The sequence below is a fragment of the Grampus griseus genome, assembly GCF_964374135.1.
Source record: "Grampus griseus genome assembly, chromosome: 1".
Lineage (NCBI taxonomy): Eukaryota > Metazoa > Chordata > Mammalia > Artiodactyla > Delphinidae > Grampus > Grampus griseus.
In genome coordinates, this window is record NC_139017.1 from 75220058 (window position 1) to 75748790 (window position 528733).

Sequence of the window (528733 nt, forward strand, 5' to 3'; positions counted from 1 at the left end):
TTACGTAACCGGCCGCGAGAGGCTCCGGAGAGCCGGAAGCCCCGCCCTGCCCCAGGCCCCGCCCCTGCCCTAACCCGCTGGTTAGGTGTCGTGCGCAACCCTCCGGAAGATTCCGCCCTTTTCACCATCTAAGGATATGATTTTTTTTAAGAGTTGCTGACGCCATTGCGTAGGACTGGGCCCTAAAACCGTGATCTAGGAGCGCCTCTCTCAGTCGTTACTTCCGCTCTTCAAGATAGCTGCAGGGGTCTTCCCCATTTTTCTCAGTAGGCGGCGGCGGCGGTTTGAGATGTTCGGCCTCAAGAGAAACGCAGTGATCGGACTCAACCTCTACTGTGGGGGGGCCGGATTGGGACCGGATAGCGGCAGCGGCGCCTCCGCTCCGGGAAGGCGGCTTTTGGCTGCAGGAAAGGAGGCCACGGCCGGGCGAGAGGTAGGGGGAGGGGAAGCCGGCGAGGTGATTGGCGGAAGCGCCGGCCCGAGCCCCCCGGCCACTCTCGCGCCCGACGCCCGGAGGGTCGCGCGGCCCTCGCCCATTGGCGCCGAGGGCCCCGACGTCACCGCGACCCGCGCCAGGCTGCTGTTCTTCGCGCCCACCCGCCGCGCCTCGCCGCCCGAAGAGATGGAATCCTCGGTCTCCGACGCCATCATGTCGCCCGAAGAGGAGCTGGACGGGTGCGAGCCGGAGCCTCTAGGGAAGCGGCCGTCCGTCCTGCCTTTGCTGGAATTGGTCGGCGAGGCCAGTAACAGCCCGGGCAAGGACGGCTCACTCCCCTCGACGCCGCCCCCAGCAGAGGAGGAGGAGGACGAGTTGTACCGGCAGTCCCTGGAGATTATCTCTCGATACCTCCGGGAGCAGGCAACAGGCACCAAGGACGCGAAGCCACTGGGCGGGTCTGGGGCCGCCAGCCGGAAAGCGTTAGAGACCCTGCGACGGGTCGGGGACGGTGTGCAACGGAACCACGAGACGGCCTTCCAAGGTAAGGGGGTTATTCGCGAAGGCCGCGCTGCCTTTTTTCAGCTCTCTGGACTCACCCACCTTTGCTGGGTGGAAACCGAAACGAGTCAGTGTTGAAACGACTCTCATCCTATTTCTGAAACCAGAATATTCTGGCCGTGAGTCATTGTTTCCACCCACTTGGTTCTTTTGGAAATGGCAGCTCTGCTCAAAGCCCGGAAAGGGTGGGATGTCAATTTTCAAGTGGGATCAGCCTGAGTTCTATAGAGCCCGAATAGCGATTTCCCCCGCCGTGGGTGGGCAGGCGAATCGTGCCCTTGTTTAGACAAAGAGGCCGTGAAAACCTGCATGCTTTTCTTCCTCTCAGGCATGCTTCGGAAACTGGACATCAAAAACGAAGACGATGTCAAATCTTTGTCTCGAGTGATGGTCCATGTTTTCAGTGACGGAGTAACAAACTGGGGCAGGATTGTGACTCTCATTTCTTTTGGTGCCTTTGTGGCCAAACACTTGAAGAGTATAAACCAAGAAAGCTGCATCGAACCATTAGCAGAAAGCATCACAGATGTTCTCGTAAGGACAAAACGAGACTGGCTAGTCAAACAAAGAGGCTGGGTAAGTTTGCTTTAAGGTTGAGGAGGGGACTTGGAGTGGAAATGAAATGGAGGATTTTATAGAGAAAGAGGGGATAGCTAAAGGTTTTTAAGATGCACAACTTGGTTTTCAAGGCTCTAACTTTGGACCTCTGGTTGCTTGATGTTGATTTAAGTAGTTGGTCCTTAGAGATGGTATGACTGTCTTGAATTGTTGTATCAAAAATCCTGGGTTTGGGGCTTCCCTGGTGGCGCAGTGGTTGAGAGTCCGCCTGCCGATGCAGGGGCCGCGGGTTCGTGCCCCGGTCCGGGAAGATCCACATGCCACGGAGCGGCTGGGCCCGTGAGCCATGGCCGCTGAGCCTGCGCGTCCGGAGCCTGTGCTGCGCAACGGGAGAGGCCACAACAGTGAGAGGCCCGTGTGCTGCAAAAAAAAAAAAAAAAAAATCTTGGTTTTCTGTAAGCTGTTTTACTGGTTAAGAAATAAGAATCACCTGGGCGTGATAGCAAATACATTTTTGAGCGTGCCCCACCTCCCTTTTAATTGCATAATGTGTCTCCTTTGCAGTCTGGGGATAAATAATAATTGGTTCGTCATTGCGTTTGGGGGGGGGGGAACCTTAGATATTTTAATTCATCTTTTCTTTGTAAATAGTGTTTTTAAGCCAGTGGAAGCCCATACTTGAAACTGTGCTTTTTGTTTGTTTTCTAGGATGGGTTTGTGGACTTCTTCCATGTAGAGGACCTAGAAGGCGGCATCAGAAATGTGCTGCTGGCTTTTGCAGGTGTTGCCGGAGTAGGAGCTGGTTTGGCGTATCTAATAAGATAGCCTTTTAAGTGCAATAATTGACTCTTAACCAACTCCAGCCACCAAAACCACATACGCCTGCTGTGAAATCAGATGTATTTATGAAGTTGGACTTCAAGCTGTGCAGGCCATAACCTCCAGGAGTTCTACTCCAGCAACGGAGAAAAGCAAGCGGCAGGAGGCTTATGGCTAACAGGAATAAATACATGGGAAAAGTAGTCCCTCTTGAAGAGTCACTGTCTGAAAGAAGCAGAATTCTGTTTCAGCAACAGGCAAACTTTGGGAGGCCACGGAGGAGGACTTTTAGATTTAGTGAAGACGGTAGGGTGGAGAGACTTTATTTACCTTGCCTAGAACAGGAAAGTGGCCAGTAGCCAGGCTAGTCATAGAGTTCATTAAATATGCTCACTGAATCCATTAACTTCTATAGTGTTAAAAGAGAAGCACTAACAATGCCAGCGTCATGTGTAAAATGGATTTTAAGCTACAAGTAATAGAACCTATGACTAGAAGCCTCAACACTGTACAACAGAGTGTGAAGGGAAGCTTTATCCTCTGTAATTAGCTTTCCTAGATGTGCTTCTTGAATAGAAAGTCCAATGCTCAGGATGTTTATACCTGTTCTACTTTGGCTTGGTTTGAGTGATTCCTAGTTTATTAGCCTAGTGTCATGGCCAAGAATACTTGACTTAAGGCTCAATTACAAATCGGGAATATCCTGTTTTTAAGACAAAAACTTGTAATCGTCTGTAAAAATTGTATATATTTTTACAGAACATCTGTTTGAAATGTAAAGGGAGAAAAGTCTGAAATTACATTAGTTTTTTCATACCCTTTTGAAATTTACAACTTCTGTAGTTAGGAACCTGTTTCTTATAGCTTTTTCTATTCTAAATTTTGTGCTAGTCAGTTCTAGATTGTATACAGAACCAACTGATGTAATTGTATGCAACCTGGTTGTAGTACAACAATTCTGATTCATAACTATGCAGGCTTTAATTTTCCTATCTGATTTTGGTAAGTATTTCTTAAATACCTGTTTGGGGTTTTTTTGTTTTTTTTTTTTAACCTGGGGCTGAGAAATTGAGGAATGGAAATTAATCCTTTCACTTTGTTACATGTGGGTTTTCAATAATTGAGTCAAGGTTTTAAGGATTTATTGGGGGGGGCGGGGCACACAGGCTGATGACTTAGAAATAATGGGCTCTGATTGGGCAACTACTCATTTGAGTTCCTTCCATTTGTCTTAATTTAACCGGTGAAATTTTAACTGAGTTCATGAGCTCATCTTCAAAGCTTTTGCTGAAAGATTTTCAGCTGTTCCAAATGGGACTTATTAGGAGTATGTATAAAAAGAGCACATCGGGTGGATGAGAGACATTTGATCCCTTGTTAATAAATTGTACAATGATGGCTTGGAAAAGCAGGCTATAGTCTAACCATGGTGCTATTACTAGGCTTGCTTGTTAAACACAGGTCTAAGCCTAGTGAGTTAATAAAATGAATAATTTCATTTCTATTAATGATTCTCAAACTTTGTTCCAGATTTTTGCATTGGCATCTCTATGGACTTCAGACTTGATGTTTTATCAAACTTACTGTTTATTTCCTATCCTTCCTTGAAATATTTGCTGCTTGTTCGGCTCCCTCTACAGATATTTATAGTTCCTACAAATTTACCTTGCCATCCCTGAACTCTTACTAGCCCTTTTAGTTTTTGGCACTAGGAACCTAAGTGACCGCCCAAGGAGTCCACAGACCTTCATCCTTCTTGAATTTTATCCTTAGGAGGTGGCAGTACAATGGGTGCTGACAGTAACAGTGACGAGGTGAGAAGAGTCCCTTTTCCTTGGACTAGTATCTTATTGGTTGTTGCTTAATCCTGTCTTTGGGGAGAAATTTTCAAAATCCCCTTAGGGATTTTCAGAGGAGGGGATGATATCTTAGGTGACTTTCTCTAGGTTCTTTTGCATTTGAATATGCTCACTTAAAATTATAGAAATTGATGGGCTCTGTTAAACCTCAGAGTTATATAAAAGCTACTAGTAAACTGGAGAAAACTTTTATAGTGGAACCAGGGTCATTTTGAAACCTTTAGCTTCTGAATGTGACCTTTAGTATGTGGACTCCAGACAAAAATAGGCATGAATAAAATGACTAAGAATGTAATTAGGGAACAATTGCCCTGCCCGCCCATCTCCAAGCCTTAAGGTCATCTAGCTAGAGCTATTTTTATCTGTGTATTTATCATTCTTGATCATAAACCACTTATTTATATCATGTCTATCTCTAAGGACCTAAAAGCACTTTATATAGTTAATTAATCTTAAGATCTAGTTAAGGTGACTAAAAAGGCCTGTCTCCCCATAACCAGTTATGGAAATAAGCACAGAGCTGTAGCTTGATGGAGTTTAGGGGCCCCACTTCCCAATTTACTAGGTGTGACTGCTGAAATGTAGATGAGAATCTTCAGTTGCTATTTTGGGTCAGAGGCTGTGAGGGCTTAGGGAGCCCAAGTGCTTCGGGGCAGGGTGGGTGATTCTGTAGGGAGAAGAGGCACATGTTTTAAGTGCTGACTAGCTGCATAGTTCAGGCAAATCTTCCAAAATAGAAAGAGAGGGGCTGCCTGGAAAGATGGCTCTCTCAGCAACTTCTGTCTGTCTGATGCTTCTCTCAGGGAAAACCCTGCAGTCCTCTAGTGTCGTCTGTGTACATTCTGTTGGGGGTGAACATCTTGGTTCTGGTTAAAACAGCTAATGCTGTTGACATCTGTGCCAGGAAGGGTTAGGACCAACTACAAACTAATGTGGGCTGTAAAACGTAGTGTGTTTCCCTAACTTCCTGTTTTTCCTGAGACGAAAATAATAAATCTTTTATTCAAATGCAAGGTGTGGTACGGGTGTTTTCTAATCAATGCCTGTTTTCCTTCCCCCTCTTAGGCAAGCATCTGAGGGAAGTTAGCTGAACAAACAGGTATAGGTGAATTAACCAGCAAAAGCCCCATAAAACTGATTTGCCTTAGAGCAAAGGTCAGTTCCATTCAGAATAACCCCTTCTTTCATTCAAATTAGAGCTGTTGGGCTTTTTTTAAAATATTTTTTTGGCCACGCCACACGGCATGTGGGATCTTAGTTCCCTGACCAGGAATCAAACCTGCACCCCCTGCATTGGAAGCGCAGTCTTCACCACTGGACCAGCAGGGAAGTCCCGGGCTTTTAATTACATGTATTACTGTTGTACTTTGTAGTAGTTCAAAAGTACAGCAGTATATTTTAATACAAAAATCATAATCCCCATCCCCATTTCTTTTAGTCACCAAATGTTGGTATAACTTGGGGGTAAGAGGGTTCACTACAACAGTTATTGTATCTCCCTATCTCACTCAACCTTTTGAGGTGAGTAAAGGAGCTAGAAGAATTAACACCCAAAGTTAAGTTTCCATAAGGTTGTTGGTACTAATCTTTAAGTGCCTTTCCCCTTTCCTCCCAAAAAGGAGGTGAGAATAAGCAAGTCAATTTCAGAAGCCCTATCCTGTCTTTATTTTCAGCTACCTTGAAAGGGAGGGGAATCACCATGGAAATGTGCAAATATGAGGTTTGCATATTGGTTTTAAGCCCTGAGCACCAAATGCTAATCATGCAAACAGGATTCTGCGCTTTTCCCCCTTCAGGTTTTGTGCATTTCTGTTTGGCAGCCCCTCTTTTTCTGGAGCCTAACTACCAGAAGATGGCAGTTTTTTCTCATTACAAAGAAAGCTGTTTTGTACAAATGAACTCCCGAACAGGTGTGGAGGGAGAGTAGCACAGGACAGGAGCGCCCAAATCGTGGTCAGAGTCAAGTTCTGCTGTGCAAATACTATTGCTCCCATTGCTCTGTTGTGATGTGAAGCTATTTCTGTGGCAATATTCCTCAGTTTAACACCTTAAAAACTTGGGTCAAATGGTAACCAGTAACATGAGTCACTGAGGGAGTCAAAATAATCAACACTTCCCCTCATTTGACACAACCAGACTTTTTCTTTCAGTTCCTGTTTTGCTACTTTAGTGCTAGCTCTTGCTTCAGACTGTTTCAGAACATTTTTCTTAAAGCAGTTGTGACAGCTGGAGGGTTTTACCAAAGTTAAAGTGAAATAATTTGTACAACTGGTGTGTAGCACGGCTCCAGCCAGATGCCCAGAGCACAGGCCATTAATTCCTGGAGTTCAAGATGATCAGCTGAGTCTGTCTTAATTTATCCTAGTTCTTTTTGGCCCCACTTTTTCAATGATTACAGAGCTTTGTCTTCTGGAACCCTCCCACACTCTTTAAAGGCTTCTCAGTTTCAAGATTTGAAAGCTTAACTCTGTCCCTCTTCTTTAGTTTCAAAGTTGTTACAGTGTTATCTTAGTTATGTGAAGCATGTGGAAAGTTGGGAGTTGGGAATCTGCCTGCAGGCGGATGTAACAGACCTCTCAGGGAATTCTGTGTTCTTTACTAATGATTCTTGTGAGGTTAAAAAAAAAAAAAAAAAAAATAGGGCAGGCTTTTGTTCCCACGCTATACCTGGTCTTTCTTTTGCAGTTCCTTTCTTTACCTGCATAGAATAATAGTTCTTGACTGTTGGGAAATGTGTTTGGGCCAAGAATACTACTCTGGATTTTACCCCTTCAAAGTATCCATTTCCATGGCTTGTCTCTGCCGTTGGGTTTCTGTATTCTTACCCACTTTGCCTTCTCTCCTCTTCCCCTGTTCAGGGGTTACTTTAGTTTATTAAGAGTGTTTCAATACTTCAATGAACTGGGACATTTAATGAGCTCAAGGCAGCCAAATGTTTGTTGAGTTTCTTCATTTGTCCATTACCTGGCAGGGGACTGCTTACTATGCACCATGCACTTCTGGATGCTGGAGTTATGAAAAGACTAATTCTTACCCTCAACGCAATCAAAAAAGACTAGGGTGGAGTGGGAGGTTGGGGTTAGCAGATGTAAGCTTTTATGTATAGAATGGAAAAAAACAACAACCAGGGAACACTCAAAGAAACATGACAACTAAATGCAGGGTGATCTTTGATTGGATCCTGGATGAAAAAAGCTATAAAGGACTTGGGAACAATTGGGAAAATTTTAATATGGGCAATATGTTAGTACTGTATCAATGTTAAATTTCTTGAGTGTGTTAATTATATTGTGGTTATATAAGAAAATGTCCTCGTTTTTAGGAAATACATCTGAAGAATTTATGCATAACAAATCCATGGAAAGAAAGCAATTGTAGCACAAAGTTAAAGCTCACAGTCTAATAGGAGTGATAACAGACAAAAATAATTAGGATACAGTACACAAAATACTATAATAAAGATATTATAGGACAAGGGGTGGGACAACTTCTGGAAGTAGAAGGTGGTCAAGAAGGCTTCAAAATAAACATTTGAGGTTGGACCTTAACATGAGTAGGAAACATGCACAAAAGCATGGAGCTGAGAAGGAACCTCTGGTGGGGGGTAGGAGAAGGGGGAGATGTGTAGATAATCTTTTTTCTTCTCATTTCATCTTCCCTCCCTGCCTTCCTTCCCCTTCACCATACATGGCCAGTGAAGGTAGTGTCTCTTCAGTTTCTTCCATTTAGGGCCTTATATAAAAGTATTGGAAAACACTGGTAGGAAAAAAAAGATGTCTCTTTGGTCGTAGAAGTCTGAATTTGGTATAAATACAGCTGGGTGGACTGTTTATTTGGGAAGTAAAGAAGATAGACTGTATTGGCCGTTTCCTCTGTCTTGTTAAAGTGGTAGCCCTGAACACACACAACTTAAGGATCATAGCCATCACTGGATCCTGGTGTAGGAGCTGGCTTTGGCAGACCTACTTTGAATAAAGATGTCTTAAGAGCATCACCTAAGTTCGCTCACACATCTCACCAGCCATCTTCACCCACCCAAGTTCACATAGTCAGGGAAAGGAACCAGGTTTTTGAACATGGACCCGAGACTGCTATGCTCTCTGCAGAACAGAATTTAATAAAGAACAGCCCCCAAAAGTTATTTAACTGGACCCTAAGATACTGAATGATGGCTCCACTCTCCCTAATCCTGTTCCCGTGGGAGACTCAATTACAGCTATTCGCATCCTGGTTCAAAAAACTAGTTTGCTCTGACTGCCCAGACTTCCCCACAGGCTGCATTCTTGCCCATGAGCTCATTGTTTTGGCTTCTCTGCCTGTATAAGTCCACAGACAGGGCCCGAAGTCTCAGTCCCAGCCCCCTAGCTAGCTGGGGCTGCATTCCATTCAGAATTTCACCACCCCCACTTGGTCTCCCCTCCCCCCACCCTCTGTGGTCACATGTGTATGTTTATTGACGTTATTCTGGAACAAGGTGTGCGGGGGAAAGAGCCAAGGAAGCAGACAAGGAAAAGAGTATTTAACTGTTGGGTTTCTACCTGAATTAGATGAGTTTTCTACTTTATTTTGATTAAGAAACGCCTTCAATTCCGTGCCCCTAAAAACAGTTCGTTTTCTAGTCTAATAGGAGGAGCTGGTTGCAGAAATTTTCCTACACATTTCGTAGACACCCCTACAGGGCTGGTATGACTCAGGTGTTCAGATTTGGGGTCGGGGGGGAGGTAGGGGTTTTCCCTAAGAAACATTGGTTTCATAAACATTTTATTCCTGAATCTCTATGCCCAGATCTTTCATGCATTCCATCCTCAGTTCACACCTCTATTCCTGAGGTTGCCTGGAGTGGTTCCCACCCATCTCTAGACCCTGAACGCCCAGATCTAAGGTAAGGTGGGGCCCACTTTGGCCGAAGCGCTATGGGAAGGGCATTTTGCTTACTTTGTAAAGCTTTGGGTTAATACTGTATGCCCAGTGTACGCCTTTCCTGTCTCTCCTCTTCATCATACCAAAAAAAAAAAAAAAAAAAAACCCAAAAACAAAACTGCAGACTGTGACTGTGGGAGGTGATATTTTCATTTCTCAGAAATCCTCCGTGAGGCAAAGTAGAGAAACAGAAAGAGGGAAACAACTTCGTGTCGAAATGAAATGAGGTTGTCTGTGTGTGTTTTGAAATGAGGTGGCTTGTTTTCAGCTTTAAGGAACAACAGCTGTACAGAGGAGCTTGGTAATGGTGGGGGAGTGGTTGGTTACCTGCTTCTTTGCCTCTTTCTCTCACTTCAAAGTTTGATAGTTGGGGTCAGGTCTGAAACAGGATAGAGGTTCTGTATCTTCCTTTCCTCCCTCATGAAGCATGATGGATAGATATGTCAATCCATCATGGTACTATTGAGTGAAAGAAAACCTCTAATACAAAAGAAGGATTTGGTAAGCAATCCCAGAAATAGGTTATTTTAAAAAGAAATGCAGCTGCATTGCTTTTAAGTCCAGAACATATTAATACACAACTTTGATAAAGTTTGTTCTAGGGAAAAAAACTGTGACTCAATTAGTAATATATAAGCTTATGTTTGTATGACAGTGTGTGTACCTTACACAAAGACCATGTATATTTATTTTAATTATTTCCTGGGGCCTAAACACTGAATATATTTGAAAGGATTTTTAATTCCTTGAAACTGTGAGTTGAAAAATGAAATTTAGACAGGATTTTCCTAAAATGCAGAGAAGTCACGAAAGACGTTTGAAAACAACAAAAACACTTGATCCCATCCAACTTCCAGATCACTGTGGCCCAAAGAACTCAGTATTTTGATAAAGGGTGCTCTGTGGGAATGAAATTGAATAGCAGATCAAAGGAATTAGAATTTAAAAAGTTAAAAGACTAGACTTAATTTTCTCCCCTGTAAACTGGATTTAATTGTCTTCCCCCATCTTATTATTGAGAAGATTCAAAGAGAGAATATATACAAATGCTTTACCTTAAAGCACTAAACAAAGTGCTTTAAGGAATTTCGGGAAACGTCCCTTAAGGATTTACTCTATCAGCCATGTCCAAGTCATTGAATTCCCAGGGAGAAACCACTAAGAAGCCGATGTCAATAGATAGGATGTTAAATTAAAAGGGTCTACAGCTGTATTTTGAAGCAGAGGGGACACAAACAGGACTTTCCACAGCTAGGCATTGTGGGAGTTCAACCAGATGGAAGAAATCCCAGGGGTAAGTAAACTCCCTGCCAGCCAAATCTGCCCTATTGCCTGTTTTTGTATGGCTCAAAAGCTAAGAATGGTTTTTGCATTTTTAAATGGTTGAAAAAAGATATTTGGTGACACCTTAAAGTTATGTGAAATTAAGATTTCAGTGTCATAAATAAAGTTTGGTTGGAACACAGCCATGCCCATTTGTTTACAAATTGTGTAGGGCTGCTTCTGTGCTACAGCAGTAGTCAAGTAGCTGCAACAGAGATTCTATGCCCTGCAAAGCCGAAAATATTTACGGCTGGTCCTTAAGAGAAAAAGGTTGCGCACTCCTCTGCTAGAGCTAAAAAGGCGTCTTATGATGTCATGAAAGAGGCAGGCAACCAAGAATCAGTAGTAGGTGAGGGGAGGGAGGAAGAGATGAAAGAGGGGGTCTGGTTCCAGAGCAGATTAACTCTGCCCCTCCCATCAAGGGCAGGGCCTCTTGCCTGTTAGCCTAGGGATCCCAGGGACACACACAGTCTTCTTTTTATGAGCAACCCCACCCTCTCACCCCTAGTTTCTTTTCCTCCTCACTCAAAGTTCTGTAGAGCTGTCTCTTAAAAAGATTCAGGCAAGGCTCAGAGGGGTACAACACATACACATACATCCTAACCCCAAGCTGGGACATTGCTGAAATTGAACCCATCTCTCCTCTAATACTGAAGTTCTTTCCCAGGACATTCAAAGACAGCTGTTTGGTGCTCGCTGAGAAAGTGCTCTGATCTGGTTCCTAGCCATCCCTGCGCCTCCCCTTCAGCTGGTGTGGCTGATTGGTTTCCTAGCATCTGACTGCTATGACTCATGCATACCTTGTTTTGGACTAATTTTGCACATTCCTCCCTCCAATCCTTTCTACCTTCTGACCTCAGCCATGAAACACCCCCCTCTAGAGCTTCCCCCAGTCTCCAGGGTCAAGGAGCCCAAAGTCAGATTGAAGATTTGTGCTGTCTAGTTTGGTTAACCCAAACTGTTTCTCTCTCTTGTTGACTGACTTAGTCTTAGGTACTTTCCAGAGGCTTTCTACTTCCTGTAGAAGGTGCCTCTCACCCTTTAAAGCAGACATCTCTTCATCATCTGCCTGTGACAGATAAGCCCCCTCCGCTCTAACTTCCCCACCCACCTGACTCCCAGAACCAGAGATGATGGATTTGAGGGATGCTGGTCGGAGAGAGGGTGGGAATGCAGGAACCCACGCCCCCACTCCACCTCCAAACTATTGAGGTACTCTTTAGCATGATTCCCCATGCTTCAAGGAGAGGAGAGGTCTCTGATTCAGTTTACTCTGGTGGGGGAAGGGTGTTAAGTTCAAATGAAGTCTCTGTAAAACTGGGGAGAAGGGGAAACAGGAAATGAAAGAGGATCTGGTTGGAGAGAATCTGGAAGGGACCTCCTTGCATTTTGTTCTCTCATCCCTCTGCCCTCCTGCCGCCCTCCAGGTCTATCTAGATCCTCCCCTAAAGGGCTCCTGAGGGAGGGTATCTTCAGGTTGAGACACTCATGCTGTAGGTCAGCACCTGGGGCCCTGTGCTCTGCTTCACTCCTAGTTAAGTTAACCACAGAGGTTGAATCTGGATGAGTGAAGAGTGTGGGTCTGGTCTCCTCAGACTCACCCCTGCAGCTGTGAGCACCTGCTTGCAGGGAGGCCCCTGGTTGGGGAAGTATAGAAGCTAAATTTAGTCTGAAGGCTGAAGCTTAATTGGGTGGTGATCACCCTGGGGAAACTGGGAGGGGGGAGGGGAGAGGAATTCTGACCCAGCTGAACTGAGACCTCACAAGTTCACCCCTAAGTCCACTGACACAGAACCACAATCGCCTTCCCCCAACAAACACCGAGAAACGAGAAGCCCTAGCAATTTGCTGGCCTTCTGCACGCTTGATCTCTCTTGTGCACATCAAGATTGTTCCTATCACCACCCCACCCCCACCTCAATTCTCAGGGGTCCAGTTCCTCTGAGTTCTTCCCTAAATTCCACCCAGGGCGCCAAACCTAAGGGCCCCTCCAGCACATCTCCCTGACCTTGGGTTGCAGCTTCCTCTCTCCCAGCCCTCCAGAGGGTTTCGGAGGTCATCAAAGAGGCATCTGGCCACACTACTCCCCTCTAAGGGGCCAGGAAAAGGGGTGCTTGGGGTCAGGTTTCCCTTCCTGAAGACTTTCACATTGACACCCCCTTCCCCAATACTGACTTCAGTGACCAGAGAAAAGAATCCTTAGGGGCTGCACTGAATCGTCGCTTTAAAATGAGGTGAAAGGGGGCAACCCCCCAGATGAAAGCCCACATCCTGAGCAGTCAGAGGCTGGAGGCTATGAGGGAGCTGGGGGCTATCAGAAAGGGAAGGGTTTGTTGTGAAGCAGAAACTAACACACCATTGTAAAGCAATTATACTCCAATAAAGATGTTAAAAAAATAAAAAATAAAATGTTAAAATGTATCCTAAAAAAAAAAAAAGAAAGAGAAGGGAGTTACTGAAGCTGGGGGAGCCCTTAGAGGGGCTGTGGCTGCATTCCCCACCTGTGATTGGTTCTCAGGCTCAGGCCAAACTCCAAACCTGCCCGGCAACAGCCCAGAGGCCCAAAGAGGGAGGAGGAACTTCGGGGAAGTCAGCTGAGCTGGGGCCACCGCCCAGCCTTCAGCTTCCAGGAATCACTGGGAGGGCCCCAGCTATTCACCACACCCCTCCCTCGGTCTCAGGGCTCCGCCTTCAGCCCTCAGTATCTACAGGGCGGGCTCAGGTCCCACTTCCCTGATCCCCCCGCGTCTTTGATCCCTTTAGGGGTTCACCAAAGAGAGGAACACATCTGACGCCTTCTCTTTACACTGAGCAGAGACACTAAGACTGGGCTTTCCTTGTACCCCCTTCCTCACTCCTCGCCCTGGACTAAAGTCAGTTTCTTTCCTTTACCCCCATTTTCTTTTGCCTCCTTCCTCATGCACTGTCCTCCCAAGATGTTGTCCGGAGTCTTCCTTCTCAGCCACTTCCAACCCAGGGAAAGCCTGCTTCCCAAGGCAACAGTATGATGTGAGGGAGCTGCCAGAGCAGAGACGGCCTGTCTCCTCAGGCAACTCTGGGGTCCTCCCCAGTGTCTGGGTGTCTGGGTGTGCATGCTCAGGAAACAGTAGTCACTGAGTTCAGCTGTTTCTGCAGGCCTTTATTTACGGTCTTACCCGGCCAGACTTGTAGAGGTGCAGGGATGGGAGAGGGATGCTTCTAATAGGGAGAGAAGCTCAATTCTATTGCACTTCCCCTCTTCCTAGGCATGGGGACCCCTGGGAAGTCTGGCTTCCACAAGTGGAGATCTGGACTCAGACCTCAGAATTGTAGGGGTCAGGGAGAGGATCTGTGTTATGGAAAAGGCTGCCCACTCTCACACCACCTCTAGCAAGCTATTTACCTTGAGAGTGGACATGGGTGGGGGAGGGAGGAGGGAGGAGACTAGGGTGAGACATCTCTGAAGAATGTGTCTTTGGCAGGACATCCAGTACTTCCTTGACTCCACCCTCGACTCCACCCCCAAGTCCCCTAGAGCCAGGCCAGGCTCCTCCTCCGGCCGTTTCTGCTGAGGGAGAGGGGTGTGGGGTGTGGGATGTGAATCATTTCCTTTCCTCCCACCCTATAAAAAGCAATAAACCAAGAGCTTAATAGGGAAATGGGTAATAGCAGAAAGGATGAGAGGGGCAGGAAGGCAGGGCCAAAGAAAGGGAACAGGAAAAAAGACCCCTGAAAAGGCAGCCGCCATTCAGCTCAGCCCCAGATGGGAAAAAAGTGCTACTAGATTACAAGAGACTTTACAGAAAGACTCAGCCTACCAAGAAACCCACCATAGGCCAAGCAGTTTCTTCTTCAGCTCTGGACCCAAGTGCCCAACTCCATACCTAAACTGGGAGAAGTGGTGACCTCTAGTGGTCAATGACCAACCTGCAGGGCCTGAGGTCGGCCAGGATCCTCTCCCTCTCTGACCAAGGCTCCCGGTCTCAGGTGACTGGGGCTCATTCATTAGCCTTTCTGGGCCCAAACTCTCTCCACCTGGGCTCCAAGTACTAGTCCCCTTCCCACCCTTCATTCTGATCTCACACTGCTTGCTTAGGTGGCCTGTATGGCTGGGTTCCCACGAGGACAATGAAGAGCCTGTTTCTCATTTGTCATAATCATCTTTAATAAAAAATAAATTAGTTCTGGGGTGGGAACTGTTTTAGGAGGTGGGGAGCGGGAGCAGGGGCTCGGTTGTCTTATTCTAACCTTTCTCTTTGCCATCTTCTGCCCAGCTGGTCCCTGCTCTGGGGAGATAGTCTCTCTTCCTGGGGAAAAGCAGGATTGGCAATGGCTCACCCCATCCCTAGCTAACTATGAGAGGGAGGGATAGAGAGACTAAGTAAGGGGAGAAAGGGTCAGAGGACAAAAGGATGGTTTAGATGATGTGTGGCCTGAACAGAAGAAATGAGGTTGAGGACACAAAGTTGGGATTAATGGGAAGGCCAGACTCTAAGTAGCTCGGATTCCCAAAGAGTTGCAAACTTGCTTTCCTTTCAGCCTAGAAAACTCTGACAGAAACAGGCATCGTCCCCTCTCCCGGTTCCTTCTCAGTCTGTGTAACTTCTTTTTGAGAAGTGATACAGGTTTATGGGCGCACACACATCCACACAGGCCCATATACACATCTGGGGGCATATGTGCACACACACCATCACACCACCGCACAGACCCAACCACACGTCTTGACAGTTACTGTCCGTCATCTTGCCACCTTCGACCACCCTGGGGGACGTCCCTAGTGAGACCAGGACAGGCTAGAGAGCCAGAGGGTACAGAGTGGGCTGATTGACAGGTGACTGATGGTGGCATGAAAAAACCACGAGGAGAGGGTCTCCTGGACCCATTTCAGGCGGGCTCCGGGGGAGACCGCTCCAAGACATGGGCGCAAGAGCGGCAACAGGTAGCTGTGTAGTAGGGATAGACGCAGAGCCGGGCCTGCACCACCAGGGGGCAATGTGGAGAGCTGTCCTTGCATTGATCATCTGGAGACAGAGGAGGCCATTGGGCACAAGAAGTCACCAAGATCCATCCTGCTGGAGGTGTGTTGCCCACTCCCACTCGTCCTTCCTAATCTCCACCCACACTTCAGCTGACCCCGCTCTGCTGGGGACTGGGGAGAGGGAGCTCTTTACCGGGGCGTTGGCTGCAGGGTTGGCTGTTACAGGATCGTTTCCTGGAGGGCCGCAGGTGAGGAGGACATCGGATGCTGAGGGTCTGGTTGGCAGTCAGGCACTGGACCTCCCTTGTCTGCATGCCCCCCTGGCAGGAGCGAGAACACTGGGGAGACCCCAGCTATCAAATCAGACCTTTGCTGTGCCCCAGGCTCCTCCTGAACCCCAGGCCTCCTCCTCCTCTGAAAAGAGTTGGGGGGCTATCCTGGAGCATTATGAAACCCCACGTGGAGGGGGCCCACCTGTCCTCCTGGTCTAGGAAATGAGACAAGTTAAACTGCCGCTGGCTTTAGCCTGGGGCAGAGGGAGGTACAAGGAGGGACGCCTCCCCTCCCCTGGAAGTCCATGCTGAGCGGGCAAGGGTGCCAGGCACTCACCGGACTCCAGGGTGTAGAAAACCATCGGTCTTGGCAGTCCTGCCCCTGACAGGGCTGCAGGGCAGGGGGCCTGGGCAGGTGGGAACAGTTGCTAGGAGAAGTCACATTGAACTCAGTCCCCAGTTTGGACACACAGATGATGTCTCTACGCTGCGTGCCAGAGCCACATTCTGAGGAGCACTGATGGAGAAGACGGGAAGGGAGAGCAGGATTACTCCGACCTCCCCCCAGGGAATCCCACCGACGGGCCCCCTCCCAGGCTCTCAGCTCACCTCTGCCCAGGGCCCCGTGTACCAGCACCACGTCACCTCACAGGGCCCCAAGCTGCAGGCACGCATGTCAGGGGGGCGGCTTCCTGGAGCACAGGTCTGCTCAGTGGCTCCTGCCCCTGCTTCCTCCTGGCCCTCCCCATGGGTCTCCCCACTCCCGAGGCAGATGACAGAACGTCGCTGGATTCCCGTCCCACACTCAGCTGAGCACTGTTGGGAAGCAGAGTGTGAAGGGAGGCTGGAGTGACAAGTAGAGGAAGGGGAGGGGGCTGAGGACAGACACATCCCGGATCCGGGAGTTAGGGAATGCCCCAGGGGTACCAGCCAGATATGGGGAAACTTTGCCAGGCAGGGGTCAGGATGTCAGCGTAAGTTTTTCTCTGAGTCCCCAGCATCAGCAGTGTCTAGCAGACGGCAGGTGCTTGCTCAATCAACGTTATGCAACTGTGCTGGAAAGGCCCCGGGAGGGTGTCCTGGGTGGGGGGTACCAGGGGCGTGGGGCTCGGCTGAGGGGGTGTGGGGCCCACCTTGGAGCTCCAGTCGCTGTGGAACCAGGCTGTGGTGCAGGGCCCCATGTCACAGGCCTCTCTGCTGGGGGGCCGCGGGGGGCCTGAGACGCACTCCTGCTCGCTCACTTCATCACCGTTGCTGCCGACGCAGCGGACCTGTCGGCTCCTCTGGCCGCGCCCGCACCGCACAGAGCACTGAGGGGACGAGGGGCATTCAGGCCTGGGCTTCCCCCGCTGCCTCACCAGCCTCCAGCTCTGGGGCCTCTGAACCAGGATGTGCCTTTGATGCCTGGCTCAGCGGTTACAGGGCTTCGTGGGCTGAGGAGCAGGCTGAGTATGGGGCTCTGGGCCCCCAAGCCCCGGTTCCGTCTCTTCGCAGACTTACAGATGGAGGTTCTACATGAGATCTCATTTGTAAAAGTTTCTGCTGATTAGAACGGAGTTGGAAAAACCACTGCTCTAGCTCACTGGTGCCCATGCCTCCAGGATCTTCCCGCTCCAAGAGCTTCCTTGCCTGGGACCACTCACCTGGCTCCAGGGGGAGCGGACCTCCCAGCGGCCGCAGAGGCGCAGCTGGCACGGCTGGGTGATGTTGGGCCGGGGCAGATGTCCGCAGCGCTCCAGGGGCACCGACGAGCCGCCGCCCCCAAACTCCTGCCGGCAGCGCAGCTGACGGTGCTGGGTGCCGGGGCCACAGGAGCGGCTGCAGGACGTCCACTCGCCGGCCTCCCAGCTATGGGCGTGGGCAGGGAGGGGAAGGGACAGAGACACAGAGGGCAAAAACAGAGATGTGTGGGGCTGCCATGTTTGGGGAAGGGGACGACAGACTGGGGGTGGGGACCCCTCAGAGGAGAGTGGGCATATTTGGAGTCTGGGATCCCTTGTGGGGCTCAGGGTTTCCTTGTTGTCTATGGAATGTCAGCCTTTCTCACTGAATAACATCTCTCTGAAGCCAGGAGATCTTGTGTTGAGTGCAGAGTCCAGGTGAGATCCTATGGGGGCGAGGATGTGTTTCCCCGGAGCAACCGTCGTGTCCCCAGGACCCTAACCCTCCCGTGGGGCGCACTCACTACGGTGGGCACGGGGGCCCGTGGCAGGGTTCCTGGGAGGCTGGGGGCCTGGTGCCCACGGCACAGCTGCGTTCATCCAGTTCCTCTCCTGACTCACGAGAAATGCAGAGGAAGACAGGGCGCCAGACACCTGAAAGGGATAAAAGGGAAGCCAGGGGAGGCAGGATAGCTCGGCATCCAGTGTCAGCGGGGTCCCAGGCACTGAAGTCCGATTCGGCACAGAGTCAAGGTGTGGACCCACAATCCAGGGTATGGGGTTAGGAGTGCCAAGCTGGGCATCTGGGCTGAGGGTGCCAGGAATACAGGCTGGTGGGTGAAGTCTCACCTTTTCCACAGGATGCCGAGCACTCAGAGTGTCCCACCCGTTTCCAGTATCCGGCTGGAGACCCCAGGGGTGTCCTGGGGTGGGGCGGGGCAGGCATCTGGGGGATCCGCACCTGACGCTGGAGGGTGCCTGGGGTGCGGGCAGGGCGGGGTACTGAAGCAGGTGGGGGCTCTCCCCTCAAAACCTCTGCGCAGGGAGAGTCGGGTAGACAAATTAGACGCATCCCCATTGCCTCGAGCTCCCCTCAGCCTCTCCCCACCTCCTTTTAGGTCTGGAGATCAAAGTCTTACCAGGCTGGAGTTGGGGGAGCCGGGGCTCTGGGGTGGGGTTCTCAAGGTTTGGAGGAGGTGAAGAGATGACATACTGGTAGAAAACACCTGGGTTTTCCTCCTGAAAGATCATCTGGGGAGAAAAAGAGAAGGTAATGAATGTTTGGGGGTGGCCAGGGGGGCATCCACTAGCCTTCTGCCCATCTTGAGACCCACAGCTTTCCCCTCAGAGGAGAGGCAGCGGGGCGGCCTCCACCTCCGGCCCAGGTGCAGGCCCCTCACTCACGTAGACATCCACAGGCTGGGTCGTGGGGCCTTCCGCAGACAGACTTTCCCCCACGCCCTCCTCTCGAGGAGGACGGCTGTACCGGAAGACAGTCCCGCCGGCAGCGTAGGACCCAGGGGGATCTACAGCCCAGTTTCCATTAATGATGGACCGGCCCCCAGGGCCACGAAGTGCTGGAGGTGGCAGATCAGGACATGCGAGGTTAGTCATACTGTCCCCCTCTCCCACCACTTCCCTGACAGCACAGAACCCCACATAGCCCGTGCCCTCGCGGGAGGGAGGAAGGGAGGCCTGACTTCCCGGGTGGCTCACTTGCCGTGCTGAATGGGGGCGTGAAGGGCAGAACCAATAGGCCAGGAATGGAACGGGGGACCAAGACTCGGGGAATCCAGGGACTCACCAAGGTAGTTGGAGCTGGGCCGGAGCTGGGCGATCCAGAGCCGGGAGGCTCCAGCAGGAATCAACAGGATTTTCTGATAGCCCAGAGGGCCCCCCCGGTCAGTGAGGTTCCCCGAGATGAGGCGACAGGTAGAATCATCACCCCCACAGACTCCACAGCCATCTGGACGCCTGCCCGAGCCGAGGATCCCATCACAGCCAGGGCTCTAGGGGAAAGCGGAGTGAGGCAGGGGCTGCCAGAAGCCAGACACCACCTCCAACCCTGGCCTGGTCGTCTTGGAGTCTTCGGCTCACCACGTGTCTTGACCTTTGCACTACAAGTGAGACTTGTAGTTTCTCTGTCAGCCCCACCATTCCCAGCCAGCCTCTGGGAAGCTTGGATGGGCTTAAGGAGTTCGACTCTTGACTCTGCTCAGCCCTGCTTGGCAGGTAAGAACTTTCCTCTCTGCAACCTGAGTCTGGTGTTTTGCCATTGTGATGATGAGCAAGGAGACTCTGTGTGTGTGCCTGTGGCAGTTATTAACATCGCCTCTCTCCCCATGTGCACACCCCGTCCTCCCTCACCAGACAGCGTCCGGCCACACAGATGTCTGGGGCTCCAGGCTGACACAGGGTCCCGTCCTGGACCTTTTCGGTGTGACGGACATAGAAGCGGAAGCCACGGGGACGGCAGTTCAGTTCACAGCGCTGGGAACCCTGAACTAAGAGACAGGGTAGAAGGGTGGTTAGCTGGGGTCCCGGGCAGGAGGTTAACTGAGAAAGAACCCAGGGCCCTGAGAGCGGCTTGGCTTGCCTTATATTAGCAATAGGGCATCCTGAGGTTGCCGAGGTCACTGTGGATGAAGGGAACATGACAATTCTGTACTCTGAAAGGTCAGTTTGAGGGTCACACAAAAGTTGGGTCAGATCAATTGAGGTCACTAAGACCAGAAAAGGGGTTGTGAGCTCTGAGAGAGGACAGATACTTGAAACTATGATTATGTGAGTTCAGAGCTCATGAGGGCTTGTCTTGGTATCAAGGTGACACAGGCTGAAAATCAAACGGATGGTAACTTGGGAGAAAGTGATACAACACTGTCCAGGATCCATGGGGCACCTCCACTGAGCTGTCACCACTGGGCAGGATCTCTCTGACCATGCCCTGCTCATGTCACATCCATCCCACCTCCTGGGTTGGGCTTCTTCCCAGAGAAGACCAGCCAAAGGGCACCTCTGGACACATCCCTTCTCCTAGCCTGACCCCTCTGCTGACCATACACCGCCATCTGACAGCTAGGGCTCTGTCTGAAACCCCCAGCCCTTTCTGGTCCTGTTCTGTCTCTCTCCCCAGCCCTGGGAAATAAGGAAGACAATATGACACAGAAGAAATACAAGAGCCTACAGAGAAGAAAAAGAGGGGCTGAGTGTCTCCCTCCCCATCATCCCCCAATCTCCAGCCACCCTGTCCAGGGAGTGGGCTAGAAACCTCACCTTCTGTGAAGGGCTCCCACTGGTACAGCTGACCCATGAACTCCTGGGAGTCAAAGGCTGCACACTGCAGGGCCCGGGGATCTGGCTGCTCAGGGGGGCAGGGCTGAGGTGGGGGATACAGAGGAGTCAAAGCTGGGGAGGAAAATGGGGGTGTGGGTCAGGGCTGGATTGGGGGGATAAGGAGGCAGGTCAGGTCTATGGAAGAGCTCCAAGGTCCCTACCCTGAAGAGGTCAGATGCCAAGGCCCTTCTCCCTCAGGTCCAGATCTGACAGGCTGAGGACCCAGGCTCAGGGTCAGGGAAGCAGAATTGGAAGTCTGGGGAGGGGTCCAAGAAGGAACTCACCGCTTGGCTGCAGGCTCTCAGCTGCTCACTCTCCCCAGAACATCTTGGGACAGGGCTACTGGGAGCAAAGAGGCTCCAGAGGGGGCTGGAATGGGGGCCAGCACTCAGCAGAGGCAACCAGCCATCTGGGTAGTGAGGGGCAGACTCCGTGAGGGACCCGTGAAGATTCCCCCCAGGTCTCCAGTGCTCCTGGCTCTGCTGGCCTCGGCTCCAAGGGACAGAAAGGAAAGGATTAGGGTGTCTCTCTGCCAGCCGGGGACCGGCCCAACCCTGGGAACTTGGCCTTCTTGGCTGAGGGGACATGTGAAAGGAGCTACCTTCTCCTGGGGATGGAGGGAACAAGGAGGGCTCTGTGCCAGAGGCCTGGGCTCTGGGGTGGGGCCATGTGAGGGCAGGCCTGGTTCTAGAGGGCACCTCTGTCTGAGCAGCTTCGGGGCTTGGGGGTTCTCCTGGGGGGGACGGGGTGTGGGCAGACGGTTCAGTAGGAGGGAGTTCAGTTTGCGGGGTGTGGTTTGCAGAAGATGGCTCTGTTCTTGGAGTCAGGGATGGAAGATCTGAGGTCTGCGAGAGCTCAGAGCTGAGTGGTCTCCTGGGGTGCCTGCGGTTCCGATGGAGCGGCAAAGCAAAGGGCACTCTCCCATAACCAAACATTCCTGGCTTGATGGGGTCTCGAACCCGGGACCTGAGAAAGTGTAGCAGACGTGGGGTCACAGTGCTGGCTACTTCGGAGCCTGGCTCCCCAGGCGACTCCCCAGCACCAAAGATAAGCCTTTATAAACCCTGGATCCTTTGCTCCCCTTTCCTTCATCCCTAGCTCTGCCCCTTGCCCAAGGCCCCGCCTCTTCCCTCAAAGCCCCACCCCTCACCTCCTGGCTCCTTGAATCTCCTGGGCCTCTTCTCTCCCTAAATGAGAAGCAGGACCTCGAAGGGGGCCACCTCTTCCCCGAGGTGGTGGCCTGTACAGGGGAAGGGTTTCTCGGGAAGTATGAGGTCTGGTGCCTTGACCCCGGGGGAACAGGGCTTCTGGATGTCTTGGGGGCCGGGGTGGGAGGGGCAGGCCCTGGTGGAGTTGAGCTGTAGGGAGCTGACACGCCCGGCTCCTGCGCTGCACCCCAACCCCGCAGGGCTGGGAGCAAGAGGCCCACTGGTCCCAAGGACCCCAGACACCCTCAGGGCCCTGGTTCTCCTCGGGAGGTGTCTGAAGAGAGTGCCCAGACAACACCTGTGTAGACAAAAAGTTCAGCCAAAATTAGAATGATTTTCGACGGAACTGTACAGAATATCTAGTCCAACGCTGGAGGCTTGGGGCAGTAGTGACTGGCCCAAGGTCCCATTCAGTAGCAGAGGTGGGACTTGAAGTGATTTAGCGAGGAGTTAGGGAGTTAGGGAGGCTGGGAGGGCCAAGTGTGAGAGAAAGGGGCTGCGGCTTATCAGAGGCTGTGGAAAATGCAGACGCGGCCTGGAGATTGCGGGAAGCCGGGAGGCAGGGAGAGGAAAGGATCGTAGTCTCTAGTCCCTGGCTCACCTCCTGATCCAGGCAGAGCTGAGGGAGGAACAGAAGCAGCATCAGACACATCCGGGGCCTGCAAACCAAAGGCAGGAGTGAAGGTGTCAGACAGGAGCCGGAGGAGGTGTTACGACACAGCCCTCACCCCAAGGAGGCGCCGCACATCCTGATGCCAGCTGCTCAGAGATCAGAAGTTACTCATCACTTCCCCCAGCCTCCCCCAGAGCTCCTTTCTCTCCCTTCCAGAGACCGGAGACCCAGCCATCCCTCCTCCAGGGCCGCCCCACCTCTTACCTGCCCGCCCACTTCTCCATCTCTCCTCCCTTGATGGCCCCCAGGGCCAGGGAGGAGGGGACCGGAAGTCAACTCTACTCCGGCATCTGGGCGTGGGGTGGGGGATGCGCTCTGCAGGGACCGAAGCCTGGTCCAGTCTCCAGAAAGCTGGGGGTTGGGAGGGATGACTCCTCAGAAGGACACCTCAGAGTGAGAATGGATGGGTGAAGACTGGCCCACCCCTTTTTGATCCTGAGGGAGGGAGGGAGAAGGCACACTGCCCTTGTCCATCCGCCCAGGCTGGAGGGGTGGTGGTCTGCCTTCAGCCTCCCAACTCAGGCTCAGTCCCCCTCCTCAACTGCAGGAACTTCTCAGCTCCCTGTCCTAACTAGGAACTGTCTCTAGGCCAGCTCAGGCACACGCATCTTTCTTAAGATGGTTTTCATCTGGCTCTCCCTCCTGCCCTCCCAGAGGTCCTGGAAAGCTGAGGAGGGAGGCTCAGTGAGGACTTACCAGACACCCCCTCTGAGCTGCTGACTGGAAGCCCCTTGGGCTTTCCGTTTCCTACCTGATTCCCAGCTTTTTCTTCCCCTCTTAGCTAATAAAGCTCCTTCTGGAACGCTCAGGCACATCTCTGCCTGCCTCAAACACTTCCCAGTCAAGGGATAAACTAAATGGGCTGATGGTTTAATCTCTAGAGAAGCAGGTGATTTTTCCCACTGAGATTTAACCTCTCTCTAGGGGCCAGCGTCCAGCATTAGATCAATGAGGCCTTACTTCAGGCAAGACTCTGATGGGCTAGGGAAACCTGGGAAGGGGATATGCAGCTAGAGATGCCGTTGCTCCCCAATCATGCACGGTCTATCTTCTGAAGAGCCAGGAAGTCCTCCTGAAGGCTAAACTTGATCCTTGGGGAAGTGGAGCTTGGAACCCTCCCTTGGTCTAAGCCTGACTCTCCCATCGCTCCCCTTGCCCTCCAGCCCCTTCCTGCTCACAATGAGCCCTTCCCACCCCCACTCTTCATGCTGCTCGGAGTTCTGCTTTCCAGGAAAAAAAAAAATGTTTCTGTTGGATCTGAAAGGCACCCGGGAGAGGAATCCAAGGAGCTAATGCCGAGGTGGGCCAGCTCAGGGGCAGGAAAATGACAGAGAGAAGGGCAGGAATGTGCTTGGGGGTAGCAACTCTCAGCCCCACTTCCCTCCCTGAGACCCCAGGACTTGGGAAGTTAAGGGAGGGATCACAGTGGTTGAGCCTGAGCTGCAGGGTCTCCTCAGCTGCTTGGGGTTGGGAAGGGGGTTGCTGATGGCAGCTCCTTCCCTTGGCTGGGCTGACCACTGAGGTCAGCAACTCCACCCTGATGGGGGGGGCGGGTAGGGGCTCCAGAGAAGGGCCAACGTTCCACCCAAAACTTCAGCTCTCTGCCTGACTCTGTTACTGGAGGTTGAAGGAAAGGAGAGATGGGGTGATGATCACTGCCACTTCTTGCTGCCGGGTCCGGGTCCCCTCTCTACTCCCTCTCTGCCTCTGCTTCTCTCTGCTACCTCTTTCTCCATGGGTCTACCCAGTACACATAATCCTGTCCTGAGCTGGGTTTGGCTTTGGCAGTTCCCTGGAGAAGTAAGGGGTGGGGTGGCGTGAGCTCTTGGGGCCAGGGCCAGGCCTGGCTCCCTCTCTGGAAAAGTCCTACCCCACCCCCTGCATAGCTGGGCAGGGGGCCGACACTCCCCCTCCACCCCTACAGAAACAGATACACATTTGTGGTTTTCACCCCTTCTCATGTTCCTCATCTGGTGTGTCTCACTGCCCAGGATGAAGAAAGGAGAGGTCAGAAGTGGTCACTCTTGGGCCAGGCTGACTCTGGTCTAGACAAACCTGGGCTCCTCCCGGCCACACCTCCACACTGGCCAGTGAAGATCAAGGAAGAGAGACCTGGGCAGAACTAACCCCTTCACCCCCAGGGGACCCACCTCTGGGAAATGGGTGGTGCTGCGGGGCAGGGCGCCCCACAGCAGGCTCCAGGGCTGGCTGGAGAGTCCCTATCTTGGATGAGAACTCCTTGGTCCTCCTTGTGCCCTCCACTCCTGGGTCCTGGAGGCCCATCCCAACAGGCATCTTTCCTTTCTAGTCGTCAGGCTGAGCTGGATCAAGGGCACCCACATGCGTCCCTCATAGTGTCCCTGTCCCCCAACTCCAGGACAGAAGAGAGTGGCGGGGTTGGGGGATGGGGGAAACACATCTTCCAGGAGCACCCATCTAGAGGAGGGCAGGAGGCGCCGGGCGTGTGCCGGGAGGTCCTGGCTACGTTTTCCAATTTTACTCTGTGACTTCGTAGGAATTTTGGCTGATTCTCCGCCCGAGTGATGGGGGCCAGAGTTCCAAGGAATCAGAACCCCCTCCCCAGGAATTCGACCCCAGGGACTTTCGAGGCTATAAGAGCTGGGGCTGGGGTCGTGGCTGGGGCGCGACCGCGGGGCGCAGGGAACGGGGACGGCGCGTGCGCGCAGGGCGGGGGGTCTAACGGGACCGGGGAGAGAGGGCGGCCGGGGCCGGGGGTCCCAGGGAAGATCTGTACCTGCTCTGCTCGGCCCCGGCGGCCCGTTAACCCCTCTGCGCCCGGGCGCTCTCTCCAGGCAGCCTTGCTCCGCGGCGGCCACGGCTGCCCCTGAGCCCGGCTCCGGACACTGCCGCCTCCGGCCGCGGCTCCGCCCTCGTCCCGCCCCCCGCTCCGCCCGCCCGCCCGCCACGCGCCCAGCCCGCGTCCCGAGCCGGCCCCCGGGTCCCGGCGGCCCACCCCGAACCCCTTGCCCGCCAGGGCCACCCACCCCGGGCTTTGGGCCTTGGCCACCCCAGCCCGGCACCCGCCAACGGCTCGAGGGGGCGAAGCCGAGGGGGTCCCAGCCCGGTTCGGAGGGAGCCATCGCTCCCGGGCTGTCCCAAGGCCCGGCTGGGGCTCGGGACTCCCGGACTCCGGCCTCCAGACCGGCTCCGAGTGGGCGGTGCCAGCGCTGCGCCTGCCCAGGCCAGGCGGCCGCGAGTGGCGCCAAGGGGCTGGGTGGTGCCTGTACCCGAGCGGCGTGGACAAGCCCCGGGCCCCAGATCTGGGCGTTGCTGGGCCGAGATGGTCCCACCCGACCCCAGATCCGCGTTGGTCAAGGCCCTCTCCTCCACGCAGCCTCCCGTGCAAGCCCAGTCACCCCTGCCTCTCCCGAGGTGGGCTGTGAACCATGTGGTTCTGACTGCACAGGGTCCTCTGTGAGCCTCGGTTTCTTCATCCATAAAATTTTACACACGGGGCATAGCGGAAGGAATGCGCTGATTTAGGAATCAGACGAGCTGGGTTTGAATCTCAGCTCGAGTACTTATCAGCTCTGTGGTCTTGGATGAATACTACAACTTTTCTGTGCTGCACTTTCCTCATCTGTAAAATGGAGCTAATCTGATATATACGAATAAGCTTGGAGATATGTCTGTCTATTCATTTATATCTGGAAGAATATACCCTAAACTCGGAATTGGGGGCAACACCTGGGCAGGGGCTGTGGGGTTGGGAGAGGAAAAAAATACAGCTTTCACTTTTTACTCTACATGCTTATATGTTGTTGAATTTTTAACCACAAGCGTTATCTATGTTTTTAGTTATGTTAAAGAAATAAATAATATACATGAAAGTGTATGACAAAGTAGATAATAAATGGTCACTACTATTTTTAAAGTTTTATTTGCCATTTATTCATGAACCACGGTCCTGTATTGCTGGGTCTACTCAGTATTTGAAAGGTTTTGGCTTTTTTTCAGTAACTTGTCAATATTTTATTTTTTTTTTATTTTAACTTTTTGGCGGCACCGCCCGGCATGCAGGATCTTAGTTCCCCAACCAGGGATCCAAGCCACGCTCCGTGCCGTGGAAGTGCAGAGTCTTAACCACTGGACCACCAGGGAAGTCCCTTGTCAATATATTTTTTTAATATAAATTTATTTAATATTTGGCTGTGTTGTGTCTTCGTTGCTGCGCGCAGGCTTTCTCTAGTTGCTGCAGGCAGGGGCTGCCTTTCGTTGTGGTGCGCGGGCTTCTCATCGCGGTGGCTCCTCTTGCTGCGGAGCACGGGCTGGAGGCTCCCGGGCTTAGTTGCTCCACGGTATATGGGATCTTACCAGACCAGGGCTTGAACCCGTGTCCCCTGCGTTAGCAGGCGGATTCTTAACCACTGCGCCACCAGGGAAGCCCTAAAATGCTTTGACGTGTAACAGGTATACCCTTATTTGAAGTTTAACATCCATATTTTGTTTTCTCAGTAAATCCCTAAGTTTTTTCAACACAAGGAAAGAACTTTAGGCTACTTTATGTCATCTGTATTTTTTCATATTTTTTTATGGTTTTTTTTTTTTTTTTAGAGTTAAAAGAAATATTTGAATTGGAATGATATACAACAGACAAATGAGTCCCAGGTGCCCAGGCCTGCTTTCCAACTTTTTTACCCAAGCTCAGGCCCACAGGATGGTGGGTAAGCTGGCTGGGAACCCCTAAGACCCCTGTTACTTTGTGCGGGTGCAGGACAATGTTGCTAGAGCTTTGTTATTAAGTTTTTATTTTTTAAGAGACATTATAAAGCATCCTAGTTTTAAAATATTGACAAGTCACTAAAAAAACAACTTTAAGACATCAAGTACAACCTCCAAAACATGACTGTTGCTCAGACTTGTCTGCAGGCCTTAAGTCTGTGCCTCTTCTGAAAACGTCCTCAGTCTTGGTCTCATACTCCTAAAGAGCTTGGGAAGATAATGGGTTAAGGCCCCCTCCCGGTAGGGGTGGTTTATCTTGGGACTGTTGGTGACATGCAGTCCTAACCCAGAGGCATATTTATAGTTCTGGATTTGGAGTGGGAAGCCCCTTTGTTCAGACCTCAGAGTACAATGCTGACGATGAGATGCCCAGTCCGCAGGGACAGAGGAAGATATTTTAGGTCAGGGGCCTTTCAGTGCCCCCAAGTCACACCCTGGCAGCATTCACTTATCTACCAGGAGGCAAGCTGCAGGACCAGAAGGTGTGACCGAAGACAGCAGAGTGGGAAGGAAGCCTGGCCCGAGGGAAAGGTCCGCCTTTGACATTTGTCATGCTGTGAACTGAGGGTCAGATATAGTCCTTTCCATTAAGAAGTGGCTGTGAGCCAAAGAGCTCACGAGATTTATTACAGCTATCACCTCCCATGACTTGGTGGTCTGAAAAGATTGTATAAGGAAAGGAATTTCCTATGCCTCGGCAGTGTGCAAAAGGCCAGATGAAATTTGTGGACACTGTCTCAAGGATAAAAAGAAATTTCTTAAAAGATTATGCAGTAAGTAGATGTTCACCCAAAAGTACCTGTAGGGCTAGGACAAATGAAGGACAAAAAGGGAACAGGCTAAGTATTCGTCTGACTTTGAGCTTAACATAGTGATTTAATAATAATAATAATATAGCTAACATGTATATAGCACTTACTCTGTGTGCAGACCTCATTGTAACGGATTTGGAAACAGACACAGGGAATTCCAGGGGTCTGGGTTTGATCCCTGGTCAGGAAACTAAGATCCAGCAAGCCTCACGGAGTGGTCAAAAAAAAAAGAAAGACACAAAGAAAAATTCGGTAATTTGCCCCAAACCTCACAGTGAGAAGCTATTACCTGTGTATGTTGGGGGCAAATGAAATGTTTGAGAAATTTAGCTAAGTTCACTTAATAATTCTTTTTTCTGGTAGTAGAATAAGGAAGTTTTATTTGTGTTGAACCGAATAACATTTTAAACTCATGTTTCCTGTGAGACGTTGTCCCTACTCCAACATAATGCTGATGCCGATACCAGTGTGCACAGGTGGGGCCCGGAAACTAGTGTGAAACTGTGTGTCTTTTGGTTTGTGGCCATAGCACCCATTTTCAGAAAGCCCAGTGTTTGCCTTCCTGCCTATGGGAATCGTGGTTTGCTCAGCTCCTTTGTTCCAGAAGAGCCACTCTATTCCCAGTTGCTACGCACCAGCCTGGTCTCCAGCCGTTGATTCTCAGTGTCCTGTCACGTTGTTCCGCACTTTCTGTCACTGATGCCATTCTGCTGACCATTGGCCTAGTTAGCTTACTCCCCACAACAGTTATGAGAACAGCCTCTGTGACCTGTTCTCTGCAAGGAACCTGGAGGGTGGGGGCCACCCGGCCATGTTTACCTTTGTGTCCTCCACCTCGCCTGGCATTTAATAAATGCTTGTGGGATAAGCCATGAACTAGAAATGGTGATCCCTGCCTCAGCTATGGTCACATTCCAGCACTTTCTGGTTGTTGTGTCAACCCATTTTGGCTGAGCTGGTTCTAGGATGATGAAATCATGAAGAAACAGGAAGTGGCCCGTTTGGTAAGATGAGGTGCAAGATGAGGATGGGATTTTTCTGGTCTCCCAGTCACTGCTCTGGAGACATTAAATTTGGTCAGAAACTTTTTTTTTTTTTGGCTGCCTTGGGTCTTCGTTGCTGCCCATAGGCTTTCTCTAGTTGCAGTGAGTGGTGCGTGGGCTTCTCATTGCAGTGGCTTCTCTTGTTGCGGAGCACAGGCTCTAGGCGCACGGGCTTCAGTAGTTGTGGCTCGCAGGCTCTAGAGCACAGACTCAGTAGTTGTGGCACAGGGGTTTAGTTGCTCTGCGGCATGTGGGATCTTCCCGGACCAGGGCTCGAACCCGTGTCCCCTGCATTGGCAGGCGGATTCTTAACCACTGCGCCACCAGGGAAGTCCCAGGATTCTTTTAAATTTGATTACCATATTTCAATCTTCCAGGTCCTTTCAGGCAGGTCCTGGGGTCGTTGGTGACAGACTTTGCCTCAGTACCGCCCTGAGCCATGTGTCTATCTGTCCATCGGCATTCGAAAAACAGGAAGTGCTCAGTAAATGTTTATGGAATTGAATGAATTGATCAAACATAACCTTGGCAGCCATTAAGTTTACAAAATCGTCAGTACTTTGACAACTATGTTAAGTGGTTTGAACTCATGTGCACATCTTCTTACATATGTGCTTGGGAAACATGGCCATAAGCTAGAGCTTCTGGATTAGGCCTCCAGAATGTTTGAGAATATTCATTGTTTGCTAAATTGGGAAGATTTTCAGATGATATTCTTCCTCTGTTATAGTCTCAATATAACCCATGTACAGATTTAATAAAATGGTACCCATCACCAGGCATGGGGAACAATTAGCCAGGACCCATTCCTCTGACACAAGCCTCCACTTAGTCCTGTCCTTAGGATCTTGGAGAACATTCTCAAGTAGCCACATTCCCCTTGGCTACTAGGGCCTGGGGAGCCCAGAGCGGTCGACCGTCCCATGCTGCCACTGCTGCTACTGCTGCTGCTGCAAGATCCAGCCCTGGGTCCTAAAGAGATTAAGTGCTGATCCAGATTCCATCCCAACTTTGCCATTCAGGGGCTGTGTGACCTTGGGCATGCTAAGCTTCAGGCTTCTCATCTCTAAAATTGGAGTAACAACAGTTCTCAGTTTATCTACTTCATGGATTATTGCAATAGCCAAAATAAAAATAAGAGCAGGTGTGTGAAGCTGTAGAGTCATAGAGAAAAGTCAGTCAGCGTTATGATTAATGATGCATTTAAAATTTTATTTTAGTTGACGTGCCGCGTAGATCAAAACTCTGCACTGTGTAAAGACTTAGACCTGCCCCATCGCGATGCCCACGTTCTGTGCTGAGAATCCTCTCTCAGAGCCCAGCAAGATTCAACAAGGATTTGCCAGTGACAGAGCACATATTAAATGTGTTCTCACAGCAGGTTGACAACGGTGGCCCAGCCTCTGTGCCAGGGGTTGGGGAAAAAAGTTATGTTGCTGTCTGGGTAGCAGCGATCTTCCTTACTAAGAAATCTGGCAGCAGATTGGCCACCAGGACTGAGTTCTGTGATGTCTTCCCAGCTTGGCAGGCTCCTTGTGCCTTGGGGTTCGTGGGCCAGAAGGTGAGGTGCTCTGGGCTGGCACAGGTTCAGCAGCTGCTGAGGGCAAAGATGCACTGGGAAGACATTGTCCCAGAGTCACAGAAAAAAGGGCAGGCCCTGCTTGGTGGAGGTAGGGCGAGGGTTGAGGCCTCCAAGAATTTTGAGAAAACAGAGAAACTTATTGTTTTGTTCTTGAGTCTGGAATTGCACTTAATGTACTGGCCACACATAGTACTGTGACCAATTCCAAGATCAACTACAGATGTGAATTAAGAGCAGGAAAGAGTGCGTTTTGTCCCAAGTAAGGAAGGTGGCAGAAACCCATCTTTCCTCTCCAAAGGGGCTCCTACAGAGAGAATAAATGTCCGGTGATAACTGGGCCCAGTGTCCAACCCCTCACCTAATTCCAGAAGTAAATTAAGAATTTCTCCAAGCAGAGCAGAGGTATACAGAGAGGCAGGCTCTGGGGGTGATGTGGGCCCTGTTTGTGGTTTGAACAGGGCACCCCTTTCAGTTATAGAGCAGAGCGGGGAGATCAGCTGATGTGCTGGACTCTATGGGACAGAATCTGAGCAAGTTATTTCCACCACTTGAGCCTCAAGAAATGGCTTCTTTCTTTACTGGATTGCCGCTGGAGACAGAGGATTCTAACCTCAGGACTGCCCTAAGGAAAGGGCCATGGTAATTCTCCCCACATGAATCTTGCTCTCGTGCCTAGAAGTTTCCCTGACTTTCTACAGAAAGCCAGCTTGGTGTCAAATTAATTTTGACAAATTGTGCTGAAGGCCTAAGAAAGGCAGACATAAAAGGGTAGGAATCAGGGTACAAAACTCAAAACTGCAGCCAGAGAGGCGGGCAGGGCAGCCAAAGGAGAGGCAAGAATTTTGTACATACCAAGAACTTGAAGTCAGAGATGGAAGACTCAGAGCTTGCTCTGAAGGAAATGAGTCAAGGCAGGAGGTAGTGTGGGCTTGCCCCTCTGACCACAGGCCCAGGCTCATCTCAGAGACCTTGAGGGCCCTGTGTGGACAAGCAGGGGGCCACATCTGCTCCTGGTGCTGGAAAGGTCTCCCTTCTCTTGCTCACAGCCTTCCCTGCTCCTGGCAGCTTCAGGATCTAGTCCAGCTCTTAGCGTGGCATTCAAAGCCTTGCCCTCCTGGCCACAGCCTGCCCCTCCGGCTTCACCACCCCAAACAGGCAGAGCCCCCAGCCAGGGCCTGTGTGCCTCCTTGCCTGAAATGCCCACCCCCATCTGTCTCCTCTGAGGTTGGAACCTTCCATGCCCCAGCACATTCTCTCTATCAGTGAGCCCCTCACCTCCCAGGACCACCTCTGTCCCTCTCTCTCCTTGGCCCAAAGCCCTGGCCCTGGCAGCTCTCTAGGCCCAGGAGTCTCTCACTTAGGTGTGTCTGACAATTGCCTGCGAGGATATTAAAATACAGCTGCCTGGTCCCCAATCTGGGTGATCTCGTTCCTGAGCTCCACGGGGGTCCTGTGCACACCTACAGGGGAGGTCCACTGGTCTAAGCCACTCCTTGGGAAGTTTGCCTGTGAACCAGGTACCCATTTGGGTCCTCCAACCCAGGTATGCAGGAACCACACTTCATTTCTCAATAACAGCCACATTTCTGATTCAAGCCCCCCTTCCCCCGGGGGGCATGGAAACTTAATTGTCAGTTTAGGGGCTTCCCAGCCTCACCTGTGGGCCCTGGGCAGCCACACATTTCCTAGCAAGATTGTGTTGGTGATGGAGAAGGTGTTTATTCACAGAGGAGAAGCTGACAAACCTCCTGGAGCAAAGGCCAGATCCTCTTCCGTACTCTGGCCTTGATGCAGCAGGGTCACGCTCTCCCAGGGGAGGGAAGCAGCGGATGCCAGGCGAGACTAAGAACAGATCTGCCTGTGGCAGTGGGGACCAGAACCCAGTGGAAGGAAGGGTCACGGAGAGGTTACACTCAAATTCATGTAAAACTGACATCCTCTCCCCAAACCGTGCTTCCTCTCCTCACTTCTCCTGACCTCCTGTTTTGGGGACTCTTTTTCAAAATCCTAGAGTCATCTTTATTCCTTTCTCTCCTTTAATTCCAGAATAGTACGGAAATTTAGAGGTTATTTTGCCCAGTCCCTCCATTTTCCAGGTGAAGAGATTGTGGCAATTTCTGGCAAACCCAGAATTAGATCCCAGATCCTGTCATGGACATGAAGTCCAGTCCTCTTAGCCCAGAGACTTCCTGTCCTTCACATAGTTATGTGTCCTCGTCCCTTCTGTGGCCACCACCCGACAAAGCTCTCCTCACCTCCTGCGTGGATCACGGTGACAGTGACCAATACTAATGTGTGACACTTTGCTCCTGGTGTCCATGGAATGCCTTCTCTCCTTCCCATACCTTACATCCTACTCATCCTCCAAGGTCAGCTCAAATGCCACCTCTTCCAAAATCAGGTGTTGGCCCGATGTGTCCTCTCCCCCTCCAGCTGCATTTAGCACCGCGCCCCAACGGCTCCCGGCAGGTGAGACGGTAGGCAGGCTGCACCTGTACGCTATTCAGTTTTCCGTAATTAGATGAGAAATTCCTAAGAGCAGGGACTTGCCTTACACTTCTTGGTTTCCCCTACAGGGCCTGGCATCGAGGACTACATGATAAAATTGCAGTTGCTGCTTGTGTGGTGTATGCTAAGAGGGGAAACTTTAGCAAAATGCTTAGAGGTGGCCACTAAGCCGCTGGCCCAAGTGAACCGGGAACACAAACTGAGAAGGAAATGTTTAATTTCTGGGGTAAGCAAGCTCCAAGAGTGGCTGAGGGTGACGGAAAGAACTGATACAGTCCAGCAGGCGTCTTCTTCCAGGACAAGAGGAAAGGCTCTACATACCAAGGACCTGACGTCAGAAATGGGAGGGTGGAGGCCTGCTGCAGGGGGGGACGCGGGGGAGGTGCAGGTGGAGGCAGGAGGTAACCAGCTTGCCACTCAGACCGCAGGTCCAGGGTCACCTGCCCCCAGATGCACGGATGTGCCTGGACTCTGGCTGAGCCACTGGCCCCAGCTGGACTTCTGGGGCTCTAAGGTGACCACTGCTCTTCCTGGGGCCGAGAAGCGTAAGGGTCCCTGCTCTGTGGCCTCACGTTCAGTCTGGGACTGCAGCCTGGCTCCCCAGCTTCCCTAGTTTGGCTTCAGCCGCTGCTCCCACTTGATTCTCTTCAGTCCACGCTCCCGGACAGGCCCCACACGGTCCCTCGGCTCTGCTGGCTCAGTCAGTGCGCAGGAGACTCCGAGACTCACCCGCCGGGCATCCACCTGGGGCACTTGGGAGCTCACTGTTTTCCAGTGTCTGGTACCTGGTAGGTGCTCAATTACATTGATTAACGAGTGACTCATCATTCTGGGGTTCAGCTCCCTGAGCCTCCCCTTTGAAGCCCTGACAGTCAGCCCAGGGTCAGCATCAGAAAGAAAATCCCTGTTTCTGAGTCCTTGTGTCTTCTCCTCACCTCAGCCCCCTGCTGTCTGGCTGTCCTCTCACCATGGGGAGGGGCTGCTGCCCCAGGAGAGGGCGCCTGGAAGGCAGGGCGACCTTGGTGGAGGGTGAGGGGCAGTTATACCCAGCACTGCCTGCCTGTCTCTCACTTCAGGGCCTGTCCTCATCTCGGAAACTCCAGGATGCAGAGGGTAAGAGACCTGCCTTGGCCCCAATTCTTCACTGTGCACAGAACCTCCAGTCTCCAAGGGCTTTTTATTTTTTTTTCTTTTTCTTTTTTGGCCATGCCATGCAGTTTTCGGGATCTTAGTTCCTGACCAGGGATCAAACCCGTGTCCCCTGCAGTGGAAGCACAGAGTCCTAACCACTGGACCACCAGGGAATTCCCTCCAAGGGCTTTTTTAGATTCATCATCTCATTTTATCTTCTCCCCAAACCTTATAAAGTGGGGGTGGGCCTGTGGACATTACTTCCATTTATCAGATGAGAAAAATGAGGCAGGAGAGGATGCCAAGTGCTTGACTTAGGAAGCAGAACTGGAGCCAGAACCCAGGTCCCCCCACCCCCGGCCCAGCAGCTTCCCGGCACCGTTCTGAGCCGCTGGGGCAAGGAGAAGTGTTGGCAGGCCTGGTAGTGGTTTTCCCAGCAGGAGGAGCTCACACTTTTCTGGGAAGTAATGTGCAGCCTTTCAGAGCTGGGAGCGCTGGAGCAGTACAGGCTGTCCCCTTATTTTACAGAGGAAACAGCAGCCTGGGGCCCCTGACTCCAGGCCAGCAGCCGGTATCCCCACTGCATGCTTGTGTGCAACAGTCAGGACCCTCAAGTTTGTTCTCTGATTACTGGGCCCGGATTGCATCCCATTTGATGCAAGACTGTGGGGCCCTTCTGCGAACCGCTTTATTTTTATTGATGCAGCTATAGGCACAGTGTTCCCAGGCTGCCTGGGTTCACATGCCACCTCCTTGACCAACTGGCTGCGTGACAGGGGGACGTGACCATGCCACTACCTCGGGGCTCAGTGGGTTTTTTTGTGTGTGTGTGTTTTTAAATTTTTGGCTGCGTTGGGACTTCATCGCTGTGCACGGGCTTTCTCTAGTTGTGGTGAGCGGGGGTACTCTTTGTTGCGGTGCGTTAGCTTCTCATTGTGGTGGCTTAGGCTCTAGGCACTTGGGCTTCAGTAGTTGTGGCTCGCGAGCTCCAGAGCGCAGGCTCAGTACTTGTGGCGCACGGGCTTAGTTGCTCCGCGGCATGTGGGATCTTCCCGGAGCAGGGCTCAAACCCGTGTCCCCTGAACTGGTAGGCGGATTCTTAACCACTGCACCACCAGGGAAGTCCCTCAGTGGGGTTTAAATGGGATGATACATGTAGTCTTTAACTAAATAGCACCTGATCCATAGTAACTAAGTAAGTAAATATTGGATGGTATTATTATTTAATTTAGAGTTAGAAGACCTAGTGGTAAAATTCTATTAGGCTACACAATTATAAATGCCTGTGCTGACACCACAGAGGTGGCCCCAGGAGGAAGCTATTGAAAGGTCTGAATTTTTCCCCAGCAGGAGAGCAGCTCTGCGGTTTAATTGGCCTGCACAAAGCCACCCTGATCCCCTCCCCCAGTGCGGACAAGGAGGCCCTGGCCTGCTCTGCACCCTGCCAGGAACCTGTCATCAGCAGCTGATTCCACTCCCCAGCTCGTGGACCGGGATTGCTGCGGATCTGAACACCCTAGGGAGGCAAGTCCCTGCCCACTTACTGATCATTGAGAACAGGTGGGTGCTGAAGGTCGGGCCAGACCTATTTGTGGGGAGGCAAAGCACGAGGTTCTGGAGAGAATTAAGAGAAAACACTCCCGTCTCAGCCTCCATCTGCCTGGCTAGGGCTGGCATGGATGTCAGGCAGAGCAAGGGAACTTTTACTCAAAGCAAAATGACCAACAAAGATCATTTGTTGGGGATGGATCCCTCATAAAAGCAGCTGAGAGATGCATTCAGATCTGAGCCCAAGGCTCCTGGTGGGGTCGGCAGTGTGCCGTGCTCCGGAAGCCCCGGCTTCTCTTGGTGAAGTTGCAGGGCTCAGAGGAGCCTGGGGCTCAGGCAGAGGACATTGGCCTCAGGTCCTGAGCAAGGGCATCTCAAGGGGATCTATTCTGACTGAGGCAGGAGACAGATGGGCCCCCGGGGCAAACAGTTTGAGTTCGTTCCTTGTGGACCGATACTCCGTGGAGACGGGAATAACAGGACAGTTGAGAGAGGAGGCTGGGCCCTGCCCAGATAGAAGATAAGAGAGCACATATTCCTCATTCTCGAAGTCAGGAGACCTCCCCGACTACACATGCACAGAAAGGCTCCTTGGAGGTCAAAAGAGGTGTGATGCCAACTAATGCTCACTTACCTATAGGCCTCTTCGGTAGAATCCATCTTGGCTAAGAGATGTGAGTGCACACATGGGAAAATCCTGAGCTATACCAAATTCAGACTTTGAACCAGGCAAATCAAAATGATTGGCCAAAGGAAACCTGGAAAAATTGCCCCATATAAGTGATTCAAACTGTCACGAGGGCGCGACTCTTTCTGCGCCCGCCTGTGTGTCTATCCACACGTACTGTACTTTTTTCTCCTAATAAATACTTGTTTCACCACTTTCCATCTCTGTGGGAATTCTTTTCTGCAAAGCCATAGGGCCCGGGCCTTGTCACTGACCACTGATCTAGTGCCTAGGATTCGGTGCTCTCACTGCCGCGACCCGACCTCAATCACTGGCCGGGAACCGAAATCCTGCTTCAAGCCGCTGCAGGCCGAGGCCACCCGAGACCACGACCACTCTCCCAAAGCAGTGCAGTGGGTGCTCGCTGGGCAGCCGAGCCCTCCTCCACAGACCCACATCTCTGGGACAAGCTCTTCAGAGTTGAGGGCTGTGAGCACAGGTTAGCGGTGGGGTGGGTCAAGTTAGGACCAGCAGGTACGTCACCGCCCTGCCCTGGCCACAACCAAGACTTTTGCACCTTCCTCCTCACCCTATCCATTCTCCTCTGGCTTCAGTCCTTTACACTGAAGTGGATTTTTAAACATAGGTAAAGCAGTTGGTGATCATTTTGTAATGTATAAAAATATTGAATCACTATGTTGTACGCCTGAAACTAATATAACGTTTTAAGTCAATTATACTTCACTTAAAAAAAAATAAAAATAGGTAAAGCACATGGTGCACAGTACAACGCATCTCCCTGCTTTCCCCCGCTACCCCTGCCCCTCGCTGGCCACATCCGTGGGTCCTTACTAAGATGGCATACGCGTACGCAAGCATACAAGTCAGTAGCCTCCTTTTCTATCTTCTTTTGGTTACAGAGACTCCTCTGAGAATCTGACAAAGCCTGGGTTCTTCCCTAAAATAGGGTACACACATGCACAAAATTAGCGTACAACTTCAGGGGTTCACACACTCTCTGTGGACCATTTTGTCCTCCTGAACAAGAGATTCTGGTTGTGATGTAAAGCAACTGGGCCTGAGCCACCTCCTATCTCCTCAGTGCCATCCCCCCACATACACACATCCCCCGACTACCAGGATCTTGACAAAATCTCAACAAGGGAGCTCTTTTAAGGCTTTGACAAAACGGCTGAGGCAGGCAAGGAGTTTAGTGCCTTCTCTCAATAGCTTCCTATTATATTTAGAATAAAATAAAATCTAAACTCTTAACATGGCCTCGAAAGCCCTCCTTTCATGCCTGGTCTGACTTGAGCTTCCTTTCCTGGTCTCATCCCACCACTAGTACCCTCCCCTCACGCTGCTCTAGCCAAACCCACCTTCCTTCTGTTCCACCTTCTTTCTGTTCCATATTGAACTTATCAAACCCAGTCCCACTTCAGGGCCTTTGCTTAAGCTGCTCCCTCTGCCTGGAAAACAACTTCCTCTGGGAGAATTACTGCTGGTTCCTTCTGGTGTCAGTGCAAATGTCATTTCTCAGAGAGGTCTTCCCCAACCACATTTCCGTACGCTGCGCTGCCAACCCCAGCACCCCTTCTCTCTGTCCAACATCCTATTTTATTTTCCTCAGGGCACTTACCACTTCTGAAATTATATATATATTTTAAAATTATATATATATATATATATATATATATATATATATTTTTTTTTTTTAGTCATTTATTGTCTGTCTTCCCCCACTAGCGTGTGAGCTCCATGAAGTCAGTGGCCATGCCTGGTACACACTACGCACTCAGCAAATATCTGTGTTTTGGATAAAGGATTTTGGTGGAGGTTAGAAAAGAATTTTGACTCAACTCTCCATCCCACCCAAGCAGTTCCAGGCAATCCCTGCTCTGGTTCTAGGCAAGATTCCTGCCTTTCCCTCATTTCTCTATTCCCAGTTGTCCTATCCTTTTCCCAGATCTTTGGAGCCTCTCCCTCCCAATCAGCATCTAACAAAAACTCTTTTGTGATTTTTATGCCTGGGGGATTTAATCTGAGTCAATTTGGCCTCCCCAGCTCTCCCTCAGTTGAGTCCAAAGGTCTGCTCAGCATTTCCAGTGGATCAGCCAGCAGCTCTGCTGTTTGAGGGCTCAGAGCTCCACCCCAGGGGAAACCAGGGAACTGACAGAGGTCTGGGTCTCTGCTCCCTGTGCTTTCATTCCGGAGTCTCATGGAAATAACCAGCCAAATGAGAAAAGCACAGGTGGGCTATGTATTCTGTCCTTGCTATAGCAAGGGAGTCAGCCAAGGTCACTTGTGTTTTAGGAGAGAATCAAAGGCAGGCAGAGGAATGGGAAAGCTTCATAGCGGATAAAAGGGAAGGTTTCAGGTGTGCCCTGATTGAGGCTTTTGGCATGGGGAAGCTTGTAGGCGGGCTAACTAGAAATGGGGCATCCTGGGGCATGGCTGCTTAGGGGTACATATTTGGCTTTCTATGGTTGCTCCCACATTGGAAGTGGGGACCAAATTTAGGCAAGTTGTCAGTTATTAATCAAGTCCTGGCCTTTTTGATCCAATTGTTATAGAAGTTATTGGGTTTTTTGTTTGTTTGTTTTTGGCTGCATCGGGTCTTAGTTGAGGCACATGGGATCTTTGTTGAGGTATGCGGGATCTTTTTCGTTAGGGCGCGCTGTCTGTTCAGGTTTCTCTCTAGTTGCAGGGCATGGCCTTCTCTCTCATTGAGGCGTGCGAGCTCAATAGTTGTGGTACACAGGCAGGCTTAGTTGCCCCGTGGCATGTGGGATCTTAGTTCCCTTGACCAGGGATGGAACCCGTGTCCCCTGCACTGTAAGGCAGATTCTTTACCACTGCGCCACCAGGGAAGTCCCTAGAAGTTATTGTTTATCTTCCCGGATTGTTGCTAGAGATAGTCTAACTTCCTACAAATCTGATTTATAGACTTCCTGGTTGGTTTACTGTAGATAAGGGGTTGGTTTCCTGGGCAGCTTTCAGAAGGTTGTGGGTGAGTTCTCTTTTTCCATACGATCTGGCCACTGTTTATGTGCTCAGTCTCTTGGTCTACAGGGAAGATCAGCATTTCAGTGTCTCTTCCTCCCTTCCCTTAGACATGTGAATACCTTGGAATAGTAGAATCATCAAGATTTAATTTCCTTCACTCAGCAGCTCTCTAGAGAAGGCATTTTCTGTCCAAAGAGCGGTGATAGGTGCAATAAAAGGAGTAGGACAGGGCCTGGGAGTCTGCAACTTAGTGGGGAGGCGAGCCGTGAGGTCAGTGCAGAACTGTGAGCAGGCCATGAAGTTGGTTCCAAACAGGGATTCTGATTAGGGGAACCAGAAAGGCTTTGTAGTCGGTGTGGGATTTCACAAGTGGGATTGCTGTAGATGGAAACCAGGGAGAGGAAGGGATGCCATGAGGAAGGGGGCAGGTAGAGGGGCCTTAGGTTTAGTCCCTTACTCTCTTTGGGTCTCGAGTCTTCACCTCAATGAGCTGCTGTGAGGTAGACACGGTACGTGTGAGGTGCTTTGTGAGTTGTGAAGGTTTCAGTGTGAGGGAAGGCTTGGGAGCCAGCTGCAAAGAGCTGCTCTCATCAAAATGAGGAGCCTGAATATACCAAGGCAGTAATAATAATATTATTAATAATAATAATACCAACATTTAGTGAGTTGGACTCACTGCTCTGAGCCCATATAGAAGACCTACAACAATCTTATGAGGTAGTTACTATTACTAACTCCATATTACAGATAAGACAACTGAGGCACAGACCAGTTAAGGAACTTGCCCCAGATCACACAGTTAAGTATCAGGGAGAAGAGACTGCTCCCCCAGATGATGCCTCCTGATTCAACCTCTTTGTCCTGAATGTGGGTCCTGACGTATCACTAACCATTAGGTATAATAAAAACCAGCTCTTGGGTCTTCCCTGGTGGCGCAGTGGTTGAGAGTCCGCCTGCCGATGCAGGGGACACGGGTTCGTGCCCTGGTCCGGGAAGATCCCACGTGCCGCGGGACGGCTGGGCCCGTGAGCCATGGCTGCTGAGCCTGCGCGTCCGGAGCCTGTGCTCTGCAATGGGAGAGGCCGCAACAGTGAGAGGCCCGCGTACCGCAAAAAAAAAACAAAACAGCTCTTACTAAGTGCCAGGCATGGTCCTAAGCACTTACATGTACTAACTCATTTAATCTTTGCAACAGCTCTCTGAGATAAGGAACTGTGATTATCATTCCCATTTGATAAGAAACTGAGGAGCTAAGTGGCATAGCCCAGGCCTCTGACCCTGGAGTCTACACATCGACCACTGTGCCATGCCACCTCTCGTTAATAAGCAGGGCTGTGACCACCCATCAGTCAAGCCCTGATTGTCACAGTGGATCCACACAGTGGCTCACGGCTAGGAGCTAACCCCAAGTCAGTGCTTCTTGCCTTTCTGGATCACAGACCCTTTTGAGAATCTGGTGGAAACTATAGACACTCACCCCAGAAAAATGCACAAGCGCACACACACACACACACACACTTTAGGAAATTCACACATCCCCCTCATAAGCCTTTCCATGGCAAGTGGGAGATGGGGGCAGACCTCTGCAGTGAGTGCTTCAGCCAAGGGATATTCTCCAGTCTGGAATGAAAGGGCAGGCCTTTTGAGTTCTACAAGGTTTAATCTATTGAGAGATTAAATAAATGAAATAAAATTCCATATCTACTTTTACTTACTTTACCAGAGACCAGAACAGAAGGCAGCCTGTCCTGAGAGCCCCCATCTTTGGATCAATCTAATTACCCAACTTCTTTCCCACACCCAGACAGCTGACCACTGCTGGAAGAAATCTCGTAATTCTGCCGACTGATGCCAATGCACATACACGGTTTCTAATCCCAGCTGGGTCTTTAACACTACTTGGCAACTCTTATTTTTCCCAGATGAACATTCATACCCAGTTCTCACGATGGTCATTCCAACCCTTGTGTAATGATTTTTTCTTTTCTTTTTTTTTTTTTTTATTCCTGGCTGTGTCGCGGGCTTTCTCTAGTTGCGGTGAGCAGGGGCTACTCTTCATGGCAGTGTGCGGGCTTCTCATTGCGGTGGCTTCTCTTGTTGCGGAGCACAGGCTGTAGGCATGCGGGCTTCAGTAGTTGCAGGATGCGGGCTCAGTAGTTGTGGCTTGCAGGCTCTAGAGCGCAGGCTCAGTAGTTGTGGCGCACGGGCTTAGTTGCTCTGCGGCATGTGGGATCTTCCCGGGCCAGGGCTTGAACCCGTGTCCCCTGCATTGGCAGGCGGATTCTTAACCACTGCGCCACCAGGGAAGCCCTGTATTGATTCTTTGAGCTTTGAGAGTTTTCGTCTGTTAGAAGCTGCACAGTTGCACAAATTTAAATTCACATCCTCCAGGGTTTTTATCTAGTTTCTCCCTCCACTTGTGCTCTTGATGCTTTTATTTGTCTATTTGGGTAGTTATTTATTTATAAGAGGCTGCCATGCCTGGCACTGGGCTGGACTCTACCCAGCCATGGACCTACCATGGTCTCTGTTCTCATAGAGCTTACAGCCCAGAGAGAGACTATCATTCAACAGATATTAGAAATATGATGAGGGGCACTAAAGGGAAAGTAGAGTGTATTATTCAATGTATTGATCTGGAGGTTTCAGAAAGGCTTCCCTGAGGAAATGTTATTTAAAGCTGAGTCTTGAAGGATGATATGTCAATTAGGAACACTTTGGACTGCATATAACAGAAAACCTGACTAACAGTGAAACCATAAGAATACTTCAGAAGCTTGGAAGCAAAGGGTTCCAGGATTTTTAAGTGGCTCCACAATATAAAACACCATGAGTTGACACTTCTGCAATTTTCTTGGCTTTTCCCTCATTTATGAGGGGTGCCACAGACTCAAGTGTGACTTCCTTCCATAACGTCACCCCAAAGCACAATAAAGAGAAAAGGCTCTGGTTCCCGATCAGCTCTCTTTTAAAAGGGCACAAAAATTCATCCACAAGTTCTCAGGAATTTTCCTCTTGTGTCTTTTTTTTCCCTCAGAAGTGTGTCATATGCCCACCTCAGGCATAGAAGGGGGTTACCATGATGGACCTAGCCCAATTATGATTCATCCTATAGCACAGTGAAGATATCGCTGCCTATTGGATCCCTCAAATGAGGGTCAAAGGGACCAACAGTTCTGGACATGGAAGCCTAGATAGTTCAGACAAACCCTCATACCAATAAAACCAAACCAAACCAAAACAAAAACTTTAAAAAGTCATCTTAAAAGCATCGGAGAAATAAGGAGATTTGAAGAATTGCTGAATTGAGATGCTGAGATACTGAAGAGCGTGAGAAAGTGAAATGAAACCTTCCCTAAAGGCTGCTTATGCCTTGGGGTTCTTGTTTTGGAAAAGGCTGAGCTGCAATACTGGCAGCCTCAAGGGGCTAGGGTGAAAATTTCAGACTTATGTGGCTCCAGATTGCTAGTGCCCTCAGGAGCTGGCAAAATAAGTTCTGTTTAGTGGAGATATTATCTTGAGCCTCAAGGAATTTCTATAAATAATTTATCAAAAACAGTGTCCAGCACACAGATATAACCCAAGGGTATAAAACAGCATAAATAAGAACAACAGGGGGACTTCCCTGGTTGTCCAGTGGTAAAGAATCTGCCTTACAATGCAGGGGACGTGGGTTCCATCCCTGGCTAGGGAACTAAGATTCCACATGCCGTGGGGCAACTAAGCCTGCGTGCCGCACCTATTGAGCTCACGCGCCACCACTAGAGCCCGTGTGCCGCAAACTACAGAGCCCACACGCCACAACGCCTGGAACCTGTGTGCCACAACTAAAGAAGAGAAAAACCCGCATGCCATAACTAGAGAGAAGCCCGCGCGTCACAATGAAGAGCCCGTGCACTGCAACTAAGACCTGACACAGCCAAAAATAAAAAAAATAAATAAATAATAAATAAAATCTAAAAAAAAAAAATAGAACAATAGGTACCATAGATAATAGAGAGGCAGATGCCACTACATCTTTCACTTCCTAGCCTCAGAAGTGACATACCATCACTTCTGCCATGTTTGATTGGTCACATAAACAACATGAGAGAGGGACTACACTAGGGTGTGAACACCAGTAGGCAAGGGTCAGTGGGGACCATCCTGGAGGCTGCCTGCCACAATCAAGAACCACACAAGGTCAGGATGTCCTCAATCTCTGCTTCCCATCAGTGTTCTTTCGAAGTCTATCCAGGGGAGTAAAAAAGAAAAAGAAATAAAAGACAAGAGGATTAGAAGGAAGAAACAAAACTATTGATACTCATAGTGGTTGTGATTGCGTGCATAGAAAATCCCAAAGACTCTACAGTTAAGGCACATCTTCTTTCCCTCCCACGGTCACCTCTGGGATGCCAGCGCCTAAGACCACATCCTGCAGTTCACAAGCCAGTTCCACTGCCAGTTCCACTGAAGGGGAGTTAGAATCCACAGCAGATGTACAAGGTTGACCCGAAAAAGTTGAAGCCAATCAAAAGAGACAGGAAAGGATAAATCTCCAGATTTCTTTTTTTTTAAAGTCTAAACAATATAAAAAATGAGGAAAAGCAAAAGAGAGAGTTAAATAAGAAAAAAAAAACTACAGAGTGAAGTAAGTCAGAAAGAGAAAGACAAATACCGTATGCTAACACATATATATGGAATTTAAGAAAAAAAAATGTTATGAAGAACCTAGGGGTAAGACAGGAATAAAGACACAGACCTACTAGAGAATGGACTTGAGGACAGAGGGAGGGGGAAGGGTAAGCTGTGACAAAGTGAGAGAGTGGCATGGACATATATACACTACCAAACGTAAAATAGATAGCTAGTGGGAAGCAGCCGCATAGCACAGGGAGATCAGCTCGGTGGTTTGTGACCACCTAGAGGGGTGGGATAGGGAGGGTGGGAGGGAGGGAGACACAAGAGGGAAGAAATATGGGAACATATGTATATGTATAACTGATTCACTTTGTTATAAAGCAGAAACTAACACACCATTGTAAAGTAATTATAGTCCAATAAAGATACAAAAAAATGACATGGTAATAATAAAGCTGTATATGATATTTCACAAAAAAAAAACCAAGAATGGTATGTAAAGAATACCTTAAAGAAAAGGGAGGAGGAGGAGGAAGAGAGGAAGACTTACTAGAGAAAACGAGGAGGGTTTTGGTGCAGCCTTGGGTGCACAGGAGATAGGAAGTCACGTCTGGGACATTTTACATCAGGTTTATCAGTGGTCCTTGTATCAATACTAACCCTCAAAATAGTTTGTAAATGACTTTGTAAATGTATATTTTCAGTAGCCCTGGAAACATTAGGTTTTTTAGTAGCTAAAAACAAATTTTCAGGAGGGAGGAAATTCTACCTCACCTCATTATTTTTTACAAATTTAGGTAAATGTAAATGCATGTGTGTGTGTTTTAAATGAGGCTGTTGATATTTCTGCACAACCATAAATTAGTGGCATATCAAATTAAGGGAGACATATCACTTTGAGTGCAAACTTAACATTCCATAGGCAGGGAAGGGGAGTAGTTTCTATAGTGGATAAATACATGTTGGTGAAATACAAAGCATAAATCAATGGCAATTTGGAATCATAATTATGTATTTAACATGTCTTAAGTATTTTAAATGGTCTATCTTCTATACCCATGTTTAAAAAAATAACTTTAGGGACTTCCTTGGTGGTGCAATGGTTAAGAATCCACCTGTCAATGCAGGGGACACAGGTTCGAGCCCTGGCCCGGGAAGATCCCACAGGCCGCGGAGGAACTAAGCCCGTGTGCCACAACTATTGAGCCTGCGCTCGAGAGCCCGCGAGCCACAACTACTGAAGCCCGCGCTCTCTAGGGCCTGCATGCCACAGTTGCTGAGCCGGCGTGCTGCAACTACTGAAGCCCCTGTGCCTAGAGCCTGTGCTCCAGAACGAGAAGCCACCACAATGAGAAGCCCACGCACCGCAACGAAGACCCAATGCAGCCCAACTAAATAATAAATTAAAAAAATAACTTTATTAAAGCCTATTCTGCATATCATTTAATTCACCTTTTTCAAGTGTACAATTCAATGACATTTTTAAAAGTTTACTAAGTTGGGTAACCACCACCATAAATCAGTTTAAAAATATTTTCGGGAATTCCCTGGTGGTCCAGTGCTTAGGACTCTGTGCTTTCACTGCTGAGGGCCTGGGTTCAACCCCTGGCTGGGGAACTAAGATTCCACAAGCCATGTGGTGTGGCCAAAAAAAATTTTTTTTTCATCACTCTAATAGGATCCCTCATGGCACATTTACTCTTAATCCTGTTCTCCCGCTCCTTCCCCAGGCAACCACTAATCTACTCTTTGTCTCTATAGCTTTGCCTTCTCTGGATAGTTCCCATACATAGAATCATACAATATGAGGTCTCCTGTGTTTGACTTCTTTCACTGAGCATGCTCTTTGATGTTCATCCAAGCCATAACATGTATTTTGTTCCTTTTAATTGTTGAATTGTATTCCATTGTATGGACATACCAGATTTTATCTATCCATTCTCCAGTTGATGGACATTTAGGATGTTTCCAATTTGGTTTCCTTTTTGGCTATTATATTATGGAATAATATTGCTAGGAACATTTGTGTGCAAGTTCTTATGTGGATATATATGTTTTCATAGCTCTTGGGAAGACACCAAAGAGTGGAATTGCTGGGTCATATGGTAAATATATTTCAACCTTTTGAGAAACTTCCAGTTTTCTGAAGTGACTGTACCATTTTTTATTCCCATCAGGAATATCTAAGGCTTCCTGTTTTACCACAACCTTGCCAACATTTGTTTTTATCTGTCTTTTGTTTTGGTATTTGTTTTCTTTGGCCGACGCGCGGGCACGAGGGATCTTAGTTCCCCTACCAGGGATCAAACCCCGCCCCCTGCAGTGGAAGCGCGGAGTCTTAACCACTGGACCACCAGGGAAGTCCTTCTGTCTTTTTTTTTTTTTTAATGAATTTATTTATTTATTATTTATTTATTTATGGCTGTGTTGGGCCTTCGTTGCTGCGTGTCGGCTTTCTCTAGGTGCAGCGAGCAGGGGTTACTCTTCGTTGCGGTGCAAGGGCTTCTCATTGCGGTGGCTTCTCTTGTTGCAGAGCACGGGCTCTAGGCACAAGGGCTTCAGTAGTTGTGGCTTGCGGGCTCTAGAGTGCAGGCTCAGTAGTTGTGGCGCACGGGCTTAGTTGCTCCGTGGCATGTGGGATATTCCTGGACCAGGGATCGAACCAGTGTCCCCTGCAATGGCAGGCAGATTCTTTTTTTTTTTTTTTTGCGGTACGCGGGCCTCTCACTGTTGTGGCCTCTCCCGTTGCAAAGCACAGGCTCCAGACGCGCAGGCTCAGCAGCCATGGCTCACAGGCCCAGCCGCTCCGCGGCATGTGGGATCCTCCCGGACCGGGGCACGAACCCACGTCCCCCGCATTGGCAGGCGGACTCTCAACCACTGCGCCACCAGGGAAGCCCCTGCAGGCAGATTCTTAACCACTGCACCACCAGGGAAGTCTCTTTTTGATTATAGCCATTTTAGTGGGTGTGAAATGGTACCTCACTGTGGTTCTGATTTGCATGTCCCTAATCACGAATGATATTGAGCATCTTGTCATATGCTTATTAACAATTTTTGTATCTTCCTATGCGAAATGTCTATTCAAATCTTTTGCCCATAGTTTTATTGGATTGTTTATTTTCTTAGTACTGAGCTGTAAGAGTTTGGCTATTCTCTTCTGGATATACACCATGCTGTTCTTTTTTTTTTTTTAATTAATATCTTTTTCGGTGAGAATAACAACTTTTATTGGGAGTTGTGGGATCTGGGTGCCCTGTCAGATTATCAGAACAGTAACATGAGATAACTCTGCACACCCCCAGGACAGCTCGTCCCCACCCTCCACAGCAGTTGCAGGGTTAGCCCCCCACCCCTGGGCACTGCTGGGCCCTCTGCACCCCGTCCTGCAGCCCGTGGCCAGCTCCTGCCAGGCGCCCCACTGCCCACTGCGGCGGGAAGCCTGGGACACCCTGCCAGGCTGCGGGGGGCTCGTTTTATTTTTAAGTCAGTCAAGTTTGCAGCCTGGCTCAAGGCCAGCTCCCAGGGCCACCAGGCAGCTAAAACCCTGTCTGGCCAACCCAGCTCCAGACCCACACTTGTCCCCAGAGCCTCGGAGACCCTCTCCTGCGCTGGATAAAAAGTGCAAACATGTGGCTCTATCTGCGTTTGTTAAATAATGGATAAAAACAGGCTCAGAGCCTGTGGCGCCCAGCCCAGACCTCGGTCCTTGCGGCGTCTGGAGTCACGGCCCCCGCAGGCAGAGCCCCTGTCTGAGGCCTTATTGCTGTGCGTGGGGCTGGACCCTCGAGGCCCACCCGGAGTCAGGCAGGAGAAATGCAGGCTGGGCTGTCCGACTGGTTCCAACTGCCAGCTTTACCAATGCAGCATTTATTTTTAAATTAAATTTAATTTAATTTAAAAACACGAAATGCGTCACCAGGTAGTTTTCTTGGCTGGGGCGCCAAAGCTGGGTGGCAGCAGCAGCATCACATGAGGCCACTTAAGGCAGCTCCTGCAGGCAGCGGCCCGTCTGTCTGCCTGTCCTTTGTCACCATCCCTAGGGCGGCCGCCATGGAGACAGCTGGGCCAGCTGGGGCTGCAGTGGTGACGGCCACAGCCAGCATAGGAGAGACTGCCAGGGTGGCCAGGGAGGGGCCGGTGTTGCTCAGTACTGTGGTGGCCGCCATGGCAGCCTCGGGAAGGACGGCCACGACTGGGGCAGAGGTCACTTCCACAGGTGCAAGGGAGGCCAGGTCTGGAGGCGTGCTGGTGGCACACTCAGCCCACTCTGTGGGCCACACGGGCCCAGGGCCCTTCCCTGGACACCTTGCAGGCCACGTCTGTCCACAACACTCCCGCCCACACCTGGGGACTGACACGGGCGGCGGGGGGCGGCCTCCTGACCAGGACCCACACTAACAGCCTCCGAGGCAACAGCCGCCATCAGCTTGTCCTCACGGCTCCTGGAGGCCACCAGGGGCGCCTTCCTGGTAACACATGTGTTCCAGGCACCCGGAGTGGCCGGGCCAAGGGTTCTCTCTGGGCCCTGGTTCAGGCCACCCTGGGCATCGCCATGACCTCTCTCCACTGGGGAGCTGCACCTGGGCCCTGACTCAGAGCAGCAGAAAGGCTGGAAGCCAGCGAACTTGGCCCAGCCTTTCTCCTCTGGAGCCAAGGCACTGGAGGAGCTGGCCACCCACACACTGGAACCCACGCCCATCGCCACTACCGGGGCTGGGCCCGAGGCCATGGAATTCTCCGGCTCATCAAACACCGTCCACGGGGCACCTGCTTCTGAGCCACCCTAACACGAGGACCTTCCTTCTGGGCGGCAGCCCAAGGGGCGCCCGCCCGCCCGAGCCGTGTCCCCATCTGCTCTCGAGCTCTCCTCCCTGCCCTGGCCTCGGCGCTCCGGGCTGTCCTTCCGGCAGCTCTCTGAAGCATGAGGGCCCCCGAACCTGGCTCTGGTCACTTGGGCCACACGGACGTCCTCCCAGAGGTCGTCGTCCTTGTCGAAGGGCTGGATGTGGTCACTGCAGCAGGCCTCAAACAGAGCGGCACCGGGGCTGTCGACGCTGAAGTTGATCTCCACGATCCTGTCAAATGGGGCGTTGACGCTGTTATCCTGCTCAGCAAACTCCTCGTTGCTGAAGCCAAACTGGTCCACGAAGGTGGCTGTCATCTGCTGGACCTGGTACCCGGAGAAAGCCTGCTGAAGGGCCAGCTCATTAGGGAAAATGCCCCCCACGTCCTCTTCCTCACTTGAGGGGTGAAGATGGCGGGTGCTAACCAGGTCCACCGCGTTCCTGCGGTTGGCCTCCACCAGCGTCTCCTCCGCAAAGCTCTCCCAGCGCCCGCGGCAGTCCCAGGGGAGCCCTCGGATGACCTCGCTGAGCTGGGTCTGCATGGGGCCCCCCTCCAGGTTCTGCACCACCGTGTTGGCGATCAGGTGAGGTGCCCCATGTTCCCGTGCCTCATGCCACCCACTGCCTGTGTGTGGTCACTGGCTTCCCAGGCCTCCAGGATTCTCTGGACCAGGCAACACTTCTGGAACAGGTGGGCCGCCACCATCGTGCTCTCGGGGCGGCTGGCGGCAGGCTGGGGGGTCGCAGAGCAACTAAGCCCGTGCAGTGGCTTCTCATCGCGGTGGCTTCTGTTGCTGCGGATCACGGCCTCTAGGCGCAGGGGCTTCAGTAGTCGTGGCACGCGGGCTCTAGAGAGCAGGCTCAGTAGTTGTGGTGCTCAGGCTTAGTTGCTCCGCGACATGTGGGATCTTCTCGGACCAGGGATCGAACCCGTGTCCCCTGCTTTGGCAGGCGATTCTCAACCACTGTGCCACCAGGGAAGCCCCGAATGCATGCTTTAAAAGCCAGACATAACAAAGAATATATTCTGTCCTGTTCCATTCTCATAAAATTAAAAAATGGGCAAAATTAAATGATTGTGCATTATTCACAACAGCCAAAAGATGGAAACAACTGAAGTGTCCATCAACAGATGTATGGGGGACTTCCCATACATCTGTTACCAGGGGCTGCGGAGAGGTGGAAATGGGGCGTAATTGCTTAATGGTCACAGAGTTTCTATTTGGGGTGATAAAAATGTTTTGGAAATTATATGGTAGTGATGTTTGCACAACATTGTGAATGTAATTAATGGCACTGAATTGTACACTCAAAAATGGTTAAAATGACAAAATTCATGTTTATATATTTTACCACAATCTTAAAAAGTTAATAATGGAATATATTGAAAACCATTGCATTGTACTTTAATTGGGTGAATTGTATGGTATGTGAATTATATCCCAATAAAGGTTTTTTGAAAACCTAAATGATTGTTTTTAGGATTCATATTTAGGTGGTAAAACAATAAAGAAAAAGCAAGTAAGTGGTTACGATAAATATCAGGACAGTAGAACAGTGGTTACTTTGGGAGGGTTGAAGGAGTCTATGACCAGCAAGCAGTATTATGGGGGATTTCTGGGGTGAAGGCAATGTCCTTTTTCTTGAACTGGGTTGCTGTTGCAGGGGGGGTTCATTTTATAATAATCCATTGAAATATACATTTATGTTTAGTGCATTTTAAATATGTGGATTATTTTTCACAATGTTTTTTTCTAAATTTAAAATTCAGCAAGGGGATTTCCCTGGCAGTCCAGCAGTTAAGACTCCATGCTTCCAATGCAGGGGACACGAGTCTGATCCCTGGTCGGGGATCCCGCATGCTGCGTGGCCAAAAAATAAAGATAAATTAAGAAGTTTAAAATAATAAAATTTAGCAAGAACAAAGTATTGGGGGGTTGAGGTGGATGGTTCGTTGAGTAGATAAGAAGTGTTTGTTAACCAGTTGAGCAGAGGGGGTAAGAGAGTTCTATGCGGACAGAGCAGCATGGGAAAGTCCCTGAAGCACAAAAGAGTATGGTGAACCTGAGGAACAGAAAGCCCAATTCTGACAGGGCTTAGAGAACAAGAGGAAAGAGGTGTGTGTGACATGAAGTCCAGAGACTGGGCAGAGGCCAGATGGCAGAAGGCTGGGGCAGCCATATGGGGGTGTTTTAAACGTTGTCCTAAGGGACCAGTGGGATGTCATTGAGGGGTTTTAAAGCAGCAAAGTGACCTGCTCAAATCAGTCAGCAGGTCAATCTGCCTGGAGTGTAGGGCATGGATTGGACAGGCTCTGGGGAAGGAGCCAGGAGACTAGTTGGGAAGCTGTTTCAATAATCCTGGGGGTTGATGGAAGCTTGGATTAGGGTAGAGGCAGTGAAGAGGTGAGAAATGCAGCATCCTTGTGCCCTGTGTACATTTAACTTTTTTTTTTTTTTTTTTAACATCAACAGGTTTATTGAAATACAAGAGCAGAGACCCTCCTCTCCCGCTGAGGTCCTGGCAGTGTTGGCCTCAGGCTCTGTGCTTCCACGTGTCCTGCAGCTGGAGAGAGCGCTATCTCATTTTTGTATGTAGTTGAAAATACTTTAATGTTATATTGTATAACCTATTATATACTGTACATTACTATACACTGGCTTATACATACATACTTGCACATACATTTTGTTTACAGAGTTGTGCACACAAAACCATGGCTGCTGTATTTTTTTTTTTTTTTTAACTTTTGGCCCCACGGTGCAGCATGAGGAATCTTAGTTCCCCAACCAGGGATTCAACCTGTGCCCCCTGCAGTGGAAGTGCCAAGTCTTAACCACTGGACCGCCAGGGAAGTCCCATGACTGCTGTATTTTATGAGTGATTTAAGGGATTTCCAAAAGTTATGTTGACTATGTAACTTTTGCCTTATGTACTGACTTTAGAACCTAACCTTGGTATAAGGTGCAACTCCATTGTTGCTGGATGTAAGAGATATTTAGGAGATTTGGTGACTGATTGGAATAGAAGGGAGAAGGAGAGGGACTAATTAAATGACACTCCCAGGTCTGTTGCCTAAATAACTGAGTAGATGGTGGTTCTGTTTATTGAGATGGGGTTCACAGGGGTAGGGATAGTTGGAGGGTAGAGATGATAAGCTCATGTCAAAAATGAAGAAAAAGGTTGACAGATTGAATAGTGAACACCCATATGCCCACCACCCAGATTCTACAGGTCACTTATTGCTACATTTTCTTTTTCACATCTCCCCATATATCCAGAGGAATTCATTTTTGAACAAGCTGAACCTGTGCTACCTAAGGGACTTCCAAGTGTCGTGTTTAGAAGGACATTCAAAGAGCAGGCTACACATGCTGCCTCCTCTTTTTCACCTCCCATTCACAATCAATTCCCTAGAATTTGGCTTTTGACATCTTCCTCCTGAAGGTGCTTTTCACTAAGGACACTGACTACTGAGGACTCCAAAACTGAACACTCATCATCGTCCTGTAAAACTTGCTCCTCACCCTGCATATCCTTACCCAAACCTCAAACTTGGGAGTCTTCCTAGACATCTCCTGTAGCGAACAGCTTCTGTCAATCCCATCTCCTAAATGTCTTTAAAAGATGTCCCTTCCCTTTTCATCCTCTCTACCATTAACAAAGTTCTGGATATCAGAGTTTCTCAGTTTTATTGATATTGAAGAATTACAATTTCAACCTCTGAACAGGTTCGGGTCTCTACCCTCTCTCCAGCTCATCTACTCCTATCCACTTGTCTGTCCATCTAATGTTATCTTTTTTAAAAATAAATTTGTTCACATCACTTTTCTTTTGCAACCCTTTATAGGTGCTTATCCCCAAGTTGGCATGACTTCTATAGTGCTTCAAGATCTTCCAGAAAGCCTGAAATTTCCAACCTCATGCCTAGCTACTCCCCCACAGTATTTTTACTACTTAGTGGCTCTTCAAATATACCAACCACACTTCCTGCTTTATTTCCTCCTCCAGAAGACCTACCTGAAAGCCAGGCTAGGTGGCTCCCGAAGAATCCTGAGAATATCTATCATTAGATATTCAGGTCTCCATAGAGCTAAAAATCCTTGAGGACGATTTTTTAATATTCTTTATAGCCAGAATACTTAGCACTCTGTTTAACACAAACATACACTCTGTTTACTTTAGCTGAACTTTGCATACACCCAGTGCTTTGTTCATCCTCCCTTTCCCTTCCAGCAAAATCCTACTCAAGCTTGCATCCCTCCATAAAGCTTTCCCCGGCCCCTCCAAGTAGTTAGGGTCTCTGACTCCTTTATCTGAACTTAGTACATTTTATTTTACTTATTTTTTTCCTCCAGTTTTATTGAGATATAATTGACATACAACACTGTATTGAATTTAATATATTTTAAGTTTTTCTATACAACGAACTGCCATAAGTGTTAACAGGTTCACCATATGGTAACTAACAGCAATCCTATCCATGCTTCGGGGCTCTGTGGAAAGCCACCTCCTCCATTTAACAGTACCCCGATTCCTACAGATAATTACTTCTTTTAACTCAGTTCTTGATGCTTATATCTATTTAGCACTTGATATTCTTTCATGATAGCTGCTTACTATTGCTTTCCTGGTTTCCTTCCTCTCCTCCCCGGTAGACTGTCAACTCCTCGGGGCTGGGACTGTGGTCCAACTCGTCTCGGACTCCCTCTCCAGACTTGGCGGGGCGCTTTGCAAATGCAGTAAGAATGCATCTCCGGGAAGCTCCTGGAGGGACAGAGCCCGTTAGTGGTGCCTCTGCCGGCGGAGCTGCCCGCCCGTCCGTCCACCGGCCGGGGCTCCGCCCCGCGAGCTGGTTTGGACCAGTACACCGAGGGCGGACGACCCTGCCTCTGCCAGCCCGGTCTCTGACGCCCAGAGGCGATCAGAATGGGCCCAGGGCTTCCCTGGTGGCACAGTGGTTGAGAGTCCGCCTGCCGATGCAGGGGACACAGGTTCGTGCCCCGGTCCGGAAGGATCCCACGTGCCGCGGAGCGGCTAGGCCCGTGAGCCATGGCCGCTGAGCCTGCGCGTCCGGAGCCTGTGCTCCGCAACGCAACGGGAGAGGCCACAACAGTGAGAGGCCCGCCTACCGAGAAAAAAAAAAAAAAAAAAAAGAATGGGCCCAGACGTCCGCGCATAGAAGCTGACGCCCTACGAGAGCGCTACCCGAGCGCGCGGCCGGGGTCGAGCAGGCCCGCGCTGGCCGGGTTGCAGTCGCAGGGGCGGGGCACGGAGTGTCTCTCGCCCGCTCATTGGCCCTCGTGCTGACGGACAGGCGAAGGAGCTGCTAAGACGCTGATGGGTTAAAAACTGCTATGCGGGCAAAGTGTAAGTAAATAAATAAAAGGCGGTGGAGGAGCGGAGGGAATGGCGGGTGTCAGTTTTAGAGCTGCTGGGGCTTATCTAGTCCCCGGCTGGGGAAGGACGGCAGTCCCTATTTCACCCTCTTCCTCCATAAGCTGGGCCGGGGACGTCCTGCTTTCTGTAAAGTCGTCCAGGCAGCAGAATCACAGAGGACGGGTCCCACGGGACTAAGCCTTCATTCCAGTTCTTTCAGCTCCAGCCTGGAGGCTCCGGTTTCCTGTGGTCAACCTCGAAGGGCCGCAGGGTCCCGCCACCCTGTGGTCAAGCTCCGGTCTGGGTGCTACGGCGCCCTCCCCTCAGGCATTGGCACGACACTGTCCGAACTGGCCTCCCAGGTTCCTGCCTGGCTGGCTGCCGACTAGACATCCTAAAAGGCAAATGTGAACACATATTCTGCTTGAAACCACCGGTGCCCTAGCGGGCCGGTGCCTAGCGGGCAGAGGTGCCAAGAGGCCCTTTAAGCCGGGCAGATGAGTCATTCGTGATGAGCTCCTGCTCATCTTTCCAGACTCATCTGGGAGGAACAACCACCGTCAGGTCCTTTCAGCCTTTGTGCTTCTGCATGAGTCGCCCCTTCGCCTGGTCCGTACCTGCCTCTTGTACCCTCTACTTCTCCTGGAGAAGCTCCGACCTCACCCCTGCAGAGGCCTTCCCTGGTGCACCCCTACTGCCCCCAGCCCTACTCCCAGCTCTGGCCCGGTTATCAAGTGCTCTGAGCATACTGGCGCTCTGGCAGCCCTGTACCACAACACTAATCACACCTGCTAGGTTCCTGGAATGTGAGCAACCTGAAGGAAGGAACTGTATGGTTTCCGAATGTGTATCCCGCAGTCTAGCACGGTGCACGTCGACGGTTCAATCAATGTACACGGAATGAATAAACACACGGACTCCACGGATCAGAGTGAAGATTAAAAGTGTCAGGCAGGACTGTGCATTTCGGGGGCTCACCAAAGACATGAATCATATCTTTTTCACTTCTGAATCCTGATAGCCAGCTAACAAAGTGACATTCCTTTTAAATGTGTGAATAAATTCAAGATGACAAATACTGAAGTTAAACCATTTAGTTTTGGTCCCGACAAAGCCTGTGGAAAGACTTCAGCTCAGTTAGTGGGGGTGGGGCAGTGGGCCTCAGGGGCCAGACACTGAAGAAAATCGGGCAGGCTTAGGAGGGTGTGTTTGTGTGAGACAACAGACACAATGAGGCCAAATCCAAGAGGTGTTTACTGTAACGAGTATTCCAGGAGGGTGGGATGGGGTCCCCCAATCTGATCCTCCAAGGCTCTGTCTGCGGTGGCTCACTCTTCCTTGGGCTCAGAGGTGGGGCTGATATTTGTTCCCCAAGTTGGGCCCTGCTCCCTCTGGTCCTTGGCACCCCTAATGTCTCCAGCCACTAGAGCCACATTCCTCAGATAATTAGTGTTGAAGCAGTTGATCTGTTCATCCCCAGGACTCAGTTTACAGCAGAAGGCAGAGTCTCGCCAGAAGTTACGTCGGGGACCACACAGGTCATCAATAAAGGCTGATTTCTGATGAAGGAGTAAAGCAGACATGATAGGGGAGGAAGGTTGTCAGAGGTCAGGCCTGGTTACTTGGATGTCCGAAGTCCCCCTTCCCTCAGTTTCTACTGCTCTCTCCCTAGATCCCTTCTGGGGCTCAGAGAGAGTACAAGGCTGCCTTCCACAGCTAGACTCCTTGTGATGGACAGATGTGAACATCTGGAAATGCCAGAAGCTAGAGGCCCAGAGAAGGCATAATAGGCACTTAGAGATGGGGAGCAGGTCAGGTCAGGAGTGAAGACTCCTGGAACCAAGAAAAAAGATCTCCCCAGTAGTCCTCATTATTTCTGTGGGCTGGTTTGAGGTACTAAAAGAAGGGGTATCCTGCAGTTCCAGCCCTCTCTCTCCCCTCCTCTGCGTTCCCCTGGAGACTATGACCCCCTGCCCTCACACTCACCTCCTCCTCAGCACAGCAGGCCTGCTCTGGAAACGGCAGGTCACAGCAGCGGGCAGTCACTTTCTGGATCAGCCCAGGAATCTGCTTACTATGTTGGTGGGAAACAGGTAGGGGTCAGGGTCTTTGGGTGTCTCCAGGCATCAAAATGGTGCTTGCAGACCATGATTTTGCTTTTCCCAAGAGTGCCCCAGAGGGTGCCCCAAAAGGGAGGTTTTGGAGAAGGGAAAAGAGTTGGGGAAGAACTGGGCAAGACTCACTGCTTGGTGAAAACCCTTTGATTTCCACAGAGATGACTCATGAAGTTGGGGGTGATTCGGCTGAGGTCCAGGGTCAAGATGTCCCGGTCATAGTTGGGATAGGGAGCCTGCCGGGCAAAGCACTCATCTCGGGCAGGGCTAGGAGGGTAGTGGCAACACGAGTAGTGGTGGGTATTTGTAGCCTTTTCCTGATCACAGTAGCCATCAAGGGTATCCTTCCACTGTGGGCCAGAGAAAGGAAAATCAGAAGCCTGGACACTTGGCCCTCCTGACCCGCTGCTTCCCTCACTGCCCTACGCTATGAGATGAGGGACTTTCAGCCCCAGGTGCCAAAAGGGAAGGGCAAAGAACCAGAGGGCAAGGAGGCAGCTGTGGATGTATGGGATTGGGAAGGTGGAAGGGTAGAAGAACAGATGAGGTTCGGAGCTGGCCACAGGAGATGTGCTGGAATGGTAGACAGAGAGGGTCAGGTGAGGCCAGAGCTGGACAGATGGATGGCAGACAGGTACACGTGTAGGGTATTGGGTGGACGAGGCCAGGAGTGCAGGATGAAAGTGCACGATGAACAAACTCAGACAAAGAACACAGTGGATGCACGGACATTCACAAGCAGATGAATGGGCAGACATGCTCACAGGGGGTAGGTACATGGATGACAAATAGGCTGGTGGGATCAGAGGTCAGAGACAGGAGGGCAGGCAGACAGGCTCTCAGGATGCTGGGATGCCCACTTACGGCCTTCCATGTACAGGTGTGGTTGTTCCCCTGCCGGCAGCAGTGCTGGAACTCCCCCTCCAGCTGGGTCAGAGCCTGCAGCTGCCTTTGGATGGGGTCAGTAGCTGGGAGGTTGCGTGGCACACAGCAGAAGCGTCTTAGGTGGCAGATGTTCTTGATATTGTCCAGTGTGGGTAGCCCAGGGGGAAAAGGCAGCTCAGGACCCGAGGAAATACCAGGCTGGTGGCTGGGGCAGGCCTGGAGCTGGTAGTGTGGCCGGGGAGCTTCGTCTTGGAAGCAGGAGAATCGAGCCTCCCCCTGACGTTTGCAGCACAAATGGGGTCGGGTCTTAACAGAAAACTCGGCCTCACAGAACCGGGTCATTGCGTCCTCCCACTAGAGCAAGAGGAGTAGATCAGCCTGGTAGCCCACTCTCCACATACCTGTTTTCCTCCCAGACTCCAAAAAGGACCCTGGGTATGCAGATAATAAAGAGGCAGAGGCTGTCCTCTGCTCTTCTGGCACAATGAGGAGGCCCAAGGTAGGGCCAATGAAAGGGACCTGAGGTTCCTGCATACCCAGGCCTAGGCCTCTAGTCCTTGAAACACACACATACTGTCTGGGGGTTAAAGGACATCCCCAGGATCAAGAGCCCAACCCTTACCGTGACTTTCGCACAGTCCAAGCGGTTTGTGTAGCTGTGACAGCGGCAGCAGCGGGAATATCCAGTCTCCAGGAAATTGAGGGTCTCACCCTGACGAACAAGGTGGGAAAAGCCAGTCTGTGGCAGGTTCCAAGGGCCGTACACCACATGCTGACGATTAGGAAGGCAGATCTGGTCCAGATTGTCCGGAGAAGGCCGCCCAGGGGGGAAGCCATCCAGCCGGTGGCCCCAGCCACCTTGGTGTCGGCCCTGTTGGCAGCGCTGGGCTGGATTCGAAGACTCAGGCTCTGGGGGGCTGTGGTCCATGAAGGGAGCCAGCTTTTCTAGAATGGGGAGAACAGAGTGGGAAGGGGGAACATGCAGAGGGATAGAGAAAGGCTGGATTGAGTTGGGAGGATTGAAAGAAGTTGGGGTTGAGGAGAATGTGTTGGGAGGATATAGAGGAAAAGGGGACAAATGAATTCGTGGCTCTTAACTTCAGAATGACTGACCAAAAGGAAGAGACCTGAGTCATGAAAGGTGTCACCCTTATAGCTCCCTGACCCCGAATCACGCCTGCTCCCTTTGCTGCTTCCCAAGGCTCAGAATACCTGCTCCCCCACCCCACTACCCCGACCAGGGTCTGAGCATTAAAGCTGGGGGATGAACAGACTAAAGCTGTCACTCACTCACTCTCTGCTTAGATTGGAAGGTCATCTCCTCTTGATAAAGGAAAGATGGGTCTACTGGGGTAGAAGGAGATGCGTAAAACAACATTCATGTTGGGACGGGCATCTCTAGAAGACAGGCCAGTTCCCATTCATAAAAAGTAACTCAATAGGGCTTCCCTGGTGGCGCAGCGGTTGAGAGTCTGCCTGCCGATGCAGCGGACACGGGTTCGTGCCCCGGTCCGGGAAGATCCCACATGCCGCGGAGCGGCTGGGCCCATGAGCCATGGCCGCTGAGCCTGCGCGTCCGGAGCCTGTGCTCCACAATGGGAGAGGCCACAACAGTGAGAGGCCCACTTCAAATAAAATAAATAAATTAATTAATTAATTAAAAAAAATAAAATAAAAAAAGTAACTCAATAGAGGGACTTTCCTGGTGGTCCAGTGGTAAAGAATCCGCCTTCCAATGCAGGGGACGCGGGTTCGATCCCTGGTCAGGGAACTAAGATCCCACATGCCACAGGGCAACTAAACCTGCATGCCACAACTACTGAGCTCGCACACCTCAACTAGAGAGCCCACGCATTCTGGAACCTGCGCACCACAACTACAGAGCCCATGTGCCCTGGAGCCTATGCGCCACAACTAGAAAAGAGAAAAAAACCCGCATGCCACAACTAGAGAGAAACCTGCATGCCGCAACGAAAGATCCCACATGCCTCAACAGAGATCCTGCGTGCTGCAACAAAGACCCAACGCAGCCCAAAAATCAATCAATAAATAAAATTAAAAAAAAAAGAAATAGCATATGCTTTAAAAAAAAAAGGAACTCAATAGAGAAGTGAAAATAAATGCTACTTTTGTGTCATGTAATCTTATAATTTTATAAAATAGGTAGTATTTCCCCAATTTTACAAATAAAGAAACTAAGGCTTAGAGAGGTAACTTACCCAAGGTTATTACACAGCTAGTAAGTGGCAGAAGCCCCAAAGCCCATGCTGTCAGCCACGGGTAGGCAGGAGGGTAAAGAGGGGAAGGAGTCACTTACCTTCCTTCTGTTCAATAGGGACCTGGGGAGGGGACAGCTCTTCTTGTAGGGGGACGGCCTCTTGAGGGAGAGGTGGATCCCCTGCAAGATAGGGGTGAGGACACAAAAGAGCAAGGCTCAGGCTGATGTCAGCAAGATGTAGTGGGTGGGAGTGAGGGAAAGGGCAAGCACTCACCTTTCTTTTCCACAGGGAGTTGGGGAGGGGGCAGCTCCTCTTGGACAGGGATGGCTTTCTGAGATGGAGATGGCTGTACTACAGAAAGCGGAGTGTGTAAGTAGCCCACTCCTTCTTCCCCTCCCATTCTGAAGATCAGGAAGTAAGTCAGACTAGAAACCTAGAGGTGCAACTGAGACTTACCTTCACTCTGTCCTTCAAAGTGAGGGCTATGCTGAGAGGTGTCGGGGTGATCCATGGGGAGAGCTCTGGTCAGAGGTGGGGAAGGGGGTGCAGCATAGCCAACTACCGGCAAGAAGGGAGATGGTCAGAGCCTACATTTCCTCCTGGAACCCCAATCTCATGCCACTCCCCCAAACTCTTACCTTCTTGAAAGGGGTGGGTGAGGTGCACTGGCCCCAGCTCCCTCTGCCCTGAAGCCTTGCCGCCTGGAAGAAGAAGGGTGAGTCAGGGGTGGTTTCCCTTTCCTGGCCCTGAGCATGGGAAGGGGAGGCAGTAGAGGTTAAGAGTTTAGAAAAGATGACCAAGACACCAGAAGCCTCTCTGTACTGCTCCTGCCCCATGTCCCCTAAGCCACCCCCCAAACACACCTGGTCAAGGCCGATTGGGTGTGATAATCTGACAGCCTCACCTCTACCATGCTCAAAGCCTTGGGTCTCCCAAGTCCAGGCCTAAAGGGAGTGTGACACATGGGGCTGGGGAGGAAGGCCTTAATCTTGTGTCAGTGTCTTTCCCTTACAGCTTCTGGGCTCTCTCCACAGTCCAGACCTTGAACTGGCTGGAGCCTCACCTGCCCATCTCCTCCACCCTCCTGCCTACCACAGGCCCTTTAAACATCTTTGGGCCTTCTGGTAAGGAGCCCACGCAGAAGTTGAAGTGCCTCCCCTTCAGCCAGTCTCAGATCCCCCTTAGTTCAGGTCTCAATTTAGGACCTGGGAAACTGGGATGGTTCAGGACTCCTGAGGCAATATGGAGAGCCCACGCATTCTGGAACCTGCACACCACAACTACAGAGCCCATGTGCCCTGGAGCCTATGCGCCACAACTAGAAAAGAGAAAGGCATGTAAGAGAAAGCCACAGGGAAAGTAATCACCTGTAGCTGATCTGCAGTCACAAAAGACCAGGACCTGGGAAGAACAAGACAGGGCCTTCCAGATAGATTAGATCTATGACCCTCATGCAATAGTTTCCCACAGTAATGTTTTGTTTGGCATCCAAGCAGATAACGTGTGTGTGAGCTAGAGAGTGGCTGTGCCTGGTCCCCTGTAGATGGATGATGCCCTCTCTTCTCCTAACCAGGTAGGGAGCCAGTCAAGGCTCTCTGGGTCAGTAGACTGGTTTTGAGCAGCCTGGGAGCTCCTCCTCTTCTCACTTCTGGCTAATAGGTGCCACATATACATCAGGCCCCTCACTCTGTGAATCCATCCATCCCCGCAGTTCTCCGTTTGACTCCAATATGTGTTTCTTGGCAGCGATCTCTAGCAACTCCTTTCTTTCTGTACCCCTGCTCCCCTCCCTGGTTAAAGGCTCCAGTGCCTAGGCTCACCACAGGCCTGCTCAGAAAAAGGCAGCCAAATGGGGCATCCTTTTGCTGGTGGTGACCCATCTGGGATGGCTGGACCCAGGCCCCAGGCCCATGCTGGCCAGGCCCCCTTTCCAAGTGCTGGCTCTGACCCCAACTCACCTCCCTTAGAGGCTGCAGAAGCAACAGCTAAACAGGCCAAGACCAAGGCTGCTCTGGACGTGGTCCCCATCCTGGGGCAAGGACTGGTCAGCGGCCACCCAAGTAGGTCCTCTCAGGCAGATCTGATTTGAAGAGCTGGGCTTCTGGAAACCTGCTTCTCCAGTTGCTGTCACTGCTGTTGTGAACTTCAGGGCTGGTTCCTTCTCCTCTTTATAGTCTATCTGGGGATAGCTACCGCCCTCCTCAGCATCCGGCCATGACTCAGTCCCAGCTGCTCCTCCTCTGGCAGACACTCCTCCCACACACCCTGAAGGCTCCTGACAGGATTGAGAACAATGGTGAACCCAACCCCAAGAGAAACTGATTCTGAGAATCCTGGAGCAAGAGAGGTCTGAGACTTTGTTTTGTGCCTCAATTTCTCCATTTGGCCTTCTTTGGAGAATGGATCTGACAACCTGCTGAATTGGGGCTGGGGAAACAGGGCACTGAGGAGTTTAGACAGGGGAACAGGACAGCTATCCTAGGGAGCTCCCCGACCAGTGAGAGCCATGGGCTGCCCCTTTTCAATTACCCCAACCCCCTAGGACAAAAGAGTGGGAGACAGAGTCAAACTCCCTTTTATGTCCCCATCAGGAGTCAGAGATGAAGACACATTCCCAGTAGCTTCAAGTTTATTATTTTTAGTTTCACTCTCCTCACATCCAAACAGCTACAGCTTCCCCCAGACCAAATCTCTTTTCATGAGAGCAGATTCATGCCTCCACACGAGTTCTGAGGGGTCTGGGGGACTTCAGACTCTTGGCAGTTAGGTTGGGCCCCTCCGTGTTAAGGGGGCCTGATAGCTCCTACAGGTCTTTGCCACATCTATACACAAAAGCTCAGAAAATTTCTTCAGCATTTGGGACCCTGGTGTTCTGTAGCTCCAGTAGCCGCTGTACAGCCTCGGCCAAGTCCCATTCCCCAAGTCGACGATTATCTCGAGTCCGAATGTTCACTGTTCTCTTACTCTGCTCTTTCTGGCCAACCACTGCAGAAAGAGGGGAGGTTTGCGAATCTCAGGGCAAATTTATCCAGAGGATATCTCCTTTTGCTATGCAGAAATTTAAGAGACCGAAATCTTTGGGAAGAGCAGAGCTCAGACATGGTTCCGGGAAAGGATATATTTAGCTATCTCTTGCTCTCCAGTTCCCTGGTCATCCTGAGGAGATAAAGAAATATTCCAGACATTCTCTTACATGCCTTATCACTTCCACTCAGGATCCCAGGGGTCAGAGATAGTAGGGTCAGCCAAAGAAAGACAAACAGATCAAGAAGCAGATCCAGAGAGAGAGAGAAAAAGAGAGAAAGAGAGAGAGAGAGAGAGAGAGAGAGAGAGGGAGAGAGAGAGAGCACGCACGTGTGTGTGTGTGTGTGTGTGTGTGTGTGTGTGTGTGTGCGTGCTTTAGAGAAAGGGGAGGGTGGCAGGGTGGATGACACACGTGCAAGTCCAAGGGATCACGGGCAGCTTGCTCCAAGGCTGGCAGGATGAGTGGATGTGTAAAACTAGAGAACCAGGTAATCTGGCTGAGACATTCCTACTCCTTGTCTTCAAGACAGAGCTCTGAACCTTGGAAAATGAAAAAAAGGAGCAAGGTAGGCCTAGACTATTTTTCTTAAGGCCTTTCTCCTCATCCCTTAGGGCTGACTCTATCTAGGTCTAGAATAAGCAAAGCTAACTAATTAACGCCTTCTTAACCCTTCCTGTTCCTTTCTGATGCTCCCTTGGCTAATTACTAACAGACACCAAGAGCTAGGGCGGGGGTCAGAAGAAAACTGTTCTGAGGGTCAGAGGTGCTGGTCAGGGGGTGAAGGAGCCTAGAGTCCAAATGGCTCAGGAGTTCTGAATCCTGGCTCCTGCCCAGCTCAGGTAATGAGCTGCAATTTACCCAAATATGCGGATGACCAAACGTAGTAGACAGGGAAGAACAACATACAGGCCGAGTGGAAGAGTGCAAGGCTCTGAGGGCTGTGCTAACCCGGTCTTACCGAACTGAAAATTGTAGTGGGCAAGCTGAGCCCGGCGGATCCTCCGGCCGAGGGTCAGTCCGGAGTCAGCATCCAGGTCGCCAACCAGTCCTGCAGCTTGCAGGCTCCGCTGTGCCTGGGGTAGAGGATCATTGACAGGAACCTGATTTAACGGAAGGCTGAGGAGCTAGAACAGTCTGATGCCAGTTTTCCCCAAGCTCCCCCATCTGCCCCTCCTTCCTTTGCCTCAAGGCTCTCCAGTTCTCAGGGACAAACCCTCCTCACTCTCTACACTGAGGCCTCTCCCCAGCCCCACAGCCTCCTTGTCGGCCTCCTCCTGGAGCCAGGCCTCCCTGGACGCTGCCTGTTTCTAGACACCACTCTACCCAACCAGCTGCTCGACTCTGGTACTGTCCATATCCTTACTTCTCTCTAGAAAGGAAAAATAAAACAAACATTTCTCCAAGGCCCCTTTTGTGCCAAGTGCTCAGTTGTCAGCAATCAACATTTATTATTTGAGTGCAGTCTTGTGATTCCAAGTGCCATGCCCCTTTCACTACCCCATGTGGCCTCTGCTACCCACTGCTCGTCCCCATCCTCACCCCCAACTCCTCACCTCCCTGGCATATTCCTCTTGCTCAGTCCCCACAGGTATGACCACCACCTGGAATGGTGACAGCCATAGTGGCCTGAATGAGAGAACAGAGGAAGGCAAATTATTTATCCTGGCTCAGACCCCAAGTGTGGATGCAGGGAGCAGATTCTAGAAGGAAACAGAAGTGGAGTCTGAAGGGAGCCAGGATGTGGAGCACGCACTACCTGGCTTGAGGGCCAGAACAGGAACCGGGAGTCAGAGGTCTCACCATTTTCCCCCGCAGCTTTCCGCCAGCACTCCCAACATCCTTTCCACAGAACCTAGCACTGCTCGATGAATGAGGACTGGACGCTCCAGGGCCCCCGCCTGCCTTGGAGGGAAAGGGGGGGGGGAATGGATGGAATGGAAAAGTGTCACACAATGTGCACCCAAGATCACCTTCCAGTTTCCAAGAATCTTCAGCCCTGGCAAGGGAAGGTGTGGAGGATGTGGTTTAGTTTTTAGGGTCAAAGGCAGAAGGGGAAGTTGTTCTCCACCTATTCCACGGGCCAAGGGAAAAGGGGACAGGACAAGGTTCTGTACCCCTTGTACTGGAGGTCAAATCTCAGGGGCAGCTGGAAGTCAAGCTGGATTGTCCCACACTGATGGGGCCGACCCAGGGCATCGCGGAGGTGCACGTCAATCTGGAGGAGACAGAAGGGAGGACATGAAAGAAACCAGAACCAGTATCCTCCATTATGCGTGCCACTTCCTTCTACCTAGCCACATCCCAGGCTGTGTGGAGAGACGTGTCACCCAGCTGCATCGTGCTGCAGACTCTGGCGGTGGCTCTTTCCACTTAATAGTGGTATATTATTAGGGAACATCAACATTCACATGAACGGCCCACCCTCACCCTGGCCTCTCAATTCCCTGAGTTCCTCATCTCAGAGACCTTCATCCGCACCCACACTATGGCTACATCCTTCATGTTGTCATCGCCCAGAATGGCTGCACCTCTGAAACAGTCCATCAGACACCTGCTCTGATTACTATCTCTTGTCCTTCCAGCTCTGACAATTATTCCTATTAATGGCTCTTCAATCTCTCGGCTCCTTAACTCCTCATTTTTCTTCCCATTCACAGGCCTCTCAGCCTCTCCCACCCCTGTTTCTTTCCCCATGCAGCTGTAACCACTCTCCCTGGTTCCCTGGTATCACTGTTCTTCTGTCACATCCACATGACAAAACCCCACCCTGGTGGCACCCTAGCATCCCACCTCCTTGGCCCTGGAACAGAAATGCCCAGTGCTGCCCAACACGCCACACACCACACAGACGCAAAAACAGCAACTGATGCAAGTCGCTGTTGTGAACCTCAATTGAACCCTTGCTGCTGCCTGCAATCCTCTGGCTGCCCTAATCAGCTCTGCATCCTGTTCTCCTCAAGGATTTTCAAGCTTTCTCCTCTCTTCCCATCTTCAACCCCCACACCGACAACTCTTCTATTCTCCACTCCTATCTCAGCAAATGATCCTGCCTCCCATCTCATGGAGAATTCTGATAGTTGGTATCATGAGATGGGAAAATGTCTCAACTTCTGTCACCACACCTATAAATATCCTGGCACCTACCCCCAAGCCTTTCCTTCTACCCCCTAAACAACAGCACAGGTGCTTCTTTCTGTGAAGGGCTCTGGATCCCAACCCTCAAGACTCCCCAGAAACTTTCCTCTACTGAAACCCCTTCTACAACTTCGACTTCTCCCTGACCCAAACAGGCTCCCTCTCATCACGGCATTTAAACGTTCTCAAGTCTCTCCCTTCATCAACATCTCTTTGGATCTGCCAGCTACTCTCCTTTGCCTTTGTAAGAGCCAATGTTCTTGGAAGTGTTAGGTTCATTCATTCACTTCTGACTCCACATCCAGTCCCCACTTTACTGAAAAATGGACCCTCAAAACCTAACAGCCTTTTCACTAAATCCAGCGGACACTTTACAGTCCTTTTTCCCCGACTTCTTTCACCTCTTCCAATTTGCCATGTGAGTTTTTACTCTTCGCCCCAGCCTCTGCCTACAACGTTCCCTCCCTTTTTTTTTTTTTTCCCTGTACGCGGGCCTCTCACTGTTGTGGCCTCTCCCGTTGCGGAGCACAGGCTCTGGACGCGCAGGCTCAGTGGCCATGGCTCACGGGCCTAGCCGCTCTGCGGCATGTGGGATCTTCCCGGACCGGGGCACAAACCCGTGTCCCCTGCATCGGCAGGCGGACTCTCAACCACTGCGCCACCAGGGAAGCCCCCAACATTCCCTCCTGAAGCACCTTTTTACTTGGCCAACGATTACCTTTCAGATCGGAAAGAGATTCCTATGGGAAGCCTTTTCTGACCCTCCTGAGTAACGTGCCCCCTTAGTACCTACACAGCACTGATCCCACGGTGCTGAAACACCTTATTTACCTCTCAGAGCCCTCACCAGACCTAAGTTCCATGAGAGCGGGAGATGTACTGCTCTTCTTTATATCTTACACAAATTTAAAAACATTCCTTCGTATCTATTAAACAGTTAATAAAACAAAACAAAACAAAAAAAGGAATAAATAAGACTCTAACCACGGTCCCCAGCTTACCTTAGGCCCATAGAAGGCACCATCTCCAGGGTTGAGGTCCCAGGGTTCTCCAAATTCTTCTAGGGCCTGTTGAAGGACCTTTAGAGGAAAGGATACAAGAGAGGAATATGTCATCTTAAACTTTATGAGCAACAGATCCCTCTAGTCCCCAACAGTGACCCTCTCAGCATACGCCTCTACCAGGGACCCTGATTCCCATCTCCCCTCTCCTTCCATCAGAGACTGGTTTATCTGCCTCTGCTTCCCTACCACCTGCTCACCTGCTCAGCCTGGTCCCAAAGGCAAGGCTCTCCCAGGAAGCCAGATGGCCGGGTAGACAGTGCCAAGCGGAAGGAGAACCCAAGGACAGTGTAGACAGAGCGGAGGAAATCAAGACAGCCTCGGATCTCTGCTTCCAGCTGGGGGAATAAGGGCAGATGAGCTGTGTGCTAGCTAGAGCTCTGGGGTGGTGGTAGTTTGGGGAAAAGAGGGCAAAAACATAAAGGAAAGGTTGCGATAGAATGTAGCTAAATTATCATATATAAAGAGGGCAACTGAGAGTCAGGAATGTTGGCAGTTCACAAGGAGAATGAAAGGCGGCTCAGAAAGGCTTTGGTGGAGCTGGGGAAGGGCCACCTGATCAGGTGCACAGAAGATGTGAGCGTCATCTTGCTGGAAGCGCCGTAGCCGGGTCAGTCCCCCCAGACTGCCAGAGGCCTCGGCCCGGTGCAAGGCCCCGAAGTCGGCCAGTCGCAGGGGCAGCTCTCGCCAGGATCTGGGCCGGTGGGCGAACATCAGGCTGAGGTTGGGGTGGGGAGGAGTCAGGGCCGCAGGGAAAACTAGCCCCTGAAGACTTCTCCTCCGCCCAGGCTGCTTGCTTCCCTTCTCTGCACCATCAGCTAACGTGCTCTCCAGCCTCGGCATGCCTGAGTCCTGTCAATCCCACTCATCACAATCTGGGCCCTGCCTGGTTCAAAAGTGAATCGCAGTAACAACAATAACAGACATCACTTACTGTGCCCCTGTTCTGTGACAGGCACTGAACTGAAAGAAGAACCTCAGGCAGCAACTCCAAACCCTTGATATTACACATGAGGAGACTGAGGCTTAGGGAGGTGCAATGATTTTTCCAAATTCACATAGGGAGCTAGAGGGCAGATTCAAGACTCAAATCAAGTGTTCCAATACGATTCCAAGTTTTCTACAACTTAGTACTTAGTAACCAGGTGCCTAGCCCTAGCCCTGGGAGGACCCAGGTCTCCTGGATCCCAGCTCACCAGTGCGCAGGGCAGTTCATGGGCTTGAGGGCAAGCGTGCCTGTGGGATGGCTGGTAGAGTGGTCACTCTGGGAGCCGGCATGGCTGTCAGAGCCTGGGGGCTGCAGGGCAAACATGTCTTCCCGGTAATGCTCCCAGTGCCCTGACAGTTCCCAGAGTTTCGTAGAAAACAGCGTGGGGGTTTTCACTTCTGAGAAACCACGGCGGGTGTACTCGGCCTAGAGAGGAGGGTACAGACATGGAAGGCCAGAGTGACTAGGGGGAGAGGAAGCAGGATGGCAGCTGTGTGATTCTTCTGGGCTCTCAGGTCATGCTGAACACAGCTACAACCTAGTAAGCACCATCCTCCCTCACTATGCTCCTCACTATAGACCACACATTTCTAGGCCCTTGATAAAAGTCACTAGCACTTTACAATATTTATGTTTAAACTTCTAATCCCCCTCTTTTAAACACATGGCTTCTTCTAGGCCCTCAGTCCCTCCCCAGTCTTCCTTCCCCTGAACATGGGTCCTCCTTACCCTGATAAAAGCCACGAGTACATTATACACCCTTGTCCCTCGAGGCAGGAAGAAGCAGCTCCCGGGGCTCAGTTCATGGAAGAAGAAGAGCTCCTGTTCCTGGAGTCGGGAACGGCAACGGTCACTTCAACGGGGAAGCGGGGGCTTGGGAACCCAGAAGAGATAACTGACCAAGCTGCTCAGTCTGCGGGATTCCGAATCTGCTCTCAACTTCACAGTCAGGTTCCTTCATCTCTCTCCAACCCTCATCATCACCCCCACCCTGCCCCCATTTTCCCAGTCTCTGTACCTTCCCAATGCGCCGGTGGTCCCGTAACTCTGCTTCCTCCCTCCACTCTTCCCAGGCCCTCAGCTCCTCTGCAGTGGGGAAGGAAATCCCTGACACTCTCTGCAGTGTCTCTGGGGTGCCGGAAAACCTCCATAAGGATGATGAGTTCTGTGGGAGGACAAAGGGAGTCAAAGGGAAGATGAGGACAACCCCTCTTTCAATCCTCATATGATACTCTGAGCATAAGCATCACAGGTATGACAACGATCCCATCTCATCTCTGTCTCTACTCTTCCCACCATCACCACCAGGAGGATGGCCCCTGCCACCCTCCAGACACCCCCTGTCATGTATATCACCCCGGAGGTGCCTGAGCCTTGATTTCTACATATGTCCTGCTGAATTCTAACCTTACCCTGCCACCTCTTTTTGTCCCCATTCTCACTACCACTGCCCTACCAGCACCCGTGTACTTTGTTCCTTTCCCTTCTAATCAATGACTGCTCAGGGAAGTAACCCTAAGTTCTGGTCAAATATTAGTCTATCCATCCCCTTATCAATCTCCCATACCGCTGCTAGAAAACTCAGTCTCCCACACTAGGTCCTGTTCCTGGATCCATGAAATTCAAATGCCTCTGCTTGTTCTTTCCTTGAACAATTGTATGGTACTAATAAGAAACAGCCTGCATTTTATAGCACTTTTAACTTTTCCTCAAACACTTTCTCTTGCGTTAGTTGGTTTTGTCTCTATGATGTGGATTTACTGGTAGGACAGGAATCAACAGCTTCATTTTATAGATGGGGAAAATGGGTAAAGAAATTTACCCAAGGCCGTATACTTCATCAGTGGCAGAGACAGGACTAAGAACAGATGCCTAAGTTTTCAGTCCAGGGCGTTTTGCTCTGCACATCTGCCTCTCCCCTCTCTCTCTGCTCCTATTCCGACTAATAGCTCACCTTGCCCAGGAGCAATATTTTCAGAAAGGGCAGGCCTTTGACTTAAGAGTATTCTCTCTGTGGCTGTCAAATGGTGTTCCACACTGGCTCTCTCCACAGGCGCCTTCCCTACATGACCGTGTCCAGCCTGTTCATGCCCTCCCTCGCCATCTCCCTTAGTGCTAATGTCTGACTATGGACTCGGAATTGGCTTCTGGGCCCTGGCAGGGTGTCCAGTATCTGTCATCAGATGGAGATTTCTAAAAGGCAGGGACAAAGTTTCTATTTCTGGATTGCCCCCCTTAGCTATCAGAGCAGAAAAGGGGTTGACAGAGAGGATCACCTTCCCATTCCCCAGCTCACTCCAGGGAAAACAGTAATCTCAACCTAACCCAGCCCTCACAACTGACCGATAGCAGCTTCAGGCCTCCAATCTGTCCAGTATGCCGAAGGTGGGGGCCTCTGCACAGATCAACCAACATACCACACCTGGGAGAAAGAAGGGGACAGTTAGTGACTTCCAGATTCTTGAGCTTCTAGGATTCTCCCTCTAGGGTATTTAGCTGACAGAAAGAGACATAAAGAACTATTCCACAGAGAAAACAATGGGAGATAAAAATCAATTCCCATTTCTTTTTTGGGAGCAACAGATTACCTTCTATCTTCTTTCCCTTATCCCATTTCTGGCCTTCTTTAGTGCATCCCCACCTCTCCCTGTTTTCCTCAATCTTGACAGCTCTCACCCATATACTGTTGCCGTTGGACCTGTCACTTTCTCCTCGATCAGGTTAAGCTTAAAGGGGTTATCCTGGAAGAAGGGAAGAGTGAAGACAAGTCTTTATTCCCACGAATAAGTCCTGAGCGAGAGCCATTCCTTCCCTCACGTCTCTAGATTATCCTCCTAAACTTGTGTGTCTCCACTCCACCTTGAAGAGCTGCCGAAGCTGATCCTGGGAAGCCTCTAGTCTCCGGAAGGGCTGAGCAGCAGCTGCAAGTTCCTGACAAATCCGTTCCAAAACAGGCAGCTCTGAGCCCTTGATTGTCCTGGAAAGATGAGGGTTGGTTGGCTTCCATCCTCTAAGGAGCATCACCTGGGTGTTGGTCATGGGATGAAATCCTGCCTTCCAAAAACATCTAAAATTATTGGCAAAGACAAACAGACTAGGGGAAAACAAATAGGAAATCAGGTACAAAGTTTACAGCTGGAGCAAAAGCTCTTTGTACGAAATTAAATGTTGTGTGCAGGCAATCTGGATAAAGAAAACTAGAGCAACAGTAATGAGGGATGAAGTAAAAGTTGAAGAATTCATAAAAGCTAGAGAAGGTAAGTTTCAAGCTGATTTAGAAAAGGAAAGACATGGACTAGTGGAGAAAGTGGTACCTATGTCACAGTTGAGGCATGGAGGGACCCGCCCCTAGCTTTCTTTCTCCTCCAAACTGAACATGCCTGAGGCCCCAGAAAAAGGCCTCAGAAAACACCCCAGGAAAGAGGTACAAACTTTCAGTTATAAGATGAATAAGGTCTGAAAAACTAACGTATAGCATGGTGACTATAGTCGATAAATTCTGTATTGCATAAGTGAAATTTGCTAAGAGCCCACCTTAAGCATTCTCACACACACACAAAGAAGCATGTGATAATTAACTCGATTGTGGGAATCCTTTCACAATGTATACATGCATCAAATCACCATGTGTACACTTTATATTACAATTTTATTTATCAACTATAGCTTAAAAAAACAGAAAAATAAAGTAAAATATGGTGAAATCTTTGAAAAAGAAACCACCCCAGAATCATTCTCCTCCTTCCTTGCACTACTCACCGTTCCTTTCCAAGGAAGAAATCATGGTAAAAGCCACATCCTGTGCTTGGACCTTGACAGAGAACAGCACCTAGAAGTTGTTCAGCTGCTGCCCCCAGGACATGGGTACTAGAGTGCCAGAATACCTGGGTTCACAAGAAAGGAGTTCATGAGTTCATAACCTTCTCCTTTAGCCCCTAGCTCTCGGACCCTCTCCTCAGAGAAGCTGGCATGAAACTAGTATGAATAACTATCACAAAATGGGGAACCTGACTTTGGGGTGACCACTAAATAGTAAAAAGTAAAATGAAAACAAAAACAACTGAATAGAAAAGAAAGAAGGCCACTAGAAGCAACGCACAGAAGAGAGTAAGCCTCACTCCTCAGTGCTTCCGGTTCTAGAGCATAGTAGGAGGCTAGTCAGTTTTCATGCCATCCAAGCTGACATGAAAAAGTGGAGAGGAGGCCAGGTGATGTGCTCGGTTGTGCAAGCCACATTAAAATTAAATACATGCTACAGATGACTTATAATGCATGTCTCAAGAGTTGGAGGGCTAACGTGGCATATTATCCTCTATTTTCAACTTTATATCTCTCCCTTTCACTAGCACAATGATCACTGCTTAACAGATCCAGGCTAAGTAAAAACTTTCACCCTAAGTTTCCAGCTTAGCCAGGAATAATCAAGACAAGCAATCTGCGGTAGGCCTCCCTCCCAACTGCAAATGGAGAAACTGAGGCAAAAGAAATAAATGCTAGAAGTGCCCACTTAAACATCTCTTCGTTTAGTAGCCACTGTATCCCTGATAAGGAAGAAACTTACTGCTTTCCCCTCTGCAGAATCGAACGTCAGAAATCTGAGGTCAGAATCTGTCTCTAAGGGCCGCTCCAGATCATAAGGTTCTCCATTCACTTGAGCAGCCACTGCAGTATCTGCCAGTTTAGAACTTCAGCAGTGGGGGATGGGGAAAAAGAGAAAAACAAGGTTACCATCCAAAGGGGTAGAGAGGGACTAATCTCTTAGCAACTCCAAACTTGAAAGGGGAAATGTGTTACCAGAGCAACAGAACCTATCCTTGTTTTCCCCCATGCATAATAGAGGAAGGGCAGAGACTATGAAACTAATGCAGATTAAAAGGGATCAGCAGGAAAAGCTGTCTTGATGGGAATGGAATAAACATACAGAGCTCTTTCCCTGCTCAAATCGAGAAAGTACAGAGATAGAAGGATTATCCTGGTACGTACAGAATGGGCCTGATACCTGATCTGCTGGGCTAGTTGGTAAGGGGTTGTGTTCCATGCCACAGCATCCACTTTCTGGCCTCCAGGAAGTGATATCTTGATAGTCCGGTGTTCCTTCCGTGCCAGGCTTGCTAACCTCTTTACCTGAGCAGTCCATAGCTGCTCAAAAAGGCCAAGCCGCTCTACCAACCAGTGTGGAGGGGTCGGCACAGCTGCCTGGAGGGAAAGATGTTAGGAGGTAACACATGTCCCACCATTCCTTCCTGGGATTGGGGACAGTGGGAAATTAGAACATTTATGTGGCCGTGGTCCTAATCTCTAGTATTTAAAAGGACTGGGTGATAACGGGTCCTAGGCTGGGAGCCCTAGGCCCCGCCGCAGGCTGCTGACCCTAGGAAAAAGATGGCGCATCTAAGGGCTACAGTAGCCGGGTCTGGAGACGCAGGGCGGGAGTAGAGGGGGGTCAGGCTGGGTTGAGAGCCTACACTTTGGGGTTCCGCTGGGCTGGGTCCAATGTGGTTCGGAATCTTTGGGTACCTCACGCACCATGTGCAGCCCGCAGGCTTGTAACCCTGGGATCCGAAGCCGCCGCCACCTCTGACACAGCCCCATTTTCCTTCAGACCCGTCCTACATCCTCAAATAAATGATCGCCGCTTCTCCATCGCCAGATTCCTCATTGGCTTCCGGCCCAGCAATGTCCATGCCTATTGGTTACTACAGCCGCCACTCCAGTCTGGGACCACCTCCAGGAACTCCGAAGAGGTACACCCCACACAGCGAGAGCAGCGTTGCGGCTGGTTCCGGCTGACCGGAAGACCTAAACTGTTACACATATGGGCAATTCAGAGACCTGCAGTTTCAGACCAAAGTAGCAATAAGATATCCTGCGGCTTTGAGGGCAGGGGCAGGAAAATTCTCCAGAGTGCGAGCGGGAGAAAACAGATTAGAAAGGGTAGTTATTTTCTTTTAACCATTTTCTTTTACGTAGTCTCCACTGGCAGGTAGGTAACAGGTAAAAGCATAGACTTTGGGACAAGACCTAGTGTAAATCCTGGATCGCTATGTAATTTTGGGTAAATTAATTTCTAATAAGCTTCAATTTTCTTATCTATAAAATGGGAATAATAATAGTTATCATTCTGAATTGTTGAGGTTAATTTTATGTAAATCGCCTAATACACTGCATGGTACACAGTAATGGGCAACAATAGCTACAAGCTATGAGAACAAATGAATATAACCACTTTGGGGCTAGAGCGAAAAATCTGCAGAGGGCACTCCTTGGAGTCCCTTCATACTCATCGTGCTTAAATAGGGACCTTAGAAACCTCTTAATCTTACAGATGAGGAATTTAAGGTCAGAGAAGGTAAGTGGTTTAAGGCCAAACAGTAAGCACTGACGCTGGATTCTGAATCCACATCTTGTATTCTTCTACCACACCAGACTTTCTCTGGTAATAGAGTTTACTCCAATGCAACTCCCTCTTCACTTCAGAAAGAAGTGCCTGACCCTAGAATCTTAGCTCTCTGCTTCCTACACAAGACCTTTGCCACTCATTCCCATCCTAGCTCTCAACTTCCTTTATCCCTTCTCTTCCCTCTCCCTGCTATATCCAGAACACAGTACTAGGTATATTTGATTTGTTTTACACAATAAAAATTGAAGCACAACCAGATATGTAGTAAAGTATGAGGGGAAATGGATTTGGGGACAGCTGTGAGTTTCTCAGTAATTCCCATTAGTCCCCTCACCTGGGGGTGGGGCTGGTTGGAGTTGGTTCTCAAGTTTCCAATGGTGATGTTATCAAGGATTGTGGAGGAAAAGCTGTCAGAGAAAGATGTTTAATCTAAGTTTCCAGAGGTTCTGAGAGAGGCAGCAGTTGATCTGAGTCACAGGCACCACCCTGGATCTTGGCTCCGTCTTCTGGTATGTTACACACCCTGAAATACAAAAAGAAATAAACAAGACTGTGGAAGAGGAAGATTACTTTGTGTGTGTGTGTGTGTGTGTGTGTGTGTGGTTGGGAAAAGGTAGGGAGAATTTTTAAATGGCATTCAGAAAGTGTGACAAACTTTACCCATGGCTCTGCACCAAAAGGGACAGGGGAGTGTTACATTGCAGGCAACAAATTGGTAGCTGCTCAATAAATAATTATTGACTTAAGAATACACCAATCACTGTACTGACTCAAAAGTCCAAAGTATTCATATACTGATACACACCTTCTTCAATCATTCTACTTTGTAAGGATAGTAGAGGGATGGTGGAATAAGTAGATTACAGTTATGGTAGCTCCCGGCACTCATCTCTCAAACATTTACTGACTGCTTACTGTGTGCAGTGCACTGAGCTGAGTGCTCAGGAGGTGCCAATGAATCAACTACTATATCATCACGTATGTAACCTGTTTTGCAGTGGAGGGAGGAAGGAAGGGATGTCAAGTTATTCCATTCCTCCCTGTGTGGCAAGCAAGCCAGCAAGCAAGCAGGCAAAAGCAAGCTAGCTAAGGCCAACGCATTAAGCACTGGTCCTTCACAGTGATTCTGATCTATGACTAGCATGTCTCAGCCTCGGAATTTTACTATGTGCGAAGTACCATGCTTCACTATCTCATTGAACTCCTAGAACCCCGACAAGTAAGTAGCTCTTCTTACGCTCCCTTTAAAACATTGAAAATGACTCTCAGGCAAGTCAAGCTGCAGTCCGTCTGAAACCAAGGCCTGTGTTCTGCCATACTATGCTGTCTCTCAGGGACCAGGATAATCATAATGCATCATGTTTGGTAGCACAGCTTTTTGTCTCTCCAGGGTACACTTCTAGGAGCCTCTGGGGCCTAAGAGGTCTTTAATATAGGGTGGAGAAAAAGGTCCAATAGAAAGCCAAGAAAAGAGGCAAAGAGGCATCTTACCAAATATCCTCTACCACACTAAGGTTAAGGAAAAAGAAGAGTTTAGGAAATAATGGCAGAAGATTTCACAGAAGTCTAGGGAAAAGGGAATCCTCAGTAAAGGGTATACTGGACCCTTAATTTTGGGAAATTCTCAGCTTTACTCCACTTTTAGAATAGACATCCTGTTAGCTAAAGCTTTGGTTGAGGAGGTACTGCTTTTATAATGTTAAACTATTTGTAAGAATTCTCTCCATTGAAGGTAAAGTACATTTCCCACTTGTTATCAGGATCAACACATTACCTCCAAATCTTAGTTTTTAGAAGCAAAATTTCCCTGCACCAAAGAAATTTTAAAAGATATTGGAGGTAAAAGAGAGAAATGTAAAAAGGTAAAATACATAAAGAAAGGTTTACATCATTGCCACCAAATGCTTTTGAGGCCCAAAGAACTAGCCAAGTGGTTAAGCCTACAGTAGGTACTGTGGGGAGTTTAGGTTAAAAAAAATTTTTTTTTCTTTAGTAATGAAGATCTAGGACGCAGCCAAACTTTAACTTTGCTTTAAAGATGCTACAAAGAGAAAGTCCAGCCAAGTTTGCTGAATAAATCAAGAGGGGGAAGCTTCCTACCCAGAGCATGGGGATAAATTGAACTTTGAAGACAAAACCTTTGGCTCACCTAAAAATCTCTACTAACATTTCCCTTTCCCAAGACATTTCTTGAGCCTGAGAAACAAGGAAACAGCCACCTCCACCCTGCCTTTTAAATGACCCTGGTTGGTCAGGTCAAGACCAACGGAAAAATATGAAGTCTCCCAAACACAGGAGTCAGTGCCAACTTGTTTGATACTGAAGTAAAAAAAAACCAAAGCAAAGAGCAAAGTACTCTGAAAGAAGGCCCTAGCTACATCTACGGAAGATTACATACAACTATGGCCCACTACCCAAAAAACCAAGATTTCAAATTAATACTTCCTTAATCTCTACTGCCTTTGACAATGATTGGCTACCTAGGAAATGGGACCTTAAGTATTGCCTCATGTGGATGCAAAGGATTCCTAGCCAGGGGAGGAGAAAACAGAAGGAACTGGATGCTGCCCATCTTCTTTCTACCCATTCCAACTGAAATACTCCAAGAAAAAAAATGTAGGAAGTTTCAAGTCTTATCTCCTTCCCACAAATTATGTGGCAAAGGACTTAATTCTCAAAAAGAAGGGGATCCAATGGGGAAGGGAAAGGAGGTAATGTGGTTGGAACATCTAATTTGCTAGGAACCTCAGCAGATCCAGGGCGTACTGGTTTAGCCAACACCCTTTTAAGTCAGACACAAACAACTGCAGCCTGTATTTGTTCTCTCTGTTGGCACTGCTCACTAGCCCCTCCACCCATATCTGTGTTCTCAACGTTTGACTCTTGCCACAGTGATAACAAAGGGAAAGGACAGGAAAAAAATAAAATAGAACCGTAAGGTAACTGTAATATCAGTTTCTAGATAGATCTCAGCCTTCTTATCCCCTTCCCCTCAAACTTGTAACTAAGCATTAAAGGTTTCTTCTGTCCTCCCCCAGCAGTTCGTCAGAAATTGATATTTAATTCTACATTGCACTTGCTCCTTTCCTTTAAGGCATTATGTGCTTCTTTCTACTTCTACGTGGGGGGAGAACAGGATGTTTACTTAGGAGCCATCTCACTTATGGGTATCCCTCTTGCAGCTTTGTCTGTGCAGACTCAATGAGTTATTACTCAGCAATTGTAAACAGCAGCTGACCGGACTTGTCCATACGGTTACTCATAAACAAGTATGAGAAACGCCTCAATACCCTAAAACCTACTCAGATAGTGTTTATGTTATTCTCTCTACATACATGAGGGGGTAACTCATTCCTTCTATACCATATTGGCTTAAATAGAACAATTTTGGGGAAGTTATGTATTTTCAACATGCTCAGAAAGGCCGATGAGGAATTCTAAAAGCTGTTGCTTCCTTGGGGTGAAGACAGGAATCAGGAGGGCAAGTCAAGGTCCCAACTGGGGACCAGGAAGTAAGGGTGAGCCAGATTCCAGAAGCAGCTGGCATAGTGGTACACCCTACCTGCTGGGCGTGTTCCTAGGCTATTTCCAAAGTGTCTGGTGACACATCTGTAGCTTCACGTATTCAAGGCTGCTATTTAGAGCATTCTACCCTGCCAGTGACCCAGCCTGGTCCAGACGCAGCAACTCTCTTTAACCCTTAAGCCAACATTCGATTTATTAAGCCTCCCTGGGTTATGAAAAAGGGATGGGGCAAGAGAGAGGGGTTGAGTGTAGCTTCTGTATGACAGACTGTCAATATGCAAGAAGGGCAGATGTGGGCAAAGAATTGACCAGAAGGATCCCTATCACCACTACCCCAATTTTATGTTTGCTTTAAAAATGCTTCTTCGCTCACGACTGTACAACTTTTTGAAGACATAACACAAGTTATCATCCATACAGTATACCCACTTCATTACCAACCATTCCCTGAACATCTTGATCTCACCCCACCCATCATCCCTTTCAAAATTGAATTTCATAAAGGATCAAAGAGAAAACCACAAGGCCATAAAGATCTCTCAAGAGGCTCAGACTGCCTTCAGTGACACTGAATGCAGAAGTCAAAGGGGACGACAGCTGGACAAGATCAGTGCGAGAGGGGAAAAGTCAACCACACAACAAAGGAAACCATACTTTATTAAACAGGAAACAAAAACAATTTTGGGGGCAAAGAGATTTAAAAAAAAAAAAAAGAGGAATGGCTGGAAGAGAGGGAAGGGCAAGTGGTCACAAGGAAGGGATGAGATGGGTGGTCTGCGGCATCTGTGTTTGCCTTAGAACCGTGCAGGCACATACACCAGCCCCTCTACCCTCCATGCACTCTTAGACCAAAAAGCCAATACAATTGTATCTTCAGAGATATATCCAGGCTTTTCTTCCTGCATTCTGTAGCTGGTTTCACCTTCAGCCCTGGACAGTCATGGAGGGTCTTTGCTGGAGAAAATTTAGGTCTTTCCAACCATAGGCCTGTTCCACAAAGCAGCGGTTTCAACTCCTGGAGAAGTTCCCTCCTATTGGCACTCACCAGAGAAGCCAGGGGCCCTTGGTCAAAGCCCCAGATCTCAAAGAAAAATGTCAAACCTTTAGAACTAGTTATTTTATTAAATGATATTAATACACATTTCAAAAGGATTTCATTGTTGTTGCCTCTAAAGCATGTACTTGTTTTGTTTTCCACACTGAACACGTGAGAATATCAATCCAACATATCTAATTTTAATCTTAACAGGCACCCCAGCCCATTCGAAAAAAGGGGGGAGGGGGAGGAGGGGAAGAAAAAGGGGGAAAAAGCAGTCATTTACAGCGGCTTCAAAACAATAACAGCTGAAGCTTAATTCTGCATGAACCAGTAACTTCAGGATTGATAGTGAATATTTTGCGATTAGAAGTTTAGCATATTCACATTATCTAGATAGGTTTGCTGTACCATATATATCACAAACATTGTACTCCTGGGATCGGAAAGGATAAAAGGTCTATTCTCTTATCATTTTACCCTCCCTGGAAACAAACCAAATTCTGTTTATTCTCAACTTTTGGGAGGGCAGAGGGGAGCAGGGAGACAGGTTTCATCTAAGCTGACTGAAGAGTAAACTCTTACAAAATACTCAAGGACTCAATTTCTGATACTGTATCACTGTGTTTTAAGTGGTACCAGTGTATTCATGACCCCCACCCACTGATTCTCTGTCTGTGATTTTACAGTGAGCACCAAGGACGTTAGTAACAACTTCACATATTCTGCTTGCATATGAATCATGTCCTTGCCAAGATACACTATGCTATGCTTTCTTTAAAAAAATCTTGTTTATTTTTTAAACTCAGGTTGAAATACAAAAGTCAGAGCATGGGCACGGAGTTTTAAATCACAGACAAAGAAAGAATAAAACCCCTTTGTTTCATGTTATGAATACCAGAATTGTCTTTTTTGTTTCACTATATCACATATATACATTGTTGTCTTCATTTACTGCTGTAGACAGATTTCCTTAAAGTTAACAACAGCTGACAAGTCACATACAAATCCTCACTTCCATCTTGAAACAAATGCACTGAGGATTCTGTGGCTTAAAAAAAAAAAAAAAAAACACTCCACAAAAAAACCAACCCTTAAAAGTCCATCTTTTAAACTGTACAACAAGGTCCTTCTTTCATGGATTAGCTATCATGCTTTTGAGGACAATAGCCCTGCCCCAACATTCAGGAAGCCACTGTCCTGACAACCCCGCATTTTCTGATAAAATCAAATGGTCAGAGAGCCTTTTCAAGTAAACACTACTTTTAGCTTAAACGAGAGCAGCAAAAAGAATTCACATTCTTTTATTCTAGAATAAAAAAAATCCCACTTTTCTGCAAAGGAAGAAAAATCCTATCCCAGTTTCGAGTCAGAGAGAACTCTCCCTTTCCCTCCCCCCACCCCCACCCTCACACTCTCTTATACTTTTCTCTAAACAAATGTCTTAGGACTCAATATAACTGTACTGTTTCTTTGCTTTGCTACACTATATACCCCACCCCACTTACAAGGTCGTGGTATCATGCATTTTTGCGGGGGGTGGGTGGGGGGGAAGCTACAGGGCAGAGAGGCTTGAGAAGGTCAAAGAAAGAAAGAACAGTTGGCTTAAAACCAGAAACGCATTAGGAAGATGAATGACTTGCAGGATCCTAACCAAAGAAAACATGACGAGCCCAAATAAATAATATGGAATAAATTACACAAAAACTCCCAAACTATGATGCACACCTGGTTTAAGCTGCTCTTTATCTGAAACGCTCTTTATCTGAAAAGCAAGTTTCTTTTGAGACAAATCATCATCTTCTGTCACTACACTGCCCACTCTCTCCCATCTTTAATATTTCGCTGGAGGAATCCAGGGCAATCCCCATACTTCCTACAGTTACTCCTATACTAACTTGGAAGAAAATATGAAACTTGCTAGAATTTCCTTTTCTTTTACTCATCTGGCTGGAGATGACCAGTGTGTACCTTGGGGTAAGACACTAAATAAAAAAGAGTAGTAAAGCAACATTTGCCTTTCAGTGTCCCTAGATATAAACACTCAGAATGCAGTGATTGTCTTTTTCCCAGTACTAGTTGTAGAAATACAAATAAGAAGCCTTTCAGTTCAGGGACAAGAAAAGCATTCCTTTCTCGTGGAAAATGACTAAGGGCAGAAACATTATTTTCTATTGAGAGTGGGAGGTGAGGTTAAGGATTGAGCCTTGAAATGTGACAGGCTGCTATCTGTAGAGTGGGGTAAATTTGAATTTATCGGGTCCTCCTGTTTCTCTGTAAAGATACATATAATAATATCCACTTGTCACTAAGACAGATCTAAAGAGGTATAATATAAAGAAAGATGCTACTGAACTTCCTCCTTCGAAATACCAAGAAGAGGGGTGAATACAGGACTAGGTCAAGGGGAAAAGAAAGATAAAGACAAATATTTCCCTTTCCCTTGTAGTTAACTTTTGCTGAAAACTACCAATAAATGTCACTTACGTTAGGGAGGCACCATGGTAAAAATGTGTACTTATTAAAAAATACAGGGATAATATTTGATAACATTTCAGTTACACCTTCATATCAATTGTCAACTGTAGTGACTTTCTCTCTGGCTAAAGCAGAAATGAAAACTGAGGGAGGAAAAAGTCAAGAAAGAAAAGCAGGAAGCAAGAACTTGGTGCAAGATGTGTGAAACTACCTCAGAAATGTTTCCTTGTTTATGACAGATGGGCAGGTCACAACACACCATTTAACAGTTCCTTTCTCTAGCGCTCTATATTGTAGCTACTCCTTATTTTAAACTTTAAATTATATCCAGCCCCCTTTCTTTCACTCCAAGTATAAAGAGGAAAATTTTTTACTAGGATAAAATGAGGTCCGTATCTCCTCAAAGTTACTGCCTGATAGTACTTTAGAAGAGGAAAAAAAAGAAGAAAAAAAAAGAAGCTTTAGATTTTAGGAGAGAGGTAAAGAACTCAACTGCAACATGCCTTTAAAAACAAAACAAAGCAGAACAAAACAACTTGACAGGTCCCAGGTCTCCCACATTTCTCCCCTGCAACATCTCCTGGCTGTCAGCAGGCCACAGAGCATACAGGGAAGAGAGCCACACTGGTTACAGCAGTAACGGAGCTGCAGAGAGAAGGGGACAGGAATCCTTCCACTGACTACTTTTGACATGCCAAGCCCAAAATAACATCCCAACATTGCACATGTTATTATCTGTACTGATGGAAGTTTTATTTCAAATGTAATAATACTCTTCCATAGATGGGGTAAGATACGAGCTGTTTTCCTCCCCACCCCTCAAACCCCCAGCCAAATGAAGTGGCTTTGGTTGTGTTTCTTTGCCCCCCACCCCCTTAAAATACAAACAAGTTGGAGAAGGTGGGTGTAAGTGCACTGGGAGGAAGGACTGGATGGAATAGTGAAATGTGGGCATATGCACATGGGACTTTTTAATTTGGAAGGGAGGTCCTCTGTCATAATAAAAAAAAGAAAAAATAAATCAAAGGAGGGAAAACAAACAAAAACAACAATAATAAACCAAACTCCTACTTCCAATTCTCTCTAGACTGTTCAAAATGCCTTTCCCTTAGTTTCCATCAGTACCTGGGAGGGAAGAATGGGCGTTTTGGTGCAAAGAACGGAGGGCCCCTAGCGAAAGGTGGCCTGGGTCTCTTTAAACTGTGAAAAGGGTCTCTGCTGAGAAAAGGTTCCCTAGGCCGGAAGTCTGGCCGGGGACTCCGCAAGATCATACCACTCCGGCTGATGGCGTCTCTGTGTGAGGGACCCAAGGGGGGGCCGCTGCTGTTGCTGCTGCCTCCCCCACCTCCTCCTCCATGGGCTGGGCCCAAGTGCTCCAGAGAAAGGGAGGGTAGGCTCAGGCTCTCGCGTACACGGCTAAGGCCAGGGCCGTTGAGGTCCCGTTGGGTGGGGCCCCCATGGTCCCTGGGTCCTGGGAGCACCCCAAAATGATCAGCCAGGGTCCCCTGAAGGAGGGAACTATGGTCCTTGGGAAATACTGCCACAGCCCCCGCCACTCCGTGCTCTGCCAGTGGTGGGGTCGGGAAGGGTACAACCCCAGAGTGGTCAACAGGAGGCGGAGGAGGAGGAGGAGTGGAGAAAGGGACGCCACTCCCGCCACTGCTGCTATGTTCCCCAGGGGGCGGAGGAGGGGGTGGGGTGGGGAAAGGAACTCCGCTGTGCTCTCCAGGAGGAGGTGGGGCAGCATGGGCCAGGGCTGCCTCCTTTGTGAAGGGGTTCGAAAGATCCACAGAGGGTAGATGAGTGGGTGCATCTCGAGAGAAGATACCACCATGATCCTTAGGAGGAGCAGGTGGGGCAGATGATGGCCCCACTGGCTCTCTCTGGAAGGGTGTCCCATGTTCCAATGGGGACGGGGGGAGATGATGCTCAAATGTTGAGTTGAAACTGTTGGAACGAAAGCTGCCGACACTTTCCTGAAATTGGGGTGCTCGTTCTTTGTATGGTGCTGTTTTAAAGCCAGTGAGGCCTCCGCTGCCCCCACCCCCAAGGGATGCCAACTCAGAGGCACTTGAGGGGCCATTGTCAAAAGAGCTGCCTGAGGTGCTCAGATCAAACCAACCCACCCTTGAAGCCTCACGCCCATGTCCTCTATTTCCCTTCCCAGGAACTCGGATGGACTCTACAGTCTGTATTGGCTCCCCTGACATCCTCCTATTGGATGCATTATGATAACCCAAGGTCTCTATAGGGGCCCCCTTTTCTTCCGTACTATCAGGCAAGTCTAAGCAGGAGGAGGAGACTCGGGTCTCTATGCGGTAGTGCTCTTCTTGCTGCTGCTGATCACTGGCTGTCAAGCTGGGCTGGGAGAGGTTTGAGAGACTGACACCATCACTTGAAGTGCCCTTGCTGGGGGCCTGGCCAAAATGTTTATCATCTGAGGGCTTTCGTGAGGCATTTTTAAGCATATTCTTAAACTCAATCGTCGATGTGGTGGAAATGGTGGAGGCCAGGACTTTCTCCACGCCTGACGTGGGTGGGTGGCCCGTGGGAGCAGCAAGGGTATTCTGCGGAGAGAAAAGGGAACGATGTGGAACTGGGTGAGGAGAGTCTGGGTACTGCTTCTGTGGCAAACTGAGATGCCCAGTGGTAGACTGAGACAAGTTATTGTGGTTGGAGTCAGGGGTGAAAAATGAATCATTCTTACTCGGTGATGGTGACCGGTCAGGCCCAGGTTCATTCCCTCTTATGCTGAAGGCACCAAAAAGCCCAGGGGAAGATGAGAGACGGTCACAGTTCTCACTAGAGTCCAGGAGGGCCCTCACAGATGGAGGGAAGGCAGACTTTACCCCAAATTCTTGGCCCCTGTGGCTGTAACTGGACAAGATGGGCTGGTACTCGGTGGTATCAGAAAGCTTGCTTGATTTCAGGATAGATTTGGCTGGTTTCTTCTCTAGATTCATCATGGCAGAGGGTGGAGGCCCTGAATACTCAAAATCTCGGTAATCTTCATCTTCCTGGAAAGAAGTATCTGGATAGAATTTCTCCTGTGAAGAGTCCATCAGGGAAGATGGTCTCTCCATTCCATCAGAAGGCTGCTTATAGGGTGATTCACTGCCCAGGCCAAAGGGTCGATATGTAGATACAGAATTGGAGAGCTCTCGAGGGTAGCTTTCCTCTCTCCCAGGGGGTGGTGATCTTGTACTGCTGGGTGTTGAGGAACCAGGGCTAATGATCTTAGAAAGCAGGGACATGGTATCTACACTGCTGGATGTGGGCTTGTCCATCATCTCATCCTGGGTGGGTGTCCCACTCCGTTCATCCCGCACAGGGGTTCCATCAATGTTGTCGATTGATGTGCTAGTAGGGCCACGCTGGAAGTCTGAGGGATGGCTTTCTGCTGGGGCACTGGATCCCAAACTGCTCAGAATTGGGATGTTTAAGTTTAAGCCACTGAAACCAGGATTACCTTTTAAGAAGTTGTGGATCTTCATTTCCAGGCTTGGGGAGGTGGACTCTGACTCCAGCTTTGGCTTGGAGATCTCTGAAGATTGGCACATGGCAACTTCAGTAGGTGGGGCAGCAGGGCTAGTATTGTGGGTACCTGTAAACCCCAGAGTGTTGGATGGTAGCTTGAAAGTAGAGCTGGGGAGCCCTGGGCTTTGCCCAATTGAGGCCTTGCTGGCTGAAGTTGAAGAGACTTCAGAAGTTGATGAATTAGGGGAATAGCTGAAGCTTTTCGGAATAAAGGATTGGGTATTGGAGGGCAGATTTCTTCCTTTTATGCTAGAGACTGTGGTGTTGGCAGGGGAAGCCGAAGTGCTCTGGGATGCAGCTTCGCTGGATGGAACTGGGTTCCCAGTAACACTCTGAAGTAAAGATGACAGGCCTGTAGAAACAAAGATTAGAGGAGTTAAAAAGAACTCCCTACCTTCCAATGAAAACAATGTAGGCTAATTGGATATTCTTATTCATTCCAGTGGGAACCAGATAGACATTAAAATATGAGATCAAAGGGAATCCAGACCAAACAAGTAATGGCTAAATGTCATAGAAAACATTGGACCTATTTATCAATATAAGAAGAGCAAATTACTGAAATGTTTCTAGTAGTCATGAAACAAGTCCAACATGGCAAAATAAAAGGCAACAGGATGGGGGAGATTTTAGTGTCAGAATCATTCACAGTTTAAACAAGACAAAGCAGGAAAAGAAAGGTGCAAAATTACTTTTAAAGTAACACTTTAAGCCAGTATTTCTTAATGTTTGGTCTGTGGAACTGTTTCTCTAAATGCAAATAGATATTCTGCCCTATCCTTCCTTTCCAACCTCCACAACTGTCTCTAACAAGTTAACCTACACTGTTATTCTCAGGAGAGAGATAGCAATATGCAAATTGCAGGAATTTATTTGAACTGGGATGCTTTTTTCAAGGAGCATCTCTTGCCACACTGGTGTTATCTTTGGGGAAACAGAGCTTTGGTTGTAAAAATTTTAGTTGTAAAATGTAGCAATAATAAATATACAAACATACACCACAAAGCTTATACAGCTAGACCATTGGGGCACTGATTCTTTCACAAGAAAACATACAATCCCCTTCTTATAGCTTGGAAAATTCAAGGATTATTCAGGCTGACACTGATGAGATTCACCCCCACTCACTGACAGACAAAACCTTCTCAGAAGCACTGAGAAAGAATTCTTTGGGGCAAAGAAGACTAAAGTTCACCAAAGCAAACTGCTCTTGCAGAAAAATGCTTGGAAAAATACTTGATAAAGAGATAACAGAAGGTCCTTTATATTCAATCACATTTTGGAAAATCTCCTCAATTTCTGATCACAAATGAAAAGTTTATGTATACTTCACCTGAATTTACAGCTTTCAGTCATACATTAAAACTGTTCCTTCATAACGATATGTGAAAGAAAATAATATTTCATATGATACTTCAATTAATGTTTCTTCAAAATATCAATTTTTATCCTTATTTGCTAAGAGATTTAAGGTCTTAAGAATTTTAAGGTTGCTCCATCCTTGTGACATTTTCAAATCCCATCAACTTCTAAATAATGATGCACGGCTTTTATTACTATCCAGTGTTTGATAATATCCAAATAATTGAAATATTATTTCAGTTATTATCCTCCTGAAAAAAAAATCCATGTTTCATTTCCAAAAAGGTCCCTGGCTATATAATTTTCCCCTTCCTAACAGTTTGATTTAATTCTTAGTAGTAACTGCTCTTACCAAAACCAGAAGTCTTCAAGCACTAGAAAGTGAGATATGATAATATCATGATTTTAAAAAGATATTTCAGTATTATCTTTCAGCTGTTGTGAAATAAATTCTTCAGAAGACCATCTTCTTAACAAAGATACTACTCAGATTTCTGGTAATAGGTGAAATAATCTCTTACCGCTAAATATTAATTTTCTTCAATCTTAAACCATAGTCTACGGCCTCTGCCTACTGAAGTCATTCTTTTGTGCTGAAATCAGTCAATAAGGGCTGTGGGTGATTCAGAGCAAAGTTCTAAGAGATTTCCTTTATGGTCTTTGAAGAAATGTATCTATTTAAGTTGCCGGACACAGTTCTTTTAAAAGGCTAGGAGAGGGGCTTCCCTGGTGGCGCAGTGGTTGAGAGTCCGCCTGCCGATGCAGGGGACACGGGTTCGTGCCCCGGCCCGTGAGCCATGGCCGCTGAGCCTGTGCGTCCGGAGCCTGTGCTCCGCAACGGGAGAGGTCATAACAGTGAGAGGCCCGTGTACCGCAAAAATAAATAAATAAATAAAATAAAATAAAATAAAAATAAAAGGCTAGGAGAATTCCACTTTCCATAAGGAACTGAAAGGTGATAAACTGCCCTGTTATTCCACAAAGCTTGTTTCCTGAGATTCCCACTTTTCATTTTGTCATAACACACCTAGTTCTGTTCAAATTTTGCCTGATGAGAAGGTCCACATGATACTATTGTTACAATCTGCTGAAAAAAAAGGCTTCTTCTTTAAGATCTAAGTATTATATCTATATAAGAAGTTAAAATACGAGTTCAAAATTTTTACTGTAACTACAGGATGGTGATAGAAGAAGGAGTGGAAAGTAGAAATCATATAAACATGCCAATCTCTCAAACTAATTATCCCTGAAATCAGTAGTATGAGATGCACTGTAGCATCATCATTAATTCTTTTGCGGGTTCCAATATGTAGAGCTGTGCATTACTATTTCACAGTATTTAGTTATGTGTAACAAAATTCTCTTACATGGTAAGACAAAGCTCACTATAATACAGTGCCTGGCGGATACACTTACAGAACAGTTTAGGAAATAAGAAAATTAACAGATACCTGTACTGCTGCTCTCTATTCATATAAAGCAGGATCTCAGCACCACTGACATTTGGGCGGGATACTTCCTTGTTGTTGGGACTGTCCTATGCATTGTAGGGTTAAGCAGCATCCCTGGCTTCCACCCACTAGAGGTATAGCACCCCGACCCCGACCCCAGCTGTGACAAACAAAAACGTCTTCAGACATTGACAAATGTCCCCTGGAGGCTCCTGGTTGAGAACTACTGATAAAGAGTAAGTCACTATATTGAAGCTGTAATTCACTGCATAATTATACTGAGGTTGGTATCTGGAGGGTCTGAGAACAAAGAGCAAGGTAAGCTTTATGAAAAAATGTTAGAAGCAGATGGTTTTAGCACAAAACAAGATAATTAGCAAAGGTGAAGAGACAGGTTCAAATAAGGTAGCGATAATAGCTAGGCAGAAAATAAAAAAAGGTATGATATCTATAGAGGCCTCTATAAAACATTAGGACATAAAAAAAGAGATAATCATGTCTCATAAGAGTTCTGATAGATTGATCTTTCTTACTGTCTTTAGCTTCAGTTAACATTAAAATGTGTAGAACTCAACATGTACTAACTTATACTAAGAGGTTGGGATACATGGTTTAAGTAAAAGAACACTGGACTCCAGTCAAGAAATCTGGCTTTTAGTCTCAGCTCTTCACTGAACAGACAGATGTATGATCTTAAGCAGGTCACATCACCTCACTGAGTGTTAATTTCCTCACCTGAGGAGGGTATCGGACTAGAGGACATTTAAAGTCTCTTTCAGCTTTGACATTTCAGAATTCTTATAGAATGTCAGTTTGTACATGATAAAGAGAATAATGAATTATTCTGAATTATACATTTCATAGCTTTGGATTCCTCAGAAATGGAATCCAGGATTAAGCCAGAGACAAACATTCACGATTCAAGTCCCTCTAGCGCATGTCAGTTTACCTTGCAGTGCAGGGGCTGACTGTGTCTGGGTTTTGGAAAGAGCAGACAGAATGCTCTCTGGGGTGATCTCCACCTTCGAGAGGATATTTGCTAGAGGGTTATGAGATGTTGTCGTGGCAGGTGCAGGTGTTTTCAGACCACTGGTGAGGTTGCTGGGACTTGCAGGAGTTCCTGGAGAAGGTCTTGATGCAGGACTGACCCCTGGTGGCAGAAAGATTAACTCAAGAAAATGAAATTCAAAATGACCTATAAATTCATGATACTTTCCAGTCACTTAATTGAGTATGGTATGTTCAATGGGAATTCTTCTGGGAATGATCCACAAATTGTCCATCTTGTACAAAGAGAAAATCTGAAAATTAGATTAAGACTTGCTCCTATCTACTTGGAACACTGTTAAATTAGATAAGTATTAAGTTATTTTTTTTCATATGTATTTACTACTTTTCAGAGTCCCAATAGAGACCAGAGAACCTATTTCTTTTTTCTCTACCAAATGGAACCTACACCTCAGACTCCTCTAAGTGCTCAACAGATATTGCTGGCTAATTATGATCAGACTGGGCCACTGCATAATTCTATGTGATAAGTAAGTTATTTCCTTTTGAAATGGACTTTAAAATGAGGGTTATATAAGCAATCTTTACATGTTTACATTTTAAAATACTGGGTTGATTCTTAACATAGGAAAAATGGTATATAAAGAAGAAATGATTTTTGATTTTTTTAACAATCAAAAATATAGACAGGTATTTCACACAAAAAAATGATAAGCATATGAAAGAAATTTTAACCACATCTTTAATCAAAGGAATGCAAACGAACAATTTTTTTAAGACTGAATTTGACAAAGTATAAAACAAAACAGGTTGGAGAGGTTGAGGAACAATGGGAACTTTCATATACTTGGTACATAAAATAGTACGTTTTTTGGAGATCATTTTAGTTATAACATGAAAAGACTTAAAAACCTACATGCAGAATTTTTTGGAGTCTTTATCTTTTAGAAATAGTTATTTATGAAGAAATGAAATAATTGGGATTTTCTTCAAAATAATCAGGATTGGATAGGGCATAGCAGAAACAAGATTGGCCATGTGTTTACAGTGTTGAAGATGAGTGATGAGCATGTAGAGGAGCTCTACTTTATTTATCTTCATTAAATCTTCCATTAAAAAAAGTCCCATATACTTATCAACCCTTTTAAGAAGGGTTGTGCATAAAATTTTAGCATCAAGGTTGTTCATTACAGTATTCTTTATAACAGCGAAAAACTGGAAACACACTAGATGTTCTGATAATAAAGGCTTACATAAATTATTGAATGCTATTAAATGATATAGCTGAATGTTTAATGACTTACAAAAACATCCATGATATGTAGTTAAATTTTAAGTAGTTGCTTTCAAAAGAGTACAGTTGTCCCTCGGTACCCATGGGGGGTTGGTTTCAGGACTCCTGAATATATCAAAATCTGTGGATGCTCAAGTCCCTTATAAAATGGTATAGTACTTGCATATAACCTATGCACATCCTTCCATATACTTTATTTATTTTTGTTTGTTTGTTTGCCATGCCACATGGCTTGCTGGATCTTTGTTCCCTGATCAGGGATTAAACCTGGGCCATGGCAGTCAAAGCACCGAGACCTAACCACTGGACCGCCAGGGAAGTCCCCGTCCTTCCATATACTTTAAATCATCTCTAGATTACTCATAATACATAATACAATATAAATAGTTGTAAATACAATGTAAATGCTATATAAATAGTTGCTGGGGCATGATAAGTTCAAGTTTTGCTTTTTGGAACTTTCTGAAAAAAGTTTTCCCCCAAATATTTTCAATCCATGGTTGGTTGAATCCTTGGATGTGGAACCTGCAGATGCAGAACCGGTGAATATGGAGGACCGACTGTATACGCAATATGCTTCAATTACTGAAAGAAAAATTATTACTAACATTTTATTTCCCAAAACACACACACACACACACACACACACACACACACACACACACACACACGCACACTTGTAAGGTTAAACACAAGTGGTTTCCTTTGGGATGGCAGAATTATGGATATTTTATTCTTTTAACTTATCTTCTAATTTTTCTATGATGACCACGTAGCGGTATGTATGTATGTATGTATTTATTTATTAATTATGGCTGCACTGGGTCTTAGCTGCGGCATGCATGTGGGATCTAGCTCCCCGACCAGGGATGGAACACAGGCCCCCTGCACTGGGAGCGTGGAGTCTTACCCACTGGACCGCCAGGGAAATCCCTATTTTTATTTTTTAATTAAAAAGTTACTTTTAATTAAAAAAAAAAAACAAAACCCAGACTGATGGTTCAATTAGAAAGGTGGAAATAAGCCTTGTATCTTCTTTACTAGGGCTACTTACCAGTATTTTTCATGACTGATGTCAGGCTGCTAAGGATGGAACTGATCTTTGCCAGATCCACATTAGCCAGGTTTGGCAAAGCCAGTGCTGGAGTAGGGGAGAGAAGAGAAGTATTCACAGGCTTTGGAAGAGGTGGGGTTGCTGTCATGGTCACAGGCACTGGAGTGCATGAAGAGGCCTTTGAGATACTTTCTGTTGGCTTTGTAGGTACAGCAGTGGATACAGCTGACTTCTCCACAGGTTTTTCCTTCCTGTCTTCTACTGTTTAAAAAAAGAAAAGAGATAGTATTGCATCTTACTACTTTCCAGACTCTCCTTCCAACATGTCCCAATATTTCCTAAAAAGTACTATGCTTTACAGAAAAATCATTCATGATTTTTTTAAAAAGTCATGCTCTTTATCATTTATGAACCTTCTCACCTTTAATAGCTGCTTAAAATGAATTCCCCAAATGCATCTTTTATCTTACATTTAATGATTTCTTTACATCTTCTTAGTATCTGTATATTAAATTTGTACATTTCTGGAAGCATGTTATTATTTGGTACACATTTGTGTTCTGTCTTTCAGTAATATTTATGTCATAAATTGTCCTGTCTTTTCTTTGCCATTATTAACCTGAGAGCTTTCTAAGAAACAGAAACTCTGTACATATGTTAATGTATTATCCTTTGGCCTCCTGAAATTGGTCTACTGGGGGTGCAATCAGGCACTAATGCAATGTTTTAACTCTTGATGCCTCTGCAATACTTTCCTCTTAATACTTTAAAGGCAATGCACTATGTGGATAGTTCATTAAATTCAACCTAAGTCAAACTGCCTAATAAGAATAATTATAAAAGCTGGGGATGTCAGAGAAACAGTTCACCAATCCAGGTTAATTCTGAAAGTGTGGTTAACAAAATGTGGCTTTGGAATCTTGAAGATCAAGAGTGACAGAGAATAAGGAATTCCAGCATAAGTGGCCCTCCCTTTAGAGCAGTGCTGTTCAAAAGAAATGTAATTCAAGCCACATATGTAAGTTTAAATTTTCTAGTAACCATATCAAAAAAAGAAAAACAGGTAAAATTAATTTTAATTATATATTTTACTTATCTCAATATAGCCCAAATATTTTCATTTTAATAGGTTATAAATATAAACAATTATTGAGATATTTTCACTCTTTTTCAAAGCACCAAGTTCCTAGAATCCAGTGTGTATTTTGTTTTGTTTTTGTTTTTGCCACACCACGTCGCTTGCAGGATCTTGGGTCCCTGGCAGCGGAAGCACGGACTCCTAACCACTGGACCACCAGGGAATTCCCTGAACAGCACAGATCTTAAGCAATGATTCTCAACGTACGTGGCATACCAAATCCTGAACCACTGCTCTACAGACAATACTACTACCTTGGTGTTCTAATTTTATGAGGATTAAACCATCTTTTAATACCTGCCTGTGATAGATTTATTGGTGGGGAAGGCAAAACAGATAAGGAGCAAGTTGTCTACTAATCATATAGGACATACCAATGATTTTTGACCCATCATCTTCCACATCTGAGAGTTCCATGTCTTCCACATCACGATTATCTGTTGCAGGCTCAGGTGTGGCAGATTTCTCACTCTCCATGGTTGGTGACTGGGATTCCTCACCTCCCATTCCTTGAAAAGGAGACTCAGAGCCAGTTGGGGAGGGAGCATCCATGCTTGGGGAAGGGACTGGTGATTCCTCAGGATCAGGAAGGGTTGACTTCAATTGATCCAGCTTTTTCTTTAAATTGTTCACTCGATTAGCGAAGGTTTTATATGCCTAAAAGAAAAAGAAGAGTTTACTCCTCTGAGAAGTAACCAAGAAGCTACCATTTTGACTTGATCAGATTTCTTCATTATTATTAACTATATCACTGGTATAAAACAAGAAAATATCATCTGTCAAGCATGGAGTAGTTTCCAATCTCTGCTTTTTATATCCCCTAAGTCAATATTACCATCCACAGCTGCCCAAGTTAGAGACTTAGAAGTTATCTGCAATTCATCCTCCCTTGCTCCGCTGTATCTCTCCAAGCAACCAATATTTATCAAGAGCCTAAATGTGCTGGCCACTCTTCTAGGTACTGGAGATACAGCAATGACTAAGAAGACAAAAATCAAATCAATAAATAAAGCATAGCCTGAGAGGTTAAATATTATTGATTTTTTTAAAAAAAGAAACTGTTTATTTAAAAAGTTTTAGGTGTACAAAATTACTGTGAAGATAAAATAGAGTTCCCATATAACCCACACCCAATTTTCCCTATTATTAACACCTAACATTAGCATGATACATTTGTCACAATTAATAAACCAATTTTGATAATTATTATTAACTAAAGCCCATACTTTATGTGTATTTCCTCAGTTTTTATCTGATGTTCTTTTTCCATTCCAGGATCCCATAATTTAGTAGTCACATCCCCTAGGCTTCTCTTGTTTGTGACGGTTTGTTAGACTTTCCTTGTTTTTGATGAACTTGACAGTTTTGAAGAGTACTGGTCAGGTATTTTGTAGACTGTCTCTTCACTGAGGTTTGTCTAATGTTTTTCTCATGATTAGACTGGGGTTATAGGTTTTGGGGAGGAAGACCACAGAGGTAAAGTGTGATTGTCATCACATCATATCAAGGGTACATACAATCAATACAATGTACCACTGTTGTTGTTAACCTTGATCATCTGGCTTAAATCCTATTCATCTGATTATCTTAATTGCCAGTGTCTTGAAGCTGTGTGTCTTTTTCTTTTTTTTGTTAAGGGTCTTGGAACATTAGATTGTGGCATCATTTTGGTTGGCTGCACAAGAAGCATTATTTTAAAAATGGAGTGGAACGGAAAATAATATGCTAGAATTGAGATTTTGTTTCATAATTGAGTAGTTTGTAGCACAGCAAATGCTCCCATCAAGAACAACTAGAAAAGCCAGATATATACACATACATATCTATACACACTCACACGCACGCACGCACGTGCACACACACATATTTGAATGTACTGTAGAGTGCTAAGGCAACAAAAACCCAAGTGGCAAATTCTATAGCAGGGGGAAACCATGAGGAGAGTCAAGCTGACATTCTGCAGCTGCTTTTTCTCTCAGGGTCCTGCTGATTTTGGGGAGTTAGGCAAGAATTTGAGAATTCAGGCAAAAGGAAAAGGCAGAGGGTTACTACTAAATAATATAAAGAAAAAAGGAGAACTTTTAAAAGTCTTGCTGACCTGTAGAGATAAATTAGAAAAAATTAGAAAGGACAAAATTTTGATGAAAGAGGAAGGACAGAACTGGCTCAACAATATGCTATTGCTTTTCCTTCAAGATGTTTGCTGATAGATAACCAACAAGGACCTACTGTATAGCACAGGGAACTTTACTCAATATTCTGTAATAACCTACAGGGGAAAATAATCTGAAAAAGAACAAACATATGTATAACTGAATCACTATGCTGTACACCTGAAATTAACAGAACACTGTAAATCAACTATACTCCAATTAAAAAAAGATATTTGCTGAATTATGAAGCTTGCTTAAGAGGGAATTAAAGAAGTCAAGCAGAAAAATTCTGAAAAGCAAAGCGGAGTTAAACATAGACTCATGGTGCAGAAGAGACCAGGATTAGCATTCAAATCACACAACGATGGAGGGGCCCTAGTGATGTCGTAGGCTCTCAGTGGGAAAAAATCTGTGACTTAGAAGCTGGATGAACCACAGAAAATCAAAAGTTTGCCCAAACTGCAATTCAGCCTGAAGTCAGTTCAGTTTCAGATTTGATTAATATGATTAGCTCTTGGACTTCCCTGGTGGCACAGTGGTTAAGAATCCGCCTGCCAATGCAAGGGACACGGGTTCGATCCCTGGTCTGGGAAGATCCCACATGCCATGGAGCAACGAAGTCCATGTGCCACAACTACTGAGCCTGTGCTCTAGAGCCCGCGTGCCACAACTACTGAAGCCTGTGTGCCTAGAGCCTGTGCTCTGCAACAAGAGAAGCCACTGCAATGAGAAGCCCGTGCACCGCAGTGAAGAGTAGCCCCCGCCTACTGCAACTAGAGAAAGCTGTGCACAGCAATGAAGACCCAACGCAGCCAAAATAAATACATAAAAAATAAATAAATTTTAAAATATATATATGATAAGCTCTCACAATATCTGCCTAGCAAAGGAAAGGGTGAATCCTTTCTGCAGGAAGAGAAATCACTGAGACTCCAGAAGTATTTTCATATACAATGTTCAGTATTCAATAAAAAATTAGCAAGCATGCCAAGAGATGAAAGAAAAGACAGACACTATGAACAGACTCAAAACAAGTATAGCCAACATTGGAATTACCTAGCAAAACCCAAATAGCTATGATTTATACGTTCAAGAAAATATAGAAAATCCCATCTTGAACAATTCAGTCCAAAATTCGTTAGCAAGAGTTGAAGGGAAGCCTTGGTCGCCTAGGTTAGGTAACGGAGCCAAAATAGGGTGAGGAAAATGACTGTATGGGAGGAAGGCATTGCATGGGATGTTGAAGCCTAAGTTAGATAAAAAGAAAGCCAACAGAGATGGCTGGGAGGGATGGAAGTGCTGGAAAACTGGCTATACACATGGGCAATGATCAAATAAGTGATTATGTTGAAGATAAGGGGAGCAAGATTTTACATTTTTAGAAAAAGCAATTATAAATGTGGAAACGGAGAACGTTAGACTGGGATTGGAGATAATAGTGTGAACTCATGGTTTCTGACATATATAGACAGATAACAGAAATATATATAGATGTAAATGTGTGTATACAGGTTAAATACACACACACACACACACACACACATATTTCCTACCTCTGTACACTGATATGGTCTGGAAGCAGTGATATCCCAATAGTAATAAGTACACCTAGTACTCAGATCTTGGTTTCAAAATATGGTTTTTCACTAAAAGGAACCAAGGCTCTTTGGAGAAATGACTGATTCCCGGGCTGGACAGAAAAGTGCAAGATGAACCTGGAAACGCTCAAAAGATGATGGGGATATGTCAAAAGAACACAGAAAGCGGCTTGAAAGGAGCTCCCACTGGGACAATTTGAGCATCAAAATAATTATTTTGCAATGAATCAGTAGTTAGTAATGAATTAGAACACTGACTAAATACGACTGAGTCCATAGTGATATAAATAAATGAATAAACTGAAACTTTGAAGAGGAACAAAATATTTGCATAGTTTCAAAACACCTCCCCACAAGACACTTATTAATTAGTGTATGGTTTCCTAGTGTTGTGGTACTTTATTACTGAGTGGCTTAAAACAACAGAAATTTATTGTCTCATAATTCTGGAGGCTAAAAGTCCAAAATCAAAGTGTGAGCAGGGCTATGATCCCTCTACAACTGAGCAGAATCCTTCCCTGCCTTTTCCTAGCTTCTGGTGGTGGCCATCAACCCTTGGAATTCCTTGGCTTGCAGATGCATCACTACAATATCTGTCTTGGTTGTCACATGATATTATTCCTGTGTGCATCTGTATCCAAATTTCCGTCTTCTTACAAGGACACCAGTTATATTGGATTAAGGCTCATCCTAATGACCTCATCTTAATTTAAGTACATCTGTAAAGACCCTATTTCCAAGTAAGGTCATTTTCACGTGTACCAGAGAGTTAGGGCTTCAACATTATCTTCTGGGGTACACAATTCAACCCACAGCAATGACCAAGTGAAAACTTTTCAGTGGACAAGCTGGGAAGATGCCACACTAATAAGATACGAAAGGGAATGTTACAGGTAGTAAGACAAATCAAACTTGTGTGCTAACTGAAAGGATGAAATGAGAAGAACACAATCACTTCTGTGATATTCCTACTAAAGATATATAACCTCAATCTGATCAAAAAGAAACATCATATAAATCCAAATTGGGGGACACTGGACAAACTATTTGACTTGTAATCTCCAAACATATTTAGGTCATGAAAATTAAAGAAAAGACTGAGGAACTGTTCCAGATCAGTGGAAAATGGAAATGCAATAAATGAAACCTCTGATTCTGGACAGGAGCTTTTGTTATAAAAAGTGGTCAATTTGAATAGGGGCTGAGGATTAGATAATAATGCATGAAATGTATCAATTAATTTCATGATTAAACAGCTACACCTTATGGTTATGAAGGAGAAAATAATTGTCTTGGAGGAAAATACTCATGAAAATATTTGTGGGTAATGGGGTGTCAGCAACTTTTTTTTCTTTTTTGGGGGGGTGTGTGTTTATTTTTATTTATGTATATATTTACTTATCTTCATTCTTTTTTCAATTAATTTTTATTGGAGTATAGCTGCTTTACAATGTTGTGTTCGTTTTTGCTGTACAGCAAAGTGAATCAGTTATACTTATTTTCAAATGACTCCCCCCCACAAAAAGGTCTTCATAATATACTTAAGTTATTTCTTTAAGTTTGAGAGTGCTACAAAATAAAACAAAGAAGACTGAAAAAAAATGAGAGAGGAAAAAATGAAAATAGACTGACAGAATTTTACCAGAAAAATTGAATTATTTCTGAAGAAAAATCAAATGGCAATTCTAGAACTGAAAAATAAGCCAACTAAATTAACTGATGGGTTAAACAATAGATAAGATTCAGCAGAAGAGAAAATTAATGAATTAGAAGACTGGTTAATAGAAAATATCTAGAAGGGAAGCACCGAGGAGAAAAGGATAGAAAATACAGAAACTAACATAAAAAGACATTTGGAACACTGATGAGATCTAGTGTACAAATTAATAGAGCTCCAGGAGGAGAAGAGATATAATGGAATAGAAACAATACTTGGCAAGAAAACATCCCAAAATTTATAAGAAACATTAAGCTACTCATTATGGGTTGAATTGTGCCCCTCAAATCATACACTGACAGTCCTAACTGTATACCTCAGAATGTGACCTTATTTGGAGACAGAGTTTTTACAGAGGTAATCAAGTTAAAACAAGGTCATTAGGATGGGCCCTAATCCAATATGACTGGTATCCTTAACAAAAAAGTGAAAATTTGGAAACAGAGGGAAGGCAATGTGAAGAGATATAGGGAAGAAACAGCCATCTACAAGTTAAACAGGAGAAGCCAGGAACAGAATCTTCCCTCACAGCCCTCAGAAAGAATCAACCCTGCTAATAACACCTTGATTTTGGACTTACAGCCTTACAGTATGAGACAATAAATTAATGTAGTTTGAGCTACCCACTCTCAGGTACTTTGTTATAGCAGCCCTAGTAAATTAATACACCACGGACTCAAAAAGTTCTGCACACCCTAAACCAGATGAATACGAAGAACACTACACCTAGGCACATCACTGTATAACTACTGAAACCAAAGATAAAAATATTAATAGCAAATCAAATGCAGTAAAATAAAAAGGCTAATAACACTAAATAAATACTGACTACATAAAACAACTATAGAATATGTATGTGTATAATTAAAATATATAACAATAAAAACATATAAACATATAAATCTGAATGGTGGAAATAGTTCCTTTGATGCTATCTCCAAGGAAGCTATGAAGTTAAAGACCTAAGCAGTGATTTCAGCAGCTGCCCAGTGCCAGGCAAAGAGTTTAGAGTTTATGCACTGTCAATTTAGAGAGGCTTAGTAAACACCTTCACTTCCTATTAAAACCCCACAAAGGCCATTGATTAGGAGTAAGGATCATGTCCCAGGACTAAGGGTTATGTCCAAACAAACCTAAAATCAAGCCTTCACATCACAGTGATCCACTGATAATTTAACTGATTGCCAGAAAAAAACCTCAACACTTTTTAAAGGTAAAATGATACAATTCACAGTTTCCACAAGTATCACCCAGAAGGTCTCCTATAAAATAAATTCTTAGACAAGCAAACAGATAGCATATATAGGTATGATTAAAGTACACACACACACACACACATATCACAGAAAAAACAGTCAATAGGAGTACACCTAGAAATGACCCAGATACTGGAATTAACATATAAGGCCTTTAAGACAGTGATTACAAATACTACGTTAAAGAATTTTTAGGAAAAGATGAAGAACGGATGAATAGATGGGAAATCTCAACAAAGAAAAGGAGCTCTAAGAAAGAACGAAATGAAAATTCTAGAACTGAAAAATACAGCAGACTGGGCTTAGTAGAACAAAGAATATTTGAAGACAAGTAAATATAAAGTAGCCAAAAATAAGTCCAGAGAGAAAAAAGAATGAACAGAACAGACAGAAATCTAAGAACACATGGGACGTATAACTGGAGTCCCAGAAGGAAAAGAGAGTGAATGAAAAAGAAGGAATATTTTAAAAGATAATTGTCGAATAGGTTCTAAAACTGATGAACAATATCAAACCACAGATCCAAAAAGGTCAGTGAACCCCTTTTATCCCTTTGTAGCAGGATAAGCACAAAGAAGAAATCTAGGCACAGCTGACTTCTCAAGGGACGACAGGTAAGGAAACATTTTCAGGTAACGAAAGAAAAAAACTGCCAACTTATATAATTCTTTATCCAGTGAAAACACTTCTCAAAAATGAAGGTAAAATAAAGACATTTTAAGATAAACAAAAACTGAGAAATTCATCACCAACAGTCCTGCACTATAAGAAATGTTAAAGACTTTAGGCTGAAGGAAAATGATCCCAGAGGGAAACATGGATCTGCAAAAAGGAATGAAAAGCACTAGAAATAGTAAATATAAATTAATTTCTTTAAAAGTCTACTCACTGTTTAAGAAAAATAATAAAAATTACACTACATAAAATATACATAAGTAAAATAGTTAACAATAGCAGAAAGACCTGGGGGAAGGGAATCCTACTACTGTTAAGGTTCTTACATTATACATGAAGTAACAGAATATTAATTTAAGGTTTTATTATAACAATATTAAGATAGTAATATTAAATTAAGATAATTTAATTTAAGGCAATAAGTTAAGAGTGTCAGATTTGATTAAAAAACAATAAGCATAAAACAAAACCAAGATCCAACTATATGCTGTTTGTAAAAGACACATTTAAGTATAAAAACCTGTGAGATGTGGGACTTCCCTGGTGGTCCAGTGGCTTAGACTCCGAGCTCCCAATGCAGGGGCCCCGGGTTCAATCCCTGATCAGGGAACTAGATCCCACATGCCTCAACTAAGAGTTTGCATGCCACAACTAAAGCTCGTGCATGCTGCAACCAAAATCCCGCATACCACAACGAAGATCCTGCATGCCACAACTAAGACCTGGCACGGCCAAAACCAAACAAACAAAAAACTTGTGAGATGCAGCTTAGAGGGAAGTTTACTGTGTTAAATATACATAGTTTTAAAAAGCTGAAAATCAATTATCTAAATATTCATCTTAAAAAATCAGAAAAAGTATAGGAAATGAAATAATATAGAAGAAAGAATATCTCCCAGTGTACTGCATATAACAAGAGTAAGTTTTATTTTGTGAAACTTTTGCTGTATATGTGCACGTGTGTATGGTTCTTAGTTTCCATGTAAAATCTTTCTTTCATATGGACTGTGGTCAAAATCTTTTTGAGAATATTGCTTTAAGGTTTAACTGTTTCCACAAAAGTCAACCTGGATTATTTCAATAACCTACTAACTTGTCTCCCTACCTTTAATAGTCTCCTATTCTCCATTCTGCTATCTTGATTCCAAAATGCAGACTTGATCACATCATCGGCAAAATTAAAATCCTACAACTGCCTTCCACTGCTTTCAGGGTAAAATTCAAAGACCTTAGAATAAATATAGGCCTTTCAGGACCATGTTCTTGACTCCCTCTCCAGTTTTATTTATCACTTCCTCATAAATGCCTAGCTATAAGAAACTACTTTCAGGTCCACCAATTTTGCCATGCTCTCTTTCATTCCCATGCTTTGAAAATGCTCTTCAGAGAATATGGTCTTTCATTTAGCTAATTACTGCAACTTTAGAGTTTAGCTCCTTTGGGAAAAAATTTCTCCATATCCTCCATTCCCACTCCCAAATTAGCTAAAGTACCTATTCAATCTGTTCTCTTAGCACCCTATAGTCACCTTCATTATAGCATTTATTACAAAGAATTGCAATTATGTGTGCTCAATGAATGCTTGCTGAACAAACTTCTCCCAGCCATTTGCTAAGGATCCTCCAAAGCAGACTAAATGATTTTATATAATTTCATAAATAAGTAACGATGGTTCACTTCTCAAAAATTATAAAATGGTCTTTTGAGTAAAAATGGTAAACTAATCACTCCTGTTCAGTGTCTCTCCCTCCTGGGACTCCTATAAAATGAATAGTAAAGGAACACAAAGGTATAAACCAGTAACAAGGAAAAGGTTTTGTAAGAGTAAGAAGTAATGAGGCAGGGTAGAGAAAAATGAGGTTAGGAGTATGCAGAAAGGGAGTTATACCTGGGAAAGGAGCTGACCTGTCTTGCAGAATCCCTGAGAAGTTTTGATCAAGGAAATGATGAGTATAAAAAAGTGGAGTGAGTAGTGGAGTTGAAATCAGAAATTAAAAGTGTGAATACCTTGGGGACTTCCCTGGTGGTGCAGTGGTTAAGAATCCATCTGCCAATGCAGGGGACACAGGTTTGAGCCCTGGTCCCGGAAGATCCCACATGCCGCAGAGCAACTAAGCCTGTGCGCCACAACTACTGAAGCCCGTGCACCCAGAGCCCATGCTGCACGAGAAGCCACCGCAGTGAGAAGCCCACACGCTGCAACGAAGAGTAGCCTCCGCTTGCCTCAACTAGAGAAAGCCCATGCGCAGCAATGAAGACCCAACACAGCCAAAAATAAATAAATAAATTTATTAAAAAGAAAAAAAGTACTATATACTGGGAATTCCCTACAGGTCCAGTGGTTAGGACTCCCTGCTTTCACTGACGAGGGCGCAGGTTCAATCCCTGGTTCGGGAGTTAAGATCCCACAAACTGGGTGGTGTAGCCAAGATCCCACAAACTGAGTGGTGCAGCCAAAAAAAAAAAGTACTTAAAAGTATTATATACTTTTATAACCATATATAGTGATTAAAACTAAAAAAAAATTAAAATAAAGTACAAAACAGTTTCTTTCAGGGGCCATTAGACAAATGTCGAATTATCAACCCCTCTTCCAGTTGAGGTGGGGAGAAAGAGGTTCCTTAATTGAGTTGATGAAATTCAGAAACAATGTTTCCATCTAGTATCCTGGGTTTAAAAATATATATATACATACTTCTGCCCAATTTTATATCCCGTAACAGTAACTTGGCACACTCCCACTGAAACACTAAGACATGAGGCTTTAGCAAAGCTTAATGGTCAGGGTATTCACGAGCTTTAGCATCAAAAAGACCGAGGTCTTAATTCAGACACCTTCACTTGCTAGCTATAATACTACCTTGTACAAGGTTACTAACCCTCTTCAAAAGTAACTTCTTTGGGACTTCCCTGGTAGCGCAGTGGTTAAGAATCCTCCTGTCAATGCAGGAGACAGGGGTTCAAGCCCTGGCCTCGGAAGATCCCATATGCTGCGGAGCAACTAAGCCCGTGTGCCACAACTACTGAGCCCACGTGCTGCAACTACTGAAGCCCACACGCCTAGAGCCCGTGCTCCGCAACAAGAGAAGCCACTGCAATGAGAAGCCCCCGCACTGCAACGAAGAGTAGCCCCCGCTAGCCGCAACTAGAGAGAGTCCGCGCACAGCAACGAAGACCCAACACAGCCAAAAAATAAATAAATTTATAAATAAATTTATAAAAATAAAAGTAACTTCTTCATCTGTGAACTAGAGATAATAATACTTATCCTAATAGAGTTAGATAACACATATAAACAGTCACAGATATATGGTAAGCAATTGATGTAAGACAGCTTTAATCATTACTTACATTGGCCACCACTTTTACTTCTTTGTACTGTGCTTCATAGAAAATTCCAGCATTTTCAAGTGCTTCTGTTAGTGAGGGCCCATTTTTCACCTGCTTATCTAGTCCATTCACAAATTCCTCCAGCTTGGCACTTGCCTCTTCAAATTCTTTGGAGAATTTCTTCCCACCTGTCTTATCTAAAATAACAAGAGGAAGTATTCTGTAATATTCTTAGTCTCATAGTTACACCTTAAAGAAGCTTCTCTAAATCACAAAAATCCCAAACAGATTATTTAAATGGTTTGTGTGATCCTGCTGTAGTGAAGCAAGAGTGCATGATGAAGACACTTGTAATTAAGGTAAAGAAAGAAAGTTCAACTAAATGAAAGTTTGTTGACTGCTTTTATTCACAAATTTGATGTCACACTGCTACTTAGGAATAATGGAACGAGGCTCAATTCTGTACACTTATACCATTAACTTTTATACTATAGACTATAATAAGATATATCTCTTAGATGAAAAAACAGAGGTTCAGAAAAGTAAAGACAGGGCTTCCCTGGTGGTGCAGTGGTTGAGAGTCCACCTGCCGATGCAGGGCACACGGGTTTGTGCCCCGGTCCGGGAAGATCCCACATGCCGCGGAGCGGCTAGGCCCGTGAGCCATGGCCGCTAGGCCTGCGCGTCCGGAGCCTGTGCTCCGCAACGGGAGAGGCCACAACAGTGAGAGGCCCGCGTACCGCAAAAAAAAAAAAAGAAAAAAAAAAGAAAAATAAAGATAAAGTGACTTCTTTGTGTATCAGGCTTAAAGATTATTCTTTCCTATCTGAAGATCTCTGGTAATTTGATATTAGAAGAGTACCATGAATTCTTTTTCAACAATAGTAACACTGTATGACATTGTAAACTGTTTCTTACTCTCCTAAGTACTTTTTTCCCAGTGATGTTGGAATATGGCCTTAGGTGTGGATATAAATTTAGGCTTTGCATTTTATCAGCTGTGTAACTTGGGCAAGCTTCTTATCTCCTTATGAAGCCTCAGATTTCTCATGTCCAAAACAGAGGTTTTTAACATGCTTCTGAGTTGTTGTGAGGACTAAATTAGATAACATATGTTAAATTTAAAGCATGGTACAAGAACAAAATAGGTGCCAAAACAAATAGCTGGTAGTCATTTACTCATTATTTCAAAAATAGTTATCGAATGCCTATTATGTGCCAGGTATTGCTCTAGGCACTAGGATACAGCAAGAACAAATAAGGATAATTTCTACTTTCATGAGATTTACATTCTAATAAATTAATGATTATTATTTATAATCTACAATGTAAGGAAAAGAGAGCAAGTCACTAGATTTTATGAGGCATTACAGTGACCTTATTTATTTATTATTGTTTTGGTTGCACCACGTGGCTTGCAGGATCTTAGTTCCCTGACCAGGGATCGAACCCAGGCCCAGAGCAGTGAAAGTGCCACATCCTAACCACTGGACCACCAGGGAATTCCCTACAGTGACCTTATTGAAGAGCACAGCCAAACCAGTTAATCACTCGTGTGAAATACCCCTATCATAATCCAACACATCAAGAAAGGACTAGAAGTGGGGAAAAGGACAGAATTTACTATTTAAAAAATTTTTTAAAAATTTACTTCTTCTCCAGCTTTATTGAGATATAATTGGCATATAACATTGTTTAAGGTGTACAATTTGAAGGCTAGGAATTTACTTATGAAATTGACATGCATGAAATCACCACCTGGGAAAGAGGTACCACAACTATTCTCTATAATGTGAGGTCTTTATGCAAGAAGTCAGTCTGATCACTTGAAGATGACATATCTAGAAAGAAAATCCGACTTATTCTATTTAAAGGGATGTAGGTATTACCTTTTAAGCATTTGAGAGTTTCTGTGCTGCACACATCCACCCTCATAGTTGACAGCTGTTTTTCTTTCAATTCTATCTGATCTTCTGAGCGCTTGTACAGCAACAGCTCTTCAATGAGGGCCTGAGACTGAACACAGACCAGGGTCATATTTAATTTATGAAATCATCCACTTATTCTACCTTTCCACACTGAAGTAAAACATGAATAAAACCTAACAAAGTCACGAGAGGCAAAAACCCTTCATATTTCCTCATAATCAGGGATATCAAATATCAACATCAATTCTCATGTCAAAACCATATTTTCAGTTACATACTTTAAAAGAAACTTTTCCTTATTTATTCAAAGCTAATTTATGCTAATTTATGGATACAGAGTTAAGACTGAAACAGACAAAGGTCCACTTATATCTTCTTTAAATTTTAACTAGATAAACGGTCTTATTATGTTAACTTTAAGCAAATTTTAATTTAATACAGTTTTACAGAAAGATGAATCCCTTGTTGGGATTCAACACAAAATTCAGCTGGTAATAGATACTTCAGAAGAAGCTTACTTCGTCCTTTAGAGATACAGATAAAACTCTTAAGTTTTAGACAGTCTGAACATGTTTAAAATATAACTGATGTATAACTGAATAAAAATAAATCTTTCAGGATGGACTATACAGAAAGCTGACACAAAAGGGGTGAATAATATTTTGGCATGTTGAACATATTCTGTAACTTACTCGAAATTCAGCAACTATCTTAGACTTGAGAGCAGCTTTTGGATTCGTGGATGCTGTTGGAATTAAACAAAAGGTCATTTAAGAATATAGACACAAAATGTTAACTAATATTCAGGAAAATTTCCAGTTTTATAGTTAAGGGTGTACTCTTTGAATATATGTCGAACATGCACATTTAAATCATGGTATAATTCCTAGAATAGTGGAATATGAAATCTGAACACTCCCAAGCATGGTAAATATAAAAATACACTATTTAGATAGGTCTAACCTACTTACCTCCAACATACCCTGTAAGTCTGAAGTCCTAGAATTATTGATTTGGAGATACTGAGATACATGAAGTACCTTTTTGCCTAGTCTGAGTGTAAGAGGATCTTAACACCTCAAATTAAGAGTGTTCAGGAGCAGGACATCCAATTAATCCTGCACACTGGCTGAAGAAAATTTACTTAGAAGCATCAACTCTATTCCTATGTATTTAATTCTGGATTTCTTTTTCTGCTGACTCAATTCATAGCAAAAATAGGCAGGGAAAGTTCTAAGTACAATACCACTGTGGTTGAACTTTGGCTGAAATGATGACTCTTGTTGTTCCTAAGCATGCAACTTACGACCAAAAGGATGTGAGAGGATTCCCTTAATCATGATGAATATCACATGCTTGCTGGAGCAAAACCATCCCAAGTGTCTTGTTTCACCTCCCAATTCTCACTGTCTTTTACCTTGTTCCCTCCACACCTTCAAGTCTTTCTCAATATTCCTCAGTTTGGCCCACAGCAGCCTATCACATGCAGTATTCCACTCCCTTGATCTCATGCTGGGTAAACATGATAAACACAGCAGGAGCTCCTGTTAGAGAATGAGCTTCTGGCCAGGATTTGAGGCCCATGTCTAATCTGGTAGAGTATATCCCCAAATCTGAAGGATTTCATGGCTCCCACAGAAAGGCTTCTTAATGCCTAGTCTCCTCTTCAGCTCTGTTGTTTAATGCCAGCTGCCTCTAACTTCACATATCCTTGAACCTGAAAGTTAGCCTGGGCACTATCACGTATTTTTTTCTTCTTTCAATCCCCCAACTACTCTTGAATCTTCACTCATTTAAACCCTTTTTCTGCATTTCCTTTGTTTAAAAGTAGTTCTATTTTTATTTTTTTAAAGAAGTAACTCCATGATGGCTTGTTTAGTGCAAGTCACTGGGAGCCTCCCAGGCCTGGAAAACACAGGCTTGCCCATGGTTTATGCCAGGTACGATGTCAAATGGTCTACATTTTCTTCTGCTCCAAAAAGAGGAGGTAATTTATATTAGTTGAGATTTTGTTCCTTACTTTGTGATTTCTTCCACTGCTTATTCGGTTGTTTGTTCAGATTTTCTTTCAGCTGCTTCTGAGTTTTGAAAGTGGTACCTGGAAAACATTTCAGTTTTTGCAATCTGGCGTTATGGGAAGCTGTTCTGTCTGTCCACTTCAGTGTCAAAGTTGAAGCATGAAAAAAGGCAATCCGAGACTGTGTGTTGTTTCTTTCTTTCCTTTTCTTTCATTTTTATAAAAAGATAAAAACACCCACCAGATCTAAGAAGCTGATAAATAAACATGATTTTACATCAATGAAATAACAAATTTTGAGAATAGGGTAGAAGCTTAAAAACACCAGGTAACACATTCAAATGAAGAATTTAACAGCTTCTTAGAAGATGCTATTTTTAAAGCAAATTTCTAGTCAAATTATGGTCATGGTATCAGATATCACCTACTGCTATTCAATGACTTAATTATATGTATCTAATACATAGGAACTAAGTAATTTAAATAACACCAGTACACAACTTACTGCAAATCTAAACCAAAAGAGAGACCGAAGAATGCCAATACATGCTTACTACCCAACAGCTTACTGAAAACTGAAACCCTGTCCAAAAATTGTCCCATAAGTAAGAGGACAGGGCAGTAATTATTAAACACAAAAGATGAACAGTTTAAAGCACTCAACTGAAGTAAAGCAAATGCAGGAAAATAATTAGATGGTCAACATCACTTAATATGCTTTACTTTCTTTAGTCAATAAAAACAAAATTCAACCCTCCCCAAACCAATTCTACTTAAATTTTAATGCAAACCGATTTTTACAATTATTTAATTTTAAACAAACAGGGCCAGATCCAAAAGTTTATTTTTCGTTATTAAGCAAAAGGACCAAATCTATAAAATATATATATATAATTTTAAAGACTGAACAATGACTCAATCTTTCTTTTAGGAGAGAAAAAATACTTACTCAAAGCTTCTCTTAACGCCATAATCATTTCTTCTGGGTATACATTTCTATCTTCCCAGATTTTAAAGATTCGTTCTATAGACTTAGAGACAGATGGATCCCTGAGAAGAAAGAAAAAGTGAGACAGACATATAAAAATGTTAACTTACATCTCAAACTAGAAATCTGAAAATAAAGTTGTCAACAAAATTATTTTCCAAATGTCTTCTCATGTTTATTTTAAAACATTTTTTCCTGGTGTCTAGGGCTAAAATCTTAAAAACTCTTATTCAACACTTTTTACTACTGATATAGATGAGGCTATGGATAACACATTGAACTTTTAAAAAATTTACTGAGAGTAATATTGGTTCATAATATAAGTTTCATGAGTACATTATATTTCTACTTCTGTATACACTAATGATTATACACTCATGAGCATGCTCATGATCAAAAGTTTAAGTTTCCATCCATCACCATACAGTTGACTCCATTCATCCATTTCACACTCCCTCCACTACCCTGCCACGCTGGTAACCACTACTCGGTCCTCTGTATCCATGTGTGTGTTTGGTTTGGTTTGTTCAGTTATTTTATTTTTAATTTTTAAAACATATTCCATGTATGAGTGAAAACATAAGGTACATCTTTCTTCACCTGACTTAACTTCATTTAGCCTAATACCCTCAAGGTCCATCTGTGTTGTCACAGATGGCAAGATTTCGTCTTTTTTTTTTAATGGCTGAATGGTATTCCACTGTGTGTGTGTATATATATATATATATATCTCTCACACCTTCTTTATCCATTCATCCATTGATGGGCACCTTAGGCTGTTTTCCTATCTTGGCTATTGTAAATAATGCTGCAATGAACAGAGGGGTGCATATATCTTTTCAAATTAGTATTTTCATATTCTTTGGATAAATACTCAGAAGTAGGATATCTGGACATGTGGTAGTTCTATTCTTAATTTTTTGAGGAATCTCCATACTGTTTTCCATAGTGGCTGCACGGATTTACACTCCCACCAGCAGTGTATGAGGTTTCCATTTTTTCCACATCCTCTCCAACACTTGTTATTTCTTGCCTTTTTGATAACAGCCATTCTAATGGTTGTGAGGTGATATCTCACTGTGGTTTTGATTTGCATTTCTCTAATAATTAGTGATGTTCAACATTTTTTCACATGCCTGTTGGCCATTTGTATGTCTTCTCTGGAAAAATGTCTATTCAGCACCTCAGCTCATTTTTTTTTTTTTTTTTTTTTGCGGTACAAGGGCCTCTCTCACTGTTGTGGCCCCTCCCGCTGCGGAGCAACAGGCTCCGGACGCGCAGGCCCAGCGGCCATGGCTCACGGTCACAGCCGCTCCGCCGCACATGGGATCCTCCCGGATCGGGGCACGAACCCGCGTCCCCTGCATCGGCAGGCAGACTCTCAACCACTGTGCCACCAGGGAAGCCCCTCTGCTCATTTTTTAAACAGGTTACTGGTTTTGCTGTTGTTGAGTTGTATGAGTTCTTATATTTTGGATATTAACCCCATTATCAGTTATTTGATTTGCAAATACCTTCACCTATTCAGTAGGCTGTCTTTTTGTTTTATCGATGGTTTCCTTTGCTGTGCAGAAACTTTTTAGTTTGATGTAGTCCCATTTGTTTATTTTTCCTTTTGTTTCCCTTGCCTGAGGAGACATATCCAGAAAAGTAATGCTAAGACCAATGTCAAAGACCTTACAGCCTACGATTTCTTCTAGGAGTTTTATAGTTTCAGGTCTTACATCAAGTCTTTAATCCATTTTGAGTTAATTTTTGTGTCTGTTGTGAGACAGTGGCCTAGTTTTGGGGTTTGTTTTGTATGTTGCTGTCTTGTTTTTCCCACTACCATTTACTGAAGAGACTATCCTTCCTCCATTGTATGTTCTTTGCTCCTTTGTTGTAAATTAGTTGTCCATAAATGCATAGGCTTATCTCTGGGCTTTCAATTTTGTTCCACTGATCAAGGTATTTGTTTTTCTGTTAATACCATGCTGTTTTGGTTACTATGGCTTTGTAATATCATTTGATATCAGGGTGTGTGATACCTACTGATTTGTTCTTTTTTCTCAGGATTACTTTGGCTATTCAGGGTCTTTTGTGGTTCCATACAAATTTTAGAATTTTTGTTCTATTTTGGTGAAAAACGTCCTTCAGATTTTGATTGGAATTGCATTGAATCTGCAGATTGCTTTAGGTAATATGAACATTCTGACATTAATTCTTTCAATCCATGAGCGTGGAATATCTTTCCATTTATTTGTGTCTTCTTCAATTTCTTTCAACAATGTCTTATAGTTTTCAACGTACTGGTCTTTCACCTCCTTGGTTAAATTTATTCCAGGTATTTCATTCTTTTTTGTTGCAATTGTAAATGGGATTGTTTTGTTTTCTTAATTTCTTTTTCTGCTAGCTCATTGTTATCATACAGAAATGAAACCAATTTCTGTATACTGATTTCATATTCTGAAATTTTACTGTATTTGTTTATTGATTCTAATAGGTTTTTAAAACAATTTTTTAAATTAATTATTTATTTAGTTTTGGCTGTGCTGGGTCTTCGTTGCCACACGCAAGCTTTCTCTAGTAATGGCGAACAGGGGCTACTATTCGCTGTGGTGCGCGGGCTTCTCATTGCAGTGGCTTCTCTTGTTGCAGAGCATGGGCTCTAGGCACGCGGGCTCAGTAGTTATGGCTCACAGGCTCTACAGTGCGGGCTCAGTACTTGTGGTGCCTGGGCTTAGTTGTTCCACGGTATGTGGGATCTTCCCGGACCAGGGCTTGAACCCGTGTCCCCTGCACTGGCAGGCGGATTCTTAACCATTGCACCATCAGGGAAGTCCCTGATTCTAATAGGTTTTGGTGAAGTCTTTAGGATTTTCTATATATAAAATCATGTCATCTGCAAATAGTGACAGTTATACTTCTTCTGTTCCAATGCCTTTTATTTCTTTTTCCTGCCTAATTGCTCTGGCTAGAATTTCCAGTACTATATTGAATAAGAATGGCAAGAGTATACATCATTGCCTTGTTCCTATTCTTAGAAGGACAGCTTTCAATTCTTCACCACTGAGTATTATGTTAGCTGTGGGTTTGTCATATACTGCCTATATTATGTTGAGGAACATTCCTTCTGTACCCACTCTATTTTTTTTTTAATAAATAAATTTATTTATTTTTTAATTTTTGGTTGCGTTGGGCCTTCGTTGCTGCGCGTGGGCTTTCTCTAGCTGCAGCGAGCAGGGGCTACTCTTCGTTGTGGTGCGCGGGCATCTCATTGCAGTGGCTTCTCTTGTTGCAGAGCATGGGCTCCAGGTGCGTGGGCTTCCACAGTTGTGGTGCATGGGCTCAGTAGTTGTGGCTCGTGGGCTCTAGAGCACAGGCTCAGTAGTTGTGGCGCAGGGGCTTGTTGCTCCGCAGCATGTTGGATCTTCCCGGACCAGGGATCAAACCCGTGTCCCCTGCATTGGCAGGCAGATTCTTAACCACTGCGCCAGCAGGAAAGTCCCTGTACCCACTTTATTGAGGGTTTTTAATTATAACTGGGAGTTGTATTTTGTCAAATGCTTTTTCTGCCTCTATCGAGATGATCATATATTTTTTGTTTTCTTTTGCGGTACGCAGGCCTCGCACTGCTGTGGCCTCTCCCGTTGCGGAGCACAGGCTCCAGACGCGCAGGCTCAGCAGCCATGGCTCACGGGCCCAGCCGTTCCGCGGCATGTGGGATCTTCCCGGACCGGGGCACGAACCCGCGTCCCCTGCATCGGCAGGCAGACTCTCAACCACTGCACCACCAGGGAAGCCCGATCATGTTTTTTAATCCTTCTCTTTGTTAATGTATCATGTTGATTTACAGATGTTGACCCACCCTTGCATCCTTGGAATATATCACACTGGATCATGGTGTATGATCCTTTTATGATTCAGCTTGCTAACGTATTTTTCCTTTTTTTTTAAATTGACATATAGTTGATTTATAATGTTGTGTTAGTTTCTTTTTTTCTTAAATTTATTTATTTTATTTATATTTATTTTTGGCTGCATTGGGTCTTCGTTGCTGTGCACCGGCTTTCTCTAGTTGCGGTGAGCGGGGGCTACTCTTCACTGCAGTGCATGAGCTTCTCATTGTGGTGGCTTCTGTTGTTGCAGAGCATGGGCTTCAGTAGCTGTGGCTCACGGGCTCTAGAGTACAGGCTCAGTAGTTGTGGCACATGGGCCCAGTTGCTCCACAGCATGTGGGATCTTCCCGGACCAGGACTTGAACCCGTGTCCCCTGCACTGGCAGGCAGGTTCTTAACCACTGAGCCACCAGGGAAGCCCCATACAATGTTGTGTTAGTTTCTGACGTACAGCAAAGTGATTTGGTTATACACATATATATTCTTTTTCCCATTCTTTTCCATTATAGGTTATTACAAGGTACTGAATATAGTTCCCTGTGCTATACAGTAGGACCTTGTTGTTTATCTATTTTATATATAGTAGTGTGTATCTGTTAATGTCAAGTTCCTAATTTATCCACCTACCCTTTCCCCTTTGGTAACCAGAAGTTTGTTTTCTATGTCTGTGAGTCTGTTTTTGTTTTGTAAATAAGTTCATCTGTATCATTTTAAAAGATTCCATATGTAAGTGATATCATATATTTGTCTTTCTCTAACTCACTTCATGTAGTATGATAATCTCTAGGATCCAACCATGTTGCTGCAAACAGCATTATTTCATTCTTTTTTATGGTTGAGTAATATTTCATTGTGTGTGTGTGTGTGTACACACACACACACACACACACACACACACACACACTACATCTTCTTTACCCATTCATCTGTCGATGGACACTTAGGTTGCTTCCACATCTTGGCTATTACAAACAGTGCTGCTATGAACACTGGGCACATGTATCTTTTTGAATTAGTTTTCATCTTTTCTGGATACATGTCCAGGAGTGGGATTGCTGGATCATACGGTAACTCTATTTTTAATTTTTTTAAGGCACTTCCATACTGTTCTCCACAGTGGCTGCACCAATTTACAGTTCCACCAACACTGTAGGCGGATTCCCTTTTCTCCACACCCTCTCCAGCATTTGTTATTTGTAGACTTTTTGATGATGGCCATTCTGACTGGTGAGGTGATTCCTCATTGTAGTTCTGATTTGCATTTCTCTAATAATTAGTGATGCTGAGCATCTTTTCATGTGCCTGTTGGGCATCTGGATGTCTTCTTTAGAGAAAAGTCTGTTTAGGTCTTCTGCCCATTTTTTGATTGGGTTGTTTGTTTTTTTGATATTGAGCTGTATGACCTATTTGAATATTTGGGAAAATAAGCCCTTGTTAGTCTCATTGTTTGCAAATATTTTCTCCCAGTCCATAGGTTGTCTTTTCATTTTGTTTATGGTTTCCTTTGCTGTGCAAAAGCTTGTTAAGTTTAATTAGGTGCCACTTGTTTACTTTTGCTTTTATTTTTTTTTTTTGCCTTGGGATACTGACCTAAGAAAACATTGCTATGATTTATGTCAGAGAAGGTTTTGCCTATGTTCTCTTCTAGTTTTATGGTGTCACGTCTTATATTTAAGTCTCTAAGCCATTTTGAGTTTATTTTTGTGTATGGTGTGAGAAAGTATTCTAACTTCACTGATTTACATGTGGCTGTCCAGTTTTCCCAACATCACTTGCTAAAGAGACTATCTTTTCTCCATTGTATATTCTTGCCTCCTTTGTTGAAGATTAGTTAACCATAGGTATGTGGGTTTATTTCCGAGTTGGCTTGCTAATGTTTTGTTGAGAACTTTTGCATCTATGTTCACGAGATACTGGCCTGTAATTTTCTTTTTTGTGTGTTGTCTTTGTCTGGTTTTAGTATCAGGGTGACCAGACTCGTAAAATAAGTTAGGATGTGTTCCCTCCTCTTCAATTTTTTAAAATAGTTTGAGGAGGACAGGTACTAAATCTTCTTTGAATGTTTGTCTACTGCCAGGTTTTAAGTGTGGAAAGTCCTCCTACCAGAGATTTTTTACATTATAACTTATTTTCTTTCATCTCTCTTTTCATGATTAACGTTTCTTTTTTTCCTCCTCTGTTTTGGTTTATTTATTAATTTAATTAATGGAAAATAGGCATACCCTAATATTTCTTTTTAATGTTCAGCTGTATAATTCATTTAAAGACCACTGGTGTATAAATGTAAAGTTAAGCTCTAATCTAAACAGATTTCCAATTAATTGTTTCAATATCATAATTTCTCTTTTCCTCACTCATTTACTGTGCTTCCTCTAGAATATAATTATTAATCTTTTTCTTGGCTGTAAATTCTGTACCATTGATCCATTTTTACACCATACTGTATTATCTTCAAAACTGTAGCTTATCTTCCCTCATTACGATTATACTTCAGAACATTTCTTATATTCTCATTTGCTTATTTTCCTGGAGTAAATTTAGAGTAATGTTAAGTTCCAAAAGAGGTGCTATTTTGGCATTTTTAATTTGAATTATATTAGGAGAATATATTAATTTAGACAAAGCATTATTTTCTAATTAATATCTGTGAATTATTAATACATTTTTCTTTACTGCAGCAAAGCATTAGTAAATTTATATTCAACATTCCCAAATACAATTTATTCATAAAGGTCTCACATATTTCCTGTTAAGGCTATTCTTAGGTATTTCATATATTTTATTGCTAGTATGATTCACCATCCCTCTTACTGCTAACTTCCCAGAGTAAAAGTGATTCAGAAGTTTGTTGATGGTAAATTGTTCTCAGTTTTTGTTTCTCTGGAGAATCATCTTTATATGGTTTGTCTAGCTCTTGAAAGTAGTCTTGCTTTGTAATGCAAATCCATGTTTTTTTAAATTAATTAATTTTTGGCTGCGTTGGGTCTTCATTGCTACACGCGGGCTTTCTCCAGTTGCAGCAAGTGGGGGCTACTCTTCGTTGTGGTGCACGGGCTTCTCATTGTTGTGGCCTCTCACTGTGGAGCATGGGCTCTAAGCACGAGGGCTTCAGCAGTTATGGCTCGCGGGCCCTAGAGCACAGGCTAAGTAGTTGTAGTGCACGTGCTTAGTTGCTCCATGGCATGTGGGATCTTCCCAGACCAGTGCTCAAACCCGTGTCCCCTGCATTGGCAGGCAGATTCTTAACCACCGTGCCACCAGGGAAGTCCCACAAATCCACGTTGACGGCTATTTTCTTTCAATGCTATAAAAATATTTTTCGTAACTGCCTTCTGGTTTCACTGTTGCAGTTTAGAAGTCTGTTGTCAGTCTAACTGTAGTCCTTGTGCATGTGATCTGACTCTGTCTTTTCTCTTGACTACTTTGGTTTTTGTTTACTGTTTTTTCAACTGTCATAAAATAATAACATAAAACTTGCCATTTTAACCATTTTTAAATGTACAACTCAGTGGCATTAGTTATATCCACAATGTTCTACAATGACCTCTGTCTGTTTCCAACAATTTTCACTGCCCTAAACAGAAACTCTGTAGCCATTAAACAATTAACTTCCTATTACCCCTTTCCTCCAGCTCCTAACAACTTCTAATCTTTCTGTCTCTACGGATTTACCTATTCTAGACATTTTCTATAAATGGAGTCATACAATATTTCCCGTATAACCACAATTCTACCTTCTGTTTCTATGAATCTGACTACTGTAGTTACTTCACATAAGTGGAATCATACAATAGTTGTGCTTCTGTGATTGGTTTATTTCACTTAGCATAATGTCTTCAAGATTCATCTACGTTGTATGTCAGAATTCTCTCCTTTTTAAGGTTGAATGATATTCTGTTTTATGTATATACCATATTTTGTTTATCTGTTCATCTGAAAATTGGGCTGGTTCCTTCTTTTGGCTATTGTAAAAAGTGCTGTTATGAACAAGGGTGTACAAACATCCATTTGATTTCCTGCTTTCATTTCTTTTTTTGTACATACCCAGGAGTAGAACTGCTGGATCATATAGTAATTCTCTGTTTAACTTTTTGAAGAACAATCAAACTTTTTCCATAGCAGCTGTACCATTTTACATTCCTACAGAGATGCAGAAGTTTTTCCTCATTCTCTCTAACACTTGTTATTTTCTGGTTTTATTTTGTTTTTAAATTAGTTATCCTAGTAGGTGTGAACGCTTTGGCTGCTTTTAAAAATCTTTTTGTTTTGTAATTTCATCACAATGAATGACTAGATATAAATTTTTTATTTACCCTGGTTAGTATATGTTGTGCTTCCTATCTTTGAAGATTCATGTTTTGTTTTGTTTGTTTCATCACTTTCAAAGTGTTCTCAGCCATTACCTCTTTGAAAGAACTCAGAAGTTCTCTCCTCCAGGATTCTCATTTGATGTTAATTAGGCCTTTCATTCTATTCTTCATTTTTCCACTTCCTTCTCTCTACTGCTGCATTCTAATTTCTTCAGAACTATTTTCTAGCTTAATCTCTTTTTCCCTTCTAGAATTCCTACTGGTTCTTTTGCCCAAATATCTTATCCATTGTTCATTTCATTCCATTTAATCTTTCTTTAACATCTCTTATAATTGTCTTATATACCCTGTCTGATAATTCTAGTATCTGAAGCTCATTGTGAGGGGATCTAAATCTGCTGATTCTCCTTTGTGGTGCTTTGTTTCCCAATGTATTTGGCGACCTTTGATGGTGAGCACATATTTTTTTGATCTATGAGATTCCTGGTGATCTACGTAGGAAATGTGTTCCTGGAGAGCAAATCTATACTGGAAGCCAGGGGGACTTATGACTCAAGACTACTTTATCCCCTTTCCAGAGCCCAGATCATGTGGTAGGTACTCTGAGATAGGCATACTAATTAATGTCAGCTCTGCCATTCTAATATGTCCACTGTTATTGGTTCAGCTTATATTTTGTCAAGAATGTAATTGTTTTATAAAAAAGGACCCTTTGGAATTGATGGCTGGCCATTCAGCCAGAAGCCAAGTCATAATTATCTCTAAGTCTGTTTACAGAGCTTCCTCCTGGCAGGAGTTATAACTTATTTACTGTTGCTTCTTCAGCACCTACAAAGTGTTCACTAAATAGTAAATGAATGAATGACAACTGGATTTTGTCATTTTCAAATCCAACTATTCATTATGAAGTCCCAACAGCTATTCGCCGAAGTCTCAAGTAAAATATGCTGGAAAAACAGCAACTGCTGAGAAATCATAAAAGTAAGACCAGGGTATAATATAGTAAAAAATAGCACTAGATGGGGAAACTAGAGGTTTTAGTTCTGGTTTCAGTGAGAAGTCTTTTGGGAACTAGGTTTCTTCATTTGTAAAATGATTTTTACTAAACAATTTCTGTTAGCTCTAAAATTCTTGGCTAGATTCGTTCTTTATATGAACACAGAACTCTCAAACTTCCACAATCCAACCATCTCTTGAATTTACAAATTTAACTAAAATAAAAAACCAAAACAAAATCCAAAATAGCAGTTTTACTTACCTTGTAATTCTAGACCTCTATTTCAGCCATTACTGATCACAACCTTAATTTCTACAGAACATACAATTACTACCACACACAACATAATTAAATATAAACTTTGTTGTTTGACTTATAAGTAACAAAAAAATTGACTGACTTGCAGAATTGCTAGGATGTTGAATAGATGCTTCCTATGCTAGCAACCCTCGCCCCTGGACCACTTCTAAAACAGCAAGGTATTAGCCAATTATTTCAAGGTATAAAGTTGATAAGGAGTACAAGAGGTGCCCAGGTATCACAGATAAAATAAAGAGAACTAGGGAATTTCCTGGCGGTCCAGTGGTTAGGACTCCGCGCTCTCACTGCCGAGGGCCCAGGTTTAGTCCTTGGTTGGGGAACTGACATCCCACAAGCTGCGCAGAGTGGCAAAAAAACAAAACAAAACAAAACCAGAACCAAACAGCATAATATTGTGCCTCACTCAAGAATATCTTTTCTTTATCAGTATCTTATTTCTGGGACATCATCAGAATAATGTGCTATATATCTTGCAGGTTCTTAATAAATATTTGCCAACTGACTGAATGGAAGACCAAATACTGGGTCAACTCAAGGAGGAGGCAGTCAATACTTAATCCAAAAAACCTTGTAGCTCAGAAATTAGATGGGGAGAGATTTTTATCTCTAAAAACTTGCTACTCTGTATCTCTTAAAATAATCCCCATTTATAAAACTTATCTTTTTTATTTGCCTATAACAAATGTTTTCCCTAGTGTGTCACTTGTCTTTAATTTTATGGTGTCTTCTATAATGCAGAAGTTTAATTTTGATGCACTTAAATTTACAAATACTTTTATTATCTGTTCTTGGTGTCTTAAGAGCTTTCTAAACTAACCCTCATAGTCATGAACATATTCATATTTTCTTCTAACATTTTAACGTTTTGTTTTATACATCAAGGTAATTCATTTGGGATATATTTTTGTGTACTGTGTTGTGAAACATTTAACATTTAATTTTATTTTTTCCACACAGAAAGTCCATGTCCCAGAATCACTTATTGAAGAGTTCATCTTCCCCCCAATGAACTGTAATGAAACTGCTACCATTTACAGAGGTCCCATATATGTATGAGTCCATTTGTGGGCTCTCTGTTTTGTTCCTTAAATCTATTTGTCTATGCTTGTATTAATACCATACTCTTTTAATTACTATAGCCAAATAATAATTCTTGATATTTCATAGGTTAAGTCCAACTTGGCTTTCTATCAACAGTCTTGACTACTCCTAAGACACTGACTCCTCTATATGAATTTTAGAATCAGTATAATGAATTTCTTAAAATGTCCTACTGGGAACTTGATTAAAGTGTACTGTATTTACATGCTGATTTTTGTGTTTTTGAAACTATTTATAATTTTCTTCATAAAGGTCTCAACACACTTTTGTTCTAGGTACCTATAAGCTTTTGTTGTTACTGCTAATAATATTCCTTTTTTCTTAAATTATATTTTAACTGGTTATTTCTGATATACTGAAATGCTATTGATTCTTATATGTTGATTTGTATCCAGCAACCTGGCTGAATCCTCATTAGTCTGTAAATTCTCTTGGATTTCCTATGAATATGATCGCAAAGTCTCCATTTATCTTTTTACCCTATATGATTCCCCTGAAAACATTTTATAGTTCTTCAACAACTATAAATCAGAATTTGCAAATTAAACAAAAATACAGTAAATACCATTCATCCTAACATTGATTTAAAGTGATAAATATTGTCGAAACCAAGTACAAGGTGCAATGCAAACATGATACTGAATATATACACTGAATTTAATATTTTTTTAATTTATCAAGCCTATAATACTATTATCATTCAATTATTTCACCATTTTTCTCCATTTGAACTACTATGAACTTTTTTTTCAGTCGAAATTATTAGTGCCTTCAACTGATACAAACCATTATTTATATATTAAAGCCATCTTTAACCTTTCCTCATTAGCCTTTGATAAAGTAATATTATCTTATGTCAAAATACAAACACATGATAACACAGCCACTGAAAATGAGTCACAGAACTGTTAATAAGGTAATCATACGGATGACAATGAATACGCTTAGACAATCCACAGACCCTTTAAACTATATCTATGGACCCATCTAGGAATATCTAGGCCTGTACTTAAGAAATACAGCTTTACAGCTCTCCATGGTATTTCCATCCATGCATCAAGCTAACCAACCACCTATGATGTGACAAGCATTGTGCTGGGAGCAGAATGTCTGGGAGATAGAAACTGGTGACAAAAAGCATGTGTATCGGGCTTCCCTGGTGGCGCAGTGGTTGAGAGTCCGCCTGCCGATGCAGGGGACATGGGTTCGTGCCCCGGTCCGGGAGGATCCCACATGCTGTGGAGCGGCTGGGCCCGTGAGCCATGGCCACTGAGCCTGTGCGTCCAGAGCCTGTGCTCCGCAACGGGAGGGACCACAACAGTGAGAGGCCCGCATACAGAAAAAAAAAAAAAAAAAGCATGTGTATCAATTACAAGGCAGTGTGTTAGGTGCTATGACAGAAGTAGAGACAGGTATAATGGTAGCAAAGAAGAATTGTTTAATCCAGACTAGGAAGTAGAAGTCAGGAAGGGAAAATTTCTTGAGGATACTAAGTGTATAAGGAAGGTGAAAGGATAGAGCAAACAAAACTCTACAGAGTTCATACCTAATTGGGAATACTGTACTGCTCTACGGTTGATTATACAATTTGTTCTACTAGGCTGCCAATTTGATTTTCAAAAGGAATCAACTTCTTAAATTCATTTACTTAATACTGTAATTTGAAAATTGTTTAGTCCAAATAAATCTTACATTATGGAAAAGTTGCATATAATTACATATGATATATATTATAAACAAATGATTAAAAAGTGAACAGCCATGTAATCACAACCCAGGTCAAGAAATAAAATATTGCTAACTCCCCAGAGGACCTGAATGGACGCCTTCAAGTTTACAATCCCTTCCACCTACCTGGGATGGTAGACTTTTGTGATAATTGTTTCCTTACTCTTCTTTGTTTTAACATGTAGGTAGGTATAAACAAGAGTTCATTTTTTACCAAATTTGAACTTTATATAAATGGATTCATACTATATATACGTAAACATTCCTTTGTACTTTCAATCAATATTTTGTGAGATTTGTCTGTCACTGCATATAACTGAAATTCATTAATTTTCCTTGCTGTCTGGTATTCCAGTATGCTACAATTCATTCACTTTACTGTAGAAAAATGTTTCCAAATTTTTTTATTAGGGTTTTCACTTTATTAATTTATTTTCTGGCTGTGCTGCGCTGCTTGTGAGATCTTAGTTCTCCAACCAGGAATCAAACCTGGGCCCCCTAAAGTGGAAGCACAAGAGTCCTAACCAATGGACTGCTAGGGAATTCCCCAAATTTTTACTACCATAGACAATGTTGCTATGAAAATGCCCTTCCACTGATCTTGTTGCACATATGAAAAAGTTGTTCAGGTGTAAAAGCCTATGGGTGGAATTGCAAGATCTGTACATACACTTTTTTTTTTTTTTTTTTGCAGTATGCGGGCCTCTCACTGTTGTGGCCTCTCCCGTTGCGGAGCACAGGCTCCGGACGCGCAGGCTCAGCGGCCATGGCTCATGGGCCCAGCCGCTCCGCGGCATGTGGGATCGTCCCGGACCGGGGCACGAACCTGTGTCCCCTGCATCGGCAGGCGGAGTCTCAACCACTGCGCCATCAGGGAAGCCCTGTACATAAACTTTTTAAAATGAGGTTGTTTTATACCAATCAACCCTCAAAGCAACAGTATATAAGAGCTTCCACTGTGCCACAATCTTGCTAATGTTCGTACTGGTGGACTTTAAGATTTATGCCTTATCTGGTACGTATGTGTGCTGGTTATTAATTTACTGTCTCTCAGCTCTAACATGCCCTTCCCTTGTGGTACCGGAGCCAGACTCTGCAAACTCTATTTCCCCTTGGTTCAGTGTTGGACTCTGACAACAGAGAGCCCTAGAGTGACACCGAGAGGCTAGAAGAGGCAGTACGGATTCTTCTTTTGGTGTTCTATTTTCAAGTGGATCAGCTTAGAGGCATCCTGGGTGCATTTTAGCATAGCTTTTGTAGTTCAGCGGTGAGTGCTCTCCAGCCTGTTTCTTAACCAGTAGTGACAGGTAGCATGTTCTTACAGCAATCCACTCTTTCCTCAGGTCTGAATCTTGCTTGGGGTGGGGTGGGGTGAGTCCTTATTTACTTTTCCCTCAGGTTCAGAGGTAGTAGCTGCTTTCAGCAGATACTATTCCATAACACCTTAGAGTTAGTTTATTCTTTCTAGTAGTTAGCTACCTTTTACCTACTTAACGATTCTTCATATTAAATTTTCCCTGTTTAAATTACTGATATGTGATTTATCTCTCCTGATTGGGACCTAACTTATATGATATGTAATGATATGTCTCAGCAGTTCTAGGGCTATATGACATGATATCAGAACAGACTGAATGCAAAAAGCAGGTAAGAAAATATAGCTGTCTGATATTAAGCCAGACATTAAAGAGATCTGGCAAGAATGCAAAAACCACCATTCTTTTCACTAAAATTTTAAGTGTTGGTTATTAACGTTTATTGTTTTAAAAGTCATTAATAAATATTTAAATAATTTCTCATTTGATTTCTACAAGTGCCAGGTAAAACTAAAATCTTCAAATTTTTTGTCTTTCTCTTATTTTGTAATTCTTTATATATTCTGGATATGAACCTTTTGTTGACTGCATAAAAATATTTTCTCCCACTCTGTGGCTTGTCTTTTCACTTTTTTTTTTTTTAATTTATTTTTGGCTGCATTGGGTCTTCGTTGCTGCATGCGGGCTTTCTCTAGTTGTGGTGAGCGGCAGCTACTCTTTGATGCAGTGCGTGGGCTTCGCATTGCAGTGGCTTCTCTTGTTGTGGAGCATGGGCTCTAGGCGCCCGGGCTTCAGTAGTTGTGGCACATTGGCTTAACTGCTCCACAGCACGTGGGATCTTCCCAGACCAGGGCTTGAACCCATGTCCCCTGCATTGGCAGGCAGATTCTTAACCACTGCGTCACCAGGGAAGCCCTTTGTCTTCTCACTCTTTATAGTGTCTTTGAATTAAATGGAAGGGTCTTCATTTTAATGTAGCTGTATTTATTAATCTTATGAGGTAAGATCATGAAATATTCTCCTATATTGTCTTCAAAAGATTTGTAGTTCTTTCATGTTTAAGTATTTAATATGCAATTGATTTCTGTGTATGATGTGAGTGGGATCTAATTTTTTCTATATAGCCAATTTGTCCCAGCAATATTTATGAAAAAGTTATTCTTTTTCTACTACCTAATAGTTTCATACACAGACCAAGTATATATACTGGTCTGTTTCTAGACTTTGTATTACGTTCTACCAGTTTCTTTGGCTATCTCTGGGCAAATATCACACTGTTTTATTTATCGTAGCTTTATAATCAGTCTTGAAATCTGGTAGAGCCAGTCTTCCCACCTTGTTGTTCTTCAAGAGTTTCTAGGCTTTCTCTTTGTGGGGGAAGGGGAAGAAGGAGCTCTCTGCACTTCCATACAAAATTCAAAATCAATTAATAAAATAGGGGGGAAAAACACTACTCAGAGCCTAATTAAGACTGCTTTGGATTTATAAATCAATTTGGGAAGAAATGACATTAAATATTGAGTCTTCCCTATCCACAAATTATTTCTTTAGGTTTTCTATACTGTTTCTCAATTATGTTTTATAATTTTTTCAATAGAGATCTTATACATCTTTTGTTAAGATTTATTTCTAGATACAGTTGATTCTCATTAATTGCAGATTCTGTATTTGCAAATTCACCCACTTACTAAAATTTATTTGTAACTCCAAAATTTAGTCATCAGATGTGTTTTGTTTGGCTAGCAATAAATTTTTTAGAATGTGATTTAGCTTCACACATTTAAAAATTGGGAGGCTTCATATAAGAATCTAGATTTTGACCTAGCTTAAAAAATGAGAAAGTCTTTGGAAGGTCTGAAAGCATAGGTCAACAGTGAACTCATGTTTCTTTATGGCCACAGGCTAGGGCTGAGTAGCTGTCGCCCCTTTTAGATGGGTTTTTCCTTACAGTCCACCCACTTCACTCACCTGGGTTAACTGTCTGGAACTTCTAAACATTTGCCCCTCCTCAATTAAAGGGATTTAAATGATAGCCTTAAATTAAGAGGAATGAATTCACAAAAGGGTAGAAATGAGTCTAAAGTATAACCATGAACAGAAATTTAAAAGGGGGATGGGATGGGGTTGTTTATGGAATACTAAAGCTCATATCCTAATATACTCTCATTTATCATATACTTTATAATTAATTTCTTTATAAGTGAGAATATATTCTGTTTCACTGATATAGTCTTCTACTCCTGCTTCTATTATTGTTTTAAAATATATACAGATAATTGATAGGGGAACTCTGACTCTGATGTTCTTATAAACAATTATCTTGAATATATATCCTTCCACATCAAACCCTACTGAGATTCTGACTGGGATTACACAATGAATTTACAGATTACATACTGGGAGAGAATCATATTTTTAACAATACCAAATCTTTCCCTTCAAAAGTATGTATCGGGCTTCCATGGTGGCGCAGTGGTTGAGTCCGCCTGCCGACGCAGGGGACGCGGGTTCGTGCCCTGGACCAGGAGGATCCCACATGCCGCGGAGCGGCTGGGCCCGTGAGCCATGGCTGCTGAGCCTGTGCGCGTCCAGAGCCTGTGCTCCGCAACGGGAGAGGCCACAACAGTGAGAGGCCTGTGTACCACCAAAAAAAAAAAAAAAAAAAAAAAGTATGTATCTATCTCTTCATTTATCCAGGTCTTCTTATAAAACTTTCTCTATAAAAGCCTTACATACTTCTTATTATATTTATTTTGGGGTGGGGTTTCCTTTATTTGGGGGGGGGAGGCAGTACTTCTTGTTGCAAAAGGAATCTTTTTTTGTAATTACATTTTTAATTGGTTACTGCTAGCATATATAGGAAATCTACTGCTTTTCTACGTTGAACTTGAATCTGGCTATTTAACTGAACTCTCTTATTAGTTGATTCTATGTAGGCCACGGGTCAGCAAACTACAAACCTCAAGCCAAATCTGGCCAGCTGCCTGATTTGTAAGTAAAGTTTTAGGAACACAGCCACACCCATTTGCTTATGGCTGCTTTTATGCTAGAATGGCAGAGTTGAGTAGTGGCAACAGAGATCCTATGGCCTGCAAAGCCTAAAATACTATCTGGTCTTTTATAGAAAAAGGTTGCCCACCCCTGAAGTAGGTAATCCTATTACCTGCAAATAATGATAATTCTATCTCTTCTAAATGCCTTCTCATTATTTATTTATTTATTTATTTAGAAATGAATGGAATCTCAACATAATGGTGAACAGTAATGATGATAGAGGGCATCACTGTCCTGAAATGCTTTTATTGTTTCACCATTAAGTCTGATTTTATCATAGGTTTCTGAAGATATCCTTCATTGAGTTAAAAACATTTTCAGAGCTTAAAATTTTAAAGGACTGTACTTCATTCTGAGATTATGCCATTCCTACGTTTTTCTGTGAAATAGTAATACAAAGTAGTTGTTTTTAAAAATATCTTTACATGGTAAAATAAAAGGTGACAACCCTATATTAATCCATGAACTAGGTCATGAAATCTAAGTATAGGATACATTAGGTTAAGTTTTTAAGACTATAATGATATTTGCAGCAGAAACTCTTAAGTAGTGGAGATCATGTAGCACACTGCTTTTCTTACTCAAAATTATACTGGATTTATATTTGTAAAGAAGCAGCACAGACTAGTGGTTAGGTGGCAAAGAACATAAGCTTCGGGGTCTAGACAGGCTTGGGTAGGAATTCTGCCAAATACCAGCCCCCCGCCCTCAACCCGGTAGCTGTGAGAGCTTAGGCAAGCTACTTAATGTCTCTAAGCCAGTTTCCTCTGCCTTAAAATGGGGGTAATAGTAATAGCCACTTTAAATGTTGTTCTCAGGTTTAAACAACCTGAAGTACACGAAGCACTTTGTATAATAATAATAATATCTGGTCAATTATGACTGCTCAATAAATGTAGGTGATATTACTGTTATTATTTTATGTACTTCTGATGTGTATAAATCTTTATTACTTAGTATATAAAAATAAGACATTTTAATCTTTTGTAATACCAAAGTAGACATCTTAAGTCTACAATCCAAAGGAAGGAACAAGGATCATTCCATTCTAACTGGGTTAATACTAACAAATGGATCAATAATATACGATAGTCATATATTCAAATATATATTATGCTAATAAGTACATAATTCGAGGAAATATTTAGCTATTTTGATTTTTCCATATAATTGTTTATCCTCCAATTGTGTGTAGATGTGTTTCTCACACCAAGCAAACAGGATGGATGAAACACAAGGAAAACACTATTAATACAGGACAAAAATAAGATCAAATATAAGTGTTCCAGCACTTTGAGAAATGATGGACACAGCTTTGCTAATGGAGTAAATCAATATGGAATTAAGAATAAATATTTTCATTTCTCCCTAATTACACAGATTTCATGAAGGGGGCAAGATTTCAGAAAGACTCTGAAAGAAAAATGGAAATGTGTAAAAAACACAAAAACAGAAAAAGCAGTTAGAAAGAAGTACAGCCAGAGAGTATGACCAGGAGATGCACTCTCCTGGTCAAGTTAGGAGAGAAGAGGCAGAGCATAAATAACAGACAAGTTTTCAAAAAGGGAGGAAAGAGTCTTTAAAAGAAAAGTGTATTACCAGGAAAGTTACAATGAACAATTTGGACAAAATATCCTTGGATCTTCAAACATGTGCAACTATTACAGTTCTTACTAACAGGAAACTAAAATTCTAAATTTTCTAAGCTTAGATCCCAAAGAGGAGTAAGAATTTACTTACTTCACTAGAGCAGCTGCTTCCGGAAGTACATCAGCAAACGATTCACGGAATATGATTGCGTTTTTCCTTTTACAGTTCTGTATGACATCATTGGCAAGGTAAAAGAGATTCAAACGGTGGGGATAGGCAGCTGGAGATGACAAAAGACAATAAATAAGACCAAATGAGTCAATTTATACTTAGTACAACTTATTCCAAACACAGTGTTCTCCAACTGTATAACTGCTACTACAAGGATGGATGATGAATAAACAGACAAATGAGCTAATGGATCAAATTACTGAACCTAATGCCTAAAAATCTTGACTGCTTCAGGTTAAGTTTCTGTTCTAGGTATTCCTTTAGTAAATTTCTACTTCACTTTGTATGTATTTGGCACTAAAAAACCCATTAACTCTGGAGAAGCTCAAATAAAACAAAACTGTTCTCCCAAACATTTGGGAAGATAAAAAATTGAGTTGAAGTAGTTCAATTTGTTGCAAAAACACCAGGGTTAGTGGAAGGAGAATGGGTTTTAGAATCCAATCAGAATGTGACCTTAGGCAAGCAAATTGCTTAACCTCCTCTACATTATTATTGCAGACAGACTCTTTTCATCAACCAGTCCAGATACACCTAAGTCCTCCCATCTACTGGAAGAGAGGCTCTGCTGCCACTTTCATCACTAGGCGAATGTCCTGGGAAATAAGTAATTTGAGCCCATAAACTCACCCACATCAACCTTTTTTAAGGTACAGGACAGGGCCCAATCAATTTACTATCTGGAACCTTGAGCAAAGCCACCCTAAGTTTTATTATTATCCTGAAAAATTTTACTGTCCATACAGATGATTCATCATATTTTCTAGTTTCGACCTCAAATGCAGTGACCTCCAAGAACCACTTCTTTCTACATTTTAAAATCACCCTTTCTGACCACAACCGCCCATTCATTCCATTATATTTGTCCTTCAATTTCATCAAGATCTCAGTTCTTTATTTTCTCTAACTCACATATAGTCTCTTTTAGTACTCAATTCTTTCTCTACCAATTCCAGAGTCTTTCTGATCCATTATCAAAACCACTCATATCAAAACCTTCATTTGCTTTTCGTCCTCCCTACAATTTAGGCTTTCTATCACATGTATTCAACAAAATCCTAAATCTGGATCAATCTAACTGAACGACTTTACTGCACCTTTATTTCTGCCCCTGGGTTCTGCTGAAGAAAAATCATACCACCAGAAGTACTGAAACAATGTAAATTCAGTCCTTTCCTTCAGTGGGCCCTCCTTCCATATGTCTTTAATCAGCATCCTCTCTCATTTGCTGTAAGAGCTATTTCAAACTTTTACCACTCTTGTCAAGCGCCCTCTTTTACCACATTCTCACTCTCAGGAGATAAGCTTAATATGCTATTTCACAGAGAAGCAGAAATCATTAGACGGGAATTATGTTCTCTCAAAAAATGTACCCAGGGACTTCCCTGGTGGCACAGTGGTTAAGAATCTGCCTGTCAATGCAGGCGATATGGGTTCGATCCCTGGTCCAGGAAGATTCCACATGCCACGGAGCAACTAAGCCTGTTTGCCACAACTACTGAGCCCGCGTGCCACAACTACTGAAGCCTGCGTGCCTAGAGCCCATGCTCCACAACAAGAGAAGCCACCGCAATGAGAGACCTGCGCACCGCAACGAAGAGGAGCCCCCACTCACCGCAACTAGAGAAAGCCCACGCGCAGCAACGAAGACCCAATGCAGCCAAAATTAAATAAACACATAAATTTATTTTTTTTTAATGTACCCATACATAAACCCATCCAGATCAATTTACCTAAGTCAGTTAAGATCTTTCAGATTAGGGATCTGAAAGAGTGTTATATACTCACTGTCTCTAATTTCTAGTAACTCCATAATTATAGGAGCTACCTTTTTTGGTACTTAAAAAATATGCGGGCTTCCCTGGTGGCGCAGTGGTTGGGGGTCCGCCTGCCAATGCGGGGTACGCGGGTTTGGGCCCTGGTCTGGGGGGGTCCCGCATGCCGTGGAGCAACTAAGCCCGTGCGCCACGGCTACTGAAGCCGGCGCCCTGGAGCCCATGCTGCGCAACGAGAGAGGCCACTGCAGTGAGAGGCCCGTGCACTGCAGCGGGGAGTGGCCCCCGCTCGCTGCAACCAGAGAAAAGCCCACGCGCAGCAATGAAGACCCAACGCAGCCAAAAAATAAAATAATAAAATAAATTTATTTTTAAAAATGCAATCTACCATGTGAGGAGGCTTATACAAATTATGCTATCTCATTTATGTTGCCATCACTTCACTCAAACAGCAATTACCAATATTACCAATAAACCCCAACTTATTAAACCCAAAGGAGATTTTTCTTTAATATATTTATTTTATCTATTTATTTTTGGTTGTGTTGGGTCTTGTTGCTGTGTGCCGGCTGTCTCTAGTTGCAGCGAGCGGGGGCTACCCTTTGTTGTGGTGAGCAGGCTTCTCATTGCAGTGGCTTCTCTTGTTGGGAAGCACGGGCTCTAGGAGTATGGGCTCAGTAGTTGTAGCCTGCGGGCTCTAGAGCACAGGCTCAGTAGTTAGTGGCACACGGGCTTAGTTGCTCCACGGCACCTTCCCGGACCAGGGCTCGAACATGTGTCCCCTACATTGGCAGGCGGATTCTTAACCACTGCACCACTAGGGAAGCCCCAAAAGGAGATTTTTTTAAAATGCTGTTTCTACAAAGAACTATCATTTCCACCAGGCTTTGGCACACAGAATAATGTGCTATAGTAATCCCTTTTTGTTTTTGTTATAATCATTCTCTTAGTTCTCCTCTGACGTCTCTAGCTCTTCCTCCATATATATACACAGGTGGACATGATAGGTAGGCAGCTCTGCTTGTGATCATCCTCCTTTATTTCTTTCTTTTTAAAAAATATTTATTTATTTGCAGGTCGCAGCCTCCTTAGTTGTGGCATGCAGGTTTCTTAGTTGCGGCACATGGGCTTAGTTGTGGCATGCTACTCTCAGTTGCAGCATGCGTGTGGGATCTAGTTCCCTGACCAGGGATCAAACCCAGGCCCCCTGCACTGGAAGTGTGGAGTCTTATCCACCGCGCCACCAGTGAAGTCCCCATCTTCCTTTAAATGTTGATGCTCCCCAGGGTTCTCTCCTGAGCACTCTTCTCGATTCACTCGTAGCATAGAGTTGTAAGATTTCAGGTTCAAAATCAGATAGTCTGTTCTATTCCTGGCTTTATCACTTATTAGCTTCAGGGTCTTATACATTACCTAACTTCTATATGTTACTTTTTTTTTCTTTGCAAAATGACAAACTCATGGGTTGTTATAAGAATTAAATAAAACAATGTATGTAAAGCATTTAGGACTGTGCTTAGCCAACAGAAAATGGAATGCTATCAGCATAATTATCCACATTTAACTACTACCACCTAAGTACCAATGACTCCCATATCCATAGATTTCATGCTTGGATTTCCCTTTACCAGTCAATGCACACATCTACTTCAAAGTCTCAGAAATACCTTGAACTTGGTTTTTCAATATTTTATTAATAATCTTCCTCCTCTTCCATCTGTTACTGCTCTTGTATTTAGCTAGAATTTCAGCAGTCTTTTTTGGCTCTTCTTCTTCCCTACCTGACCCTCACCCCCTCTTGATAAATCTCCAAGTCCAGCCAATTTTGTCTCCAATAACATTTTTCAAATTTATCCCCTCTTCTTCTCTTCCTACCATTGCTCTTTGCTGGGTCATCACTTTTGACCCGGACTACTACTGAAATAGCCTCCTAACTGGTTATCCTGCCTTGGACTTGGTCTTCTCAAATTTATTCTCTACATTGTTGCTAAATTCATCTTCTAATACGTAAACAGTATCCAACTATTTCTCAGATCAAATCTGTCAATGATTTCCAACTGCTTACTAGAAAATGCCCAAACACCTTAGTCTTCATTTACATTCTGGATCTTACCTTCTCTTCCAGTCTCATCTCTTCCCCCTTCAAATTCAAAATTCCACCTTTAATGAATTACTCACAGTTCCCAGAAACACACCTCTCTCTCACACACAGAACTTTCCTTTTCTATGATAACCCATCCTAAATAATCTTCAGTGTTTTCTACTCACCCACAGGAAAAAGTCAAAAATTTTAAATTTAATTCATGTCAGATTCTGACCCCTCTCTACCTCAACTTCCCAAAACAAATCACCCCAAACTTTTTTTTTTTTGGCCATGCCACGTGGTTTGCAGGCTCTTAGTTCCCCCACCAGGGACTGAACCCAGGCCCTTGGCAGTGAAAGCTTGGAGTCCTAACCAGGAGATTCCCGCCCTAAAGAGACTCAAGGTACAGAGCAATCTGATGTAACTAATTTGTGTTTCTGAAATGGATATAGGTTTGGACTAGCCAGCTGTAAATGACATTTTTGGATCAACTGAAGAAATGTGAATGTGGTCTGGGATCAGATAAAATGAAAATTTACGGAAATGGAAATAAATCATCAACTGGGGGGAAACACAGTAGTTACAGAATGATCTCATGTTAGGAAAAAAATCTGTGAAAGAGATCAGAAAGAATAAGGAATTAAGTTTTAACAGTACTGATCTCTATTTTTTTCACTTTTGCTTGCCTGTATTATAATTTTCTGTAATATATATTTGCTGCTTCCATTATTGATTAAGGAAATATAATTGCTTTTGTCCAAAAAGTTTAACTGGTTGTCTTAAACTAATTTGTATTTCAGCCTGGACCTATTCTTTGAACTGCAAACTCAAATATCCAACTTCCTACCCAACATCTCTCTTGGGATATTTAATACATAGCTCAGACTCAAAGTGTGATATTCTGATCTCTTCGTCTTAATTCTCTCCACCTATAGTCTTCTCCATCCCAGTAAATGGCATTTCTTCTGTGGTGGTTTTTTTCAGCCAAAACTTGGGTCATCCTTGACTCCCCTCTTTCACACTCCATATCCAAACTCACAATGCAGATCTCAGTAACGCTACCTTTGAAATATATACAGATTTAGGAAGTTACAAATGCAGAAAGAAGCAGGTTAGAATAAACCCTGTGGTGCTGGACTGTAATTGGAAGTCTTGGTATGAATTCAGTTATATATAGAAAACATATGCTTATTCAAGAGATAAAAGTTAATGTCACTATTAATGAGGCAGATTGACATTATGTTCCTCCAAATATATATAATGCTTTAAGAACACAGAATACATTTAAGTCCTGTTAATCCTACCTTCTTATTACTGCGTATTTCTGAATTTAAGATAAGATTGTTTATAACATGCACATTTTATATACCACCAAGAAATTTTAAAAGTACTTCCAGTTAGCTGAATGAAACCATCAACTGTAAAATACATACTGCTTTCAAACATGTTAAAATGTGAAAAGACGATGTACATCCTAGAATTGATGAAGTACATTAATTTCTAGTTCATTTTTTCCCTCCCCATTTCTTTTGCCACTATCCTACTTCAGTTTCTCATCATTACTACAACAAACTTCTTAATAACTGATCTCTGTCTGTAGTTTCAATGCATTCTCCAGACTGCTGGGAATTAATCCCACCAGTATGCTTGTCCCTGTGTACAAAGATATTCTTGCAGCACTATTTCCAAAAAAAGTCTGGAAATATCCTAAAAGTTCTTAATAGGGGCTTCGCTAAGTAAATTCTGTTACCTCCATCTAGCTGAAAAGTATGTAACTATTAAAAAACTTGTGTTTTTAATAGTTCATTTTATAGTTCATTTAGAACTATCTCCAAGATATAAAGCAAAAACAAGATATAATGGGTCTGGGCTTCCCTGGTGGCGCAGTGGTTGGGAGTCCGCCTGCCGATGCAGGGGACGCGGGTTCGTGCCCCGGTCTGGGAGGATCCCACGTGCCACAGAGCGGCTGGGCCCATGAGCCGTGGCCGCTGGGCCTGCGCGTCCCGAGCCTGTGCTCTGCAGCAGGAGGGGCCGCGGCAGTGAGAGGCCCGCGCACCGCAAAAAAAAAAAAAAAAAAAAGATATGATGGGTCTACTTTGCTAGTATATGTGTACAAAAAGTACAAACAAGCATATACTTCATATTTATAGAGAACACCTCTGGGAAGATATATAAGAAACTGCTAACAGTGATGCCTCTACAGAAGGAAACCAAGGGATCAAGAGAGATAGAGACAGTCATGACAGAGGAATTCATTTTCTATCGTACACTTTTTGGAATTTGGGCATGTATTTACTTATTCAAAATAATACATTAAAAAGAAAACACCCCTATGCCACTACATTTTATGTCCTTCCTCAATACTGCTAAAGCACCTTGTATATAGATACTGTACTTTTTCACTTGGAATTTAAAACATCCTTTTATAAATGTTTCCTCATCAGACCATGAGTTCTTTCAGCACACTGGCTTGGTACCTCAATGCCAATCAACTATTTATCAGGTATACAATTAATATCTTCTATTGAATAAATGAATACTAACCAAAGCCTCCCTTCTAAAATCATCCCCATCCAGGCCTCATCTTCCCCCATGCTCCAAATTATCTGTTTCTCTCTCTTATCAATTATCCCCAAATGTTTTGGGGTCTCCTAGATAACACCAAGCAATGATCTAGGATGTGAAGGAGATTGAACCTTTTACTCCTGTCCCTTGTTAACCAAATCCATCTTCTGTAAGTCTATATTACAGAGTCTTAAACAACAACCCCCCACCATTGCTCTTTCATAACATTTACTCTTTCAAGTTTACCCTGATTTCACTAATACGAAAATGCTGGTGAAAAGAGGAATATCAAATAAATAATGTAATCTGCCCCACCTTAGTGCTAAGGAGAGTCCTGTCTCAAATACATACAGCAGAATTCTCATTCCTTTCAGAGGATGGTATAGCAGAAAGAAGACAGAAATTGGACTCAGACATACATCAATTCAAATTTTACCTCAATAACTGAGTCATGACCTTGACTAAAATTATATGTCTCTGAGCCTTTATTTCCATCCTTAAAATGAATATAATAGCTCAAGACTTTGGAAGGAATAAATAATATATGTTAAATGTCTGTTTATAGTACCTACTAGAGAACAAGTCAAATACTTCACTAACAGCAGTTGTTTTCTCCCAGTTTTCCTTCCCTGTAAGCTAGTATATATCAGGTGAGTCTGAGGGGAAAATGCCATTTGATTAAACTAATCTAAATTAAGATATGTATGACAATAGTTTCTTTCTCTTTAACCCTGGCCTCTGAAAATGGGGAGAGAAAAGGCTATTTTATTCTTAGCTCCTCCAATTCCAGGACTCCCTTGCTCTATTCTGGCTCCTGACATCTAGGAGGCTTGTGAAACATCTAGGTTACAAAAAAATCAGAAGCGGAATCACTTGGGAACCCTAGTCTTCGGAGAAGTCCGAGGGCTTCAACTCAACCAGTTTTCTTCTCAGCTGACCTCAGAAACGCTTGGTTTGTCTATAGTAACACTAAATATAGAGATTTATATGAGTTGTTTAATTGCTTACACCTAATAACTATGCAGAGTAACTATGTACATATCATTTAATAAGCGAAATGTTTTAAAAAGTTGATTATAACCAAAACTCTGTTCAGGAACAATTCAAATGTTGGTTAATTAAATAGCCAAGCTGTCTGTTCACGGATTTTAAAAAATGTTCATACTATTTCTTCCATCTAAAATGACATTACTCTTCTCCTTTTATTATTTGAATTCTCATCTCAAAACCCAAGTCAAAACCCTGGTCCTCAAAGACAGCTCTTGAAACCACTTCCATCTTTCTTAACTCTGAACTTACACTGCTCTTATATTTAACATCATGTACTGCTTCACACATTAGCTTTTCCTTGGCTTGATTGTAAACTCTTTGAAACAGAATTATATCATTTACTTCTCTTCCATCTTTCATAGTGCTGAATACAAACTAGCCATTTATTATGTTTTTGTTGACTGACTGCCTACTTCCATAGTCTAACTTGAGGCCAAAAAAAGCAGATTATTCCTTTTCATCTTCAATGACTATGAGCACAACTATTTATTATTTACATTAATGAAGGGAAATACTAGTGTGGCTAATCCCAACAAATTAATTCCCAAAACATTTCCACTGTACATTTAGAATATATCATATCAATTCTTTTAACAAATTTATCTTGGTAATTATGTACTTAAGTTTATGTCACAATAATCTACCTTACTCTCCACACCTGATATTTCTCTAACAGAGAAGGAAGAGAGATGCCACAAGATTAGGAAAGAGTAACTTGTGAGAAAACAATCAACTTTTTATAATCAGGGTGTCATATGATATTTCAACATCAATGTCGCCACCACCACCAAGAAAGTATATGTGAAATCAAGAGTTATCACCTTATACATTTACCAAAAACTTAGAGGAATTAATTTCCATAACACTTTCATAATATGTCAGCCAATCAGCTGTCAAAGTCAGGTACTGTGCCCTTTTTTCTCCATCTATCTAATAACTATAGAAAAATTTCCAAGAAGCAGTATAATATGGCCTGGTGTAGCAGTTCCCAAATTCTGGCCATAGCCTGTGATGAAATTTCCATTGGTTTGCAGAGAAATGAGAAAAATAAGGACATAGCAGCTTATTTTTCCTGAAGCAAAATGTATCCAAGTTAAAGAATGGTTCTCTATTATCTTCTTCCTATTTTTCTGGTAATTAAAATATCTTTATGAAATGATGGTAATGATTTTAATGTCCTCAATTGGAAATACAAACAATCCTATTTCAGCACCTTTAGTTTTTCTATTTTCTTAAATTGATTGGCCCATGTCTAGAAACTACTAGTCCAATAGATCTCCTCTGATCCTGACTCACTGTGAGCTACCAAAATAAATGAATGCTTAAACACTTCATTGCTTAGTTTGCTTTTTACGATCAATAATTAGACTTGTGTGTTAACTGTGCTGGAAAAATTTCTTTCTTGAGATTACATGGACCCATGATCTGTGGATCACAAAAATGCCAGAAGCAGCATTAGTGTATAAAGATGGTCTTTTATTTATCCCAAGAACTTAAGGATGGCTTTACCTTAGAAAATCTGTAAATATCATTCACTATATTTACAGAAAAATTCTTGATAAAATTCTGTGTCTGCTGAAGTAGATACTGTTAGCAAATAACAATTTCCGTTAGAAATAAAAAGGAACCATATAACCTGATAATGAAGTCTTAAATACAAAGAGTGAAGTACCATAGGGGTAAGACTATCATATATACCAGATCAGTTCTTCCACATTGATCAACACATTCAATAGAATTCCAGTCAAAATCCTAATAAAATACATTAAGGAATTTGACAAGCTGATTCTCCATTTTATATGGAAGTGCAAAGGCCTAAGAATAAAAAGACACAAGGTAGAAGAATGTGGCCTCCCAGATACCATGACGTCATATAACAGGCTATGGAATTTGCACAGGTATGGCCAAATTTACCATTAGAACCAAATGGAGAGCCCATACACAGATCTGTGTTAACTGACATTTATGACAGGGGTAGCACTGCAGATCACTGGGAAAAAAGGAGAATGCTATTCATTGAAGTAGATAGGACAATGGTGTTTCTACATGGAAAAAAAATGAAAATGAACTCTATCATGTCATATACAAAAATCAGTTCTGGGGCTTCCCTGGTGGCGCAGTGGTTGAGAGTCCGCCTACCGATGCAGGGGACACGTGTTCGTGCCCCGGTCCAGGAAGATCCCATATGCCGCGGAGCGGCTAGGCCCGTGAGCCATGGCCGCTGAGCCTGCGCGTCCGGAGCCTGTGCTCCGCAACGGGAGAGGCCACAGCAGTGAGAGGCCCACGTACCACAAAAAAAAAAAAAAAAATCAGTTCTGAATGGAATAAGGACAAACACAATAGGCTAACCAAAGGCTTCAGCAGAAAACACAAGAGAACATCTTTATGACCATAAGGTAGGGAAAGAGTTCTTAAACCAAACACAGTGTGCCAACCATAATAAAAAGTGGGTTAACCACAATACATATATAAATCTAATATTATTAAAATTAAGAACCTCTCTTCATCAAAAAGACATCATAAAGAGAGTACAAAGACATACCTCTAACTGGGAGAAACTCCTTGTAACTTCTTATGTGGACAAAAGAAACAAATGGGCATTTCACAGAATAGGAATCTTGAATAGCCAATCAAAAAAGAACTTCATTAATAATCAGGAAAATCCAAATTAAAATCAGGAGACAGCATTTACCCGCCCCCCCAAGCCTGGCAAAAAATTAAAGAGAGCTGACAGTACCAAGATTTGGCAAAGATGTGGAGAAACAGAAAGTCATCTTATTTATTGTGTTGGTGTTTTGCTTTTTTTTTTAAAAAAAAATCAGGTTTATTATAGAGGTTTGATTTATGTACACCAAAATTCACCCTTTTTAATGTACAGGTATATAAATTTTGACAAATTTTGCAGTGTAACCCCCGCAGTTCTATTACCCCCCCAAATCCTTCCTGCCCATTTTTAGTGAACCCCTCTCCCTACCCCCACTCTCTAACCATATAGTTTTGTCCTTTCCAAAGAGTTATATAAATGAAATTATATAATACATAACCTTTGAGTCACTTAGCATAATACATTTGACATGTATCTATGTGTGTGTACCAGTACTTCATTTCTTTTTTTAAGTCTTTTTTTTTTTTTGGCCACACTATACAGCCTTCAGGATCTTAGTTCCCAGACCAGGGACTGAACCCGTGCCCCCTGAAGCGGAAGCGCAGAGTCCTAACTACTGGACTGCCAGGGAATTCCCTTAAGTCATTTTTTTAAAAATTGTGGTAAAATATACAAAACATAACATTTCATTTCTTTTTATTGTAAGATAGTATTCCATTTCAAGGATGTCCTAAAGTTTGTTTGTATCACAGTTTGTTTGTTGAAGGGTATTTGGGTTTTTTTGGTTTTGGTAATTATGAATAAAACCACTATAAACATCTCTTAATAGCATCTTTAACACAGCAAAATCTCATAATTTTGATGAAGTCCAGCTTATAAAAACAATTTTTTAATGGATTGTGTTGTTGGTGTCTTAAAAAATCTTTGCCTATCCCAAGATCAGACTTTCTCATACATAAAGGTGAAATACTGAAAGCTGCAAGATGTTCACTTTCACCCTTTCTCTACAACTATATGTTCTAGCCAGTGCAGTAAGACAAGGGAAAGGAATAAAGGCATATAAATTGGAAAGGAAGAAATTACAATTGTCTTTTGTTGCAGACAACATGATTTGTCTACACAGAAAAACCACAAAGAATCTACAAAATAGGTACAAGAACTAGTGAGTGAGTTTAGTAGAGTTGCAGAATACCTAATAGAAAAAAAAGTTTTTTAACATAGAACCATTTATAACAGCAAGAAAGACTTAGGTAGAATCTAGCAAAATAAGGTATGTATGCAGAGAAAAAAATACAAAGCACTGACGAAAGAAATCAAAGAAGACCTAAATAAGTGGAGAGATATACCATATTTATGGGTTGGAAGACTCAATATTCTTAAGATGTCAATTCTCTCCCAAATTAATGTATAGATTCAATATAATCCTAATCAAAATCCCAGCATGATTTTTAGAAAAAACAAACTGATTCTAAAATTTAAATGGGGGACTTACCTGGTGGCACAGTGGTTATGGTTAAGAATCTGCCTGCCAAAAAAAAAAGAATCCACTTGCCAATGCAGGGGACACGGGTTCAAGCCCTGGTCTGGGAAGATTCCACATGCCACGGAGCAACTAAGTCTGTGTGCCACAACTACTGAGTCTGTGCTCTAGAACCCGCGAGCCACAACTACTGAGCCCATGTGCCACAACTACTGAAGCCTGCGTGCCTAGAGCCCGTGCTCCACAACAAGAGCAGCCCCTGCTCGCCGCAACTAGAGATAGCCCGCATGCAGCAACGAAGACCCAACAGGGCCAAAAATAAATTAAATAAATAAATTAATTAAATAAATAAATAAATAAAATTTGAATGGAAAGACAAAAGACCTAGAATAGCTAAAGTAATTTTGAAAATCTTGTTGGAGGATTCACATTACCTGATTTCAGAACGAGATATAGTAATCAAGGCAGTGAGGCATTAGCAAAAGGACAGACACAGATGAATGGGACAAAATAGAGTTCAGAAATAGACTCATATGGTTAATTGATTTTTGACAAAGGTGCATAGGCAATTTAATGAAGAAATAAAGAAAGGACAGTCTTTTCAGCTAATGGTACTGGAACAGTTGGACATCCATTAAAAAAAAACAAACCAAAAAAAAAAACCAAAAAAAAAAAAAACAAAAAAACAAAGGGGGCTTCCCTGGTGGCGCAGTGGTTGGGAGTCCGCCTGCCGATGCAGGGGCGCGGGTTCGTGCCCCGGTCCGGGAGGATCCCACGTGCCGCGGGGCAGCTGCGCCTGTGGGCCATGGCCGCTGGGCCTGCGTGTCCGGAGCCTGTGCTCCGCAGCGGGGGAGGCCACAGCGGTGAGAGGCCCGCGTACCGCAAAAAAAAAAAACAAAAAAAACAAAAACAAAGAACAACCTTGACCCACACCTCATACCATTTGCAAAAATTAACTCAAAATGCATTATAGACCTAACTGTAAAATCTAACTACAAAACTTCTAGAAGTTCAATGTCTGCAGGATCTGTACTGTTGCTCCTTTTTCATTCCTGCTATTAGTAATTAGCATCTTCTTTTTTTTTTTCCTTTGGCTAAAGATTTGTCAGTTTTATTGATCATTTTAAAGTACTTTTAATGGGATTTTAAATGAGAAACAAATTGACAACACATACTTGTTAAGTCAAACAGTTGCATCCCTTCAATCTGGCAATTCCTCTCTTGCACATGTGCCCAAAAGTATCCATAGCAGCATTATTCATCACAGACAAATAACTATAATACAGATTGAATCCTGAATAGTTACAACCTTGAATGTAAGTCACAGAGATTATTTTCTAATTTGATGAGATCTGATGCAGCCTTGCAAAGACATCCACTTGGATATGAAAAACAGCCTTGTTTAAAATTTTGAAGACAAAAAATTATTTCAAACTAATACTCAGCCACAAAACACATGTTAATAAAAGCAAACACACATACATGATCGTATGGCTGCTAAACCAGCTGGGTTCTAGGCCTTTTTCAGGTTTTCTATTTCTTAAGCCAATAAGCGTTCTATATATTAAGAATATATATATTCTATATATTAAGCCAATATTTTTATGGACATTTTCTCCATTTCCTTTAGGCTTTAAAAATTATTAATGTAAAGCTGAAGATGTATTTGTAATTTTAAAAAATCTATGTCTATAGTTAGTTCTCTTTTAAGAACACACTGGGTAAACAAAATGTGATATACGTATATATAAATCTCACACACATAATGGAATATTATTCAGCCTTAAAAAGGACAGAAACTCTGACACATGCCATAATATGGATGAAACTTGAAGAGACGTTATGCTAAGTAAAATAAGCCAGTCACAAAAAGACAAATACTATATGATTCCACTTATATGAGGTACCTAGAGTAGTCAAAGTCATAGAAAGAGGAAGTAGAATGGTGGTTGCTAGGGGCTATGGGATGGGAGGAATGGGTAGTTACTTTTTAATGAGTACAGAGTTTCAGTTTGGGAAGATGAAAAAAAGTTCTGGAGATGGATGTTGGTGATGGTTGCACAACAATGTTAACGTATATAAGAAGAAAATAAGAAACTGTTAATAATGGAACTTGGCATATAGAGGAAAGTGATGGGTAAATTACTTTTCATTTTGTAACACATGTATAGTTTGAATTTTACAATGTACTTTAATAATCATAAAAAGTTTGTTAAGGGCTTCCCTGGTGGTGCAGTGGTTGAAAGTCCGCCTGCCGATGCAGGGGACACAGGTTCGTGCCCCGGTCTGGGAAGATCCCACATGCCGCGGAGCGGCTGGGCCCGTGAACCATGGCCGCTGAGCCTGCGTGTCCGGAGCCTGTGCTCCGCAACGGGAGAGGCCACAACAGTAAGAGGCCCGCGTATCGCAAAAAAAAAAAAAAAAAAAAGTTTGTTAAAAAACAAACTAGTTAATGGCTCCCTAGTTCTGTATACTGAAGTGACTTTCATTTGAAAATAACCCTCCCTTAATTACATAATCCATCATAGCTACCTTCTCAGTTCTTACCTTCCCTCCTCCTTCAAATATTTGGAACACTGTCTACTACAATGGCCAGATGTCTCTCCATGTCCTCACCTAGGACAAGCTACTTACTAATTTTTAAAAAGTATATATATATATATATATATATTAGTCATTTAACATTAAACATACAAAAAGTATGCAATTTATTAGATGACATTCTTCTATAAAGAGTTTTTCTTTCTTGCCCCCCCCCTTGTTCTCTTTCTCTTTTCTTTTAATGAATGTAACTATAGACACAGGGAGTTTTTTCTTCATTCATTACTGTCATTCTTTTTGATGTACAAACTGTCCCACAGTTAGCTAGGAAAATCCCTTTCAAGCCAGCTCTTACATCCTTTTCATATGATCTCATTCATCTTTGAGCTCTCCTGAGACCTTCTTGCCCTCCAGCCAAAGATGTTCATTCCATGAGCCTGATGTTTTCTTCATAGGAAGATTTTACAAACTACTAACTCAGTCTGGTTAATACTTACAGAGCTATTCAAATTTTCTAATTCTTCTTGGATTATTAATTTTTAAAGGAATTTGTCCATTTCATCTGAGTTTTCAAATTTATTGGCATAAAGTTGTTCGTATGATTTTTAAATTTCTACTTTATCTGTAGTCATGCCCCCTCTCCATTCCTAATATTGTTTATTTATGCTTCCTCTCTTTTTCTTCCTTGATCAGTCCTGACAAAGGTTTATCTTTTACTTTTTTGGTTTATCTTTTACTTTTTTTTTAGTATTATTATTTTTTAAATTTATTTATTTTATTTTTGGCTGCATTGGGTCTTTGTTGCGGTGCACGGGCTTCTCATTGCAGTGGCTTCTCTTGTTGCAGAGCACAGGCTCTAGGTGCACGGGCTCAGTAGTTGTGGCCTGCGGGCCCTAGAGCGCCAGCTCAGTAGCTGTGGCACATGGACTTAGTTGCTCTGCAGCATGTGGGATCTTCCTGGACCAGGGCTCGAACCCATGTCCCCTGCATTGGCAGACGGATTCTTAACCACTGTGCCACCAGGGAAGCCCCTACTGGGCTTTTTGAAGAAGCAAGTTTTGTCTTTGCTGATCTTCTCTATTTTATCTTTCTTTTGTACTTATTCTTTGCTCTTATTTTTAATCTCCTTCCTTCTACTCTCCTTGGGCCTATTCTGTTGTTCTTTGCCTGTTTTTTTTTTTTTTTTAAACAAAAGATGCTTAGCTTGTTAAGTTTCAGCCTCTTGCATTTAAGGTTACAAATTTCCCTTAGGTACAGCTTTACTGCATCCCAGCCCAGACTTCTTAACTCAAGACCCATATATCTACTTGTCTAACATGATATCTCCACTGAAGTATCTAGAAGATATCTCAAACACAACGTGTTAAAAATTAAACTCTTGATCTCTCCCAAATCTTGTCTACTCAAAGTCTTCATCGCGTAGTTAATGACAACTCCATCCTTCTATCACTCAGGACACAAACCTTGGAATTATCTGTAATTCCTCCTTTTTCTCATACTGTCAGCAATTCGTTCTATCTTCAAAACGTATCCAGAAATCATTTACTTCTTATGACCTTTATCCCTGTCACTGCAATCTAAGCCATCATCATCTCTCACCTAGACTATTACATTACTCTTATAATAGGTCTCTCTGCTTCTGTCCATTCCTCCTTATAGTCTATTCTTGCCATGGCAGTGGAGAATTCTTTTTTTTTTTTTTTGCGGTACGTGGGCCTCTCACTGTTGTGGCCTTTCCCGTTGCAGAGCACAGGCTCCGGACGCGCAGGCTTAGCAGCCATGGCTCACGGGCCCAGCCGCTCTGCGGCATGTGGGATCTTCCCGGACCGGGGCAGGAACCCGTGTCCCCTGCATCGGCAGGCGGACTCTCAACCACTGCGCCACCAGGGAAGCCCCGAGAATTCTTTTAAAAGGTAAGTCAGAGCATGTTGTTCTCTGCTCAAAACTCTCCAATGGTTACTACTTCTGCTCTAAGTAAAAGCCAAAGACTTTGCCCTACGTGATCTGCCATCTCCTTTATCTCTTTGACCTCGTCTACTTTCACTCCATTCTAGCCACAGTGTTCTGGAACACTATTCTTTTTTTTTTTTTTTTTTTTTTTTTTTTTTGCGGTATGTGGGCCCCTCACTGCTGTGGCCTCTCCCGCTGCGGAGCACAGGCTCCGGACGCGCAGGCTCAGCGGCCACGGCTCACGGGCCCAGCCGCTCCGCGGCATGCGGGATCCTCCCGGACCGGGGCACGAACCCGCGTCCCCCGCATCGGCAGGCGGACGCTCAACCACTGCGCCACCAGGGAAGCCCTGGAACACTATTCTTTGAACATACCAGATATACTCATAATTTAGCGTCTTAATTCTAACTGTTCCCTTTACCTAGAATCCTCTTCCTCCAGATATGCACCCGGCTAACTGAGTGTCTTCAGGTCTTTACTTAATTCTCACTCTCTCAATGAAGCCTATTTTAAGTGCTTCCTTTAATACTGCAACCTGTCCCCCAATCTCCACCGTTAATTCCAATGCCCTTTACCCTGCTTTTTACTTTTTTCCCATAAGATTTTTTCATTTTCTACCATAATAGGTAATTTACTTTTTCATTATATTTATTGATCCACAAGGTCAGAAATCTTGATGTATTCACTGATGGATCCCAAATAAACAAATGGTAAGCACTCAATAAAATGAGTTATTAGTTTCGATGTAGTGTTCTTATTACTATTCAGTGCTATGTATTTTTAAATTTCCACTATGATTTATTCTCTGATCCATGAGTTATCTGGAAATGCACATTTTAATTTCCAAGCAAAGGGGAAATTTTTGTTTTGGTTATTAACTTCTAAGTTAAAAGTACTATATGGCTAAAGAATATGAATCTGCATGATACAAAGGATCTAAAATTATACTAATCTTGCATTAGGGGCCAGTACACATCACTAATTGGTTTAAATATTCCTTGTTTGTTCAAGAAAGAATGCACATTTTCTAATTTTAGAGCACAGGGTTCTCCATATGTGAGTCAGTTAAATCAGATATGGTAGTATAGTATAAATTCTCTATATTTTTACATATTTTATATCTGCTTAAACTACCAATAATTAACAGCTACATTTTAACTCTCTCACTAGGATAACAAAGCTGGTAAATTTTCCTTTCAGTTCAGGCATACTTCAGAGATATCGCAGGTTTGGTTCCAGACCACCACAATAAAGTTCCAAATATAGAAATAAAGTGAGTCACATGAATTTTCTGGTTTCCCAGTGCATATAAAAGTTATGTTTACACTATATTGTAGTCTATTAAGTATGCAATAGCATTATGTCTAAAAAAAAACAATGTACACACCTTAATTTTAAAATGCTGTTGGGGGACTTCCCTGGTGGTCCAGTGGTTAAGAATCCGCCTTCTGGGACTTCCCTGGTGGTGCGGTGGTTAAGAATCTGCCTGCCAATGCAGGGGACACAGGTTCGATCCCTGGTCCGGGAAGATCCCACATGCTGCAGAGCAACAAAGCCTGTGTGCCACAACTACTGAGCCTGTGCGCTGCAACTACTGAAGCCCGCATACTCTAGGGCCCGCGTGCCGCAACTACTGAGCCTGCATGCCACAACTACTGAAGCCCGTGCACCTAGAGCCCGCACTTCACAACAAGAGAAGCCACCGCAATGAGAAGCCCACACACCGCAACGAAGAGCAGCCCCTTTTATTAATTTAAACGTTTTATACATGATTATTTTATATTTTGTATCTTATCATTAATAGTTTAAGTCTTTAGGGGTTTGTTTCTATCAAATCTCACTCAAAGTGACTTACTTCCTTGTGTTTGGTAATTCTCTGTTGAATTTTATCTGTGGGAATTCAAAGAGCCTAACCAGAAAAAGCTTTCTCTCAAAGTGTACTTGCAAGTGCTATGGCAGAATCAGGGTAGTACTGACCTTGGTCCAATTTATCATCTTTCTCAGAGGGTTCTTCCATTTTGCTGTGGGCCAAAGGCTTAGTTTCCCATTAGTGCTAATATGGGCATTTGCCTTTGAGAGCAACCTTGCCTTTTCTGTTTGCTCACAGCTCATTGTTCCTGCTTCAGCTGACTCTTCACTTTTGTGAGAACAGACCCTTAGAGAGCGCCCTAACTTTTTTAGCATACTCAGTAATGCATTAAAAATTAAGCTTGTAACCTTCCATACACAAAGATACTGCCCCCTCAAGGAGGTGGAACATCAATTCTGCACTCCTTAAGTGTGTACTGTGCACGGTGACTTCTTTCCAAAGTGTATAGTTTGATAAGGGGGTGGGGGGAGATTTTACAGTGAAGAAACCTGATAAATACTGCCTCAGCCAGGTGATCAAGGTTAGCATCATCAGTGATAAGTCATGTTGACAGGATACTCTTGACGCGATGTGATGCAAATGGCACTTTTCCTGTGTTCTTTCCAAGAACCTATAGCCCCAATTAATCATGAAAAAATATATATATCAGACAAACGCATATTTTTGTTTATTCATTTGGGCCGCACCTAGCGGCTTGAGGGATCTTAGTTCCCCAACCAGGAATCAAACTCAGGCCCTCTTGCAGTGGAAGCGCAGAGTCCTAACCACTAGACCACCAGAGAATTCCCCAGACAAATCCATATAGAGGGACATTCTACAAAATACCTGATCAATACTCCTCAAAACTGTTTACAGTCTAAAGGAGCCTGACGTGACATGATGACTAAATGTAATGTGGAATTCTGCATGGGATTTTGGGATAGAAAAAGACATTTGGCAAAAACTAAGGAAATCCACAAATAAAGTATGGACTCTAGTTAATAATGACCTATCAGTATTGGTTCATTAGCTGTAGCAAATGTACCATATACCAATGTAAGATGTTAACAACAGGGGAAACTGGGTGCAGGGTATACTAGAACCCTCTATACCATCTTTGCAACTTCTCTGTAAACCTAAAGCTATTCTAGAATAAAGTTTATTTTTAAAAGTTATGTTTGTTACAATTTCTGCAGGATTTAGTTTTTTTTAGGGCAAAAAAAATGTAGTCTCTCTGCAAAATATCTGGTTTGTCATATCATCAGAAACAGAAATTGTCCTATTCACCCTTCTCCCCAGTACAATCATGCCTTTTCCCAGAACCATGTTCCTTGGAAACTCCACTGGCAAACTTTCTCCTCCTTTAATTTCTGAGAAATTACTTTGCTCTGATCTTCTCCTCTACCTAGGACACCTTTTCTTCTGAAACTCTGGTGTTTCCCAAGTTCTTTCACTGGCACTTTTCTCTTCTCACTTAAAATACTGTGTCCCTTGAAGTGCTCATTCATTAACTACTACCAATATGATTACAATTCCCAAGTCTCCATCTCTAGTCCAAAGCTCCCTCCCAAATACAATATAGTGGTTATGAACATATTTAAGTTAGTCAGGACTAGTTTCAAAGCCCAGTCCCTATTTCCAACTGCATGACCTTTTCTCATCTATACAATGAGATGCTTTTCTCATCTATACAATGAAATAATAGTACCCACTTATTCAAAGGTTTTTCTCAAGATTACATGACAAAATACACAAAAAACTCCTAGAATTGCATCAAGTATATAACTGTCAATAAATATTAGCCAATATTAGGATTATAAGCACTATCAAAATGGTTAATTATCTATTAAACAACTTGTCTCAGATGCCCTCCAGACACTCCAACTCCATGTGTGCAAGCCTGCTTTTATCATCTATTTCCTCCCAAATTTCCTGTCACCCAAGACAGAATCCACAGGATCCATCTTCCAAGCTTTCCTCTAACTTCATCCCGTACATCCAACTGGTCAGCAAGTTCTGCCGAATTCTACTTTCTAAATACCTCTTAGATCTTATCTGTCCTCTCCACTACCAGTTATATTCTTTCAAATCTTTGTCATTTGGTTAGATTATTATAGTGGCTCCTGAACATTTCCCCCAAACATATTATCATTTATTTTTGGAAACTGTAATATCAGTTTCAGGTATTGCTATTTTAAAGACCAAAATACAATATTTTTGTTGGCATAATACAAAAGCAGTTCATTCGTTGTCCTTAGTTGTCTTTATCTCTTTCCTACCTACTCACCCACCCCCATTCCTCTCACTTTCACCACAAACTCCTTACCCTACTTTCTATGCAGTTCAGGAAACTCCCCTGACTCACCCCCCTCTACCTTTGTCATGGCCCACTTATAGGGAGAGTCTGAACCTGAGGGAAAGAACCTTCCGTAACAAAGAATCTCTCCTAGGGAAAAGAAAGGATTTAAACTCCATTAGGGAAACGTTTCCCAAGTTGGCCAAGAAAGAAGTCAAAACTTCGGCAATTTTGAACTACTGAACATAGACAGGTGGCTCTGAAAGCACTGGTCAGGGGAGTTAAATATGGCAAGAAGATACTAAAGTCCAACCCAACCAGCTACATCACACAAAGCAATTATAAAGGTACCTCAGACAAAAAGACCAAAGTCAAAGGAAGCAGCAAAACCAGGAGGAGCTGATGATTTACATTACAATGATTATCTATGCTTAATAGTTATGTTTTTATAAATTTACATTTTTACTTGATGTTTTAAAATATGAAATACATTAAAAATCTGGGCTCACAGACTTAACTTCAATTTTTGAATTCTAAAAGCTTTGAATAAATCCGAAAATATACTAATACCAGTATTACAAAAAAGTGATTTTGGTCCAGTGTTACAATCACTATCTATTGTAGCTTTTGTGCCTATACATACATAGTTACTTTGTTTTCAATATACCTTCCCCTCCCCACCATGTCTCAAAAATCATGGTTTTTACTGCTTCTTTGCTTCTCTTTGTCTTTTCCATCCTCACTTGTCTATGTGTACTTCTGATTGTTCACTCTCTGCTTCTGATTCTTTTACACCTTTGTTTGTATTTGAGATGCCTTCTTTCACCTGCTTCACATCTTTTTTGAACAACTGTTTCCTCCATGAAGCCTTTCTTACTACACACAAATATAAATTGGTTCTCTCTGCTCTTTAATTGGGGGTTTCCTAGAAAAACATCCATAACAAAGCTTCCCAATGTGTGTTCCGTAGAACAGTAATCACATGAGATAGCTAGAAAAGAAAGGAACTCCATGGTCAAATACGTTTGGAAAATACTGAACAGCCTATCCCCCACTCCTTCTGGAAATTCATGAAGCATTTTATTAAAGGTACTAAAGTCTAGCAGCATGAAACAGGTTTAACTTTAACTTCGTAGTACCTAAGTTTTGACAGTGACAACCTAAACTAAACACCACAACTTTCTAGAAAATGCTGTTGTACAAAGTCAAATTCATATTTTTTGTTTATTGCTATGTTTTATTTTCTCTGTATCTTATCCACATTTATCAGTTTATACATATGTACTGTACATGGCAATCTGAGGATAAGAATGAATAGGAGAATAGAAATGCATTCTTATCATAGTTTATACTAAACACAGTATACATGTGTAAGGATGACCTATAAATGGATTTCAAAAGCTATTCACTTTTCTATTACCAGGTTTTTAAAGACTTTTAAAACAAAGTAAAATTGATCTTCCAAAATGTGTCTTGAAATGAAATTTTCTTTTAAAAAAATCTTTAATTTCAAATTTAAAATTTTAAATGAAAATATGATTAATATTTGGTCTTTATTATTCCAACTTAAATTTTTATAAACCCCTTGTTTTTGATAGGTTATTTTTAAAAATCCAGCAGCACTAAAGATATTGCTGTCCCTGTGAAATCCCTTCTTTGAGATGCATTTACATATTAGCACAACAGCTATAAAAATATATGAAAGATTCTTAAATTCTATGAACTTCTAGAACTGCAAGATGTTGTTACACAAATAGGTACGTGAAATACTCAAAATAGATAAATAGTTTCCAAATTAGTGTGTTTTCCAGGCATTCTCTAGTATTAATAAAAAGGCCTAAAAAATCTGTGTTCATTCCTTTGGATTATTAACCTTAAAATTTCACCTAGGGTATGCAGGATTAACTGGAAGAATTTAAAGCTTAAGCACACAGGCCTGCATGAAACATGGTGTAATAAAAATACATACCATAATTGCATTTAAAAACAACAGTAGTTACCATTTGCTGAGTTTTCTTTATATATATATATATATATATTTTACTGAAGTGTAGTCGATTTACAATGTTGTGTTAATTTCTGTTGTACAGTGCTGAGCTTTCTAAATGTCAGGTAGTTTGCAAAGCACTTTATATGAATTATCTTTTTTTTTTTTTGCGGTACGCGGGCCTCTCACTGTTGTGGTCTCTCCCGTTGCGGAGCACAGGCTCCAGACGCGCAGGCTCAGCGGCCATGGCTCACGGGCCCAGCCGCTCTGCGGCACGAACGCGTGTCCCCTGCAACGGCAGGCGGACTCTCAACCACTGTGCCACCAGGGAAGCCCTAAATTATCTTTTTTAATACCACCAACAATCACATAAGGTATGTTGTATTATTATTAATCCTATTTAAAGGCTTTAAGAGGTTAAGTAACAAGTATAATGCCTATTGGAGTCCAAAGCCCATGTACTTTGCCAATTAACCACTATACAATATTGTATATCCCCCTACATATGTAAATCTGTGTAAACAAAACTATGTAAAACCTCTATAGCAACAATTCTCGAAGTGTGCTCTGTGGTCAGATATAAGAAAGTCATTAAGCACTTTCTATGTTCTACACCATCTTCAAGGTGCTGAGGATGTAGTGGTGGGCAAAACAAAGTCCCTGCTATCATGGGCTTACATTCTAGTTGAGGGTGAGAGGGGACATGCAGCTCAGTAAATAAACAAATAAATAAGGTAATATCTTATAATGGGAAAAGGTATATAAAGAAAATAAAATAGGGTGATGCAATAAGAGAATGATAGATAGGAGCAAAGGGGGGTAGGGTAGGCTCTTTGGCTAGGACGATAGGGATCAACCTCTAAGGAGATGAGCTAAGACCTGAAAGACAAGGACATTAAGGCAAATTTTTCATATAAAGTGGTAATTTATAAAATGATAGTGATAATATAAATGGTAGTGTATTTTACATCCTTATTTGGCAAAATAAGAAGTTATCAAACTTATGATCTCACAAATTAAAAAACAGTAATTAAATGGTTATAAAATAACATCTGGTAACCCCTGGGCAATACACAGTATTAAGATGAGAGACAATGGATGTGCACGTTGCAGAAACTTGATAAAGGTCATTGTACAACATACCAATAAATCAGTGAATTCTCAAACCTTTTGGTTTCAGGATACCTTTACCCTCCTAAAAATTACTGAAGACCCCAAAGAGCTTTTGCTTATGTGAGTTAGTTACATCTATGCTCTTTACTGTATTATAAATTAAAACTAAGAATTTTAAAATATCTATTAATTCATTAAAAATAATAAAACCATTCAGTTAATAAGTTATACATATTTTATTAAAAATAACTATATTTGCAAGAGAAAAAAACTTAGTGAGGAGAGTAGCACTGTTTTACATTCTTGAAAATCTAATGCTTTGGCTCAACAGAAGACAGCTAAGTTCTCATATCTGCTTCTGTATTCAATTTATTGCTATATACGAATTAATGAATTTTTTTCATCTCTGCAGCTTAGTGAAATCATCAAAATAGACAGGCACAGAACTCATAGAAACAGAGAGTAGAATGGTGGTTGCCAGGAGCCAGGGAGCTGGGGAATGGGAAGACGTTGGTCAAAGGGTACAAACTTGCAGTTATAAGATAAATACGTTCTGGGGATCCAACATACAACATGGTGACGATAGTTAACAATATGGCATTATATACTTGAAAGTTACTAAGTACATCTTGTGGTAATCATTTTGCAATTTATACATGATCTAATCATCACAACTTACACAATGTTACATGTCAATAATATATAAAAAAGCTGGGTAAAAACAGGCACAAGCGCTGTTTGGGAACCATTATACTGTATATACCACACTATGGAACACTACAAAATACCAACAGACTTTGAAAGAAGTGGAACGCAGTCTAGCACAAAGGTAGAGAGTAGGCGCTGGAGTCAAGACTGCTTAGATTTTAATTCTGGCTCTACTGCTTACTAGCTATGAAACTTGAACAATTAATTTTACCTCACTGAGCCTTCAAGTGCTTCAGTTATATCATCTATAACGTTTTCTTTATTATTTTCCCTTCACCAGCGTAATTTTACATATATATCACTAATAGCCTTACTAAGTAATAAAAATTACATAATATCAATACCTCATGAATTGTTATATTAAATGAGATCACACGATAAGAACTCAGGAAATGTTAACTATTTATTACTAAATCTATTAGTGATAATGTTTGTGAAGTTAACTGTATTAATGATTGGAAACTTAATAAAGAACATTGTTAAATAATAACAAAGTACTTGTAAGCAACTCAGGCTTTGAATCCACCGTATTTCTTGTATTTCTCCCACTCACTCTCACCTTCTGCCTTCAGAGAACAAAACCAAGGGGGGAAAAATAATTAAGCTTATGCTTAGCCACCCTGAAACCAGGCAGTTTCCCTTTCCTATACTATAAAAATGGTCTGACAATTTCCTCAAAATAATCAATTGACTTCCCTAAGCCTCGGTTTATAAGAATTTTAAGTGGGGATAACTCCTACCTTCCAGAGCTTATGTTAGGATTATAGGAATATATGTATATATATATATGTATGTATATGTTTGATATCTAGTAAGGGTGCTCAGTGAATGGATACCTTCACTCCAACCAAAAAGTGATAACTCTTCGAAACTGGTACAGCATATAAAAACTCATATTATCATACTTCCCAGAACAAGTTATTTTTGTTCAATTCTTATCTTAGTTATGAAACGTTAAGTTCCTTATAATTCCATCTCTTTCAGCGAGCAACCTAACAAAGTTTTACATAGAGTAAGCACCCAATATTCTTAAATTAATTTTCTGAATTCTGTATCTTTGGACATAGGAATACACTATAAAAGAAATGTTAATAACTCAAGTAATACTGACTGCCTCTTGGACAGAGATCATCATTTTAAAATAATGCGTTATGCTACCATTTTAAAACTATAATGACAGTAAAGGGAACACAAAAACAGCACAGGATCCATTCGGGTCTTTTTTTAATTAAAAATGGTAAGTTATAATGCCTAACATTAAAAAATCTTTTCCCTTCTAACAGTGAAACTTTCACTAAAGGAAATAGTCAATCTCCTTTCTCCCCCCAGCCACCTGTGGCGGGTACCAAAGAACCATAGGGTGAAAGTAAGTGAAACTAATCACTAGCAAGTGAAGTGAAGGAAGAGAGACGAGAGAAAGATAAAAGGCTGCAACCAAAATTTAAACCCAGCATATTAAACATTTTATTTCTTTCATCAAACAGCCTCTATTTCAATGTTTCTAAGAGAACAAGAAAAACAAGGTTTCTTTTTTTAGACTATCTTTATCTTAGCCAGAAAGACTTTAATGTTCTAAAGCACAAATGGAATTGTTGCCTTTTCCCAGAAGGAGTAACTAGGTTCTACTACTTCTCCACAAGATGTGCATCTCTCCAGTGTTCTATAACTAAAATCTGTGGATGCAGTGGAATCAAAAGCACTACAAAGCACCAACTCCTTTTTGTTTCCTTGACAAACAGATGAGAAACTCAGTCAAGGTGTTTCGTGCAACAGTGTTAAGTTTTTGAGTAATTTTTTTTTACTAGGGTCTCTGAGCTCCTTCTACACATTAAAAAACCTCATGTAGTCTTAGTTCTCAGATGAAATTTTAAAACAACTAACCCAAAATATTTTAAGGTACTGCTGTAGAACACTAAACACTTGGGAAAAGTGGAAAAAAAAAAGATTAAAAGAAAAGATCATAACTTGGGCTTCCCTGGTGGCGCAGTGGTTGAGAATCCGCCTGCCAATGCAGGGGACACGGGTTCGAGCCCTGGTCCAGAAGGATCCCACATGCCACCGAGCAACTGGGTCTGTGCACCACAACTACTGAGCCTGTGCTCTGGAGCCCGCGAGCCACAACTGCTGAGGCCCGTGTGCCTGGAGCCTGTGCTCCGTAACAAGAGAAGCCACCGCAATGAGAAGCCGGCGCACAGCAAGGAGTGGCCCCAGCTCGTCGCAGCTGAAGGGGGCCCACGCGCAGCAACAGAGACCCGACGCAGCCAAAAAATTAATTAATTAAAAAAAAAAAGAGCCTCACAGCCCCTTCAGCCCCCTCCTCATCTTCCCACCAGCTAGCTTCACACTTGCAAACTGGTTTCCATCACCTGCCTGGTGGACAGAGGCTATTGCCTGTTGTACCTTGAATCCGGAGACCAGGGTGTTAGGAATCTTGGAATTGTGGCTTTATCTGTCCATGACTGATGCCAGGGGGGTTAAAAAAATTAATTAATTAAAAAATAAATAAAATTTTTAAGAAAGATCATAACTGAATGACAAAAGCTTAGGAGAAAAGGGAGTTTGGATGCATCTATTATTTATTAGTTTATGAAAGGCAGGAAGCCAAATCACTAAGAATAAAATCAGAAGTCTCCACTCTCTAAGAAATTACACACATACGTACACTCACCCCTTCTCTACCAACAGGACTGTAATTTTGGGGTGGCCTGTTTAAGGAAATGTTAATATTAGTAATTTTACATTGGAAATGGAAATTTCCAATGGAATTTTCAAGATATTTCCACACCACAAAATCACTTGAAGTTTGTCAATACTGTTTCACACTTTGATTTATGGGATTGTTTATTTGCTATATAATTTAACATTTAGCTTACTATGGGATGTACAGCAAAAGTATGTTTTACATATTGCTTTAAATCCACCTAAGGCCATGTATATAATACAACCCTTCTGCATTTGAGAGACAAAGCAGCTAAATGAAGAATATAACTGCTTGTAAAGTCTCATAATACACATAAAAAGGCTCATTTAGTATACACCATTACAATAATCTCATGTAATAATCACGGTAGCTCATGTTTTGAAACACTGTCAGAAAACATGGAAATTATCTACATATCTATGAACCTAGGGCAATGGATGGAAGAAAAGGTGACCTAGGCATCCAAAGGGCAGAGAGAAGACTGATTGTGCAATAATTTTACAACTGGGAATTATAACAGACCTAATGCCTAACTAATCCAGAAGTGCCATTAAACCTAACCCAAGAGTAGAAATATGCAAGAGATCAAAATAGATTTATTACTTCTTTGGGAAGCTGAAAGTTTACCTTGAACCTCAGAAAGAACCACACACAATAACACATTAGACCAAGTAAGCAGAAAGAGGTATCTGAAATACCAGAATGCCCCAGAGCCTTCTCTCTGGACATCTTCTCTATCTATACTTATTACTCTGTCTTACTACACTTACTTCTCTATCTACACTTACTACCTAGTACATCTCTTCCAGGCTGATGGCTCTAAGGACAATTTACATACTAAGCAGATACCCTGTGGTGACTGTCGCACAACTCTGTGAATATACTAAAACAAATGAATTGTACACTTTAAATGAGTGAAGTTTGTCAATAAATGTCAACTCTTTCTAGTCACTCAGCCAAGAAAACCCCAGAGTCATTCTTGAAAACTCTCCTCTCTTACCCCACATTTAATTCATCTAGAAAGCCATTTGGATCTACCTTCAGAACAGGTCTAGAATTCAATTACTTCTTATAAAGCTTGTCCAAACCACCAATATTTTATCCCAGAATTACTTCAATAGCCACCTACCGGCATCCCTATTTCTGCAGCAACTAGAATGATCTTTTAAAAACAGAAATCTGTTCACATCACTCCTCTGCCCCATCTCATTCAAAATAAAAGACCAAAAATGCCTATAAAATTCTTTGTGATCTGCCCCTCCTGCCATATCACCCACCATAATCTGAGTTCATCTGCTAATCCTTACTTTCACTACTCCTTTCCAGCCACAAAAGCTTTCTTGTTGTTCCTTCAACTCACCAGGCACACTCTAACCTCAAGACCTTTGTATTTTTCTGTTCTCTTTGTTTTGGAACATTCTCCTCTCACACTCTCCTATCTATACTGCCTATACCTCACCTTCCTGCTCAAATGTCACATTCTCAGTGAGGCCTTCCCTTAGCACCTAATTTAAAACTGCAAACTCTTATAACACTCTGTATTCCCCTTCCCTGCTTTATATTTCTCTTTAGCACTCCTAATATTTTTTATCTTCTAATATATTTAATATTTTGTTTGTTTGTTGCTTGTCTCCTCTTCTAACAGTATAGGCTCTGAGAGGACAAAAATTTTTCTCCATTTTATTCACCTGCTTATGTCCCCAGTGCCTGGCACAGTAGGTATTCAATAAATATTTGTTAAAAGAACTGAATGTAAACTAGGGATTTGTAAGCAAAATTCATCTTGGAACTTAAAGTAAGAATTTGTACCTAGTCCATCTATATTTGTATACATGTGATATGTGATTAAAAAGCTATGGCAGTACTGTTATACTCTATATGTGTAGCCAACATATCTGCTACAAAGGATGAATTACAAGGAAAGTAAACGGTTAAAGGAATAGCTACATTTCAGATACCAGAGCTGCAAAAAATAGTTCCAGACACTCAGATTTGTGCAATATCAAATACAAGATTATAGACTTCACTCTCCACTGACCAATGGAGGTACCAGTGTGGTACCCCAAACTTTTTGCCACCAAAAAAATCCTTCTATTATCTAAAACCTAACATTTAGAGATTTTTATCAAGTAAACAACTTTAGTAACTAACATGTTCAACTTGTTTTCCCTTTTTTAAAATTATAAATGACTATCAGAACTTCAAATCTATACAAGATAATCAGTTTTCCCACAGAAAGCAAAAATAAAAACAAAAATACCCCCAAAGCTTCAAAATGTAGACATTCTAGTTAATCTGCATGGCCTAATATTGTAGAAAATATTTTATGAATAGGAAAGGCTGTGTAGTACAGTGGCTGAGAGTGTATGCTCTAAATCAAGAATGACTGGGTTGAATCCTGGATCCACCACTTATTAGCTCTCTAACCATGGGCAAGTTACTCAACCTCTCAGTGCCTCTGTTTTCCCATCTGTAAAGTGGGGATCATAACAATAACTACTTCAAAGAATTATGAAGATTGAATGAATTAATAAGTGTAAAATGCTTGGAACAGTGCCTGGCACATAATAAGCACTTAATAAAAGTTAGCTAGAAAATTATTACCAGCTTCACGGTCCATTCAAGGGTCTGAGAAACCACTGCCATACATCAAAAATAGTAAATTGCACTTTTCGAATTCACTACAACAAATTAATCCTGTATTAAGAGGTTTTTTTTGGACAGTCCATATTTATATAACAGTTTCTTTTGTGGAGAAAATACCAGATTGTACTGAGATTTGCTTCAAATGAGGAGGAGAAGGGAAAGTAAAGGGGACAGAAGAAAAAAGATCGGCCATTAAAATAACTACTGGGACTTCCCTGGTGGCGCAGTGGTTAAGAATCCACCTGCCAATGCAGGGGACACGGCTTCGAGCCCTGTTCTGGGAAGGTCCCACATGCTGTGGAGCAACTAAGCCCATGGGCCACAACTAATGAGCTTTCGCTCTACAGCCCACGAGCCACAACTGAAGCCCGCGCGCCTAGAACCTGTGCTCGGCAACAAGAGAAGCCACCGCAACGAGAAGCCGGCGCACCGCAACGAAGAGTAGCCCCCGCTCGCCGCAACTAGACAAAGCCCACGCACGGCAATTAAGACCAAATGCAGCCAAAAATAAATTAATTGATTAATTTAGAAAAAGATAACTACTTTTGAAGTGGGGTGATCAGTGGTGGCAGGAATGTTATTACTTTTCTAATCTTGTACATACTTAAAGTTCGTACCAAAAACAGCTGAAGGGAAATCTTAACAGCTTTTCTGTTCTACAAATGATTCTACTTTCCTATAACCCCCTTTTCTTCAAAAACTCATTTCAATTCTCATACACCTTCTAAACCAGGCCAACCCATTCAATGGTTAGAAGCAAAACAACTTGGAGATATCATGAACACAGTATTTTCCATTTTGTCCTACTAGTTCTTCAGAGAACTTGCTAATTCACTACAGAAAGGCTGGTCCAAATCATCTCCCTCTGACTGGGAATGTAATTTCCAGCACTGTTCCCAAAACAAAGTAATTATTTCGAATAGTCAGGACCTTAAGACTATCTACATCATCGTTGTCACCATAATAAATAATCTGAACATATATGTATATGCTAGGACCTATACTAAAATATGTGCATTATCTTCTTAAATCTAGACAACAAGCCTATGAGAGATAATTATCTCTACTCACAGATCAGAAATTGAGACTCACAATTTAAGTACTGTGCCCAGGTATTAACTGATGGAATTAAGATTTGAACCTGGGCCTAATTCTAAAGTCTGTGTTTTTCTACTTTTCCATACTTATTTCCATGTTACATTAAAAATGGGACAGATGAACAAAATACAGAAATGACAGTCTAGTCAAATTGCACATCAAGCCCATATAAGAGCCATATTTTGAAACTGCCAACAACCATACCTATCATTTCTTTTACTAAATTATAAACGCTGCCTTCTGAGAAACAGAAATTAAAACAATTCAAGTTCTTGATTAACTATTTCACAAAATTATATTGGCAAATGTTTACTGATTACTTATTGTGTGCCAAACACTGTTCTAGTTGCTTGGGGATGTAGCAGCAAAGAAGACACAGCCCTATCATCTGGTGGAAGAAAATAAACAGTAAGCATATAAACAAATAAATAAGGTAATTTCATATACTGAAAATAAAGTGATATGTTATAATGCAACTGAAGGAACCATTTGAAATAAAATCATTAGGGAAGGCCTTTCTGCGGAGGTAATATTTGAGCTTGGATCTAAATGATGGGAAGATAGGATTAGAAGAAGCCTGAGAGGTAGTAGGTAGGGCAGGTGGTGTAGGACCTTGTAGACCTTTTACTTGTAGTAAAAAGAAGTTTAACCCTTTAAGCCTGTTGCAATGGGATATCACTGAAGGATTTTAAAGCACAGAAATGACATCTGTTTATGCTACAGAAAGATCACTTTTGAAAAATGATAGTAATGGAAGCTTCCATCAAACAAATTAAAACAAGTCTGAATAAAATCAGTAGAACCCAGGGCTTCCCTGGTGGCGCAGTGGTTGAGAGTCCGCCTGCCGATGCAGGGGACACGGGTTCGTGCCCCGGTCCGGGAAGATCCCACATGCCGCTGAGTAGCTAGGCCCGTGAGCCATGGCCGCTGAGCCTGCGCATCTGGAGCCTGTGCTCCGCAATGGGAGAGGCCACAACAGTGAGAGGCCCGCGTACCACAAAAAAAAAAATCAGTATAACCCACCATGGAGTGTGCTTCAGGAAGACTACTTGCCTTCTCTATTTCCTTTATTGTTTTTTTAATTTTTATTTATTTATTTTTTGGCCATACTGCGCAGCTTGCGGGCTCTCAGTTCCCCGATCAGGGATTGAACCTGGGCCATGGCAGTGAAAGCCCAGAATCCTAACCACTAGGCCACCAGGGAACTCCCTAAAGTATTTCCTTTAAAGTGAACAAAAGTCTCTTATTACACATTATGAAATAAAGGATAAAAATGAAAATATCTCAGGAAGAGTTAACATAGTCACTTAAACTCCCACTGAGGTCTAAATATAAGTTACTAAATAATGGATGCCAAAGAAAAAAAGGAGACGCAAAAGTGGCATCAGGAAAATGGACAGAAAAGCTGGGAATGCCAAAGACACCTATTTCACAAATTTGCCTAAAGCTGACTTAAAAACCAAACTCGAACTAAAATAATTCTAACAACAATCTCCTGAATATTTCTCTCAAAAGGCTTTATTTACAATAAGATAAACGATGTTCACTCAACGTAAACATAAAACAACTACAAATTACCCTTAACCATTTTAGAAAGTTAAGTTGCATTCCACCAGACAAAAAAAAAATCAGGTTTATAGAAAGCCAAAAGCATTGAACTATACAAACTGTATATAATGCACTTCAAATGAAGTAGTCTTCCTAGAGCAATCATTTTTTTCACTCTTAAAATATCAACAAGGGAAATAAGCTCAGGCACAATATCAAAAGTAGAGGCAGAAAAATTCTGGCTCCAGTGTATCTCGTTATCACTGACTGTAAAAAATATATTGTAATTGCATTTGTAATCCCACAGGCAGGGATGGCGACCAACTTATCCTTGCAAATGATGTAACCATACAGTTAAAGCACCAGAGCCCAAAGGTAGAAAAAGTAAAAATGTTTTAAAACAGGAAGAAAAATATGTTTAAGGAGAATACGTCCTCAGGCTTGAGCACTGCTTGCTACCACTGGTATACCAAAAACATTAAAGAATAATCATGAAAACATTACTTTACAAAGTTAAATGTGGCCATTGTCATCTGATATGGTGGAGTCAAAACCCAACTCCACCATTTTACTGTATAAACTTAAGCAGCTTACTTAACATTTCTGAGGCTTAGTTTCCACATCTGTAAATCAATTATTAAAAAATCTACTTCTTAGGGTTAGTTTAAGGTATAATGAGATACTAGATATATTGTAAATGACAAAGGGCTGGGTACATACTAGATACTTACTATGTGAGTCTTTGATAATGACTGGTACTTGATATTGTATGTTCTAATTTTACCTCTTGGAAAGAAAGTAACTTTGATCTGCTATTGGTAAATATAGGTAATCCTGCCTTGGTTATACAACTGTTTCTGCATATATTATCCAAAGAGCCACAAAACATCTCTCCCAACAATAACTTTATACACAAATGATTTGAAGTTTGGGGTCTATGATTTTGTAAATTTTATCCATCTGTTCCCTAAAAGTAAACACAAATTAAAACACTATAGGGGCAATAGCAAAAGTGGAATAAGAAGAATTAAGTGAATGATGGGTGTCACTGGTGACGTGCCATAGACAGGAAGCAGACCTAAAATTCAAATAGATATACATGGATTTAGGGTCAACCCTCTCTTCTCAGCAGGAAGCAACAAATGACTTCTCCACACTTTGTCCTAAAAGATCTGAAATTTTCTGCAATCCATGCTTCCTGACAGTCTAACAGACCTCTTTTCTGCAGTAACGCAGCAAAGTGAAAAAAACTCCACGATGTAGACAAAAAAGCAATTAACTGGGGTAAAAAAGTAGTACCTATTCAAAAAGCACACTTCCTGATTCTTTGTTTTGATTACCTATGAAACCAATTCCTATTCTTTAAAAAGGTATCTGAACTGGTTGAAAAGTAGCCGGATATGTTTTCCATTTTATGGTGTTAGTGGCGATACTGACTACGGTTGTTTCCGGTCAGTATCAAGAAGCCTGTATTTTACTGCAGCAAACATAGCTACAAAAACCTCTCAGGTGGTCGCCTCAGCTCTATGTGGAGCTCACGTTACCTCTTCATCTAGGTAAGGCCCTTCTTATTACACATCACACGTTTTAGGTCAGTGGAAAATAGAATGGTCCCACATATTCCAGCGAAGTAGGTGCATTTACTACTGCTTAAACCATAGCGTGTCTATCACCAGGAAAACAAGAAATCATTAACACGTCAGGGCCTATAAGAAATAAACGGACGCAACAATTTCTGTGAAGGTTCAGTAAAAACAACATCATCTTACAAAGCTCTGAAACAACATGTAAATCTCAACAGATTTGGGCCCAACGGCCCAAGGTCACACCAAGTCAGTCGCTATAAAATCCAAGAAATGATGAGCCTCCTGCAGTTCAGGACAATCCCGGCTAGGAACAGGGTCTGAGTTTGGGTACACTCTGGTCGAAGCTTTAATATGAACAACCCCAACCGAATGCAGCGGCTCCACAGGGAAACCCTAAGCGTTTCGGGTAGTATTTCCTTCCATCCCCAGTCTTCCCTTCCCTAGTCACCCCCCAACACTCACATCTCCGGAGCCACTTCATCCAATGGTAGACGATAGTAGTGTGGTGTTTCTTGTTCTCTATACACCAAGACGACAAGCCTTGAATAGATTCCATGGTGTTAGTTACCGACTGGAATTTTCGATCCAACGAGGACTCCAGAGCCCCTGCCGAAGAGGCCGACGAGGAGGAGGCCTTACTGCCGCCTCCGCCGCCGCCGGCCGCCATCTTCCCGGTTTGCACAAGCGCTGCTGCTCCTCTGGCGGCCGCGGCGGCGGCGGCGGCGGCGGGAGCGGGCAAAACAATCACTGCGAGTGCGTGAAAGCCGCAGGTGGGGAGGGGGGCCAGGGGGTGGGGATGGTGCACGCGCTAGGCTCTTCTGGAGGTAGGACGGGAGGACCAGCTGCTGGGCACGCTGGCGGCTCCTACACGCTGCAAAGAGGGGCTGCAGATTTCGACGGTTTATCGGAATTGTTCAAGGGATTGTGTTTAAACCAGTCAGTAATCACGGAAGAACTGCGCAGAAAACAGGTCCTGCAAAGCCTTTCTAAACGCCTGGCCTGGAAATTAATGGTTTTATACTCTTCGGCTCTCAACGCTTAAGGCCGTTGCCCACACTCCTCTAAGAGCGGCCATGAATATCTTAAAGTTAATACTACCCGACTGCCCCTTCAGTTGCAGAAATCTTTCTCCTTTAGATCCTCTAGCACAGAAAGGCGCAAGGCTACCTAGTCAGGATTTTTTTTGCAACGCAATAGCAGCAAAGGGACAGCAACACGATCGCGCACGCGCTGCTTGGCCCCGCCCCCCTGCTTCCTTCTCAACCTAGAAAAAGCAGAGGGAGGTGTGATGGCGGGGCAATCTGGCCAATCAAGGGAGAAGAACGGGAAGCGCGCGCAGAAGCCCACAAGCCCCAAGGGCTAAGGAGGCGCTTCGAGTATTCGTGCGCCTGCGCAGCAGGCCAGCGCGTAGCGGGCTGGGAGGAAAAACGGGGAGAGAAGGGTGGGAGAGGGAGTTGGTCAAACTAAGGAGAGGTTGGGGGAGGGGCTTCACCGCTCCGCCCCGCGTTTTGCTTCCTAGCGAGGTGTCTCCCTTGGGGCTGTCCAGCTCACACAGCAGGGCCGAGAAACTCCCACCGCTCAGCGGCCACTGTTATTTTCTGGCACCTGCAGCTGCCGCCGCCGCCGCCGCTGCTAATTTCTCGGGGCACCGACGCGCCACAAAGTAGCTAGCAGCCATCTTGCAGTGCCTCAGAGGATGCGCATGCGCCAGCTCCAGCGAGCCAGTCACTACGCAGACTCCCAGACCAAACAATTTTTTACACTCCCTTGGGACATTAACACTCACAGCCACTTGACTTTTTGGATTATAGGAAGAGGAAGTAAATGAAGTGAAACGAAAATTTTCCCCGTAGAATTTTCGAGACGCGGAAACAATAAAAGGCAAGATGTGATCTCACCTTCGCCAGATATGTTACAGCCTCACAATTGCATAATACATTATAGTTTACAAAAGCCTTAGATATTTATTATTACATTGATTAGCACAACCTAGATTAACCGTGCAATTGCATATGCCTATGTAAATTCTCTGGGCAGATTTGGAGACTTCTTTGTTCCACTGAACACATGCAGTTATTGTATTTTAATTCTTTCACGTCTTCCCAGTAGACTCACGTTTTTTGAGGCAGGGAACCTGTTTTGTCAAGCTCACGTATAGTATTTGTTAATTCAACAAAAAGTTGTTGAACGTCTTGTGCCAAGTACAGTTTTAGATGTGGGGGAGTAACATAGCAAAATAGACAAATATCCCTTTTTTCTGGGGCTTATTGGCAGGAGACCATAAAAAATATATCAGGGAGTAATAAGTTCTATGAAGTAGCATGAAGCAAGTTAAGGAAGAGAGAGGGGTTGTGTGTGTGGTCCTTAAGGGAATGGGAATGGTGGTTTGGTGATCAAGGAAGGCTTCTGGAAGGAAGTGATACTTGATCTGAATGTTGAGCACAAGGTAACCAAGCAAATATGGGGGAGGGGGAGAAAAACATGCTGGCAGGTGGAACAGCAAGTGTAAAGGACCTAAAACAGCAATGGCTTGATATATTAGAGGAAGAACAAGGAGGCCATTGTGGCTAGAGAAGAGGACAAGTGATAGAATATGAAATCTGAGAGGTGAAGGGAGAGAGTTCATGTAGGGCCTGGAAGGCCACTGTAAAGACTTTGGCTTTTAACTTTGAGGTGGGGAACACTTAAGCAGAGCAGTTTTAAGCAGAAAAGTTACATAGCATTCTCTTTAAAAGATTACAGTGGTTGCTATGTTGAAAATAGACTGACTGCAGAGCCACCAGAGGCTATTGGAGTAATCCAGACAAGGAAATGATGGTGGCTTCTACTAGCATGGCAAAAAAAAAAGAGGAGTGGCGTCAGATCCTGGATAGTTTGAAGGTAGAGCCGAAAGGATTGCTCATGGATTTAAGGGGAATATGAGAAGAAGAAAAAAAAAGAGTCTAATATGACACCAAGGTTTCTGACCTGATTAACTAGAACAGTGTTTCTCAGCCTTTTTTTCCATTGCTGTTGACCCTAAAGATTCTTCTTAGATATTTTTTCCTATTCCCCCAACCCCCATGAAATGTTAATACCACAGTTATATTGTATATCTGTTTATGTACTGTCTGTATATTTGTGCTTTATACAAGAGTAAGCATGAAGTTTACTTTTTATTCAATGCAGAGTTAAGTGTGACTAAAATCTTTGTTAAAAATTAAAAAAATTTTTGATGTCTTTCTTCCATTGGATGATTCTTCTTTTTTTTTTTTTTTTGATATTTATTTATTTGGTTGTGCCTGGTCAGTTGCAGCTCGCGGGCTTCTTAGTTGTGGCATGCAAACTCTTAGTTGCGGCATGCATGTGGGATCTAGTTCCCTGACCAGGGATCGAACCCGGGCCCCCTGCACTGGGAGCATGGAGTCTTATCCACTGCGCCACCAGGGAAGTCCCAAAACTTAAAAATTTTAACGCTAATAATATTTAACTTTATAACTGTATTTGCTGAATAAACTTTAATGTAATTTATGTATATAAATTGTAATTCACTGCATTACATATGTAAATTAACAATTTATATAAATACATAATAGCAATGAAATCGGTTTTTGATTTTTTTTTTTTTTTTGCCACACCATGCGGCTTGTGGGATCTTAGTTCCTTGACCAGGGATCAAACCCGGGCCATGGCAGTGAAAGCGCTGAGTCCTAACCACTGGACCACCAGGGAATCAGTGTTTTTTTTTAAATTTTATTTGTTTATTTATTTATTTTTGGCTGCATTTGGTCTTCGTTGCTGCGCACGGGCTTTCTCTAGTTGCCGCGAGCGGGCTTCTCATCGCTGTGGCTTCTCATTGCGGAGCACAGGCTCTAGGCACACGGGCTTCAGTAGTTGTGGCACACGGGTTCAGTAGTTGTGGCTCGCAGGCTCTAGAGCGCAGGCTCAGTAGTTGTGGTGCACGGGCTTAGTTGCTCCGCGGCATGTGGGATCTTCCCAGACCAGGACTCGAACCCGTGTCCCCTATATTGGCAGACGGATTCTTAACCACTGCACCACCAGGGAAGCCTGGGAATGAGTTTTTAAAAAATCATTCAAAACTGTTATATTTCCAGCAGAAGTAAAATAATTGAAAAATTAATTTCTTAAAAAAATTTAGTGAACTTTTAACTTTATTTTATTTATTTATTTTTGGCTGCGTTGGGTCTTCGTTGCTGTGCATGGGCTTTCTTTAGTTGCGGCAGGCAGGGGCTAGTCTTCGTTGCGGTGCGCGGGCTTCTCATTGCAGTGGCTTCTCTTGTTGCGGAGCACGGGCTCTAGGCACGCGGGCTCAGTAGTTGTGGCACACGGGCTTACTGACTTTGCATACAATTTTTGTATCTTCCATGAACTCAATGTCATTGCTGCTTGTGTCACACCCAAGAAAATGAGAGAAATTAAATGAGTAAGATTTTGTTTGGTAGAGTTGAGCTTTGGAAGGTGACAAAGCATTGTAATATCTAAGACTTTTTCATCCCCCAAGAGCCAACTTTTTCTCCGTGTGGGGTGATATTGTTCCCTCGGAGAATGGATTGCCATTTTCTCAGACGGACTAGGGGAGGAAAGGGGAAGGAGCAGTCCTGTGAGAAATGAGTAGAAATCGGGATTTCAGTTAAACATCTTGAGTATCAGAGGCATAAATGGCACCAGATGTTGCGAGTCTAAAGTTCATGAAAAAGTTCTTGGTAGGAAACATCAGTTTAAGAATTGTCAGTATATAGATGATCTTAAAGCCATGAGATGGATGAGGTTGCCCAGAAGTGAGTGAGCGTAGATAGAATAGAGGACCAAGGACTGGGCTATAAGGAGCAAGTTTCAAAGGATATTGAAAATGAATGACCAGCGAAGGAGAACCCAGAAAGTAATGTTCTGAAAGCCATGTAATGAATATTTGTCAAGCAGAAGGGAGTAATTGTGTCAGGTGTTGCTGCATAGGTTGCATAAGTTGAGGACTGAGATAACCACTGAATCTGGCAAACACAGTAGTCACTGGTGGTCTTGACAAGGGCTGTTTCCAGGAAGTGAAGTGATTAGAGAGGGTTCTAGAGAGAATGGGAGATGTGGAGTTAATGTGGTGACAACTCTTTCAAGAAATAAAATGGGATCAGAGAAATGGAGCTGAAGCTGGAGGGAAATGTGGGTTCAAAAGGTCATTTCTTTTTTCCAAGGTGGGAAATGATGTAGCTATTATCAGATGCTACAGTTGATACAGGATAGAGATGGGACAATTGCTGGCTGATTTCCTTGAGTAAGTGGAAGAGGATAGGATCAGGTGATAGGTCCATAGACAGTTCCTTTCTTGTAACAGGAAGGTAGAATCTAGGTAGAGAGATTCAGGTAGGTTGATAGATGTGTTGGTGAGAATGTGCAGAAATTCTCTTCAATTGCTTCTCTTTTCTCAGTGAAATAGGTAGGCACTGCAATAGGTGCTGAGGAAGCACACTCTTAAAAAGCATCAAAGATCTATTAATTGCCAATTCCAGTGCACTGTTTACAGTCTCAGCCTTCAGCTTTTTCTGTTAGTGCAATGGTTTAGAGTAAGACACTTAGAACCAGACTGCTCAAATTCAGGCTCTGCCACTTGCCGTTGGCAATTTACTTGCGAGTGGCAATTTACTTTACTGCCACTTACCATTGGCAATTTACTCTCTGTGGTGCTATAATTATTAAATGAGTTAATGTGTGCACAGTGTTTAAAGTAGTGCCTGGCTTAGTAAAGGCTTGATGATGTTGATGTCAGCTATTATTTATTATACTTAAATCTTTCTTAAAATTCATTTCCCTTTGCTTCTGTTAAATATACAATCATTAATCAGATCCCACTAAATGGATCCTTTCTCCGCCCATTGCTAGTTTTCTTACCCCCTTGTGTTTGCCAAAGTTCCATTTTTAGCCCTTCTCTCATTTTTATGCTCATTCTCTCCCAAAGATTAAATTTATCACCTGCATTCAGATTTATTCAAGTTGGATATCCTAGTTATCTTTGATTCTACCCCTTCAACTAGTTATCAAATCTTGTAGACTTCTACCTAGATATTTCTTGCGTGAATTCCCTTCTTTTCATTCCCCTTGCCCTCTACCTAAAGATTATCACCTTTCTACATATCAACAGCATCACGATCAGCTTCCTAGTATATCTCTTCAGCTTATATACATTACCAGACTAATCGCCTAGTTTTCCCCTACTCAAAAAACAAAACCAAAAAACTTCTTCCTTGTTATGTACCAAGTTAAGTAAAAGCCCTAACTTTTAAGACACTCCACAATGGTTCCAATCTAACTTCCCAGTATTATCTCAAATGCCTTTCCTCCAAGGTTCCTTGGGCTCCAAACTGTTCCTTTTCCTTAAATATATCCTGTAATTTTCTATTTATAATTAATTCTGCCTAAAATATCCTCTTCTATTACCAAAATTCTACCTATCTTTCAAGAACTATCTTAAATTGCCTCTTTCAGGCACTATCTTAAGAACTATCTTAAATTGCCTCTTTCAAGAACTATCTTAAATTGCCTCTTTCAGGCAAACTTCCCTGATCATTCCAACTGGATCGAATCTTTTGAACAGTAGCATTTTCTGCCCTGAATAAAATTACATGTCTGTTAACTACAGAATATTGCATTGAATAACATGCAAAAGCACCCTGATTGCTAAACAGTGTTAGTTATGACTGAATTGTCTTATCCAAAAATAATTATTTGGTACCTATATTACAATGATATTGCCATTGTTCAAGATATTTCTGGAAATTCATCAAGGTAAGCCACATATAGGAAGGACGTATCAGTCCAGTAACTTTATATTTGCATTTTTTAACAAAGAAAGCTATTATCTACCTTGATCATTTCACTTAATTCTCCATGATAAATTCCAAATGACTTTTAAAGTTCTCTCCAGAACGCTACAGAGGACAAATAACTGCCGTTAACTAAAGATATAACTTCAGATTATGAAAGAAATTACTAAAGTTCACAATGTATTCTAAGTGATAACAGCATCCCAAGATAGGAATTATTCTGAGTCTAGCATTCATCTGAAAGAACACATCTGTCCCTACCACCTATTTCACAAATGAAGCAGCATGTGTAGGGACTAAGTTTGGGTTCTAGTCAAACCTGGGTTCAAATTAAACTCCATCACTTACTAGCCATAACCTTGAAGCAAATTACTTACTCTTAGCTTCAGATTTACTCTTAGCTTCAGATTTCTCACCTCTAAAAATCTACTTTCCTCACAAATTTGTTCTGATAAAGGAGGCAATGCATATCGAGCACAATGCTTAATACAGTACAGGATCAGATAAATTAAAAAACCACCACCACCCTGAAGCACAGGGAGTTAAGACTTAAAACAAGGATTAAGTCTCACTATGGGTACAGTAAGCCCCCTACAGACGAACCTTCAAGTTCAGAACTTTCAAAGATGCAAACATGCCCCTGTATGCCAGCTGTTGTACTGTACTACTGTACTTTTCAAGGTACTGTACTGTAAGATTCAAAATGTTTTGTTATGTATTACTTTGTGAAAAGTATTACAAACTGATTACAGTACAGCAATTGTGAATTGGGTTTTGTTGGATGTACGAACAAATTGGACTTATGAATGTGCTTGTGGAATGGAATATTTTTTTTTAATTTATTTTTGCTGTGTTGGGTCTTCGTTTCTGTACGTGGGCTTTCTCTAGTTGTGGCAAGCGGGGGCCACTTTTCATCGCAGTGCGCATGCCTCTCACTATCGCGGCCTCTCATTGCGGAGTACAGGCTCCAGACGCGCACGCTCAGTAGTTGTGGCTCACGGGCCTAGTTGCTCTGCAGCACGTGGGATCCTCCCAGACCAGGGCTCGAACCCGTGTCCCCTGCATTAGCAGGCAGATTCTCAACCACTGCACCACCAGGGAAGCCCTGGAACTCATTCTTTTATGTAGGGAACTTACTGAACTTTATAATGAACAAAAAGACTCCTTTTAGGTCTTCAGCAAACAATACATTTTTGAAGTTGTATATAAATTATTTACACGCATATTTGTAATAAATCCTTTAATAAAAGCAAAAGCACTTACTTCTGACAATGTTTTCCCCTGGATTTGCTTAAATCACGAAATATCAATTCTCTAGCTCCTAAGTCTCACAGATATAGGCTTTTTTTTCGGTTTCTTCCTGCTCTAGGAATTAGTAATGTCATCTGTCTGGGTTATAGTTTGCTTATCTCTAAAAAAGAGGTTGTATAGTTTTTCCTTAAGGCCTTTTGCAGTCCCTTGTCTCTTTCCACCTTTTTTATCCTAGCACTCTCTAATGCTGCCTTAAAATTGGAACTCTAACTAGGGCCTGAAACAGTAACTTTTTAATTTTTAAAAATTTTATTTATTTTTGGCCATGCCATGTAGCATGTGGGATCTTAGTTCCCCAGCCAACGATCCAAACCGTGACCCCTGCCTTGGGAGCATGGAGTCTTAATCATTGGACCACCAGGGAAGTCCCCACATTTTTTTTAAAGGGGTTAATTTGATAACATAGAATGTTTTAACTTCTGGTCAAGTATTCATTCTGACACTACTTCCTAGTAAACTCCAATTAGCAGGGAGGAACTCTAATGGCTCCTATGTTCAATTCATTCTCAATACATCCTCAACAGGCAACATGAAATGGAACGATATTTATGGTAAGAATTTTGGACTTCTATGGATACTTATTCTGACCCAAATACTCCTAAAATCAAACCAGAAACATTAAATGCTTAAACAGAACTGCATCTTGTCAGATTCTTGGGGGTGGGTGGGAAAAAGAAATTACACATTGTCTTTTAGAAAAGGATTGGTTTCTTTAATTAGTAAAGAGAATAGGCTAAATTCCCAAATCCTATTCCCTTTTACAAACTGACCCATAACATCCTCTTTGGACTCTCCTTCTGTGTCCATTTCACCCACGACACAGCTTCTCATATATTCACCCATATGAGGAACTAATTTCCTGTTAAGACTACTCAGCCAAGACCAGAAGTAATCTGTCAACCTCGTGACTATCCACTGAAGGTTAAGAGATGGAAATTCCCTCTCCCCTATCCACTTAATACCTTTTCCTTCTTCACTCTGCTCCAGGAAAACAGTATTTATCATTCTTGCTCTAAGATGAGGTCAGAAATTTCCATTATCCAATCATCCATCCATTCGTTCATCCATTTATATATTCATAAATATCAATGACAAAATTTTCTTTTTCCACAGCAATTGCTAGAAGTCTGGAGACAAGATCACCTGAAGACCCAAACTCCAATACCTTTGAATGTGTGAAAAATATCATACCGACTTTAAAAATAACTCTTTAATCATATTCACATAAGGGGAATAAAGGGCAGCACCAGGCTGTCTGGGGAAGGAAGCAAGGTGTTCTCCCTTTGTCCCAATGTCAGCCTGGCACAGTTCTGAGATCACACACACAAGTAGGGCTGGGTTTGGAAGGAGAATAAGGGAGAGGACTGAAGAGACAAAGGCAAGAAGGGAGAGGCAAGGGCTTGCAGTAGTCTCAGTCGGTGGACTCCAACACAGATTCACTCAGCGCAAGGTCCCAGTAGTGCTCAGCCCCATGCTTTTTGAAATGCTCCCGAGCCATGTTCTCTGTAGGGCACTGTTTGAACTTCATCTCCCCAAAGCTCCGGTCTTTGGCTGTACCCTGGGAAAGAGACAAAATTTTTAATAAAAACACTGCAATTTCTAATTTAAATCAGATATAATATTCCTTTATAAAACTTAATAACACCTGTGTAGCAATATGCCTACCTGAACATAATTTTATGGTAAAAACAATTCTAGGGACTTCCCTGGTGGTCCCGTGGGTAAGACTCCATGCTCCCAATGCAGGGGGCCCGCGTTCGATCCCTGGTCAGGGAACTAGATCCCGCATGCATGCTGCAACTAAGAAGCCCACATGCCACAACTAAAGATCCCGCATGCCTCAAATAAAAGATCCTGAGTGCTGCAACTAAGAACTGGTGCAGCCTAAATAAATAAATATTAAACAAACAAAACAAACAATTCTAACCTCCACCCCCTTGGATATTTGCTGAGTTTTCATGACTTTATATGGGTTTGTTTTTTTGACTGAATGGAAGATGAGGAGTTCTGTGCTCTGGTGCCTGGATGGAAGAGTAAGTCAGGAAGGACTACGGAGGGTGAGATGGGATGAACTTGCCTCCCACCAGGCCTCCAGATTTGGGCATTTAAGGAGAAAGGAGTTAGAGGCTAAAAGGACTCTTTTCATAAGACTTAGTGAGACCATGTATATAAGCAGGAGGTTTTGGGGCCCAGTGACAAAGAACAATCCAGGGGTTCGGGGGAGAGAGGAATGGGAGCCAAGGGGGATAACCTGCAGACAACTACAATAGAAAGATTCAGTCCTTAGTGGAACTGCATTCTCATCAAAGGGACTAGCTGCAATGGCAGTCACAAAGTGCTAGAGGCTTTCAGGGATCAGATTCCAAAAAGGAGGCTAAAGCACAACTTGGCTTATTTCTGAACCTGAGAAATAATTCCTGAGGACTCTCAGAGATAAATGGAACAGAATTTTAAAGAGGTGAAGGGGCTGGGGGATATTAAATATGCATATGGGGACTTATGAGACACAGAAACAGTTATTATGGTTATTATTACCTACTTAGTATGCATAAATTGGAGGAATCTGGGGTAAGACAGAAGGATACATGAAAAACAGTAGCAATTACCTATAGAGTGGTCTTAAAAAATGAGTGAATTGGAAGGGACTATTTCAGTAAGTGATCTTCTGTGTTGTCAGAATTTATTTTAATGAGCATTCACTACTTTGGTAGTAAAGTACTACTTTTTTTGTTTTCGGGCCATGCCGCATGGCATGTGGGATCTTAGTTCCCCGACCAGGGATCGAACTCACGCCCCCTGCAGGAGAAGTGCGGAGTCTTACCGCTGGACTGCCAGGGAAGTCCCAAAGTACTACGTCTATAATAAAGAACTAGTTACTAAATATGAGCACATTTAAAAAATAGAAGATACACACACGCATGCAACCTAGAAGAATAAAATGAAAACATTAAATCAACACAAAGGTAGAAAATATTTACAATGTATAAAATGTATTTTGGAGTGGGAATAAAAGGATTACTGCAGTACATCAGGATAAGAATATAGTTACTGAGGAAAGAAACTTTTAATGCTTCCTGGAGAAATAGGATGATATTTTACACTTCACAAAGGGTGAATGATCCTTAGTTCACAACTTGGCCTGAACAAGCATATTCACTCATTCATTCATTCTTCAGAATAGTGTGGCTCACTAAGAAAATTTGAGGGATGAAAGAATTGTATAACCATAAAAAAATTCCATTTTAAGAGTGATTTAGTCACATTTTGCAAAGCATCATTACATAATAATCAAATTAGGTTCTCAAAATAAAACTGACAATAGGGAGAAAATAATATCCACATTTTATAGACAAAGCAACAGTTTTTGACATTAAGTGTCTTGCCCAGTTACACAGCTAGTAAGTGATACTGCCCAGACTCCCAACTTTGTATTAAGTCTAGTACTTCTTTCACTATATCCAAAGAAAAATTCTACAATTCATTTCCCTCTTTCCAAGTCTCATATCCATGACTGTGAAATAAATAAATCGAGAATTTGTATTCTTGCCACCAGTTTCCATACTTTTCCCCAGATGGCATAAAGTATATACCCATCAATTTAACTAAAATATAATCAGGAAGGATTTGCTGCCAAATACTTAACAATGAATTCCAAAAAGAAATACAAATTACTTAAGGGATTAGTCATTATTTAGTTTTACCATTATATTGCTCCATTTGCATAATATAAACAATCAGGAATTAGCTAAAGTCCTGCTTCAGTGTTTAATCACCTACCTCCCAGACTAGTACACATTTGTTGGTTTTCTTCACAGCTTCCTCATCAGATTCCTCATCATCTGGAAAAGACAATTAGCTAAATCTTGCTCTAGACTTAGATCAGACATCAAGATTTAGGTCCTAAACAAACAGTATTCAAGCCTACCCAAATTCTTTTAAATATCATCACCTTTTCTCATGTACTGGGATCAAATGTCTTCTGTTACTCTTTATTTCCCCCCAATTAGACTGAAATCTCCAAACAGGTAGGGACATTAATTAATTCAACAAACATGTATTGAGGACCAATTACATGTCAAGAGCTGTGACAGGTACTGGGAATAAGGAGATAAATAAAAGAACAATAAAAACTTGTCCTAAGCACTTCAGATGCCAAAATGATAAGAGTCCATTCTCAAGGAGTTTTTAGTCTAATGAAGGAGGACAGATATAATGAATGAAAATATCTTAGGAACACTTGCGAAACAAAATAAAATATAGATCAATTATAGTAAAAAGTGTAGTTTAAGTATAAAAATAGGGAAGAAAGAAAAGTATAGAAGGGCCAAAGTTAAGAAAAGTAAGGTTCTCTGCATATGTTAAATGCTAACTCAGGTCTTCAAAGAAGGGAAGAATGAATATTGATGGAAGAAGATGGCCTGAAGGATGTCAAATAAATATACAAGATAAACTTGGGCAAAAGAATAAAAGTTTATTTTCTTGAATGAAGCAGAGAGCTTTTTTTGATCTGAAAAATATTTTTTGCTCTCAATCCTTTAAAAAACTTTTTGTCAAAAAGTTATATAATATAGACAATGCACATATGAATGCGCAGCTTGCTGAAATTTCACAAACTAAATACACTCATGTAGCCAGTATCCAGAGTCTGGGCTAACAGGGAAACCAGCTAGTAGAAAGGCCTTAAAGGACAGGCAGGAGAATAACTAATACTCATGCATATGATCATATAATAAATACTGTATGAATGTCTAGCATGCTTAAAGTCCAAATGGGTCTTTCTAAAATTCTTAAACATTATCTGGTATTTGCAAGAGTGTCAGAGAGAGGGAACAGATGAATGGACAGAGTACCATCCCACCTCCCACTTAATCCCCTCTAACCCCCATTCACCATCTCCCTTTGTGTTAGATGTCTGTTCATCCCACTTTATCCGATGCAGCATAAGACGCTTAAATTTCTTCTGGGCCTTGGGGCCTAGAAACAGAGAAGGAGAATTTTGCCAGAGTTGTGGAAGACGATGGGGTAGAAAGAACGTTTGTGTGCATTCAACGCTCAGACATTAATGTGGTAGCTGAAGCAATCCCAGGAACCACATCTTAGGTCCTTCTACTCCAATAAACACAGAAACAGAGGCCCAAGATATTAAACCCAGGTATGGCTCTAAAATACTATCTTTTTCTCCTTTCTTCCCACCATGTTAATCACTTCAAGGCCTACGGTTGCCTCAATTTTTTCAGACTCACCCCCTTCCACTACTACCACGTTGACATCCTTGTGCAGTACCACCACCCCTGTCAGGTACAGCTGCCCAGCATTGGCCTCAATCTTGAACTTCTTGGCTGGGTTGCTCAAATTTCGAACTCTGGAGAGGGAAAGTTTAGTTATGGCTTTCATTTTAGCATCAGCAGTTGCCTGAATGGAATGGCAAATAAAAATGGATCCAAAATAGTTTTCTCTCTAAAAACAAAGGCATTTGGAGTAAGCAAATATACTAATGCTTAAAGGTAGAATTGATGAATCCAGAAGTATTTCTACTGTCTTAAACTTCTTCAAAGTCTAGCACTGTACACTTTACAACAAATAGCAGGTAATCAAAATTTACTCTAAGAATGAAGAAGAGATATTTACCATCATCCAAAAATATTTATATGCTAGTTGTTCTTGACAGTATAAAGACCAACAAATTCTTTGCCCTCTAGGTGCTTATAATATAAAGTAGTCACAATGCTATGCCTGAAAAATTTCTTGAAGAATATACGAAAAACTGTCAGTGGCAATTACCCACAGTGAGTGGTCCTAAGGGATCAGAGAATAGGAAGGGGACTTTTTCAGTAAATGTCCTTCTGTATTGTTAGAATGTTTTTTATCTTAGTAAGCATTCACTACTTTTATAATAATGTGCCGTTTTTATAATAAAGAACTAAACAGGAGCACGTCTAAACAGAAGATACACATGTACTTGACATAAAAGAATAAAATGAAAACATTAAATCAACAGAAAAGGTAGAAAATATTTACAACATGGAAAGTCCAGGGCTTCCCTAGTGATGCAGTGGTTAAGAATCCACCTGCCAATAGGGGACACAGGTTCAAGCCCTGGTCTGGGAAGATCCCACATGCCACGGAGCAACTAAGCCCGTGCGCCACAATTACTGAGCCTGAGTGCCTAGATCCTGTGCTCCACAACAAGAGAAGCCACAACAAGAAGACTGCTCACTGCAATGAAGAGTAGCCCCCACTCGCCGCAACTAGAGAAAGCCCGTGCAGCGACGAAGACCCAATGCAGCCAAGAATAAAAACAAATAAATAAATCAAAAATAAATAAATAAATAAATAAAGTCCACTTTGGAGTGGGAATAAAAGGATTACTGCAATACATTAGGATAAGGATATAGTTAACTGAGGAAAAAGACTTTTAATGCTTCCTAAAAAATAATATTTTATGCTTCATAAAGTATGAATGATCCCTACTTCACATCTTGGCCTGAATAAGCATATTCGTTCATTCATTCTTCAGAACTAGTATTAGTTCACTAAGACCTCAGAGACAGAAGACTAAGTTTTTAACCCTCACCAATGAAAAAGATCTACTAGCTCTTGATTTACACTAGGGTCGTTAAAAGAGAGTAGAGCTGCTATTAGGTATGCTTTACACCAGTGATTCTGCCTCAATCACCTGGAAAATGTTTTGGTATTTCTAAGGAAAAGGCTGGCCCAGTTTGGACACCTACCTATAAACAGATATGTGTACCCCCTGTGAAATGTCTTCTTTAAGCTTTTTAATTTTCTTGACCTTTCTCTGTTCTGCTGTAAGTTTTCGGGCAGCGTTGGCCTCTTCATGCGCTCTGTCGTGACAGGAAGGACATCCACAAGTGAGAAAGGCATTGAAGATCAGAGGCAGGGCTGAGGGAAAGAGAGAGCAACGGAGAACTCTCCCCTCCCTCCAAATATGGATCCCCCAGAAGAGTCTGGGAAAGGTACTTGCCCTGGGTTTCCACCCAATCCCATGGCACTTACTTCTGTCTTTTTGCCATCTGAGCTCTGACATGGGCTTCTACCTTCGTGGGGTCTTGAACAGCTTCTGTTCCTAATACTCGCATCAAATTTGAAATTCTTACTGCAGTGAAGAGATGATAGAAATCAATCTCGTAAGTCATTACTCCAGCTGGGATAACCTGTCAATCTCTTCTCTACTAATTCATATCATTCACCTATTTCAAATCTCTGCTCAAAACTCACCTCCTCCAAATACTCTTACCTTGAAAGCCCATCCAATTAATTCAGCATTTGAGGGAGGTCACATAATTAATCTAAATAACTGCTATGCATTTATTCACATTGTTTGAAAATTTACGAAAGACAAGGAACTTAATTTCTTTGGCATTTTTTTTTCCTTTTTTTTCTTTTTTTTTTTTTTGCGGTACTCGGGCCTCTCACTGTTGTGGCCTCTCCCGTCGCGGAGCACAGGCTCCGGACGCGCAGGCCCAGCAGCCATGGCTCACGGGCCTAGCCGCTCCGCAGCATGTGGGATCTTCCCGGACCAGGGCACGAACCCGTGTCCCCTGCATCGGCAGGCGGACTCTCAACCACTGCGCCACCAGGGAAGCCCTTTGGCATTTTTCACTCTCATCATAGCATTTAGTGAAAGATCCTATACATAACAGTGCTCACTCAAAATATTACTGATAATGGAAACTACAGGAGTGAGGTTTTTTAAACTGCATTTTCATTTTTCAAACATTTAAGAATTATGTACATAGCAACTCTATGCAAATACTCCAACTACTATCTTCATGAATTTCAAGCCTATTATTCTTCCAGGAGTATAGGAATGTTTTATGGTCAATATTAGTTAAAAAAAAAAAAAAGCCTTAAATGACATCTACAATGACTATGTTGACCTGTCTTAATAAGCAAAGACAATAGAAAATTTAGGAAAGGAAAAACCAATGAATGATTCTGAGAAACAAAAAGCACCCAAATATAGAGAGATGCTAAAGTTCCTCTAGAATGACAGAGATAAACTCGTCACCCTTTCTTCCCTGCCTCTAAGATACGTACCTTTGGGTTCTGGAGGAGGCATCAGGCCTAGCCTGACTTTCTCTTGTAGCTCCTTCTGTGCTTCCCTCCTTGTTTGCCTTCGAAGTTTCTTCTGTTCCTTCTTGGTCAGATATACCCCCAGAGTAACTGGTGTGTCATTGTCGACTGTCAGGCAGAGAAATGAATGTACCAAAGCAATAAGCATATTAGAGGGATACAGGTGAATATCAATCACATTAAAAGAAACTTTACAGCAACATGGATTGACCTAGAGATTGTCATAATGAGTGAAATAAGTCAGATAGAGAAAGACAAATATATGATATCACTTATATGTGGAATCTGAAAAAAGGGTATAAATGAACTTATCTACAAAACAGAAACAGAGTTACGGATGTAGAAAACAGACTTATGGTTACCAGGGGGTAAGCGGGAAGGGATAAATTGGAAGACTGGGATTGACATATACACACTACTAATATGAACCTACTGTATAGCACAGGGAACTCTACTCAATACTCTGTAATGGCCTATAATGGGAAAAGAATCTAAACAATAGTGGATATCTGTATATGTGTAGCTGATTAACTTTGCTGTACGCCTGAAACTAACACAACATTGTAAATCAACTATACTCCAATTAAGATTAAAAAAAGAAAAAGAAAGGACCTCTAGTTTGCTTTTAGTTAATTTTAGGTCGTGATAATGGTATTATAGTTATGTCTTTAAAAAGCATTCTTTTTTTTTTTTAATTTATTTTTGGCTGCCTTGGGTCTTCATTGCTGCTCGCAGGCTTTCTTCAGTTGCGGCGAGTGGAGGCTACTCTTTGTTGCAGTGTGAGGGCCTCTCATTGCAGTGGCTTCTCTTGTTGCGGAGCACGGGCTCTAGGCACATGGGCTTCAGTAGTTGTGGCTCGCAGGCTCTAGAGCGCAGGCTCAGTAGTTGTGGTGCACGGGCTTAGTTGCTCTGCAGCATGTGGGATCTTCCCAGACAAGGGCTCGAACCCATGTCCCCTGCATTGGCAGGCGGATTCTTAACCACTGCCCCACCAGGGAAGCCCCTCAAAAGCATTCTTATCTTTCATGAGTAATGTTCTAACTTGTTTTTCTTTAAGCAGTTGAACCCTTTTATAAACTGAAATGTGACAAATATAGAAAACAAAATTAGAGTTGCTCCGGCTGCTCTGTGTGAGGATTTGGAGTAGGTGGGGGGTATCCAGAATCCCATTTGGATCCTACTTATTGAACCTCAACGTGCCTATGGAATACAATTTGAAAACCACTGGCCAACATTAGGAAATTTATAATTTAAGAGTCATAGGGATTAGGAAAAATCTTCTGAGCTCCCAAAGCAGATTTACTCAATTTGTTAAAACAAACAAAATCCCCCACTTTCTTCTAATGATTCATGCTGATGACAGCTAAGTACATTCTGATTAAGTATAATTCAATGATTATTATTCTTTTATTATCACAGGGTCTCAATCTATTTTTATGAACTTATTAGAGATACTGGCAAGCAAATTTACTGAGTAAATTTACTGAGTAAAAACTAACCTCCTCTATTCATCTCAAATTTGATGAAAATGTTAAAATCTTCTGTGATTGCTTAAGAGGGAATATCAGTATTATCTCTACATATGAGGAAATTCTGTATTATAAGTGATTTACCCAAGGGATTCAGCTAGTTCACAGCCACAACTAAAACCCATCTCTTCTGACTGAGCCAACAGACTTTCACTACAAAAATGATAAAGAGAAAGGCTGAAGAAAAAGAAGATTGAAGAGGGCCAGGAGTTTAATGGTGGTGTACTAGAGTTGGGAGTCAACACTATGGCAAAAGCCCAATTTGCAATATACATCAGTGAGGCCATCTATAGATTAGACCTCAATGCTCTACAGCTGCACTGTCCAAAACTGTAACCACTAACTACATGTACTATTTAAATTTAAATTAAAATTGAATAAAATTAAAAATTCAGTCCCTCAGCTGTATTAATGCAACTTGGTTTTCAAGTTCTCAACAGTCATGTGTGCACAGCAGCTATAGTATAGACAGACCAGACAGAGAACATGCCCATTATCACATAAATTTCTATTGGCTAATACTTCTCTAGAGCTTTGATTGAGTAATCTCTACATTACCTGGAGGGTTGAGCTGGGCTGGATGTTCAACAAGATTCGTGATTCCAAAATAATCTTCTCTCTTGGGATTTTCCTCTGTACTAAAATTGGAGGAAGAAGGGAAAACAGGATATGTGGGTAGAGATGATTCCAAGAGAGAGGGAATCTCAGAAACACAATGAAAAAATCCACCCCCCCATAATGCATTCTAGAACTTTTTACAGTATTTGCATGTCTATAATATGTAATATATTACTTATAATTTTCAAGATGACAAAATGGTCCCACTAAGGTTGGATGCACTCTCTACACCAGTCATTGTCAACCTTTTTTTTCTACCCTAACACCCCTGATGGACACATATTCTCTCATTAGTAACAATAATTCGCTGGGACAGAGGCTGACAAAGGAAGCATAAGGAAAGGCTGAGACAGTCTCCTAAAGCCATGTATCAGAATAATGGAGCAGATATGATTGAAGCTTGCCAAATGTTTCTTATACGCTTTATTTATCATTCTCTCCCCCATCAACTAAGAATCCTTGCTCTATTCTAGGACTGGATCTTTAAGAAATGTAAACACCTATTATAAGTAGCAAAAGAAGATAATTAAGAAAACAAATATGGTAAAAACAAATAACAATGTATAACAAAGCAAGCAGAAATTTTACAGATTTGTATAGATTATTTAGACTATATGTGCCCAATCCTCCTACATTAACCGAAAAAACTAAAACAACCCATACAACATATTCTTTACAAATATATGAGCTTGTATACGGTTATCTATCTTCCTTGGATTTAAATTTTTTACTTAATGCACAAGTACCATCTATCCCATTAAAACTCTAGCCTTATGAAAAGGTATTAACCAACAAACTCACAGGTCAAAGCCATTGGGGATGATATAAGAGTCCCACCACTCAATTTCAGGGACATCACCTTCCTTCAACTCCTTCTTAGGAGCAATGAGGGCCAGCCTAGTTGAAGTATGAATGCCTGTTTTTCGAGCTGCCTGTGAGATCTCTGCCTGCAGCTTCTCCAGTTGAGCCTAAAGACAAGACAAGAAGATAAATTGAAGTCAAAGAAAACAGGGAAGTAGTAGAATCCCAAACTTTAAAACACTCCCTTGTTGAACTCTTTACATCTAATGCAACAAATTCATACTTTCTGAAAGCTTAGAAAAAGGAGCTGTTCTGCTTTACTTTATCCTTTACTTGGTTGATTTACATACATTTCACTCTCATCACTAGCCCTTTACCCCACAGTGCCTGCCTGCAGCAAATATGCAGAAATGGAATTTTATGAAAAACCTCATTCTGAGAGGATGAAAACAAGAAGGTAAAAGTCATCAAATATACAGTCAATCAAACTAGCCAAGTGTGTGGACTGTCTGCAGTAAATTTTAACACCAGGCTAGCTTTCATTAGTTGCCCTGAGGGTTCTCAACGGTTTCCCTCCACTGACCGTTTATGTGGAGAATTTTCAAATTCAATTTTATTTCTACCTAAGTAGAATGTAAGTAACTGAGAAGACAAATCAGCTAAAAATCAAGTATTCCAGGAAAAAATATAGTATTTTAAAAATTACTCATTGCTTTATTACTTGTTTATCTAATTGCCAAAAACATAGAGAACTGAGTTGATGGTTATTTCAGGACTATATTCAATTTCCTTTGTCACCTTCCTAACTTCTTCAAAATTCTAGATTATATTCTAAGCCAGATACCTTAGTCCGTAATCGCTGGGCAATCTTTTCAAATTTGCCCTTGTCGTGGAATTTAAAAGTGCGTCTCTGGCGCTGGGAAGGGGCAATTGAGACTCGGGGGTCAAAAAAGGTATTAGACTCCATGTCTTCTGATGGCTTTTCTTTTAGCTGTTGCTTGAATTGTTCCCTCTTCACAGCCCGAATATTGGCCTTCAGAGTAGGCATACGGTGTGTTAGCTCAATTTCCTTGCCGGTTGCATCTACAGTTCGACCTTGTTCATCAAGAATCAGTGGTGTAGGTTTAGTTTGATCTTTTAACTCCACCTTCCTGAAAAATAGCCCACAAAGGAATAAATCCCATTTGGAACAATAAGTCAAGCAAAAAAAAAACAAGCAGAAAATAAAAAACAGGGCTTCCCTGGTGGCGCAGTGATTAAGAATCCGCCTGCCAATGCAGGGGACACAGGTTCAATCCCTGGTCCAGGAAGATCCCACATGCTGCGGAGCAACTAAGCCCATGCGCCACGACTACTGAGCCTGTGCTCTAGAGTCTGTGAGCCCCAACTGCTGAGCCCGCGTGCCTATGCTCAACAAGAAAAGCCACCACAATGAGAAGCCCGCACAGTGCAATGAAGAGTAGCCCCTGCACAGCAACGAAGACCCAACACACAGCCCAAAAGAAATAAAATTAAAAAAAAAAAAAAAAAAAGGAAAAATCAAAACCCAACAAAGACAGCTAGGTTACAAAATTCTAAGGAACATAAACCCATCAGTGAATAATAACATCTTGACTGAAACTGTCAAACTGGACAGTTGAGTATAGAGTACAATCAGATGAAATGAACTTATAAATTACAATGGTAAGAAATTGGAATCATATTTTCCTTTACTCCTTAATTCTTGAGTCAGACAGGGGATGGCAAACCAATTAAGGTGTTAAAAATGAAGTCTATCACCTTTACCCAGTTGTAGAGAACTCTCAGATCTGGTCTCACTCAATGTGGTTTAATGGATATAGTTCTGACCTAGGATCCAGGAAACCTGGCTCTATTCCTAGCTCCAATATTAGAGGAATAATCTTAACTTCAGTTCTACCAATTGTAAAAAGAAGATAAATTAAACTCTGCAACAAGGTGACCAAGAGAATAAATTCAATTGGTATTTATTGAGTATATGTAAGAAATATGAAACTGTCTAAGAAATTATTTAAGTTCCTTGCAAGAAGAGGATCAATAACATTCAAAGGTATTTATTGCTTCTCAAGCTTCAGAAACGAGTTCCATGAAACAGATACTCACGGGGGAGCAATGCCCATAGCATGGAGATTGGCCAGGCCCACCATGTTAGCATTGCCGATGAGCCCTGGCTTCAGTGCCAGCTGGGCTTGGATGCGGGCTTGTAGTTCAGCTGCTTTCCTTGCCTTCTCAATGGCATCATTCATGAAAGTGGCGGCCTGGGAGGGCTGAATAGTGTTGCCAATTGGAAGTCGCTCTGGTTGGGAGGAAGAAGGAGTCTTTGGCTGTGAGACAGAGAAAAAGAAATCAGAATCAGAAAAATTAGACAGGCAGGCAGATCCCCCCCCGACCGCCCCCCGCCAACCCGCCACAGAGTGGTAGACTGTGGCAAATTGGGGGTGGAACATGCAGTCATCTTCTGGACTCTCATTTGAGTGGGTGGCAAGAAATTCTGTGCTAAAGATTCTTATTTTCAGAGAAATCTGGTTACAATACCTGAGGCGTAGGGGGGCTAATGAAACTTAGTTGTTTTTTCCTTTCCTCGATTTGCCGTGTTGCTGCCTCCATCATCTGTTTGATCTGCTCTCAGTGGGGGAAAAAGTTGAAAAACTGTTAACATCTTTTTATTTCTCTCATACAGGTTCCTAAACTCAAAGGGCTTTCAGGTTTAGAGAACAAAAAATTTTTGAATGACCCCATCATATTCTGCTTGTACCATAGGCTAGAAAATGTAATAAAGATAAGCGTACACAGCTGAGCACTGGAATTTTTCAACCTATCTTCCCAAGGCAGGATTGGCATGTTAAGTATTGATAGTAACATAGCTTGCTAATTAAGACTCTGGAGTCAGGGAAACCTGAGTTTGAATCTTAACTCTGCCATTTAATGCTTGTGTGACCTTGAACACGGTATTTAATTTCTAAACCTCCAAGTGTCTAAAAGGGGTAAAAATGGTACCTACTTTACAGGGCAACTGTGAACATTTAGAAAATGCATGCAAAACTGACAGAACCCATAAACATTATTACACTTTAAAAAAAAATCACCTATTTGTCCCTGAGTTCCTAGTTTGGGTAACGGGAGCCAACAATGTGAAGACTTACTTCCTAATCTCTGTAAATACTTTCCTCTGCCCTAAAGAAGTTCAGAATAATAAGCTTTGAGGACATGATCAAATAACTCTTCTTGAATTTTCCAGGAGTCCTGTTTCAAGGCGCTTCAAGATATTTAAAAAAAATTATTTTAAACATTTTTTTGAATAGGTGGTATATTTACATAGTTTAAAATGCAAAAAAGTACAAAAGGGTATACTGTGAATTCTTCCACCCCATTTTCTATAAAAAAACATCACCATCAGTTTCTTTCCTTTCAGAAATATCATATATAATATGCAAATCCGTCCATCCACCCACCCATCCATATATATGTATATATTCTATTTCTCCTGTAACAAATTTTAAGTGGTACAAGAAATATTTACTACTTACATAGTATCAAAATTTTTTGTTTTTGTTTTTGTTTTGTTTTTTGTTTTTTGGTGGTACGTGGGCCTCTAACTGTTGTGGCCTCTCCCTTTGCAGAGCACAGGCTCTGGACGCGCAGGCTCAGCGGCCATGGCTCACGGGCCCAGCCGCTCCACGGCATGTGAGATCTTCCCGGACCGGGGCACGAACCCGTGTCCCCTGCATTGGCAGGTGGACTCTCAACCAATGCGCCACCAGGGAAGCCCCCAAATTTTTTAACAGTGCCCATTTTAAATACACAGATAATTCCTATTAAAAACATACAAAGTGAACTCAAAATTATTTAAGTGGATTATATCTTTTCTGTGTTATAGTATTTGGAAATACTTCTCTGCCATCATGTTAAGTTCTAATCATTTCAATAATTTTCTTACTGACACAGTGAGGTAGATATTTGGGCAAATGATGTACATAACACACCTTCCTTGCCACATAATAGGTGCTCAGTAAATGCTATTTCAAAAGCCTTCAACTGGAATACTCCTGGTTAAACCAAGAAATAATGAAACATAAAGCAGGACATAAAATTTTTCCAATGCTAACAATTAATTCAAATTAAGGCCACGATAAATCTGGACCCATCCATCTCTTACTTCTTCAACTCTCAAAACCACCGCTTCCAGTTCTTAATTACTAACCTGGAGCTTAGTCAGCATGCCAGGACTCTCTGAGGGAGGCCCAGGGATTACTTCTGGCTCCTCTTCCACCTCCTCAAAACGGGGTATCCGTCGCTTTTTTACTCCTGATGATTCCTTGGAGATCTCAGAGTCATCACCAAACACTTCCTAAGGGAACCCAAGATGAAAGAAGAGTTGTATCCCTGCCCATGGGAGAAGGCAAGAATAATCCTAGTCCTTATCAGCATTTTGTGGCTTTTCCCAGAGTCTTCTAGACCCTCCACCAAATGGACCATCTCACCCATCTCAACTTCATTATTCTCCTACTCCAGTCAAACAAATTTCATCCCATGTGCTTATAAATGTTCCCATCCCAAGGTCTTTGCACATCTTACTGCCCACATTTGTAATGATCTCCCTCAACTTTTCCCCCAGTCCAAATCCTGCCTAAAACTCACCTCCTCCAGGAAGTTTTTCTCATTAATAATCTCAACCCACTCTGATCAAACTGTTGTTTCACATCCTTTTAGCGCTTAAGAGCTTGGTTCATACTAAGTAAAATTACACTGCTGATATTCTGTTTGCCAAGTGTTAAGTCTTTCAATGTTAGTACGTACTTTCTCCCAACTAGTGTCTAAGCTCTTCCAGGACAGGGGCTTTCTCTCTTTTTCAGTATTCCCCAATAACACTTTGTTCTCATCAAACAATGGGAACTCAAATATGTTGACTAATTTGCAAGGTGAACTTAACAGGACCAAGAGTGGCCAACTGGAAGGGACAATGGGAAAAAGCAAATGTACACACCGGTGGTAGGCTTTGGGTGACATCCCCTCTTCACTAGGAGGGCTCGTGTTTTGCAAGGACATATCCTCGGCCAGGGGCGAGCGCTTCCTGGAACTCCTACAGTTCAAGAAAAAGGACTCTCCCATAATATATTGTGTGGGGTGGGGACTGAATGGACCAAAATGGGACCCGAATCCCAAGGCTATCTAGATACCTCCTTCAAGAAACCATTTTTATTAATCCCACCCAATGTAGTCACTTTATTCACAGCAGGCCCTCAGCACTTATACAGTAGCACGCCCTATCAAAACATAATCTTCACTCTACAGATCTGTGTATACTATGCATCAAGCATTCCCCCTTAAATGTAACAAAATTCAACAAAGTCTGAAACTCTATAGTCAACCCTAAAATTTACATGAAACTGCTACTCAGATTTCATAATTTGTGACTGTATTTTGTTGTGCCCTCCCATCCCCCAACCCTTAAACTGCAAATTCCTTTAAGGCAAGGACTATCTTTCATTCCTCTGATAACCCTACAAAACCCTAAACACAAAAAGCACACAAATCTCTATTTCTCTTGGTTCCACAGCCTGGCCAGGGACCAAGCAGACACTGCTTATTCACTCTTGTGCCTCAGGAAAAGCAAAAGGATAGCCAGGATATCAAAAGCACTTTGGAAGGTTTTTGATGGGAGTCACAGAAAAGATTTTTTTTTTAAGAGACAGACAGAGAAAAGAGATAGATCAGCTACTTGACACTGCTAATATTGAAAGAGGCCATGACCAATCAGCAACTATAGGATAAAAAGAGAAGGAGGTAAGGGAGGTAATGATGGTCCCTTTAAGTATTCCACTCATGGGGCCAGAGGACTGGCAATATGCTATGTGGAAAACAGTAGGCTCTCAAGACACACAGTAAAAAATCAATTGCTGTTAGGTGTCCCATCTAGAAGTCCATTGCAGAGTAATATCTCTAAAGGACCAACAATGAGGTCTATGGCTCAGGTAGCAGTGAAGTCACACTGTGAAGCAATCTATTAGGCCTCAAGTAAATCAAAGCATAAAATCTTAGAGCAATCAATTTATTGAAAAAAAAGAAAAAGAGAGAGACTTAGGGAAACATGAGAACCAAAACTCCTAACTGTATATGAAAAAGGACAAAGCTACCTACTGTTTCCTTGGAACGTTTCAACCCATGAACTTAGGTAGTTCATCACCATAAGATGGTGATAATACATGTTCACCCCCTCTACTCCAATGTCTAAGTACCTCTCTTAAATATTAGGTATTCTAATAGTGGTTATTAAAGTGTGAGCCAGGTAAGCTCAGCAACTTTGTTACCATTCAAAACACTCCAAGCTCGTCAGATAGTTAACTGTAACCTACCTTTAGCTCTCGTTTTCTGCTCCTGTCACTGCTGGACTTGGAATGCCTAGAGCTTCGGCCTTCCTCCACAGCCTCAAACAGTTTGTCCACAAATCGGAGAGTAGAATCATCAAGAAAAGGTTTCAGGTGGTCTGGCAAGAAAAAAAGAGGTGGTAAGGTTGAAAAAGTAAAAGTACTTAGTCCAATACTAGGCATACAATAGATGCCAACACTGGAATTTTATCCCTAAGAGGGAGAGAAATGCTTTCTTAAGTTCTTTGTAGGATTCTCATACATTCTCTTACACTGAATGACCTTGCCCCACGAGATAAAAATAGTTATAACTTTTTGGCGTAGGAAGTAGCATAGCCAGAGTAACCTGTTTAGGCTGAGCATCAAAGTTTAAGATGAATAACCACTCTAACTTTTCCCAAACAGCAGTTGGAGGAGACTACCTTAACAAAATCTGCCTTCCTCAACATTTTTCATGTATTTTATAGAGACTTCTAAATGTTTAGATGTCGATCTGAATCTGAATATACCCATCTGACTTTAGTATATTTCCTAAGTAAATATAATTTAGGTAACTCAGTGCAGTGGTCAAAGGAAATCAGTCTGAGATTCAAAATATGTCACAAATAGTATAAAAAATAAAAAATAAGAGAAAAAGCAATATTAATTATTTAGGCTATTTCCATTATAATGCAAGAGAAACTGGCCTGACCTTTTTTTAGACACTCCCAACAGAGAGAATTTTGGGGAAGTTCAAAGCAGTATTTGGGGTCATCCTACATGTTAAGCCAGAAGTTTCAGAAAGGTACATACCAGCTGCCTTCTTCTTGTCCATGCCCTTCCCCACACAGTTCAGTGCTGCTGTGACCACTGTGGGCTCTGAGAAACCCAGCACCCTCTTCACTGTCTTCTCTATCCATGGTTTCAGCTCATCCAGCTCCCTCTTAGACAGTGCCATTCTTCAGGAAAAGGAGGATAGCTCAAAATAGGATTCAATACTGCACCTAAAAAGAAACCAGTAAAGAGTTAAGTTAGAGGACAGGAGAAGATTAAAATAACCCCAGGCAACAGTAAGTATATCAGGAATGCCTTCCCCACCTCTATTCTCAATCCTAGGCAAGTTCTTCTACTTCATTTCAAGCCAAATACTTTCCCTACAACTCATACTTCAAAACAGAAAGGACTACATTCTGTTTGATTTTTAACCCTAACTCAGTAAGTATCAGTGGATCAGTGAAACCTGTGGAATAAACAAGCAAACCTTGGGAATAACCTAGTCTGAGAAATGAGTCCTAGCTTCTTTTTTGATTCTGTCATATTCAACAAGGACTGGCAAGCATATAACATGAAAACAAGACTGAAAAAGCCCACTCAGAGCCCAGCCGTTCTATTCTTCCTACTTCTGGGCAAGCATTCCTTAACCCAGGCCTTCTTTTAAGGGACACAAATGAGAGGGCTTATCCAGGTCAGTCATCCTATATTAAAACTCTTAATCCTTAAGACTGTTCTATCACATTTCTCTGTACTCATATTCAACCCAGTGGGAATTCTGTACCTAGATACTTTTCTCTCATGTTCTACAGGGTCTCTGTCATAACTAATCCCTCAGTTCAGAAAAGATTACCTTCGTTTTGGATGTACTCTCTCTTTTCACCTTTATTCTACTTTTTAGCTTAATAGAGAAAACACCATCATAAAAGACTCTACAACAATCTTTAATTTGTTGTTTAATGTAAGTTAGTACAGTTCTTAAATTTTATTCATGTTTACGTTTTTATCCCCTACTTAAATCTCAAAACTCTTCATGAGCATAAAGAAAATTTTTATTTCCCTGATTTTCTCCATATTGCCTAAAAGTCAATAAGCTAGACTGACCTCAATTCCAAGCTAACCTCCTCCCAGCAGTGCCACACATCAGGGTCCAATCTGGGATTCTATCTTTTAAGATGTTTTAAGACATCTTTTCTCCTATAAGGTACAGTCTGATTATCTTCTACATTTCGGGCAGGTTTATCCTCTATAAGAACTGTTGCTAAATAGTGTATTTAATTTTGGTATAACCATATGAAGCAAGTAGATTAAAGTCATGAAACTACGAGTGAAAGATTTTGTGCCTCAGTGACACGTTATATGAATACAGTGGCTCTATTTACCCATCATGAGATAGCAGTAGAGCCTATCAATCTCAACATGTGCATTGCTCAAAAGCATATTCAGACACCACAGAGAATGAAGAGCTCACACCGAGCTCTACCATTTACCAGCCTTCTGACAAGTAATTCCTCTCAGACTGGGTTCACTCATCTTACAAAATGAGGACGACTGCCATTCCTATATGGCACTTAATTCATTCAATAACTATTGATTGCATAACTAATTCTATCAGATGAAATGTGTGCCCAAGCACCATATGAACAAATGTACTCAACTTCAACCCATTCTTCCATAAGATAACGTGCAAACTAAACAGCCAGTGGCCAAAATAAAAGTTCCAAACGGTAACTAGCTTTGTCACGAATCAAATATTCAACAATAACTGCGTGGAGCGGGGCTGGGGTGGGGTGTGGTTATGGTGTGGAAGGAGAGGAAGGCAGAATGATCTCTGAATGAGCTGGGAGCAGGTTCTAATCCTCTGAAGCATTTCCTTACTCGGTGCTCTCCTTTGCTACAAGTCCAATTTCCTCCCTGAAACCCCCATTCTTCTCTTTTTGCTCTTTCCGTCTCTCTGACCCGCCCCCAACCCAGCCTCGTTCTACCCCAACTCCTCATCTCAGAGGTAGTCCCCTCAGCTCGTCCCTTTCCCGCCCCCGCCCTTTTCCTCTCAACAATCTCATTCCAACCCGTTCTCCCACAGAACTTGTTCTTTTCTCAGCTTCCTTTCCACTGAACCTTCCCGCCTCTGTCCTCCCCTTGGATTGAACCCTAGCCCCAGTCACTAGGACGCGGGGATACCCTCTCCGGGCCCGGGGCCACTACTCACCTCACTAACTTCAGCCCCTGAGACGGAGCCCGAACGTTACACCGGAACCGGAAACCTTCTGACCGCCCTATGGCCTGCCGTCGCTACTGCCACTGCCGCCGCCACGCCGCGGTCCCACAGCACGTGACGAGGGAGGGCGGGGCCGCCAATTCGCGCAGCCGTAGTGGGTACTTTCCCGGCGGCGGAGCTCCTGCGTGGCGGCGCTTTAAAGTTTTCCGCTTGCGCGTTACTTGCCTCCTTCGGTTTCCCCAGGTAAATCTGTTAGCTAGGTTATTGCAGAGTTAATGTTCCCTGAAGCATAAATTGGGCTACTTGTAGCATTCCTAGTGTGGAGAATAAGTGCGCTAAGGTCATGGTAGAACTAAAAACGAGGCTTCTGCGTTTGGGCTAAACCTGGACTTTGTGATAGAAAGTAAACCCTGCGAGAGTCGTGATCACTAGCATTAGCCGCCCCCCGCCCCCTCCTTAGCCTTTTTCCCTAACTTCGCAGTGGTGCCAGAGATCACCCAGAAAGAAAACGAGTATAGGAGGACTCTGAAGATAGTAGCCCATCCCTCCCCTTTACTGTTTTTTTCTTCCATTCATTCACGCAACAAATGATTATTGAGTGTCTATTACTATATGTCAGGCATCCACTGAGATTCAGTATTACTTAATGATTAAGCAAGAGCACGAGTTTTAAAGCCAGTGTCTGTAGTTGTATTCCAGCTCTCCCACTTTAGCTGCAACATTAGGCAAGTTACTTAAGCCCTCTCTTTCCTCACTTGTAAAAAAAAAATCCACCTCATAGGGTTGCTGTGAAGACCACAAGAGTGACAGTGCTTCTCACAGAGTTCAATACAGCTACTTGACATGTAATAATATATCCAGTTGGCTACATAAATGTATAGTAGACATCCTAAACTTACATGATGAAAACTAAGCTCCTGATTCTAACCACCACCATCCCCAAAAAACCAGCTCCCAACACAGTCTTCCTCATCTCAGTTAATGGCAACCATATTCTTACAGTTGATGACAAATTGAAATTATAATGGAGTAACCACAGTACAGGTATAAAAAATGGAGTTGGGAGGCCATTGAGGATCTGGTCTCAGACACAATTCTGCCCCACCGAGAACTTGAACTTTCTTTGAACTGTACAGAACCCAAGGACACCACTGGTCGTATTCAGAACAACACAGCCACTGCATCCTTATGGTCTCAAGGTCTCCCCTTGTAACCGTGCAACCAATTCGGACCCCAACCAACCCTTATTTAACAAGCACCCTTGGGAATTTCCTGGCTGTCCAGTGATTATGACTTGGTGCTTTCACTGCCAGGGCCTGGGCTCAGAACTAAGATTGTGTAAGCCGTGTGGTGCAGCCAAAAAAAAAAACCCCCAAAACAAGCACCCTTACTTCTTGCCAGCTCCAATTATAATTCTTGATAAAGAACTCACGTAACTAACTATAACCTTGTGGTTTTTGCCTTTATAAGCCTCCCCCATTTTGTAGTCTGGTGGAACACATTTCAAGTGCTTCTTGAACATGTGTCTCCCTCAGTAAGACCCTGTACAAAACTAAACTCACAACTCTCATGTTGTACATTTTTCTTTCAGTTGACAGCTATGCAGGCCAATAATCTCAGTCATCCTCAACCCCTGTTTTTCTCCAGCCAATCAGCAAGTTCCATTGGCCCTACTTTCAGAATATATACAGAAACCATCTGCTTCTCACTACCCTACACTACTATCACCTTTATGCTTGGATTATTTTAGTAGTCTTACTGCTTTCTCTTGCTTCCACCTTGCCCTCACTTAGTCTAGTTTCATCACAGTTGCCATCATGATCATGTTAACACATCAGAAATGTTGTATCACTTCCCTGCTCAAAACTATCCACTGGCTTTACATAGCACTCAGAGCAAAATGCCCTACAAGATCTGCCCCACTCCATTATCTCTGTGATCTCACCTACTACTCTTTTCTTCACTCATTCACCTCCAGGATCTTACCCCTTGTTGTTCCTTGAACATGCCAAGCATAATTTCACCTCAAGGCCTTTGCACTTGTTGCTTTCTGCCTGAATTGCTCTTCATCCAGATATGTGCATGGTTTGCTCCCTAACTCCTTCCGATTTTTATTCAAAATTAACCTCAGAGAAGTCTTCCCCAGCCACCCTATTTAATTCTGAAGTCTGCTTGGCACAGTTAACTATCCCATTTTTTGTTTCCTTTTTCCTTTTTCCATAGTACTTATCACCACTTATGCTACTAGTACTAGGTAATTTTCTTATCATATTTATTGCTTATCATCTGACTCCCTCTGCTAGAATGTCAGCTCCATAAAGGCAGTAATCATTGTTCATTGATATATCTTAAATGCCTACAATACCACCTGGCACAATTAAATATTTGTTGAATTAAAGAACAGATCTGGGGCTTCCCTGGTGGTGCAGTGGTTGAGAGTCCGCCTGCCGATGCAGGGGACATGGGTTCGTGCCCTGGTCCGGGAAGATCCCACGTGCCGTGGAGCGGCTGGGCCTGTGAGCCATGGCCGCTGAGCCTGCGCGTCTGGAGCTTGTGCTCCGGAACGGGAGAGGCCACAACAGTGAGAGGCCCAAGTACAGCAAAAAAAAAAAAAAAGAACAGATCTTTTTTAGCAGTGGATCTTACAGGCCTCAGAACCTGCTGAAGTCTGGTGTCCTAAAGAATGGAAATTCCTGGGAATTCCCTGGCAGTCCATGGTTAAGACTCCATGCTTCCATTGCATGGGGCGCAGTTTCGATCCCTGGTCCAGGAACTGAGACCAGGGAACTGAGATCCTGCATGCCACAAGATGCGGCCAAAAAAAAAAAAAAAAAAAGAATATGGGGGAGATGCTTGGTGACTACATAAATGTCATGTTTCTCATCAAATTTTCACCTTCTAATTTTAGCATTCATTGATGATCTTGCCTGAAACAATAATAAGGTGATTGCAAAAAAAAAAAAAAAAAGAATGGAAATTCCTTACAGACAGGAATTGTGTTACATTGTATCTCCAGGACCTAGGATAGTGCCAGGCATAGTAAGGGCTCAATGTTTTTCTCATTTTACCAATAAGCCTGTATTTTTCCCTTTCTTCAAAATGAGGCTTTAAACCTACTTTAAATACCCTTTTAACCAGTGTTTCTGAAAAGCATTGTGTGTGGGTGAAGTATAGTTTGGAAAAAGCATGCCCCCAAATTGACAAAATTTTATAAATGGAAAATTAAAAAAAAAGTATTATTTCCAGATTACAAATGACAGAAATGAAAACCCTAAGATGTTTTCTTAGATAGTAGGTTCACTGGAAAATGCAGTTATTCTCTAGGGAGGTTATTAGAATTTCCCAGGGAGCACCAGATTTTTGTATTTAAAGTCTGGTTTTTAATAAGCTTGAGAAGTATGTACCAAAATCTACCTTCCCTGATGGTGCAGGATGAAACAATGAATAAATCCTGGCTTTGAGTAGCAAACTGAGGGTACTTCTTGCTCAACTAATTCATGCCTCAGTTTCCTCATTGTATCTACAGCACCTAAAACCAATGTCTCACATTAAGTAGTCACTCCAAAAAGTCTGTTGAATGGGTTAATGAGTTCTAACTCTGCAGAGTTGTAAATTTATTTTCAGTGCTTTTAACTACCAGGATTCAATTCCCCATAGGGATTTTCTTTTTTTTATAGGAACTGATTTTATTTCCAATATTTGGAATCAGACGGGTTTAAATCTTAGTCTCGCAGTTACTAGCTGTGAGTCTGTGATTCCTTCAGGTAATACATTTTTCTGAGGTTGTTTCCCCAATTATAAAATGAGAATAAGTCTCTACTTTAAAAGAATATTGTGAGGATTAAATGTAACTTATAAAACATATTTAGGGACTTCCCTGGTGGCGCAGTGATTAAGAATCCGCCTACCAATGCAGTGGACACAGGTTCGAGCCCTGGTCTGGGAAGATCCCACATGCCGTGGAGCAACTAAGCCCGTGCGCCACAACTACTAAGCCCGCGCGCCTAGAGCCCGTGCTCCGCAACAAGAGAAGCCACTGCAATGAGAAGCCCGCGCACCGCATCGAAAAGTAGCCCCCGCTCGCCACAACTAGAGAAAGCCCATGTGCAGCAACGAAGACCCAGCGCAGCCAAAAATAAAATAGATTTAAAAAAACAACAGAAAACAAATAAAACATATTTAGTGTGACACTGGCATAAGGATGGACATATAGATCAACAGAATAGATTAGACAGCCCAGAAGTAAACCTCACACATACTGTCAGTTGTTGTTTTGGTTTGGTTTTTTTGGCTGCATTGGGTCCTTGTTGCTGCACGTGGGCTTTCTCTAGTTGCGGCGAGTAGGGGCTGCTCTTTGTTGCGGTGCGCAGGCTTCTCATTGCAGCGGCTTCTCTTGTTGTGGAGCACGGGCTCTAGGCGCGCGGGCTTCAGTAGTTGTGGCTTGCGGGCTCTAGATCGCAGGCTCAGTAGTTGTGGCACATGGGCTTAGCTGCTCCGTGGCATGTGGGATCTTCCCGGACCAGGGCTCGAGCCCGTGTACCCTGCATTGGCAGGCAGATTCTTAACCAATGCGCCACCAGGGAAGTCCACGGTCAGTTGTATTTTTTAAAGGGTGTCAAGACCATGCAATGGAAAAAGGACAGTCTTTCATCAGATGGTGGAGGGAAAACTGGACATCCACATGCAAAAGAATGAGACCCCTTCCTCATTCCATATACAAAAATTAACCCAAAGTGGATCAAAGACCTAAATTTAAGAGCGAAAACCATAAAAAGTCTTAGAAGAAAACGGGAAAATCTTCATGACATTGAATTTGGCAATAATTTTCTTGGATATAACACCAAAAACACAGCAACAAAAGAAAAAATAAATTGGACTTCAAAATTAAAAACTTCTGTGCATCAAAGGACACCATCAAGAGAGAGATAAGGTAATCCACAGAATGGGAGAAAATATTTGCAAGTCATATATATAATAAGGGATTAATATATAGAATATATAGAGAACTCCTATAACTCAACAAAAAACAACCCAATTAAAAAATGGGCAAAGGACTTAACTACACATTTCTCCAAAGAAGATATACAGGTGGCCAAAAAGCACATGAAAAGATGCTCAACATCATTAGTCATTAGGGAAATAAAAATCTAAACCACAAGGAGATACCACCTCACATCCATTAGGTTGGTTACTATCAAAAAACCCAGAAAATAACAAGGGTTGACAAGGATATGGAGAAATCGGAACCCTGCACACTGTTAGTGGGAATGTAAGATGGTGCAACCACTATGGAAAAATGCATGGTGGTTTCTCAAAAAACAGGATTACTCTATAATCCAGCAATTCTCCTTCTGCGTATATAACCTAAGAACTAAAAGTAGGGTCTCAAAGAGATACTTGTACATCCACGTTCATAGCAGCATTATTCACATTAGTGAAAAGGTGGAAGCAACCCAAGTGTTTAAAGACAGATGAATGAATAAACAAAATGTGGCGTATATATATACACATATATATATACACACACACACACATGTATACATATATATAAACACAATGGAATATTTTTCCTCCATAAAAAGGAATGAATTTCGGATACATAGTACAACATAGATAAACCTTGAAAATATGCTAAATGAAATAAGCCAGACACAGAAGGGAAAATATTGTATGATTCCACTTATATGAAGTACCTAGAATAGACAAATAGAATAGACAAATACCAGGGGCTATGGGGAGGCAGGGGGTGGAGGGTGGGAAATTATTGCTTAATGATTAGTTTATTTCAGGTGATGAAAATGTTTTGGAAATAGATAGTGGTAATAGTTACATAACACTCAATTGTACATTTAAAAATGGTTAAAATGGTAAACTTCATGTTATATATATATTTTAAAAATATTTATTTATGCATTTGGCTGCGCTGGGTCTTAGTTGCGGCACATGGGATCTTCATTGCCGTGTGCAGGATCTTCGTTGTGGCATGTGGGATCTTAGCTGAAGCATGCAGGATCTTTACTTGCGGCAGGCAGGATCAAGTTCCCTGACCAGGGAGCGAACCCGGGCCCCCTGCACTGGGAGTGAGGAGTTTTTGTTTGTTTTAATATATTTATTTATTTATTTTTGGCTGCGTTGGATCTTCGTTGCTGTCGAGGGCCTTCTCCATTTGTGGCAAATAGGGGCTACTGTTTCGTTGCGGTGCACAGGCTTCTCATTGCGTGGCCTCTCGTTGCGGAGCTCGGGCTTCAGTAGTTGTGGCACGCAGGCTCAGTAGCTGTGGCTCGTGGGCTCTAGAGCGCAGGCTCAGTAGTTGTAGCACATGGGCTTAGTTGCTCCGTGGCATGTGGGATCTTCCCAGACAAGGGCTCGAACCCATGTCCCCTGCATTGGCAGGCAGATTCTTAACCACTGTGCCACCAGGGAAGCCCGAGTGAGGAGTCTTAACGATTGGACCACCAGGGAAGCCCCTGAATCTAGATCTTTTTGACTATGTAAAAAACTATGCATATAAGGTAGCTGGCACATACTAGAAGCTCCAATCTTTTCCTTTTCCTTCAACTACCTACACTTAATACAGTCTGAATAGTCGCCTACGTATGAACGAGTTCTGTTCCAAGAGCACGTTCGTAAGTCCAGTTTGTTCGTAAGTCCAACAAAGTTAGCCTAGGTACCCAACTAACACAATCAGCTATATAGTACTGTACTGTGATAGGTTTATAATACTTTTCACACAAATAATATGTACATAAACACAAAAAATAAAACATTTTTAATCTTACAGTATAGTACCTTGAAAAGTACAGTAGTACAGTACAACAGCTGGCATGCAGGGGCTGGCACGCACATTCACATCTTTGAAAGTTCGCAACTTGAAGGTTTGTATGTAGAGGACTTACTGTATACAGTGAGTAGTTATTCCTTAGTATTTTCAGTTAACATATAGGCAAACTTATTTTGTACTTAGTGCACTTCTGAAAACTTTAAAAGTACAATGTCAAAGTTACTCAACAGAGTCCAATTTTAAAGGGGTACCTGTTTCCAGAGTACTAAACATGCCTGACAGAGGTAATCCAGTGGACATCTAAGAGATGTCATAGGTGCCAAAGATCAAGGTAGGAGGTATTGTATCTATCGCTCTGTAACTGTGTAAATACTAAAGCACCCCTCTCCCGAAGGTGATGCAGGAATAAAAAGATTAGGGCAATCCCCACTCATTAAATGACCATGAGGTATCCTCTAGCTTCCCAGAGCAGAGAGTGGAAGGTCTTTCTTCCATGACAGCACAAGCTGATTGGGACCTCACCAAGTTGGCTACCCGCTTCTCACACACGAGGCCTTTTCTACTGGCTACCTGCTACAACCCATCATTGTTCACTGCTCCAGGGTACATGGACAGTGGTCAGGACTGGAAATTAGGACAAGCAGGGGATAATTTCAGAGACGAATTCCAGAGCTTAGCCACCCCTTAGTATTTAGGAGAGACGACAGAAGCAACTTTAGCCTCAGAGAAAAGCTGCCACTTAACAGGGAGAAGTGCTGCCAAGTAACAGACCTAGTACTGCTATCACAAACATACCCTGCCATTTTGGCAGGAGCCAGGTCTTTATTCTTTAGCAACAGCAATCAGCAACAGGTGATAACATGCTGTGGCTCAAAATCATTCAAAAGTAATGTACTGAAGACCAAATTCAGAGATTGAAAGGTGATTCAGAAGTATCAGTGTCTAATTTGTTAACTTATTAAAATGAGGTTGTACAAAAGTAACAGAGTTGAAGACAGTCTGTATATAGAATTTCTCAAGCCGCAATGTAAGTCTCTAGAGGGCAAGGACCAGATCTTCTATTTATAAGCTGTTTCTATGTAGTGCCCAATAATATGCTTTATTCACCATGGGCCTTATTCCTGATGAGTGGAAGAAAGACAATCAAGCCCTGAGACACAAGGAACACTGGTTCCATCATATGTGCTGTTTAATCAGTAAGTATGGTTATCATGAAAGAGAGAAAAAGACACTGAAGACAGAATTAAGACCAGAAGAAATCTGAAGCCACGCTACTGTACCACAAGGGGGCAATATTTGAACACTAGTAATCTGGAGAGATAGGAGGCTTGGCAGTTGGCTCTGTTTACCTTTTTTTAACATCTTTATTGGAGTATAATTGCTTTACAATGGTATGTTAGTTTCTGCTTTATAACAAAGTGAATCAGTTATACATTGTTTACTTCCTTTTTTAACACTATGCTGAGTGGGATCCACTCAGGGTGAGGAGAGATGGGCTAGCCACTTCCACCTACCCTCTGCATTCTCCTACAGGGGTTGGCACCAACTCTCCTTATACTAGCAGGCATGGTTGTTAGGGGACCAAGATCAGAGGAAACACAGCAGGAGAGGAAGCAGAGTAGCTGGTCTTCCCACAGTGGTCAGATGCCCCAGCTGTCAAGAGTCCCATGCCCAGGAGTGCCTGTTGAGGAGGGCAGGGGTGGTAGTTGGGACCTCCACCTGGAATCTCTTTTGAGTACTATAGGGCAATGGTTCTCCAATTTTAGCCTGCATCAGAATCACCTGCAGGGCTTGTTAAAATAGATTGCCGGGCTTCAACCTCAATTTCCAATTTGGAAGGTCTAAAGTAGGGTCCCAAATTTTCCATTTCTAGCAATTTCTCAGGTGATGCTACTGATCTGAAGATCACACTTTGAGAACCACTGCTGTAGGTATTTCTGGCTTTGTGCCCTTCTTTCTCTTAACACTCCCCCATTCTCTTTCCTACCATCCATCTACGGCTTTCTTTTCTACCAACCCTCCACTAGCCTCCTTTAGGAAAACCACAGGAAAGACAAAACAGGGGTGAATGTTAGACTGTCTTAAGGATTCCTTTGGGGAAGGGTTCCAGCTCTCTACCCTGGTTGATGGGTGTTTCAGAAGTAGAATTTATTCCAAATATATACATGTTTCCTCTTCCTTTTACCTAATAGTTGGAAGGCAGTTCAGTAAAGAGGAATAGATCGTTTTCCAATAATAAGATCTTGCTTTGGGTTTCATAAAAATTAGACATGGTAGATATACTCCACTACATTTTAAAAAATTTCCCACTTCAGACTACATTTTAAAAAATTACAGTAAAATATAGGGACTTCCCTGGTGGTCCAGCAGCTAAGGCTCCATGCTCCCAATGTAGGGGGCCCAGATTCGATCCCTGGTCAGGGAACTAGATCCCTCATGCCACAATTAAAGATCACGCAGGCGGCAACGAAGATCCTGTGTGCTGCAGCTAAGACCTGGCGCAGCCAAATAAATAAATAAATAATTTTTAAAAATTACAGTAAAATATACAAAACATAAAATTTAACATTTTAATCATTTAAGTGTACAGTTCAGTGGCATTAAGTACATTCACGTTGTTGTGCAAGTATCACCACTATCCACCTCCAGAACTTTTTCATCTTCCCAAACTGAAACTCTGCTCTCATTAAACAATAATTTCCCATTCCCCTCCTCCCAACACCAGCCCTTGGCAACCACCATTCTACTCCCAGACTACTTTTGGACTCGGTTTCTCTTTGACTTAATACAAGAAAGTGTCTATTGCTGACTAGTGGGACTGCTTCTATATATGCAGGCCTTCTTGCATATATGTGAGTTTATTGTAAGAAAGGTAAGAGAAAATGGGGTGGGAGAAAGAAAAGAGGTGGAGACAGCTGGATAAGGATTTTCACATGGGGCCTCCTATCCACGGGCCTCAGCAGCCCTGCCACGGATCCGCCCGATTCTTTCGCATCAAGAAGTTGATCTTGCGAGCCATTTCCATGTTGTAGATTCGCCGGCAGGTTTCATAGCTTTCCCTCTGTCGCCGGCGGCAAGGCTTCTCGTAGTATCGCCGTCGCTTTATGTCCTCAATGAGCCCATCCATGGTAAGGATTCTGTATAAAGACAGGCAATGAAGTTAGAGGCTTAGGCTCCTTATTGTTCTTTTCCAGTTTCACAATGATCAGAAGTCAACTGACCAAATAACTGGTGTCTGTAAAAATGGTGTGAAATAGTGACAATACAGCATTAACTGCCAACATACAGAGGCCAGGCACCAAACAGTAATATGTGGGGAAATAAAAAGGCAATTAATTATATAGTCCTGTTCTTGGGGAGTTTATAGTCATGGTCATGTTCTCAACCTTTTTTTTTTTTTTCTACCACAACACACCTGAGGGATATGGCACAGACCCAAAAGAACAGTGGCTCCCTATGGCAGTGAGTCTCAACCAAGGGGCCATTTCAGAATTTTCAAATGGGTAAGTCATTTGCAATAGGAAAAAATAACTAGGGGTGATTCCTATGTGGTCCTTAGTGGAGAATGTAGTTCCACCCCTACTGTGTTTAAGAGCTGATGCAGCTGAAGTCTGTAAGTCTGAGAAATATCTGGGCCCACTTAATACAGGGAAAGAAGAGGCCCTTATCACAACAGTGATACAAATGGGAGCATTAAAATAACAGCCTCAACCATGATTTTTCCATGTACCACATGCTCCAACCACACTAATTTACTGACTACTCTCTGAACACACATTAATACCAAGTCTTTACTCACACTGCTTCCTCAGCCTAGAATGCCATCCCCAACCCCTAGCTGCCAACCTTCTGAGATTTTCCACATCTTTTTGATGCTAAATCCAGATGCCATCTCTCCACAAAAGCTTTCTCATCTTCTTAGAGAAAATAATTTTGTTGTATACCTATTTAGAGATTATTTCATTTTGCCATTCTGTTAGTTATTTATACAAATGTCTCCCTCACTAGACTAATAATCCCTGAAGACAGAAACCGTATTTTATTAATCTTAATTTAGTTCAATTTGTTTTTTCCTGCCCACCTAATTCCTTACAACACAGTTTCTCTTGGATTCATAACACGCTTAACTCAAACCAGCCCCTTTGTTCTCACTGAACCAAGAGGACACGGGGGTTTATTCTATAACCTACCTTATCCCTGGGCTCCTGAGAGCTCTGGCTCCAATCTGAAACTTGTCTCTCCCTCTCAACTCATCATCAGTTGGTCCTGAGGAGGTCTGGAGGCACCTGCTGCTACTGCCCTCCATCCTGGCACTGTTTACATGACCCCATTCCTGCCTACCCTTTCCTTTCATTACATGTAAAAAGTAAGTCAAAAACACAATTGGAGGTAGAGAAGTTGAGACATGGCTATTATAACTGGAAGGGGGAAAGCAGAAGGAAATAAAAATAAGAAACTACCAGCTACTTTCGCTCAGTGGGAAACCCTATTTATTGCTGGTATGTTATACCAAAAGCCCAAGATAACAATAATAGATTGAACATGTACTTGAAAAGATTTGAGCTTTGGGTACATTACAAATGTGAATAGACATGGGAACCACTATCCTTTGGGATCCTCTCCTAGGCTCCTGCTGATTTGTAAGATCAGTTTGTCTAGGTTTTAGTGGCAGGGAGATGGGAGGCAAGGGAATTGTTGCCAACTCCCAGAAGTGGGAGGAGTAGATAATTCAGGTTCTGTTGAAAACACAGTCATGCCCAGAAGTCATGTGGATCCAACACTAGAGTTGTACAATAGAAAAGCACAGCACCAGGGGACTTCCCTGGTGGCACAGTGGTTAAGAATCTATCTGCCAGTGCAGGGGACACAGGTTCAATCTTTGGTCCAGGAAGATCCCACATACCACAGAGCAACTAAGCCCCGTGTGCCACAACTACTGAAGCCTGTGCTCTGTAGGACCCACGTGCCACAACTACTGAGCCCACATGCTGCAACTACTGAAACCCACGCGCCTAGAGCCCGTGCTCCACAACGAGAAGCCACCACCACGAGAAGCCACCGCAATGAGAAGCCCACACACTGCAATAAAGAGTAGCCCCCACTCACCGCAACTAGAGAAAGCCTGCGCGCAGCAACGAAGACCCAACATAGCCAAAAAAAAGTAGGGCACCAAAGACTCAGTATCTTGGCGCACAAAAGGGTCTCCATTGCTGGCTGTCTTCCTAATTTACCCTTAACTGTTGGTATCCCTCCAGATTCTGACTGTAAACCACCTCCTTTTTGGTTCTACATGATTCCCTTAAACTTTACCACGGGCTTCAACCCTGTGCACAATGCAATCATTTCCTGAAGAGCCTTTAAAAAGCATTCATGCCTTGGTCCCGTTCCTCAGAGATTCTGATTTAATTGGTCTCCAGTGGGGTTATACACTGGGTATATTTTAAAACACCCCTCAGGTAATTCTAATGTAGAGCCACACTTGAGAACGGACCCAGACACTGGTTGACTCTTAAATCATTATCTCTAGCCCCAATCTTATCTTAGAACTAGACTGATGTTTCCAATTGCCTTAAACCCCACAAAAACCAATTTTATTATCTCCTCCTAAAATTCATTCTTCCTCCTCTGTACTCTCTCTGCTAATGGCATCACCAGTTAGTCAAGCTAAAAATCTCACCATGTTCCTGGAGTAGGCCTTCTCCTTTACTTCCTACACTCACATTTGCAATATCCTATACATTCTATAACCTGAAATAGTTCTTAGATCTTTTCCTTCTCTCCTTTCCCTATGGCTACAGCTCTTATTATGGTCCTTATACCTGTACTGAAATAATCATCTAACTGGTCATTTAATCAATAAGTATTTATGGAATCCCAACTCTGTACCAGACACTGTGTTAAATGCTGAGGATATAAAACAAACTTAGGCATAGTTCCCTACCCTTGCAGTCTAGTAGAGAAGACAATTATGTAAGAATTACAATAGAATGTGATAGATGCAAAGATAAGGGAAGCACACAGGAGAGGTATATAATCTGGACTTGATAAGAAGGTGGTTATGAAAGCTTTCTAACGGATACCTTATTTGAATTGTGAAGGGTAAACAGGCTGCCCTATTTCCATTCTCCTTCCCTACACCAATTATTGTCCTAAAACATAAATCAGATTGTGGGACTTCCCTGGTGGCGCAATGGTTAAGAATCCGCCTGCCAATACAGGGGACACAGGTTCGAGCCCTGGTCTGGGAAGATCCCACATGCCACGGAGCAACTAAGCCTGTGCACCACAACTACTGAGCCTGCCCTCTAGAGCCCATGAGCCACAACTACTGAGCCCGCGTGCTGCAATTACTGAAGCCTGTGCTCCTAGAGCCTGTGCTCCGCAACAAGAGAAGCCACTACAATAAGAAGCCTGCACACCACAACGAAGAGCAGGCCCCGCTCGCCCCAACTAGAGAAAGCCTGCACGCAGCAACGAAGACCCAATACAGCCAAAAAGAAATAAATAAATAAATTTATAAAAAATAAATCAGATTGTGTACTCTGATGTTAAAAAATCTTTCCCAATAAACAAAACAGTCTAAGCCAGTGGTTCCCAAACTTGTTTGCACATTAGAATACTTGGGGATCTTTAAAACATTCCAATTAAGTCACAAGAGGGGAGGTACACGGGCAGGGTTTGTTAAGTTCCCTAGGTAATTGCAATGTGCAGATAAATTTGGGAACCACTAGTCTAAGCTCAAAGTCCTAAACAATTGAGCTTCACCCTCTCTCTCTCTAGCTTTATCTTTAATAACTTGCCCTAAAAAGCCTATGTCTAGTCATATTGAACTAGGTGTTTTCCAAACACACTACACATGTATTTTTTACATTTGTTCATGATGTTCTCTGAGAATATGATTCCTTTCTTTTTCTGTTTTATGAAAGGCTATTTATTCTTCAAAGGCCCAGATCAACGGGTAATGATATTTGTAAACTGGTCCAGGAGAAATTAATCACTCCTTCTCTCTGTTCCCAACGCACAGTGGTTCTCAAACTTTGAGACTCATGCAACAGTCACCTGGAAAACTTGTTAAAACACTGACTGCTGTGCCACCTCGTTTCTGATTCCACAGGTCTAGGGTGGGGCCCACGAATCTGCATTTCTAACAAGTTCCCAAATGATTTTGCTGCTAATGGTCCAGGGAGAACCAATGCCACAGTACACTTTTAAAGCACTGATCAGACAGTATTATATTTAGCCATGTTTGGTTTTTTAGTTTTTAAATTCTCCCTTACAGGGTTGTGTGCTTTCTAAGGTTAGAGATTAAGTCTTTCATTTTTGCATTTAATATACTACTTGGCAAAAGAGCAAATATCAGTAAATGTATGACAAAAATGAATCCTCTTGGTGACTGACAAATGTCCACAGCTCAAGGGATTAAGTTACTTTCTAACAGACACAGTTCTTGGGAATATTAGCTCAGAAGGCCTCAATATTACCTTTACTAAAATGGCACATTAGACTTTAGATAGCATTTTCATATCCATGACCCTAATCATTATCCTATGAAACTGATTAAGCAGGTAATGTCATCTTTTTTTTTTTTTGGCCGCACCACGTGGCATGCAGGATCTTACCACTGGACCACCAGGGGCGTTCCCGTCATCTCTTTACAGATTAGAAAACTGAAGTTTAGAGAGGCGGACCTGCCCAAGATCACAAAATGCAGCTAGCAGTAGAATTCAGGTCTTTAGTGCACTCTGCTTCTCAAACAAAATAGCACTCTGCTTCTCAATATCCTATACTCTCAATATCCTATCCTAGCACTCTGCTTCTCAAACAAAAACCACTGAGGTTTGAAAGACAAATTATTGTGGTGCCCATGGGCAAAGCGAAAAATGAGGGAGGAAAGAGCTGGGCCAGGCTCCTTAATTAGAGTAAAAAGATGCAAGCCAAGACGACATGGCACACAAAGGGAAAGGAACTGATCCAAACAATTAAGTATTTATTTCTGTCTAGACCCTGTTTACTGCTATTTAATGAAGGCCACTTTTTGGACTAGAGACTAGTATATTAGAGAAAAAACAGAAAAAACAACAACAAAGAAAGTTCCTGAAAGGGAAAGACTGGAAATATAAAAAGGGCAAGGAGACTGGATTTGAGGAGAGACTATGAAAAGAACAGAGACCCTAGATATGACTTCACCTAGGAAGAAGAGCCTACTGGAATGACAAAGACAGTTTAAAGTAGTATGAAAGAAAACAGCAAAAGGAGGAGGAGTTTAGAAACACACTCAGGTATCCTACTGGAGTTTCAAAAGGGTTCTGAAACAGAAGTGATCATCTTACCAAGTAAATGCCTGTGTGGTCAGGCAGAAAAGAAAGACAAGAAAAAAGTACCAAAGGAATGTTAGAGGAGGTGAAAAAAATGAAAAGATCGGTGGCCCCCAACATAATGATGGGGTTGCTAAATGGTGTTCCTTGGATGGTTCTAGTTCCAAAACACAAACCAAATAAATTCCAAGGTGCAAGGTGAGGATTTCCTTCCTTACCTTGCACTTTCTAGGTATCCTGAAAAAGCACAGATTATCTTCAAATGTTCCAGAATCCCTAAAGTAGAAGCATCTCCTCAACTCATTTCTAATAAAGGATGTAGGAAGAGTTTTGTAGAACTCATGAAGTAAATAGAGAGGGTGTTACTAATGATGCTTCTGCTTTCACAGGTAGTTCAAGGACTAGTCAACCAAGGGGTTTAGAGTAAACAGATCAACCCGGAGTTTGGGCGCCTGGCAACCTAACATTTAAGGAGAACTCAGCTGCCAGTTCAACAGACTATGTAAAAGGAGCTGAGCTGCCTGGGCTGGGGAATTTGGGGGTGGCAGACTCACATGTCAGTGTAGCCAGCCTACATCAGGATCAACATGTACACAGAAGGACTCAATGGGCCCAGAAGCTCACCTACCAGGAATAAAAGGGTTCAACTGGGCATGCTTCCAGTGTGCTTGCCTTTCTTTACTTGGGCACCAGCTAATCACACAGGGCTTTCTAATGACCCCCCACTCTCCATCTCTTCATCCCAGGGCACCAATGAGGGCCCTTGGTTATATAACAAGCATTTTGTGGTGGTCTCACTGTGCAGACACATAGGCTGTTTCCTTTGTAAGACTACATCTGTGCTCCAAACATGCTAAAGCTTTAACCACCTCCCTCTCCTCTCATTTGCTCTCATACCTATTGTTGTAATTAGACCGCAGAACATGCAACTTATTTTTAAACTACCAACTATCAGAAAGCTGAGAGAAACGAGGAGAAGTCCGGGATTTAAGAGAGATATACAGCAAAGGCAGCCAGAGGACATTACGGAAAACCAGAGGAAAAGAAGTAAAGTGTCAGAAAATACTGTGTTTGGATGGACTTGGAAGGCATTATGCTTAAGTGAAATAAGTCATATAGAGAAAGACAAATACTGTATAATCTCACTTATATGCGGCATCTAAAAAATACAATAAACTAGTGAAAGTAACAAAAAGAAGCAGACCCACAGATATAGAGAACAAACTAGTGGTTACCAGTGGGGAGAGGGTAGGGGAGGGGCAATATAGGGGTAGAGGATTAAGAAGTACAAACTATTAGGTATAAAATAAGTTACAAGAGGAATTCCCTGGCGGTCCAGTTGTTAGGACTCACCACTTTCAATGCCAGGGCCTGGGTTTGATCCCTGGTCAGGAAACTAAGGTCCCCAAAGCTGCATGGCGCAGCCAAATAAATAAATAAATAAATAAGCTACAAGAATATATTGTACAACATGGGGAATATAGCCAATATTTTATAATAACTATAAATGAAGTATAACCTTTAAAAAATTGTGAATCACTATATTGTACACCTGTAACTTATGTAATATTATACAGTAACTGTACTTCAATACAAGAAAAAAAAGGGCTTCTCTGGTGGCTCAGTGGTTAAGAATCTGCCTGCCAATGCAGGGCACATGGGTTCGAGCCCTGGTCCAGGAAGATCCCACATGCTGCAGAGCAACTAAGCCATGTGCCACAACTACTGAGCCTGCGCTCTAGAGCCCATGAGCCACAACTACTGAGCCTGCATGCCACAACTACTGAAGCCTGTGTGCCTAGAGCCTGTGCTCCGCAACAAGAGAAGCTACCGCAATGAGAAGCCTGTGCACCACAATGAAGAGTAGCCCCCGCTTACCTCAATTAGGGAACGCCCACGCGCAGCAACGAAGACCCAACGCAGCCAAAAAATAAATAAATTAAATAAATAAATTAAAAAAAAAAAAAAGAAAGGAAGAGAAAGAAAATACTGGGCTTCCCTGGTGGTGCAGTGGTTAAGAATCCGCCTGCCAATGCAGGGGACATGGGTTCAAGCCCCAGTCCGGGAAGATCCCACACGCCGTGGAGCAACTAAGCCCGTGCGCCACAACTACCGAGCCTGCGCTCTAGAGCCAGTGAGCCACAACTACTGAAGCCTGCGCACCTAGAGCCCATGCTCCGCAACAAGAGAAGCCACCGCAATGAGAAGCCCGTGCACCACAATGAAGAGTAGCCCCCGCTCCCCGCAACTAGAGAAAGCCCACACGCAGCAATGAAGACCAAGGCAGCCAAAAATAAATAAAATAAATAAATTTATTAAAAAAAGGAAAGAAAGAAAATACTGTGTTTACTGTGTTTGACAGAGTGACAGATAGGAAGGCTGGGACGCTCCAGAACCAACCTGCTCACATTTGGATGCTTAAAAGTCCTTGCCTATTTTAAGAACAAAATATTTGTTCACTTTTTTCTCCTGAGGCTAAAATACAATTTAAGGATATGTATCTAACACTCCAAGATAAAAAGGAACATAAATGCAGCTTCCTAAAGAATAAATCTACATTGACAAAATACATATCCTCCCCAAAGATTATAAAAATCACTGCCATAATACTTGCTCCAAGCTGGCTTCGTCCAACCGTGCACTTCTTGCACTGTTTTCCTAGATAACCTTAGTCACAAAGTTCGAATTTTCCAAATTCATAAGGAAGCCTAAAACGAGATCATCACACCTCAGGCCCTGAGTGTCTGGGACCAGAATTTCTTCATTTTTTTTTTTCTGCCTAACCATGCCTCTCCTTTCTGATCAAATTCTTTTCTTTTTCAGCAATGTAAATTGTTTCCCCCCGCCCAGATCTATTCCTATGTTGGTGTTTTAATCCCTGGAGTGAGGAAAAAGTAATACCACATTTCTTACCTAGGATACTTGATAGAATGCCAAGGGTACTATCCAAAGACAAAAATCTCTAGATAAATTCAATGCATCTGCCTGGAGGACCAACTCTAACTAGAGTGGAAGTGGGGGTGCTAGCCCTAAAACAAACGTAAAGACAACAAATAAAAATCACCTAAAATTTTAATTAAAAAAAGAGAGATTAAAAAAAGAAATTCCTTGTTTGCTTGTGGTGGAAGAACCCCTTATAGTTCCTTCACTCTCCTCTCCTGTTAAGTATACTTCAGTGGAAAGGTTTGACAAACACTAAACTTAGGGAGTGACAGAAGATAAAGGAACATTTATATTCATTAAGTAGACATTTATTGAGAGCTTTCTATGCACCTGACACTTTGGTAAATGCAAGGAATATACAAATGAAAAAGCATAGATCTCTATCCTTAAGACTATTAAAATCCTAGCTGAATATTAAAATCTCATGAGACATTGTAAAAAATGCTGCTGGTCAGACGCCACCATCGAGAGATTGATTTAGTCTCAGGTTGGGCCCTGACATCACGAGGGTTTTTGTTTTTTGTTTTAAATAAAGATTCCCCCAGGTGATTGGCAGCAGGGTCAAAAACCACATAGCGTTACACTGACCAGTTTCCTGCTGTTTCTGACTAAAATGAGCATTTCTACCCAGGAAAAAAGTATGCATAAACTGCAATTCACCTATAAAAAGAGAATCTTAAAAGTATGGGGCTCTTGTTTAACAAAAAGGAGGAAGGAGGGAAGAAGAAAGAAATCAATTTAGAGATATTTGAAAACAGATTCTTAGGAACAAGAAGGTATAAGATAGTACTAGGCCAGGCCAGATGACAGAAGGTATCCAAACACACCTCACCTTCTGTCATTTATTTCTTTTTTTCTCACCTACACCCACTCCACACCTGGGATCAGGAAAGATTTTCAGATAAAATTAAAAAAGAAAAAAAGAAAAGAAAAAACAGGAAAAGCAAAACCCTCATGTTGCTTAAATAAAAAGGTATTTGCTAAATTAGGATTTCATAAGAGGCGGAGATACAGAGATTTGTTTCCAGGTTAATTAGAACAATCCCAGGCAAAAAAATAGAAGAAGAGTCTTCTCTCAGAAGGTGAATTGGCCTTATGCTTTCTGCAGACTTGGCATCAATAGAGAGATGATCAACTCCTTTAGGCAGGAAGTTAGAAACATTTTGTTTTTCAGGTTTTAAATTTTTGTAAGTGGAAATGGGGGATGAGGGAGCAGTGCATACAGAGGGAATAAATGCTGTTATTTCAAAATGAGATTAGCATTAGCATATAGAGAAGAAGCCTTGGTTGGAAAGTACCAGCATGTATAGGAAAAGTCATTCCAATATACCAGCAGCCAACTAGAGCCTCAGGACAAAATAAAGCTAAATTATTTTCTCATTTTTTCACCTCCAGGCCACCTTGAGCATAACTTGATAATCAAGGAGCATAAGAGAAAAAACAGTTAAAGCAAACTGTCAATCTCTCAAAACAAATGGATAAACAAATCACCCACGAAGTAAAACCAAAAGGGTAAAAACTCCCTTACAGTTACTTCCAAATTATGATAATAGCTAACACATAATGCCTACTATGTGCCAAGCACTGTCCTAAGCAATTTATTTATATTACTAACTTAATCCTCACATCAACCCTATGAGGTGGGCACTATTATTAGTTCCATTTTACTGAAGAAACTGAGGCAGAGATATTAAGTAGCTAATCACAGATTATGAGGCCAATAAATGGCAGAGCAGGGATCTGAACCAGTCAGTTGGCTCTGTGCTCTAAACCACTAAGTTATGCTGCCTCATTTATGTGAGAAAACTATTATTAGGCCTGGCTTTGGTCAGAAGTATTAAAGTTGCAGCTACTTTCTTTCTTTCTTTCTTTCTTTTTTTGGTTGGCCTTGTGGCCATGCTGCACAGCATGTGGGATCTTAGTTCACGCCCCCACCTCCCCACCCCCAATCGTGCCCCCTACAGTGGAAGGGCAGAGTCCTAACCACTGGACTGCCAGGGAATTCCCTGTAGCTACTTTCTTGATACAACTGTAAGAAATGGTTCAATAAATAATGCTGCACAAATTATTTTTTGGTTCTTCATCAGAGTAGTTAATTACCTAAAAACAAAATTCTTGCTTTTGTGTTATTTGTTCTTTAAGAATAAAAGAGGTGAGGGGAGCTAAAGCTGAGCCTCTGGAAATTTGTTTTACCATCAGGTTAACAGCTGCCCTTTGACATCCCTTAACAATACAAACATCACAGTCACCCTAGTTAGAAGACCCATCTAAATCCACCAAAATAAATCATACAGAAAAAAACTTGGGATTCCTTGGCGGTCCAGTGGTTAGGACTCTGTGCTTGCACTGCAGGGGGCCCAGGTTCGATCCCTCGTGGGGAACTAAGATCCTGCAAGCTGCACTGCACAACCAAAAAACAAACAAAAAACTTACAGGAAGAGGTCAGAAGGGTGAGGTAATCTACAAGACTTCCTTTCCCCAAATTCAGCATTTCATCTCACTAGCTAATTCACTTCAGAATCTGTAAAGACATTCACTTGGTGCTTCCAGTATAGGGGCAGAGAAAGATCATTAGACATCTCAACCCTCCCACAGACATGCCACTTAAACGTCTAAAATAGGAGAGTAGGGAATGAGCAGCAATACAAAAACATGAAATAGGATTATCTTACTGCCCTGTACTTAACTGATTACTTTCGACGCAAATGAAAATGCAGAGGGAACAGCTTCTGCCCAAGGATATGACTGGCATGCACAGTCACTGAAAGAAGAGGCTGACCCAAGACCAGATCCTTTTAAAAGACATACAAATCATCCTCAGCCTGCAACTGCTTCTCAATTACACAGCTTCTGACAGCACCTTTGTCCTCATTTACTATGGTCCTCTGCCATCCAGCCCTCCACACCTAGAACTCTTTGCTTCGATAAGAATTGGTTCTCTTTCATTTACCTTCTTAGTCCCCAAGAACCCCACCTATCTTTAAACCCAATCAAATAAGGATTCTTAACTGCAGAGTGACTGCCATAGGTCTCTCCATTTCCAGAGAAACTAGTCAATAATGTAGTAACAGAGCAAAGAACATTGCACTAGAAAATTGTGATTTATGCTTCTTTCCACCATTCAACAATTGTAACCCAAGGAATATAACTCAATCTCCCTAGGCTTCTCTTACTTCTGACATAAAGCTACCACCTTAGTGGCCTTAAGGCAGAGGACCAGCTCATATATTAACATCTCTTTCATATAATTATTTGATAATTCAACTCAACAAGCATTTGTTTCTCCAAACTCTGCTTCACTGGGGAGAAAGATAAGTGAAACTCAAAATCCTTACAACTAGTGATAAGGGAAGCTTAAGGAACTATTTTCTTGAGAAACCACAACTGTGAGGCGTTTTTTATTAGAGTCATTCTACATCTCTTACCCTAGCATTCAAAACTTTTCAATACAGCTCCTCCACTCCAGCCAGTTCATTTCCATCTTGTTTTTGCTTGTGTTGTTAACCTTTCTCTGAACCTGTAACACTTTTCTATCTCTTGCTTGCTTCTCTAAGATCCCAAATCTGAGTTCATCTTTTCCATTAGCCTTGTCCCACACCAATCCCTCACTCAGCTTTCTATACATCATGTACTATGTTTTCGCTTACTAGCAATTTTATAACTTGATTTTCCCTTTGGACTCTTTTTAAAGTCTTGGATAGAATTCAGGTTCATTATCAAAGGAATGACGGCTGATAAGTAAGCCTCACGGTTAGGTTTGGGAAAGAATTTCATTTTTAATATAGTAAACTGAGGGTCTGAGAAGTTTCAAGGCTGTGAACACCTGGGCTGGCACTGGTTTGAGACAACCTACAACAGGGGAAGTGAGAGAATAACCACCGCACTTCTCAAGAGTTGGTCTAGGCATGATTCTGGTCCCTAACCAGTTACCTGTTTAGGGTCCTGTATGCACCTTCCACATTCCCTTCCTGTACCATCACAGTTCTGGCAATGAACTTCAGATGTTTTGCCATGACCTTGGATTTAAGTCTTCAGTCTACAGGACCTAAAGTATGACGGAGAAAGGGGTAGTAAAGTATAGAGACCAGCTAATAAAGAGAAACACAACAGAATACACAACGACGTAGCTTATTCAGGGCCCGGAAATGCAACGGGCTCTGGAACATGCGCGACTGGGGCACCTGCAAGTCCTCATATCCTAGAAAGTATACGCGACTTGTTATCAAGATTCGCCCGATCTCTTTGCCAATACAAACCCTACCATAGGGAAGAAGACAGACGGTAGCAGGGCGTCCCCACGTAGATTTATCTGGCCGGTCATGGGAGACCGGGACGCGCCGCAGGCGTCCCCTCTCCCTCCCAATTACCGCTCCTCGTCCCAGGACGGTTTGGGGTGGGAGCCGGGAACAGGGTCTCTCCGTGCTTGGAAGGGGGGAATCGCGAGAACCGCGCCCTCCCGCCACACCCGCCTCACTTTACCCTTCCCCCGCACAAGGTCCTCAACGCTCGGCGCCCAGCCGACTGGAAGCCCGCCCCGACCGGAAGCGGAAGTTGCGTGATCTCCAGCGCCGCGCGAAGACAATGAGGCTGAAAGGGAAATGCAGCTACGTGGAAACCATGGCAACCGTCCTTCTGGCCGGGGTTGGCTGTTTCTCTAATCCTCCCCCACCACCGCCAACCCCCGGGCCTGGACTCAACACCTGACAAAGCCAAATACTTGTTGCCTTAAATTCCGCCCTAAACGGATTCCTCGCTTTCTCGTGGAGTCGCCGTCCTTCGGCATCAGAGGTCAGCCCGATTCCGTGCCCCTTAATCCTATTAAATCTTTTTTTTTAAATTGAAGTATAGTTGATTTAAAATGTGGTGCCAATCTCTGCTGTAATCCTATTAAACCTTAAATAGATAATCCATTTCTTTTTGTGGAAGGAAAATAAGAATAGGCGAAGCTTCCTGAGCATGCTTCCTGTTTTCGCCAAGGACAGATTCCTTGAGATCTGCTCTCCGGATGGAAAAGAGTTTTACCCCCTCATCTGCCTGAAAACTAAGGGAAAAAAAAAAATGAAATGAACATACTATCAGATTCCTATAACATCACCTTCTCAGACATTTCACTAAATACAGTTAAATCACTGAAGAAAGAATCAATACAGGGCTTCCCTGGTGGCGCAGTGGTTAAGAATCCGCCTGCTAATGCAGGGTACACGGGTTTGAGCCCTGGTCTGGGAAGATCCCACATGCCGCGGAGCAACGAAGCCCGCGCCTAGAGCCGGTGCTCTGCAACAAGAGAAGCCACCACTATGAGAAGCCCGTGCACCACATCAAAGAGTAGTCCCCACTCGCCTCAACTAGCGAAAGCCTGTGAGCAGCAGCGAAGATCCAACGCAGACAAAAATATAAATTAAAAAAAAACAAGAATTGGGAAACACCTGCAGGATTTAGAATCAACGACTCTTTTATGTCAGCTTCTATCTCATTTGTCTCCTAGTGACAGTATAAATAACTCCTTTTTTATTTCTTCCTCATTGTGGAAACAGCTTTCCTTTTATTTTATTCGTATGTTACTTCTACATATATATCATTTTATGGTTATTCACATATGTTCAGATCTACTGGAATACAGTAGGGAAAGGCGCAGAAGAAAGTAGGTCCTAACCAGGTACTTGTGTAATAAGGTTCTTTGGTTACCTCCCCTAAAACACAGAGGCACATACACACACACAGATGTATCGTCATCAATTATGCTAATAGACCTCACACAAAAACTGAAGCCTTGGACTTCCCTGGTGGTGCAGTGGTTGAGAATCCACCTGCCAATGCAGGGGACACGGGTTCGAGCCTTGATCTGGGAAGATCCCACACACCGCGGAGCAACTAAGCCTGTGCACCACTACTGAGCCTGCACTCTAGAGCGTGCGAGCCACAACCACTGGGGCTAGGGCCCAAGCTCTGCAACAAGAGAAGCCACCACAATGAGAAGGCTGCACACCGTAAGGAAGAGTAGCCCCCGCAACTAGAGAAAGCCTGCGCACAGCAACTAAGACCCAATAAATAAATAAAAATAAATAAATAAATTTATTTAAAAAAAAAATCTAAAAACAGAAAAAACCCTGAAGCCTGCTTTAGAGTAAGCCAGGTTCAAAGTACCAAAATAGAGCTAGACTGGAACATGATTATGCTTATCAACAAACTTTTATTGAATGCCTACTTTGTGTCATGCCGCTGACTCTTGGACTACCAAAAGACAGTAAGTAGCCATAAAAAATAAATAGTAAAACAAGGTAGCATATATTGAATGCAAAATAAATTACATAGGCAACATAATATAGTGTAAAGCAAGGATTGGAAGTCAGGAGATCTGGATTCTACGCAAATTCTGATACTGAGGCATATGACCTTGAACAAGTCACTTAAACCAGTAGTCTACAAAGTACTGCCTAACGGTCAAATCCAGCTCCACTCTTGCTTTTGTAAATAAAACTTTATTGGAACACAGCTGTGCTGTTTGTTTATATATTAGGTATAGCTGCTTTGGGCTACAATGGCAGAGTTGGGTAGTTGCAGCAGAGATGTATGGCCCACAAAGCATATATCTATCTGGCTCTTGCTAAGCCCTGACTTAAATGCTCAGTCTATTTCCTTATTTGTAAAATGGAACTAATATCTGCTGTCAATCACACAAAATTTGTCATGGGAATCAAATGGGATAAAATATAAAAATACTTTGAAAGATAAGAAGAGGAAAAGTAGCATTTTTGAGAACCTACAATATACCAAACCTTGTACTAAGCAGTTTATATACCTGACTTCATTTGAAGGAGTAAAGGGCCAAAGACTAAACATATATATCTTTAATGGAGCGAATAATTGGGAGAAGGACTTGAGTTAGTCATGGAAAGAAGTGTAGGGCTTAGTTAACAGAAGCAGGAAAGGCTGGGCAAGGTGAATGGCATGAACAGGAGTTTAGAGGCAAAAAGGCTTACAGTGTTCAGGGCAAACAACAAAAACAACAAAAACCTGGAACAGAGGGATCATACAGGGGAGCAGAGGGAGAAACAGAGACCTTGACTAAAGGCTCTAGACTTTCTTCTCAAAATACCAGGGAGCCATTGAATAGGTAATGACATGCAAAGCATTGTTCCAGGAAGACTAATCTTGTTATCAGTGAGAAGGGTTTAGAGGTAAGAGAGGCTATTGCTATAGTTAAGGTTTAGACCAGAGAGGTGGCAATGGAATGGATAGGAAGAAACAGATTTCAAGAGACATTCCAAATACAGAATAAAAGGGATTTGGTGATTAAATACACCACGTTTTAAGCCTAGTTATATAGAAAAATGATGGTACCGGGGCTTCACTGGTGGTCCAGTGGGTAAGACTCTGTGCTCCCAATGCAGGGGGCCCAGATTCAATTCCTGGTTGGAGAACTAGATCCCGCATGCCACAACTGAGAGTTCGCATGCCGCAATTAAGAGTCCACACGCCACAGCTAAAGAGCCCGCACGCGGCAATGAAGATCCCGTGTGCCACAACTAAGACCTGACGCGGCCTCAATAAATAAGTAATAAATAAATATTTTAAAGAATTAAAAGAAAAATGATGGTACCATCATTAACAGAAGAAAAAGAGGTTGTAAAAAGGCAGAACGGGACATCTCTAAAAGCAGGATAATAGTTTGATTGGTGAGCACTAGAAAAGGTACCAGACTGGAAAATGAGTTCCGTATGACACATTGTGTTGTCTTACACAAGCTACCTAAATTTTCTCATCTATAAAATGAAGGGGTTGAATTAGATACAGATGGTACCCTCTTGGCTCTAAAATGATGAAATTTTCAATGTTTTAAGTGTTAGTAATATGTAAATGGAACTCTCCAGCAGAAATGTAGACATTCAGTATGTCATCTCAGGAAAGACTGGGACTGAAGATGAAGCTTCAGAAGTCTTCTAAGTTGAGGCAATAATTAGAACCATGAAAGGAGATGAAACCTTGAAGTGAAGGAATGTAGTTAGAGAAAAGAGCCAAGGGCTGAGTCTAAGGGAACATGCATACTCTGGAGTGGGCAGAAGTGAGGCTATTAAGAGATATAGAAGTTGTTGCCAGATAGGTAAGAGGAGAATTAGGATAGCGTGCTGACATGGGATCCAAGGGAGGAGAATTTCAGTAGGCATTACCAAGAGTGTCAAATGATACTGAGAGCATGGAGTACCTAGGCTTTGTAAAAGCCCCTGGATCTAGCTATTGACTGGATGGAAGCTACATTATAATACTCTAATTCTGTAAGATCTTCTTAGTGACTTAAGAAGGTGCAGTAGAGTGATAGCAGTGGACGCTAGGCTGCAAGAATTTAAGGACTGAGTGGTGGAAAGGAGTCAGAAAGAGTATGATTAGACTACTCTTCTTTTTTTGGGGGGGTTGTTTGTTCATTTTTGTTTTTTAATTTTTTGGCTGCACTGCACGGCATGGGGGATCTTAGTTCCCCGACCAGGTATCAAACCCATGCCCACTACAGTGGAAGCACACAGTCATAACCACTGACTGCCAGGGAAGTCCCTACTCTGTCAAGAATTATAGAGAAAAGATGAGAAAGAGGGCAGTTGGGCTCAAGAGATATTTTCTTTTTTTTTAAATTATTTTAAAATTTATTTATTTACTTACTTATTTTTGGCTACGTTGGGTCTTCATTGCTGCACGCAGGCTTTCTCTAGTTGTGGCGAGTGGGGGCTACTCTTTGTTTTGGTGCGCAGGCTTCTCATTGCGGTGGCTTTTCTTATTGCAGAGCACGGGCTCTAGGAGTGTGGGCTTCAGTAGTTGTGGCTCACGGACTCTAGAGCACAGGCTCAGTAGTTGTGGCGCATGGGTTTAGTTGCTCCATGGCATATGGGATCTTCCTGGACCAGGGATCGAACCCACGTCCCCTGTATTGGCAGGGGGATTCTTAACCACTGTGCCACCAGGGAAGTCTCTCGAGAGATATTTTCAAGAAGGGGTACCTAATCATACTTGCGCGAGGAATAATTATTACTTGTAGGAGAAAGAAAGAATAAATAATTCAATAACAAATGGAAGTTACAAGGTAAAGAGGGCGTAAGTGACTCAGCAAAAGTTCCAGAGGTGCAAGGTAATCAAAAGCACAACTGGAGAAGTTTGCCCTAAGGGGAGGGCATGTTGTCTGAAATAAAATGAGACAATAATTCACTGAGAACAGAGAACTTGGGAAACAGGTGAAAGATGTATAACCAGCTATGAGAAATATGCTAAGTAGCCAATGTGCAATAACTAAAATGACTAAGTAGTCTGAAACATTGCCAAGGCTGGGAGAGGACATGGTTTTGATGGAAACTGTGACAAATCAGAAAGAGTAATGCATGGAGAAGGGTAGACGTAGGTAAATTCACAGACTTCAGTTTTGCCCTTTGATGACACTGGGTAGCATACATTTAGCAGCTGCAGGTTTTTGAAGAAGGAGGCCCAGCATCTGAGGGGACTTCCCATTCTGACAGTTCTGGGGCACCGCTTCCTCTTCAAAACTGGCAACCACAGTGGCTGTTCTGGGCTTTTGTGTCCCTCCTCTGGCAGCAGTAGATTACATATGCATTTAGCCACAAGCATCAACAGCTCCCAATAAAGCAAAGAGCTACCCCAGAGCAGTAGAACCTGCTAGTCTGGGCCAGCTGGAAGGTTACAAGAGTGAGAGACACAAACAGAAAGATACTAGTCTCTGGGCCTGAATGAAAAAACAACCCAACTCTGAACCCTGTAACTGTCCCAAGGGTGTTCCCTAGGAAGATAGCAGCAGAGAGTCCCTTTTCCTCTCCCACAGGACGTATATTGTCCCATCCAGACTTCTAATTTGGTGGAGCTCGGGTTCACAAACATTCCCATCCCCTTTCTTTCCTGCAGCTCAGAGGATAAATATTGGTATTCGAGGCAGAAGGTTTCAATTTCCCCCTGTCAGCAAACTGTTTAGGTATAAAATTTATTTAATCAGAAAGGATTTCTCTTCCCTCAACACAAATTCACACATTAACAGTTTAAAAAGTATATAGAGAGACATATATTTACACAAATTAGAAACTACAGTCTCAAGTCCTGCATTAGGGATTGAGAGGATGGACATCAGGAGCAACAGAAGGGTGGCTTCTCATCTGTTGTAGGTCTCCCATGGTCATCTCTCTGGTCATGGTGGGTAGACCAGGAGGGGATGGGGTACAGCTCCAGTCTGATGGCAGAGTTACTGGCAAATTGTGGCAACAAGGCCCCTCTCCAGATAGTTTCTTAGGATCACCAGGGATGACAGGAGATGCTGTAGTAGTAGATGGAACTGGAGAGGTTGGGGCTGAGTGGGTGAAGGGCTGTACTCCATGCTGGAGGAAAAGGATGACACCGATGCTGGTTCCAGTGCCTAAAGGACCATGGCTAAAGGAGATGGTACCTGGGGAACTGAGAGGGGGATTGCAAATTGGAGTAGTGTGGATCCAAGTGAGGTTCATAGCTGGCCATTCAGTGAGGTGCCAAGGCTGCTTTGGTTTCAATATTAGCTGTCCTAGCTGTGTCTGGTCCATCTTTTCCACAGAAAGTGCAGGAGAGGAAGCAGCTGGATAACTGTGGTGGCCTGGAGAATGCTAGGGACAGGGAGAAAAGAGAAAAAATTATATGAGAAAGCTTTCAGATTAACTCCACCCGGTTGCTTAAACATTTGCTTTCCTTGGGAACTCTGTAATGCTAACATACCTTGTTTTATGCAATAGATAATTTCCTGTCAGGCCATGATTAAGTAAAAGTTTTAGTAACCAAACTGTACTTTCATTTACTTAACAAATTCTTGTACCACACACTATATAGGCGCTGGCTATTCACACGTATACAAAATAAAACAAACAGTCCCTTAGATTCTCACTATTTATAAACTAATTTATTTTAGAACTTCTTTCTAAAAAGTCTATTTTTAACTGGAATCATCATTTCCCAATTTCTGTATTTTAAGTTCTAATTTCCTATGTTGAGTTCCTTAAGAAGTATAGATTAATATGCAGGCAAGATCCTCCTGCTTATGTTTATGTATTTAATTTTTAAAATAAATTTATTTAATTTATTTTTTTGGCTGCCTTGGGTCTTCGTTGCTGCGCATGCATGGGCTTTCTCTAGTTGCAGCGAGCGGGGGCTTCTCTTTGTTGTGGTGCACAGGCTACTCATTGTGGTGGCTTCTCTTGTTGCGGAGCACGGGCTCTAGGCGTGCGGGCTTCAGTAGTTGTGGCACTTAGGCTCAGTAAGTAGTTGTGGCACACGGGCTTAGTGGCTCAGCGGCATGTGGGATCTTCCTGGACCAGGGCTCGAACCTGTGCCCCTGCATTGGCAGGCAGATTCTTAACCACTGCACCACCAGGGAAGTCCCCCTCCTGCTTTTTTTGTTTTTTTAATTTATTTATTTGTTTATTTTTGGCTGCGTTGGGTCTTCGTTGCTGCGTGGGCTTTCTCTAGTTGTGGCGAGTGGGGGCTACTCTTCGTTGTGGCGCGTGGGCTTCTCATTGCGGTGGCTTCTCTTGTTGAGGAGCACAGGCTCCAGGCACGTGGGCTTCAGTAGTTGTGGCACGTGGGCTCAGTAGTTGTGGCTCGTGGGCTCTAGAGCGCAGGCTCAGTAGCTGTGGCGCACGGGCTTAGTTGCTCCGTGGCATGTGGGATCTTCCCAGACCACAGCTCGAACCCGTGTCCCCTGGGTTAGCAGGCAGATTCTTAACCACTGTGCCACCAGGGAAGTCCCCTCCTGCTTATTTACAACTCAATTATTCCCACAGCAGTTGAAAACAAGGACTGTCCATTAGCTACAGGAAACATTCCTCTCCCTATCATTTGAGTGCCCCCTACATACTCTATTATTTGAAGGCACAGAAAATAGGTCATTCCACACTAGATCTAAGAATCTTTTCAGGGACTTCCCTGGTGGTGCAGTGGTTAAGATTACACCTTCCAAGGCAGGGGACATGGGGCCGGGAAGATCCCACATGCAGCGGAGCAACTAAGCCCGTGCACCACAACTACTGAGTCCGCGTACCACAACAACTGAAGCCTGTGCGCCTAGAGCCCGTGCTCCACAACAAGAGAAGCCACCACAATGAGAAGCCCACGCACCACAACGAAGACTGGCATCCGCTCACTGCAACTAAAGAAAGCCCGCGTGCAGCAACGAAGACCCAACGCAGCCAAAAATAAATAAAAAATAAAAGAATCTTTCCAACACTCTCCTTATGGGTGCCCCATGGGTGCCTTCACCCCTCCCAGTGATGTACTTCTTGTGACCAGTCCTCAAAACCCATGCTTCCAGAAGGATACAAGGGTACTTGGGAAGGAGTAAAAAGAGGGAGAGGGAAAGGGGTTTAGGGGCAGCAGAAGAGAAAAGATTTGCAGAGAGAAGCTGAGGAATCTTCCTGCATGATTCATTTGGCCAGGTAAAAAGCATTCTGTGTCTATGCAGAAAGCAGATAAGCTACAACATGAGGAACAGGGCTAAATCCATGGAGTTCCTTGAGATGATCCAAACAAAATAGAACCCCCAAACACCTAGGAATCAAGACAATGAAGGAAGTTTAGGCATTCCCTTCCCTGAAAAGAAAACTTGTTGAAAAGATCCAAAAGAAAATGCAAGAGGGAGCCCATTTCTGCATGTACACTTCATTTCTTTGGTTATTTCCCCACCTTTTCCTCAGGTTTATAAGTGCTCACCTTGGTCAGCTGACTATGCAATGATGACTTCTGGGCAGCTATATGAGGAAACCAAGTCTTTAACATTCCTTCTACCTGTAGCAGGGTTCCAAGATAACGCTCTCTGTGAGGAGAAAAAAAAAGCCATTAGGTGTGAAAAAAGCAACAGGACAGGACTGGAGATAGCTCCTTTTTTATGAAGTACTGAGGAAAGAGCTCTTTTATGAAGTACTGAGGAAAGAATCAAGGGGACTTACCCCATCTGTGGCTTCTGCAAAACACCTACTATACGCTGGATCCTGTCCATTGCCACGCTCTGCTGGAAACTGCTCAATCCTGGGGTCAGGAAAGAGAAAGATCAAGGATTGAGATTCAAGAATTTAATCAGGTAAAGGAAAGACAGAAGGAGTTAAAATGGATTCACCTAAAGAAATTGTCACAGGAGAAAAAGCTAATCATCCAGGCCCCAAACAAAGACTTAAGAGAAATACACATTCAAAACATATTTTGAGAGACAGAGAGATGAATGTAGCTCAAATGAATACAAGTAATCAGATAACTACCTCTCTCAAATCGACCCATCTTCAGTCCATTCAGTAGGTCTGTGAGAGGGGGTATGAATCCTCGGAGCTCTTTACACTGTAGAAAAACAGGACAAAGGGTATGAGAAGACCAAGAACTGCCCACACCAGTACTTATTCTTCCATCTCCCAATCTGAGAGCCAATACTATCCTCATGGGGTCCTTACCAACCAACTGGGTGCTAAGCCACTTGGTCGTATCTCCTTTCCCCAGCTTTCTCTTACCTTCTGAGCAAAGAGCAGGTCTCCTTCTGTGGTACAACCCTGGATGTTTAGACTGGTCTCCAATTCACCACCTCTTGATCTTTTGACCCCAGATCCTGACATAGAAGAAGCCAAGCCCCGCTGTTCCGAGTGAGATGCTGTAGGTTGCTTACTGGAAACCTTGGGTCGTTGCCTGCAGCGGATAGGACCAGGGCTGGGCCGAGAACCTCCCCTCTGACCAACAGTGTCTGGCCTGGGGCCATGGGCCCACTTGTCGTCCCTCTCACTATCGGTGGGGAAGCCAGAGTCACTGTTCACTGGGGAGATGGAAAAAGAGGAATAAAGAGAGTAGGAAGAAACGCTAGATGGAGAATCCATGGGTTCAGAAGCAGGGGCTGGAGAGCAGCTCCCGGAGTACCCAAACATCGGGACCTGCAACTGAAGAGCAAAGAGAGGGAGTTTGAAACCAGAATCTGAGTATTAGGAAATGGACTGGGAGACTAGGGTGTACTGTCTGCGATCACAATATCTCCTCCCTCCCTCCCCAATATTACCTGTCTCAGGGACAATTTAAAAAGTCATCTTCCCCACCTCCCCTCCTCCATTAAGAACCTGGATTGCCTCTCTGGCCTCCGCAGAGCAGCTCTTAGCCTGACACAGACTCTTTTCCCTTAGTTCAGAGTAAATATAATGATTTGACACCTTTCCCCGGTTCGCCTCTTCTGGTCTCATCCTGACCCCGTAGTGAGCCTCTCTACCTGAGATCACGCCACCGGCAAGCTGGAAATCTGCGGCACCCGAACCCACCTAGGGACCCGCAGCAACCTCCCTCCTCTTGCCAATCTTTCTGATCAGGATCCCTGCGCCGGACCATCTCCAGTCGCGCCTGCCACGTGATGCGATCCCTCTCAATACCAATATCCGCGTTGGGTCCCTAAGCCCACTCCCACCGGGTCTGATCCTGCTGCGCGGATCGCTCCCTGACCTGAGTCTCCTCACCTGTGTCGGTCGGCTCAGCCCAGGCTGTCTCCAGCTCCTACTCCGACTGTCGGGTCAGGGCTACCCACCTCCGCCTCCCTCCCACTGGGTCCCGCCCCTTCCCCCTCCCAGACACGTGCAGCTCCGCACGTGCCTTCCCCCGGCGTACACAGACCTCGCACCCTCATTGGTTGTCTAGCCGGTGGCACGTGACTCTCGTTACTGAAGTTCACATTCCATTTGCTACAGCGTACAGGGGCTCGGCCAATAAAGAGGCAGTCAGGTGACGATTGGTTGGAAGGTAAGCATTCCGTGCTCCGCCCCTACATGCGGCTAGCGAGGAGGACCCGGTGATGAGAGAAGGAGGAGGATGGAAAAAGAGTGGAAAAGAAGGGAGGGGAGGAAAAGGGCGGAGCCTGTGGCTTTAAATAGGATGGTGGTGTGCCGGAGCCGCGCAGCTGGAGTGTGCAGACTGGTTGTGTGACCTAAGGAGTGCGCCTTGAGATGTGGGACTCTTGGCTCTTCCTTGAGAACCGACCCCTCTGCCCCCTCTTTCAGCGCCTCCGCTCACGAGTGCAGCACGTGGAAACGATCAGCGACTTGCGTCTGCAACGTGTGTGAGACAATGGATGTGTGCCACTATGTATACTCTCCCCCTCTCGGCGGCCCAGCTCTCGTGACTTCCCGGTCTCTGTTTCACCCTCCCCTCCTCCTCCTTCTCCTACAAGTTGGGTGCCTCCTGCCCTGCTGGGTGAGGAGGGTGGGGATTGCTGCCGAGAACACCGCGTCCTTTCCCCGGCTCCCGCTGGGGCGGCTCCACCAGCCCTTTCCTTATGTAACCCGCCACGCACGTTACCAGCTCAGATGCCAGCCCGCCACGACTCCAGAGGTCAAAGCCCCGCCGGGTTGCTCCTGACTTTTCTACCCCGGTTCCCCGGGCCCTGCGCCCTTAGTTCTGTTTCTTAGCACAAGAAAAGGGGAGTGGGTAGGTCTCTGATCTCCTAGATTATGTACTTGTCCAGATTCAGTTTCTTCATTTGTCCTCTGGAGAAGATTTGAAGGACGGAGGGTGGCAAGTCCGGAGTTTACTATTCACTGGCCCTTGCAGTGCTTTGTTTTGTTTTGTTTGTTTGCTTTCTTTTGCTGTGCCAGGAGGCTTGCGGGATCTTAGTTCCCCAACGAGGAATTGAATCCGGGTGACCGCAGCGAAAGCCCGGAGTGCTAACCATTAAGCCACCGGGGAACTCCCCCTTGCAGTATTGAGAGCACAGTGGAGAGAAGGGGACAGGACCCAGGGATTGTGGGCTGATTGAAGCTATAACATCGAAGAGGCCGCAAGGGGGCAGCCCAGTTCTTTTTAGGGTCGAAGGATAAAAGGAAAAAATTTTTTTTCTTTTTAAAGTTTGTCCCTGGGCTTCCCTGGTGACGCAGTGGTTAAGAATCCAACTGCCGATGCAGGGGACACAGGTTCGAGCCCTGGTCGAGGAAGATCCCACGTGCTGCGGAGCAACTAAGCCCATGTACCACAACTATTGAGCCTGCACTCTAGAGCCCGCAAGCCACAACTACTGAAGCCCACTCTAGAGCCCGTGCACCACAGCAAGAGAAGCCACCGCTATGAGAAGCCCGCGCACCGCAACCAAGAATAGCACCCGCTCGCCGCAACTAGAGAAAGCCTGCAGCAACAAAGACCCAAAGCAGCCAAAAATAAATAAATAAATTTATAAAAAGAAAAAAACAGTTTGTCCTCGAATGCCTTAATTACTAACTGAAAAGGTACATAGTTAGGGGCTGGAGGGGGGAGATAAGGGGAGGAAGGTGTGAATTTTAAAAATCTATTCTAAGTAGTTTTTGATATTTTACGTATGTTTAACAATGTGCTTATTTTATAAAAAGGGTTCAACTTTCTTTCTCCAGATATACTGTCTCAACACCATATATGATAAAGCAAAACAGTAGAATTAGAGGGAATTATAGGCTGTGAATAAACCTGTTGTTTGTGGGTGTTTTTCTCCATTCTTCCCAAAATTTCAGGGTTTATTTTTTCACAGCCCTAATAATTCCCTCTAACTCTACTGTCGCCTAACTCCCTTTCTAATCTACCCTTCACACACCTATATCCTGGTGCTCTCTTCAGTGTTGCAGCTTTAGAACTGACCCTCATAAAGGAGTAGAGAGTAACCAGATTACTTCATTTATTTATTTAATCTTCCACTCTCCTCTTCCCAAATCCCCATCCAATGAGTCGTAGCAGCGTTCCCTCTCCTAAAAAAAAAAACAAACAAAAAAAAACAACGAAGAAAGGGAAAAACAAAAAAACAGGGTCAGGGGACTCAGGAAGCCCCTCCCACCTCTATGGAAACCCCCCAGATTTCTTATTTTGAGCTAGATTTCCCCATGACATCCACTACATGTGTCCCCCTCCCCTCTTTACTTCTTCCTTCTGCTAAACCCTTCATGCCCATAGTTATTTAGATTACCAACTTAAATTCCTTCCCTATAATACAGGTTTCTCTTCCTTCCCCCTTTCCACCATCTCTCCCCTACATTAGGGAACCACCCCCACTTCTGCCTCTTGACTCTGCCAGGTTGTAGGGCCCCTCCCATTTTGCCCTCTAGCACCTGAAGAGCCTTAAACCAGGCCAGCTTTGATTCCTCGAGGCAGACTGGAAACCTGGAGAAGTTTCTTCTCCATTCCACCTGCTTCTGCTCTAGGAGGTCCTGAAATCCTCCCAGTTCAGAAAGAGTAATGACTCTTATGACAAAGGCCTTTGCCTCAACATCTCCTAAACCTCCTTAAAGTTAGATAAGATTTTTCTATATGTGATCCCTCTTTAAGCAGCTCAGACAGAATTGACCAGGCTGGAAACACTAGCCAGAGATACTGGTAAAATTGCTTCACAGACTCCCCCAAGGCCAATGGCTGCACTCTCACCTTCTACATGAAATACATCCCCCCCTGAACGAGGGCCCAGGACAGGAGGAGTGCACCAGGACTCTGCAGACTGGATACAGCATTGTTCAGATCTGGACTCTGCTAAAATACAGACATCCCCTCATAGTAGGCTAGTGTCACCCTTCCTACTGCCCACCTCCCACTCTGGAAGGATAACCATCTCTTTACACCAATCTCTGTCTTCTTTCCTCTGAGCTTAGAGAAAGATCCAGCCCTCCTCCCCATCACTATAAGAAGTCCTTTCCTCTGTGCCTTTCAGCCATTCCTGACCATACCAGGGAGACCTGACTCAATTCAATGAGATGTTTTTTGTTTTGTTTTTTAAGCTATGTGCATGACACTATACTAGTCACTGTGCTAGGTGCCATAGGGGGGACATAAATATAATTAAGACAGTGGTTCTGTCCTCACAGAGTTTACAATCTAAAGAGAGCCTACTATACACTTTAAAATATTTATCTGTCCTTGTCAAGCATCAGCTTTCCATTTCTACTAAATCTTCCCATCTGTGTTCAACTATATTCAGACTGCACTTTGATCCTGTTGCCCTTTCTAGCTGTTGCTTCTCTTTTTGCATTACCAGATTTCTCAGATGGTTGGTCTCTCCTCTCCCTCCACTTCCTCACAATGTATTCCCGCTCTAACACCACAAAATCTAGCTTTTGCTACATCCACTCAATTAAAACTACTTTCTCTGTGATTATCAATCACCTCCTTCTCCTTGGCCTCTTGGTAGCTTTTGATTGATTGTATTAAGCTTTCTCTTCTAGACTTTAAAATACAAATTTGGCTATCTGCCTACCTCTCCAATCAGCTCGTCTCCATTTCCTTTGTTGATTCCTCTTCTACTAACTACCGGCACAGTCATTGGCCATTTGGTCTTCTGTGTGTACTGGCTCTAATGAGCTCTACTTTTGTGACTGTGACTTGGCACTTAGAACTGTAGCACTGACTTAATTCAGCTACCTTTACGACACCCTCATAGGGCTATCATTATAAATTCAGCTTGGCCAATACCAAATTTATAACTTCACTCCTAAATCATTCTAATCTCCCACAATTCCCATTTTGGTCAACCGTTTTCCCAGATATCCATGTTTAAAACTTTTAAGTTATTTTAACTCTCTCCTCATTTATTGCCCATATGAAATTATCACTGGAGCAAGGCATTTTCTCCAAAATGTTTCTTATTTTTCTCCTCTCCATTCAAAATGCCACTTCCCTCATCCAGACCTTTAATGGATTGTTTCTGGAATGATGCAAATCTCATGAGTCTCTCTCCACTCCACTGCATCCTTCATACAACCAGATAAATCATTTTTCAAAAATACCACTTTCATTGTGTGTTTACCACACTGAAGAACTTACTAGGCTCCCTATTGCTTGTAAGTCTGAACCTTCCCTGATACTTTAGACTATGTAATTTGGCCCTATCTTCCCATATGTGAGATTATCAAGCAAATATTTGGAGCATTGTAAATGTTATTTCTTAATTTCCCACTGTTCCTTTCCATATACCCTCTCCTTCAGTCATACTCCATCCACTAAACATACCCTGCTTGTTCTATCCCCCTTGTCTCTGCAGCTCTTTCACTCTTGGAATAACTATTCTTCCCCCTAATTGCTTTCATCCTTTCATAACTTCCTGCCAACCAAAAGCTCACCTATTCTTCAAAGTGTATTTCAAGCATAATTACCTCCTAAAAGTCTTCCAGACAACTTCAGCCTGTGCTAGTCTCTCTCCTTCCACAGCCTAAAGCACTTGTTTGTCATATGCTGTCAAATGTGTATGCAATTTAACATTGTTACAAATCTTTTCATTTTGTTTTAAATGTTTCATAAGTGTAAACTTGAGTTTTATGAATACTTTGAGGACAATAACAACACCACAGATTTCTTTTTCATCATCATCATCAGCAGCAGCAGCTCTAGGCATAGGTTACTTACACATTAAATACTATTCAACTGAAATTTAACTGCACCAAATCTTCCCAGCGTTCTGTATACGGGTTAGTATTAAATCTCAGTGAAAGAAATGATGGCCAAGCTGAGATGAACACCTGCATTGTAGTACTAGTTGTTTGGCTCCCCCATCCACCAAAGCCTCCCTCTGCTGCACGTCACCAGCTCTGGGATCTATCCAGGGTAAGGGTTGTCTGTCTCCCCCCACCCCCGCCCCCTTATCCCCAATCCACTCACTGGTTCCATTGTCACTGGTTTCTCTGTTACAGGCTTCTGATGGTCTGCAGGGTCTGTTTCACGACTAATGGTAGTCTCTACTGCTTCCATTACCTCCTTATCCCACTTGTTCTGCCCTCAGTAGGATTAGGAAACACAGAGTTATCACTGCCTCCATCCAACATCCTCACAGATTTTCTATTTAGAGTTCTTTTCTCCTTCACCACCTCTTCTCCCCCCTTCCCATCCCCCAAGACTTAAACTCAGGGATCTTCCCTACTTCATGTTTGCATGGATTATGTACCCATCCCATTCACCATTTCCCTTGACTCAAGGATTGCTCCTCCCTTTCAGTGTCTTAGCAAACCTACTGCATTCTGGCTTCATCCCCAGCTTTGGTTAACAAATTTGTTTTGGGCTCACTACCTAGTTTCACTTCACCTAACTAATTTTTATTCCTGTTCATCACTTACATTTCAACAACGACCAGTTTCTTTTTAACTGTTACCTATCCTGATCCTCCTAGAGGGTCATGTAGATATCACTCACCAGCCTGTTCTCTGACTCAAACATAGAGTAATCAACAGTGAAGTTTGCACCAAAGTCATCTGGGGAGGAGAAAAAAAATTAGTAGTAACAAAGGTAGCACTAGATCTGGAAATGAGAAGAGGAAGAAACTGTTCAGAATACTTCAATTTGCTCAAGTTGTAAAATTTACTGGTATAATTCTAATGAACTTTTGATGTTAAAATGTTTGTGAATGTGTATGCATTTATATTTTCAATCTGGTGTCTAAAATCATGTACAAATTTGAAAAATTTCTAATTTCTAAAGGCTTGAAAATCACTAGTTTGAGACATAACATCATGAGCTTGATAGTCTTTGCTCATAGCCACATTTCTTTCTGACCTAGTTATACCATTGTAAAGGAAACGTCAAAGTGTCAGAACTGAGCATCTCCCAAACCTCTCTCCATCCTGCGAAGGGTCAGAACCTTATACATACTCACCATAGTTGGGGGTGACTGTGTAATAATAGACCACCTGATAATAGTCATCCTCTTCCAGTCCTTCTTCATCCTCATATTCTTGTCCTAGGGGGACAAGGACTAGAGGTCAGGGGGCATCTGGAACTCCTTAGCAATAGAAGGACACGTGATGTTGACCTCAGCTCTATCAGTTTCCTTTCCTTCTGCCTCCACTCTACTATCTCCCTGCCTCTGTACCTCTAAACCTTTCTCAGTCTTCTGGGCTCCATAACTCTGATGAGACCTGTTACACTGTGCCCTTTCAATCCGGGAACTCCCAGAAGAGAAAACGGGTCCCTTCACACACTGTAACCCAAACTAAGCCTTAAAAAGGTAGGAAGCAGAGAGACACCAGAAATTAAGACCTCCAAATCCACTCCTCAGTATGCTCTAGACTTACTGTATTTGTGAGAGATGTTCTCTTATCAGTGTCTCCCACAACTAACACACACACACAGCCTCTTGGACTTGGGCTTTAGTTCCAGTTTCAATGCTAACTAGTAGAATATCTCTGAACAAGCCAGTTAACATCTGCTTTCTTAAAATGAGTCAGCTGGACTAAATGATCCATCTGCATTAGTTTTTCTTCCTTTCCAGGATTAAAAATATGTGGCTTGGACTTGACTGGGTCAGGAATTCTAGGCCTCCTGCTAAATATTTCCCTAAGCTCCTTGAATGCTCTCTCTTAACCCCAAGCAATGACACAGAGTCTGGAGGAAAAGGAAACAATGAGAGCACCTGGCAGACTGGGAACAAAGGAGGGAAGGAGCCAAGCTACTTTTGGGACCTTGTCCCTGAAGGCAGACAGTACTCACTATCGAAAAGCCACCCCTTCTGTGTCTTTACTAATACAAAGTTTTTCTCCAACTCGCTGGGAAAGAAGATACCCTGGCTTCCCTTGCTAGTTTCAGACTGCCCCACCTTCAAAGAGTCCACCTCTCTCCACTCTCACTTTAGTCCTTCTCATCTTGTTCAACTCTGTGGTTATGGTGAGCTGAATTCACTCTTGTTAGGACCTCCCCATGGCTGGGGCTCCATCCCCATCAGCTGTCTCTTCTTTGACAGGACTATGCTCTCCTCCCCTTTTCCTGGCCCTAATTTCCAGGTTCCCCCTCTGCCCCTGACATCTAACACAGTTGAGAAAGTGTTATCACTCCTTATTGAACTGCACCTCCCGCCCTCTCCTCATTTTCTTTTCTCCCACCCCATTTATGGTAGAAGACCTGGCTCAAAAGCTCAGAGAGAGACGTGTACTTACCCAGGATGAGTGGCACAGCAAGGATGGCTACAAAGAGGACATCCATTCTGGATTCTGCACTAGTGTCTTGAAAGTAAAAAAGGAAATTACAGCGTTTCCCACCAAACTTACCCCGCCTTCTGCCCTCCTCCAAAGCAGGGAAGGAGCTGCAGCAATCTTCTCCCAGGGGGGGAATTCCCCGCCCACTTGCTTACTGACTGGGCCATCAGTTACTACCAGTGCGGTCCTCAGCCACAGCTGCCCAGATCAAGAGAGGCAAAGTGAACTTTGATGGAAACATGTTCATTGAGACCCTCTGGCTCTAGACTAGATCCATTCAGGCCTCCTGCTGCCACTTCCAGAAAAACAAAACAAACAAACCAACCCACAAAACCCCCCGCCAAAACCCAAACCAAACAACAACAAAAACCCCAGCCTACCAAGGAGTTTCCCCTCTCACCTACTTTCCTTCCTTGTTCCCAGTCCTCACAAAAAGCTCACCCTCCCTCTCACTGTCCCTAACTTACTATCACTATCCAGAGCTGCCCTTCTCTCTGAGGCTTCATCACAATCTCTTTCTTCACAGTCAAAATATTCTTAGGAAGGGATGAACATTTTTTCTAGACTGAAAATAGTCTCCCTTCTCTGCGTGTCTCGGACTATGAAGTATGGGAACAATATCAACATCATTGTCTGACTCTCCAAGCACCTGCTGCATTGCTTCTGATTTCAAAAAAAAAACAACTTTCAGTCAAGACTAGTTACTTCCTCTCTGCTAAGTACTGATCTCACCTCACTTCTTTCTCAACTTTCTGCACACAGGATGGGAAAAGGGAGGAAGCAGGTAGTCTCTTTCCCTGCTGTATATGCCACACCCCTTCTCCCACGTTCAGTCACTTGGTATGTTCCCTTCATTCTAGCCTACAGGGGTGGAGTTCATCTTATCCTTCTCTCTGCTTTTATATTTCCCATTTTCATTCAATTCAATTTAGAAACATCAAACATAATGTATGTGCTAGGCACAGTGTGCTAGGCCTAGTCTGATAGGCAATTCAGGGTTCAGAGGCAAGGGAATAAGAAAAGAATGCAGGTATTTTTTTTTTAAGAGAGTTAATAAACATCCATTCAACATCTACTATGAGTCAGACACTATGCAAGTCTCTGTGGAACTACCAATGAACAAGATAGGTTTGATTCCCGTTCTTAAGTCAGCAAATGCTGTGGTAACAGCTCGAAGGAGAGATGAGAAGAGTTGTCTTATCCCTATCTCTTCTGGATTGCTATGCTCAGAAGCAAGACAATAGAGTCTTGAGCACTGGCCAGGATGTTCCCACCCTCTTAACCTTATTGGGGGAGGATTTGCATGGTGACTTCTCACGTACATCTATATAATCTATTCCTTCAGCTCCTTTCCAGAATTTCCTAGAAAAAAATGGAAAACTCTTATGTGGATGTACATCTATGCATTGCCATAAATCATTTCCAGGAAGGAAAGTAAGCCTGGTTCTCTCTGAAGAATTTCTATAGATTTTTTGGGTACTTTGATTACTCTCTCAAGAACAATATTCCAGTTTCCCTCACTTTCCGATCCTGGTACTCTTTTTCCCAAACATCCTCCCTAAGGACTAACCCCACCTGCATCCAAATGAGGATACAATACCCTCTTCTCATACTTTAACTTTCTTTTGCTCTAATATGCATCCTCTGCGCCTTCTCTTCCCCCAGCCTGAGGAAAAGACACTACTGAGGTTCATTTTCAGAAAATAAATGGAGGAAGTATGACATAAAAGGAACTGAGTAACTTGGCGGGCTAGTGGTGGTGGGGTGTCATTTTCCAACTCCATAGCTCGAATTGCTTTTTACAAACAACTTTAACTCCCGATTTTAACTCAAAATCCCCTCTAACCTTCCTAACATTGCTCTCCAGGCTCCTTTTACTTCCCTCTGATTCTCTTGTCATTACGGATGAAGGCTTCATTAGCGATACACTGTATTGCATGCTTCCTATACTAGCCTGTTCAAAGAGCTCCTACTTTTAAGTGTAACCTTCATCTCTTAGGCAGTAGCTCTAGCTCATTTCCTCTCATTCAAGTAAGAACAATACCCGTCCCTATCTCCCTGCACCCTCTATCCTGTGCTTTCTTTGTATTTGTCCTTTAGGTTCCAACAGGATCTTCCCCCCTCTGCAGCTCTTCAAGAAGCGTAGGATTGCTACCACCCTGCCCCATAAAATACCGAAAGGGAACAGCGACCAAAGTCGAACCGAACCAGGAAACTGGGCTCGGGCCCAGCCCACATGTTTAACCGTTTGGAGCCACTCCCAGGGCCGGGGTCCAGGAGGAGGGCAGGACTACAACTCCCAGCACGTCGTGAAGCCACGCCCCCGCCTCCGCAGCTCCGCCCCCGCGGGTTCTCCATTGGCCTCCAGGGGGTGGGGATTAGATGGGAGGTGGCCATGGGGCCGCGGCAGAGGTTTGTCCCCTCCTCGGCTTCCGTAGAGGAAGTCGCGCCGACCTGTATCTGGGGTTTCGGTGTCCCCGCCTTCCCGGGGGTCCGGGGTGACATTGCACCGCGCCCCTCACGGGGTCGCGTCGCCACCCCACGCGGACTCCCTGGCTGGCGTGCTTCATCCCTTCGCCTCTCTTGGCCGGGCCCCCACCTCGCCCCCAGCTGCCCAGCCATGGGGGCCGCAGTGTTTTTCGGATGCACTTTCGTCGCTTTCGGCCCGGCCTTTGCGCTTTTCTTGATCACTGTGGCAGGAGACCCGCTTCGCGTCATCATCTTGGTCGCGGGGTGAGTTAAGGGGTTGGGGAGACGCGGGAGGACGCCGAAGAGAGAGATCCAAAAGGGGCTGGAGGAACTGGGGCGAGCTGGGAGCCTGAGAGGGGGAGACAGGTGTCGGAGGTGAAGATTGGAGAGGGTCGAGTCAGGGATCTGGGTGATTCGCCCTTTCCCGCAGTTGGTTTCCGCCTTCCAGAGATCGCACAGATTCCTCCTATACTCCTCCTGCGACGTCCGAGGAGGCCCAAGGCGAAGACTTGGAAGGGGGCTGTGCTGACCTCGGCCGGCCTTAAGGGAGTATCCAGGAATGGATACCTCGCCCTCCTGTCCTCCTACACTCTGGCTCTCATCATTCTGAAGACTCTTGAATCAGATTTCTTACCCTTTCCCTGCGTTCAGATCCCTACAAACTCCCTTGGTGGAGACACGTATCCTATCTCCTCCCTGTCTCCCTGGACAATCCGGAAGTCTAACTTCCACTTTTTATGCTGCAGCCTTGGTTGGTTCCCCTCTTTGATTTCCCTGGTTGCCCCCTCCCCTTGCTTGTCTGATTGCCTTTGTCTTTCCTCAGGGCATTTTTCTGGCTGGTCTCCCTGCTCTTGGCCTCTGTGGTCTGGTTCATCTTGGTCCATGTGACCGACCGGTCAGATGCCCGACTCCAGTATGGCCTTCTGATTTTTGGTGCTGCAGTCTCTGTCCTTCTACAGGAGGTGTTCCGCTTTGCCTACTACAAGCTGCTTAAGTAAGGAGTTGGGGTGGTCTGGAGGGGAGAAGGGCAGAAGACTGAACTATAAGTGGGGCAGCCCTGGGTGGTGGTTTGAACGAGGAGGTACTAAGGGAAGATATTAGAGGGGAAGGCGATTCCTGCCCTCCCTCATGTTTCCCCTATCCCACCCACCCCACCCCACCCCAGGAAGGCAGATGAGGGGTTAGCATCGCTGAGTGAGGACGGAAGATCACCCATCTCCATCCGCCAGATGGCCTATGGTGAGCCAAGGGAGAGGGACTGGAGGAGGGAGTTGGACACTCCTCTCTCCCAGGGAAGTCTCTAAACATCCACATGTCCTAAGCGGCTTCTTGTTTTTCTTCATACCTGACTTCCAAGGAGAGGTGGTCTGGAGGGAGAGTAGGTGTGGGGGAACTGTGACTGGGAATGGGGAGGGATCACTGGTAATAAGGCTATAGTGATCTTTGACATTGATGAAGCCCTCCCTCCCCCCCAGTTTCTGGTCTTTCCTTCGGTATCATCAGTGGTGTCTTCTCTGTTATCAATATTTTGGCCGATGCACTTGGGCCAGGTGTGGTTGGGATCCATGGAGACTCACCCTATTACTTCTTGACTTCAGGTAAGGTCCACTTTCTTTCTTGCCTCCATGCCCCATTCATCCCTGACCCTGATTTGATTTATTGGCCTTCCCTGGGAGACTTCTTTGGCTCAACATCTCAGGAGGCTGGGAGAAGATGAGGGATGTATCTCATCCCCATCTCCCTCCCTGCAGCCTTTCTGACAGCAGCCATTATCCTGCTCCATACCTTTTGGGGAGTTGTGTTCTTTGATGCCTGTGAGAGGAGACGGTACTGGGCTTTGGGCCTGGTGGTTGGGAGTCACCTACTGACATCGGGACTGGTGAGTTGGGGACAGGGGCCTGAGTTAGAGAGAAAAGAACTTAATGGTGAGTGGGATGGAGGGGAAATATATTCTCACTTCTTAACATTTAAAAACTTACCTTGGGAGGAGGCAGAAAGGTGAGTCTTTAGACGTCTCTCACCTCAGCATCAATTGTATAACCTGCTCTGGGGATGCTCTAGGGAGGAGTTTGAATGGATTAGTCAAACTAATGCAGATGGCCTGAGGTGAGCAGGAGTGGCAGAAACCTCTGAGGGGGCTGAAAAATCACAAATGCCCTTAACCGTGATGATATCGGTGTTCTGAAGGACTGGGAGATTCGAGTGAGATATCTGGGGGAGATTTGGGTCAAAGGCACAAAGAGAATATGGGGATTAGAGGAAGAATCTAACCTCTTTTCTACTCTTTCCCCCATCCCCAGACATTCCTGAACCCCTGGTACGAGGCCAGCCTGCTGCCCATCTATGCAGTCACTGTTTCCATGGGGCTCTGGGCCTTCATCACAGCTGGAGGGTCCTTCCGAAGTATCCAGCGCAGTCTCTCGTGTAAGGACTGACTACCTGGACTGATCGCCTGACAGATCCCACCTGCCTGCCCACTGCCCGTGACTGAGCCCAGCCCTAGCCCGGGTCCATTGCCCACCATTCTCTGTCTCCTCGTCGGTCTATTCCACCACCTTCAGGGTTTTGCTTTGTCCACTCATGACCTTTAGTCTCTAGGCTTTACCAGGAGCAGTCTGGGTTCAGCCAGTCAGTGACTGGTGGGTTTGAATCTGCACTTATCCCCACCATCTGGGGACCCCCCCCTTGTTGTCCAGGACTCCCCATGTGTCAGTGCTCTGCTCTCACCCTGCCCGAGACTCACCCCCATTCCCCTCTGCAGGCCGACGGCAGGAGGACAGTCAGGTGATGGTGTATTCTGCCCTGCGCATCCCACCCGAGGACTGAGGGAACCTTGGGGGGGACCCCTGGGCCTGGGGTGCCCTCCTGATCTCCTCGCCCTGTATTTCTCCATCTCCTGTTCTGGACAGTGCAGGTTGCCAAGAAAAGGGACCTAGTTTAGCCATTGCTGTGGAGATGAAGTCAATTGGAGGTTCAAGGGTAGACGAGCTCTGAGTTTCCCAGTACCCCCTCCCCAGACTGGATATCTTAAGTCTTTTTCTCAGGTCTGAGGGGAACCATTTCTGGTGTGATAAAGACCCCCAAATTGCCTTTTTCTTTTGAAGCAGGAGGAGGGAGGAAGTATGTGTTAATTCTTCTCCTAACCTCCTTGGACTATATTTTCCCTCCTCAAATTGCTCCTTATGGCTGGGCTTATATCTATCCAGCTTTCCCCTTGGTCCCAGGCTTTGGGGGAAAGGAAGGAAGTGCATGTTTGGGAACTGGTATTACTGGAACTAATGTTTCAACCTCCTTGACCACCAGCATCCCTCCTCTCCCCAAGGTGAACTGGAGGGTGCTGCGGGGAGCTGGCCCACTCCAGAGCTGCAGTGCCACTGGGGGAGTCAGCCTACCGTGACATCGCAGGGAAGGAGGGCAGATTTTTTTCTAGTTTTTAATTGGGGGATGTGGGGGGGGCGGGGAGGTTTTCTATAAACTGTATCATTTTCTGCTGAGGATGGCGTATCCCATCCTTTTAATCAAGGTGATTGTGATTTTGACCAATAAAAAGGACTTTATAATTGTGGGGGAACTTGGCTTTAAAAGGAGGGGATAACATGTTGATTGAGGTTTCTGCCCTCTCATGTCTCTTTTCCAACCTCCCTCCTAACCTGGCAACCTCTCGTTCCCTCCAAGCATAGCTTCGATACAAGGGCAGAAATCTGGGCTGGGGGTCTAACATGTCAGAAGCTCTGGGTTAAGCATTTTCCAGCAGTGGATCTCCCCTTCTCCAGGATTGGGGTAAAAGGAGTTACTCACCCATTCATCCTTTTCCATACCCTTTGCCCACCTCTGCCATCTGAGGCATTAAGGAATTCTCCCATTCTCAAGAGCCCCCAAAGTAAGGCCAGAGGCGGGGTCGGCAAATTTAATTTCCTAATATATTGAGGGAAAAAAACATAGCAGCAGCAACCCTTTTTCCTAAGGGGAGATCTTGTACTATATCTTGGGACAGGGATACAGAGATGAGGGGGTGGGGGACTTTGGGGCACATCCCCAGCTTCCCCTACAACTAAACACAGTTCACCCTCTGCATTGTCAACATAGGGCTGTCCTTATCTATGTGTTTTGAGAGGCTGAAGGTTCTGTTCTTCCTTGAATGAGAGCCTGTCCATACCTCTGTGTAGGGGCTGTCTGGAGGAAGGAGGGATGTCAGCCTACTTCTACAGTATTTTCTGGCCAGTCCCTGCACCCCACTTTAGAAGCTCCCTGATAGGCGAGGGGAAGCCATCTGTGGTGACCGGGAAGGAGTCTATGCCTCGGTGGCTCGTGCTGAGGTGAAGACCACACTTTTCCGGTTTCCCAGTCTCTTCTTCCTGAAAGGGAGAATGGTTCGTGGAAATGGCTAATGTCCTAGGCGAAACAGATTCGAGGTGGAGTAGGCGAATGCTTTTCAACGCCAAAGAAAAGACTGGAGGAATGGAGAATAGGAACTCACCGAATCTTTCTAGCAATGAAATAAACAGCCAGCAGAAGGCAGAGACAGCCAGCCAGGATTCCCACTCCCAGACTCAGCATTTCACCTGGGAGAGATAAAGGTGGAAGGTGTCAGCCTAAGACTAACATAGATATTGAGCTTTTCCCTAACTCACTGAGGAGAACCCTACCCTGCACTCCACCCCTCGATACATGGGTAGGCCTGTCTTACCTGTGGTATACAAGGATCCCACTGTAAGGGAAGAAAACTTGGGTCAGTGAGACTAGATCCCCACCCCAGTTGGGAGTAGCACACTGTGCCAGTACTCGGGGTTGGGGCATGGTTCCCAGTCCAAGCAAGTCCTGGAAATCCCTTCCCCTGTTAGCCTTCTTTTCCTTCCCAGGGGTTCCCTAGTTCCTGCCATTGAGTCCCCCAGTTTCCCGTCTCCTTTTCTGAGCCCTGTACAGTTACCTTGGATGAAAGAAGCAAAGACCGTTCGCTGATTGAGAGGCTGGGGGGCTCGGTAGTTCTGTACCAGGAGCTTAGAGGGCTCCTCTTCCGTGGAGAACAGTGTCTCTTGAAGCTTTTCCAGCTGAGAAGTAGAAGAGTGGGATTAAGGGACAAGTGGCACTCGCTCTCGGGAGTGGGAAAGGGTTTGAGGTTACAGCTATGTCTGCTGTCTCACCTCTCCACCACTCACCTGTCCTATTGAAATCTGGGCCCTTCGACTGAAGACCGTCCAGAGCACACTCTGGTAGCAGGGCGGTGTGGTGAGTGAGCCATTGTAACGGAAGTACTGCGCCAGCAGTGGGGGGAACAACTCTCTCAGGTTGAAGGGAGGCACTGAGGTCTTCTGATCTGGGCAAGAACAGACTAGGACTCATCTCCCTCTCACTGCACCCTCGCTTACCTAGACAGGGCTCCTAGAAGCGAACACCCTACCTACCTCCGGCCCCAACTCACTGCCTCGTTCCAGGCCTCTCAGGCCTTTTTGAGAAATTTCCCTGAAGCCTAATTAATGTTACTTTGTCTTAAGATAGCTTTTTAGGGCTCACCTTTATGCCTGATTTCATGCAAGTGACTCAGAATGTGTTCATAAGCTGGATTCTTAGTCTCACCCACCTGTATGGGGAGGAAAGGGTGAGAGAGTTCGGGATGAGTCCATGTTTGGAGTAAGACACTTGTGTATAGGATAAATAGTCAGAATGGGTTGCTGACTTGTCTTGGGAGGGCGACCAGCAGCACACATGGGCAAAATAGGACTGAGGGATGCAGAGGAAGTGGAGAGAGACCAAGGAGGGATTGGGGGCCACTGACCTCAATGAGGATGCCCAAGACAGCCAGGCCCTGAGGCCTCTGAGCAGCCTCACTTAAGCTTTCGTAGGAATCAGAATCATAATGTACGATGTGGAGCTGAGGGAGGGGAGAGGGAATTGAATCATTTAATGTTTCTCCACCACCCCCTCCCAAAAGCTTTTATCCTAGCCACCACCACCACCTCTAGCACGCCCTAAATCTGTCCCACAAAGCTTGCCCTTTTCCCCCAAGTATGACTTTCCCCAGTTTCCAGATCCTTCCTTTCCCCTGGCACCGACAGTGCCTACCACTGTGTCCTAATCCAGGCTTTGCTCCCTGGTACCTCTGCAGCTGTGGCTTCGCCATTGATCTGGTGCTCTGACCCCCCCAGGGATCCTTTCTGACCCCAGTGCAGGTGGAGCTGGGCAGCTACGTATTTTCGGGGAAGTCCTTCCAGATACAGGGTTGGGGGCAGAGAGAGTTGCACTGTGAGGGAAAGAGAGCGAGTTAGGGTTGGTGGACGAATGTGGATACGTTCCCACCCCTGGGTTGCCACCACTTTGGGGAGATTTGGCCAGCCTTTTCTGTCTCCCTGCACATCACCCACTTCTTCCCATAGGCTACTGCTTTTCTTTTTTCTTTTTGGCCGCACCCTGCGTGCGGCATGTGGGATCTTAGTTCCCCGACCAGGGATCAAACCCGTGCCCCCTTGCAGTGGGAGCTTGGAGTTTTAACCACTGGACCACTGGCTGGAAGTCCTAGCCACTGCTTTTCTCGTAAAGATCTAGTCAATGCTATGATGCTAACCCACCCATAAAGCTTGATCTTACACATTCAGTTCCCACCTTTGGCTACAGGAGCCTGATCCCCATTCTCATGTCTCCAAATTTACAGATGAAACCTTCTGAGAATTTAGAAGTTAGGAGAATGCTTCTTCACTTCTGACTCCTAAGATTGGAACTGGAGCTTATATCTCCTTGGAGCCCTGGTCTTTTTACCTGTGTGGCCATTATTGTGCAGGTCCAAAGGCTCGGTGCCAGGCTCTTCATATCCATGGGGCTGCAGAGGTAGCAACTCAGGGTCAAAAGTCACACTGCCTGTCTGAATGTTGATGGGGGACTGGGCGTTGCTTCCACACTCAGGGTAAGAGGCTGGCCAGTGGTCTTGACCATGTGGACCTGGTGGGGGTTACCACAAACATCTGTCCTGTCCTCCAGCCCCTAACCACCCTTCAGCAACCCTTCACCCAGCTTTACCCGTGTGGAGGCAGAAATGCACTTCTCTCCACCCCAGATGAAGCCCCCAGGTGTGCGGGGCTGGGTGAGCAAGGAGCCCCTCCTGGACTTGCTGCTGCAGTCCCTTCACCTACGCAGAGGCAGTGATGATTCCCCAGCTCTCCTGATGAACGGGGAGCAGTTGCTTTTACTTACTTGTCTTCTTGTTGGAAGACAAGGAAGCTAAATGAGAGGAAGAGGGGATGGATAGAAAGCCCGCATACCCAGAAAGGTGGGATTTGAGTAGGAGCAGGAAAACTGGGGAAATGAAATGGTCCTAGAGAGGTAGGGTCTCCTTGGGGCCCCCCTATCAGGTGGCCTTAAGATTCAGATCTGCTGACTTTCCATCATTCACTTCTTGCTTTCGCACTGGACCTTGCATTGACTCTGGAATTCGGTTTAAGTTATTAATCAGAAACGCAAAGGAATCGGGTTCCACCTCTGCCAGGGTCACAAACTGTCCTGCCGACCTCTTCCTCACCCCTGACCTCAAGCTCTGTCCCAATTCCAGATTCAGGTGGGGGTAGGATCCATCAGGATAGAAAGCGAGCCAGGAGGAGAATTGGCAGCTAAGCTTATGGCGCCTTTCCCCACCCAGTTCCCTTTCCACTCCAGCTCCCTAATTCCCGCACAGATTGACTGAGGACATAACTGGTTTTTCTGCTGAATCAGGGTGTGTGGGATTTGATTGTTAGAACAGCGTCTAGGAATCATATATGTGAAAGCTGGGGCATGGGGAGTCGGGGAAGGAAGGAGCTAGGGTGAGAAGCTGGAGGAAACCTCCCAACCCACGTGGCTAAGTCTTCCCGCCAGGTGAAGAGGTCCCAGTGGGAAAGGGGTGTCGGTAGGCCTTGGGTTCTGCTCTCACCGTCATATGTCCAGTGTTGACCTGCAAGGCAGAATAATTTGAGTTACAGCCAGCGCAGCCTGGGGCAGGGCCCACCTCCACCCCGCCCCCCTTTCTCCTCCCTCTGCTCTACCACTTCCCAAAGGAAGCCCTGAAACTGGACACCTCGGTGGAAAGGTCGAGGGTGGGGGGGGCCCTATTTAAAATCACCAACCAGGCTGTGCTTGTGCTCGCTGAGTAAAGGGGGAGGAGAAATGAAAAGAGATAAAGCCAGGAGACTAAAATTAACCTGGATCCAAATGTGCAAAATACCCAACCCTCACTTTTCTACAGCCTCTGCCAAGCCAATCTAACTCTTAGAAGATGGGGCTGAGGTGACGGTGTAGGGTTTGGAAGAAAGGGACTGGAACAAAGAGAGGGGCAAGGAGTTCAGCATGGGCGGGCAGTGCTGCTGAGGGGAGAGGGCCATTATTCCTTTGCTTGGAAGCATTGCACGAAAGAAGGCACTGAGCTGTGAATTAACATTTAAGTTCCTCCTCTGGTCCCAGGAACTCTAAAGGAAACTTTCCCCATCACCAGGAACCTCTGCTCCCTAGATTCCCAGATGGCTGGGGAAGGTGGGAATCGGGCAGGGTCCGCTCCACGTTGAGGGTAGTGGGTGGGCACAGGCCGCCAGGCTGGCAGGGACAAGGATGAAAGTGAAGCGTTGTGTGTGGAAAAGGGCACTGCCAGCTGGGTCACATGCCAGGCTCTCGTGCAGTCCTGTCTCCAGCTAAAAGGTCGGGGGCCTGCTGGTCCAGCTCTCACCCAGGGCCAAACTGCTTCAAGGGGAAAGGGAGACCTTCCTGTGGGTTGTCTCTGCATTATTCAAACTGCTAGAAACTTTGGAGAAAAATTCTAACTTCCTCCCTGTCTCTCTCTCTCTCTCTCTTATTCCCTTAAACAAACCCCTCAGACTTCTAAGATATCCTTGATCTCATCGTTGGGCTCTTCTCCTGGCCCATCCCTTCGTTCAGACAATTCTGAAAAGCAGCGCAAGGGAGGGCTGGAGGCAGCCTCTCACTCACCAGCTCAGTGGGACACTTCAACAACTCGAATTCCCTGGTTCTGGGCAGGCTGAGAGCCTTGCCCTTCCCCTCCCACCAAATCCTCAGCACAGTAGTTTTACATCTCTTCCTCCTTTTCCCCAATTGGTTCCTTTCTCCTCAGGTGCAATTTACAACTCTCCTCGGCTGGGTGCCCCTCACCATCATCTTCTTTGTGTTCCCCTTCTGCCCTCTAGATACCCCCCTCATCCTGTTCTTCCAACAAATTTTAATTACACACCTGCTATGTGCTAGGCACAGGGATCACAAAAATGAGGGCTAGGGGTTCTGGGGACATTCCTGGAGCACCTCGGCCTGTTCCCCCTCAAGAGTCCATCCTCCTCTCCTGGGAGTTCCTGAAAGTCCTGTGTAAATTGTAAAGGGCCCAAGAGTGTTGACTGTTATTGCTACAGCTTTCAGGAAAAACCGGGAAATTAGTCGCCCCATAGAACCGAGAGGGGACTTTGGCCATGAGATTCATAGTCAGGGATCAGGGTGTGAGTTTGGCAGGAGGCAGGAGTATTCCCCCCACCCCATCAGTCCTCTATCCTTTCACTCCAGGCCTCTTTGGCTCCCTAATTGGATGAGTATGTAGATAAAGAAGACCAGGAGGGTTGCCTGGGACCAGGGCAGTGGGGGAAGGAGCTCCGGAGAGAATTTGCAGCCTGCAAAGTGACTCCCGCAGTGTGTGTACACATCCTGACCCAGGCTAGTTTGCCCCCATCCCCACGAACAGCAAGGCTGGAATGGCAAAGGGAAAAGAAGGAAAGTGGTCTCCTCCCCAGTCCTGTCTTTTCCCCTGCATCCCTGAGCCTATTATTCCAGCCCTAGGCTTCCTCTTACACTCCTCCTCCTCCATTAAGCATGCATGGCAACATGTGTACATCAGCACACACAGACACACACACAGACATCCAGATGTACCTACCCCCGTTGGCAGCCAGGGTCCAAATCACCTCTAGCAGGAGCGTGAAGAACAACATGGTATCCCTGGAAGAAACACAAGGTACTGGGAGTTTGGGGACTAGAGGACTAGGGCAGGGAGAGGGGGGAAGAGAGGAGGGGAGAGAGAGAGGCGGAGGGGTGGGGGAGAGAGAAGAGAAGTTTCCTGGAGTTGAGTGTATTTATCTTTTTCTCTTGCTTTCTTTGTGCCTCTGCGGGCTTCCAGGGGATTTGGTTTTCAGTGGGGTACCGTGAGTTTCCGGGTTCCCAGGATAAATCTCTCTCTGCCCTCTCTTTTTTATCTCCCTCTGCAGTCTTCACTCCACTTGCTGGCCAGCTACTTCACAATTGCCTCCCGCTTTTAAGGTGGCTCTGGACGGGTGTACGTGGGGAGTGGGGACTGTCTGGGTTGTTGGCGAACAGCTCCTTAAATAGCCGATTAAGCATGCAGGATGGCCTCGCTCAGAGCGCAGCACAGCGGGTTTCGCAGGGGACCTGGCCCTGGCTCAGGAGCGCAGCTGGGGTGAGCTCTTCCTTCCTCTGCTATTCACACAGACACTGTTGAGAAGGGTGTCCCCTGGAATGGGCGGGGGCAGGAACGGAGGGTTTGGGGGTCCGATCCTCTGGGGTCCCATCCAGCTCCCTCAGGGGTTCTTATTCCCCATCTGGCTTTTCCTCTGAGGAGCAACTCCCTGGATGGTGTAGGGCAGATGGTGGGAGGACCCGTTCCCCACGCCCTGCAGAATGTGAGTGCCCTGGAATAGGAAGAGTGCAGAGTTAGGAGAGAGGTAAACGAGAAGGAGCTGGGAGACTCAGGGTGCGGGTGGAGGGGAGGAAGTCAAGGACCAGAACGTGGGGTGTGGAAAATAAGGAAGAGAAGTGAGGCAAAGGGAATTCGTTTGGAGCGATCTCCTTCTCCTGCGCCTGTCACCACCGGCTTCCCACGGTGAGGCTGGGTCCACGTGCCTGTGTGGCCTGGGAGGGGGGTGGTTTTGTTTGCTGAATAAAGCCCATTTGTGTGCCCAGCGGGGGGCGGGGCTGCAGCAACACCCTGGAGAGACAGCGGCTCCAACTGTGAGGCCCAGCCATCTCCCTCCCCAGGGAGCCCAGATCTAGGGCGGCTTTTGTCACCAAAGAGGACACTGACCCCTGGCACGGTGGCCAGGGCAGGAGGAGAGACGGGGTGACCTTAGAAACAATCACTACCACCATCAGAAAAAAGGCGGACTCCAGGGCAAGAGAGGGGAGGGAGCAGAGAGAGACCATGTGATCCTGTTGGAGTGGAAGAGGGGCCCAGGGTCTTCCCTCCTGCCCAACAAAGGGCTGAGGCAGGACTTTTGGGACTGAGTGAAACCTGCCACCAGAGAACTGGGCAAGTGGAGCATAGAGGCTGCCGAGTCTCAGGAATGTGGGCTGGTGTTTGTTCCCCCACGGGACTGGAAATCCCGATTGGAATGTACATCCTAAATCCCTCACTACAGAATGTGAAACCCAAAGATAACTTCAGGCCAGACTTTGAAATCTCTTTTTCCTGATACCCTTCACCGGAGTCACAGCCAGAAAGATGCACCCGTTTGAGCTCCTTCTGCCCTCCTTGCTTCTGCCAAGTAGCAATAAATAGCCAAAACAAAGGGAGCGGAAACTAAATAAGGGTGCAGGATAAAAGCCAAGTGAACAGAATAATGCATCTGCTAGATCATCAGCCCCTGCAGAGGCAGGAGCCTACCATGCTTTTCTGTCCACTGTGGTTGATCTGCAAAGCAAAGCCATTTTGCAGATGTCATTTCCTTTTTAATTCTTTCATCACCCTCCGAATTACTTTTCCCTTACAGATAAGTTTTATGTTTCAATGTTCCCCCAAAGCCCCACTCATCCCATCTAAGAAGAAGAAAAGGCTTAAAGTATAAATTATACTTCCTGGGAATCAGGACAGTTAACACAGAGGAACAGAAAAAAGAAAGAAAGCAGAGACATCTTTTGCAAGGTAGGAAAGAAGAGTCCCGGACAGAATGACCTCTGCCAGGACAGAGTTCCCCTGGAGTGTCTGGGGCTGTGATGCAGCCTCCCAAGGTAGGTAACGTGTCTTACCAGGCGCCACCTCCTGGTTGTCTATGAATTTTTTAATTTTTAAAGTTTCAATTCAAAATGTTTTGTGTGTGATTCCTTCTGGGAAGTGTTTCACTACTGGTGGGCTTTGGCATTTTGCCTACACAACTGAATAATGTTTCACAAAGATGTCTTAGCCCCAAATCAGCATCTTCCCACTTCTGAGTGAGCAGTCCCTCCAGGCCCTCATGCTTCCCAAAAGGACGAAGGCCCTGGTATCTAGGAGAGAGGGGGAAAGGAGGCAAACTCCAGGCACTTGCCTTTATTTATTTATTTTTTAAAATTTTTATTGGAGTTACCTTTATTTTTACCTTTGGCTTTACTGTGGATATTCCTGTTGTCACCAGGCTGATTTGGAGTAGTGTCAGGAGGACCCCTACATGTTAAAATAAAAAAACGCCCCCACAGTTGCTACTCAAACTCTGACGCCTTTGTTTTAATTCCTACTTCTCCCTCTAGCCCTTTGCTCACTCTGGGGTTGGCTGAAACCCTGCTAAAACCAAGTTCTGCTGCCTTCTGGCGCCATCTCCTGTCCTTCCAAATGCAGTGAAATATGAACCAGTCAGAGAGTCAAAGGTATCCAAGTGTGGTGACTTTTGGGTTTGTTTTTTCTTGCCTTGTTTTATTTATTTATTTACTCGGCTGTGCCGGGTCTTAGTCGCGGCACGTGGGATCTTTGTTGTGGCATGCATGTGAGATCTAGTTCCCTGACCAGGGATCGAGCTTGGCCCCTCTGCATTGGGAGCGTGGCGTTTTAAGCACTGGACCACAACGTAAGTCCCAAGGGTTTGTTTTTTTCTTAAGAGGTCCTTTTTTTTCTTTTTAATAAATTTATTTATTATTATTTATTATTTATTTTTGGCTGCGTTGGGTCTTCCTCTAGCTGCGGCGAGCGTGGGCTACTCTTCGTTACGGTGCATGGGCTTCTCATTGCGGTGGCTTGTTGCAGAGCACGGGCTCTAGGCGCGTGGGCTTTAGTAGTTGTGGCACGCAGCCTCAGTTGTTGTGTCTTGAGGGCTTCAGTAGTTGTGGCTCACGGGCTCTAGAGCGCAGGCTCAGTAATTGTGGTGCACGGGCTTAGTTGCCCCGCGGTATGTGGGATCCCGGACCAGGGCTCGAACCCATGTTCCCTGCATTGGCAGGCTGATTCTTAACCACTGCTCCACCAGGGAAGTCCCTTAAAGGGTCCTTTCTTAAAAGGATATTTAAACTTACTAAATACGGTAAATAGTCTAAAACACCTTGCAGTAACCCACTAAGTGCTCTGAGTTTGTGTTGTGGGGAATATGAGAGTTCAGCGAGGGAGGGAGGCAGATCAAAAGGAAAGAGGAATGGTCAACACAGAAATTTGCTCAAACAGTACAGGTGGTGACTAATTGCCTAGAAGAGAGAATCGATGAGGAGACAGAATTAGATGGATTCAGTTTCCTAAAAGGGCAAGCAACTTTGCGCCGTGAGTAACATAGTAACACAGAGTAGTAACATAGAGTAACATAGTAACATAGAGATAGTCTATTTGGATAATCGCATTTATTATCACACGCTTGTCTTCTAACACACTGGTACTGAAGGCCCTTAAGCAAACACAAAAGCTTTCAAGAATTAAAGTCAAAGTAATTTGGGGGAGGGGCTGATCAGAACTCTGGATCATTTTCTCAGTTTTCCAGTTCACATCGCATGACAGATGCAGTATGAGAATCTTGTAGACAGAAGACAGGTCAAAGTTTGTGGTCTGAAATGTTGCAACTTTAATTAAAAAGGAGTAACTTTGTGTCATGCATTGATTCCATGCTCAGAACACTGCCTGGTACATAAATATTTGCTGATTGAATGAATGAGTCTAGTCACTGGAATATTTATTTACTTTCTTTCTGCCTTTTCCCAGAATTTTAGGCCAGGAGGGTCCTCAGGCATCATTTCAACTCTCTTGTTATACCCTATAAAGACTGAGTTTTGAAGGATTTATGGATTCTCCCATGGCTAGTCATAGAGCTGCTAAGCTAAACCAGAAAAAGGACATAGGCGCCATTGAACTTTCTCTTTTTGGTTTTCAAACGTCATTGTACATCAGAATCACCTGGAAAGCCTGTTAAAATTCGGATTTCTGGGCCTCTGACCCAAGGTTTCTGATTCTGTAGGTTTGGAGTATGTCCAGAGATTTGCATTTTTTGATAGGTAAAAAGTAGATTTATTAATAACGCTTTGTAAAGAGGTTGGAGGAAAATGGGGCACAAGAGGATGGTCATGTCCCAGGTCTTGGGCAAGTTCCTGGGACAGGCTGCCAAGTGAGGGTCCTTGGCTTCACTCAGGAAAGAATTCAAGAGGGATTCTTGAATCCCTGAAAGTGAAAGCAGAGAGACACATTCCATAGGCAGAATGTGGTCCTTCTCAGAAGGTGAGAACGGCCCAGAGACTTGCATTTCTAATAGGTCCCCTGGTGACCTGTTAGATGGTACTGGTCTGAGGGCCCACACTTGAGAATCAGTGCTCTACACCTATTGGAGGAGCAGAGGTGGTAAGGAGTTTGCTTTTTCTTTCTTTTTTTTGCCGCACGGCCTGGCTTGATCTTAGTTCCCCAGCCAGGGATTGAACCTGGGCCACGGAAGTGAAAGCACCAAGACCTAACCACTGGACTGCCAGGGAATTCCCAGGAGTTTGCCATTATTTGTAGAGATTCCAGCCATCTGGAGTTGTTCTTGCAGTCCCTTCTGCAAAGGTTAGCGACAATACTTTCACTAGTTTACAAACATATATTGAGTACTTCTAGGTGCTAGGCAACATGGCAGGCCCTAGAAAGAAAAAATTAATGACATAATCCCAGCCCTCAAGAACTTCACAATCTCTTTAGGGGATGCAGATCCCTTACCCAATTACTAGAATACAACAGTGAGAAGTTCTAAATAGTGGTAGAACAAAGTGTTATGTGAACCAAGGGGGGTGGACAATTGGCAGTGAGATTTTCTTTAGCTGATGTCAACAATCTTTCCACAGGATGGGTGCGTAACCAGGGCCTATAGTTATATATGAGAACATAAAAAGTGCACTCCACAGCAGGCAGACCCATGCTTCACTGTCTCTGAGATGACGCCAAAGGATACGTTATGTCAAAGCAGGATTCTCCTTAGTATATTTAATAAACTGCTTCCTCTGCAAGGAAGGATATCATGGTGCCCTGGAATTATAATAATTTGTTCCATCTACTCTGGTGGCCTCCTTATTCTGCCTGACTTCTCCCTTTTCTTTTTATTCTCTACCATTCATCTAACTCAAATGAAGGTTGTGTTCCAACCCAAGCAAAAGACAGTAACACTTATGCCACTTCCCTTCAATAGTGAGAAGATTCTAGTTAAAGATATTTTTCTTTGTTTTTTAAAGAATTGTTATGTCTGAATTGCTATAGGAATAGGAATCAGATGATAATATAGCAAAATCTTGTGACGATGGTAGCTTATTACTGGTTTAATCATCCCCCAAATAAGAAGTCTGTTCTCAGATCAGATTGTGACAAATGATTTGGGTTTTCTTTGAAACCTTAAAGGAAAAGAGCTTGCTGTGCTTTCATCGACATTTTATTTGCTTCAAAATATCTATACTTTTTTTTTAAAAAAGAGCATGAGGGCTTCCCTGGTGGCGCGGTGGTTGAGAGTCCGCCTGCCGATGCAGGGGACACGGGTTCGTGCCCCGGTCCGGGAGGATCCCACGTGCCGCAGAGCGGCTGGGCCCATGAGCCATGGCCGCTGAGCCTGCGCGTCCGGAGCCTGTGCTCCGCAACGGGAGAGGCCACAACAGCGAGAGCCCCGCCTACCGCAAAAAAAAAAAAAAAGAGCTTGAGTCTTGAAAGGTAAAGTGGCTTGGCTGGGGTCATGTAGAAATATTACTAGGACAAAGCAGCAGGCTCTGACAGACCCACCACTCAAAATGTAAGATACTTTAAAAACAAAACCAAAAACCTTTAAAGGAAACAGATGACATTTTTGACTCTGGCTGCTTCTGCCTCAGTTAATTCCCTGTAGCTGGTGGGGAGTCATTGCTTTGAGGAGGAAATACAAATACAAAACCAAGAAACCTTTTTTTTTTTTTTAAAGGTTCGAGTCATTTGTAAGGCAATACCTGCAAAAGTGAAATGCAGTTATTTATGAGCTCATAGATCCTGCATTCTCCCCATTTTTCTACCATCAAACATGCTTATTGTTTCATGTATTACATATATTTTATTTAAATAGCACCATCACTGGCTGGTTACAAATCCATGCACATTGGCAAGAATTTCTTTTTGTTCCTTTTTTAAAAAATAAAAAGGAAATGTTGGAGTTGGCTCCAGAATGGTAGAGAATATCAGATCTTAGCAATGGCTTGTCACTTTTCCTCTTAATTATTATTTTACAATATACAAATAATACCTGATTAGTTTAAGGAAAAGAGAAGATTCCAAAAAGCAAAAAAGAAAAATAACATCACTCAAAATTCTCCTAATTAGAGATAACCACTGTTACCATTCTACTAACTTACAATCTTTTTTCTATGACGCTATATCTAAATGCATATATTTTGTGTGTATAAATATTATTTTTTTTACAAAAATAGGACCAAGCTATATACATAATGGGCCTATAACCTTTTTTCTTGACACTACTTTGTGAACATTCTTCTATGTCAATAAATATATATCCCTGTCAGCAATTTAAACTGCATAGTATTGTATAGTAGAAACCCAATGTGTTTAACTAATCCTCTGCCTTTGGACTGGTAGGTGTTTTTCATTTTTTAAAAAATTTTTACCTATGACAAACAATACTTCAATCAGAATATTCTTGTTCATATATATTTACACATTTGTCCAACTCTTTCCTAGAAGTAGAATTGAAAGAGGGTGTATACTTTTCAAAAAAACTCTTTATTATGAAAAATTTCAAACTCATTCCTTTTGTTAAAGTCAGGTTTCTGGAGGTGTAATTTACATGGAGTAAAATTCACCCTTCTTTTTTTTGCGGTACGCGGGCCTCTCACTGTTGTGGCCTCTCCCATTGCGGAGCACAGGCTCCGGACGCGCAGGCTCAGCGGCCATGGCTCATGGGCCCAGCTGCTCCGTGGCATGTGGGATCTTCCCGGACCAGGGCACGAACCCGTGTCCCTTGCATCGGCAGGCGGGCTCTCAACCACTGCACCACCAGGGAAGCCCCACCCTTTTTAGTGTAGAGTTCTATGAGTTTTGACAAATGCATAAAGCCGTGTAACCACCATCATAATCAGGACATCACCCTGTCCCGGACATAATTCCTGATCTGTTTCTCACCCTATAAGTTTGCCTTTTCCAGAATGTCTTATGTATTAAATTATACAGCATGTAGCCTTTTGAGTCAGGTTTCTTTCACTCAGCATTCATTCATGTTGTTGCGTATCAGGAGTTTGCTTCATTTTACTGCTGAGTTTTTCTGTTATACAGTTGTACACAGTTGGTTTATCCATTCACTAGTTGAAGAATATGTGGGCTGTTTTTAGTTTTCAGGAACCACAAGTAAAACCACTATAAACATTCAAGTACAGGTTTTTGAGTGGACGTATGTTTTTATTGTTCTTAACTAAATACCTAGTGCTGGGTCGTGTGGTAAGTGTATGTTTAACTTTGTGAAAACTGCCAAACTGTTCTTCATAGTGTTTTTTATTCCCACCAGCAGTGTTTGAGAGCTCTGGTTGCTCCAGCACTTGATACAGTCAGTTGAAAAAAAAGTAGCCAATCTAATAGGTGTGTAGTGATATTTCATTTTGGGTTTAATTTGGGGTGTGTACTATTTATTTATTTTTGGCTTCGTTGGGTCTTCGTTGCTGTGCGTGGGCTTTCTCTAGTTGCGGCGAGCGGGGACTACTCTTCGTTGCGGTGTGCGGGCCTTTCATTGCGGTGGATTCTCTTGTTGTGGAGCACAGGCTCTAGGTGTGTGGGCTTCAGTAGTTGTGGCATGAGGGCTCAGTAGTTGTGGCTCGCGGGCTTTAGAGCACAGGTTCAGTAGCTGTGGCACATGGGCTTAGTTGCTCCGTGGCATGTGGGATCTTCCTGAATCAGAGCTCAATCCCGTGTTCCCTGCATTGGCAGGCGGATTCTTAACCACTGCGCCACCAGGGAAGCCCTGTTTCTTCTGTTTTAGCCCTATGCTCACCCTCATCTTCAAGGATTCTTAGTGTTTCCAAATTCAAAATCTTTGTGGGGTTCTACAGTGTAAATCAGTTTGTCTCTCAATCTCCTGCAGGCAGTAAGGTTTCAACTTTCTCCTCTCTGCTAAGACAATTACCTCTAGTCTAATGGGGTCTCTGAGGGGGTCCCAATAATAGCATTCCTTCTTTGTGCAAGCATCCTGAACAAGTTGAGAAATAAAGCAAAAAGTAAATATGGAGGTCAACATATCTCCTTTGTTACTGTTGGAGGCCAGATTGGAGGATGCAGCTTAGTTTGACAGTCAGTGGGCCTGCTAACTGAACCCCAGAATCAGGCAGCCTGGATTGGGGCAGACGTCAGTGTGGAGGAACACAGCAGAATGTGTGTTCTGATGAACAGGCTCTCTCTCCCAGGAGCACAGAGGATGGAAGGAAGTGGAATACTCCACTTAGGGTGGATGAACAAAGGACTGGGAGAGGCCCAGCTGTACTAACTGAGCTCTTTTTTTTCAAGAAGGAAAACATCAGAAGTGAGGAGAAAGCCTTTCTGAACTACATGGTTCATCAGCTTCACAGATTCCATAATTTTGTTGGGCTCTCTCATCAACTGTCTTCTACTTGTTCAGTCTCTTTGTCATTTTGGGTTTAAGTTTATTCCTTCAAAGTCATTTTAGTAGGTTTGGGAAGGAATGGAGGTAAGTATGTACTATATTAAATTCTCCATGTTTAACTAGAAGTTTCAAGTTATTTTTTGAAAGTTACCTTGTTATCAAGGTTACACATTTTTTTTAAGGTAACTATTATCTGTGCTACTGGAGAAATGCAATGATGCAATAATTCTTAGAGTGCAAAATCTCTAAATCATTTCTATTTGATATTGCAATATAGATTTATTTCTAGGAGACTTACTCTCCCAATTTTGTTTTACTTTGACTAATGTTAAAACTGTTTTGTACTCCCTTTGTACACCTCATAAAGAGGTGACTCAAACTGGGGAATATCAACCTAGAATTTTATCCTTTTGCAGATATTTCCTAGAATTTGGTATTCATACAGCAAAACTCAAGAGTTTATTGTAATGGTATGCTTCCCTTTTCGCCACTCACTGAAAATCCCTACAGAGAAAAGGTTCCCAAATTAAAGAAAGAATGAGATTGGAAAAAACCTGGAAAATGTGTGGCAGTTCAATCATTTTATAGTATTCATGGTGCCAATCAAACCCTTTTCTCAAAAAAAATCTGATAAATATCTTCAACTAAATTAAAATTTAGTGGAGTTCTTACATCTCAACAGAGGTCATAAGATTGAATATCTATGTGTGGCATTTTGGGCATTAATGGGGTAAGAATATTTTAGGGAGCAGAACATTTTGTGTACATGAATTAAACAGGATTATAATGGTCACCTTCGGAAAAAGATGTGAACTTTGATCAGAGGAACCGGGTTTCAGATTCATCTTCACAAAGCACTAATCGTAGGACCTTGAGTGTATCCCTAGTTTTGCTATTGTTTAGTTATCCATTGCTAACAAATCACCTCAAAACTGAGTAGTTTAAAATAACAACCGTGGGGCTTCCCTGGTGGTGCAGTGGTTGAGTGGTTGAGAATCCGCCTGCCAATGCAGGGGACGTGGTTCAATCCCTGGTCCAGGAAGATCCCACATGCCGCGGAGCAACTAAGCCCGTGCGCCACAACCACTGAGCCTGTGCTCTTGAGCTCGCGAGCCACAACTACTGAGCCCGCGTGCCGTGACTACTGAAGCCCACATGCCTACAGCCCGTGCTCTGCAACGAGAAGCCACTGCAATGAGAAGCCCGTGCACGGCAACGAAGAGTAGCCTCTGCTCGCTGCAACTGGAGAAAGCCTGCGTGCAGCAGCGAAGACCCAACACAACCAAAAAAAACAAAAAAAAAACCCCAGAAAAAACCCCACAACAACAACTGTGCTGGGAACTCCCTGGTGGTCCAGTGGTTAGGACTTGGTGCTTTCACTGCCAGGCCCAAGTTCAGTCCCTGGTCAGGGAACTAAGATCCTGCAGGCCGTGCGGTGTGGCCGGAAAAAAAAAAACCAAAACCATGCTTTATTTACTTAAGATTCTGAAATTTGGGCAGGGCATGGTAGAATGGCTCATCTCCACTCCACATGATGTTGGCTGGGACAGCTTGACAAGGGCTGGACGATCCAAGATGGCTTCACTCACATGGCTGGGACCTCCATGGGGGCGGCTGGGACAGCTTGGGGGATGTCTGGGCTCTCTTTCTCTTTATAGTCTCTCATCCTCTAGGGCCTCTCTCTAAATATGGCCTCTCTCTCCAGCAGCCTAGTTGAACTTCTTTATTTGAGAACTGATCCCTAAGAGAGCAAAAACAGAAAATACCAGGCCTCTTAAGGGCTAGGCCCAGAACTTGCACAGTGTTATTTCCACTACATTCTATTGGTGAAAGCAAATCACAAAGCTATCCCAGATTCAACGGGAGGGGAAATACACTCCACTTCTTGATGGGATGAGTGCCATATATGCACAGGGTGGGAGAAATCATCCATGGCCATCTTTGGAGACAATTTACCCCACCATTTAGCCACAATAAACTTCCTTTTTTTCCTTTGGAAAGGTAGCTCATTTTAGATAGTTATAGATATAGGTATAGATATAGATATAGAGATATATAGCCCTTAACTCTAAGATCCTATACAAATATAACAACTTACTTTGCCTTGACGGGTGTTGACCTGGAAGCTTTTCACAGAATATTAGCACAATGAGCCTGTAGAATTGTTCATATTCTTTGAGTATTGATCATCTATCCTGGTGCCAAGAGGGGCAGTAGCGACCCTGTTGGATGGTTTTCTGGGATTTCTCAGAGGTATGGGTAGGAAAAGTTTCTCGTGGTTCTAAATCAGCCTGAACTCTGGAGAAAATGCACTGGCATTAGTTGCACCAGCTTAGTTTTGTCTTGAGACTGCGAATTAACTAGTTTGGAAAACGGAAAGGTAAAAAGTTAAGAGGAAGAGAAGTTTGCAGTTATCCTTAGCTCCTATTACTTATTCCTCAAGAAGGCATCAACCAAACTCTGTATTTCCTAATGGAAGTATGAATTTAAACTACCATCTCAGAGTTATTTGAGACATAATCAATTACTGAACACGTCTTGAGTACCCACTGTGTGCTCAGCACTGTGCTAAGGCCTGTGAGTGATGCCAGAGGAAACCAAGTTACTGACTTGGTTTTTCTCTAGGAAATTCCAATCTGGTTGGGCAAATTGAATTAGATAACACCTATGAGACGTTGCAAGGCAGCATAGGATAAACGCTGAATACGTTTAATAAGTCCTAAGGATTCAGAGGAGGTAAAAATCATTTTGGTTAAAGTGGAAGAACAGCATAAGCAAAACTAAAAACTAAAAAGAGTAGAATGACTATCACCAGTACAGAGCAAAAGGGCACTAGTGAGTCTTGATCAGAAAAATGTGATCGAGGGGGTTGTTCAAGTTACAATTTCTGTATAACAACTCCGAATTTAGAGGTTTAAATGATCATTTTATTCTCTCATGGTTTTTGTGGGACAGGAATTGGGGACAGGTTCAGCTGGGTGGTCTGGCTCTGGATTTCTTATGTGGTTGCAATCAGACAGTGGCTGGAGCTGGAAACAGTGGGGCCTGGAGAAACTGAGGGCTGGCTGGGTACCTCTCACCTCTCCATGTAGGCTGGAGGCTTCTCCATGTAGTTTCTCCCATAGGTCAGTTTGGGCTTTCTCAGAGGGTAGCTATGTGGAGAGGGGCTCTGTCACATGTTTGGTTCCCTAGGAACTCAACTGTGAGATGGAAATAGCATTCGGGATATTTACTGATATTTTCAGGGGAATGCTCTTGGGACCAATACCTGTGGAAGGGAGGAGAAGGAAGCAGGATTAAGCTGTGGGAGAAACTGAATGGCAATGCAGTCCAACAAAATTCTCAGTCAACCCCTGGGGGTGCTCTAGAGCTGGATGAATGAGTCTTGTCAGGGAAAAAGGGCTGGCTGGGCCTTTATACCCCCGTGTTGATCACTCACTGGATGTAGGATGCCCCCAGAAGGAGGTATAACCTTGGGCAAGGCAACTTTCTTCAGCTGAGGCAACCCCTACAAGTACTGACAGCTGAAGGTCATCTTCCGGCAGTACTCCCAGTACCATGGAATAAGTCCTCGTTCCTGAAGGAAAATCTGGGTGGTGCATCACAGTGTTGGCTATAGCCCCAAACAGATCTGTGGCTTTCAGTAGAAGGAGTTGGTCCTCTTGTACCCACCTGACACAGAGGCAGTTGGGGAAAAAATACTCCAAACTCAGTCTCCTGCAGACTTCCAATTTCCTGTCAGTGCCCCTCCCCCATGGACCAAATGCAGGAAGTCATAGGACTGGATGCAGTTCACGTGGGTTTTGGGTAGCAGAGCAGGGTGGAGAAGGGCGAAGAGTGGATCTGGAGAGGCAACAGAAGATATTCGGCAGCGGAAATGACTTTAGTTTTTGAACGTTAAAGATGTTGAGTTAATAATATCCTGATGCATGCTTCTTATTGGTGCATTAAAGGAGTGTTCTGAACTGTCCTCTCATTCATTCCACTCCTTGCTCCTTTACTCCTGAATCCTTAACCTCACTCTTTATTCTACCATTTAAACCCTGCCTCATTACTTCAGCTTAAAATATGTTTTACTTCACAAGTTTGGCTTTTTTCCTGATTCTATTTCTTTTTTTTTAATTTAAAGAAATTAAAAAAATTAAAGTATGGTTGATTTACAATGTTGTGTTAGTTTCCGCTGTACAGCAAAGTGATTCAGTTATATATATATGTATATATTCTTTTATTTATTTTTTTGGTTGCGCCAGGTCTTAGTTGTGGCAGGCAGGCTCCTTAGTTGCGGCTCACAGGCTCTTTATTTGTGGCATGTGAACTCTTAGTTGCAGCATGCCTGTAGGATCTAGTTTCCTGACCAGGCATCGAACTCCGGCTCCCTGCATTGGGAGTGTGATGTCTTAACCACTGAGCCACCAGGGAAGTCCCTATATATATATTCTTTTTCATATTTTCTATTATGGTTTATTATAGGATATTGAATATAGTTCCCTGTGCTATACAATAGGACCTTGTTGTGTATTCATTCTATATACAATAGTTTGCATCTGCTAGTCCCAAACTCCCAATCCATCCCTCCCTCTTGGCAACCACAAGTCTGTTCTCTATGCCTATGAGTCTGTTTCTGTGTCATAGATAAGTTCATTTGTGTCATATTTTAGCATCCACATATAAGTGATATCAAATGGTATTTGTCTTTTTCTTTATGACTTACTTCACTTAGTATGATAATCTCTAGGTCCATCCATGTAGCTACAAATGGCATTATTTCATTTTTTAAAGGTATATATATATATATATATACACACACACACACACACACACACACACACACACACACATACATACACATGCACACTACATCTTCTTTATCCATTCATCTGTAATGGACATTTAGGTTGTTTCCATGTCTGACTGTATTTCATTCTTTTATCCTTCATTTAGCTCCATACACCTGTCTGCTAGTCTGGTAGTCTTCTTCTTCATCCAACCCCTTCCCGGGCACCTTTCTTTCTGTGTACTAGCCCTGTGGGGAATTTTTATTCCCCTGCATCTTTTTTATCCTGGTTTCTTGATTAAGACTAGAAAGTTTCGGGGTATTGAGGTAATGGAGATAAGAGATGATATGAGGGTGGGGACAATGGATATGGGGGGTAAGGCCCACTTTCGTGGATCCCTGTTTATGCTTACTATGGTGTACTTTCTGCAGCTACTATCCAGTGGGGAAATGAATTCATGGCCTTTCCTCACATTCAGTATTTCTAGCCCACTCTCCCATTCTGTCTACTGTGTTCTGTTACAAAAGCCCTACCATTTAACCCCCAAAATCATCTCTCCCTTGAAATTCTTTGGCTTCCATACATTTTTTCCCCACAAATTCACCTCCTTCTTTTCTACCTGCTCCTCAATTTCTTTGACAACTATGGTAGACAACTTAACTTCTCTCTCCTCTTTCCCCTCAACCATGTTTTGCTCTCCTTTGCCTGATAAGTCTTCTTATATACATTCTCTGTGGACATCTTATTTTGTTCTCATGCCCTCAACTATCACTCATATGTGGATGACTCCCAAATCTGAATCTCCTTCCCTGAACTCTCTCTGAGATTCCATTCCAGAGTTCCAGACTCTGCAATGGCTAGGGGGATCAGAACACAGGACTTCTTCCTAAGCTGGTACTAAAATGTGCTTCCAGGTTTCTTTGTAGCCCCTTTTTTCCTTCTCTTGTTTTTTAAACTCTTCCTTGAACTGTTCCTCAGTTCATTTTGGTTCAGTTTTATATCATCTTGGCTTCCTTTGGCCTGTATTCAAACAAACAAACTAACTAACTAACTAAACTAACTCCAAATACCTGCCCCCTGCCATGTCATTTTATACCAAAAGCTCTCCCTCTCCCGCTTTGTTTTCATCTTCATAAAATTTCCTTTTCAGGGAATTCAAAGGAAACACTTGGCAAGGAAAAGACGTCACTATTTTGTTTTCCTTTAAAGTACTTAACATGCCAAATACCAGATATTTACATTTTAAATGTAAGCCTATTTGAGGAGCTGTGTGTCTCAGTATGGGAGGAGAGGTGGTGTGGAGTGGTTAGAAATCTGTATCCTAAGGTCTCTAACTTGAGAAGCTGGAAAAATAGCAAATAAAACACTCAGCTCTGGGAGAGGTTGTACTAAGTCACCCACTTCCTTCCCCAAATCATCTGGAATTTCTTTGGGTATTTATCCTGAGAAAGGTATAAGGGAATGGAAAGGACAGAAATTAAGCAAGAACTAAGAAAAACTAGACTCTCAAGACAAAATTTTTTAAAATCATTCTTACACCTCTTTTATATTCCACATTGACAGACTTTTAAAAGCACATTTAAACTACAGATTTCCATGGAAACCAACCAAAGGGATTTTAGAAAGGATAGGCATTGCAGTACCATTTCTATGTGCGTTGATGTCTGATTTTCGTTAGGCCAGCACTGTTTTCCCTCCAAGGTCTTAGTGTTTATTACAGCAACAATTACCTCAGTAACAATTCCTCCAGGATAGTTTTATTTAAAGGTGCCTAACTTATACCTCACCCAACTGCTTTCAAAATCGTTCAGTCCTTCCTGCTGGAAGTTAAACTACCATCTTTATCCCTGCTCTGGTTCTGCACCAGAAGCCTATCTCCGGCAGGACAGTGCCACGAAGGCGTCCTTTTTATGTGATGTGCACGTTGCTGTACACTTTGGCTGCAAAGCAGGAGTTGTGCTTTAAAACCGCCAAGAGCGGGGTGGGTGCCGTGTGCTAAATTATCTGTCTCGCAACTTCCACACGTCAGAAGGATGCTTTCTTCCTTCCTTTAACACTAAAATCAGGCAAAACAAAAACAAAAAGAAACCCGACAGGCTTCAAAACCGTCCGGTCGCCTAGGGAAAGCGCGCCAATCACACAAAGAAAAGGAGGGGGGCTACTGGGATTCAAAATCATTTCCCCAGGACGAACACCTTCCTGGACCTATCGGAGTTAACTGCGCGCTTGGTCGTAGCCAATAGGCACAGTGTTTCTGGCTCAGGTCCTCCCTAAAGACTGATAGACATTTATGTAACCCAATGGAATAGTGAGATGCTGAAGAATCAACCAATACATTCGGGAGGTGGGTGGAGTGTAGGCCAGGGGGTTGGCGGTGCCGTGTCATGGAGGCTCAGTCTCCGAGCAGCCATTGAAGGGGAAGGAACTGCGGGTGTGTGTATGTGTGTGCGTGTGAGTGCGCGCGCGAGTGTGTGGACAAGAAGGTGGGGGCAGCTGAGTTAGAGTCCCAACTCCTTGGACTCCATTTGCTATTCCCTTCTTTCTCCCCCACACCTATCTGGTGGTGGTGGTGGGCGTTTATATTTGCATTTCTTTTCATTCATTTCCAAATCTTTTAAAATTTTAGGGTTGGGGGTAGTGGGAAAGGCAGGAAAAGGTAAGGGAGGAGAGTAGTAGCAGAAGAGCAGGAGGAGGACATGGAGATGAAGAAGAGGATTAACCTGGAGTTAAGGGACAGAGCCCCGGAGGAGGTGAGATGACTCAGCCCCCTCCCCTTCCTCACCAGCCCTGTATTCGGAGGATCGGGTTTCTGGGGGTCCTGGAGGGTGTGTGGGGCGGGGTAATGAATTAACCCCCATCTGGGGGTAGGGCTGGGGGAAAATATTTAATTTTAACTTTTAAATCATTAAAATCTTTTACTTAAAATGGCGAAGGGTTTAAGTTTCTAGGGGCGTTTTTGTGTGTGCTTGGGGGCTAAGCCCCTTCGCCTCTCCTCGAGTCAGACGTCCTGGCCTCGTGGAGGCGGGAAGCGGAGTGTTGGGGGCCGCTCGGCCGCTTCGCTCCTCACGTTCCAGCTCCTTGGGGCCGGCGGCGTGGGCGCGACCCCCCAGTCCCACTCGCCTCTGCCGCAGCCATCGTCGCCTGAGAAGTTAGTCCAACTTTTCTGCAGTGCTGCCAACTCTTTTTTTTGGGCTGGGGGGCGTCTCCGGCCTCGAGTCCCCTGGGCGTTGGACGACGTCGCGCCGGGCGCGGGCTGGGGTCGCTCGCGGAGTCCGCGGACGGCCCACTGCTGGCGGCGCCCACTCCCCCGGGAAGCGGTGCGCGCCGCCCGCCGCCAGGCGGAATCTGGGTCAGCGGCCCGTTCTTCGGCCGCGGGTAAGTTTTGGGACTCGTCGCAGTGGCCGAAGGTGGGGAGAGGACACGAGGCTTTATCCCCTTCGTCCCCCCGCGGTGTAACGAAATTCGGCGTGTCGTAGTGGTGGCTGCAACTCCAATTTTGATCCCTGGAGACGGTTTCACAAAACTCAACAAATGGGTCGTAGAAGTTTCGTGTTTTCAAGATGGGCTCGGCGAAACTAAATGATGCGCTCTCGCTGCTGTCGCCTTAGTTAAAGAGACGGGGTTGGGAGGGGCCACGTGAGGCGGGGTCGTGGTCAACTTTTCGGGGGTCGGGCGGGAGGCGTTTCCGCCTCCTTTTCGCGGGCGCCTCCTCGGCTTCACCCAGCTCTCCCCGCCCGGGGCGGAGGCGCTAGGGGAACGCGGGCTGGGAGGCGACCCCCTTTTTCCTTGGGGAGTCCCCGCCCCTTGTGGGGTTTCCCGTCGGTCGGAGCGGCAGGTCGCGAGAGCGGGGCCCATGGCCAACGAGGAACCTCGCATTTCTGGTCGCAGAGGAAAATGTCTATAGGGTCTTGCTGATTGCGGCCTCTGAAATAAACCCCAGAATTGCAATATAAGGGATATAATTTTTTTCCAGCAGGGGTGGAGGTGGTGCTTGTGCATACCAGCGTGGAGGATGAGTAGGGTCTGTTCGGTGGGCTGTGGCGGCGTGAAGGGTGGGAATCCAAGGTCCTTATGTACTTTTTAAAAAGTCTCTGTTTTGCTGAAATTGGTAGATAGCAGGGAGGAGGAAACAGTCACTACTATCATCGCACAGATAACTTGAAGTTTCCTAGGGCCTAGTCTTTAGGGGCTTAAGGAAAAAACAAACAAAATCAAAGTTAAAATGCTGTCTCAAAGAAGCACACATTTCGAATACTCTTTTATGTCTTGGGTTGGAAAAGTGGGTTTGCCCCTCCTTCCCCATTCTTATACCTATCCTATCCCTAGTAATTTCCTTGCCAGTTTTGGGGAGTGCCGGATGTTGCCTTTTTGCAGCCTCTCCTCCTTCCCCTGTGGTGTAATAACGGTCTTCTATTTGTATAGCCCTTTACAGTTTACAAAGCACTTTTCGTGTTTGTTGTTTCCTCCTTCCGACAGACTTGTAAGGTGGATGGTATTGTTGTAGAATCCAAATTAGCAAAAGGAGTCTCAGGGCAGTGAAGTTACTTACTCAAGTGGAAGAACTGGTTTTCTGACACCAAACCTAGTGGCCCTCTCTCCTCCACTCAGCTAGACTAGGAGTCAGAAGACAAAGTGGAGGCACAGCTCTGCCACATACTGTGACTGACCCTAGGCAGTCATGCTTACCCTCTGGGCCTTGGCTTCCTCCTCTCTAAACAGATTATGATGCCTTCTTTGCTTCCTGAAATAATTATGTCATGTTCAAATAGAGAAGGTAGCATTCCTTGTTGCTAATTTTTATTTCTCAAAATACCTCAAACATATTTTTGCATTGAGAATGGAGAGCCAGGGTTTCCTGCCTCCCTCTTAAGATTAAGTCCATTTAGGCCCACACCGGAAAGTTTTGTTACAACTCTGACCTAAGAGAGGATCCAGCAACCCCTTCCCAAGACTGGGGAGAAGTCACAAAAATTCTACCAGGGTGGCAGGGAAAAATAGCATTTTGTCAAGGATGTGTTGTCCTGGGTGATATTGTTTCGCATCGATATTAGAACAAATAACATATGAACGCTGGGCTGTCTCAGAAGGAGCTTTCTAACATTTCTTCATGAAGGGTAACAAGGTATTTTTGAGTTTTGGTGACATTTATCAACCAAAATAAGGGGGTTTAAACTGAAAAAGTGAATAAAACAATTTCCTTTCTTCTCCCTGCTGTTTTAGGACTCACTTAAATCCTTTCTCAGTAGCCTTGGTATCCCCTCATGCATAAATATATGCCCTGATGTTGAGGGTCTTTTTTATGAGGGTCAGAAACAATTTTCACATGGGACCTTTTTCAAAGTCTTATTTTTTATGCAATTAAAAATTTTTTATTAGTGATTTGAAGCAGGCATTGAACTTCTTAGTCCAAGTTTAAATTTAAAAAGTTAACTTATAATGATGACTTAAGACTGTATTTCAATTTGGGGGGAGAATGAAAAGGATCTATATGAGGGAATTGATGGTTTTAATATTCACATTTCCAGAGTGTCAGGACCCAGGTCTTTTGCTAAACAGACTGCAAACTAAAGAATCATTCATATTCTCTCTTATAGGTGACAGAGTTGGTCCTTGATAATTGCCTCTGTGTCAATGGGGAAATTGAGGGCCTGAATGATACTTTTAAAAAACTAGAGTTTCTGAGTATGGCTAATGTGGAACTAAGTTCACTGGCCCGGCTGCCCAGCTTAAATAAACTTCGAAAGGTAAGCTGGCACTAGGCGTGAAAGCATCATGATTTTGATGCCGTGGGCTATTATGTATATTTTTTTCCCAAATGAAACAACCATTCTGCATTTTATTTAGAAGGTTCTAAGTTTCTAGAGGTAGGAAAATGGGGTTTTGTAGGATTTTGAAATCAGCTGTCATATTACTTTTGGAAATTTAAATTGACTAATGAAATCGCTTTATGGCATGAATTTAACATCTACCAAATGTTTTTCTTTGAAACATAAAATCCAACTATTATACAACTGGAACCAAAACTGAGTTAGAAGTCTGTTATATAGAGATTCTAATATTTTATTTGGCAGTCATAGGTGGGATTTTGGAAATTAAAGACTGTGACAGTCCCTTGAAGCCAGAGAGAATGACAATTGTTTTCTTCTTTAAATTGATACATTTGAGAAATCTTTGATGTGTCCTAAGCCTTCACCATTCTTTGTTTTCTCCCCATGTTGAATTTATAGTTGGAACTTAGTGACAATATAATCTCGGGAGGCTTGGAAGTCCTGGCAGAGAAATGTCCAAACCTTACCTACCTCAATTTGAGTGGAAACAAAATCAAAGATCTTAGTACAGTAGAAGCTCTGGTAAGTGGAAAGGTTTGTCTCTGGACTTGCTTTTTTTGGTTGAATTTTTCTGAGATTTGCTTGAATTTTATCTTACTGACTTGTATTTATGTCACTCATTTGAAACTTCTGAATTTCTTATATGTCGTGATCTAGATGATACTGCTTTATTTTCCTTTGGAGTAAAACATTCAGATAAATTTTTTAAAAATGAATTTATTTACTTTACGATTTTATTTTATGTTTTTTGGCTGCGTTGGGTCTTTGTTGCTGCGCGCGGGCTTTCTCTACTTGCGGAGAGCGGGGGCTACTCTTCGTTGTGGTGCGCGGGCTTCATATTGCGGTGGCTTCTCTTGTTGCGGAGCACGGACTCTAGGTGCGCGGGTTTCAGTAGTTGTGGGTCGCGGGCTCCAGAGTGCAGGCTCAGTAGTTGTGGCGCATGGGCTTAGTTGCTCCGCGGCATGTGGGATCTTCCCAGACCAGGACTCGAACCTGTGTCACCTGCATTGGCAGGTGGATTCCTAACCACTGCGCCACCAGGGAAGCCCCAGATAAATTTTTAAATCAGTGAGAAATTTATTTTATCATCAACTTCAGGAGCTGAATATCTGGTTTTAAAATTTCCAGTATTTTCTTAAATTCTATTCCTTTTTCTTTCTTCTTGATTATTTTTATTTGCTCCTTTGTTTCCTGGTATGAGGGAAGGAAAAGGGGATGAAGTGAAACTCTGAAAATTGTTGCTCTGATTTTTTAAAAAAAGCTTGGGAGGAGGTTGAAATTGTTGAAAATAAGCTTGACTGTGGATTTAAACTAACCATGTTATTGTTGTTGCCTATTTAGGCACAGATTCAGTCAACAAAGTATACTGAGTGCATACTATGAGTAAGGCACTAAGCCAGGTGCTAGAGATACAGCAGTTGCCAAAACAAAGTTCCTACTCCCGTGGAGTTTAGCTGCCAGGGCCTCATTAAGAGAATTAGCTGTGCTTGATATAATAACCCTTCATTATAAAATTCTAAAAATCCAAAAATCATTCTCTTGATTTAAAGTTTTATACATGTTCTGGTTCATGAATTAAAAATAAATAACATGAGTTTTTAAATCTTGAATGTAATTTTTAACTTTTTACTTTTCCAGCAAAATCTTAAGAATTTGAAGAGTCTTGACTTGTTTAACTGTGAGATCACAAACCTGGAAGATTATAGAGAAAGTATTTTTGAACTGCTACAGCAAATCACATACTTAGATGGATTTGACCAGGAGGATAATGAAGCACCAGACTCAGAAGAAGAGGATGATGAAGGTAATCATTCTTAATACTCATAAATGTGTCACAGTTATAGCCTCCAGTCTAGCTGGCAGATTAGATTGGGCCTGGGTATTTAGGTGTGGGGAAAAAAAGACGTTAGTAAGACAAAAATTTAAAAACTCATAGCCCTAGTCTTGTATTCATTCAGATTTCTGATAGCTTTGGGGAATTTAATGATTGTTATAATATTAAGCTCCATGAAATTTTATATTTCTGTAAACTTAACCACCACCCAGTAAAAGTGGTAACTTTTAAAATAGTACTAAAAAAAAAAAAAAAGAACCATTCATCACATAATTATCCATACAAGTCACAAAGTAGAAACAACCCAAGTGTCTATCAACTGATGAATGAACAAAATGTGATAAATCCATACAATGGAATATTATTCGGCCACAAAAATGATTGAAGTACTGATACATGCTACAGTGTGTGAACCTTGAAAACATTCTGCTAAGTGAAAGAAGCCGTACTCAAGCCACATATTGTATGACACCATTTATATGAAATGCCCAGAAGAGGCAAATTCATAGAGACAGAAAGTAGATTAACGGTTGTCAGGGCTGCGGGAGAGGAGGATGGTGAGTGACTGTTAATGGATATGTTTTTTTTTGGGGGGTGGTGGTGGTGATGGAAATGCTCTAGAGAGTTGAATATACATTTTTGGATAAATGGGTGACTAATAGATCTGATGACAGAAAAGCTGTTGTCAGTAATGGGACACTGTTACTACTGGTTGAAAAGTTTTTCACATATAAGAAGAATTTGATAGATAAACAGTGTTATAAAATGATGGAATGATGGACAGGCAGATTTTGAAGTGTCCACAAAGTAAAATAAACTTCAGTCCATGTAATGTTTTGATGAAAAATCTATACGTTGGGAAAATTTTAATATTTAGACACCATATTTCTCAAACAGTAAATGGGATGTTATAAAAGAGAAATCTTAAAAAAAAAAAAAATCACCCTGATATACTTTCTACCCATTGGCTTACGAGTTTGAGGGGCCAAGGCAAAAACATTTGCCTAGACATTTGCTTATCTTTTAAAATATTTTTAAAGATGGAGATGAAGATGATGAAGAGGAAGAGGAAGATGAAGCTGGTCCACCTGAAGGATATGAGGAAGAGGAAGAAGAGGAGGAGGACGAGGATGAGGATGAGGATGAAGATGAAGCAGGCTCAGAACTGGGAGAGGGAGAAGAGGAGGTGGGCCTCTCATACTTAATGAAAGAAGAAATTCAGGTGAATAGACCTTCTTATGTGTACTGAAAATTAACTGTTTAGGCATAGGGTTAAGTAATATAAAAAGTAAGCTGTGTAGAAATCTGAGAGTTGTTTCTAACTTGTGTGTGTGTGCGTGTGCCTATCTTTTTTCCCACTGCCCCTCAGTTCATATTATATCCAGATAATAATAAACCCTATGATTTTACCTCCTAGATAGCTTTCAAATTGGTTCTTCTCTCAGCAGCATGGGACAGTGGAAACATTTTACAAATGTTTCTGAGCCTCAGTTTCTGCATTTATAAAACTGAGATTATACCAACTTCATAGGGTCGTTAAGGATTTAACAAACTAACATGTGTAAAGTATCTAGTTGCTGGCACGTTATAGGCACTCATGAAAACTTTCCCCTAATTATTTCTTGCTTATGCTTTTCTAGTAGTTTTCTAAATGGTCTCTTTGAGAACAGCGTCACCACTTCGTTGTATCCTCCATAGTGCTTGCCTGTGTAGTCTGCATGCAAATGTGATCATATCACTGGCCTGCTTGAAACCCTTTAATGTTTCCCTGTTGCCACCAAGACATACAAGGCCCTTCATTATCTAGCCTCTGCTACCTTCTCTAGCTTCATCTCCCTCAATACCAAATTAAATCATCACACGAAGCTATTAATGCCTTTCTGTCTGTATACACATTGTTTACTCTATCTGAAATGACTTTCTACCCATGCCTTCTGATGAACTTTACTTTCTTTTTTCTCAGGTAAACATAAATATACTAAAGCATGTAAAGTGGACTGATTTTATGTACAACTCCATGAAATTTTATATATGTACATACTTGTGTAACTACCACTCAAATCATGCCTCGTGATTCTTATCTTTAAACAGTCAACTCTGGTGTTGCCTCATTATTGAAGCTTTCTGTAATTTTTAAGAGACAGTCACTCCTTCCTCTGTTACCTTTGAACCTTGATTAGGTGTCTGTTGCCTGTAGACACTTCTGTAAAAACTTGTTTATTTGGCCACTTTCTACTAGATAGCTCCTTCAGGGGAGGGCTGTTCATTTTTCTATCTCAGCATCCAGTACATTGACTGGGACATAGTAGGTTCACAGGAAATCAGTTGACTTGAACAAATGATCTTTAGTCCCTGGGAGTTTAGATAAGTTATTTTCTCCTAATGTTAAATTATTGAGTTTTGTTTTCATAATTCATAATTTAAAGTAATATTTATTAAAAATAACATCTCTTATTTAGACTAGAAATTGTTTTTTTTTTTTTTTTTTTTTTTTTTTGCGGTACGCGGGCCTCTCACTGTTGTGGCCTCTCCCGTTGCGGAGCACAGGCTCACTGGGCCATAGCTCATGGGCCCAGCTGCTCCGCGGCATGTGGGATCTTCCCAGACCGGGGCACGAACCCATGTCCCCTGCATTGGCAGGCTGACTCTCAACCACTGCGCCACCAGGGAAGCCCTAGAAATTGTATTTTTGTTTGTTCTCCTAATGACTTTTACATTAGTTAGATAGACAGTATCACTAATTAATGATGATGTTTCTCAGATACCATTTTTTTAAAAATTTTATCATTTATTTTATCTATTTATTTTTGGCAGTGTTGGGTCTTCTTTGCTGCGGGCAGGCTTTCTCTAGTTGCGGTGAGCGGGGGCTGCTCTTCATTGCTGTGCACGGGCTTCTCACTGCGGTGGCTTCTCTCGTTGTGGAGCACGGGCTCTAGGCGTACGGGCTTCAGTAGTTGCGGCACGCGGGCTCAGTAGTTGTGGCTCATGGGCTCTAGAGCACAGGCTCAGTAGTTGTGGCGCTCCGACTTAGTTGCTCCACGGCATGTGGGATCTTCCCAGACCAGAGATTGAACCCGTGTCCCCTGCATTGGCAGGCGGATTCTCAACCACTGCGCCACCAGGGAAGCCCTCTGATACCATTTTAAATATGAAACTAGTGTAGAAAAAATGGGACTTAAACTTGTTTGGGGCTTTCGTGAGTTAGCTTTACAATAATGAAGAACAGAACTTTTAAGCATTTTAAGTATTCAGGGAGAAAGGCAACCTATTCAGTTTACATCAGCATACAACTTGAATATTTTTCCCCTAAGTTTTAATTTACTTAGTAAAATAATGGACTTGTTATTTTGCAGTTTGACTTTGTTTTGGTTTGTTTTGTTTGTTTGTTTGTTTGTTTGGCTGTGCTGTACTGCTTGCGGGATCTTAGTTCCCTGGCCGGGGATCAAACCCATGCCCCCTGCAGTGGAAGCACGGAGTCCTAACCACTGGACCACCAGGGAATTCCCTGCAATTGACTTTTTATTTTCTCTGCCAGTAATTCTTCTTTAAATAGTATTAAGTCATTTAAAAATGACCTTCAGCTAACTGCAAATGTTTATGTTTATCATTCCATTGAGTACTGGGAAATATTAACTAAAAATGATGTGGAGTATAGAGCAAACATCTCTAAGATAATACATACAACATTAAGTCAATGTGGTAGCTGGGACCAGAAGTTTTCAATCATGATGAGATAATTTGGATGTTTTTTAAAATGAAGTCTTGTTTTTATTTTTAAAAATAAATTTATTTATTTTATTTTTATGTATTCTGGCTGCATTGGGTCTTTGTTGCTGCATGCCGGCTTTCTCTAGTTGCGGCGAGCAGGGGCTACTCTTCGTTGCGGAGCACAGGCTCTAGAGTGCAGTCTCAGTAGTTGTGGCACATGGGCTTAGTTGCTCCGCGGCATGTGGGATCTTTCTGGACCAGGGCTCAAACCCGTGTCCCCTGCATTAGCAGGCGGATTCTTAACCACTGCGCCACCAGGGAAGCCCGAAGTCTTGTTTTTAGAAGCTAAGAGCCAGAGAAACTTCAGAGACTATAAGACTTAAAAAAGAAATTAGAAGGAAATAGAAATGGTATTTGATTAGCTCTGTTTTGTTTGAGTCTTGTTTCTATTTCAGCTGCTCTTCAGAGGTAAGGAATTAATATGTATAAAGGAGGACTTATGTATGTGTAGTATACTTCATTAAAAATGGAGATGGGGGCTTTAGAAGAATTGGGAATTATGGTGTTCTTGAACTATTCATAGTACAAATGAGGAAACATTTTATTACCCACTAGTTAGGAACTAAGACCATAATCTTTACAGAGAAAGTCTCTGGTAATCTAATAGATGATATATTTTTTTAAAAGGCATAAAAACATGAATTGATTAATCATGTTTTGTTTAAAACAAAATCCAGAGAAGTGATTTGCTTTTTAGACTTGGGCTTTTCTAAATTATCATGAATAAATGTGATTAGTATTTCAAGTGGCTTTTAAAAAATTATAAATATTTAAATACCCTCATTTATCATTCCTTGCAGATTTGAAATGTTTAAAATGTCCTTTTCTTTCTCCTTCTTTTCCTCTCTCTTTCCCCACTCTTCCATCCCCTCTCTCCTCTACCCCTCTTCTCTTCCTTTCTTTTCTTCTTTAAATGTAAGCCCACACATTCTCCTGATTTTTACTATAGTTCCTTAGTTTATTTGCTACCCCATCTATTGCTTATGCTCCTGGCAGCTTGGGTGTTCTGGTATGGAATGTTTTCGTGTTTGAATTGACTGTATAAGAATGATTTCTGATATAAGTGTCATGCAGTTTAGTTTCTCAGGGGCTTTAAGCTAAATGCTGGAAAAATAGGTTCTGTTTAATATTTATAGACACAAATAGAGCTGTGGATACTTTGAAAAGTGTGGGTTGTCCAAGTTTTTCCTAACTACCCAGCAGTTTTTAACATTTGCCATTTAAACTATTTTTAAGGAGGGGTAAACTATTTTGGGGTTGGAGGGGGGACCCTCCAATTAACCCCTAGCTTGATTCCATTTTTTCAAACATATATTAGAACTTAACCATTTGGAACACAACCAAGCACAAGGCGGTAACTGTGAAAGGTATACGTAACAAAAGACATTTTCTTTGTAGGAGAGTATTCAAGCCATTATTCTAATCCTGTTTTCTCTCTTATATTCAGTTCTCTGGTAAGCTTGTTGATCTATTTTCTGAATCCATAGCAGATTAAAATTGAAATAGTAACTAACTGCAAAAGAGAAGGCATAAAAACTATGGAAAGATACAACTCAAAGTAGAGGCCAGGATCATTTTAAAAAGGAGAAAACCATCTTATATATATTAATAGGCTTTGAGAGAATTGGCATATACTAATTAGTGTACTGCTCATGGTCACAATGGTGACTATGACAATTCAAGAAAAAGATTTGTTAGGTTTAGCATAAAATGGTAGAAGTGTGCAATGTACTTTAGAGATTTTATCCCAGTTGGCTAAATTAAAAAATAAATGGTTATGATGTTTCAAGGCTGTGTTTAAATCTTAGCTATCCAGAACAACTCATTCCACAGGGGTTGTAGATCAAGTTTTATTGTGATTTTTATTGACATTTGCTATTTTGATGTGTAGATTTTTAGATGTAGAAGGAACTTAGAGATCTTTCTAGATGAATACTTTCTTTCATTGATTGGAAAACTAAGGTCCAGAGAGATTAAGTGACTTATTCAACATGTGTAGCTGTGTTCAGGCTAAGATTCAGGTGATCCTTCCTCAGTCTATAAAACAGAAGACTGTGTCTTTGAAATAGTCAAAAGTTACTCTGTCCATTAGCCACCGGGCACATTTGTTTATTTAGTTAAAGTAAAATAAAATTAAAACTCAGTTCCTCATTTGCACTGGTCACATTTCAAATGCTCAGGAGCCACCTGTGGCTAGTGGTTGCTGTATTGGACAGCACAGGTACAGAACATTTCCATTGTTGCAGAAAGTTCTTTTGAACGTTGCTGGTCTCAAACATAACTTGTTTTCATGAAGAAACTAGATTTAGTTGGGTTTTTAAAAAAGACCTCTGTAAGTGAGGCAGAGGTTGTCAGAACACAGGATGACCATAGTTTTTGCTCCTATTGGAATGTATTATTATCAAACAGTGAATAGCCCATGTCATGGCTTATTTATTCTCAAACTGAATTTTTTTCTTTTAACTGAAGTATAGTTGATTTACAGTGTTGTGTTAGTTTCTGGTATATAGCAAAGTGATTCAGTTATACATATATATGTATACATATACATATTCTTTTTCATTATGGTTTATTGTGGGATATTGAATATAGTTCCCTGTGCTATACAGTAAGACCTTGTTGTTTATCTATTTTATATATAGTAGTTTGTATCTGCTAATCCCAAACTCCTAATTTATCCCTCCCCCACCCCTTCTCCCCTTTGGTAACCGTAAGTTTGTTTTCTATGTCTGTGAGTCTATTTCTGTTTCGAAAATAAGTTCATTTGCATCATATTCAAACTGAATATTTGAATCTCAAGGATGAAGAAGATGATGATGACTATGTTGAAGAAGGGGAAGAAGAAGAAGAAGAGGGTGAGTTACATTAGCCATTCAAAAATCCTAAAAAGCTATTATTCATGGATTTTAAAGAATGAGTCTATAATTCAAATTATCACTGATCTCTTTGATGTTGGTAACATATAATAGAATTCCTTGAAAGGTGTAAAACCTTTTTTTTTTTTTGGTGTAAAACCTTTTTTAAAGAGGAGTTTTCTCAGGGTATTCATTAATTCCATTTAAAAGAAAAAAAACAGCTTGTAACATTTATTTTCTAAACAGGAATGAAGAGATAATGGAACCATAAGCTCAATTTATTATTTTCTTAGGGCCTTTCATTTTGGAGGGGGTGAAACTTTATTTATAAGAGAAGAACAATTGAACTCCAGATAATGCCCGTTTTAGATTTGCTCTCTGCTTCTCTTTACCTAGGCCTTTCAAGAAATTTAAAAATTCACTAACAATTCCAATGATGTCAAGCCCTTGGTTTTTTGATCTGTACTTCATGATTTGGCCACAAGGGTGCATAGCAAGCTGTCATTATTTATGGATTTCTAAGTCTATTAAGGCGCATAGCAAGCTGTCATTATTTATGGATTTCTAAGTCTATTAAGGCTGTTTCAATACTGAAATTGAAAGTAATGCAGAGGAGAAACTTAACCTATAATTTTCATACGCCATTAACTTTTCACTAAGATTCAAAATTCTGTAGCTTAACAAATATTCATTTGTTAAAATTAAGTATTTTACAGTTTTCCTTTTACTCTTTCAGAAGAAGAAGGTCTTCGAGGGGAAAAGAGGAAACGAGATGCTGAAGATGATGGAGAGGAAGAAGATGACTAGATCATTCTAAGACCAGATTCCCTAATGTTCCTGGGTGTGCAATAGAGTGATCACATCTTCTTTGTTTCTTCATGTACGATAGCTATCCCTACAGAAGATAATGTGTAACTTTTTATAGGAAAAGTGTGGTTTTACTATTTTTGCCTTACCATTCCAAATAAGATTAACTAGTCTGTTAATGATCATATTGTATGTAGAGACAAATTTTCATTGACCCCATTGTGAAATTCCCTAGCAATTTATTTAGAATCTTAATTTTTCTAATTAAAGTTCACTGTGTTAGTCATTTTTAGTATAATTAAAACATGATTGCTTTTACACAGGCGTAATATGGTGCATTTCATTCATAGGATTTTAAAGTTATTTATAAATTAACTGAAATCACAGTTGGCTGGAATCTGGAATGAAAATAGTCTCTTGAATGATAAGTTGGTTATTTTTTTAGGGGCAACCCAGAGATCTTTAGTTTGAAGGCAGTGACTTTTTTTTTTTGGCTGAGGGTATTTGGGTGCTTTTTTGTCACATGAATAGCTTGGAAAGTAGGAGCAGAATAGTAAAGGTTCTATTCAACAATATAGTTCATGGCTTTTGTGAAGGCTTCTAAAACCTTTTAAGCCAGGTGACTAAGAAGATTTTAGTTTCCAAGGAAAAATTGCTTATACTGATTTCAGAGACATGTAGGAGAGCCCTTTCTTCAAGTCGAAGATCATGACCTGCCAACGGTTGTTATTTTGTTCTGTTTTAAGTGTGCATTCTTTGTTTTCCTCTCAGTGATTCTTTTATGATCACCTTCCTTTCTTGTTTCACTCCCCTCTTCTCAAAAAAGAGTTGGGAAACTTATGGACACCCAAGATGACTTTGTCTTATACCTCAACCACCTTTTCAGACCTGTCTTAGCTTTAAACAAGCTAAGTGAAAGAAATTGAGTATTTTCTGAAATAGGAATATTATTATCAATACAGTTTTATGCAACAGACTCTGCTTACTGTAAATCTCTTTCTTGACAAGATGTACAGACTGTATTAGGAGGATGAAGAAAGAAAAGAAGCAGAGGAGGCTCTTGGAAGCAGCATGTGTGTTCCTCAAAAGTCAGAACAATTGCCTGTTGATAATTAATGAGACATTCAAATCAGATTAGCTTCCCAAGTGATTTAGATACCACTCTGCAAAGTACTTCTAATTTTCCTGAGTAGAACCTTTAATTATTCTTTCTATAGTTTTAAAGCATTACCAGATATAGCATTTAATTGAAATATACTGGACAGTTGGAAAAATATTTGAAACTAAATCAATATTAAAATTAAGATTTGGTTTCAGGTGGATGTCCATTAAAAATAGAAAAATATTTGGGATAACTGTGAGTGTGTGTTTCCTTATACAGCTACTAAATATAATATTATGAGTAGGCAAGTACATCCCCTTTTTTTGTTGTGGAGGCTCCATGTTCAAGGCAATTGCTTTCTTAATCTTGGCTATCTAAAAATTTTTTCCCCTTTGTTTTGAATATTTGTAAGTTTTTAAAAAGTTAGTATCAGCAAATTAATTGAAGTTACACTTTCGTACTGGGACACATTTAAATTACTGAATATAGTATTGCTTCTTTTTTGGTTTAAAATGTATGACTTGGGGATTTAAAGTAAAAAATGATGAAGTTATTTGTGGATAAACTAAAAAATTTGCATAACTGACTGAAATAAAACTGTTGGGATAAGTTTAGTGGGGGGATTGGAATCTCCAAAAGGCTAACATTTTACTCCTTTTTAACAATTATAATGCCCTGTTTTAGTCCGTTAAGGGTTCTCATTGCATAGTATGCCAGATTATAAAATACTTATTTTAAAAGTTAAATCTATATATTGACTTTCTTATCAATCATCTTATTGTGCAATCAAAATGAGAGTTCTTTGGTTTGAAAACAACACTTAGAGCCTCCAAAAAACTTTTTAAGACTTACTTAGCTTTGTGGGTGGTATTTTCATGCAAATAAGTAAGGGTGGGTTTTATATTTTGTAGAAGTTTTTGGTCCTATTTTAATGCTCTTTGTATGGCAGTATGTATATAGTGTGTTGAATTCCTCGAAACCCTCCTTAAAAACTTTGAAGTTAATACTTTTGTGCAACTGTGTTTTGAATAAAGCCATGACAGTGTTAAAAACAAAAAAATGCAGTACTCCTCATTATTCTTTTATTATTTCTGACTGTTCCGTGTTTTTTTTTCTGTGACTGCTGTAACTTAAAGTTTTTGAAACCGAATTGCTTCAAATAAATTGAAGATTTGTTGTTAATGATTAGTTTCACTGTATGACATTCATTTTTTGAACACCACCATTGGGGGCTTTGAAGGTCTTTTTAGAAACAGAATCAGCTTGAAAGTTAACATTCAAACGCTTGGATGTGATATGAGGTACTACAATGTAATAGTTTAACTCATCAGCTTACTAACTTTTTTTCCAAAGAGCAGAAAAAATTGATTTTCCTTTTTGAGTTGCAGATTGAGCCAGTACTTTTTGTATTTTGATTTGAAGTAGTAACTTATTACCTACAGTTGAAGTAACTATATCTATAGTTAACTAAAGTGATTATAAACCTCTTGTACACCAAATAGTTTTCTAAAATGAGTGCAAAGTCTCCATTAATACTGTATAATGTTTACCTTCAGAGTCCTTAGGTAATGTAAGTATAAATAATTCTTGCATGTTAACCTTGAGTAAATCCAACCTGATTCAAACATTTTTTTCTGCTCTCATTTTGGCTTTCCTGTGATAAGTGATTTTTAAAATGTTTCATTTGTAGACAACTCGAATCTATTTTATAAAGTCAAGGCATAAGTGTAATGTTAAGTAATGTTTTCATGATTGCTTTACAGTTTAATATCGAAAAGGTATTTTAATTATGGAATTCTGCTTCCTGACAGATGGAAAATATTGAAGTATATTTCAACTGCAGGAATTATTTATTGAAATTAGTATGGTATTTTTTGGTTTTATGGCTTAAAATATTCAAAGCCTTTCCCCTCTTGGTTAAAGAAGATGGTAGAAATACACTAAAAGTTTTTGGTGGAGGTGTTAGGCAAAGAAGCAATTCTGTGACAGATTGTGAAGGTAAAGAAGCAATTCTGTGACAGATTGTGATTCAAAAATACTTTTAAGTATTGTTTATTCCTTGTTCTATATTTTGAAGAGAGGCTTTGGAACACGTGACATTTATTCTCCCTGTTGCTGAAAATTTCCCCTCTGTTGTTCCTAGTACTGGATGCAATGATATTCTGCAGCTGTTGCTTAATAATAGCATTCTACTACTGTATTCCTTCTTCATGTACTAATCAGCCTAAGATTTGAGAACCAGGCTTGGGTAATTTGGCCTGAGGCAGCTACTTGTGTTACTACTAGTCTAATGAAGAGCCCTAACTTGAAGGAGAACAGATTCTACCACAAAATGGAAATTACAAAATGATTTCCAGGAGAATCTTTAAAAAGGCTTTATATATTGGTAAAATACTTTTATACAAATCTAGCCACTTTTTTGGGTGGTAAGACCCTGAAGCAGGGTTATCCCATGACAGCAGTTCTGCTTGAGTAGGAATCAGAAGCAAGTATGACTTTCAATGTTATGAATATTTACAAATAATTTAGATTTTTGTTGAGGCATCATTTGTACCTGGTTACTTATAAAATGGACACATCCACATTACTTGTCAATACTGACGCCACCAAATAGGCACACAACACTGGTGAAAACAACTCATTCTAGCTGTTCAAGAAGTGACTTTGTAAACAGTTCCCTATTTTCTCTGATTCTCCTATTAAATACTCAGACGGCACCATCTTGCAGATGAAGGCCATGACCTGTGCCCTCCACTTTAGTTGTAACTTTTCCTGGTTAGACTCACTCCACAGCTCCAGAATTAACTCACAGAGGCTATTGGGTTTCTCCACTGGAAGGCATTTTCTCCCACAGTCATCTTCTCTTGGCACCAAGAGGCCAGTAGCAGTGTACTCAATGGAGCTCAATGTCATTTATATAGACAGCTGTGTCTGAGGAATGCTAGGGTTGGTAGAAGAATCTATAAGTATCATGGAAGGAACTGAAGTTGGAGCAACTATATTTCTTAAGAACCAATGACAGCAGCAACAGAGGAAGCTAGTGTCTGCAAGGGAAGCAGCAATTACCATCACGCTGCAACTCTAGCAGAAAAGCCAGTGCAGGTTCAGAGCTTTTAGCTGTGCACCCCGTCCCCGTTTTCTGAGAATATTCTGAGTTATGAACAGACTCATTTCTGCAGTGTTGAGGATTTATTATTTGTAGGAAATGAGTGAACTCTTCCTGAACAGGATTCCAGGTGAGGGGTCTTATTTTTACCAAGCTATCCATATTGCGATATGTGGAGGGAAATTTCCTTTTTTTATTGTTTCGACATATTTGGCATCTTATCCTTTTGCAGTACTGCTTGATTTCCCAATGCCAAGGTTCCTGGGCTGTAAAAGTCAGTTCATGATGGATCAGAACCCTAGAAATCAGCCCCATCCATCTTGCTTTTACTCCATGCCCTTCTCACTTCAAGGACTCCAGCTTTAAGACTGAGTTTCTCTAAAACCTGTTTCTCGTAACACTCCTCTGGGGCGAACCAACCACATCTTGCAGGTAATCTTATCCCAGTATCATTGCTTCAGATTCTTGATAGCAGCCTGGAATAAACAGAGCGGGAGATTTTACTTAAATGCTTATATTGAAATAAAGTAGTCTTTTAGGGTATGTCTTTGAGGCTATCTGTGGTAGTCCTGTGGGACACTTGCCTCTTCAAATTTTTACCTTAATTTCCCTAATCCTCTACCACTGAGATATAAAGCAGTTTTTCTCTTCCTAGGGGATTGATTTTACATAAAGGCGCCCTCCAGCGATTCTGGAGTCTCACGCAGTAGGAAGAGGACCTGAGCGTGCTGGGGAGAGAGCAACAGGACTTGAAATTACAGAAATACACTCTAGTTATAGAGAAAAATAAATAAAAAGCGCCAGTCACTTTAGAGTGTGCCACTAATTTCATTCACGGAACACACGGAAGAAAGTTCTGACAAACTAAATTCTTAGATTCAAGAGCGGAGTCAAATAGCCAGGAAATTACGGACGAACAGGGGCCACCCGAATTGCTCTGCAAGGGCGCTTTCCGAGACGCCTCGGATTGGGCCAGAAATGCCGCAACCCGGTCACGTGTTTTCGCCCCGCCCTCCCCCGCCTCTAGATAAACGAGGGCCGGGGCGCCCCCCTCGTCTTTAGGTCAGGGAGTTGCGCATGCGTCAGCGAGTTGCTCCAAGTCGCGCCGGGAGCCTGGGCGCCAAGGGTCCCGCTGAAGTGTTCCCTCCTCTTCTTCCTCCTCTTCCTGAGTCCGCCAACTAACGCGGACTGGAACTCTCCCGGAAGGTGGGGTCCTTACGACCTTCCTTTTCTTTACTCACGTTTTACAGCCCTCGCTTAACGGTTTACAGAGCTTCTGTTTCCTTTCTACTTTTCAAATATTGCATGATTCTTAGTCCCACATTCACGAATATCATCCGATTTAACGACTATAAACTGAGATGTGTTATGTCTTTTCTAGATCTCTAAATGCGATTCGAGCTGAGGCCACTTTGTTTCTCCCTCTCCTTGTGCCTTTCTGCTTCAAGTTTGCACTTGAGTGACCTTCGTTTGGTGGTGAACTTTGCTTCTTGTCCCTAGGAGTTAGCCAGCTCTGCGGTTCCTATTCCCATTTTCCCTATCTTAAAGCCAGAATTTCTGGATTGATGTGAGCCTTAATAGTTCAGTCAAGTCGGTACCTAAGGACGAATCAATTCTGGAAAATATTAGAGCAACCCACTATCTGGAGGGAAGTCACTAAAAGATGACGCTCAGCCCATATGTAAAATGATAAAGAGCTGTAACATATGTACGATCTTTTCTCTCTCCTAGAATGAAAGAACGCTTCTACTGGGAAAATTTTGTAAAGGTCAGTTTGCAGGCTTTTAGTTAAGGCAACTGAATTGTAGTTTGTTAGAAGTGTCTCAAACTATTGAAGAGAAATTGTCATCAAATTATACTTTTTATTGGAATCGGTAAGTCACCTTTCAGAGACTATTTGATTCAGTTTGTCTTGTACACCAGAAAGGTTTCTTTGGAGGTATGGAAAATGAAGGCAAACGAATTCTTGTATACACAATTTTTATAAAAATATTAAAGGATGGGGAATTCCCTGGCAGTCCACTGGTTGGGACACCACCCTTTCATTGCAGAGTGCACGGGTTCCATCCCAGGTGGGGGAATTAGGAGCCCACAAGCCGCGTGGTGAAGAAAAAAAAAAGAAAAAGCGTTCATGATTTTACAGAATTAGCAACTATAAATATTAAACCTCAGTAAAACTGATGCCAATCCTTTCTCAGGCATTTTCAATGGCTTTTGCAAAACAGCCAAAAAATTGGGTAAAACAAAGGCCATCTTCTTCATTTAAAATAAAAGATGAGAACATACCTGGCTTTTTAGAAGCCAAGATCTGTTAGGTAACAGCATTTCTCAGAAGAGGATTTTCCTTTTGTCAGAAGTAAATATTTAGAAGTTTATTTATTTAGTTCTCCTTGTGTTGAGGGATTGTGTGTGTTTTCACCATGGTTTTGATACTGCCACAGTACTCAGAAATAATTATTAGCAGAGGAGGTTGATAGTGAATTTGTTTTTTACAACCCATAGGACATTGAGAAGCCACCTGCTGAGAAAGGGGCTATTGCCATCTGGTCTATGTTATGAAGCCAAATCATTACACTGATCCCATAATAAACCTCCTTTTCTTTTTGTGTCATCTGTTTTCCCTTCCACCACTGTTTTATATTAGCCTCAGGTTGCTGTTGGAGTTCAGGGACAAATAAGAGGTCATATAATGTAGGTCATTGCATAATGATGAAATATCAATTCTGTAGTCTGTCTCTAAGGCTCTGTCCTTGATAGTATAGTGTGCTGTGGTGCTTATGAAGCTTTCACTCCACATTAGATATTATTGTTTTTAGCTCACGTGACTGTATAAGTTCACTTTCAGGTTTTTATGTGTTCAATCTTTATAAGTGGCAGTTAACGGATGAAGAAGTGAGGAGGTTATGCACAGTATTTCAAGGCAAGGAGGCCTGTAGCTATGATCAAAGGCAAAGGATGTAGAAAAATGTTCATTTAACAAACTTTTTAATATCTTTGTTTAAAGCACCTAAGTGCTAGGAAAACAAAGATAAATAATACACAACCCTATCCTTTGAAAAACACAGTCTAAACACAAGATTATGAACTGAGAGAGAAAATGATGGAAGGTAGAGAAATGACTGAGCTGACAGCTTGTGCCCAGGAAGCTCAGAGGATGCCAGAACCTTGACTTGCTCACTTCAGTGAAGGTTTCATCTTCCATTTAGCATGGCTTAATTTTGTCAACGCAAAGTTGATCAGCCTGTGAGGGACAGGCTTGTGCCATGAAAACTCACAAGAGGCTAATGTCTAAACCAGAGGGTCAATTTATTGCTTTATAGGGAGATGGTATAATTACATTGACTGTGGTGTTCTTTTATTTTTTTTTAGATTTTTTTGATGTGGACCATTTTTAAAGTCTTTATTGAATTTGTTACCGTATTGCTTCTGTTTTATGTTTTGTTTTTTTGGCCGCAAGGCATGTGGGATTTAACTCCCCAACCAGGGATTGAATCCACACCCCCTGCATTGGAAGGTGAAGTCTTAACCACTGGACTGCCAGGGAAGTCCCAACTACAGTATTCTTGTTCAGTGTTCTTGTTCAATAGGAATATAATAATATCCACAAATGTGAGCCCCAAAAGTAATTTAAAATTTTCTTTTTAGCCATATTAAAAAAATAAAAAGAAACAGGTAAAATTAATTTTAACAGCATATTTTATTTAACCCAACTTATCCAAAATGTTATAATTTCAACAGGTAATCAAGAAAATTATTACTGAGGTAGTTTATTTATTTGTTTTTTCATACAGAGTCTTCAAAATCAGGGGTGGATTTTATACCTACAGCACATGTCAATTCAGATTAGCCCTATTTCAAGTACTCATGTGGCTATGTGAAGGTCTAGGATATGCCTTTCCTAGAAGAAGTTAACCGGGAGGCCAAGATAATAATCAGAAGACTCTCTGGTGAGCATGGAATCAGAACGGGGGGTGCTGGATAGTCTTGAAGGATACTTTATTGGCCTGACAAGCATGATGAACCTACCCTGATCCAGTAGAGTGTACCTTTTTGGTGGTTTTAGAGTTTGTTGCATTTAACATGTCTTGCATCAGCAGTAATACACTGATACTGCCAAATTCTTCTTTTGAGTTTATGTAAATCACTTTTTTCTATTAACATTTTATTCAAACAGGTTTAAATTTTTTTTACCTCTTTTATATTTAGTCATATTTGAATGCAGACTAGTCAATATTTGGTTTGTATGTTCCTAATCTCTTCAGCCAAACAGTTATTCTTTCATGGGGTTAATACTTTCTATATCTAGCTAATTTCATCCATGATGTGTTTTCTAAAAGTAAATATAAATTTATTATAGATGTATTTTAAGAATGTAAATTACAACCATATTACCAACAATTTGGAAAATAGAGAAGAACAAAATTTGCCCCAATACAATAATTGCTTATTAAAGTGCATATTTTTATTTAGTTGGACTAATAGACTGTAAATCTATATTCTGTTTGTTTTTTCCCGTCATGTAATAATACATTAAAAAAAGCAGTTTCCCGCATTTTCAGAATTTCAAATGAAATGAAATTTCAAAACAAATGGAATTTCAAATGAAATAGAATTTTTTAATGTGTTTATTAATTCCATATCTGTACTCATACACAGATTGGCATGATAGATTTTTTAAAACATCCTTTACATGTAGTTATATATATTTTATAGCCTTTTTCTTATTGTGATAAAAAACCAACATGAGATCTACCCTCTTAACAAAATTTTAACTAAAATTTAACTACATTGTTAACTATAAACACAATGTTGTACAGCAGGTCTGTAGAACTTTTTCATCTTGCATAATTGAAACTTTATACCTATAGCCTTATTTTAAATTAATATATTAATTAATTGTTTTTTCTTTTACACCTGGGTGCCCCAGTGTTGGAGGCCCCTTGTCCCAGACTCCTCCGTGAGGAGTGTGGCTCATCCCACCTATTAAGCAAACCCCAGTCCTCCTCAGTGCCTTCCCTCCTACTCAGAGTCACAGTGCAGCGCCGCCTTGGCTCAGGGCCTGTGGCCAGGTGTCCGGGACAGGGCTCTGGCTCCGACGCTGTGCAGGGGCAGGACAGCCGGAGGCCAGAACGGGGGAGTGAACTGAACACGCAAGGGGCGCAAGTCTCTTCTGGGGCAGTGACGTGAGCCCCTGGCCAGGAACCATGGGGCCCCAAGGTCCAAGGCCAAAGCAACCCGAACGCACATCGTTGGGGCCGGTTGTTCCTCCCAGCAGTAGTGAGGTGTCTAGAATTCGTCTCAGGAGACCATCGCTGCCTGTACCTGGAGCCTCTCCCCTGAAGAACAGACTCAGGGCACCGGTCTCTCGGACCCAGCCCAACTGCCAGCACCCTGCGATGGGGAAACTGGCCCATTTACCCAAGCCCCTCCATCCGGAAATGTTCTCTTTTCAACAGCATAGGGGACGGCTGCAGGCTGGGGCGAGGGCCAGGGCCTGGTCCAGGTGGGTGGAGTGTGGGGTTTCCCAGGAAGGTAAAAACAGAGTGCAGTTGGAGCGCGCAGAGTATACTTTGTGGCTTCGGGTGTGTGTGGAGGTGTAAATGTGGGTACAGATGGAGGGGCACGGAGGGAATGCGCTGGGAGGCGCTGACTGCGAGAGGTGGCTCAGAGGATGGCGGGATTTGAAATAAAATTTTAATCTGTGGGTATGGCATACTTTATCCAATGCTTTTTGAATATTTATCTCTCTCTCTCCTTTATTATTGTTTTTCACTCTAGTGAACACCTTGACATTGTGATTACTTCCCCATATTTTAGGATAGTTCCTTAGAATAAATTCCCAGAAGTGGAATTTATAGGTTAAAGGATATTAATATTTTTATGACTTTCAATTCCAAAAGGATTTTTAACAAACTATCATTGATGATGAGAGTAACAGTTTTATTTCACCCATCCTTGTAATGGTTATATCTTTCTTCAAACATTTATTTAACAGGCTTATCCATTTATTTTTTCATTATTTATTGAGCACTTGCTGTGTTCCAGCAATGTTCTAAGCACTCATGACACAGCAGTGAATAAAACAGACAAAAATTCCTGCCCTCATAGATCCTCCTGGGTGAAACAGTCAACTAGATAAATAAATGAAATATGTGTGCTAAAGGGGAAAACTAAAGCAGGAAGGAGAACGTGAAGTGTCATTGGGGTGAGCATTTTAGAGTGGCTAGTAAAGGTTTCATTTGAATAAGTGACAAAATTCTAAAAAATGTTTTAAATTTAAATCACAAACCTACAGAAAACTTGCAAGCATAGTAGCAAAACCTTTTTTTTCCTGAACCATTTGAAAGTCAGTGACTTACCTATATAATGTTCCACCTTCCCCAAATATTTCAGGGTGTCTTTCCTATAAACAAAGACTTTTTTTGTTTTGTTTTGTTTTTGCGGTACGCGGGCCTCTCCCTGTTATGGCCTCTCCCATTGCAGAGCACAGCTTCCGGACGCGTAGGCTCAGTGGCCATGGCTCACGGGCCCAGCCACTCTGCAGCATATGGGATCTTCCCGGACCGGGGCACGAACCCGTGTCCCCTGCATCGGCAGGTGGACTGTCAACCACTGTGTCACCAGGGAAGCCCAAGACGTTTTTTTACTTAACCAAAATGTAACCATCAAAATAAGGATATTAACCCTGATACATTATTACTGTCTTATCCTCATCCCTACCCCCCCATCAAATTTTGTCAGTTGTCTCAATAATGCCCTTCATAGCAAAAAGATCCAGTTCTCCGTTATGACTTGTTACATTTAGTTATCTTGTCTCTTTAGTCTCCTTCAGTTTGAAACAGTTTCTCAGTGTTTCTTCAACTTTTATGACTTTGACACTGTTGAAAATTTCAGGCCACTTATTTTGTAGAATAGCCCTTAATTTAGGTTGTCTGCTGTTTCCTTATGATTAGACTTAAGGTTATACATTTTTGGCAGGAATATCACAGAAGCAATGCTGTATTCTTGTTGTATCTTATCAGATGGCACATAATTTCTATTTGGCCCATTACTGATACTGTTTACTTTGATCACTTGATTTAAATGGTGTCTTCCAAACTTCGCCACTTTAAAGTTAGTCGTCTTCTCTTTGTAATTAAGTGTTTTGTGGGGAGATACTTGATGACATTTCTCATCAAATTTTCAGTTTATTTGTCTATGTCTATATGAGCTCATAGTTTCCTGTTTTAATCAGTGAGCTAGTATCATTATTTTGGTGGTAAAACTATTTTCACATTTTCCCGTTGGAACATTTCAAGCTAAGCTTCTGTGTCTTTTCATCATGTCCCGATCATTCTTTGAACATGTCCTTGCTTTCTGGCATACCAAGATGTTCCAGGCTTATCTTGTACTTTCCTGCCCCAACCCTGGAATCAGGCATTTCTCCAAGGAGCCCTTGAGAATGCTATCTTGAAGCCACACTCTGTGCGCTAGGTATGCTCATTGCTATTGGCATTTTGCTCCTTCCAGGTACTTTCAGTGGACCGAGAATATTTTTGTATGTATACATATACATATATATAAACAATATATACATATATTTATTTATACTATGTTTATTATTTATACTATATTTATACTATAACTGTATTGAAAACCATGAGTTCACTTCAATTTCAATCCAACACTTCAGTTTTCATTCTAGTTTTATCCCTTTCCATCTTTGTACCTCTATACTGTATTAGTGGGAAATTAACTGTCTTTATCCTCAGTGTATTTACTTATTTGATCAAACCCTCTGTGTATAAATAATCTCTTCTTCCGCTGCCACCCTTTCCCCTGCCTTGATGCCCTTCTGACTGAGTATGGGCTCAATATGGGCTCCACCACTCCATGTAAGCATGTCTTCACCCTGCTCAGGTCTGACACCCCATATGCCAGGCCACCCCTCTGCATGGGTGCCCTGTTGGTCCTGCTTGGCTCTGACACACCACTATGGGCCAGTGTACCTTGTTCTGCCCCCACTGAATACCTTTAAGACTGAATTGCCAGGAAATGAAGGAAAGGGGAGGAGGAAAATAAAGGCAAATTTTTAGTAAAGACCCAAAGGAAATTAGAAAGTGAGCGATTTGATATCTTGGTAAGAGCATTCCAGATAAAGAATAGCAAATGCAAAGGCTCTGTGGTAGGAGCATGGCTTGTGTGGTTAGAGGGACACCAAAGTCACATGGCTAGAAGAAGGTAAGTAAGAGGGATAGCAATATTAGATGGAGTCATGGCGATAAGGGATGAGGTAGGGTAAGAAGGGAATAGATCATGTAGGGCTTGTAAAGTCTTTGGATTTTACTTTGAATGGGAATGGGCAACTATTGGAGAGTTGAGCAAAGGAGTGAGAGCATCTGCCTTAGGTTTTAACAGGTTCACTATGGCTACTCTCCTGAGAACAGAGGAAGAGGGGCAAGGACAGAAGCCAGCACACCAGTTAAGAGGTTATTGCAATAATCCAGGTGAAAGATGATGGTGGCTTGGATCCTGGTGGGGGTGGGGGAAGTGAATTGAATTCTGGGTGTATTTTGGAGGTGGAGCTGACAGAAATTGCTGACTGCTGAGATGTGGCATATGAGAGAGAGGAGTCAAGATGGTACCAAGATTTGTGGCCTGAGCAACAGGAAGAATGGAGTTGCCATCAACTGAGAAGGAGAAGACTGCAGGAGAATCTGGTTTGGGAGAGAGGGGCATTATCAGTAGTACAGAATGAGATATATTTGCATTAAGTTTGAGTCTGTTGTTAAAAATTCAAGTGGAGATGGCAAGTAGGCAGCTGGATATTCCAGTCTGAATTGGAGATATAAATTTTGGGAATCAGTGATAAATAGGTGCTATGTAAAGCCATGAGACTGGTTGAGGTCATTAGGTAATGAGTCTAAATACTATTGAATTCCTAGAGCACTTCAACATACAGAGGTTGGGGAGATGAAGAGCAAAAGAGCCTAAGAAGGAGCTGTCAGAAAAGTAGGAGGAAAAGTAGGTTAAAATGGTACCTTGTTGTTGCTTTCATTTGCATTTTTTTGGTTACTGGTTGCATGGTCCTTTGTAGATTGTTTATAACCTTTATCAATTAGGCTTCAATGATTTGATTTAAAAAAATCAATTGTATTAATTTTTTATGTAATAGGGATTTTAACCTTTTGTCATATTAGATGAAATATTTCTTCTCTTTGTCTTTTTGTTGTTATATGAATGTTTAAAATATTTATGTAGTAAGTAGTAAATCAATTAGTGTTTTTATTTGTGATTTATCTTCTTCTTATGAAACCTAGAAATTTGTCTCACCCTCCAGAGATTTGAAAATCATTTAATTCTACTTTATTCTAGCTTTTCATTGTCTTGATTTATTTTTATTAACCTTTGTTGTTGTTGTTGTTAACTTTATTTTACTGACTTTATTTTGTTTACCGTACAGAATTAGTCTTGGTGCATAATGTGAGGTCAGGGTTTAAACCCATTTCCTCAAGCAAAGGGCTCAGGCAATCAACACCAAGTATTATTTGGTTCAAACAGGAATTCATAAATAGAAGGTTCAGGAGGATGCAAGGGGCCATGCACTCACTCTCCAGGAGAGTGGTGTACTTGCTTGAGTGCACCAGGTGTGCTGTGGTCAAACATGGGAGTGGGCTGAGAGTGGAGCTGAATTTGGGTGTCAAATAGCCTGAGCTTGGGTGCCAGCTCTTTCGGGAGCTGCTGGAAACACTAGCTGTCCAGCACTTGGAGACTTTGGAGGAAGGTGAGATCAGGCACCTCCAGATACCAGCCAGCTCATTGTCAGGCAACCCTGGGGGAGCCCCTGGGCCCATTCTTTGGACACTCTTTTTTGTCTCTCCATGCTCCCAAATTGTTAGTTTTTCCAGCACTATTTATTATTGAATCATCTATCCCTTTGCCAGTGATTTTTGATATCTCCTTTTTAGCAGATATTAAATTTTTATGGTTATATTTTACTTATGTCTAATTATTTAAAAATATTAATATCATTAACAGCAGGATAGTAAACTTCATGAAGTCAGATTTTAAGCATATATTAATTTTTTAAAAAATTAATTTATTTTATTTATTTATTTTTGGCTGTGTTGGGTCCCGTTGCTGTGTACAGGCTTTCTCTAGTTGTAGCGAGCGGGGGCTACTCTTCGTTGCGGTGCACGGGCTTCTCATTGCGGTGGCTTCTCTTGTTGCGGAGCACGGGCTCTAGGCACGCGGGCTTCAGTAGTTGTGGCTCACGGGGTCCAGAGTGCAGGCTCAGTAGTTGTGGCGCACAGGCTTAGCTGCTCTGTGGCACGTGGGATCTTCCGGGACCAGGGCTTGCACCCGTGTCCCCTGAATTGGCAGGCAGATTCTTAACCACTGTGCCACGAGGGGAGCCCAAACATATATTAATTTGATATGCAAAACATATACTCTCATTTAATACAGGAACAGGTTAACGTTAAAAGAAAGCATTATTTTATGTATTTACTATTCTTATTTCTGAGAAGTCTTAAGTTTTGTCTGTAATATCAATAGACTTTTCTCTCTAGCTTGAGTACTATGGTTCTTTACAGTAGAGAATTTTCCAATAAAGACAATGCTTAAAATAATGGTTTTCTATTTAATTAAAGCGGATATTTGCAAGTAGGTTTATTTTCACCTCACTTTTGAATACATTTGAATTGTTGTTATACTCTTTTTTTTTTTGGGCCGTGCCGCTTGGCCTGTGGCATCGAAACCACTCCCCGAGCAGTGGAAGCCTGGAGTCTTAACCACTGGACTTCCAGGGAAGCCCCATGTTGTTATACTTTTGAAGGTGAGGCATTTGTTTATTATTCCTTTATAATTATAGGTGGCTGCTAACATTCTGGTTCATCTTTTTTAAGTACCTAAAAGATGCCCTCTCAGTCTGAAAATAAAGTTATCCATTGGAAAATAAAACTAGTAAGATTAGTACTGAATACTAAAAATGAGTCTTGCCTATAAATATAGACTGCGAATCTTAAATAAAAAGACAAGCAAATGAATATTAAAATATATTGAAAGAATAATTAATCACAACTGAGAAATGCTTATCTCAGAAATTTGAGGATGGCTTAATAATAAGAAATCTAATCTTAAAACATAGAAAATGAAAAATCCAAGATCTTTTCAGATGCTGAAAAGATATCTGATAAAAAGTAAGCATTCTATTTTAAGTACTTATTAGGAATGGAATAGAAGGATACCTCAACATGATAAAAATATTTTTCAAAATAACAGTATTCTTCTTTCTTTCTTTCTTTTTTTAATTGAAGTATAGTTGATTTACAATGGTGTGTTAATTTCTGCTGTAGAGCGAAGTGATTCAGTTATACATATACATACGTTCTTTTTTATATTCTTTTCCATTACGGTTTATCACAGGAAATTGAATATATTTCCCTGTGCTATGCAATAGGGCCTGGTTGTTTATCCATTCTTAAAATAACAGTATTATTCTTAATGGCAAAAAAAATTAAGGATGTTTCCATTAACATGAGGAGCAAAATTAAGGAAGCCCGCTATTGCCTGTGCAAATAAATGAAGACCAACCAAATGAGAAGAGCAAAGGCTATTTATTCTGAGCTTGCTATAGCAAAGGAATCAGCCTCTGTTACCTGAGTTTTGTCAATGACTCAAAATCAGGTGCAGAAATGGGAAAGCTTCATAGTGGAAAAAGGGAAGGCTTCAGGTGTGCGCTGATTGGAGGCTGCTGGCGTGGAGAAGCTTGTAGGCAGGCTAACTAGAAATGGGGCATCCTATGTGATTGGTTAGGGGTGCATATTTGGCTTTCTATGGTTGGTTCCACATTGGAAGTGGGGACCAAAATTAGGGAAACTGTCAGTTATTAATGAAGTCCTGGCCATTTTGAGCCATTTGTTAGAGAAGTTATTGTTTAGCTACTTGGATTGTCACTATAGATAGCAGCCTGGCTTCCTGCAAGTCTGACATAGCAGGCTGGCTTCCTGGGTTGTTTATTGTAGATAAGGGGTTGGTTTCCTGGGCAGGTGGGTGCAGCTGGTGGGTCAGGTTTCTATTTTCTATATGGTCTGGCCATTATCCATTTTTATATTTAGTCTCTCACTATAATTTAAAATTGTTTTGAAATTTCTGACTCATGCAATAAGATAGTAAATAAATAAGTGGTTTAAATCCTAGGGGGAAATAGATGATAGAATTTTTATGTTAAACTGAACATTTGAATTAATAAAGTAGTTCAGGAAAAAAAAATCACTCTACTATTCTGGCAATAATTAGGTAGAAAATGTAATGAAAAATATCTCATTCACTATATCAACAAATAAAATTCATAGGCATGCTTTTATTGAGGAATGTGTTTGACCTATATAATCCAAACTATCAAATTATTACCAGAGAGAAAAAATATTGGAAACACCCTTTAATAGAAACACCCTTAGTTTTTCACCACTGAATGAAAGGAGAGGCATGCTAAGTTTTGGATGGAAACCCTAAACATTTTGAAGATTTCACACCATCTTAAATCAACTTAAAAATTCAATACAATTCCCATTTAAATTCCTTATGGAGGTTTTTTAGGGGGGAACTGAAGGAACTGAAAATTTTTTATAAAGTTAGTCTAAAAGAATAAACAAAAAGACCAAGACAAGTTTATCCATTCAATAAGTACTTATTGATTTCTGTGTTCTAAGCCCTAGGGATACATCTGTGAATAAGATGTTACAATTTAAAAGTAATCAGGTGTAATATAATGTGTTATCTTCTCTTCTTATGAATTGTTATTATCATTGACAAATGTAATTTTATGAAGATAAGAAGACGTAGACCTGATATTAAAAAATTAGTGATAAAAATTTTTAAAGAAATCAAGTTAAAAAAAAATGTGTTATTTTTTCCCTAAATTCCTATTATAGCGTAATATTGCTTTTTAAAAGCAGGTATATTAAAATGATAATTTAAAATTCTCATTAGATTAATAAAATTAAAAAAAAATCCTTATTACTGAAATATATTTAGATAGGATTATTTCTAATAATTTATTCTAAGGAAATAATCTGTAAAGCAGATAGTGAGTGCACTGGGATGTTCACTGCAGGGTTAATTATATTAAGGAAAAACTGGAAGCAGCCTAAATGTCCAACAACAGAGTAATAGTAAATTATTCTTTACTCATAAGTAGGATATTATGGTGTTTTGAAATAATTTAAATGAAAAAGGGAAACACTGGAGTTGAAAGGAGCATTGGTAATCATAGCCTCTTCATTTTACTAGATAGTCTGGAGAGGTAAAGTGATTTGCCCAAGGGTACACAGTAAGGAAGTATGCATTGTGGTTACCAGCATGGGCTCTGGAGTAAACTGAACTGACTTCGAATCTTTACCATTTACTAGTGTTATGAAGTTGGGGCTCATATGATCCCTGAGACTTAATTTCCTCATTTGTAAAATGGAGATGATAATAATAAGGCTTTGTGAGAGTTAAATGTACCTGTTGCAGATCAAGTCCTTAATAAATATTTGTTATTAATATGCATGTAATATAATAAAGAATATATCTAGTCTTTGTTGCCAGTTCCTGGCACAAGCTTCAAAAACTTGGAATTTCCTGAGTATCTTTTGTTATTCATTACAAGCCCCTTTCTACCATACCTGAATTTATGCTAATGAAATGACTCTTGGTGGGGCCTTAGATAGTTTCAAGTGAGGGACTGGCCATACCAGAAAGACCTAGCACATGATTAAAGGATTGGAACTTTCAACCCCACTCCCCTAACCCCCACTCCCAACCTCCTGGGAGGGGAGAGGGACTGGAAATTGGATTCAGTCACGTGGCCAGTGATTTAGTCAATCATACCTATGCAGTGAAACCCCAATAAATATTCTGGATCTGAGGCTCTGTGGAGCTTCCTGATTCATAGACACATTAATGTGCCAGGATGGTGATGCACTGGATTGCATAAGGAGAAGGCATGTGTCCCCCTCCTTCCGTCCCCCACCCCAGACTTTGTCCTATGTTTCTCTTCCATTTAGCTATTCCTGAATGGTATTTTTTATAATAAACTTTTAATTGTAACTACAGTGCTTTCAGTGAATTCAGTGAGTTGTTCTGGCAAATTATCAAACCTGAGGGGTTGTAAGAAACCTGAGAATTTGTAGTCAGCAGATGTGCAGGTGGCTGGTGTCTGAAATGGGGGCAATCTTGTGAAGGACTTTGCCCTTAACTTGTGGGGTCTGCACTAACTCTCAGTAGATAGTGTCAGAGTCAAATTGTAGGACACCCAGTTAGTGTCAGAGAACTGGTGTTAAAATGCAATACAACTAACATACTAATGATAATAATCGTACCACTATTCTCCGAGTCCTCAAATTCTGTCTTACCTCATTTCTTATCTCCTATAACCAGTCTCTCTTGTATGTCCTATTCTTTATAAACCTTATGAGACCATTTTATTTGAGGCATCACAAACATGTTCTATTCCTAAAGTAACTCTCTGCATGTTATTGTGTCTTTTTCTCACATGAGTTTTACATAATAATGACAACTTAATTTTCCCAAATGGATAGTTTCATTAGTAATACTCTTTTACCTAAAAATATTCTGCGGGGGAATTCCCTGGTGGTCCAGTGGTTAAGATACTGGGCTTTCATTGCCGGGGCCTGGGTTCAATCCCTGGTTGGCAAACTAAGATCCTGCAAGCTGCACGGCGTGGCCAAAAAACTAAAAAATAAAAAAAAATAAATAAATTTACGAAAAAACAATTCTGTGGCACAACCCATTGCTTATTCATCAAGGTCTTCTACAACTCTTTCCTGTGTTATTTTCATTCTTCCCCAAGATGTAGTCTACTTTCTAGCCACATTGAACTTCTCATTACCATATGTTGTGGGTTGAATTGTGTCCCCCCAAAACACATGTCCAAGTCCTAACCCCCAGTACCTGTGAATGTGATCTTATTCGGTAATAGAGTCTCTGTAGATGTAATCTTTGTAGATGTAGTTAAGACGAGGTCATCCTGGATTAGGGTGGGCCCTAATCCCATATAATTGGTATGCTTGTAAGAATAGGAGAAGAGACACAGACACACATGGAAGACAGTCATGTGAAGAGAGACACACACAGGAGAATGTGATGATGGAGGCAGAGATTGGACTGATGTGTCTATAAGCCAGGGAGCACCAAGGATTTCAGGCAACCATGAGACGCTAGGAAGAGGCAAGGAAAATTCTCCTCTAAAGCCTTTAGAGAGAGCATGGCCTTGATAACACCTTGATTTTTTATATTTATCGTTCAGAACTATGGGAGAATAGATTTTTGTTATGTCAAGCCGCTTAATTTGTGGTACTTTGTTACAGCACCCCTTGGAAAACAGTATACCATATCTCTCTGGTTTTGGTCACACTTTCCCCTTTGCTTGGAATGTCCCCCATCTCTATTCACTAAGATCCTATCCATTGTCAGGGCAGTTTCTTTTATGGATCCCTCTGGATTCAGTCTTTCTCTAACATATCCTTGGATTGCTTGTCTAGAGGTCCCACATGATGTGGCTGTTAGTCTCTTATCATCATTCTTCTGGTCCCCACCAAAATGAAAACTCCTGGAGGGCAGGAATTGTCTTTGCATCTTCCACCTTTTGCAGCAGTGCCTTGTTTATAATGCTTGTTTAGATTTTTAGAATTCCTTAGTTATCAGTTGCCTCATTACAGAAGTGCAAGAAGGGAAAAATTTCAAGTATAGGTTAAAAATAGCTAGAGTTTACTTGAAATATTTTTCCTTAAACTCATACTTTACTTGTTGCACTTTTATGTAATTTTATGTTACATAAACCATAAAGTTCTCTAGAGGCATTTTACCATATCATAGAAGGAGAAAAAATAAATTGTATAAAGCATTCCATAAGAGAAATACAGTAAAATCTCCAAATTACTATATATATATGTAATCCATATATTGCCAATTCAGATTAAACTGCTTAGTACAAAGGACACCTTGATGCCCAAAGTGATGCCAGGTGAAAATAAAGAAGATGTTCTGTAATGAATTAATTTACTCTGTAGACACTATTTTAAAAGTTTAAATCACCAGATGATATTGAAACCTGACAGGAGGAGATGAAGCAAGAGAATTTCTGAAGCTTACTTTCTTAAACAACAAGTGCTAAGCTAAAATAATTTCTTCCATTTCAAATCAAGGAATATACCTTTTGGCCAATTTAGGAAACAGCATCTGGATTAAAAATTCTTGTTTTTCATAAGTACTTTGGAAAAGATGAGAAAATAATCTGTATACAGAGTTTTCTTCATAAAGTTTCAAGAGTCAAAATCATAAGCAGTAATGAACGTTGTTTGGAATTGTATCTTTTCCAAATTTGTCAGTGGGTTGGCAAAGGTAGGAAAGTTGTTTTCTTCTGGGAGTATATGCCATTGTTTAGTTATTTGAAGGTATTGTAACCCTTAAAGATTGTAATTATAATTCCTTAAAGAGTGTCTGAATAATACTTCTCCATGAAAAGGAAGAGTTTGTGGATGCTTGCCATCAAAAGGATTATTGGGAATTACTATATCAAAATGAGGCACCACAGGTGCTGTGTGATGAGCCTCCACAGTGACAGCTTTCACTGTTAAAATACTAGTGAAATGAGATGAGAATAAAATTTCAGCCAGTTCTCTCTACCTACATGAAAGGGATAGGCCTATTTTTCATAATATATCAAGCTCAGTTCTCTCCTACAATGACTTAACTTGTTTATAACAACTGCTACAAAGGTCAGCTTTCTGCTAAAGGGTCACATCAAAGTAGCATTGTTAACTTTGCCATTTTTGTCTTTTGAAGTCAGATTCTATTTTATGAATCAAATTTCAACTTGTTTAACAGCCAGTGTAGTTGGGCTACTGGACTTTTTTTTGTCTCTTGAGATTCGATAGGTAGCTATTGCCACATATTTAAATGCGTGTTTCATGTCCACTAAATTTGTCTTGCAGTGCTAGAACAGATTCTCCTCATTGTATGTGTACTAGCCTCCAGGTTTTAATCTTGAGATTCATGTTATTAAAGGTGAATAGCAAGTATGTTTTAGTAAAATGTGATAGTTATTAGCAACCAGAGAAAGAGAGCCCCTGTACCTTTAAAAATTATGAACATGGTAATAATATGGGAGGTAATTACTCAAATGCTGAAATTCTGAATTAACAGGATATTAAAAGTACTAAAAGAGAAATGAAATGTTCCTGTATTAGTTTCTTAGTGCTGCTACAACAAATTACCACAAACTTAGTCACTTTAAATAATACAAATTACTTTTTGTATAGTTCTGGAGGTCAGAAGCCTGAAATGGGTATTATGGGAATAAAATCAAGGTGTCGGCAGAGCTGTGTTCCTTCTGGAGGCTCTAGTGGGGAATTCATTCCTTGCCTTTTCCAGCTTCTAGACATGGCCCACATTCCTCAGCACGTAGCCTCTTCATCTTCAAAGCCAGCTATTGCATCACTGAGACCTCCACTTCCATCATTCTATCTCCTCTGACTTTCCTGTCTCCCTCTTTCACTTATAAGGACCCTGTGATTGCATTTGGCTCAGCCAGATAATCTAGGATATGCTTCCCATCTCAAAATTGTTAATGTAATCATACCAGCAAAATCCCTTTTGCCATGTAAGGTCGCATATTCACAGGTTCTGGGGATTAGGACATGGACTTCGGAGGAGAGGTGGGGCGATTATTCTGCCCACAGGCTTCTAATTGCGGTGGCTTCTCTTGTTGCAGAGCACCGGCTCTAGGTATGCAGGCTTCAGTAGTTGTGGCACGCGGGCTCAGTAGTTTGGTGCACGGGCTTAGTTGCTCCACGGCATGTGGGGTCTTCCCGGACCAGGGCTCGAACCCATATCCCCTGCATTGGCAGGCAGATTCTTAACCACTGTGCCAGCAGGGAAATCCCTTCCTTTAGCTTTTTATTTTGATCCATGTCATGTAACTTTTCTATGTTGTTGTTTTTAACTTTTCTATGTACATTGTATTTAAACAATATGCATTCTGAATCATTTGGTTGTCCTTTAAAAGATCAGAGCCTAAAACCTCTTTGTCCCTGGCTTTATTATATGACTAGAAGACTTTCTAACTGAATTTAATTAGAGAGGATAGAATGAAACCAATATGAACGTTCAGCAAAGCAACAGCCTCTAAGAGGTCAGGAGTGATCACAAACTGCTCTGTGCAGCTAAAATAGATTTCCATTCCAAGGTTCTGCTAATAAGAGCTTGACAATTGTAGAGCTTTAATGCTTTCAATTTCACTAAGCAATAAATAAAATATTAGATCTGAATGTGTTAATAAAAATGATATGTTTTTAATTATATAAGTGAATTAAAATTGTTTATTGATTCTTATTTCTTGTTTATTTCTCCAGTAAAACCAATTGGGCCAGTGAGAAATTTGATGAGGAGAGGAAGTTTCATTCAATGTCAGTCCAAACTATGTTTTATTTTTAAAATATCTAGTCCTCAGTCATTTGTAGGCTTTAAAATTCATAGAATCAGGACTTACACACATAAAGCACTTACATGAGGAAAAAGTCATTCATAGCAGATCTGAATAAACCCTCCTAATTAAACTTCCTAAGTCCAGATTTGAAACATCCTCTGGTATTTTATAAGAATTTTCATATTATGTTTACGACCAGTACAGATTCTCTGTTGCCTGACCCTCTAAATTTTTCTAGAACACAGTACAGACACTCATACCTCCCCCCACCCTTTCCCAATCATGTTCCCTATATTCAGCTAGAAGTGCAAGCTTTATTTTCTAAGCACTTTGAAAGGAAGTGAATAGATCTAAGAAGTGAAGCTGGAACATAACGGAGTAAAGAGTTTCCCACCAGCCAAGATTTTGGGGGTGGGGAGAAGAACTGAAAATCTTAATTCTCTATATTTTTGTTTTTCATGCAGAAATGAAAGTTTCTTTTATTTCACTCAAATGAATGAATCTAGAGAGACTTTTTTTGTTTATAACTTTCAGGACTAATATGAATGTTTTGGACAGCCTTTAGCAGTTCTCAACCAGGGACGATTTTGCTCCCCAAGGGACATTTAACAATGCCTGGAGACATTTTTGCTTGCCACAATTGAGGTAGGGGTGCTACTGCATCTAGTGGGTAGAGAGGCTGGGGATGCTGTTCAACATCCAACATTGGACAGGGCTGCCCCCACAGCAAAGACTTATTGGCCTCAAATGTCAATAGTATGAAGTTGAAAAATCTTTGGTCAAGAGGACGCTATCTAATTTTTGACAGACTTTGATATGTCAGTATTTAAAAATTTTATTCTTAAAGTGTAAGCACTAGAGGGCAGTACCTGCCCAACAGTTGTGACTGATATTACTTTACTTTGGGGGTCTTTCTTTGAAGTTAAAGAGGAGCTCGTGATTTAGGTTACTTGAAGATAACTGACTTTAGGAGACCCTTAAAGAACTGTTTAAGTAATTCTAGGCCAAAAGGCAGTTTTAATGACTACTCTTTCTGAAATCAGTAAAAGCAGAGCAAGCATTTTTTTTTCTTCTTTTTATAAATGATGCCCTGTGAACTTTTGCCAGAGAAAGGGGGAAATTCACGCTACGTTTTTCACACACAGAAACACTATCATTGCCACCTACACTTCTATTTGCTCTGTCAAAGAAGGTGATGGAAAGTCGCTATTCCTAGGGCATGTGGATCATTGTAATGCTGTGGAGGATGTGTCTGGGACAGGGGGACTAACAGCAGAAAGGCAGAGCTGATTGAACCCATTAAATGAGGTAGAGTCTGAATCAGCTCTTTGAATCTTCAAAACAGGTAAATAATAACCAGTTTGTTTGAAGTTATTTACATTAGTTAACTATGGAAGAATGCAATACCATTTTCTGTTTTTTTCCTAAGGATCAGTCCACTTTTTAAGAATGAAACAATATTTTCTCTTTTCAGTGTGAGACATCCAGGCTGAAGCCTAAGATTTTAGGTATTTTAATAAAAATTGAACCTCCCTCCCCTAAACAGGACAAACCATTTGCTAAACTCACATTAAACCTACACATTCCTTTTTATTTATTATTAAACATTCAAGGTATACAACACAGTATAAAGAATGGACATTTATGAACCAGTCCAATTGAAACCTTCTGTGCACCCTTCTCCAATTGCATCCTTCTCTTCCTGTCTCTCACCCTGCCATCATGCTCAGGTGCCCAGGTAAATGACTTTGATGTTAAACAATCCCATCTGTTTCTTCATAGTTTTATTATATATGCTAAATATGCACAGTAATATATAGTTTTTGCATATTTAAAAACTTTCTATAAATGGCATGTAACTAAACTGTAATTTGTGTTTCCCTTTCAACGTTATGTTCATAAGATTTATCCATGTTGATACAAGTATCTCCAGTTATACCAATATTATTTATCATCCTCCTATTATAGTTATTTAGGTTATTTCCAATTATTTGCTAATCCACATAATGATGTTATGTATGTTCTCATATGTAGCTGTTTTTGTGCATGTGTGAGAGTTCTCTAAGGCAGGAGTCAGCAAACTGTGGCCTGGTCCATAGGGCTTTCCACCTGTGTTTGTATGATCCAGAAGGTAAGAATGGTTTTTACATTATTGAATGGCTTTTAAAAGTTTAAAAAGAAACACTGATATTTTATGACACATGAAAATTCAAGTTTCAGTGTCCATAAATAAAATTTTATTGGAACAGCCATGCTCATTTGTTTATGTATTGTCTATGGCTGTTTTCAGGCCCAGTGAGTAGTTGCAACAGAGATTAGATGGCCTGCAAAGACTGAAATATTTACCTTCTGACCCATTATAGAAAAAGGTTGCTGCTTTCTGCTCTAGTGTATACACATAGGATGGAATTGCTAGGTGGCACCTATTTATATTTTGCTCTCATCAATTAAATCTAAGTTTAAAAGTGCAAAATCCTATAATCTGTTGCATCAGATTGTATATTTTCTCAAACTCTGAAACAGATATGAAAAGAATTCTCTGAATCTTACGCTTTCATTTGGTTTAAGTAATGAGCTTAAACACATCTTTGTTGTAGCTTCTTTCCCCTTAGCTCTGGGTAGGTACTAATTGGTGCAGTGGTACAGAATACTAATTAGGTTTATCATTCTTTTGAAAGGGTGCTGGGAATGGGGAAAAAACTAGGAAAATTTTTATAATTTTTGAGCTTACTTTTAAGGCCTTTTAAAAAAATAAATTTATTTATTTTATTTATTTTTGTCTGCGTTGGGTCTTCGTTGCTGCGGGCGGGCTTTCTCTAGTTGCGGCAAGTGGGGACCACTCCTCGCTGCAGTGTGTGGGCTCCTCACTGCGGTGGCTTCTCCTGCTGCAGAGCACGGGCTCTAGGCGAGCGGGCCTCAGTAGTTGTGGCTTGCGGGCTCAGTAGTTGTGGTGCACGGGCCTAGTTTCTCCGTGGCACGTGGGACCTTCCCGGACCACGGCTCGAACCCGTGTCCCCTGCATTGGCAGGCTGATTCTTAACCACTGCGCCACCAGGGAAGTCCCTTAAGGCCTCTTTTAAATATCCAAGAATATGTGATCTTAAAAAAACCCAAGTAGTTCAGATTGACTTTATTGGTCATTGGCTTTACTGCCCTCTACTAGAATGTAAACCCAATGAAGACAGCAGTTTTTGTCTAGTTTTGTTTATACTTGTAAAAATGCCTAGCACATAGTAGATGTCCAAGGAATACTTAGTAGTTGAATGAATGGATATATAGAACATAATCCATCTGAATTAAAGCTTGAAATTCATTGAACTACCTGGATATTTATAATGCATCCCTTAATATTAAGCAACACTATATTTGGAATTATACAAGATATTTCCTGTTTTCATCTAGGTATTTTAAACAGTAAGGGCATAGTTTGTGACTTTGCTCTCCTTGGTGAATAATAATGATGATGAAAATAGCTAACACTAGTCTGTAAGTGCTAGGCACAGTTCTAAGTGCATTACATGTGTACAGTCATTTAATCCATATACTGATAAGAGCTCTAGGAGCTAGGTACTATCATTATCATCATCTCCATTTTTACCAATGAGGAAACTAAACACAGAGAGTTTAAATAACTGCCTAGGGTTATAAAGCTACTAAGTGGTAAAACAGAGATTTGAAGCCAAACAAATTTTGGAAGAATATATATATATATTTTTTGCCAAGTCATGTGGCTTGAGGATCTTAGTTCCCCCACCAAGGATTGAACTTGTGCCCTCCGCAGTGAAAGCGTGGAGTCCTAACCACTGGACCGCCAGGGAATTCCCTGGAAGACTGTTTAAATCCAGGAGGAGGGGTCTTTGAAGTCCTGTAGTCCCTCAGGGTAAGCCATATAATAGGAATATAACGTGAGCCAATTTTTTAAAAATGAATTAATTAATTTAGTTTTGGCTACGTTGGGTCTTCATTGCTGTGTGCGGGCTTTCTCTAGTTGAGGAGAGCGGGTGCTACTCTTCATTGTGGTGCAAGGACTTCTCATTGCAGTGGCTTCTCTTGTTGCAGGGCATGGGCTCTAAGCGCACAGGCTTCAGTAGTTGTAGCACATGGGCTCAGTAGTTGTGGCTCGCAGGCTCTAGAGCACAGGCTCAGTAGTTGTGGTGCACAGGCTTAGTTGCCCCGCGGTATGTGGGTTCTTCTCAGACCAGGGCTTGAACCCGTGTCCCCTGCATTGGCGGACGGATTCTTAACCACTGTGCCACCAGGGAAGCCCCTGAGTCACGTTATTTACTTTAAAATTTTCTAGTAGCCACGTTTAAAAAGTTTTTTAAAAATTGGTGAAATTAATTTAAATAATATATTTTATTTAACCTAATTAACAAAATATTATCATTTAAACATATAATCAATATAAAGATGGTTAAGATATTTTACATTATATTTTCATACCAAGTCTATAAAATGTGATATGTATTTTACACTTACAGCATATCTGAGTTTGCAGGAGGCACATTTCAAGCGCTCGGTAGCCACATGTAGCTAATAGCTACTTTAACTGAACAGTGTAGCTCTAAGTTATAGAAGAGGGAATGTAAACTTTGAAAGCACATAAGTTGTCCAAAGTCATGCAATTCGTTGGGTGACTCACAGGTAAAGGTAAAAATTTTATGATTTTGGAGGTTGTGGGAGCAGTGCCAGGGATGATGGCCAATGAGAGTTTCTAAAACTCTGAGAAATGGACCAGGACCAGGGCAGGCCTGTAGAAATACAGGGGTAATGTGAAGTCCTCTAGAACCACTAAGTAGGTCTCAAATGGATTGGTTTTAATGGCCAAGAGGTTATTTGTTCACATTCTGAATTGAGGTTCATCTGGCACTTATTTGTCTGCCTAATATGGCGAGAGTAGTATTAATATACTGCATTTTTAGTAACTACCTGTCAATTATAGTAACTGGTCTCAATTATATTTGATCATTTTGCTAGCTGAACTCTACTTACTAGCTCTTTACCAATTAGAGAAACAGTCATCATCATGAAGTTCTGATTATATGCAGAAGAGCTGGGGAGTGGGTGGTAGGTTCACTATGTAAAAACCATATGATCTTGGCTCTCATTAAGCTTGAAATCGAGTGGGAAAGTAATATTAGTATAGAGATTTAGTTAAATTTTAAACTATAGTCCTAAAGTGCTAAACTCCCAAAGTACTAAATTCATGGTTCCAGAAATGCAGAAGGAGAGAGAGTTCATCATGGCTTCTGAGTTAAAATGAAATAACTAGTTATTTCAAAAACAACTTCATATTCATCCTAGCAGTCACACTGGCATTATTTACACATTATAGAGACAGTATGTTTTAAAGTTAAGCTTAATTTGTTTTGTTCCATTATGAAAAGGACCCTTTGAAAATTTTGAAAATATAAAAAAAGAAAAACATGAATCCATAATTCTAAAGACAACTATTTCTGTATATTTCCTTCTAAGTCTTTTAAAAACATTAAAAAGACTTGTGATCATGAAGTAGAATTGTTTATTTTGGTTTTTTCCTTAAAATTATATCACAAGCATTAAAAATGTTCATCTATTTCATTTAAAATACCTACTTGACAATAGTGAGATGTGTCATCATTTGTTCAGCCATGCCCATTTGATGCTTCAGTGACCATCTTTGTGAACCAACTCTTTTTTGTATTTAGGTTTTTTTCCTTAGGTCCAATTCCTGGAAGTTGAACTGCCAAGCTAAAGAGTATACCATTTTTAAGGTTCCTGATATATTTTGACACATTGCTTACTGGAAGTATTGTCCCCATCAGCGTGAGGCCCATTTCATGGCAGTCAACAGCACTGAAGTAGTCTCATTTGTTTTTCATTTGCTAAGTTGGGAGACAAAAAATGTTATTTTATTGTTTTAGTATCAATTCTTTGATGACTACTATTAAGTACGAACAATTCCTCATATTTATGGTTATTTCTTTGTGTTTTGTTTGTTTGTTTGTTTGTTTTTTTGCGGTACGTGGGCCTCTCACTGTTGTGGCCTCTCCCGTTGCGGAGCACAGGCTCCGCACACGCAGGCTCAGCGGCCATGGCTCACAGGCCCAGCCGCTCCACGGCATGTGGGATCCTCCCGGACTGGGGCACGAACCTGTGTCCCCCACGTCGGCAGGCGGACTCTCAACCACTGCGCCACCAGGGAAGCCCGGTTATTTCTTATTTATTTATATTATTATATACTTTGTAATTTTCTCAGGTTTTATCAGTTTGTTTCAGTTCTTGATGTGTTAAGACATTGCTAGTTTTTTTTTTTTTTAATGGATAGTGTTGATAGTTCTTTTAAAATAATATTCCTTTAAACACCAGTTTTCAACATGTAGGGTTTTGGGATTCTAAAAAATATATTATTTGGGGAAAACATTTAGTTTCCATTCTTTTTAGGCACTCTTTGAACTGCTTTCTTATGCTGTCAATGGGTGTGGGCTCAAGTGGTGTAAACTACTTATACTAAGCAATTACTTTAAGAAAAATAAAATTACAAAGATATATTTTCTGTAAAACATACATTGGGTATACAAAAGTGTGGTAAAAAATGTTTTTGGGAAAAAAATGCTTTGGGGAATATTTACTACTTTGAATTATCTGCACTATTTTCCTACGGTAGTGCCAATAGAGTAGATTGTGTGTGAAAAGATTTTCTGAGTTTATTTATTTATTAAAGTTTATCTTTTGAGATAAAATTCACATGTGAAAAGATTTTTACCTTCAGATTTTGGAAGACTATATTGTTTAATTTAGAAAGGAGGCATGGACTGTGTACCTCTTTTTATGTACCCCCAAACCTGAAGTATGCCTTATTGTTAATTCCTAGTGCTCAGGACTGAATTTTTTTTGTTATTTTAAATTAGTGCTCGTTTCTATGGGCTGCAAACTTTTCCCAATAGCTGAAGCAGAGACTTCTGGGCACTGTTTTATTTCTTCTTTCTTCACAGTTTTAAAAGAGCCCCTTGCCTCCTCTGTTTGTCATTACGTGTACTGAAGTACAGAATAGAAAATGCAAAACAAGACAGCTGTACAGGAGGTTTTTCTTTTTAAAGAAGTTGATAGACAAATGGCACAGGGTTCACTGTTCTCGCCAGCTGAGAGTTTAGCTTCCAGAAACCGCTACTTTAGGGGAACAAGTGAAGTAGTGTGGAAGGCCTGAAAGGCTTCATTGACACAACAGCCGGGAGGCTCTTGTACTACTTTGTCTGGTATGCAGTGCCCTTCGGAAACCAGCTCTTCAGAACTCTACACCCCCAACATCCCCAAAAGCTTAAAATATTAGGCTTTTTTATTTTTGGTGGGGTTTTTTTTTTTTGCCACTATACTTGGTTTTCTAAGTGAAATTACTGAAAAGGAGTTTGTTTTTGTTTATCTTTTGCCTTTGAGTGTCAGTCAGTGATTCACATAATCTCTTGGCTTGCTTAGTGGTAACACTGGGGGTCTGGGCAGTAGGGCCAAATAGTTGAACCTAACAAATTAGTGGCCCAGCTTTAGTATTTGCTTTCTGAACTAGAATCTAAGTGCTGCAGCAAAAAGGAGTCCTTGGGTGGGGGAAATAAGACAAATTTGAAGCTGATGATTCTCAGCTGTCTTGAAGGTTGATCTGGAGAGATTTAAGTTTATGCTAAGGAATAACTTTCCAGTAGAACAAGATATTAAAAGTTGTTAGATTTGTATCAGTGAAGTTGTAGACTCACTTGTAGACTTTGAGAGAGTGCTTCAAGGAAGACACAATCATCTGTGGCATGTCGGTTTGGTATAGAAGGGCTGAGGCCAGGCAACCTTTTCATCAATGGTTTTCATTCAAGTATTAATAGAGCTCCTATTATGTGTCTAGCCCTGAGAAAGGATGTGGCCTGTGCTCCCGAACTTTGAGGAGCTCAGAGTCGTTGACCCATAGGCTGTGGAAGATCCTTAGAGATAAGCGGTTCAGCCTTATTCTGCAGGGAGCATTGAGGTCCGGAAAGTTGACTTGCTCGAGATTACGTGGAGTTCGTGGCAGATTTTTGACTGGAAGCTAGATCATTTTACTCCCAGTTTGGTATTTTTCCATTCGACTCTTGTTGAAAGTGCCTATTGCTGTCAGAGAACAATTCAAGACAAGATATGCTGAAGTGCACATGGGAAGAGTTCATTGCTACCTGGTGTTATCTGGAAGTGTGACAGATTTTGAAGAATGGGTATGGTGTGGACATTACAAAAGAACCAGAAAAATCTGGTCTCTGTTCTGTGTTGTTGGGGGATATTTACATCGTTCAGTTCAAGTATGAGCCTTTAAATGTTATCTCTGTTGGAGCACGTGCACACAGGAAGTTCCCTTATTAAACATCAAAATGGAAGCTGGGTGAGGGTTGGGAGGTTGGAGGTGGGAGGGGAAGTGCAGTCCAAGTGATTCACAGATTTCTGAGTAAACTTGGCCATCACACATTGGAGGATGAACTTTGAGTTCATTGCTAGAACTTGGGGTCTATGACGAGAGGGGCCCTTGTGGAGCTCTTGTGGAGGTCTTGAGGTAAAGAACTTGAGCGACCCCCCTGGAACTTCTGCCTGGCTGCTAGGAATTAGTTCTTGGCCTTAATATTTGATCTCTTCTCACTCTATGCCTATGCCTATAGGTTTCCTTTCCCATTTAAGAGCATTGCTAAAAGCAAAAGCAACAATCTTAACCATCTGCTCCTTAAACAAGAGGAGATTTATTACTTTTAATCGAAAGGATACTTGTTCCAACAGGAGAAGTGTATGCCTCAGAGAGGAAAGCCTGTGGCAGCACATATATTTTGGTCGCTGCTCTGCAGTCAGTTGTGTGTGTGTGGGGTGCTCCCCAAAGTGCAAGCAGCAGATACAAGAGTTTAAGGCCAGAGAGAGCACTGATGGTTCAGGAAACAGAAAGTTTAGTGCACATGCAATACGGCTGGAGTATAGAGCAGGGGGCGGGGCCCTGAGGCATCTAGCAAAGGGAGTGGGGAGAGGGAGATTGGGGCTGAAGAATCCAGATCTGGAGGGCCTTGTAAACCGTGTTAAAGAAAGTAGACTTTAACTCAAGGGCAATGGGGATATGACTATGAGATTTAAATCTTAGATCACTGATTGCTGTATTGGGTTGGATTATAGGAGAGGGAGAATGAGAAACAGTAGAATCAGTGAGACTAATTAGAAGAATGTTGCATTAGTTGAAGAGAGAAGGGTTGGTGGCCTGAACCTGCAGGGACAGAACCATGAAAAGCAATTCTGGCACTCAAGGCAAACAGCTAAAAATTGACCTTCAAACAATTCTGTAATTCAAGATACGGCTTGTAAGTGGATGTGACTGTGATGTGCCTTCCAATAGCTTTCAATTTAACTAAATATTGTGGATAACCAGGTGCTATTCTTTTAAAATAATTGTGTAAAAGAAAAACAAACCCCAAAACAAAAAAACTTCCCTCTCTGCTTTTTTGTCTCCAAGGGAAAAGCACCGTCAATCCCTAGCAGTTAGTCTGGGGCAGAGGCAAGGGGAGGGAGGGAGGTGATCAGATTTAAGAGATAGTTGAGAAGTCGGATGGACAAGGAAATCTTTTGAGGGAAAAAATTTTTGAGTTCATTTTTTTTTTTTTTTTTGCGGTACGCGGGCCTCTCACTGTTGTGGCCTCTCCCGTTGTGGAGCACAGGCTCTGGACGTGCAGGCCCAGCAGCCATGGCTCACGGGCTCAGCCGCTCCGTGGCATGTGGGATCTTCCCGGACTGGGGCACGAACTCGTGTTCCCTGCATCGGCAGGCGGACTACTCAACCACTGCGCCACCAGGGAAGCCCCTGAGTTCATTTTTAAAGTTGTTTTTTAATTGAAAGAGTAATACATGCCACGGCAAAATTCAAACCGTACTAAAGCTGTACAATGAAAAGTATGTCTCCTTAACCAGAGTCAACCACTGTTACTAGTTCTTGTGTATTCTTCTAGAAGTTTTCTGTACCACTGTAAGCTTAAATTTTTAGTATTTTCATTAAAAATATTTCTTTTTATTAAAACATTTAATATTTTTCTTTTTATAAAAATGGGAGCATACCATACACCCTGATCTTCCCTTTACTAATTCACTTAACATTATATTGTGGCAGTCTTGCCACATCTGCTTCATTCTTTTTAATGACTGTTTAATAGTCCATTGAATGGGGACTTCCCTGGTTGCGCAATGGTTAAGAATCCACCTGCCAGTGCAGGGGACATGGGTTTGAGCCCTGGTCTGGGAAGATTCCACATGCCATGGAGCAACAAAGCCCGTGTGCCACAACTACTGAGCCTGTGCTCTAGATCCCACAAGCCACAACTACTGAGCCTGTGTGCCACAACTACTGAGCCCACGTGCCACAACTACTGAAGTCCGTGAGCCTAGAGCCCGTGCTCTGCAACAAGAGAAGCCACCGCAAAGAGAAGGTCGCGCGCCACAAAAAAGAGTAGCCCCCACTCGCCACAACTAGAGAAAGCCCGCGCGCAGCAACGAAGACCCAATGCAGCCAAAAGTAAATAAAAAGTAAAATAAATTTATAAAAAAAAGAATGATGCATTTAAAAAAATAGTCCACTGAACGAATGTGTTATCATAATTTATTTAAATTGGTCTCCAAACTGATGGACTGGACATTGGGGCTATTTCCAATTTTTGGTATTTGAATTAGATTTTTACATAAGAGAAGAGACATGAATTAATAAAGGAAAAATTTTAGGTCATGAAAAAAGGTTTATATATAAACAGGGACCCCTGGCATTTTTGTGACTGAGGAACTGCTCTTGACTTGCCTAAGCCTTAGGGTGAATGTAGTTATGAGGGTGGAGGTGGGAGAGTAGTGAGTGTTTATGCAGACCTTTGAGTCTATGTGACTTAAGAACTGGGCATGTCTAACAGGGATGGATTGAAGCTGGCATAGACACTTCTTCACCAATTAAAGATCTTTCAGGGGAGGAGGCTGCCACAGCTGTGAACACTGACCATATTCCCCTCCAGTAGAAATGCCCTCTTGTCCACCCATGGCTGTCAGTCACTGGATTGTATCCTAAATCTACCTGCTGTCACAGTTGTTTATCTGGGCCCCCTAGCCATCGTGAGAAACAGGAAGTATTTGTAAAAGAGAGTAGGTCTGATAGCTTGGGAGGAATGAGAAATGGGCCATTTTGTAAGGCTACCGCCCACTTGTTCTTCCCTTTGGTTTAAGCACACTTTGTCCTCTCCCACTGATGTTGGAAGAGTTAGTTTCAGATGCAACCATTTACCAGTTGCATGATCTTGGGAAAGTATCAATATCTCCAAACTTCAGTTCTCCCATCAGCAAAATGGGTATAATAATTCCTGGTTGGCACAGTGTTGGTAAGATTTAATAAGCCAATGGATGTGAAAGGGCCTGTGTTTCATTTTACTTTCTTCCAAGACCTTGCCAGAATGGAGTTTGTAAAGCAATATGTAATCCAACCCAAGACAGTGAAGCATATTCTATTCTTTCCTGGGATGTGCCTCCCAGTGTAAGCCTCCCATACCCTCGGCTTTTATGCTTTATTGAAGCTATTCCTGAAAGTTCATCGCCTTTAGGAAAATATTACCAGATTTCTTTACATTTCTATAGCACTTTATGGCTGGCAAAGAGACCTGAGCAACAATGATCTAATTTGAGCCTCCCATCAAACCATCTGGGGTAAATAGGGCATGTTTTATTCCCATGTAAAAGATGGCGTAACTGAGGCTCAGAGAAATTGTCATAAAGAAACTGAGACTCACAGAAGACACATTGATAGAGAGCAGGAAGAGGTCCCTCTAGACTACGACAGGACTGATGAGGTGAGAGGTAGCTTCCCTGCTCTCAATCTGCTTAGGCTTGGAATTCTTGAGTCTGTTTCCCCAATCACATTTTACATCCTAGTAAAATACATGTCACTGTAAATATTTGTTTATTTATTTGGCTGCGCTGGGATCTTAGTTGCGGCATGCAGGCTCTTAGTTGCAGCATGTGGGATCTGGTTCTCCCACCAGAGATCGAACCCAGGCCCCCTGCATTGGGAGTGTGAAGTCTTAACCACTGGACCACCAGGGAAGTCCCCATGTCACTTTATTTATTTATTTATTTAAAAAGATTTTTTTGATGTGGACCATTGTTAAAGTCTTTTTTGAATTTGTTACAGTACTGCTTCTGTTTTATGTTTTGGTTTTTTGGCCACAGGCATGTGGGATCTCAGCTCCCCAACCAGGGATCGAACCAGCACCCCCTACATTGGAAGGTGAAGTATTAACCACTGGACCGCCAGGGAAGTCCTCCCATGTCACTTTAAAAATAATTTCTAATTGGAAAAAAAATGTTGTATTAGTAAGACATTTCACAGTTTGCAAAATACCTTAAAATCCACGTATGCATTTGATTCTTACAATAACCCTATGAAGTAAGTAGAGCAAATGTGAGTAATTCCATTTTGCAGATGCGGAAATAGATTTAGGAATTGAGACCTGCCCAAGGTCAAACAATCAATAAGGAGAAGAGCCAGAATGGGAACCTGGCCTTCTGGCCACAATTTCAATGCCTTTAAAAAAAAAAATTATTTATTTAATTTATTTTTATTCTTGGCTGCATTGGGTCTTCGTTGTGGCATGTGGGCTTTCTCTAGTTGGGCGAGCAGGGACTACTCCTTTTTTGTTTTTGTTTTTGCGGTACGCGGGCCTCTCACTGTTGTGGCCTTTCCCGTTGCAGAGCACAGGCTCCGGACGCGCAGGCTCAGCGGCCATGGCTCACGGGCCCAGCCACTCCGCGGCATGTGGGATCTTCCTGGACCGGGGCACAAACCCGTGTCCCCTGCATTGGCAGGTGGACTCTCAACCACTGCGCCACCAGGGAAGCCCCAGGGGCTACTCTTTATTGCGGTGTGTGGGCTTCTCATTGCAGTGGCTTCTCTTGTTGCGGAGCACGGGCTCTAGGCACTCGGGCTCAGTACTTTTGGCTCGCGGGCTCTAGAGCGCAGGCTCAGTAGTTGTGGCGCACGGGCTTAGTTGATCCGCGGCATATGGGGTCTTCTCGGACCAGGGCTCGAACCCGTGTCTCCTGCATTAGCAGGCAGATTCTTAACCACCGCACAACCAGGGAAGTCCCTTAAAAAAAATTTATTGAGTACCTTTGTGAACTGCTCACCATCTAGTTGGGAGAACGGAAAATAAACAAATGGTTACAATCAAAGACAAAATATACTTTGCAGTTTGGAGACTTGATAAATGGTTTTTAATGACAGCGTGATGACACCTTTTCCTCAAAAGTTAATGATCACTATTGACTTTTGTAAAGAGTGGGAGAAAGAAGCCACACATGCACATACCCATAATGAGCCCCCACTCCCTGACATCAGTGAAAATCATCTGAATTTTACATTCCAATAAGTAACTGGCATTTTCTTGGCATGTTAATCTGTAGGGAATTACAGGCTGCAGGGTAGTAGTATATCATCAGAGAATGTCAACTAGATTACAGTATTATGTTACTTTGATGTCACTGCCCAGCATTGTTTTAGTCTTTTCCTTACTAACAGCTACATTTGCTAGATCTTATTTCAGCAACATCATGTAAAAAAAAAAAGAGAATTTGTAATAATTTTCTTTATAAACAGCATATTTCTTGTTTGATAATAAAGACTTTGCTTACTTCTGTCCTCTTGCTTTCTTGGGGCCATAATTGGTTGTAGGTCTGCTCATCCTTCTCAGTTCTCCAGGGCAACATGTGACCTGAAGCAGACTCTAAAAGAGGAAAGATAGGTCAGACTTAGAGATTCAAGATTAAACAGAGCAGTGTGTTTAGAGCACTAGACTTAGAATTAAAAAAAAAAAAAAGAGTAAATCTCCCTTGTATAATGAAGAATTAACTTTACCCAAAGAGAGGCCTGGCCTTTGCCCTCAGCTACTGGGAGGTAATATCTAGGCCCCTAAAATGTCCTACCTGATAGGAGTGTCTTTGTCTGCCTGGGGGGTTTGGCCACTGACCAGTCTAACAATGTGATTTATGATGGTGGCTTTGAAAGATGCTGTATCAGTTCTGACCTCCAGAGGACAGGAGACGACAGGTCAGAGGTGTGGGCAGTGTGTGCTGAGCCTCAATAAAAACTCTGGACACCAGAGACTTGGGTAAGCATCTCTGCTTGGCAACACTTTTTTTTTTTTGCGGTACGCGGGCCTCTCACTGTTATGGCCTCTCCCGCTGCAGGCTCAGCAGCCATGGCTCACGGGCCCAGGCGCTCCACGGCATGTGGGATCTTCCCGGACCGGGGCACGAACCCGCGTCCCCTGCATCGGCAGGCGGACTCTCAACCACTGCGCCACCAGGGAAGCCCTGCTTGGCAACACTCTTGAATGTTGGCACACGGTGTAACCGGGAGGAGGTAATGCTATCCAGGACTCCATGAGAGATGACCCGAAGCTTCATGTTTGGGTCTCACCCACATTTCACCCCATCTGTCTCTTCTTTCAGCTCATCCTGATTTGTATCCTTTTGTACTAATACTTTAATAGTAAGTACGATGCTTTCCTGAGTTCTGTGAGTAGTTCTAGCGAACTCTCAAACTTGACGGAGTAGTGGGACTCCTGCTCTTGGGACTGGTATCTGAAGTGAGGGCAGCCTTGTGGAGGACTGGGCCCATAACCTGTGAAGTTTGGCCTAAACCTGATAGTTGGTGCTGGACATCACTGCGTTTTCCCAATACCTGATTTTAGATTTAGATTTTGGCACTTTCTAGCTTGGTTACTTCTCTCAGCTTCAATTTTTTTTTTAATCCTTAATTTGGTGTCATCTCTGTCCTACTTTCCTCACAGGGTTAATTCTTAAGATCAAAATAAGTAATGTATGTAAAAGCTATTAATAGCAAACAAGAATATGCTATTTAAAAACTAATGGGGGGCTTCCCTGGTGGCGCAGTGGTTGAGAGTCCGCCTGCCGATGCAGGGGACACGGGTTCGTGCCCCGGTCCGGGAAGATCCCACGTGCCGCGGAGCGGCTGGGCCCGTGAGCCATGGCCGCTGAGCCTGCGCGTCCGGAGCCTGTGCTCCGCAACGGGAGAGGCCACAACAGTGAGAGGCCCGCGTACCGCAAAACAAAACAAAACAAAACAAACAAACAAAAACTGTAATGGGTCATCAAAATATATTAATATTATTACAATGGAACTAAATGGTTGCAATGAATTTGGCAGATGTGTGCATGGGTTAGGCACCATTTTATTCAGTCATTCATTATGCAAACGATTTTTGCATTTATATTGTGTGCAGAGTGCTAGGGAGATAACAGTGAACAAGTCAAGGCCCTGCCCCTATGGGGCTTATATTCTACTCAGGGAGAGAGATAATAACACAGTAAATGAGACAAATAATGAGACTGTGCTAATTGTTGTGAAAGAAGCAAATAGAGGGACATGATAGGGAGCAGTTCCATTGGAAGGGGTGCTTTTGAGACAGAGTGGCCAGTAAAGAGCTCTCAGAGGAGCTGACATTTGAAAAAAATTTTAAGGAAGAGAACTAGTGTTTTTTTAGGCAGAAGGACTAGGAAGGGCAAAGGTCTTGAGGTAGGAAAGAGGTTGGTGTGTTTGAAGAACAGAAACGAAGTCTGTGTGGCTGCTTCTGGGCAACATAAAGTGGGAGACGTGCATGGGTCAGATGATGAAGGGGAAGAAGTTTGGATTTTTATTTTGAGAGTGACGAGAAGCTTGGATGGCTTTATGTGTGTGTGTGTGCATGTGTGTGTGTGTGTGTGTGTGTGTGTGTAAAGTTTTTTTATTTATTTGGCTGTGCTGGGTCTTAGTTGCATCCCATGGGATCTTCATTGCTGCATGCGGAATCTTAGTTGCCGCATGCAGGATCAAGTTCCCTGACTAGGGATCGAACCCACACCCCCTGCGTTGGCAGCTCAGAGTCTTAACCACTGGATCACCAGGGAAGTCCCTTCGATGGTTTTAAGTAGGCAAGTAACGTGAAGTGCTCTAAGGATTCCATCTGCTGAGTGGGGAAGAGGAGAAGCAGGGGGAGCTCTCCAGGGTCCTAAGGGACTTCGAAAAGGGAGGTCTGTGGGACAACCACTGGCTGTTGCTGTGGTTGGTCCTGGGGCTACAGCTGGTAACTTATTGTCTCCCTGCTCCATTATCTACTCTAAATTCCACTCTCCCTCTCTTCTGGAGATCAGTCCACCGTCACCTCTGCTGGTCTTGATAGCTTACTGGGTGGTGTAACCCACACCCTTATTCTTGAGGAGGTCTGAGCCCTGATACCCTCACCCTTCACAGGCTGGGCTGTGCTTGTCATTCATGTCACAGTTAGGCCACAGAGTGCCAAGAGGTGCCCAAATGGATACCTGAGTTCCACACATATTCCTGTCCCATGTAGTAGCAGTTCTACCTCCTTTTGCTGATGAGGCTCAGTATCCCTGAGGCCCCACTCAAAGCTGCAGCCTTGGGGAGTGACATGCATGATATAACTTATATATGTATGTATATGTATTTTAAAATATTTATTTATTTATCTGGCTGCGACGGGTCTTAGTTGCGGCATGTGGAATCTTTGGCTGCGGCATGTAGGATCTTTTTTTTTTTTTTTTTTCAGTTGCGGCATGCGGGATCTAATTCCCTGACCAGGGATCGAACCGGGGCCCCCTGCTTTAGAAGCGTGGAGTCTTAACTACTGGACCACCAGGGAAGTCCCTAACGTATTTTTAAAATGTCACTCTGGCTGTTGTGTGGAACCTGGATGGAAAGGGAGTGAGAGTGGAGGCAGGGAGATGCAGGGGTTCCTGTGGTGGTTCAGGTGAGAGATGGTGGTTGGGGCCAAGGAGGTGGCCATGGAAATACTTCTTCTTGCTAGACTACAAACTCCAGGAAGGCTCGGAGCTGTCTCTTTTGTGTAACTTATATTCCAAGCTTCTAGAACAGTGCCTGGCACATAGGAGGTCCTCAAAAAATATTAGTTGGATCAATGAGTGAATAGTTACTTTCTGGAGTCAGACTGGAATCAGGGTTAGGATAAATAAAAGTGTAAGCTCTTCTAAAAAAAAAAAAAGCTGCAACTTTGTGTGTCTCCCAGTATATGGGCTACAACAGTATTCCTAGGGGGTGGAGCGTATTGTCTCCAGAACAAAGAGGTCCACCAGGAATTGTGTTTCCTTCTTTGTGGACGCAAGATGCAGCAATTTGCCTTTTCTTTAGATGGGTGTCCTAGCTTACCCCTACCACTGGACCCCAAATGACTTTACTGAAGGGGCAGTTCCCTGAATGTTCCTAGAGTTTATATCTCACCCTCTTGAGTGCTTGTGTCTTACCAAGGCTTTAAGGTGCTAGCCACCTTTTGCTCAGTCTCCTGAAACAGCATAATGTCATTGATGCAATGGATCGATGTGATATTCTGCGGGATGTCGAGATGGTCTAGATCTTTTCTGAATATATCACGACATAGATTTGGAGAGTTACCACAGCCTGGGGAAAAAACTAAATGAATGTTGTTCAGTCCACATGAATGCTGTTTCTGATCCTCTTTCCTGATTGGGATAAAGAGGAATGCATTTGCTAAATCAGTGGCCACATATCATGTACTTGAAGTCATATTTATATGCTCTAGCAATGAGACCACGTCCAGCGTGGTGGCTGCAATCGGGGTGGAGTTGAACTGGCAACAGTCTACAGTCATTCTCCAGGATCTATCTGTTTTCTGCAGGACCCAGACTGGTGAATTAGACAGAGGTATGGTAGCGACCACCATCCCTGCATCCTTAAGATCCTAAAGAGCGGCACTGATTTCTATCTTCCGTCCAAAATGGGGTATTGTTTTTTATTTACCATCTTGTCTGGGGAGCAGAGGAGTGGGGAGAGGTGCACAGTTTTGGAGGTTTCCATTTGTCCTTCTCCACTGTGAAAGCTCTTATCACATAAACCAATAACCCAATGTGGCGGCTTCGCCAACTGCCAAATATAGCAATCCCAGCTACACGTTCAGGGACTGGGGCAACGACCACTAGGTGGGGCCATGGACCCAGTGGACCCCCTTTAAGCTGACTTCAGCCAGGACTCCATTTTGACCTGGCCCATGTCCCATCACTCTAATGGGGGTCCACAATGACATTTTAGGTCTCTGAATATCAGTATCATTTCAGAGCCTGTGTCCTGCCGGATATTCCCCCCCAACCTCCTAGTTTACAGTCACCCAAGTAAAATGGCTGTGAGTCCCTTTGCAAGAAGGACTGGTAGAATTATTACAGTGTATACTTGCTGTGACATTGCAGGCTCCTTTCTCCTGGGGACTTGGACACTTTTTCATTCAATAGGTTTCAAGTCTGAAAGCAGTTTCAGGTCTTTGAACTGGACAAGGGATTATGACTTTTTTATAAAGTGTTTATTTTATTTTATTTTTTTGTGGCACGCGGGCCTCTCACTGTCGTGGCCTCTCCCGTTGCAGAGCACAGGCTCCGGACGCGCAGGCCCAGCGGCCACGGCTCACAGGCCCAGCTGCTCCGCGGCACGTGGGATCCTCCCGGACCGGGGCATGAACCTGCGTCCCCTGCATCGGCAGGCGGACTCTCAACCACTGCGCCACCAGGGAAGCCCTATAAAGTGTTTTAAAAAAAATATATTTAGCTGTGGTAAAAAACATAAAATTTATCATCTTAACCATTTTTAACTGTACAGTTGAGTAGTGTTAAGCATATTCACAATGTTGTGCAACCCAGCTCCAGAAATTTTTCATTTTGCAATATTGAAACTGCATCCATTAAAAAAAAACCCATTTCCCCCTCCCTGCAGCCCCTGGAAACCACCATTCTACTTCCTGTTTATATGACTTTGACTATTTTAGATACTTCATATAAGCGGGAGCATACAGTATTTGTCTTTTTGTGACTGGCTTTCTTAGCAGTCCTCAAGGTTCATCCATCGTGTAGTATAGGACAGGATTTCCTTCCTTTTTTAAGATTGAATAATATTCCATTGCATGTATATACTACATTTTGTTTATCCATTCATCCTTTGGTGAACACTTGAGTTACTTCCACCTCTGGCCCACTGTTAATAATGCTGCTATGAACATGGATGTGCAAATATCTCTTTAAGATCCTGCTTTCATTCTTTTGGATATATACCAGGAGTGGGATTGCTGGATCATATGGTAATTCTATTTTTATTTTTTTGAGGAACTACCATATTGTTTTCTATAGTGGCTGCACCATTTTACACTCCCACCAACAGTGCACAAGGGTTCCAATTTCTCCACATCAAGGGATCATGATTTTTTCTTATTGGGGCAACAGTGTTCAGCTCCCTGTTCACCTAGTCTTGCATTCTTTTTTTTTTTTTTTTTTTTTTGCGGTACACGGGCCTCTCACTGTTGTGGCCTCCCCCCGCTGCGGAGCACAGGCTCCGGACGCGCAGGCCCAGCGGCCATGGCTCACGGGCCCAGCCGCTCCGCGCACGTGGGATCTTCCCGGACCGGGGCACGAACCCACGTCCCCTGCATCAGCAGGCGGACCCCCAACCACTGCGCCACCAGGGAAGCCCTCTTGCATTCTTTTTATATATTAAACAATGCCCATCTATTTTGTCCCTAGGGATATCGTGTTCCATTAACCAACTCAGATCTCTGTGGGTTAAGCCCCCTTGGTTGGCCCTTCAATCTTGCTGTTCATTAAGATAATTGTGACCCCCTGGTTCCTACTGTTGCCACTTGGCCTCAACTGATGGAGATGGGGAGGGGGGTTTGATTATCTCCATTGCTATCAATGATCCCAGCTCTGTGATTGCCTCTCCTGCTCTGCAGAGACGAGCCACCACTGAACTCAGTGATGCTGGTGCCCCTCTAGTGGCTGTGGTGAATGGTTTGTCTTCTGAACCTTCCATGAAATATAATCCTTTGGTGGGTCTTCAGGCCTCAAATAATAGATCCATTCCACTATGTCCACTCCCTAAGCTTTTTAATCCTTTCCTCCACCGTCTGATGTGGCAATTCCAGCATTCCAACTTTGCTCAGTGTGGGACAGGCTTCTAGGAGCACTCTAAGAACACATTGGAAACAACTCTGGTGTCCTTGCTGAAATGTAAACCCTATATCCCAAGAGAGTGCCCCTAAATTAATAAACTCTTTCTTATCCAGTTTTATATTCTGGTACCCTTGATCAAGCACACTCAAAATCTAATCCATGGGGCTTCCCTGGTGGCGCAGTGGTTGAGAGTCCGCCTGCCGATGCAGGGGACACGGGTTCGTGCCCCGGTCTGGGAAGATCCCATATGCCGCGGAGCGGCTGGGCCCATGAGCCATGGCCGCTGAGCCTGCGCATCCGGAGCCTGTGCTCCGCAATGGGAGAGGCCACAGCGGTGAGCGCCCCGCGTACCGCAAAAAAAAAAAAAAAAAATCTAATCCATGGCATCCTCTCCTGCTCCTGCTGTTACATGCTGGGTGTTAGTTCCTTTTCTTCCTTCTGAGGTCCAACATGTTCTCAGCTGAATTGTGCTGTGACTTAGCACCAGTTATCATCCTGGCAGCCAGAAAAGGAGATGGGGTCAGATCCTGACCTCTGCCACCTTCTAGGGAGGGGCCTTTACTGGGGATAGGTGATGCTAGCTCTTAACGGGGAGGGGTGGATCACTTTTGTATGGGAAACCAAAATCTTCAGGGACATCTACCATCCGAGGATACTGGATGTCCCCACTCCATGTGTCAGGGTTCCAGTACAGGTTTTCTCAACTAGGGCCCTGGCCCTGGCACAACAGATCTACCCTGTCCGAAGGTTCTAGTTTCCTGCCTCAGGTGAAAGTTTGTCTTTGAAGTTCTGCATCTCTACTAGTTTCTGAGTTGGGTCTTCATTCTTTACTGCTCTCTTAACAGCAGGAGAGAAGGACCTCCTTGTAAGCTACCAAAGAAGCCTCAGGCTTTCACACTTAATTTCAATTGGTTGGTAATTGCTTTTCCTTGTCTCCCCATAAGATGCCAAAGCAGTTTAGTAACAATCAGCCAATTTTCATGTCCTTGTATGAGTCATTTCCCTATACTTTTCAAATACCTGAATCATTTCACTGGCAGGAGGGTCTCCTCCATCAGATCATTCTCCTGAGTTACCACTGGTGAAAGTTTTTCTGGCTGGAGACTGTTCCTGTCTCTCTATTATTTTTCCAATAAATTTTGTTTGCAAACTGAATGGTTCCTTCTTTGGTTCCTTTCTCTTGCAAAAATACCTTATCATTTACAGCTAAGAAAAGCTTACTGGTACTTTCAACATTCTGCCTGGAAATCTCCTTAGCTACCTCCAATAAGCTCATTAGGTACATTTTCTATCTTCCAAAGTACCATAGGTGACAGTTTCATAAATTATTCCACCACTATTTAACACAAGGTAACCCTTTCTCCAGCGTCCAATGGTAATTTCCTCCCCGATCATCCAGCCTCTACTAATAGTCTCTTGGCTGCCCTTCTAGCCTCTGTTTACTGCCTGGTCCCAATGCCAGTGTCCTGTGTTTTGGGTTTTAAGTATTGCAGTTTCCTACTTTAGTGTTTCAGTTTCTACTGCTGAATAACAAACCACTCTCAAACTTAGTGGCTTAAGACAACAATGATTTATTAATTTCTCACAATACTGTGGGCTGACTGGATGGTTGGTCTTTGGTCTTGCATGTTGTGCTGCATTTAGCTTGCGTTTGCCCAGAGGCTCAGATGTTTGGGATGGTTTCGCGCGGTTTCAATGCCTCTTTCCCCACATGGTCTCATATCCCAAAGATGCTCGGCCAGGTTTCTTACTTGCAGCTAAATTTTAAGAGGGCCAGAGAGGACACTGTGAGACCTCTTAGGGCCTAAACTCTGGAACTTATACAATTGCACGTTCTACTGGTCAAAGCAAGTCACAAGGCAAACCCAGATTCAGACAGCACTTGGAGAAATAGCAATGCCTCTTGAGTGGGAGAAGTAAACTCACAATGCAAAAGCATGGATGGAGGTTGATTCATTGAGGGCCATTATTTAAGGATCTACCACACTTAAATTTAAGGTGCCTGTTAAAATGGAATACTATTCAGCCATAAAAAAGAATAAAATTTTGCCATTTGCAGCAACATGGATGGATTTGGAAGGCATTACGCTAAGTGAAATAAGTCAGACAGAGAAAGACAAATACTGTACGATATCACTTATATGTGGAATCTGAAAAAATATAACAAACTAGAGAATATAACAAAATAAGCAGCATACTCACAGATACAGAGAACAAAGTAGTGGTTACCAGTGGAGGGGGATATAGGAGTAGGGGAGTGGGAGGTACAAACTATTGGGTGTAAGATAGGCTCAAGGATGTTGTATTGTACAACATGGGAAATATAGCCAATATTTTGTTATGACTGTGAATGGAGTATAACCTTTAAAATTGTATTAAAAGAAGTTAATACATCCTAAGAGTTCTCATTACAAGAAAAAAAAAAAAGATGCCTGTTAGACACCCAAGTAAAGATGCCAAATAGGTACTTAGCTGTAAGTGCCTTGATCCCAGAGCCGGGGGTTAGGCCAGGGAAGGAAATTGGGAATCATCAACATACAGACATGATGCTATGTGAATCATCCTGCCCTGCGGGTTCCTGGTTGCTGCGGCAGTGGACTGTGGAGGAGTCAGGGTGCCAGCAGGGTGCAGCGCTCTGAACGAGGCTGGGTAAAGGCTGGGGGAAGAAGGACATTCTGCTGTTGCGGCGGCTCCAAGTCCACTCCCCCACTCGGGTGTAGAGGATTCCACTAGCCCTCTCCTTCCACCTCGCTCCTTGATAGAGCCACAGGCGTTAGGGATGAGGTTAGGACAACTGGTCTGCACACAGAGGATATAGGACAGGCAACCATTCCACTGCCTTGTTTTGCCACCTAAAGAAAGGAACCCAGTAAAACGGGGAACGAGCCACATTGCCCTGCTTAATCTTCTTTCTGTTGCGCTGCATTTGCTGCCAGGTAGGACAAATTTGCAAAAGCAACTACATTCCCATTGTTACCACTTGTGGCCATTTCCTCTCATTCTTCATCTAGAAGACAGTTTAGGCATCATCCTCAAATGTCCGACAACACTTTGTCAACCCAAAACTGATTACCCTTATTTTAGATTTTTCTGTGTTTCTTAGGAGGAAGGGGCTGTTTGCTGTCATGGTTTTACTATATGGAAGAGGAAAAGCAAGAATGAGGTTGAGTCTAGTATTTTTGAAAGAAAGAGGTGATTTCAGAGCTATTCCAAACCAGCAGGAAAGACAGGGGAGATAAATCCAACTTGTCCAAAGGAGAAAGCAAAGAGGAGGAGGGAATAAGTCGGAGGCTGTGATGCAGATCAACAGTTCTATGTTACCTGCTCTTCTCTAAGTTACTCTTCTCCGTATTGTCTTTACGAAAATGAAAACTGCCTATGTACCTCCTTTCTGTAGCTGCATCAGCCTCTCCCACCTGATAACTTAGGAAGAGCAGGGAATCTGTATTCTCCAATTCTCCCCAACCTTAACGCAGTTCTCTCCATACTCGTTAACTCTCCAAGATCTTATTTTTAAGCTGGTTTTGCTAATTTTTGCATTCTCCTCAAGGCTGCTTTCAAGCCCAGGCTGGGGTTGGGGTTGGGGCCGGAGCCGGGGTGAGGCAAGTACAAGAGTTTCTGGCTCCATCTCCTATTTCCTGAGCTGAGCTGGGCTGTACTAATTGACCTCGAGGGTCTCAGCTGTGCTAAGTTGTATGTTTGTTAGATCTCCTTAGGATTGTAATTAGTGCAGAGAATCTAGGTCAGAGGCAACTGGTTGGATTGATGGTCTCAGGGGGCATGAATAAAGGCCGGGAATAGCAAACAGGTTCCTCGTTCTTGGGTGGGGTGAGCCAGAGGCAGGGAAAGGTGGGACTTGTGTCAAACACACAGACAAATAGACACAGGGTCACGTGCAGAGAGGCGCTCAAAAACTGTTAGCGTGTGTGTGTTAGGGGTGTGTGTGTGTGTGTGTGTGTGTGTGTGTGTGTGTGTGTGTGTGTGTGTGTGTGTGTGTGTGTGTGTGTGTGTGTGTGTGTGTGTGTGTGTGTGTGTGTGTGTGTGTGTGTGTGTGTGTGGTGTTCGCTCCCACATTTACTCGGGTTTCTTTTCAACCTCTCCATATATGGTGTGGCTCTAGAGCAGCCTGGGGATTGGCTGCTGTTGTTGGGAGACTCGGAGGTAGGAAGACAGCAGAAAAAAGAACGAACCCAGCAAGGGGAGGGAGTGTCAAGGGGAGGGGCTGTAGCTGAGCTTTGAGGGTTGCAGAATGGGGCTGGGTCCCCTTGCCTGTAAGGTTTAGAAAGGGGAGAGATTCTTCGGGGCTGCTTTTTGTGTGTAATGAGGTAGAGCTTACTGTTGGCAGAGGGTCTGGGAGAGGGCAGGGAAGGAGGCAAAGCTATTTCCCTAGGGTCGGCGCGGCATTGGTTTGTGAAGGCTGGAGCGGGAGTTAGAAAAAGTTGTTTTTTTTTTCCTTTTCTTTTCACCCTAAACAACCTACAGCTATGCTGTGGAAATAGCATGCAAATTAATTCATCAGCTTTCCAGGTCAACACCTCAGATATTCTTCCTAATGGAGGCCAGTCAGGACTGTACCGCACTCTGTTCCCCAAACCTGTACAAGTTAATGGGGGAAGAACAGGAAAAGTTGAGGAAAATGTCATTGAAATAGGAAATGGCATTTAGTTCTTTACCTGTCTCTACCCCTCGCCCCATTTCAACTCTGTGTGTACTGGATTTCCTCATCTCCCTTGCCTGGGGCCTCCCAAAAGATTCTCCCTTTTCCAGTTCATTTGTGTAAGAAAAGAATATAGCAAAGATGTTGGAAGAGAGGAAAGGAGGAAGAAAAATACACATCCTGAAAAACGTCTATCGGCAACTATGTAGTAAGCAGGTTGCCCCGCACCCCTACTCAATCCACCCATTTGCCCCAGAACACGTGACTGGGAGGAAGTAAGGGAAATATTTCAGGTAAAGAAACTGGAGTGATGCAGTGAGGGAAGACGGATCTGGGAGGAGGGAAAAGCTAGAGTTCCAGCATCATTATCCTCCAGCCACAGTGCCGGTGCTCATGCTTCCTTAACAGAGATCACGCTAGCAGCCCACCACCAGCGTACGCTCTTAAGCTGTTTTTCTAGCGGGGAGCCTGGCTTTGTGCTAAGCTCTGAAATTCTTGAAGACAGGAGATCAAGCTTTCTCCCTTCTTTCTATCTCTGGCCTTTAGCCCAGTACCTGGTATTCTCTCTCCTTGAAGAAAGGCTTATGGGTACAGTCTGTGGACTGGATCAACTCGTGTACCAGAACACAGTGACAGTAACCCCATCCCCTAAGCCTCATTCTAACTGTACTCCTACCACCTGAGCTACTGTTAATAGCCCACTGAGTCAAACTAATAATAGCAGCAGCTGCCCCTTACCAGCTGGCAGGCATTTTCCATACATTGTCTTTACACTTCCACTTTGCAGATGAGAAAACTGACACTTGGAAAGCTTGTGCCTTGCCCAGGGTCTCATAACTAAAAAGTCAGAATTTGAACCCAGATCTGTCTGGTTCCAAAACTGGCCTCATCTTACCACCTTGTGGCCTGGTTTTGGTGCCTTAAGACTGCAGGAGCCCAGCGCCCAACCCTTAGTCTCCCGGGGTCCCTGATCTTTCTTTTCTGCTTCCCCTCACCTTTCTCCTCTCCAGTGTCTCCCTCCATCCTCTAGCTCCCCTGGGAGCCACAGATAATTGGCATGTTGGGATATACATGTCATTCTTGCTTTTGTCTTTTTCTTCATTATGTGGGAGCGACAAGGAAAAGAAAGAGAGAAGAAGGAAAATGCTGGTAAAATAAATTAATACAAAAATGCAGACTTACATATAGAAAGTAAATATTTTAACCTAGGCTTTCAATATTTGTGACAACGGGTAGCTCTGCTGACCATGCTTAGAGTTTAGGTGAGCAAAACTTGTTTGGAGGATAGGAAGTCTGGAGACCCAGGCTCCCTCCCCTCCTACCCCAGGAGACTCTGGGAATGACATGTAGGTGGCACTCTGGTGTACTCTCCTCACTCAAGGATACATGTGATTTAGTTATCTACAGGATAAATCTAGGGGAAATCTTCATGACTGTGAGTGGTGGGGACCAAAAGAGCATGAGAAACTCTCTTTCCTACAGATGTTCAACTTGGACAGATTCCCCCATCTTGCTTACGGGGGTTATGGAGTAATGTCAGAGCAGAAGAGTGGCAATTGAGGGTCTGTGTTTTGCCCAAAGGATTTTCCTTGTTTCCCTCCTACCCCACCTTCCTGAATGTCACACGAGGGCAGCTTCGTGGCCAGGACGTACGCACAGTTTGTCCCCATTTTCTCCTCTTCTCCCCTCTCACCCTTAGGTGAACTCTAGGTTTTGGCTCTTGGAGGTGAGAGGGGACCTAGGGAAGGGGATCAGGAAGCAGGGGGTCTACAGTTGACCCTTGAACAACGTAAGTTTGAACTGCACAGATCCACTTACATGCAGATATTTTCCAATAAACCCTACAGTACTACACAGTCTGCGGTTGGTTGAGCCCTCAGGTGCAGAGGAACCATGGATATGGAGGGCTGTTAATTTACAGGTGGATTAACCCTCGCACTTTTCAAGGGTCAACTGTACTTCAAAGTGTTTTTTTTTAACCCTTCATTACTTGATTCATGGGACTGTCCCCTTCTTTCCAAAAATCATTCATATGTCGCCTTCCTCTTCTCTGGACACTATCACTGTTATTAAACCTGATCTTAGAAACTTCAGAGGGAAGAAGCAATCAAAATGAGCTGTGTACTCTCTACCACAGACAAGAACGTCGGGGAGTCTGGCAGCTGCAGAGGTGGTCAGGAGGGTGGTGGTGTGAGCATAAAGATGTTTTTCTAAAGCTGGGGCTTGATTAGTGTTGGAAGTAAGGTTCGAGGAAGGAGAGGGAGAGGCTACAGGAAACCCTAGCTTGGCCGAAAGAGGAACCTGGGCATATATTTGGCTTTCCCCTTCATCCTACCCAGCTTGCATCACAAATCAGTTTCCGTTTTAGTTTGGTTCTTCTGTGGGGTTGACCGTCCCCGGTTCCCCTGTGCTAGGCGCCCCTAGCCAAATGACCAAATCCATCCCATCCGTCCAGGGCTGTATCTCTGAATCAGTGTTGGGAAGGGTGTGAGAGAGGAAGGGAAGAAACACCTCATACAAGAAAGCCAGGCAGCGTGATCGCAATCAGAGGCTGCTAGCCGTGAGAAGCCAGTGCCCGGCGGCGGGGCTGGGGGTGTTTTAATCGCACAAACCCTCCTCGGGACTGGGATAAATTTCACTTGTGTGTGCGTGGACAGGTGGCACTGGCTCCCACATCTCTTGAGCTAGGGCTGAGTGGCTGAAATTTCACCCTCAGATTGAAAACTTGGAATGGGACACAAGAGACGGCCCACACCTCCCCCTCTAAACTTAGGAGCCCAGATACATCTTTGGGAGCAGCAGGATATTCCTCACCACACCTCAGAGGGGTGGTGCGTGTAATACGGTCAGACTGTGCCTCCGTCACCCTCTCTCTCTTCATACAGGTGAAAGCTTCTTAATACTGCTGTAGGGGTCACCTCCTCCCCAGATCTGAGGCAATTTAGGTCTCAGAGAGATAGATGGGGGGAAAGGAGTTTGGGAAATAAGGGCTGTAGGAGGGTCGGGCAGCAGCAAGAGCAACGAATTTGATCGTGTTTTTGTTTTCTTTTTTGACTGAGGTAAATAAAAAAGCTGTATCCTGCAACACTTGGAGATAAGAGTCTGTCCACCCCACACGTTCCAGACTCTGTCACCTTCCTCTACATCAGGCTCTTCCGGTACTGGCTATGCTGGCTGGGCTGTCTGAGGTGGGAGTCGGGGGTCTGCAGGTCCATCTGTCTGTACAGGTCCCTCAGCTCCCTGACTTCCTGGAGCACCCTCTTCGCCTGGCTCCAATTTGATGACGCCTCTCCCAGCAGCCGCTCTGTCTCCAGCAGCAGCTGTTCTGACTCAGAATCGGGAGGAGACCGAGGGGGGTCCTTGGCCTTTCGCTTCCCGTCTCCCAGTCCCTGAACCTCTGCCAGCAGCTCCTGAGTCTTCTCCAGTTTCCTTGCTACCAGGTCCTGGATCCGGGACAGCTGCCCCGGGTGGGGTGGGATGGGGGTCGGGGGGTCCTGGGCCTGCAGTTGGAGGGTGCGGGCTGCGGCAGTGTCCCGCTGAGACAGGATCTCCTCCAGGGAGGCACAGCGGCCTTTTTCTGCGGGGCTCAACTTCTTGGGTGCCTGGGGGGTGTAGGTGGCCCCTCTGTCTGGCTTTTCCCAAGGTCGGGGAAGGCCGCTTGCCCGGTCCGAGGAGGGCTGGATGCGGTCTGAGTCTGCTCTCCGCCGGCTGCCTGCCAGCTGGGCCACAGACTTGTCCAGGTCGACTCGAAAGCTCTCAGCACAGGAGGTTGGTTCCTCAGGGGAAGGGTCTTCCTCCTGGATCAGGTCCAAGGTCAGCATGCCATCCGAGGTAGAGGTTGAAGCCTGCAGAGGGAGAAGGAGGGAATGAAGGGGGTAGATTGTCGTTAGTGAGCATTTCAGGACTGACTGCCTGAAAGAGAAGCAAGCTGTGGTCATTTCCCTCCTCAATGTGCCTTCCCTGAATGAGAAGCCCCCACTCCTGACACAGCCCTCTGACTTTGTTTCCTATTGCTTATTCCTTTGATAGTGACTTAAACTTCTTTCTTTCTTTTATTTTTCTGTGACTTAAAGTAATTTCTCCTGGGGGACTTCCGTGGTGGTCCAGTGGGTAAGATTCCGCGCTCCCAATGCAGGGGGTCTGGGTTCAATCCCTGGTCAGGGAACTAGATCCTGCATGCATGCCGCAACTAAGAGGCAGCATGCCGCAACTAAAGACCCTGCGTGCCGTAACTAAGACGTGGCACAGCCAAACCAAGTTAGCAAATAAATAAATATTTTTTTAAAATACCAATTTATTAAAAAAAATAATTTCTCCTGCTTGTTTCCCATATTTTCCACTTTACTACGAGCTTCCTGAAGAGTGTCTTTTTCCTCTGTATTGTGGACTCTAAGCATCAGTTGGGTTTGACACATACAGGATGCCTGGCATGGCAGGGTAACTGTCCTTTTCCATCTGTATTCTCTGAGCCACACACCTCAACCCCCTCTGCTATTTGGACCTCAGAACTTCTTGCCTTAAAATAAAACTTGTTCTATTTCCAGAATACTGTAATTAAAAAAAAAGTGATAATGGTATTCAGCACCTTATATGTATTGATACATATGTTGTTTCAACCACTCCTCACAGCAACCGTTCAAGTGGGCATGATTACTGCCCCACTTTACAGTTGGAGGCGGGCAGCTTCAGAGTACACTGCAAAGCTAGGTTCCAATCCAGTTCTGTCTGATTCCAAAGCCCATGTTCTTTCTTTCTTTTTTTTAAAAATTAATTAATTTTATTTTATTTATTTTAGTTTTGGCTGTGTTAGGTCTTTGTTGCTGTGTGCGGGCTTTCTCTAGTCGTGGCGAGCGGGGCCTACTCTTCGTTGTAGTGCACAGGTTTCTACTGTGGTGGCTTCTTTTGTTGCAAGTATGGGCTCTAGGTGCACGGGCTTCAGTAGTTGTGGCATGTGGCTCAGTAGTTGTGGCTCGCGGGCTCTAGAGTGCAGGCTCAGTAGTTGTGGCGCATGGGCTTAGCTGCTCCGCGGCATGTGGGATCTTCCCAGACCAGGGCTCGGACCCGTGTCTTCTGCATTGGCTGGCGGATTCTTAACCACTGCACCACCAGGGAGGCCCCCATGCTCTTTCTACTATACCCGAGTGCCTCTTTCCCTAGACACTTAGCGCTCAGACAAATGAAAGAAAATCCTTGTTCCTCTAAGTGCCTGTGATACATAATGCTGTTATCCGTCAGGACAGCTAGCCACCAGACAGTAGCTTATGTTGCCTTGTACTGTATTCATCTCTTCTACTTTTCACTTCCCTTGTGGGTATATCTCATTTTCCCCAAAGGATGATACATTTATTGAGGGCAGGACTTTCAAATTCACAGTAGGTGCTGACTAAATATTTTTGGTTTGGAGGAATCAAGAAAGGGAACAGGGTGGAGGGACTTCCCTAGCCTTTGACCTTGGTACACAAATGCCTCTGGTGGGCTGTCTGAGATACAGTCCTGTCTGAGATGAACTGACGTGGAGTTGGCCCTTCAGCAATTTTTACTTTCTTTCTTTTTTTTTTTTTTTGCGGTACACGGGCCTGTCACTGTTGTGGCCTCTCCCATTGCGGAGCACAGGCTCCGGACGCGCAGGCTCAGCGGCCACGGCTCACGGGCCCAGCCGCTCCGCGGCATGTGGGATCTTCCCGGACCAGGGCATGAACCCGTGTCCCCTGCATCGGCAGGTGGACTCTCAACCACTGCGCCACCAGGGAAGTCCAATTTTTACTTTCTTATAGTCTTACATACCACAGCCATTAGGTGTCCCCGAGTTGGGGGGCGGCGGGAGTGCTGGATTTTTGCCCTGTCTCGAGTTGGGTGTGCGAGATAGCTGTCCTCCTCAACGGTGACCTGAAGAGATGCACTGTGAGTCATGGGTGCTATTTGGAGACTCTGTCCCAACCCAGCTTCCACTGAGGCCTGAACATGCCTGGACTGGGAATAATCCCACCTCATGAACAATTTCTGAGCAAATCCAAGGGCAAGGGATGTATTGGACATGAAGGGGCTCCTTAAGCTGGCCCAGGGCTGGCCCATACATCAGAAAGTGGGGAAAGAGAAGTTGGCAGAAAAGACTTAGAAGTCAGAAGGAGAATAGGGTTTCAAAAGGGAAATAAAGAGCAGAGCTGGTGGGGAGCTAGTAAATGGGGCCCACACCATCCTCTTCCCTCTTCAGTGAGTCATTCTGCTCCCTCTGCCTCAGCGTCCCCTTCCCCACAATAAACCTCCTGACCTCATCCAAGATGCGGTTCTTGGCGCGGGTGATGGCGGAGTTGAGGGCGTTGATCCATGATTCCTTCTCTTCCGGACTCACTGCCAGGAAGATCAAGTTGGGTGCCTGTGAGGAGAAGATTCTTGTTTCAGTCAGGGTTTTACATTTGGCCTCACCTTGACAGTGAAGAAGTAAGAAATTATAATCTCATTCTCTTAGACCCAGCTCTTGGAAGGAGAGAGATTCTACTTCTGGAGTCATCCGTAACTAAAGGAAATCAGCCTCTATTCCTGCAAAATGCCACTGCTTGGAGGCTGTTTTAGAAACGACCAATGAGGAGCTTAGAAGGGTACCAGATATTAATACGGCACTGGAGATAATTAGAGGAGGTTTGGGGAAGGACAGGTACTAAAATAAAGATCTTTAAATGTTTGAAGAAATAGAATTTGACAGGAATGGCTTCCCTGGGTTTCCTCAGACAAGAGAAATTAGATTCAGAATTTCAACCGCCTATCACAGTACAGGGAAAAGTGGCTGTCTCCCAAGAGGGGTGTGTTTGTGTATTTGTGTGTGTGTGTGTGTGTTAGAGAGAGAGAGACAGAGACAGGGAGAGGGAGAGAGATATGATCTTTGTGGCTGGACAGTTTAAAGGCTGGCTTGCCTGGAAGGAAGGAAATGGCCATGCTTTTCTCAGGTTAAATAATAAAAGCTGGCAGGAGGGCAATAATTCAGGGCCTCTGAGCCAAGAGAGCTGAGAGAGAGATCCTGAAGGGGCAGGTGCTCTCCTCTGCTCCCCACACCCCTGACCTGGTCGATGTTCCGGTGGCCCAGGTGGCAGGCGGAGCGTACCGTGTTCCCAGGCTGTTTGGAGTGGGCAAGAGTAAACTTGCTATGATTCTTCTTGCTCCTGCTCTTGGATTTCCGGAGCTCTTCACACTTCTCATAGTCACTCAGGTCAAACACCTCTTGAACATTTTTCTCATCTTTTACCTAGGGGAGGGTTGGAGGTGAGGTGCTGAGGATAAAATTACTTAGTCCCTTCTCCCAAATTGTTAGTTACTGACCAGTCTTGGGAACCAGAAGAAGCCTGAGAGGGGAGGGATGACAGGTTACAGAAAGGCTGTCCTACCCAAGGCCCACAGAGGCCTGACAGTGGGGGGCAGCCCCCCATGTCCTGATTCCTCAGGTGGGTTTCCATTTAAACCCTTTGTCCCCACTCCCCTCAGCCAAGCTACCATTTCCAGAGCCCCAGTAGGTCTCTCTTCACTGTGACTCCCACTTTGTCCTTCAGAGGACATGGTTACAGGGCTAACAGTTTAATCCTATCATCCTGAAGTAAGCAAGACCTGGATGGCCCTTGATTGTCCAGAGGGAGGAGGTAAAGGCAGGGTCAATATCAGGGGATGTCTGGAGGGAACGAAGGGCTGCCTCCGCCCTCCCCTGTCCTATGTTTATGCTGTTGCCTTCTTATCCATCCCATTATCCCCTGGCTCCTTCCTTAAATACATACTATTATGAAGAGACTGATCTATCTCCTTCTTTTCAGAAGCTTCAGCACCATAGGACCAGCAGCCCCTGTGTTCAGTTTGTTGAGTTTGTTCAGACAGGGTGAAAAACACACCTGTAGTTCCTACCCCTCCTTCTTCCTTCCAAGGTACCGTGACAACCCAACCTAGCTCCTGTGGGCTTGAGAAGCCACTTAATTATCTACTGCTCTCTAGGCAAAGATGCATTTATACTCTCCCTGGAGGACTACTTGGAAAAAAGTGTTCTGCTACCTGTTTCCATGATTCCAGTTTGAGCCCTTACTGCCAGGAAGTTCTTCCTTGTGTCTAAACTGAGCCCTTCCTGCTTGTAGAAGGTGCCATCTTGCACCCGGTTCCACTCTCAGCATTTCTATCCATCATTTGGCTCTTAACTCTCTTGTTGAATGTCTACTCAGAGACCACAGTTCCGTCTACATCCTCCAACCCCAACCAGCCTTTTATGAGCGCCACAAAGCAAATTCTACTAACATTTCTGCCAAGGTCCGTTTTAAACTTCTCAGGGTTTTTTCTCCTCTCCCCTAAGGTATTCCCATAGCCCTAATCCTCTGAAGCTGTGATTTGGCTTGCAAGAGGAAAGAAGTCTTCATCACTGGCCTGGACGGAGCAGCCTGTGATTAGAAAACCCTTTCACCCTCTGCTACTTGCGCCTGGGACTGGAAGACCCTGTGGAATGAGCTGTTCAGGTTTTTCTGGGATGAGAGATGAAAACCACCAGCACTTGTCTTGTTAAAATTAAGCAGTCAAAAGTAGCCTCATATGTTCCTTGGAAGACATCTACCCTCTCTGACTGGAAGTATTTCACAAAAGAGTCCCCACATCTCAAGCTCTGAAATAGGAATTGTGTGCCTGGAGGTGACTTCATTAATCCACCTGGTTCTCTCCTCCATCCCCCAGCCGATCTCTGCTCTTGTATCTGCCTATCCTTCTGACTTGGCACTGGACCCAGGGGGCTGACACAGACTCATTCAGGTGAATGGCTGCTCATACACCCACCTTGCTTTGTTTCCACGTGACCTGGCTCCTCCAGGGCTCTCCCCTATCCTGGGCTCCCGAGTTTTGGACTAGGAAGTGACCAGAAGCCTTGAAGGCTGTAGATGAAAGTGGACAAGATGCTGGCAAGGGGTGTCCCAGAACAATTCCCAGAAACATGGAAGCAGGGATGCTGGGTGATGCATCACTCCTCTTCCCCTCCTTCCTCAGAGCTGAGGCTATCAGCAGAGGCCAGAAATCTTGGAGAGGAAAGTGCTGGGTGTGTATATGTAGCCAGGGGAAAAGAGTTACTTGTTCTGTTTTCCTTAGGGGAGGGGAGGAGAGGGGAACGGAAGGGGAGGGGAACAGAGGGGAAGGGAAGGGAAAGGGAGATATTCTGGCTTGGACACGACTGATAAGGAGCTCTGGGGAGCAGAAGACATTGACAGAGGTTAGCCCCTCATAAGGCAGGGGTAGGAGATGGGATAAAGCAGTGAAACAAGCATACTCCAGTGCCCAGGGAAGATGGACAACTCCAAGACCCTAGTTCTCCACTGTATTGTTTTTGCCCATCTAATTCCCACAGTCTCATTTATAATTACCACCCACAAAAGTCAACCCTTTCCCCTGATTCTTTCTCCTTAGCCCACAGAAAGGAATTTTTCCCATGCTTGCCAAAAAAAGATGCCTTGAACTCAATTTCCTCTACCATGAGGTCTCCCTAAGGTCTAGTTTCTGTTCCTATACATCAGCTCCATGATCATAAGGTGCCCTTTGACTAAGAATGAAGAAAACGATTATTAACAACAAATACAGAAGGATTTCTTTGGTGGGGGCAGTTGCAAAAAAATACTGGCGCAAATTCTAGGGGAGAGGGTTAGGGATTTCCTGCATTAACATATAAATTACTGGGACCTCCCTGGTGGTCCAGAGGGTAAGACTCCTAGCTTCCCAATGCAGGCGCTGGGGTTCAATCCCTGGTCAGGGAACTAGATCCCGTGTGCATGCTGCAACTAAGAGTCCGCATGCCACAACTAAAGATCCCACAGGACGCAACAAAGATCCTGCGTGCCGCAACCAAGACCCAGTGCAGCCAAAATAAATAAATAAATAAAATTTAAAAAGCCCATGTAAATTACAAACATCATACTATATTAAAAAAAACCTTGACTCTGTTGGCTCTGGAGCTTTTGGGAAGTGGACAGAATAAAGCCTATAGTCCTTGATCAGTTTCACCTTTTTTTTTTTTTTTTTTAAATTTTTTTTATTTTTTTGCGATACACGGGCTTCTCACTGCTGTGGCCTCTCCCGTTGCGGAGCACACAGGCCCCGGACGCGCAGGCTCAGCGGCCATGGCCCACGGGCCCAGCCGCTCCGCGGCATGTGGGATCCTCCCAGACCGGGGCACGAACACGAGTCCCCTGCATCGGCAGGCGGACTCTCAACCACTGCGCCACCAGGGAAGCCCCTGATCAGTTTCACCTTTAACCTAGGCCTTTGTAGCGTGGAAACTGGCCCCAAAGAAGAGTACTACCAATAGGCTTACTCCCTGTTTTCCTATGCCTTTCTCAGCAGTGGGCAGTTGGCCCCATGATCGGTCAGATGCTCCTGACTCACAGGATACCAGACATCCTAAGCTGCGGTCATTCCATCCTTTCCCCTGTCTCAGTACCCCTTCCTCCACAAACAAGGGTCAACTACGCTCTTTTGCCCCCTGACTCTGTTCTTTGAACAAATACAAACAAGAAAAAGATGTCTTGTTCCTTCTACCCTTTCCCTGATCACATGTTTTCCCCACTGACGTGTGGGAAGTTCTCCCTGATCGCTACTAGAGTTTCCTGCCATTATGGAGTTCAGGGAAGAGAGGAGATACACTTTGACACTTGCCTAAGAAAAAAAAAAGCCAAAAACCACCCCCTGGAAAGCCCACACATTGTGGAAAAACCTTGGGTAGGATTTGGGGTTGGGCAGAGGTGACCCTTAAAAATAAATTCTCCTGTCAAAGTGTTTTCTCACCTCACTCCATCACCAAGTTCTCAGTGTAAACAGCAAGGTTTAAATACCCTTATGAGGGATGTCTTTGGCCCTGGCACAGCTTAGTTCTTTCTTAGCTGCCTCAGTAGATGTCCTGTTCAGATGAATACTTTCTCTAGGACTGCGCATGTGTCTATTTCAATACCATAAAAGGATTTATTTACCTAAATATAGTCTATGCAGAAAGCAGAAGAGGTTAGAACTCAGGGAGGACTTCGCAGTTAGCCCTGGGTGAGGGGGCGGGTGGAGGGTCATCCTACTAGGGGAACTCAGGACAGTCTCCTAGGCGATGCTGACACAGTCAAAGAGGTAGGGACTGGAATGACTTCTAACCTACAGAGGGGCAATTTCAGTTTCTCAATATTACTATGTGTCATTTATCCCAAGAATTAGAGATAACAGAGAGAGTAATCTGGATTCAATATGTGGGCTCAGGTTCTGACCCAATGTGGACTGCGGTTTTCATTTTAACTATAGCCCCAAAGACACAGACACACAGGGATTCATAACTCCATTCTCCCTTCTGCTATAACTGGTGGGGGGCAGCTGGTCAGGAAGGAATGGAGAATGAGTTCCCTGCTTCTTTGTTTTTCAGTGGAGTGGGGATGGGGAACAGAGAACATGTTGGTTAGGGACACTGGCTTCAACAGAAACCACTGCCACTTACAAATACTCTACCTGAGGTCATGTGAGACTGACCCTGGGTTGTATGTGTGTTTTCTGTGATTCAGGGCAGCTGCACTACTGATATGACTTGTATATGTCCCTGTGAGAGACAGGAAAGGGGAGGCTAGCTGGGTTGGGATGGGGAGGGCAGGAAGGAGTGGAGAATAAGCTGAACAGTGTTTCAGCAGCAACAGCAAAGAAAAAATAATCCTACGGTCAGCTAGAGGCCAAGATAGGGTGGGGGCCAGCAGGGGACACTTAAAACTTTTGGGACATTCTTGGGAGGGAGTTATCATGGTTGTCAGAAAGGTATTTCCAAAGAAAAATTTTTAAATAAGATGCAAACTCAACTTCTAATTCTAACTCCAGTCTCCTCATTAAAGGGCGACCTTTCTCTGCAGATAAGATGGGGGTAGAGACCAACCAGACCGCTGAACTAGCTTTTGGAACAAAATGAGGAATGAGGTAAGGGGGAGATGAGAAGTAGATAAGACCCCTGCGGAGAGACAAAGTGGGGACTATGAGAAAACAGGGATAGTTAGCGGCAAAGGGCACCTACCTCTTTTTCGGAGATGTAGAGCTGGTCCCCTTTCAGCACCACGTAGCGGTTTTTCCAAATCTCCCTGAAAATCCCTTTCCCGCAGAATTTCCGGACCCAGCCGACCTTCTCAGGCGGTGCAGACTGATGATTTCCATCCTGAGGCCCCTGCCCCCCGAGCCAGATGAGAACCACACGATTAGGTGATTACAGCTTTTTCCTCCTCCCGTTCCGTCCCCAGCGCCCTCCTCAGTCCCCGGTCCCCTCCTTCCCGCGTCCGCCCCGCCGCAGCTGGAGTCTGGGAGACCCGCGTTCGCTCCCCACTTCTTCAAAGCCTTTCACTCCAAGGAACTCGCTTCCCCATCGCTCCCCTCCCCCTTCTCCCAAATAAACAACTGGAACTGCCAGTGGAAGGGGTGAGGGCCGGGCTGGAGCCGAGGGGTGGCCTTCGGGTCTCCGCCGAGCCCCCCGCCCCCTCCCCCAGCCTCCCTCCTCGCCGCGCCGGGATTAACGGCATTTTATTTTATTTCTCATTGTCTTCTCGCCGCTGCAGAGCGCGATGCCGGCGGCCGCCAGCCGCCCGAGGAAGGGGAGGCCGGGGGTCGGGTAGAAACTCAGCCAAGTTAACCCCCAGCCCAAGTAAACAAACAAAAGCCCCCGCCGGTGCCTCGTCGTGGGGCCCAGCGCGCCGAGGCCGAGGCTAAGGGGACCGGCGATCGGGCCACGGGCCGGAAGGAGGGGGCTGGCGCGGGGCGTCCCCGGCCCCCAACCCGGCCGCCCGCGGCCCCGACGGGGCTGGGGTCCTCGGGGCACAAAGTCAGCGGCGGGCACGGGGCGGGCGGGCGCACTCACCCGCTTGGTGGAATTGTTCTTCTTCATCATTCCGGGCGGGCGGGCGGACGCGGGCGCCGAGGGGCGGCCCCGCGTCGGGGGCCGAGGCCGCTTCGAGGGGGCTCCTGCCCAGGGGGAGGGTGCAGAGAGGCCCCCGGCGCCGCCGCCGCCGCCGCTCCTCCCTCCCTCCCTCTCCCCTTCTTTGTAGCTCCGGTTACACTAAAGGCCGGCCTCCCTCGCGCTCGCACACACACGCACGCCCGCTCCCCGCCCCTCAGCGCCCTCCATCCCGGCGCCCACGCGGCCCGGGCCCCCGAAAGCTCCCCCGCCGCCCGCCCGCCCGGCCCGGCCCGGCCGCTCCCCCGGCCCGGCGCGCTGTGGGCGGCCCAGCCCGCGCCCCGCAGCTCCATCCACCCGCCCGCTGACGTTGCGAGTTCAGAATAAAGGGCGAATCGCCGAGCCGGAGAGAGTACGCTCCCTCCACCCCCCTCCTTTGTTTCTGACTCACTGAGGGTGAAGAAGACAGACCTAAACCCCGCCGGAGAACGGCGTCTGGAGGGGCAGGGAGTCCGAGACTCCCACAGACCGCCGGAGCGAGAGGTGGAGCCAGAAAAGACAGCCCGGGCCGACCTGCCGAGAGAGACGGCAGGGGCGGATGGAGCGGATGATAGAGAGACAGGGAGGTTTATGAAGACCGGCGATAACCTAGATCGGGATCCTCTCCCCCTCAAAGCCAAAACAAAAACAAGAACGTGAGCTGGAAGGGCGCGTTACCCAGGACTGGCAACTGGAATTCACACTCCCTAGGTGGTACAGATAGTGGTCTGGGCAGGTCAACCGTTGGGGAAAAGTTTTATGGAGGGTACCGATGTGAAGGGCGACTCCGTGGAAGAGAAGTTAATATTAATACACATTTCTTCCAGTTTACAAAGCCTCAGGCCTTATTTGAGCCTCAGGAGAATAACCCTAAGTACGAGGTACATATTATGATCTCCATTGCACAGAGAGAAAAGTGAGATTCAGAATGGCTGAGGGATTTGCAGACACACTGTAAGTGCTGGCAGGAATAGAACTGTCTGTCTCCAGAGCCCTGGTCTGTTAGACCAAGTGGCTTTACAGACAAGCTCCAGGTGAGGCTTAAACTTCCTACTACCTGGTATCTCTCCCTGATGCACTGACACGTAAAAATTCCATCCTGTCTACCGCAATGCCCAGAGGATGCCCTAGCTGGGGAAGGCTCTGCTGATGACCCCTAAGCCAGATCTGCCTCAGAGCCCACACACCAGCATCTTGGTAACTTCATTTTTCTCCCAGTACCCATTTAACAGGAAGAGGAAAGTCAGGAAACCTAGGTTTGGGTACTAGTTTCATCACTGCCCCGTGGTCTTTGGTCAAGTCACTGAATTTCTTTGGGCCTCAGTTCCTCTACATATGAAGTAGTGACTGCCAATTCCATCAACAAGGAAAGATAGGGCAATATATGAGATAACCCATGAAAGTCCTTTAAAAACACAGTATTGCCCTCTAGGGCTAATTACTAAATAATAATGAGCTAACGAACACATTGCCTGGCATATGGTAGGCAGACAGTAACTTCAAAATGAATACAAATCCCTGGCACAGAGAAGCAGGAAAAAGAAAGAACCCCTTTTTTCAGAGATGTCTCAAGATAAAAGAAAATGTTGGCCAAATTAAGGAGTGGAGTGGTCTTGGCTTTTTCTGGTATCTGTCAAATAAAGGAGGGGGTTTTTCTCTTTTCTGAGGCCCCTTTTTCCCCTAATCCAATAATATTCCTCTTAACCTCTTTTCATTTACCATACTAATTAATTCCTGTATTTTAGACTCATATAGAAATGTATCCTTTCAAAATGCTCTCATATATCATTTCTTTAACTCTTTAGTGCCACCTTGTGAGGTATATATCAATAGAATAAATATTATTCCCACTTGGAAAATGAGGAAACAGGGCATGGCAAATCAACGGACTTGCCCAAGTTTACACAGCAAGTTACTGGCTAACTAGATTAGAATCCAGGTTTTCTGACTCCACTCTGTTTAGGTTTCATACACACACACACACACACACACACACACACACACACTCCCCTTCCCACCATCTCTATTTCCCACCCTCTCTATTTAAAAAGTGATTTAAAAAGAATGAGAAAATCCAGGGTATCTTCATAAGTAAGGAAGCAAAATGTCCCATCATACTGGTAAGAACACTACCCTGTTTGATCTTTTGAGGGCTTGCTTGCCAGGTAGATAGGAGTGGTTTGGACTCTTAGTTTAAATAGATTCTGGTTTATGGGGAAAAAAGTAATTCATGACTTGCCCCATCTTCCTTTAGTCAGCAAATACTTGAGTATGTCCTGTATGCAAGGTACTAGGGTCCTATGTGCTGTATCAGGCAGGAGCTGGAGCTTCATGGAATATCAGGCAGAGGGACTCCTAAAAAATCAAAACCCTCCAAAGTAATTTTCAGATTCCAGAACAGATGCATGTGGGCTGGAGAACCTTCCCTGCCTATTTGCTCCTGGAGATGTTACATAAATCTCTGGTTTTCTCTCATTAACCTGCACCGCTGCACTGCCTCATCTTATCATCCTGCCCCTACCTTCCCTTACTTTGTCTCCCTTTGTCTTGCTACTCATCCCTCTTCCCATAAGCCATACTCCTCCCCTGTCCTGTTCTTCAAACTTTACTTCTCTCTACCAGGTGAACCTTGTGGCACCTGACTTGGGTTCTATGAACTGAGACTATTTCTGAAGACCAACTCGAAAGTGAGAAATCTCAGAGTAACAACTTATGGGTTCCATTTCTCATTTTCACAGCACTGTCTCCTCAGTGAGCTTGACATTACCGCACACACAAACCACAAAAATAACTCAGATAACTCAATGTCCTTCTTCGGTGGAGATAAGATACTGGTGGGGGGAGCTTCCCTGGTGGCGCAGTGGTTGAGAGACCGCCTGCCGATGCTAGGGGACACGGGTTCGTGCCCCGGTCCGGGAAGATCCCACATGCCGCGGAGCGGCTGGGTCCGTGAGCCATGGTCGCTGAGCCTGCGTGTGCGGAGCCTGTGCTCCGCATCGGGAGAGGCCACAACAGTGAGAGGCCCGCATACCGCAAAAAAAAAAAGATACTGGGGGTACTCATGGTGGGGTTACCTCCCTAACTGCATCACCATGGATAAGACACAACTGTCAGTAGCTTTATTCTTAAATTGACTATTTTATAAGTAACTCCACCTAAGCGACGAAGAAGTGAGCCATCAGAGATAAGGATTTTGAATTGCTGCCTGTATATTTACTGGGCAAAAACTGTTATCCAAACAGTTGTTTACCTAAAAACAAGCACCTTGGCTTTTGTAGAGTAAATGGGACATAGAGGTTTTGACTAGGCACTTCAATCTCTGGAAGAGAGGTCATTAAAAGCATGAGACCTTAATTAGGGCTTCCCTGGTGGCGCCGTGGTTGAGAGTCCGCCTGCCGATGCAGGGGACACGGGTTTGTGTCCCGGTCTGGGAAGATCGCGCGTCCATAGCCTGTGCCCCGCAACGGGAGAGGCCACAACAGTGAGAGGCCCGCGTACCGCAAAAAAATTTAAAAAAAGCATGAGACCTTAATTAAAATGACGTTTTTAGGGACTTCCCTAGTGGTCCAGTGGTTAAGAGTCCACGCTGCCACGGGAGAGGGGCCCTGGTCAGGGAACTAAGATCCCACATGCCGCGCGGTGTGGCCAAAAGATTGAAAAAAAAATGATGTTTTTAAAGGAAAAAAATAAAGGACCGGTAATAATGTAATCAGCTCTGTAAATCTTAAATAAAAATATGAATCTTTGATCCTTAATAAAGAAATGCCAACTTCTGGCATAAAACATCCTGAAGGTAAGGCTCATTTCTTAGACTTAAAAAAATTTTTTTTTTGGCTGTACTGCATGGCATGCGGGATCTTAGTTCCCTGACCAGGGCCCCCTGCAGTGGAAGCAAGGAGTCATAACCACTGGACCACCAGGCAAGTCCCTAGACTTCTTGATATTGTTAGCTGAGTAGGCACAATGGAAGCAGGTGAATAATGAGGAGAATGATATTAGAAAAATCTCTGTTCTTATTCCAGAGCTATCTTGCCAAGAGAAAGGCAAGCACAGGTAATCCTGCTTGGAGGAAGGAGGTTTCTGTTTATTTGAAAAGACTATGTAACTTGTAAAACGCTGCATTTAAAACTTGTCTCCCCTAGCCTTAAAAGTAAGGCTGCCTTACTTTTTTTATTATTAAAAAAAAAACAACCAAAACACAACAGAACTTATTAGATCTTAGCTCTTAGCTGTAATATAGACAAAAGGCTTAGGGCTTCGCATGAGTGTAAGGTGAAGAAACAATGGTAGAGAGCTGAGAGGAATGGGGAAAAGGGAGATGGATCAGATGACCCTTCACCTCTTCCCTCTACTTCTTGAACTGCTGATTAATGTAGTGGGAGGATGACAGGAATCCAACCATTTTGTGTAGTGATTTTGTATCCCCAACTTGGAGACAGCAGTCAATCTTATTTACTATTATTAGTCAAATTTCCTTCGGTGGTTTACTATATACCAAAGTTCTAAGTGTTTTAAATGTATTCTCTCATTTCATTTAGTCCTTATGCTCCTATGAGGAGGTACTTTATTACTCTCTTTTTTTTTTTTTCTTTTGCGGTACGTGGGCCTCTCACTGTTGTGGCCTCTCCCGTTGCGGAGCACAGGATCTGGACGCGCAGGCTCAGTGGCCATGGCTCATGGGCCCAGCCGCTCCGCGGCATGTGGGATCTTCCTGGACCGGGGCACGAACCCCTGTCCCCTGCATCGGCAGGCGGACTCTCAACCACTGCGCCACCAGGGAAGCCCTACTCTCTTTTTATAGATGAGGAACCTGAGCCACAGAGACTTAATAACATTCCCAAAGCCACATAACTTGACACAGATTTGAGCCTAGGCTATCTGATGCTAGAGAATGTTAATCAACATAAAAGGTCTAAAAAATTTATTACAAAGCACCAAAGAGGGACTGTGATATGATTTGAGCACACGATAATTTCCTGGTATTAATGACATTATCAGTTTCCACTGCTTTCAAGAGAAGTGAAATTGACACCAGTGGTTAAGAGTCCACGCTTCCACTGCAGGGGGCCCTGGTCAGGGAACTAAGATCCCACATGCCGCATGGTGCGGCCAAAAGATTGAAAAAAGAAATGATGACTCCTTTTTAAATGAGTCATTTAAAACAAACAAACAAACAAATAAATAAATTTATTTATTTATGGCTGCATTAGGTCTTAGTTGCTGCACGGGGGCTTTCTCCAGTTGCAGCGAGCGGGGGCGACTCTTCGTTGCAGTGTGTGGGCTTCTCATTGCAGTGGCTTCTCTTGTTGCAGAGCATGGCCTCTAGATGCATGGGCTTCAGTAGTTGTGGCACGTGGGCTCTAGAGCACAGGCTCAGTAGTTGTTGCGCACGGGCTTAGTTGCTCTGTGGCATGTGGGATCTTCCCAGCCCAGGGATTGAACCCGAGTCCCCTGCATCGGCAGGTGGATTCTTAACCACTGTGCCACTAGGGAAGTCCCACTGACACCAGAATTTATTATTTGTCTTGACAGACTTTAAATATCCTTTGGGTAGAGGCAATGCCTTCTCTAAGTTTTGTGTAAAGCCAGCTCATGCCTCATCACATATATTCCCATAAATAGTTATTAACCCCAAAGAAACAAAAACAAATCACTTATATCTTTTCACAAAATGGATTTTTATTGTAGTCATACATGGTTTCTCAGTACCACAGAAAATTGCAATTTAGGGACAATTTTTGGATGGTTCTTACAGAAATATGATGGGTTTTCAGAAATAAGTTGTTCAGGAATGTGGTTAATGAAAAATAAAAGGGGTCAAGAGAAGCATCTACAGTATGTGCATCTAATTTTTACTTTTTAAAACTCCTTTAAGCTCTGATAACCCTTTTCTCAAGTGAGATCCCAACAAAATTTGCCAGAAACTGAAGTGATTGTGCTATCAAATACAAGGAATACATTTAGTTATTTGATAAAGAAAACATGAGAGAAGTGTGCTGGAATGGGCTCAGACTTATTCTCAACTCACCACTGGAGTCTTGGTGTCTGTGCCAACAGTTCAGGAATCAGCAGGCTACCTGGAGATGGGTTATAACAAGAAGCACAAAACCCAAGGCTCTTCTCCAACACCCCTCTGGTCAGTGGAGAAAGCCTGCAGCGAGGCAAGAGGGGAAGTTGCGCCATTCTTCTCACCTCTCCATCACCATTTCATCTTCTGCTTGCTAACCTTGATGTAACTTGAGAGCTGTCCTTGCTTCGGCTGTGCAGTCCAGAAGCCAGAACTTCCTCTAGGAAACTGACCAGTAGACTTGAGGTTACTCAAGGGGGAAAAAAAAAAAAGCATCTCCAAAACAGAATGTCTTGCTCATGACATTTAACTAGATGAAAGGTTATCATGAATGGAAGAAGCACTGGTCTGATATTTGGGTGCAGAATAGAAGCATCAGTTGAGCACTAAAACATCCAGACTAGAAGGAGAACCCCTTTGTGCGCTTCCCCAGGGTTCTCACTGTGTCTTTTAGCGTTAAACTTGTGAGATCTGTTAAGACTAATATTTCAAGTTTGAAATTTCTAGTCAGGAACCCAGAAGTTTTAAGGGCAAGGCTACTATCAACTCAGAACCATGTTCTATCAGCACCTCTTATCTAAACTCTTGAAACTGCCTCAGAACTTGTATTGTGCCTCTAGTCTTTTCTTTATCCAGTCTACTCTCCAAAGTGGCACCAACTTTCTAAGATACAGATTATATCCTGTTGCATACTCTCCCCTCTTCTGCTTTAAAACCTTTCTTTTGCTTACAGAATAATACAGATTAAAATTCAAGGCCCTTCATAATGTGGCCTCCTAATAATACTTGTATTTCTTTTGTTCTGAGAACTGGTTTGAGCTGTGTGTGTGTATACATATAAACGTAGTATGTGTATATATGCTATTATCCTCATTTAAAAAAATGAAGAAACCAAGCTATAGAGAAGGTAAGTGACTTGCTAAGATCACAAAAGCTAGTTAGTGTCTTAGCTGGGATTCAAACCCAGCTCTAGAATCTGTGCCCTTCAGTACCACACAATACTCTCACTTGTCTGGTTCTATCTCCCACCAACCATGCAGCCTATGTGCCTTCCATACCCAACCACTCACTGTTCCCTAAACATGTCCTGAGCTTCCATACCTTTATGCTTTTGCTCTTATTATGTCCTATGTCTGAAATGATAGAGGACATTTGTCTGATGAAATCTCTTTTATCCTTTAAGGCTGAGGATTAAAAGCCACCTTTTCTGTGAAGCTTTCCCAAACTCTCCTCCATGCTGAACTAATCACCCCCATCATTATTATCACTTTGTCCTAGTGCTATTTTAGCACCATATTATTATTAATTAGGTACTCTATACATTATTGATGCCAAAATAGACTGTGAGTTATTTAGGGTGGGACTAACACTTATTCATCTTGGCTCTCCAGGGTTTACCACAGAGGCGGACACCTAGTAGGTACCCAATAAAGGTATACGGAATAAATGAAGTAATTAAAATAGCTACCCATTGGCAAGAAAGCCTTCTCTATAACACAGGAGTTTTGGGGGTATTACTTATAAGTATGCCGGACTCGTTCTCAGGATACAGATCTATAGCAGATTGAGGGTTGGAGAAATGACCAGGTACCTTATTATTACCACAGCTGTGCAGTCTTAGACCTGGAAGATTCTAGGCTTAGAAAATTTAAATTCCAAACTCCTTTGCAAAAGAAGAAAATAGTAAAGTAGAGGGAAAGGAGCAGAAGCTAAATTCATCTATTCCTCTACTGAACACCTCTGTTAATACTGGCACCTCTGTCTAGCCTGGCTCTTTGGCCAGTTGGACAGGAGACACTTTGAGGCCAGAAAACAAGTGTCAGGAAATGAGGCAGCATTGCCTTTCTTTTTTGAAAGATAACACAGAAGTTATTGATTAGGGACTTTTAGTAAGAATGAAACAAATATGCTGGGAAACCCTATAGGAATTTATGAGGTGATCTTTGCTTCACATGAGACTCCTACATGTGCAAAGGAAAGGAGTAACTTTCCTGAAATTATACTTAAAGATCCTCCTCTGTGTATCAACAAGACCCCACATTCTTTTTTTTTTTTAATTTTAGGTATCTATTCTTTTTTAAAAAAATTAATTTTATTTATTTATTTATTATTTTTGGCTGCGTTGGGTCTTTGTTGCTGTGCACAGGCTTTCTCTAGTTGCAGACAGCAGGGCTACTCTTTGTTGCAGTGTGTGGGCTTCTCACTGGGGTGGCTTCCTTGTTGCGGAGCACGGGCTCTAGGCGCGCAGGCTTCAGTAGTTGTGGCTGGCGGGCTCTAGAGCGCAGGCTCAGTAGTTGTGGCGCACGGGCTTAGCTGTTCCGCAGCATGTGGGATCCTCCTGGACCAGGGCTTGAACCCGTGTCCCCTGCAATGGCAGGCGGATTCTTAACCACGGCGCCACCAGGGAAGCCCAAGACCCCACATTCTTGACTGCAAAGAGAAAACACTATTTATATTTGCCAGGCCTAATTTTGTTCCCCAGGGCCATTGTGGCTTTTTAAAAAGTATCTATTTGGGGACTCTGATGAGTCATTGCAGAATGCTTTAAAAATTATAGGTGACGAACATATTGGTATCTGTACCCCAAACTTTAGACTATGTTTAAAAACAACAAAAAAGAATGATTTTTCTTTTCTAGATTTGTTTTAAATCAGTCTTACTTAAAAAGCAAACTCAGAAATCCCCTTCCCCTGTGGTACTATAATCCAATTCAATTCAGCTCAGTTCAATTAAATTTAACCAGTATTTACTGAGCATCCATTATGCGGTAGGCACTGAACTAGGTGTTCATATGAACACTTGTTATGACTCCTAACTTTAAGGGGCTCTCAGAGAGATACACAATCACAATGCAACATGAGAGATGGTATACACAGTGATGGTACCAGGAGCTAATCTAGTGGATTAGCACTATTGCTTGCCTTGGTTTGTGCTGTCATCAAGGGTACTTTCCCAGCTCTATGTAGAGAAGGAAGGTGGGCAGAAAAAATCCCTGATTTTAAAAAGTCAACCTCAAAAAGTCTTGCATCACACATTGAAAAACAAGTTTCTTCACTTTTAAGTCTTTGATAAGGGACTAGACACTAACATTTATAGGATTTAAAATTTTAATTACTAAAATAATTGAGCTGAACAACTGTGTTCCTAAACAAAGCTACATATTATAACAAAACTCTGTCTATCTATCTATCTCCTCTTTTTTTTACTATACTCCACAGAAATTACATGTGAGTTTCTTATTATAACAAAGACATTGCGGGAATTTAGAATCAAATCTGAAGAGTGGTATGATGAAAAAAATGAATGGACGTTCTGGGGGGCAGGAAAATAGAAAAAGACTTACAGGAAAATAATGAGAAAAAACCCCGAGATATTTGCCTTAATGGAGTAATAAGCTTCTAATTATAGCCAAATACTTAGCTGGAACATAGGAATTAGTGAGAGAGAGGGATAAGATGGAACTTTTATTTTTTTTTTAAGACTTATTATTATTTATTTTATTTTTGGCCTTGTCGGGTCTTAGTTGCGGCACACGGAATCTTTTGTTGCAGCACACGGGATCTTTTGTTGCGGTGCGTAGGCTTCTCTCTAGTTGTGGCGTGCGGGTTTTCTCTTCTCTAGTTGTGGCCCACAGGCTCCAGAGCACGCAGGCTCTAGCTGGGGCATGCGAGCTCAGTAGTTGTGGTGCGTGGGCTTAGTTGCCCCGCAGCATGTGGGATCTTGGTTCCCCGACCAGGGATGGAACCCATGTCCCCTGCATTGTAAGGCAGATTCTTTACTACTGGACCACCAGGGAAGTCCCAAGATGGAACTTTTTCTTTTTTTAACATCTTTATTGGAGTATAATTGCTTTACAATGTTGTGTTAGTTTCTGCTGTATAACAAAGTCAATCAGCTGTATGTATACATATATCCCCATATCCCCTCTCTCTTGCGTCTCCCTCCCACCCTCCCTATCCCACCCCTCTAGGTGGTCACAAAGCACCGAGCTGATCTCCCTGTGCTATGCAGTATCTTCCCACTAGCTACCTATTTCACATTTGGTAGTGTATATATGTCAGTGTTACTCTCTCACTTCGTCCCAGCTTACCCTTCCCCCTCCCCGTGTCCTCAAGTCCATTCTTTACATCTGTGTCTTTATTCCTGTCCTGCCCCTATGTTCATCGGAAGCTTTTTTTTTTTTTTTTTTTAGATTCCATATATATATGTCAGCATATGGTGTTTGTGTTTCTCTTTCTGACTGACTTCACTTTGTATGACAGACTCTAGGTCCATCCACCTCACTACAAATACCTCAATTTCGTTTCTTTTTATGGCTGAGTAATATTCCATTGTATATATGTGCCACATCTTCTTTATCCATTCACCAAGATGGAACTTTTAATACCTCAAAATACTGATTACAGTTGTCAGAGCTACCGCTGTGTTTTATACCTCTTTGCTTTTTGCACACACTATTCCCTCTGTCTAGAAAGCTGTCTCATCCCTCTCGCATTTTATCTAGTGGAACGATGCATCTTTTAAAACCCAACTCGCTCTCACAATATTCCTCTAGGAATTTATTTGTTTACATGTCTATTTTCCATGTAAGCCTATGAGTTTTTTGAGGGTACAAGTAATACATGAATACATTCCTTTTGTAAAAGTTTTAAATAGTATACATAAAGCTCAAGTCTTCCATGACTCTTCTTCTCCCCATTAGTCTCTCTAGAGATAACAATTTGATCAACAGACATTTATTAAGCACCTATGTGCCAGGCACTGTTCCAGAAGCTGTGAATATAGCAGTAAGTGAAGTAAAAAAAATTCTGCTCTCATGGAATTTATATTCCACTGGGGGAGGAGGGAAGATAAGCAAAATTGATAAGTAAAATATAATAATAATGGTGAAAACATATCACTTACTATATGCGAGGTACTATTCTAATGAGATAGAAACTATCCTATTTTACAAAGAAATCGAGGCACAGGAATCAAGTCTTATATCTTGAAAGCGACCAGGTTGGGATGCAAACCCAGACAATCTTGTTCTCTTATTCAAGAGAACTCTCTCTAGTATGTTAGATGAAGAAAATGCTATGGAGAAAAATAAAGCAGGTTTGAAGGAGACTTGGAGGTGATAGTGGTGGTGTGAGATTTTAAATCTAGTGGTCAAGGAAGACCTCACTGAGAAACTGACATTTGAGCCAAGACTTGAATAAGGCAATGGAAGACATATCTGGGAGAGGAGCAAGCACAAGGGGTCCAAGGCCTGGTATGTTCAGGGAACAGGAAGGAGGCTGGTGTGGCTGGAGTGAAGTTGGGTAGTAAGAGATGAGATTAGAGAGATTAAGGGAAGGGGATGGAGGGGAGTGTGAAGATGAGATCATGTAAGGCCTGGTAAGGATTGTAAGGATTTTGATTTTTACTTTAAGTAAGATGGGAAACATCTGGAGGGTTTTGTGCAGAGATGTGACATGCCCTGAATTACATATTTCCTCAGGATCGCTCTACTGCTGTATTGAGAACAGACTATAGGGGTTAAGGGTAAGGCAGTTGTAATGATCCCGATGGGAAGTGATGGTGGCATGAACCAGGTTGGTAGTGGTGAGGGGGCATCAGATTCTGGACACACTTTGAAGGGAAGGATCACAAGATTTACTGGTAAATCAGGATGTAGGTGAGAGAAAGAGGGGAGTCATGAAGACAACAAGGTTTTTGGCCTAAGAAATAAGAAGAATGGATAAGTCTGAGGGGTATTATATTTAAGAAGAAATATCAGAAGCTTGGTTTGATCATTGTTAAATATGGATGTTTATTAGACATTCAAGTGGAAGTGTCAAATAGTTAGATATATAAATCTGGAGTCTGGGGGAGAAGCTCAGACTAAAAATAGAGGTTCTCAATGGGGAAGGGTGTGATTTTATGCCCAGAGGACATCTGGCAATGTCTGGAAACATTTTTGGTTGCCATAACCGCTGGGGTGCTACTGGCATCTGGTGTGTAGAGGCCAGGGATGTTGCTAACCATCCTATAATGCACAGGACAGTTCCCCACAACAAAGAACTGTCTGTCCTCAAATACTAACAGTGCTGAAGTTGAAAAACTCTAGACTAGAGATGTAAATCTGGGAGTCATTAGAGGATAAAATTTAAAGCCACGAGACTACATGGGAGTGAAGTGCAGACAAGAAGAGAGGTAGTCCAAGGACAGAGTTCCAGGGATTCCAAAAACAGGAGAAATGAACAAAAGAGACAGAGAAGGAATGGCAAGTGAGGGAGGAGGACTAGGCGAGTACAGTCTCGGGAAGCTAAGTGACAAAAGTCTTTCAAAATGAAGGAACTGATCAACTGTGTCAAATGCTGCTGCAAGTAAAATGAGTACTAAAAGGTGACTCTGACTTTAGCCGTGTGGAGATCCCTGGAACCACAACAGAAGCAATTGTGGGGATTGATGGGCATGAAAGCCTGAATGGAGTGGCTTAAGAGAAGAGGTAAGGTTTAAAAGAAGGTGGAGGTTTAAGAGAATATATAAGGAGAGGAATCAGAGGCAGTGAGTGAAAACAACTCTTGAAGAATTTTGCTATACAAGAGAACAGAGAAATAGTATAGAATGTGGAAAGAGATAGGAGGTTAACAGAAGGTTTTTAAAGATGGGGAAAAATCCTAGCATGTTTCTATGCTTCTGTGAATGATCCAATAGAGTGGGAAAAACCCAGTCAGGATTGAGAGAGGAGCAGGTTTGGAGTGATGCCCTGGGGTAGGTGAGGGGATGCAATCTGGCGCCCCAGTAGGAAGGCTGGGCTTAGCCAGGAGCATTCTCCACTGTGATGTAAAGGCAGGGGATAGCAGCAGTAGTGGGAGCTGTGCAAGTTCTCTTCTAATGACTTCTCTTACCAGTTAATGTACACCTCGAGTAATATCTTCTTGATGTGTGTATCCTTAGTACAAAGTAGATGTTGAATTAAGTATTTGCTGAAGGAATACATGAATCAGATTCATATTTTTTAAAGAAGTTAAGACCTCAGCTTAAATGTCACCTACCATGCTATACTTTTGCTAAATATTCAACAGCAATTTTGTCAGGAGTAAGGAAAAAGTCTGGCTTTCAACATTTATGTCGGAAAATATTAGGAATCTCACACACACACATCATCTTGCTCCTCACTGGATGTATATACTTTACCCAGAAAGAACTCATTATTTCTCAAATGGGCTGTGCCTTTCCCCACCACCTCCTGTCCTCAATTATGCTGTTTTCTCAGTCCTGAATGCTCTTTCTTCCTATGGAAATCCAACTTACTCTTTAAGGTCTAGCACAAATGCTCTCTCCACTGTGAAGCATTTCCTGATTACTCTGCCAGAGTTAATTATATCTATTTTGGATGCATTTTATTTAACTTACATACATTAACACTTCTCAAATTTCTGTTCCTAAGAACCTCTAACAACAGAAGACAATGAATCTATTAGTCCTGAGGGTACAGTCCAAATTGGTTTACCAGCTTACATCTTTCTTTGAGGTCTGGTATTTTGTTTTAAAAATACACAACAATTTTGTTATTTTTCATAAAAGGACCTTTTAAATTTCAACATAAACATATTTTTGACAAGGAATTTAAATTAAATTCCAGTTAAATTATTTAATTCTACCCCTGAACATCCCCTCTCCCCGGCAATTCTAAGAAAACAGACACTCCAAAAGATGTGTCATGTTTATTTGGTGCCTTTGTGTGTCTCTGGTACTAATCATATCCTAATTTGAGAAATACAGATTTGTTTAAGTCCCCTATCTGGACATAAGATCATCAAAGATAGGGACATCTTACTTTCTTTGTATTTTAGGCCCTGCTTTGGAAGTGTACTTCATATAAAGCAGCTACTTAATAAATATCTTCCCTCTTGCTCCCAAACAGTATAATCATAACATTTTGTCAATATCCTTGGCTCACATTTTTTTCTTGCTGCTCTCTGACTGAAGCAATAGTAATAGCAATAGTAAACAAAACAAAACAAAAAACCAACAACTCAAATATCTGTGGACAGGTGAATGGAGAAGCAAGCTGTGGTATGTTCACACAGTGGAATGGTACACAGCACCGACAAAGGAATGAACAAGGTTACATGGAACAATACAGATGAATCTTAGAAGCATGCTGAGTGAAAAAGTATGATACAATTTTTTTATTAAGCTCAAAAATAAGTAAAACTAAACAATGCATTGTTTAGAATTAGTGATAAAAATACAACTCTCCCCATCAAAGCAAGGGAATTAAACACAAAATTTAGGATAGTGCTTACTTCTTGTAGGGAGATAAAGGATGTAATTTCAGCAGATCACACAGATAGATCCATGTTATTGGCAATTTTCTAGTCCTTAGGTGAAGGATCCCAGGGTATTCATTATATTTTCTAACTTATATTTACACATACTCTTTAATAAAAACATTATATTAAGATAGAATTAAGAAAAAAAGTTATATCTATAGGGTTTCTATACTCTGAAGTTTCTCACAATCTTTAGCATGCTAATGTGAATCTCTCTCCTTTCCAGGAGGATACAGTGATTTTTCCAAACTTAGCTGGCTAAGAATCTTTTTAAATGCAATATCTATCGATATCTCCCCAAACAAATTTTCTATAGAACAGACCTTGGGAAACACTGAATTAAGATATAAAATATTTCCTTGATTATAACCAATTCCACTGAGGTTACTTTACCCTATGATACTTTCTTACAAACAGTGTAACTGCCTATTAAAAACTGTAGCTACTCCTTCCCAGTTCCCACCTTAGTACTGGACACCTGATTTATGAAAAAACAAAAAGCAAAGCAAAGCAAAACAAATAAATAGGAGGCCTTGGTCCTACTTCCTCTCCCCCTGTGAAGATACAGAACAAAAAAGCAGCCAATGGGATTCTGCATGCATCCAGCACTGTGCCTGTGTCATTCATTGGAGTATCACGCGAGGAGAAAGGACTATCCTCATAGTCCACAGGGCAAGAGATGGACTCCTCAAAGACTGAACTGCCTGTCGTATCAGTTACGTAAAGATACGAAAGGAGGTTATCATCTGAGAATGAAGAGAGCTACAGATGTACTTTCTCACCACTGGGAACATTCAAGACCACGTCAATTTGTCAGAGCAACCACAACTAGAGGAGTAGAATGGTGACCGCCATACCAAAACAAACAAAGAAACAAACAACCCCCCCAAACCCAACAGGAAACAAAGCTCCAAATTACCTATCTGTAGCAAACAGGATGTTGAAGACTCTGTGCAAGTCTATTAATTATAGAGGTACTGAGTCTGGAGGCTTCAAAGGGGAAATTTGTGTGAGCACAAATGGAAACCAAGTTACTAAAGCTTTTTCTCCAAAGACCACAGAAGTCACCTGGCAATTGGACTACCGTCAGAGTAAATTTTTACCACTGCCCCAGTATATTCCTACCTGGCATGATAATATAATTCTGCTCTCGAATTACGTTAAAGTAGTTTTCAAAACAAGTGATTTGGAAGTATGGGTGACAATAGAGGTGGTGACAATGAGTATCCAAAGTCTTTTTTTGTTTTTTGCGGTACACGGGCCTCTCACTGTTGTGGCCTCTCCCGCTGCGGAGCAACAGGCTCCGGACGCGCTGGCTCAGTGGCCATGGCTCACGGGCCCAGCCGCTCCGCGGCATGTGGGATCTTCCTGGACTGAGGCACAAACCCGTGTCCCCTGCATCGGCAGGCGGACTCTCAACCACTGCGCCACCAGGGAAGCCCCCAAAGTCTTTTTTACTTTATTTTCCCCAAATGTAATAGTAATAACAACAGCAGCAGCAAGCAACACATATTAAGTAAGTGCTTACCCTGCGCCAGATTCTCCTCTAATATTTTATATATATCACCCAATCATCATAACAATGACATAAGGAGCTATTATTACCTCCATTTTACAGTTGAGAAAACTGAGGCCCAAAAAAGTTAAATAATTTGCCTAAGGTCATACAAGTGGACATATGGCAAAACTAGGATTTAAAAAAGGTAGTCAGTCTGTCACTAGAGGCCTTGCTCTTAATTGCTGTGCTACACTGCCTCTTAGACCAGAGAGTACAATAAGGTGATTTATAAATAACAGGTCTCATTCAAGCCCAGAAGTTCTAATGATAATCCTAGTGAAAGAACTTATGTCCTAAAGGACGCATCATTCAATTGGGGAAGGTAATACAGTTTTGCAGGAGTGTGTAGAGGATAATCAACTACATACTTTACTACTTAATAATCCCAAGGGACATCAATTGACCTTTAAAAGTTTGTACAACATCTTTCTCATCATTAAAAAACATTAAAATGTAGATAACGTAGGAAATAAAGAAGTAAACGAGTCTCTCGTGTATCACTACACAGGATTAGCATTTTTGAGCTTTTCCTTTCATTTAAAGTTTTTTATTGTCTAACCCATCAAATCCTGAAACAAATATGCAAACACTGGATAGGGTCTTACATACCACACAAAAAGGCACATCCTATAAACTTGTAAAAGATAATATCATTTTCCTAAACTGCAACCTTCTGGCTGCGAGGGACAGAAACCCATTCAAACTAGCTTAAGCAAAAGAAAAAAAGTGTACTCAACGACATGGGGGTGGGGGTCTATCACTGAACCAGTGTAAGATCAGTGCCTCAGAAGGGGCTGGAATCTGGAACTGGAGGCTGCTTTGAAACCAGACGGTACATACCTCTCTGAATCTGTCTCTATTTCTGACTTTTTCATTTATTGGTCTCTTCTTTTAGCTTTGCATTATTCATCTGCTTCTTTCTTCTTTCTTTTGAGTTGAAGTAAAATATTTTTAACTAATTTTCTCCATATAAATTGATGATTTTTTTTTCTTTTCTTTAATCTATTTAAAAAAAATTATTAGTTTTATTTATTTTTTTGGCTGCGTTGGGTCTTTGTTGTTGCGTGCAGGCTTTCTCTAGTTGTGGCGACTGGGGGCCACTCTTCGTTGCAGTGCGCAGGCTTCTCATTGCGGTGGCTTCTCTCATTGCAGAGCACGGGCTCTAGGTGCGTGGGCTTCTGTAGTTGTGGCTCACAGGCTCTAGAGCACAGGCTCAGTGGTTGTGGCGCTCGGGCTTAGTTGCTCCGGGCTTAGTTGCTCTGTGGCATGTGGGATCTTCCTGGACCAGGGCTCAAACCCGTGTCCCCTGCATTGGCAGGCAGATTCTTAACCGCTGCACCACCAGGGAAGTCCCAAATTGATGATTTTTAAAAATTTGTTTATTTTTAAGAATCAGGAGCAGTTAACTTCAGGGTTGGAAGGGCATGGTGTGAAGCTATAAACGTAAAATTTTTCTGGCTGGCAAATTAGTATTTAAGCATCTTAAAAATGTTAATATTCTCTGATGCAGTAATTTCATCTCAACATTGCTAGTAGTGCATTGAATCTAGGATCCCAAAAATCTGAACCTGAATTCTAGCTTTGCACTTCCTTGCTATATGACCTAAGGCAAACTACTTAACTGTCTTCTCTTAATGTTTCAGTTTCTTCACTTGAAAATTGGAACCACAAGAATATTACCTTTCGGATCATGAAGATTAAATGAGATAATATATGAAATGAAGTCAGAAGATTGTCTGGCATATAGTACATGCCCAATTACTATTATCCCAAGTGAACAAATGGACAAGTGTGTAAAGATGTATATAAAATCATGTTTGTTATAGCACTGTTTATAAGAGTAAAAAAAATATAAACAATGAATATCAAAAAATATTTGTTTTGTTCATTGCAATATATCTAGTCTCAAGATAGCTCTTGGAATACATAGGTGCTCAGTAAATACTTGCTGAGTGAACAAAAAACTGAGGATTGGTTAAATAATTTGTCGCATAATCGGACAATAGAATGCTATTCAGTTATTAAAAATGACATATATAAGTATTTTCATTGAAAGTACACGTATAGTATATTCCACTTTATTTAAACATACGTGTGTATACATTAATAGGAAAAAACCTAAAAGGGCATACATCAAGATGGTTGATATTTCCAATGGTGTGATGGTGGTAGTATGAATATTTTTATTATCTTATTTTTGCTTAACTGTATTAAACTTTTTTCCTATAAGGATTACGTACTGATTTTGTAACAAAACGCTATTTTTAATTAAAAAATATGTTTCAATGTACAAATAAATTGGAATCAGGGGACACAGATTTCAATCTTGGGTTAAATTTAGTTTTTTAAAAGAGCATCTTGTTACAGTTATTCATTTATATGCCTATTTTTCCATTAGACACTGAGATCTTCAACGACATAGAATATGTCTTCATCTTTCTAACACCTTGCACAGTACTTTACACATAACAGTGCTCAATAAATGCTTGTCAGTGACAGGTGATACACTCCATCACAGCTCTTGGCAATGGTGTTTTAACACTTTGGTTACAGGAGAAAAGTAAACTCTCCCAAAAATCTCTACCAAGAGATGGTAGATGGTGATGGTTCCAACAGTTTCAAAACTGATTCTGAAATACCTACAAGTGAAGAAGTGTCCTCTGAATTCCTCTTCCTTTGAAATGTAAATTCTGTCACAGGATCCTAATTTTTCAGTAAATAATTCAGAGATCAAACCAACTCGTGGTTATAGGAGAAGGTCCAAGTCTCTAGTGTTACTTGTTTAGGTAGAAATCTATAAAGAACCTGTTGATAATATGAATCGGCATCCTCCCAGCTTCAAATCTATCTACAGAAATTCAAAATGCTAACTGTTTTCTAAGCTCTAAACTGTACTCTCTACAAAAAAACACTAATGTCCTGACTTTGTCAGAATTATATTATTACCAAAGCTCAGGCATCATCTCGGGTAGTAATGAAACTAACAGCTGCCATTAGTTAATCAAGTTAGTCATTTTTATCCAAAGGGCAACACTGTCTTAAATCTCATTCTTAATTATCTTTGGATGACAGAAATCTTTAAACAAAACTAAATGATTCCTTACTTTTATACTGTTTTTTCTCTGCTTTGGTTTACAATATTTTTTAGTAGGCAGAAAGCTTCACATATTTTCCATTTGATAAAAACATATTTTGCTATCTTGTGACATTTATAAGCAAGGGATTTAAAAAAATTATAGCTAGGGCTTCCCTGGTGGCGCAGTGGTTGAGAGTCCACCTCCCGATGCAGGGGACGCGGGTTCGTGCCCCGGTCTGGGAAGATCACACATGCCGTGGAGCGGCTGGGCCCGTGAGCCATGGCCGCTGAGCCTGCGCGTCCGGAACCTGTGCTCCGCAACGGGAGAGGCCACAACAGTGAGAGGCCCGCGTACCGCAAAAAAAAAATTATAGCTAGATAAATCTTCCTAAAATATTATTTCAACTGAGTGCCCAGATTGGAAACAAACTGAGTTCAATTCCAGCTTTGCCACTTACTTACTAGCTCTATGACTTTGGACAAAGTACTTAACTACTCTAAGTCTCATCTGAAAAATAAGGTTGATGATAATAATAAAAACACCTACCTCACTGGGTTGTTATGAGAATTAAATAAAAATTAAATGAATAAAGCAGCACTATCCAATAGAAATGCAAAGCAAGTCACAAATGTGAGTGGCTATGTAATTTTAAATGTTCTAGTAAGCACATTAAAAAGGTAAAAAGAAATAAGTAACGTCAATTTTAATAGCATATTTGACTTAATCCATATATCTAAAACATTATCAACTTAAAAAATTATTAATGAGATATTTTACACTTTTTGTGTACTAAGTCTTTGAAATCCAATATTTTTTTATTTTTTATTTTTTGCGGTACGCGGGATGGACCTCTCACTGTTGTGGCCTCTCCCGTTGCGGAGCACAGGCTCCGGACGCGCAGGCCCAGCGGCCATGGCTCACGGACCCACCCACTACACGGCATGTGGGATCTTCCCGGACCGGGGCACAAACCCGTGTCCCCTGCATCGGCAGGCGGACTCTCAACCACTGTGCCACCAGGGAAGCCCTCCAATATGTATTTTATACTTGTGGCGCACCTCAAACTAGACTAGCCACCTCTCAAGTGTTCAATAGTTACAAAGGCTAGTGGCTACATTTTGGATAGCACGGGTATAAAGTATTAAAACAGTGTCTAACACATAGTATATGCTAAATAAATTTTACTTCTTAGTGTCATCATAATCCCCTCTTAGGAGTTGCTATGGATCAGTGTTTTTCAAATCATGTGCTCATAACACCAGCTAATATCTGGTGGTTCTAGGGCATGTCACTAAATAACACTGAAATACATAGTAAGAAAACTATTTCTTTTCATCTTTCTAACCATATCAAGGAAAAAATGTCAGTTTGGTACTACAGTGCTTTGTTTTTTAAAATTTTAATTTTTTAATTGAGATATAATTCATAGGCAATAAAATGTTCCACTTTTAAGGATATCATTTGATGATTCTAACCAATGTATACAGTCATGTAACCATCTTCTTGATCAAGATATAGAACACTTCCAACACCTGAGTTAGGGCTTCTAAAAAATCAAGAAACTAAAAAAAACCTTCAATAACAACAAGAGCCATGAAGTCAACCCCATGCCCTTGAATATATAATGTCAAACTGCTTTCCAGAAAAGTTATGGATTTACACTTCTACTAGCAATATTTGAGACTGCCTCACTGTACATTTACCTTGGGGAAATATTCAGAGATAGGACAAGGGTTTATCAATATACAAGATGTTTACTGCAGTATTTATATCAAGCAAAAAATTGTAAACAATCTAAATGTCAAATGGTAATGGTTAAACAGAGATACGTCCTTAAAATTGAAACTATAGAGCCATTAGGATCATTTTAAGTAATTTTAATAACATGGTAAAATGTTCTCAGTATAATTAAAAGTGGGCAAAGCAAGTACAAAACTTTATAGACAATGTAATGTGATCCTTATTACATCAAAAACAAACATAACACACACAAAACTCAAAAACCTTCAGGTAAAGAAAAAAACACTAGGAGAAAATATATCAAAATATTAACAGTGGTTAGCTCTGAGTTGTGTGGTAGTATGAATGAGTTTGACTTTTATATTTAATTTTTTTTATTACAATGAGCATGAATTACTTGCGGGGGTGGGGGAAGCCTATTTTTCTTCATCTGTCTTTGCTAGTTAGAGAGAAAATAACTGAAAAATGAGACCATTAATGATTGTGCAGGCTTGTTAATGAGGGTTTATTTGAATCCAGTAGTGTTATAGAGAACCTACTATGTGTAGTCATTATTATTGGTTTGAAAGGGAATCTGGCAGTAAGAGGATTGTTGATCTAGGTTTATTTTTCCTCCTTGTCAAAAGTCTTAAGAAAGTACTGATCTGACTGACAGCACTGGGGAAGACTAAAGAGCTCTCCTCATCCACAGTTCAGGCAGGGCTCAGGTAATGTTGGCAGCACTACTAATACATTCACCTCACCTCCCTTTTCTACTCCACTTCTATCCTGTTTCTGAGAAGACAGAGGGATTTCTTCTATTGGGAGAACAATTCCATCCGTACTGATCTGGTTCTTGGCCTCTCAGCTCACACAGCTAACCTAACATGTCAACTGCTGCCAGCAAGGACCAGAACTCTTTAACACTGATTGACTTGTGAAGAGATAAGGCAAAAGCCAGCTCAAAACCCAAACCAAGGTGCTCATTTATTTGCAAGGTACGATCATGTGCTTCAGAAACACAACAAGAATAATGACTCAGTAGATGAATGCATAATGGGTGTAGTTCATTTATATATGTCTAGGAAACTTGCATTTTTATAATAACCCATATTCATTCTGAATATTTTAAGATAAATAATACTTCTCAATTCATATTAACTTGATCGCCAGGGTGATCCTGCTAAAATATAAGTCAGATGTCATGGTTCTACTCAAAACTCTACAATACACACAAAAACTTGTACACAAATGTATATAGCAGCATTATTCATAATAGCCAAAAGGTGGAAATGACTCAAATGTCCATCACTGACATATGGATAAACAAAATATGGTATTTCATGTCACACAATGAAATATTATTCATCCGTAGAAAGGAACGAAGTATTGATCTAGGCTACGACATGGATGAACCTTGAAAACATTATACTAAGTAAAAGAAGCCACTCACAAAAGACTATATATTGTATGATTCCATTTATATGAAATGTCCAGAACAGGGAAATCTATAGAGACAGAAAGTAGATTAGTGGTTCCTTAAGGCTGGGGGATTCTTTCTGAGGTGATGAAAATGTTCTAAAATTGACTGTGGCGGTAGTTGCACATATCTGTGAATATACCAAAAACCAATGAATTGTATACTTTAAAGGGGTGAATTGTATGGTATATGAATTTTACTTCAATAAAGCTGTTAAAAAAAACCCCAATGTCCTACAATGCTCTCTAACTCATAGTGAAAACCAGTCCTCAAAATAGTCTACAAGGCCGTCCACGATCAGGTGCCTGATACTTCCCTGACTGCAACCCCAAACTCTTCAGTCTCCTTGAATACACTGCATGATCCTGCCTTAGGACACAGCGTTGCTGTGCCTGAGATTCTCTTCCCCGCATCTGTTTTTGGCTCATTCCCTCAGCTCCTCCAAGTCTTTGCTCAAATCTCTTCTTAATGAGGCCTTTCCCGATACCATACTGAGCAGTGTGACTGAACCCTACTGCCTCTATGCATTACTGATTTCCCTTCACCTTGCTCTGCTTTTTTCCCCCATAGAATTTATCATCTTCTGATTTACTATAAAATATACTTATTTATTAAGTTATTGTTTATCTCTGTCTCTCTCTGCATTAAAATGTAAGCTTCTTGAGGATTAGGATCTTTGCTTTTATTCACAGAGGTATTCCAATATTCAGTAAATATTTGCTGAAAGAGTGAATGAACTATTGACTATGCTCTTCTCATTTGTTCAATAAATGTTTATCTATTCTAGAACTCATAAGTAGGGCAATATTACTTCTGACTGTTTCACAAAAACTTTGGTGAAAATATACGTGGTGAGTAGAACAACCCATGTCATATATAATCTCAGAAGTTGAAATTTGACTTATTCCCCGCTAACTGAGGATCTATTAGGCCAGTATGACTAATGAGACAAATGAAGAGGGAAGTAGTAAGGGCCAGGGGGAAGTATATCCGTAAGATGTGCAAATACTGACACAGGAGATGACAGTCTGCACACTGCAAACTTGCATGGACCCCAGAGACATAACAGACTAACTGCTTAAGGCAAGCACTTGCATGTGTTCAGGTCACTGCTGAATCTATTTACCTAGATCCTTTTTCAGGGCAGGTTCTCTGCTTTGAAAAAGGCATGAAAATTATGCCTGTATAGAGGTCCCTGTTATCAGTTACTATCTTCTATTTCTTTGATTTCATTATGTATAAAAGGAGAAGGGAAAGCAATACAAAATTCATATTAAACTTCATATGGCTACGGAGAGAGAAGAAAATATTGACTACCTCTCTTCATTCAGAAGGCAGTTTTATTAAGAATGTTGCTAAGGAGATAATTAGTTTCTGCAAAGTTCCTTGGTGTCTTAGCAGCAAACACACACCATCTATTTTAAATAGTGTTTAAAGCTAAACAAAGATAATTACAATTACACATCATCAGAGCAGGTCCTATAGAAACAACTCATATAACTACAAAAGGCCTGTAGAACTCTGTTTCACTGTCATCAGTGCTTGAAGCACTGAATAATATTGTCACAAAAGAACTATTTTAAAGAAATAAGGTACTTAAGAGAGAGCAGCTGAAATTAGAACTCTAAATGGCAAGTTGAATTTCAGATTCAACTAATGTATATTTATTTCCTTTTAAAATCTAAGGGACATTTTAAGTAGAACAAAAAACTTAAGAAATAAAAAATATTAGAATTTTCAATGCTTTCACAGAGAATGGCAACCACATTTAACATGGAATAATAGTCCTTTATTCTTAAAAATAAAGCAGATATTTTATAATCAAAAAAACCCCTCTAAGTGACATTTATCTGCAGGTACCTTCTGGCTTAAAACTTAGCTTACTTATACACAGGCCCTATTCTCTCACCAAAAGTTACTTTCATTTCTGGAAATATGTCAGGGAGGGAAGGAAAGAATTGCTTTTTTTTTTTTTACGATACGTGGGCCTCTCACTGTTGTGGCCTCTCCCATTGCGGAGCACAGGCTCCGGTCCCGCAGGCTCAGCGGCCATGGCTCACGGGCCCAGCCGCTTCGCGGCATGTGGGATCTTCCCGGACCGGGGCAAGAACCCGTGTCCCCTGCATCGGCAGGCGGACTCTCAACCACTGCCACCAGGGAAGCCCAGGAATTGCTTTTTATTTTTTGGTTTTGTTTAAAACTAAGATTTTGTTTCAATTCACAGTGAAGGCAATCTCAATGTATTTTAGAAACAGAAGGTATCCCAGGATGAAGGCTGTTAAAATTGCTACATGTGAGGTTCATGTGATTTTCTAGGATGCAAGAGACGAGTTTTGACCCATCTACCTATTACATTAAGTATCTTGCTCCAAATCATAAACTAGTAAGTGGTAGTGCTGGGATCTGACTTCAAAATAAATCTGTCATAATCTCAGATTTTATTTAATACATCAGGGAAATCAAGTGACCTGTATCACAGAAATATCTTGCAATTGGCATTTCCCACTCTGCAAGGATAGTAGCTTCTATATCAGCATATAACACTCTGAGCTACAAGATATGATTTCTTTTTTCTTTTTTTTTTTTCAGTTGCACCGCAGGGCTTGTGGGATCTTAGTTCCCCAACCAGGGACTGAATCCGAGCCATGGCAGTGAAAGCGCGGAGTCCTAACCACTGGACCGCCAGGGAATTCCCAAGATATGATTTCTTTTCTGCTTATTACAATGCTCACCAATCCAGATCTTTGTGGGGCATATCATATTTTACATAATTCCAAGTATAAAAAGAGGGCACGGAGCTTCCCTAGTGGTGCAGTGGTTAAGAATCCACCTGCCAATGCAGGGGACACAGCTTCGAGCCCTGGTCCAGGAAGATCCCATATGACATGGAGCAACTAAGCCCATGAGCCACAACGACTGAACCTGCATGCCACAACTACTGAAGCCCGCGTGCCTAGAGACTGTGCTCTGCAACAAGAGAAGACACCGCAACGAGAAGCCTGCGCACTGCAACAAAGAGTAGCCCCCACTCACTGCAACTAGAGAAAGCCCGCGCACAGCAGCGAAGACCCAACGCAGCCAAAAATAAATAAATAAAATAAATTAAAAAAAAAAAAGAAAAGCTTAAAAAGAGGGCACTTATCATGGCACATCTAAAAGTATACTCTGTTTCCTGGTTGCCATAGTCTCTCAAAATAATACTTCTGCACGGTAGAGTTTTGAGGTTAAGGCTGTGTCTTTGTCACTTATTCCTTTGGACTTTTAAGAAATAATCCATGTATTACATAGGAAATTGCACAGACTCCCACAAAAATTAAACCCTAACAATTCACAGAAACAAATTGTTCAACTTCTCCCCCCATATTTTATTGCTGCTCACAGCAGCCCTACCATATCCAGGTATAAAACTGAGTTTTAAAAAATATTAACCTTCCCATTTACTGAGAGTCTGGGATTTCAATATGTATTAAGAGTTGTGAACTCTTAATTACTTAACAGTCTAGTAATACCCAAGGTAATCCACATTCATCATGAAAATTGAGCCTTTCCTCTAAAAGCTGAAACTGTTGCTTTCAATTACTTAAGCCTTTACAATAACTGGACTCTGAAATACAAATTGCACTATCTTCTTACTGATAGTGAAAAATTTCACTATTTACTTATTGCTGGAGGCTGTATATTTATGAAAGTAAATTAAAAAAACCAGATTTTGGAACATTTATGTATTGCAAACATTAAATTTTTTCCAGGTTGTTAATTACCATAGCAACACCCTCTTCCTAAAAATTTCATTGATCGGGGACCACTGAACAATCCCATTCAAGATTTTATTGACCCTTCTATTGCTTAAGGATATCTGCTCAAATGTAATTTAGTGTACTGCTTAGCATATTGTTAAGTCAGACAAAGAAATACTGAGCTGGCTAGCTGGGAGAATCTAGTATAAACCTTTTACAAAGCTGCCTTACTTTTTTTTTTCCCTGCCTTTCTTAATTTTATATTAAAGATTATTTTCTCAGGACCTGGGACACTAATTTAAGGAAAAACCTAGATGTTTAGGTTCCTCCCCTATTTTTAATAATAAAATGCAGTTTTATTCACAGTACTATTAATTAGCCAAACACATCTGAAAATATATGCATTTTTATTTCTATGTAATATGACTAAATTACAAAGAAATATATAAAAATCTTTGCCAATCTATCTTTCCATCTAAATCCAAAGTATTTTCAAAATTGAGATACAGATGTTTAGTTTTAAACGTCTAATGTTTCAAGTTAAAGAGAAAATGCTATAGTTCTTAAGTATGGGCCATGGGGCTACAAATACTCAATGGGAAATATTAACTCTCAGAAAGATCATTTAAAAGTCAATTAGTCTTTCTGAATTCTGATATTAAAGTCTATTTAAAAGCAGATAATTATATATACATTCATGAGAGAACTCATTTAGATTAAGAAAATAAAATCCATTATGGCTATCTAGTAATAAAACATTTTGAACACTAAATTATTAAATATTATTTAGAGAACAATACAGTGTCAGGCATTCAAGTAATACTTATGAAGGAAATGCACAGTGATTAAAAGCATGGACTCTGGCTTTGAGTCTTGGCTCTAGCCATGTTTACTTGGGCAAGTTATTTAATCTCTCTGCCTCAGTTTCCATATACAGAGTGGAGATAATAGTACATACCTTATGAGGATTAAATGACTTAATATATGTAAAGTACTTAGTAAAGATCCTAGCACATACTAGATACTCAATAAATATTTATTTTTATTATTATTATTATTTTTTTTTGCGGTACGCGGGCCTCTCACTGTTGTGGCCTCTCCCATTGCAGAGCACAGGCTCCGGACGCACAGGCTCAGTGGCTATGGCTCATGGGCCCAGCCGCTCTGCGGCATGTGGGATCTCCCTGGACCGGGGCACGAACCCGTGTCCCCTGCATCGGCAGGCGGACTCTCAACCACTGCGCCACCAGGGAAGCCCTATTATGATTATTTTTATTAGCAGCAGCAGGAACAAAGGGAGGAACTTGCATAAAATAGTAGCGATAGTATTGTGTCACTCTGTGCTCAAAATTATTCAATGGTACCCCCACAGACTACTGAATTAGGTACAAAATCCTCAGTCTGACATTTTAGGATGCACGGTTAAGCTTCCAAATACTACCTAAGAGTTTTCAAATTAGAGTAAACTTCGCATAATGTCACTACCATTTTAAACTTTTCCAAGATCATAACCACACTTACACTTCGATTTCTGAAATCAAGGCCAACTAGATAAGGCGAAATTAAAAAAAACACATAGAAATGCTGGATAAAAAATGACATACATACTTTTAAATGAATAGCTTAACCTCTTAAGAAATTAAGGGAAATCTCCAAGAGTCATCACAAAAAGGGAACCAAAATTTAGGTTGATAAGTATAAACCAATGCTTTTAACTACCCAATAGATATATGCCAATGTTCATAATATGCCAATGTTCATAAACAAGGGCACTGTATTTTAACAGCTGCAGAGGGTCAGGAGACAGGGCTTAGGCCTCAGTAAGAAAGGGAATTAGAATTAAGACTCTCGCATAATGTAGAGGCCCTCACTGAAAAGAGAGAATAGAAAAACAAAAATCTTCTATCTGCACAGGAAGATCACAAGGAAACTTGAAAATAAACCAGTATAAAGCTCTGCATGGTTCAGGAAGCCTTTAGTACAGAAATTAACATTAAAAAAAGTTCTGAACTGATAATACTCTTTGGGTACGTGGCCTAAATGAAAGACAAACTACACAGAAGAGATATATCTTCAACTTAGGCTCCGAATGAGTCCTGTGAGTCTTCTTTAAGATAACTCGTAATACAAAATTACATGCAGAAATGAGCCATCAGGAGCTAATGTCAGCAGACACAACAGCAGAATTAGACCTCCAAGTACTTCAGATTATAGAATTAATGTGGTTAAAGAAAAATTTGAAAAGGATTTGAAAACATGAGAAGAAGAAATTAATGAAAAATCAGGCAAGTTTGAAAAAGAAGCAAATAGAAATTACAGGCATACAAATATTACCTTTGAAATTAAAAACTGAATGTACAAATTAAACACAGATTATACATAGCTGAAGAGAGAATTACTGAACTGAAATACTAATGTGAAAAAAAGTACACAGAAGGCAGCACAGAGAGATAACAGGTGGATAATATAAATAAGAGGTTAAGAGACATGAAAATAGATAAATGCCTAACATATAGCTCCCAGGAGTTCCAGAAGGAGAGAACAGAATAATTGGGGAAAAAATGCAATATTCAAAGAAACAACGACTGGAAAATTTCCAGAAATTATGCCAAACATGTATTTTCATACTAAGTAACATAAATAAAAATAAATCCATATTTAGATACGTAATACTGAAACAAGAATACCAAAGACAAAAAGATAAAAAGAGCCAGAGAAGAAAATATTGCCTAAAGATGAAAAACAATTGTACCGAGAGTAGACTTCTTAAAAGTCTACTAAGAAGCAACAATTGAAAATAGTTGCTTGTCTTCTTTTTTGGGGGGCGGGGCCACACGGTACTGGCATTCGGGATCTTAGCTCCCCAGGGATCGAATCCACGCCCCCTTGCAGTGGAAGCATGGAGTCTTAACCACTGGACTGCCAGGGAAGTACCAGTATTCCACTGTCTTCTGATTTCTAAGTGCTGAAAAAAACTATCAATATCAACCTGAAATTCTAAACTTAGCTAAACTAAGATATTTTTAGACAAAAACGTCAAGTTGACCAGAACCTGAAAGAAGTACTAAAAGAGGTTCTTTAGTAAGAAGAATACTGGATCAGAAAGAAGGGCCAGGATGAAGAGGGGGGAGAGGCAAATATGTAGGTAAATCTAAACAAATATTGACTATTGAAAATAATAATGATTCATTTGGGGATTATAAAAACAAAGTAGAACCAATATGCTGGACAATGACAGCTTGTAAGTTGGGAGTAAGGTGATTAGAGATACTTCTAAGGATCTGTTTGTGAGAAAGGCAGAAATAGATTAATTTTAACCACTCTTTCTTCATTCATTCAACAATTATCTTTTATGGACAGGTAAAACTAATATATAATAACAGAAGTCATAATAGTTATTATTTTGTGTGGAGTTGTGCAAAGAAGGGGACATGAGGAATAAGGGAGGCTTCTAGAGATACTGGTGACATTCTATTATTTGATCTGTGTGGTGGTTACATAGATGTAATCACTTTGTGCTATTTCATTGCTTATCATTTGTATACTTTTCTGTATGTAATGAAGTATGTACATGTAATATTTCTGTAAAGTTTATAAAAGGAAACTACTGCACAGTTTACACCAAAATAAAATTTTGATAGATTATAAATATATAACTTTAAATACAAGTCCTAAAAATAATGGAAAAAATAGAGGTTAGTATTTATATAATCTTGACTGGGAAAGAACTTTCTAAGCATGACATCAAAGGCAGAAATCACTGGTAACTTTGACTACTTTAAGTAAAAAAAAAAAAAAGTTTTATACAACAAAACACTGTGAATAATATAAAACAAAAATATCAAATAGAGGAAAATATATTTTGCAAATATATTAGAAAATGGTCAATATCCTTAATTATACAGATATAATTCTTGCAAAGAATATGAACTGGCAATTCACAAACAGAAATATATAAATGGCCAGTGAGCTCTGGAAACTGACCAAGAGGTTAACTAATCTGCCTAAATTCATAAAAACAGTAAGAGGGAAATATTCAAATCCAGCCAATCTTACCTTTCAATTAATATTTGTTTAATGAATGAATGATTATATATTTAAGACTATAAGATGTTTTTATCATAGACTACAAAATGCAGGTTATAAAACAGAATGTACAATGAGGCAAATAATAATATAAAGTGAAAAAGTACACAACACCTCTAATGCCTCCCTGTGTATCTATGTATACATGGCTCAGCGTGGATCTCTCAGGGTCCCCAATCGTTAAATTCAATTATCTGTCTTTCCTACTCTTAGTTTCCAAATTAATCTTCCTAAAATACTATGACCTTCTTGTAATTTTATTGCTTAAAACTTTCAATGATTCCTCATTTTCTACACAAGAAAGTAGAAAAAAATTCCTCAGCATGGAATTCAAGACCTTCTACAATTATGGCATTCAATCAACCTTTTCACTTATTACACACATTCCAGCTAATTGACTACTTGCTGTTCTTTTTCTATGTATGTCGCCTATAGTTTTCTGTAACTTGTTCATGTGGTTAAATCTGCCTAGAATGTACTCTCCCTCCATATGTGCATTTTTTATCCAAGGCTCAGGTTATACACTATCTTCTCCATGAAACATTTGCTAGTTTCTCTTAGCCACTCTGAGAATCATGGCTCTTTTACGTCTCTCTCCAGACACTTATTTTCTTATTTTTTATGTTCTATCTTTCCTAATAGACAATCACTTACTTGAGGCAGGATATTTATCTTCTTCATCTTTGTATTCTTCTTACTAAATATTTACTGAATGGATGTACTTAATCAACAAAACAGAAAAACTCACAGAATTCAATAGCATTATGTTTGGGTATCTTTAAAATGCCAGTCTGTTCCTTGAACATAAGAAACAAAACTGTTAACAGTGAAGATTGGTCATTACTCTCCAGGTCTTTGACCGAATTAAGTGATTTATGAACTTAATAGAGTATACATCCTTCATCTCACACAAACTCTAAATTATTCTATGAACTGATGCATTTTGGTCTACAGCAGTTTGGTCAGCACTGACCTTACTTTTCCTACATAAAGGGAATTTAAGCCTACCTCTCTGGGAAAGGGGAAAGAGTTATAGGACTGAATGTTCTCCCTTACCTTTTCGTGTTATGCACAGTGGTTCCCCCCAGGACAATCCTCACTCCAGGAGTGGTACGGTTCAGGTTATAAACTGTTAGAGCCTCTTCATAGGTGGCTCCTCCAATTATAAACACAATGATATCCTGAGGTCTACAATAATGAAGGAAGTTAATATCATAGGATAAGGGGGAAAAAAGGCAAAATTTGCTGTTACTATCATATACACAGTTTTAATTTCTGAATCTTTCTTTTTTGGTAAAGGAAGCAGAATTAAAGCAGAATAGAATAAAAGGTTTAAAAAAAGTTTTAATTATCTGAAATTGGCAGGAAACAGAGCAGGAAATGCTGAATAGTGATTTGCTTTCTGTTTATGAGCGGATGTCATAATTTCTGTGCTGTGGATTTCAGAATAGCACAATAGTGTTTGCTGGAACCAAATGTAGGAATATTCTTTTATACTCAAGAGGCTGAAGAGTACTTCACTGTGATATGGTATCAATATAGCAGTAATTTATGCTTGTACTACACATCTCCTTTCACGTATAAGCCCTTCGTCAAATACTTAGTACAGTGTCATTACAATGGCTTCTGTCCAAGGACCTCAAAGTATTTTGGAAAGTACTGGTATATTTGGATGTCCCCATAACACGGGAACAAGAAACATTTAGTATTTTGAGTGCAAAAAAAGAATGGGATACATAAATTAATGGCGCTTCTAGAAATCCACCTCTTCTTAAAATCTTTGTTCCTCAATCCTTTGATAAACCAAGAAAAAGAAACCATGGAAACAAAAAACCAGTGGGTGTAGTTTTGACACTGGACATGCTGACGCATCAGCTCAGTCACTAGCCTCATTTAGGTTGCACTGCATAGTTTTACGGTGCTTCAATCTTTATGAAAATAGCTTTATAACAAAAGTGAGTGGTCCTCCTATTAGATCCTTCTGAAGATATGAACAAGAAGGAGATCACATTATTTTCAAAACTGTTAAAGTCTGCCTTGTTTTTCTTTTCTCATGCCACCAAGAGAAGATAAAATTACTTAATCTTAGTAGGCAAATAATTTTGTTAAATCACTTACCGGCCATTATTTAAAATGACATCAAGCAGAAGCAACCATTTTGGAGGTTATAGCACAAAACTAAATAAAAATATCTTTAGTCAAAGGATGTACATGCTTATGTATAAATCATGGAAAGAAACCCAACAACCAACCCTACATTTCCTTTCTGTTTGTCTCTCTGTCTCCTTCTAAAACACCTTGAAGGAATCACTAACTGAGAGAGTATTTGTTCTTGTGGGACTTCATGAAAACAGAATCAGATGTTGTGGCTATTTAAAAATGTTCTGGTGCAGCCACTATGGAAAACAGAATGGAGGTTCCTCAAAAAACTAAAAATAGAGTTGCCATATGATACAGCAACCCCACTCCTGGGCATATATCCAGACAAAACTATAATTCAAAAAGATACATGCACCCCTATGTTCACGGCAGCATTACTTACAATAGCCAAGACATGGAAACAACCTAAATGTCCACTGACAGATGAATGGATAAAGAAGATGTGGTACATGTATACAATGGAATACTATTCAGCCATAAAAATGAATGAACTAATGCCACTTGCAGCAACATGGATGGACCTAGAGATTATCACTTACTAAGTGAAGTAAGTCAGAAAGAGAAAGACAAATACCATATGATATCACTTATATGTGGAATCTAAAATACGACACAAATGAACTTATCTATGAAATAGAAACAGACTCACAGACACAGAGAACAGACTTGTGGTTGCCAAGGGGGGATGGGGGATGGGGGAGGGATGGACTGGGAAGTTGGGATTAGTAGATGCAAACTATTACATATAGAATGGATAAACAACCAGGTGCACAAGGAACTATGTTCAGTATCCTGTGATAAACCATAATGGAAAAGAATGTATATATTTGTATAACTGAATCACTTTGCTGTACAGCAGAAATTAACACAACATTGAAAATCAACTATACTTCAACAAAAAAAAAACTTAAAAAAATAAATGTAAGAATGTTCAGATAATCTCTGAATTGCAGAGATACCCAACAAAGGCTCCCAATAATGAAGGGGTGATTATTTTGCAATTGATCTAGCAGAGTCAATTATGACACTTCTATGTGAACTTGGGACTTAAAATCATGCCTTTGAAATGCTACATTTTAAGACAAGGTAAGCTTCATTTGAATCTACCCACCTGAAACAATGTATTTAGCATCATGACGCTTTAAGTGTTCCATAGTGTTATATTTTCTACAATCATTTTTTGTTACTTTAAAATATACTGTTTTGGGGAATTCCCTGGCAGTCTGGGGGGTGGGACTCTGTGCCTCCACTGCAGGGGGCCCTGGTTCCATCCCTGGTCACAGAACTAAGATCTTGAAAGCCACGCGGCATGGCCAAAAAAAAAAAAAAAAAAAAAAAAAAAATTATAAAGTAAAATATCTGTTTTTGACTAGATAAATGTTTGCACATGGTAGAATATAAAAAAAGGCATATTGTAAAAAAAAGTAAGTTTCCTTCTCACCTCAGTCCTCTTGCACCCCAGTTTCTCTCTAGAGGCAAACACTATTACTCATCTCTTATGAATATCCTTTCAGAGAGACTATCTATGTGTATGTACATATATTTACAAATTTACATATTCATATTATAAGATACATGCATATGTATGTATATATTTAATATATATTTTATATACAGTCTATAAACTGCATTTTATATATAGTTGTGTGGACATACTGTGCATTTTAAATTTTGGTAGGTATCTCCAAGGTGTTCTACAGATGTCATTCTATGAGCAATTCAGGAAAGTGCCTATTTTTCCACATCCTGTCAGTACTGTGTATTATCAAGGCTTTTGGTCCTTTTAAACTAAGTTGATCACTTGCTCCTCCTCAATACTTTCTTCACTTGGTTTCCAGGACATCACATTCTTTTGGTTTTCTTCTTACTTCATTAGTTGACATTTTTCAGTGTCTCTTCATGGTCTCATCTCATCTCCCTGATCTCTTTATTTCTTTTCTTTTTTTTTTTTGGCTGTGTGGGGTCTTAGTTGCGGCACACAGGATCTTTCGTTGTGGCACGCTGGCCCTTTGTTGTGGTGTGCAGGCTTCTCTCTAGTTGCAGCGCACGGGATTCTCTCTAGTTGTGGCATGCGGGTTTTCTCTCCCTAGTTGTGATGCGAGGGCTCCAGAGCGTGGGATCTGTAGTTTGTGGCGCGTGAGCTCAGTAGTTGTGGCATGTGGGCTTAGTTGCCCCACGGCGTGTGGGATCTTAGTTCCCTGACCAGGGATCAAACCCACGTCCACTGCATTGGAAGGCAGATTCTTTACCACTGGACTACCAGAGAAGTCCCTCACTGAACCTCTTAATGGTAGAGTGTCCAGAACCCATTCACCGGTCCTCCTTTCTTCTTGATCTACACTTACTCCCTATATCTGTGTAATGTAGTAGCTACTAGCCACATATGGCTATTTAAATTTAAATTAATTAAAATAAAATAAAAAATTCAGTTCCTCAGTGGAACTAGCCATATTTCAAGTGCTCAATAGTCACATGTAGCTAGTAGCTACCTTATTAGATAGCATGGATATAGTACATTTCCATCATTGTAGAAAGTTCTATTGAACTGCACTTCCCTAGATGATCTCAACCAGTTTTGTGGTTTTTAAATACATTTATCTGCTGATAAATCTCTATCTCCAGCCCAGACTGCTCTTCTAAATGCTAGACTTAGGCATCTGTCTAATCGACATTTCTACTTGGCTGTTTAGTTTATTTCTGAATTCGGCATGTCCAAATCCCTAATCCTCTCCCCCAGGCTTGTTCCACATATAGCTCTCCCCATCTTAGTGGATGGCCAACCTATCTTTTCACTTGCTTAGGACAAAACTTTGGAGCCATCCTAACTTCTCCTTTATGGCTGCAGATATAGCGAGAGGAAGAGAGGGAGAATCTTGAATCTTACAGGCCATGGGGGGAATCACCGAAGGGTTTTAACAGGTGACCATGATCAAACTTGCTTTTCTGAAGGAAAATTTTGGCAGCTATGTGAGAATGAATTGGGAGCTGCTGGTGGGAAAACCTGGAGAACAAAAGTCTACTGTAAGACTTTTGGGAAGATGTGATAAAAGTTGGAACTAAAGAAATACCAGAAGTGGAGGGGAAGGACTGGATATAGAAGACACAAAAAATGTAGACTCTTCATTCAGTAGTTGGTCAATGATTAAATGTGAAGGATGAGGATAAAGGAAGAATCTGTGATAACTTCAAGTATTCTGGTTTTGGTGACTAGGTATAGTGGTTTAAGTTTGAGAACAAAGAAAGCAAGACTGACTGAATTAAGACAAAAACATGCTGTTTTTGAGATACCTGTGGAACATCCCAATGGAGATGTCCACCAGACATCTGGACATTGAGACCTGATGATGTCCCTGAATACAGGTGGCAGCTGAAGCCGTGGGAATAGATGAGTTCTACCTAGGGGGATCATGTAGAATGAGAAGAGAACCAAAAGACAGAGTTTGGGAGGATTCTTTAACATCTACAGGATAAGCAAGAACAGTAGCTAGCAAAGGCAATTGAGAAGGAAACTGTCAGAAAGGTAGGAGGAGAACCAGAGGGAGAGGCCAAGGGACAAGTGAGTTTGAAGAACAGATGGTTAAGTGTTAAATGCAGTAGTGAGGTAAATAAGTGAGGATTGAAAGAGACCACTGTGCACATTCCTGCAATGTGATTTCACAAGAAGAGTTTCAGTGTATTAGAGTGGAGCAAGAAGCCAGGGTACATGGATTGAAGAGGTGAGAAGTGAAGATAGCGACTTTATCCAAGAAGCTTGACTGAAGAGAAGACAGGTTAGAGGAGAATCCAGGCTCAAGGGCTTTAAATACATTACTTAACAGGAGAAACTTCAGTATGCGTGTAGTCTGTGGAAAAGTAATTAGAGGAAGACAAGCTGAAAATACAGAAGAAGGAAGGAGGGAGAGGGAGAAGAAGGGGGAGAGAAAGAGAGAGAGGAGAGAAAGTGGAAATAATTACAGAAAGTGTAAGTAATTACAGAGAAAGGCTTCCTTCAATGATGGTAGGAGTCTAAAATGAGTGTTGGCAGAGAGGTTAGTTCTGAATTGGAAAAGAGGATGTATTTCCTTTAGAATGAAGGAAGGAGATTAGGTAGATATATGTAACTAAGTTTATAAACATGGGGGCTAGACACTGAGGGAGCTAATGTCTGACAGACTCAATTTTTTCCACTGTGAAGTAGGAAACACTGGTGTGGGTCAGGTGACTTAGACATTATGGAAAACATTCTAAACTGATGTAGTGAATGAGACAAAGAGAGAGAACTACTAAGTTTGACTGAGTATCCCTGAAGGCCCAAGTGAAGTGAGAAACAGTGAATTTGTAGTGGCCCTAATCTATAATTTGTATGATTTCCTCTAGTAGCACAGAAAAGAGTTATGAGCCTTAAGCCTAAATTATTAATCCAACATTAATCTGGTGCTTTAGGCTGCAGGGAAAGAGGTTCTTTATAAACTTATAGGAAAGCATTACCACTGTTCACGAATGACTAAAATTTTCTATACTATCAAGGTTTTTTTCCTTCAAGTATTTGCCTCCAGTTACTGGCCAGCTTTTTCTTGCTGAAAAAGGTCATTTGCTTAGGACGAGTTGTATAATTGTGATAGCAATAGTTTTCTACCAAGTATGATAAACTCTCAATTATTTGGGGACTGAATATTCAGGCAAAATACAGGTTCTTGTCTTTTTCTACATCTGGTATGTGTTGTTTCAGTTCTTACTAATATTTCTACAGAAGGGGAAGGGGAATATGAACATCTAAAACTCAAGTTCAGCTCTTGTCAGGATCTTTAGGGGTATATTTCATAAGAAAGAGATCAAATAAACTACAATTGGTTGTAATTTTAAAAACTGGTATGAGTTCCTGTAACTTTTACCATAGTATTACCCTCAAGAATATACACTAAATTTCTAAGGATATATATTTTTAAATCTTCCCACTATATTGGTTCTAGAGGTACCAATGATCTGAGATAATAATGGCTTCTGAAGTGCAGTCCCAACTGGTTTAATAGTCATTAAAGAATGAGTTCTTTGGGAAAAAAAATTCCAGTGTTATAAGAACGTGCCATCAAGGAGACTGAGGACTCTACCAACAGTTTGGTCTGTGTTGTAACTATCTAGGGTCAGCCTAGGTGGAAAACAGGAGGAAAAAAAAAAGGCTGTTACAGTATTCAGAAACAATAAAATCCTCAAACCTGAAATGAGTTTTTTTTTTGCCAGAAAATGAGTATTTTTTTACAGTAACGTTCCATAAGCAGTGCTCTTGATGTTGAGGGACAAATCTAGCTTGAGACCCTTTATGCAGCTTATCTTGAGTAAATACTCATGAATTACACAGAATACTCCATTAAGAAGAAGGGAAGCAGGTTTCTCCCTTACAGGGGTACAGTGACTGATGAGAAGAATTAGACAGTAACACTTTTGTTTTGAGCTCTTGATCTGGTAAGTCAATTTAAAAAGCAGCTAAGGGACTTCTCTCTGGTCCAGTGGTAAAGAATCCGCCTTCCAATGCAGGGGACGCGGGTTTGACCCCTGGTCAGGGAACTAAGACCCCGCATGCCACAGGGCAACTAAGCCCATGCGCCACAACTACTGAGCTTGCACGCCTCAACGAGAGAGCCCACGTGCCGAAACTAAGACCCAACGCAGCCAAAAATAAATAAAATAAAATAAATAATAAATAAATCTTAAAAAAAAAAGAAAAGCAGCTGGGTGGAGTAATAAGGATCACCCTGGAAAATGATGTCGCTTTTCCATAGCTGCCCTCTGCCTATCACCTGTCTCTAGAGTATATATCTTTCTTATGGAAAAGAAAGGCAAGAACTGGGAAGGAATAAATTCAAGCAGGTTTCTAACATAGCCAGAGAACACTATTCTTTAGTCTGATAATTTCAGGGTGCCAGAGTATTTTCATATTGATGGAGAGGGAAGAAGATGCCACGGGTGGTAACTGTGGGTGTAGGTTATATCAGTGTAACGACAAAACTTACATGTAGGGATAGGCTCTTAGAGCTTGACTCAGTTGTGTACCTAACAAAGATGACTATGTCACATTTGGTTATGAAAACATTAATAAATGTTTTCCTGAGCCTCCTACTACTTAGTCAGGCTGGCTTAAGGAGGAACACTGGTGAAAAAAAAAATTAAAAAAACATCCCTGACATTTTTCCTTTTAATTCGTTCCCCTGGTGAATTTTAAAAGTAGATGTTCTGATGAGGCCAACAGTAAAACATACAGTAAATCATTTTTATATGATGGTTGAAGCTATGTGGAATACACAAGTTCAATTCTTTGTACACATCTTCCTGTGCTCTGTAATTCACCATAGCAACCAAAAGCATTAATTAATGCAGATAGCAAACATTAGAAAACACCAGTCTGTTCATGCTGTTATGTGTGTATATATATATATATATATATATATATACACACACACACACACACACACACACACACACATATACATACAAGGACACCTTGAGAACCCAACCAATTTATATCCTATTGTATTAGAAAAATAAAAAAATTTTCACACACAGTGTTTCTGGAAATCATTACTTTAATCGTTAATCATTCAGTTAAGCAGAAAAACAAACTTTTAAGAGGCAGTATTTTATCTACTTTGTGGACTGTTACACTTATGGCTAAAATTCAAATTTTTGAAGCTAGTACTTACAGGTAGTAAAGATCATATGAGCATTGACTGTAGGAAAAAAGGCCAATGAGAAAGGACTGCTGCTTTCATAGAAACAAAAACAACAAGATTCTACTAAATTTGTATAAATGTGAAAGAGTACTTCCTTTTTGAATTGACTAATTCTGGAATGCATGACCAGATAGCTCCCTTTTCTCACCAAATGTTTAAGTTGCTTGTTTTTATCAGGGGTAAGAAGCAATTCTGGAGCAAGAAAAAAAAAACTCTAGCCTGATAAATAGGATATGTGGGAGTCCCATCTGCCGAGAAAGAGCAAACCCAATTTGTGGATATAGCTATACTGCCAAACAGGTTAACCACTAACTTAAAGCTAAGGGCTAAAACATCCCTACAACTGTTCCTGGTTTTGCAAAGTTGTGTTCTTACCAGATCTCCTTTGCTATCTTCTAATATGACAATAACAAAAAAACGAAGAAGTTCTATCATGATGAGACTTAAGTTAGCCATAAAGATGACTAAAATCAATGACTCTTTTAAATGTGATAACCCAGTGTGAAGACGGTGCCTAAAGCTGAGGGTGGGTCTAAGTGAATACAGAGCCAAAATACTGTACAGGCAAACTGCGAAAGTCGAAGTTGTCTGGTAACATCAACCAAATTTACTCTCTAGTTTACATTTCCCAACTGTAAATCTTGTCGTATCAACTACTACAGATGCCTACATAAGAAATCTGACAATATCTATTGAACATCTATATGCAAAGCACTGTGTTAAATATTGTGAAAAACCCAAATATTAATAAAACATAGTTCTTACTTCAAGATTACAATACTTAATACAATACCTAGTGGGAAGGATAGATATGTATACAACTAACCACTGTCTCAGTATCCAGAGGTAACCATTATTAACAATTTCTTTCTTCTTTCTGTTAAACAGGGCCAGGAGGTGGCATAGGTATCCCCTGTGCCCCCTACTATGGTTTCATAACCATTTCTCTGCCTTCTTCAAAATTTCCACTATCTTAGAAGCTTATGATATAGTTGCACTGTTTTCTCCTGACCTCCTTTCCTGGTCACTTTCTTATTCCCTGAAGACTTCAGCTCTGGTTTACTGTCCTCCTTTTCGTTCCTGCTCCTTTCAAGATTTTCAGTGACTTTAACACCAACATGGATTACTCATCTCACATCCTGGTCTCCTCACCCACACTGATTCGTTCTTTCATCCCTCACAGCCACCAATATCCATGATTATAACATAAACTTTTGCATTACAAGTATCCACAATATGAAATCTTGAATTGAAGACCTCTTTCTCTAATAACCACTCCCTCAACTTTTAATTCACTTATGCTAATGCTGCTACTGTAATATTTCTTTGACCTCATCGATACCTCCAATTCATTCAACAATATTTTTTTCACTATCCAATACCCTCCTTCTTTTTTTGTTTCCTAAAATCCTGGTTGGACCCAGCTATCAGCCTTCTCCTCATTTAATCTAGTGCAGCTAAAAGCTGCTAGAGAAAACCACACAACTAGGTTCATGGGCTGTATTTTAAATTAATGACCACAGAACTCCAGTGGGCACTCAGTCGTGCCTAGAAATCCTACTACATTTCCCTAGTAAATCTGATTACAAGCCTACAAGATATCAATTTCACAATGTTTTCTCTTTTTATCCTGTATTTTACCTGATAACTTGACGTCATATTTTACTGAGAAAATAGAAGTAATCAAACAAGATGGCCCCATGTTCTCAACATCAAAGCTGTTACAGTGGGGACTTCCCTGGTGGCGCAGTGGTTAAGCATCCGCCTGCCAATGCAGGGGACATGGGTTCGAACCCTGGTCCAGGAAGATCTCACATGCTGCGGAGCAACTAAGCCCGTGCGCCACAACTACCAAGCCTGTGCTCTAGAGCCCATGAGCTACAACTACTGAGCCCATATGCCACAACTACTGAAGCCCATGCGCCTAGAGCCTGTGCTCTGCAACAAGAGAAGCCACCGCAATTGAGAAGCCCGTGCACCACAACAAAGAGTAGCCCCTGCTCGCCGCAACTAGAGAAAGCCCACGCGCAGTAGTGAAGACCCAATGCAGCCAAAAATAAATAAATAAATTAAAAAAAAAAAAGCTGTTACAGTGAAAGAAGTACCTCTGCTCCTATCAAAATCTTCTCTGCTTGTGTTCTAGATCTCCTAAAGACTTCACTTCTGCAAGTCTTGCCCTTTCTCTTCTGCGTTACCTATTTCTCCTTCTTTAGGATAATTCTCATCAAGTTATAAGTATGCTTTAGAATCTCTCATCCCCCTGAGCCTACAATCTCTTCTAGCTACAATCCCATTCTCTAACCCCTTCAAGCAAAACTTCTTAAAAAGTGTTACATACTGTTTGTTATCTCCATTTTGTCTTATCTCTTGTAACCCTCTCTAATTTGGCTTCCAAACTCACTGAACCTGGGGAATAGTCTGATGGATTTTTCACTGTCCTGACCTTTTTTTTTTTTTTTTTTTTGTGGTAGGCGGGCTCCGGACGCGCAGGCTCAGAGGCCATGGCTCACAGGCCCAGCCGCCCCGCGGCATGTGGGATCTTCCCGGACCGGGGCACGAACCCGTGTCCCCTGCATCGGCAGGCGGACTCTCAACCACTGCGCCACCAGGGAAGCCCTGTCCTCACCTTTTTTATGTCTCAGAAGACTGGTCTCAGGTAACCACTCACTCCTTGATATTTATGACACCAAGTTTTTCTGGTTTTCCTCCTATCTTTCTGTCTCTTCTTCAGTCTCCATTGCTGACTCCAATTTTCTATTCAGTGCTTAGTCCTGCGTCCTCTTCTTTTCCCCTAAGTGATCTAGTCTAGTCCCATGGCTTTAAATCACCAAAATCTTGTTGACTCCCAATTTAGCATCGAACATTTCCATTTGATTATCTACCAGGCATCTGCAATTTAACAACAAAACCCTTGATTTCCCCCCAAAACCTGAGAGTTATTCCTGGTTTCTCCCTTACCCTTGTCCCATTACTCTACTCCATTAAATAAGTCTATTGATTCTACCTTCTCTCCTAGGTTCCTTATCCAAAGCACTTTCATTTCTTACCTGGACTATTGCAGCCACCTCCTAAGTAGTCTTTCTGCTTCTAACTTTGTCTTCAATAATCCATTCTCCCCACAAGGTGATCTCTTAATACATAATTCAGTTTATGTCACTTGAATGCTTAAAGCTCTTCAGTGGGTTCCTATGACATTTAAAAATGTTAAAAACCTCTTTACCAGAGCCTGTAAGACCCTATGTGATCCAGCCCTACTTATCTTCTCAACTTCTTATTTTCTTACTTGTTATGGTCCAACCACACTGGACTTCTTTCTGTTCCATGAACTTGCCAAGTTCTCTTTCTTCAAGGACTTTGTTCTGGTGTTCCCTCTATTTGTGTTGCTTTTCCTCCTAATCATTATGAGATTGGTTCTTTCTTGTAATTCAAAGCTCATCCTAAGTATCACTTCTTCAGAGAGGTTCTCTCCATCTAAAGTAGCCTTCCCCACCTCTACAAAGTTACTTTGTAGGTTATTACCCTATTTATTTCCTCAATAGCACTTACCTCATTCAAATTATATTCAAATTTCTTTACTAGTTTACTGTCTGTCTCCTTCATGTAAGTTCCTTGAAGGCAGGTACCTTGTCTTTCCTGTCACTTCTATTTCCCCAGCAGTTCTTGACATACTGAAGGCATTCAAATATTTGTTATATAAAAGGATGAAGTAACTGAATAATTAACTATATATATATTTAGGTAATAGTGACAAATGCCCACAGATGCTGACAACTGATGAATGTGTTTTGTTGGAAGAGCCTCATTTTGAACTTTGTTTGGAAATGAATTCCCCAAATTAGAAAGGTTTGCTCTCATAACTAATCATCCACAATATTCTTCTGGTGGTCTATTATGTCCCTTTAGCAATAAGTGGCTAATTTCTTATTCAATAATTCTTATATGAAATTCATAAGAAAATTAATATTTTTACTTTTATCATGTTAATTAGAAGGCTATTTAAGAGAGTTATACTGTTTTTCAAAAAGCCTCTCAGATAGGTGAATAGCTTTGGGCTGGTTTTCATTCTTACCACTTAGCTGACATTTCTAAATTTTGATGCCAAATGAGTATACTCTCTGAATTTAACCCCAGATGTTCTGCTTCTCAACCTTGGATTTTTAAAAAGATTTCTTTTCTTTTTTTCTTTCTGTTCTGTTACCAAATTACAGAGTTTTTTTTTTTTTAAAGGAAAAACGTGAAAAAATATATTTTATCATACAAGAGTTATTTATGTACCTCAAAATATTTTTCTCCTTTCAGAAATTCATTACATTTATAAAACACTATTCTTCCAAAGCCTTAGATTATGATTAGCTAAAATAATATAAGAATTATACCAACAGTAACAATTCTCACATTAATCTATCCAATAGGGTTCAGCTACATATATTAGGCCCTTTATAATATGTGGTCCCAATAAAAAATACACAAGAATATAATTTATAACTAGGTAGAATTTGTGTATATTTAAAATTTCAGGTTGGCCTATGTAAGTTGTTCTGGACAACTTTTGTTTTTATTAAAACTAACAAACCACTGGATTAAAATGACAATTAATTGCTTCCTTCAGTTAATACCCAAAAAGAAAGCCATCCTTTTCTCCTGTGTGACAAAAGGCCTTTGTCACTTAGGTCTCAGTTTATATACTGGCCACATTTGGCAAAGTCCAGTCCTCACCAAAAATAGTAACAACCTGCTCTGGATGGTAATCAAGCAGCAAATCTATTTTCAGCCTTAATGTTTGAAACTCCAAATGCTAGATGCCATGGAACTGAACCTTAAACGGCACAGGTAAACTGGTCTGAGACTAAAGGACAGGACACAGTATTTGGGGCTCTCCAAAACATCTGTTTCTTTATTCTAAAAGAAACAATGTTTCAGGCTTAGTAGGGGAATTGAAATCTAACTTTGACACACGTAAAACCAAAAGAATCTTAGAACTGAAACAACTGGGGAAGGAAGATTAGAATGATATAACCTTTGTCGTAGTCTTTTACATTACCCTAAATTTCCTATTTTCTTAGTGTCTCTGGTTTTTACTATTAATATCTTTGTTATCTTACCTGTCTCTGAGTGTGCTGGGGCCTAGATAAGGATACAGGTTTTCCTTGAGCTTTCCTTTGATGAGATGGTCCAGGGTCTCATGTAAGAAAGGCTGATGCTGAGTATATACATTTTCTACTCCCTAAGACAGGGGGAAATGGTTCTTATGTCATTTTTTTTGGAAATTGCAATATGACAGTTAATGATACTCATATCAGAAAAGGACATGTACTCAATAGAGATTTCACGGGACAAGAGTCAAGCAGGAATTTTAGGAGAATTTTATAGTTAATTATTTTCATCAATTAGAAATGTTCTAATCTTATGAAAAAACTCTGTAATTTAAGGTTAGCTATTATAAAGGAATTTTTAAAATGCAGTTGCTTAAATCCTTTATTATCTCTTCACTGACACCCTTCCTTTTGTGGAAATATTATATGATATGTAGAGCAAATAAAAGGACTATGTAGCAAAGGAGACTAGAAACACTCAGGAAAATGGAAAAATTTCAGGAAACATAAGAAAGGCTAGCAGATTAAAACTCATTTTTGACCATTTTAAGAAAATAGGTTAGTATTTTTAAAAGATCTACAATTGTTTGCTTCATCTTTAATTTCCATCAGAGAAAAACAACCTCACAAATCTTAAACAAATGGAGTAAAATAGCTATGACTAACAGAACTGTCTGCCTTTTTACTCTTGGGTATTTCCTGGAAATATCTCATTATTCCCTTCTCAGCTATTTGGGCCAATGATGATGCATTCCAATACAGAAAGTATTTAAAGAAAAAGCTTTCAAGAGGATGTCTGCTTTAATTTCATTTAACTGACATAGTACTGGATCAGCAGCAATCCTGAAGTTACTTTGAAGATCATATTCATTCACTCTCAGCTTCAGGGACTTCAACTGTTTCTCATTTAGGAAAGCATAGAGATATCATACCTTCAATCCTTTGAGGAACTGTTTGGTAATAGCCACAGCATCTTTGGGGCTGAAGAGGTCACTTCCTCTGATCCGTTTACCACCATATTCAACAACTGTAGACACAAGCTTTTTTTAAAAAAAAAAAAAGAGAAACAACCTCTTATTGCTTGTGGAACAGGAAGAAAATAACTTTATTAAGGAAATGAAAACATGAGAGGACAGAATTATACATTTCTGTGAATAAAAACAGTATGACATCATTTGTCAGAGTTAAGGCTATAATACTAGAATTTGGTTCCTGTTTGATGGGATTAATATAAATCTGGTTACCTTGCGATACTTCTCAGAAACACCTTTATTCCTAAGGTCCATCATTAATCCTGGTAGGCTATTGCTGCTGTGTCGCTCATAATGTAGAGCATAAAGCATCACCAGGCGCGCAGCATCAAACTCCGTCACTTTGGGGTTCTGCAGGAGCCTCTTTACATTCTGAAAAAAGAGAGAACTAATATTTATCCTCCCTTCACTTGGGTGATGTATAATATCTTAGTTCTAATAATTATGGAATGGTAGTGATACATCTGACTAAAATACATGTGACTAAGATCACTACTATGGCAATGTACAAGTCATAGGTTTAGAAACTGTTTCAACTACAGAAAATTAAATGCCTTTTGCCTAAGATAAGAATTAAATAAGGACATAAATTCTCACTGTAATTGCTTTAAGACAAACTATGGTTATTTCCTCTTTTCTTTCCTTTGATTGAGATGGTCCAGGGTCTCATGTAGGAAAGCTTGCAATTTCCTCACTGAAATAAGGAACACATACTATTTCCACCACTATTTCTACCACTTCAATCAATACAGCACAGAAGAGAACTGACCAGTTGACTTGTAAAACTCTACTGCCTTTTTTAGTGTCAGTGACCGACCAGTGAAACGGAGACAATTTGGGAGAATTTTACATAGGAGGACTGGGCTTAATCTCCAAGAAGCATCATATATAACAATATGTCTCAACATGGCTTACAGAGATATGAATATGTAACAGCATATAATCTCTAAACTGAATACGTAAGATCTTAAGAGGGCAGGTGCTGATAGCAAAGGAAGCTAGACAAAATCATGTTTAGGTTGTATCAGTCCTCACATTAAGGGACTTCCCTATACTATAGATTTATATTTATTATGCAGAACAAATTAATTAGAGCCAACAAATACTTTTTTTTTTTTTTTTTGCGGTACGTGGGCCTCTCACCGCTGTGGCCTCTCCCGTTGCGGAGCACAGGCTCCGGACGCGCAGGCTTAGCGGCCATGGCTCACGGGCCCAGCCGCCCCGCGGCACATGGGATCCTCCCGGACCAGGGCACGAACCGTGTTCCCTGCATCGGCAGGCGGACTCTCAACCACTGCGCCACCAGGGAAGCCCCAAATACATTTTGATCACTCTATAAGCAAAAGGCACTATGCCAGGCACTGGAGGGGACAAAGAGATGAGTTGGAGACAGTTTCTGTCCTCAGTGAGTTCATAGACAATGGGGTAAAGGGGGATAAAACAAGTATGTTCCATTCTGCTATAAAGTATGTTTCTTAATGCACTTAGCTCTACGAGATTGGTAACTATGGGAATAACACAGAAGGCATATTGGTTTACATGTAAATTTTTCAGCAAGTTAATATTTAGAAAAGATCAGGCACAAGTTTCCTCTTTAAAGAGGAAGCTTTACCAATATGTTAAGGAAAAAAGATGAAAATCCTACAGAAGTGTTTTTTTTAGAAGTAACTGATTTTGTAGCTTTAAGAACTGCTGTGCTTTCCACAATGTTAAGCTATGTGGGGAAAGGGCAAGTGCAAATGAAAAGGATGCAAAGATATTTCTGTGTTAAAAAGCAAAACAAAACAACCCCGAACTGACTGATATTCCCATATCGTATTTTTAATTTTGATGACACAAGTCTCTATGAGAAGCAAATATTTTTGAGACCTTATATGTCGAAGAATAAAACATGAGCCCCAGGAGTAACCACAAAGGATGGTCTGAGTGCATTTCTAGGGGCAAATGCCAGCGAAATTTAACTGTGTTAGCATTTTAATTAGGATTATTATTTTATCAGGGCTCTGATTACAAAGTTATATAGATTTTTCTTTCTCTTTTTTAGTTATATAAATTTTAAGTGATCTGCTTATAACCCTATTTTCCCATAACCTTTGTTTATTTTTAGTGCATGATTTTGCAGAATGTGAAGCTTTTTCAGGAACACATATGTGGTATTATAACAGAAACATATGCATGCAAAAACCAAAAACTGAAAATCAGTGCAATGGACAGGGGACACAAAGTGAAGAGAAGCTCATCTGGTTACTGAGGGATCAATTATAAAAGGTCTTAAAAACTAAATTTTGGAATTAGTTTGAGAGACTGAAAGAGATGCTATTAATAGGAATATGGAAATCAGAGAAAGAAATGAGTTGGGCTGACAGACTAGTAAGAGCCTTCAGGCACTTGATTCTGAGGACATAACAACTAACATCTGTATAGTACTCTGCAACTTACAAGATGCATTTACATACATTGTCTTTTTAGTACTTCACAACAACCAGGTCTCATGACTAAGAACTCTTTTCTTCACACTAAAGAGGGACTATGATGAAATGGGGAACCTCCCAGGTAGTTTTCAAGTACAAAGTTCTCTGGGTAGGATTCTTATTGTTGCTTTTTAGGTGAACATTTCATTACCATCATCCTTACAGGATCAAAAAGGAATAAATTTCTCTTCTACAGATTTAAACCCTGCAGTCATAAAATTTTCCTTACCTCTTTTGCCTTTTGTGGTAACGTTTCCACACAGCAGTGACTAAATACAGACTATTTAGAATATTTGTTTAAATGTTCCACTAATTTCTACTATAATATGGAGAAAGTTCAGGATACAAATTAATTATCAAGTAAAAATACACAATTTCATATGTATCTCAGTCAACCTGGCATAAGTTTAAAACATCCATCTGGGATCTCTGTTGTCGCTTTTCTTATAGGCACAATATTTCATTTTCTGCCCTTGTAGTCACTCTCTTTTTACCTCAAATCTACTCAATTTCTGACTGACCTGTCCCTGTACTTCTAAGCAAATCTGAGATACTCAAGTAACTGTAAACCCACAAAAACTGGTATGGGGACAGTCAAAGACTATTTGCAGTAATCAGTTTATACCCTTCCTATTTGCTCCTTTCTAATTACCTTTCCTTGAATCTTGACTCTTGGCTCTATTTCCCATTTAAAAAATCCACTTCTAATCCTTGAGATTTGGTACTGGTATTTAGAGTCCCCGGCTTGACTCTTAGCTCTCCCTCAATGGGAGGCCTTCTGATCCAATAGCCCAGATCTGGCCCAAGACTACGCTGAGTAGAGTACTTTGCTTACTTTTGAGCCCTTAGGACCCAACCCATGGCTCAGGTCAGTGTTCCAGTTAGACTTATCTATTCCCTCATGAAAAGAAACCTGTAGATACAAGCTGAATTCTTTCTTCTTTTTCAGCTATATAAGTCCTTGAAGAAGCAGGGCCTTTTTGTCTGCCTGGATCCCATGTTATCCTTTGACTTAATTTTGAACTATTTCCCTCATGGCTACTTGACTCATCAACTTGACTGACAGTGACATACATTATATTGAGATTCCAGGGTACTAACCAGAGAAGAGGAGAAAAAGAATCTGAAAGATTTTAATTACATAGGAGGTATGTGTTACACAGTGGTATTTATATGTTGGAAATATGACTGAATTATATAATGAACTTTTTGGTATCTCTTTTCTTATTAAATTTCCCATAAACCTTGAGATAATCAAGGGAGAAAAGTATACTGTTACATAATAACAATGGCTGAATAAAGAGTGAAACAGAAAACTATTGTCCACTTAAGAAGATGGGATTTGGGCTTCCCTGGTGGCGCAGTGGTTGACAGCCCACCTGCCGATGCAGGGGACGCGGGTTTGTGCCCCGGTCCAGGAGGATCCCACATGCCGCGAAGCGGCTGGGCCTGTGAGCCATCGCCGCTGAACCTGCACGTCCGGAGCCTGCGCTCTGCAGTGGGAGAGGCCACAACAGTGAGAGGCCCACGTACTGCAAAAAAAAAAAAAAAAAAAAAAAAAAGAAGAAGATGGGATTCAAAAATCTTCCACTGAATTCTAACATTAGTGTAGGCCCAATGAAGGAATAAGAGAAGAAATGCAAAAACACTATCTTTGAAGGTCAAGTGTCAAAAAGGAGCTAATGTTCATTCAAAAGACATTGATTAAAAAACATTCTTCTCTTCTGATATTTAGAGATTCTTCCATTATTTTGGGCTGACTACTTTTATACTTTTCTGTTTTCTTCTACCAAAACTATGATATAGCAGTACAAGAAAAAACTTTCGTAATGACATGCCTATACTTTAAACCATTGTACAAATTACAGTTGAAGTCTGCAATTAAAGATAGTCCCCATTTTTTTTGCTTTAATTTAACCTAAAGAACAGGATCTGTACCTTGTTATCAACTATCACAGTAATGTAGTAAAACACTCAATGAATAGCATTATAAGCCAACAGATTAGAACAGCAAGATGAAATTGGTAGAAGTCTTCACATGCTGATATGATTAAATAATGAGTCTAATCTAACCGTTTGAGAGAACAGTGTTATGGGACTATAAAGAGCTTATCTAGGAAAAATGATAGAAAGTAGGCAGGACCCAATTCCACTAACTGGTAAATACATGAGTCAGTATTCTTTTACTTAATGACTGGTCAAATTTAGCTTTGGTGTAGGTCTTCTGCTGGTCACCACTGTTTCTGAAATACTAGTCAAATGATAGTTTTGAGAGAGAAAAGGATCATTTTTACTCTTAGTTGGTAAAAGTAAAATTGTCAGCTCAATGTGTCCAAAACAATTTTCTTACAATTTTAACGAGAAGCAAAAAAACCCTTCTAAAATCAGGGAGAGTTCCAAGATCATGAGTGAATTAAAAAACATGTCTCGGATGCCATAAAGAAAAGAGAATGTACCATCAAACAATAATACTGAAAATAGCGATAGTTAATATTCATTGAATGTTGTAAGTAGCAGGTACTGTATTAAGTGTTTTACATGTATTAGCTCATTACACCCTCACAAAAATCTTTGAAGTAAGTACTGATATTTCCCCCTATTTTACAGACAAAGAGACTAAGACTTGGAGTGGTTAAGCATCATTTTCAAACCCAAGCCATCAAAGATTCAAGCTATCAGCCACTATTCTATACTGCTTCAAACAGAACTCTTTATCTTCATTTCTCTAATGAATATTTGTTGTCCTTACTACGTGTTATTAATGGGATGATTTGAGATCTTTTACTCAAGGTCAGGAAAGAAGGATATAAAAAGACTAGATCCTCCTTCCAAATGAAAAGCTGTAATATGACAACAAAAGGGGGAGAAATTATTTACTTTCTGAAGATTTTTCTCTTTATGGTATGAAAAAAAATCTTCCTTACTAATCAAAGGAGTCTTTTCCAAGGCTATGCATATGTCTCAATGATAGTACACTGCAGTTTGGTTCTAGTGAAATTCTTCTGAATCAAATTTTTTGTTACCCTGTAGGGTAACTGGTTAGAAGTGGCAGCAATTTATAGGTTAAATTTTAGCAATGTATGAGCTTTTTTTGCCTCACCATGATACAGCTACTATTCAATAAAGCAAACCTCATCTTTACTCAAAAGTCAATTCATCGCTTATTATCACCTAAGGTCAAGCCAAGGAATGCTGTAACCCATCTAGGGGTCAGGGCCATGGCACCTACTCATTATTAAAAGTTCTCTTTATTGACTATTTCTATCATGTTGTCAAAGAAATCCTTTATGATGGGGGAGTCCAAATCAACTGCTCACTGTAAAACCCTAATACCCTGGGCAAGAAAACCTTCAAAAGATCATTTTTAAAAATATAAAGTGGATCACAAATGGAATTCATATTTTAAAGTATCTGTTTTTCTTTTAAAATGAACAAAAAATAAGATTTCAGGCAAGGAATTACAGTAGCCTTTTCTAACTGCTTTCCATATGGTGAGATACAAATAAAGATACTAAAATTGGCTAGTGATTAAGTTTGGTTCTATTGTTTTAAAGGGAAAAATAAAATGATAAAGAAACATAAGGAAATTTAAATTTAGTTACAGGACACAATTCTGTTTTTACTTAATAAGAGAGAAAAAATCACTTTATTGAGAAAAATAAAAAGTTTTCATAGGAATGCTTCTATTAGGCCCACAAACCAACTATAAACTCTTATTAATAGTGTTGTTTAAAGTAAGTTGGCCAAGTTAAGTAGATTGTGATGTATCTTTACAAAGGAATACTATTTAGTGATTTAACAGAATGAGTGTTTAGGTTCTGGTCTGGAACAATCTCTGAGATACACAGTTAAGTGAAAAAGCAAAATGCAGAGCTATGTGTACAGTATGGTATCATCTGAATTTTAAAAAGAGAGAGAAGGAAATATACACACTCATAGAGGCTTGCACACACACTGAATAACTGTAAGAATGCAAGTGAAACTAACAGACTCAGTTTTTACTATGTATCTCTTTCATCAAGTACTTATATTATCTATTTAAGAATTAGAATTTATGATAAACCATAATGGTATATCATAACAATGATATAAAGAATATAAAACAATGTTGATGTATGTATAACTGAATCACTTTGCTGTACAGCAGAAATTAATACAACAGTGTAAATCAACTATACTTCAATAAAAAAATAGATTAAAAAAATTCATATTTAATACAACTAAAAATATAAAGTCAGCCTAAAAGTTCTTTGTGAAGATTTAAGAACACAGAGATAAAATTGTGTTGACAGAAGTACATTTCATAAATATAAAGCCAATAGCATCTTTATGATTTTCAAAATGATGGTGTTTTCAGAGGAACTCTTGATAAACTTTTTTTTTTTTAATTTTTCTTTTTCTTTTTTGCGGTACGCGGGCCTCTCACTGTCATGGCCTCTCCCGTTGCGGAGCACAGGCTCCGGACGCGCAGGCTCAGCGGCCATGGCTCACGGGCCCAGCTGCTCCACGGCATGTGGGATCTTCCCGGACCGGGGCACGAACCCGTGTCTCCTGCATCGGCAGGAAGACTCTCAACCACTGCGCCACCAGGGAAGCCCAATAAACATTTTTAAAAATTAAAACCCAACAACTATCAACATAAATCACAGTGAAGACTTTGGTATAACTAGAGCAACCACAGGTGGGTGAATTTCTTTCTTTTGATTGTACCGTATCTTTAAAAAATTGTACTTAGAGGAAGGAAACTAACCTTTACAAAGTACCTACCATATGCGAAGCATTTTATATCTCATTAAATTCTGATAACAACCTAAAAGTTTGAAATCATTATCCCTGAGGCTTGGGCAAAATAAGTAATTTTCCCGGAGAAGCTTTGATACATAGAGATAGGACATAAGCCAGGATAGTCTGTGTTGTTTCCATTATATCATGCTGGCTTTATTTTATAAAGCAAAATTGCAGCAGGGACAGAAAGAGACTAAGTTTTAGAATATAGGGTCCTATTAATAAGGAAATGTGCTTCTTATAATAAGTGGCTTAGAAACAGCTATTTCCCAAAGGACTCTCATTCCCAAGTTACTTACTCTCAGTGATACCACGTTTTGCCACTTCTCAGGAATTTTGGAATTATCTCTGATTTGTTCTGCCTTGTTATCCTTATATCTAATCTGTCACTAAATAGTTATTTTCTCCCTTTGAAATGTCTTTCATATTTGCCCTTCTGTACATTTTTACTACTACCACTATGAGTCTTCTAGCCTCTCTGACTTGAATTTTTTTCATCTCCAAAGCATCCTTACTAGATTAAATTTCCTTAAATACTGCTTTCATCATATCAACTTTTAAGTAAGACTCTACACTGGATCTCTTTGCCTATCTCAGCAAGTACAAATCCCCCTTACAAGTGTTTTCATAAACTAGTTCCTGTTTACCAATTCAATTTTATCTCCTATGTCTCTTGCACACCCACTCTCAACAGGTCATGCTGTTTATTATTTTCTGCATAGTTCTGCATCTTTTCTTTGCTGAAATCCTCCTCCAGATTCTATTCATTATTTATGGTCCATCTTAATATCACCTTCTCTAAGAAACTGTTCCTAATAACCTCAAATCTTTAATTATAGTCAGTACCACAATTTTGACTTAATTAAATATTAACTTGAAACACTGACTAATTGTTACTCATGCTTTAGTTTTGTCTCTTCAACTTATACTGTAAATTTCATGAGGCTAGGGTTTGATTATGTCACTTTTTTCTAAAATCTTCTGATAGCTCTCATCATTTTAAGATTAAAGCCCAACCTCCTTTCAATGGCCATAACCAGGCCTCAATCTGTCCTTCTGGCTTATCTAAGACCACTCCTCATCTTATATTCAGCACTGGCTACATTGAATTAGTCTCTGTTCCCTTAAAAAAAAAAATTTTTTTTTTTCGCATCTCCATGCCTGCATTCCCTCTGCTGAGAATTTCCTTCCTTTTCTCTGGTTGGTGCACTTCTACTTAATTACTTGTCCAGAACCAGACCTAATGTCATTGTCTCTAAGAAGCTCTAAGAAGATTCATCCTTAGGGAAAACAGTTGTCCTTCCTTTGTATTCCCATATCCCTTTGTAATACCTCTCGTATAGCACTTATTGCATATATTATAATTCCTGGTTTAAATTTCTTTCTCCCCTACTAAAATGTGAACTTTTTGAGGAAAAGGATGGTATCTTATTCATTTTTGTACCGCTAGATCCTCACAGCACCATGAACATGGAGCAGGCATTCACATGTTTGTAGAATAAACAGCAGATGTTCAATAATAAAAACCTAGAAAATGCATTTTAATATATTATACCTTTAAAATCTTCCTAACAACCTGTGAGATAAATATCATTATACTTATTTAACAAATGAGGAAAATGGCTCAGATTAAGCCAACAGCTCCAGGTCACAAAGCCAGCAGTGGCAAATCAAACACTGAAATTCAGATCTTCTGATTTTAGTCTAGCATTCTTTCTAGTTGACTAGGCTGCCCTCCTAAACACTCAATTAATTGCCTGAACCCTTTGAGATTGCACATTTTTCTTCTACTGTCCCTCTTATCATACATCTATCTTAAATAATACTAATTTGTGTTCTTGTCTCAACTGCCTGTTACACTGTAAATTCCATGTTGGTTAAAAAGGATTACTTGCCTTTGTATCTCTTGCTCTGCCTGGCACAGTGCCTTACACATAGTAGGTGCTCATCAAATTGGATTGAATAGATACCTGGAGAGCACTAGAATGGTCATTTTGACAGGCCAGTTCTTGCTCAACCTCCGAAACCTCCAGCAGATTCCGCTCACTGACCAACCGAGACAGCTCTCCAACCACTGTCACGTGCTTTGATACAGTCCCAGACATCTTCTTGAATTGTGGGTAATTCTCAACAAAGGCCTGCCATGGGAAAAACATCAATTAGGGGTTCTGTTATTTCTTGATGAGGATAGGCATATATGAAGAAGGAGAAAAAAAAAAAAAAAAAGGAAGGGATTATTCTTCTGCCCAGACTAAGGCATCTAATACTTTCAATCACATGGCATTTTGTTATGCTTAAGAAGAGAAGAACTAGTATATGTCAGTAGACTGAGTCTTTAAATAGACCAAATATGACTGATGAATGGAAAGAAGTACATGGCTTATTATGAAGTTTTCACTATATTTTTTCCTAAAGAGAAGTATTACAGAAAATAATCTCAAACCAAACAAAAGGAATCAAGGCAGAAATCAGACCCAGAATATTCCAGAAATGCTGCTTACATGAATAGTTCCAAAGTCTTGTATGTTAATCATCCATGTACATGTTCAATTTACCTTCATGTCTGCTATTGATTCTAGTTTTTGCTGTTCTTTTGGTTTCTTCTTCTGAAAGTCTTCCATGAGATTCTTTATGTTGCTACCAATCTCAGCAAAGTTCAGGTACATATTCTGTGAAAAAGGAAGTTGGAAACACAGTTCTATCAACAAGTCTGACTTTCAGACAATTTAAAAGAAGTAAAAAAGAACACTGAATACAGTGAGAACTGAAGGGCAAGAAAATTTCATTATCATTACCAAATCTGGATATTGGCCAGGACACTGGTGATGAATACCATTACCATTTTCACAAAGGGCTAAGGACAGGAGGGAAGTAAATAAATTGGGTTCTAATTTTAAAAGTACAAAACTAAGTATGTGATTACTGTGAAAAAAAATATTGTTAAAGGGTCAGAAAAAAGTCTGCCTTCCCTTGAGATGCAGTTTATCTACAGGATGCCTCTATCATCCTTCGACATGAAATCCCCAACCTGCTCTCATTCTAACAAATCAATATTAACCTTCTTACATAAAAACAACTAAAAAAATTTAAAAGAATTTTAAACCACTTACGTTAGCATAGAATTCATCATTTTCGGCAGATAGGACCACCTCTCTCAAGTCTTTACTGATCCCTGGCACTCTGGAAAGATCAATCCGATTGTTGTTTATGCCCAGTAGTTCATGGACCATGGCCTGATATGTCCACTAAATAAAGAATTATGAGAAAAAAAAAATTGGTACCTGACAAAACATGGAAATAGTACACGTTCAGGAAAACAAATAAAAACTGATAATATTCTTAGTAACTAGTCTTGTTTACATGGAGGTTCTCTATTTAGCTCAAATTTTATTAATACTGTGTGCTATACTAAGCATTAAGAATGTCATTTTAATTGGTTAAACATCCGACAGTCAAAACGCTTTTAGATCTCACACTTTTGGAAGAAGGGCAGCCAGATTAATATTCCTGATAGAAAGAAAACAAATTAGATCTATCATTAGCTCCAATTTTTGCCTGTGAATTAAGAGTATATTTTTGGCTTCATAGATAGGGCTATATTGGTACTGCAGTTACAAGCTGTACCATTTCCTGTACACTTCTGTGGTTTTCTGCAGCATGAGAAGTGTGTTCTTGCAGATCTGAGTGGTGCTATATTTATCCTGGGAACACTAATATTACCAGAAAAAAACCTTGTGAGTTGATCAAAACACACATATTCAGAAGCTTGCCTCTGAATCCATTTTACTTTATATTTTTACTTAATATGCATTATGAAGAAGGACCGGTTTCCAGTCTTACTTATTTTGTAAAACTGGAAAGGAGAAACCCCCAAATTTGCCTTCTCACCTTTTATGGAGAACAGGTTACTTTTAGTCACAGGCACATTAGAGAAAACTAAGTATTTTCCAGCAAATTACCCTCTAAATCTAGAGTCTAAATACTAGATTTGTTAAAATAACTTCAGAGGTTATAAAAGTAGGTGCTTTATTTCCTAAAATATTTGCCAATGAGTCCTTGAAAAAGCAAGTTTCATTACAGCATTTAAAATAAGTACAACAAAATGCTTTATGCTTCCATAGACAGCATCCTGTGCATGCTTTCGCCATTAGCACATACTTCATAATTAAAATGATGTTTACTTTCTCCTCATTGGATCATGAATTCTTTGAGAGCAGAGACTGTATCTTTTAACCTTTTATCTCTAGTACTTAATACAGTACCTGGCACATAATAGGTCCTCAGTGAAATCTGTTGAATGAATGATTGCTTTTCTTTGGGAAACTAAATTATAAGCAATTTTTTTTCTTTCTACTTTTTTATATCCTCAAAATTTCTTTAGTTATATTATTAAAATGTATACAAAATATGTAACACATAATATGTAATATATAGAATATATAAAGTTATATTACTTTGAATTTTAGGAATATAAGCTATCTATCATATCATAGAGAAGTTGCATTCCACAGCACAGATTTCCCCTAGCATTAACATTATTATTATAAGCTGGGATGGAACTGAAATATAGACTGTGCCTCTTCCTATAAATTTAAAGTCACTATTAATAAAGTATCTACAAAGTGTAAGGCACTGTGCTTGTATTCACAGAAGAACAAACATTAGTAAGACACAGTTTGCCTTGGAGGAATGTATAACCTAGGAGACTGTGAAAACAATCAAAGGTACAACATAGAAAGTGCAGCATGAGACATAAGATGTTTCAAAAACACTTAAAAGATGTTTCAAGTGGTTTTAAAGGATAAGAATTTTGAGAGGTGAAGATGGGAAGAGAATGTATTCCAAACATGCCAGAGTTCAAAGAGAGGTCACAACATGAATAAAATGATGGCAGGAAATCATGAGGTATATCTACACAGTAGTGGGCTGCAGGTTTTCTATAACGTTGAGCCTACATTGTGAAGGCTCATGGATGCCAAGTTCAGGAGTCTGTTTTTCATCCAGTAGGCAAATGGGAAACAATTAAGATTTTTAAGCCAGGAGTAATAGGATCAGAACTTACTTTAGTAAAAGTAATTTAACAACATTGTATCCTTGAGATACATTAGAGTGGAGAGAAATTAAAAGTGGGGAATCAAGAAGATGACTATTTGAGGATTCCTATAAGAGATTAGATACACCAAGATAATGGCAATATGAATGGAAAAGAGCAGACACTGGAAAAGTAGAATCTACAGACCCAGAAGTTGCCTTAATTAGGGATGGTGGCAGAAAGGGACAGGAAGGATGAGGCAGAAGAAAGAGCTGAAGATGACTGTGGCTGGAAGAACACTGATACCAGAATGCTAGGAAACACAAGGCAAAAACAAGAATAGCTGAAAATAAGAAGGCAAATAAATGGACCATGTTGTTCATTTCCACATCTGCATTTTGATGAATACCACTTGAAATCATCTTTTCTTTATGCTAACAAAGGGCTCTGCACCTGGTTTAGCAATGGGGTGATGGCATCATCGCAGCGATCTAAAATAAGTAGCAATGGAGGAACCTCAGTCCGCCGGAATTCAAACAGTTCATATTCTTTAGTTATCACCTGCTGTGGGTAAGAGAGAAAGACGGTTTGGTGAACCAATTAGTAGCAGATAGAGATGATATAAATAGAAAATTAATACACAAAAACCACATTTAACAATAGTTTCTTGCACTTTCATATGCCTTCCATAAAAGGATTCAAAAGCTTGACAAAGTTTAGTAGCATTCTGTTTAAGGGGTTAGGATTTGAAACTCTATTTTACAAGCGGTTTAATAGGATCAAAAGAAGTTAAGTAGCTTGCAAATGTTTCTTGGGTTAAACCTAAGAATCTTAGCTCTAATTTGTTGCTTTTGGTCTTGAATTACAAATGCCTACTTCTTTGCCAGTAAACCTAACACATCATCTCCTTAGTTTTAGATAAAATATTCCTTTAATTTCTGAAATATGAAAAAGAAATGAATGGTCTTGATGTTTTGGAACTGGAGATAGAGAATGCCATACCTTAACACATTCTGCAAGTCTCTTTGCTGTCTCTGATGAAAGCTGGTAACGAATCATGGGACATTTCTTCAGAGATAAAAGGAGAGCTGTCAGTCCTTGAGTTGCTCTGGATAGTTGGACTGGATCCCAATTTCGACCCTTTTTGTTAAAACATATATTCAGAGAAAATATTTGAATTTTATCTTACAAGTCCAATTACTTACTGAATTAACTCCTACCTGATAAATAAACTTTAAAAAAAATCCTTTCTTTCCATACCTGGCAGCAACCCAGAATATTGAGGGAAAACAAATGTGGATTCACAGCAATGTAATCACCATAAAATTCCTGCAAACAAAGCACCAAGATTAGTCAGTCATTCCATAAACAACTAACTGTATCATGCAATAATATTTTTCATATGTGATATAATACTATGTGATACAATCAAATTTGAGGAAATGCAGGTATAAAAGAGAAAAATTGATCAATTAACAATTGAGTAACAATAGTCAATGTGAGGGAATTAATAAGATAATCATGAAATAGTAGCAATAATAATAAATCTTTAACAAAAAAAACCCAAAAAACAAAGTTGTATAAATATACATATCATACTTAAGAAGACTTATCAATTAGTAAAAATAAAACACTGCTAAAGATACACAATGTTACACTCAGTTAGATGAATAAGAACTTTGCTGTCCAGTGTATTCTTATGAGGGAGAATATGATTTAAAATAGGTCATTCTTTTTTCATTCATTTATCACCTAGCGCATCCTCCTGAAAATCCAAAACTTGTTTATTTGCTTCCCTGAGGACGATATTCTTCACTTAGGTGATAAATGTATTCAAACATCTGTGATAATGTATTCAAGAACACTAAAGGGTTTAAGAAGGAAACGGTAACATGAAATGTTCTAATGTGAAGTATTACATAGAATGCAGAATAAACATTTAGGAGTTGCACGTTTTAACCTAATGACAAATCTGCTTACTACTTCCCAAAGCAAGATAATCACAAACAGAACTTTAATAAACCTCATTCACATCCTTTACTTCCTATTCTCTCCCAATCAGATATAAACTATAACTGTGTAGATGAATATTCTTACAGTATAGCTCATAAAACTAGCATAAGACATATCTGGCTCTGCCCCCAACCCTGTGAAACCGTCCCTACCAATCCAGTACCTTTCCAATCTCCTCATTCCCACTGCCTACTTTAATTCTATTCCCACTCAATTTGATACCTCTTCCAAATTTTCTAAATATGAGTATAGTCTGGTGCAATGCACATTTATTGTGTCTGATCAATAGCTTCCTTTCTTATGAGACAACACCTTCCATATTTTTAGACTCAAATCTTTAGAAAGGGCCAATATAAGATATGTATTAGAGGACCAATATGTTTACCTGAACCTCAGCCACCACTTCCTGTTCATCAGCTTCAGCTAATGACTTCACATCACTCTTGCTGATCACATTACTGAAATCTGAAACAGACATATAGGTTGTGGTTGACTCAGAGGAGATCACCTCTGCTGCAATTAGACATAAATGGGCCTGACAGTTAAAGTCTAATGACTAAGTGAAATTTAGTATACATTGTGGTATATGTCAAACACCTTCACATTGGAATGAACAGCACAAATATGTTTAAATCTGTAAATTCATAATACTTAAAAAAAAAAAAAAAGGGAACCACCATTGTAGGCATTGGAGGATGCTAGGGAACCAAATCATTATATTGAAAATAGCAAATACTGGGAAAGAAGTAAGCTTTTATCCTTTTATATGCAAACTGTACCACCAGATAACCAAACGGTAGATGAGGGGAAACTCCTCCCAGCTAAAAAGCAAAGGAATGATAAGGATAGAATTAAAACACCATCATTTTTTTCAAACCCCAAATGAATCAATGGATGGAACTAGGCATTGGGCATTAACCTCTGCTAGTATCACAGTAAGAGACAATCAGTGGAAGCACACAACACTATCTATGAAATATTCTCGTCAAAAAGAAATCAAATCTGAATCTAATTAAGCCTCTGTATCCAAGTACCAATTTACAAGAACTAGAGGACAGAGGGAACATTTTAAATTGCAAAGAACATGTTAAAGTACCCCATGCAGACGCAATCAGCAAGATCCAGGCTGTGGGAAACTTTAACAGAACAATGTAGTTTCTTCAATAAATAGACCGCATGGCGGTTGGGGTAGAGAGAGGACTTATAGAAGATCAAAGAAACTTAAACAACGTATCAACCAATAGCAATGTGTGGACCTTACTATGATCCTGAGTCAAACAAACAGTGGTGAAAAAAAAAGGCATGAAAGAATTTGAAATTTGAACACTGAATGAATATTTGAATAAATAGGAATTTTCTTCATTATTTGGATATAATAATGGTACTCTTTAAAACAAGTCCTTATCATTTAGAGATGTACATGGAAATATTTATGGATGAAATCATGTGATGTCTTAGGTTATCTTCAATATGATATTGATGGGGGAGTAGACAGCAGTATAGCTAAAACAAGATTGGCCATGGTACAATAACTGTAGAAACTGGGTGATGGGTACATTGGGATTTATTAGACTATTCTGTCTACTTTTTACATATTTGAAAACTTCCATAATAAAAAAGTTTTTTTTTAAATAAAGGAAGGGAGGAGCCTGTTATACAAGATGTTTAGTAGACATAAGAATATACAAAAATAAAATTATTAAAAAATGACATGAGCAGAAGGCCAGTTTTGTGCTAATTAATATAAATTGTGCTAAAAGTCTGTAAAGAATAAAATCACTATATATAAACTCATTTTAGTTTATTTCAATCAAATAAAATTGTGAAATTGATTGCTCCACCCAAGACATTTCAACAGTCCATTTTTCCTAGGTTTTAGTGCTAACTACTTTAACATATATAATTTTTTTTGACTTCATAGATTTACAGCCCAACTCAAACAAACTTTACAACCAGAAGAGTAAATATTAGACTTATTTTTGGTTATTAATCCCAACCACTGCATCAAATAACTTTTCAGAGGAAAAGGGAGTCTTTCATCTCATGATCTATTCAATTTTTAGCTAAGAGACTCAGCAAAACAGTAATTCTGTTAGATGTCCAGATAAATTTGACAGTATGGGGAATCAGTCTCTCTCTATATATAAATATATGTGTGTGTGTATGTGTGTCTATGTGTGTCATTGAATACAAAAGTTTTTATACTTTCCTATCCTCAGTACCTAGCTTGTAATCTGACTTAAAAAATACTGGAATGACTGCACACCTATCAGAATGGCTAAAATGAAAAACAGGGACAACACTAAATGCTTGTGAGGATACAAAGAAATTAGATCACCTGTACACTGCTAATGGAAATGTAAAATGGCATAGTCATGCCAGAAAACATTTAGCAGTTTCTTAAAACACTAAACATGCAACTACGATATGACCCAGCAATTGCTCCCTGGGTATTATTTATTACAGAGAAATAAAGACTTACGTTCACACAAAAACCTATACACAAATATTTATAACAACTTTATTTGTATTAGCCCGAACTAGAAACAACTGAGATGTCCTTCAACAGGTGAACAGTTAAACAAATTGTGGTACGTCCATACCATGGAATACTACTCAGTAATTAAATAAATAAATAAATAAATAAAAATGAGGACTTCCCTGGTGGCACAGTGGTTAAGAATCTGACTGCCAATGCAGGGGACACAGGTTCGAGCCCTGGTCCGGGAAGATCCCACATGCCGCGGAGCAACTAAGCCTGTGCACCACAACTACTGAGTCTGTGCTGTAGAGCCCGTGAGCCACAACTACTGAGCCTGCATGCCACAACTACTTAAGCCCACGCACCTAGAGCCCATGCTCTGCAACAAGAGAAGCCACCGCAATGAAGCCTGAGCACGGCAATGAAGAGTAGCCCCTGCTTGCAGCAACTAGAGAAAGCCCGTGTGCAGCAACAAAGACCCAATGCAGCCACAGATAAAATCAAATAAATTTAAAAAAAGAAAAGAAAAGAAAAAAAGGAAAAAAAAGCTTAATTGAAAAAGAAAACCCGTGATTATTAGCCAAAAATAAAACAATAACAAAAACAAAAGTAGGATGACAGAAAAGAATAAAATTGCCTGTTTTTACCTCCTGGGGTTGTTTTAAGGGCTGAATAAAATATGAGAGAGTTCTTATAAACTACAGTGTCTTATCACAAATGTTAATTTTTTGTACCATTATTAAATTGTAGTATATGCGGAAGAAAGTATATATCTTAGACTATAGTTTAAACCCTAAAACTCCAAAGCCTTCAAGTAAACAATACAAATGCTATGAAGATCAATAAGGACATCTAGAGGAGAAAAGATGTAACTTCCAAAGCAGAATGTATTACATTAAAAAAATCCATATAAATTGTATAGTAACCACAAACCCAGTTTATTTCCAGGCCTCCACCTCCTTTCCCCTCCCCAAAAGTTATGCAAATAGGAGATATCTACCTGATGACTTGTACTTTCAAGTATTACATAAAGTTGCAAAGAGAAGTAGACTGTTTTCATCTGGTATGTAAAGTAAATCTCTGCTTTTCCAACAAACTCAAGTATATCCTCCCTCCAAATAAATAAATCAGCTTCTATGCCTCCGTTCATAAAAGTATAAAATAGAAATAAATATACATACGTTTTTGGCAAAGGTAGAATGTGAAAGTTGACTACTTACAACTTTTGACTTATAAAGAAACTTGAAGGGCAAAGTAAAACTTAACAAAAAATTTGTTTTTAACCTAAGCAGTCTATGATGAGTGGAAATCACATTTAGCTCTCAGAAACAGAATGTTGGTCCAACACTTTTAACACTTTTAATACTTTGAAATGACAAAAAAACTCACCAGACTTTCAGTGATGGATTCAATTAACTTACTGATGATATGAAGTACCCAATAGAACATATTAGCTAGGATTTAGTTACATGATTGAACAGGTGAAATAACATACTTACAAATAAAATATATACTGTATTTGGGTCTTCGGAGCTCCTGAATCAGATAATCCACATTCTCCTAGAAAAGAAAAGAACAAACAAATAAAATACGAGAACTGCTTAAGTGAAAAAGTAATAAATACGTATCATCCACTGATTTATTTAAGTATTTACTGAGTGCCTACTGTGTGCTGAGGTCTAGATTAAGTGTGTGTATGTTGGGAGGGGTGAGGGCTGGGGATAAAAAAGAGCCACATTGAATACAATGATCAGGAATCATGTAACATTAACTAGCTGCATTGCCTTGGCCAAATTAAGATTAAAAAATATAAAGGACATAGATGTTGAAATACAACATAAAATAGATAATAATTCTGCAAATTTGCCTCAAGCTGTTTGTTTATAAATTTTATTCATCTGATCAAAATTCTTATGTGGAACATCAAAATGTGTCTAGTCCTTTAAAAACCAACATTCAGGGGCTTCCCTGGTGGCGCAGTGGTTGAGAGTCCGCCTGCTGATGCAGGGGACACGGGTTCGTGCCCCGGTCCGGGAAGATCCCACATGCCGCGGAGCGGCTGGGCCTGTGAGCCATGGCCGCTGAGCCTGCGCGTCCAGAGCCTGTGCTCCGCAGCGGGAGAGGCCACAACAGTGAGAGGCCCCCGTAACGCAAAAAAAAAAAAAAAAAAAAAAAAAACCCAACATTCAAGAGAAAATATAGTTAAATATATTCACTTGGACTTTTAACTAATTGGGACCAGAGGCTGCAGAACTGCAATATTTGTGAAGTATTTGCAAACAGTAGGCTAAGACCTTTTGTATAATTACATTATTTAAAAATAAAACATGAAATTTAGAACTAAAAGTTGATTTTCAAATGGTCAAAACATAATAATTCCAATTACATACGATCATAATGCAGACCTTATCTACTTTTGATACTATAACATATGGTTAAATTTCAGTATAAAGTTGATCCCCAAATTATACATGATATAAAATATCATTTTTGAATGTTAAAAAACCATACATTTCCTTATAGAATTAAAAGTAATGTAAGCAATACATATTGCTTGTTAAATGGGAAAAAGACTTTAAAAACTGTAATTTAAATTTAAAAAACACATTAAAAATTAACTTTATAATGTAATCTTAAGGAAAAATTGTTTTTGACAACACATTTTGAGTTTGAGAGAACATACATATGGCACTGAAAGAGCTTCTCCAATAAAAAATGTTAGGAAATGATAGACTGATAATCTCTAAGATCCCTCCCAGAGCCAAAATTTCATGACTAATATGAAACAATTGGAAACTACTGTATCAAAGAATTAATTGATGTATTAATTAATTCAGGAACTATTTATTGAGTATCCATTATGTGGCAGGCAATGGGGACAGAACAGTGTGAAAATATGCTCTCCTGGAGCTTACTGCTGGTAGGTGAGACATATTAATTAATCACACAAACCATACGAGACTTCAACCATGACAAGTAATAGGAAGAGGAAGATGGTGCTATAAGTGTTTATGAGAGGGGAGTTTGAACTGGTCAGCAAAGCCAGGAAAGATTTGCTTGAGGGAGTGAAAATGTTCCAGGCAAAGAGAAGAACCTGTGCAAAGGTCCTGCGGCATGACGGAATACAGTGGACTGAAAGGTTAGTGTGGCTAAGAGCAAAAGGGGAATGGTTTGAAATGAGGCTATAGAAATAGTAGGAACTAGACCATACAGGGCCTTGCAGGCCACACTTAATGGAGTTTTGTCTTTATCATAAAAGCAATGAGCAAACGTTCAAGGATTTCAAGCGTGGTGACATGGTCAGATTTGTATATTGGAAAGTAGATAATGTACAAGCACCGGAGTTAAGAACATGAATATAAAACAAGAGAACATACAAAATAAGATTGAAATAGTAAAGGAATTTTAAAGGAGGACTCAAGTTAGATTTAGAAGATGATGGCTGAAAACTGACAGAAGGCTAAAGAATCTTTAATCAGGGGAAGAGAACAGAGGACAGGAATGAGTATGTAAAGGGATCATAAAAAGGCCAATCTGGCTGCAGTGGAGGAGCAGAGGTAGGACATAGGAGGTTGAATACATAAGGGCAGACCAGACCAGCTAAAGGAGGGCTCTGAGGGCTACTAAATATAAACTTAATGATGGAAGTAAAATTGAGTCATTAAAGGTTCCTGAGCATAGATGTGAATAAAATGATAAAGACTGAAAACACTGATATAAGTATGTATTGGTGGCCCTGAACCAAGATGGTGGAGTAGAAGGACGTGCTCTCACTCCCTCTTGCGAGAACACCAAAATCACAACTAGCTGCTGGACAATCATCGACAGGAAGACACTGGAACTCACCAAAAAAGATACCCCACATGTAAAGACAAAGGAGAAGCCACAATGAGATGGTAGGAGGAGCACAATCACAGTAAAATCAAATCCCATAACTGCTGGGTGGGTGACTCACAGACTGGAGAACACTTATACCATAGATGTCCACCCACTGGAATGAAGGTTCTAAGCCCCACATCAGGCTTCCCAACCTGGGGGTCTGGCAACAGGAGGAGGAATTCCTAGAGAATCAGACTTTGAAGCCTAGTGGGATTTGATTGCAGGACTTTGACAGGACTGGGGGAAACAGAGACTCCACTCTTGGAGGACACACACAAAGTAGTGTGAGCATCAGGACCCAGGGGAAGGAGCAGTGACCCCAGGGGAGACTGAATCAGACCTACCTGCTAGTGTGGGAGGGTCTCCTGCAGAGGCAGAGGGTGGCTGTGGCTCACCATGGGGGCAAGGACACTGGCAGCAGAAGTTCTGGGAAGTACTCCTTAGCGTGAGCCCTCCCAGAGTCTGTCATTAGCCCCACCAAAGAGCCCAGGTAGGCTCCAGTGTTGGGTTGTCTCAGGCCAAACAACCAACAGGGAGGGAACCCAGCCCCACCCATCAGCAGTCAAGCAGATTAAAGTTTTACTGAGCTCTGCCCACCAGAGCAACAGTCACCTCTACCCACCACCAGTCCCTCCCATCAGGAAACTTGCACAAGCCTCTTAGACAGCCTCATCCACCAGAGGGCAGACAGCAGAAGCAAGAAGAACTACAGTCCTGCAGCCTGTGGAACAAAAACCACATTCACAGAAAGAAAGACAAGATGAAAAGGTAGAGGGCTATGTACCAAATGAAGGAACAAGATAAAAGCCCAGAAAAACAACTAAATGAAGGGGAGACAGGCAACCTTCCAGAAAAAGAATTCAGAATAATGATTGTGAAGATGATCCAGGACCTCGGAAAAGAATGGAGGCAAAGATCAAGAAGATGCAAGAAATGTTTAAAAAAGACCTAGAAGAATTAAAGAACAAACAAACAGAGATGAACAATACAATAACTGAAATGAAAACTATACTAGAAGGAATCAATACCAGAATAATTGAGGCAGAAGAACGGGTAAGTGACCTGGAAGACAGAATGGTGGAATTCACTGCTACAGAACAGAATAAAGAAAAAAGAATGAAAAGAAATAAAGACAGCCTAAGAGATCTCTGGGACAACATTAAACACAACAACATTCGCATTATAGGGGTTCCAGAAGGAGAAGAGAGAGAGAAAGGGCCCAAGAAAATATTTGAAGAGATTATTGTTGAAAACTTCCCTAACATGGGAAAGGAAATAACCACCCAAGTCCAGGAAGTGCAGCGAGTCCCGTACAGGATAAACCCAAGGAGAAACACACCGAGACACATAGTAAACAAATTGGCAAAAATTAAAGACAAAGAAAAATTATTGAAAGCAGCAAGGGAAAAACTACAAATAACATACAAGGAAACTCCCATAAGGTTAACAGCTGATTTCTCAGCAGAAACTCTACAAGCCAGAAGGGAGTGGCATTATATACTTAAAGTGATGAAAGGGAAGAACCTACAACCAAGATTACTCTACCCAGCAAGGATCTCATTCAGATTCGATGGAGAAATCAAAAGCTTTACAGACAAGCAAAAGCTAAGAGAATTCAGCACCACCAAACCAGCTCTACAACATATGCAAAAGGAAATTCTCTAAGTGGGAAACACAAGAGAAGAAAAGGACCTACGAAAACAAACCCAAAACAATTAAGAAAATGGTCATAGGAACATACATATCAATAATTACCTTAAAAGTGAATGGATTAAACGCTCCAACCAAAAGACACAGGCTTGCTGAATGGATACAAAAACAAGACCCATATATATGCTGTCTACAATAGACCCACTTCAGACCTAGGGACACATACAGACTGAAAGTGAGGGGATGAAAAAAGATATTCCATGCAAATGGAAATCAAAAGAAAGCTGGAGTAGCAATACTCATACCAGATAAAATAGACTTTAAAATAAAGAATGTTACAAGAGACAAGAAAGGACACTACATAATGATCAAGGGATCAATCCAAGAACAAGATATACCAATTATAAATATATATGCACCCAACATAGGAGCACCTCAATACATAAGGCAACTGCTAACAGCTCTAAAAGAGGAAATCAACAGTAGCACAATAATAGTGGGGGACTTTAACACCTCACTTACACCAATGGACAGATCATCCAAAATGAAAATAAATAAGGAAACACAAGCTTTAAATGACACAATAGACCAGATAGATTTAATTGATATTTATAGGACATTCCATCCAAAAACAGCAGATAACACTTTCTTCTCAAGTGCGCACAGAACATCTCCAGGATAGATCACATCTTGGGTCACAAATCAAGCCTCAGTAAACTTAAGTAAACTGAAATCATATCAAGTATCTTTTCTGACCCCAATGCTATGAGATTAGAAATGAATTACAGGGAAAAAAAAGTAAAAAAACACAAACACATGGAGGTTAAACAATACGTTACTAAATAACCAAGACATCACTGAAGAAATCAAAGAGGAAGTCAAAAAATACCTAGAGACAAATGACAATGAAAACACGATGATCCAAAATGTATGCGATGCAGCAAAAGCAGTTCTAAGAGGAAAGTTTATAGCTATACAAGCCTACCTCAAGAAACAGGAAAAATCTCAAATAAACAATCTAACCTTACATCTAAAGGAACTAGAGAAAGAAGAACAAACAAAACCCAAAGTTAGCAGAAGGAAAGAAATCATAAAGATCAGAGCAGAAATAAATGAAATAGAAACAAAGAAAACAATAGCAAAGATCAATAAAACTAAAAGCTGGTTCTTTGAGAAGATAAACAAAATTGATAAACCATTAGCCAGACTCATCAAGAAAAAGAGGGAGAGGACTCAAATCAATAAACTTAGAAATGAAAAAGGAGAAGTTACAACAGACACCACAGAAATACAAAGCATCCTAAGAGACTACTACAAGCAACTCTATGCCAATAAAATGGACAACCTGGAAGAAATGGACAAATTCTTAGAAAGCTATAACCTTCCAAGACTGAACCAGGAAGAAATAGAAAATATGAACAGATTAATCACAAGTAGTGAAATTGAAACTGTGATTAAAAATCTTCCAACAAACAAAAGTCCAGGACCAGATGGCTTCACAGGTGAATTCTATCAAACATTTAGAGACGAGCTAACAACCATCCTTCTCAAACTCTTCCAAAAAATTGCAGAGGAAGGAACACTCCCAAACTCATTCTGTGAGGTCACCATCACCCTGATACCAAAACCAGACAAAGATACTACAAAAAAAGAAAATTACAGATCAATATCACTGATGAATATAGATGCAAAAATCCTCAACAAAATACTAGCAAACAGAGTCCAACAACACATTGAAAGGATCATATACCATGATCAAGTGGGATTTATCCCAGGGATGCAAGGATTCTTCAATATATGCAAATCAATCAATGTGATACACCATATTAACAAATTGAAGAATAAAAACCATATGATCATCTCAATAGAGGCAGAAAAAGCTTTTGACAAAATTCAACACCCATTTATGTTAAAAACTCTCCAGAAAGTGGGTATAGAGGGAACCTAACTCAACATAATAAAGGCCATATATGACAAACCCACAGCAAACATCATTCTCAATGGTCAAACACTGAAAGCATTTCCTCTAAAATCAGGAAGAAGACAAGGATGTCCACTCTCACCACTATCATTCAACATAGTTTTGGAAGTCCTAGCCATGGCAATCAGAGAAGAAAAAGAAATAAAAGGAATACAAATTGGAAAAGAAGAAGTAAAACTGTCACTGTTTCCAGATGACATGATACTATACATAGAGAATCCTAAAGATGCCACCAGAAAACTAGTAGAGCTAATCAATGAATTTGGTAAAGTTGCAGGATACAAAATTAATGCACAGAAATCTCTTGCATTCCTATACACTGATGATGCAAAATCTGAAAGAGAAATTAAGGAAACACTCCCATTTACCACTGCAACAAAAAGAATAAAATACCTATGAATAAACCTACCTAGGGAGACAAAAGACCTGTATGCAGAAAACTATAAGACACTGATGAAAGAAATTAAACATGATACCAACAGATGGAGAGATATACCATGTTCTTGGATTGGAAGAATAAGTACTGTGAAAATTACTATACTACCCAAAGCAATCTACAGATTCAATCCCTATCAAATTACCAATGGCATTTTTTATGGAACTAGAACAAAAAATCTTAAAATTTGTATGGAGACACAAAAGACCCCAAATAGCCAAAGCAGTCTTGAGGGAAAAAAACGGAGCTGGAGGAATCAGACTCCCTGACTTCAGAATATACTACAAAGCTGCAGTAATCAAGACAATATGGTACTGGCACAAAAACAGAAACATATATCAATGGAACAAGATAGAAAGCCCAGAGATAAACCCACGCACATATGGTCAACAAATCTATGACAAAGGAGGCAAGGATATACAATGGAGAAAAGACAGTCTCTTCAATAAGTGGTGCTGGGAAAACTGGACAGCTACATGTAAAAGAATGAAATTAGAACACTCCCTAACACCATACACAAAAATAAACTCAAAATGGATTAGAGACCTAAATGTAAGACTGGACACTATAAAACTCTTAGAGGAAAACACAGGAAGAACACTCTTTGACATAAATCACAGCAAGATCTTTTTTGATCCACCTCCTAGAGTAATGGAAATAAAAACAAAAATAAACAAATGGGACCTAATGAAACTTCAAAGCTTTTGCACAGCAAAGGAAACCATAAAGAAGACGAAAAGACAACCTTCAGAATGGGAGAAAATATTTGCAAACGAATCAATGGACAAAGGATTAATATCCAAAATATATTAACAGCTCATGCAGCTCAATATTAAAAAAACAAACAACCCAATCCAAAAATGGGCAAAAGACCTAAATAGACATTTCTCCAAAGAAGACATACAGATGGCCAAAAAGCACATGAAAAGCTGCTCAACATCACTAATCATTAGAGAAATGCAAATCAAAAGTACAATGAGGTATCACCTCACACCAGTTAGAATGGGCATCATCAGAAAATCTACAAACAACAGATGCTGGAGAGGGTGTGGAGAAAAGGGAACCCTCTTGCGCTGTGGGTGGGAATGTAAACTGATACAGCCACTATGGAGAACAGTATGGAGGTTCCTTAAAAAACTAAAAATAGAATTACCATATGATCCAGCAATCCCACTACTGGGCATATACCCAGAGAAAACCATAATTCAAAGAGACACATGCACCCCAATGTTCATTGCAGCACTATTTACAATAGCCAGGTCACAGAAGCAATCTAAATGCCCATCGACAGACGAATGGATAAAGAAGATGTGGCACATATATACAATGGAATATTACTCAGCCATAAAAAGGAATGAAATTGGGTCATTTGTAGAGATGTGGATGGATCTAGAGACTGTCATGCAGGGTGAAGTAAGTCAGAAAGAGAAAAACAAATAGCGTATATTAATGCATATATGTGGAGCCTAGAAAAATGGTACAGATGAACCAGTTTGCAGGGCAAAAATAGAGACACAGATGTAGAGAACAAATGTATGGACACCAAGGGGGGAAAGCCGTGGGGGGTGGGGGTGGGGGTGTGATGAATTGGGCGATTGGGATTGACATGTATACACTGATGTGTATAAAACTGATGACTAATAAGAACCTGCTGTATAAAAAAATAAAATTCAAAAATTTAAAAATAAATAAATAAATAAATGGCAATGGTGTTCAGTGTGATAGGTATGGAGGTTAATCCAGGAATAAAGTGATGTGGGTCTCTGCTGGGATAGTTAGTGGCTTTGGAAGTAGCTGAGAACCTTAAAGACACCTTGAAGGAAAAACTGGCTGTAAGCAGTGACTGAGATGTGGAAAGGAGGAGAGTCATGGTTATAACTCTGATAAACCAGGATAATTATGATGCCACAAATGATGATAATATAAATTTATTTTGCCTTAATAATACTTCCAGATCATAGTGTGCTGTATTTGCCTAAGCAGACGGCAGCTGTTTATGTAGTACCTTTGTAGGTCGAAGAAAACAAATTGCTTTCAGGTGTTTCATGATCTCTCGATTTTGAGAATCAATGCGTTCAAAAAGGTACACTTCCTTCTGGAGAATTTCCGATTGTGTGTATACCATACTCACTATGCCGGTCTGTAAAGAAAAAGAATTAACTAATATTATGCTAGTCCAGAATAATAAAAACAAGCAGCCATACCTAAGCCTTAAAATCTTTTTTTTCATTAACACTACTTAGTTGGATAACTTAAATACTAACATATGTAATAACATTTACTGAGCATCTAAAATAATAAGTAATGTACCAAAATGAAACGTTCTCTCTGAACACGAACAATCCATAAATTTCCCATCACCTTAAAGAGTTCTTTTTTTAAATTTTGTGACCAATAAATAATAACCTGTCACCTCAGTTTGAGCCCTGACAGCTTTCCTTTAAAAACATAACGCTGAGTGGAAATAACAGGACCATCCCAAAGTCCTCCGAGTGCGCTGTCTTATATATTATTTCTTGGCAGAGGCATTTAAAAAACGATTTCTGATTTCAATAAACTGTTCTGGGTACAAGAACCTCCGGCAGTGGTTAGAGCCATTCAGACTGCAAACCTTCTAGGCAAGCTTTACATACACAACCTTTCAGTTCCACACTGAACTGACCCTCACTTATAAATCTTTAATTACATACTATATCCTACAGTGGAATGGGACCAGCTATTGCAAGGGAGGAGGGTTCCCTCACAAACACTGAGCAAAAGCAAACTCACCGTCTCTTTATCCATAAGAAGTACTTTCATGCCCGGTCCGCTGTCCTCTATCATTTTGGAAATGTACTGCTTCACAGCAAAAACCACGTTCATGGTGGCGAATTGACAGGTTAGCACTATAGCTCTTCCCGCCCCCCGTTTTTCTTGCTAAATTAACCCCCGGCCTCTTATCCGGATCTCGGCAGCCTCCTCCCCGCCAGGCTTTGGCTTCCGGAAGTCCGGTCAGCTGTGGTCCTGGGAGTTGTAGTTTCGCTACGCGGTTCGGACAACCAGCCTCCCGGCTACTTGGAAGAATTCGGCTGAGACACCCTAGGATGCCACGCCCGGACTTGATTCTCGACCCACCTCTAGCCCGGAGGTGTTTGAGGCCCGGACGCTCAGATCTCTCCCGGCCCTTGGCCCGGGGTCCGGGCCGCGGCCTGACGCCCCTCCTGCTGGCTTGGGGAGAGGGTGGCGCCTCGCGGTGTGGAGGAACTTGGCATAATGCTGGCTCGGAGGCAAGAACAGCAGAGTTTGGCCGTGGTCGCTATTTGCCATTAACGCTTTCTTGGGTGGCAGTGAAGGATGGAGGGAAGGGAGATGGCCTTGTGTTCCCGGCAGATGCTAGGGACTCGGAGGGACGGCATTTGGTAAATCTCACGCGGTATTTGCTAAATAGTGGCCGAGATTCGTCTTCCCCGCCTTATTTGTGTCATTAACAAGGCGAGGACACAGTTCGGGCAAAGTGAGGCCCTAATTGCTTTTCCGAAGACTGAGGGGTATCGGAAATTGAACAAATACTTATTGAACGAATAAATAGGGAACGCCCTTTAGGAATGTTCTGGGAGAGGCCTCGGATCTCCCAGGAGGGCCTGGAGGTGGGGTCTGCCGCCGGAACTCGCAGGCCGCCGGTCCAGCGGAGCCCGGAACCACCCAGTTTTCGGCTCCCTGGGCGTTTGGACTCCGTGGGTTTCAACTCTCCCAGGTTGCTGGGGACTTGCGATGCTGAAACAGCGGCAGGAGAAGAGTTAACAGGGTCAAAAATGGGTAGGGGACATGTATTCGGTGGGGCTAAAGCAAAGTAGCGCGGGGATTTTAAGGAAAAACTCAAAATTTTAATTTAAGAAACGACAAAAACTTAGCAACAAAATGAATCTTAAAGCCATCAACTTCCACATGTCTACATCTGTGTGTATACCCCGCAGGTCTTCTCTCCATTATGCCATTTCTCGAAAAGGATGGTAAATGTTAGTTTTCTGCACCTTTGCGTTGGGGAATTGTAAAATCAGGAAGACAACAGGAAACAACTGCAAGAAATCAGTGACTTTAATTGCTTGTAAATATTTCTACCCAAAAAATGACCAGTGTTTGTTGTGTTCACAGTTTAATCAATAGGTTCAGCATTACCAAATCAATTTTCTTTCATTACATTGTATGAAGTTTACCGTTAAAACGAGACCTAGAGCACGTCAACAGGAATCTGGCTGTTAAGATTACTTTATAAAACTTTGTATACAATTTTCAAATCCTTTAAGGGAGATCAGAAACCACTTGAAATACCATAGGTTTTTGTTACCTCTGAAATTGTGAAGATGTGTTTATTTTCTTTCCTTTTCAATTTTTCTACCACATAAATAAAACTTTCCTTTGGACATTTTTTTCTATTTTTGAGATACATTTTGCAAGAACAGTTATATGAAAATGAATCTTTAAATGGATACAAATGAGAAAAATCTAATGTTATCTGAAAATTCTGTTCTTATTCATTTAAAATGTTTTTAAAAATTTTAAATACATTGAATATTTTCTTCAAAGTATATTACAATTTAAAACATAGAAAACAGCAAACCAATGCTAATGAAAAAGTAACTGCAAATCCTGTAAGTTACCAATATTTGAAAATTAATTTCCACTCTTGTGTCATTTGGTTTTTGTTTTTTCTTACCTATAATTTGGATTTCAGTATAGTATAAGGTTGTTTTCCATTTTATGCATTTTTTAGAAAGAACAAGGAGAGAGAGGCTTGTCTATGAACTTTGTGCTTTTTTAGACAATTGTCAATCTGTAAGTAATACATGGAAACTGCATCCTTTTAAGTATTTATATTTGGACAATTATAACATTTTAGAGGAGTAAGAAAAATGCCTATTTTGACAAGACTTACTGACTCATTCCTTTGCCCATGAAATTCCACTGATGTCAGTGGCAGTGTTATTTTACACGTAGGTAAGATACAATGTTTAATAGAATGTAAACATTTTGTACAAAATATTTATTATATATTTAGTGGATTCTATGATGGTCCTGAAGTTTGGCAGCCCATTTCCTTTCTGAAGAAAACTAAAAAAGCCATTTTAAATGTCTCCAGATTAAGAACTTCTTTTGTATTCCCACACCTCTAAAAATAGGACTGAAACCAATGATCAAGTCCAAACTTTTGCTTTGTGACTCATCCAGTTTAAACCCAGTGACTTGTTTTGTTGTAGGCAAGACAGCAAATCCAGAAGCCAATATGAAGCACATTGCTTATTTTTTTAAAAATCAAGGGTGTAAATAAACTGTAATAATAAGAAATATTTTTAATAATAGAAACTTCAAATTTAAAAAATACTTTAAATATAAATGATTACATTAATTATAAACTTCCTAATGCAGTTACTTGAAAATTTTTTTTACTAGGTTCAAGGAATCAGTGCTTTAAGGGTGAAAAACAGGAAGTTAAAAATTATGGTGTTTATATCTGTACATTTTGTTTAGACTTGTAAAGATGTGTGTAAATGAAGTAATCAAGAATGATTACCTGAATAATGACATGTGCTTCAGCTTCTTACAAAGTGTGTACTATTTAGAGGTTTAACTGTCCATTTTATATTTAATCAAAATCATGTTTCTCCTCCATAAGAACTCAAAGTTTGATATAAAACAAAGGATATGTAAATAAGGTTAGTATAATTGTAATAACAATATGGCCAACTCTTAATTATCTTAGATTATTAATTATTTACCATTCTCCTTGTTGCTATGTGTTAACATAGCCCTACATAGGAGGGAAGTGAAGATGAAAGTCAATGAAACTCAAATTAATTAGATTTTCTGCTTGTTAGCAATTGGAAAAATATTTAGAAAAAGAATGACAGCATTGTTTGTGTCAGACAACCCATCCTTATGCAGTGTTTTTAACCTTTCTAGCCATTTACTCATCTGAGAAGTGGTGGTAATATAATCTACCTTATGAAATTGTGAGAATTTAATGAAATAATGTGCAAGAAAAAAATGTGCCTGGTACATAGTAAAGGCTCAATAAATATCAGTTTTAATTATTTGAAATCAAAAGGTACCCATAACTTTTATTTTTTTACATATGGCATAATTCATTTCCTTTGTCAGTGATATTTAAAAAGAGAATGGATTTCAGAATTTGTAAACTATCTTCCAAATATAATTTCCATAATAACTGTATCTTGCATTACTATATGATAATAGAAATATTAATGGAAATATTTGGCCTGCTCCATCATAATTTCTTTAAAGCATACGGTTTTCGCGAAGACAAAACTTAGGAAAAATGCTTCAAGTGATTTCAGAGACTTAGTGCCTACCCAGCCTCAACTCAAACAGAATTTGTTACGTTTTTGTCACAGTTGGTAGTTTAGTACCAAACTTTATGGTAGCAAAAACGCTGAAGAGCTTTAAATCATTAAGTAAAAATTATTTGCATGGAGGGTTCTGTCTGTACATTCAGTAATTACAGTGATTCCACCTTTCTGGTGGTGATGTTAACTTTGATCACTTTATTTAGGTTGTGTCTGCTGGGTTTCTCCACTGTAAATTTACTATTTTTCTCCTTATAATTAATAAATATCATATGGAGAGATGCCTTGGTGAGTTGCAAATATCCTATTCTCATCATACACCTGGTAATTTTAACTGGAATCCGTTGATGGTTCTTCCTTGCAACAGTTGGTGTTTACTGAATGGTAATTATTTTCCTCATTCCTTCTATAGTTATTATTTGGAATTCTTCTGTAAAAAAGTGATCCTTTTCCCCCATTTATTTATACAATCGTTTATGTCAGACTCATGGATATTTAAGAAAATTGTCACTTTTAAATAATAGAAAGGTATAGATAGAGGTTGAGAGTGCAGACTCTGGAATCAGGCAGCCTGGATTTGATTCTGCTGTGTACTAGTTGCAGGACATTGGTAAGTTACATAAGCGATTAGTGACTCAGTTTCCCCATTTGTAAATGGAGAAAATAGCACCTATATCAGGTTAACATGAGAATTGAGATAATACATGTAGTCTTTAGCCTAGCTTTAACTATTTTTTCTTAGTGAATATTTTGTACTGTGCTTAGTTTTGCTATTTATGTTTCCCCACCTACAAACAGAATAAAAAATATTTTGTTATGTGCTTGCCCCCCTGAGAAATTATTAAAATTCACAAAATAAATTTTAAAGTGCTTTGTAATGTTAAGGAGATGCATAAATTCTTATTTCTAAAAAGAAAAAAAAGATTGAACTAGAAATTGCTAAGATCCCTTTTATGATCATGATTCTGTTTTGGGGCTGCTTTTATGTTAGAAATGTAGCTGATCATGAAACACAATGAAATTATTTTCAACATTTTAGATATTTCAAGAGAATAGGCAAGGCATATGAAATAAGTACCAGAAAATTCATGTTCTTATGAATCCTAAATTTCGGTAGTGGTAAAGGAGTCTTAACTATGTTTTTTATACTGAAATAATTCCTTTAGAAATACCTAGTTATTGATTTAATCAAGCATTTGATCAGGATCACTTATTTTTCTTCGCTAGAAAGAATAATGTTGAAAAAATGAGATACAAAATATTTTGTTTACGCATCTTTCCATTTGAAGCAAGTGAAATTGAATGTAGGATGCTGTTATTTAAGATTTCTCTTAATATTAATAAATAAAAACAACCACCTTTTACTGAGCTTTTACTATATGCTGAGTCCTTGCAAATATCTCAGTTAATTTGTGCAACTTTCCTTTGAGGTGAGTATTATCTCCATATTACAGATAAACTGAGGTTCAGAGAAGTTGAATAACTTTCCTGAGGTAACAGAAAGCAGCACTGAGAGAAGCATATCTTTTTCAGTGGACATCTTACCCTATATTTCTTTGTTCACATCCTTATTAAAAAAGTAGATTGCCATTTCTTTGAGGATAGAGAATTTTTTCCCCATCCTTTTCACCAAGTACAGTGTCCTGTACACAGAGATGCCCAATAAATATTTAACATTGGTGATACTCATTACTGGGCAAACGGCTACAATGGCATGTTAAATAAAGTATAGACTTTTACATGGACAGAACAAACAAAGAGATCAATATACTTATCTAGGTGATCTATACCAACAATTTTATTGAATGATGTGGAATAAATTCTGGGGAAAATAGCATGGGTTTTCTTTCCAATTCCCAGGTAAATTATAGGGATGTAAGACCAAACCATTCTGGTACTCTTGTAACAATGACATTGTCTTTTCTGACAATATGTTAGCAGTGATTAAAGAGAAGATTAATTTCATAGACTTGTTAAGAATTTACTTGAAAAGCATCAGCTTTAAAAAAAGTAATTTAGCATTGAACTTTTTCTGCACCCAGACAGAGGGCGCCCTTGGACCACTAAGAAGGTATCAATAATTTACAGGCTCTTTTCTTCTTCCACTTACAATGGGGTTACATCGCAATAAACCCCATTGTAAGTTGAAAATATCGTAAGTTGAAAATGCATTGACTATACCTAACTTAACCAAACTGCATAACTTAGCCTAGCCTACTTTAAATGTACTCAGAACACTTACATTAGCCTACAGTGGGGCAAAATTATCGATCACAAAGCCAATTTTATAATAAAGTGTTGAGTATCACACACACACACACACACACACACACACACACACAAACTTACAAGATCTTTGTAACATTGGGTGCTGGTTCACCGAGTAATGGTAATGGTTACATGAATGAGGGAAAAATGCATTTTTTGGCCAAAATAGATCACAAAATGCTTTAATGTTGTGTTTAATCTGTTTTGGTTTTAAATCTTATTGAACTGTTACATGAATTGACTGCTTTATAATTTTTTCATTTCTTGAGGAACTAGATAAAACTAATAGCTACCAAGTTCAAATCAACAGGCATTCAGTTTGGGAGATTATTTTAATAAATATGAAGTCTAAAATTTGAAGGCTGGGAATCTGATTATAACTTCTATTCATGTCTGACTGCAATTGACAGTAGATCTGTCAACATGAATATGTATGTTTTAGGCCATGTGCTGAGTACTTTCCATGCAACTAAATACAGCCTGTGATCCTTTTTTTTTTTTGCCACGTGGCTTGCAGGATCTTAGTTCCCCAGCCAGGGATTGAACCTGGGGACTCGGCAGTGAAAGTGCAGAGTCCTACCCACTGGATTGCCAGGGAATTCCTGGCAATTAACTTCTTTTTTAAAATGAGAAGATTGAAGCTTAGAGAGATTAAGAAGATTTCTGCTAAAAAGTGACAGAACTGGGATATGAACCTGGGAGGTGTGAACACCAGAATTCATGTTTATACCAGAAAACTATACTGCAAATGACAGTTTCCTCTGTTCATGGCAGGAAATATGCAATTAATTGTGAAATTGGTTTTTTTCCAGTTATTGTTGAAAGACTACAGCAACATCCAGGCTCACCACAACTTAATTTAGGCATAATATTGGGAAGTTAGGCTTTTAATTTCCTGTTGATGTAGTAATTTAAACTCAGGTGCTATAGAACTCCTGGTCAAGGAACACTCAAGTTTAGAGAGTACCATGATAGAATGAAAAGAGTAATGAATTGGGAGCCAAGTAATCTGATTTATAGTATGTTTCACTACTAATATTTAGATGAGTTTCAGAGATGATTCAAGCTCACTAGACCTCTGTCTTTCAAATGAAGGAAATGGACTAGAAAACCTCAGGTCATAGATCTTTGAGTTTTATATTTTGCATATGGAAATTGTTTTATATCTTCATATTGTACATCGTTTTCAATTTCTGGGAGCAGTATATTAATAGAAATCTAACAGTGTCATGCCTGCTTTAGCACTGGTGTGGAGCCCCCAGAATAGTTCTACATAGGCATCTAGTTCTCAGCACTGATTACTAGAGGATTTGTGGAGGGTATTTATTCTATCAACAAGCATTGAACACCTACTATGTACTAGCCATGGAAATACAGTCATTTGTCTTTGACATTTCTTAGGACATGCTGTCATTTTCTTTCTTTGCATAGGTTCCTGGGGATAGCTTTTTCTTGCTTTCTTAAATGTTGGTTAAAGCATTTCCTTAAGTGTGGGAAGAAGAAGGATGTATCTCCCTTCTTAAACTCCTGGAGGGAGGTGTGGATTTTATCAACTTTTTGAGAAAAGACTGTGTAAATGTGAGGGCAGAGTATCTCTATTAATATTCTTTTGCTTTCTCCTGCAGAATATTTAGGAACTATTCCTTTCTGGAAGTAAAGTAATGGCATCCAGACTTAAGATAGAAAAGAGGTAAAGGGAATGGTGGTCTAATTTTTATGTGACTATTTAATGCTGCTATTTTTAATTGAGTTAAAACATCTAAATTGAATGACACTTAACTTCCCCAAAGTCATTTTTCTGTGTGGTTCTTAGAGAAAATTGTCTGGGTCACCTATATAAGCATCTAGTTCTCAACTCTGGTTACTAGAGGATTTGTAGAGTGTATTCATTCTTTCAAAAAGCATTTATTTAATACCTACTGTGTGCTAGCTGTGGAAATAAGCATTGCAGGAATTCCCTGGCGGTCCAGTGGTTAGGACTTGGCACTTTCGCTGCCGTGGACTGGGGTTCAATCCCTGGTCAGGGAACTAAGATCCTGCAAGCCATGCGGCTCAGCCAAAAAAGAAATAAGCATTAAACAAAACAGACAAAAATTCCTAATCTCATGGAGTTTACAATCTAGTGAGGACATTCAGACAAAGAAAATAGGTAAAATTTATGGTAATTAGATGGTAATAAATTCTATAGAGAAAAACAAACCAGGTTTAAAGAAGGGAGATGGAGTTTTTTTTTTTTTTTTAATAAATTATTTATTTATTTATTTTTGGCTGTGCTGGGTCTTCGTTTCTGTGCGAGGGCTTTCTCTAGTTGCGGTGAGCGGGGGCCACTCTTCATCGCGGTGCACGGGCCTCTCACTGTCGCGGCCTCTCTTGTTGCGGAGCACAGGCTCCAGACGCGCAGGCTCAGTAGTTGTGGCTCACGGGCCCAGTCGCTCCGCGGCATGTGGGATCTTCCCAGACCAGGGCTCGAACCCGTGTCCCCTGCATTGGCAGGCAGATTCTCAACCACTGCGCCACCAGGGAAGCCCAAGATGGAGTTTTTATAGATTATAGATAAATTATAGATAAATCTATAAATTATAAAATATAAATTATAGATAAATCTATAATTTATCTATTTTAATACTAAGTGTCTCTTTTTTATAAAGTTCGCAGTTATAGATAGGGTGGTCAGGGAATCATTCACTGAGAAGTGGACATTGAACAAAAACCTCAAGGAGGTGAGAGGAGTAAAGCCATGTGTTATCTAAATAAAGAAACTTCCAGGTATCAATCAACCATACTCCAATAAAAAAAAATTTTTTTAAGATATTTTCACTGGGTATAGAATTCTAAAAAAAAAGAAAGAAAGAAAGAAAAGAAACTTCCAGGTAAAAGGAAGAACAATTACAAAACCCCTGAGGTGAGAGTCACCTGTTCATAAAAGAGCAAAGTGGCCAGTGTAGCTGGAATTGAGGCCGGGAGGGGGAAAGATAGATAATGGGAAACAGTTTGTGTAGGACCCTGTTGTGAGAGCGTTGACTTTTATTTTGAATGAGATGAGAAGTCACTGGAGAGCTTTAAGGCGTGGATCAATCCAGCTGCTGGGTTGAGAGTAAACTGCAGAGAGCAAAGGCAACAAGCAGGGAGACTAGTTAGCAGCATTTACAATAATCCAGGTGAGAGGTAGGTCTTAACCAGGGAGATGGAGATGGTGAGGAAGAGGATGGATTCTGGAGACTGTGACAGAATTAGCTGGTGGTTTGGATGAAGGATATGTGAGACAGAGAGGAGTCCCTGCAAGATAACAGGTTTTTTTTTTAGCCTCAACAACTAGCAGGATGAAGCTGCCATGAACTGAGATGGTGAAGACTGCAGGAAAAGAGGTTTTGTGAGGGAAGACTGCCCTTCCCTCTTCAATTTCACTGTTACTACATCATTCACATGCTACACACCAGGAACTCTGCAACAACAGATTTTTAGCTTCTTCCTTTTCCAATCCGCCCTGTATGCCATAGGAATTAAGATTAGTTTGTTTAGATTGGGGAAAAGCAAATGCTGGATCAATAGCTAATGCATTTATTTTGTTTATATAATAAGGATTTGCCTTTGTATTTGTTTTTGACGTTTTTAATTGTTCAATGAACGCTGTATAGAACTACAAGCAATATAATTATTGCCTCTGGTTTATTAGAGATGGTTTATAATCATGTTAATTATGTTCTAACTAAAAAAGGCTTGCATCTCTTCTTTATAATTGATGTTTATACCTTCTGTAAGATAAATATAAAGCCTGTTGTTCACATTTTAATATTCTTGAGGACTTGCTGTAAGATTGCAGGGAGTTTAAAAGTTGGCAGTGGAGTGGATTTGTATTATTAGTCTGATCTTAATGTTGTAACATACTGATCATGTAAAATATGATGAGTTTTTGTTATGTTATATGATATGTTTTTGTTATTTCACATGCAGAACTGTAACAACACAAACTAGAGAAGATGGCATAACGTACAAGAAAGCAAGTAAATTACTATCTAATTAAAACATTTAATTCTAATATTAGCAGAGTTCTCTAGAAAATGTTATCTTTCTCAATGCTTTTTTGTCTCCTTTTTCCAAACACTTCCCTCTACTCTGGAGGATGACTGTTGAGGAATATTTCTGATTTTAAGAGCTTAGTTTAAGAGCTTAGCTTAGTTTAAAAACAAATAAAATGTTATCTTTTTTTCAACTAAAACTTGAAATCTGAATCTAACACTTCTTGATACTATTACGATTCCCTTGGCACCGCTGGACAATATTCTGTTTAGGGACCTTGGCTACAACTACTACATAAACATAGTGATATATAATTTATCTATTTTAATACTGTCTCTTTTTTCTATTAAAGGCGCACAATTGAAGAACCATTTTCACAGATTAATACATCTTGTTTCTGCTTTAAATTTTAAACTCATTTTTTCACCTTATAAAGATGCAAGGAGTAGATGAGTTATTGTGTAGGTAGATTGTAATATTGGCTTGTTATATATAGTTTTCTTTGCCATATTTCCTTGACTTTCATGTAAGCAGTGAATGAGTTTATTTGTCCATTGCACACCTGATTTTGATAAGAGTTTTGTATTTTTAGCTCTTAGGTTGGGATTAGCCATCACATATATATACGCAGAAATATGATCTAAACTAAACCTTTAACAACTCTTAAATTTGAACAAAATATAATTGTGTGAGATTTTATTTACTCAGACCAGTTTTTGTATACATTGTAGTAAACCACCAAGTGTATTTGAATGCTTGATTATGGAGAAATAGGCTTCCAGTATCGTCTGGAAGTGTTATAATGATTATAACTCTTACTGAGATCATGAACCTAAAATTAGAGAATCTTAAGAATCCTAGGAGTTGGAAGGGAATGTAGAAATCATCTGGCCTGATGTAAAGTCTCTCTTCAACATCTCTGGCACAAAATCATCTGTGATCTGCTTGAATATGTCCAAATAGAAGTGAACTCACTAATTCACAAGAAGGCTATTCCATTTTTGAAGAGTTCAAATTGTTAGAAATCTGTCTACCTCTAATTTTTGCCCTTTGGACTTACCCTCTAAAAATGATATAGCATAAATTTAAAGTATCTTTCATATGAGTGCCATCTCTTTTGTTCTTCCTATCAAGTTGTTTTCTAGCTTTAAACATCCTAGGTTTCTTCAAAATTCTTTATGTGACATGGTTCCTAAGACCTTCCTACCTGGTTGACTTGCTCTGAACTTACTGAAGCTTATCAGGGTTTCATGTAAAGCAATAGTTGTTAAATTTCAGTGTGCTAGAATAGACTCATATGGGGTGCTTGTTAAAAATGTAGATTCCAGGCCTTCCCTGCTGGTGCATTGGTTAAGAATCCGCCTGCTAATGCAGGGGACACAGGTTCGAGCCCTGGTCCGGGAAGATCCCACATGCTGCAGAGCAGCAAGCCTGTGTACCACAACTACTGAGCCTGTGCTCTAGAGCCTGCAAGCCGCAACTACTGAGCCCATGTGCCACAACTACTGAAGCCCGTGCACCTAGAGCCGGTGCTCCGCAACAAGAGGCCACCGCAATGAGAAGACCATGCACCCCAAGCGAGAGTAGCCCCCGCTTGCTGCAACTAGAGAAAGCCTGCACACAGCAACGAAGACCCAATGCAGCCAAAATAAATAAATTTATTTATTTAAAAAAAACGTAGATTCCTGGACCATATTCCCCAGAGATTCTGACTTAATAGATCTGAGATGGGGCTGTAGAAGCTCTGCTTTTAATTAGTACTGCCTGCTAATTCTGACGGGTGAGGTCTCTGGGCCTCCTTTTGAGAAATATTGTTTCAAAATGTAGTACTAAGAGATCTCTGAATTCCTTACCAAAAGGCCTCAGCTGGTGAGAAAGATGAATGTGTAAAAATGACCCTTAGAAGACAGAACAGGGTGAAATGAACGTTGGGGACCACAGGCTGGACAAAACTTGGTGATCTTTAGCTAAATTGATGGTGCCAGTCTTGGGTTCAGTCTTCCCTGAAGTGGGTGCTGGTTCTCTGGGCAGATATATGGGAGGGGAGGGGTGGGAGGAAAAAAATATATACTGCCAACAAGTAGCTAAAAAATAACTATCTGCTTGTAAGGTAAGATGAACTCTTGTAAATAACTTTTGGGTTGAAAAAAAGCAAAATTGAAATTGAAGACAATACTGAGAACATTACATAGCAAAACCTATAGCATACAGAAAGTAGTATTAAAAAGAAAATACATAGCTTTAGAAATGCACTTAGAGGGCTTCCCTGGTGGCGCAGTGGTTAAGAATCCTCCTGCCAAGGCAGGGGACACAGGTTCGATTCCTGGTCCAGGAAGATCCCACATGCTGCGGAGCAACTAAGCCTGGGTGCCACAACTACTCAGCCTGCACTCTAGAGCCTGCGAGCCACAACTGCTGAGCCTGCGTGCCACAGCTACTGAAGCCTGCGCACCTAGAGCTGGTATTCTCCAAACAAGAGAAGCCACCACAATGAGAAGCCCGCGCACCCTAACGAAGAGTAGGCCCTGCTCGCTGCAACTAGAGAAAAGCCTGTGTGCAGCAGCGAAGACCCAATGCAGCCCAAAATAAATAAATTAGAAAAAACACAAAAAAACCTCTATACTGTCCAGATTACACCCAGAGTATTCACTTTTTATAATTAGCAAATATTCATGTAATTTTTAAACTAAAAATAGGAAGATATATGATAAGGCCTGAAATCTGTGAAATAAGATGTGAGGTCTGTTAAAGTAGATACTTATCCAACTTTCAAGATTTTGTTGCTGTCATCTTGTCTCTCATTCTATTTGTTCCAGAACGCATTATGTTTTTATTGCCATTTTAGTGGGGTTTACACAAGGTAAACACTTGAATCCACTGTCTATAGTCTTTTTCTTCAGATTAAAAAACGAGCAATAAGATAAAAAAGATTTTATTTTAAAAGGGGGATGGTAGTATTTTGTGCTACTTGTTGAACATTTTGAGATCTATTCTACCAAGGACAGCTAGCATATGTTCTTAGAAATTGATCTTCAGTATCACTTTCATTAGATAAAATTCTGAGTTGACTGGACCATATCTGACCTAATTTTTGCTAGCTCTTATTTTCTCATATATGCTTGAAAATATGCATAACTAAAGAAAATACCTAATGTAAAAATTAACTGTTATATTTTGTGTCTATAGGATGAATACGAGCAGTGGAAAAGCAGTTTACCATTACTTTTTTTTTTTTTTTGCGGTACGCGGGCCTCTCACTGTTGTGGCCTCTCCCGCTGCGGAGCACAGGCTCCGGACACGCAGGCTCAGCGGCCATGGTTCACGGGCCCAGCCGCTCTGCGGCATGTGGGATCTTCCCGGACCGGGGCACGAACCCGTGTCCCCTGCATCGGCAGGCGGACTCTCAACCACTGCGCGACCAGGGAAGCTACCATTACTTTTTAAAGGCCTGGACCACACAGTATTTATGTTGCTTTAGTATAAATCTACCTGATGAATAATTCAATTCTAGGAATGAATTAAAGACATACATGAGCTCAAATGATTCAGTTTTATGTCTATTGTTAAATTCTTGTGGGGCAAATATTTGTTAAGTAAGATGAGTTATTTCAATCAATATGAAAATCACCCTAAAGCATATTTTAATTTCACAATATTTTTCTGGATTCATTCCCTTGTGGATTATTCCATTGAAATGATTTTTCTTATATTCACCATAGCTTTATTTATGATCATAAAAATTTCAGCAGTGGAAAAATGATTGATTACATAATGATGGCTGTCCTCCTTGGAATACTGAGCAGTCATAAAAGTTATGATGAAGAACACACTTACATGGTAAATTCTCACAAGAGAACAATGTGTGAGCAAGTGGCAGGCAAAGATATTTCATGTGGGAGGCAGTGTGATGTCATGAAAAGACACTGACTTTGAACCCAAAGCAACCAAGGTCTCAGTCTCAGCTTAACTCCCTCACAACTTGTGTGCTTGGCTCCCTGGACCTGTGTCCCCATCTATCCAATGGGATATTGTTAGCTACTCTGCAAGTTTATTGTGAAGATGAGAATTAAACCCCTACCTAGCACTGCCCTTGCCACACAGTGATAACATTATTTGAGCACCTACTACTATTGCAACCATAAAAAAGACTTAAACCTAAGGGAGATAGTAGAAACATACAAATGTGGTAACCCCAGTGCTAGGGATATAGTTGGCATGTTGCTTTTCTAGAAACTGGAACCCAGGCAGTTGACAGTTCTGTGTAAGAGGACATTAGATGTTCTAAATGTCACTGTATTTTGTAAGTGAGGGCACCCATGCCACAAACACCTGCACCCTGTGTTCCTCTCTCTGAGACTTTGGCCTCAGGGACTCAGGCTGCCTTTTTCTTCCCCAATGCAACACCATTGGGCTCAATCTCTTCCAAGCTTAGCTCTGGATTGGAAGACTGTATTTATCATTCCTCCCAGGCCTTTTTCATCTAAAAATTTTTTATTACAAACCACTTTGGGGAGTCACAAAGAGCAAACACTGGGAAATTACAAAGCACGTGAAGGTCTTGTAATAGTGGCATTGGGCTATGGCGCCTGCTTCTCTTTGGGATGGTAACTCAAGGGTGGAGCTTACTATAGTAAGCTGAATAATGCCCTCCTCCTGAAAGATTTTCTTATTAGCATTAGGATACTTGGAACTTGTGAATATGTCATGTTAGATGGCAAAGGGGCATTAAGGTTGCAGATGGAATTAAGGTTGCTAATCAGTAGACCCTAGTTAGCAAGAGTATCGCTGACAATAGTAGCTGGTGACTACTATAGTAGTATAGTATATTGATGACTATAGGAGTTGCAAGGTTAAACTATTTTCAAAAAATTTTTAGACATGATGTACCTTTTTCCCCCTCTGTTGATATTACATTGATGGTGCAAAAGCAATTGTGGATAAAACTGTGAGTCCCTTAACACAAATTAAGCAATGGTACCAAACTATACTATTTGTAGTCATTATATTCTTCACTGCCAGGCAATTGCAGAAATAAAGAGGGGCGAGGGGAGAAGAGGAGAGAAGGAGCAAGGAAGGGAGGGTGGGAAAGAAAGAAAGGAAGAAAGGAAGGAAGGAAGGAAGAAGAAGGAAGGAAAGAAAGAAGAAAAAAGAAAGAGGAAAGAAGGAAGAGAGAAAGCAAGAGAAAGCAAGAAATGCCGGTTTCACTTAAGACTGCTGATGAAGCAGGAAATTTTATTTTATTAAACTTCGACCACTGAGTACATGTGTTTTTGATATGCTGGGTGATGAAATAGGTGAACATAAGCACTCCTGCTGTATACCATGGTATGAAGGTTGTTTTTTGGAAAAGCATTTGTGCAATTGTTTGAATTGTGAGTTGAACTAACCAGCTTTTTGGTCATGGAACACCATTTTACTTGAAAGAATGTCTGACAGTCTATGGATATTGAGACATGGGTATATGGCAGGTATTTTCTCAAAAATGAGCAAAGTGAGCCCATCACTTCAAGGGAAACAACTGACCAAATTTGTTGCCAATGATAAAATCTGGGCTTTCAAACAAACACAGGAATTTTGGGAAAGTTGTATCTGCCATTGTAAACTTGACAGCTTCCCACACTTAAAGATTTTCTAATGAGATTATATTCATAAATGTAATATATTGATATTATACAATGAAGTGTGTTAACATTTGGAAGATCTGCATAATTCAGTGGCTCAGTATTTTTCAAATGACCAGTACAAAATAAGTGCAAGATACAGTAATGGGTTTTAATGTAACAGAGTGTGAAAAATTCATTGATATGGGCCTTCCCTGGTGGCACAGTGGTCGGGAGTCCGCCTGCTGATGCAGGGGACAGGGGTTCGTGCCCCGGTCCAGGAGGATCCCACATGCCACGGAGCGGCTTGGCCCGTGAGCCATGGCCACTGGGCCTGCGCATCTGGAGCCTGTGCTCTGCAACGGGAGAGGCCACAGCAGTGAGAGGCCCGCGTACTGCAAAAAATAAAAAAATAAAAAAAAATTCATTGATATGCTTTCAGATTTCATATTGCAACTAGCCTTTTAGAGACTACTACTTGTTCAGTTTTGGTGTAGTATCAAAGAAAAATATCCACAATTATTTGAAGAAAACCTTGAAATATTCCTCCTTTTTATAACTATACATCTGTGTGAGGCTGGATCTTCTTCAACTATTTTAACCTTTTAAAATAACATATCCCGGAGCTTCCCTGGTGGCGCAGTGGTTGAGAGTCCGCCTGCCGATGCAGGGGACACGGGTTCGTGCCCCAATCCGGGAAGATCCCACATGCCACGGAGCAGCTAGGCCCGTGAGCCATGGCCGCTGAGCCTGCACGTCCGGAGCCTGTGCTCCGCAACGGGAGAGGCCACAGCAGTGAGAGGCCCGCGTACCGCAAAAACAAAACAAAACAAAACAAAACATATCCCAACAAATTGAATGGAAAAGAGATATGAGAGAGAACCCAGATGTCTTGTATTAAACCATATATTAAAGAGATTTGCAAAAATGTAAAACAATGCCATCCTCTTCTATTTTTTTATTTTGAAAAATATAGTTATTTTTCTTAAAACGTTGTCTATGTTAACATATAATGGGTTTATTTTAAAATGAATTAATAAGTAGTTTTGACCAGATGGACTGTTGAGGTATCACTATGGCAGCACTGTGTTCAGGAAACTCTTATTTGACTTAAAAATGGCCCCAAACTGCAAGAGTAGCGATGCTGGCAATTCAGATATGCCAAAGAGAAGCTGTAAAGTGCTTCCTTTAAGTGAAAAGTGAAAGTTCTCAACTTAATAAGAAGAGAAAAAAAATCGTATACTGAGGTTGCTAAGATCTATGATCACATGGAACAGAAATAACACAGAGAGTTGGCCTCATCCTCGAAGTTTCTGATGTTTTTTCCAGCATTTGCTAAATAGGCAAACATTTATAGAGCTCAAAACTTATTACAAGTTATTTTAAAGGTTTGGCGGATACAGAATTTCCACTTGTACTGGCAGTGTGACCTCCAGTTAACAAAGCATCTCAGCTCATGAATCTCTCCTGCCACTCATCCTGCAAGTTGGAGAAGAAGAGGCTGCCTACAGATGGTGTTTCAACTGTGTGGTTGACAGGGTCTTGGTGCTCCGGCCGGGTATCAGGCCTGAGCCTCTGAGGTGGGAAAGCCGAGTTCAGGACATTGCTCCACCAGAGACGTCCCGGCCCCAGGTAATATCAAACAGAGAAAGCTCTCTCAGAGGTCTCCATTTCAATGCTAAGACCCAGCTCCACTCAATGACCAGCAAGCTACAATGCTGGACACCCCATGCCAAACAACGCAAGACAGGAACACAAGCCCACCCTTTAGCAGAAAGGCTGCTTAAAATCATAACAAATTCACAGACACCCCAAAACACACCACCGGATGCGATCCTACCCACCAGAAAGACAAGATCCAGCTTCATCCACCAGAACAGAGGCACCAGTCCCCTTCACCAGGAAGCCTACACAACCCACTGAACCAACCTTACCCGCTGGGGGCAGACACCAAAAACAACGGGGACTATGAACCTGTAACCTGTGAAAAGGAGACCCCAAACACAGGAAGTTAAGCAAAATGAGAAGACAGAGAAATACACAACAGATGAAGGAGCAAGGTAAAAACCCACCAGACCGGACTTCCCTGGTGGCGCAGTGGTTGAGAGTCCGCCTGCCGATGCAGGGGACACGGGTTCGTGCCCCGGTCCGGGAAGATCCCACATGCAGCGGAGCGGCTGGGCCCGTGAGCCATGGCTGCTGAGCCTGCGCGTCCGGAGCCTGTGTTCCGCAACAGGAGAGGCCACAACAGTGAGAGGCCCATGTATCGCAAAAAAAAAAGAGAGACATGTACCACAATGTTCACTGCAGCTCTATTTATAATAGTCAGGACATGGAAAAAATCTAAGTGTCCATCGACAGATGAATGGATAAAGAAGATGTGGCACATATATACAATGGAATATTACTCAGCCATAAAAAGAAATGAAATTGAGTTATTTGTAGTGAGGTGGATGGACCTAGAGACTGTCATACAGAGTGAAGTAAGTTAGAAAGAGAAAAACAAATACCGTATGCTAACACATATATATGGAATCTAAAAAAAAAAAAAAGTTCTGATGAACCTAGGGGCAGGACAGGAATAAAGATGCAGACGTAGAGAATGGACTTGAGGACGCGGGAAGTGGGAAGGGTAAGCTGGGATGAAGTGAAAGAGTGGCGTGGACATATATACACTATCAAATGTAAAATATAGTTAGTGGAAAGCAGCTGCATAGCACAGGGAGATCAGCTCATTGATTTGTAACCACCTAGAGGGGTAGGATAGGGAGGGTGGGAGAGAGACGCCAGAGGGAGGGGTTATGGGGATATACGTATATGTGTAGCTGATTCACTTTGTTATACAGCAGAAACTAACACACCATTGAAAAGCAGTTATACTCCAATAAAGATGTTAAAATAAATACATAAATAAATTAATTGATTTTAAAAAGTAAAAAAGTAAGTAGTTTTGAAATATCTCAGTTTTAATTTTTAATATGGTAAATATCAGTAGCTATAACCCACATAATAAAAAAACTCTTTGAAGTCCTCAATAATTTTTTAGCGTATAGTGTTCCTGAGACCAAAAAGATTGAGAGCACTGAAACAGAAGTTTAATATGACATTTTGTGTGTTGATCTTATGAAGAAAGCTGCTAAAATTATATGCAATGAACCTTGTTATTACTCTAAGTCATATTGACATTTTTTAAAGGCCCCTAAATAAATTTTAAAAATAAAATATGCGGGTTTGTACAAGTCAAAGCTTGCATATATATTTATATTTTTGGCCTAATCTAATGCCATAACAGCCCCCAAAAATTTATAGTAAAAAACTTAGGAACTTTTATAGAAGCATTGGAAAACAGATTTCTATATTATTCTGACAGAGTCCTATTATGCTAAAAGCCAGAGGGCTGAGCTGCTTCAAATGTTTGCAGAAATGATTTCTTTTTTTAAAGTAGCTCTGTCAGCTGGAGAACAGAAAAAGAACAAACTTGCTGAATGAGGATGGTTTGGAGTAGGCTAGAACTCCTGTCATAATTCTGTAATTGGCATTCCTGCTGCCGCTAGGAGAAACCTAATTGTGTGGGAGATCTATAAGGCTGTCATCTACATCTAACTCAGAGTGCTGATGTGAGTAATTTTTAAGTTCTAACGCAAGTATAGAACTGGTTATGACCTTAATGGAGAGCAATGACCATGTGAGATGTTGTGTTTCTTGTTATCCTGCAACAGATGGGTGCAGTTACCTAATCTGTGAACCGGTCATGTGGTCTCTTCATTATGTTCCACAGACTTATTATCATCAGCACCAAATTATATATGTGAAATCCTTTTGAGAAATTAAAAGCATTTAATGAAAGAGATTTATTTTTGATAACAATATTCTTAGAGACATTTTAGTATAGTGGTTTTGGAGTTAGACTAGCAAGGCTTGAATTCTGGCTTTGCCACCGATGATCATGTAACTTGAAACGAGTTTCTTTAACCCGTGAGACCCTCAGTTTTATCTGTTATAATACTTATCTCCTGGGCTACTGTGAGGATTACTGAAATTATATTACAGCCCCTTAACATAATAAAGTGTGCAGTAGATGATAGCTGCTGTTATTAACGATTACAATAATAATTACACTGATGGTAATTTCATACCTTAATGATAGAGGTTAGGAGGGACTGAAGATATTCCATATCTTACTCCTATTATTTACCACTGGCAAGTTCTTTGAGGCATAGAGACATCTGGGTAATGTTGATATCAGTTAAGGACATAGCTAAGATTCTTATTTTCTTCTGACCATTTCACTTAGTTGTCTGGACAGCAAGGAAAAGAATGGGGTTGGCCAGCTGGAGGAAAAAATATTTTGTCCTCAAAAGACCATATTTAAAAGATGCTTATTATTGTTTAGTAGACCTTTTCTGGGCAGTATCAATAGCTGTTCAAGGAAATGAGCCAGTGGAAAGGTAAAGCGATACAATATTTTGGTCAGGCAATTCAGCAATATGTATTAAAGATCTTTAACCCAGCATTTCTATTCTTTAGGAAACTTTTTTAAGGAAAAGAGACAAGGATGTATAAAAAGATATGTGTTTATAGATGTTCTTCACAGCATTATTTACAATAGTGAGTTGGAAACAAGTTAAAAGCTTAACGATAGAAACAGCCTATGTAAAGTATGGCCTAGTCATAGAATGAAAGAATATGTAACTACTAAAAATCACATTGGGTATAAAAAGCTTAGCCAGTAAACTAAATGTGTGAATCATCTGAGTATGAGACTCTAGCAAGTGGTGAGAACAATGATAAACTGGAGAGTTCGTGCACCACTCTAAGGCATTAAAATTCAAATTATAAAACAACACTTTTTGGCCAAGAAAGGGTGAAGTCTGAATTCTGCCCATAGGTTTACCAGCTTGAGACACCTACTGTTGAAGAATATTAAAATGTGGGAAAATATTCATGGCATACTTAAAAATTTTTTTACTTTATTGAAGTATAGTGATTTACAATGTCATGTTAATTTCTGCTGTACAGCAAAGTGATTCAGTTATACATATACATACATTCTTTTTCATATTCTTTTCTATCATGGTTTATCACAGGATACTGAATATAATTCCCTGTGCTATACAGTAGGACCTTGCTGTTTATCCCTTCTATATATAATAGTTTGCATTTGTTAATCCCAAATACCCCATCCATCCCTCCCAAACCCACCTCTCCCTTGGCAACCACAAGTCTCTTCTCTACATCTGTGAGTCTGTTTCTGTTACCTAGATAAGTTCATTTGTGCCATATTTTAGATTCCACATAAAGTGGTATCATATGGTATTTGTCTTTCTCTCTCTTTCTTTTTTGTTTTTGGCTGCACCATGCGGCTTGCAGGACCCTAGTTCCCTGACCAGGGACTGAACCCGCGCCCCCTGTAGTGGAAGCGCTGAGTCTTAACCACTGGACCTCCAGGGAAGTCCTGTCTTTCTCTTTCTGACTTACTTCACTTAGTATGATAATCTCTAGGTTCATCCATGTTGCTGCAAATGGCATTATTTCAATGCATGGTATATTTTTAAGTGACAAAAGCAAATAAGAAAAGTGGTATAGTAAAGGATGATTCCAATATTTTTTAAAAAACATGTTTTTATAGACCTACCTTTTTCCTGTCTGTTGGTTGGTCTTATCTATCTGGAAGAATATTTGCCAAAACAACAATAACAAACACTTACATAGAACTTACTATTTGCCTCGGATTGTTTTGAGCACCTTATACATGTTAACTCATTTAATCCTCAGGGCAAAAATAGATTCTATCACTACCCCTATTTTATAGATGATAAAGCTGAAGCACAGAGAGGTTAAGTAACCTGTTCAAGGTCACACAGCTAGAAAGTAGTAGAGGTGGGATTCAAGCTAAGGCAGTAGAGTCTGGGCTCTTAGCTACTATGCTATACTAACACAAAAAAGTTATAATTTCTTCTCTGAGGTTTTTTGTGTGGGTTTTATTTTCTTTACGTTTTTTGGTAGTTAAAATGTCTTCCATAAAAAATATGTATTTTACATTAGAGAAATGCAAATCCAAACTACTATGAGGTATCACCTCACACCAGTCAGAATGGCCATCATCAAAAAATCTGCAAACAATAAATGCTGGAGAAGGTGTGGAGAAAAGGAACCCTCTTGCACTGTTGGTGGGAATGTAAATTGACACAGCCACTATGGAGAAGAGTACGGAGGTTCCTTAAAAAACTAAAAATAGAACTACCATATGACCCAGCAATCCCACTACTGGGCATATACACTGAGAAAACCATAATTCAAAAAGAGTCATGTACCACAATGTTCATTGCAGCTCTATTTACAATAGCTGGGACACGGAAGCAACCTAAGTGTCCATCGACAGATGAATGGATAAAGAAGATGTGGCACATATATACAATGGAATATTACTCAGCCATAAAAAGAAATGAAATTCAGTTATTTGTAGTGAGGTGGATGGACCTAGAGACTGTCATACAGAGTGAAGTAAGTCAGGAAGAGAAAAACAAATACTGTATGCTAACACATATTTATGGAATCTAAAAAAAAATAAAATGATTCTGATGAATCTAGGGGCAGGACAGGAATAAAGACGTAGACGTAGAGAATGGACTTGAGGACACGGGGAGGGGGAAGGGTAAGCTGGGACGAAGTGAGAGAGTGGCGTGGACATATATACACTACCGAATGTAAAATAGCTAGTGGGAAGCAGCCGCATAGCACAGGGAGATCAGCTCTGTGATTTGTGACCACCTAGAGGGGTGGGGTAGGGAGGGTGGGAGGGAGACGCAAGAGGGAGGAGATATGGGGATATATGTATATGTATAGCTGATTCACTTTGTTATACAGCAGAAACTAACACACCATTGTAAAGCAATTATACTCCAATAAAGATGTTAAAAAATATGTATTTTATAATCAGAAAAAGCACAATATTTTATTAAATGTGCACATTTATTGCCTAAGCGTGTGCTCCTTTTGGCTTCTCTAATTACTGTTCTCCATTAATGAAAATTAGTTTGTCTGATTTGCTGGCTGAAACCTTAGGCCCTGAGGAAATAAAAAGTAGGACAGGTAAATTTTATGGAGGTGAAAGGGAAAGCACATCAGTAACAGGTTCTCTGGGACAGCTGAAGAGCATTGAGCAGGAAAGAGCCAGACTAGGTTAATGAGGAATGCAATGCGGGTGGCTATTGCTGGAGAGCAGTTTTGTTTGGGCCTGCCCCCATACCTCATCTAAAATATGATGTTACAGTGCTCTTCCATATCACTTAACATTTTCATTGATGTATTTAACAAATAATCATTAGGTTCCTCCTTGCTAGGCACAATCGGGCACACAATGAAAAATTGTTTAAGGAGTCTATAACTTAGTAAGCGAGATTAGGGAGTACTAGAAAATGATCACTACAGTAAAAAGATACTATGTACCTTGAGAGGTCAAAGTGGGGAGAGATTTATTTATTTTTCCAGCTTTATTGGGATATAATTGATATATAACTGTATAAATTTAAGGAATACAAGGTGATGATTTGACACACTTATATGTTGCAAAATGTTTACCACAATAAGGCTAGCTAACACCTCCATCATCTCACTTAATTACCATTTGTGTGTGTGTGTGTGTGTGTGTGTGTGTGTGTGTGTATGGTGAGAACATTTAAGATCTACTGTCTTAGCAACTTTCAAGCATATAATACAGTATTGTTAACTATAGTCACCATGCTGTACATTAGATGTGCAGGGAGAGCTTCCTTTATCCAAATTTTTTTGAGCCCCTGCCAGCTGTTAAGCACTGTTCTTGGTACTGGGAGGACTGCAGATGACGAGACAAACACAGTTCCTGCTCTCACTGAGCTCATATTCCCACATCGAAGACAGAGAAATAATTATAACTTAGCCTAGTGTAAAGGCACAAAAAAAGAAAGAAAATGCTCCAGTTTACTTTATAATCTGGCAAAGCCAGGATATCAAAAACATACAAATTAGCACCAGAAAAGAATATTATACCCCATTTTCACTTATTAACACAGTGCAAAATCTTAAATATTAGAAAATAAAGTCAATAGTGTATTTTTAAAAAATAAATTTATTTATTTATTTTTGGCTGCATTGGGTCTTCGTTGCAGTGCGTGGGCTTTCTCTAGTTGCGGGGAGCAGGGAATACTCATCCTTGCGGTGCACAGGCTTCTCATTGCATGGCTTCTCTTGTTGCGGAGCATGGGTACTAGGTGCACGGGCTTCACTAGTTGTGGCTCATGGGCTCTAGAGTGTAGGCTCAGTAGTTGTGGGGCATGGGCTTAGTTGCTCTGCGGCATGCGGAACCTTCCTGGACCAGGGCTCGAACCTGTGTCCCCTGCATTGGCAGGTGGGTTCTTAAGCACTGCACCACTAGGGAAGCCCAAATAGTGTATTAAAAGAATAATCCGTCATGACCAAGTAGGATTTATTCCACGTTTATAGAATAGTTCAATATTAGAAAGTCTATAAATATAATTCACTAGATTAATGTACTAAAAGGGGAAAGATCATTTCAGTAGATGGATAAAAAAGATTTGATAAAATCCAACACCCATTCCTGAATAAATAATACAAATTCTTAGCAAAAAAGGAATAGGAAGAAAAATTCTTAACTTGATAAAGAGTTCTTAATGTATACACAGACATTATACTTAATAGTGCAACTTTAGAAGAATTTCCAGACAGGGGAATTCATCACTACTATTCAACATTCATTAGGAGGCAAACAAATATGAAAACATGAGAACAATAAAAGGCATACAGACTGTAAAAAGAAAATTGTTTTTATTTGAAGATGACATGATGATCTACATAGACAAGAAAATAAATGGGCAAACTATTTTTAAAAACACCATACACAAAAATAAACTCAAAATAGATTAAAGACCTAAATTTAAGGCCAGACACTATAAAACTCTTAGAGGAAAACATAGGAAGAACACTCTATGAATGAATTACAGCAAGATCCTTTTTGACCCATCTCCTAGAGAAATGGAAATAAAAACAAAAACAAACAAATGGGACCTAATAAAACTTAAAAGCTTTTGCACAGCAAAGGAAACCATAAATAGATGAAAAGACAGCTCTCAGAATGGGAGAAAATAGTTGCAAACGAAGCAACTGATAAAGGGTTAATCTCCAAAATATACAAGCAGCTCATGCAGCTCAATATCAAAAAAACAAACAACCTAATCCAAAAATGGGCAGAAGACCTAAATAGACATTTCTCCAAAGAAAACATACAGATGGCCAAGAAGCACATGAAAAGCTGCTCAACATCACTAATTATTAGAGAAATGCAAATCAAAACTACAATGAGCTATCACCTCACACCAGTTAGAATGGGCATCATCAGAAAATCTACAAACAACAAATGCTGGAGAGGGTGTGGAGAAAAGGGATCCCTCTTGCACTGTTGGTGGGAATGTAAATTGATACAGCCACTGTGGAGAACAGTATGGAGGTTCCTTAAAAAACTAAAAATAGAACTACCATACGACCCAGCAATCCCACTACTGGGCATATACCCTGAGAAAACCATAATTCAAAAAGACACATGTACCACAATGTTCACTGCAGCTCTATTTACAATAGTAAGGACGTGGAAGCAACCTAAGTGTCCATTGACAGATGAATGGATAAAGAAGATGTGGCACATATACAATGGAATATTATTCAGCCATAAAAAGAAATGAAATTCAGTTATTTGTAGCGAGGGGGATGGACCTAGAGTCTGTCCTACAGAGTGAAGTAAAGTCTGTCCTACAGAGTGAAGTAGGTCAGGAAGAGAAAAACAAATACTGTTTGTTAACACATATATATGGAATCTAAAAAAAATATAAAATGGTTCTGATGAACCTAGAGACAGGACAGGAATAAAGATGCAGCCGTAGAGAATGGACTTGAGAACACGGGGAGGGGGAAGGGTAAGCTGGGACGAAGTGAGAAAGTGGCAATGACATATATACACTACCGAATGTAAAATAGCTAGTGGGAAGCAGCCGCATAGCACAGGAAATCAGCTCAGTGCTTTGTGCCCACCTAGAGGGGTGGGATAGGGAGGGTGGGAGGGAGACGCAAGAGGGAGGAGATATGGGGATATATGTATATGTATAGCTGATTCACTTTGTTATAAAGCAGAAAGTAACACAACATTGTAAAGCAATTATACTACAATAAAGATGTTAAAAAAAAAAAGAGTACCCGCCACTTGCCGCAACTAGAGAAAGCCCGCACGCAGCAACAAAGACCCAATGCAGCCAAAGATAATAAATAAATAAAATTAAATTAAATTAAAATTCAGAGATGACAATGTGGTGCAGTAAAAAGAGCAAAGGCTTTGGAGAACCCACTGCATTTCCTGGCTATGTGGCCTAGGATGACTTACTTAAATCACTCTGATCTTCTGTTTCCTTATATGAAAAATGGGAAGCCAGAAGAATGCTAATACCAAATTGCTTGTCTTCAGGGACTGTGGAGCCTGAAAGAATGAACAACCTCTGCTGGAGGCAGCTGTAAATAAATGTGTTCCTAGATTTGCTTTGGGTTAAATTCTGAAACTTCTCCTGGAATCTTTAATAAGTTCTACTTATTAAAGTATCTTAATAAGTAGAACTAAGTATACTTATTAAAATACTGTCTAAGCTATCTAGTAGTACAAATCTAAAGCAATCTCAAGGGATAGGGTCAAACTTCAGTTACTTATCTGCTGGAAATAAGACTTTACCTGAGTCACAGTTGAAACATAGACCTCACACAACCTTATACTAGGCCAAATGATCTTGATAGGATTTACTCCAGTGGTTACTACAGTGTAAGCCGGACTCTTTAGAGCTTGCTGCTACCTGCTTGGTTCCTTGTGCTTAGTTTCACGGTGTCTGTTGAATTAAGGACACAGTTGACAACTGTATCCTAGAGCCTTGCCAAACCTGTTTGATTTAAACAAATAACTCTTTTGAGTAGAATGGTTATGTACAGATCACCTAATGAAAACATGAATATCATTGAAGATTACCTACTATCTAATAACTTAATTTTTCTATCTGAAGGAATTCAACTTAAATTTCTGGTTTCATTATTTGGATATTGATATATTATTTTGGCTATTTCAGAAAGCTTTTTTTCTAGTATTTTCCCCTGTATTAAAAATATCTGAGGACTTCCCTGGTGGCACAGTGGTTGGGAATCCGCCTGCCAATGCAGGGGACATGGGTTTGAGCCCTGGTCTGGGAATATCCCACCTGCCGAGGTGCACAACAACTGCTGAGCCTGAGCTCTGGAGCCTGTGAGCCACACCTACTGAGGCCCGCATGCTTAGAGCCCATGTTCCGCAACAAGAAAAGCCACCACACTGAGAGGCCCGCGCACCGCAGCAAGGAGCGGCCCCCGCTCGCTGCAACTGGAGGGGGCCCGCGTGCAGCAATGAAGACCCAATGCAGCCAAAAAATAATAATAAATAAATAAAAATTTTAAATGTCTTCTGGTCTTGGCTAATTAATCATCTTAATAATTTGAACTCGTCAAATTAGTTGAGGAAGTTTCTTTTCTACTTGAAATCTCTCATGATAGAGTAGAATAGAATTTATATATTTCATAGGGAAGGGATAAGGTAAAGAACTATTTTTAATTCGGAATTTTAAGAAAATGCACTTTGTCTTAGCACTTACTCTTTTAGCACTGGAGCAGACTCGTAGAGTAGTCAATTAATTATTACAAAGAATCTTCTTTGATAAATAAAGTTGGAAATGTCCAGCTGATCACTCCTTCCTTTGTACCATTGCCCACCTTTTACTTATCTCTATACTATTGTAACTATTTATTTCCTCTGCCTCCCCTACAGAGGATAGGGATAAAGGCATAATCTTATATCCCTGGAACCAACCTAACAGGGTGCCTATCACATATAGAAGGCACTCAGTACAATACTATAGAACACAAAAGGGACTTCCCTGGTGGCGCAGTGGTTAAGAATCCGCCTGCCAACGCAGGGGACATGGGTTCAAGCCCTGGTCTGGGAAGATCCCACATGCCGCGGAGCAACTAAGTCCGTGTGCCACAACTACCGAGCCTGCGCTCTAGAGCCCGCGAGCCACAACTACTGAGCCCGAGTGCCACAACTGCTGAAGCCCACGTGCCTAAAGCCCATGCTCCTCAACAAGAGAAGCCACCGCAATGAGAAGCCCATGCACCACAATGAAGACCCAAGACAGCCAAAAAAATAAATAAATTAAAAAAAAAAGAACACAATATATTTGATTTATATTATCTGAAGCCCGAAAGTTAAAGATTATTTAAGCAGGAGCTCATCACACCATTAATGGCATACACTGTATATGCATACAGTATAACTTTGTCTAGAAATTAAAAATTTTTAAATATTTAAAATTTAAATACAAATATACTTTTTTTTTTTTTTTTTTTTTTTTGCAGTACACGGGCCTCTCACTGTTGTGGCCTCTCCCATTGTGGAGCACAGGCTCCGGACGCGCAGGCTCAGCGGCCATGGCTCACGGCCCAGCCGCTCCGCGGCATGTGGGATCTTCCCGGACTGGGGCATGAACCTGTGTCCCCTGCATCAGCAGGTGGACTCTCAACCACTGCACCACCAGGGAAGCCCCCAAATATATATTTTTTTTCAGACAAAGTTAGGTAAAATTTAATGTTTATCATAATTCACAACGGACTTCGTGTTTCCCTTAACTTGGGTGAACATTTCTTCACCTGAAACAGTTTAAATATTATCAAGAGTTGCTCTGGAGGTGGATTTATTCATAACAACTAACCACACCATGTATTTTGTAGACAAGGTAGTCATTCTTGCTGAGATGGTCGGTCATGGTTCCCAGCACTGCTGACGTGGCCAGTAGCCTGACCTGCCTTTTTCCCAGTGCACAACTGAGTGTCTGCAGGAACACCATGAGCTTCAGGGCTCCTTCCTTGTGGGTGGACATTGAGGAATCCCCAGGGCTAGCAAGCACTAAGAACAGACAGCTCCTGGAAGCTCCTCAGGACTCCAACATGCTGGGCAGGTGACCTGGTCACAGTGCACAGATTCACTCCTTCTAGAAGTGTTCATTTCTAACTCTCTCTGTCACAGCCAGTGACATTGGAGCTCAGGGAGCACAGTTCCCACTGCACTGGGTGAGAGAACATGCATGGTTCTTGGAAGTAAACCTTCACAGTGAATGGCTTGCAGAGCATGATGGCGTCATGGTAAGAGGAAAGTCCAAATATACTTTGGATTACAAATTACAGAAAGCCAAATGGAATGAACTTAAGCAAGAAAGGGGATGTATTGGCTCGTATTGCCAAACTGAAGAAAGGGCAGGAGTCACGCTGTTCTCATAGCTGACTGGCTCCAAGAGCTTAGATATCATCCAGGGTCTCCTCATTTCTTTCTTTTCACTTTTCACCTCTGCTTCTTTCTCTGTGTTGGCTTTAATCTTTTAAGTTGCTGTCACCATATTTCAAGCATAGCCTTAAGTAGCCCTGAGCTATATACTTATGACCTCATAACCTAAGAAAAATCCAACTAGAAAATTCCAGGGAGGGTCTGTGATACGTTGAACTTGGGTTATGTGTCATCTTTCTGCTAATCACTGAGGTCAAGGTGGATGGCAATGTTACATTTGAAAGAACTTGGGTCAGCAGCTCATCTCTGTGGCCAGGGAAGTGGAATACTATTATTGGCAAGTCCCTCCAATATCACATGGTTGCAGTCGGAGAGAAAAAGTTCCCCGAAGAAGATAAGTACTGTTATAGTCAGGCAAAATAGTAAATATTCATTGCATGGCCTATATTGTTAGTTTTCTTTTACTATTCCTTCCGATCTTCTTCCTTAGTAAAAGAATTTCTCATTTTAACTTGGCAAACAGCTACCCAGAATAAATAATATATTTACATTTATGAACTTTCTCTGCAGCTGGGTGTGGTCACGTGACCAAGTTCTGGCCAATGATGTAAGCAGAACTATTGTGTGCAGTGTCTAGGAAATGTTCTAAAAGAACATGTGCTTCTTCATTTTTTTCCTCCTCCCTTTGAGGAACACTGGAAAGCTCTCACTCAAGGCCACTGTTGCTCCAGAGCTCTCCAGATCCCCTTGCAGCCCTATAAGACTCTCCCCGCTCTGCTTCCCCTATACTGTTTTGTTCCAAGTATGAACATAAGCCCCTGACCACGTTGGCTTCTCCAATCATGTAATTCTTATGGAGGCTTCCATGTTCTTTTTTTTTTTTTTTTTTTTTTGGCTATGCTGTGCTGCATGCTGCAGGATCCCCTTTTCCCAATCAGGGATCGAACCAGTGTCCCCTGCAGTGGAAGCACGGAGTCATAACCACTAGACTGCCAGGGAAGTCCCGGCTTCCATGTTCTTATATGACTCCTTGTAGCTGGCCATGCTCATTGGTCTAGGGCCAGACACAAGACTCAAACATAATATTTCACTATTCCCAACATTAGACATAATTCATTGGTCTGGTGATGGGCACCAGACCCACTTTTGTTCAATAAGAGCCCTTCTTCCAGATTTTTTAACTTGGCCAGAGAAAGCTGGTCTCAGATCTTCTCTGGTGGTGAGAGCACTGTGAGACGTGTGGCTCCTGGAGTTGTTACTCCCTCTTGTGTAAAAGAAGCCAGTCTGTGCTGGGAGAGAGTAAAGCTCAAACGTAGAAAGAACTTTACTCATGATAAAGGCTGCAGAGAATCCTGGAAACATTTGAGCCCTTGGTTTCAGTCACTCCTTCCTGAGGTCGCTCATATGTTGGACCTTCCGCAACTCAGCTCAGATCAGGTTGTGGTGTTTTATAAAACTTCACTGAAGACTTGGGGTTAAAATAAGAATTGTTGAGAGGATTAAGTGAGAAAACCATCATCAGTCCTTTAGTTTTCTGTGCCTGGCATACAATACACTCTAAAATGATAGCTGCAATTATTTCTATTTATTGAGATATTTGTTCTCAAATCGCTATATTTATGTCTTTACAATTCTTGTCATATAATGTCATTCAGGCTAAACTCTTAAAACATCAAAAAAAATTTTTCTAGCTTTTGTGCAGAACATGGAAAGCAGCATACAGATCAATACCTTTAACCCTCTTTGGTGTTCTTCATCAAGCCGTCTGTTCCTAGGCTTTATCACCTTGTACTCAAATCCCTTATCCTCTTTATTGTTCTCCTCCTATTGAAGCTAATGTTCCCTCATAAGCCTGTGAGATCCTTTATTCCCCAGAGTGCAGAGGCAATAATCAGGGACAAGCTCCTGCCAGAAAAACTGTTACCTCAGACATTATTGTTTGCTGTGGTCTCATTCTTGACAACAAAAATGAAAATGGCTCTGTTTGAAGGGACTTATAATTTGTGATCTAAAATAGATCATAGGGGCTTAGAAAAGCTAAGCAGGAACTAGATTTGACTTGTAAAATGGAATATTTATTCCATTGCCTTATGCAGATAAATACTTGTGAAGTCTTTTTTATTAATATGCTAAGTAGTGGTGCTCCACTGAGAAATAATTGCCTTTCCTGTCCCTAGAACCCACCACTAACTGATGTGTCACAACTAGGAAGGAAATAGTTCTCGGCTAAAGTAGTTCAATTCTGTCATCACTCACTAACACGTGTAGAAGGAAGCAGGAAGTATGGATGTCACTAGGTCAGGCTACTATACCTTTCTGTATTTAATGTCAATAGCCCTTCCTGATTCTGCTTTCACACTATACACCGGGTAAGAGAAGTCTCCCTGTCTTTTCTAGTGCCTAGTCCCCCACAGCCAGGTATCATTTAATTGTATAAACCTCTTGCCACAATGATGGTAAACAATAAAATCTTATTGGATACTAATGTCCCTTAGCTGAGGCTCCTGCAGATAATGTTCTGGCCTTTTAGCAAAGAGACTCCTTGGGTTTTTTAGTAATAGGGCACTTTGAGGTGTTTCTTTTTTCTCTTACGTTCTTAAAAATACACCTACCATTGGACATAAGATGAATGAAATATTAGATGAAGTACTAGATAGCTGAATAAAACTGCAGGTAAATGGAGAGTGACTCCTGACCAACTTGCCCAGGGGACAGACTCCCATCCATTGTTTGTGGTTTGCAGAGTCTGTTTTAGAGACATGGTGATAAGATGTCATTACATGGCCTGTGGAATCTGTCTATGCCAACAAGTCTACTTTCCAATGAACTCCCAGGTGATGTACTGTTGCTGGTCTGAGAACCACGTGAAGCACGCGCTCTGTTCACGTGAGCATGTGTGGGCGTGGCTGTTTTACACAATTCCAGGTACCAAGGGCTGGAGTTGCTCCCTCAGCCAGATCAGCTGCTTCAGACTTAGGCATAAGGCTTTATAATATTGGTTACAGTTGAAGAGTGTTGAACTAACTCCGACTCATTACTACCTCCATTCTGAGTTCCAGAAGCTGGGGCAGGGAAGCAGGAAGAATAGTTTTTTTAAAAAGAGAGAGATATGCTAGATTTTTCTTCATTTTGGAATAAGAAACTGTTGTTTCTTAACGACTGTTGAAACTGTTGAAATGACTGGGTTAGATGTTGTATTTGGTGGCAAGAGAAAGTCTAGTGTAACCACTGTGTCTATAATGTTAGTGAATTTTAAATGTCCACGTTCGCACCTTTTTCTCCCTTTTGCCTCTCTTCAGGAAAGCTGCTCAGTTTGCTGGCCATATGCTTATTCTAATACATCTTATATATTCTTCATACATATTGTTGACTAATTAATAAATGGATTCCATCAACTGAAAGTATCCATTGAGCACTAGAGTCTGGATTCCATTGGGCTGCTGCTGTCGTGTCTTCTTCACTAAACCTGACCTGGGTTTAGCCCATGTTTGCTTATCCCATACCAGGGAGCTCTGGTGCTCAGTCTATTTCATTCTGTACTGGACCCTTTCACCTCATACCTGCCTTAGTCATGGTACTTGAGTTTCCTGAGTTCCTGCTCTCTGACTTCATCTTCTGTTTTTGGCTCTGAATTTGCCCCTCGGACTTGATGACAAGATTTTGCTTCTCCAGATTAATAATTAACCCCTGCCGGACCTCCCTAATATAGTTTTACACTCACCCTCTGGCTTCATTCACTCCCAGCGGCTGTGAGTAAATACCTTTCTCAAGTCCTCCTAGCCTCTGGGACCCTGCCCAAGGCTGGCCTGCTTTCCTCCTCACCCCCACTGGAAAAAAAAATCAGACATCAAAAGGCTTACAATACACTATTGAGCAAAACAGAGCATTTCCTACTAAAAGTATATGACCCAAAGGGGGAAATTCTGAGTCACTGAAAAAAGATTGTTAGATTTTTTTTTCTTTTGAGAGAAAGGAATACAAAAGAGTCGATTCATTTGCTATTGAATAAAAAGTCTTTTAATCTATGTACTTAAAAAATATGTGACTTTCCTTTTATTAGAAGGCTGATGGAAGTGGAAGGAGGGAGACTGAGGCCAAGCAGAGGAGAAAAGGTGGGAACAGCAGCCCCAGCAGAGACCAGAGCAGGACCAGATAAGGCAGACTAGGGCCAGGATCCAGGCCCTTGTTTGGAAGCTAAGAAATCAACAAGTGCCCATAATTATTTTGTTACACCAAACATGTGTGGGGAAAGTATAATTTTTAGATACAGACAATTATTTGACAGGGGTCTGCTTCACCTTAGAGAAAAATTTCCAGGTAAATCAGTAGCTGTAAATAAAAATCTAGGTTTGTAGTCCAGTTTTAATCAATAGCAGGGAAGCATATTTTCTCTTAAATATATAGTTCTCTAGTCCCAAGCACTTTATTTTAAATAGGGTCACTCCTAACATTCGTAGGCATGGGGCAAGAGTACAAATAGAGGCCCATATACCATATGCCTAAATATTTAAAAGTTATGCATAGAGCTAAGAAGTTATTAGATAAAACATGTTTTATCTTCCTACCTTAACAAATGTATTTGCATAACAACTTGGAAGGCAGGGTTCAAATTTAGAATTATTGGTCTCCTGGGGTTGTGGCCTGGGGTGTTGCAGCGTGGGAGGAGCTGGCCCACTGGTGTTTGTGATCACCCTCAGAAATCTTGACCCGGAAAGAGGCCCACATAGGCCCTGGAAGTGGGCTCAGGAATTCCAGATTCCCAAGCACCTAGCATGTGCTCTAGAAGTGGGTGCCAGGCTCCAGATGTGTATGTCTCCTGATTCTACAGAATCCTAAGGCCATCAGAGGAAGGTAGGAATGGTACCTTTTCAAGTTCAGGGCTCAAAGCAGAGGCCCCTTGCATGAGCCCAGTGGGTGGTATAATTTGTCACCTGGGAACCACCCTTTATAATTCCTACTCTACTACAAAACCCCTGTCTTTTGCTTCTTTTCTTGTCTACTGTCTTCCCTCCAAATACACAGAGGTTACCACCTGTTCTGCTCAGATACTAGTTTCACTAAATAGGACACAAGGATGGTATCTTCCATTATTTCTCTCTTTGATTCCAATTCCCTCTACTAATTATCTGGGACCTTTCTTATTAGCAAAGTTAACCCAGGGGAGGAAAGAATGTGGGTGGCAATAAGTCTGGGGAAGAGACATGGCGTTTTGTTTTCACTGAGGAGAAGGCCTTAAGAATACTACTGTTCACTGGGTTTGTGGCAGATTCCACCCCTGGGTAGAGGAGCGGTGGCCCCTGTAACAGTCACACTGGGAGGGAGGGAACACTGCTTGCTGACCACAGCTGGAGGAACAGAAAACGCACAATGGAACAGGCCTCTGAGCAGACCATTTTGAATGAAAGGAAAATGAAAAATGTCAACACCATTATCAGATAGGTATTTATTTAGTACTCATGTTGTGGGCACTGAGCACACACTGGGCCCCCGGAATACTCACAGGGAACGGGAGTCAAAAGGGAATACACATCTCTCATCAAATCGTAACCCATGTTTCTGTGAAGGTTCCAGTGCTTTTGTACAGATACCAGTGAGATTCAAATGAAACTGCCTTAAGCCCATTCTCCTGTATGGTAAGAGCCCTCAGTCTCTCCTGGAATTCTGGAGGTGGGGGTGTGCCTTATGCCTTTCCTTGTTACTAATTGGTTCAATGGATAGATTGGTTCACCATCTATAGTGGGCTGTTGCTGTTTTCCACCACATTGCCCCAAGATGTGAAATGACCACTTTCATTTTCCCCAGAAAATACTCCTCGCACAGGATATTTGTGTATGTGTTAAGCTTTGCTGAAGATTTGGAGGCGATGAAGAAGTCTTATATTGCCATATTGCTTGTTCCTTTCTCTTCGCTTAAAGATGCCTTGGGAATTCCCTGGTGGTCTAGTGGTTAGTACTCTGTGCTTTCACTGCTGAGGGCTTGGGTTCAATCCCTGGTCGGGGAACTAAGATCTCTCGCTAAGCCACACGGCACAGACAGAAAATAAATAAATAAATGAAAAAGACTCCTCATTTTCCTGATCTCCTTCCACGGGGCTCCCCTCTTATAATTTTATTCTCCTTTTTTTGTTAGAGCCAAGGACTCAGTAATGTGTCATGCCAATTTGTGGATCATCAGTTCTAGTTCCCATCCCGAGACTCAGAAGGACCAACTGAGCCTTGCAAAGGCCACCACTCCCTTCTTCCATTTCTGTGAGGGGAAGCAGGCAGTGTGAAGAAATTTTCGTTTTCTATATGAATTACATCACTGCCTTTAAAAGGCAGCAGCTGTAGTCAATTTTGGTTTTAAATAACATTACATATTTTCTTTCTCAGTTTACGCAATGATCACAAAGTAAGCTACGAGCTCTTTGAATTCTTTTAGTCCCTCAGGGATGTATAGTGCCAACCACATTGACCAAAAAAAGTATTCTATAAGTATATGATAATATGATTATAATATAATAATATATATGTAATAGAATTATAATCTTTAATTTAATATTATAATATACCTATAATAATTATTATTATCATCATTATTATTATTGGCAGTAGCTACATTTTGCTTCAAGGACAATTGAAGGTTTTTGAACAGGGGAATGATGTGACCAGACCTTAGTTTTAGACAGGGCATGAAGGATAGTAGGAGAAGAGAGAGCTGAAAGGCAAGAGACCAGTGGTGGACTTATTTTACAGTAGCTTAGGTCAGAGGTCATGAGCTAGGATTATGGCAGTGGGAATTGGGTGAAAGGAACAGATTTAATGATTCGATGTAGAGGTATTGACAATAGATTCAGACATTAAAAGAAAACTAACCTGGGTTTAAGCAGGGACACTAGTGACAAACTGAGTCTGTGGTGTAACCTAACTGTAGATGTGTGTATGTCCAGTGCTAGGGGTATCCCACAGAATAGGCCAGAGCACTGGGTTGTGCTTCAGTGTTAAGAAGTAACCACCATGGGCTTCCCTGGTGGCGCAGTGGTTGAGAGTCCGCCTGCCGATGCAGGGGACGCGGGTTCGTGCCCCGGTCCAGGAAGATCCCACATGCCGCGGAGCGGCTGGGCCCGTGAGCCATGGCCGCTGAGCCTGCGCGTCTGGAGCCTGTGCTCCGCAACGGGAGAGGCCACAACAGTGAGAGGCCCGCGTACCGCAAAAAAAAAAAAGAAGCAGTTTGCTGCATAAGGGCCTATAAATACTATTCATCTAGAGATGGAGGCGAGGAGGAAACTAAAGATCAAAAGGAAGTCATGTAGGAAGCAGGAAATCAATGACAGAATGTACAGTACGGGCAGTAAGAATTGGCCCTTTCAGCTTCTTTTAGGAATGGATGTCTGTAGTCAAAGGCCACATTGTCCTTTTATACTCTACATCACCTTCCTTTTGTGTGTGTGTGTGTGTGTTTGTGTGTGTTTCTTTTTTGTGGGTTTTTTTTTTTTTGCGGTACGCGGGCCTCTCACTGTGTGGCCTCTCCCGTTGCGGAGCACAGGCTCCAGACGCGCAGGCTCAGCGGCCATGGCTCACGGGCCCAGCCGCTCCGCGGCATGTGGTATCTTCCCGGACCGGGGCACGAACCCGCGTCCCCTGCATCGGCAGGCGGACCCCCAACCACTGCGCCACCAGGGAAGCCCCCTTTTTTAAAAAAATATTTATTTATTTATTTGGTTGTGCCGGGTCTTAGTTGCGGCTCAAAGGCTCCTTAGTTGTGGCATGCAAACTCTCAGCTGTGGCGTGCATCTAGTTATCTGACCAGGGATCGAAGCCAGGCCCCCTGCATTGGGAGTGAGGAGTCTTAACCACTGCGCCACCAGGAAAGTCCCACCTTCCTTTTTTTTTTCTGGATTAGGTGAAGGCTACGTGTCATAGAAGGATTTGGATTTCTAATGCCTGGTCCTGCTCATGAAATCTCCTTAAAGACTATGATTGTATTTTTGCATGCCTTACACATGGTGGGTGCCTAAAAATAGCAAAAGAATTCACTGAATGGTATTAATTCCCATTTTGTTGCTCCTGTAGAGGATCTAAATAAGGAGGCAAGTGTTCTGGCGCTATATTCAGTATCATTTCCTGGCAAGTAAGAGCAGAGCTGCCACTTGTGTGTGATCTCTGGCCCAGAGGAGGATAAAAAGGACACTGCTTGGGGGAGGCTAGACCACTCAAACACTGTTGCAGGGGCAGCATCCCTGAGTAGCACTTGTAACCTTCTTCGAGCAGGTCTCATTTTTCAGCCCCTCAGTTTTCCTTCCTTTCTTTTCCCATAGTCAATGCTTTCTCATAATCAATGTCCCTCAGGCCTTACACTTTTCTCTTGGGTGCCCCTAGAGTACTTTACTCATCCAAGCATCTCCCTAGTTCTTGGTCTTGTTCTCATTTCTTCTGACCTCAGGATTTCATCTCTTCTTCGACTAGGAAGGTTACCTAACGTGCTAGGGTAAGGGTAACCTAAGGTAACATTTTGACGCTTTTCAAATCCAGATTTTTTTTTTCCAGCAGAAAAAAACTATCATCCATTTACTTCTCTATGAGGAGCTGCTATGATCTGCAGGCTTGTCTACAGAACATAAGCAACATGGGAAAAACCCTAATGCTGATCAGTTCAGTAACCTGGAAAGAGGTAGTCAGAGGGTACCTATAGTCACTCAACTATACCACTTACAGCTGGATGGTAGCTCTCCAAGGCAGGAAAGAAGCACATATTTATAATTTAGAAAACATTCCTAGTGTTCAGTACCCATAGAGCTCAATATGGGCCATTTGTCTCATTAAAAAAGGAGAGTTTGGTGCAGTCTCACATCTCCTATCCCTTGAATGCTCTGTCAGTTTCCAGTAGCCTGAATTTGGCCTGCCTCCCAGGGCTGACCTAGTCAGGGGACAGAGTGACTTAGTCACTCCATTCCCCCGCCTCTCCTCATTGCCCCAGCCAATGTGTTGGCAGTCTAATTATTTGCTTTTCCTCCAAACCTAAGAGTGTCACCTGTGAGGTGGAGATGAAGCTGATCCACCTGGATGGCATTCCAATCAGGTAAGGTAGCACTTGCTCTCTTCAAAGCCTCAGGAACTGGCTTCTCTTCTTTACCTACCTGTTGCTAGGCCTCTGATGGCCTTAAACTCCCATTCTTACATCCTCAGGGGATTTGTCAGGACCAGAATAGGAACAAGCCCAAATCTTGCCAACAGCCTTGTAGTTAATGTCCTAACATAGCTCTCCTGGGGACCAGCACTTGCAATAATTGAGAGCTGATAGGTTCTATTTACAACAATGTACCTCCAGTGATCTTTACTACTTCTAGGGCCTGGAGGCAGGATTTTCTGCTTAGTAGTTCCCCTAGTGCCTAATCTTAGGAACCCTTTAGAAGATGTGGGAACGTAAATGGTATCACTGAACTCTTCTCTCTTGCTGTTTTATGATTCCTAGGTTCTTAAATTAATTGATTAAATAGTTGACTGATGAGCAAATGCTTGTGAAGACTAACAGTTCAAGACAATTTTTAGATTCCAATTGATTGGTAAAGCCATTTATAGTTTAGAATTTTATGGGAAGTCTTTAAAAGGACATGATACAGGTTGGGCCTTGAACTCTAGGGAGAAAACTTATAGACAGAAGAAAGGAAGGTGGGTAGTAGCATGGTAGAGTCCTCTAACTGGCTTGCTGGTGCTGATTGCATGTCTCTTCCCGACTCTGTGTTCAGTGATGTCATATTAGTGGCATGAAATTATCAGGAGTAGAAATATTTACACAATGGAAATTGGTAAAGGCTATAAATCAGGGCCTTTTCCACCTGGAGAGCTCGTTGTTAATATTTACCATTGATGGTAAAGAAAGCAGAAAACCATTGGAGAGATGGAAATTAGCAAGCCACATTCTGGAGTTAGTACTAGACTGGGGTCAGATTGTATAGGATCTTACAGGGGAGACTGAGGAATTTTGGCTTTATCCTATAGATATCGAGGAATTGTTGATGGCTTTATATTAGCTGAGATGCTTTTCCTTACAAGCAATAGAAAAACTAAGTTCAAAATTGTTTAAACAATAAGGAAGACGTATTCTTATATAATAAGAAATTCAAGGAGGACGGCTGAGGGTTGGCTAATTCAGCAGTTCACCCAAGACCCAGATTCTTTTCATTTTTTTTGCTCTGCCATCCTTAGTATGTCACCTTGTCCTCCAAACAGAACAGCAGTTCCAAATCCAGCAACACTCAGCAGCAAAAGAGAATCATTTCTTATTTCTCTTTGTCTCTTTGTAGGAGCAAGGAAGTCCATCAGATTTCCTCAAATCTCACACTGGAGAGAATTTTATCATAGTCCTAAACCAAGTACTGGCAAGGGGAATGGAACCCCGTGATTGGTTTAGATCCATCAGTGTTTCACCCATCTCCCTCCCACTCAGCCCCCACCCCTACACTGGAGTCAATCTCCCCTGAAGCCCATGGCCACATAGAGAAGGATGGCTGCTTAAACATGATCAGGATTCTATAAGCAAGGGCGGGGAAGGGGGATGGACAGTGGTTAAGCAAGCAACATGCTGCTACAGCTTTTGAAAAGGAGAAAATATCAGTGAAGCATTTTAGGAAGCGTAATCTAGCAATGGTATGTGAGCAGATAGAAGGCCTGGAAATAGACCCAGTTATATTATTATGAGTCTAGATGTGACTCTATTATAAAATAGAGTCTGATATGTACTACCAAAGCAATGGTTCTCAACTGCCAATTCATTCACTCATTCACTCAATAGATATGTAATGAATGACTGCCATGGGTAAAGCACTATGCTAGGTACTATAGATAAAACGGTGAACATATCTGGTGGAGCTTTGCAATCTAACTGATGAATCAAATATCAATGAAATAATCTACAAGTAAATGTAAATTTATAACTTGGTTAAGTGTTATGAAGGAACCCAAGATGTTTGTTTTCTATTTTTTAAATTGAGGTAAAGTTCACATGGTGAAATGTGCAGATCTTAAGTACACAATTTGAGGTACATGTGTAACAGCTACCTCATCAAGATATAGAACATTTCTGTCACCTCAAAAATTTCCCTCATGCCCCCTTTCTATTCAATCTCCACTTCCCCCCAATATGCAACCATAGTTCTTTTTTTTTTTCTTTAATAAAGTTATTTATTTATTTTTGGCTGCCTTGGGTCTTTGTTGCTGCGTGCGGGCTTTCTCTAGTTGCGGCGAGCAGGGGCTACTCTCCATTGCTGCGCGCGGGCTTCTCATTGCGGTGGCTTCTCTTGTTGCGGAGCACGGGCTCTAGGTGCACAGGCTTCAGTAGTTCTGGCACTCGGGCTCAGTAGCTGTGGCTCGTAGGCTCTAGAGCACAGACTCAGTAGTTGTGGCACATGGGCTTAGTTACTCTGCAGCATGTGGGATCTTCCCGGACCAGGGCTCGAACCCATGTTCCCCTGCATTGGCAGGTGGATTCTTAACCACAGTGCCACCAGGGAAGTCCCTGCAACCACAGTTCTGATTTCTATCATCATGGTTACTTTTGCCTGTTCTCGAATTTCATATAAATGGCTTCTTTTTCTCAACAAATGATTTTAAGACTTATCCATGTTGTTGTGTTTAAAGGGAGTCCATATTTTTAAAATTGTATTCCATTGTTTGATTAGTGTATTTTTTCTGTTGGTAGACATCTGAGATGTTTCCAGTTTGGGTCTATTATGAATAATGTTGCTATGAACATTTACGTAAAAGCTTTTTGTGGACATCTGTTTTCATTTCTATTGGGTAAATACCTACGAGTGGAATTGCTGGGTTACAGAGTAGGAAAGCGTTTCACTTTATAAGAACTGTGGATATTTTTAAAAAATATAGATTCATGGTCCTCAGTCCTAAGAATTCTGAGTTAGTCATCTGAGGTTCCTAGGCACATACGGTATGTAGTTTTTAAGACTCCACAGAACCACTGGTCTAAATTATAGTGGTGGTAGTGGAAAGGAAGTTATTTTGGTTTGATTTTCTTTTCTACCACAAAAGCATATAAATGCAAACAATTGCCGGGTGGCTTTTTTTGGTTTGTTTTTTGTTTTCCTGGTTAGCTGCAAAATAGCTTTCTCTGAACATTTCCCCCTACTCTATCCATTAGCCCAGGTGTTGAAATAATCTCTCCTTTTAGTTTCTCTGCTGAAAGGCAAAGCTCTGTTTTTTTCTGCTCTTGCTTAAAGTGAAGTGAAAACTCAGGGAGCTCCTTGGAGTAGCCCTTGAATTGCTAAAATGAGTAAACAGGACTTTAGGGTGGATGAGAACTTTGTACTGAATGGCAGATAAGGCTGTGTGACCCTGTGTATACTGGTAGGGTTTTCTCTGCTGTTTTTACTTCCCTTACTGTTTTTCTACCTGTCAGCAAAAAATAATCACCTGTGTTCTGACTTCCCACAATGACACTGACAGCTGCTTCTGAGCATTTAGCATAGTGACAGCCTGAATGGCTGCACATCACTACAAAAGAGGTCCCCTGCTTCTAGGCAGAGAAATTGACACATAGGAATAGGGAATCACTTAATGGATTAGGGGCTGGCTGAGCTGGGACCAGAACCCAGGTGGCCTGGCTCCCAGCCCGGCTGACCACACTGCTACGCATACAGCCTGGGCTGACCCAAAACAAGCAGCCCATTGAGCAACTGCACAAACAACAATGAGTGATGGATGGTCAGAAACAGGCACAAAGCAACTGCAACCCCATCACTTCCTGGCCCCTAAATTTCCAGGCAAGCCTATAAAGTGTGGTCACTTAAATGAGTTTGATCAGCAACTTGGCCCAGCTTTCAAATTTGGAAACTTTTTGTAGTCACTGCCAAAAGTAAAGGTCAGCCTTGTACTGAGAGGTGGAGAAGGCCTTTGAACGTCATACCTGGTCATAATAAGTCTGTGGTAGTGGAGTTAAGACTAGAAAGACGTAGTTAACAGATGGGCATAACCTGGTCCTGGGAGGGCCTTGGTGAAACAAGACAGCTTTAAATTTTTGAGGCTCCTCATCTGTGGACCTTTCTTCCTACCTCAGATCTAGCTGGCAAGGGTGGGTGTGATCCATGGAGTTCGGTGACCAAGTCTCATCCTACTCTTTCTCAAATTTGCCACTGAACAGTGTCCAAAATTTGTAGTCCCCACATGCTTGTCCCCCAAATGCCTCTGCCTGCCAACCTGTATTGCTGGTCCTGGATGTGCCTCATGCTAGGTACTCTGACCTACTTGGCCTTGGTATAGCCCTAGGCCCTAAATCTTCAACTCTAAATCCAGGATATTCCCAAGAGATATAGCTGTCTAGGAAGTTTCTTGTTTCAGATGTCAATTTTCTAGTCTTGAGCTGGATAATTCTAAAGTGTCTATGCTCCCCTCTTTACCTTTAGAAACTGAAGACTTCAGAAAGTAGTGAGGGGACAGAAAAGTTGACTGTAATATTTGTTTTTAAATAGGCCTAATGGGCACAACATTTTGAAAACGCAAACCAGTTGCCACAATGTTAGGAATCTGAATTAAAATTTAGCATTTCTTGCGCTTCCCTGGTGGCGCAGTGGTTAAGAATCCGTCTGCCAATGCAGGGGACAAGGGTTTGAGCCCTGGTCCGGGAAGATCCCACATGCCACGGAGCAACTGAGTCCGAGCGCCACAGCTACCGAGCCAGAGCGCTAGAGCCCACAAGCCACAACTATTGAAGCGCGCGCGCCTAGAGCCTGTGCTCTGCAACAACAGAAGCCACCGCAATGAGAAGCCCTCGCACCTCAACGAAGAGTAGCCCCCGCTCGCCGCAACTAGAGAAAGCCCCCACGCAGCAATGAAGACCCAACACAACCAAAAATAAATAAATAAAATAAATAAACTTAAAAAAACTTAGCATTTCTTTGGTCAGATTATAGCAGGGGCTGGCTGCACTTTGTGTTTGTCATAAAGAGGTATTTATTAAATGGCTCTTCTTACTTGAAACTGTCCACGTTCGTCTAATATTTATTCATTCAACAAATATGGAAGGTCTGCTATGTGCCAGGCAAGGCTTATGTTCCCATAGCCATAGGTCCTTGTAAATCACACAGCACATATGTGAGTTCTGCCTTATACAATACAGTTTTGTGTTTTACTAAAGTGTAAGACCCTTGATGCCTGGAATTATGTCTTATTCATTTTTGTGTCCCCAGGATCAATGAGCACAGTGCCTTGCACGTAGTAGGGACTCAATATTTGTGAATTGAACTATGCTACAGCATGGTTGTTGTACAAGGCTGTTAAAAGGTATTACCAAAAAAGCACTACATAACTTGTTTTGCTTGTGCTAACAGTCTAAGGCAGATATGTCAATAGGGTATTATCATTATGCAAGTAAATAAATATTGAGTATTTACAGAGAAAAGTATGCGGTTGGCCAAAAAGTTCGTTCGGGTTTTCCCCTAACATCTTACACTATGTTCACTGCAGGAGTGAAGGAGGGAGAGTGCTTAACTGGGTGGAGATTGGTCTGGAAGAAGTGTTAATTTTCCTCCGGTCAGTCCAGAATGATCGCGTAGAGTAACTAGAATTTCAGTCTTCTCAGTCTAAGTATTTTCATCCCTCTCACCTTTCTAGAACTACCCCGCCTCTTTCTGCTTCTTCCCAAAGGGCTGTGTCCAACTAACTACACCTCAAAGTCTCAAGAGTCCACCCAGTAGCCCTCCAGCTCCGGTTCAAGAACTCTCCAGAACAGGGGCTTTAAGTACACGGGCCAGGAGAACACGGGGTCACGCACGGGGCAAGCGCCAAACTGGCCGCAGCTAGGGGAGTGGCGCTAAGGGCGGGGCTGCTACGGGGTGGGGCGGGGCGGGGCTGGGCGGGAGGAGGCCCGGGGGCCGCTTGGGTGTCACCACCAACCCGCTCCGGCCGGAAACTGGCGCTTGTTTCCGGCCGGACGGCCGAAAACCACCGATCCTGAACCAGCAGCCGGAGTCGAGTGTGGAGCAGGCAAAAAGCCACTGGGGGAGGCCAGTCCAGATCAGTCCCGTCTGGCTCCAGCTCCTGATCCTTTGCGGAACAGCAGCCGCGGTCTCAGTCTCTGCCACCGCCTCCGCCTCCATCGTCGACGGGGGAGGGGCCGACCGGACCCCGGGGTCACAGCAGAGGAATGAGGAGAGGCAGCCGGGCCCCGCGCTCCGCCCCGGCCTAGGGCCTTGCCCCGGGAGCCGCGAGGGTAACGGAGCCCCCGCCTTGTCACCCTCCCCCGTCTGCTCCCGCCCCTCCCGCCTCTTTAGACTCCCAAACTCTGACCCTCTGATCGCCACTGTTCCCCATCTCCTTTCTGATTATATTTCACCCTGAGCCATCTCCTCTCGGCACCCCCTCTTCGCCCTGACTGTTCCTTGCTTGGCCCCAACCTTTCCGCGGTTACTCCTCCCTTTCACCTGCGTCCCGCCTTCCCAGCCTCCCTTCCCCGTTCGTGGCCTCCCTTCGTCAACTGTGCTGGGCAGTTTGGACGGTCCTCCCTTGTCAGCTAGACTTTCGGGGAGAGATGGTGGAGTTTTAAGGTGGCTAGGAGTGCAGGGTACTACCCTCATTGTAGGATAAAGTTCATTTTAAAGTCTCAATATAAAAGTAAAATGAAAAGAAAACAAGCTGTTCTCCCCTATCGATAGCCAAACTGAGGTGCGTCCAGTAATGGAGGAAGGGAGCGAAGAAGAAGTGTGTGTGTGTGTGTGAGAGAGAGAGAGAGAGAGAGAGAGAGAGAGAGAGAGAGAGAGAGAGAGAGAGAGAGAGAGGTTGGTTCTAGGGCAGGCTTATGAACTTTAGAAAAAAGAAAAGTTGCCGTGAGCCGATGGAAACTTTAGAAGCTGATGATGAGTAAGCCGGGGGCTGCGTGATCTCACTCCTCTTCTCATAATTACTAGGTTAACGGTGTGGCTCCGGTCGGGATGGAACGGGATTTGTTTACTGGGCCGGCGTATTTTTAGCTTGTCGGCTCACAAGGACCAGCGCTCTGAGTCTCTCTCTCCGCCTCTCTCTTCCCCTCCGTCTTTCCTTCTCTCTCTTCCTCTTTTTTTCCCACCCCTCCCCCCCACCCCCCCACGGTCTAGATAATCTCTCTGGAGCCCAGGTGGCTTCTCTGGGCACAATACAGATATAAAAATTAGGTTCAAAGAAATTTTCTGTAAGAGGTTCTCCCCAGCTTTTCAGGGAGTTTTCATGAATGCAAAGGCAAAAATTAGTTGACTTTTAGTACATATATGTATAAAATACTTTATAGAAAATCAGAAACAGGTAATGTTCAGTCTTTGGCTTCTCATACTGTATATTTAGATCTTAGAGGACGCTGGATCCCTTTGTCTTTCAACCTATTTCTAAAGTGGGAAAGGACAAAGTAGAGAGAAGAGGTAGTCGATAAGGCGGGTCCAAAAGGGTAGTTAGTCCTAAATCTTTTAAAAAACATTTTCTATACTGTATTACTTTAAAAAACAGAAACTTTCTTTCCTAATAAGTGAGATTGCATTCTTGATGGGATGGAGAAGACAGCAGGGGCTTATGCTGGGTGCCTAGGGAGAATCAGACTTGTAATTAAACATTTGCTGTGCATAATTTACAAATGAATACATTATGGGCAAACAATTATACTCTTTGTCCTCATTGTTTTTCCGAGCCTTTCTTTTAAAGGTTAGTAACCAACCTGCTGTGCTAGTCTATTGATATTTTGAAGGCTGGACAGAACTGTAAAATAAATGAAATTGATGTTGCTCATCTGGAAGCTGAATACCAGTCTGTTCTAATTTCCGCTAGCTACGCAGCATGCCTCAGAGCACCTCCCTGAGTTAGTGGCCAGTTACTATGTACTTAGAGATTACAAATGAATACACATATTAGCTCATGCTAGGAATAATTGAAATGATAAATACGCTGAAAAGATTTTCCAAAACTGAAATAGATTATTTTTCGATTTTTTCCATTTCGGATTATCAGCACCTTTCTACCGATAATCATCCATTAACATGAATAATTTAGAGTTGAACAGATATCCACTTTGGACAGTACGCATTCAAGCAGGAAGGAAAGATGGAAGGAAGATAGTTTCCAAACTATTACTATTTTTGTTGTTGTTGTTGCCTGCTTTGACTTATCCCTTTCATTTAATGCCAAAGACTCCTTTGTGAAGAAAAAAAGTAAACCTTTGCCAAAGAAAGGGCTGTCTACTGACTTGTATAAGGCAAGCTGACCAGTAATGAATGTTAATTACTAGTTGGACTTTGTGTAGTTATGTTACCAACAACGTGGAAATTTTCCTGAAGCTTTATTTCGTTAATCTCTTTCTTTTGGGACCCCTATTGAAAATGACTTAATTTGAAGGGTAATATCTAATTTTTAAAAATCACACATGCTGTTCCAGAGTCTGTTGACTATCAATAGTTGTTTTAATTTATGAGTTAGTTCGTGCCAATATTAGTGATGATATCTGGCAAATTCAATTCATATCTGTATTTAGCAACTTCCCCTAGTTGAACTACATATATTATTCCAGGGGTTAGGGGTGGGGATTGAAGGAGTGAATAAACTCTAGGAATAAGTGTAGCAGCCCAATAGCCCATCACTGTTTTCAGTTCTCAGAAGGCTTTGTTTGGAATTTTGAGATTCAATATATATGTAACTAAGTGAATTATGATGGAGTAACTCAGTATTAAAAATAAGTTTTCAGACTGTTACGGGGGCACTAAGTGCCACTTGTTAAAGTTTTAGAGCTCCTGAATGTCTCAAGCATGCTAAGTATGCTGGCAGAGGACTTTATAAGGGAGCACACGTTCTCCTTACGCCAGACATTCATCCCATCAAGGGAAAAATCCTGAAACAATGCTTTGAAGTGTGACTTCAGCAGTATCTTTCCTATGCAAACTTAGGAGCTGTGGAATGGCAGCCTGGAATCTTTTCAACAGCCCCTGATAAGTCAGACAATTAAAATCTGTGTAACTAGAATGCAGATGCAGGACAGTTTTATCATGAATGCCTGAAATTAGTTGATTTTTTAATATGATAGAAGAAGGAAGTTGATTTTTTTTTTTAAGTAATAAATCCTTGCTGAATAATGACTGAACACTCCTGTGGATAAGGCAGTTTCCAAGTGTCAGTGACAGGCTTTGGGGAGATATAAAAGTTGTAAAAACAGGTGTTCTTGCCCTTGGGACAAGGGTGATGTTGGGGAAGGCAGTATGTAAATGAGAAAGCAGACTATTATAAGCTTTAACATTTAAGAAAAAACATATAAACAAAACCAAGTTTAATGTGCTACAAATGAAGTATGTAGAGATTAGGAAATTCGAAGTAACAAAGTATGAATGAAGTAAATTAGGGAAGATTTCTGAGTCAGTAAAATTTGAAGTGGACTTGGGAGGCTATGGATTACAGTCATAATGAGGCATGGGCTATGGAGTTAGACGATCTTGGTTCAACTTGTGGTTCTACTTTTTACTAATGTGACCTTGGGCAATTTCCTTCTCCATCCTTATCTATATAATAGGTGTGAGCATTCCAATAAATAAAATAATTATTCTGTGTTAGGAGTAAAAGGAGATAAAAGATCTTCTGGGCAGAAAGTATAGAATGTACAGTGTGCAATGATGGTATGAATGACTAAGTTGTGTTTGTGGGGAGAATAAATGAGAATGACTGGAGAGAATGTGGGTTGGTCAAGTCATGGGTAGAGCAGGCGAGAGGGTGGAGGGGACTCAGAGGCCAGACTCTGTTGGGTGTTGATGAAAGGGTCAATAGAGTCATTGTAGGTCCTTGAACAAAGGATGGATTTAATGAGAAGTATTGAGCCCTCTGATCCAAGAACTCAGGGACAAGGAGTCAGGCACCGGTAAATTGTGACTCTCCTACTTCTCTTCTGGACCATCCTGGCCTAAAGAGATCAGCCAGGAGACGTAAGATTCCTTGTAGAAATTTTTGTATTTACACACCTTACTCACTATGTTGAGCTCTGCTTGTGACTGTCTGATGTTGTACCAACCTGTGGGGAAGTCTCAAGGCTATGTCTGGATTCTCTTCAAGAGCTTATGGTAAGGGCAGTGTCATGTTTCCAGTGCATTGAACTTTCAGTTATCTCTGCTATTGTAGGGAGCACTAGTTTAGGTAATTCAGAACTTCAGAAAGAAATTTCTTGGTTTGAAAATGCATTATTTTAAAAACCAGACTTATTTTAGTGTTTTGGGGATCATACTGATGAAATGAATTGGCATTTCTAAGCCTGAATTACCTGATAGTGAGGAAAGTATACTGATGGTGAAGAAACGTCAGTCTTGGATTAAAGATTTTGCCTCAGAAATCCATAAAATGAAAAGTCCATATGAGGGTAATTAAGACTGGGCTATACTGAGTATGTTAATGAAGACCAATTTCTTTTCAAAATCTGTGTGTGTCCAATGTGGCCTCAGGCTGTCTGCCTTATTCCTAAGAGCTATTGGTAGAAGATGCCTATGTTGCAGCCTGAATAAGTCTTTACACACAATATCTGGAAGAGTCCTACTGCGTGATACTGCATTGTTGAAGATTAAGCTGGCTTTTTTTTGAAGGACTTGGGCTTTGTAGAGGCTCTTCAGATATTAGCTCCTTTGAAAATCTATTAGATTTTTCCTCCTGGAGTAAACTTGTTTGAAAATGTGGCCAATTTAAGAAAAAAAAAAAAAAAGAAAAAGGAATGAGGAGAAGTCCACACTTAAGAAGTAAACAAAAAAATCACACAGCTGTTCTTCCATTCTTGTTCTTTCAGTTGACTTGCTTTCCTTCATCCTTGCCTACCCCCAGCCTTCTCATAATCATTACCAAACTATGTGCTTGTGATGTCATGGGCACAGGATTATTATTTACCACTTAAGTCAGGAGATTGAAGTATCTCTGAGCTAAAATTCAGAGGTGGAAAAATCAGTCATCTTAATTTATACAGTTTAGTTCAGGATTATTTTTAACTGTGTTTTTTAGGATTATCTCTTATACCTTATACTATAAGAAATAGTTTTTGATAGGAGAGACTACTAAGCTGTTATTTTTAGTGATCCTGCTGTGAATTTAGTTCTACTAAGTGGTATGGAGGATTAGGAAAAATGACAGTTTTGTGCCCTTGAAGAATTTACAGCCTAGTTGGGAGTAAGGGGAATAGGAAGGAATGAATACCTATTGAGCCTCTTTATGCCAGAGAAAAATTTAAAATGTGAAAGTGTATTATCATTTGCATAATACAGACCTCATACCATAGGTGTTTTGGGAGTAGAGTACTCAGGTAGTTATGAGTGATGTCACAGAGGAATTGTGACTTACTCCAGATCTTAAAAAAAATTGTATTAGGTACAAGAAATGAAAATGAAGCAAATAACAAAAAAATCATTTAAATTTGGAGCTGAGAGGGATCAAGCAGAAGCCTGGGCACAGGAATGTACTTGGAATGTTCTTGGGGCAGTGATGAGACTGACCTGAGTCGCAGTGAATAGTAGTAAAACACAGGTGGTTAGGATGGTCTGGAGCTATGTTTATAGAGGGTCTTAAAAGTCAGGCTTATAAGTTTAGATCTTGAACAATGGAAAATAGCTAACCACTGAGAATTTTTTATTAGGATTGTAATATGATGATATTGGGAAATAGATTGGCTTGGAGGGAAGGGAGATTAGCAGCTGGGATGTGTGAGGTGATGAGGCCTGAGCTAGAGTTGTGGAGGGTGGGTTAAGGAGGGGAAAGAGTGACAAAGAGATTGTGAAGGAAAAAATTGAAATCAGTGCGGGCTGGATGTGGAAGATGATGGAGAGTGTTCAATCAAACATAATGATAGCATTTTAAGCCTGGGTTTCTGAGATACTGACTGGGGTAAAGAAGTTAGGGAGGTTTCCTCATTTCTTAAGGAAATATGATGAGTTCAGTTTGAGATGTTTTGGATTTAAAGTGGCAATGAAACATCCGAATGAAAGGTGTTCCAGTTGTTAGAGAAGAGCCTACAGCTGGTGGAGCGGTGAGGGTTAATAATGCTTGAAAGTGTTGTTTTGCAGTTCATCAGCATAGATGTGGTAGCTGTAGCCAAGAAGATGAATAAACTCTCTGAAGACTAGAGTTTAGGGAAAGAGCAGAAGGCCAAAGATAGTGGTACTGATAAATACTACTATTCTCCACTCTTCAGGCCATCTTAATTGAGTTTTTCTGTCTCCTTTCATGTTTTCTGTTCCTCTGCTCCCCACTCCATCAAATACCCGTTGAATGTCTCTTGTAAGCACTGTCTTAGGCACTAAGGAAGCAGATGAGTCAGACAAGATCTCAATGTCCAAGGGGGTTATGGGTTTAGTGGGAGGAGAGAGATGTGTCAGTATATAGATGGAATGAAGTGTGATAGGTATTGTGTTAGAGGTATGTAGGGGGCAGAGTGGGGGCCTAAAGGTCAGTTCTGCCTTGGACATTCAGAGGTTGGAAAGTGCCTCCCAGAGGAGATGATATTTGAGCTGAGTCTTGAAAGATGAGTTAAGGATATACCCTACAGATGAGAGAGAGAAGTACACTCCAGGCTGAGAAAACAGCATGAACAAAAGCTTAAAGGAACGAAACAGTCAGGCTTCTTCAGGTAACTTTTAAGTAATTATTATGGCTGGAGGACAGGGTTGGAGGGCGGGGAAGAGGCTGGAGAAGTAGGTAAGGCCGATCATGGACAGCTTTATCTTGTGCTACACTAAATGATAAGCCATTTAAGGGTTTTTAAGCATTGGGTGATAAAGTAATTTTCATGTTCTAGAAAGATTATTTTGTTAGTGGTATATAGAGGGTGGATTAGAGAGGAACAAAGCAAAAGACTTTTAAAATAACTTTATTATGTTTAACAGTAATACGTTTGTTGTTGAGTGATCATGTTTGTGGAATCATGGAATCAGAGAACTAGAGGGACTGTTAGGCTTCTTAGTCTCCCTCATTGATTTTCAAACGGAATACCTGAGATTTACTTAGGATCACAGAAGTAGTGAAGTGATAGCTTGGTCTGGAATTCAGTCTTCAGTGGCTGTAATGAGGTAGGTGATTAATAAATGTTAGCTCACCTCTCTCATTCCCTCACAAGTCCCATTGCAGTGTTTGTTCCATTCTGCCACACTGCATTGAGCTAGAAGACAGAAGGACTTCTGTCGTTTCACTCCATTGTCCTTTTTACTAGTCCAAAGTGAACAGTGGTATTTTCCCAGGTCTGACTGAGGAAGATCTGTTCTGAGAGTACCATGGAGAATAGGGACTTTGACCTGGGGCAGTTGGATGCCCTGGAGTGGAGTGAATAGGATGTTAGGATTCTTCAGCGGTAGTGATTCAAATGTAGAAGAATGTCAGGGTATTTGTGTTATTGTGTGTGTAGATGTATTTATCTCTCCTGCTAAGTTGCCTTCAAGTTTTCTTTTAAACTTAATTTTAAATTGTACTAATGAAACTTTTTTAAAAGAAATAAGCTATGATAAATTGGGCACCGAAAAAAGTATATCTAAAAAACAAGATTTGTCATTATACTTGGATTCTAAATCTTTCTTCCCCATGTTTTTAATTTCATTGGATTTTTGTGAAGGTAAATAAATTATTTGGGTTTAAAGCGTGAAGTAAGAGTTTGGATTTTGCGTTTTAGTCTTTTTTGCTGGAGAAAAACAGAACAGGATAGAGGACATCTTAGAGGTCCTTAGATTCCCCTGGGGAAAGTTGGGACATGAGGGGATGTAGAAGGATGGATGCCTTCCACTGGTAAGTCTTCATCGAAACTTAACTGAATTATGATTTCTCTACTCCTTTCTCTGGGCTCTGTCAACATCTCCAGAGAAGGGCCTTGGATTGGATACTGTCCACTTTAGCAGAGCTGCCAATTCTTAATTCTTTCTCAAGTGGGCAAGGGTACATTTTGTTTTTGTTTATGAGTGTTTGGGGGAGGGGTGGGGAGAGAGGCGGCATGGAATAGCTACTCACAGTGAGTCTTTATCTGAATTCCTGTGTAACTGGAAGTTTCCTTGGCTTTGTTTTGCGGCAGATGACTTGGTTACAGGGCATTTAAGCTACGTGGGAAGGTGGTTCTCTCTGCCTTCAGTTATCTGACCTAGGATGGCAATAAAAACTTCCTTTCTGTCCATATATGTCAGCCTCCACCTCACTCTGTTCTAAGTGCCTTTTGTGCACACTAGGTGGGGGATCTGAAGGACGCTCTTCAGTCTAAAACTGAGCTTATCAACTGTTCCCTTAAAGTTTAGGGGAACCAACCTGCTCCTGATTATTTTTGTGTTAATGACTCCCCTATTCTTCCAGTTACCCGCCCCTTTCTTAATTTAAAAATTTTGAATACTAAGATATTTTAAATATATAGAAAAGTTCAGGGGAAAAAACCCTCACACAATTTTGAGCCCACAACCCAAATTTAATGGATATTAACATTTTGTCATATTTGTTTTAGATCTCTCACTCTCTGTTAGGTATTAGATATAGCCAAAGTCCTACTCTGCATCCTTATCCCCTTCTTCTTTCTTGGGAAATGAATCCTGTTCTGAATTGTTATGTATCATTCCGTTTCATGTTTTATACTTTTTAAAAAAATGTGTAATATAGACACAAACAACATATAGTTTTATTTTGAAATCATAAATAGAGTCATACTGCATGTATATTTTTGCAACCTTTTCTCTCAACATTGTTTTTCACATTTGTGTACATGTAGATCTAGTTCATTTAATCACCTTAATCTTGAAGCCTTTTTCCTCTACTGTCCTCCCCACTTGCCTCATGAAATAATCCTACCCATCAGAGTCCCAGTTTAAACCGTGTCTTCCATGAAAACTTTCCTGTTTTTTTTCTCCTGCAGGCTGCGATCTTTCCTACTTCTGAATCCGCCTATCATTTTATTGGTACTGGTCTGGTGGTGGTTGTATATTCTTGTATTTTAGTTTATTTGTGCCCTTAGCATGGCTCTTCTACTATACTGTGAGCTCCTTGAAAGCAGATAAGTAGTTTATTTTATCTTTGTATCCCTCAGGGGCTTGCCACAGTAACATAAACATAGTAGGCATTTAGTCGCTATTAGTGACTAAATGGTTAACTAATGAATAAAAAAATAAAGACAGTCCTTTGAGTTGGTGAACTGTTTAATTATGAGTGATATAGTGGCCCTAATGAAAAATAAAGCTTATAAAGAAACATTCAGCACTGAAAATTATATAGAAATGCACATAAAAGTTGAGAGCAGTCAAGACTAACTTCCTGTAGGAGATGAGAGCAAACATTCCCTGAAAAATGAAATAGGAATTGATTGGTGATATCATCCCAATGAGGAAACTCCTGGGAATTGATCCTGATGGTATTTGAGGCAATGTGCTCCTGTGGCCAGACACATTTCACTAGCTATCAAATTCTGCTATTGTCATCAAGGTCTTGACACCTTCACTGGAGATTTATATTGGCATTGGGAAAAAGCAGCCTATCTGTTCACTTAATGAATACTGCTGAGAAACAGGAATTCTTAGGCCTCTAAAAAAGAAAGCCTAAATAATGTACACATTTGTACATATATATGTACTTATACTTTTAACAGCACCTTTTTTATTGATGCGACCAGATTGTATCTCAGCAAAATATTTTTAAGCTTTTAATTGTGGAATGTGTAGTACCAGTATAACATTGTTAGGCCTCACGGAAGCCCTTCCCTCCCCCCACCAGGAAGAAATTAAATGTTAAGTTTAACTATAATGAAATTGCAATTTTAGAGGTAAAGTAAGTAAAATATCACCAGTGGTTATTGCTTAAACTTATGTTTATGTTGTTATGTTAAATGGTTATTATGTTTAATGGTTATTATGTTAAATGGTTATTGCTTAAGCTTATATTTAATGGTTATTGCTTAAACTTAAACTGTAGTTAAACTTAACATGTCACGTCTTGATTTCCTATGGGGGTTCTGAAGAACATTATTATGGACCTTTCTGAGGGCTAATTCCAAATCTATTTATAATTCTAAAATGCACTTCTGAACTTTAATTTACAACCGATTATCTTTTGTAGTTATCTTTAGCTCAAATTTTTGATAAAATGTTCTTATTTCTCAGCACACATTTAGTATATTTGGGAAGGTTGTAGGGGAATGTGTGAAGGTTATAGGCCAGAGTACCTGGAAGATAAGGCTGAGATGAAAACTTACGCTGTCAGTAGCTACATATAATTGATTGAATTGGCTTTAATGAGCTTGCAGTTCCTTTGAGTAGATGACCACCCCACTATCCTTTCCTGCCACCCCCATGTCTCTTCTCTAGTCTTGATAAGAGAGATCTGGTGGTGGGAAGAGAAAATTGCTTGTGACCCTTGATTTTATTGATATTTGGAGACTTAACAGGGAAGAGGGTAAGAACCCTGGCTCCTGGCACCAGATTCTTACCCATGGTTCCCCAAACAGTTCTTAGGGTAAGAGCGAGGAGGAATGCGGAAATCAGGAGAAAGAGCAAAGAAACAGAGTAGAGAGCGAGAGTTAGCAGAGGAGCAGAAATGGGAAAAAGGGATATGTATAAAAATTTAAAGAGGTTCTGTTTCCTCTCATCGTTCAAAACCGCTTAGAATTCTTTATAAACCTTGTACCTAAACTATATCAAAGTTGTATCCAGGCCACATACCTACTTGGAAAACATCATATATAGACGTCAGCTTTGAAAGTATCAGCTTTGTGTTCTAAAATAATTCTTTGAAAAGTTAGGTCATTTTAAATGAGTTGGTCTGCTAGTGCCTTTTGAATCATTAATAACTGACTTCAAAGGAAAAGAAAAGAATTCCTCTGAGGCTTTAGAATGAGTAAGTCTTGATATTTACATGAAGATAGTCCCAAGTGAGGAATGAAGGCAAGACAATGGGAAAATATAATGCTACTAACAAAAATATTTTGGATAGCATGCTCTCATTTAAAAACTTTAAGGCTCTAATGAGTTCCTTTGTGAGTGTTTGCTTTCATCTTCTTTGAACTAGGAGCTCACCTGGCTGAGTGTTTGGACTCTTCATTTTCTGAAATTTTCCATCAGTACTAAGGACAAGATTATCTGATATGAAGAATACTTGGTCCCTGTTTACTGTCCAGGGATAGAGACTTAACACACTCCTCAGAATTCTGCAAATAGAATTTGAGAGTTAGACTTAAGATTGGCTGCATCCTAGTTTCTTTGGATGCCTAAAATAAATTCCTAGCTATTTGACACAAGGTGACCTCTCATTTTAATATTAAGTTCCTTCTCTCTCACATCATCTTTGTAATTTTTGGTAATATACTAGTTCATTATGGAAAGTAAGATTGAAAAAAATCATCTACGCAGATTTCCCTTGATGTTTGCTGTCTGGCTGAGACTATAAATTCCTTTCTACTGAACACCTGCTGTGTACTGGAATTTGGACAAGATGCTCTGAGGAGATGCCAAGGAAGTGTTACCCAATAAATAAACTAAACAAGTAGTAGGAGACTTGGCCCCTTGGGAATATATATTCTGGGTTAAAATAGGACATAGTGTTATATATTTACACACACATATTTAGAAAAAAAGAAATACAGGCTATGTAGTATTATGTATAATCTCACGTAGCATTTTAGAATGGAAAGGAAATTTACATGTTGTCATCATTGTCTGGGTGAGGAACATGAGGCCCAGAATATTTCAATGACTTGTTCAAGGTAGTTACCCTCAACAACAAACATTTTGTTAGATATCTGCCCTCTGAAAAGTTAGGCCTCAGGTATAGAAAGAGTTAAAGTTATCAAGAACTTAGTAAGTTATGAAGACTGAATGTTTGCATAAAAAGATAAATAGTAATACAAAGTCATGGGCATTACGTGTCAAGTGAGGGATACAGTTATATAGAGTTATACAGAAGTTTAGAGGGAGTGGGTAGGGAAAATTTTTACCCTTAGGATAATCTAGGCCTTAGAGAAGAGAGAAGACTGGGTAATTATAGAGGGGAAACATTCAAAGTATGAGAACTTTGAGCTGAGCCCATCTTGCTTGGGAGGCAGAACAAGTAGACATAGTGTTTCACCTAGGAGAGCAATGAGATTAATAAAGTTGGAGAGTTAGGTAAATTAGAGAGGGCCTTAAATCTGAGGCCAAGGAGTTTGGTTTATCCTTACAGTGAAAAATTCCTGAGCAGGGAATTGTATATATAAATTAGTATTTTAGGAAAATTGATTCAGCCGTGTGGTGTGAAATGGAGGAAGAGAGAGCAGTTAGAGGACTGTTACAAAAGAGTCTGTACAGGGGTGATGGGAATGGAGAAAGGGGAGAGACTCATGTGATTTGAAGAAAACTAAATAGAATTTGGTAACTGCTTTTATGAAAAAGGATAGATAAGAACAATGCTCATGTTTTTATTTATTCTGGGTTATAGCAGTAGGGGAGCTGGATTTGGTTGGTTTCTGATCTACTCTCCAAAGGGATACCCTGGTGGAAGCAAGCACTGAGTCTAGCCCAACACTCAGATAATACTGAATACAAAGAGTTTAAGTGGCTGGTGTGCATGCCTCGTAAGTAGTGGAACTTGGTGTAGAGCCCATTCTTTTGACTGTTGTTCAGTGCTCTTTCTATTATATCATACGGCTTACGAGGAGGTGGGTCAGGTGGTTAAAAACACAGAGCAAATGCCTGGAAGTGAAATGGGAAGTTGAAGACCACATTATGATGAGGTTTAACCACAAGCTGTTTCAGTTCTGCATAGATCTTCCTTATATTTAGACGCTAAATGTGTATACTTCTGTCAGGCTCGTAATGTAACAGTGATCTAGGTTTCTTAGAGCCATCTTCTTCTGAGTTTCACTTCTTCACAGTCAAGGAAAAAGATTCTTTCAGATTTTGGATTTAATTGCATATATTCTCTGACCCCCAATTTTCAAGATAAAATAGTCCTTCTCCCTGCATGTAGTTAGGTTGCTTTGGTTACAAACTATAGGTGAAGTAGCCTCAAAGGCCACATTAGTCTTTTTGGAGGAGGAGAGTTTTGGACCCAAATCTTTCAAGCTTATTTACCCTGTCAGCAGTTATGAACAGTTTCCTTACACAGATCTTATTACCTAAAAAGGGCAGTAAATACTGTGAATCAATAGGATATTTTTGCTAATGGTGTGTTTTTAGAGAATTGAATGGCTTTCTGAAGAATCCTTTATGTTTTGTTTTTAAATATGTAGTCAGGTATATTTAAGATGTGACTCCTATTTTTTTTTTTTTTTTTTTTTGCGGTACGCAGGCCTCTCACTGTTGTGGCCTGTCCTGTTGCGGAGCACAGGTTCCGGACGGACAGGCTCAGTGGCCATGGCTCACGGGCCCAGCCGCTCCACAGCATGTGGGATCTTCCCGGACTGGGGCATGAACCTGTGTCTCCTGCATCGGCAGGCGGACTCTCAATCACTGCGCCACCAGGGAAGCCCGTGGCTCCTTCTTACTCCCTTTTTTTTCCTTTCCTTTCCTTTCCTTTTCTTTTCCTTTCTACCAGGCTTTTATCTATCTGGTAACAGATACCTGCAGATGCAAAATAGCATTTTCTGGATCAGCTAACACTATGTATCTACTATAAGGGTCTGGCACTGTTATGTAATTTCATCAGCCAAGATTAAATATTCCTGGATTTTATGTTAGCTCCCTTGTAGTCAACATATTCCAATGTTTGGCTTCTACAATTCTTATCCCATTTTAATCCTTGCCATGACTCTTCTTTTATAACTTGTGACCTGCCTGGGGAATAAAGGGAAGAAAACTTTGCTATTTAATAGTGAAGACCCTACCCTCAGCTATACCAAGTGTTTTATATAATCATCTCATTTAATACTGATAACAATTCCGTAAGTTAGGTAGATATTCTTATACCTGCTTGCAGGTAATTCATCCAAAGTATTTATTACTATGTTAATAAAATATTAATTCACCAGAATATTTAGGCGCTGTTTAAGGTGCTGAGGGATATCACAGTGAATATCAGATGAGGTTCCTGCTAAGGCACAGAGAAGTTAAATAACTTGCCCAAAGTCGCATAGCAAGAAAGTGGCAGAGGTAGGATTTAGGTATAGAACTGATGGATTCCAAAGGGAATGTCTGCAACAATTATTATCAATACAATATGCTACTGTTTACATGTACTACATGTTCTCTGTAATTGCACAAATCAAGCTATAAAAATAGGTGGGTTCCCCCAGTATTTCTTTTTAAAAAGGCTCTTGATGAATCTGAGAAATAAATCTGCCTTGGTGCTGGCAAGCACACCTGCACAGTAATGCTTTTCCTCTCTTCCCCTCCCCTCTACCCACTCTCTCTGAACCCACTCATACCTGGGCATGAACTGGACAGTGAGACCTGCTTTGGCATTTGGATGTGTTTGTGCTTTGAGCACTGGGAGAGTTTTATTTGTTTCCTTGACTTCCTTGCCCGCTTGCAAGTTCTTTCTTGTAGCACAATGATGAGTAATGTGTTGTTAACCTCGTGATGTGGTCATGCCAGTTGGAATATTTTTTTCTTTTTCCCTTGGTTCTTTCTGATGAGTATGTGACTCTTGGGTCACACTTGCTTTCCACAGTTCATTCAAATAGAGAAGACTTTCTGTATTCAGAGGACTAGAAAATAGTCTCGAGGTTGAGAAGACTGTTAATATTCAATGTCTTCTGCCCAGCTGAAATCCAGTTTTGTTAGCATTTTAGGTTTATTCTTTAGCAAGTGTGATCCAAGAGAATACTTGTTAGATTATGGCCATTATCACCATGTGCCATATCTGGAATGAGTGGTATTCTGGAGTTAGGAGCTTAGAAACAGGCACAGGGAGTTTTTTCATGAGCATTACCTAGCAGAAAGCATTAAAAGATGGTTAAGTCTGTGAGAGTGATGAGCTAAATTCCAGTAGTTGAATTCTAGGGATTAATAAGGTGGGATCAAGGTTGTAAGTGTCAAAACTATTTAGTATTGGGGATCCAGTCAATTTAGTATTTGGATTCCAGGAATATCTGGGCATGGCTCATGAGGTTAATGAGATGATTTATGTGGGTGTGTCTAGCCTAGTGCTTGATACTTGATTTGGTGCACAGTAAACGTTAGTTAAATCTTAAAAAGATACTTGAATGCTGAGTATTATCACTTTGTCTTCCTAGGGCAGCTTCCTCATCATTAACTGTTCCTTCTTTAGAAGAGTATTTGTTGAGCCTTTACCTGTGGGTAAAGCATTTGGGAAAGGGGTTGGGGTAACAAAGATTTATAATATCAGATTCTTGCTGAGACTTAACATTTATAAATTGAATCAGTTAGGCCTGGCATATAAGGGGGTATTTGTGATTTTGCTTTGCTAGAGTCAACCCTTTGCTTTTTTGATAGAAATAACTTCTTGACCCGTTGGTAGAATTAAAAATGCTTGCTTTTCAATTCAGTTAAACTGGGTTTGATTTTTGATATTTGAGACAGTTGCCTATGATATTTCCTTTTATCCCCTCTCCATTTTTTTTAGTAAATAAGATAATATATTTGAAAGTGTTTTGTGAACCACAGAGCTAGTGGTTGCTATCACCACCACCATCATTACTAATAATAACATTAAAAATATTAATGGAATGGGATTCATTTTTACAGGGGTTGGTTTCCTGGATTAATTTCAAGGAGAAGAACTCAGAGGACAATGGGATATTTGCCAGATGACTTGTGTACTAATTGATACCTTTTGTAGTTTTTCTGGAAGGGAGAAGGAAAAGCAGATACCTGACACCCTGAAAACTTGGCCTGGTGCTATGTCTTCATGAAGGGTTACCTATACTATACCTGGTGCTCTGTGGTGGCAAGAAAATTTAACAGGATTTATCATCTGTTTGACCTTAGAGGCTTATAGTACATTTTACTGGAAGCATCTGTCTACATAGGAAACAACTCATCCCAGTTTATTGGTAAGATCAACCACATTCCTATATTATGGATCTTATAATAAATAACAAAATTATGTTGGTCCAGGATAGTATCTGCCTGGCCTCCCAGTGTAGGAAGATTGAGGAAACAGTGCCTTTGACCAAAATATTTGGTTAGGTGTTATCATTAAAAGCCTTTACAGTCAACTTCTGATGATTGGTGTTCTTAGAGAAGAACATGTGATTTTTATAATCCAAAAGAGCAACTTGTTCAGCAAATTTTGAAAAAACCTCTTACTTTAAAAAATTTCCTTGCCATCCTTTTCTGTCTCTAGGCCTGGCACTCAGTAAATCTTTGTTGAATAAAGGAAGTTAGCTGATACTGATCTTACGGTTTTCTCTGGAACCAGCCCATTAGATGAACTTCTAGAAAGCAGGGATAATGCCTTATTAGTTGATGCATGATGTGTCCCCTCCGCTTAGCAGACTGCCTGGCACTGAGGGGGTCCTTAATAAGTGCTTATTGAATGATTGAGTCAGGAGGTTAAAGTTTTCATAAGGGGAGAGTTGTGTGACCTCGGTGCTGCTGTGCCGATGGTGGCCCTTCCTAAGAGGAAGAAGAAATGTAGCTTTTCTGCAAATAAACATGAATAAATGTGAATGCGAGGAAAGTGATTGCTTTGATGCTTCCAGGCATTTTACATTTTTGGACAAGGAGAAGTAATGTGTTAAAGGTTGGTGCTTTATCTCTTGGTTTTTATGTTTTATTCTGTTCAAAGTTTAGTTATTGCTGTGATTTCTTAACGTATGAGAAGTGTATTATAGCTTCAAACTATCAGTAGAAAAGAAAAAATCTCTCCCTATGTCATACATAATTTTATAATTTTATAAAACTTAAATTTTACAGAACTTCAGACCTTAGGGATATAAGGCTAAAAGAATACAGTATTTTAAAATCCAATTTATATTTTTAGTGGTGACGATCAGAACAAAAATGATGATTTGAGCATGTTTTCATGATTTTCTTTATAGATGATTTCCCTTCTCCAATATGGTTTGCTTAAGTGATTAAATTTCCCAGGTACACATTTTTTTCTTTGATATACATCTGTAGAAGTAAGAGATTTATCTGGGTGGCAGGAGGAAAAGACATTTTCATATATCAATCCACAGTGCAGATTACATGGAGAATTGAAAGTTATCAATATATATGAAGTCAAGTGAAGATTTCTGGAATGGGAGTTAACAGATTTATGTTCTATACACAGTTTTCTCGCTAGTTAGCTGTGCGGCTTTGGGCAAGTCACTTAATCTCACTCACCTGGTTCTCAGTGTTCTTATCTGTAACTTGAGGGTATGGAATGAAATGATCTCTGATATCCTAGTTCTAAAGTCCATAATTCTAGAGTGCCAAACAAGGAAAATAGACTGACTTTCTGTACCTTACCACCAGCCTTGTTCCAAATAAGACCTGAATGTGAAATGTTAATTATGTAAATATATTAGAAGTGTATAACTAGGTAGACTAGACTTGTCAGATTGTATTATATGCTTGTAACTAATTTTATGTGCATAAATATGAGGCTTGCTTGCTTTTTTTAAAAAATAAATTTGTTTGTTTGTTTATTTATTTATTTTTGGCTGCATTGGGTCTTTGTTGCTGTGCGCAGGCTTTCTCTAGTTGTGCCGAGCGGGAGCTACTCTTCGTTGCCTTGCGCGGACTTATCGCTGCTGTGGCTTCTCTTGTTGTGGAGCATGAGCTCTAGTCACGTGGGCTTCAGTAGTTGTGGCGCATGGGCTTAGTTGCCCTGTGGCATGTAGGTTCTTCCTGGATCAGGGATCGAACCCGTGTCCCCTTCATTGGCAGATGGATTCTTAACCACTGTGCCACCAGAGGCTTGCTTGCTTTTAAAAGAGAAATTATTATCACAAAAGGTACAACCTATACAAATGAATGAGACCCAAATAATGCTCAGGATACCCTGGGTTGGAGTTTCTGCTTCTTAACTCTAACCTGGAAATAGAAATAGGTGTGTGTTGGCAGGATTGCTGGGGGATGGGGAGGGTGGTGGTGGCTAGAAGACAGTGTGGGTGAATGTGGATAGTAGTTATAAAAGCAAAGTATTAAAGAGTTCTTCAGCTTGTGGACTTTGCATGGCTAGACTGATTTCATTTTGCTATAAATCCCTGGAGAACTGATATGAACCCTGTATTCAAATTCAGAATATGTAGGTCCAAGCTCCTTGCTATCTGGGTATCACTCAAGCTTTGTAAGCTTCTCTCTGTGTATGTGTTTTCCATCAGAAAAGAGGGGATTAAAAATCTCAAAGGGTATATAATTTTTAAAATTGTTATTAAATGAGGCCATATTTGTGAAAGTGCTTTAAAAACAAAAAATTACAGCGAAAGAGAAGCTATTCTTAGTGAACAGACAGCTGTACAAATGTATTTGTTCATATAGACCTTTATTTTACATGTCTATGGGGTGAATGGTGACATTTGAAACCCGTAAATATTCACCAACCTATTTTAGGTATAGATGAGCTCTTAGTTAACCACACACATGGACTACCATGAATAATTTAGAACCACAAATATTTGTTGGGCATCTACTATGTGCCAAGCAGTTTGTTAGGCCTGTTTAGAATTTTTAAAAGTATAAAAGAGAGGTGCCAAGCTCAAGGATCTCAATTCTACCTAGAATGTATCTTGTCCTCCAGCCTTACACATCCTAAAGACTAAGTTTGAGAAACTTCCCTAACCCATCAAGGTAAACTAGTTGCTCCTAATACCTCTTCCTACCCCACTGGGCACTAAAAGCATGTTTAGATTTCTCACACCAGACTGGAGTGCCTTGAAGGTAGGACTCTGGCTTCTCTTCTTCATTTGTATCCCCAGGCTGTGGTGGACCCGGCTTGGTAAATTTTGAATGAATGACTGTTAGTCAAATTGGCGAGGTAAATTTCCGGAAGGCCAACTAATATGATAAGGCAATATATGATAACAGCAAGTGCCACTGAATTTTTCACATATTGTACCTGTAGGAGTTCAAATGAGGATTAGATATAGCCAGGAAAGATGGAACAGTGGAACTTGCAGGTGGAGAATTTAAAAAAAAAAAAATAGTAATAAAAAGTGTCTTTCTTTGAACTGAATTATATCATTTTATAAAACGCAGATTTCATTTTCTAATTGAGGCTTTTATAAAAATTAGTAGTTGTATGCTGAAGGAAGTTAATTTATCAGAAGGAATTTACAAATTGAATTAATTTCCTGTGGATAACTAATCTCAGATAGGATAGTAATTGGAATTTTTTTCCCTTCTGCTATTTCTTCCCTTGAATGGAAGTTCTGTAATTGACAGTGAAATGACCAGTAGTTAGGAATCAAGAAGGGGAGAGAAGGTTGTCAGCTACTGAATATTTGAGGGTTGATTCTAGAGAAATAGTGTGTTTTGCTATTAGACTAGCCTCTGTTGATTTGTAGTATTTATTTTTCTCTCATGTCGAAAGTTCAGGGCTTCCCTGGTGGCGCAGTGGTTGAGAGTCCGCCTGCCGATGCAGGGGACACGGGTTCGTGCCCCAGTCCGGGAAGTTCCCACATGCCGCGGAGCGGCTAGGCCCATGAGCATGGCACTGAGCCTGCGTGTCCGGAGCCTGTGCTCCGTAAGGGGAGAGGCCACAACAGTGAGAGGCCCGCATACTGCAAAAAAAAAAAAAAAGTTCAGTAATGAGAATATTTTTTTAAATAAATTTATGTATTTATATATTTTTTATTTTTGGCTGCATTGGGTCTTCATTGCTGTGCGGGCTTTCTCTAGTTGTGGCAAGCAGGGGCTACTCTTTGTTGTGGTGCACGGGCTTTACTTTGTGGTGGCTTCTCTTGTTGAGGAGCACGGGCTCTAGGTGCACAGGCTTCAGTAGTTGTGGCATGTGGGCTCAGTAGTTGTGGCTTGTGGGCTCTAGAGCACAGGCTCAGTAGTTATGGCACACCAGCTTAGTTACTCTGCAGCATGTGGGATCTTCCTGGACCAGGCTTGAACCCATGTCCCCTGCACTGGCAGGAGGATTCTTAACCACTGTGCCACCAGGTAAGTCCTATTTTTAAGGGCTCAGTAGAACTTCTGTTTTTACAGGCTATTCTTTTTTTTTTTTTTTTTTTTGTGGTACGCGGGCCTCTCACTGCTGTGGCCTCTCTGGTTGCGGAGCACAGGCTCCGGACGCGCAGGTTCAGCGGCCATGGCTCATGGGGCCCAGCTGCTCCGCGGCATGTGGGATCTTCCTGGACTGGGGCAGGAACCCGTGTCCCCTGCATCAGCAGGCGGACTCTCAACCACTGCGCCACCAGGGAAGCCCTACAGGCTATTCTTTTAAAAGTTGAACTTACTGAGAATCAAACCTTGGGCTATCCTTGACCTTAGCTGAAAGGAAAAAGAAAAAATTCATTGTGTGTGGCAAATAGACATACTGGTCTGGATCTAAAAAAAAATAAACATTAACATGGTTTCTGTTTCTATTCAAGTTACTCTTGTGCCAATATTATAATAATAGACTTTCTCTGTGACTGTCTCTGCCCTTATTTTTCCAAAGGTCACTTCCATTGTACAAGCCTTCCAAATTATTAAATTTCCCAAATAACTGTAATCCAGGGAGCCTTTTATCAGTAGCACTGAAAAGACAAATACCAGTTCATAAGGAGTTCTCTGTGAACTTCTGTCTCATTTGTATATTAACATTTGGCTATTTATGGGATTTGTCTCTTAGAAATTTATTTTGCTGTTTGTAGCCCAATAAAAACTAGAAACTTTTGAAAAGAAATAGTTAAATCTTGTTCTGACTCATACACATACCAGTTGTAGTGATAAAGTCCAGGGGCCAATTCTTGAGTCCTTACTGGTGTGTATACACAATAACATTGTTTTGGGAGTGGTAAATTATATGATCGGGTTAAGTTTTTTTCTCTTGAGTTTGTTTTTGGGGGAGAAAATAGACATTCCCCAAGTATACACTGTAGTGGAGGTAGAAAACATCTCAGAATTGTGCAGGGTGAATAGGATTATTCCTTCCAATAATCCAAAAATAGACATTGTGCATGAGATTAGGTGAATATTATAGAGTCTTTGAATCTGGAATGAGGAGAGTAGTAAGGTGGGGAGATAGGGCTGGTAGATTAAGGCATTAGAATTTCGGTCAATATGTGTGAAATTGCTGTTCCTGGAGATTTGGGGATGAAGGAGCTATTTAGCTATGTCTGTACCTCTAGGAGAGGACAGACATTTTTCTTTTGCTCTTTTTTTTGAGGGACCATCCAGTAGAAGATGCAACTAAGGGAGTTCCCTTTACGACGTTTTCTTGAGGACTTGAGGAGTTGAAAGACACTGGAATGGGAGTAGTAGAGCATGTACAATGTGTATGTGTTAAGACTGTGCCTTGGAAACAGTTGTAGGACTGGAGGGTTTGTTTGGAGAAGTAGGGGGAGCTTCTGAAGGAGAGATACAGAGGCTGTGTTGGGCACACAGTGGAGTGAGGCAGAGCGCGTGGGAGGGAATTAGGCAAGAAAGCAAATGACATTTTTTGAGGACTTACTGTGTGCTAGGCACTGCCCTAAAGGCTTTTCATATCTTAAGTTATTTAATCCTAACAAGAGGTCTGAAGTGTAGGTATTTCCCCCAATTTAACATGAAGGAACAGAGGCACAAAACAGTCATATTACTTACCCATGATTGCACCACCGTTAGTAGTAGATCAGGGATTTGAACCTAGATCTGTCTGAATCCAGAGCCTATTCTCTCTCTCCAGGTGGAGTTGAAAGGAGTTGAAGCAGTGAGGGTGGACTTTCACATGGTGGACTGCCTGTGTTTCCTCAGTCCTCCTCCCTGGACTAAGTGTGATTTAGTGCAAGTGTTTGGTCTTGGGAGTCAGATTGGCTGGACTCATAAAGATTCTGGTTCTACCACTTTTTAAAACTGTATAACCTTGGGTAGATTATCTAACCTTTGTGAGCTTTAACATCTCCATCTATAATATGGAGTTAACAATACAGACAAACCTCTAAGAGTTGTTTGGAAGTTTAAATGAAAACAGTGTCTAAAACTGTAACACATATTACTTCTTTTCCTTCTTTTCTTCCATTTAGACCCATCTTATTATCTCTGGGTTATAACATTTAGTGATATATAGGTCTCTTTAGTATGGAACTCGGTCAATTCTTTTTTTTCTAAGAAGGTTATTATATTCTGTTTCTTTCACTTGGAAGGATGTATATTAACTAAAAACAATCTGCCAAGACAGTCTTTCATCTCTCCCGCCCACCTAGTCAAGAATTGTGTGAAAGTCTAAGGGTTTCTGTCCCTCCTCTTTCTCCCTGTCTGGATTCCTTGGGACTGACATCATAGACGTGGAGGAGTTGCTGACCTTTGAAAATTCTTGACAGTCTTGAATGTTGTGGTTTTCCAGTGAGTTTGGGGAGGAGTTGGAGAGTACTCAGACACAGCTGTAATGCATCACTGGGACCAGGAGAGTGGGTATAGTGTGAGAATGTGGACACTTTGGGGAATGTTGTAGATGGGAGAATGTAGGGTCAGTAGTTTCTCACGCATTTTAACATAGCTGTATTATCTACAGTCGGTATTTAATTTTAAGTCACTTTTCTCTGTTACTAAGTAGTTGGGCACTCAGATCATGCAGACTGGTTTTAATATTAGTCTGAGCTAAATGTTTAGGGAGAGAAATCTGTTGCAAATAAGATCGTATTACAATCTTAAGCAAATGTATTTGAGATGAGCAGCGTTTACAACACTATAAACACTTTGAGATGACTTGCCTGTTTACAACACCGATTATCTGATTATCGACAATACTGTTTTGTGTGTGTGTGTGTGTAGTGGGATACTGTACAAGTAGAATTCAGTTCATCTGAACAAAAACTGAGTACCTCCCAGGTGCTTGGATGCTAGGAATACAGGATGAACAAGACAAGATTCCTGCCCTCAAATTGCTCATGGTTTAGTGGGGAGAGAGACATGTAAATAAACACAAATACTGTGCAGTGTGATAAAGAATATGATAGAGGTAGAGTACAAGATGTAACACCAAGGAGGAAGCAGGCACTTTAACTTGAGAAGCCAGGGAAGGTGTTGCAGATGAGGTAGTACTTAAGTTAGCCTTAAAGAAGAGATAAGAATTCACCTGCTAGGCCAGGAGTTGTTCCAGGCAGAGGGAACAACATTCACAAAGGAACTGAAATGTGAATCACGTAGTATATGCTTGGGGAACTACCAGTACAAGGAGGGGAATGATGGGAGGTAGATAAGGCTGGAGGGTTAGGTAGAGCTAGATCATGAAGGGCCTTGTTTGTCATGTATAGGAATTTGGATATTAAGCTTTAGTCACTGAGGATCCAATAAAGAATTCAGAGCAGTGGGATATAATACTATCATATTTGTATTTTAGATTGATCAGCCTCTACAAGCAACCATTGTGAAAAGTGGCTGGAGAGAGGAAGAGGGAGAAATTAGGAAGCTACTTACTGGGGTCCAGGTTATGAACATCTGAAGGTGTTGGATGGATTTGAGAATTTTTTAAGGTTAAAATTAGTAAACCATAGTAAAGGACTATTTGTGAGCGAGGATAAGGCACAAGAGAAATCCAGGGTGGTTCCCAGGCTTGTGACCTGAGTGATAGGAGGGATGGTGGTACCACTTGCTAGAATAGGCAATACCAGAAGAAGAATAGCTTGAAAGGGTGGGGGACAGAGATAGAGAATGGGCTCATTTTTTTAATGTGCTGAGCTTGAAGTGCATGTGGGATTCCTGGGTGAGTTGAAAGAGTTGGGGACTGTGAATGCATTTTTTTAAATGAATGAATGAATGAATGAATTTTTGGCTGCGTTGAGTCTTCCTTGCTGCGCACGGCCTTTCTCTAGTTGCGTTGAGTGGGGGCTACTCTTCGTTGCGGTGTGTGGGCTTCTCATTGTGGTGGCTTCTCTTGTTGTGGAGCGTGGGCTCTAGGCGCACGGGCTTCAGTAGTTGCAGCACGCGGACTCAGTAGTTGTGGCTTGTGGGCTCTAGAGTGTGGGCTCAGTATTTGTGGCTCATGGGCTTTAGAGTGCAGGCTCAGTAGTTGTGGCACATGGGCTTAGTTGCTCCACGGCATGTGGGATCTTCCTGGACCAGGGCTTGAGCACCACTGCACCACCAGGGAAGTCCCTACAAAGAGATACTTTGGATAAGCAGTAAGGAGGATGGTGATGATCTTATCTATAAGACAGTGGTGCCGTTGTCTTTCTATAGAAGCCCATTTTAATAGGTCGAGGACTGACCATAAGATGAGAAAGTAGCATCAGTGACTGTAGTCTAATTTAAGGAGTTTTGCAGGGAAGAAGAGAATAGCAGCCAGCAGGTAGGGCAGAGGAGGAAGCCTGAAGGAACTCCTTTTGCTTCGTTTCATTATTTTTTCTGTGAAGTCAGAGGGAAGGTCATCTACCAGGAGTAAGGGAGGTAATAAGGTTTTGGTGGGAGGCTCAGGGAGAATGGCAAAGGTGTGGGGTAGTAGCTGAGAAGACTGGTTAGGTACCAAAGTCAAGCAAAAGACTGCAGTGTTTCACTGAAAGGAATGAGATGGAACGCCATATATCTGTAGTCACTTTACTCTGTAGTATTATGTGATCTTGTCTTGTGCAGTAGCCCTATTTAGTAGCAGAGAAGTTGAATGTAGGGTCCATCCAGGTTGGGCCAATGAAATGGAAGGATAAGGATAGGTTTTTACAGGAAAATAAAGTCATCACTCATTGTGTTTATGTTCAGGTAGGTAAGAAGGAACAAAGTGGAATCTATCTGTTTTTCTCAGTCTTCTCCGCTCTCATCCTAGTCTAGCTCACCATCATCTCTTTTCCAGCAGTTTTCTAAACAAGTCTCCCTAAATCCACTTGTGTTCCCTACAAACTATTCCCACTGCCACCAGGATGATCTTTTAATGATTTAAATCTGATCATGTCCTATCCCTGCCTACAACCCTTCAAAGCCTTCTCATTACTTTTAGGATAAAATCTCAATCTTCATTAGGGTCCACTAGGCCCTTTTTTTTTTTTTTTTTTTTTCCGGTACGCGGGCCTCTCACTGTTGTGGCCTCTCCCACTGTGGAGCACAGGCTCCGGACGTGCAGGCTCAGCGGCCATGGCTCACGGACCCAGCCGCTCCGCGGCATGTGGGATCTTCCCGGACCGGGGCACGAACCTGCGTCCCGTGCATCGGCAGGCGGACTCTCAACCACTGCGCCACCAGGGAAGCCCTAGGCCCTTTCTTCATCCTCATTTTGCACCATTTTCACTTCTGTGTTCCTCCTTGCCACAGAACATTGATATGTGTTTCCTCTGCTAAGAGCATTCTTTCTTTCTTAGTTTGTCTCCAATGCCTACTCGTTCGTCAGTCCTTAGGTGTAATGTCACTTTCTTGGGAAAGCTTTTCCTGACTCCCTATAGGCTATAACACCCCTCCCCCCAATATTTTTCCCTATTATAATTGTGAAATTTTGTGGGTTTTTTCCTCCATACTGGAAGCTTTGTGAGGATAGAGATTATGTCTAGTTCATGGTTGTGTTCCTAGTCCTGACCGTAGTGCCTGACACAGAGTAGGCACTCCATGAATTTTTGTTGAATTAATGAATAAGGTGGTTAAGGAATTGGATGTCTTAGTCTGAGGTGAGGATGTCTTGAGGTGAGGTAGCAGGTTTAGTAGTAAGGGAAAGCTGGAGGGAGATGAGGTTGTAGACAGAGTAAGATGTTAGGAGTTGAAGATTTAGAGGTGGAATGGTTTCAGGGCATGGCAGGGTCCAGGACTGAGTTGTTGAAGTGGAGATGGAGGTCTTTGCATTTGATGAGGTTATGAAACTCTAAGGCAGAAATGTTGGATGGATTATGCAGGTGGGTGTTGAAATTGCTCAGCAAGGTGGTAGGCTTTGAACTGAGGAAAATATAAGGCAGGTGTCTAAGTCATTAATAAACACTGAGAGATAGGCACAGCCCTTTCCTATGGTGAAAGAATTGAATGGATAAGAATCAGTGCAGTTCTGGGAATCAGTAATGACTTAGTCCCTAGGGAAGCAGCATGGTACAGTAGAGAGAGCATGTGTTCAAAATATCTGGGTTCAGACTTTGGGTAACCCACCTGACTTTTCAAACCTTATACCTTTCTCTACTTGTAAACTGGGAATAATAAGCCTGCTCTAGGGGTTTTGTTGTTAATGAATAAGATAGTGTTTTTGAAAGTGCTTACTTAATATTAACTTGTTAGTTTTTATTCTTGATTGCTGTCATCACTTCAAGAGGGCATGAAAGTGTGGAAGTAGGGATGAGAGGCAAAGATAGCAGCAGAAGTGAATTTTGAACAAGGTACATGACTTCATTTATTCCACTAGTTGAGTTTGTACTGTAGGGTCAGCATAAACATTTATGAATGAATACAGGTAAAAGCAAGTATTGATATAAGGAAGAATTTTGTAAAAGAAAAAAAAAGGCACTGGCTGGCTTATGATAACATTGCAGTGTTGACCTACAACACATTTTTATGGAAAGAAATGCTTTATCTGTTCCTTTTCCATGAAAATTCCATCATTCCTGGGAGTAGATTTTATTGTTCTAGAGAAGAGATCAAGGACCATTATGTGAGAGAGAGAGGGGGCTGGTGATTTAGTTTAAAAAAGCATTTTCTAACAATTAGAGCTGTCCAACAATAAAATGGACATTGTGGCAAAGAAATGAGTCTCCATCAGAGCTTGTATTCATGTGGAGACTGGATGATTTATCTGTCAGAGATGCAATAGAAGGATTCTTGCATTGGGGCAGACATTGGTTTAAATAATTGCTAAAGTCCCACCAATTGGAAGGTTGGAGGATTTTGACTCCATTTTAGATTTGTCTAAACACCATTCAATCAACAAATATTTGAGTACCTCTTCTGTTTCATTTTGAAAGCCAGTGTTTTGTTTTCTTTTTTTTCCTTCCTGTGTGCTGAGTCAAGGACTATGAGTCTTAGTCATTGCCTTGGATATTCCCATTTGGAATTTAAGAAGCTCAAGCCAGGTGTTGGTGGTGATGTAACAAAAGCTGCAGTCCTCACCTGTTGGGTGGGCTTAGGGTGGAGTCCATGGCATGCACCTGGAGACATCAAATATAAGAATGGGCTGCCAAGAAGTTTGGTTTAGTGCTTCGAATTTTTGAGCAAGTCATTCTAGATAATGTTGGACCTTGAAATTATTTATTTATTTATTTTTCAGATGACTTACTCAGAATTAATTCTTTTTTTTTTTGGAAATTATTTTTTAAAAATATTATTTTAAAACTTTTTTTTTTTTTTTTTTTCTGTATGCAGGCCTCTCACTGCTGTGGCCTCTCCCGCTGCGGAGCACAGGCTCCGGACGCTCAGGCTCAGTGGCCATGGCTCACGGGCCCAGCCGCTCCGTGGCATGTGGGATCCTCCCGGACCGGGGCACGAACCCACGTCCCCTGCATCAGCAGGCGGACTCTCAGCCACTGTGCCACCAGGGAAGCCCTAAAAATATTTTTTTAAAAGAATATCCTACTACTTTGGCATATGAGGTCTACGATGCCATGACATCGATGGTATTCATTGGCTTCTCTCACTCAAAAGCCTCTGGCTGGCTGGGAAATTGCCTATAAGCCTGTGGCTTAATCAACTCCTCTCTTCTGCTGAGTACCTTTTTGTTGATTGTTATTTGTGTACTTACTGTATATTTCCCACATCCTTTCAGTAAGTTATTAGAGTGGCTTTACCAAGTTCCTTTGCATGTTTTTTTAAGAGAGAAGGTTGAAATTCATTTTGCAGCTGTGCTCTTGGTTTTAGATTATTCATGTGTTTAAGTTATTTGGGCTGCTACCATGCCCTGTGACCTAAGACAGTGACTAAAATGGGCTTGAAGAAGGAATTCTTGTCTGTATTAGAGGAAAGGGAAACCACTCATTCATCTGTGAATTTTGAAGGAATTTAATTGTTAAGTATTTTATCTGAGGAACTAAGTTGTTTAAAAACAACAACATTTTGAATTTGAGGCATCTCAGGCCAAAAGTTCTTTATGTAATGGTAGTCTTTTCTGACAGTTGTGATATTAAAATGGAAGTAAATTAGACATTGATAATATGCAGACCAAAAGAGAATGTAAGGATCATGGTTTCTGAGGCTGTAGTGAACTAAAGAAGTTCATTTTTTAAACCTGGGAAGAATCTTAGAAGTCATCGAATCCAAGTCTAGGATATACAAGAAGCAACTGACACCCTGTAAGTAATTTGACCAAAGTCACCCAGCTAATATATATAAGTGTAGGTAGAACTCTTCTGATACGAGGGTGGTGGAAGTGTCAGTATGTTGATGTCTCTTTAGAAAGGAGAGTTTGTAAAACTTTGAGAGATGGATTGGGACTGGGACAGACCATTAGAAATAGTGGGGTGATGTGAAAGATGAAGTACCCTTGAATTTCTCTTCTTTTTATGTTTTTTTTAAAATTTATTTTTGTTTTTATTTATTTATTTTGGGCTGTGTTGGGTCTTCATTGCTGGGTGCGGGCTCTGTCTAGTTGTGGTGAGCGGGGGCTACTCCTCGTTGTGGTGCGCGGGCTTCTCACGGCGGTGGCTTCTCTTATTGTGGAGCATGGGCTTTAGGCGCGCATGCTTCAGTAGTTGCAGCTTGCAGGCTCAGTAGTTGTGGCTCGCGGGCTCTAGAGTGAAGGCTCAGTAGTTGTGGTGCACAGGCTTAGTTGCTTGGCGGCATGTGGGAACTTCCCGGACCAGGGATTGAACCCGTGTCCCCTGCATTGGCAGGCGCATTCTTAACCACAGTGCCACCAGGGGAGTCCCACTCTCACATTTCTGATCTTCTGAATTAAGCCTCAAATTGATTGGTTTGGTGGTGGCTGATGTGGAGGTTCAGTTAGTCATTTAATCATTTATTCATCAGGCGTTTATTGACTGTCGACAGTAATGTAGATGCTGTGCTAGATGTTGCGGCACGAATAGGAATTAAACATGTCCCTCTGCTCCTGGACCTCTTGTACTCATGGAACAGTACAAGAAGGAATACTTTATATTTTGCCATCTCTCTCCAAAAAAAAAAAATTTTTACATGAAGTTATTAAGTTAATGGCCTACTGGTTTTATAACCCACAAATCACTGCTTTTTATTTGCCTTACTATTTTTAAGGAATTTAGATAATTAGGATCTGATCACACTACTAAAGAATCTGTGTCTTGGGGTCAGGGGAGGTGTGATGAAAAAGTACCTGAGAATCACCCTTAGAGTTTAGGTTGTTTAGAAGGAGATGCTTCTGAAGAGACAGTCATCTGAGCCACTCTGTTGCCTTTGAGAACTCTACTTTTGGCATTCCGCCAAAGCAGGGGACTGGTGGGTTTGGTGGGGCAGGTATGTGCCTGGTGACTTTACCAACAAGTCCTCTTTTACAGAGAACTGTAAACCTGTCTGAAGTGGCAGATTTTGGTGAGAAGTTGTTTTTCACTCGGTTATTGCTCCCTCCGCTGGGACTGCTAACTTCAGAGGAATGTGGATTGGTGCCAGGCCGACAGGTCAGGGACATAGTTTCTGCCAAAGTCAAGTCTGAAAGAAGCAATCTTTTTCAGGTGAACTTACTTGGTGGTCATTTGTCCTGAGTGGAGAAAGGCATGTTTCCTGGGTTCATGAAGTTAGTGGACAAAGATTGACGTTTGTTATGAACCTTTGGGATCTCCACTCTGCTTTGCATAATCGAAGATTGTTTTATTTTGAGTATTCTTATTTTTAAAAATTTTTTTGGCCGCGCTGCTCGGCTTGTGGGATCTTAGTTCCCCAACCAGGCATCGAACCCATGCCCCCTGCAGTGGAAGCACAGCGTCCTAACCATTGGACCGCCAGGGAAGTCCCTATTTTGATTAAGTTTAGATATCAGTTTGCTCCTCCCATTTCCTCAGCTAGCATCAGAGTACTAGTCAACTCTAAAGTTACTCAGTGTATAGTATTCATTCATTCAGTAAAATGTTTGCTGAGAGCCGTGTGCCAAGCACTGTGCCAAGGGATACATGCTGGGGATACATTAGTGGACAAAACACACAAGCTCTGTACTTTCAAGAAACTTTTATGTTGGAGGAGGAGGCTAGACAGCAACCAACTAAAATAATTTCAGGGTATATCAAGTGCCAAGAAGGAAATAAACAGGCGCTATGTAAGAGAATAATGCAGGGGGGGAATTCTTCAGGGTGGTAGTCTGCTGCTTCCTTCCATTAGTTTGGATAAGCAAACTGATGGCTAGAAATGTAATACTCTAGAAAGGTAGAGGAAGAGCATTATTTGGAGTGGTATTATGGTTTTGTGGTTAATGTAGTAGTTAAGAAATTAATATAGGTGAAGTGGGTGAACTGTATGTAATGGATGGTAACTAGACTTGTGATGGTGATCACTGTAGTGTTTATAGATGTTGAACTGTAATGCTAGACACCTGAAACTTATATAATAAAAGGAAAAAAAACTAATGTTAATGAGAAATTAGGAAACTAAATGTTACTCTTTATAATAAATTCTACTGAAATGAATGAGCTAGGATAGTTAGTTTCCCCATTTGGTTAGGAAGCTGCTGAAATTGGGCTGTGATCATCCCGTTCCAGTGTAATTTGGGCCTTATGTGTTTATTTCCTCCTCAGGTGGAGGCCTGAATTTTGATCTATGTCCTCCCTACATCAGCTGCCTGAAAGTACTTAATGATCACATGACCCTGGACATGGATGCTGTCCTGTCAGATTTTGTCCGTTCCACAGGAGCAGAGCCAGGGTTGGCCCGAGATCTCCTGGAAGGTAAGGAGTCTTTGGGGGAGAATGAGAAGAGAGAAAATAAGATGTGATATTTATTGTTAGGATGATTTGGAACATTTAAGGTGAACAGAAAGACACTTTGTGTATGGTAGGCCTTACATTTAAGTTACTTCTAATAATCTACTTTGTGTATTACCCACCATAATTTTAAAATGCAAAATTCCCTTTTCACCTTGAATTTTTGGGTAGCTTTCTCCACTGTCAATTTAAGCTCAGGTAATGCAAGTGAAATTTGATATTAGTCCACTAATAATTAATCCACTAAAACCATAATTTTAGATCTGTAAGACTTCTTTTTTATGTATAAATGATTAGATTTTCATATTTGGGATCATTCATGTTTTTTGTCTTTCCTTCCCTAACTTGTATGGGTCATTCTATATAGAGTGGATTAATTTAATGTTTTCATTTAGCTGCTTTTGTTTACTTATATCTGTATGTATACGTAAGTGTGAATGTTCTAGATTTTAAGGTCCTTTAAGGCTTGGCCTCATGTCAGTAGGATTCTTTGTTTGGAGTCATAGTTAACAGATGCTTTTTGGTGAAAATATATAATGACACAAATAGGTGAGCCTGTGGGGGAAGGAGCAAGTTCTTAGCACACATAGGTAATTTTCTAGGTTGTCAGCCCTTAGTAAGGTGTGGCAATATGACATTTACTTAGGCACCTGTGAGAATAAGGTTGGTTTGGAAACGGAAGATCAGGGTTTAAATTCTAGTTTGATAATTCAGTATGGCTTTGCCCTTAACTTGTATTTTCAGTTTCATCTCCTACTACCTTCTCCCACAGTTCCTGTGCTCCAGCCAGGCCTGACCTGTTTCCTTTCCCTGATCATATTAAGTTGTCTCCTAAGTCTGCAGTGTCCTTTCCTCCATTATTCTCTTGAAATTTTCCTCATCCTTCCGGATTCAGCTCAAATGCCTTCTCTTCCTCTTGTAACATGTGTTGAACACTTCTATGTGTTCAATATGTGTGAGGCACTTGAAATATATTACTTTATTCTCACAACCATTCTGCAAAATAGGTTTTATTATCCCAGTATTACAGCTTAAAAACTGAGGTCCAAGAAGTTAAGTAGGATTTGAACCTAGGCCATCTGGTTTCAGAGTCTGGCTTTTAACAAGTGTGTTACAAGTTAATGCTTGCATGTCGTCTCTCTTTCTCTCACACACACCCATGTGCACACACACTCATACTATGAAAGAAAAGTTGAGGGTGCTGTGGAAGTTTAAGAGAGAAACCTAATTTGGATATAGAGTTCAGAAAGGCTTTTTCTGAAGAAGTGACATGTGAACTGAACACAGAAGGATGCACAGGAGTAGCAAGACAAAGGGATGTAGCACAGAGTGTTTATGTAAAAAAAAGTAGCTTATACAAGGACCCTGAGGTGGGAGAGAGTTTGGCACTGCTAGTGAGCGAGGTAGGAAGAGTAGTACAAGAAAGAGTGGTAGGAAGCTGGTTAGATAAGCAGGAAGCAGAATATGGGGGGCCTTTGTAGGCCGTGGTAAGGGTTGTGCATTTCAGTGTATGTTCGGTGGGAAGCTGGTGAAGGATTTTAATCAGGGGAGAGAAATGATTGGGTTTGAGTTTCTGAACAGTGTACTGATAAAAGATATGGAACCGATTGGAAGGTGGCCAGAGATGAAGTGGTAAAATCAGTTAAGAATGTTGCCATAGTTCAGGTGAGAGGTGATGGTGACTTGGACTACAGTGGTAACAGCAGAGTGAGAAGTGGGTAGATTTAAGGTATAATTTAGAAAGGGAACCAAAGGATCTGATCCTCATTTTCTGTCTCTATCTTTCTGTCTCTTGCTTTTTCCTTTGAAAGTTAACCCTGGTTGTAGTGTAAAGAACAAATTATAGAGGGGAGGGGACTAAGAGTAGAGAGACTAGGGAGCCCCCTCCCAAAAGACCAGGTGAAAATATGAGGACCTGAATTGGGGTAGTGACAATAAAAATGGACAAGAAAGAATAGATTTGAGAAATGTCTCAAGGGTACAAACCACCTTGAGAACTGAGTAGATAGTGAGGGAAGAGAAGGAGTGGGGTCTGAGGAATGGTGAAGAGCTGAAATGACTGTAGTTTCTGGCCTGGAGGGGTTGTGATGCCATTACTGATTTAGGGACTATAGAAGAAGGAGAAGAAGCAGGCTTTAGGAGGGAAGATGATGGACGTTCAGTTTTAGACATGTTGACTGTTAGGAGGACCTGATTTTAAGGACTTTAGCAGACAGTTGGAGATAACTATCCAGTGCTCAAGACAAATCATTTATTCATTCATTGGTTCAGAACAAAAGTCCTCCATTCTTTAACAAATATTTATTGAGTACCTATTATGTACTAGGTTCTAGATGCTTGAACAAAACAAAACAAGCAAAAATCTCTGCCCTTACATTCTAGCCTGAGAGATAGTCAATAAACAATAAACATGATAACCAAGTAAGTTGTAAAGTACATAGTATAAGGTGTTAGGTGCTGTGGAAAATGGTAAGGGGAATAATGAGGTAGGTTGTGATTTTTAGTTGGGTAGTCAGGGTAGGCCTTTTTAAGAGTGTGACATTTGAGCAAATATCTGAAGGAGATGAGGAATTGTGTAGATATATTGGAGAAGGAGCCTTCTAGGCAGTGGGAATAGTTGGTGGAAAGGCTGTAGGTGGGAGCAGGCTTAGCACATTTCTGGGAACAGCAAAGAGGCCAGTATGACTGACGCAGAGTGTAGAGTGAGCAAAGGGAGTTGGAGCAAGTGGTGAATCTAATGGTTCAGAAATAAATTCATCTGGCATGGATGATTAATACAGCTTAACTGGAGAATTATAATTATAACAAGAAGCATAACAGCAATGGCAGTAAATACATATATAACACTTTCTGTGTGCCAAGCACTGTTTTAAGTGCTTTCAGTTAATTTAATCTTCTTAACAATCCTATGTGGTATCACTTCCACTTTCATAGCCAGGGAAGTTGAAGCACAGAGGAAAGGTTAGAAAAGTAAGCTAGGTCATAGAAAGCCTTGAACGTCAGACAAAGAAGGCTAAACTTTATCCTGTAGGTAGTGGTAAGCCACTAAAAATTTGATTATGGAACTGAAATGATCAGAATTGTGCTGTAGAAAGATTAATCTCATGGGATCCTTTAGAGTAGATTGGAGGTGGGACACTAGGTGATATAGGAATTGAATTAAGGTGGTGACAAATGGAATAGAACAGAAAGAAGTGTGAACAATTATGCAATATGTTATTTATTGACTAATTTAACTGGAGAAAGCAACTGAAAAATCTGCTGTGACAAATCTATCCTTCGGGTGTTTTCTTCAGCAGAGTAGTGATTCTTAAATTTGAGGGGAATTAACAATTCCCTTTGATAACCTGATGGCAGCTATCAGCTCTTTCTTTAGAACACACATACCTATAACTTTGTATACAGTTTCAGGTGGTTTAGGACACCCCAGAGCACATCTAGGCTCAGAACTCTCTGGATCTCAGAATTAGGAGACCTGGGCTTGAGTCCAGCTGAGACCCTGGTGTGAACTACCCGTGACTTTGGGCAAGTAACTCTACTTCTTTAGGCTTCATTTCCTTTATCTGTAAAATGAGGTTACTAGGTCTCCAAGGGCCCTTTCAGTTCAGAGAAACAAATTCTGTATGCACACAGGGCTTTCTTAGGAAATAGACAGTAAGTAAATAAAGAAGTTGTGGTATTCCAGATCGAAGTGTTATGAAGGAAATTAAAGTAGGGGAAGGAAAAGGAGAATGACTGAGGTACGCATGAGTATATGCTCGCTGGTTTTGATAAGATGCTTAGAATGATGGTTCTGTATCTTTCCTCAATTTTTCTATACTCTTAGCTCCCAATTCACTTTTTGCTTTGTGTCCTGACAGGAAAGAATTGGGATGTGAGCGCCGCCCTCAGTGATTTTGAACAGCTACGTCAGGTCCATGCTGGGAACCTGCCCCCACCCTTTAGTGAGGGGAGTGGTGGCTCCAGGACCCCTGAGAAAGGGTTTTCTGATAGAGAGTCTACTCGCCCTCCCCGACCCACCCTACAGCGGCAAGATGACATCGTTCAAGGTATTGGGGTGCTGAGGGCTGTTTCCATATGCGGAGTAGAAAGAAAGGGAGGCAGCTGCTGACCAGTCAGAGAATTTAGTGATCCTTTAGAGATGATTCCATTCCTCCCCCACCTCCCCAACCAAATGATCAGAGGTGACAGTCTGTCCAGATGCTGGAACCCCTCACTTTCTGCATCTTGAGTGCCATCCTGTATAAATGCCATCTTCAAAGAGATAGAGGAAGAAGAATAATGATCTAATTGTTGAGATAAGGTACACATAAAGATAGAATTCAAAGGATCACTATCATCTGCCACTTTGGAGGATATTTTGTTAATATTTATTAGCATCTGTCAAAATTTTTAAATGCACGTATACTCTATCTCAGCAATTTTGTTTCTAGGAATTTATCATATATGTGTTGTGTGTGTCTGTGTCTGTGTGTGGTGTGTATCCTTTTAAATAAATACATACTTACGTAATTCATAAATAGACACAAAGACATGTAGTGTAAAGCTTAAAAGTTAAAGCTTGAAAACAACTTTTAATTATCCATTAATAGAGGAGTGGTTAAATAAATTGTAATCATCCATATTATGGAATATTTGGCAGCCATTAGAAAGAATTAAGTAGAACTTGATGTGCTATTTTGGAAAAATCTCTAAAATCTATTGAGAAAGGTAAGATGCAGAACAATATATATAGCATGTTCCTGTTTATGTTTTTAAAAATTGTTATAAAAGTTGTTTGTGCTTCTATGTGCATAAAAAATTCTAGGAATTCCCTGGTGGTCCAGTGGTTAGGACTGCGTGCTTCCACTGCAGGGAGGCACGGGTTCAATCGCTGGTTGGGGAATTAAGATCCCACATACCACGCTGCACGGCATGGCAAAAAAATTCTAGAAGGATACAAAACATCGCCTCTGGGGAAGGGATCAGGAATTTTGAATGAGAGGGACATTTCTTTGTAACACTTCAAACCTTTTGGTAGTATTTTGATTTTTTACCATGGGCATGTGGTACTTTTAAAATACCTTTAAAAAGAGTTTAAAAAATAACACTATAAAATAACTTTAGACTAACTACTTACTTTATGCATCATCCCTGGCAGATATTGGATTAAGACCTGATACCCAATATAATTTTTAGCTCTTTCTGATAGTCATTATATAACTCAAGCCATGCAAATGAATTTCAATACTATACTGAGCAAATTATTATCACACTGGAATATCTGCTGGAGAATTATAAGTGCCATGTATTCAAAACAAATGAAATAATTTGGGGCACTATCTATATTACCGCCTTCCTCTGTAGTATGTTAAGTAAGAATTGACTGTACCTATAAATTTCTGATAAATATGAGCATCAAGAATAGTTGTAGTAAATAACGTAAATAAATGTTATTGATGGTAGATAAGAAAGTTCCTGAATTTGTAAGATTTGTCATTAATTTTCTATAACGGAAATCCTTTTCTACATTCTCCAAGGCCCTGAAAATTATCAGAGAGATTATTTGACTCAGTGTAGCCAAATGAAACTCCATTTCCCTTATTCCCTCTTCCTCCCACCAAACAATGACTAAGTTGCCAAATGAAGGGTCCCTATTATGTTGGGAAATGGAAGTGGAAGAAGACAGTGTCGTGGAGAGAAGTTCAGGCAAAAGGGTAGAAAGAGGAACGTATATTTGGTGCTAATGCGAGTGCCTGTGAAAAGGCCACTTTCTATGTTTCTCCAACTGTGTTTGGCATGAGAAAGAGGGTCATGAAATTTGGTAGCCAGTTAGACTTACAGTTTTTCCCTGACTGGAAACCTTGTCAAGAGGTAACCATCACCTCATGAGTGGAAAGTTCTCTGAGTGGGTTGTGTTTGTTCTAAGGTGACTCCATTTCTCATTGCAGAAAAACGCCTGTCTAGGGGCATCTCCCACGCCAGCTCCAGCATTGTTTCCCTGGCCCGGTCCCATGTCTCCTCCAATGGTGGGGGTGGGGGGAGCAGTGAGCACCCCCTGGAAATGCCCATCTGTGCCTTCCAGCTTCCAGATCTCACTGTGTACAATGAAGACTTTCGCAGCTTCATAGAGAGAGACCTCATTGAGCAGTCCATGCTGGTTGCCTTGGAGCAGGCAGGTCAGTGAGCACTTTCTTTCCCATGCTCTTCCCTCTGCTCTCCACGTCTAGGCAGCCATGTGGAGGGGCTGGGCTTGACAAGCGGCTTCCAGTCTAAGCCTGCGATCTGATTGACTGCAGTTAAACTCGGCAGTCAGTCAGAGAGACATGTACTGAGCTAGGTGCTTCTTCAAGTTAAAGAAAGGACACAAATAAGACACTTTCCTCTGGAAATTTCCTGTTTGATTGAAGGGAAACCAGATACACATGTGAAAGGCCTACAAATCAATACCTAAAACTCAATACATGAAAAAAATACAAATGAATTATAATTGGCTCTGGAACACCTTGTGTGTTCCAATGCTGTAGATGGTTGGTTCCAAGAACCAGTGCTGTACATGATGCAAGTGGTGATTAAACTAAGTCACATTTATTTATACGAACCTTTCCCAAAAGATTTATTTACCTTTACAATTATGTTTGTCTTAAATTATATTTAAAATTTGTTGGTATGTTGGGGTGAGGCAGCTGGGATTTCTGGGAAAGCTAGTCAGTTATTAAAAACCTCCCATGGAAGAAGGACGGGGGCGGTGGGAGGTGGGGGCACAGAAAGGAAGGTCTTGTTTTTCATTTTGTGCCCTTCTATACTAATCATGTGCATCTATTTACAGTTTTTTAAGTAGTAAGCAGTTTATATGACTGCTGTGATTATAGGCCAGTTTTTCTTTCAGTAGACTGTCCAGTAATTCAAAAAAACTTTTAAGCATTATTCATAAATTATTTTCCTTATATAAATAATGGATCAGCAATTATAGGATCACTACAGAATTGAGAATCATTTTCTTGGGTATTTTAAGTACTTTGTCTTATTGCTCATGTCTTTAAAGTCGTACCACATACATGGTGACATGCTTACTGTCATATATGCAGATGATACTTGCATGACACTTTGAATATACATGTTGGGTTGTTTTTCTTTTACTGATGATGGATTTGTGCTGACCTTTATTGCTACAGTGTCTGCTGGTCTCTTGACCAGAGTGAAGAAATCAGAGCCAGACCAAGTAGCCAACACAGATTTCGACCTATGACCTAGGCCTCATCATCTAACCCAGGGTTGTTCAATCTTAGCACTACTGACACCTAAGACCAGATGATTCTTTGTTGTGTGAGCTGCCTTGTGCATTATATTGTGTTTAGCAGCCTTCCTGGCCTCTACCCACTAGATGGCAGTAGCATCTCCCCACCACTTGTGACAACCAAACATATTTCCAGATGTTGCCAAATGTCCCTTTGGAGACGAAATTGTCCCTACTTAAGAACTGATCTAACCAGTTGTGCTCACCAGATTCTGATGAAGCAGATATAAGTGAAGAAGATACACAGAGTAATAGAGTGATGGTTTGATTTTGGATAGGCTTCCTAGAGGAGGCAAATTAGGAGTCTGTTTTAGAAATAGGGAAGTAGGGAGAACTTCATGCATCATCTGCTCCTCTCCTTTTCGTCCTGTTTCTGTAGGGCGTTTGAACTGGTGGGTGAGTGTGGACCCCACCTGTCAGAGGCTCCTTCCTTTAGCAACTACTGGAGATGGAAACTGCCTCCTGCACGCAGCCTCTCTTGGTGAGTCTTGAAAATGGTCCTTCATTCCCTCATAGAAAGGAAGCAGTAGTTAAATCTCATGTGAAGGGCTTGATCCGACTATTCTTGATCTCAGACAGAAGTGATGGCTCAGAGCAAGGCTATGTGTGTGTGTGTGTGTGTGTGTGTGTGTGTGCGTGCATGCTCACTGGTGCAGGAGGAGATGGAAGAGAGCCCTGCCCTAGTTTTTCAGTCTTGTTGAGAAATTGTATGGAGTACATAGGATTTAGCACAAGTCCCACTCGGAGAACTGGCCCCCAGAAGTAATGCGCAGCAGTAAGCAAGCAGTATACTGTATGTGTATGCATATAATTCCACTAAGTATTTATTCTTTTGGTATATAAAAAAGATACGTTTTCATCAGTCCCCTGTGAAACTTGTTTATTATTATTTTTTAATGTATGTCTAATCTAGAGTAATGTATTTTTCTTTTTCTTTCTTTTTTCTCTTCCAGTTTTATTGATATAATTGACATACAGCACTGTATAAGTTTTATACAGCATAGTGATTTGACTTACATGCATTATGAGATGATTACAATAAGTTTAGTGGACATTCATCATCTCATGGATACAAAATTAAAGAGATAGAAAAAATTCTTTTTTCCTTGTGATGAGAACTTTTAGGATTTACTCTCTTAACAACTTTCATATATAATGTACAGCAGTGTAATTATATTTATCATGCTGTACATTGTACCCCTAGTACTCAATAGTCTTGTAAATGGAACTTTGTACCTTTTAACTACCTTCATCCAATTCCCCCTGCCTTTGGTAACCACAAATCTGATCTCTTTTTCTGTGGGTTTGTTTTTGAAGTATAATTGACCTACAACACTGTTATACCCTGGCACACAACATGGCGATTCAATATTTCTATATATTTCAAAATGATCACCATGTTAAGTGTAGTTACCATCTGTCACCATACAAATATATTACATAATTATTGACTTGTTTTCTTTAAATTGTTATGCCTATTTATAATTCAATATATTATTTGCCTTAGCTTTTAAAAAAAGTCCCCATTTTCCAACCACCCCTCAAGCTTTGATGCTGATTACCATGTGCCAGACCCATCTTATCTGCTGCTACTCTGTATTTTACTTTATTTATTAAAAACAATTTGTTTTTAATTGGCCGCACCACGAGGCTTATGGGATTTTAGTTCCCTGACCAGGGATCGAACCCAGGCCCTTGGCAGTGAGAGTGAGGAGTCCTAACCACTAGATGGCCAGGGAATTCCCACTCTGTATTTTAATTTGTTAGACTTGGTATCACGAGTAAAGGCTTCTTGTCAGGAGTCTGTAGGATGTGGTATATCCCCCACTTTCAGGTTCTCAAAGTTTCTGAACCTCCAGAATAGGAACATCTTTTCTTTCTTGATTACCTTTCCCCCAAGTCACAGCAGGGGTTTCTTTGAACCTGGGCTTCAGCCTGATTTCCTTCATGCCAGGGTCTGTGTATCATAATTAATGAGTGGAGTTGAGTCGAGGTAGGGTGTCTTAACCATAATGTTTTCTTGCCATAGGGATGTGGGGTTTCCATGATCGAGACTTGATGCTACGGAAAGCTTTGTATGCACTAATGGAGAAGGGAGCGGAGAAGGAAGCATTAAAACGGCGCTGGAGGTGGCAGCAAACTCAGCAGAATAAAGAGGTGAGGGAGCTTGGGCAGGAGCACCTTGTTTCCCAAAGTTACCGAGGGGAAATGCTCAGTGCCTACCAGTAGGAAATGTCTCCTACTTAGGTGCTTAGGTCAGTGTCACTCCTCTTGTAATCCTGGAAATGGTTGAAAATTCAGATACCACCATAGGGTACATGCCTTCTGATAGAGTTATGAGAACTGGTGTGGGGAAGTGGAGACTTGTAGAGGAGGTATCTAACGTTGTGCATTTCTACCCGATAGGCACTCAATAAGCCTTTAGTGGCAGTCTTTTGCAAAATGAAATACGACAAGCTCATAGGATTTTTGTGTTGTTTTGTGTTTTTGCATATAATAAGGCTAGACCAATTTTTAAGGACTTATGTTTTCAACCATTATAGAAATGTAAATGCATAAAAATAGTTTTGGCCATATATACCGTGTTTTGTGTGTTCAGTTTATCTGTTAAAAAATTGTAAAAGCATGAGTTTGAATGGTACTTCTATTAGAAGTTCAGCAGATGTTGAGTTGAGTTTAATTGGTACTTCTCAGGGATTTAGTAAATGTTAAGGCTACTTTCGTATAAGAAAGCAATACTGGGAAGTTCCCTGGGGGTCCAGTGGTTAGGACTCCGGCGGTTTCACTGCCATGGCCCGGGTTCAGTCCCCACCACCACGACGCAGCCAAAAAAAAAAAAAAAAGAAAAAAGTAACACTGGACTGTTTGTACTTTCCATTCCTATAAACGGGCTGGGCAAAATATGGCCTGTAGGGCTTCCCTGGTGGCGCAGTGGTTGGAAGTCCGCCTGCCGATGCAGGAGACATGGGTTCGTGCCCCAGTCCGGGAAGATCCCACATGCCATGGAGCGGCTGGGCCTGTGAGCCATGGCCGCTGAGCCTGCGCGTCCGGAGCCTGTGCTCCGCAATGGGAGAGGCCACAACGGTGAGACGCCTGTGTACCGCAAAAAAAAAAAAAAAAAAAATATGGCCTGTGGGTCAAATCCCACCAAATGTTTTTGTTAAAAAAAATTTTTTATTGGAACACAGCCTCCCCAACTCAATTCATTTACATGTGTTTGTGCTACAGCAGCAGAATATAGAAGCTGCACGTTGCCCCACCGCAAAGCCTAAAATATTTCCTGTCTGGCCCTTTACAGAAAAAAGTTTGCCGATTCCCTTCCCTTTAATAATGACGTTATACAGTTAAATAAAGATAATGAGTCTTCCTATTTCCTTTTGCCCTGGTTCTCTGTCTTCTATGTTTATCTCCTGCTCTTCATGTATATCTTTTTTATTTTTGCCATGTATATAAAGCTGGGTGTTTCTGGCATTAATATGGGAATATCTTCAGAAACTTAATTTCCAGCTTCTTTTCCTTCTCTTTTTATTGCTCTATCATAACTGGCCATAATATAGAACTAACGGACTTTTGTTTGTTTCAGTTATTAGAATTTTATGTTCTCAAGATTTAAAATATGGAAGTAGAATGTGTTATGTTTCTTTCTCAAAAATAAAGAACTCAACCTTAAAATTAGGATGATATTAAGATCAGAATCCGGTCTTTGATCAGCCAGTCTGCCCTGGAAGATTCCTGAGGGAAAGAAATGCACAGGGGCAAGGCCAAGTAAACAGCATTCTTTATTGACACCAAACCCCCTGGCAGTCTGGTGAGCTGAGCTGGACTATGTGGAGAGCTTTTTTTGTCTGAGCTAGAGCCAGCCTAGAGTTTGCCTTCCTCATTGTTGAATTCAGGCTATACCTGAACCGTAGATTTGACCACTTCAGAGACAGGAAAAGACCAAACCAGGTCATGCCAGCTAGTAAAGTAGACGTGATAGCCACAGTCAGAGGATAGGTAGGCCCAATTCCAGCTATATTAAGCTGTTATAGTTACTATTTTAAAGGTTAAGTTAGATTATGATGGTATTTAGCCAGGAGACCCAGAAATACCCAAGTTCTATTCCTGGTCAGCTATCTATTCCCTCTCAAAGTCCTCAAATGGAAATACATGCCTGGAGGATAGTAGATATTGAAGGACTGATCTTTTTACTCCTTTTGCTCAGCACATTGAAAGTTCCACATGGAAACAAGATAATTGTTTTAGCTCAGACCATTCATAGCATTACAGTGGGGTGGGGAAGGGGGTGACGGACTGCGGAGCTACTTTTAGCCAGTACCAAACACCAAACAAACTAAATTGGTTTTGATTTCCCAGGCCTCCTTGTTTTGTTGTTAAAAATGGTGGTAAAACACAGTAAGAACATTTTCAGCCTAGAAGGGTACACCACCTAGTGGCTGTGTGTATAAAAACAGCAAACAAAAATAGGTGAGAGCAAGACGGAGACAGATCCTCATGAATGTGTATCAGGGACCATTTATCAGAGTGACCAGAGCACCCCATATATAACCTGTGCATTGTTCTTTTGTATTTTTAGTTGAAAAAATCTGTGATAGAATTTTACACATTGCAAATAGCTTTGTCTATTTTTTTATTGTTAAAGTAAAATGTGGTCACAATAGCTCTTTAATTCCTGTTAAATTTGTTCTGATACTTCTCATGTTTCCAGTGTGATTCTTTCTACTATGTCAATGTGTGTTTAAAGTATAAACTCATTTTAACACTTATATAGGTCAAATATAATTAATAATATAGACTTTCTTCCAAATCATCATATACATCCTAAAGCCAATATGGTATTTTAAGATTGTTTGTACTACTCCTTCTACTCCTTTAATAAAAAGTTAATAGTTTTACTGAGCATGTATTTACTGATTACTGATCACATAGTAGGTACTAGGCATATTGCATAAAACATGGTCCTGGTTCTTAGGAGTAGTAGTAGGAGATGGACATGTAAATACATAATTGCAACAAAGTAACAGGTTATGACTTCTATGATAGAAGTCTACATAGCACTTGAGGAGGGAGAGCACAAAGGAAGGAGTGAGTGGTTGATGTACCAGGGAGATTTAGAAAGGGCTTCATAGAGGAGTGATACTTGAGTTCTTTCCTGACAGTTGAGAAATTATTCACCAGGTGGATATGGAGTGGGCTGCTCCAGGCAGAAGGCACAACCTAGACAAAAGCTCAGAAGTATAAAACAACACAGTGCATTCAAGGAACTATGACTAATTAAATGGTATTAGAGAAGTGGGTTGGGAGCCAGGAAGTGGAGTCTCTGCTATGCTTAAGGAGTTTGAACTGTATCTAAGAGGTAATGACAGGTCTTAATTTGTAGCACGAAGCAAACATCATCATATTTTAATTTTAGAAAAATCTTTCTGGTAGCATTGTAGAAAACGGATCGTAAGAATGTATGACTGGAAGTAGTAAAACCAATTAAGGGTCCATTGCTGTAGTTCATGCTTAATAACTGTTGACTAAAGGGTTAGTAAATCCTTTCACCCATCCCAGGTATGGGATGGGTGAAAGGAGAGGAGTCGTAGATAACCCCCTGGTTTCTAGTTGGGTGTTTGGGTGATAGTGTTGTTTACAAAGGTAGGAAAATAGGAAGAGAGGGTTTTTGAAGAGGCAGAAGTTCAGTTTTGACTGCACAGAGTTTGAGGTAGTCATGGGCAGGTGGCAGTCTTCAGTAGGCAGCTGGATGTGAACATAGGAATTAAGAGGAAATCTGGGCTGGAGAAGAAGATTTTTGAATCCTGAGCATGTAGATAGCAGTAGATGAGATTATAGTAGTAGAAAAGATAACCTAGAAAGAACCAAGGCTAAAATCATTGACACAACATCAATATTTTTGAGGTAGACAGAGTTCAGAGAGGTAAGAGAAAGTAGTGTTGTGTGAGCTAAACGAAAAGAAAGTTTGAGGAGATCAAATGCCACATGAAGGCTAAGAAAGATGAGAACTGAAGAGTTTGCTGAATTTGGCAATTAGAAGGTAATTGTCTTTGCTAGAGTCAGTTAGGTGAAGTAGTTTGTGGGGGTGAGGGAGGGGGCATAGGCTGGAGGGCAGATACAGAAGCTAGACTGCAGTGGGTCAGAAAAGAATGGAAGAAGTGTGAGTGATCATAGACATTCTTTCATGGATCCTGACTATAAAAGGGAGAAGAGATTGGACTTTGTAGTAAAAATTGTTAGCCAAGTGGTAAGAGAATAGGGAGTGGAGTAACACGAGTGAGTTGGAATGGCTATTGCCTCTTGAACCTAGCCTCTAATTGCTTGATATTCCTTGCCTGTCTTTCACACAGTCGGGGCTGGTATACACAGAGGATGAGTGGCAGAAGGAATGGAATGAGCTGATCAAGCTTGCCTCAAGTGAACCCCGCATGCATCTAGGTACCAATGGAGCCAACTGTGGTGGGTAAGTATGTCTAACTGGAGGAGCAGGAAATAATCTTTGCTGAGTCCTCAGTGTCCAAAGAGCTCTGTGCTAAGAGGATGTTAGAAGGAGAGGAAGAGAAGCCATGGCAAGGGCACAGAAGGGTGTAACAGCATGGTACATTCTAGGAAATACAGGTAGTTCAGTATTGCCAGAATACAGAGTATGTGGCGCAGAATGGTAGATGAGGCTAGGCCGTCCAGATTTTTGTGTGCCATGCTAAGGAATTAAAATTGTATTCTATCCAGACTTTGGGAAACTGCAGGATAAATGACCTGGTTTCCTCAATAAATAAAGACAAAGAAAACAAAAAGGGAGAAAGAACCTAAGTTTAAAGACACTTTAGAGACACATCAACCAGCTGGAATGTATGGACATATATAAGACAGTTGGAGAAATGTGAATAATGTTTACATTATTGTTAAGTTTTTAAAGTGTGGTATTGATGCTATTGTGGCCGTTTTTAAAGGAGTCCTTTATTTTTTAGAGATTGAAACTGAAATATTCATGGATGAAATTATGTGATGTCTAGGATTTGCTCCAGAATAATCTGGTGGGTGGGGTGGGTGTGGGGGCCATCCCTAGGAAAATATATCAAGGTCTAGGTGAAACGAGATTGACCATCTGTTCATAATCGTTGAGGCTGGGTGATGGATACATGAGAGTTTAGTATAATATTCTTTCTAGTTTTGAATATGTTTAAAATTTTAAATTTTTCTATAGTTAGAAAGTTAAAAAACTATAACCTATCCAAACTTTATTGGGCGTAAGAATAATCTGGGAGGATTGTTTAAAATGCAGATTTTTGGACTTCCACCCTAAGGAAGTCCAGTTGAGTTGGACTGAGGTGAGGCCCAGAAATCTGCATTTGTAGCAAGCACCCAATGTTGAATAACATTGCTTTAGGGGGCAGGAAGCCACTAAATTGTGAGTTTGTGAGTGACGGGAGCAAATTCATGTATTTGAACACACTGACAGCAGAGTGGATGATGAAGCGGAGGGGAGTAGTAGTAATGGGTGTGAGCAAGAGTGGTGGGTTGCAGATAGGCCAGAGGAGACAGTTACAAGAGACACTTAAAAGATGGAATTGGTCAAGCCAGGTGATTAATTGAAGATGAAATATAAAGAACAGTAAATATTTCACAGATTTCTGATTAGGCTACTAAGCAGATGGGTGAGGCTGTTCTTCAAGTAAGTGAACATAGAAGGAGGGATTTTTGTTTCTTTCCTGTTGTGTTTTGTTTTGTCCTTTTTTGATAGGACATGGTGAGTGTGATGTGTGCGTTGTGGTGTGTAAAGGGATAAGCAGGATGAAGCTACACAGCTGTACACTGAGCTACTGGACAAAGAATTGGGGAAGGTTGTTGAACAAGATGGGTATTAAGAGAGGGATTACGTGCCGATTCCTAACACTACTTTAACTCTTGAACCTTCATATTTCTTTTCTTGTATTTCCCCATCTGTGAAACGGAAGTAGAAACAGCCATGGTAGCATAAAAAATAATCAGCTGTGTGTGTGACAGCCTTAAGACTGGAAAACAAGGAAGGGACATTGTTTTTTCCTCTTTGCAGAGCTGGTCTTCATGGGTTTCTTGTTTTGTTTTCTTCCCTCTCCCTGCCACTGCACCCCTTCCACTCTCTCGCCTCCTGCAACTCTAGGGTGGAGAGTTCAGAAGAGCCTGTGTATGAGAGCCTAGAAGAATTCCATGTTTTCGTCCTTGCCCACGTGCTTAGGAGGCCCATAGTTGTTGTGGCAGACACCATGCTGAGGGACTCTGGTGGGGAAGGTGAGTCAGTCAGTCCTCACTCTACCCTGAGCAGCCCTATTTGCAGAGCCTTGGGCTAAGCGCTGGAAGGAGGGCAGGAAAGGGGTTATATAGACCCTTGGGAAAAAAACAAGGTATAAATTAGAACAAGGCAAAATTCTCAGGAGATTCAGAGTAAAGCAGCTGAGGTTAATTGATGTGGCTTCTTAGGAAAGAATTATTAAACATGGGTTGGAATGAGAGGGGGGCTCAATTGGCAGAGTGGGGTGGAGGGATTTCCCACTAGGCAAGAATATAGCCTTAATAATAATCTCCGTGGTTTCCTGCAGCATTTGCCCCTATTCCCTTTGGGGGAATCTATCTGCCCTTGGAGGTTCCAGCCAGCCAGTGTCACCGCTCCCCTCTGGTGCTCGCCTACGATCAGGCCCACTTTTCTGCACTTGTGTCCATGGAACAGAAGGAGAATGCCAAGGAACAAGGTGCGGAATGCAATGTCTGTGTCTCTGGTGTCTTTTGATCCGCTTTATTTTCACTTCGAAAAACTGAAATGAGAGAGAATGTAGGAGGAAAGAATTAAGCGACATGCAAGCTCAGACAGTGCATGTTGATACTGTTTTACTAAGCTATAAGATATACAGAGGTTTTAAAATTAAAAAAAGAAAAAAGGTTTGGAGAAAAACACAGCCTGTATTCCCTGCTCTGGAGTAAAGAGCTAATACAGTAAGGTCATAGTACCTTCCAAATGATGCTTTGCTATATTTGTCTTGATAATGACTTTGAATTCCCTGAATCTCCGTTAACTGTCAAGAACATCATAGGTGCTAGATGACTGGTGGGAAGTCATGGAGATTAGTGGCCTAAATTGTGTGCTGGGTTACAAGGGAAAACCTGCCTGTTAAGTTTTTAAATGCTAAGGTAATTCACATGTTACGAACTGAGAAGTGACTGCAGTTAAAGACCTTTGGTATGGTTCAGCCTCCTTTTCACTGAAGTCAGTCTGTGTTCAGTTGCCTTCCTCTCTCCTCAAAGAGACTCCTTGATCATGTTTCTTTCCTTCCCAGCTGTGATCCCACTTACAGATTCAGAGCATAAGCTGCTGCCCTTGCACTTTGCTGTGGACCCTGGAAAGGGCTGGGAGTGGGGCAAAGATGACAATGACAATGTCCGATTGGCCAGGTGAGGCAAGCCTAGCCTTTCTATCTGCTTTGTAGCTGCGATCTCTTCCACATATGATGTCCGATGTCCGTCTCCCGGGGACTTTTCCTCAGCTCAGAGGCAAAGACAGTCGCATCCTAGTTCCAGTGTCTTTGGGAAGATGGAGAGGAGGGAGACAGATTGGGCACCAGGACTCTTGCAGCTGCCTTTTCTCCCTGTGAAAGACAAGGGAATCCTGGGATCTCCTTACAGTATGAGGAGTGTTCTTGCAGAATCCCCAAAACAGTGATCAGAAAATCAAGATAATCAAATCACACTTCTTCTCCCAGCCCAAATGAGAAGGGTTTTAAATAGCTGACCAAAACAGTTTGGTCTGGGCTTTTGCCTTTCTGAAACTTAAACAGCAAGAAAAATATGTTCTCCGCCCCCCTGCCACCTCCCAGAAGTTGGCTTCCTCCTGCCTCCAAACTTCCCATAAGAGCTTATGAATGTAAAAGCTCCTCCCTTACCTCTTAGCCAGTGCCGCCTTCTTCGGGCTCCTAAAACTGAACCCAACTGAGACGGTTTGATTTAAAAACCCAGCGTTTATGGCTTTTTAAATAGTTCTCACCTAATTATGAAAAGCTCCTTCTGAGTAATACTTACAGCAACAACAATAATAGTGGCTGCCGTTTAGAAGTATTTCCTAGTTTCCAGACACTGTGCTGGGCCCTTTTCAAATACTATTTTAATCTTCACAGCAACCTTGCAGGATAGATATTATTATCTATACCCATTATCAACCCCTCCCTGAGTTTCAGGGAGGTTGAAGTGACTTGCTCAAGGTCATAAAGCTTAGTAACTGGTGGAGCCCTAATTCAAACTCAACCCTGTCTGAGTTCCCAGCCATGTAGCCCTCTCCCACCCTACCTCCCAAATGGATCACACTGCTCTGCTTTTTAAAGGTCACAGTATTTTGAAATTCTTTTTTTCTCCTTTTCACAGTGTAATCCTGTCCCTAGAGGTCAAATTGCATCTGCTGCATGGCTACATGAATGTGAAGTGGATCCCAGTGTCCTCGGATGCACAGGTGAGGACTTCTCCCACCCCACCCTTGCATGTCCTCATTTTCATGTCAGGGAGAACAAGGAAATCTGGTGGTGGTTCCTTCTGAGTCTCTTCTGAGTAGTGGCTTATGATTCAAGGTTAGGAATACCTAGAAAATATCAGATAAATTCCAAACGACACTTTTTCTTGCCTTTCTACGTGTTAGTGCCCTTTGTTTTCTATATCTTCTCACCGGCCAGGCTCTTCTTTCTGATACTAAAACACATTCTTCAAGAAAAGTTTTCTGAACTTTTTGGTGAACTTGAGATTGTTATTACTTTGTTCCAAGCCCTCTGTACATAGACCTCTGTGTTGGGCACCAGAGGAGACAGAATAGCTTAAAGGGCTCCTGATACAGTAGGTTCTGAGGATGTCATTATTATCCATAGAACAGGAACACAGGAGCAAGGGCCAACTGATGGACTCCAGTGCTGAATGTCTAGAACTTGAGGGGATGCAGAATGGTTAAGGCTTGGGGTGGTTATTCAAGACTTCCTTGAGATTAATTTTGAGCAGAATTTGGCATAGAGAAATTTATAATAAAGGCCATTCTAGTGTCTATAGAATATTCTCCCTCCTCACCCAGAGGCCATATATTTGTATCGTTGCTCATTGTTCTAGAAGAGCAAAATCCAGGCTTCATTTTGGTATCCCCTTATTACAGAAGGGCATCAAATTGCAGGGGGTGAGATAAAAGTTAGATATTAGATACCTCTTTCCCTGGTTCATGGGAGAGCTGATGAGCTGGGGAAGGACAGTGCCCTCCTAGGTGACCCTTCCCCTGTCATGACAGCAACCCTTCTCTGGAACTAGGCAGTCACTCCAAGGAAGGAGTTCATAGGGGTGTTACCACCCCTCTTCCACATGGCTAATTCCTATAGCAACAGCTGCAGGGAGCCCCGTGAGCCAGCTGGATGGGCTGGAGGTTCCTGGGGGCTTCCCTCAACCCAAACCAATGGGATAACTGTCAGTCACATTCTTTTTTTTTTTTTAATTAAAAAAAATTGTTTTTATTGAAGTATAGTTGATTTACAATGTGGTGCCAATCTCTGCTGTACAGCAGAGTGACTCAGTTATCCACATATACAAATTCTTTTTTAATACTCTTTTCCATTATGGTTTATCACAGGATATTGAATATAGTTCTCTGTGCTATACAGTAGGACCTTGTTGTTTATCCATCCTATATCTGTCAACCACTTTCTTGTCTCTTCCAGGCTCCCCTGGCCCAGCCTGAGTCCCCGACAGCCTCAGCTGGAGATGAGCCCCGGTCCACTCCTGAGTCTGGGGAATCAGACAAGGAGTCAGTTGGCAGCAGTTCTGCCAGCAATGAGGGCAGCAAGCGGAAAGAGAAGTCAAAACGAGACCGGGAAAAGGACAAGAAAAGAGCAGATTCTGTGGCTAACAAACTGGGCAGCTTTGGCAAAACCTTGGGCAGCAAGCTCAAGAAGAACATGGGAGGCCTGATGCACAGCAAGGGTTCTAAGCCTGGAGGGATGGGAACAGGGTCGGGGGTAAGCAGTGGCACTGAGACACTGGAGAAGAAGAAGAAAAACTCACTGAAGAGTTGGAAGGGTGGCAAAGAGGAGGCAGCTGGGGATGGGCCTGTAACTGAGAAGCCCACATCTGAGTCTGTTGGTAATGGAGGGAGCAAGTATAGCCAGGAGGTGATGCAAAGCCTGAGCATTTTGAGGATTGCAATGCAAGGGGAGGGGAAGTTTATTTTTGTTGGAACCCTGAAGATGGGTCACCGTCACCAATATCAGGAGGAGATGATCCAACGCTACCTTTCTGATGCTGAGGAGAGATTCCTGGCAGAGCAGAAGCAGAAGGAGGCAGAGAGGAAGATCATGAATGGAGGGGTAGGGAGTGGGCCTCCTCCAGCCAAAAAGCCAGAGCCAGATGGCGGGGAGGAGCTGCTGACTGCCCCTCCAGCAGAGTCCAAGGCGGTGGCATTGTCTACTGGCTACCCTGGTGGCTTTACTATCCCTCGACCTTCTGGGGGTGGAGTCCACTGCCAGGAGCCCCGGAGGCAGATGGCAGGGGGGCCATGTGGGGGGGGCCTGCCACCATATGCCACCTTCCCCAGACAGTGCCCTCCTGGGCGACCCTACCCCCATCAGGACAGCATCCCTTCTCTGGAGCCAGGCAGTCACTCCAAGGATGGAGTTCACAGGGGTGCATTGTTACCACCCCACTTCCGCGTGGCTGATTCCTATAGCAACGGCTACAGAGAGCCCCCTGAGCCAGATGGATGGGCTGGAGGTCCCCGGGGGCTTCCCCCAACCCAGACCAAATGCAAACAACCGAACTGCAGCTTCTATGGACACCCTGAGACAAACAACTTCTGCTCCTGCTGTTACAGGGAAGAACTGAGGAGAAGGGAACGTGAACCGGGTGGGGAGCTGCTGGTGCACAGGTTCTGAATGGGGAAACCCTGGAGGGCAAGGGGGCTAAACAAAGAAAGTTAAGCTCAACTAATTGGCTCATGAGACCCAGCCTCCATGTTGATGGGGCAAATGCAGTAATGTTTGTGTGAACCTGGCCAGAAACTTTTAAGTGTGTATGCTCTGGAGAGCTGCCAGGCTGGCAAGAGCAGGTCAGGGCTGGATGGTGCCTCAAGGGCTCTACTGGTCCTTTGCCCATCTTGACTTAATGGTACTGAGGAGGTACAAGCGGGGAAAGATGGTAATTCTGTGTCATAATCCCTTGGGTCCATCCCAGGACCTAAGGGAAAGTGTAAGGGAAGATTTGATGTGAGGGGGTGGGGAGGTGGGCAGAAGTCTGGGGGAGGAACTGGCAAAGGAGGTTCTCAGTCAATAAAAGAAAAAAACAGACCAAAGTTCTTTTAGGTTGGAAAAAAGCACATGGTGGTGGAGTTGGGAGTGTGGAGGGAAACTGGGAAATTAGTCAAATTTTCTATTGAGTTGAATTAAGGTAGAAATTTAGTGTTGGATAAATTTTTCCTCTTGAAGGATCTGGAAAGACAAGGCAGTAACATGTGCTTATGGATGCTTATTAGGAGGGGGCTGGCTTAAATCAGTTTAGTGAGATGGGAAAGGGAGAAACTTAAAAGGGGAATCTTCTTCCTCTTGAGTTTGATTTCCTTCTAAACAGCTATCTGTCATCCCTTCTAGTTCGGGAGGAGATTGCCAATTGCCCCCTATCTTTTTCTCATCCTTTTTGAGGGCTGAGCTAAGAAGGTTGTGATTTTTTTTTAAAGACTTTAATTTTATTAAAAAACAACAACAACAACAAAAGTTCCCTCTGGGGAAGGCAAGAGAATGATGAGAAGAGCAGCTGTGTGTGTTGAATTTTCTCCAGGTGAATTGGTACAGAGGTGATCTTTTTTTAACTACTAGCAATAACCACATATTGGGGTTTGAGTGCGCCTTGGGAGGGGGGTGGGAGGAGGACAGACTTTTGGCCAGACTGTTTCAAACAAAACCAAAAACCTAAATAGAGCACTACCATCCTCTGCTGCTGTGTTTCTGTAGAAAGCAACTTATTTTTTGGAATTTTTTTTTTTTTAAAGAAAAGAAACAAAAAGACCCCAGCAAGCAAAAACATTTTAAAAAATATTTTTTTTTCCTCCTATTTAAGTGATTCTTTCTCCTTCCTCTCTACTTTTGGAGAATGAACTTAACGTCCCGGCTTCTTTTGTTAAGCCATAGCTGACCTTAATCTGTGGTTAGTTTATTAAAATAATAAAAATACTTTGTAAGAAGAGATATTTTTGATAATAGGACTGATGTTGAAACTTGGGGTAGGGGCTAGGGGCAATTTATAAAAAGGTAGAGAAATATATTTTAGTGAACTATAACCACAGATCACAGATTACTCCCAATGAGCTGATCTGTTTTTGGGTTTCCCCCTTTCCCCCTGCCGCCCCCCCCCCCCGCCATCCTTTTCCCCAGAGGATGGGAGTGGGTCTGTGGACACAGTAGCGGGGAGCTCCTTTGCATTTTGCACAGCACAAGTCTGGCCAGCCTATGCTCTGGCCAGCACCATTTCTAAGAGCTTTAAACTGGAGGACCTATCCTGGGCCAATTTTCCCTTTTCTTTAAATTTTTTTTTTCTGGGGGGAAAAAAACTCAACTATGCAATTGTATACACTCCTGGGTGCATATGAGGAAGGGGAATAAGTGTACTTAAGTGTCCAGAGTGTTAATTGGGGCTATTTTTCTGTATTTGGATTTCTCTTTTGAGGTATGTACTCATAAACCATCCTGTGGAATGTAATCCCCACATTTGATCCAAGGCAGACATGGGCTGGGTGTGTGTGTTAGGGGGACTCGTGTTTGCCCTGTGTTGCTTCTGCCCAATCAGGAGAGTTGTCATTCCATCTCCCCCTTGGTAACAAAGCCAGCCAAGACTGTCCTATACATTGGAACTGCTCACAATTTAGAAAGTTTCCTTTCTCCTCAACAAACTTGAAAAGTCACTTATTTTCTAAATCTGATTGTTGATTTAATAATTTCCATGGCTGTTAATTCTTAGGCTTTTATTTGAAAACAAACCTGGTGTTAAGGAAGCAATGAGATGAGGTCAAAGGAGATAGGTTCCAAAGGAGGGTGGAGGGTATGTATATATTTCTGGGCAGGACTGGGACTAGTGTGAGACAAGCACGCCCCTCAGGTTCAAAACTTAAGGAGATACCAAAAACTTAGTAATCAAGATAAATACTGTTTTAATGCAGTATTTTTAAAAATTAATGCAAAAAATCCATGACAAGCAAAATATCAGAATCTTAAAAAAGACAGAATCCAACAGGACTGGGGTTAGAGTGAGGGTAGGAACACTGAATTGAGCAAGTACGGGTTGAATCCTGTCTTTATTTAAAATTTTGATACTTTAGTCATTGTGGATTTTTTTACATTAGTTTTGATTTTCAAAATATACTGTGTTAAAATAGTATCTTGGTTACTGGGTTTTGGGGCACCCCTTAAATTTTGTGCCCAAAGTGAGTGCCTTGCTCACCTTACCCTGTTTCCGGGGTTAGAACAGCACTGGTGAGACCACCACCTTATGAACTTCATCCCCTAACATGCACCCAAACAACAGGTGGCTCAAACCCACACCAAGAATTTGCATAGCTCACCTAGCTTTCCCATAGGCATCCATCTATATCATAGGATTTTGGCCTGGACCAATAGAAATGGAAACAGACCAGGGACTTTCCCAGAGAATAAAACCAGGAAAGTTGATTCTCCACTGGACTGCTGTGTTTGGATTTGACCTGTTATTAGATTCTAGTTAATACTTTTGTTTTTAAAAACTGAGGACAAATGAACAAAAACGGAAACCTTGTGTCATGTTTGCTTTTGTTCTGATTTATAAATGAATCAATCCCAATTGCTTTTGACTTCTTTTCAAATAAAAAAGGTGGAAATTCTGGTGGGTGGCCTAGGGATGAATATGGTAAAATAGAGCTTTATTTAGACCCTCTAGCTTTTTCATTAAGAAATACATTTCTTTTTTTAATTTGGGAAGGTAACTATTTATTGACACATTAAAAAAAAAAAACACCCTCTCTATTCTAAAGATGAGGGACCCTGAGTCAATGGATGTTTTTCCATAGGGATGAGTAAAGTTTGTTTTGCTTCATCCTTTGAGAGGGCTGTGGAATGGGAGGGTGGTGAAAAAATAATGCCTGCAAAATGAAGACAGACTCTAGTTGGTTTATGGTATTTGGGGAGGATGAGGGGGTGGAAGAGGCAAGCTCATGCAATTACTGTGTTGGGGAAAAGGGAGGAGAAGAGTACATGATGTGCACTCAAAATTAGCCAAACTCCTTAGTTAAGGAGGGTGTGGGTGAAGGGGGGAGGCAGACCCCTCAACACTGGATGAGGGATGATAATCTCTCAGGCTTAAATAAGTGCACCTAGTTCCTTTAATCCAGGCACTGGGGTACCTACTGAGGTTTTTATTGGAGAGGGAAGATTTTTCAGGGCTCTTATTTTTCCCCTTTTGATTTAAGACAGTGCTACCCCTCCACCCTACGTTCTCCATCTCAGCCCTGATGGAGCAAGTATACTATAGGAGAGGCCTCCAAATTCCTCCCTTAATCTATGCTGGTTTTATTGAGAGTTATAAGATTTAACCAAACGTTTTCCCCTCACACTGGATTCTAAAACAAAAGTAAAAGATTATATTAAAAGTTTGTTGTTTTTTTTTTTTTTAAGATTCAGTCTCTTTATGGAGTGCGGATGGTGTTTAACTCAGTGCTGTACAGGGCCTGGAGGGAAGTTCCTTCCCTCTCCTGTTGGCTGTTTCTTCTCAAGTGAAACTAAAGCTCACAGACCAACACAACAGAAATTAGCAATGACTTTTTGTTGTATATTTGAGAATGATACTGAGCTGGAAAGAATGGAGCTGAATGAATTCTGAGAACCTAGCTTTTGCTATTCTTACTACTTTCTAAACAGCCACATGTCCAAGGTTCCAGTCACATTTTATCTTTCCCAATAAAGGAGGTTCAAAGATAATTGTCCCCAGTTACTCGGACACCTCTGGACTCTGTGTTCTCTTCTTTCTCTAAGGAGTCAGTGCCCCAGACACACAACCACAGGTGAGAAGACAGAATCAGAAGCCCCTTCTCGGCCTGGAATCACCTGCACCCCAGATTTTTCTAATTTCCTTTTCCCTCCAGGCCCTTCAACAACAGATTCAGTGACTCATGTAAGCAGTCTGTCTCTTTCACTTTGTAGATACCTGGTCTGCAAATTACAGGCTGTTTTGCCTCCTGAACTTAAGTTGACTAGCAAAATATGACATCCCCCATGGAGACTTTCTCCATGCCACCTCCCTTCACTGGCCACTTGGGTAAGGGGCAGTAGAAAAGAGAAAGGGAAGCTGGCTGACAGTGGCGCAGAGAGGAGTGGGGGTGGGGAGGACCTTGGCCTCTTTTCTGTGCTTATAACTGGATCTGTGACTCATCTTGTGAGTCACACAGCTCCACCTCCTTCCTCTAGCTGCCCCTCCCAGCAGCCTTCACTCCTGGCACAAACCTGCAACCAGACCAGGATTCTGAAAATGGAAAAATCTGATACAGCCCCTTGCCTCTTCACCCTTCCTTTCATCCACTAAACCTCTACTGGGTGTGTGTAGAATGGACAGAGGGGATCCTCCTGTTACTTAACCCTCAGCTGCTGCCCCCTTTGCATTCCTGGTGAGGTGCTGATCCAAGTCACCCATCTTTTTTCTGCCTGTGACCTTCCACCATTCCCCTGATGTTTTTTCTCTGTATTCCTCTGCTGCTCCTACACCTCAAGTATTAAAGAATAGAATGAGGCTCTTGAATGAAGGGTGGTGGGGAGAAGGAAAGTGGATAATGGATTTTTAAACTGTGGTACACAGCTCTTCCTATTGCCACAGACCTTGGGAAATATTTTCTTCCCCCCAAGAGATTGAGGCTGATGGAATGCAGGTGGGGGTGGCGGGGCTTGGTAGCTTTTAAGACTTCTAGAATCAGGCTTCTGGGCTACCTTCCTAGCAGGTGTATGCCTCTCTGTTCCAGACTGACTCCCTGCCTCAGAATATCTTCACTATTTCCACAGTTGCAGCCAAGACAGGGAATTTTTAAAGCTGAGGCCGGAAAGGTGTGTGTGCTGGTGGGGGGAAGAGAGAGTTGTCACTAGAAAACTGGGGCCCCCACCTAAGAATTGCTGCCTCTGTACAAACTCAAAATCAATAAAACAGCAGCTCGTGAATTCATTACTTTGTATTTTATTTTCTGTCTTTTTCATACCTAAAGTTAGAGTTTTGCGTTCCTACCCCCAGTCACCGTTGCCTACAGTTCCTTTACTTCCCTCCTAGTGCCCTCCCCACCCATCTTTGCTTCTTGGGTTGCAAGGGGGAGGGTGGGGGGATGGGACTGTTGCACTTAACAGAGGTTTCCAACCCTCAGCCTTCAAAGTCCTTAACATGAATCATTAACTTGGAGATCTGATGTCTGGGCTGGAGGGAGGGCTCCTGTACCTGGAATGGGCCCTAGTTTCCAGCTGGTTGTGTGTGTGTGTGTGTGTGTGTGTGTTGGATTAAGTGGATCTTTTCCTTGAGCCTCCCACCCCCACCACCAGAACTTGCATGTAAACATACCTGTACCTGTGTCTGTATCCTGCAGATGTTTCAATTTCTCTCCCTACTTTTCCACTGGACCCTTCACATGAGATATGTTTCATGCTCTCTGGAGAAGGATACACAAAAACACTTTAACTCACCCCCCTCCCTAATTCCCTCCCCAGGCAAAAATACCCTGAGGGCCAATTTCCATTAATAAATTTCTTCTCAACCACTTCTGTTAGGTCTGTAAGGGGAGGCAGCAAGGAAGTCTGCACTACTTTAACATTCCCCCCACCCCCACCCCCTTTAAGAAGACAAAAAAACAAAAACAGCTTCCCAGGGAAGCCATCAGTGAGAGTCCAGGGAAGTGGCCCAATGATTCCAGTTTAATACTTGGCACTACTGCTCCCCTCAAACAGTCTCCAATGCTCATGAACAGGAAGACAATAGGATCTGGGTTTGGGGTAAAGCGGGGAATCTGGGTATTTTCTCACTCCCCCATTTTTTCCTCACCTTTCTTAGGCTCCTCCACTTCCTCTCCACTTTTCCAAAATTGTGTGTATTCTCCTTTAAGGGGCTGGGCATCTCTCCCGCCCTCTCCAGAGTCGACTGAAGTTTCCGAGGAGCCTTCTCTAGCTGGGCTGGACACACCTTTCAAAAGACCCCAAAGCGTGCTCCTTGCACCTTAAATGCTCCTTTCCCTTGAATCTTCCTCCTGCCCCTCTCCCTGACTTCCCTCCTCCCATCTACAAGATTCAGCCTCTCCCCAAGGGGCTTGAGCATCCTCGAGGTTTCCCACCCTTGACCGCTCCATCCCCGGATGGAGCCAGAGAAATGTGGTGGGGGGGCCGGGGCCAGAGTTTCAACGTCACCCCCCAGAAGGAGGAGCCAGAGATGGGGGTAAGGAGAGGAAACGGGCTTGCGCGAGGGGGGCATTGGCAAGAGGGTGTGAATGGGGATGGTGTGGAGAAAGAGGGAAGAAAAGGATCTAGAGGAGGAGGAGGGTGTGTCTCATATCAACCTCAGTTGATGGAGCTTGGTCTTTTTTGCAGTTTCAAGTTCATTGTCTCATTATCCATTAACCAGCTCCTCCCTTAACTATCTGCCAACCCCCCCCCCCCCCGGCCCCGTGCTGAGCTCCCCACAGCCACTGATCTCAGTTTATCCTGAGTGTCTGAGTGTAGGCCTCCAGAGGTGGTTGCTGAAGTAACCCCAGACCCCAGGATTGGAGAGGCCTAGGGATTAACCCTACACCCTTCGCAGCTCTCTGGACCAAAGTCTGTCCAGGGGAGTGGGATGCCAGAGCCCAGGAGTCATCAGCTTGGCAGCTGCCTGGCCTCTGGATGCCTCCCAGGTAATAATGCCCTTCCAATACTTCTGATCTCCAAAGACTCCTCCAAATTTCATGCTCCTCAGACCTTGTTTCAAACCTCACCAAAGGTACCTCTGTACTCCTCTCCTGGCTCAAAGTGCTTCTGCCTGAGGTTTGCTCTCTTCTCTGTCCAGGGCTGGCTGGGAGCTTGGACCTTGATGGTCTCTCTGTTTTCTTGACCCTGTTACTCCTCTTCTCATTTACTTATTCAATAAATATTTGGGTGCCTACTATGTCCCAGGCACTTTCTAGGCTCTAGAGTAAAAGAATATAAATTCTCTCCTCCTAAGCTTTCATTCTAGTGGGGTTAGGGGAGGATCTTAATCTTTCCTCTTTAGATCCTCCTGTCTGAGAGGAGTGGGTGTATACAAGTGTGGGCAGTACTGGGAACAGTCATAACCTGGCTTCCCTTCTTGCCCTGCAGGGGAGCAGATCCTAGCATGGGCCCCAGGGGTGAGGAAAGGGTTGGAACCTGAACTGCCTGGAACCCTGATCTGCAGCAACCTGAGGGTCACCTTCCAGCCCTGTGGATGGCAGCGGAGTGAGGTGAGAAGGTTAGGGCAGCGCAAAGGACAACTAGTGGGAAGTGGGTAGGGGAGTCTAGAAGATGTAGACAAACATTACAGGAAGTGAGAAAGTGAGAGTTATGCTTAAGGGCTGTCTTCTGAGAGTATCAGGGATTGTCCATGGGGACCATCTCTAGGGAGGTTAGGGCTGCCAAGGTAGGACAAAGAATGAGACTTCAGATGTCTTTAGCATCAGTTCATGTGCTTCCTCTAGGAGACTCCCCTGAGCAGTGAGTATGATTTTTCCCTGGCCAACATTGGGCGATTAGAGGCTGGTAAGTGTGGGAGCTTGGTGAAGGGGCTCACTGGGAGTATCGGAACCCCTCATCCTTCCTTTATTTTCAGAGGACAGCCTGAGTGGATGGAGTGGGATGGGCTGGAAGAGTTCCTCCTAGAGGGACCCTGATCCATGGCTGTACCGCTCTCTAGCTCTTTTTTTTTTTTTTAACATCTTTATTGGAGTATAATTGCTTTACAATGGTGTGTTAGTTTCTGCTTTATAACAAAGTGAATCAGTTATACATATACATATGTTCCCATATCTCTTCCCTCTTGCCTCTCCCTCCCTCCCACACTCCCTATCCCACCCTCTAGGTGGTCACAAACCACCGAGCTGATCTCCCTGTGCTATGCGGCTGCTTCCCACTAGCTATCTATTTTATGTTTGGTAGTGTATATATGTCCATGCCACTCTCACTTTGTCACAGCTTACCCTTCCCCCTCCCCATATCCTCAAGTCCATTCTCTAGTAGGTCTGTGTCTTTATTCCCATCTTACCCCTAGGTTCCTTTTTTTTTTTTCTCTTAGATTCCATATATATATATGTGTTAGCATTCGGTATTTTTTTCTCTTTCTGACTTACTTCACTCCACTCTCTCTTGACTTCAGTGAATGGCCTGTCCCGAGTCCAGCTCCTCCGTCCAGGGTCCCTGCTTAAATTTATCCCTGAGGAGATTCTGATTCATGGCCAAGACTTCCGGCTACTCAGAGTTGGTTTTGAGGCTGGAGGACTAGAGCCACAGGCCTTTCAGGTAAGAGGCCTCCAGCCCAAGGACCCCTCTTCCCCTTAGAACCTTGGCATCCTTTCCCTGGAAATTCCCAATAGTCCCCTGTCTCCCAAGATCCCTCTCATCATTCTCTCTGCTTCTCTTCTCAAGGAGTGACTAAAATGATAGTATAATGAGAGTAAAGGCCTGAATTCTAGCCCAGCTCTGCCAATTATCAGGAGTGTAACTGCGGACAAGTTTCTTCCTTTGAAAAACAGGGAGGGTTGCATAAGATTATCCCCAAGATTCCTCCCAGAATTACCATTCTGTCATTCTCTGGTCCTAAATGTGTTCCCCTGACTCCAGTCCCCATGACCTGTGGAAGCTCCCTTCGTTAGGGATTGTCTTCGCTTTTCTTCTCTATTGGCAGCAAAGACAGTGGAGCAACACATGAGCCCTATTTCCTTCTTTTCACTTCAGTCTGAGACAAAGGATGGGATGTCCTTTCTTCTACAGGTGACCATGGCCATTGTCCAAGCCAGAGCTCAGAACAGTCAAGCCCAACAGTATGCAGGGATAACCCTGAGCAAGGCTGGTGAGTGTGGGGGCTTTAGGATAAGGAAAGGGTAGAGAGTCTGAAAAAGTAGAAGCTGGCTGAAGGCAAAAGAGCTGAGCTGGCTCTGGTTCCTCTTCCTCCTCCTCTGTGCCTCCCTCCTGCCCTAGGCCAGAGTTCTGGTTCCAGAAAACCACCTATTCCCCTCTTGGAGACATCAGAAGACTGGGAGATTGAGCGAAAAAAGCAGGGGGCCAGGGGCTGGAGGGTCAGCACTGTCAACGAGAGGTTCGACGTAGCCACCAGGTGATCCCCCAGTCCACCCAACCCCTGCTGCCCCCTCAATCTTCCCACACTTCTCTGATCCTCTAAAACTAGGACTTCCCACAAACTCCAGCCTCCTAGGACATCCGCAAAGCTATCCCCTTTAATTCCTAGATCTCTAAACTTGAGATCCCTTGGAATGATCCCCTCCTAAGCAGCTTCCTTGTAATAACAGGTTCGCATTATAATGAGGTCACTGAGCCAAGCTGTGACATAACTCTCAATTTCACAGCCTCCCCCGTTACTTCTGGGTCCCTAACCGAACTCTGGACAGTGAGGTCAGGAGAGCATTTGGCCACTTCCATCAGAGCCGTGGACCGGTCAGTGTGAGGGTGAGGGTAACGGTTGGGAATTAGAGGGTCATGGGAGGTTACGGGTCATTGTGGAGGGAGGGGATCCCTGTGAGGTCAGTGTGGGGGCAAGGGTAGGGTGGGGCTAGGAGTTTCTCCCTCAATGATCCTTCTCTCATCCACATGAAGCGCCTGTCCTGGCATCACCCTGGGGGTAGTGATCTTCTCCGCTGTGGTGGCTTCTATACAGCCAGTGACCCCAACAAGGATGATATCAGGTGAGGGGAGGTTTGATGAGAAGAATCAAGCGTTAGATATTCAGGGCAGACAGCTTCCCTTACTTTCTGACTCTCTCCCCTCCAGAGTAGTGGAGTCGATGCTCCAGGCTGGGCATTCAGACGTTGTCCTGGTAGACACTATGGATGAGCTCCCCAGTCTTGCAGACGTCCAACTTGCCCACCTGAGGCTGAGGGCCCTCTGCCTGCCTGGTGAGATAAACTATGACCCCTTACCCCATCTCTAGGTCTGCTGACCCTAACCTGGTTTACCCTTTTGCCTGCTGTGGATGAGTACCCCTTCAACCCACTGATCCTTAGTTTTCTACTCAACTCCCATCTCCCACAGACTCACTGATTTCCTGTCTTTTTGACCCCGAGATATTCTTTTTTTTTAAACAGCTTCATTGAGATATAATTTATGTACCATAAAATTCACCCTTCACCCATCTTAAGTGTACAATTCAATGCATTTCATTGTATATACAATGTTGTACAACCATCGCCACAACTTAATTGTAGAAACCTCATAGCCATTTATAGTTACTTCTCATTCCTAACCCCAGACCCAACCACTACCCAACTTATTATTGACCCTTCTTAATTCTGGATCCTGAACTCCCAGTTCTCCTGATCTCTTTGCCCTTCTGACTCCTCTACTCTCTCTCAGATTCATCTGTGGCTGAGGATAAATGGCTCTCAGCTCTGGATGGAACACGATGGTTGGACTACGTCAGGTACTCCCTCTGACTCCTAAATGGTCTTCCATTAACTCTTCTCCTTGGTTCCCCAAGAAGACTGTTATTTGTTTCTCCTTAGAAGGAGAGGGGGAAGGAATTGGGAGTCTGTCTCTGTTGTATCCCCTGACCCATCATTCCCTTCCTCCAGGCTTGTTATTCTCCCCTTCTCTTCCTCACCCACTCCTCTAGGTCTTGTCTTCGAAAGGCTAGTGACATCTCAGTCTTAGTGACATCCAGGGTTCGCTCTGTAGTACTTCAAGGTGAGTTTCTTGGGCCAACCCACTCCATTCCTTGCCTTTTCTCTTTACTCACCTGACTGGATTCTGCTCAGGGAGGGAGACCTATAAAGCTTCCTTGTCCCCTCCCAGTGCTAGCATCCTCTCGTTTTGCTAGGAACTACCCATCAGCTCTAACTCATCCTTCAGTGCTACTTCTGCCTCCCCACTAAGCTTGTGGTCCCTAACAGAGGGGTTCTCAGCCCTCTGTTCCTGTCCTTCCATCAGAGGATGGGGATTGGGGTTGGGGTGGGAAGGAAAATGTGGAAGCTGGTTGGACATTTATGATTCTGCTTCCTACATGTGAAGCTGGGTATTTCTATCTCGGTGGAGTGTATGAAGTGAATCACTCAAAGTCTTTGTTTTCTCTTCACTTTTATGTGCCCTCTCAATCCTACCTACCCCAAACTTTCCCCCTCTGTGCTGCTCACTTCCTCTTGCCATATTTCTTTTTCTCACTCTCTTCTGCCCTAGTTTCTTGGCCTTCCTTCTTTGTCCCTTATCCCTCTTTATCACCCAGAGCGCGGTGATCGTGATTTCAATGGCCTCCTCTCTTCACTCGTCCAGCTGCTTTCAGCCCCTGAAGCCCGGACACTGCTTGGCTTCCAATCACTAGTGCAGCGAGAGTGGGTGGCAGCTGGACATCCTTTCCTGACCCGACTTGGGGGAACTGGGGCCAGTGAAGAGGTGAGAATGTTTGGGGAGGGTACTGGGAGAGTATTATTAAGAAGTACGGGGATGAGAAAATTAAATAGTAAAATCCATCGGAGGCGAATTAGGTCCAAAGGGTTCTGAGGTTGGGCTAAGCTTGAAGGGAGACCCAGATGAGTGAGGGACCACAACCCCCTACCTCAACTGAGATTTCCACTCCCTGACCTCCTTAGTGTCCTCTGTTCCTGTGCCCCTCATCCCCTGTTATTTTGTCATCCTCCCCATTTAGGTCCCCATAACCCCTTCCAACCTCTTAATTTCCCTCTTCTCAGGCCCCAGTGTTTCTCCTCTTCCTTGATTGCGTCTGGCAGCTCCTCCAGCAGTCTCCAGCTGAGTTTGAATTCTCTGAGTTCTTCCTTCTTGCTCTTCATGACAGCGTCAGGGTTCCTGACACCCTTACATTCTTGAGAGACACTCCCTGGGAGCGTGGAAAGCAGAGTGGACAGGTCAGTGAGTTCCATTTTTGACTTGTCTTTTTTTCCCCCCATTAAGAAGAACTCTGGGAGTTCCCTGGTGGGCTACTGGTTAGGATTTTGGGCTTTCACTCCCGTGGCCCAGGTTCAATCCCTGGCTGGGGAACTGAGATCCCGCAAGCTGTGCAGTGCGCCCCCCCAAAAAAACCCCAGAAAACCCCACTACTCTCTGAAGTTTAGTCTTGATTATGAAAAGTGAGGACTGTGGATGGGAAAGGGGGAGGTTGATGCTCACTTTCAGGACGGGACTTTCACCCTATATCTGATTCTTAAGAGATGAGAATTTCATGATTTCTCTCTAGACTTGGGAGAAGGATTATATATTTTTGTTTGTTTAACCATCCTTTTCTTGTTTCCTCTATCCAGTTCAACACCTATACACAAGTCTATACTGCAGGGTACTCCCAGCCCCCAGCTGGGAACTCTGTTAACCCACAGCTATCTGTCTGGGACTGGGACTTACGCTACAGCAAGGAACAGATACTACAGTTCCATAATCTTGGCTATGACCCAGAACACTGCCCAGATTCATGGCTCCCTAGACAGCAGGTGAGGTGTCTAAAGTTCCTAAATTCTTCTGACTCTCTCACAGGCTCATCCCACTAGGTGAGAAGTGAAAAGACAGTGTCTGAGGTCCTCACTCCTCTTCTGTTAGCTGGCATTTATAGTACCTGACTGTCCCCAGGAAGACAGAAATCCTAAAGTTAACATAAAGCATCTTTTTTGTCCTCCTCATCCTTATTAGTCTTCCTGTCTCACGCAAACATTTTTATGTTTCCCTAAAATCAACTTGAATCAGTCCTGAGGCCTAGTCTGAAGGCTAATAAGGAGAGCAGATAAAGAGTTCTAGGGCGGAGGCTGGTAGTTTGATCACACGTGCAGTGTTGAGTGAGTGGCAGCTGGACATTCCTTCCTGACCCAGTTTGGGGAAACTGGGGTCATCAGTTTTCTAGGTTGTCAGTTGATTTCCCTTTCCTCCTTAGCCAAGCTTCATGGTTCCTGGGCCCCCCAGTTCCGTGTGGCTCTTCTCTAGAGGGGCCCTGACCCCCTTGAATCAGCTCTGTCCTTGGCGGGACAGTCCCTCCCTGCTGGCAGTCTCTTCTCGTTGGCTCCCTCGACCTGCTATCTCCTCTGAAAGCCTGGCTGATCAGGAGTGGGGGCTCCCCTCACATTGGGGAGCTTGCCCTTTACCCCCAGGGCTGCTGCTGCCTGGATATCTGGGACCCCAAATCAGGCTCTGGAGACGCTGCTACCTGAGGGGAAGGCCTGAGGTCCAGGTGAGAAGGAAAAACAGGGACTGGGAGTGGGAGAAGGGGCCTGACTGCTGAACCAGAAGTTCTAGGAGAAACCAGATATTTCCAGGAGCTGGAAAGGGAAAGGGCTGGGGGTCTGGGAAATGAGGTACCATTCTTGTTGGTATCAAAGTGGATAGGTCTGGGAGTGTGGGGAAACTGCTTGCGACTAATATCAAGTGGAAACTAGGGCATAGTTGGAGGGGGAAAGAGAATTAAGGATGCCAGGAGCAGAGAGCTGCAGCTAAAATAATATTCCTCTCTGCCTCTCTTCACCCCCTCCCCAGATGGGACTCTCAGCTCCCACGATCTCTGGCCTTCAGGCTGAGCTAGCCCATCTTCAGGAGTTATTAAGGAAATGGACACCAAGAATATCTCCTGAGGATCACTCCAAGAAAAGAAATCCAAATACCATTATGTCCCAGTCCCGTTGAAATTGCTGGCTTTCTCATGGGCAGGGCAGAGGGTGGTCTGGGGTGAGGGAGAGTTTTGTCTAATCCTTCAATTTTCTTACCTGGTCTTGCTGCCTCAGCTTTCATACGCCAGCCCTTAAACAAGCTCACTGACTTGAGTTTCCATTGCAGATGGGTGGTGCTGACCTTATCCAACTCTTACTCTGCCCTGTTTGGTTTAAATAGTTTCTTGTGATTTGAAGAATTAAGAAACGAAAACAAACAAAAACAATCCAGAATATGATCGCATCCTTTTTTCAGGGCAATGCCATCCCTTTTGGATGGAAATTTTGGATACTGAGCTGGTAAATTGTGAGATCAGAGATACCATTTATCAGTGTCAACAAGATGGCCTACAGACCTCCTTCTCACCTCCTCTTGCTGTTCCTGTAATTCCGATTTCTACTTCTTCCTTTACAGTTTTCCATGGGTATGGGAGACACCCTGTCTCTTCCAATTGTATATTTTTGTCGTGACATTTCTATTTAAGGAGTTCATTAAAGCACAATATTTATACACGCTGCTGGCATTGTTTCTTGTGTCTGAATAAAGAAATCTAGGTAAGAGAGCGGTGGGGGGTGGGGTGGGCGAAGGGGGTGTGACCCAAGAGAGGAAGGTACCGACCATATTATATTGCTAAGGAAATAAGGGGATGGGTCAGGGGAGGCTCTGAAGAATTCACAGGCAATTTGGGTTCTCTCTTCCGTGCAGATGGGTCAAAAGACACCCAGACGTTGCTGGGCGTCAGGGTGCGCTCTGGACGTTGAGACAGAGGACTCTGGGCTTCTGTGTCAACCATCCTTCAGCTTTGCTATCACTCCACCTCTGAGCCTCACGTTCCCCTCACTCTCTATGCAATAACGCCTAGGCGAGCTCAGACCTTCCGCAATCCCCTGGCTGAGGAAAAACGAAATACCTCAAGCCCAGGCCGGGGCTGTGAGGCCGCATCTGTCCAAAGGCTGCGGGTCGGGGCGGACAGCTGCCTCCACGCCTTGCGTTGGGGGGTTCCTCAGCACACCCTTCTCTGGGAAACGAAAGAAGGCTACAAAATACATGAAAAGTGAAGTTTTGTTCTCTCAGCTTTTGAATTGACATTTTCGGGAGCAGTGTGACCCTTTAACGTCTAGCACTGCCTTAGGAGGGTCTGGGCGTTTCCGTTCGTCTGCCCCGCCCTGACAACTCCCAGACGCACTTCAAACGCCGTCACCTCCGCCGCTTCAAGTATCAGCGGCTCCTAAGATGGCCGCGGCCGCTTCCGGCTCCTCCCCTGCCTAGGGCCCGCCCACCGCCTCACGTCAGCTTTCGCCCCGGAAGTGGAAGTTGTGACTGAGGTCAGGGGGCGGGATCGTTGTCTGGAGACGGCGGGAGTTGTTTCGCCATGGCGGCCGGGCCGATCTCCGAGCGGAACCAGGGTGACTGGAGGGGACAAGCCCGGAATGAACTCAGGGAGTTTGGGGGGCCCCGATTAGGGCTAGCAGTGTTTCCTCCGGGGCGGGAGATTGGGCCGTTCCGAAGGGTGCCAGACCTACCCCGATGCCTGCTGGGGACGGGATGGACGGGTGCAGGCTGAGGCCTGTAGGTGTGATGCTATGTCCAATCCCCTGCTGCCTTCCCACTCAAAAAAAAAAAAAAAAGAGAAAAAGAAAAGTTACGAAGTGAATTTGCTCTAGAACTCTAAGTTAGACTTAAGAAGTTTATCTGTTTTCTAGAAAGGAGGAGGTGTAAGGGCTTAAGCTAACGTCTTTTTTTTTTCTCTCTCTCTTTCCCTCTTTGCTCCTATACCTTGTCTCAACCCCCAAATCCCCCGCCTGGGTTCCATCTTCATGTTCCCGTTACCTCCCTATCTCCTCTCATCTCTGCCCTAACCTCCTAATCCTGTCCTCCAGATGCCACTGTGTATGTGGGGGGCCTCGATGAGAAGGTTAGCGAACCACTGCTGTGGGAGCTATTTCTCCAGGCAGGGCCAGTAGTCAACACCCACATGCCAAAGGATAGAGTCACTGGTCAGCACCAAGGTGAGTACATGGCAAGAATTGCAGTTATGTTTTGAGGGGACAGGCTGCTCCAGGAGGCCCCCAGCAGTATTCATAGCTGTCTTGGAATGAGCAAACTAAGGATTTTTTTCTCTTAAGCCTAACTCACAGTTTGTTTCTGGAACCATTCTCAGTTGAAGTGAGATTATTATTTCTTGTTCTTTGTGCTTCAGAAGGCAAATGAGTTATACCTCATTTGGAATCACTTGTTAACCTCTTCTTTCCACTCCCCCAGGCTATGGCTTTGTGGAATTCTTGAGTGAGGAAGATGCTGACTATGCCATTAAGATCATGAACATGATCAAACTCTATGGGAAACCAATACGGGTGAACAAGGCATCAGCTCACAACAAAAACCTGGATGTGGGGGCCAACATTTTCATTGGGAACCTGGACCCAGAAATCGATGAGAAGTTGCTTTATGATACTTTTAGCGCCTTTGGGGTCATCTTACAAACCCCCAAGATTATGCGGGACCCTGACACAGGCAACTCCAAAGGTTATGCCTTTATTAATTTTGCTTCATTTGATGCTTCGGATGCAGCGATTGAGGCCATGAATGGGCAGTACCTCTGTAACCGCCCAATCACCGTGTCCTATGCTTTCAAGAAGGACTCCAAAGGTGAACGCCATGGCTCAGCCGCTGAACGACTTCTGGCAGCACAGAACCCACTCTCCCAGGCTGACCGCCCTCATCAGCTGTTTGCAGATGCACCCCCTCCACCCTCTGCTCCGAATCCTGTGGTATCATCACTGGGGTCTGGGCTTCCTCCACCAGGTAAAGCTTTTGATAAAAAATATGTTTGGGGGCTTCCCTGGTGGTGCAGTGGTTGAGAGTCCGCCTGCCGATGCAGGGGACACGGGTTGGTGCCCTGGTCCGGGAAGATCCCACATGCCGCGGAGCGGCTAGGCCCGTGAGCCATGGCCGCTGAGCCTGTGTGTCCGGAGTCTGTGGCCTGTGCTCTGCAACGGGAGAGGCCACAACAGTGAGAGGCCTGTGTACCACAAAAAACAAAAACAAACAAACAAAAAAAACATGTTTGTCTTGGGTTGGGGGGCTGGCAGGTAAGGAGAAGGAAAAAGAACCTGGAAAGGGAAGAACATTGAGTCAGTAAGTGATAAGAAAGGGATTGAGGGGTGATTGTGGAGGGATGATTGTGGAGGGAAGCAAGTTGTTGAGTTTCTCCAGAAGGTGTTGTTTGAGTCATCTAGCATTGCTTCTGACTTTAGAGAGCTGGGAGGAGGAGGAAAGAGCTCATCCTTCTTGGAGAGGCCAGATTGGAACAGGCTCTCTAAAGGCACTCTCTTCTCACTGTCATTAACTCTTTTTACATTTTCTCTATAGGCATGCCTCCTCCTGGCTCCTTCCCACCACCAGTACCGCCTCCTGGAGCCCTTCCACCTGGGATACCCCCAGCCATGCCCCCACCACCTATGCCTCCTGGAGCTGGAGGACATGGCCCCCCATCAGCAGGAACCCCAGGGGCTGGACATCCTGGACATGGACACTCACATCCTCACCCATTCCCACCGGGTGGGATGCCCCATCCAGGTGGGTGTTCTTTGCTGGGAAGGAGAGGAATGTTGGTAGAGGAGCTCTATCACCACTTATGCTGCTGCTCTTTGTCCTTCAGCAATAATAAATAGTCCCAGAGTTCTCCTTTCTTTCAGACATTCTTTTGTAAAAGTAAATACAAGATACTTTACTCTGTTTACTTTAACAACTACCACCCTGTCTTCATTTCTTATTTCAGTTTTACCAAAGAGTATAACTATACTTGCTATTTTTTGTTTCCTTAACTTTTACTTCCATTCTCTCCTCTGAATTCCACCCAAAAGCAGTGACCTAATTGCCAGGTCTAGGGGACACTTCTGCTCCTTATCTGGTTTGACCTTTGCTATACTTGAAACTGGCCATGTCCTCCTGTTTGAAAATCTTGTCTCTTTTGATTTTTCTGGATTCTCCATCTATCTCTCTGAATCCTTAATCTCATCCACCTTAATGGGCTCCTTTTTCTCTGCTTGTACCTAGGTTTTTGTGTTTGGCTCTCTTTTCTGCATAGTTCCATTATTTGTACACTGATGCCTCCTAGATCTGTATCTCTGTTCCATGGTTATTAACATTCCATACCCTTAATCTTGGTGTTTAATGGACAGCTCCATTCTTCTGCCATTCCCCTTCAAACCTATTCTTTCTCTAGTTTTCTTTGTTTTCAGGTGCTTGATTCAGAAATCTAGGAGTTATGTTTGACTATTCCCTGTCACCCCACTCTTAATACCAAGTCTTATTTATATCTGGCATCGACCTCCACTAGGCCAGTGCCCTAGTTCAGGCTGTCGTATCCTCATTATTTCACACCTAATTTATTGTAGTAATATCCTGACACTTTGACTCTAATTATGTCTACCTTTCATCGACTTCCACAGAGTAATTTTTCTAAAATACAGATGTTCACACACCCTTGCTCAAAATTCTTGTGTTGCTCCCTTTTATCTACAGAGTGAAACCCAAACTCACTGCCGTAGCATTCTAGGCTTTTCACCATCTGGCTCCTTCCCCTTACTCCTATGACTGCACGCTGCTCCTGATGACTGAGTTACTGGATTTCCTTTCACATACTATGCTGTTGATCATCCACGTGCTTTGCACATGCTAATCTTTTCTGCCTGGAATATTCTGTTCCCATTCTGCTGTCCACCTGAAAAATTCCTTTTCATCCTTTAGAATTAGATCTTCGCTCAGACAGCATCTCTGTTACCTTCCCAAATCCTACTCCGTAGAATAATCACGCCATTTGTTATGTACTGTTGCAGCACTATTACAGTGCCTAAATCATGGAAGGAGCAAGTGAGCTGCAGGGGGCAGGGAGTTGATTGGGTAGTTGGTTGGTTTGTTCTCTTGGAATGGAGTCAAAGATAAGGGCACTTTTTACCAGCCTTATTTTCCATGCTCTTCTTCCTGATGTCACTTGCTTCTCCATTTTCTTCTCTTCCTGTCTCGTTTTCTTTGCCCTCTTGTCTAACTTCCTTTTGTCTCCTTTCTCTTTGTGTCTGTTTTGTTCTCATAGGGATGTCTCAGATGCAGCTGGCCCACCATGGCCCTCATGGCTTAGGACACCCCCATGCTGGGCCCCCTGGCTCTGGGGGGCAGCCACCACCCCGACCACCACCTGGAATGCCTCATCCTGGACCTCCTCCAATGGGCATGCCCCCCCGAGGGCCTCCGTTCGGCTCTCCCATGGGTGAGTAGGCTGTAGCCACCTCCCTCATCCTCACGTGGCATTCTTGCAGCTTCTTTTGTCACACCTCTTATCCACTGCAGTTCCTTACTTTTCTTTCTTAGATTTCTTTTCACTGTCTCCCTGTCTGTCCTCTCTCTGCATTGTCCCAGTGTGAACTGTCTCCTGTTTCTTGTTTTTACTAAGTTTTCCTTTTCTTCCTGCAGGTCACCCAGGTCCTATGCCTCCGCATGGCATGCGTGGACCTCCTCCACTGATGCCCCCTCATGGATACACTGGCCCTCCACGACCTCCACCCTATGGCTACCAGCGGGGGCCCCTCCCTCCACCCAGACCCACTCCCCGGCCTCCAGTTCCCCCTCGAGGCCCACTTCGAGGCCCTCTCCCTCAGTGATTTCTCGTTGCCTTTCCTCTTGTTATAGCCTCCCAATATCTGTTCACTTCCTTGGACCAATCAGAGTTGCTGTAGCTCCCAGGGACTAAGGCGCTAATCCCTCTCAGGCCTCCTTTTGTAAGTGTAATTTTTTTCACAGGAGGTTTTATTTTTTTCTGTGTCAGTCCTAAGTGTTTTGCAAATGCACAGAGAAAATAAAACTAAACTCCTTGTTTATTCTTTGTGGTGTTTAACTTGGCAAAATAACTTCTTTTTCTCTAAGAAGAGACGTATATTGGGAGAAGAATGGTAAGGTAGGAGTGAGGGTGTTTATTCCATGTTTTAAGGGCTTACTCTGTAATGTGCTGTTGCAGTTGCTGGACTGCTGTGTACTACAGCAGCTGTTTCCTTACATCAAGCTTATACATAAGATGGAGACCCAGTATCCATGGCATCGGTTATTGTGAGTATTAAGTGAGAACAGAAGTAAAGTTCCTGGAGATATGATGGCAAAAATATAAAGTAACATACACAAAGCTATTCATTGCAGCACTATTTGTAATACCAGTAGATTGGAAACAACTCACGTATCCATCAGTAAGGGAATGGTGGAATAAACTGGTAAATCTATACAGTAGAGTACTGAGCAGCAGTAAAAAAGGAATGAGGGAGACTCTACATACTGTTTGGAGAGAGCTCCAGGATATGTTAAGTGAGGAAACTAACACGCAGAACACAATGTATAGTGTGTTTCCTTATCTAAGGGGTGACACGTAATATATACATTTGTCTATATTTTAAAAATGGAAGGATAAACCAAAAACTAATGGAAGTTGTTACCACTGGGGGAAGGGAAGGGATATGGAGGAAACTGGATTTCTCCGAGTGTACTATGTTAATGTGGTTTTCTTTGGAACCATATAAATGTCTTAAATGATTGCAAAACAATTGAAATGGGACAGTAGGAACTCAGTAAGCCGTCATTTTCTTTCATTCTTCATACCACCAGGTATCTTGGGTAAGGGATTTGTATCTTATTCCTATTTTTTCCTCATTCTCAGTCCTTCCAGACCTGATTTCCATCATATTTAAATCTGTGCTCAGACTTTCAGTAACTAGAGCAGTAACTAGACCGAATCCAATGGCCTATTCTGTTCTTTGCCACATTTAATCCTGTTATATCACCCCCTTCTCTGAAGCTCTTACGTAACCACGAACTAAACTCTAGGAAAGAAAAGGTGAGCCTAGCTCTCTCGTTCTCTTGCATCGTTCTCATTCATGTAACGTACATACAAGGGCTCCATGCTGGTGGCCGCTGAAGATGCAAAGATGAGCAAGGTGGTTCTGCTGTCTGATCATTACCGAGGGGGTAGACTGACACATAGGAAACAAAATATTTTGGGGAGCGTAAGGAAGGGTATCTAACCTGGCATGGAAGTCCTGGCATGAAAACTTCCTGGAAAAAAAGTGATACTTGAATATAATCTTAAAGGAAGGTTAGAAGCTTCTCAGACAAAGATGAAGGGAAGCTCATTCCAGGTGGATGGGATGTTTCTGAGCAGAAGCAGAGATTGACGAGTAACATGGTATGTAATTCGCTAAAGCTAATAACACTGTTCTGTGCTGGAGGTGGGATGAGGTCAGAGCCAGTTAGGGAGCTCCCAAAGATCAGTGCTTCTCAGCCCTTTTTCACATCAGGGCACAGAACCATTTCAAGCAACACATTGAGGTAAAGAGAGGAGGGTTCTTTAGGCTCGAGGCTATTGGCTTAAGAATTCTAGCGATCCCAGGCCCTGCCTAGCAGTCCAAAGTGCTGAGGGAATTAATAACTGAGCATCATTGTCAAGGCACACTGGTTGGGAAGTTGCTATCCATGATGGGAAGCCACAGTAGGGATTTAAGCAAGGGGATGACAAATTGGTGTTTTAGAACCATGGTTGCACTGTAGAAAGTAGATATGGGGGAGATGAAGACTGGGGGCAAGGTAACAAGTTATGCATCTGGCAACAATTCAGGTGAGAGATGAGGGCTAAATGAGGGCTGTGACAAGTAGGGAAGGAAAGGGAGAGATGCAATGGGGAGATATTTAAAAGGCAAATTAGGACTTGGTATTAGATAGGATACAGTGAATGAAGGGGAGGGTGGCATCAAGGATGAGAGTATGCAGCAGGAAGAATTTAGGGGGGCAGGATAAAAACGATAGGTTCAGTTTTGGATATGCCAACTTTGAGGGGTGTTGTGAGATATGCAGGTTGGGTCGTCTAGTGGATGTCTGATTCCATATGTCAAAAGCTTGGGGGAAGGACTTCTCTGGTAGTCCAGTGGTTAAGACTCTCCGCTTCCACTGTAGGGGGCATGGGTTCGATACCTGGTTGGGGAACTAAGATCCCGCATGCGGCATGGTGCAGCCAAAAAAAAACTTGGAAGATTAGATGTGATATTTCAGATCATGACTGGATGCCGGTCTTCTGAGTCATAATGGGACAAACTGACCTCGTAATTTCAGAGTTCTGCTGTATGTGGTCATAAGCTGAGGTCCCAGGAGCACTTGGAACCCGGCACAGCACTGAAGCAGCCCCAGGTGGTGGGAGGGTTTTTTCAGTCTCTGTGTCCTTTCTGTCTTCAGGTTACCTATCAAATGAATGGACTCTTCTGAGATCTCACTTCCCCGACCAGGGATTGAACCTGGGCCACGGCAGTGGAAGCCCAGAATCCTAACCACTAGGCCACCAGGGAACTACCCCTATGCGGTATTTTCTGCTGTTATCTGATATCGTGTTGATGAATTCACACCATAGAATAAATTAGTGCCTTTGCTGAATTCCCTACTTCTCTCTTTGGAGCCACTTTTTTTCTCAGGCATTCATTCTCAGAATCTCTGAGCTTTTCTTCGTTCAGTGATTCTTGAGTGCCTCCACTACTCACTGAGTTTGACTCCCCTAAACTCTCCTTTATCTCTCCACCCTCTGGTTCTTTCAGACTCTAGTACTCAGCAATTCTCTGAACAGAGCTAGTATTGCTTGTACACTTAGGTACTTCAGTTTGCACATCTGTTTGTTTTTTAGTGTTTGCCCATCCTCTGACATTTTTTCCTAATTGCCCTCCCCCTATGCATGAAATTTTAATATCACCAATATTCTGTGTCTCTGCATATGTACTATGGCCCTTTGGAAGGACATAAACATTGTAATATCTAAGATTCCCATCCCTGAACCAATTTTTGACTTCTTGTGTGTGGGGGGGGCGATACCACCCCCATTGAGAATGCATGCTCCAGACGATGGGTTCTCAGTGTTTTGTAGGTCATGGGACAGTCCTTTGAGAATATGACAAAAGCTGTGGACCCTACCCAAGAAAAAATACATACATGCATATATATCCAATATCCTGAAGCAAAAATTCCAGAAGTTTCATGGATCCCGGTCTAAGTATCCCTGCACTAAACTGAATCCCTTAAGAACCTTTAATGAATCTCATTCTGTTAATCTGTATCTCCCGAGAGTGTTGAAAGGTGCCTAACATATACAATAATTGTAAAAATAATGGCTAATATTTATTGAACTTTTACTATGTGCCAGGTACTGTACTAAGTGTTTTGTATGCATTATCTCAATTAATCCTCAAAACAACCCCTTAGGTAGATTTTGCTGTTATGCCAATTTTAAGATCAGGAAACTGATACTAATTTACTTGACCAAGGTCACATGCTAAGAAGTGGTAGATGAAGTAAGATCTGTCTGAACTCCAGAGCCAATTGCTTAGTCACATTATACTATTTTATATTTACTGAATAAGTCCTTGTTGAATGAATGAATTTTTTGCTTTGTGACTTATTGGCTTTATATATAAGCTATCCCCTCTCTTTAACTGGATTATAAGCTCTTCAAGGATAGGAATTTTGGTGCTTCACTTGTTAGCCTCTCTCACTGGAACTTTATGGTATCTTAGAGGGGCTGTCACTGACCTTGTTTTGTCCCTCTTTACACTCCCCATTCTGACAATCTCGTGTGCTTGGAGTGGCGTGCGTAAAAGCAGTGATAGGATATAGATGGGTGGCTGATGTTGAGGAGTAGCCATTTAAAAAAACTTTTTTTGGCATGCCACACAGCATGTGGGATCTTTAGTTCCCTGACCAGGGATCGAACCCGTGCTCCCTGCAGTGGAAGCACAGAGTCTTAACCACTGGACTGCCAGGGAAGTCCTGAGGAGTAGCCAGTTTGATAGGTAAGTGGTGAAAGAAGCTACACCACGAAGTAGTATAAGGCAGTGGTTAAAAACCCTGGAAAGCTCTGAAACCCAGAGCTATGAAGCCAGAGACCTATATACTGTATGAATCTACTTATATAAAACTCTAGAATAGACAAATCTAATCTACGGTGACAGAAAGGAGATTAGTGGTTGCCAAGGATGGGGAGATTGACCGCAGAAGGGCACAAGGGAACTTTTAGGGGCAATGTTCTTTATCTTGATCAAAAGGTTGCTTACATGGGTGTATACATTTGTTAAAACACATGGAACTATACACTTAAAATGGATGCATTTAAAATGAATAAGAGCTCTGCATCTATATTGCCTTGGTTCAAATCCTAGTTTTGCCACTTTTGAGTTGTGTGATTATATCAAGTTACTACTTAACTAATCAGTGCCTCAATTTCATCTGTAAATGGTGATCATCTCATAGGTTAATGAGGAGGTGGGGTGAGTTAATCAATGTAACTGGTCAGAAAAGTGCCCAAGTCAGGTAAATGCTCTAACAATGTTAACCATGATTACTGTACACTTATTGATCACCTTCTGCTCCATAATTTTATTTCCCACACCCAATTTAAGCCATTTGTGGAGGAGAGCTGTCTGGTGGGGGGAGGTAAGAGCAAGTCTAGACTAGTTCCCAGCAGTGGCAGCAGGACTCCCAGTGCCCAGGTCCTCAGATGTGGGCATGTTGGAGGCACAGCAGGGAGACCAGTGAAGGTAAAGCAGAGTTGAAGCCTGGGAGAGACCTAGGAAAGAGGGTTGGAGGGAGCAGGTAGGGGCCAGAACATGCACAGCTTTTTAGATCTTGGTTAGGAGTTTGGATTTAATTTTTAGTATAATGGGAAGCATTGGAGGATCTGAGGAAAGGAGAATGAAAAATCTCATTAAAGCTTTTTTTAAAAATTTGCAGTATAAAATACATTCAGAAAGACACACAGATCTTAAGTGTATTTTTACATCTGTATGCACCCTTTTAGCCACCATTTAGGTTTAAATGTAGCACATTCCCACCATGTAACCACTATTTTCTCTCACAGTAGATTAATTTGCTTTTTCTTGAACTTTACATAAATGAAATCATAAAGTGTGTACTCTTGGTCTGGTTTTTTTTTTTTTTTTTTTTTTTTTTTTTGCGGTACACGGGCCTCTCACTGTTGTGGCCTCTCCCGCTGTAGAGCACAGGCTCCGGATGCGCAGGCTCAGCGGCCATGGCTCACAGGCCCAGCTGCTCTGCGGCACGAGGGATCCTCCCGGACTGGGTCATGAACCCGCGTCCCCTGCATCGGCAGGCAGACTCTCAACCACTGCGCCACCAGGGAAGCCCTGGCTTCTTTTGTTCAATATTTTGTGAGATCTTTTTATGCCGTTGTATATAATAGTTCTGTCTTTTAAGTTTGTTACATAGTATTTCCTATATGAATATACCACAGTTTGTTTATCCAGGTTTAACCATTCTTTGGCTGCCACAATTTGTTTATCCAGGTTTAACCATTCTTTGGCTGATAGACATTTGAAGTTTTTGACTATTATGGATAAAGCTGCTATAAAAATACTTGTCTTTTTATGGGACATACGCACTCATTTCTCTTGGGAGCATATTTGTTGGATCAGATTTGATTTATTTTTAAAGGATCACCCTGACTGCTGAGAATAATGGGTTTTAAGTAAGCAAGATTGGAAGTAGGGAAACCAGTTAGGAGGCTGTTGCAGTAGCTAAGGAAGGAGATGATGGTGGCTTAGACTAAGGCAGTGGTGGAGAAGTGGTAGATACAGAATAGATTTTGAAGGTAGGGCCAACCAGACTTGCTGATGTAGGGAAAAGAGAAAGAAAGGAAACAAGGATGACTGTAAGGTTTTTGGCCTGAACACCTTGGTAAAAAGATGAGGAACTCGTTCAGAAGTTTGTTTATGGTCTGTTAGGTTTGAGATGGTTTTTAGATACCCATGTGATGATGTTGAATTGACAGATGGTGATTCTGAGTTTGGTGGAAAGGTCTGGACTGGAGATAGAAATGTGGGAATTAATAGCATATAGGCAGCATTAAGGTCCTGGGTCTACCTGAAGTGATCAAGGAGAAGAGAGAGTAGGTGGACGCAGAGACAGGCCCGGGACTGAGCCCCTAAGGAACTCTAATGTTAATGGACCCAGAAAAGGGGCCTGTGAAGGAGTAGCTGGTGAGGTGCATGGGTCCTTGGTTCTAGGGAAAAATGATGGTCTTTCCTCAGAACTTGAAAAGTATATACAACCTTTCTCTCTAAGAGTACAAGATTTCTATTTTAGTAATGGGTAAGTAGAGAGTATGCAAAGTAACCTTAAAGAGAAGAGATGGCTCCCTGCCAGCAGGACTTGGCTATGACCTAATTGAAAATATTAACGTATTTCAATAAGGAATATGTCAACCTGAAGAGAGGTCAGCAGTGAATGCTAGCCAGTAAAGGGAGAGTCCATGAGGCCCACGTGGGCACAGCCTTTCCAAGAGCCATCCTGGAAAGAGTGCCTTAACTAGCAGAGTTAGAGTAGTCCAGGAGCATTGGCAAGGCTGCCCATAGCTTAAGAGATAGGGGTGGAGAACCGTAGCCAAAGAAGAGTTTTCTGAACCCATTGGCACGACTCCTTGCTGGGGATGGCCAGATGCCATTAAAGATACAACTACTCCTGTTCAGTTATGTCATTGTGCATTTATATGTTGACATTATTATTCTGATTTGGTTTAAGGGAGAAAATGTGCTGGACATGCAGACATGAGTTTTCCTTCAGTCTGAGTGACAGTTAAATTTCTCACTGTAAATTATGCTTATGTATTATGGTTTTATATTTTAGTAAATTATAAAGTTTGTTGGCAAAAAACAGTATTTCCAAGATGTAGCTTTGGAGTATGCGAAACTCCAAAGGCCCACATCCTTGTCAGTGGTAAATTCAACACCACAAATGCCATCTGTCAGGTTGCTTGGGACACAGCCTGCCAGCCCTCTCCATGTAACATATCCCAGCATTTTGAAACCTCCATGTTTAGGAGAACAGAATTACATACTATTAAATATAAAAGGGATCCGATACAGCATCTAGTCCAAGACCCTCATTTTCCAGATGAGAAAACTGAGGTTCAGAGAGGCAGAGAACTGGACCAAGAGCCCATAGCTTATTGGAAGTGAGAACCCAAGTCAGAGCCCCTGGTCAGTGTTCTGTGTAGATAACCCAAGACCTTACCTAGAATAGGTAGACACATTCAGTATGAACATCCCCAAAGCACCCTGCTCCCGCACTCTGGAGCAAAGATTTCACCAAGTGGTATGACTTGGATCTCTAAGCCCAGGTTACTGGTACAGGGGCAAAGGAAAGATAAAGGAAAGAATTGAAACCAATTCACTCCTTCTTGCCCTGGAAGCAGAAGTGTGAAGTGTGTGTGTGTGTGTGTGTGTGTGTGTGTGTGTGTGTGTGTGTGTGTGTGTGTGTGTGTGTGTGTGTGTGTGTGTGTGTGTGTAGTAAGAAAGTGGGGAAGAGTACTGAGGGAGTTCTTTTTTGAGTCATTGGAGCAAATAAATGGAAAGGGAGATGCCCACTTGGTCAGGCCTGTTAAACCGCTTCAGCTTCTCCAAACTCTGCTGTCGCCAGCAGAATGGAGGACAGGGAGGTCTGCATTGGAAATAATCTGGACTGTTTCTGGAAGGAGATGGCAGGGATCCAGGAGTTTCTGCCTCTGGCAGTTCGGGATAGAAACCACACCTTGTTATTCCTGCTTCCTCTAAAACAGCCAGGTAAACTTTAAGTGTGAGCACTCCAGATTTAGGAGAGGGTTGTGCAAAGGAGTTTGGCTAGGAACCGTGAGGAAGGGGAAGGGAGGCGATCTGAAGGAAGAGAGAGCCCCTGAAATTCGTCGGTCCTGCCATTCTGGGATTGGGCCGCTGAAGAAGGGGCTTCCTCGTTCACCATCTCCTTTTTTGTCTTCCCACTTGCCTCCCTGATACCAGTTTTACTTTCCTTAGATCCTTTAGTCTTTAACTAGAAGGGGCTGTGTGTCATCTCCAGCTGTCCCTGTGACAGCCCCGCTAGCCCCGTCAACACTTCTCCGCGGAGCCCCGAGTCCCTCCCCATCCTCTTTTCTTCTTCCACCGCCCCCCCCCCCAACAATGGTCTCTCCCGATGCTCAGTAGCACTGGGGGGTGGAGGGGGAGGGCGGAGGCGGGGCCGGAGCCTGCTGGGGGGCAGGTCTGCGCTGCCGCTTCCCCTGGTACCCGGAGCAGTCGCCGCTGCCGCCAGCCCCACGGCCGGGACCCCCGCCCTCACCCGGACTCCCTTATCCGGGGGACCCAGCCCAGGTAAGACCCCTCTCTCAGTCTCTGGGCTCCACCCCGCCCCGGGCAGAAGCATCCTCGCCTTGCCTTGCAGCCATTTTATCCTCCGATGCTTTGCTTGTGGGAAGGGTGACCGTCCCTCTTTAAGGCTGAGGGAATTGGTGGTGGTTTGAATGGACGTTTATTGTGGTTGCTGTGCTGATCAGAGAAGGAGAGAAAAAAAACATTGTCTGTATGTGTGTATGTATGTATATATATATATATTTCATATATTTACGTATATATAGGGAGGAGGGGTGTTTTTCTCTACCTTAACCAAGTCTCTACTACCCTCCTCAGATATTAACGGGCTGGGGGTTGTAAGGTGGAACAGGGTTCCTTCAAACTCCAATTCCCAACTCATCTTCCCCCGCCTCCTTGCCTCCCCCCAGGAGTGATAAATGACCTTGGCTGGGGCCAGAGAATGGATGCTGCCTCAGTCTGTGCGCCTGGACTCGAGTTGCGCGGGGGGGGGGGGGGGGGGTTGGAGGAAGGCAGGAGAAGGAGGGAGGGAAGGGAATGATGAACGGAAGCGCTGGGTAGGTAGAGGTGGTAGATGAATAGGCTGAGGGGCACGGATGGCGGGGGATGGAGGCAGTTGCTCCGGGGTTGGGGGGAAGGGGTGTTGAGTAGGCGCTCGTCCAGCAGCAGAATCAAGGGTGAGGGGAGGCGCTCAGAGAATCGGTTCAGTCAGTTCTAGGGGCTCGTCTCTTACACCAGAGCGGAACGGGATGGGGACGGTCACCGCAGATGATGGCAGGGGCAGTCTCTGCGCGTGTGCGCGTGGAGTTCTCCCCCTGCGCCCCTGCCTTTCTGTATTCCGTCTTGGGCATTCTCAGCTGACACCTTGATCTTCTTCCCTCAGATACTCCATCTTCCTAACCCTAGGGTAGCATGTAGGGAGGGGAGGTGCAGCCTTGGCTGTCCTGGGGTGGGGACCGAGGCTCAATAACCCAGCTGTAATGGGGAGTGGTGCTCCAGAGCCTCCCCCTCCATGGATGTTTTGATAAGTGACTGCTTCTTGATGACCTTGTCACCTGGGCTAGGGTGGGTTGGGAAATCCAGGTGGCTTCCAAAGTCAGGGGTTTTGATGGGGGGGAGGGGGCTTCTGGACCCTCCTCCACTTATCCAGGACTGATTCAGTTATCCTGAAAGGAAGCTTTTGCTCAGAGTCTCCCCGCCCCTCCATCCTCTGCAGAAAATCTCCTGGGCACATTTTCCGGTCAGGTGAAGTCAGCCAACCTTAAAGGGCCCTGTAACCCTGAATCTTGTCTCCTTTAACCCCCACCTCTCCGAGTCCTGTCTCCTCTCCCACAGGCTTAGCCACCCTGTGCTGCTTTGGGGGCTAAAAATAACACCACTTCCTCACCAGCTCAAAGAATTTGTCTTCCTTCTGTCCATCCTGACCTCCTGGGCTTGTTGGCCCTGGGGGAGCTGGCTGTTGAGCCATCATATCCTGCTGAGGCTCTGGGGGCCTTCTCTACCCTTCCCGTACCTCTCAGGGGTGGATAGTGTTAACAAACAAGGGGCATGGCTCCTGGTGGGTCCATCTGCCTCCTTCAGGGTTTGGAGGGAGATTCTAGTTGGGAAAGAAAGGAGAGGCAAGCAAATTGCATGCACGAAGGGGATTCCACTGTTCCCTTTCTTTCATGGGGGATGGTTTGGGTCCTGAACTGCAAAGAAAAGAAGGTGATGTAGGGGTCACTGGTTCTGGTCATCGTGGTCCAGTGCCCACATCTGACCTGAGGGGTAGGACTCTGCTTGCCAGTGCTTCTTTCTGAACTACATAGCATTACTTACCCTCTTTGCCAGGGCCATCTCGTGTGTGTGTGTGTGTGTGTGTGTGTGTGTGTTATTTAATGAGGGCCCTGGATGGGTGGGAGCAGAAGGAGGCAGGATGTTTTTAGGGGAATGATCTCTGATCAGAATCTAGTCCTGCTTCCTCTGCTTCTATGAAGGAAGAGGGGGTTCTCCTATGCCTGCCTCTGGAGGGTGACTTTTATGGTGGGGAGGTCCAAGGCCCCCTTCCTTCTACATCAGCCTCCTACGCAATGCGGTATTTATGGACTCCCTTTTCCTTGACTCCTGGAGGAGGAGCAGAAAGGATTAAGGGGGATTAGGAAGGGAGGCCATAGGGGAATGAGGTGCAACTATAGACCTTAGACCCCCATGTTGGAAATGTATGTGTTTGATCAGTCATTTCCACTCCCACCCCCACTAGTGAAAGGGGGGCCTATTTATGACATCCTGAAGGAAGGTGGCAATAGCCAGTCATCACCTCTTTCTTAGATTTTGATCTGCCTTTTTTTCCATGACCTTAGGTTCCGGATCTCCCTTTTTGTGAGTCTTCCATTGTTTGTCTGGAGGGAGACAGTGTGGGTCCAGCTGCTGGAATTCATTTGCACACAGACAGAGGGGTCTTGGGACTCTGTTTTGGGAGGATACAGTAGCATCCAAGTATGACTCCCCTGCTTTGCCCTTGCTGCTTGCTGCTTCTTTCACATTTTTCAATCTAATAGGAAGGAAGGAAACTAATAGAATGTCTGTTGTGAGATTAAATTCTCACATCAACTTGGAGAAATAGAGATTGTTATCCCCAATTTAAATATAAGGACTCTGAGGCTTGGAGATGTTAAGTGACCTTCTCAAGATCAGTTAGTAAATGGCAGAGCTGGGATTTCAACTTATGTCGTGTAACTGTCATGTGCTTTGCACTGAACCAGCTTTCTCCTTGCCAGTATCCCTTTCTGTTGCTCACCCTAAAGAGCACCCACAGGGCTTTTGTTCTGGCATCTTGTGAAGGAGTAGAGGGCATCTCCGTACATTATTATCACTGTGAAGAGTAATAACTAATATTTATTCATCAATTTTTACGTGCCAGGTATTATGGTAAAGAGCTTACACACATTATGTCATTTAATCCTTACTTTTCCCTGCTTAAATAAGAGGTAACTAAGGTTTGGAGGTTCAGAGACATGCCCATGGTCACTTAGCTAGTAAGTGCTGAAGCAGGAAGTCAAACCCAAGTGTGTCTGACTCTGGAAGCTGAGCTTTCACCCACTGAGCTATGTTGGGAGAAGACCCCTCCCTGTGAGGCCTATAAACATGAAACCTGAGGGAAGGACTGTGGAAGCCCCACCTTCAGATGCCATCCGTGGGCTGAAGGCAACAGGTTGGAGGACTCAGTGCTCCTTCTCTACCTTCTCCCCAAGCTCCACCCCCAGTAAGAAACCCAGACCAGACTGGAGTAGGGAGTTCTGGTTTCTCTATTTCCTCTGGTGTTCTTGGCAGGTGCGTGGTAAAGCAAAAGGTCTGATCTTGATGTGGGGCAGGGGGTCGTGAGACGGGTTCTGGGTCGATGACTGTAACTTTGGAGCAAATCCCGTGGGTCTAGTCTCCAAGGTCAAAGTAAGGGGGCTTATACTGAATGGCCCGTAGTAGGCCCAGGTAGTCATCTCTTTTTACCGAGTGGGACTTG

The 528733-nt window shown here is 42.3% G+C and overlaps 17 protein-coding genes, 2 long non-coding RNA genes and 1 pseudogene across 37 annotated transcripts; 7 read left to right on the forward strand and 13 right to left on the reverse strand.

The window, feature by feature from the left end:
- Nucleotides 1–229: 229 nt before the first annotated feature.
- Nucleotides 230–3878, forward strand: MCL1 (MCL1 apoptosis regulator, BCL2 family member). 2 transcript variants are annotated; one of them, XM_082680904.1, is made up of 3 exons: nucleotides 230–980; nucleotides 1326–1573; nucleotides 2264–3878. In XM_082680904.1, the coding sequence occupies exons 1-3, from the start codon at nucleotides 290–292 to the stop codon at nucleotides 2378–2380; spliced, it is 1056 nt and encodes a 351-aa protein (XP_082537030.1). In that variant the 5' UTR covers nucleotides 230–289; the 3' UTR covers nucleotides 2381–3878. The 2 variants fall into 2 exon arrangements, with proteins under 2 accessions (XP_082537030.1, XP_082537031.1); XM_082680905.1 differs by lacking the exon at nucleotides 1326–1573.
- A 2236-nt stretch (nucleotides 3879–6114) lies between these two features.
- Nucleotides 6115–25449, reverse strand: ADAMTSL4 (ADAMTS like 4). 2 transcript variants are annotated; one of them, XM_082680544.1, is made up of 19 exons: nucleotides 25339–25449; nucleotides 22788–23018; nucleotides 22512–22569; nucleotides 21853–22208; nucleotides 20987–21668; nucleotides 20643–20745; nucleotides 19737–19873; nucleotides 19174–19378; nucleotides 18774–18946; nucleotides 18509–18620; nucleotides 18219–18404; nucleotides 17894–18023; nucleotides 17352–17556; nucleotides 16842–17018; nucleotides 16318–16524; nucleotides 16046–16225; nucleotides 15630–15774; nucleotides 9481–9532; nucleotides 6115–7989 (listed from the first exon to the last, which is right to left on the reverse strand). In XM_082680544.1, the coding sequence occupies exons 2-18, from the start codon at nucleotides 22805–22807 to the stop codon at nucleotides 9507–9509; spliced, it is 3102 nt and encodes a 1033-aa protein (XP_082536670.1). In that variant the 5' UTR covers nucleotides 22808–23018; nucleotides 25339–25449; the 3' UTR covers nucleotides 6115–7989; nucleotides 9481–9506. The 2 variants fall into 2 exon arrangements, with proteins under 2 accessions (XP_082536670.1, XP_082536669.1); XM_082680543.1 differs by lacking the exons at nucleotides 6115–7989; nucleotides 9481–9532 and adding an exon at nucleotides 13865–15479.
- Nucleotides 25450–48211: 22762 nt separating this feature from the next.
- Nucleotides 48212–54385, reverse strand: LOC309826443 (serine/threonine-protein phosphatase 6 regulatory subunit 2-like; annotated as a pseudogene). Its single transcript has 2 exons — nucleotides 54299–54385; nucleotides 48212–49913 (listed from the first exon to the last, which is right to left on the reverse strand). The product of its transcript is annotated as a serine/threonine-protein phosphatase 6 regulatory subunit 2-like (transcript).
- A 1319-nt stretch (nucleotides 54386–55704) lies between these two features.
- On the reverse strand, nucleotides 55705–61815 carry ECM1 (extracellular matrix protein 1). The gene is made up of 10 exons (XM_082652415.1): nucleotides 61646–61815; nucleotides 60326–60388; nucleotides 60144–60245; nucleotides 59961–60038; nucleotides 59786–59866; nucleotides 58091–58413; nucleotides 57448–57822; nucleotides 56713–56933; nucleotides 56456–56543; nucleotides 55705–56028 (listed from the first exon to the last, which is right to left on the reverse strand). The coding sequence occupies exons 1-10, from the start codon at nucleotides 61713–61715 to the stop codon at nucleotides 55798–55800; spliced, it is 1632 nt and encodes a 543-aa protein (XP_082508541.1). The 5' UTR covers nucleotides 61716–61815; the 3' UTR covers nucleotides 55705–55797.
- A 491-nt stretch (nucleotides 61816–62306) lies between these two features.
- Nucleotides 62307–73545, reverse strand: TARS2 (threonyl-tRNA synthetase 2, mitochondrial). 2 transcript variants are annotated; one of them, XM_082660578.1, is made up of 18 exons: nucleotides 73423–73545; nucleotides 72896–73092; nucleotides 72458–72581; nucleotides 71656–71780; nucleotides 70756–70873; nucleotides 70573–70637; nucleotides 70240–70318; nucleotides 68915–69061; nucleotides 68626–68724; nucleotides 68105–68322; nucleotides 67464–67626; nucleotides 67109–67246; nucleotides 66849–66926; nucleotides 64827–64927; nucleotides 64513–64614; nucleotides 64266–64338; nucleotides 63671–63785; nucleotides 62307–62672 (listed from the first exon to the last, which is right to left on the reverse strand). In XM_082660578.1, the coding sequence occupies exons 1-18, from the start codon at nucleotides 73486–73488 to the stop codon at nucleotides 62524–62526; spliced, it is 2157 nt and encodes a 718-aa protein (XP_082516704.1). In that variant the 5' UTR covers nucleotides 73489–73545; the 3' UTR covers nucleotides 62307–62523. The 2 variants fall into 2 exon arrangements, with proteins under 2 accessions (XP_082516704.1, XP_082516705.1); XM_082660579.1 differs by lacking the exons at nucleotides 72896–73092; nucleotides 73423–73545 and having other exon boundaries at nucleotides 70756–70946; nucleotides 72458–72580.
- A 4970-nt stretch (nucleotides 73546–78515) lies between these two features.
- Nucleotides 78516–160615, reverse strand: RPRD2 (regulation of nuclear pre-mRNA domain containing 2; the record flags this gene model as incomplete). 2 transcript variants are annotated; one of them, XM_082651077.1, is made up of 12 exons in its annotated part: nucleotides 83682–83902; nucleotides 84043–85224; nucleotides 88635–88835; nucleotides 91042–91302; nucleotides 92554–92836; nucleotides 102930–103105; nucleotides 104798–104924; nucleotides 105529–105581; nucleotides 106857–106934; nucleotides 107803–107903; nucleotides 126287–126416; nucleotides 160411–160615. In XM_082651077.1, 12 exons carry the CDS (start codon nucleotides 160613–160615, stop codon nucleotides 83814–83816), a joined length of 2886 nt encoding a protein of 961 aa, XP_082507203.1. In that variant the 3' UTR covers nucleotides 83682–83813. The 2 variants fall into 2 exon arrangements, with proteins under 2 accessions (XP_082507202.1, XP_082507203.1); XM_082651076.1 differs by having other exon boundaries at nucleotides 78516–85224.
- Nucleotides 160616–169266: 8651 nt separating this feature from the next.
- PRPF3 (pre-mRNA processing factor 3) lies at nucleotides 169267–188566 on the reverse strand. Its single transcript, XM_082678696.1, has 16 exons — nucleotides 188459–188566; nucleotides 186292–186482; nucleotides 185488–185618; nucleotides 183336–183482; nucleotides 181670–181753; nucleotides 181238–181458; nucleotides 179961–180267; nucleotides 179117–179283; nucleotides 178256–178335; nucleotides 176133–176276; nucleotides 175089–175188; nucleotides 174803–174916; nucleotides 173315–173433; nucleotides 172962–173045; nucleotides 171849–171910; nucleotides 169267–169629 (listed from the first exon to the last, which is right to left on the reverse strand). Exons 2-16 carry the CDS (start codon nucleotides 186434–186436, stop codon nucleotides 169483–169485), a joined length of 2052 nt encoding a protein of 683 aa, XP_082534822.1. The 5' UTR covers nucleotides 186437–186482; nucleotides 188459–188566; the 3' UTR covers nucleotides 169267–169482.
- Nucleotides 188567–197795: 9229 nt separating this feature from the next.
- Nucleotides 197796–211086, reverse strand: MRPS21 (mitochondrial ribosomal protein S21). Of its 2 annotated transcripts, none has more exons than XM_082673546.1 (3): nucleotides 210986–211086; nucleotides 210437–210551; nucleotides 197796–198385 (listed from the first exon to the last, which is right to left on the reverse strand). In XM_082673546.1, exons 2-3 carry the CDS (start codon nucleotides 210517–210519, stop codon nucleotides 198205–198207), a joined length of 264 nt encoding a protein of 87 aa, XP_082529672.1. In that variant the 5' UTR covers nucleotides 210520–210551; nucleotides 210986–211086; the 3' UTR covers nucleotides 197796–198204. The 2 variants fall into 2 exon arrangements, with proteins under 2 accessions (XP_082529672.1, XP_082529673.1); XM_082673547.1 differs by lacking the exon at nucleotides 210986–211086 and adding an exon at nucleotides 210768–210979.
- A 5453-nt stretch (nucleotides 211087–216539) lies between these two features.
- On the reverse strand, nucleotides 216540–221051 carry CIART (circadian associated repressor of transcription). 2 transcript variants are annotated; one of them, XM_082670160.1, is made up of 6 exons: nucleotides 220984–221051; nucleotides 220006–220422; nucleotides 219763–219838; nucleotides 219457–219535; nucleotides 219221–219323; nucleotides 216540–217125 (listed from the first exon to the last, which is right to left on the reverse strand). In XM_082670160.1, exons 2-6 carry the CDS (start codon nucleotides 220408–220410, stop codon nucleotides 216598–216600), a joined length of 1191 nt encoding a protein of 396 aa, XP_082526286.1. In that variant the 5' UTR covers nucleotides 220411–220422; nucleotides 220984–221051; the 3' UTR covers nucleotides 216540–216597. The 2 variants fall into 2 exon arrangements, with proteins under 2 accessions (XP_082526286.1, XP_082526287.1); XM_082670161.1 differs by having other exon boundaries at nucleotides 220006–220301; nucleotides 220984–221030.
- A 2037-nt stretch (nucleotides 221052–223088) lies between these two features.
- LOC309837325 (uncharacterized protein C1orf54 homolog) lies at nucleotides 223089–230678 on the reverse strand. Of its 2 annotated transcripts, none has more exons than XM_082677797.1 (7): nucleotides 230596–230678; nucleotides 228382–228447; nucleotides 227106–227189; nucleotides 226646–226704; nucleotides 226118–226228; nucleotides 223898–223996; nucleotides 223089–223227 (listed from the first exon to the last, which is right to left on the reverse strand). In XM_082677797.1, the coding sequence occupies exons 2-6, from the start codon at nucleotides 228425–228427 to the stop codon at nucleotides 223901–223903; spliced, it is 396 nt and encodes a 131-aa protein (XP_082533923.1). In that variant the 5' UTR covers nucleotides 228428–228447; nucleotides 230596–230678; the 3' UTR covers nucleotides 223089–223227; nucleotides 223898–223900. The 2 variants fall into 2 exon arrangements, with proteins under 2 accessions (XP_082533923.1, XP_082533922.1); XM_082677796.1 differs by having other exon boundaries at nucleotides 223898–223999.
- Nucleotides 230679–230820: 142 nt separating this feature from the next.
- On the forward strand, nucleotides 230821–234379 carry APH1A (aph-1 homolog A, gamma-secretase subunit). Its single transcript, XM_082673680.1, has 7 exons — nucleotides 230821–231153; nucleotides 231713–231883; nucleotides 232055–232128; nucleotides 232365–232487; nucleotides 232641–232768; nucleotides 233190–233313; nucleotides 233651–234379. Exons 1-7 carry the CDS (start codon nucleotides 231041–231043, stop codon nucleotides 233713–233715), a joined length of 798 nt encoding a protein of 265 aa, XP_082529806.1. The 5' UTR covers nucleotides 230821–231040; the 3' UTR covers nucleotides 233716–234379.
- Nucleotides 234380–234795: 416 nt separating this feature from the next.
- CA14 (carbonic anhydrase 14) lies at nucleotides 234796–241746 on the reverse strand. 2 transcript variants are annotated; one of them, XM_082662023.1, is made up of 12 exons: nucleotides 241040–241746; nucleotides 240776–240837; nucleotides 238784–238804; nucleotides 237640–237819; nucleotides 236985–237127; nucleotides 236663–236758; nucleotides 236401–236467; nucleotides 236046–236203; nucleotides 235817–235937; nucleotides 235577–235597; nucleotides 235367–235451; nucleotides 234796–235244 (listed from the first exon to the last, which is right to left on the reverse strand). In XM_082662023.1, the coding sequence occupies exons 2-12, from the start codon at nucleotides 240828–240830 to the stop codon at nucleotides 235181–235183; spliced, it is 1011 nt and encodes a 336-aa protein (XP_082518149.1). In that variant the 5' UTR covers nucleotides 240831–240837; nucleotides 241040–241746; the 3' UTR covers nucleotides 234796–235180. The 2 variants fall into 2 exon arrangements, with proteins under 2 accessions (XP_082518149.1, XP_082518148.1); XM_082662022.1 differs by having other exon boundaries at nucleotides 240776–240879.
- Nucleotides 241747–256836: 15090 nt separating this feature from the next.
- ANP32E (acidic nuclear phosphoprotein 32 family member E) lies at nucleotides 256837–271682 on the forward strand. 3 transcript variants are annotated; one of them, XM_082669432.1, is made up of 7 exons: nucleotides 256837–257178; nucleotides 260023–260172; nucleotides 260656–260778; nucleotides 261895–262060; nucleotides 263131–263312; nucleotides 268659–268713; nucleotides 269450–271682. In XM_082669432.1, exons 1-7 carry the CDS (start codon nucleotides 257125–257127, stop codon nucleotides 269518–269520), a joined length of 801 nt encoding a protein of 266 aa, XP_082525558.1. In that variant the 5' UTR covers nucleotides 256837–257124; the 3' UTR covers nucleotides 269521–271682. The 3 variants fall into 3 exon arrangements, with proteins under 3 accessions (XP_082525558.1, XP_082525560.1, XP_082525559.1); XM_082669433.1 differs by lacking the exon at nucleotides 256837–257178 and adding an exon at nucleotides 257789–257803; XM_082669434.1 differs by lacking the exon at nucleotides 260023–260172.
- Nucleotides 271683–274833: 3151 nt separating this feature from the next.
- LOC309838558 lies at nucleotides 274834–284534 on the forward strand. Its single transcript, XR_014298364.1, has 3 exons — nucleotides 274834–274934; nucleotides 277520–277675; nucleotides 284482–284534. It is a non-coding gene; the product is annotated as an uncharacterized lncRNA (long non-coding RNA).
- Nucleotides 284535–319444: 34910 nt separating this feature from the next.
- On the reverse strand, nucleotides 319445–329966 carry PLEKHO1 (pleckstrin homology domain containing O1). Of its 2 annotated transcripts, none has more exons than XM_082661210.1 (6): nucleotides 329730–329966; nucleotides 328899–329045; nucleotides 323931–324113; nucleotides 323145–323249; nucleotides 322661–322762; nucleotides 319445–320721 (listed from the first exon to the last, which is right to left on the reverse strand). In XM_082661210.1, exons 1-6 carry the CDS (start codon nucleotides 329757–329759, stop codon nucleotides 320017–320019), a joined length of 1272 nt encoding a protein of 423 aa, XP_082517336.1. In that variant the 5' UTR covers nucleotides 329760–329966; the 3' UTR covers nucleotides 319445–320016. The 2 variants fall into 2 exon arrangements, with proteins under 2 accessions (XP_082517336.1, XP_082517337.1); XM_082661211.1 differs by having other exon boundaries at nucleotides 319448–320721; nucleotides 323973–324113; nucleotides 329730–329960.
- Nucleotides 329967–335497: 5531 nt separating this feature from the next.
- VPS45 (vacuolar protein sorting 45 homolog) lies at nucleotides 335498–403021 on the reverse strand. 4 transcript variants are annotated; one of them, XM_082652709.1, is made up of 16 exons: nucleotides 402321–403021; nucleotides 401557–401691; nucleotides 393105–393165; nucleotides 389509–389588; nucleotides 388371–388439; nucleotides 388113–388250; nucleotides 387564–387674; nucleotides 385189–385323; nucleotides 384634–384747; nucleotides 384049–384216; nucleotides 375036–375194; nucleotides 374724–374831; nucleotides 373801–373922; nucleotides 368669–368695; nucleotides 360891–361022; nucleotides 335498–336099 (listed from the first exon to the last, which is right to left on the reverse strand). In XM_082652709.1, exons 1-16 carry the CDS (start codon nucleotides 402411–402413, stop codon nucleotides 336012–336014), a joined length of 1740 nt encoding a protein of 579 aa, XP_082508835.1. In that variant the 5' UTR covers nucleotides 402414–403021; the 3' UTR covers nucleotides 335498–336011. The 4 variants fall into 4 exon arrangements, with proteins under 4 accessions (XP_082508835.1, XP_082508836.1, XP_082508838.1 ...); XM_082652710.1 differs by lacking the exon at nucleotides 368669–368695; XM_082652712.1 differs by lacking the exon at nucleotides 368669–368695 and having other exon boundaries at nucleotides 335498–336121.
- A 37085-nt stretch (nucleotides 403022–440106) lies between these two features.
- OTUD7B (OTU deubiquitinase 7B) lies at nucleotides 440107–502320 on the forward strand. 3 transcript variants are annotated; one of them, XM_082648311.1, is made up of 12 exons: nucleotides 440107–440224; nucleotides 476708–476857; nucleotides 480754–480942; nucleotides 482824–483051; nucleotides 484549–484650; nucleotides 486199–486326; nucleotides 490517–490629; nucleotides 492307–492434; nucleotides 492743–492892; nucleotides 493475–493589; nucleotides 494553–494637; nucleotides 495872–502320. In XM_082648311.1, the coding sequence occupies exons 1-12, from the start codon at nucleotides 440209–440211 to the stop codon at nucleotides 497078–497080; spliced, it is 2613 nt and encodes an 870-aa protein (XP_082504437.1). In that variant the 5' UTR covers nucleotides 440107–440208; the 3' UTR covers nucleotides 497081–502320. The 3 variants fall into 3 exon arrangements, with proteins under 3 accessions (XP_082504437.1, XP_082504438.1, XP_082504439.1); XM_082648313.1 differs by lacking the exon at nucleotides 440107–440224 and adding an exon at nucleotides 446140–446365; XM_082648312.1 differs by lacking the exon at nucleotides 482824–483051.
- Nucleotides 493620–503486, reverse strand: LOC309818595. Its single transcript, XR_014296361.1, has 3 exons — nucleotides 503232–503486; nucleotides 502755–502842; nucleotides 493620–493783 (listed from the first exon to the last, which is right to left on the reverse strand). It is a non-coding gene; the product is annotated as an uncharacterized lncRNA (long non-coding RNA).
- Nucleotides 503487–503552: 66 nt separating this feature from the next.
- MTMR11 (myotubularin related protein 11) lies at nucleotides 503553–511109 on the forward strand (the record flags this gene model as incomplete). 2 transcript variants are annotated; one of them, XM_082648336.1, is made up of 17 exons in its annotated part: nucleotides 503553–503618; nucleotides 503982–504072; nucleotides 504515–504636; nucleotides 504871–504931; nucleotides 505545–505687; nucleotides 506159–506237; nucleotides 506366–506501; nucleotides 506752–506839; nucleotides 506999–507087; nucleotides 507173–507297; nucleotides 507755–507821; nucleotides 508014–508084; nucleotides 508620–508786; nucleotides 509083–509256; nucleotides 509650–509832; nucleotides 510267–510560; nucleotides 510863–511109. In XM_082648336.1, 17 exons carry the CDS (start codon nucleotides 503553–503555, stop codon nucleotides 511007–511009), a joined length of 2103 nt encoding a protein of 700 aa, XP_082504462.1. In that variant the 3' UTR covers nucleotides 511010–511109. The 2 variants fall into 2 exon arrangements, with proteins under 2 accessions (XP_082504462.1, XP_082504463.1); XM_082648337.1 differs by having other exon boundaries at nucleotides 503997–504072.
- A 1266-nt stretch (nucleotides 511110–512375) lies between these two features.
- SF3B4 (splicing factor 3b subunit 4) lies at nucleotides 512376–516909 on the forward strand. Its single transcript, XM_082665178.1, has 6 exons — nucleotides 512376–512439; nucleotides 512914–513042; nucleotides 513296–513838; nucleotides 514406–514612; nucleotides 516129–516302; nucleotides 516506–516909. The coding sequence occupies exons 1-6, from the start codon at nucleotides 512406–512408 to the stop codon at nucleotides 516691–516693; spliced, it is 1275 nt and encodes a 424-aa protein (XP_082521304.1). The 5' UTR covers nucleotides 512376–512405; the 3' UTR covers nucleotides 516694–516909.
- Nucleotides 516910–528733: the final 11824 nt, after the last annotated feature.

Excerpts from the sequence above, each read along its gene's own strand:
- MCL1 (XM_082680904.1), top strand. The coding sequence starts at position 290 with ATGTTCGGCCTCAAGAGAAACGCAGTGATCGGACTCAACCTCTACTGT. Across the intron at positions 981-1,325 it reads CCACGAGACGGCCTTCCAAG|GCATGCTTCGGAAACTGGAC; the intron begins GTAAGGGGGTTA and ends TCTTCCTCTCAG. Across the intron at positions 1,574-2,263 it reads TAGTCAAACAAAGAGGCTGG|GATGGGTTTGTGGACTTCTT; the intron begins GTAAGTTTGCTT and ends TTTGTTTTCTAG.
- TARS2 (XM_082660578.1), bottom strand. The coding sequence starts at position 73,488 with ATGGGGCTGTGTCAGAGGTGGCGGCGGCTTCGGATCCCAGGGTTACAA. Across the intron at positions 67,627-68,104 it reads ATGAACTGCCCTGCGCACTG|CCTGATGTTCGCCCACCGGC; the intron begins GTGAGCTGGGAT and ends CCCCAACCTCAG. Across the intron at positions 64,928-66,848 it reads GTGCCTTCTATGGGCCTAAG|ATTGACGTGCACCTCCGCGA; the intron begins GTAAGCTGGGGA and ends TGTCTCCTCCAG.
- OTUD7B (XM_082648311.1), top strand. Across the intron at positions 490,630-492,306 it reads AATGGAGCCAACTGTGGTGG|GGTGGAGAGTTCAGAAGAGC; the intron begins GTAAGTATGTCT and ends CTGCAACTCTAG. Across the intron at positions 492,435-492,742 it reads GAGGGACTCTGGTGGGGAAG|CATTTGCCCCTATTCCCTTT; the intron begins GTGAGTCAGTCA and ends GGTTTCCTGCAG.
- LOC309837325 (XM_082677796.1), bottom strand. The coding sequence starts at position 228,427 with ATGGATGTCCTCTTTGTAGCCATCCTTGCTGTGCCACTCATCCTGG. Across the intron at positions 226,705-227,105 it reads CACAGTCACCCCCAACTATG|ATGACTTTGGTGCAAACTTC; the intron begins GTGAGTATGTAT and ends TCTCCTCCCCAG. Across the intron at positions 224,000-226,117 it reads AACCAGTGACAATGGAACCA|CAGAGTCCAGATCTGAACAA; the intron begins GTGAGTGGATTG and ends TCTGTATTTTAG.
- PRPF3 (XM_082678696.1), bottom strand. The coding sequence starts at position 186,436 with ATGGCACTGTCTAAGAGGGAGCTGGATGAGCTGAAACCATGGATAGAG. Across the intron at positions 181,459-181,669 it reads TTAGCCCCCCTACGCCTCAG|CCAAAGACTCCTTCTTCCTC; the intron begins GTATTGTAACCA and ends TCTGTCTCACAG. Across the intron at positions 173,046-173,314 it reads CGTGGTAGTAGTGGAAGGGG|GCCCCAAGGCCCAGAAGAAA; the intron begins GTGAGTCTGAAA and ends CTCTGTTTCTAG.
- ECM1 (XM_082652415.1), bottom strand. The coding sequence starts at position 61,715 with ATGGGGACCACGTCCAGAGCAGCCTTGGTCTTGGCCTGTTTAGCTGTT. Across the intron at positions 60,389-61,645 it reads TTCTGCAGCCTCTAAGGGAG|GCGGCAAGGCTTCAGGGCAG; the intron begins GTGAGTTGGGGT and ends TTCTTCTTCCAG. Across the intron at positions 60,246-60,325 it reads CACCCACCCCTTTCAAGAAG|TTGGCTATGCTGCACCCCCT; the intron begins GTAAGAGTTTGG and ends TCTTGCCGGTAG.
- CA14 (XM_082662023.1), bottom strand. The coding sequence starts at position 240,830 with ATGTTGTTCTTCACGCTCCTGCTAGAGGTGATTTGGACCCTGGCTGCC. Across the intron at positions 236,468-236,662 it reads TCTTGGGCATCCTCATTGAG|GTGGGTGAGACTAAGAATCC; the intron begins GTCAGTGGCCCC and ends CTCCCCATACAG. Across the intron at positions 236,204-236,400 it reads GCATGAAATCAGGCATAAAG|ATCAGAAGACCTCAGTGCCT; the intron begins GTGAGCCCTAAA and ends GTTCTTGCCCAG.
- VPS45 (XM_082652712.1), bottom strand. The coding sequence starts at position 402,413 with ATGAACGTGGTTTTTGCTGTGAAGCAGTACATTTCCAAAATGATAGAG. Across the intron at positions 387,675-388,112 it reads GACTTGCAGAATGTGTTAAG|CAGGTGATAACTAAAGAATA; the intron begins GTATGGCATTCT and ends TCTTACCCACAG. Across the intron at positions 384,217-384,633 it reads AATCAATAGCAGACATGAAG|GCCTTTGTTGAGAATTACCC; the intron begins GTAAATTGAACA and ends TTCCCATGGCAG.
- SF3B4 (XM_082665178.1), top strand. The coding sequence starts at position 512,406 with ATGGCGGCCGGGCCGATCTCCGAGCGGAACCAGG. Across the intron at positions 512,440-512,913 it reads GATCTCCGAGCGGAACCAGG|ATGCCACTGTGTATGTGGGG; the intron begins GTGACTGGAGGG and ends CCTGTCCTCCAG. Across the intron at positions 513,839-514,405 it reads GTCTGGGCTTCCTCCACCAG|GCATGCCTCCTCCTGGCTCC; the intron begins GTAAAGCTTTTG and ends TTTTCTCTATAG.
- APH1A (XM_082673680.1), top strand. The coding sequence starts at position 231,041 with ATGGGGGCCGCAGTGTTTTTCGGATGCACTTTCGTCGCTTTCGGCCCG. Across the intron at positions 231,154-231,712 it reads GTCATCATCTTGGTCGCGGG|GGCATTTTTCTGGCTGGTCT; the intron begins GTGAGTTAAGGG and ends GTCTTTCCTCAG. Across the intron at positions 233,314-233,650 it reads TATCCAGCGCAGTCTCTCGT|GCCGACGGCAGGAGGACAGT; the intron begins GTAAGGACTGAC and ends TCCCCTCTGCAG.
- PLEKHO1 (XM_082661210.1), bottom strand. The coding sequence starts at position 329,759 with ATGATGAAGAAGAACAATTCCACCAAGCGG. Across the intron at positions 322,763-323,144 it reads AGAACCGCATCTTGGATGAG|GTCACCGTTGAGGAGGACAG; the intron begins GTCAGGAGGTTT and ends GCATCTCTTCAG. Across the intron at positions 320,722-322,660 it reads GGGGACACCTAATGGCTGTG|GCTTCAACCTCTACCTCGGA; the intron begins GTATGTAAGACT and ends CTCCCTCTGCAG.
- ADAMTSL4 (XM_082680543.1), bottom strand. The coding sequence starts at position 22,807 with ATGGAGAAGTGGGCGGGCAG. Across the intron at positions 21,669-21,852 it reads GAGATTCAAGGAGCCAGGAG|GTCCCGGGTTCGAGACCCCA; the intron begins GTGAGGGGTGGG and ends ACACTTTCTCAG. Across the intron at positions 17,019-17,351 it reads TCCGCTCCCCCTGGAGCCAG|TGCTCTGTGCGGTGCGGGCG; the intron begins GTGAGTGGTCCC and ends TCGTCCCCTCAG.
- ANP32E (XM_082669432.1), top strand. The coding sequence starts at position 257,125 with ATGGAGATGAAGAAGAGGATTAACCTGGAGTTAAGGGACAGAGCCCCG. Across the intron at positions 260,173-260,655 it reads GCTTAAATAAACTTCGAAAG|TTGGAACTTAGTGACAATAT; the intron begins GTAAGCTGGCAC and ends TTGAATTTATAG. Across the intron at positions 262,061-263,130 it reads AGAAGAAGAGGATGATGAAG|ATGGAGATGAAGATGATGAA; the intron begins GTAATCATTCTT and ends ATATTTTTAAAG.
- MRPS21 (XM_082673546.1), bottom strand. The coding sequence starts at position 210,519 with ATGGCAAAACATCTGAAGTTCATTGCCAGAACTGTGATGGTACAGGAA. Across the intron at positions 198,386-210,436 it reads GCATACAGGACCCTAAACAG|AATCCTTACCATGGATGGGC; the intron begins GTAACTGGTTAG and ends GTCTTTATACAG.
- CIART (XM_082670160.1), bottom strand. The coding sequence starts at position 220,410 with ATGTTTGGGTACTCCGGGAGCTGCTCTCCAGCCCCTGCTTCTGAACCC. Across the intron at positions 219,536-219,762 it reads GATGGGTCGATTTGAGAGAG|GATTGAGCAGTTTCCAGCAG; the intron begins GTAGTTATCTGA and ends TCCTGACCCCAG. Across the intron at positions 219,324-219,456 it reads TTGCAGAAGCCACAGATGGG|AGAGCGTTATCTTGGAACCC; the intron begins GTAAGTCCCCTT and ends TTCTCCTCACAG.